This window comes from Nuphar pumila, chromosome 12, assembly GCF_984573655.1.
Source record: "Nuphar pumila chromosome 12, dmNupPumi1.hap1.1, whole genome shotgun sequence".
NCBI classification, from domain to species: Eukaryota; Viridiplantae; Streptophyta; class Magnoliopsida; order Nymphaeales; family Nymphaeaceae; genus Nuphar; species Nuphar pumila.
In genome coordinates, this window is record NC_143260.1 from 63,658,804 (window position 1) to 64,235,519 (window position 576,716).

Below are 576,716 nucleotides of genomic sequence, written 5' to 3' on the forward strand. Positions count from 1 at the left end.
ACATATTTACATGATTGAATCACTATAAAAAATTTTGGACAGCCTTAGAACACATATTTGATTGAACAAATAATTATGAAAGTTTTTGACAGCCTTAGAAGACATATATTCGTGATTGAATCACTATAATATTTTTTGACAGCCTTAGAACACATATATGCATGATTCAATCACTATAAATTTTTTTTGACAGCCGTAGAACATATATATGCAAGATTTAATTACTATATAATTTTTTTTACAGCCTTACAACACATATATGCATGATTGAATCACTATAAATTTTTATGACTGCCATAGAACACATATATGCATGATGGAATAACTATAAATTTTTTTTGACAGCCTTAGAACACATATATGCAAGATTGAATCACTAACAATTTTTTTGACAGCATTAGAATGCATATCTACATGATTGAATCACTAAGAATTTTTTTGACAGCATTAGAAAGCATATATGCATGATTGAATCACTCTAAAACGTTTTTGACAGCCTTAGGACATATATATCCATGATTGAATTATAAAGCAATTTTTTTGACAACCTTAGAACACATATATGCATGATTGAATCACTATGAAAGTTTTTTGACAGCCTTAGAACACAAATATGCATGATTGGATCACTCTGAAAATTTTTTGACAACCTTGAACACATATATGCATGATTGAATAACTCTGAAATTTTTTTGATGGCCTTAGAACACATGCATGATTGAATGACTGTGAAATTTTTTTAACAACCGTGGAACACATATATGCATGATTGAATCATGATAAAATTTGTGACAGCCTTAGAGCATATATATGCATGATTGAATCATGATAAATTTTTTTTAACAGTCTTAGAACACATATATGCAAGATTGAATCACTACGAAATTTTTTTGACAGCCTTAAAACACATGTATGCAAGATTGAATCACTATGAAATTTTTTTGACAGCAATAGAACACATATATGCAAGATTGAATAACTATAATTTTTGTTTGACAACATTAGTACAGATTTATGCATGATTGAATCACTATGAAGTTTTTCTGACAGCCTTAGAGAACATATATACATGACTGAATCACTAAAAATTTTGTGACAGCCTTAGAAAACATATATGCTTTATTGATTCACTATAAAAAAATTTGACATCCTTAGGACATATCTGCATGATTGAATTACTATGCAATTTTTTTGACAGCCTTAGAACACATATATGAATGATTGAATCACTATAAAAAAATTTTGACTGCCTTACAGCAGATATATGCATGATCGAATCACTATGAAGTTTTTATGACTGTCTTAGAGCACATATATGCATGATTGAATCACTATAAAAAAAATTGACATAATTTGAACACATAATTGCATGATTGAATAACAATGACATTTTTTTGACAGCCTTAGAAAAAATATATGCTTAATTCAATCACTATAAATTTTTTTTGACAACCATGGAACACATATATGTTGTATTGATTCACTTTGAATTTTTTTTGACATCCTTAGGACACATATATTCTTGATTGAATTACTACGCAATTTTCTTGACAGACTTAGAACACATATACGAATGATTGAAGCACTATGAAATTTTTTTGACAGCCTTAGAACACATATATACATGATTGAATCACTATGAATTTTTTTTGACAGCCTTAGAACACATATATGCATCATTGAATCACTATGAACTTTTTTTATAGCCTTAGAACACATATATGCATGATTGAATCACTATAAAAAAATTTGACAGCCTTAGAACACATATATGAAAGAATGAATCACTATGAAATTTTTTGAGAGCCTTAGCACACATATATGCGTGATTTAATGTCTATAAATTTTTTTGACGACCATAGAACACATATAGGAATTATTGAATCATTATAAAAAAAAATTTGACAACTTTACAACATATATATGCATGATTGAAATACAAAGAAGTTTTTTTGACATCCGTAGAACACATATATAAATAATTGAATCACTATGATTTTTTTTTGACAACTTTACAACACATATATGCATGATCGAATCACTACAAAATTTTTTTGACTGCATTAGAACGCATATATGCATGATTGAATCACTATGATTTTTTTTTTGACAGTCTTATAACACACATATGCATGATTGAATTACTATAAAAAACTTTTGACTGTATTAGAACACATATGTGCTTGATTAAATCACTAAGAATTTTTTTTTACAGCATTAGAACACATAGATGCAAGATTGAAACACTATGAAATTTTTTTGACAGCCTTAGAACACATATACGCAAGATTGAATCACTATGAATTTTTTTTTACAACCATAGAACACATTTATAAATTATTGAATCACTATGACATTTTTTTGACAACCTTAAGACATATATATACATTATTGAATTTCTAAGCAAATTTTTTTAGAGCTTTAGAACACATTATGAATGATTGAATCACTATGATTTTTTTTTTACAGCCGTAGAACACATCTATGCATGATTGAATCACTATGAAATTTTTTTGATAGTCTTAGAACACAAATATGCATGATTGAGTCACTTTGAACTTTTTGTTACAGCCTTAGAACACATATTTGCATGATTGAATCACTATGAAATTTTTTTAACAACCTTAGAACCCATATATGCATGATTGAATCACTATGAAATTTTTGTGACAGCCTTAGAATACATATATGCGTGATTGAATCACGCTAAGTTTTTTTTGAAATTCTTAGAACACATATATACAAGATTGAATCGCTATAAAAAATTTTTGACGGCTTTAGAACACATATATGCAAGATTGAATCACTATGAAATTCTTTTGACAACATTAATACACATAATTTCATGATTGAGTCACTATGATTTTTTTTTTATAGCCTTAGAACACAAATATGAATGATTGAATCACTATGAATTTTTTTTGATAGCCTTAGAACACATATATGCATGATTGAATCCCTATTAAATTTTGTTAACAACCTTAGAACACATATATGCATAATTGAATAACTATGAAATTTTTTTGAGAGCCTTAAAACACATATAAGATTGATTGAATCAATATGAAATTTTATAAACAGCCTTAAAACTCATATATGCATAATTGAATCACAATGAAATTTTTGTGACAGCCTTATAGCTACAAATTTTTTTGACACATTAATACACATATATGCAATATTGAATCACTATAAATTTTTTTTGACAGCCTTAGAAGACAAATATGCATGAACAAATCACTATGAAATTTTTTTGACAGCCTTAGAACACATATATGCATGATTGAATCACTATGAAATTTTGTTAACAACCTAAGAACACATATATGAATAATTGAACCACTATGAAATTTTGTTGACAGCCTTAAAACACATATATGCATGATTGAATCAATATGAAATTTTGTAAACAACCTTAGAACACATATATGCATAATTGAATCACTATGAAATTTTTGTGACAGCCCTAGAACCCATAAATGTTGATTGAATCAAAACAAATTTTTTTTGATAGATTTAGAATATGCAAGGTTGAATAACTATGAATTTTTTTTACAGCATTAGTACACATATATGCATGATTGAATCACTATGAATTTTTTTCGACAGCATTAGAACACATATATGCATGATTGAATCATTGATTTTTTTTTGACAATTTTAGAACACATATATTCCTGATTGAGTCACAATGAAATATTTTTGACAACCTTAGAACACATATATGCATTATTGAATCACTATGAAATTTTTTTGACAGCATTAGAACATATATATGCATGATTAAATCACTATAAATTTTTTTTGACAGCCATAGCAGACATATATACATGATTAAATCTCTAGGGATTTTTTTTATAGTAGTGGAACACATATATGCATGATTGAATCACTATGAATTTTTTTTGACATCCTTAGAACCCATATATGCATGATTGAATTCGAAACTTTTGTGGCAGCTCAGAACACATATATGCATTAGTGAATCACTATGAAATTTTTTGATAGACTTAGAACACATATATGCAAGATTGAATCTCTATGAATTTTTTTGACAGCATTAGCACACATATATGAATGATTGAATTACTATGAAATTTTTTTGAGAGCCTAAGAACACATATATGAATGATTGAATCACTATAAAAAAATTTTGATAGACTAGAACACATATATCCATGATTGAATAACTATGAATTTTTTTTGATAGCCTTAGAACACAAATATGCATGATTAAATCACTATATTTTTTTTTTACAGCCTTAGAACACATATATGCATGATTGAATCACTATAACATTTTTTTGACAGCCTTGGAACACATATGAATGATTGAATCGCTATGAAATATTTATGACTGTCTTAGAGCATATATATTCATGATTGAATCACAATAAAAAAAATTTGACATCATTTGAACACATGTATGCATGATTGAAACACTATGAAATTTTTTTGACTGCCTAAGAATACTTATATGCATGATTGAATCACTTTGAAATTTTTTTGACAACCATAGAACACATATATGCATTATAGATTCACTATGATTTTTTTTACATCCTTAAGACATATATATCCATGATTGAATTACTCTAAATTTTTTTGATAGCCTTAGAACACATATACGTATGATTGAGTGACGATGAATTTTTTTTTACAGTTTTAGAACACATATATGCATGATTGAATCACTATTAAAATGTTTTGACTGCCTAGAACACATATATGCATGATTGAATCACTATGAAAAATTTTTGACACCCTTAGAACACAGATATACGTAATTGAATCACTATAAATTTTTTTTGATAGACTTAGAACACATATTTACATGATTGAATCACTATAAAAATTTTTGGACAGCCTTAGAACACATATTCGATTGAATAAATAATTATAAAATTTTTTGACAGCCTTAGAAGACATATATTCATGATTGAATCAATATAATATTTTTTGACAGCCTTAGAACACATATATGCATGATTCAATCACTATAAAAATTTTTTGACAGCCGTAGAACATATATATGCAAGATTTAATTACTATATAATTTTTTTTACAGCCTTACAACACATATATGCATGATTGAATCACTATAAATTTTTATGACTGCCATAGAACACATATATGCATGATGGAATAACTATAAAATTTTTTTGACAGCCTTAGAACACATATATGCAAGATTGAATCACTAACAATTTTTTTGACAGCATTAGAATGCATATCTACATGATTGAATCACTAAGAATTTTTTTGACAGCATTATGAAGCATATATGCATGATTGAATCACTCTAAAACGTTTTTGACAGCCTTAGAACACATATATGCATGATTGAATCACTATGAAATTTTTTTGACAGCCTTAGAACACAAATATGCATGATTGGATCACTCTAAAATTTTTTTGACAACCTTGAACACATATATGCATGATTGAATAACTATGAAATTTTTTTGATGGCCTTAGAACACATGCATGATTGAATGACTGTGAAATTTTTTTAACAACCGTGGAACACATATATGCATGATTGAATCATGATAAAATTTGTGACAGCCTTAGAGCATATATATGCATGATTGAATCATGATAAATTTTTTTTAACAGTCTTAGAACACATATATGCAAGATTGAATCACTACGAAATTTTTTTGACAGCCTTAAAACACATGTATGCAAGATTGAATCACTATGAAATTTTTTTGACAGCAGTATAACACATATATGCAAGATTGAATCACTATAATTTTTGTTTGACAACATTAGTGCAAATTTATGCATGATTGAATCACTATGAAGTTTTTCTGACAGCCTTAGAGAACATATATACATGACTGAATCACTAAAAATTTTGTGACAGCCTTAGAAAACATATATGCTTTATTGAATCACTATAAAAAAAATTTGACATCCTTAGGACATATCTGCATGATTGAATTACTATGCAATTTTTTTGACAGCCTTAGAACACATATATGAATGATTGAATCACTATAAAAAAATTTTGACAGCCTTACAGCAGATATATGCATGATCGAATCACTATGAAATTTTTATGACTATCTTAGAGCACATATATGCATGATTGAATCACTATAAAAAAAATTGACATAATTTGAACACATAATTGCATGATTGAATAACAATGACATTTTTTTGACAGCCTTAGAAAAAATATATGCTTAATTCAATCACTATAAATTTTTTTTGACAACCATGGAACACATATATGTTGTATTGATTCACTTTGAATTTTTTTTGACATCCTTAGGACACATATATTCTTGATTGAATTACTATGCAATTTTCTTGATAGACTTAGAACACATATACGAATGATTGGAGCACTATGAAATTTTTTTGACAGCCTTAGAACACATATATACATGATTGAATCACTATGAATTTTTTTTGACAGCCTTAGAACACATATATGCATCATTGAATCACTATGAACTTTTTTTTATAGCCTTAGAACACATATATGCATGATTGAATCACTATAAAAAATTTTGACAGCCTTAGAACACATATATGAAAGAATGAATCACTATGAAATTTTTTGAGAGCCTTAGCACACATATATGCTTGATTTAATGTCTATAAATTTTTTTGACGACCATAGAACACATATAGGAATTATTGAATCATTATAAAAAAAAATTTGACAACTTTACAACATATATATGCATGATTGAAATACAAAGAAGTTTTTTTGATATCCGTAGAACACATATATAAATAATTGAATCACTATGATTTTTTTTTGACAACCTAGAACACATATATGCATGATTGAATCACTATAAAATTTTGCTTGATAGCCTTAGAACACAAATATGCATGATTGAATCGCTATAAAATTTTTATGACAGCCTTAGAACACATATGCATGTTTGAATAACAACAAAATTTTTTTAACATCCTTAGAACACGTATATGCATGATTGAATCGCTATGATTTTTTTGACAACCTTGGAACACATTTATGCATGATTGAATCACTATGAAATTTTTTTGACAGCCTTAGAACAAATATATGAAAGAATGAAACACTATGAAATTTTTTGAGAGCCTTAGAACACATATATGCTTGATTGAATCACTATATGTTTTTTTTAAGAGCCTTAGAACACATATATGCATGATTGAATCACTATACAATTTTTTTGACAGCCATAGAACACATATATGCAAGATTGAATCACTATATAATTTTTTTACCGCCTTAGAACACATATATGCATGATTGAATCACTATGAAATTTTTATAACAGCCTTACAGCATATATGTGCATATGATTAAATCACTATGAAATTTTTGTGACAGCCTTAGAACATATATATGCATGATTGAATCAGTATAATTTTTTTTTACAGCTTTAGAATGCATATATGCGTTATTGAATAGCTATAAAGTTTTTTTGACAGCATTGGAAAGCATATATGCATGATTGAATCACTCTGAAATTTTTTTGACAGCCTTGGAACACATATATGCATGGTTGTATCACTATGAAATTTTTTTGACAACCATAGAACACATATATGCATTATTCAATAATTATATTTTTTTTTTTACAACCTTAGGACATATATATGATTCATTGAAATACAAAACAGTTTTTTGACAGGCGTAGAACACATATATGCATGATTGAATCTCTATGAATTTTTTTTGATAGCTTTAGAACACATATATACAAGATTGAATCACTATTAATGCTTTTTGACACCCTTAGATCACATATATGCATGATTGAATCACTATATATTTTTTTTGACAACTTTGGGACACAAATATGCATGATTGAATCACTATAAAATTTTTATGACAGCCTTAGAACACATATGCATGTTTGAATAACAACAAAATTTATTTAACATCCTTAGAACACGTATATGCATGATTGAATCACTATGATTTTTTTGACAACCTTAGAACACATTTATGCATGATTGAATCACTATGAATTTTTTTTGACAGCCTTAGAACAAATATATGAAAGAATGAAACACTATGAAATTTTTTGAGAGCCTTAGAACACATATATGCTTGATTGAATCACTATATGTTTTTTTTGAGAGCCTTAAAACACATATATGCATGATTGAATCACTATGGATTTTTTTGACAGCCTTAGAACACATATATGCAAGATTGAATCACTATATAATTTTTTTACCGCCTTAGAACACATACATGCATGATTGAATCACTATGAAATTTTTATAACAGCCTTAGAGCATATATGTGCATATGATTAAATCACTATGAAATTTTTGTGACAGCCTTAAAACATATATATGCATGATTGAATCAGTATAATTTTTTTTTACAGCTTTAGAATGCATATATGCGTGATTGAATAGCTATAAAGTTTTTTTGACAGCATTAGAAAGCATATATGCATGATTGTATCACTATGAAATTTTTTTGACATCCATAGAACACATATATGCATTATTGAATAATTATAATTTTTTTTTGACAACCTTAGGACATATATATGATTCATTGAAATTCAAAACAGTTTTTTGACAGGCGTAGAACACATATATGCATGATTGAATCTCTATGATTTTTTTTTTATAGCTTTAGAACACATATATGCATGATTGAATCACTATTAAATTTTTTTGACACCCTTAGAACACATATATGCATGATTGAATCACTATATATTTTTTTTGACAACTTTAGGACACATATATGCATGATTGAATCACAATGATTTTTTTTTTACAGCATTAGAATGCATATATGCATTATTGAATCACTAAGAAAGTTTTTTGAATCACTTAGAAAGCATATATGCCAGATTTAATTACTTTGAATTTTTTTTGACAGCCTTGGAACACATATATGTATGATTAAATCACTATGATTTTTTTTTGACAACCATAGACACATATATACATTATTGAATCACTATAAAAAAAAATTCACAACCCTAGGACATATATAAGCATGATAGAAATACAAAGGATTTTTTTTGACAACCGTGGAACACATGTATTCATCATTGAATCACTATAATTTTTTTTTGACTGCCTAAAAATAGATATATGCAAGATTGAATCACTATGAAAATTTTTGGACAGCCTTAGAACACATATAGGCAAGATTGAATCACTATATAATTTTTTTTACAGCATTAGAATACATATATGCAAGATTGAACCACTATATAATTTTTTTTTACAGCCATAGAACACATATATGCATGATTGAATCAGTACAAATTTTTTTTGTCAACAATAGAACGCATATATACATGATTGAATCACTAAAAACTTCTTTTGATAGCATTGGTAAGCATATATGCATGATTGAATCACTCTAAATTTTTTTTGACAGCCTTAGAACACATATAAGCATGTTTGAATCAATATAAAAATTTTTGACAACCAAAGAATGCATATATGCATTATTGAATCACTATACATTTTTTTTGACAACCTTAGCACATATATATGCATGATTGAAATACAAAGCAATTTTTTTGACAGCCTTAGAACACCTATATGAATGATTGAATCACTATGATTTTTTTTTGAGAGCCTTAGAACACATATATAAATGATTGAATCACTATGTAAGTTTTTTGACAACCTTGAACAAATATATGCATGATTGAATCACTATGAATTTTTTTTGACAGCCTTAGTAGAGAAATATGCATGAATGAATCACTATGATTTTTTTTTACAGCCTTAGAGCACATATGCATGATTAAATAACTGTGAATTTTTTTTAACAACCTTAGAACACAGATATGCATGACTGAATCACTACAAAATTTTTATGAAAGCCTTAGAACACATATATGCATGATTGAATCATGATTAATTTTTTTTCACAACCTTAAAGCACATATATGTAAGATTGAATCACTATGAAATTTTTTTGGCAGCCTTAGAGGACATATATGCATGATTGAATCACTATAATTTTTTTTTGATAACCTTAAAACAAATATGTGCTAGATTGAATCACTATGAAATTTTTTGACAGCATTTGAACACATATATGCAAGATTGAGTCACTTTAAAAAATTTTTGACAACATTAGTAAACATATATGCATGATTTAATCACTATGAAGTTTTCATGATAGCCTTGGAGCAAATATATACATGATTGAATCACTATGAATTTTTTGTGACAGCCTTAGAGCACATATATGCATTATTGGTTCACTATGAATTTTTTTTGACATCCTTAGGACACATATATGCATGATTGAATTACTATGCAATTTTTTTGAGAGCCTTAGAACACATATATGAATGTTTGAATCACTATGAAATTTTTTTGACAGCCTAAGAACACATATATGAATGATTGAATCACTATAATTTTTTTTTTGACATCCTAGAACACATATATGCTTGATTGAATAACTATGAAACTTTTTTGACAGCATTAGAACCCAAATATGCAGGATTGAATCACCAAGAATTTCTTTTGACAGCCTTAGAACACATATATGCATGATTGAATCACTATATAGTTTTTTTGATAGCCTTAGAGCATAAATATGAATGATTGAATCACTTTGAAATTTTTATGATTATCTTAGAGCATATATATGCTTGATTGAATCACTATGAATTTTTTTTAACAACCTTAGAACCCATATATGCATGATTGAATCACTATGAAATTTTTGTGACAGCCTTAGAATACATATATGCGTGATTGAATCACACTAAATTTTTTTTGACATTCTTAGAACACGTATATACAAGATTGAATCGCTATAAAAAAATTTTGACGGCTTTAGAACACATATATGCAAGATTGAATCACTATGAAATTCTTTTGACAACATTAATACACATAATTTCATGATTGAGTCACTATGATTTTTTTTTTATAGCCTTAGAACACAAATATGAATGATTGAATCACTATAAATTTTTTTTGATAGCCTTAGAACACATATATGCATGATTGAATCCCTATTAAATTTTGTTAACAACCTTAGAACACATATATGCATAATTGAATAACTATGAAATTTTTTTGAGAGCCTTAAAACACATATAAGATTGATTGAATCAATATGAAATTTTATAAACAGCCTTAGAACTCATATATGCATAATTGAATCACAATGAAATTTTTGTGACAGCCTTATAGCTACAAATTTTTTTGACACATTAATACACATATATGCAATATTGAATCACTATGAATTTTTTTTGACAGCCTTAGAAGACAAATATGCATGAACAAATCACTATGAAATTTTTTTGACAGCCTTAGAACACATATATGCATGATTGAATCACTATGAAATTTTGTTAACAACCTAAGAACACATATATGAATAATTGAACCACTATGAAATTTTGTTGACAGCCTTAAAACACATATATGCATGATTGAATCAATATGAAATTTTGTAAACAACCTTAGAACACATATATGCATAATTGAATCACTATGAAATTTTTGTGACAGCCCTAGAACCCATAAATGTTGATTGAATCAAAACAAATTTTTTTTGATAGATTTAGAATATGCAAGGTTGAATAACTATGAATTTTTTTTACAGCATTAGTACACATATATGCATGATTGAATCACTATGAATTTTTTTCGACAACATTAGAACACATATATGCATGATTGAATCATTGATTTTTTTTTGACAATTTTAGAACACATATATTCCTGATTGAGTCACAATGAAATATTTTTGACAACCTTAGAACACATATATGCATTATTGAATCACTATGAAATTTTTTTGACAGCATTAGAACATATATATGCATGATTAAATCACTATAAATTTTTTTTGACAGCCATAGCAGACATATATACATGATTAAATCTATAGGGATTTTTTTTATAGCAGTGGAACACATATATGCATGATTGAATCACTATGAATTTTTTTTGACATCCTTAGAACCCATATATGCATGATTGAATTCGAAACTTTTGTGGCAGCTCAGAACACATATATGCCTTAGTGAATCACTATGAAATTTTTTGATAGACTTAGAACACATATATGCAAGATTGAATCTCTATGAATTTTTTGACAGCATTAGCACACATATATGAATGATTGAATTACTATGAAATTTTTTTGAGAGCCTAAGAACACATATATGAATGATTGAATCACTATAAAAAAATTTTGATAGACTAGAACACATATATCCATGATTGAATAACTATGAATTTTTTTTGATAGCCTTAGAACACAAATATGCATGATTAAATCACTATATTTTTTTTTTTACAGCCTTAGAACACATATATGCATGATTGAATCACTATAACATTTTTTTGACAGCCTTGGAACACATATGATTGATTGAATCGCTATGAAATATTTATGACTGTCTTAGAGCATATATATTCATGATTGAATCACAGTAAAAAAAATTTGACATCATTTGAACACATGTATGCATGATTGAAACACTATGAAATTTTTTTGACTGCCTAAGAATACTTATATGCATGATTGAATCACTTTGAAATTTTTTTGACAACCATAGAACACATATATGCATTATAGATTCACTATGATTTTTTTTACATCCTTAAGACATATATATCCATGATTGAATTACTCTAAATTTTTTTGATAGCCTTAGAACACATATACGTATGATTGAGTGACGATGAATTTTTTTTTACAGTTTTAGAACACATATATGCATGATTGAATCACTATTAAAATGTTTTGACTGCCTAGAACACATATATGCATGATTGAATCACTATGAAAAATTTTCGACACCCTTAGAACACAGATATACGTCATTGAAACACTATAAATTTTTTTTGATAGCCTTAGAACACATATTTACATGATTGAATCACTATAAAAAATTTTGGACAGCCTTAGAACACATATTTGATTGAACAAATAATTATGAAAGTTTTTGACAGCCTTAGAAGACATATATTCGTGATTGAATCACTATAATATTTTTTGACAGCCTTAGAACACATATATGCATGATTCAATCACTATAAATTTTTTTTGACAGCCGTAGAACATATATATGCAAGATTTAATTACTATATAATTTTTTTTACAGCCTTACAACACATATATGCATGATTGAATCACTATAAATTTTTATGACTGCCATAGAACACATATATTCATAATTGAATGATTATGAATTTTTTTTTAGAGCCTTATATCACATATATGCATGATTGAATCACTATGAATTTTTTTTCTGCATTAGAACACATATATGCATGATTGAATCACTATGAATATTTTTTGACAGCCTTAGAACACATATATGCATGAATGAATCACTATGATTTTTTTTTTATATCCTCAGTAAATATATAAGCCAGATTGAATCACTGTATAATTTTTATGATTGTTTTAGAGCACATATATGCATGATTGAATCAGTATAAATTTTTTTGACAGCCTTAGAACACATATATGCAAGATTGAATCACTAACAATTTTTTTGACAGCATTAGAATGCATATCTACATGATTGAATCACTAAGAATTTTTTTGACAGCATTAGAAAGCATATATGCATGATTGAATCACTCTAAAACGTTTTTGACAGCCTTAGGACATATATATCCATGATTGAATTATAAAGCAATTTTTTTGACAACCTTAGAACACATATATGCATGATTGAATCACTATGGATTTTTTTGACAGCCTTAGAAAACATATATGCAAGATTGAATCACTATATAATTTTTTTACCGCCTTAGAACACATACATGCATGATTTAATCACTATGAAATTTTTATAACAGCCTTAGAGCATATATGTGCATATGATTAAATCACTATGAAATTTTTGTGACAGCCTTAGAACATATATATGCATGATTGAATCAGTATAAATTTTTTTTACAGCTTTAGAATGCATATATGCGTGATTGAAAAGCTATAAAGTTTTTTTGACAGCATTAGAAAGCATATATGCATGATTGTATCACTATGAAATTTTTTTGACAACCATAGAACACATATATGCATTATTGAATAATTATAATTTTTTTTTGACAACCTTAGGACATATATATGATTCATTGAAATACAAAACAGTTTTTTGACAAGCGTAGAACACATATATGCATGATTGAATCTCTATGAAATTTTTTTGATAGCTTTAGAACACATATATGCATGATTGAATCACTATTAATTTTTTTTGACACCCTTAGATCACATATATGCATGATTGAATGACTATATATTTTTTTTGACAACTTTGGGACACAAATATGCATGATTGAATCACTATAAAATTTTTATGACAGCCTTAGAACACATATGCATGTTTGAATAACAACAAAATTTATTTAACATCCTTAGAACACGTATATGCATGATTGAATCACTATGATTTTTTTGACAACCTTAGAACACATTTATGCATGATTGAATCACTATGAAATTTTTTTGACAGCCTTAGAACAAATATATGAAAGAATGAAATTTTTTGAGAGCCTTAGAACACATATATGCTTGATTGAATCACTATATGTTTTTTTTAGAGCGTTAGAACACATATATGCATGATTAAATCACTATGGATTTTTTTGACAGCATTAGAACACATATATGCAAGATTGAATCACTATATAATTTTTTTACCGCCTTAGAACACATACATGCATGATTGAATCACTATGAAATTTTTATAACAGCCTTAGAGCATATATGTGCATATGATTAAATCACTATGAAATTTTTGTGACAGCCTTAAAACATATATATGCATGATTGAATCAGTATAATTTTTTTTACAGCTTTAGAATGCATATATGCATGATTGAATAGCTATAAAGTTTTTTTGACAGCATTAGAAAGCATATATGCATGATTGTATCACTATGAAAATTTTTTGACATCCATAGAACACATATATGCATTATTGAATCATTATAATTTTTTTTTGACAACCTTAGGACATATATATGATTCATTGAAATTCAAAACAGTTTTTTGACAAGCGTAGAACACATATATGCATGATTGAATCTCTATGAATTTTTTTTGATAGCTTTAGAACACATATATGCATGATTGAATCACTATTAATTTTTTTTGACACCCTTAGATCACATATATGCATGATTGAATGACTATATATTTTTTTTGACAACTTTGGGACACAAATATGCATGATTGAATCACTATAAAATTTTTATGACAGCCTTAGAACACATATGCATGTTTGAATAACAACAAAATTTATTTAACATCCTTAGAACACGTATATGCATGATTGAATCACTATGATTTTTTTGACAACCTTAGAACACATTTATGCATGATTGAATCACTATGAAATTTTTTTGACAGCCTTAGAACAAATATATGAAAGAATGAAATTTTTTGAGAGCCTTAGAACACATATATGCTTGATTGAATCACTATATGTTTTTTTTAGAGCGTTAGAACACATATATGCATGATTAAATCACTATGGATTTTTTTGACAGCATTAGAACACATATATGAAAGATTGAATCACTATATAATTTTTTTACCGCCTTAGAACACATACATGCATGATTGAATCACTATGAAATTTTTATAACAGCCTTAGAGCATATATGTGCATATGATTAAATCACTATGAAATTTTTGTGACAGCCTTAAAACATATATATGCATGATTGAATCAGTATAATTTTTTTTACAGCTTTAGAATGCATATATGCATGATTGAATAGCTATAAAGTTTTTTTGACAGCATTAGAAAGCATATATGCATGATTGTATCACTATGAAATTTTTTTGACATCCATAGAACACATATATGCATTATTGAATAATTATAAATTTTTTTTGACAACCTTAGGACATATATATGATTCATTGAAATTCAAAACAGTTTTTTGACAAGCGTAGAACACATATATGCATGATTGAATCTCTATGATTTTTTTTTATAGCTTTAGAACACATATATGCATGATTGAATCACTATTAAATTTTTTGGCACCCTTAGAACACATATATGCATGATTGAATCACTATATATTTTTTTTGACAACTTTAGGACACATATATGCATGATTGAATCACAATGATTTTTTTTTTACAGCATTAGAATGCATATATGCATGATTGAATCACTAAGAAAGTTTTTTGAATCACTTAGAAAGCATATATGCCAGATTTAATTACTTTGAAATTTTTTTGACAGCCTTAGAACACATATATGCATCATTAAATCACTATGAATTTTTTTTGACAACCATAGACACATATATACATTATTGAATCATTATAAAAAAAAATTCACAACCCTAGGACATATATAAGCATGATAGAAATACAAAGGATTTTTTTTGACAACCGTGGAACACATGTATTCATCATTGAATCACTATAATTTTTTTTTGATTGCCTAAAAATAGATATATGCAAGATTGAATCACTATGAAAATTTTTGGACAGCCTTAGAACACATATAGGCAAGATTGAATCACTATATAATTTTTTTTACAGCATTAGAATACATATATGCAAGATTGAACCACTATATAAATTTTTTTTATAGCCATAGAACACATATATGCATGATTGAATCAGTACAAAATTTTTTTGTCAACAATAGAATGCATATATACATGATTGAATCACTAAGAACTTCTATTGATAGCATTGGTAAGCATATATGCATGATTGAATCACTCTAAATTTTTTTTGACAGCCTTAGAACACATATAAGCATGTTTGAATCAATATAAAATTTTTTGACAACCAAAGAATGCATATGTGCATTATTGAATCACTATACATTTTTTTGAACAACCTTAGCACATATATATGCATGATTGAAATACAAAGCAATTTTTTTGACAGCCTTAGAACACCTATATGAATGATTGAATCACTATGAATTTTTTTTGAGAGCCTTAGAACACATATATAAATGATTGAATCACTATGAAAGTTTTTTGACAACCTTGAACAAATATATGCATGATTGAATCACTATGAATTTTTTTTGACAGCCTTAGTAGAGAAATATGCATGAATGAATCACTATGATTTTTTTTTTACAGCCTTAGAGCACATATGCATGATTAAATAACTGTGAATTTTTTTTAACAACCTTAGAACACAGATATGCATGACTGAATCACTACAAAATTTTTATGAAAGCCTTAGAACACATATATGCATGATTGAATCATGATTAATTTTTTTTCACAACCTTAAAGCATGTATATGTAAGATTGAATCACTATGAAATTTTTTTGGCAGCCTTAGAGGACATATATGCATGATTGAATCACTATAATTTTTTTTTGATAACCTTAAAACAAATATGTGCAAGATTGAATCACTATGAAATTTTTTGACAGCATTTGAACACATATATGCAAGATTGAGTCACTTTAAAAAAAATTTGACAACATTAGTACACATATATGCATGATTTAATCACTATGAAGTTTTCATGACAGCCTTGGAGCACATATATACATGATTGAATCACTTTGAATTTTTTGTGACAGCCTTAGAGCACATATATGCATTATTGGTTCACTATGAATTTTTTTTGACATCCTTAGGACACATATATGCATGATTGAATTACTATGCAATTTTTTTGAGAGCCTTAGAACACATATATGAATGTTTAAATCACTATGAAATTTTTTTGACAGCCTAAGAACACATATATGAATGATTGAATCACTATAAATTTTTTTTGACATCCTAGAACACATATATGCATGATTGAATAACTATGAAACTTTTTTGACATTCTTAGAACCCAAATATGCATGATTGAATCACCAAGAATTTCTTTTGACAGCCTTAGAACACATATATGCATGATTGAATCACTATATAGTTTTTTTGATAGCCTTAGAGCATAAATATGAATGATTGAATCACTATGAAATTTTTATGATTATCTTAGAGCATATATATGCTTGATTGAATCACTATGAAATTTTGTTGACAGCTATAGAACACATATACGCATGATTGAATCACTATAAAAAAAATTTGACAGCATATGAAAACATATATGCATGATTAAACCACAATGAATTTTTTTTGACAGCCTTAGTATATATATATGCATGATTGAATCACTCTAATTTTTTTTTTACTACAATGGAACACATATATGGATTATTGATTCACTATGAATTTTTTTTGACATTTTTAAGATACATATATGCTTGATTGAATCACTATGAAATTTGTTTGACAGCCTAGAACACATATATCCATGATTGAAGTACTATGGTTTTTTTTTGACAGCCTTAGAACACATATATGCGTCACTAAATCACTATGGAATTTTTTTGATGGCCTTAGAACACATATATGCATTTTTCAATCACTATGAAACTTTTTCGACAACCTTAGAACACATATATGAAAGAATGAATCACTATGAAATTTTTTGAGAACCTTAGAACACATATATGCATGATTGAATCACTATAATTTTTTTTGACAACCATAGAACACATATATGCACTATTGAATCATTATAAAAAAATTTTGACAACCTTAAGACATATATATGCATGATTAAAATACAAATCCATTTTTTTGATAGCCTTAGAACACATATGAATGATTGAATCACTATGAATTTTTTTTTATAGCCTTAGAGCACATATCTGCATGATTGAATCACTATGAATTTTTTTTGACAACCTAGAATACATATATGCATGATTGAATCACTATGAAATTTTTTTTACAACATTAGAACACAAATATCCATGATTGAATCACAATGAAATTTTTAGGACAAGCTTAGAACACATGCATGATTGAATGACTGCAAAATTTATTTAGCAGCCATAGAACACACATATGCTTGATTAAATCAATATGAAATTTTTGTGATAGCCTTAGAACACATATATTCATGATTGAATCATTATAAATTTTTTTTGACAGCTTTAGAACACATATATGCTTGATTGAATCACTATGGAATTTGTTTTACAGCCTTAGAACACATATATGCAAGATTGAATGACTATATAATTTTTTTACAGCCTTAGAACACATATATGAATGTTTGAAAAACTATGAAATTTTGTTGACAACCTAAGAACACATATATGAATGATTTATTCACTATAAATTTTTTTAGACAGCCTAGAACACATATATGCATGATTGAATAAATCTAAAAAAAAATTGACTGCCTTAGAACCCGCACGATTGAATTACTAAGAATTTTTTTTGACAGCCTTAGAACACATATATGCATGATGGAATCACTATATATTTTTTTTGATAGCCTTAGAGCACATATATGAATGATTGAATCACTATGAAATTTTTATGATTGTCGTAGAGCATATATATGCATGATTGAATCACTATGAAATTTTTTTGACAGCCGTAGAACACATATACGCATGATTGAATCACTATAAAAAAAACTTGACATCATATGAAAACATATATGCATGATTAAATCAAAATGACATTTTTTTGACTGCCTTAGACTTCATATATGCATGATTGAATCACTCTAAAATTTTTTTGACAACCATGGAACACATATATGGATTATTGATTCACTATGAATTTTTTTTGACATCCTTAGGATACATATATACTTGATTGAATCACTATGAAATTTGTTTGACAGCCTAGAACACATATATCCATGATTGAAGTACTATCAAATTTTTTTGACAGCTTAGAACACATATATGCGTCACTGAATCACTATGAATTTTTTTTTATAGCGTTAGAACACATATATGCATGTTTGAATCACTATGAAATTTTTTTGACAGATATAGAACACAAATATGAAAGAATGAATCACTATGAATTTTTTTTGATAGCCTATGAATTTTTTTTAAGAACATATATATGCATTATTGAATCACTATAATTTGTTTTGACAACCATAGAACACATATATGCAGTATTGAATCATTATAAAATTTTTTTGACAACCTTGGGACATATATATGCATGATTGAAATACAAAACCATTTTTTTGTGAGCCTAAGAATACGTATATGAATGATGGAATCACTATGAAATTTTTTTTATAGCCTTAGAGCACATATCTGCATGATTGAATCGCTATGAATTTTTTTTGACAACCTAGAATACATATGTACATGATTGAATCACTATGAATTTTTTTTGACAACATTAGAACACAAAAATATGCATGATTGAATCACTATGAAATTTTTATGATAAGCTTAGAACATATGCATGATTGAATGACTACAAAATTTATTTAACATCCTTAGAACACACATATGCTTGATTAAATCAATATGAAAATTTTGTGATAGCCTTAGAACACATATATGCATGATTGAATCATGATACAAATTTTTTTACAACCTTAGAACACATATATAAATGATTGAATCACTATGAAATTTTGTTGACAGCCTTCAAACACACATATGAAAGAATGAAACACTTTGAAATTTGTTGAGAGCCTTAGAACACATATGTGCATGATTAAATCATTATAATTTTTTTTTACTGCTTTAGAACACATATATGCATGATTGAATCACTATGAAATTTTTTTGACAGCCTTAGAAAACATATATGCAAGATTGAATCACTATATAATTTTTTTACTGCCTTAGAACACATATATGCATGATTGAATCACTATGATTTTTTAATGAGTGCCTTAGAGCATATATATGCATGATTGAATCACTACGAAATTTTTGTGACAACCTTAGAACATATATATCCATGATTGAATCACTACAAAATTTTTTTTACAACAGTAGAATGCATATATGCATGATTGAATAACTATACATTTTTTTTTACAGCATTAGAAAGTATATTTGCATTATTCAATCTCTCTGAAATTTTTTTGATAGCCTTAAAATATACATATATGCATGATTGTATCACTATGAAATTTTTTTGACAACCATAGAACACATATAAGCATTATTGAATAATTATAATTTTTTTTTTACAACCTTAGGACATATATGCATGATTGAATTACAAAACAAATTTTTTGACAGTCGTATAACACATATGTGAATGATTGAATCACAATAAAAAAATTTCGATAACCTTAGAACACATATATCTATGATTGAATCACTATGAATTTTTTTTGACAAGCTTAGAGCACAAATTTGCAAGATTGAATAACTGCAAAATTTATTTAACAGCCTTAGAACACATATATGCATGATTGAATCACTATCACATTTTATGACAGCCTTAGAACACATATATTCATGATTGAATCATGATAAAAAAATTTTGACTGCCTTAGAACACATATATGCATGATTGAATCCCTATAAATTTTTTTTAATAGCCCTAGAACACATATATACATGATTGAATCACTATAGAATTTTTTTGACAGCCTTAGAACACATATATGCAAGATTGAATCACTATATAATTTTTTTACAGCCTTAGAACACATATATGCATGATTGAATCACTATGACATTTTTATGATTGTCTTAGAGCATATATATGCATGATTGAATTACTATAATTTTTTTTTCACAACCTTAGGACCTATATATGCAAGATTGAAATACAAAGCAATTTTTTTGACAGCCTTAGAACACATGTACTCATGATTGAATCACTATAATTTTTTTTTGACAGCCTTAGAACAGATATATGCATGATTGAATCACAATGAAATTTTTTTGACAACCTTAGAACACATATATGCAAGATTGAATCACTATATAATTTTTTTTACAGCCTTAGAACACGTATATGCAAGATTGAATCACTATGAAATTTTTATTACTGCCTTAGAGCACATATATGCATGATTGAATAACTATGAAATTTTTGTGACAGCCTTAGAACACATATATGAATGATTGAATCACCAAAAAATTTTTTTTGACAGCCTTAGAATGCATATATACATGATTGAATCACTAAGAATTTTTTTTGACAGCATTAGAAAGCAAATATGCATGATTGAATCACACTAAATTTTTTTGACAGCCTTAGAACACATATATGCATGTTTGAATCAATATAAGATCTTTTTGACAACCACAGAACACATTTATGCATTATTGGATCAGTATAATTTTTTTTTGACAACTTAGGACATATATATGCATGATTGAAATACAAAGCAATTTTTTTGACAGCCTTATAACACATATATGAATTATTGAATCACTATGAAATTTTTTTGAGAGTCTTAGAACACATATATAAATGATTCAATTACTATGAAAGTTTTTTGACAACCTTGAACAAATATATGCATGATTGAATCACTATAAAATTTTTTTGATAGCTTTAGAACACAAATATGCATGATTGAATCAGTGTAATTTTTTTTTGATAGCCTTAGAACACATATGCATGATTGAATAACTGTGAAATTTTATTAAAAACCTTAGAACACAGATATGCATGTTTAAATCACTATGAAATTTTTGTGACAGCCTTATAAGACATATATGCATGATTGAATCATGATTAATTTGCTTTTACAGCTATAGAACACTTATATGCATGATTGATGCACTATAAAAAATTTTTTACAGCCTTAAAACACATATGTGCAAGATTGAATCACTATGAATTTTTTTTGACAGCATTAGAACACATATATGCAAGATTGAATCACTATAACTTTTTTTTTACAACATTAGTACACATATATGCATGATTGAATCACTATGAAGCTTTTATGACAGCCTTAGAGGACATATATACATGATTGAATCACTATAAAATTTTTGTGACAGACTTAGAGCATATATATCCATTATTGATTCACTATGAATTTTTTTTGACATCTTTAGGACACATATATGCATGATTGAATTACTATGCAATTTTTTTGACAGCCTTAGAACACATATATTAATGATTGAATCACTATAAAAAATTTTTGACAGCCTAAGGACACATATATGAATGATTGAATCACTATGAGTTTTTTTTCACAGCCAAGAACACATATATGCATGATTGAATAACTATGAATTTTTTTTGACAGCCTTAAAACCCAAATATGCATGATTGAATCACTGTGATTTTTTTTACATCCTTAGAACACATATATGCATGATTGAATCACTATATAATTTTTTTGACAGCCTTAGAGCACATATATGCATGATTTAATCACTATGAAAATTTTATGACTGTCTTAGAGCACATATATGCATTATTGAATCACTATGAAATTTTATTGACAGCCTTAGAACACATATGTGCATGATTTAATAACTATAAAAAATTTTTGACATCATTTAAACACATATATGCATTAAAGATTCACAATGAAATTTTTTTTACTGTCATTTAAATACATATATGCTTGAATGAATCACTATGACATTTGTTTGACAGCCTAGAACACATATATGCATGATTGAAGCACTATGAAATTTTTTTGACAGCCATAGAACACACATGCGTCATTGAATCACTATAATTTTTTTTATTGCCTTAGAACACATATATGCATGATTGACACACTATGAAATTTTTTGGACAGCCTTAGAACACATATATGCATGATTGAATCACTATAATTTTTTTTGTCAACCATCGAACACATATATGCATTATTAAATCATTATAAAATTATTTTGACGACCTTAGGACACATATATGCATGATTGAAATACAAAGTCATTTTTTTGACAGCCTTAGAACACATATATGAATGATTGAATCACTATGAATTTTTTTTGATAGCCTTAGAACGCATATGTGCATGATTGAATCACTTTGAAATTTTTATGATAGCCTTAGAACATATGCATGATTTAATAATTGCAAAATTTATTTAACAACCTTAGAACACATATATGGATGATTGGATCACTATGAATTTTTTGTGATAGCCTTAGAACACATATATGCATGATTGAATAACAATGAATTTTTTTTTACAGCCTTAGAACATATATATGAAAGAATAAAACACTATGAAAAATTTTGAGAGCCTTAGAACACATATATGCATGATTGAATCACTATAAATTTTTTTCGACAGCCTTAGAACACATATATGCTTGATTAAATCTCTATGGAATTTTTTTACAACTTTAGAACACATATATGCATGGTTGAATCACTATGAAATTTTTATGAGTGCCTTAGAGCATATATATGCATGATTCAATCACCATGAAATTTTTGTCATAGCCTTATAACATATATATGCATGATTAAATCACTACAATTTTTTTTTACAGCATTAGAATGCATATATGTGTAACTGAATAACTATAAAATTATTTTGGTAGCATTAGAAAGCATATATACATGATTGAATCACATTAAAACTTTTTTGATAACCTTAAAATACATATATGCATGATTGTATCACAATGAATTTTTTTTTACAGTCACAGAACACATATGTGCATTATTGAATAATTATAATTTTTTTTGACAACCTTAGGACATATATATGCATGATTGAAATACAAAGCAATTTTTTTGACAGTCGTAGAACACATATATAAATGTTTGAATCACTTTGAAATTTTTTTGATAGCCTTATAACACATATATGCATGATTGTATCACTATGGATTTTTTTTGACAACCAAGAACACATATATGCATGATTGAATCACAATGAAATTTTTTTGACAGCCTTAGAACACAAATATGCATGATTAGACAACTATAAAATATTTATGACAGCCTTAAAACACATAGGCATGATAGAATAACTACAAAACTTATTAAACAACTTTAGAACACATATATGCATGATTGAATCACAATGACATTTTTGTGACAGCCTTAGAACACATATATTCATGATTGAATCACTATGAATTTTTTTGACAGCCTTATAACATGTATGTTAAAGAATGAATCACTATGAAATTTTTTGAGAGCCTTAGAACACATATATGCATGATTGAATCACTATAAATTTTTTTTTGACAGCCTTAGAACACATATATGCATGATTGAATCACTATGGATTTTTTTTGACAGCCTTAGAACACATATATGCAATATTCAATAACTATATAATTTTTTTATAGCCTGAGAACACATATATGCATGATTGAATCACTATGAAATTTTTATGACCGCCTTAGAGCACATATGTGCAAGATTGAATCACTATGAAATTTTGTTGACTGCCTTAGAACACATATATGCATGATTGAATCACTATGAAATTTTTATGACTGCCTTAGAGCACATATATGCAAGATTGAATCACTATGAAACTTTGTAGACTGCCTTAGAACACATATATGCATGATTAAATCACTATAAAAAATTTTTGACATCATTTGAACACATATATGCATGATTGAATCACAATGAAATTTTTTTGATAGCCTTAGAACACATATGTGCATGATTGAATCACTATAAATTTTTTTTGACAACCATGGACCACATATATGCATTATTGATTCACTATGATTTTTTTTTCCAGCCTTTGAACACAAATATGCATGATTGTATCACTATGAATTTTTTTTTAAAGCCTTAGAGCACATATATGCTTGATTGAATCACTATAAAATTTTTTTGAGAGAATTTGATCACGTATCTTTGTGGTTGAATGGTAGAACACATATATGCATGATTGAATCACTACGAATTTTTTTTTGACAGCCTTAAAACACATATATGAAAGACTGATTCACTATGAAATTTTTTGAGAGCCTTAGAACACATATATGCTTGATTGAATCACTATAAATTTTTTTGACAACCATAGAACACATATATTCTTTATTCAATCATTATAAAATTTTTTTGACAACCTTAGGATATATATATGCATGATTAAAATACAAAGCAATTTTTTTGACAGCCTTAGAACACATATATGCATGGTTGAATCACTATGATTTTTTTTTTGTCACCTAGAATACATGTATGCATGATTGAATCACTATGTAATTTTTTTGACAGCCTTAGAACACAAATATGCATGATTGAATCAGTATAAAATTTTCATGACAGCCTTAGAACACATATGCATGATTGAATAATTGCAAAATTTATTTAATACCCTTATAACACATATATGCATGATTGGATCACTATGAAATTTTTGTGATAGCCTTAGAACACGTATATGCAAGATTGAATGACTATATAATTTTTTTACAGCCTTAGAACACATATATGAATGTTTGAAAAACTATGAATTTTTTTTGAGAGCCTTAGAACAAATATATGAAAGAATGAAACACTATGAAATTTTTTGAGAGCCTTAGAACACATATATGCTTCATTGAATCACTATATATTTTTTTTGAGTGCCTTAGAACACATATATGCATGATTGAATCACTATGGAATTTTTTTGACAGCCTTAGAACACATATATGCAAGATTGAATCACTATATTATTTTTTAACAGCCTTAGAACACATATATGCATGATTGAATCACTATAAATTTTTTATGATTGCCTTAGAGCATATATATGCTTAATTGAATCACTACAAATTTTTTTTTACAGCCTTAAAATGCATGATTGAGTACTATAAAACTTTTTTTGACAAAATTAGAAAGCATATATCCACGATTGAATCACTCTGAGATTTTTTTGATAGCCTTAGAACACATATATGTATGATTGTATCACTATGAATTTTTTTTGACAACCATAGGACACATATATGTATTATTAAATAATTATAATTTTTTTTTGACAACCTTAGGACATAAATATGCATGATTGAAATACAAAGCAATTTTTTTGACAGCCGTTAAACACATATATGAATGATCGAATCACTATAAAAATTTTTTGATAGCCTTAAAACGCATATATGCATGATTGAATAACTATGAATTTTTTTTAACAACCTAGAACACATATATGCATGATTGAATCACAATGAAATTTTTTTGATAGCCTTAGAACACATATGCATGATTGAATAACTGCAAAATTTATTTAACAACCTTAGAACACATATATGCATGATTGAATCACCATGAAATTTTTGTGACAGCCTTAGAACACATATATACATGATTGAATCATGATAAATTTTTTTTGACAGCCTTAGAACACATATACGCATGATTGAATCACTATGATTTTTTTTGACAGCCTTAGAACACATATATCATAGAATGAATCACTATGAAACTTTTGGAGAGCTTTAGAACACAAATATGCATGATTGAATCACTATAAATTTTCTTTGACAGCCTTAGAAAACTTATATGCATGATTGAATCACTATGGATTTTTTTTGACAGCCTTAGAACACATATATGCAAGATTGTATCACTATATAATTCTTTTACAGCCATAGAACACATATATGCATGATTGAATCACTATGAAATTTTTATGACTGCCTTAGAGCACATATATGCATGATTGAATCACTATAAAATTTTTGTGACAACCTTAGAACATATATATGCATGATTGAATCACTTCAAATTTTTTTTTACAGCATTAGAATGCATATATGTTGATTGAATAACTATAATTTTTTTTTGACAGCATTAGAAAGCATATATGCATGATTGAATATCTCTGAACTTTTTTTGACAGCCTTAAAACACATATATGCATGATTTTATCACTATGAAATTTTTTTGATTGCCTTAGAATACATATATGCATGATTGAATCACGATGAAAATTTTTTGACAGTCTTAGAACACATATATGAATGAACGAATCACTATGAAATTTTTTGACACCCTTAGAACATATATATTCATGATTGAAACACTATAATTTTTTTTGACAGCCTTATAACACATATATACATGATTGAATCACTATGAATTTTTTGTTACAGCCTTAGAACACATATATGCATGATTGAATCACTATATAATTTTTTTTACAGCCTTAGAACACATATATGCATGATTGAATCACTATGAAATTTTTATGACGGCCTTAGAGCACATATACGCATGATTGCATCACTATGGAATTTCTGTGACAACCTTAGAACACATATATGCATGATTAAATCACTACAATTTTTTTTGACAGCATTAGAGCGCATATATGCATGATTGATCACTATGAAATTTTTTTGACAGCTTTAGAAAACTTATATGCATGATTAAATCACTATGAAATTTTTTTGACAACCATAGAAGACATATGCATTATTGAATCACTATAAAAAAAATTTCTCAACCTTAGGATATACATATGCATGATTGAGATACAAAGCAATTTTTTTGACAGCCTTAGAACACATATATTCATGATTGAATCACTATAATTTTTTTTCACGGCCTTAGAACACATATATGCATGATTGAATCACTATGAATTTTTTTTGACAGCCTTAGAACTCATATATGCAAGATATAAACACTGTATAATTTTTTTTTACAACCATAGAACATATATATGCTTGATTTAATCACTATGAAATTTTTATAGCTACCATAGACAACATTTATGCATGATTGAATAACTATAAAATTTTTGTGACAGCCTCAAAACACATTTATGCATGATTGCATCACTATAAAGTTTTTTTGACAGCATTAGAATGCATATATACATGATTGAATTATTAAGAAATTTTTTTCACGGAATTCGAAAGCATATATGCATGATTGAATCGCTCTGAAAATTTTTTGACAGCCTTAGAACACATATATGCTTGATTGAATCACTATGATTTTTTTTTGACAACCACAGAACACATATATGCATTATTGAATCACTATAAATTTTTTTTTACAACCTTAGGGCATATATATTCATGATTGAAACACAAAGCAATTTTTTTGACAGCCTTAGAACACATATATGAATGATTGAATCACTATTAAATTTTTTTGATAGCCTTTGAACACATGTATAAATGATTGAATCACTATGAAAGTTTTTTGACAACCTTGAACACAGATATGCATAATTGAATCACTATGAAATTTTTTTGACAGACATAGAAAACAAATATGCATGATTGAATCACTATGAAATTTTTTTTACAGCCTTAGAACACATGCATGATTGAATAACTGTGATTTTTTTTTAACAAACTTAGAACACATATTTGCATGATTGAATCACTATGAAATTTTTGTGACAGCCTTAGAACACATATATGCATGATTGAATCTTGATAAATCTTTTTTGACAGTCTTAGAACACATATATGGAAGATTGAATCACTATGATTTTTTTTTGACAGCCTTACAACTCATATATGCATGATTGAATCACCATAATTTTTTTTTAAAAGCCTTAGAACACATATATGCATGATTAAATCACTATGAAATTTTTTTGACAACATTAGTACACATGTATGCATGATTGAATCACTATGAATTCTTTTTTCCAGGCTTAGAACACAAATATGCATGACTGAATCACTATTAAATTTTTTTGAAAGCCTTATAACACATATATGCATGAATGAATCACAATGAAATTTTGTTCACAGCCATAGAACACATATATGCATAATTGAATCACTATGAAATTTTTGTGACTTCCTCATAACACATATATACATGATTGAATCACTAAATTTTTTTTTGATAGCATTAGAACACATATATGCAAGGTTGAATAACTATGAAATTTTTTTGACACGATTAGTACACATATATGCATGATTTCATCACTATGATACTTTTTTTACAACATTAAAACGCATATTTTCATGATTGAATCACTGAATTTTTTGTACTGTTTTACAACACATATATGCATGATTGATTTACTATTAAACTTTTTTGATAGCCTTAGAACACATATATGAATGATTTGATCACTATAAAAAAATTTTTAGAGCCTTAGAACACATATCTGCATGATTGAATCACTATGAAATTTTTATGAGTCTTAGAGCACACATATGCATGATTAGATCACTATGAAATTTTTGTGATAGCCTTAGAACATATATATGCATGATTGAATCACTACAATTATTTTTTTACAGCATTAGAAAGCATATATGCATGATTGAATAACTATTAAAATTTTTTGACAACATTAGAATGCATTTATTTATGATTGTATCACTATAAAATTTTTTGCAGCCTTAGAACACATATATTTATGATTGTATCACTATGAAATTTTTTTGACAACCATAAAACACATATATGCATTATTGACTCATTAAAAAAAAAATTGACAACCATAGGACATATATATGCATGATTGAAATACAAAGCAATTTTTTTGACAGCCTTAGAACACTTATATTAATGATTGAATCACTATGAATTTTTTTTGATATCCTTAAAACGCATATATGAATGATTGAATCACTGTGGATTTTTTTTGACAACCTAGAACACATATATGCATGATTGAATCACTATGAATTTTTTTTGACAGCCTTAAACACAAATATGCATGATTGAATCACTATAAAATTTTTATGAGAGCCATAGAACACATATGCATGATTGAATAACAACAAAATTTATTTAACATCCTTAGAACACATATATGCATGATTGAATCACTATGAAATTTTTGTGACATCCTTAGAACACATATATGCATGATTGAATCACTATGAAATTTTTGTGACAGCCTTAGAACACATATATGCATGATTGAATCATGATAAAAAAAATTTGACAGCCTTAGAACACATATGCATGATTGAATCTCTATGAATATTTTTTGACAGCCTTGGAACACATATATGAAAGAATGAATCACTGTGAATTTTTTTTAGAGCCTTAGAACACATATATGCATGATTGAATCACTATAATTTTTTTTTGACAGCCTTAGAACACATATATGCAAGATTGAATCACTATCGAATTTTTTTGGCAGTCATAGAACACATATATGCAAGATTGAATCACTATATAAATTTTTTACAGCCTTAGAACACATATATGCACGATTGAATCATAATGAAATTTTTTTGACATCGTAGAATACATAAATGCATGTTTGAATCATAATAAAATATTTTTGACAGGCTTAGTACATATATATGCATGATTGGATCTCTATCAAATTTTTTGGACTGCATTAGAACACATATATGCATCATTGAATCACTATGAAATTTTTATGACTGTTTTATAGCACATATATGCATGATTGGATCACTATGAAATTTTTTTTGATAGCTTTAGAACACATATGCATAATTGAATCTCTATGAAATTTTTTTGACAACCATAGAACACATATATGCATTATTGATTCACTATGAAATTTTTTTGACATCCTTAGGACACATATATGCATGATTGAACTACTATGCAATTTTTTTGACAGACTTAGAACACATATACGAATGATTGAAGCACTATGAATTTTTTTTGACAGCGTTAGAACACATATATGTATGATTGAATAACTATGAAGTTTTTTTGACAGCCTTAGAACACAAATATGCATGACTGAATCACTATGATTTTTTTTTACATCCTTAGAACACATATATGTATGATTCAATCACTATATAATTTGTTTCACAACATTAGAACACATATATGCATGATTGAATAACTATGAAATTTTTAAGACTGTCTTAGAGCACATATATGCATGATTGAATCACTATGAAATTTTGTAGACAGACTTAGAACACATATATGCATCATTGAATCACTATAAAAAAATTTTGACATCATTTGAACACATATATGCATGATTGAATCACAATGATTTTTTTTTGACAGCCTTTGAACACATATATGCATGATTGAATCTCTATAAAAAAAAAGTGACAACCATAGAACACAAACATGCATTATTGATTCACTATGAATTTTTTTTGACATCCTTAGGACACATATATGCATGATTGAATTACTATGCAATTTTTTTTACAGACGTAGAACACATATACGAATGATTGAAGCACTATGAAATTTTTTTGACAGCCTTAGAACACATATATTCATGATTGAATTACTTTGAAATTTTTTTGACAGCCTTAGAACACATATATGCAAGATTGAATCACTATGAAATTTTTTGACCGCATTAGAAAGCATTTATGCATGATTGAATCACTCTGAATTTTTTTTTACAGCCTTAGAACACTTATAAGCATGATCGAATCACTATGATTTTTTTTTGACAACGATAAAACACATATATGCATTATGGAATCATTATAAAAAAAAATTGACAACCTTAGGACATATATATGCATAATTGAAATACAAAGCAATTTTTTTGACAGCCTTAGTGGTTGAATTTTTATGAATGCTCTTTTTAAAAGATAATTTTTTCAATAAAATCTTTGGAGAATCGTCAACCAAAAGTAAATAACCGACTTTCCACAAAAGTGGTAAGCACGGGTCGAATCCACCGGAAACGAGAATTACTCAATTATTTCTAAGAAATTCAATTTATTAATCAACAATTACCAGTCAACAAATATACTGCTAATAACAATTACAAATTAGCACTAAATATAACTAGAAAAGCACTTTAATCTTCTGTTGCACGCCAAGGGTATTTCTATCTTTTCGCCACTTATCAATTTTTCACACTTGGACAAGAATCTCCTGGAATTTGTTAATATGCTTTTCAACCTAATAACATAGGAAAATGCAAAGTTAGTAAATAATTCAATGAAAGTAACTAAGATTTAAACTAAACCAAATTCTGAAAAACTTAACACAAGCAAAACCTAATTAACACTACAATAACAAATAAAATATCAAAATAATTAGAAAATTAAGCAATCTAGGTCTAACTATGATGAATGATGCAGATGCAGCAACTAAAATGCAGAAAATAATGAAAATTGACCGAAAATGACTAAACTAGTGAAATGACTATCTTACCCCTAAATAGTGTAAAAATGACTTCTGACAGCTTTTCGTAAATAGACTGTTTGACATGGCAAACAAAGTCCAAATTTCCCAAAATTTGTTCTATTCTGTAACTAACAGATTCAAAAATCTGACAGTTTTACAAAATGAAAAAATGATATCTGGAACTCCAAATATAAGCGTTTCAAAACCAGGGAAAATCTGGATATCACAGGTCCCAAAATTTAAAAACCCGAAAAAACTATTTTCACAAAATGCTTAAAAACCAGACCAAATCAACTCGGAATGAGCTGAAATTTGGTCTGCAGACAGTGAACACACCAATAAAGCTTATAGAAAAAATTTTTTTAGAAAACTCAAAAATTTTGCACATAAAATGATGAGTGTGCGACAGGGCAAAAATTGGGTTTCAAGTTCAATTCACTATTCACTTTAGAAATCTATTTTTAGCACTAAGAATGCAACCTAAATGCAATTACAGTCCTAAATGCTGCTGAATGACAGTAACTATGCAACCAATGAATGCACTTATGCGAAATGCATGAAAAAGTAACTAATATATGCAATGCATGGCTACATATACTCTAAACAACACAATAAATGTACTAACTTACCTAAAAATGTAATCCTAACTATGTTATCGAAAGAATGAACTTAATTAATACTAATCACAACAACTAAATGAAATGCACAAGGAAAACACGCAATAAACAATTACAATTTAAGTAAACAATTACTTCTAAAGAGTAATCAAATTAATCAACTAATTCACTAAACTAACTTGCAATGTATCTAATGTTAATTAAAACTAAGGTCAACTAAACCACTAAGAACTAAGGGGGTGTGGTTGAAGGATAGACTTGGACTCGGTTCACGCCCCTTCTAAATGGGTCAACGAGGTTGACTCACTTGGACACTTACTAATTAAAGAAAATAAATCGTTAAAATCTAATTAATAAAAACCGAAAATAAAAATGACAACTTCCTATGATGACTCTATCTAATTTATATGCCCCTATGAAATGTAATTAATATGATTATAACCTACCTAACTAAGATGCACTATTACTAAAATTGATAGCTAAGTAAATGATACCTAATTAATGAACCTAATCTAAATTAATAAAAAAGGTTAGAAGGAGGTAATAAATGGTAAATCATAAATTTTGGAAAACTTGATTTAGCCAAAACGTCCAGCCCAAAGGAAGATCTTTTCTTTAATTGCTTTGCAAGTCAAATTGGAAAGTAAGAAAACCGTCCACCCCAAAAAAAAAAGGTCCACACGTTTTGGATTTTCTAAAAATGTTTAGAACACAAATAAATTTCTTTCTCAAAACCGTGGACACCCCTTTTGGCAATTCAATTGAATTTCAAAATACTTTCCAAAGCTAAACAAGTAACTCCCTCCTACCTTGGCTATGCAATCACAATTTGAATCTTTCTTTAAATGCTCCACATGATTTTAGAAGACCTCAATATTTCCAAAATGAATTACACACCACAATTACTCCATTATCCTCTTTCTAAAAAAAATGAATTACTCTAGATAATAACATTAACCTATATCTAAACTAATTAAGCTAAGAATTAGCTAATATCAAGAAAGGTTAGAAGGGGAAAACACAACTTTCTAAAATTTAGGAAATAACATCTAATTCACAACTTACCAAATAATAAAAAAAAACGTCTAACACCACCAATTCCTAATGCAATGAACCTAGACACCCTAATGGACTTTCTACATTCAAATGAATTCTACCAAATGAAGCCTAGAGCTCTAATGGAGCTCCAATGGCCGACACCTCTACTTGAGGAAGATGACTCTACACGCATAGATGAAAATTTTTCTAACTAATATCACCACTATGATTACAAATCTAAGGCTAACGCAAAATTATAACTAATTAGTTAAACTAAGTGACATATCAACTAACTAACATGCTGGACATTCAAACAATACATAAAATGTAAAACAATAATCTACCCACACGACTAACCTAAAACAAATAATATCCAAAATCAACAATGCTAAATATATTGCAAAATTAACATCTATCTTAGCCTAAACTTAATCAACACAATGAAATTAATTTAGCAACTAACAATCTATGAGAAACCCTACAGCCGGCTGGACGACACACCTAAAAACTAGAAAAATAAAGCTCACTCTTTTTTTTATTTTCACAACTCTAAAAACGCCACAACAATGACACGAAATCTACACGGTTCCTAAGAAAATAAATTCGACCAACACCTGAGTTATTAGACTGGGAAACAAGAAAACTTTTTCAGACACACAACTTGCAAATTGAAATCACACGCACTTACCTGAAATCAAACTCTAACCCAACGAATTTTCCAAAACAGATCACACAACACGTTTGGGATCAAACCAACCTATACCTTCAACTAAAGCACACTGGACACAGCTTGAACGAGGTCTGAGTGACATGTTCTAACTGCAAAAACATCCAGAAGATACACACACAGAAAGGACCAAGATCGGCTAGAAGGGGATCTAGCCGATTTTTGGTTTTCAACTAAAAACACACTTTGATCTAAACCCAACACCAAATCCGAATCAAAATTAAAATTTGCAACACGTTTTTCTGCAGAAATAGCACAGCAAATCACATTGGACAGAAAGAGAAAATCGGCTAGAATAAAATCTAGCCGATTTGCATGTTTTGGGTTAAAACGACTGGAAATCGAGAATCTAACACATAAAAATGAAACACAACCTAAATCTAACATGCTGGTCTATGCACAAAGTCTACACTAGGAATGGAAAGATAAAACACAGCACACAAACAGAAAAAAAAATAGAAAAAAATTATCACACACGATTTGGGTTTTAACTAGAATAAGAGAATGAAGAAGACCTACCTCCAGGGCGATCCGACGATTGAGGGGAAGAAGAGAGCGGAAGATGACTTTGGATTGGTGTCCCGGATTGTTCAATGATGCTGGAACGTCACCATGAGAGTGGGTTTTGCAGCTGCACCACGTTGGAAATTCACCGAGGATGGGAAAGGAGCCGATTCGCGATCAGAGGGCTTAGAAAACTGGATGGAGATAGAGTCAGTTCTTCTTTTTGGAGTGTCTCGCACTTCCATGAAAGATAAGTGTTTTCCACCTCTGCTGCACCTAAAATAACACAGCAAATCAAAGTGAGTACAAGCAAGGAAGATGAAGAAACGAAAGAGATGAACAAGGAAGATAAGGTAATGCTTGGTTTTCAAGCATAGACTTGATCTTCAATGGAAAATGTGTGAGATGGGAGGTTGGAAGACGGTTGGAACAAGATTCACAAAGAGGGGCGCAAACTCCAAAGCCAAAAACGTCTAGGGCTGGAGCAAAAAGTATATTTATACTTTTGGCAATTTTCAGAAACAGTGTTATAAAAAATTATTTCACTCTGCGCCACTTTCTGAGGGGTTTTCTGAAAATATTTTCTAAGTGGGTATGGATATGCATGTGGGTTAGATTTTGGCTTTCTAAAGGTTGATCCAAGGTCCAAACAGCCTAATTGGGTCGGATATGGATCCGATCCTCCTCAAAATTCGTACCCGAACACTAAAATAGCCATAACTCTCTCATTTTAACTCTGATTTTTCTGAAATTCGATCCACAACCCCTTGATATCAAAATACATATAAACATGGGTTTTAAACCTTAAAATCACCACAAAATGCATGAATAATTAGCTAACATGATGTGCATTTCATGCATCATCAAATACCCCCATGCTTGAATGTTTGTTAGTCCCTTAACAAACCACTAACTATGTTATGCAACAGAAACAAGAAATGCTAAACATGTATGCATAAAAACTAACTCACTTTGCTAGGAATCATGGTTGCATTTAGCTTATACAACAAGCCCTTTAAACCCCTGGGTTACCTCAGTGGACGAGTAAGGTCTCATGAGGGTTTGCAGAGATGCTACCCATAAACATCCATGATATGCAGGAATGAATTTTCAAAAATATCAGGCAATTAAGAAATCAGTTAAAGCAAATATTTCATGTAATGGACACTCTCAAAACAAATTCAGAAATCTCATGCCACCACAGTAAAAATCTTTTTCCTTCACTTTTCTAAAATTGTAGCTATCTATGATTTTTTTCAGAAAGTCAAGTATTCTCATGTATTACTCATTTATCCTCATTTGTATATTTTCTGCATAGTAATTCACAAATATTCCTAAGCAATGAAATTTTTCTCATTCAGCTCATTCTTTTTCTTCTGATTTTCAAATTTTCATTCTTTTTCAATTCTCTCTCTTGAGCATTCTTCTCCCTTGAGCACTATTTTGAATATCCAGTTTCGTGACCCATGAAGCGAGCTTTGGGTCAGTGACTCCCAGGCCAGACGACCTTAGGGCACTAGATACAAAGTATCCCTCGAACTTAATTGCTCGAGTCACTAGACTTTCTATTCTAATAGTTCACGTATAGTCTTCCTCTCATCCTATGCAATGTCTCTATCTCTTAGGCTTTCTATGCAGTTGATATAACAAGCTTTCGAACCGATGGCTCCCAAACCAGAAGGTTTTAGGGCACCAGGTGTTAAACACCCTTCAGATTCTACTTGTTCGAACTACAAAGGCCACAGATATCGACTAGACAAGAGGATGATCTCCTTCGTTATCCTTTTCGTCAAGAGACTCAAACACTTTATCTTGTGCCTGAGTTCCACTACTAGGATTCACGAAGTCATCAACAACTAAACGTAGCTCTATTCTTTTAAGCTCATTTTTCAAAAACATCTTTCCATTGCTTATTTCTTCCCACAAAACATACTGTGCATACTTATACTAAAGTGATTCAAAACTTTCTAACAATCAAATACTATCTTTTCTTTGAATTTTCTCATAAATAACTACTCTATTTGAATCAGTTCAGGTAAAAAAAATTTACATGGGGCTTAAAAATTTCCAAACTGTTAGATTATGCCAAAAACAATCATATATGCTACAAACTTATTCTCAAAAGCCTACTTTAGCTACCAGCTAAAAAAAAAATTTAGTGTGCATCTAAACCCCCCCCCCCCCCCCCATGCTTGAATGACATTGTCTCTAGTGGCATACAAAATATGTAAAAATGCAATGCAAATGGACACTAAAAGACAAGAAAATAAATATGGGAGAAAGGATAGATACAACCTGATCTGTGTCGGACTTCTGAAATTTAATTGACTTGACTTTGCAGCATCCTATGCATATTTGATTGCATAATTTTTTGTTGATCTGATCAATGAATGCTCTGAAAGCTCTGCCCTGTACCATGTAACTAATTCTCATACACTAAATGTTAGATTCATCTGCATAAACCCAAAACAAATGTCAGCACATATGAAATGAAATACTGAATAAAGGAAAATACTGAAACAAAACTACTCTACTATATACATATATATGATGCATCCCTCTGGTCGAATCCTCATGTCTTCGTGAGATGCACTATCTCACACTCACCATTCTGCAAGGAATCTGAAATGTAGGGTGTCAGTCTTTGCCCATTGATTTTGAATGTACCTTGGGTCTGAGGATCAAATAATATCACTGCTCCATGTGGAAACACTTGTTTCACAATATACGGTCCTTCCCATCTCGATTTCAATTTGCCTGGGAATAAATGCAAACGAGAATTGTATAACCAAACTTTCTGCTCTAGCTCAAACACTTTTTTGACAATGTGTTTATCATGAAATGCTTTAGTGCGAGCTTTGTATAACTTGGCATTCTCATATGCATCATTCCTGAGTTCTTCTAATTCTGAGAGCTGCAATGCTCTCGCTTTGCCAGCCTGGGTGAGGTCAAAGTTCAATTTCTTGATAGCCCAATACGCTCTGTGCTCCAGCTCGACAGGAAGATGGCATGCTTTCCCGAATACAAGGTGATACGAGGACATGCCAATGGGAGTCTTAAATGCAATCCTATATACCCAAAGTGCATCATCTAAGCGCTGGGACCAATCCTTGCGGTCCAGGTGAACTGTCTTTTCTAGAATCCGCTTTATCTCCCTATTCGAAACCTCTACCTGTCCACTGGTCTGCGGATGATAAGACGTGGTGAATCTATGATTGACAGAATACCTTCTCAACAGAGAAGCTATCTGTACATTCTTGAAATGCTTGCCACCATCACTGATCATCGCACGTGGCACCCCAAAACGACTGAAAATGTTGTGCTTAATGAACTTAAACACTACTCTATGATCATTAGTCTTGGTTGCCACAGCCTCGACCCACTTGGACACATAATCTACCGCCACTAAAATGTATAAATTTCTGAATGATGGCGGAAATGGTCCCATAAAGTCTATGCCCCAAACGTCAAAAATCTCGACTATCAAAATCGGAAGCAAGGGAATCATGTCCCTCTTGGACATGTTCCCAATCTGCTGACATCTAATGCATCTCTTACAAAACTCATGTGCATCTCTGTGGAGTATGGGCTAATAAAATCCAGACTGCAAAACCTTTGCAGATGTCTTTCTACTGCTAAAATGCCCTCCACAGGCTAAAGAATGGGAAAAACTCAAAATGGACTCGTACTTCTCCTCCGAAACACATCTCCTGATGATCTGGTCTGCGCAATATTTGAACAATTCTGGTTCATCGCAATAATAGTGCCTCACCTGAGATAGGAATCTCTTGCGCTCATTCTTATTCCAATGCTCAAGGATCTGTCTCAAAACCAGGTAGTTCACAATATCAGCAAACCAGGGTAACTGCGATGTCCTGACTGACATGATCAGATTATCGGGGAAAGAATCACTGATCGGCCTCTGATCCTGCGCGGTTTCCACGATCAGTCTAGACAGATGGTCTGCTACTACATTCTCGCTTTCCTTCTTATCTTGAATCTCGAGATCAAACTCTTGTAGCAACAGAACCCAACGAATGAGTCTAAGTTTGGTGTCTTTCTTGTTCAACAGATACTTCAATTCAGCATGATCAGAATAGACAATCACCTTCGAACCGAAAAGATAGGACCTAAACTTGTCCAATGCGAATACTACAGCAAGTAGCTCCTTCTCTGTCGTAGTATAATTCATCTGGGCACCAGACAGAGTTCTACTTCCGTAGTAAATCACATAGGGCTTCCTGTTAATCTGTTGTCCTAAAATGGCCCCCATAGCATAGTCAGATGCATCACACATAATCTCAAATGGGAGTGTCTAATCCAGAGGTCTCAAAATGGGCACAGTAATCAAGGTCTCTTTGAGAATCTCAAAGGCCTTCATGCAATCCTCACTAAAATCAAAGGGCTGATCCTTCTCTAATAAAGTATAAAGTGGTCGAGAGGTTTTGCTGAAATCCTTTATGAACCGCCTATAAAATCCCGCATGCCTTAGAAATGACCTAATCTGCCTCACAGTGGTAGGTGGAGTCAAACGAGAAATGGATTCCACCTTCGCTCTGTCAATCTCAATCCCTCTCTTGGACACAATGTGTCCAAGCACAATCCCCTCCTGCACCATAAAGTGGCACTTTTTCCAACTCAGAACAAGATTTGTCTCCGCACACCTACTCAGTACTCGAGTAAGTTTTTGGAGGCAATCTTCAAATAAAGATCCATATACAGAAAAATAGTCCATGAACACCTCCATGACATCATCTATCATATCAGAGAAGATAGCTAACATGCACCTCTGAAAAGTTGTCGGGGCATTGCAGAGCCCAAACGGCACATGTCTGAATGTGAAGGTGCCATAAGGACATGTAAATGTCGTCTTCTCCTGGTCATCAGGATGGACAACTACTTGATTATACCCTGAGTATCCATCTAAAAAGCAATAGTAGCTCTGTCCTGCGAGTCTCTCAAAATCTGATCAATGAACGGCAACGGGAAATGATCTTTCCTAGTTGTCACATTCAGCTTCCTATAGTCAATGCAGACTTTCCATCCTGTGGTGGTCCTCATCGAAATTCTTTCCCCCTTCTCGTTCTCCACAACAGTGAGTCCTGACTTCTTTGGCACAACCTGAATCAGACTGACCCACTGGCTATCAGAAATGGGGTAGATAATCCCGGCATCTAACCACTTCACCACCTCATTCTTCGCCACTTCCTTTATGTTGGGATTTAACCTTCTCTGCATATCCCGTGCTGGCTTGACTTCTTCATCGCAATGAATTCTATGCATACAGAATGAAGAATCAATCCCTTTCAAATCAGCCACTCCCCAGCCAACCGTTGCCTTGTGCTCTCGTAATATAGTCAGCAATCTCTGTTCCTGCTCCTCAGTGAGTAGTGACGAGATGATCACAGGCAGAGTCTCATCGCCTCCGAGATATGCATACTTGAGTGAATCCGGTAAGGGTTTCAACTCAAGTTTCGGAGGAGACTCGATCGAGGATTTGGCGGGGGACTCCGCAAGTGGTGGGAGAGGCTCAATGCCAGCTCTCCAAGGAGGTAACTCTGACGACACTCTAGACACATCTACACTAACTATACAACTATTCTTCTCTGTATGGTACAAATCTAATGAATCCTCAGTAATATACAAATCGAGTTGCTCCTCCACTAAATCCTATGCAATATCTACATGGAAACAGTCCATATCTCCCGCTGGACCCATTGCGGCATTGAAAATGTTCAGCTTGACTTTCCTGTTGCCGAATGATAGATCCATAGCTCCGGTCTTGCAGTTGATACATGCATTGGCAGTCGCCAAGAATGGTCTGCCCAAAATAATCAGAGTCTGGTGCTAGCTATCCACTCCTTCCATATCAAGAATGATGAAATCGACGAGGAAATAGAAATCATCCACCTTAACTAGCACGTCTTCCAAGACACCTCTTGGTACCTTGACAGAACAATCTGCTAGCTGAAGTGTAATAGGGGTCAATCTCATCTCTCCTAGCTTGAAAGAATCATAAAAATATCTAAGCAGAATGTTCACGCTTGCTCCAAGATCGATCAAAGCGCGTTCTATCCGAATGTTCCCTATGGTACAAGCAATGATAGGGGCTCCAGGGTCCTTGAGCTTTGGTGGTGTCTGATGCTGAATCACTGAACTCACCTGCTCAGTCAGATTAACCCTGTTAGGAACTTTCACTCTAGATTTCTTCTTTTGCGTACATAGTTCCTTCACATTTGGCATAAGCCGACACCTGCTGAATAGCATCGAGCAAAGGCAGGTTGATCTGCACATGCTTGAAGATGTTAAGCATGTCCTGGATCTTCGTGCCCTGCTTCCCTCTAAATTCGAGAGACTCTAATGCTTTGGGATAAGGTGGTGGTGGGATATACATCGGGGGGTCCTCCTCTTTGTGAGAAGACTCACTCCTATCCTTCTGATGAACTGAGGTGGATGATGCTGATGATGGTGAAGGTGATGAGGATGGTGATGATGATGGTAATGGCTGAGCCGAAGAAGATGGAATACTGACCTATGGCTCATCAATCCTCTCTCTACTCTCTCTGCTTTTGACATGGTACTCACGTCCGCTCCTCAGGGCCATAACAGATTTGGCCTGCTGCTGTGACTCGGTATAATACAGGCCTCCGGATATCTGGTCCTTGCCCTTCGGGTTCATGACAGCTTGGCTCGACAAAGTACCCTCAGGTCTCCTGCTAATCGCCTCTGTTAACTGTCCCATTTGCGACTCTAGCTTCGCAATGGACTGCGTATGCGAGCTCAAAATCTGGCTACACTTCTCGAAAGTATTATGGTTAGAGGTTTTCACCTCTTGGAATGCTTAGAGAAGTCTCTCCTCAAAAGATGTCTGTGGGGCAAACTCTTGCGGAATCGGAGGAGGGAATGAGGATGAAGTCTGAGGATAGCTCGACCTCTGGAATGTCTGAGTAAATGTTGGCGGCCGAGTTGGCTGAGAGGATGTAGGCATCTGGATGGAAGACTGTGGATTCTTCCATGAAAAATTGGGATGGTTACGCCAACCTGGATTATATGTATATGAAAATGGGTTGTTCTGCAGTCTGGCGTAACCCTGAGCTGCCTGAACTTGTTCTTGAACAAATTCAGGGTACTGAGCTGTCGAAAGGCACTCAGTAATCTCATGTGTCAGGCTAGCACAAAGAGTGCACATCTGCTGAGTTGGAGATGGTCTCGAGAGAAGCTGGTCCAACTTCTTAGCAATCATGTCTACCTTGCACTGTAGTGCAGTAGATGGACCAATCTCGAGGACACTCCCTTTCTTCTAAATACTGGGTGTGGCTCTATCAGAATGAGAGCTAGAAGCATGGTGGAGGGAATTCTTTGTCAATGTGTCAAATAGCCTCCATGCTTCATCCTCGCTCTTCAACATGAATGTCCCACCACATGAAGAGTCGATCATCTGATGATTCCTGTCAGACAATCAATCATAAAAGTTTTGCACTAGCTGCCATCTCGGCACCTGATGATGGGGACACTTCCTAAGGAGATCCTTCATTCTCTCCCAGGTCTTATGAAACTGCTCACCATCTAGCTCTGAAAAGCTAGTGATGGCTCGCTGGTACTGGTTCGTCCTACCAATGGGAAAGTACTTCCTAAGGATCTCCTGTTGTAGCTGATCCCATGACCCTATCTCTTCTGAATCTAAGGACTTTAGCCAATACTTGGCCTTGTCCTTCAACGAAAACGGGAATAAGGTCAACCTCAATGCATCATCGTCAAAATTCTGTATCTTGACAGTAGAACAAATTTCGAGGAATTCGTCTAAGTGCCTGTAGGGATCCTCGTGACTAAGGCCATAAAAAGATGGAAGCATCTGAATAATGCTGGCCTTAATCTCATAGTGGGGCGCTCCTACATCGGGTCTCCGAATGCAGGATGCCTGAACATAATCTGTGGGAATGAAGTATTCCCTCAGAGTGCGTGGAGGAACTGGAGGTGGAGTTGGAGGATCCATATCACCCACTGTTATCGAACTTTGAGGAGAATGTAAAATTCTCTCTGGGTTGTCAACAAATGGATGTAATGGGGTTCCTAGAGCTCTTCGCCCCTGCATACACGTACTAAGACCAGATGTAAGCACACGACCTAAATCTAAATCTAAACTAAAATAGAAACAAAAATGCAAATAACACAAATAAAAGCAACTAATAAAAATATTCTAAATTATCTATGTCAGAACTAGCTAACTAAATAACTGAAATAACAAAGTAAACTATTCTAATTTACTGAAAAGAAAAAAAATACAGGAAATCACAAACTATGTTTTCTAAAACCCACTTGTCTAATCGCTCCTTGCAGAATGAATATTCAGTGAATCCTAGAAAAAACAATACATGAAACCTATATGTACTAACTATGTTAAACCTATATTCACTTACTAATCCTACTAACTAGAAAATAAAAACAACTAATTAACTAACTAGCTAACACAGATTAATAAATTGAAATCTAAGAAATAAAAGAATAGATTCGCCGTTCCCCGGCAACGGCTCCAAAATTTGGTTGAGATTTTATGAATGCTCTTTTTAAAAGATAATTTTTTCAATAAAATCTTTGGAGAATCGTCAACCAAAAGTAAATAACCGACTTTCCACAAAAGTGGTAAGCACGGGTCGAATCCACCGGAAACGAGAATTACTCAATTATTTCTAAGAAATTCAATTTATTAATCAACAATTACCAGTCAACAAATATACTGCTAATAACAATTACAAATTAGCACTAAATATAACTAGAAAAGCACTTTAATCTTCTGTTGCACGCCAAGGGTATTTCTATCTTTTCGCCACTTATCAATTTTTCACACTTGGACAAGAATCTCCTGGAATTTGTTAATATGCTTTTCAACCTAATAACATAGGAAAATGCAAAGTTAGTAAATAATTCAATGAAAGTAACTAAGATTTAAACTAAACCAAATTCTGAAAAACTTAACACAAGCAAAACCTAATTAACACTACAATAACAAATAAAATATCAAAATAATTAGAAAATTAAGCAATCTAGGTCTAACTATGATGAATGATGCAGATGCAGCAACTAAAATGCAGAAAATAATGAAAATTGACCGAAAATGACTAAACTAGTGAAATGACTATCTTACCCCTAAATAGTGTAAAAATGACTTCTGACAGCTTTTCGTAAATAGACTGTTTGACATGGCAAACAAAGTCCAAATTTCCCAAAATTTGTTCTATTCTGTAACTAACAGATTCAAAAATCTGACAGTTTTACAAAATGAAAAAATGATATCTGGAACTCCAAATATAAGCGTTTCAAAACCAGGGAAAATCTGGATATCACAGGTCCCAAAATTTAAAAACCCGAAAAAACTATTTTCACAAAATGCTTAAAAACCAGACCAAATCAACTCGGAATGAGCTGAAATTTGGTCTGCAGACAGTGAACACACCAATAAAGCTTATAGAAAAATTTTTTTTAGAAAACTCAAAAATTTTGCACATAAAATGATGAGTGTGCGACAGGGCAAAAATTGGGTTTCAAGTTCAATTCACTATTCACTTTAGAAATCTATTTTTAGCACTAAGAATGCAACCTAAATGCAATTACAGTCCTAAATGCTGCTGAATGACAGTAACTATGCAACCAATGAATGCACTTATGCGAAATGCATGAAAAAGTAACTAATATATGCAATGCATGGCTACATATACTCTAAACAACACAATAAATGTACTAACTTACCTAAAAATGTAATCCTAACTATGTTATCGAAAGAATGAACTTAATTAATACTAATCACAACAACTAAATGAAATGCACAAGGAAAACACGCAATAAACAATTACAATTTAAGTAAACAATTACTTCTAAAGAGTAATCAAATTAATCAACTAATTCACTAAACTAACTTGCAATGTATCTAATGTTAATTAAAACTAAGGTCAACTAAACCACTAAGAACTAAGGGGCTGTGGTTAAAGGATAGACTTGGACTCGGTTCACGCCCCTTCTAAATGACTCACTTGGACACTTACTAATTAAAGAAAATAAATAGTTAAAATCTAATTAATAAAAACCGAAAATAAAAATGACAACTTCCTATGATGACTATCTAATTTATATGCCCCTATGAAATGTAATTAATATGATTATAACCTACCTAACTAAGATGCACTATTACTAAAATCGATAGCTAAGTAAATGATACCTAATCTAAATTAATAAAGAAGGTTAGAAGGAGGTAATAAATGGTAAATCATAAATTTTGGAAAACTTGATTTAGCCAAAACGTCCAGCCCAAAGGAAGATATTTTCTTTAATTGCTTTGCAAGTCAAATTAGAAAGTAAGAAAACCGTCCACCCAAAAAAAAAATGTTCACACGTTTTGGATTTTCTAAAAATGTTTAGAACACAAATAAATTTCTTTCTCAAAACCGTGGACACCCCTTTTGGCAATTCAATTGAATTTCAAAATACTTTCCAAAGCTAAACAAGTAACTCCCTCCTACCTTGGCTATGCAATCACAATTTAAATCTTTCTTTAAATGCTCCACACGATTTTAGAAGACCTCAATATTTCTAAAATGAATTACACACCACAATTACTCCATTATTGTAAGACCCACAATTTTTCAGAAAATATCTGAATAAAATTCATGAGGCATTTACCGATAAAAATAGCATTTCTTCTCAGAATGCGAAACGAATCAATTCCTGCGAGCCAGTTATACTTAGGATATTCGTCGAATCGCGAATATATGCTCAAACACTCTGGAAGCCATAACTTCCTACCTGAATGAAATCAAAGGATTCCTGCGAGCCAACTTTCTTAGTTACGTCAATACGAAGGGAATGGCGTACTCAGAATTTTTCGGAAAAAAAATCGCCGGAAACCCGAAATTCTTGCGGGACCCATGGAAATATTGGTGGGACCCACAGAAATACTCCTCAGAAAATATCTGGTGGGACCCACAAAAATATCCCATGGAATATCCAAGTGGGCCCCACACCAAGGAACCTCTTGGCATTAAAAAGAAGCCAAGGGCAAATGGGTAAAGGGGAAACTTGGGGCCCAAGTTTCATTTCCTATAAATAAAGGCCCTCCCCTTTAGAAAAAATCGTCCCCCCCCTTTCTAGCCTCTTCTTTCTCTCTCCTACTTCCTAAAACCTCCCCTACCTAGCCCAGTAGGTCTGAGCCTACCTGACTTGGCCTGAGCCTGCCTGATCTGGTCTTAGCCTGCCTGACCTGGTCCTAACCCACTTGACTTAGGTCTGAACCTACTTGACTAAGTCCAAACCCAGTTGACTTGGCTTGAACCTAGTTAGGGTTGAAGTCAAAGTCAAAGTCCTTTTTGGTCCAGATCCCGGTTTGGATTTCTGAACCCAGACTTAGCCTACTTGAGCTGAGTTCGAACATGCTGAACCCAGTTGACTTGGATCGAACCCTGTTTGGTTCAAACCACTTAGGTTGAGTAGCTTGACCTACTCTACCTCTTTCTCAACTAAGTCAGCTTCATCTGACTTAGTCTGACCTCTCGAAGGAAGGCTCAAAGCCAAAGAAGCAACCCGGAGCCGTTTCTTCCGCGATTTGAAGTAAGTTCGCTTCATTAAACCATCTCTCTCAAGTATTTGATTGTTTGTATATAGCATATACTTTCTGAAGTAGTATCTTACTTTAGTTCTTGGTTGAGCCCTCTAGGACACTTCGGTGTTCATGCGCTCGCCTCGTAACTATCGTCGGATATATATGTTCGAATACGCAGTATATGCGTTCTTCAAAATAGTATCTCACCCTAGTTCTTGGTTGAGCCCTCTAGGACACTTCGGTGTTCACTCGCTCGCCTCGTAACTATCGTTGGATACAGATCTAGGTGTATATCTGCTGATACTGCCGACGCGTCTTATATCGCACAGGCCATGTAATTTACCTTTGCCGTCGCGTCGTATGATGCCAAGGCTCCCTGCTTTCTGTACTTTCGATTACTGCACTTCCGATTATGCATTTACTTACGCCGTCGCGTCGAACGATGCCAAGGCTCCTGCTTTCTGCAATGTATTTACTTACGCCGTCGCGTCGAACGATGCCAAGGCTCCTGTTTTGATATATATGTAGAATATTTCGTTCAGTTACACACCCTGAACAATAGTATATGCATTTCCTTTACGCCGCCGCTGTATAAAGCACAGGCTTCTGCTTATATTACATATATGGCGCGTAAGTGAGCGTTCAAACGGAGATCAACTCCAAAATCGCCCATGCGATTCCCTTACCGCTCCTCGTACAAGATTCTGCTTGACGAATGAAGCCCCTATTGGAAAGGCTTCGCCTTTTGGCAAAATGCTCTTTATGTAAAGACTAAATCAATTACGTATGGCCTGGCTATGGCCCAAGGTTCCGGTAACCTTGATGGATGCAAAGTACGCACAACGGTGTGCATCCATTTCCCGAGTTAAGCGTAGCGATTTCCCACCAAAGAGGGGAGATGCCGCTGAAATGGATAAAAGAAAATGCACGCTTTCTCCGTTAAAGAGAGGAAGTGCTGCTAAAATTCCTGAAGGGCTAAGAATAGCTCAGAAAGAACGTAGCAGAAGTGCTACCCAGTTATGAAACGCCTTCTACGATGTAGAAAGGTTCGTCGCACCACTTCCGGTAGAGCAGAGAAGGTGTTGACAGAATGGTTGGCAGAAGAGCTGCCAAAATGTAACGCCCCGGATTTCCAAAACAAAGCTAAGTTAAAATTTTCATGAATTTCTTTTTTTTTTTTTCTTTTGCAGCGGAACTTAGAAAAGCTTTTAGCAGCGGAATCAGACGATAATGAGTCGTCAGTTTTAGAAAACTCCAAGCACGTTGCAGGTATGTGGCCAAGCAACTCATTGACCACCAAAGTGTTCCATTTTATCGAAAACATATGTTTATTACAACACTACTACTTAGAAAAGCAGTATAGGTTCAATAAAAGGAAGCAGTACAACTCTGTCTAGAGAAACCCTGGAACTTGATGCCGCCTTGCTCCGTATATCGCCACGCAGGTCCAACACCTGAAATCCCCATAAAACGGGGTCAGAACCACTGATGGTCTGGTAAGTATGCAGTCATACATCCATTCAACTCAAATACAATAATGACCACTCAGGGTCGCAATGCGCAATAACGACGCTCAAGCCTCCAAGACTTAGCGTATATCGCAAGAGCCTCCTCAGGGCTATGAGTTGAACATCCGCTCGAGTCTTCATGACTTAGAGCAAGCCTTTTCCGGGCTGTGATTTGAATAGTCGCATAAGTCTCCACGACTTAGCCATGACCTCTTTCGGGTCTCAAAGTGATGTCTAGCTCAAGTCTTCATACTTGGCACATCTGTATCCCACGCATGTAAGGACAACTCCTCGAGCTTCGCTTAGTCGTGCGGATACAACACGGGTCTTTGCCCAGTCGGTCCAGTAGTATACCGAACATGACACCTTCACAAAGGTTATGCAGGACTGACTCAACACGTCATCCACTCATACATTCAAAACATCGCTGTACCTAGAACTAATGCATTGTTTGATAATTAACCGCTCCCGCCTTTGGTACGCAGGTAGAGCTATTGTCCGGGCATCAACGCGACGTTCTGGGGGTTGATTATTCTATGTATTTTAGATACCCCAGAGGCCTGTTGACCCTATCCATAGTAGGGCAGTGTGTTTCAACTGGGAGAATCCTACTAGGCCCATATTCGGATGCATCCTCTACTTGCAGTAGTTGGGTTCAATCCTTAGATCTTAAGGATAACCACGACCCCAAAACCCATGAGTGACTGAGGCCATCGTGGACTCTATCAGGTCCAAAGTAAAATACATGTCACTCAAGGCTGTACCATCACTGTCATTCCACAGTGAGCATAATTCCTGAAGGGGTCTGCCAGTCTTACAATTACTTGGACAGAATCTGCATGCCATTTAGGCAGCCCGTGCTTTCAGCACTACGGGAGTATGTACCCGACCCCATTCAGTCTTCCCCAACACAGTCATTACTGAGGGGGTACCCCTAACACGATTTTCAACCGCGGGGTATGTGCGACCTTAAGTCTTATTCATATGCATGCAGAACACCGCTCTTTGGCACTTCGGCCACCACGAGCATCACACCTCTTTGGGTGGAAACAACACACTCTGGCTCTTCGGCCCTTACGAGTCTGGTTGTGTAACCGTTCTCAATGAGCATGCATATGACTCGATCTAAATAGATCGGCTACTCGGCGTATTTTTACGCAACGAGTCCAAACCTAGCCAAGGCGCAACCTCTACTCCGGCTCAGCGGCCCTTACGAGCAAGGTGCCCTTGCAGGCACAAGGATACGAGCCGATCTGGCATCGTTCCATCAACGGACATCATTATGCCGTTCCATTGGTTCCGGCAGCTCTTCTGCCAACCATTTCGTCAGCACCTCCCCTGCTCTACCGGCAGTGGTGCGACAAACCCTTCTACGTTGTAGAGGGCAAACCATGAACTGGGTAGCACTCTGCTATATGTCAGAGTATTCTGCTACGTTCTTTCTGAGCTATTCATAGCTTCTTCAGAAATTTCAGCAGCACTTCCTCTTTTTTACGGAGAAAGCGTGCGTTTCTTTTATCCATTTCAGCGGCATCTCCCCTCTTTGGTAGGAAATCGCCACGCTTAATTCGGGAAATGGATGCGCACCGTTGTGCGTACTTTGCATCCATCAAGGTTGCAGGAACCCTTGGCCATAGCCAGGCCATACGAAATTGGCTTAGTCATTACGTAAAGAGCATTTTGCCAAAAAACCAAAGCCTTTCCAATAGGGGCTTCATTCGTCAAGTAGAATCTTGAACGAGGAGCGGTCAAGGAATCGCATGGGCGATTTGGAGTTTGATCTCCATTTGAACGCTCATTTATGCGCTATATATGTAGTATAAGCAGAAGCCTGTGCTTTATACAGCGGCGGCGTAAAGAAATGCATATACTATTGTTCAGGGTGTGTAACTGAACAAAATATTCTACATATATAACAAAGCAGAAGCCTTGGCATCGTTCGACGCGACGGCGTAAGTAAAGACATTGCAGAAAGCAGGAGCCTTGGCATCGTTCGACGCGACGGCGTAAGTAAATGCATAATCGGAAGTGCAGAAAACAGGGAGCCTTGGCATCATACGACGCGACGGCAAAGGTAAATTACATAGCCTGTGCGATATAAGACGCGTCGGCAGAATCAGCAGATATACACCTAGATCTGTATCCAACGATAGTTACAAGGCGAGCGAGTGAACACCGAAGTGTCCTAGAGGGCTCAACCAAGAACTAGGGTGAGATACTATTTTTGAAGAACGCATATACTGCGCATTCGAACATATATATCCGACGATAGTTACGAGGCGAGCGCGTGAACACCGAAGCGTCCTAGAGGGCTCAACCAAGAACTAAAGCAAGATACTACTTCAGAAAGTATATTCTATATACAAACAATCAAATACTTGAGAGAGATGGATCAACGAAGCGAACTTACTTCAAATCGTGGAAGAAACGGCTCCGGGTTGCTTCTTTGGCTTCGAGCCTTCCTTCGAGAGGTCAGACTAAGTCAGATGAAGCTGACTTAGTTGAGAAAGAAGTAGAGCAGGTCAAGCTACTCAACCTAAGTGGTTTGAACCTAACAGGGTTCAATCCAAGTCAACTGGGTTCAGCAGGTTCGAACTCAGCTCAAGTAGGCTAAGTCTGGGTTCAGAAACCCAAACCGGAATTAGGACTAAAAAGGACTTTGACTTTGACTTTAAACCTAACTAGGTTCAAGTCAAGTCAACTGGGTTTGGACCAGGTCAAGTGGGTTCAGACCCAGGTCAGGTGGGTTAGGACCAGGTCAGGCAGGCTCAGGCTAAGTCAGGCAGGCTCAGACCAGGTCAGGTGGGCTCAGGTGGGCTAGGCTAGGTAGGGGAGGTTTAGGAGAGAGAGAGAAGGCAAGAGAGAGAGGGGGGGTCGATTTTTTATGAGAAGAGAGAGAGTGGGGAGGGCTATTTATAGCCCAAGCCCACCTCCTCTTGGGTTTTTCCATGCCCAAACTACCCCCTTGGCTTCTTTTTAATTCCAAGAGGTTCCTTGGTGTGGGGCCCACTTGGATATTCCATGGGATATTTTTGTGGGTCCCACCAGATATTTTCTGAGGAATATTTCTGTGGGTCCCACCAATATTTCCGTGGGTCCCGCAAGAATTTCGGGTTTCCGGCGATTTTTTTCGAAAAATTCTGAGTACGCCATTTTCTTCGTATTGACGTAACTAAGAAAGTTGGCTCGTACGAATCTATTGATTTCGTTTAGTTAGGAAGTTATGGCTTCCCGAGTGTTTGAGCATATATTCGCGATTCGACGAATATCCTAAGTATAGCTGGCTCGCAGGAATTGATTCGTTTTGCATTCTGAGAAGAAATGCTATTTTTACCGGTAAATGCCTCATGAATTTTATTCAGATATTTTCTGAAAAAATGTGGGTCTTACATCATTACCCCCTTAAAGGAATTTCGTCCGCGAAATTCAGCTAAGAGTACAAGGTGAAGAGTTCAGGATATTTATCCCGCATATCCGATTCGGGCTCCCAAGTGCAATCATCGATTCCATGATGCTGCCACCTCACTTTAACAAGTGGAATGACCTTCGTTCTTAGCACTTGCTCCCGTCGGTCCATGATCTCCACTGGCCTTTCTTCTACCGTCATATCTTCTCGGATGTCAATGTCTTCATGTTGAATAACGTGAGAAGGATCATGAACGTACTTTCTAAGCATTGATACGTGAAATACATCATGTATTTGCGCGTATTGGGGTGGCAATGCTACTCGGTAGGCAGTCTCTCCGATCCGGCTCAAAACTTCGAAGGGACCAACGAATCTAGGGCTGAGCTTCCCCTTCTTTCCAAAACGAAACACACTCTTGGTTGGAGAGACCTTGATAAAAACCTTATCTCCAACCGCAAAAGTGAGTTCCCTACGCCGCTGATCGGCGTAGCTCTTCTGTCGACTCTGAGCAGTCAGTAGCTTCTTTCTGATCATGTGGACTTGCTCAGTATAATGCTGCAACACAATGGGCGAGTCCAAGGTTCGCTCACCCACCTCACCCCAATGGATCGGTGATCTACAGGGTCGTCCATACAAGGCTTCATACGGCGCCATCCCAATGCTAGCGTGGTGGCTATTATTATAAGCAAATTCAGCCAACGCTAGGTGGGAATCCCAATCACCTTTCCATTCCAGCATACAGGCTCTGAGCATATCTTCAAGAGTCTGTATGGTTCGTTCTGATTGCCCATCTGTTTGGGGATGGAATGCTGTACTGAACTTGAGTTTCGTCCCCAGGGCTCTCTGAAGCTGCTCCCAAAAGTGAGAGGTGAACTTCGGGTCACGATCAGATATGATCGAAATCGGCACTCCATGGAGTCTAACGATTTCCCGAATGTAGATCTCCGCCAATCGTTCTGTTGAGTATCGAGTGTTGATTGGCAGAAAGTGAGCAGACTTGGTGAGTCTGTCCATAATCACCCAGATTGAGTCATGCTGTCTCTTGGATCGAGGCAATCCAACGATGAAATCCATCGTAATGCCTTCCCATTTCCATTCTGGAATCTCGATCCGTTGCATCTTTCCACCAGGGCGCTGATGTTCGATCTTAACTTGCTGGCAGATCAAACATTTCGAGACAAACGTAGCCACATCACGCTTCATACCCTTCCACCAGTACTTTCTCTGCAAATCTTGGAACATCTTCGTACCCCCAGGGTGGATAGTATATTTGCTACTATGGGCCTCCTGGAGTACTTCCTGTCTTAGCTCAGGGTTATTTGGAACCCAAATCCTTTCTTCCATCCATATTCCTCCATCTTCTTTCAAATGGAAGAAAGTGTCATCTTTTTCAGCACGAGCTTTTAATTCCAAGTACTGGGGATCCTTGAACTGTTTGGCTACGATGCGATCGAGGAACTCAATGTGGATCGTCAAACATGACATTTGGATTCTACCTGAATCAGCCAAAAATGGCTTCCACTTGACGAAATCCTCCATCAACTTCCATTGTCCGGTTAGGCTGGCCAGAGTGCCAACAGTCTTGCGACTAAGGGCATCTGCTACAACATTCGCCTTTCCAGGGTGATAGGAAAGCGTGAATTCATAGTCTTTGAGGAATTCCAGCCATCGCCGTTGCCGCATATTGAGTTCTTTTTGAGAAAAGAGGTATTTTAGGCTTTTATGGTCCGACATGACCTCAAATTTCTCTCCATACAGGTAGTGTCGCCAGATTTTAAGCGCGAACACTACCGCGGCAAGCTCCAAGTCGTGGGTTGGATAGTTTTTCTCATGGACCCTCAACTGTCGTGATGCATAGGCGATTACTTTGCCATGCTGCATCAACACACAACCCAGACCTGTTCCTGAGGCATCGGTATATGCCACGAAGCCTCCCTGACCAGAAGGTAAGGTAAGGACAGGGGCAGTGGTAAGCCTCTGTTTGAGAACCTCAAAGCACTCCTTACACTGGTCAGTCCATTCAAACTTGACTCCCTTTTTCAGCAATTTCGTCATCGGTACGGCGATTCGGGAGAAGTCTTGTATGAACTTCCGATAATATCCGGCAAGTCCAAGGAAGCTACGGACCTCAGTGATATTTTCTGGCTGCTTCCAGTCCATCACAGCTTCCACCTTCGCAGGATCTACTGCGATTCCATCTTTCGAGATCACATGACCAAGGAACATCACTTTATCTAGCCAGAATTCACATTTTGAAAACTTAGCATAGAGTTGGTTATCTTGAAGGGTTTTCAAGACGATTTTCAAGTGCTCCACGTGTTGTTCCTTGTTCTCAGAATATACGAGAATGTCATCAATAAAGACGATGACAAAGCTATCCAAATATGGTCTGAATATCCGGTTCATTAGATCCATAAAGGCAGCAGGCGCATTAGTGAGTCCGAAGGGCATTACTACGAACTCATAATGGCCGTATCTCGTTCTGAAGGCAGTCTTGGGTATATCCTCTTCCTTTACTCTGAGCTGATGGTACCCAGACCTGAGGTCGATCTTGGAGAACACCCTCGCTGTTCTGAGTTGATCGAATAAGTCCTCAATCCGAGGCAACGGGTACTTATTTTTAACAGTTGCCTGGTTAAGCATCCGATAATCGATGCATAACCGAAGGGATCCATCCTTCTTCTTTACAAACAGTACCGGGGCTCCCCACGGTGACACACTAGGACGGATGAACCCTTGTTCCATCAGTTCTTCCAACTGACACTTCAACTCACTGAGTTCAGCTGGCGCCATTCGATACGGGGCTTTGGATATCGGCGCTGTTCCAGGTAAGGATTGAATTCCAAATTCAACCTCACGAAGTGGCGGAAGTCCTGACAATTCCTCAGGAAACACATCGGGAAACTCCCGCACCACTTCCAAACTCTCAAGGGTTTGGTCATTGGATTTTTCCACCGAGAGACTCAACAGGAAGGCCACACAACCCTTCCTAAGGTATTTTTGTACCTTAAGTGCTAATATGAGCCTTTTCTGTGGAACTGGTTTGGATAATCGGTACTCCATCTTAGGAAATCCGGGTCGAGATAGAATCACTCTGCCCTCGCGGCACAGAATCTTGGCATTATTCTGAGCCAACCAATTCATTCCCAGAATGACATCGTACTGTATCATATCGATCAGGATGGCGTCAGTAGGCAAGTGTTGCCCTGCTATCTCAATATCCAAATTTTTCACACACCGGATACATTTGGTGCGTGAACCCAACGGGTTATATACTTCGATCATTTTATCAATCGGTTGCACCGAAGCGTGGAGTTGTTCGGTGAAATCGTCAGAGATAAACGTATGAGTAGCACCACAATCAAACAAGACGTAAGCTGCATGTCCATTAACAGGTACGGTGCCTTCAATCAGGTCACCATTTTCGACTTGTTCAGTCGTTACAGCATATACACGACCTGCAGCAGGCCTTTGTTCTACTCTAGGTGGAGGTCGTTGAAACTGAGAACGTTGTGGCGCTGGTCGAGAGGGTCCGGCAGATCCGGCATTACCCCTCTGTTCATCTGCAGCCTTCTTGGCGCAATCCTTTATAAAGTGGCCCATCTTGCCACAATATAAGCACCCACCAATGTCACGAGGACATGGCTTTCCAGGGTGGTTCATACGACACCTTGGGCAGCTGAAGTTGGACTGCTGACCATTCGGAGTTGGGTTCTGTCTTGGCCTCATGACTTGTTGAGTGTTGTTCCCTCCTTGAAACTTCTTCTTTTGAAAGGGTTGTCGTGAACCCTGGCCACTTGGGAATGTCCTTTTACGATTCCCACCATTCACTATGGGCTTCTTTGCTACGATCACTTTAGATCGTGCCCAGTCCTCTTGGATTTTTGAAGCTGCTGCTACCGCAGCCTGAAAGGTCGAAGGCATGCTTGTTATCACTCGAGATCGCAGCCCTTCGCGCAGACCATTCACATATTTGTCGGCCCTTTCTTGGTCTGTTTCGAACAATCGAGAGCAGTAGCGCTCTAGATTCTGAAATTTGGTGGTATAGTCCATTAGACTCATACCGCCTTGTTCCAACTCCAGAAACTCCATCTTTTTCTTGTTTCTGGAATGCAACGGGAAGTAGTTATCCATAAAAGTCCTCCGAAAGTCAGTCTAAGGAATGACTTCGACTTGTGAGAACTGGATAAGTTTAGTGGTATCCCACCACTTCCGTGCATTGTCTTTTAATCGATACGTGCCAAAGTTGGTCTTCTTTTCCTCTGGTACTCCCAGTACTAAGAAGGCACGTTCTGTCTCTTCGATCCAATTCTCCGCGAGCTCAGGATCGGCTCTGCCAATGAAAACTGGCGGGTCAAGCTTGAGGAACTTCTCATAAGTCACTCCTCCCAGGTGCTCGTTTCGTGGTGCGACTGGTTCTGGCCTTGTTTCACGGATAGCGGTAACCAGGTTGTTGAGTGTCTCCAACAGGAATCCTTGCGTATGAGACTCCTCGCTTGGTATGGTTCTCCTCGTCGTAGGAGCCATTTATCTATGCACACACAAGCACTTGTTTTTAGTTTCTCGATGTATATGAGGAAGTAAAAGCTTTATTTACTTAATATACATCACATTTACACAAGCATCGCCTTAAACAAAACGTCATGCCGCACTGGCAGACTTTAGGCGTTGAGAAACTATATACATGAGTCTATTGACTCCAAAACATCACCAGTCTCTTTAAGACTTGGATTTCTTTGATGAAGACGAACTCCAAAAGGTCCATCTATTGCCACATGGCCTTGGTGCAGGCACTACTAGCTTTGGCTTGGGCGGCACTTCCGCACTAGCAAGCGAATACTGGGGATATATGAGAGACTCCAGTCCACTTTCCCAGTCAGCAAGATCAAGACTCTGGGAGTCTGGAATAATGATTGGCGAACAGAAAGAATCCCCTCTTTTGTTCCTGCCATTTAAGCTCGGCATATGTGGTGCCGGATGGTAGCTTGGCGAGTGATAGACCTCCGCAGGGAAGTTCAAATCAAAATCCCTCAGCCTTGGTAATTCATCAAAAGATGTTGGGGTATGGTTGCTCCCAACACTAGAGTGATGCGGTCCACTGACACGCGAAGTCTCATCCCTGAGACCCTTTGAAGCCCGCCGACCCATATCGGCGGTATATTTCCTTTGGCATTCGTTGGCGGAATGCCCATCTTCGCCACAATATTGGCAGTCTTGGACTTCATACGGGCATATCCACTCATCGTGCATGACCTTGCAGCGATAGCAATATCCACGCGAGTCATGAGTTGCCATCTATACAAAGATGCACCCAGATCAGAACAAAAGAAAAAAAACATATACTTACAGTGCGATATCGGTACCATGACGGATCTTGAACCAGGTTTCTCAGACTCATGCTTTGATACCAATTCTGTAACGCCCCGGATTTCCAAAACAAAGCTAAGTTAAAATTTTCATGAATTTCTTTTTTTTTTTTTTCTTTTGCAGCGGAACTTAGAAAAGCTTTTAGCAGCGGAATCAGACGATAATGAGTCGTCAGTTTTAGAAAACTCCAAGCACGTTGCAGGTATGTGGCCAAGCAACTCATTGACCACCAAAGTGTTCCATTTTATCGAAAACATATGTTTATTACAACACTACTGCTTAGAAAAGCAGTATAGGTTCAATAAAAGGAAGCAGTACAACTCTGTCTAGAGAAACCCTGGAACTTGATGCCGCCTTGCTCCGTATATCGCCACGCAGGTCCAACACCTGAAATCCCCATAAAACGGGGTCAGAACCACTGATGGTCTGGTAAGTATGCAGTCATACATCCATTCAACTCAAATACAATAATGACCACTCAGGGTCGCAATGCGCAATAACGACGCTCAAGCCTCCAAGACTTAGCGTATATCGCAAGAGCCTCCTCAGGGCTATGAGTTGAACATCCGCTCGAGTCTTCATGACTTAGAGCAAGCCTTTTCCGGGCTGTGATTTGAATAGTCGCATAAGTCTCCACGACTTAGCCATGACCTCTTTCGGGTCTCAAAGTGATGTCTAGCTCAAGTCTTCATACTTGGCACATCCGTATCCCACGCATCTAAGGACAACTCCTCGAGCTTCGCTTAGTCGTGCGGATACAACACGGGTCTTTGCCCAGTCGGTCCAGTAGTATACCGAACATGACACCTTCACAAAGGTTATGCAGGACTGACTCAACACGTCATCCACTCATACATTCAAAACATCGCTGTACCTAGAACTAATGCATTGTTTGATAATTAACCGCTCCCGCCTTTGGTACGCAGGTAGAGCTATTGTCCGGGCATCAACGCGACGTTCTGGGGGTTGATTATTCTATGTATTTTAGATACCCCAGAGGCCTGTTGACCCTATCCATAGTAGGGCAGTGTGTTTCAACTGGGAGAATCCTACTAGGCCCATATTCGGATGCATCCTCTACTTGCAGTAGTTGGGTTCAATCCTTAGATCTTAAGGATAACCACGACCCCAAAACCCATGAGTGACTGAGGCCATCGTGGACTCTATCAGGTCCAAAGTAAAATACATGTCACTCAAGGCTGTACCATCACTGTCATTCCACAGTGAGCATAATTCCTGAAGGGGTCTGCCAGTCTTACAATTACTTGGACAGAATCTGCATGCCATTTAGGCAGCCCGTGCTTTCAGCACTACGGGAGTATGTACCCGACCCCATTCAGTCTTCCCCAACACAGTCATTACTGAGGGGGTACCCCTAACACGATTTTCAACCGCGGGGTATGTGCGACCTTAAGTCTTATTCATATGCATGCAGAACACCGCTCTTTGGCACTTCGGCCACCACGAGCATCACACCTCTTTGGGTGGAAACAACACACTCTGGCTCTTCGGCCCTTACGAGTCTGGTTGTGTAACCGTTCTCAATGAGCATGCATATGACTCGATCTAAATAGATCGGCTACTCGGCGTATTTTTACGCAACGAGTCCAAACCTAGCCAAGGCGCAACCTCTACTCCGGCTCAGCGGCCCTTACGAGCAAGGTGCCCTTGCAGGCACAAGGATACGAGCCGATCTGGCATCGTTCCATCAACGGACATCATTATGCCGTTCCATTGGTTCCGGCAGCTCTTCTGCCAACCATTTCGTCAGCACCTCCCCTGCTCTACTGGCAGTGGTGCGACAAACCCTTCTACGTTGTAGAGGGCAAACCATGAACTAGGTAGCACTCTGCTATATGTCAGAGTATCCTGCTACGTTCTTTCTGAGCTATTCATAGCTTCTTCAGAAATTTCAGCAGCACTTCCTCTTTTTTACGGAGAAAGCGTGCGTTTCTTTTATCCATTTCAGCGGCATCTCCCCTCTTTGGTAGGAAATCGCCACGCTTAATTCGGGAAATGGATGCGCACCGTTGTGCGTACTTTGCATCCATCAAGGTTGCAGGAACCCTTGGCCATAGCCAGGCCATACGAAATTGGCTTAGTCATTACGTAAAGAGCATTTTGCCAAAAAACCAAAGCCTTTCCAATAGGGGCTTCATTCATCAAGCAGAATCTTGAACGAGGAGCGGTCAAGGAATCGCATGGGCGATTTGGAGTTTGATCTCCATTTGAACGCTCATTTATGCGCTATATATGTAGTATAAGCAGAAGCCTGTGCTTTATACAGCGGCGGCGTAAAGAAATGCATATACTATTGTTCAGGGTGTGTAACTGAACGAAATATTCTACATATATAACAAAGCAGAAGCCTTGGCATCGTTCGACGCGACGGCGTAAGTAAAGACATTGCAGAAAGCAGGAGCCTTGGCATCGTTCGACGCGACGGCGTAAGTAAATGCATAATCGGAAGTGCAGAAAACAGGGAGCCTTGGCATCATACGACGCGACGGCAAAGGTAAATTACATAGCCTGTGCGATATAAGACGCGTCGGCAGAATCAGCAGATATACACCTAGATCTGTATCCAATGATAGTTACGAGGCGAGCGAGTGAACACCGAAGTGTCCTAGAGGGCTCAACCAAGAACTAGGGTGAGATACTATTTTTGAAGAACGCATATACTGCGCATTCGAACATATATATCCGACGATAGTTACGAGGCGAGCGCGTGAACACCGAAGCGTCCTAGAGGGCTCAACCAAGAACTAAAGCAAGATACTACTTCAGAAAGTATATTCTATATACAAACAATCAAATACTTGAGAGAGATGGATCAACGAAGCGAACTTACTTCAAATCGTGGAAGAAACGGCTCCGGGTTGCTTCTTTGGCTTCGAGCCTTCCTTCGAGAGGTCAGACTAAGTCAGATGAAGCTGACTTAGTTGAGAAAGAGGTAGAGCAGGTCAAGCTACTCAACCTAAGTGGTTTGAACCTAACAGGGTTCAATCCAAGTCAACTGGGTTCAGCAGGTTCGAACTCAGCTCAAGTAGGCTAAGTCTGGGTTCAGAAACCCAAACCGGAATTAGGACTAAAAAGGACTTTGACTTTGACTTTAAACCTAATTAGGTTCAAGTCAAGTCAACTGGGTTTGGACCAGGTCAAGTGGGTTCAGACCCAGGTCAGGTGGGTTAGGACCAGGTCAGGCAGGCTCAGGCTAAGTCAGGCAGGCTCAGACCAGGTCAGGTGGGCTCAGGTGGGCTAGGCTAGGTAGGGGAGGTTTAGGAGAGAGAGAGAAGGCAAGAGAGAGAGGGGGGGTCGATTTTTTATGAGAAGAGAGAGAGTGGGGAGGGCTATTTATAGCCCAAGCCCACCTCCTCTTGGGTTTTTCCATGCCGAAACTACCCCCTTGGCTTCTTTTTAATTCCAAGAGGTTCCTTGGTGTGGGGCCCACTTGGATATTCCATGGGATATTTTTGTGGGTCCCACCAGATATTTTCTGAGGAATATTTCTGTGGGTCCCACCAATATTTCCGTGGGTCCCGCAAGAATTTCGGGTTTCCGGCGATTTTTTTCGAAAAATTCTGAGTACGCCATTTTCTTCGTATTGACGTAACTAAGAAAGTTGGCTCGTACGAATCTATTGATTTCGTTTAGTTAGGAAGTTATGGTTTCCCGAGTGTTTGAGCATATATTCGCGATTCGACGAATATCCTAAGTATAGCTGGCTCGCAGGAATTGATTCGTTTTGCATTCTGAGAAGAAATGCTATTTTTACCGGTAAATGCCTCATGAATTTTATTCAGATATTTTCTGAAAAAATGTGGGTCTTACACAAAACCAGTTAAGTGACACAATGATGTCCTTTGTTGGAACGATGTCAGAATGACTCGTCTCCCTGACACCTGCAAAGGCATCATACTTGTAAGAGCCGTTGCGCCAAAGTAGTGGTAGCGCCTTGACAAGGTCTTGAGCTCGTTGCGTAAAAATACGCCGAGTAGCCGATCCGTAGAGATCGAGTCATGTGAATGCTCATTGAGAATTATCAGACAACCAGACTCGTAAGGGCCGCTGAGCCGGAGTGAGTTGTTTCCACCGAAAGAGGTGAAGTGCTCGTCAAGGCCGAAGTGCCGAGAGCAGAGTTAAGCATGCATATGAATAAAACCTTTGTTCCACGGTGAAAACCGTGTGGTTGATTGGGGTCGGGTACATACTTCTCAAAGGCTGCCCTATAGGCATGCAATGTTCGTCAAGTAATTGTAAGACCGGCAGGCCCCTTTCAGAATTTCTCACCGAGGAAGACGGTGATGGCGCAGCCTTGAGTGACATATATTTCACCCGAACCTGATAGAGTTCATTGATGGCCTTCGTCACTCAGAGGTATGGAGGTCGTGGTTATCCTTAAATATCTAAGGATTGAACCCAACTACTGTAGTAGCAGAATGCATTCGGATACCTAGTAAGGATCTCTTCCGGTATGCTGTACCGTCCTACTAGGGGGATGGGGTCAACAGGCCTCTAGGGTATCTAAAATACATAGAATAATCAACCCCCAGATCGTCGCGTTGTCGCCCAGATATGAGTCCCCTAAGCCCAGGGGGAGGTGCAATTATCGAAACAAAGCATTAGCTTAGGTACATCGCTACTTTGAATGTATGAGTGGATGACGTTGTTGAGTCAGTCCTGCATAACCTTTGTGAAGGTGTCATGGTCGGTATACTACTGGACCGATTGGGAAAGAACCCCATTGATATCCGTACGACTAAGTGAAGCTCGGAGAGCTGTCCTTAGATTCGTAGGATACGGATGTGCCAAGCATAAAGGCTTGAGCTAGACATCCATTCGTGACTCTGAGGAAGTCAAGGCTAAGTCGTAGAGACTTAAGAGGTTATTCTAACTCACAGCCCTGAAGAGGCTTATGCGAAGTCATGACGACTTGCATGGATGTTCAACTCATAGCCTTGATGAGGCTTTTGCGATATACGCTAAGTCATGGAGGCTTGAGCGTCGTATTACGAACTGCGACCCTGAGTGGTCTATGCATTTACTTGAGTTGAATAGATAGGTGTTTGCCTACTTACCAGACCATCAGTGGTTCTGACCCCATTTAATGGGGATTTCAGGTGTTGAACCTGCGTGGCGATATGCGGAGCAAGGCGGCATCGAGTTCCAGGGTTTCTCTAGACAGAGTTGTACTGCTTCCTTTTTATTGAACCTACACTGCTTTTTCTAAGCAGTAGTGTTGTAATAAACATGTGGTTTTAGATAAAATGGAACACTTTGGTGGTCAATGAGTTGCTTGGCCACATACCTGCAACGTGCTCGGAGTTTTCTAAAACTGACGACTCATTATCGTCTGATTCCGCTGCTAAAAGCTTTTGTAAGTTCCGCTGCAAAAAAAAAAAGAAATTCATGAAAAATTTTAACTTAGCTTTGTTTTGGAAATCCGGGGCGTTACAGAATTGGTATCAGAGCAAGAGTCTGAGAAACCTGGTTCGAGATCCGTCTTGTCCACCATATCGCACTGTAAGTATATTTTGTACTTCTTATTCTGATCTGGGTGCATCTTTGTATAGATGGCAACTCACGACTCCCGAGGATACTGCTATCGTTGCGGGATCATGCACGATGAGTGGGTATGCCCATATGAAGTCCAAGACTGCCAGTATTGTGGCGAAGAAGGGCATTCCGTCAACGAATGCCAAATGAAGCATACCGCCGATATGGGTCGGCGGGGATCGCTTGGTCTTAGGGATGAGACCTCGCATGTTAGTGGGCCACATTACTCCAGTAGAAGGAGTAGCCGTACTCCAGCAACTTCTGATGAACTACCGTCTCTGGTAGGATTTGACTTGAACTTCCTTGAGGGATTTGGTCAATCGCAAGGCTATCAACAGGCATCATGTATGCCTAGCTTGCACAGTTGGGAGGAGGGATGCAACAACTCCTTCTATAATCCCATTATGATTTCAGATTCCTCGAATCAAAGTACTATTATATGGGGGAACAGAGCGGCTACACCAACGCCGAGTCTGAATGGCCAGGAAGAGGGATACAACCTATATCATCCCGTTATGGTCTCGGATTCTCCGAGCCATGATGCCACTGAATGGGCAAGTGGACCGGCATCACTGATCTATCCACAAGAGTCGCTTGAGAGTGCGGAAGTGCCGCCCAAGCCAAAGCTAGTTGTGCCTGCACCAAGGCAATGTGGAAGTAAACGATACTTCGGGTTGTTTGGGTCAAGAAAGAAATCCAGTTCCTAGAAGAGACTGGTAGTGTTTTGGAGTCAATAGACTCATGTACCTAGTTTCTCAACGCCTAAAAGTCTGCCAGTGCGGCATGATGTTTTGTTTAAGGCGATGCTTGTGTAAACGTGATGTATATTAAGTAAATAAAACTTTGCTTCGATATATACATTGTGAAACTAAAACACGTTGTTTGTATGTGGTAGATAAATGGCTCCTACGACGAGGAGAACCATACCAAGCGAGGAGTCCCATACTCAAGGATTTCTGCTGGAAATACTCAACAATTTGGTTACTGCCATTCGAGAAACAAGGCCAGAACCAGTCGCACCTCGAAGCGAAAACCTTGGTGGAATAACCTATGAAAAATTCCTCAAGCTCGATCCACCAGTCTTCGCCGGTAGAGCCGATCCTGAACTGGCAGAAAGTTGGGTCGAAGAGACCGAACGTGCCTTCCTGGTGCTGGGAGTACCAGAAGAAAAGAAGACCAACTTTGGCACGTATAGGCTGAAAGACAACGCACGGAAGTGGTGGGATACCACTAAGATTATCCAGTTCTCGGAAGTTGAAGTCATTCCTTGGACTGACTTCCAGAGAGCTTTCATGGATAATTACTTTCCATTACACTCCAGAAACAAGAAGAAGATGGAGTTTCTGGAATTGGAGCAGGGTGGCATGAATCTGATTGACTATACCACCAAATTTCAAAATCTTGAACGGTACTGCTTCCGGTTATTTGAGACCGACCAAGAAAGGGCCGACAAGTACATCAATGGACTGCGAGAAGGGCTAAGGTCACGGGTTATCTCCAGCATGCCCCAAACATTTCAAACGGCTGTGGCAGCAGCTTCAAAAATACAAGTGGATTGGGAGCGATCAAAAGTGATCATAGCAAAAAGGCTCATAGTTGATGGTGGGAGCAAGAAGAGAATGTTTCCAAGTGGCCAGGGTTCACGACAACCCTTTCAGAAGAAAAGGTTCCAAGGTGGGAACAACACTCAACAAGTTGTAAGGCCAAGGCAGAACATGGCTCCAAACAACCTGCAGTCCAACCCAAACTGCCCAAAATGCCATGTTAATCACGCAAGAGGACCATGTCCACGTGACACAGGTGGATGCTTCTACTGTGGCAAAATGGGCCACATTGCAAGACAGTGCAGGAAGAAGCTTGCTGATGAGCAAAGGAGGAATGTCGGATCTGCCGGACCCTCTCAACAAGTACCACAACGAACACTAGTCCAACGACCCCCACCTAGAGTAGAACAAAGGCCTGCTGCAGGTCATGTATACGCTGTAACGACTGAACAAGTCGAAACCGGTGACCTCATTGAAGGCACCGTACCTGTTAATGGACATGCAGCTTACGTCTTGTTTGATTGTGGTGCTACTCATACGTTTATCTCTGACGATTTCACCGAACAACTCCACGCCTCGGTGCAACCGATTGATAAAATGATCGAAGTATATAACCCGTTGGGTTCACGCACCAAATGTATCCGGTGTGTGAAAAATTTGGATATTGAGATAGCAGGGCAACACTTGCCTACTGACGCCATCCTGATCGATATGATACAGTATGATGTCATTCTGGGAATGAATTGGTTGGCTCAGAATAATGCCAAGATTCTGTGCCGCGAGGGCGGAGTGATTCTATCTCGACCCGGATTACCTAAGATGGAATACCGGTTATCCAAACCAGTTCCACAAAAAAGGCTCATATCAGCACTTAAGGTACAAAAATACCTTAGGAAGGGTTGTGTGGCCTTCCTGTTGAGTCTCTCAGTGGAAAAATCCAACGACCAACCCCTTGAGAGTTTGGAAGTAGTGCGGGAGTTTCCCGATCTGTTTCATGAGGAATTGCCAGAACTTCCGCCACTTCGTAAGGTTGAATTTGGAATTCAATCCTTACCTGGAACAGCGCCGATATCCAAAGCCCTTTATCGTATGGCACCAGCTGAACTCAGTGAGTTGAAATGTCAGTTGGAAGAACTGATGGAACAAGGGTTCATCCGACCAAGTATGTCACCATGGGGAGCCCCAGTACTATTTGTAAAGAAGAAGGATGGATCCCTTCGGTTATGCATCGATTATCGGATGCTTAACCAGGCAACCATTAAAAATAAGTACCCGTTGCCTCGGATTGAGGACTTATTCGATCAACTCAGAACAGCGAGAGTGTTCTCCAAGATCGACCTCAGGTCTGGATACCATCAGCTCAGAGTTAAGGAGGAGGATATACCTAAGACTGCCTTCAGAACGAGATATGGCCATTATGAGTTCGTAGTAATGCCCTTCGGACTTACTAATGCGCCTGCTGTCTTTATGGACCTCATGAACCGAGTGTTCAAGCCATACTTAGACACTTTTGTCATCGTTTTCATTGATGACATTCTCGTGTATTCAGAGAATGAGGAACAACACAAGGAGCACTTGAGAATCGTCTTGAAAACCCTTCAAGATAATCAGTTATATGCCAAGTTTTCAAAATGTGAATTCTGGCTAGACAAAGTAATGTTCCTTGGCCATGTGATCTCAAAAGATGGAATCGCAGTAGATCCTGCGAAGGTCGAAGCTGTGATAGACTGGAAGCAGCCAGAAAATATCACTGAGGTCCGCAGCTTCCTTGGACTTGCCAGATATTATCGGAAGTTCATACAGGACTTCTTCCGAATCGCCGTACCAATGACGAAATTACTGAAAAAGGGAGTCAAGTTTGAATGGACTGACCAGTGTAAGAAATGCTTTGAGGTTCTCAAACAGAGGCTTACCACTGCCCCTGTCCTTACCTTACCTTCTGGTCAGGGAGGCTTCGTTGCTTATACCGATGCCTCGGGAACAGGTCTGGGTTGTGTATTGATGCAGCATGGCAAAGTAATCGCCTATGCATCCCGTCAGTTAAGAATTCATGAGAAAAACTATCCAACCCACGATCTTGAGCTTGCCGGTAGTGTTCGCGCTTAAAATCTGGCGACACTACCTATATGGAGAGAAATTCGAGGTCATGTCGGACCATAAAAGCCTAAAATACCTCTTTTCTCAAAAAGAACTCAATATGCGGCAACGGCGATGGCTGAAATTCCTCAAAGACTATGAATTCACGCTTTCCTATCACCCTGGAAAAGCGAATGTTGTAGCAGATGCCCTTAGTCGCAAGACTGTTGGCACTCTGGCCAGCCTCACCGGACAATGGAAGCTGATGGAGGATTTTGTTAGTTGGAAGCCATTCCTGGCTGACCCAGGAAAGATTCGATTGTCATGCCTGACAATCCATATCGAGATCCTCGATCGCATTATAGCCGAATAGTTCAAGGACCCCCAGTACTTGGAATTAAAAGCTCGTGCTGCAAAAGATGACACTTTCTTCCATTTAAAAGAGGATGGAGGAATATGGATGGAAGAAAGAATTTGGGTTCCAAATAACCCTGAGCTAAGACAGGAAGTACTCCAGGAGGCTCATAACAGCAAGTACACCATTCACCCTAGAGGTACAAAAATGTTTCGGGACTTACAGAGAAAGTACTAGTGGAGGGGTATGAAACGTGATGTGGCTACATTTGTCTCAAGGTGTTTAATCTGCCAGCAAGTAAAAATCGAGCATCAACGACCTGGTGGAAAAATGCAACGGATCGAGATTCCAGAATGGAAATGGGAGGGCATTACGATGGATTTCATCGTTGGACTGCCTCGGTCCAAGAGACAACATGACTCAATATGGGTGATCGTAGACAGACTCACCAAGTCTGCTCACTTCCTGCCAATCAACACTCGATACTCAACTGAACGATTGGCGGAGATCTACATTCGGGAAATCGTTAGACTTCATGGAGTGCCGATTTCGATCATATCCGATCGTGACCCGAAGTTCACCTCTCACTTTTGGGAGCAGCTTCAGAGAGCCCTGGGGACGAAACTCAAGTTCAGTACAGCATTCCATCCCCAAACAGATGGGCAATCAGAACGAACCATACAGACTCTCGAAGATATGCTAAGAGCCTGTATGCTAGAATGGAAAGGTGATTGGGATTCCCACCTAGTGTTGGCTGAATTTGCTTATAATAATAGCCACCACGCTAGCTGTAAGACCCGCAATTTTTCAGAAAATATCTGAATACAATTCATGAGGCATTTACCGGTAAAAATAGCATTTCTTCTCAGAATGCGAAACGAATCAATTCCTGCGAGCCAGTTATACTTAGGATATTCGTCGAATCGCGAATATATGCTCAAACACTCGGGAAGCCATAACTTCCTAACTAAACGAAATCAATAGATTCGTACGAGCCAACTTTCTTAGTTACGTCAATACGAAGAAAATGGCGTACTCAGAATTTTTCGGAAAAAATCGCCGGAAACCCGAAATTCTTGCGGGACCCACGGAAATATTGGTGGGACCCACAGAAATATTCCTCAGAAAATATCTGGTGGGACCCACAAAAATATCCCATGGAATATCCAAGTGGGCCCCACACCAAGGAACCTCTTGGAATTAAAAAGAAGCCAAGGGGGTAGTTTGGGCATGGAAAAACCCAAGAGGAGGTGGGTTTGGGCTATAAATAGCCCTCCCCACTCTCTCTCTTCTCATAAAAATCGACCCCCCCTCTCTCTCTTGCCTCTCTCTCTCTCTCCTAAACCTCCCCTACCTAGCCTAGCCCACCTGAGCCCACCTGACCTGGTCTGAGCCTGCCTGACTTAGCCTGAGCCTGCCTGACCTGGTCCTAACCCACCTGACCTGGGTCTGAACCCACTTGACCTGGTCCAAACCCAGTTGACTTGACTTGAACCTAGTTGGGTTTAAAGTCAAAGTCAAAGTCCTTTTTAGTCCTAATTCCGGTTTGGGTTTCTGAACCCAGACTTAGCCTACTTGAGCTGAGTTCGAACCTGCTGAACCCAGTTGACTTGGATTGAACCCTGTTAGGTTCAAACCACTTAGGTTGAGTAGCTTGACCTGCTCTACCTCTTTCTCAACTAAGTCAGCTTCATCTGACTTAGTCTGACCTCTCGAAGGAAGGCTCGAAGCCCAAGAAGCAACCCGGAGCCGTTTCTTCCACGATTTGAAGTAAGTTCGCTTCGTTGATCCATATCTCTCAAGTATTTGACTGTTTGTATATAGAATATACTTTCTGAAGTAGTATCTTGCTTTAGTTCTTGATTGAGCCCTTTTTGGACACTTCGGTGTTCACCCGCTCGTCTCGTAACTATCGTCGGATATATCTATGTTCAAACACGCAGTATATGCGTTCTTCAAAATGGTATCTCGCTTTAGTTCTTGGTTGAGCCCTTTAGGACACTTCGGTGTTCACCCGCTCGCCTCGTAACTATCGTTGGATGCGGATCTAGGTGTATATCTGCTGATTCTGCCGACGCGTCTTATATCGCACAGGCTATGTAATTTACCTTTGCCGTCGCGTCGTATGATGCGAAGGCTCCCTGTTTTCTGCACTTCCGATTATGCATTTACTTACGCCGTCGCGTCGAACGATGCCAAGGCTCCTGCTTTCTGCAATGTCTTTACTTACGCCGTCGCGTCGAACGATGCCAAGGCTTCTGCTTTGTTATATATGTAGAATATTTCGTTCAGTTACACACCCTGAACAATAGTATATGCATTTCTTTACGCCGCCGCTGTATAAAGCACAGGCTTCTGCTTATACTACATATATAGCGCATAAATGAGCGTTCAAATGGAGATCAAACTCCAAATCGCCCATGCGATTCCTTGACCGCTCCTCGTTCAAGATTCTGCTTGACGAATGAAGCCCCTATTGGAAAGGCTTCGGTTTTTAGCAAAATGCTCTTTACGTAATGACTAAGTCAATTTCGTATGGCCTGGCTATGGCCAAGGGTTCCTGCAACCTTGATGGATGCAAAGTACGCACAACGGTGCGCATCCATTTCCCGAATTAAGCGTGGCAATTTCCTACCAAAGAGGGGAGATGCCGCTGAAATGGATAAAAAGAAACGCACGCTTTCTCCGTAAAAGAGAGGAAGTGCTGCTGAAATTTCTGAAGAAGCTATGAATAGCTCAGAAAGAACGTAGCAGGATACTCTGACATATAGCAGAGTGCTACCCAGTTCATGGTTTGCCCTCTACAACGTAGAAGGGTCAGTCGCACCACTGCCGGTAGAGCAGGGGAGGTGCTGACGAAATGGTTGGCAGAAGAGCTGCCGGAACCAATGGAACGGCATAATGATGTCCGTCGATGGAACGATGCCAGATCGGCTCGTATCCTTGTGCCTGCAAGGGCACCTTGCTCGTAAGGGCCGCTGAGCCGGAGTAGAGGTTGCGCCTTGGCTAGGTTTGGACTCGTTGCGTAAAAATACGCCGAGTAGCCGATCTATTTAGATCGAGTCATATGCATGCTCATTGAGAACGGTTACACAACCAGACTCGTAAGGGCCGAAGAGCCAGAGTGTGTTGTTTCCACCCAAAGAGGTGTGATGCTCGTGGTGGCCGAAGTGCCAAAGAGCGGTGTTCTGCATGCATATGAATAAGACTTAAGGTCGCACATACCCCGCGGTTGAAGATCGTGTTAGGGGTACCCCCTCAGTAATGACTGTGTTGGGGAAGACTGAATGGGGTCGGGTACATACTCCCGTAGTGCTGAAAGCACGGGCTGCCTAAATGGCATGCAGATTCTGTCCAAGTAATTGTAAGACTGGCAGACCCCTTCAGGAATTATGCTCACTGTGGAATGACAGTGATGGTACAGCCTTGAGTGACATGTATTTTACTTTGGACCTGATAGAGTCCACGATGGCCTCAGTCACTCATGGGTTTTGGGGTCGTGGTTATCCTTAAGATCTAAGGATTGAACCCAACTACTGCAAGTAGAGGATGCATCCGAATATGGGCCTAGTAGGATTCTCCCAGTTGAAACACACTGCCCTACTATGGATAGGGTCAACAGGCCTCTGAGGTATCTAAAATACATAGAATAATCAACCCCCAGAACGTCGCGTTGATGCCCGGACAATAGCTCTACCTGCGTACCAAAGGCGGGAGCGGTTAATTATCGAAACAATGCATTAGTTCTAGGTTCAGCGATGCTTTGAATGTATGAGTGGATGACGTGTTGAGTCAGTCCTGCATAACCTTTGTGAAGGTGTCATGTTCGGTATACTACTGGACCGACTGGGCAAAGACCCGTGTTGTATCCGCACGACTAAGCGAAGCTCGAGGAGTTGTCCTTAGATGCGTGGGATACAGATGTGCCAAGTATGAAGACTTGAGCTAGACATCACTTTGAGACCCGGAAGAGGTCATGGCTAAGTCGTGGAGACTTAAGCGGCTATTCAAATCACAGCCCTGAAAAGGCTTGCTCTAAGTCATGAGGACTCGAGCGGATGTTCAACTCATAGCCCTGAGGAGGCTCTTGCGATATACGCTAAGTCTTGGAGGCTTGAGCGTCGTTATTGCGCATTGCGACCCTGAGTGGTCATTATTGTATTTGAGTTGAATGGATGTATGACTGCATACTTACCAGACCATCAGTGGTTCTGACCCCGTTTTATGGGGATTTCAGGTGTTGAACCTGCGTAGCGATATGCGGAGCAAGGCGGCATCGAGTTCCAGGGTTTCTCTAGGCAGATTTTGTACTGCTTCCTTTTATTGAACCTATACTGCTTTTCTAAGCAGTAGTGTTGTAATAAACATGAGTTTTCGATAAAATGAAACACTTTGGTGGTCAATAAGTTGCTTGGCCACATACCTGCAACGTGCTCGGAGTTTTCTAAAACTGACGACTCATTATCGTCTGATTCCGCTGCTAAAAGCTTTTTTAAGTTCCGCTGCAAAGAAAAAAAAAAGAAATTCATGAAAATTTTAACTTAGCTTTGTTTTGGAAATCCGGGGCGTTACAGAATTGGTATCAGAGCATGAGTCTGAGAAACCTGGTTCAAGATCCGTCATGGTACCGATATCGCACTGTAAGTATATGTTTTTATACTTTTGTTCTGATCTGGGTGCATCTTTGTATAGATGGCAACTCATGACTCGCGTGGATATTGCTATCGCTGCAAGGTCATGCACGATGAGTGGATATGCCCGTATGAAGTCCAAGACTGCCAATATTGTGGCGAAGATGGGCATTCCGCCAACGAATGCCAAAGGAAATATACCGCCGATATGGGTCGGCGGGCTTCAAAGGGTCTCAGGGATGAGACTTCGCGTGTCAGTGGACCGCATCACTCTAGTGTTGGGAGCAACCATACCCCAACATCTTTTGATGACTTACCAAGGCTGAGGGATTTTGATTTGAACTTCCCTGCGGAGGTCTATCACTCGCCAAGCTACCATCCGGCATCACATACGCCGAGCTTAAATGGCAGGAACAAAAGAGGGGATTCTTTCTGTTCGCCAATCATTATTCCAGACTCCCAGAGTCTTGATCTTGCTGACTGGGAAAGTGGACTGGAGTCTCTCATATATCCCCAGTATTCGCTTGCTAGTGCGGAAGTGCCGCCCAAGCCAAGGCTAGTAGTGCCTGCACCAAGGCCATGTGGCAATAGATGGACCTTTTGGAGTTCGTCTTCATCAAAGAAATCCAAGTCTTAAAGAGACTGGTGATGTTTTGGAGTCAATAGACTCATGTATATAGTTTCTCAACGCCTAAAGTCTGCCAGTGCGGCATGACGTTTTGTTTAAGGCGATGCCTGTGTAAATGTGATGTATATTAAGTAAATAAAGCTTTTACTTCCTCATATACATCGAGAAACTAAAAACAAGTGCTTGTGTGTGCATAGATAAATGGCTCCTACGACGAGGAGAACCATACCAAGCGAGGAGTCTCATACGCAAGGATTCCTGTTGGAGACACTCAACAACCTGGTTACCGCCATCCGTGAAACGAGGCCTGAACCAGTCGCACCACGAAACGAGCACCTGGGAGGAGTGACTTATGAGAAGTTCCTCAAGCTTGACCCGCCAGTTTTCATTGGCAGAGCCGATCCTGAGCTCGCGGAGAGTTGGATCGAAGAGACAGAACGTGCCTTCTCAGTACTGGGAGTACCAGAAGAGAAGAAGACCAACTTTGGCACGTATCGATTAAAAGATAATGCACGGAAGTGGTGGGATACCACTAAACTTATCCAGTTCTCACAAGTCGAAGTCATTCCTTGGACTGACTTTCGGAGGACTTTTATGGATAACTACTTCCCGTTGCATTCCAGAAACAAGAAAAAGATGGAGTTTCTGGAGTTGGAACAGGGCGGTATAAGTCTAATGGACTATACCACCAAATTTCAGAATCTAGAGCGCTACTGCTCTCGATTGTTCGAAACAGACCAAGAAAGGGCCGACAAATATGTGAATGGTCTGCGCGAAGGGCTGCGATCTCGAGTGATAACAAGCATGCCTTCGACTTTTCAGGCTGCGGTAGCAGCAGCTTCAAAAATCTAAGAGGACTGGGCACGATCTAAAGTGATCGTAGCAAAGAAGCCCATAGTGAATGGTGGGAATCGTAAAAGGACGTTCCCAAGTGGCCAGGGTTCACGACAACCCTTTCAAAGGAAGAAGTTTCAAGGAGGGAACAACACTTAACAAGTCGTGAGGCCAAGACAGAACCCAACTCCGAATGGTCAGCAGTCCAACTTCAGCTGCCCAAGGTGTCGTATGAACCACCCTGGAAAGCCATGTCCTCGTGACATTGGTGGGTGCTTATATTGTGGCAAGATGGGCCACTTTATAAAGGATTGCGCCAAGAAGGCTGCAGATGAACAGAGGGGTAATGCCGGATCTGCCGGACCCTCTCGACCAGCACCACAACGTTCTCAGTTTCAACGACCTCCACCTAGAGTAGAACAAAGGCCTGCTGCAGGTCGTGTATATGCTGTAACGACTGAACAAGTCGAAAATGGTGACCTGATTGAAGGCACCGTACCTGTTAATGGACATGCAGCTTACGTCTTGTTTGATTGTGGTGCTACTCATACGTTTATCTCTGACGATGTCACCGAACAACTCCACGCTTCGGTGCAACCGATTGATAAAATGATCGAAGTATATAACCCGTTGGGTTCACGCACCAAATGTATCAGGTGTGTGAAAAATTTGGATATTGAGATAGCAGGGCAACACTTGCCTACCGACGCCATCCTGATCGATATGATACAGTACGATGTCATTCTGGGAATGAATTGGTTGGCTCAGAATAATGCCAAAATTCTGTGCCGCGAGGGCAGAGTGATTCTATCTCGACCCGGATTGCCTAAGATGGAGTACCGATTATCCAAACCAGTTCCACAGAAAAGGCTCATATCAGCACTTAAGGTACAAAAATACCTTAGGAAGGGTTGTGTGGCCTTCCTGTTGAGTCTCTCGGTGGAAAAATCCAATGACCAAACCCTTGAGAGTTTGGAAGTGGTGCGGGAGTTTCCCGATGTGTTTTCTGAGGAATTGCCAGGACTTCCGCCACTTCGTGAGGTTGAATTTGGAATTCAATCCTTACCTGGAACAGCGCCGATATCCAAAGCCCCGTATCGAATGGCGCCAGCTGAACTCAGTGAGTTGAAGTGTCAGTTGGAAGAACTGATGGAACAAGGGTTCATCCGTCCTAGTGTGTCACCGTGGGGAGCCCCGGTATTGTTTGTAAAGAAGAAGGATGGATCCCTTCGGTTATGCATCGATTATCGAATGCTTAACCAGGCAACTGTTAAAAATAAGTACCCGTTGCCTCGGATTGAGGACTTATTCGATCAACTCAGAACAGCGAGGGTGTTCTCCAAGATCGACCTCAGGTCTGGGTACCATCAACTCAGAGTAAAGGAAGAGGATATACCCAAGACAGCCTTCAGAACGAGATACGGCCATTATGAGTTCGTAGTAATGCCCTTCGGACTCACTAATGCGCCTGCTGCCTTTATGGATCTAATGAACCGGATATTCAGACCATATTTGGATAGCTTTGTCATCGTCTTTATTGATGACATTCTCGTATATTCTGAGAACAAGGAACAACACGTGGAGCACTTGAAAATCGTCTTGAAAACCCTTCAAGATAACCAACTCTATGCTAAGTTTTCAAAATGTGAATTCTGGCTAGACAAAGTGATGTTCCTTGGTCATGTGATCTCAAAAGATGGAATCGCAGTAGATCCTGCGAAGGTGGAAGCTGTGATGGACTGGAAGCAGCCAGAAAATATCACTGAGGTTCGTAGCTTCCTTGGACTTGCCGGATATTATCGGAAGTTCATACAAGACTTCTCCCGAATCGCCGTATCGATGACGAAATTACTTAAAAAGGGAGTCAAGTTTGAATGGACTTACCAGTGTAAGGAGTGCTTTGAGGTTCTCAAACAGAGGCTTACCACTGCCCCTGTCCTTACCTTACCTTCTGGTCAGGGAGGCTTCGTTGCTTATACCGATGCCTCGGGAACAGGTCTGGGTTGTGTGTTGATGCAGCATGGCAAAGTAATCGCCTATGCATCACGACAGTTGAGGGTCCATGAGAAAAACTATCCAACCCACGACTTGGAGCTTGCCGCGGTAGTGTTCGCGCTTAAAATCTGGCGATACTACCTGTATGGAGAGAAATTTGAGGTCATGTCGGACCATAAAAGCCTAAAATACCTCTTTTCTCAAAAAGAACTCAATATGCGGCAACGGCGATGGCTGGAATTCCTCAAAGACTATGAATTCACGCTTTCCTATCACCCTGGAAAGGCGAATGTTGTAGCAGATGCCCTTAGTCGCAAGACTGTTGGCACTCTGGCCAGCCTAACCGGACAATGGAAGTTGATGGAGGATTTCGTCAAGTGGAAGCCATTTTTGGCTGATTCAGGTAGAATCCAAATGTCATGTTTGACGATCCACATTGAGTTCCTCGATCGCATCGTAGCCGAACAGTTTAAGGATCCCCAGTACTTGGAATTAAAAGCTCGTGCTGAAAAAGATGATACTTTCTTCCATTTGAAAGAAGATGGAGGAATATGGATGGAAGAAAGGATTTGGGTTCCAAATAACCCTGAGCTAAGACAGGAAGTACTCCAGGAGGCCCATAGTAGCAAATATACTATCCACCCTGGGGGTACGAAGATGTTCCGAGATTTGCAGAGAAAGTACTGGTGGAAGGGTATGAAGCGTGATGTGGCTACGTTTGTCTCGAAGTGTTTGATCTGCCAGCAAGTTAAGATCGAACATCAGCGCCCTGGTGGAAAGATGCAACGGATCGAGATTCCAGAATGGAAATGGGAAGGCATTACGATGGATTTCATCGTTGGATTGCCTCGATCCAAGAGACAACATGACTCAATATGGGTGATCGTGGACAGACTCACCAAGTCTGCTCATTTTCTGCGAATCAACACTCGATACTCAACTGAACGATTGGCGGAGATCTACATTCGGGAAATCGTTAGACTCCATGGAGTGCCGATTTCGATCATATCTGATCGTGACCCGAAGTTCACCTCTCACTTTTGGGAGCAGCTTCAGAGAGCCCTGGGGACGAAACTCAAGTTCAGTACAGCATTCCATCCCCAAACAGATGGGCAATCAGAACGAACCATACAGACTCTTGAAGATATGCTCAGAACCTGTATGCTGGAATGGAAAGGTGATTGGGATTCCCACCTAGCGTTGGCTGAATTTGCTTATAATAATAGCCACCACGCTAGCATTGGGATGGCGCCGTATGAAGCCTTGTATGGACGACCCTGTAGATCACCGATCCATTGGGGTGAAGTGGGTGAGCGAACTTTGGACTCGCCCATTGTGTTGCAGCATTATACTGAGCAAGTCCACATGATCAGAAAGAAGCTACTGACTGCTCAGAGTCGACAGAAGAGCTACGCCGATCAGCGGCGTAGGGAACTCACTTTTGCGGTTGGAGATAAGGTTTTTATCAAGGTCTCTCCAACCAAGAGTGTGTTTCGTTTTGGAAAGAAGGGGAAGCTCAGCCCCAGATTCGTTGGTCCCTTCGAAGTTTTGAGCCGGATCGGAGAGACTGCCTACCGAGTAGCATTGCCACCACAATACGCGCAAATACAAGATGTATTTCACGTATCAATGCTTAGAAAGTACGTTCATGATCCTTCTCACGTTATTCAACATGAAGACATTGACATCCGAGAAGATATGACGGTAGAAGAAAGGCCAGTGGAGATCATGGACCGACGGGAGCAAGTGCTAAGAACGAAGGTCATTCCACTTGTTAAAGTGAGGTGGCAGCATCATGGAATCGATGATTGCACTTGGGAGCCCGAATCGGATATGCGGGATAAATATCCTGAACCCTTCACCTTGTACTCTTAGCTGAATTTCGCGGACGAAATTCCTTTAAGGGGGTAATGATGTAAGACCCGCAATTTTTCAGAAAATATCTGAATACAATTCATGAGGCATTTACCGGTAAAAATAGCATTTCTTCTCAGAATGCGAAACGAATCAATTCCTGCGAGCCAGTTATACTTAGGATATTCGTCGAATCGCGAATATATGCTCAAACACTCGGGAAGCCATAACTTCCTAACTAAACGAAATCAATAGATTCGTACGAGCCAACTTTCTTAGTTACGTCAATACGAAGAAAATGGCGTACTCAGAATTTTTCGGAAAAAATCGCCGGAAACCCGAAATTCTTGCGGGACCCACGGAAATATTGGTGGGACCCACAGAAATATTCCTCAGAAAATATCTGGTGGGACCCACAAAAATATCCCATGGAATATCCAAGTGGGCCCCACACCAAGGAACCTCTTGGAATTAAAAAGAAGCCAAGGGGGTAGTTTGGGCATGGAAAAACCCAAGAGGAGGTGGGTTTGGGCTATAAATAGCCCTCCCCACTCTCTCTCTTCTCATAAAAATCGACCCCCCCTCTCTCTCTTGCCTCTCTCTCTCTCTCCTAAACCTCCCCTACCTAGCCTAGCCCACTTGAGCCCACCTGACCTGGTCTGAGCCTGCCTGACTTAGCCTGAGCCTGCCTGACCTGGTCCTAACCCACCTGACCTGGGTCTGAACCCACTTGACCTGGTCCAAACCCAGTTGACTTGACTTGAACCTAGTTGGGTTTAAAGTCAAAGTCAAAGTCCTTTTTAGTCCTAATTCCGGTTTGGGTTTCTGAACCCAGACTTAGCCTACTTGAGCTGAGTTCGAACCTGCTGAACCCAGTTGACTAGCTTGACCTGCTCTACCTCTTTCTCAACTAAGTCAGCTTCATCTGACTTAGTCTGACCTCTCGAAGGAAGGCTCGAAGCCCAAGAAGCAACCCGGAGCCGTTTCTTCCACGATTTGAAGTAAGTTCGCTTCGTTGATCCATCTCTCTCAAGTATTTGACTGTTTGTATATAGAATATACTTTCTGAAGTAGTATCTTGCTTTAGTTCTTGATTGAGCCCTTTTTGGACACTTCGGTGTTCACCCGCTCGTCTCGTAACTATCGTCGGATATATCTATGTTCAAACACGCAGTATATGCGTTCTTCAAAATGGTATCTCGCTTTAGTTCTTGGTTGAGCCCTTTAGGACACTTCGGTGTTCACCCGCTCGCCTCGTAACTATCGTTGGATGCGGATCTAGGTGTATATCTGCTGATTCTGCCGACGCGTCTTATATCGCACAGGCTATGTAATTTACCTTTGCCGTCGCGTCGTATGATGCGAAGACTCCCTGTTTTCTGCACTTCCGATTATGCATTTACTTATGCCGTCGCGTCGAACGATGCCAAGGCTCCTGCTTTCTGCAATGTCTTTACTTACGCCGTCGCGTCGAACGATGCCAAGGCTTCTGCTTTGTTATATATGTAGAATATTTCGTTCAGTTACACACCCTGAACAATAGTATATGCATTTCTTTACGCCGCCGCTGTATAAAGCACAGGCTTCTGCTTATACTACATATATAGCGCATAAATGAGCGTTCAAATGGAGATCAAACTCCAAATCGCCCATGCGATTCCTTGACCGCTCCTCGTTCAAGATTCTGCTTGACGAATGAAGCCCCTATTGGAAAGGCTTCGGTTTTTAGCAAAATGCTCTTTACGTAATGACTAAGTCAATTTCGTATGGCCTGGCTATGGCCAAGGGTTCCTGCAACCTTGATGGATGCAAAGTACGCACAACGGTGCGCATCCATTTCCCGAATTAAGCGTGGCGATTTCCTACCAAAGAGGGGAGATGCCGCTGAAATGGATAAAAAGAAACGCACGCTTTCTCCGTAAAAGAGAGGAAGTGCTGCTGAAATTTCTGAAGAAGCTATGAATAGCTCAGAAAGAACGTAGCAGGATACTCTGACATATAGCAGAGTGCTACCCAGTTCATGGTTTGCCCTCTACAACGTAGAAGGGTCAGTCGCACCACTGCCGGTAGAGCAGGGGAGGTGCTGACGAAATGGTTGGCAGAAGAGCTGCCGGAACCAATGGAACGGCATAATGATGTCCGTCGATGGAACGATGCCAGATCGGCTCGTATCCTTGTGCCTGCAAGGGCACCTTGCTCGTAAGGGCCGCTGAGCCGGAGTAGAGGTTGCGCCTTGGCTAGGTTTGGACTCGTTGCGTAAAAATACGCCGAGTAGCCGATCTATTTAGATCGAGTCATATGCATGCTCATTGAGAACGGTTACACAACCAGACTCGTAAGGGCCGAAGAGCCAGAGTGTGTTGTTTCCACCCAAAGAGGTGTGATGCTCGTGGTGGCCGAAGTGCCAAAGAGCGGTGTTCTGCATGCATATGAATAAGACTTAAGGTCGCACATACCCCGCGGTTGAAGATCGTGTTAGGGGTACCCCCTCAGTAATGACTGTGTTGGGGAAGACTGAATGGGGTCGGGTACATACTCCCGTAGTGCTGAAAGCACGGGCTGTCTAAATGGCATGCAGATTCTGTCCAAGTAATTGTAAGACTGGCAGACCCCTTCAGGAATTATGCTCACTGTGGAATGACAGTGATGGTACAGCCTTGAGTGACATGTATTTTACTTTGGACCTGATAGAGTCCACGATGGCCTCAGTCACTCATGGGTTTTGGGGTCGTGGTTATCCTTAAGATCTAAGGATTGAACCCAACTACTGCAAGTAGAGGATGCATCCGAATATGGGCCTAGTAGGATTCTCCCAGTTGAAACACACTGCCCTACTATGGATAGGGTCAACAGGCCTCTGGGGTATCTAAAATACATAGAATAATCAACCCCCAGAACGTCGCGTTGATGCCCGGACAATAGCTCTACCTGCGTACCAAAGGCGGGAGCGGTTAATTATCGAAACAATGCATTAGTTCTAGGTTCAGCGATGCTTTGAATGTATGAGTGGATGACGTGTTGAGTCAGTCCTGCATAACCTTTGTGAAGGTGTCATGTTCGGTATACTACTGGACCGACTGGGCAAAGACCCGTGTTGTATCCGCACGACTAAGCGAAGCTCGAGGAGTTGTCCTTAGATGCGTGGGATACGGATGTGCCAAGTATGAAGACTTGAGCTAGACATCACTTTGAGACCCGGAAGAGGTCATGGCTAAGTCGTGGAGACTTAAGCGGCTATTCAAATCACAGCCCTGAAAAGGCTTGCTCTAAGTCATGAGGACTCGAGCGGATGTTCAACTCATAGCCCTGAGGAGGCTCTTGCGATATACGCTAAGTCTTGGAGGCTTGAGCGTCGTTATTGCGCATTGCGACCCTGAGTGGTCATTATTGTATTTGAGTTGAATGGATGTATGACTGCATACTTACCAGACCATCAGTGGTTCTGACCCCGTTTTATGGGGATTTCAGGTGTTGAACCTGCGTAGCGATATGCGGAGCAAGGCGGCATCGAGTTCCAGGGTTTCTCTAGGCAGATTTTGTACTGCTTCCTTTTATTGAACCTATACTGCTTTTCTAAGCAGTAGTGTTGTAATAAACATGAGTTTTCGATAAAATGGAACACTTTGGTGGTCAATGAGTTGCTTGGCCACATACCTGCAACGTGCTCGGAGTTTTCTAAAACTGACGACTCATTATCGTCTGATTCCGCTGCTAAAAGCTTTTTTAAGTTCCGCTGCAAAGAAAAAAAAAAAAAAAAAGAAATTCATGAAAATTTTAACTTAGCTTTGTTTTGGAAATTCGGGGCGTTACACTAGCATTGGGATGGCACCGTATGAAGCCTTGTACGGGCGACCCTGTCGATCACCAATCCATTGGGGTGAAGTGGGTGAGCGAACCTTGGACTCGCCCATAGTGTTGCAGCATTATACTGAGCAGGTCCACATGATCAGGAAGAAGCTACTGACTGCTCAGAGTCGATAGAAGAGCTACGCTGATCAGCGGCGTAGGGAACTCACTTTTGTGGTTGGAGATAAGGTTTTTATCAAGGTCTCCCCAACCAAGAGTGTGTTTCGTTTCGGAAAGAAGGGGAAGCTCAGCCCCAGATTCGTTGGTCCCTTCGAGGTTTTGAGCCGGATAGGAGAGACCGCCTATAGAGTAGCATTGCCACCGCAGTATACACAGATACACAATGTATTTCACGTGTCAATGCTTAGAAAATACGTTCACGACCCTTCCCACGTCATCCAACATGAAGATATTGACATCCAGGAGGATATGACGGTGGAAGAAAGGCCAGTAGAGATCATGGACCGACGGGAGCAAGTGCTAAGGACAAAGGTCATTCCACTTGTCAAAGTGAGATGGCAACATCACGGAGTCGATGATTGCACTTGGGAGCCCGAATCGGATATGCGGGATAAATATCCTGAACTGTTCACCTTGTACTCTTAGCTGAATTTCGTGGACGAAATTCCTTTAAGGGGGTAATGATGTAAGACCCGCAAATTTTCAGAAAATATCTGAATAAAATTCATGAGGCATTTACCGGTAAAAATAGCATTTCTTCTCAGAATGCGAAACGAATCAATTCCTGCGAGCCAGTTATACTTAGGATATTCGTCGAATCGCGAATATATGCTCAAACACTCTGGAAGCCATAACTTCCTACCTGAATGAAATCAAAGGATTCCTGCGAGCCAACTTTCTTAGTTACGTCAATACGAAGGGAATGGCGTACTTAGAATTTTTCAGAAAAAAATCGCCGAAAACCCGAAATTCTTGCGGGACCCACGGAAATATTGGTGGGACCCACAGAAATACTCCTCAGAAAATATCTGGTGGGACCCACAAAAATATCCCATGGAATATCCAAGTGGGCCCCACACCAAGGAACCTCTTGGCATTAAAAAGAAGCCAAGGGCAAATGGGTAAAGGGGAAACTTGGGGCCCAAGTTTCATTTCCTATAAATAAAGGCCCTCCCCTTTAGAAAAAATCGTCCCCCCCCCCTTTCTAGCCTCTTCTTTCTCTCTCCTACTTCCTAAAACCTCCCCTACCTAGCCCAGTAGGTCTGAGCCTACCTGACTTGGCCTGAGCCTGCCTGATCTGGTCTTAGCCTGCCTGACCTGGTCCTAACCCACTTGACTTAGGTCTGAACCTACTTGACTAAGTCCAAACCCAGTTGACTTGGCTTGAACCTAGTTAGGGTTGAAGTCAAAGTCAAAGTCCTTTTTGGTCCAGATCCCGGTTTGGATTTCTGAACCCAGACTTAGCCTACTTGAGCTGAGTTCGAACCTGCTGAACCCAGTTGACTTGGATCGAACCCTGTTTGGTTCAAACCACTTAGGTTGAGTAGCTTGACCTACTCTACCTCTTTCTCAACTAAGTCAGCTTCATCTGACTTAGTCTGACCTCTCGAAGGAAGGCTCAAAGCCAAAGAAGCAACCCGGAGCCGTTTCTTCCGCGATTTGAAGTAAGTTCGCTTCATTAAACCATCTCTCTCAAGTATTTGATTGTTTGTATATAGCATATACTTTCTGAAGTAGTATCTTACTTTAGTTCTTGGTTGAGCCCTCTAGGACACTTCGGTGTTCACGCGCTCGCCTCGTAACTATCGTCGGATATATATGTTCGAATACACAGTATATGCGTTCTTCAAAATAGTATCTCACCCTCGTTCTTGGTTGAGCCCTCTAGGACACTTCGGTGTTCACTCGCTCGCCTCGTAACTATCGTTGGATACAGATCTAGGTGTATATCTGCTGATACTGCCGACGCATCTTATATCGCACAGGCCATGTAATTTACCTTTGCCGTCGCGTCGTATGATGCCAAGGCTCCCTGCTTTCTGTACTTTCGATTACTGCACTTCCGATTATGCATTTACTTACGCCGTCGCGTCGAACGATGCCAAGGCTCCTGCTTTCTGCAATGTATTTACTTACGCCGTCGCGTCGAACGATGCCAAGGCTCCTGTTTTGTTATATATGTAGAATATTTCGTTCAGTTACACACCCTGAACAATAGTATATGCATTTCCTTTACGCCGCCGCTGTATAAAGCACAGGCTTCTGCTTATATTACATATATGGCGCGTAAGTGAGCGTTCAAACGGAGATCAACTCCAAAATCGCCCATGTGATTCCCTTACCGCTCCTCGTACAAGATTCTGCTTGACGAATGAAGCCCCTATTGGAAAGGCTTCGCCTTTTGGCAAAATGCTCTTTACGTAAAGACTAAATCAATTACGTATGGCCTGGCTATGGCCCAAGGTTCCAGTAACCTTGATGGATGCAAAGTACGCACAACGGTGCGCATCCATTTCCCGAGTTAAGCGTAGCGATTTCCCACCAAAGAGGGGAGATGCCGCTAAAATGGATAAAAGAAAACGCACGCTTTCTCCGTTAAAGAGAGGAAGTGCTGCTAAAATTCCTGAAGGGCTAAGAATAGCTCAGAAAGAACGTAGCAGAAGTGCTACCCAGTTATGGAACGCCTTCTACGATGTAGAAAGGTTCGTCGCACCACTGCTGGTAGAGCAGAGAAGGTGTTGACAGAATGGTTGGCAGAAGAGCTGCCAAAACCAGTTAAGTGGCACAATGATGTCCTTTGTTGAAACGATGTCAGAATGACTCGTCTCCCTGACACCTGCAAGGGCATCATACTTGTAAGAGCCGTTGCGCCAAAGTAGTGGTAGCGCCTTGACAAGGTCCTGAGCTCGTTGCGTAAAAATACGCCGAGTAGCCGATCCGTAGAGATCGAGTCATGTGCATGCTCATTGAGAATTATCAGACAACCAGACTCGTAAGGGCCGCTGAGCTAGAGTGAGTTGTTTCCACCGAAAGAGGTGAAGTGCTCGTCAAGGCCGAAGTGTCGAGAGCAGAGTTAAGCATGCATATGAATAAAACCTTTGTTCCACGGTGAAAACCGTGTGGTTGATTGGGGTCGGGTACATACTTCTCAAAGGCTGCCCTATAGGCATGCAATGTTCGTCAAGTAATTGTAAGATCGGCAGGCCCCTTTCAGAATTTCTCACCGAGGAAGACGGTGATGGCGCAGCCTTGAGTGACATATATTTCACCCGAACCTGATAGAGTTCATTGATGGCCTTCGTCACTCAGAGGTATGGAGGTCGTGGTTATCCTTAAATATCTAAGGATTGAACCCAACTACTGCAGTAGCAGAATGCATTCGGATACCTAGTAAGGATCTCTTCCGGTATGCTGTACCGTCCTACTAGGGGGATGGGGTCAACAGGCCTCTGGGGTATCTAAAATACATAGAATAATCAACCCCCAGATCGTCGCGTTGTCGCCCAGATATGAGTCCTCTAAGCTCAGGGGGAGGTGCAATTATCGAAACAAAGCATTAGCTTAGGTACAGCGCTACTTTGAATGTATGAGTGGATGACGTTGTTGAGTCAGTCTTGCATAACCTTTGTGAAGGTGTCATGGTCGGTATACTACTGGACCGATTGGGAAAGAACCCCATTGATATCCGTACGACTAAGTGAAGCTCGGAGAGCTGTCCTTAGATTCGTAGGATACGGATGTGCCAAGCATAAAGGCTTGAGCTAGACATCCATTCGTGACTCTGAGGAAGTCAAGGCTAAGTCGTAGAGACTTAAGAGGTTATTCTAACTCACAGCCCTGAAGAGGCTTATGCGAAGTCATGATGACTTGCGTGGATGTTCAACTCATAGCCCTGATGAGGCTTTTGCGATATACGCTAAGTCATGGAGGCTTGAGCGTCGTATTACGAACTGCGACCCTGAGTGGTCTATGCATTTACTTGAGTTAAATAGATAGGTGTTTGCCTACTTACCAGACCATCAGTGGTTCTGACCCCGTTTAATGGGGATTTCAGGTGTTGAACCTGCGTGGCGATATGCGGAGCAAGGCGGCATCGAGTTCCAGGGTTTCTCTAGACAGAGTTGTACTGCTTCCTTTTTATTGAACCTACACTGCTTTTTCTAAGCAGTAGTGTTGTAATAAACATGTGGTTTTAGATAAAATGGAACACTTTGGTGGTCAATGAGTTGCTTGGCCACATACCTGCAACGTGCTCGGAGTTTTCTAAAACTGACGACTCATTATCGTCTGATTCCGCTGCTAAAAGCTTTTGTAAGTTCCGCTGCAAAGAAAAAAAAAAGAAATTCATGAAAAAATTTAACTTAGCTTTGTTTTGGAAATCCGGGGCGTTACAATTATCCTCTTTCTAAAAAAAATCGAATTACTCTAGATAATAACATTAACCTATATCTAAACTAATTAAGCTAAGAATTAACTAATATGAAGAAAGGTTAGAAGAGGAAAACACATCTTTCTAAAATTTAGGAAATAACATCTAATTCACAACTTACCAAATAATAAAAAAAAACGTCTAACACCACCAATTCCTAATGCATTGAACCTAGACACCCTAATGGACTTTCTACATTCAAATGAATTCTGCCAAATGAAGCCTAGAGCTCTAATGGAGCTCCAATGGCCGACACCTCTACTTGAGGAAGATGACTCTACACGCATAGATGAAATTTTTCCTAACTAATATCACCACCATGATTACAAATCTAAGGCTAACGCAAAATTATAACTAATTAGTTAAACTAAGTGACATATCAACTAACTAACATGCTGGACATTCAAACAATACATAAAATGTTAAACAATAATCTACCCACACGACTAACCTAAAACAAATCATATCCAAAATCAACAATGCTAAATATATTGCAAAATTAACATCTATCTTAACCTAAACTTAATCAACACAATGAAATTAATTTAGCAACTAACAATCTATGAGAAACCCTACAGCCGGCTGGACGACACACCTAAAAACTAGAAAAATAAAGCTCACTCTTTTTTTTATTTTCACAACTCTAAAAACGCCACAACAATGACATGAAATCTACACGGTTCCTAAGAAAATAAATTTGACCAACACCAGAGCTATTAGACTGGGAAACAAGAAAACTTTTTCGGACACACAACTTGCAAATTGAAATCACACACACTTACCTGAAATCAAACTCTAACCCAACGACTTTTCCAAAACAGATCACACGACATGTTTGGGATCAAACCAACCTATACCTTCAACTAAAGCACACTAAACACAACTTGAATGAGGTCTGAGTGACATATTCTAACTGCAGAAACATCCGGAAGATACACACACAGAAAGGACCAAGATCGGCTAGAAGGGGATCTAGTCGATTTTTGGTTTTCAACTAAAAACACACTTTGATCTAAACCCAACACCAAATCCGGATCAAAATTAAAATTTGCAACACATTTTTCTGCAGAAATAGCACAGCAAATCACACTGGACAGAAAGAGAAAATCAGCTAGAATAAAATCTAGCCGATTTGCACGTTTTGGGTTAAAACGACTGGAAATCGAGAATCTAACACATAAAAATGAAACACAACCTAAATCTAACGTGCTGGTCTATGCACGAAGTCTACACTAGGGCTGGAAAGATAAAACACAGCACAGAAACAGAAAAAAAAAATAGGAAAAAATTATCACACACGATTTGGGTTTTAACTAGAAGAAGAGAACAAAGAAGACTTACCTCCAGGGCGATCTGACGATTGAAGGGAAGAAGAGAGCGGAAGATGACTTTGGATTGGTGTTCCGGATGGTTCAATGATGCTAGAATGTCACCATGAGAGTGGGTTTTGCAGCTGCACCACGTTGGAAATCCACCGAGGATGGGAAAGGAGCCGATTCACGATTGGAGGGCTTAGAAAACCGGATGGAGATAGAGCCGGTTCTTCTTGTTGGAGTGTCTCGCACTTCCACACAAGATAAGTTTTTTCCACCTCTGCTACATCTGAAATAATACAGCAAATCAAAGTGAGTACCAACAAGGAAGATGAAGAAACGAAAGAGATGAACAAGGGAGATATAAGGTAATGCTTGGTTTTCAAGCATAGACTTGATCTTTAATGGAAAATGTGTGAGATGGGAGGTTGGAAGAGGGCTGGAACAAGATTCATAAAGGGGGGCGCAAACGTCTAGGGCTGGAGCAAAAAGTATATTTATACTTTTGGCAATTTTCAGAAATAGTGTTATAAAAAATTATTTCACTCTGCGCCACTTTTTGAGGGGTTTTCTGAAAATATTTTCTAAGTGGGTATGGATATGCGTGTGGGTTGGATTTTGGCTTTCTAAAGGTTGATCCAAGGTCCAAAACAGCCTAATTGGGTCGGATATGGATCCGATCCACCTCAAAATACATGCCCGAACACGAAAATAGCCATAACTCTCTCATTTTAACTCTGATTTTTCTGAAATTCGAACCACATCTCCTTGATATCAAAATACATCTAAACATGGGTTTTAAACCTTAAACTCACCACAAAATGCATGAATAAATAGCTAACATGATGTGCATTTCATGCATCATCACTTAGAACACCTATATTAATGATTGAATCACTATGAAATTTTTTTAGAGCCTTAGAACACATATATGCATGATTGAATCACTATGCATTTTTTTTGACAACATAGAACACATATATGCATGATTGAATCACTATGAAATTTTTTTGACAGCCTTAGAACACAAATATGCATGATTGAATCACTATAAAATTTTTATCACAGCCTTAGAACACATATGCATGATTGAATAACTGCAAAATTTATTTAACAGCCTTAGAACACATATATGCATGATTGAATCAAGATGAAATTTTTGTGGAAGCCTTATAACACATATATGCTTGATTGAATCATGATAAAAAAAATTTGACAGTCTTAGAGCACATATATGCATGATTGAATCTCTATGAAATGTTTTTGACAGCCTTAGAAGACATATATGAAAGAATGAATCTCTATGAATTTTTTTGAGAGCCTTAGAACACATATATGCATGATTGAATCACTATTAATTTTTTTTTACAGCCTTAGAACACATATATGCATGATTAAATCACTATGGCTTTTTTTTGACAGCCTTAGAACACATATATGCAAGATTGAATCACTATATAGCTTTTTTACAGCATTAGAACACATATATGCATGATTGAATCAATATGAAATTTTTATGACTGCCTTAGAGCACATATATGCATGATTGAATCACTATGAAATTTTTGTGACGGCCTTACAACATATATATGCATGATTGAATCACTACCAATTTTTTTTTACAGCATTAGAATGCATATATGCGTGATTAAGTAACTATAATTTTTTTTGGACAGCATTAGAAGGCATCTATGCATGATTGAATCACTTTGAAATTTTTTTGACAGCCTTAGAACACATATATGCATGATTGTATCACTATGAAATTTTTTTGACAACCATAAAACACATATATTCATGATTGAATCATTATAAAAATATTTGACAAACTTAGAACATATATATGCATGTATGAAATACAAAGCAATTTTTTTGATAGCCATAGAACACTTATATGAATGATTTAATTACTATGAATTTTTTTTGATAGCCTTAGAACACATATAAGCATGATTGAATCACTATGATTTTTTTTTACAACCTAGAACACATATATGCATGAATGAATCAGTATGAAACTTTTTTGACAGCCTTAGAACACAAATATGCAAGATTGAACCACTATGAATTTTTTATGACAGCCTTAGAATACATATGCTTGATTGAATAACTGCAAAATTTATTTAACAGCCTTAGCACACATAAATGCATGATTGAATCACTATGAAATTTTTGTGACTGTCTTAGAACACATATATGCATGATTGAATCATGATAAAAAAAATTTGACAGCCTTAAAACACATATATGCACGATCGAATCTCTATACATTTTTTTTACTGCCTTAGAACACATATATGAAAGAATAAATCACTTTGAAATTTTTGAGAGCCTTAGAACACATATGTGCAAGATTGCATCACTATAATTTTTTTTTGACAGCCTTATAACACGTATATGCATGATTAAATCACTATGGAATTTTTTTAACAGCCTTAGAACACATATATGCATGAACGAATCACTCTAATTTTTTTTTACAGCCTTAGAACACATAAGCGCGCCACCTGAACCAAATTCGGTTCAAGTGCGTAGCCAACTGACTCAGGCCTGGTACAGGCCTGGGTCCAATGTGGGGTTCTGAATTCTGGTCTGGACAGGGGTGTTCAGACTAGCATAGGTGCGGTTAGCACCAACGAAAGGGTGCAGGGCGCAGTAGCCTGTGCCTGCCAAGAAGGGCCAGTGCCAAGGGCGCCAGTGCAAACACTACCACCCGAGTGCTCTTCCAGCACTCGGCGTGTTCTGGGCTCAAACGGAGGCCACCCCAGCTGGTCTGAGCTTGTGCTCAGACCTGGGGTGCCAACGCTCAGTTTGAACCCACTCAGTTCAGACTGAGAAAACTGAGAGAGAGAAAAACAATGGGCTTGGGCTATGTGCGAGCCCAACCATCACTTGCACCCACTAAATGGAAAGGGGGCAGGGTCACGACCGGCCCTTTCACCAAGCGTGGTGGTTGCAACACAGCAGACTACACCCAGCCCCAAATCGTCAATTAAAGAAATCAAGAATCTTAACTCCCAAAACAAAAATAAAAGGAAAACGAGGAGCATTCCACAATCGTAACACAATCATGCAACACAAGTTGATATTTATCTAATTCACCAAAAAGAAAACCTATATGCATAACCATGCATACTAGGAATTCGGTTTCATGATATCAAAAAGGAAAGAACCAGCATACACACCCTTTTTTTAACGAAAGCAAGAAGATAAGCAAACGGAGAAACGGTTGAAACCTCACCTCTGAGGCTTTCAAAAACAATGGAGAGGGTGCTAGGGCTGAGGAGCTTCAACTTGGCACCCACACTCACTCTCTTACATGACTTGAAGAAGAAGAGAAGGTGAGAGAGAGAGAGAGAGAATGGAGAGCAAGAGGAGAGAGATGGAAAATTGCCCCTTTTTTGGGCTTTCTCTCTCTTCCTTCATGCCTTAAATACCTAGGGTTTTAAAAATGTAGGGCTAGGATTTGTTTAAAGAGGATGGAGGGCTGGGGTGAAACACGCCCCTCCATGGCCAATAGAAATCTTCTTTTTGAACTCTTTGAAACTCTTTTAAAAAATGCCCTTCTTTTAAGTTTTCAAAGTGCCATTAATGTTTTGAGAATTTACAAAAGGATGCCCTAGGCTGCCGCCCTATCCAGCCAACCGATTTTCATTATTTGAAAAGATTCAAAATAATAACCAAAAGGCCATGGGGTGCAGCCCCATGCCTTCCTTCTTGGAAAATCGCCCCTCATGATGAGCTCTAAGCCTCATCATGAGGTCTTGAATCAAGGGCTTGGCCAATAGTGGCCCTTTCTTTTCAAGCCATGCATTCTTTTACAAGGATGCCACCGCCCAGCTGGTCAAACCTTGACCAGCTGGTCCTCATGGCCACAGTTGTCCACATGGGAGGTCACCCAATGGGTCTGGGTAGTCCCATGGGTCTGGGCCATCCAAATCCAAAAATGCCAATTACTTATTATAATTACAAATGCTCATTTAATGATTTTAAACTGAAATTTGACTTCAATAATCAAATACTCATTTTCACAATCTTAATTGGCATTAAATGTGCAAAGCTTCTTAAAGAAATTTCCCTTCGTTTGCGAGAAATACACTCGTTATGACTCATGTACTATCATTAAGCAATTCTCGTAATTCACATGCACTGACGGGGTTTTTTCGTTGTATAGGTCACAAATTCGGGGACAAACTATACAAATATATTATAAACTTACCCTTAAATTTTCAAAGGTTAATTCATCCGAAATTGGTCTCTTCTTACTGATACACTGTACTTACGCAATTTCGGGTCACGCGCATAAAGAACCGAAATACAAAGCATAATCAAATTTATACTTACTTACGTGGTACAATCGTAAACACACGAAAGTATATATATCAACTCAATGCAAACAATGAATTCTTCAGAAAATTTCACCGGTCTTACATCCTACCCTCCTTAAAAAGGATTTCGTCCACGAAATTACAAAACATCAAACAATGACAAAATGGTCAGATCTCCTCTAACGGTGCCTAATCGGCAACAACTAAGTCTCTTGTAGACTTCCTTGGACAAAAATTGGCAATATGCCCCGGTTGTCCACACTTGAAACACTTGTCATCGTAGAGAGGACAAGCTCCAAAAGCGTGATCTTCGTTGCATCGTCGACACTTTCGCTGGACATTCGATCGCTGGGATTGCCTTTGCTGGCGGTTCTACTACACTTTCTGACGCTTCCACTCTCTAGTAGGTGGCGAGGACTCTATCCTACTAGAATTCTTCTTACTCGTAATCGCAAAAACATGAGTCTGTTGCTCAGCTTGGTCTTCATCCAATAGAGTAGCTACCTCAATAGCCTCTTCGAGCTACTTTGGTCTGCTAGTGAACACTTTGGTTCTTAGAGTAGGCCTCAAACCACGAGCGAACTTCATTGCTCTATCATTCTCCGGGACGTAAACATTTGGACAATATCGTTTAAAACAACGAAACTTCGTAATATAGTCAGATAGGGTGATCGTTCCTTATTACAGGTCCATAAATTCTTGCATCTTCTTACTGCGTTCATGCTTAGAAAAATATGCAAAGTTAAAAACTTCGACAAATTCATCCCACACAACATTCGTGTCTTTGAATTTAACCGAAGAAATCATGTCCCACCACTTCTCAGCGTGGTCTTTCAAACGATAGGTACCAAAATTCACTTTTTGCTCTTTTGGGACATCCAAAATGCGAAAAATACGTTCTATCTCACATATCCATGACTGAGCTTCAGGGTCTGTCTTACCCTCAAAAGCCGGAGGATCCAACTCCATGAATCGCTTATAGGTAACTGTACTTATGTTCTGCCCACCTTGGGCTACGTGCTGAAGATTCACACCCATCTGTTGCATCACAACCACTTGTTGTTGCACAACCTCAGCAAGGTTGTTCACTGTGCCCATAATATCGTTGCATCTGGTCTTCCAAGTCATCTATTATGACAAAGACATAACAATCAATCGATAGGTCTGACAATCATGCTCGTTAAACAATAATCGCAGCAATCATACAAAAATCATCGGGCGCACTACACATATGTCAAGCAAAATGCATCACAACTAAATCATGCATCAACATGACATATAAACACGTTCCTTGAACAACCTCAAGCAACACCATACAAGGCCGCTATCGCTAGAAAGTCACCATTCTAGACAACCAACGTTAGAGAATCACCACTCTATCACAACAAAGTGAAAAGAATCATTCATAAGACATTGTTAATCATAACATCGTTAATCATATCATTGTTAGGGAATCACCACCCTAGCGGCATCGTTAGAGAATCACCACTCTAGCGGCATCATCAGAGAATCACCACCCTAATGGCATTACTGAAGAATCACCACTCCAGTAGCATCATTAGAGAATCACCACCCTAATGGCATCGTTAGAGAATCACCACTCTAATGGCATCACCAGAGAATCACCACCCTGATGCCATCGTCAGAGAATCACCACCCTGACGGCATTGTTGAAGAGTCACCACTTCAACAACATCATTAGGGAATCACCACTCTAATGGCATTGTCAGAGAATCACCACCCTGACGGCATTACTGAAGAATCACCACCCCAGCAGCATCATTAGAAAATCACCATCCTAATGGCATCGTTAGAGAATCACCACTCTAACGGCATCACCAAAGAATCACCACCCTGATGGCATCGTCAGAGAATCACCACTCCAACGGTGTCACTGGAGAATCACCACTTCAATGACCTTCATTAGAGAATCACCACTCTAATGGCATCACTAGAGAATCACCACCCTAGCGGCATTACTGAAGAATCACCACTCTAGTAGCGTCATTAGGGAATCACCACTCCAATGGCATCATCAGAGAATCACCACTCTGATGGCATCGTTAGAGAATCACCACTCTAACGACATTGCTGAAGAATCACCACTTCAGCAGCATCATTAGGAAATCACCATCCTAATGGCACCATCAGAGAATCACCACCCTGACGACATTACTGGAGAATCACCACCCCAGTAGCATCATTAGAGCATCACCACCCTAATGACATCATTAGGGAATCACCACCCTGACGGCATCGTTAGAGAATCACTACTCTAACAGCATCGCTGAAGAGTTACCCCTCCAATGACATCATTGGCACTATCAAGAATCACCACCTGAGCCAACTCACCATAATCCGTCCGACAGTGGTTGGGAAAACAAAATCCCCACAATGCTTTCTCAAGAGCAACAACACCCAAAAATCCGGTGTTATGCTATCCCCAACAACGACCCTCTCAGGAGTCAAATGCCATCACCGGCAACAGAAGCGGAAGAGGAAGTCTCACCTAGTAACATTTAAAAGTGGGGTTAATACGAGTAAGATATATTTTTTACTACTTAGAAAGAGAGATAGGGGTTGTTGCATCGATTGTAAGGTTATACCGGGATAAAGTGTAGATACACAACATAGAGTCTTAATTTTAGATCTTAGAATTAGACAATGCCGTAAAAGGGATAGACATAGGATATATCCTAGAATTAAGTGGTGGGCACTGAAATGAGCTAAACAAGGAATGTTTGTAGAGCAGGTAGTTAAGGGAGCTGATTGGTGTCTCGAGGAGGATTCAGAATCAATGTGGAATAAGATAGCGGGTGGCATGAGAAAGGTGGCTAAGGAGGTATTGGGTGAGTCTAAAGGCGGTGCACCGCTAGGGAAGGATACATCATGGTGGAACAAGGATGTCAAATTAGCTATTAAGGTTAAAAGAGAGTGTTATAGAAATCTAAGTAAGAGTCGTGATAATGAGAATTTGGAGAAGTATATGATAGCAAAGAAGGAAGCTAAAAAAGTAGTTTGAAACGCGAGGGATAAGGTATAGAGGTTTATGACAAGTTGGATACCAAAGAGGGCGAGAAGGATATTGTAAACACCCCAAATTTTCACTCACTTCCCCGACATTTCCACCAAACATCACAACTCCTCCCCGGAGATCACAAGAGGGCAAAATGGTCATTTTCTGAGCCTGGGACCTTGCAAAAGTCCAAATTTCATCTAAACTCTCAAAATTTCTCTATTTTTAGCTCAGATGTTCAAAATTTTATTCCTGACAGGAGATAGGCATCTCCAAGTCTTGGTTCAAGATTATATTGCATAAGACATGGCATTGCATATCATTGCATGAGCATTTCATATCATTGCACTGCACAACATGCCATTTCGAGGTCCAGAACTCTTGATTTCAAAATTTTCAATCCAAATTAGAATTTCAACTCTTTTCAAAATTGATTTTAAAACCCTGGGTCTTCAAAATTATCAATGCTTCCCATTTTACCCCTAGGACTCTGAATTTCAAAATATTTCCTCAAGAAAACGATCTGGATAGTTTTCAATATGGATTTTAGCCGCTTCATCTCAGATTTTACCCTTTTGTCAGCTATTTCAACTATCATTCTTTTAAAAAATCGCCCTATAGGGGCCAACTCTTTTTAAAAATTTTGTTTTGCCAATTAGTCTAGATTTTATGAAAATTCCAAAAAGAGGTTTACTGTCTTGTCCTTATTTCAATAAAGAAGCAATGTGGGACCCACATTGAGGTGGTGTCACATAGGCTTTTCTTTTGAAAAACCTGAATTTTGAAAAACCCAAAAATATAGGAGCCTTGTACCCTGGATTGGCGCCACTTGTCTTTTCTCTCTCCTCCCATTTATCTGCCAAGTGTTAGTGTGGGGCTACCTTAAGAAGCCGCCACATGTCATTCCATGCCATGTGTCAGTATCCACCCTGCGCCATGTGTCATTCCAAAGATCACCCTGAGATGCCAAGTGTCATGTGTTGTCCTGTTCAGAAAAAGTAAAGCTTGTCTCCTCTGAGGTGGCGCCATTTGAAGTGTGTCTTCTGTAGAGGACACGTGTCAACCTCTCCCTCCTTCAGAAAAGTAGACTGACACATGTCTCTCCCTACTTTTGTCAGAAAAGTAGGAGACACGTGTCACTCCTAGCTTCCTCCAGAAAAAGTAGAGTTGTCTCCTTCTAAGGTCGCCATCTGGGGTATTCTCTTCTGTAGCAGGTGACACATGTCATTCTCTACTCTTCTCAGAAAAAGCAAATGACACATGTCATTTCCTGCTCTCTTCAGAAAAAGCTAGAATTCAAACATTCAAATCCTTCTAGAGGTGGCGCAAATCCTGAACTTCACCTTTTCCATTTTGTCTGAGATGGCGCCACATGGCTTGGACCTCCTTCTCTTCCCTCTGCCACGTGTCAATCTCTGCTTCTTTCAGGAAAAGCAGGATGACACATGTCTTCTCCTACTTTTTCTCAGAAAAGTAGATGACACATGTCATTTCTAGCTTCCTTCAGAAAAAGTAGAAGACACATGTCACTCTTGGCCTTCTTCAGAAAAAGCAAACCATTCAAAAATTTTCAGACAAGGCCTAGGGGCGCAAATCCTAAGATCTGCCTTTTCCAGATGGTCTATGAGGGCGCCACATGTTCTTTGCTCCTCCCAACTGCCACATGGCACTGTAGGAGCCACCCTGAGGTAGCGCCACATGTCCACTCTCCATTCCTTCAGGTCCAACCCCCATTTGAATTTCAAATCTCCCTCTAAGGTGGCGCATTCTGCTTCTTCCATTCCTATTCTCCTGCCACATGGCAGTGTGGAGCCACCCTGAGGTGGCGCCACATGTCAGCCTCTCCTTTCCAGCAGAAAAGTAGAAATTTGAACTCCTCTGAGGTGGCGCATTCACTACAAGAAAATTGCTAATTAGCGACGGATAGTAGCGACGACATTTTTCCGTCGCCAATTAGCAACGGCTTAGCGACCGTCACTAATCCGACGCTACGTTTCGTGATATTCACAGATGTAGCGATGGAAAATGGTCCGTCGCTAAGCCGTCGCTAGGTAGCGACGGCTTAGCGACGGACCAGTTTTGTCGCAACAACATGCTGCGGTTAGCGACGGATGGGGCGACGGTATTTTTCAGTCGCTACTTAGCGACGCCGTGAGCGACAAACATATTCCGTCACTAAGGAGTTGTATATATTTACGTCGGCTTAGCGACAGAATAATTCCGTCGCCAATCCATTGCTAATTTTCGCGTAAATCTGATCAGAACCCTTTTCCCTCTTTTCCTGTTTCCTCTCTCCCGCCCTCCCTACGCAGCCCGACGCTTTCTGCCGTCGCCCGCCGCCCCGTCGCCTGCCGCCCCACGTTCTGCCCGAGCCGTCGCCCCGTCGACCGACCGTTGCCTCGCCGGAGACAGGTTTGCCCGCCCTACGCGTTTCAAGAAGGGGATAAACCCCCTGCCTTTACGGCATGGGGGGTCGACCCCCTGCCAGAAAGGCAGGGGGTTTAACCCCCTGCCGTGCTTTCTGGCATGGGGGGTTGACCCCCTGCCGGAAAGGCAGGGGGTTAAAACACTGCCGTGCCGGAAAGGCAGGGGGGTCGACCCCCTGCCGGGATGACGACACGACAGGGGGTTTAAACCCCCCTGCCTTTCCGGCAGGGGGTTTAAACCCCCCTGCCTTTCCGGCAGGGGGTCGACCCCCCATGCCTTTACGGCAGGGGGTCGACCCCCCATGCCTTTCCGGCAGGGGGGGTCGACCCCCTAGGCATGGGGGGTCGACCCCCTGCCGGAAACGCAGGTGGGTTAACCCCTGCGTTTCTAGCAGGTCGACCCCGGCAGGGGGGTCGACCCCCTGCCATGCCGTAAAGGGATGACGGCACCCCTGCCTTTCCGGCAGGGGGTCGACCCCCCATGCCTTTACGGCAGGGGGTTTAACCCCCTGCTTTTACGGCACGACAGGGGGTTTAACCCCCCCCTGCCTTTCGGCAGGGGGGGTCGACCCCATGCATTTCCGGCAGGGGGGGTCGACCCCCTGCATTTCCGGCAGGGGGGGTCGACCCCCTGCTTGACACGCAGGTGGTTTAACCCCTGTGTTTCCAGTAGGGGTTAAACCCCCTGCCGTAAAGGCTGGGGGTTTAACCCTCTTCCGTGCCGGAAATGCAGGGGTTTAACCCTTGCGTTTCCGGCATGGGAAGTCGACCCCCTGCCTTTCCGGCAGGGGGTTAACCCCATGCCGGAACAGGCAGGGGGTTAACCCCATGACAGAACAGGCAGGGGGTTAACCCCTTGCATTTTCGGTAGGGGGTCGACCCCCCTGCCTTTCCAGCAGGTCGACCCTGGGAGGGGGTCGACTCACTGGCGGAAAGGCTGGGGATTAGTTAACCCCCTATGTTCCGTAAGGGGGTCGACCCTCTACCGAAACAGCAGGGGAGTCGACCCCTTGTCGGAACAACTTCCTTTTTTTTGTGGCGAGTTTTTTTTTAAAACTGCATTTTTTTGTGCAGATTTTTCAAGGGAACCAACTCGTGCTCAGCCACTTGTGGTAAGTAAATGACAAAAACAATGCAAATCGGGTAAATACCCGTGGTGAGTAAGTGATGCAAGCGTATCACATGTTATTTAATTTATTAGATGTAACACTTTATTGTTCACACACTCACTTAGTTGTTGATATTTAGGGTTGCTTTGTTGGAGTTCGGAGATCATGCTGAGCATGATTTTAATGTAGGAATAGGGAAGTGTTCTTATTTTTGGAGTACGGAGTCCATGCTAAGCATGGTAGTAGTTAGTGAGATATTGAAGTGTGTTTGCTGCAGGTACATGTTTGCCATTTGTTTGATATGAATGATTATGATGTATTGCAATGTTTGATGTAATTGTATTCATGCTTGCATGTAGTTACTTTCAATTTGATTTTGACTTCCATGTAAAATTTTATAATAAAAGCATGCTTCAAATGATTGTATCGTGTCATTAATAGTTTGCACATGAAAATATTAAGTTATCAATGCATGCATCAAAATTCTTGTTATTGTTTGACATAGTATATTGCATGATAAATTTGATATTTTCTTCATCGTAGCATTCTGATTGTTTTTTTTTAATTCGTTAGGATACTATTCGTAACATCATACGACAGAATGACTGCAAACCGTGAATGGATGTACCGTAGGACAGTGGACAATGAGTTATCGCATGAATATATGGATGGTGTTGACAGTTTTATTGAATTTGCAACGGCAAGTGTCAGTACAGTGGATCCTACAGGTCAGATTAGGTGTCCCTGCAAGATTTGTAAGAATAATCGATTTATAGAACCTCATAGCGTTAGACATCACCTATACAGGAAGGATTTTGTGAGTGATTATCAGAACTGGATGTTTCATGGAGAAGAATTTAGAAACGATTTTGATGCACAGGTGAATGTGGTGCACGATAATCCATATACGGATTTGATATTTGATGCCGCAGGAATCGAACTGGGTTCTGCTATGAGTTCTAGTGATGTAAGAACTGCCGTAGATGAAGAATTACCAAACGATGCAGCTAGTAGATTTTATGATTTACTTAGAGATGCTGATTAGCCACTTTGGAACGGTTGTGAGAGTCACACTATTTTGTCTGCAGTTCTTCAACTAATGAATTTGAAGTCCGAGTATAATTTGAGTCAATCATGTTTTGACCGTTTGTGCATGATTGTGAAGAGTATGTTGCCCAAAGATGAGAAATTGCCACAAAATTTCTATCGTGCGAACGTTATGGTCAACGCTCTAGGTATGGGTTACAAAAAGATTGATGCTTGTCCAAATCACTGCATATTGTATTTCAAGGATCAGGAAAATGACATATCATGCCCGTCATGTGGGCATCCTCGGTTCAAGCCAAAGACAAGAGGCAATGGTAGCACGAGATCAAAAGAAGTTTCATACAAGTCGCTCCGCTACTTTCCTATCACTCCTAGATTGCAGCGATTGTATATGTCTTCAAGGACAGCTAAACACATGAGATGGCATGCAAATAAAGTTCGACACGATGAAAACAAGATCACGCATCCTGTTGATGCTGAAGCTTGGAAGCACTTTGATCGTACTCATCAGAACTTCGCAATGGAAGTGCGAAATGTTAGACTCGATCTATGTACAGATGGATTTAATCCATTTGGGGGTAGATCAACTCCATACTCATGCTGGCCAGTATTTGTAACTCCATACAACCATCCACCAAGCTTGTGTATGAAACATCCAAATCTTTTCTTGTCTCTGTTGATCCCTGGTCCGACCTCACCTGGCCAAAATCTTGATGTATATCTAAGGCCATTGATTGATGAACTAAAAGTACTGTGGGATGACGGTGTTACCACATATGATGCCCACAAAAAACAAAATTTCAACATGAAGGCTGTTGTTCTATGGACAATCAGTGACTTCCCTGCATATGGTATGTTATCTAGTTGGAGCACACATGGGAGGTTGGCTTGTCCGTACTGCATGGAGGATTCCAAAGCTTTTAGATTGAGGCATGGAAGAAAGCCTTGCTGGTTTGAGTGTCATCGTCGATTTCTACCCAGCGATCATCCGTTCCGGCGTCAAAAGAATGCATTTAAAGCAGGCACAACTGAAACGGAAGGTCCATCCTCAAGATTGTCCGGCATAGAGATTCTAAGAAGATTGCGATACTTTCCAGATGTATTAACAGATGCCCGCAGTCCTACACCCTTCCGTGGATTTGGGAAGGATCACAATTGGACGAAAAAATCTATTTTTTGGAAACTACCGTATTGGCCGACCCTATTGATACGACATAATTTGGATGTGATGCATGTAGAGAAAAATGTGTTTGATAATGTGTTCAATACAGTAATGAATATTAAAGGAAAAACGAAGGATAATCCTGTAACGCCCCGGATTTCCAAAACAAAGCTAAGTTAAAATTTTCATGGATTTCTTTTTTTTTTCTTTGCAGCGGAACTTAGAAAAGCTTTTAGCAGCGGAATAAGACGATAATGAGTCGTCGGTTTTAGAAAACTCCGAGCACGTTGCAGGTATGTGGCCAAGCAGCTCATTGACCACCAAAGTGTTCCATTTTATCGAAAACATATGTTTATTACAACACTACTGCTTAGGAAAGCAGTGTAGGTTCAATAAAAAGGAAGCAGTACAACACTGTCTAGAGAAACCCTGGAACTTGATGCCGCCTTGCTCCGCATATCGCCACGCAGGTTCAACACCTGAAATCCCCATTAAACGGGGTCAGAACCACTGATGGTCTGGTAAGTAGGCAAACACCTATCTATTCAACTCAAGTAAATGCATAGACCACTCAGGGTCGCAGTTCGTAATACGACGCTCAAGCCTCCATGACTTAGCGTATATCGCACAAGCCTCATCAGGGCTATGAGTTGAACATCCACGCAAGTCATCATGACTTCGCATAAGCCTCTTCAGGGCTGTGAGTTAGAATAACCTCTCAAGTCTCTACGACTTAGCCTTGACTTCCTCAGAGTCACGAATGGATGTCTAGCTCAAGCCTTTATGCTTGGCACATCCGTATCCTACGAATCTAAGGACAGCTCTCCGAGCTTCACTTAGTCGTACGGATATCAATGGGGTTATTTCCCAATCGGTCCAGTAGTATACCGACCATGACACCTTCACAAAGGTTATGCAGGACTGACTCAACAACGTCATCCACTCATACATTCAAAGTAGCGCTGTACCTAAGCTAATGCTTTGTTTCGATAATTGCACCTCCCCCTGGGCTTAGGGGACTCATATCTGGGCGACAACGCGACGATCTGGGGGTTGATTATTCTATGTATTTTAGATACCCCAGAGGCCTGTTGACCCCATCCCCCTAGTAGGACGGTACAGCATACCGGAAGAGATCCTTACTAGGTATCCGAATGCATTCTGCTACTGCAGTAGTTGGGTTCAATCCTTAGATATTTAAGGATAACCACGACCTCCATACCTCTGAGTGACGAAGGCCATCAATGAACTCTATCAGGTTCGGGTGAAATATATGTCACTCAAGGCTGCGCCATCACTGTCTTCCTCGGTGAGAAATTCTGAAAGGGGCTTGCCGGTCTTACAATTACTTGACGAACATTGCATGCCTATAGGGCAGCCTTTGAGAAGTATGTACCCGACCCCAATCAACCACACGGTTTTCACCGTGGAACAAAGGTTTTATTCATATGCATGCTTAACTCTGCTCTCGGCACTTCGGCCTTGACGAGCACTTCACCTCTTTCGGTGGAAACAACACACTCCGGCTCAGCGGCCCTTACGAGTCTGGTTGTCTGATAATTCTCAATGAGCATGCACATGACTCGATCTCTACGGATCGGCTACTCGGCGTATTTTTACGCAACGAGCTCAGGACCTCGTCAAGGCGCTACCACTACTTTGGCGCAACGGCTCTTACAAGTATGATGCCCTTGCAGGTGTCAGGGAGACGAGTCATTCTGACATCGTTCCAACAAAGGACATCATTGTGCCACTTAACTGGTTTTGGCAGCTCTTCTGCCAACCATTCTGTCAACACCTTCTCTGCTCTACCGGCAGTGGTGCGACGAACCTTTCTACATTGTAGAAGGCGTTTCATAACTGGGTAGCACTTCTGCTACGTTCTTTCTGAGCCATTCTTAGCTCCTTCAGGAATTTCAGCAGCACTTCCTCTCTTTTACGGAGAAAGCGTGCGTTTCTTTTATCCATTTCAGCGGCATCTCCCCTCTTTGGTGGGAAATCGCTACGCTTAACTCGGGAAATGGATGCGCACCGTTGTGCGTACTTTGCATCCATCAAGGTTGCAGGAACCTTGGGCCATAGCTAGGCCATACGTAATTGATTTAGTCTTTACGTAAAGAGCATTTTGCCAAAAGGCGAAGCCTTTCCAATAGGGGCTTCATTCGTCAAGCAGAATCTTGTACGAGGAGCGGTAAGGGAATCGCATGGGCGATTTTGGAGTTGATCTCCGTTTGAACGCTCACTTACGCGCCATATATGTAATATAAGCAGAAGCCTGTGCTTTATACAGCGGCGGCGTAAAGAAATGCATATACTATTGTTCAGGGTGTGTAACTGAACGAAATATTCTACATATATAACAAAGCAGAAGCCTTGGCATCGTTCGACGCGACGGCGTAAGTAAAGACATTGCAGAAAGCAGGAGCCTTGGCATCGTTCGACGCGACGGCGTAAGTAAATGCATAATCGGAAGTGCAGTAATCGGAAGTACAGAAAGCAGGGAGCCTTGGCATCATACGACGCGACGGCAAAGGTAAATTACATGGCCTGTGCGATATAAGACGCGTCGGCAGTATCAGCAGATATACACCTAGATCTGTATCCAACGATAGTTACGAGGCGAGCGAGTGAACACCGAAGTGTCCTAGAGGGCTCAACCAAGAACTAGGGTGAGATACTATTTTGAAGAACGCATATACTGCGTATTCGAACATATATATCCGACGATAGTTACGAGGCGAGCGCGTGAACACCGAAGTGTCCTAGAGGGCTCAACCAAGAACTAAAGCAAGATACTACTTCAGAAAGTATATTCTATATACAAACAGTCAAATACTTGAGAGAGATGGATCAACGAAGCGAACTTACTTCAAATCGTGGAAGAAACGGCTCCGGGTTGCTTCTTTGGCTTCGAGCCTTCCTTCGAGAGGTCAGACTAAGTCAGATGAAGCTGACTTAGTTGAGAAAGAGGTAGAGCAGGTCAAGCTACTCAACCTAAGTGGTTTGAACCTAACAGGGTTCAATCCAAGTCAACTGGGTTCAGCAGGTTCGAACTCAGCTCAAGTAGGCTAAGTCTGGGTTCAGAAATCCAAACCGGAATCTGGACCAAAAAGGACTTTGACTTTGACTTTAAACCCAACTAGGTTCAAGTCAAGTCAACTGGGTTTGGACCAGGTCAAGTGGGTTCAGACCCAGGTCAGGTGGGTTAGGACCAGGTCAGGCAGGCTCAGGCTAAGTCAGGCAGGCTCAGACCAGGTCAGGTGGGCTACGCTAGGTAGGGGAGGTTTAGGAGAGAGAGAGAAGGCAAGAGAGAGAGGGGGTCGATTTTTTATGAGAAGAGAGAGAGTGGGGAGGGCTATTTATAGCCCAAGCCCACCTCCTCTTGGGTTTTTCCATGCCCAAACTACCCCCTTGGCTTCTTTTTAATTCCAAGAGGTTCCTTGGTATGGGGCCCACTTGGATATTCCATGGGATATTTTTGTGGGTCCCACCAGATATTTTCTGAGGAATATTTTTGTGGGTCCCACCAATATTTCCGTGGGTCTCGCAAGAATTTCGGGTTTCCGGCGATTTTTTTCCGAAAAATTCTGAGTATGCCATTTTCTTCGTATTGACGTAACTAAGAAAGTTGGCTCGTACGAATCTATTGATTTCGTTTAGTTAGGAAGTTATGGCTTCCCGAGTATTTGAGCATATATTCGCAATTCGACGAATACCCTAAGTATAACTGGCTCGCAGGAATTGATTCGTTTCGCATTCTGAGAAGAAATGCTATTTTTACCGGTAAATGCCTCATGAATTTTATTCAGATATTTTCTGAAAAATTGCGGGTCTTACAAATCCGAAGGCCCGTATGAATTTAAAATTAATATGTAAAAGACCAGAATTGGAACTCAAAGAGTATAATGGCAAAGTACTGAAACCAAAGACGAAGTACGTGCTCGGACCTGATCAAATAAAACATGTATGTTAATGGTTGAGACAACTGAGATTTCCAGATGGATATGTCTCTAACATTGCTCGGGCTGTGAAGATTGACGATGGACAATTATATGGGTTGAAGAGCCATGATTGTCATATCTTTATGCAACGATTGATACCCCTAGCATTCCATGATATGTTAGACAAACCTATATGGGGGGTATTGTCTGAGTTGAGCGGATTTTTCAGAACATTGGGCGCATCGGAGGTCGTTGTATCAGATGTAAAGAATCTTGAGGACTCTGTCATCACCACTGTTTGTCTGCTAGAAAAGATATTTCCGCCAGCATTTTTCGATGTTATGGAACATTTGATCATACATCTGCCATATGAACTAAGGGTTGGTGGCCCTGTGCAATATCGATGGATGTACCCATTTGAAAGGTATATGTTTTTTTAAATTTGTCTCTTTAATGACAGATATTTAAAATTTGAAATGTATATTATTGTCAGATGCATGTTTGACCTAAAAAAAAAGGTTCGTAATAAAGCCAGAGTAGAAGGCTCTATTTGTGAGGCGTACACTTTAGAAAAGATTTCAAATTTCTCATCTATGTACTTCGAACCTCATATTCCAACACGTTACACATGCTCGCCCCGTAACGATGATGGAGAACAAGTAACTGTAGCTGACAAGCTGTCGATATTTCAACCACTTGGGCATGCATTTGGTAGTTGCCGATCAAGGCTATTGACAGATCGAGAGCAAGATGCAGCACACATCTATATTCTTTTTAATTGCTCAGCGATCGACCCATACATCGAGTAAGTATATGTATATGCAACTCAATTATAAATCCTTTTATGTTCTATATGTGGATACATGGCTCGGTAATATAAGTATTTGTGGTTTGCAGACGATTTGATCTGGAGTTGCAAAGCAAAGTTTCACATCTCACTGATGCAGAAGTACAAAAAGAACGTGAAACTAAGTTTGTGGAGTGGTTGAAACAGTTGGTAAAGAAGCTAACATAAATTTTGTACTTATAAACAACACTAAGTTACTTAATTGATCGTGATCACAATCATTGTTTATGTCTGTGCGTAGGTTCGCCATGGTGATGTTAAAGATCAAGGAATATGTGATTTAGAAAATGGTTCGACCAAAGTTGTGCAATGCTACAACGGGTATATCGTAAATGGTTATCGATTCCATACAAAAGACTACGGTATAAACAAATCAACGATAAATAGTGGCGTGTGTGTCAAGGGTAGCAGCTACGGTGAAAATGAACATGATTACTACGGTGTTATAGAGGAAATAATGGAGTTGACTTACTTAGGCATGAATAACAGGGTTACGATATTCAAGTGTCATTGGTTTGATCCAACTGCAATAAGACTCGACGAAGCTTCAGGCATTGTGGAGATGAATCATAAATCCAGGTTTGGAACATATGAACCATTCATATTAGCCTCGCAAGCTCAACAAGTTTATTATACTTCATATCCGAGTATAAAAAAGTCAGATAGAAATGAATGGTGGGCAGTTTGCAAGGTGAAATCCAAACTATACCCTGAGTATGATCAGTTACAAGAAGATGAGTTAGCTTAAGACAGTGATTACTATCAATCAGATGATGTCTATGACTTCGCTTATGGTCACGATGTTGTGCATGATATGCATGTCATATCTCCATTGGCCGATGAAACATTCATAGAGGAATGTGATCCAAATGATGTACCAAGTGATGGGCAAACAATGAAGAAGAAGAAGAAGAAGAAAGTCAAACTAGTGACGAGGAAGAATTCTCAAGCTAGTGAGCAAAATCTTATACTACAAACCTCTATTTAATAGCATTGTAATACTTGATGTGAGTTGTATTGCAATACTTGGTGTGAATGATTAAAAATTTTATTTGAATGTATTGTAATACTTGATACGAATGATTCGAATGCATTGTAATACTTGATGTAAATGATTTCAATTATCTGAATGTATTATAATTTATGCAACGAATGATTTGAATTAGTGCAATACTTGATGTGAATGATTTGAATGCATTGCAATGCTTGATGTGAATGACTTGAATGCATTGTAATACTTGATGTGAATTATTTGAATGTATTGTATGACATATGTTATTTGTTAGAATATGTTTCGTGGAGGTTATAGTGGTCGCTCATCCAGTAGTAGCCAGGCTCAGCCTTCATCTTCACGGGCTCCTGTGATAGGTATATCATATAACTAATTGGATGCTTGATTAGTTCAAATGCGCATTTTGAGAATTTCTAATGTATTTTTTTACAGATGATGTTGCGCCTGTACACGACCCACCTACACCAGTTGATCACACAAGTTAACAGCCAACACAGGAAACAGGGTCTTCTCAGGCTGGCACAAGAAGACTCATTCGAATAGTGTATATCGATAATCGACCGTAAGTATTTTGTTTTCAATTATTGCATATCTTTTAAATATTTTATATTGATATTTACTGTGTAACAATTCATGTGCAGCACGAGGTTTGAGCCACAAGAAGTAGTACGGGAGATTAGGAATTCACTTCTTCAATATCTACCAGGACCAGTTGCTCAATGGAAAGAGTACCCAAAGGAGGTGTTAGACAGATTGTGGTCTTCATTCATGGTATACAGTTGTTCCTCATAGTTAATGTGTTTCATATTTAATTTATTTAAGCAATGTCTACTAACTTTCTGAAAATATTTGTAGGCTTCGAATCGCTTCGCAACTACGGTGGAAAAAAATGATGCAAGGAAGGTGTGGCAGAAGGTGGCTGCCAATCGATTTGCAGACATGCTGCACACTATGAAGACTGCAGCAAAAAAAGCATCTGGCGTAGTAGATGATCCATTACTGTGGAAGGGCCATGGTCCTATTACTATCAGGAGAGATTACTGGGATGAAATGTGCGATAAGTGGGCGGGAGATGCATTTAGAAATCGCTCTGCGAAGGCTGCACAAAATCGATCGAAGATGCCCGAAGCCCATCTACACACAGGTGGATCTAAGACATTTGGGAGCCACCTGAAGAAAATGGTAACTCATCAATATATAATATTAATTTTATAAGTATTGTTGCAAACATGTGTACTAAATCTTTTGTCATTTAACTTTGCAGGAAGCAGAAAAAGGAGGCAGTGTACCATATAAGGATGTGTTTGTAGAAACACATAAACGGAAGACCACGAGAGTCTTCGTATCAGAGAAGGCGAGAACGACAATGGTATGTATTAATTCTATTAATAATCATTGCAATATATATGCAAGTTATCATAATGTTATCATTAATTATTAATGAATACTTTAAACATTATTTTGTAGGAGGCATATGAGCAACAGATGGTAGAGCGATATGGCGATGACGCTACTCAGCATCCATCATTTGATCCTACAGCATGGGTGACTGCAGCAGGTGAACCCAAAAAAGGTCGCGTGTTCAGGTTTGGGAGTAATATGAACACTTCACCAGTTATTGGTTCTTCCAGTTACGGCTCACCGACTTCTTGCGCCGACATAAGCTCCAAGCAGCCGACTATTCATTCCGGTGATGATGTACCCCAGATCATTAATGAATCACTGAATAACTACTTCCAATACACCGTCGCCCCCTTTCTCCGAAATGAGATCAAGGCCGCTGTTCAGGATAGGGGATCTTCGATTCCAGGTCCCTCTCAGGTATAATCACATATTCAGTTTTTTGTCTGCCTTAGACCACATATGAGCATAATCGAATCACATATATAACTTTTTGCCTGCCTAAGAACACATATGAGCATGTTATAATCACATATTCAGTTTTTTGACTGCCTTAGAGCACATATGAGCATGCTATAATAACATATAGAGTTTTTTTATTGCATTAGAGCACATATGAGCATGCTATAATCACATATAAAGTTTTTTTGCCTGCCTAAGAACACATATGAGCATGATAGAATCACATATAAAGTTTTTTTGACTGCATTAGAACACATATGAGCATGCTATAATCACATATTCAATTTTTTGACTGCCTAAGAACACATATGAGCATGTTATAATCACATATTCAGTTTTTTGACTGCCTTAGAGCACATATGAGCATGCTATAATAACATAAAGAGTTTTTTTATTGCATTAGAGCACATATGAGCATGCTATAATCACATATAAAGTTTTTTTGCCTGCCTAAGAACACATATGAGCATGATAGAATCACATATAAAGTTTTTTTGACTGCATTAGAACACATATGAGCATGCTATAATCACATATTCAGTTTTTTGACTGCCTAAGAACACATATGAGCATATTATAATCACATATTCAGTTTTTTGACTGCCTTAGCACACATATGAGCATGCTATAATAACATATAGAGTTTTTTTACTGCTTTAGAACACATATGAACATGCTATATATCATTTATGATAGAATCACATATAATTTTTTTTGCTTTGCCTGCCTTAGAGCACATATGAGCATGCTATAATCACATATTCAATTTTTTGACTGCCTTAGCACACATACAAGCATGATCGAATCACATATATAGTTTTTTGCCTGCCTTAAAGCACATCTGAGCATGGTAGAATCACATATAGAGTTTTTCTAGATGCCTTAGAACACATATGAACATGCTATAATCACATATTCAATTTTTTGACTGCCTTAGCACACATATGAGCATGATAGAATCATATATATATATATAACTTTTTGTCTGCCTTAGAGCACATATGAGCATGATAGAATCACATATAGAGTTTTTTTATTGCCTTAGATCACACGTGAGCACATGATAGAATCACATATAGTGTGTAATTTATTTCATTATATTTTGTTTATCAATACTGACTGTTCTTTTCTTGTGTAGGCTGATCATGCATATAATTCAGGGTTTATTAACATTTAAATATGCATGATTTTATGAAATAATGTTTCAAAAACCCAATTTTATGTTAGTTTTTGAGTAAATGTGCTAAAATGATTTAAAAAAATAGAAAATGCATGAAAATAGTTTTATTTTACAATTTTATACATATTTTAGTTTTTGTTATAATCATAGTAGTTAGTTTTAGTTTTTTTTATTTATGAAAACAGTAAAAACGATATCAAAGACTGCAAAAGAGGGAAATCAATGAATGCAAAAGAAACGTTTAACTAACAGATCGTGAATTAATTTTTGAAATGAAAACAAACAAGATATTTGCTGAAAATAATAATAAAAAAACAGAAAATTAACTAATCAAATGTTATAGACAGAAACAGATAATGAAAGAACAAAACAGTAAAAAAAACAAGAAACTTCAACCGAATTTATAAACAACTAAAAACAGGAAACTACACTAGAGAAAAAAAATCTAATCGGGAATGAAAACATTGAATCATAACCTGATGCTAACATTTTTTTCTTTTCTTTTCATTTTTCTGTTTTTTTTTTTCGTTTTACTGAAATAGCAATAACATGAATTAGAAGTTGAAGAAGAAGAAGAAGCTGAAGAAGAAGAAGAAAAAGAAAATCTGAGGATGCAGATTGAAAGAAGAAGAAGAAGAAGTAGTAGAAGATGAAGATCGGAGGAAAAAGAAGAAGCAGATGAATCGGAGATGATAAAGAAAGAAGAAATCGGATGAAGAAATAAAGAAGAAGAAGAAGTAGGAGAAGAAGAAGATCGAAGAAGAACTCAGCACTCACCGTAAATGAACCTGAGGGAAAAAGCTGGCGACCTCCACCACCGCTGCCGTCGCCGGAAGGAAGCTCCACCAGCGCCGGTTGGATTTGAACAGAGCAAGAGGGAGAAGGGGAAGAAAGAGGTCAGAAATGGCCCAGTGTTGGTGGAGGAGAGTGAGAACAGAGGGAAAGAGAGGGAAAGAGGGGAAAGAGGAGAGGTTTCAGGCGTAAATGGGGGAGGCGCCCGATTGTTTTCCGTTTTTGGGGTTTTAAAAACAACATACCGGTTTGAACCGGTTTGTAACAGATGCAAACCGGTTCAAGCCGGTTTGTTTTTTTTATTATATTTTTTTTTTCAATTTTAAGTCAAAAACCGTGTAAACCGGTTTAGAAAAATTTTCAAAAACTTTATTTCATTTATAAGGAAAATAAAAACTATTCTACTAAATTTTTTCTTTTCTAAAAACAAATACTTAAAATGAATATAAAACTATTTACTCTATATATATTTTTTATTTTTATTAAAAAAAACTAAAACTAACTACTATGATTATAACAAAAACTAAAATATGTATAAAATTGTAAAATAAAACTATTTTTCATACATTTTCTATTTTTTTAAATCATTTTAGCACATTTACTCAAAAACTAACATAAAATTGGGTTTTTGAAACATTATTTCATAAAATCATGCATATTTAAATGTTAATAAACCCTGAATTATATGCATGATCATAGGCTGCTAGCGATAATCAGCGTAGTGGAGCTGAAGGGACAGATAAAGACAATGAACAAGAAGACGTACAAAATCTTGGCGATGATTAGAGGACTGTGTTGAAGAAGTTCTATTTTTTTATGTTTCCTAATTGTAATTGTTGAATTGTAAATAATTAAACTTCTTAATTTTAAGGTGGAACGATTAATTGTTGTAGATTCTTGTTATATGAAATTTTTTGTGTGGTTTGTTTTTTATTTACAGGAAATAGAAATTGTACAGTTCTTGGTATTTAATTTTCAAATAATTTTTTTTTTATTTTTTTTCGTGTTTGCGACAGATTAGCGACGTAACCATCCATCGCTATTCATATTAATCTAGCGACGGCATAGCGACGGAAGTAAATCCGTCGCCAAGCCGTGGTCGCCGTTTAGTACCGGCGGATTGGCGACGGAATATAGCACTCGTTATTCCGTCTCTATTAGCGACGGACCTGGCGACGGAATAATTCCGTCGCGAGTTAGCGTCGAAATATTCGCGACGTAAGCATACTGTCGCCTCGTTGTCGCTAATCCGTCGCTAACCATGTTAGCGACGGATTAGCGACAGAATGTGGTCGTCGCTAATCTACTGCTTTGTTGTAGTGATTCTGCTTCTTTCATTTTTGTTCTTCTGACACGTGTCGAGAGCTCCTCAGAGGTGGCGCCACATGGCATGCTCCTACTATTTTCAACTTTACACCTCAGAATCTCTTTTGAGGTGGCGCCATTCCAGAACCCCACTTGGCTCCATTTTTTATATTTATTTTATTTTTTTATAAAATTAGCCCCCTGAGGTGGCGCCATAGGAGGACCTTCAGAAAAGCCAAGTTTGAATTTCAAACTCCAAGAGAGCACCCCCTGAGGTGGCGCAATTTGGGAGCCTCCTGCAGAGAAAATCAAGCAAATCCCAATTTTGAAAATTTTCAAATTCTGCTGAGGTGTCTTACCCACAAATTTCCCATTTTATTTTCTCAAAAAAATCAAAATAGCAGGCTCTGAGATGGTGCCACATGGAGGGCTCAGATTGAGCCTGTTTGAAATTCAAAATTTTCAAAGAATGCTACAAATACAAGGGCTCACGCCCAGCCTAGGGGACTCCAATTTTAGACTCCATTTTTAGATTTTGAACTTCAGCTTAGATCCCTTTTAGAACTCAAGTGTGTCTCTTTGAATTCATGCCACCCTTGGGCTCAGTGGAGAAGGTGCAGTGAAGCATCTACATTGATCGTGCCGTGGCCAATTTGATTCAAGCGTGGGTCGATCTTTGTGAATCATTTGAAGCTCGGATCGAAGGACGAACAAAGCCATTGTTAGCCATCCATCTCAAGAGTTTCAAAGCTGCATAACAACGCAGGGTGCACCTCCTTTCCTCTTGATTTCATAATATCATGATTTGATTCACGTGTCGCTTGAAGGAAGAGCTCATCCGAGGGATGGATTGAGCTATTTTCATCAAACGACATATATAAAAAAATACAATTATACTTTCTTGATGATTTTTAACATTCATGCATTTAGCTAAATTTAATTTGTATTTTATTTTGTTAATTTAGCATGTTTTATAGGTTAATTAGGTTTAATTCGGTATTTATTTCAATTCTGCTCAATTTCAGTAGTTCTCTGTTTTTGTCAGTCAGTCCACACATCATTTCATGCATTTATTTTTCATTACAATTTCTAAAAAAATCACGGATTGCGTCCTTAGATGTCCCTAGAAATGTGCCAAAAATTTAAAAGGATTTGAATTTGTTTACTATGGTAAACATTCAAAATGGTAAGTTGGGTTTTGTTACCCGGGATGCATTTTAAAAACTCATTTTCGACTTGTAAAATCGAGATCTCTCTCATGTAAGGTCTGATTTTCGATCCAAAAAATGTTATGAACTCGGGAGGATGTCTAGTTTTTAACATGATTTTATCAAATTTTTAAAAGTTTGTTTTATGTCTTAAAAGAATCCGAGAGTTAGGGACACATGTCAGAGCTTGATTTGAGCCTCTGAGATTTTGGATCGACTTGAGGCGATGGGTTCTCTTTGGGTATTGCTCTAAATCCAAATCTGTAAAAAATGAATGTTATGTTCGAGATGTCTTATGTCTGCATCTGAAAGCTTCTGATTTGTAGAACAGTTTTAAGATCTGTTTCAGATTTTCCTTGTGAGTCCTCTGGTTTTTCACATTTGTCTGTTCTGTTGCTTTTGGCATGAAAAGTTATATTTGTATATGTGGTTCTGTTGATCAAATGCCAAAGTCATGAACATGAAAGTTGTCTCTGTAGGTGTCGTGAGTATCTCTGTTAAATATCAGAAATTTCCATTGCTGTTTTAAATTTTTTTAGCATTTTATATTAGATTAGGTTGATTTTACCTCTGGCAGAACCAAATCCCCATTACCGAACTCACCATAGTTCAAATCCCGAGGCTGTAAAAACCAAAAGTGTTCCATTTTCGGTCCTTTATCAGTCTGAAAAATATCATAAGTTTTTATGGTGTAAATTTTGCATTATCATATTAAGCATTGCATTTGGTTCGGGTCTGTAGGCGAAATCCATCCTTTTTAGGCCTTTCTTTAAATTTTAGCATTCAAATCATATCATTTCGTGATTTTTAGCATTCTAGACTGTTTATCAGAGTAGGTATATGCTTCATGCCAAATTTGGTGTAATTTGGAATTCATTTGAGGCTTGGTTTAGCCATATCATCAAAACAGGGCCCCGCAGGACCCGGATCCAAGCGAAAAACAAGTGAAATTCATTATTTTGGATAAATTGCAAAATGTCAAATTCTGGTTTTACAGTCTTAATGTATTTAGCAGCATGTCATCATGCCTCATATTGCATTTCACCATCATTTGTTTCGATTCGAATTTCAAAATCTCAATTTTTACCAAAATTTCCTTCAAAAACCCTGATTTTAAAGGTATAACTTTAATATTAGGGGTATTTTAGTCATTTTGACCCCAATTTCAAACTATTCTCTACTGCATTTCTTGCATTTTCATCATTTCAAATATCAAGGAAGCATGATAATAGGGTTTATATCCAATTAAGTCCAATAATTTCAGAATATTATTGGAAAATCTTGGAAAAAACCGCATATTTGAGCTAACCCCATTTCAAGCTTGGCAGGGACATTCAAAAGAAGGAGATGAAGTCTGCAATTCCTTTTCTTTCATTTATTTAGTGATGTAATAATATAAATTTTGGAATAAGAGATTTAATTTTCTGCTTAGACTAGGATGCATATCATATCGTTTAAATTCCTGCAATATCCTGTTTATGCGATTCATGCATTCTATTCCAAAAGACACTATGGATGTACACAAATGGCACGTGCACCAACTCTTAGGGAGTTGATGAACTCGGTGGAATCCATATTTACGGCCCTAGTCGGAATATGGACGAGACCCAGATCCATCATCTTTCTACCAGTCACATTGAGCCTACACTCTTAGGCTATCTTAAAAATGCACATCATATTTCCAATATTTTCAAAGCATTGTGCATTAAATCAACTAAACTCTGAACATATTCATGGCCACGGTCAGAATATGTGAAGGATTTATTTTGACTTAATACACATTTTTCCAACAAATTTCTTAGAAAATCTTTCAAAGTGTATTCATTCATTCATATCATTTGCATTCTGAAATCATTGGTTTTTTTCATGATTTTCTTAAGAAAAATTCATTCTCAAAGAAATCGATTTCTCAAGAAACTCTGAGAAATTTTCAAAATTGGTTTTTCCCAAGTCAAGTTTTTCACAGTTTTCCATGGAAACCAGTTTCTCAAGAAACTTCTAAAATTTCCGAAGTTGGATTTCCAAAATCAAAGTTTTTCCTCGATTTTCCCTGGAAAATGTTATTTTCTTAAGATTTTCAAAAGGAGTTTTCCAATCTTTCTCAAGAATCAAAAATTAATTTTCAAGGGTTTTAAGGCTAAGATTCCTAAGATTTCAATTTCCTAAGTGTGAATTTCCTTCTCCAACGAGTTTTCCTATAAATTTTCCATCATTTTCTTAAGAAAATTCTCAAAGTCCGAATTTTCCCGAGAAGTGTTTCCTTTTTCAAATGTTCACCTTTTTCTCAAAAATCACTTCTATTTTCCCAGGATTTTCAACCATTCATGATTTTCCCACAACTTTATGAACTTTCTCGTGATTTCAAAACCCCTTTCTTCTGAGTTTCCTGAGAAATTGACTTTCCCTGAGAAATAGCTTTCAACTCCAAATGTTTTCTAAGCATACATCATATTTTCCAACTGGAATTTTACAAAATTTCATAGCACATGCCTGAATTCTCTGTGCATTTAGGATAGAACACGATTTTGATGATTTAACTAAGTCAAGCATAGTTTTGGTCCTTGGTTCGATTACCCCTGTTAAAGGCGGCAGGAACGATCGAACCTCGTACCGACAGGTCGAGCCCCATCCCATGGATTTTCCCACAATTTTCAAAACGGAGGCGAGTATTTCAAAACAATTTCCAAAATCCGGTCAAGTTTGAATCGCGAAAGCATTTCCCTCTCTCTTCCGCAAGGAAGGGAAGACGGGAAAAATTTTCGCGACGATAACAGGAATGGCGACCGTGATGGGACCTGTCCTTGTCTGATTAAAATTGTGCTTGACTTAGTTCAATTATTGAAACTGTGTTCACAAAATGTCAGCTCTTTACTTTTTATATCATGTGAGCCTAGGAGCCTAGATTCTGACCTAGCTGACATTGACTGCATATAGCCTAGGCATGGTTTGGTAGGAGCAGATTGAGGAGAAATTTTCATGCTCACATAGACTTAGGTCTAAATATAACTCTCCTCAATTTAGGATCTGAATGCAAACAATGTATGCTTCTTCAAAGATTTTCAAAATCTATCTCTCCAAGACTTAGAGCCCTCTATTTCTTGCATGTGATCATTTTTTCAAACCTCGCTTACCTATCATTACCCGGTCTTCACGTTGCTGGGCTCTCTTCCAGAACCATAGTTCGGGACAGAGCCTCACAACTGGGCCAACTATTTGGGTTAACACCCCCCTACCACGTACCGCAGGCCACAGTCCGAAGTATATCGGTAGGCGCTCAAGGATGTTGGAAAACCTTACCTTAGAACCAGAGTTGAAATTCTATGTCACGTACCTCGGATTTCGGTTCGAGTATATCGGCATAATTGGATTGGACAAAGATGATCTGAACCTAGAGTTAGGGTTAGGGTCCTACAGCTGTTTTCAAAGTGATGCATCTAGAGTCAGCCTTTTATGGAGTGCTGAATGTGCATAAATGTTTGTGCAGGATGTGATTGTATGTGTATTATTTCCTCAATTCTTTATATTTCCCAATGTTTTTCAACTTATTAGGCCTTTTTCAAAATATCCTTATTTTCCATGATATCTTTTTCTCAAACCCTGGATGATTTTCTCAAATATCCCATTTCTTTCAAAACTCCAGGCGATTTTTCATCCTACCTTTCTACTGGATCTCGAATTTCCAACGACATTTTATATCCTGCCTGCAATATTTTTCAAAATTTCTCAAAAGTCTCATTCTTTGTCTTTCTCTGTTTTCAGTTCGATGGCATCCAGTCAAGTTGATCCTATCTTTCCTGAAGGTCACATCTCCTACGAGGTGCGACAAGGTCGTTTTGAACATCGAGCCCTCAGCACCAGAACTTTCATTCTCCGGTGGTACTATTCCTGGCTAAAAAGCTTTTGCCGAATGTTCCCGGACCATTTGAGCGAGTGCGGGTTAGAACTGGCATCAGCAGTCGGAAAGCAGACCATCAACGACAACCTGATCCATGCAATGGCGGAGCGATGGAATCCACGGACGTGCACCTTCTGTTTCCCATGGGGAGAAATGACCGTTTTAATGGATGAATTTTCAGAAATCATGGGGTTACCAGAACCAGCCGGTCAACCAGGAGATCCATTAGAACATCAATTCCTTATCAATGTCAAGGGTTTGGACCCCCGAGATTCATTAGCTCGTATGACAGGCCGCCGATCCTGGCCCCTGATCTAGTTGGAGGGAAATGAATATGTTGACCTGCTCGAGTTGTACCGTCAATATGAAACCTTCATTAAAGTCAGCTCATTTTTCAGGACAGCTAAAGAAAGGATTCAGAATGCAATGGTTTTGTGCACTGTAGGATTATCCCTCTTTCCAGATGGACAAAACTACATGGACATCAGAATAATCCAGCTTATGAGAAGATGGGGAAGCCGGCAGACCAATCGCCTCTCCATAGCCATGGCAACGCTCACTTTCCTGTATCGGGGTCTGACTCGATTCTCACTTGGAGAATCCATTTTAGTTGAAGGTTGCATCTACGCACTTCAATCCTAGTTCTTCCAACATGTTTCAGCTCGAGCAAGCTCTTTCAGATACAATGGTCAAGAACTCCTTCCAGTGGCACAATATCGATCCATGATCAACAGCATTCAAGAAGGTGACATTGTCTGGGACTATTTTGATCGGCAATTATCCCCTCCCAGATATACATACGCTTATGGCAAGCGGTTCAAGTTGCTGGGACCTTTCTTCTGCACTTATTACCAACCAAAGAGATGTGTTCGGCAGTTCTCCCAGAGGCAGCAGTGCATCGAAGCCCGACTGTTATCAAGAGCCATAGCAGAGTTCGATCTCACTTCCGCACAATGGTTCGGGGCATATCATTCTGCCCGCTACGACTGGGATTCCTTTGTTTCTCTTAAAATCTTTCCGGGTCCTAGAGTGTCTGCCGACTATCATGAATGGTGGCAAATTGTTTGTCCTCCACCTCTTTATCAAGATCAATAAAATCATAATTTCCTCATTTCTATAAAAAAATTTCTCTTTCTATTGTGGTTTGACGACCTCACCTAGGTAACGAGGCATATTTTCGTTGTTTATTTCTTTTGTAAAAAGAATGACAACACAATTGTCGTGATTCTCGCGACGACTCAATCCCTAGCAATGAGATATCTTTTTTCAAATTGTCTGCCATATTTCTAGCAAATATTTCTTCCAAAAACCAATTCTTACAAAATCTAATAAGGTCTTTGCCCTGTAGAGAGCGTCTACAACATTTGATGGTGCAAACAAGATCAGGCAAAAGGACAGCAGCATCTCAGTACTCGTCGGCCTCAGAAGAAGAGATGGGTTCCCCCCGGTCTGAGAGGAGTCAAGAGCAGCAACAAGAAGATGATGGCATAGACCCTCAAATGTATGCCATGTTCCAAAAAATGATGAACAAAATGATGAATGAGCAACCTGGGACCAGCTCAGAAAGGAATTCATTAAGAGAAAAGTTCCATGGTCAAAGGGATAAGAGGGCTTCCAGAAAGCAAATCCAGCTGGAAGAAATCTCAGATGGAACAGACTCCATTGAAGATACAGACGAAGAATATGAAGTGCCTCCGGTATTTCAGAAGCGAGGCCGAGAACAGAGAAAAAGCCATAGATCTAAGAGTCAAGATGCAAAAAAGCTCCTGCAAGCACAGTTCAAGGAAATGGCCCGAGTTGTCAAGGATCTGCAAGCCCACGACAAGGGCAAGAAAGTCTTCACTAGTGAGGACTTCTATGACGGCCTAGAAGGGGATGATGATCTGGAGAATCTTCCCTGAAAATTCATCAAGTTCGACGGTTCTGGCTACCCAAAAGCTCATCTCGCCACTTTCTTTGCTGAATGCTCGAGGTTCAAGAGGGACAACCAGGCACTATTTCTATGTTTTCCCCGCAGCTTGGAAGGAGCTGCAGCTAAGTGGTATGCTGAGCATATCAACCCCATCGAGCTCAAAGAGTTCGATAAAGTCGTAAACCTGTTTATTGAACGCTTCTTGTTCAAAACAGAAGCGCTTCCTACATTGAGTCATCTTTGCAATCTCAGGCAGGATAAGAATGAAAAAGCACGGGACTTTATTCATAGATGGAGATCGGCCTGCAACAAAATGAGAGATCCTATCTCGGAAAGGCACGCCTTATCCTTAATCCTCAACAATTTCTCGCAACCATTAAAATGATTGATCTCTACTGCACCATCCCGGACCTTCATTGAGTTGACTGAACGAGTCGAATGGCTCGAACTGAGTGTGGAAAATGGAGTCTACGAAGGCTTCACCTTTTCCAAAAACAATCCCCAAGGTGAGCAGAAGAAGAAAGCTCACTTCACCTATTCTGCCAACAACAACAACAAAGGTCGAAATCAGTACAAAGGGCAAAAGAGGGATTACTGCTACGGCGCAGGAAGTTCGAACCACAAAGGAGATCAGAAAGCTAAGCCTGCTCCTCATTACAGCAAGCCTCCTCAACAGGATCAATGGCCGAAACTGCGCGAGAAGACTAAGCATGAAGGATGGAGTTACGATAAAAAGTTTACTCCTCTAGACCAATCACTCGAAGATGTACTCGAGTACATGTTGTCAAAAGAGATGGTCAAGTTGCTCAGATTGGCTGATCCCCCTGTGCCTATGGGGAAATAGAAAGATCAATTTTGCAAGTTCCACAGGACAGTGGGACACAACACCGAGAACTGCTTTGTTCTCAAAAACATTATACAAGATCTTATTGAAAAAAATCTTCTAGTGGAAGAAAAAGAAGAAGAGAAAATGGATATTCTCAATCACCCCTTTCCTCCACACACCACGGCATTAGTGTCTGCACAACCATTCCTGCCTCACGAACACATCAAGCCGTGTTTCGCACAAGATCTACAAGTTCAACACCAGATTTCGGTGCTACGACAAGCAGCACCAGCCACCAAGAAGGTGGATCTAATTGCAGCTTTTGGCAAGCTAAAAGTAGCAGTGGAGCCAGCCAAAGTATTTCCTGCAGCAGCCAGTAAAATTCCGAGGCTCCCAGAGCATTTTCTCAAATCCCACCCAAAAAAGGGAGAAACTTCGACTCAGAAGCCTCTGACCGCTCTATCTAATGTTTCCATCTTTGACTTGGCCAAGAATTCTGGCAAGCACCAACGAGTACTGAATGATTTGCTCAAAAAGATCAAAGTTAAGCCCAGTACCACTCCTGAAGACATGGCACAAATAGTAAACTCTGCCATGACCAATGCATCAATCACCTTCTCAGATGAGGACCTTCCAAAGCCTCATTCCTTTCATAATAATGCCTTGTACATTGTCGTTCGAGTCAGGGGAATGACAGTACCGCATGTGCTGGTCGATGGAGGCAGTAGCCTCAATATTTGTCCCGAGATGACCGCGAAGGCATTAGGGATCAAGGATGAAGAATATATTTCAGATCCCATCACTATCTACGGATTTGACAACCATGGTCAAACGGCCAAAGGCAAAATATTTCTGGAAGTGTTCATCAATTATTTGGTACATTCAGTATTTTTTCATGTGGTTAATGTACCACCGACCTACAATCTGTTGCTCGGAAGAACATGGATTCATAATGCTAATGCAGTGCCTTCCACCCTGCATCAATGCGTGAAATGGTAAAAAGGTGGAATGATTACCACACTGCTCGGAGAAGACCCAGAAGAAAGGCTCCCGCAGCCCATGATTCCCCGACCGTCATTCACGGCGGATATTCCCAGCATCAGGGAAAATGAAGAGATTAGTCACGGAGAAAATCGAGAAATACTCCGGGCATCCTCAAAACTATCTTTGCACACCGTAGCCATGACCCGATGGAGAGGTCCTCAATTCTTCAAGGTTGGAGGCCGAATCAACTACAGTACCATTAAGGATCACCCGTTGTTCCCACAATTCATGAAGGCGAGAAAGGGATTTGATCTACTTCTGAAGCACGGTTATCAACCCTTCAAGGGACTGGGTAAAAATGAAGATGGCCGCATCGAGCCAGTGATCCAGAAGCATCGTCCCCACAAAGCAGGACTAGGGTTCTCCGGCGAAAGCTCGTCAAAGAAGACAGTTTTTGTCAAAGGGGCACATTGAAGAACATTTGTTATTTTCTTTCTATTCTTTCCAAAATAAATATCTCATTTTCTCAATGTCCTTGATCAATTCAAAATCAATAAAATTCCAAGTTTCTTTGTCTATCTGGATGCCATCTATCTCCTTTCTGTCTATCTCTTCATTTTATAATTTTAATGCCATTTTTATGCATAAGTTCTCTTCAAATGATTGCTTGTCTTATGGTGGGCAATTTTATCTGAATCAAATTTCTTATCCAGAATTTCAGAATGACTTCTCGGACAATCAAGAAGCTCGTTCTCAATCCCAAGGCTTTTCAGAAGTCGGCAGCAATTCACCGAGTCAAAGCAAGCACCGAAGATGGCAAGAATGCAAAGCATTCCGATGATTATGCAGAATATGATCAGTCTCTTTAGGAATTACCAGAGTTCACCGCAGTTCAGGAGCAGGACGAACCATCTCCTCTAGTACAAGATTGTTATCATCGCAAAATTATACTTTTGCAAATCAAACTGACCTTTGAAAAAGATTTTGAAAATAACTCGCCTCCGTTTTTAAAATGCGGGATAATTCCGAAGAATGGGACTCGCCTGTCGGTACGAGGTTCAACCGTTCCTGCCACCTTTAACAGGGGTAATTGAACCAAGGATCAATCTTATGCTCTACTCTATTCAACTTGTCTAAATCATATTCTAATTTCTAAATGCACATAGAATCAGGCATGTGCTATGGATTTTCTGAAAATGCACATTTGAAAACATGATGTTTGCTTTGAATGATTGAAATATTTAGAAAATGTAAATCTTGGAAATGATATCACATGAGAAATCGTGAAATGGGATTTGAAATGTACTTCTGAGAGAAGTAAAAATCGATTTTGAGGAATCCTTGACATTTGGTGAAAATCGATTCTGAGAGAATTGGTTTCTCTGAATTCAAACTTTGAAATTGAAATTCTAACTTAGAAAATTTGAATTTGGAACTTGGGAAATACTTGAAATATTCTTTGAAATTCAATGCTTTTGGGAAAATCGATTTTGCTATAAGACTTGGGAGATTTGAGGAATTCAATTTCCTTGACTTAGAATTGGAATTGGCAAATGCATGAAATGAATGAATATGGATTTGAGGAATTGAGAAATACTTTTTTGTATTTTGAGAAATGCAGTGCATTTTGAAGTTAGCCTAAGAGTGTAGGCTGAATGTGGCTAATGTGAAGATCATAAATCTGGGTATCATTCATATTCTGACTATGGCCATAAATACGAATTCCACCAAGTTTATAAACTTCATAAAAGCTAGTGCATGTGCCATTTGTGTAGACCATGGTGAATTTGTAAAAATATGCATGAATCATCATCCATCACACATTAACATTATTTTAAAAAAATAAACTATATGCAATGCTGCCTAAGCTAAGCAGGAAATGTAAATTCTTATTCCAAAGTTTAATTTAGTTTACATCACTATTGAAATTTAAATACATGAAAAATAAAGTCTTCAATGTACCTGCAAAACTAGAAAACTTGGTTAATGAAAATATGTTGGCTTTTCTAGATTTATCCAGCAATATCAGGAAATTGTTGGATTTTGCTAGATATAAGCCTTTTGCCATGATTCCATTAAATCAAAATTGATAAAATATGAAATAAAATTGAATAAATATGAAAGAGAAGATATGAAATATCGAAATTGGGGTCAAAATGACCAAAATACCCCTAATAACAAGACTATGGCCTTGAAATTAGGGTTTTTAGAAATATATTTGGTAAAATGCAAGTTTTGAAATTTGAATGGAATAAACTAAGCTAAATATGATGTGACATGCTTAAATATGTGAAAATTAGGGTTAGGGATTTCGAAATTGAGGTCAAATGACCAAATTGCCCCCGATAGCAAGACTATGGCCTTGAAATCAGGGTTTTCTGAAAATATTTTGGTAAAAACTTAGGTTTTATGCACTAAATGAAATCAAATGAGCATCAAATTAAACCTAAAGCATCCTAATATAATTATGAACATGATTAAACCCTAAAATATATGCTTATGCACGAAAATCCAACAATATCACAAAAACTGTGATTTTAGCAGTGTTTTTGGATCTTTCAGGAACCTGGTTTTGCAATTTGCTTAATTCAGCCACCAATGGATTCCAAAATCCATAAAAATTGGTACCTGCACTTTTTATAACCCTAATGTTGAATTGGAATTATAAAAATATTTTTTTGACATTAAATTAATCCGAAAATTGCATTAAACCGTAAAAATATGCTATTTTTGACCTAATTCACCAACCAGTCTCAATCCAAGACCTGAACCAGGAGTCAAATCTCCATGGCAATTTATGAAATTTTACAGAGACTAACTAAGAAGAAAAACAGAGATTTCCCAATTTACAGATCGGAAAAATCATCTCCGGTTAGGGAGAAACTCTTCCGCAATCTGAGCTAAAATATATCACTCTTAACAGGGATTAAAACAGCTATTCCAGATTGAAAATACAGACATAAATAGCAATCTTAAACAAAAATCTCTGAAATTTTAGTGATCAATAGTAGACAGAAAAATAATAATACTCACTTTTTACAGATCTAGAATCCGATCTGTGGTTTGGGATTTATGACTAACACAAGTCTGATTAGGGTTTTGGTAAACCCTAACGAGTTTTAAATTTAAAAACAGATTCTCTAAATGGGGAAAAATACTAAACAGTGATCAAAAAATCCGAAAATTTCACAGCAGACATATCTACTCAATTTGAATCCATAGCACTTTACAGATCTAAAATCGGATATAAGATGAGAGAAATATCATCACAGCAAGTTACCTTCTTGATTTTAACCACGATTTTAAAGCTTTAAAAACCCGATTTGATGTCTGATTTTTTTGACAGAGTTTCCGAGATCCAAAACTTCTGATTTTTCTACAGTAACTCAATAACGCATGCATGCATCACATATAAAAAAATCATAAATAAAAAATGAGAACTTCAACCCGAAATAACATTATCTTTACTGTTCTAAACCTAGAACACACAGAAATTTAAGAAACTTGACAAACCATGCATTAACTAATGTAAATAAATAAAATAAACCATAAAACAGTAAATAAAACTTATTTCTATGCTATAGAACGTAAAACAAACATGAATAAACCATGAAAATAAAATAAAAATAGGGAATCAATGGCTGGAATTTGATATCACCTTTAAAACATAGATTTAACCCATTAAAAAGGGTAAATCATATATTTTATTGGTTAATAATGTAAAGAATCATATTAAAATTAATTCTAATGGATTAAAATCTCTGTAAATAATCCAAAACAGGGTTAGATCACCTTCTTGGATCGTTCTTGCTGATTCTTGATGGTTCTTGAGGTTGAATCCATGGTTTAATCCATGAAGGTGATGGTGCCAATGGTTAAATCATGCTTAAAACAATGAAAAATATTAAATAAAAACTAAAAATTAAAGAAAATAATTACCTTGAGGTTGCTGCAATGGAGGAAGGGCTGGAGAGGAGAGAGAATCTCCAAGAATTGAAGGTAAGTGAATAGTGAAAATCGTCCCCCCTATAGCCTCTTTTTATAATAAATTTTTAGGTTAAAAATCAACAATTTTGAAAACTTTGGACTCTCTAAGGGGGGGAGATTTTTGGGTGGAGTTACCTATATGCCCTTGACCTAAATTATCCTAATTAATCCCTAATTAACCCCTAACTAAACCTAAGAATCCCCCAAATGTGGCGCCACTTGGCGTTTTCTCACATTGGGTTTTTAAAGTTTTAACTAAAACTTTTAAAAACAACAATTTAAAAACCAAACTTTAAAAATGAGTTTTCAAAATAGATTTTGACTCTTCTAAACTTCTAAAACTAACCAAGACACTGACTAAGCCTAAGCTAACCCTGACTTTCTCAAATGTGGCGCCACCCCGAGTGGGCCCTAGATTTTTTTCAAAAAGTGATTTTAAAACTTGAAATTGAAGGAGTTTTCAAAAGGATTTTCAAAAGCAATTTTAAAATTAGAATTTTTTGAAATGGCATAGGGTTCTAACTGAATTAGAATTCCTCTGGATATGGTGCCAACTGAGTGGGCCCACATCGAGTTTTGGAAATTTTGAAATAAACACTGAAAATGGCTTTGAAAAAGGGTTAAAATTGACATTTGAAATTCAAGATCTTTGAAAATTGGGTCTCAAGCGAACTAGAACTTCGAGTTAGAGACCTGAACTCTTAGGACTCTGAGATTTTAGATTTTAAAAGCCAAATAAAAGAATTTTCCAAAAGATTTTATCAAGAAATGATGAAATAAGTCAGAAAACACAGTCAGGGTTAGACTCCTAACTCAACCGAACTCTAAAATAGAATCCTGAACTAACTGGACTCTGTAAAATGACCTAAATTTCGAAAACAAACGGAAAAGATTGAAAATGGAAGTAAAACAGACTTCAAAACAGACTCCTGACCGGATCAGGACTCTGAGACAGAGTCCTGATCGGACTGAAACTTTCAAAATTTTGAGAAATTTGATGAATAGAGGAATTCAGAAGCGACACCACCTCAATAGGTCTCATTTGTGAATTGAAATCGATTAAAATTTGAATTTGAAATGAATCCAGATTGTTTCCTTGAGAAAATATTTCGAAATATAAAGTCCTGGGGTTGGAAAATGACTGAGTGTTAAATAAAAACCCAGGTTTTGAAATGGATTTTTGAAATAAAAGCTTTAAAATTCAAATCTGGATTGAATGTTTTGAAATAGGAGTGCTGAATCTCGAAAATGAGATGCAATGCTATGCAATGCAATGAGATGATATGCCGAATGCATGCAATGATATGCAATGACACATGAAATGGATGAACACTGGATGAGGGTGAAAATTTGGGGTGTTTACAGATGCCCCTCTTTGCTGCTAAGCCGGTTGAAAGCCGAGCTTAGTGGCAAAGAAAACATACCAAATTTGAACCATAAAAAAAAATGCCCCAGTTAGATGAATCTGACTGGGTATGAAAGAATTAGTTCAAGTGATGATGGTAGATATGAAATCGAGAATAAGGAGAAAATTTTACTTTGAAAAGGAGTGAGATTCAGGTTTTGCCCTTAACCTGGATGGGACAGAAAATACCTCGTGTAGAAACGAAGCTCAGGTTTGACCCTTAACCTGACTGGGAAAGGAAATACTTCATCAAAGTGAAGCTCAGGTTTGTACCCTTGACCTGATTGGGCTGAAAATGGAATACCTCATCAAAGGAGGCTCAGGTTTATACCCTTATCCTGATTGGGCGGAAAATGAAATACCTCATCAAAGGAGGCCCAGGTTTATACCCTTAACCTGATCGGGCGGAAAATGAAATACCTCATCAAAGGAGGCCCAGGTTTATACCCTTATCCTGATTGGGCAATGAAATACCTCATCAAAGGAGGCTCAGGTTTATACCCTTAACCTGATCGGGCGGAAAATGAAATACCTCATCAAAGGAGGCCCAGGTTTATACCCTTAACCTGATCGGGCGGAAAATGAAATACCTCATCAAAGGAGGCCCAGGTTTATACCCTTAACCTGATCGGGCGGAAAATGAAATACCTCATCAAAGGAGGCTCAGGTTTATACCCTTATCCTGATTGGGCAATGAAATACCTCATCAAAGGAGGCTCAGGTTTATACCCTTATCCTGATCGGGTAGAAAATGGACGGAATCCTCGAAAGAAGAGACCGTGATGAAACCTTCAGATTTCCGCACAATGAATCCGATAGGGGTTTTGCAAAAGGAAGGAAATTGGGGTCCCTAAAGTTTGAAAAGGGATTGATTTTGGGCGCCTCATTGCTGAGACTAATTAACTTTTAAAATTGCCTTTTGCTGAAATTGGTGGCTTAACCTCAAGCCGAAATTGGACTGTCTATGGTGGGACAGTGGGGACACAGGGAAGTGTGCGAATCTGAGAGCCCGTGCGCTCAGATTATACCAAAGAAGGGAAGGAACCTTGAAAACTCCCGTAATCAAGTCCTTAAAAGGGATAACAACTGATGTCAGGATGCACCAAAGATGAACCTCAAGCTCTCGTTTCACGCCAGGATAGCTGGAAAATATTATCAAAATGTTGAAAATTGTTGTTGATTCAAAATAATTGAAAATGATGCACTTTGTTTTGAAAGTATTCCCTCTTTTCTACCTGAAGTATTAGCTCCGACTGGGTTTAATTCCGTAGAATCAAGATTCGAATTCAAATTGCTTGCGATTGGCTTTCTTTCAAGGAAGCTATCAATTTCCTTGATATGGACGGAAAAGAAGGTATTCTTGATATTGCGAGAGCTATTGGTGAAAGAATATTGATAAAAGAATTTCACAAAATTAAAGAAGATTCTTGATGGATTTGGAAGTCTGATATTCTGGGATTCTTTTCTCATGATGATCTTTCTGCACTCTTTTTTTAGCAGATTGGAGCTCTCTTGGATTTTTCGGGAATTACATCATCCTTCATTTTGGAGATGTCCTGACTTTTCTCTCTTTTTTTCTTGGGAAGGGTACGTCACAAACTCCTTCATCTCAGAGATGTTCCGATCCTTCTTTTCTCTCAGGGGTTATCATGATGATTATTGGCTCTTTGGTAGGAAATCTCTTGATGATAGCTGAAATTAAATATCTTTTAGGGTTTGTCGGTAGGCTCATCACACTCGCCTTCATCTCGACGGTGATCTGAACTTTCCCTGGAAGGATCCGTCACAAACTCCGTCATCTTGGAGATGATCCAAATCTTCTTTGTCCCCGGGGGTCGACTCGCTTAATTTGCCTTCATCTTGACGACAATTGAGAGATCCCTTTTGCAGATATTTAATTGCAGCTTAAGTGATTGAGGAGATATGAAAATTGAGTGGATTTTTTTTTATCACCCAGGATATTTTGACTGCTTTATTTTTCAAGAAAGGTCTTTAAAAATGTGCCATTAACTGCGATCAATATCAATCACTCATGGCTTTGCAACAACATTGAATTCTCTTTGTTGGCCATATCGCGGATTTATTCTTCATCCTTTTGGTTGGCCAATAAAAAGATTTTGAACTTTGAATCCTTTTTCACGAAAGCATTGTCCTTTCGGAAGTAATACTGAGGGTATTCTGAGGTAATAATTTTGTGCAATAAAGATTTTTGAAATCAACAAATATTTAAGGACAAATTGGCAAAACTTTCTTGAAATCCTTTTGTGAAAGCGAGCATTTAAAGTACAACGCAACACATCCATGACAAAAATTCTTTTCTCCTTTCCCCAAAGGAGAAGATTCAGAAATTAGAATTGGGAATTACTCCTCTCTTCCCTGAAGAGGAGGCGTTTGCAAAACGAACTTTCGAAGAGAAATTAAGCTTTCGTCAAAACTTCCTAACATTAGGCTTCTCTTATGGAAAGGGGGCCGGAATTGGTGAGGTTGGTAAATTGGTCATGAAGGAACGAGTTCATCACACTCTCCCTGAAAAGAGGGTCCTTCATGATGAAATGGCCTAGTCTGAAATTATGGGGCCACAAGGAAGGCAAGTCTCCGTCGAGTCTCTCCCTATAAAAAGGGTTCCTTGTGTGAAATTTGGAATTTTGTTTTGCAAATGGTTCACAAAGGCACGAGTCCCTTCAAACTCTCCCTAAAAAGGGGCTAAGTGAACGAATTGGATAGCATGCGAAAAGAGCGAGCTCCCTCGAACTCTCCCTATACAAAGGGTCTCTCGCAAGAGAAATTTTTTTGGAATTGGGTATTAGGTGACCAAAAGGTCGACATTTGGAAATTGGAATTTTGAAATTTGATATTTGAAATTGGAAATTGGAAATTTGGAATTGATAATTGGAAATTGGAAATTGATTGACCCGAAGGTCGAAAATGGGTTCTATAGGGATTCAGCCTAAGAACGACATTGGTTCTATTGAGAACGACATTGGTCTCGTAGGGGTTCGACCTACGAACTATCAATTCCATAGGAATTCAACCTAAGGTTCATAGCTTAAGAAGGAATGATTCCAACTTGTGGGCTTTGAATGAACCAGGTGCTAAACTGGGTTTTTTGAGGGAAGATTCAAATCAGAATTCAATTCTTCAAGGAAAACTAGATGAATTGGATTTTGAAAGAAAATTCAAGTCGGAACTTGGATTTTCTAGACCAACTCTGAAGGAAAAGAAAACTAGAGTCGGAACCTGAATCTTCGAAGGAAAACTAGGTCCATTATGGAAGGAAAAGAAATCTGAGTCGGAACTCGAATCCTAAAGGAAAGGTAGATCAATTTGGAAGGAGAAGAAATTTGAGTCGGAACCCGAATCCCGAAGGAAACTAGATTAACTAGAAGGAAAGAAGATTCGAGTTGGAACTCGGATCCTGAAGGAAAACTAGACCGGTTGGAAGGAAAAGAAATTTGAGTCGGAACTCGAATCCCGAAGGAAAATTAGATCGATTAGAAGGAAAGGAAATTCGAGTCGGAACTCGAATCCCAAAGGAAAACTAAACCGGTTAGAAGAAAAAGAAATTCGAGTCGGAACTTGAATTCCTGAAGGAAAACTAGATCAATTAGAAGGAAAGGAAATTCGAGTCGGAACTCGAATCCCAAAGGAAAACTAAACCGGTTGGAAGGAAAAGAAATTCGAGTCGGAACTCGAATTCCTGAAGGAAAACTAGGTTAATTAGAAGGAAAGGAAATTCGAGTCGGAACTCGCATCTCAAAGGAAAACTAAACCGGTTAGAAAGAAAAGAAATTCGAGTCGGAACTCGAATTCCTGAAGGAAAATTAGATCAAATAGAAGGAAAGGAAATTCGAGTCGGAACTCGCATCTCAAAGGAAAACTAAACCGGTTAGAAGGAAAAGAAATTTGAGTCGGAACTCGAATTCCTGAAGGAAAATTAGATCGATAGAAGGAAAGGAAATTTGAGTCGAAACTCGAATCCCAAAGGAAAACTAAACTGGTTGGAAGGAAAAAAAATTCGAGTCGGAACTCGAATTCCTAAAGGAAAACTGGGTTAACCAAAAGGAAAAGAAATTCGAGTCCGAACTCGAATCCCAAAGGAAAACTAAACCGGTTGGAAGGAAAAGAAATTCGAGTCGGAACTCGAACTCCTAAAGGAAAACTGGGTTAACCAAAAGGAAAAGAAATTCGAGTCGGAACTCGAATCTCAAAGGAAAACTAAACCGGTTAGAAGGAAAAGAAATTTGAGTCGGAACTCGAATTCCTAAAGGAAAATTGGGTTAACCAAAAGGAAAAGAAATTCGAGTTGGAACTCGAATCTCAAAGGAAAACTAAACCGGTTGGAAGGAAAAGAAATTCGAGTCGGAACTCGAATTCCTAAAGGAAAACTAGGTTAACCAAAAGGAAAAGAAATTCGAGTCAGAACTCGAATCTCAAAGGAAAACTAAACCGGTTGGAAGGAAAAGAAATTCGAGTCGGAACTCGAATTCCTAAAGGAAAACTGGGTTAACCAAAAGGAAAAGAAATTCGAGTCGGAACTCGAATCTCAAAGGAAAACTAAACCGGTTAGAAGGAAAAGAAATTCGAGTCGGAACTCGAATTCCGAAGGAAAACTAAATCAGTGGACACTGAATTTTAAAGTGTACCAGTGTAAACACCGGATTTTGAAAATATGCCAATACAAGCATTATGTTTTGAAAAATTACCAGTATGAATATCGGGTTTTGAAAGATTACCAGTACGAGCGCTGGATTTTGGAAAATTACCAGTACAAGCACTGGATTTTAAATGGTTACTAGTACGAGCACTGGGTTTTGAAAGTTTACCAGCACGAACACTGGATTTTTTTTAAAAAAATTACCAGCACGAACACTGGATTTTGAAGAATTACTAATTAATTTTGATGGAAGATTTTCAGTCTTCATCCTTACGACAACTTGGACAACTGTCGGGGCCTCAGGATTTATCCCTTATCCTGAATGGGGAGTTCGATGCAAATGAAAATCGATGCAGATGAATGCAGATGAATGCAAATGAATGCATGCAAATGCAAATGAATGTAAATGGGTGCACATGTGTGCAAAATGAGAGATTTGTTTGATCCTGCCTGCATACAGGATGTTTTGAAGACAATTTTCAAAATAATGCCCCAGTGTAATGGGGGAGTAAGATATTGGATGAAAGGATAAATAATTGATATTTGATGAGAATTCTCTGAGGATAACGAGGTAAAAACTGACAATGAGCTTCTTGGTTGATTAGAGAGGCACTTTGAAAAAGGTTACCCCTTATAAGAAGACATTTAAACATTTGCAAATGAGGAATATAAAAGATGACGCCAGGCCATAAGAAAGATTGACAAATTTATTAATGCATTGAAGAAGGAAATAACAAATTGATAGAAGAACTGGGACTACATTGTCCCTTCAAAATGACAAAATGATGAAAGTGACATAGTCTCGACATTGTCAATTTTTAGAAAACTTGCTCAGGATGGTCGACTGGTATCTTCCTCATCTTCAATAAGGATATTCTTGTCGATGCAATCTTGAATGATATTTTTCAGGATGAAACAATTCTCAGTGTCATGCCCTACTGTCCGATGAAATTTGCAAAATCTTTCTTTGAATTTGCCCATGATTGTTGCGGGATCAGCTGCTTTAGGTAAACGGATCATATCTTTTGCAAGCATGTATTCCAGAACACTCTCTAGTGTTTGGTCCAGAGGGATGAATTTTCGATCCGTACTCCAATCCTTGCGCTTTGGCTTTTCTTGATCTTTCTCTTTATGCTGAGGACTAGATTGGAGAGGCTTATCATTGTTGGAGAACTTTCCTTCTTGGCCCTTGGATCCCTCTGAAGGATGATCATAATCTTTCTTGTTGCTTTTGCTATCATTGGCAGAGAGAGTGAAATGAGACTTCAGAGATCCGACTGTATCTTTTGTGTGCATGTATTCCAGAAAAGTATCAAATATTTGATCCAATGGGGCTATCTTGCGATCCTGGTTCGGATCATCACACTGCACCTCTTGTCGAGTGTTTGATTTCTGCTGAGACTTGGATAAGACAGTCGATTGGTATTCTTTCTTATTCTCAATGAAGAAATTCTTGTCGATATGATCTTGGACAATGTTCTTGAAGATGAAACAATGGTCGGTATCATGTCCTACTGCCCTATGAAATTTACAGAATTGATCCCTGAATTTTCCCATGACTGTGGGAGGATTTGCGACTCTTGGGAGTTTTACCAATTCCTTGGCCAACATATATTCAAGGATTTTGTCGAGAGGCTGCTCGAGAGGAGTAAACTGGCGATTGCAATCCCAACCGTCCCGCTTTGTCTTTTCTTTCTGCTGACTCAATTTTCCACTCTGCTTTAAAGATTTCTCTTTCTGACTTGTGTGATTGCCTTTGTTATCCTTGCACCCCTCGCGGTGAGCCTTGACAGAATTTGTCTTTTTTGAATCTTGATTATTCCTGACGGGAGTGATGCTCTTGTAGAAATCTTTGCCCGTGAAGACCTTCTTGCCCTTGTCGCGTGCTTCCAAATCTTTAATCTTCTTTGCCATTTCCTTCAGTTGTATTTGGATCGGATCATCCATTGCTTGATTTTTCCATTTATAGGTTGTCCCTTGCCTATGAGGGGATCTTTGAAGTGCTTGCCAGACTTCATACTCTTCATCAGTGCCACCTACTGATTTTGATTCATCAGATGTATCCTCGTGTTGGATATGTTTCTTGGGTAGTTTCAAGACTTTCTTGGCTGACCGACATTTTGCCCTCTGCTTGACCTGGATCTTTTCTGTACTAGCTTCAGCTTGTTCTGTCCACATTTTGGTCATCATCTCTTTGAACATAGCATATATCTGAGGATCAACATCATCCTCTGCTTGCTGATCCTGACTTCTGACTGATCGGGGTGAGCTCATTTCTTCTTCTGACGCTGCCGAGTATGCAATACCTTCGACTGCTGCAGTTTTATTTTCGGACCTCGTCTGAACCATTGAGGATGTAGGTGCTCTCTTGAATGTCGCTAATGCTCTCTGCAGAGCAGAATTGATGGTTAGGCTTTTGAAAGAGATTTGGTTGGAGGAGAATATTTGTTGAGAATTTTGGTAGACAATTGAAATAATATCCCATTACTAAGGATTGAGTCGTCGCTGGGATTACGACAATTGTGTTGCTATTCTTTGCAAGATAAACAACTGAAAATATGCCTTGTTACCTAGGCGAGGTCGTCAAACCAAAGTGAAATGTAAAATAAAGGAATTTTATTGAGGGAAAAACACGATTTTATCAATAATACACTTGACAGAGGGGAGGGGGACAGACAATTTTCCACCACTCCGGATAATCAGAAGATACACGAGGACCAGGAAAAATAGTAAGATTGACAAAGGAATCCCAGCCATGTCTGGCAGAATGGTATGCTCCGGACCACTGATCTGATGCGAGATCGAATTCTGGCAGAACCCCGGCTAGTAGACGAATCTCTACGCGCTTCTGCCTCTGAAAGAACTGCCTGACGCACCGCTCTGGATGACAGTATGCGCAAAAAAAGAGACCAAGTAGCCTGAATCGCTTGTCATATGCATAAGTATATCTGGGAGGTGATTCCTGACGATCAAAGTAGTCCCATACGACCTCTTCCTCCTGAAGGTTGTCGATCAAGAACCGGTATCGCGCAACTGGAAGAAGCTTTTCACCATTGTATCTGAAGGAACTGGCTCGGACTGGCACATGTCGGAGGAACCAAGACTGCAAGGCATAGGTGCACCCTTCGACTAGGATCGACTCTCCGAGTGCGAAATGAGTCAACCCTTGGTATAGAAAAGCGAGTGCGGCCATGGCTATTGAGAGGTGGCTGGTCTGTCGACTTCCCCATCTCCTCATAAGCTGAACTATTCTGATATCCATGTAATTCCGTCCATCAGGAAAGAAAGCTAATCCCACCGTGCACAGAACCATCGCGTGCTGAATTCTCTCTCGAGCTGTTCTGGATAGCGAGCTGACTTCCACAAATGTCCCATACTGTCTGTAGATTTCGAGCAGATCCACATATTCGTTTTCATCCTCTTCTATCAATGGCCAAGACTTGCGTCCTGTCATGCGGGCTAAGGCATCCTTAGGGTCCAGACCCTTAACATTAATCAGAAACTGTTTCTCCAATGGATCTCCAGGCTGACCGGCTGGCTCGGGCAATCCCATAATCTCTGAAAATTCATCCATCAGTACTGTCATCTCGCCCCACGGGAACAAGAAGGTAGAAGTGCTCGGATTCCACCGCTCTGCTAGTGCATGAATCATGTTGCTGTTGACTGTCTGCTTTTTCACTGCGGACGCCAGTTCCAATCCACAATCGTCCAAGTGGTCCGGAAACATACGAGAGAAATTCTTGAACCATGAATAATACCACCGGGGAAAGAAGGATCCGGTGCTGAGGACTCGATGTTCGGGAAGACTTTGTCGCACCTCGTAGGAGATGTGACCCTCAAGGAAGACTGAATCAAGCTGACTGGATGCCATCGGACTGGAAGACATGGAAAATTGGAATAAGACTTGGGAAAATACAGGAATTTTGAAGGAGAATTGCAGGCAGGATAAAATGAAGCAGAAAATTCGAGATCCAGAAGAAAGGAAAGATGGGAAATCACCTAAAGTTTTGAAGAAAATAGAGGAATTTCATGAAAATCGTCCAGGGTTTTAATATTTCATAAAATGGAGTATTTAAAAATCGTCCAAGGTTTAAAACATGGACAGTAGTACATGGACATAGATTGGGGAATTTTGAGAAAATCGTCCAGTATTTTAGAAAATTGGGAAAATATGGAAAATAAAAGGAAATGACTATAACATATTCAATCACATTCTGCACAAACAAGTATGCACATACAGCATTCCCTAAAAGCTGACTCTAGATGCACAAATTTTGAAATGGCTGTAGGACCTTAATCCTAACTCTAAGGCTCAGATCATCTGTATCCAATCCAGTTATGCATATATACTCAAGCCAAGGCTCGATGTACGTGGCATAAAATCAATTCCTCCGGTTCTAGGTTCAAGTTTTCCAACATCCTTGAGCACCTGCCAATATACGTTGGACTATGGCCCTTGGTACGTGGCAGGGGGGTTTTCACCCAAATAGGTGGCCCAGTTGTGAGCCTTTGTCCCGAACTATGGTTTTGGAAGAGAGCCCAGCAACGTGAAGACCAGGACAATATAGGTAGGGTGATTTTTGAAAAACATGAGCACATGCAATCAAACAGAAGGCTCTAAGTCCTAAAGAGATAGAATTTTGAAATATTTGAAGAAGCAAACATTGTTTTCATACCATTCCTAAATTGAGGAGTGTTGTATTAGACCTAAGTCTATGTGAGCATGAATAATTCTCCTCAATATGGTCCTACCAAACCATACTTAGTCTATATGCATTCCAAGTCAGCTGGGTTTAAGTCTAGGCTCCTAGGTTCACATGATATCATAAAGCAAAGCTGACATTCCATGGAAATCGATTTTGACAATTTGAACTAAGTAGAGCATTAGATTGATCAGGCAAAGACAGGTCCCATCACGGTCGCCAAACCTGTTATCATCGCAAAATTCTACTTTTGCAAATCAAACTGACCTTTGAAAAAGATTTTGAAAATAACTCGCCTCCGTTTTTAAAATGCGGGATAATTCCGAAGAATGGGACTCGCCTGTCGGTACGAGGTTCAACCGTTCCTGCCACCTTTAACAGGGGTAATTGAACCAAGAATCAATCTTATGCTCTACTCTATTCAACTTGTCTAAATCATATTCTAATTTCTAAATGCACATAGAATCAGGCATGTGTTATGGATTTTTTGAAAATGCACATTTGAAAACATGATGTTTGCTTTGAATGATTGAAATATTTAGAAAATGTAAATCTTGGAAATGATATCACATGAGAAATCGTGAAATGGGATTTGAAATGTACTTCTGAGAGAAGTAAAAATCGATTTTGAGGAATCCTTGACATTTGGTGAAAATCGATTCTGAGAGAATTGGTTTCTCTGAATTCAAACTTTGAAATTGAAATTCTAACTTAGAAAATTTGAATTTGGAACTTGGGAAATACTTGAAATATTCTTTGAAATTCAATGCTTTTGGGAAAATCGATTTTGCTATAAGACTTGGGAGATTTGAGGAATTCAATTTCCTTGACTTAGAATTGGAATTGGCAAATGCATGAAATGAATGAATATGGATTTGAGGAATTGAGAAATACTTTTTTGTATTTTGAGAAATGCAGTGCATTTTGAAGTTAGCCTAAGAGTGTAGGCTGAATGTGGCTAATGTGAAGATCATAAATCTGGGTATCATTCATATTCTGACTATGGCCATAAATACGAATTCCACCAAGTTTATAAACTTCATAAAAGCTAGTGCATGTGCCATTTGTGTAGACCATGGTGAATTTGTAAAAATATGCATGAATCATCATCCATCACACATTAACATTATTTTAAAAAAATAAACTATATGCAATGCTGCCTAAGCTAAGCAGGAAATGTAAATTCTTATTCCAAAGTTTAATTTAGTTTACATCACTATTGAAATTTAAATACATGAAAAATAAAGTCTTCAATGTACCTGCAAAACTAGAAAACTTGGTTAATGAAAATATGTTGGCTTTTCTAGATTTATCCAGCAATATCAGGAAATTGTTGGATTTTGCTAGATATAAGCCTTTTGCCATGATTCCATTAAATCAAAATTGATAAAATATGAAATAAAATTGAATAAATATGAAAGAGAAGATATGAAATATCGAAATTGGGGTCAAAATGACCAAAATACCCCTAATAACAAGACTATGGCCTTGAAATTAGGGTTTTTAGAAATATATTTGGTAAAATGCAAGTTTTGAAATTTGAATGGAATAAACTAAGCTAAATATGATGTGACATGCTTAAATATGTGAAAATTAGGGTTAGGGATTTCGAAATTGAGGTCAAATGACCAAATTGCCCCCGATAGCAAGACTATGGCCTTGAAATCAGGGTTTTCTGAAAATATTTTGGTAAAAACTTAGGTTTTATGCACTAAATGAAATCAAATGAGCATCAAATTAAACCTAAAGCATCCTAATATAATTATGAACATGATTAAACCCTAAAATATATGCTTATGCACGAAAATCCAACAATATCACAAAAACTGTGATTTTAGCAGTGTTTTTGGATCTTTCAGGAACCTGGTTTTGCAATTTGCTTAATTCAGCCATCAAATGGATTCCAAAATCCATAAAAATTGGTACCTGCACTTGTTATAACCCTAATGTTGAATTGGAATTATAAAAATATTTTTTTGACATTAAATTAATCCGAAAATTGCATTAAACCGTAAAAATATGCTATTTTTGACCTAATTCACCAACCAGTCTCAATCCAAGACCTGAACCAGGAGTCAAATCTCCATGGAAATTTATGAAATTTTACAGAGACTAACTAAGAAGAAAAACAGAGATTTCCCAATTTACAGATCAGAAAAATCATCTCCGGTTAGGGAGAAACTCTTCCGGCAATCTGAGCTAAAATATATCACTCTTAACAGGGATTAAAACAGCTATTCCAGATTGAAAATACAGACATAAATAGCAATCTTAAACAAAAATCTCTGAAATTTTAGTGGTCAATAGTAGACAGAAAAATAATAATACTCACTTTTTACAGATCTAGAATCCGATCTGTGGTTTGGGATTTATGACTAACACAAGTCTGATTAGGGTTTTGGTAAACCCTAACGAGTTTTAAATTTAAAAACAGATTCTCTAAATGGGGAAAAATACTAAACAGTGATCAAAAAATCCGAAAATTTCACAGCAGACATATCTACTCAATTTGAATCCATAGCACTTTACAGATCTACAATCGGATATAAGATGAGAGAAATATCATCACAGCAAGTTACCTTCTTGATTTTAACCACGATTTTAAAGCTTTAAAAACCCGATTTGATGTCTGATTTTTTTGACAGAGTTCCCGAGATCCAAAACTTCTGATTTTTCTACAGTAACTCAATAACGCATGCATGCATCACATATAAAAAAATCAGAAATAAAAAATGAGAACTTCAACCCGAAATAACATTATCTTTACTGTTCTAAACCTAGAACACACAGAAATTTAAGAAACTTGACAAACCATGCATTAACTAATGTAAATAAATAAAATAAACCATAAAACAGTAAATAAAACTTATTTCTATGCTATAGAACGTAAAACAAACATGAATAAACCATGAAAATAAAATAAAAACAGGGAATCAATGGCTGGAATTTGATATCACCTTTAAAACATAGATTTAACCCATTAAAAAGGGTAAATCATATATTTTATTGGTTAATAATGTAAAGAATCATATTAAAATTAATTCTAATGGATTAAAATCTCTGTAAATAATCCAAAACAGGGTTAGATCACCTTCTTGGATCGTTCTTGCTGATTCTTGATGGTTCTTGAGGTTGAATCCATGGTTTAATCCATGAAGGTGATGGTGCCAATGGTTAAATCATGCTTAAAACAATGAAAAATATTAAATAAAAACTAAAAATTAAAGAAAATAATTACCTTCAGGTTGCTGCAATGGAGGAAGGGCTGGAGAGGAGAGAGAATCTCCAAGAATTGAAGGTAAGTGAATAGTGAAAATCGTCCCCCCTATAGCCTCTTTTTATAATAAATTTTTAGGTTAAAAATCAACAATTTTGAAAACTTTGGACTCTCTAAGGGGGGGCGATTTTTGGGTGGAGTTACCTATATGCCCTTGACCTAAATTATCCTAATTAATCCCTAATTAACCCCTAACTAAACCTAAGAATCCCCCAAATGTGGCGCCACTTGGCGTTTTCTCACATTGGGTTTTTAAAGTTTTAACTAAAACTTTTAAAAACAACAATTTAAAAACCAAACTTTAAAAATGAGTTTTCAAAATAGATTTTGACTCTTCTAAACTTCTAAAACTAACCAAGACACTGACTAAGCCTAAGCTAACCCTGACTTTCTCAAATGTGGCACCACCCCGAGTGGGCCCTAGATTTTTTTCAAAAAGTGATTTTAAAACTTGAAATTGAAGGAGTTTTCAAAAGGATTTTCAAAAGCAATTTTAAAATTAGAATTTTTTGAAATGGCATAGGGTTCTAACTGAATTAGAATTCCTCTGGATATGGTGCCAACTGAGTGGGCCCACATCGAGTTTTGGAAATTTTGAAATAAACACTGAAAATGGCTTTGAAAAAGGGTTAAAATTGATATTTGAAATTCAAGATCTTTGAAAATAGGGTCTCAAGCGAACTAGAACTCCGAGTTAGAGTCCTGAACTCTTAGGACTCTGAGATTTTATATTTTAAAAGCCAAATAAAAGAATTTTCCAAAAGATTTTATCAAGAAATGATGAAATAAGTCAGAAAACACAGTCAGGGTTAGACTCCTAACTCAACCGAACTCTAAAATAGAATCCTGAACTAACTGGACTCTGTAAAATGACCTAAATTTCAAAAACAAACGGAAAAGATTGAAAATGGAAGTAAAACAAACTTCAAAACAGACTCCTGACCGGATCAGGACTCTGAGACAGAGTCCTGATCGGACTGAAACTTTCAAAATTTTGAGAAATTTGATGAATAGAGGAATTCAGAAGCGACACCACCTCAATAGGTCTCATCTGTGAATTGAAATCGATTAAAATTTGAATTTGAAATGAATCCAGATTGTTTCCTTGAGAAAATATTTCGAAATATAAAGTCCTGGGGTTGGAAAATGACAGAGTGTTGAATAAAAACCCAGGTTTTGAAATGGATTTTTGAAATAAAAGCTTTAAAATTCAAATCTGGATTGAATGTTTTGAAATAGGAGTGCTGAATCTCGAAAATGAGATGCAATGACATGCAATGCTATGCAATGCAATGAGATGATATGCCGAATGCATGCAATGATATGCAATGACACATGAAATGGACGAACACTGGATGAGGGTGAAAATTTGGGGTGTTTACAAAGATCCGACTGAAGATGTCAATATCGGTTCAGAGGAAGATCCCAAAATTCTCCAGATCGGAACCAGTTTGAGTCCAGAAGAGAAGGAAAGACTTACCAATTTTCTCAAGCAACATCAGGAAGTATTCGCATGGACATATGAAGATATGCCGGGCTTAGACCCAAAATTGGTCGAACACCGTCTTGTCTTGAAGCCAGATGCTAAGTCAGTCAAGCAGAAGCTGAGGAAAATGGATCCTAGAATAGAACAACAAGTCAAAGAAGGACTTGAAGATCTGCTCAAAGCAGGATTTATTCGAGCTATTGATTACCCAGGTTGGTTAGCCAATATCGTCGTTGTCCCAAAGAAAAGTGGCAAAGTAAGGATCTGCATAGACTTCAGAGACCTCAATAAGGCAACTCCGAAGGATGACTATCCACTTCCAAGCATCGATCTTCTAGTCGATAGTACAGCAGGACATGCTATGTTCTCTTTCATGAACGGATATTTCGGCTACAATCAGATTAAGTTAGCCGCCCGCGACCAATCCAAAACTTTCTTCACTACGCCTTGGGGCACTTTCTGCTATACAGTTATGCCTTTTGGGCTCAAGAATGCCGGAGCAACGTATCAAAGGGCAATGACAGTTATCTTTCATGATCAGATGCGCAAAGTCATGGATGCGTATGTTGACGATATCCTAGTAAAATCTAAAGAGGAAGAAGATCACCTTGAAGCTTTTGACCAAGTGTTTAAGCGACTCATTCTTTACAAGTTAAGACTTAACCCGCAAAAGTGTGTTTTTGGAGTCGAATCAGAAAAACTGTTGGGTTTTCTGGTCAGCAAAAAGGGAATTGAAATCGACCCAGCCAAAGCAAAGGCTATCATTGATATGCCACCCCCGAAGAATCTCAAAGAATTGTGTAGCCTTCAAGGACGTATGCAATCAATCCGACGATTTATTTCCAACTTGGCAATGAGATGCGAACCTTTCAACCACTTGCTCAGAAAAGGAGTTAAGTTTGAATGGGGACCAGAATGTCAGCAATCATTCAATCGGATCAAGAAGGATCTTCTCAATCCTCCCATCTTGAAGCCGCCAGAATTGGGAAAACCTCTTTTATTATACATCTCAGTCAATCAAGTCGCATGCGGCGAATTCTTGGCGCAGTACGAAGAAGGCAGCTTGATAGAGCATGTCATTTATTATGTGAGTAAGACTTTCATAGACTATGAAAAGAGATGCTCTCAAATAGAGAAGACCTGCCTAGCTCTGGTATGGATGTGTCAGAAGCTAAGACACTACCTACTGGCATCTGAGGTCAAAATTCAATCCTCTCAAATACATTTTGGAACAACCTTTCCTTAGTGGACGGGTCGCAAAATGGCAAGTCTTATTGATGCAGTATGACTTAGAATATGTCTCGCAGTAGTCAATCAAAGGCCAAGCAATTGCAGATCAATTGGCAGATTTTCCTTTGGCGGAAGAGGTGAAAGCCGAAGATGATTTCCCAGATGAGCAAATATGCAACATCCAACGATACCAGTCTGGAATTTGTTTTTCGATGGTTCTAAAAATATGGTTGGAATAGGCATTGGAATCCTATTAATCACTCCAGAAAAAGAGATGATTCCATTTTCTCTCAAGTTAGACTTTCAATGTACCCACAATATGGCTGAGTATGAAGCCCTGATTCAAGGTCTAAAGATTCTACTAGATTTCAATGTTAAGAAAGTGCATGCCTATGGCGACTCATTACTCGTTGTCAATCAAGTCTGAGCCGAATGGCAGGTCAAAGATCAGAAGCTATTTTCTTATCAGAAAATTGTTTCAGCTCTTGTCAGCAATTTTGAAGAATTTCAGCTCGTCCATATCAAGAGAGATTTTAATCAAGTGGCCGATAGCCTAGCTAGTTTAGGTTCCATTATGGTATTCAAGAATGAAGAATATTGTCGTTCTTTCGAAATTGGCAGACTCGACCAACCTGCTTTCCTTCCAACAGAACAAGTAAACCAGGTTGAGCAAAGGAAGAAGCCTTGGTATTACAATATCAAAACTTTCATAGAAACTGGTGAATTTCCTTCAGAACTCTCAAAGAAAGAGCAGCGAGCGATCCAGCATATGTCCACTCGATATTTCATTCTGGCCAATGTCCTTTATCATCGTGGATTCAGTTCAGAGTATTCCAGATGTCTAGATGAAGACGAAGCCAAAGAAGTCGTGCAAGAAGCACACGAAGGCATTTATGGTGGCCATGTCGGCTACCAAACCCTTGTCAAGCAAATCATGAGAGCAGGTTATTATTTGAAGACTATGCAATAAGACTATCATCATTATGTGAAGAAGTGTGTGCAATGCCAGATACACGCACCTTCTATTCATGCTTCGGCAACATATCTGCAATCTATTGTCTCTCCATGGCCATTCTTTATGTGGGCCTTCGATGTCGTAGGTCCCATCACTCCCTTAGCTTCAAATGGCCATAAATACTTCCTTGCTGCAACAGAATATTTTACCAAGTGGGTGGAAGCTATCACTCTTCGCACAGTAGAAGGCCGACACGTAGTCTCTTTTATTCACAAGAACATCCTTTGTCGTTTCGGCATCCCACATGACATCGTGTCAGATAATGACAGTCATTTCAAGAATGAAAAGATGAAGACATTCTGCTTAAAGTTCAAAATCTATCATCATTTTTCTGCTCCTTACTATCCTCAAGGGAATGGTCAGGCAGAGGCCACCAACAAAATTTTAATTCGTATCTTGGAGCGAACTGTGGAAACAGACTGTGACTGGCATGAGAAGATCCACGAGGCACTATGGGCCTATCGGACCACTATTTGCACTCCAACGAATGCTACTCCATCAGAACTGGTCTATGGAACAGAAGTAGTGTTGCTGCTACATGTTCAGAAGCCCGCTTTGAAATTTGCATCACTGCTAGAATTACCTCTTGATCGATACCAGCAGCAGCGACTGGTACAATTAGACCTACTCAACGAGAGAAGGCTAAGAGCAGCAGAGCACGCTCAATCCTATCGACAGAGAGTAGCCATGCAGTATGCAAAGTCCGTCTTCGAAAGAAGATTCAAAGTCAATGATTTAGTGCTTCGATCCACAGCTTATCTCAAGCATCATCCTGGCGGTAAATGGTCGCCAAATTGGGAAGGTCCCTATGTCGTCAAAGAAGCATTACTCCGCAACTCATATCGGCTCATCAATGTCGATGGGGTAGAATTGTCAGATCCATTTAATGCTCGACACTTGAAAAAGTTTTATACTTGAAACATTTATTCTCCTCTTGTAATCCTTCCTATTTTCTTCAAATAATGATCAAACTTTCTTTCCCAGTTACACTGGGGCATTTTTAAAATTTTATTCTGTATGCAGGCAGGATAAACAAATTCCTCATTTCACGCACTTGTGCATTCATATGCATCAATTCATATTCATTTGCATTCAACTGCATTAACAACAATCCGGTCAGTATTGGGATTTCAACAAATAGTCCTGATGATGCATGAAATGCACATCATGTTAACAAGTTTTTCATGCATTTTGTAACAAGTTTAAGGTTTTAAACCCATGTTTAGATGTATTTTGATAGTAAGGGGTTATGGTTCGAATTTCAAAAAAATCGGAGTTAAAATGAGAGAGTTATGGCTATTTCAGTGTTCGAACATGGATTTTGAGGTGGATCGGATCCATATCAGACCCAATTAGGTTATTTGGACTTTGGATCAACCTTTAAAAAGCCCAAAACCCAACCCACATGCCTATCCATATCCATTTCAAAAAGTTTTGCAGAAAACCCCCCAGAAAGTGGCGCCTAGCAAAATATTTTTTTTAACCTTCTTTCTGAAAAATATCAAAAGTATAAATTATAGTTTCTAAAAACCCTAGGTGTCTTTGGCTTGGATTGGACGCCCCCTGCAGTGCCTCTACCTCCAACACCTTCTTCCCTTCCATTCTCCCACGTTTTGGCCATTGAAGATCGGTTTATGCTTGATTTCCAAGCATCTTTTGATCTCCCTTGTGATTTCTTTACGTTTCTTCCTTCTCCTTGCTGTTTGTTTCACCATTTTTCTGTGTTTTTGCAGGTGTAGCAGAGGTGGAGACTACTAACCTTGATCCATAGTGCGAACCACACGTCAAGGTGAACCGCCCCTACCTCCATCCGGTTTTCTACGCCCTCCGATCGAGAATCGGTGCATATTCCATCTTCGGTGGATCTCCAACGTGTTGCAGCTGCAAAAGTGTTGTTTTTGGTAAAGTTCCAGCATTCTTGAACCGTTTGGAACGTCAAGATCAAGCCACGGTCCGCTCTTCTTCATCCCCACGATCGTCGGATCGACCGAAAGGTAGGTCTTCTTCTTCCTCTTCTAGCTAAAACCGAATTGTGTGTTGATTTTATTTTATTAATTTTCTGTGTGTTTCTTGTTTTTCTCTTTGTTTCAACCTTAGAGTAGACCCCGTGCACAGACCAGCACGTTAGATTAGGTTTATTTCATTGTTTGATTCGTTTGAGTCTTGATTTTCAACATTTTTTACCCAAATAGTGAAAATCGGCTAGATCCTCATCTAGCCGATCCTTCAAGTTTGTTCAGTGTATTTGTGGTTCTGTTCTACAAAAAATCCAATACAAAATTTGTTTTAAACAATTCATTTTGATTTATTTTGGGCGAGGGTCTGGAACAAAGGCGTTTTTCATTGAAAACCCATAAATCGGCTAGATCCATTCTAGCCGATTTTGGTTTATTTTTAATTTTAACCTTAGTTCGGTTTTTGGCAGCAAAGCTGGGTTAGTAGACCTTACATAGATCAGATTCCAGTGAGTTTACTGCAGATCTATTTTGGTTTGAGTCTATATTGTCGTGTGAATCATTTTTCAAACCCTCTTCGATTTAGAAGTGCCTTTTTGTTAAGTGTGTGTGCTTAGATCAAGCAATTCGTGTAATGTGTTGTGTGTAATGCGGTTTAATAGTTTCATAAAATTGTGTTGGTCAATTGCATTAGCTTAGTATTAGTTTAAATATCGTTTGAGTCATTTTATGTTGTGGGTGTTGATTGTTATTGAAAATACCAAAATCGAGTTTCTCTTCTTTGTGCATGTTTGATTGATATGTCCAGCCGGCTGTAGGTGTCCTACTTAGTTTATTTTAGTTTGTTTTGTCTTAGTGTAATTGTTGATGCAAGCTCAAGTTAGATTTTCATCACGTAATAGAGTTAGTTGTTAGTTTAAAATTCTTAGTTTATGCGTGTATTTGGGTGGCTGCTTATTGTTCATGTAATGTCCAGCATCATAGTTAGATAATGTGTTTTTGTTTAGTGTAATTAGATTCATTAGTGTCTTGTGTAAGTTAGATGTGTCATAGGCATCATTTCCTTTGATTAGTTTGCATTTTATTTTATTTAAGTTAAAATTTTAAATTTTTTTAGGTCTTCTTCTTCCCGAAGGAGAGGCGGCAGCCATTAGAGCTCCAATTGAGCTCTAGGTCGATTTTTTTAGAAGGTATTAATTGTAATTAGGTAGGTTAGGAAGGTGTCTAGGTTCAATGTCTTAAGTTTTATTGCCTTAGCCGTTTTTAGGAGTCATTTAAGTAAGTTTTGGAATTAGGGTAGCATTTAATTCTGGAAAATCGTGTTTTTATTTGAGTCCTTTTATTCCCTAGGTAGTTTTAATTATATTAGTCTAGAAAGTAACTTAATTAGGGTTGGCAATTTTTGAGAAGGAAGGTAATTAAGGTAATTGAATTTGAAAAGTTTTTGAAAATAGTAGATTCTTAAAAAATCGTGTGGAGCATTTAAAAGAGCATTAAACTTTTGAGGGTTCAATAAAAAAGGAGTTACTCTTTGGCTTTGGAAAGTGTTTTTGAAATTTAATTAAATTTCCAATTTAGGTTCCACGATTTTCAGAAAGAAAAAAATACCATTTACTTCAATCTTGAAAAGCAAAAATCATGGGGTTTTCTAAGTTGGACTTTTCATTTTCCAAAGTGAGCTTTAAACATATTTAAGGAGTGTAACTCCCTAATTAATTGGGGCGATTTTTGATAATCCAATCATTCCAAAATTCGAGCATTGGCAATTATTACCTTATTTTTCCAAACTTCTACATTAAATTCGTTTAGTTTTGAATTAATGTTAGGTTAATTAGTAGGTTACTAATTTAGTTGACCTAATTAGTTGAGTCAAACCTAACCTAACCTAACCTAGTCAAAACCAAACCTAGTTGAGTCAACTGAAGCCAGTTAGCTAAGTCAAACCTAGACCGAGTCCAACCTAGTCTAAGTCAAACCTATTCCAAGCTTAGGTCAACCGAGTCTATCTAATTTAAACTAACATAGTCTCAATTTTTTTAGAGTTAATCCATAGTGATTTTAGAATAGCTAGTGTAGTTACTTATTTAATTGTTTTAGTTAAAGTTTATGCTTGTTGATTTAATGTGTGCTTGTTGATTTGTTGTATTTTTATAATTTAGTTAGCATAGTTGCATTCAATTTAGATTCATTGCATGTCATATGCATATAGTTAATTGTATGTTTTAGTACATTAGTTATTTTTGCAATATTAGTTCATTTAGCTTGTAGTCATAAAATGCATATCATACTTCATTTAGACTTCATTTAGCTTCATCGTAGTTAGTATCAACATATAATCTGTCATATAGGATCATTTAAGTCTGCATTATAGTTAGATTACGCTCATAGTGCTTAAAATAGATTCATATAGTGAATAGTGCATTGAAAGAAAAACCAGATTTTGCCCCATCGCACTGTCGTAATTTCATGTGCAAAAATTCTGAGTTTTTAGAAAAAAAAAATTCTATTCACTTTATCAACGTGTTAGCTAACTGCAGACCAATTTTCAGCTCTATCCGAGTTGGTTTGGTCTGATTTTTAAGCGTTTTGTGAAAACCGCTTTTTCTGGTTTTTAAATTTCGGGACTTTCGATATCCTGATTTTTCCCAGTTTTGAAACACTTATATCTGGAGTTATAGATATTTGTTTTTCACTCTGTAAAACTGTCAGATTATTTAATCTGTCAATTACAGAACAGAACAAGTTTCGGGAAAATCGGACCTCATTTTCCCTGCCAAACCTGTCAGAAATCTATTTTACACTAGTTAGGGGCATTTTCATAATTTCCTTAGTTTCGGCATTTTAGGACTGTTTTCAGTATTTTCTGCATTGTAAAAGCTGCATAAGCATTATACAGTATTATTAGAATTAGTTTAGTTAATTTTAGAATTAGTTTATTATTTTATTTAATTATTGTTTGATAATTAGAACTTGTTTTATTAATTTCGTAAAATTAGACTTTGCATTTATAGTTTCATTCTTAGAATAAAATACTGTGATCATCGCAAAATTTTTCCTCTTTGGTGGTTTCTCTCTCTTCCTTCTCTTTTTCCTTTTCAAACCTCTATTCCCCTCCTTTTTGAAGGGAGAAGAATAAAAGAAAGAAAAGAGAAAGAGAAGAGAAAAGAAAGAAAGTGAGAGAAGAGGAAATATTTTGCGGGTTTTCACTTGACCTTTATTTGAAAAATATTTAGAAAATAACTCGCCTCCATTTTGAAAATGTTGCGGGAAAATGGAGAGACGGGATTCGCTCGTCGGTACGAGGTTCGATCGTTCCTAGCGCCTTTACTAGGGGTAATCAAACCAAGGATCGAATCTATGCTTTTTTGCTTTGCCTAAATATAATCTAAGAATTTATTCTAACTCTAAATGCACAGAGAATCATGCTTGTGCAATGCAAAAAATGTATGCTCCTTTTGAAAGATGTTTTGAAAATTTTCAAATGTTCTGAGATGGACTTGATAAGGGAGTGAAGAAATGATTTGAATCTAACTTAGAACTTTTGAGATGGATCAGAGTAGTTCTAAGTCTTTGAAATGATCAGAGTTGGAGAAAGAATGATTTAAAGCTTTGAAAAGAAAGGGAATGAAGCTTCAAAGTCAGAGAAGGACTTTGAACTTTGAACTTGAATTTAGAAAAAGAAAGGAATACTTGGGATGAAATTGAACTTAGACTTTAAAGTTTGAAATTTAGAATGGATCTAAGAAGGTCAAATGGTATTTGAAAAATAGAAATGGATTTAGGGGATCTTGAAGGAGATATGAAAATGGAATTGGATTTGAAATCTAGGATTGGGAATGGAATTGGATCTAAAGATGGATTTAAGATCTGAGATCTGAGATCCGAGATAAAATTGGGTTCTGGATCCTAAGATGGATTTAGATCTGAAGTCTGAGATCCAAATGTAGAATTGGGTTCTGGATCCTAACATGGATTTGGATCTGAAGTCTGAGATCCAAAAGTGGAATTGGACTCTGGATCCTAAAGAGGAATTAGATCTGAAGTCCGAGATCCAATATGAGAGATGAATCCTGGATCCTAAAAAGGAATTGAATCTGAAGTCTGAGATCCAATATGAGTGTTGAATCTTGGATCCTAAAATGGATTTGGAGTTAAATTCAAAAAAAGATGAATCAAGAATTTCCAAGTTTGAATTGAACTTGGAAAATGAAATTTAGAACTTGAATTTTTTAATATACAAATGAATTTCAAAGTCAATTTAGACTTTGAATTTGGAACCAAAAGATGAATCAGAAATTTCAAAGTTTAATCTGACCTTTGAATTTAAATTGGGATTTTAAAGTTTAAATACAAAAATGATCTTGGAATTTCAAAGTCAAATTGGACTTTGAATTTGAGATAGAATTTGGAATTTGAAATACAAGATGATTCTGAAGTTCCAAAGTCAAATGGGACCTTGAAATTGAATTCTTGAATCCTTTTGAGAAAATAGAGTTGAATTTGAATTTATGAATAGGATTTGATCTGAGAAATGAGGAAAAGAATCACTTGGATTTATGAAGAAGAATTTTGAAGATATGATGCAATTCTATCCTAAATGATGAATGAATTAATAGAAATTTTAAAATTGGATTTTGAAAAGTTATTTCATTCTTTAAATGAATTTAAGATAAGATTGAAAAATATAATACATCCTTGACTATGGTCATTGAATGTATTATATAATAATCTATATTTGAATTCAGGTGAAGAATAAAACATATTTTTGTGCTTTTATAGAGTTTAAAATGGAATTAACTCTCAATATATCCTGACTATGGCCATTGGTATATATCTTGAGCCAATTCTAAGTTAAACTCTAATAAAAGAGGGAAATTTTTGAATATATGATGATTTTTGAAGAGGATCCAGTGTAGATCCAGTGGTATTCCATAAAAGATGAAAATTCTAAGTTTTGTTTACATCCTGACTATGGCCATTTATGTAAATCATCAACTTAGGATTAATCACCCCTTTTTAGAATGGTGCACGTGCCATTCGTGCTTTACCATTCGTGAAATTTTTGAAAGAAAAGAGATGGTATGAAACAATCAATTCTAGAAGATGTATATGCTCATACATTCTAATCTAGTGCAAGAAATGTAAAATTTGCATTATAGTCTAGCTATTACAACTCAAATTTAAAATTACAAGGGTCTTTAATTCTAGGAAAGGAAAATGATAATTCTTCATGCATTTCCTGCAAAGTAGAGTTAGCACAAGGTGGGGAAGATGGGAAATATTATGCTTAAAATGTAAATGCATATGTGATATTTAAATATCATGCCTGAAATGATAGAAAAATGTAGGTATATCACCTATATGTCAGATATGAACTCATAGGGAGATGCATATACGACATCCGTGAGCTAATAGGAAGGTATCTCTATATACTTGCAATGGGATTTTGTAGGTAAATGAGGCAGCTACATGCTGTTGATGGCAGTTATGAAGATGTGGGCACAAAACAAGGAGGGACTGAAGGTAAATAGGTGTTTGTGGGTACTGTACCCCAAGCACATGGAAAATAATGGTAGTTTGTGCTAGGCAACAAGGGCGGTATTGTTGTGTAATATCGTGCCCAGTCAAGTGGTGAAAGATGCAGCGGCAAGTGAAAAGGATGTTAGCAGAAATTGCACAGCAGCAGAGGCTGCAGGGATGCTGGAGGTTCATGAATATGATACTGGTGATGATATATAATGAAACTAAAACATAGCAGTAAGATGGTGTCGCATATGTATGACCTTGGAGGGTTGTAGATGTGAAGTTCATGCAGCTGTAAGGTGCAGCTGAAAACATGGGGGGTGTTGCAGCAAGCTAAATAAGGCTGGGACAGGGGAATGTGCTGGTAGTGATATGAGTGAATAGGGGAATGATAAATGGGTTGAAGATGATCATCATACTACTATGTGGTAAAGGTAATAATGGTTCCTTACGATTGATGAACTCATCAATGAATGTGTGATATGGGTCAAGAGAATCATGATTTTTGCAATCAGAGAGGACCGGACCCTTCAAATGGACTGCCTTAAGCGCAGCTCCAGGAAGCTACCATCCTTCATATTAGTAAACCTGAGTGATTCCGTTTCATAACACTCCTCGAAATCCATGGCCTCTTCCAAAATTGACTGGGCAAAGTCAGTAATAGACGACAACTGTAATATACTACTGGAAATTTTAAATGTTATAGGATGGAGTGGGCAGGTTGCTATGCTATGAAAGGTGGCATCCGGCGAGGTGGTGACAAAGTGGCAAACGGATGATGGAGTGTTGGTATTGCTGCAATTGCAGCAAGTGGCTTATTGGCACAGGATGCAGGTAGTCAACATGTGTTAAATATTACAGCAAACTAATCTCTGCAAGCAAAACAAAACCATTCCTTGATATGCAATTTTAGGAATTTTAATGACACCATCACAACAAGTAATACATACTTAATAATGACAAGCTGTTGTTTGATGAGTTGTAATGCTCCAGTCGACCTGTGTATGGCTAGTGTACAGGGGTGGATATGGTGACGTATGCTGCTCAGCAGATGATACCAAGGTAAATAATAATAATAAAAAAATGTGAATATGATATGGGCATAATGTATAGCATCCAAAGTTCCTATCAATCAAGATTCTAGGAAAACAGGTCAATCAAAATATGAAATCTCAAATGATAAGTTCTGGCATAATGGAAAACTGATTTCAACAAACAAAATTTAACAAGAGTCATTTGATGTTAGAAGAAAGATAAAAATAAAAAATAAAAGGATAGCATAAGATGGATTAAGACACAATAATCATATTATAAACAAGAAATAATATAACCAAAAGATTGGGCAGGAAAATGAAAGCCATGAGGCAAAGGAAACAACTGTAATTGAACAAGAAGTTGAAATAGAGAAATAGTTACAGGAAAAACAGAATTTTTAAAATTAGGACTAAAATATCTAATTCAGATTCTCATAGATGATCAAATAATTATTGATTGGTCATTCACAGTTGAGATAAGTTCATTGCAGCAAACCAATTGTCTTTTGATGCAAGCCATTTGCAGCAGTAACCTTTTCAGCAGTTTGAGTTTCGAATCAGCGATGCACCTTCGCTGGTCAGATTAGAAGCCCTGTAAGATTTGTAGTGGCAGTGGTTCTGAAAGAGGGAGCTGAGTCTTCTCTTCCTTCTGCTACGGGGATCTCTTAATGCTAAAGAAAGAGGAGGGGAGGCGGAGGGGAAGGAAAAGGGAAACAGGGACCAAGGACTCGAGGTCGATAATGGATTATCGATGATGGATGGGCAAGGGATGAAGAAACCAGATTTCCTTTGCTTGATCAGAGAAGATCTGAGAAAAGGCAAATCAGAGGTAGAAGGGGAAGAAGACCGGTGGTGGGGTGAAGACGGATCTGAAAGAAGCTGAAGAAGGGAACATGCGGGGGTGAAGAGCGATGGATTTAGGGTTCCCTTTTGCGTCCTTTTAAAGAGGGAGGCGATGGCTCTGGAAGAAGTAATGTCGTTGGGGATCGGATGGCTGAAGAGGAAATCGATCTTGAGATGGAGAAGCCGTTGGTGATGGAGGGATCGGGTGAAGCAGGAGGAGGATGGACGAAAGAGAAGGGGGGAAGGCGAGATGGATGGTGGAGGGAGGTCGGCCATGGAGGAGCTCGCACATGGGGATGGTCGTGGAAGCTGGAAGCTTCCTGAAGGTCTGAGAAAAAGAGAAAAAAAAAAAAAAGCTTTGGCCTCCGACTCCTTGCGATAAAACCCTAAGAGATAGAAAAATTTAACGGGGCCCTTCAGGTTTTCCACGAAATTCAAAAAGCAGGCTCCTTCACCAGATTTTTCTAAAAGAGGTTTTCTAAAAAGGGATATTTTCAAAAAGAGGTTTTAAAAAACTGATATATATATATATATATATATATATATATTTTTTCTTTGCATTTTCCATTTTTTTGGTGTTTTTGGAATAAAATCTTAACGTTTTACAGGAAAACAAAGGTTAAACACTAATTTTTTGTATTTTTCTGAGAAATATTTACAAAAAATGTTTTTTTAAGAATTTCAAGCCGTTTTGGGGAAATTCCTTCAGAAGAATGGGTTTAGACCCCAATTTTTAGAAAATATTCGAGTTTTAAACCACAAATCGAGGAATATAACGCTATGGATTCAAACGGATGTTGGATGAACCTGTCAAAGCTTTTTAGAAGGTTATTTTGGTAATTTTGAGAATTTGATTTAAAAATTGAACAACAAAGCTCAGATTTGGATCTTTTATCTGGATCCAGGTCCGGATCCGAAATTGAGTCAGATATGTAAAATGAATTTAATTTTAGTAAAATCTGAGAAATAAGTTGGATTTTAGATTTAAGGGTGACTCAATTGCTCAGAAAATGGGATCAAGGGTAAAAAGGGAATATTTATAAGATTTTGAAAATTTTGGGGTGTTCACAGATGCCCCTCTTTGCTACTAAGCCGGTTGAAAAGCCGAGCTTAGTGGCAAAGATAACACTCCAAATTTTGAAAATTGCCCCAGTCAGCAGATCTGAACTGGGTGTGGAAGAATTTATTTGAAAGACATGGTTTTAAAACTTTATGCTTGAATGGCTTGGGGAAGACGAAATCCTCGAAAGTGATATGACTGAATAAATAGAAATGAGGACATCATGATGAGACTTTGGATGAAGATCCAAAAATGGTGAAAGATAAGAATTTTGATAAGGTTTCATGGGCGAGACAAGATCAACTTTTTGGAACGACTCAGGTTTAGCCCTTAACCTGGATGGGACGAGGATATCTCAAAATGACCTGAATGGGGGAAGGAAAATATGAGGGTCTTGATGGGACATTTTTGAGAAAATGCCTCATGAGATGAAGCTAAAGTAGGATTTTATTCTAGATGGATATACAAAGCATGGATTCCTCGATGGGAAGAACCATGATGGGACAGAAGGAAAACACCTCGTCGAAACGAGACTTAGGTTTAACCCAAACCTGAAAAGGAAAAATACCTCGAGGGACGAGGTTCAGGCTTAACCCTTAACTTGAAGGGGACGACCAAAATGGAATCCTCGAATGAAGAAACCATGATGGGACCTTCGGAGTTTGGACGAACAAATCCGAAAGGGGTTTGCAAAAGGAGGAAGAAAATGGGGCTCCCTAAAGCTTTGAAAAAGGGATGAACTTGGACGTCACATTGCTGAGACTAAATCAGCTTTTGAATTTAATGACCTCTCGCAGGGAGTACAGGTTTTGACCCTTAACCTGAGTGGAAACAACCATACGGATTTCTTGAAAACCGTGATGGGACAGGAGAGATGAGACAACTTTTATGGAAAATATAAGAGATAAAAATAAAGATATGTGAGACAAATCGATGAATAAGGTGACAGGAGATGAACCTTTCGATGGAATGAAAGATGAATAAGGCGAACCCTTTATCAAGGAGACAAATCTCTTGACAAGGAAAAAGATGGAAGAGGGCAAATCCTTTGGACAGGAGAAGGTAAAAGTGAAATATGAAGGTGGCGACGAAGATGGCAATAGTAAGAAGAAGGCGAAATGTGAAATATGAAGAAGGCAATCCTTTTAACAAGGAGAAGGAAAGATATGAAGATATGAAGATAGCAATAGTAAGGAGAAGGCAAAATATGAAAATGTGAAGATGGCAATCCTTTTGGCAAGGAGAAGGCAAGATGTAAAATATGAAGAAGGCAATCCTTTTAACAAGGAGAAGGCAAGATGTAAAATATGAAGAAGGCAATCCTTTTAACAAGGAGAAGGCAAGTCTCTCTACAAAGCGAAAGACGAGGAAGGTGATCATTTAATCAAGGAGAAGGCAAGTCTCTCGACAAAGCGAAAGACGGAGAAGGCAATCCTTTTATCAAGGAGAAGGCGAGTCTTTCGACAAAGCGAAAGACGGAAAAGTCAATCCTTTCATCAAGGAGAAGGCGAGTCTTTCGACAGATCGAAAGACGGAGAAGGCAATCCTTTTATCAAGGAGAAGGCGAGTCTTTCGACAAAGCGAAAGACGGAGAAGGCGAGTCTCTTGACAAAGCGAAAGACGGGGAAGGTGATCCTTTCATCAAGAAGAAGGCAAGTCTCTCGACAAAGCGAAAGACGGGGAAGGCAATCCTTTTATCAAGGAGAAAGCAAGTCTCTCGACAAAGTGAAAGACGGGGAAGGCAATCCTTTTATCAAGGAAAAGGTGAGTCTCTCGACAAAGCGAAAGACGGAGAAGGTGATCCTTTCATCAAGGAGAAGGCAAGTCTCTCGACAAAGCGAAAGACGGGGAAGGCAACACCAGGATGTATCAAAACAGATGTCAAGTTCTTATTTCTTTATCAGGAAAGCTGGAAAATTTTGCCAAAATGATAAAATTTATAGTCGTTTCAAGGTCATTTTAAGTTTAGCACTTTTTGGAAGATGTTCCCTTTTCCACCTAGAGTATTACCCCCAACTAGGTTAACTCTATAGAATCCAGGATCAAAGTGAAATTTAGTTGTTGGTCTTCTTCAAGGATGCTATCAATTTCCTTGATATGAAAGGAGAGGAAATATTCTTAGCTTCATAAAAGTAATTGAATGAAAAGATATTGATAGAAGAATTTCACATAGATAAAGAAGATTCTTTGCAGTTTGGGCAGTTTGATATCCTGGGCACTTTCCCATGATGATCTTTTTGCACTCTTTTGAGTCATGGGTCTTTCTTGGGCTTTTACATCATCCTTCATTTTGGAGATGTCCTGACTTTTCTCTCTTTTTCAGGGAAGGGTACGTCACAAACTCCTTCATCTTGGAGATGTTCCGATCCTTCATTTATCTCAGGGATTATATATGATGGTATTGGCTCAAAGGTACTTAGATGATAGCTGGAATCAGATATCTTTTAGGGTTTGTTGGTAGGTCCATCACATCCGCCTTCATCTCGACGGTGATCCGAACTTTCCCTGGAAGGATCCGTCACAAACTCCGTCATCTTGGAGATGTTTCAAATCTTCTTTAGCCCCGGGGGTCTACTCGCTTAATTCGCCTTCATCTTGACGACAATTGAGAGATCCCCTTTGCGGATATTTGATTTGCAGCTTAGCTGACTTGAGGAGACATGAATTGGATAGGTTCTTTTCTGACTGCCCAGGATATTTCCACTGTCTTAATGCCAAAGAATAATCTTTAAGAGTGTGCCATAGCTATGATCAATATCAGCTCATTTATGGCTCTTCAGCATCATTGAATATTTCCTTTACCGGTCATGTCGAAGATCTTTCTTCATCCTCTTGGTTGACCAACAGAAAATTTGAAGTTTGAGCCTTTCTTCGCAGAAGCTTCACCCTTTTGGAAGGAATACTTAAGGAGATTTGAGGAAATTCTTTATGTAATAAAAGTTTGAGATCAATAACTATTTTATGGCAATTTGGCAAGATATTCCTGAAATCCTTTGATGACGAAACCTTTGCTTAACATCAAATTTTGACACATCAGTGGGATTCTGGGGAAGAATCCAATATGAGATTGAATTCTGAAGGTAAATGTGAATTTAAAGTTCTGAAGGTAAGCTTGATATAAAACTGGATTTTGAGGGTAATCCTTTGAAAAGAGTATCAGGACTCGGATTCTACAAGGAAAACAGGGAAATTCGAGTAAAACTCGAATTTTCAAAGGAAAACTGGGAGGTTCGAGTCGGGGCTCGAATCTCAAAGGAAAACTTGAAAGTTCATTTATCGAAGGCAAGAAAACTCGAGATAAAACTCAAATTTTCGAAGGACAGCAGGAAGGTTCGAGTCAGGGCTCGAATCAAAATTTTGAAGGTTTATTTACTGAAGGCAAGAAAATTTAAAACTCAAATTTTTGAAGGAAAGTTGGAAAGTTCGGGCCAAAGCCCGAATTTCAAGGGAAAACTGGAAAGGTTCAGATTTGTGAAGGAACAGAAGACTTGAGTAAAAACCCAAACCTTCGAAGGAGAACTGAAAAATTCGAGTCAAGGCTCGAATCTCAAAGGAAAGAGTTGGAAGTTCGAGTCGAAAACTCGAATCTTCAAAGGAGAGTTGATGAGAATGGATAGAAGAAAACTGGCAGAATTTAATGAAAATCGAGGAAAGATTGTAACATGAAGGCTTGAATTTGAGACTTGAATGACCCGAAGATCGACATTGGATTTAGAGCTCTGATTTTTGATGAAGGGTCAGTGCAAAAGACTGATCCTGAGAGGCTAACTGATCGGTCAGCCAGGCACTAGCATGAGTGCTAGGCTTACCTGTATGAGTACTGAATTCTTCAAAAATGCCCCAGTGTAAGTACTGGGTTTTCTGATGGAGATTTGAAGAAAAAGGGGACACCGACATTCTTTAAGATACTTGTGATTTGAGCAAGAATGATTGTCGGCGTTTTCAGGATTTTCCCTTATCCTGAAAGGGAAATGGAATAGACATTTGATGAGAATTTAGAAAGGAATGATTCAGGTTTACTCCTTAACCTGAAAGGGGAAAAAGAAAAAAAAAAAATTATAAAAATGGAGAAGAAGAAAGGAAAGAAATTTTGAAAATTTATTTTGGAAAGGAATTCTCACAGGTAGCATTGTTGCTCCTATGAGGGGTTTCAGGATTATCCTTTTATCCTGATTTTAAGAAAAGTAAAATGAAGGAAAATTGATATAAATCTAGAGAATCAATAAAGATTGGCAAAACTTGTATTTACGAAAGAATCCTCATAGGTAGCATTGTGGCTGCTACGAGGGGTTTCAGGATTGTCCCTTATCCTGAATAGGAACTCCTCGGACAACGAGGGTCAGGTTTATCCCTTAACCTGAGCGGGAAAAATAAGAATAAAGGAAATACCTCATGGGGAAGAGGCATAAGGTTTATCCCTTAACCTGAAAGGGTAAAAAGATTGATAAAATTTAAAAAACTTGATAAAATTGATATAAACTTGAATAAAATGAATGAAACCGATAAAAATATCAAATTTAACTGAAAATTTATAAGATTCAAGAAAAAAGGAGTTTTTCTGATCCTGCCTGCATATGGGATCTTGAAAGAAAAATGTTCATTTAAGGGATAAATGAGAAATCATTTTAGGGGAGGAAAATCCACCACAAGAAGAATGATCAGCGCAAGATCTGATCCTTTAAATCAAACATGAGAGATCATCATGAGGGTTAATTTTCGAATGCAACGGTTTTGAAATCTAATTTTGAAGCAGAAAATCAACAATAGATCTGATTTCTAAAAAATAACAGTTCGAAATTGATAATAATAAGATCAATACAAGGGTTGATCTTTTGAAGATAATGTTAAAAATCAACCTTGGAAGATAAGATCAATCACAGGGGTTGATCTTTAAATATAATGATTTAAAACCCAATTCTGGAAGATAAGACCAACACAGGGGTTGATCTTTGAATAAAAAGACTTGAAATCTATTTTGGAATAGAAGATCAATACAAGGATTGATCTCTGAATATAAAGGTTTTGAAATCTACTTTGAAAGATAAGGGTTGATCTATAAAGATTTGAAATCCATTTTGAAAGATAAGACCAACACAAGGGTTGATCCTTGAATATAAAGGTTTTAAAATTCATTTTGGAAGATAAGACCAACACAAGGGTTGATCTTTCAATATAATGGTTTGAAAGACTTATTTTTGAAGATATGATCAACACGAGGGTTGATTTTTTTGTCAAAGATTAGACCAAGGAATATTCGAACCCCTTGATCATAACAAAGATTTTTAAAATTTCATGATTTTTGAAAAAGCCCTCATAGGTAATATCATTTCTCTCATGAATGATGTCAGGATTGGTCCCGCATTCTGAAAAGAACAGGAATTTAGATGTGATTTTAACAGAAGCTGATGAAGAGATTTTTGAAATATAGATTTTCAAAAGCAAATGCCCCTATGTGGCAGAGGAAGAAAGTATTGGGATATTTAGAGATATAAAGGAAAATTGACATTTCATTGACGAGCAAAACTGATAACAAAGAACTGAAATATTGACAAACACTTTGACCAAAAGGTCACAAAAGGACTGGGCTGACTGGCCCCCTACAAGATGACTTGGCAAAAAGGGAAAAGGTAGGAGAATTCTGACATCTTCAGTCTTCTGAGTAGCCGGGGAGAGACTTGGTCATGACGGCTAGGTCATCTTCCTCTTCATCTTCAGCAAAGAGATTCTTGTCGACGCAATCCTGAACAATATTTTTGAAGACGAAGCAGTGATCGGTGTCATGCCCCACTGCTCGATGGAACTTGCAGAACTGATTTGTGAATCTTCCCATGACCGTGGGAGGATCTGTGACTTTCGGGAGTTTAACCAATCCTTTGGCCAGCATGAATTCAAGGGCTTCTTCGAGCGTTTGCTTCAGAGGAGTGAACTCACGGTCATTACTCCAACCTTCGCGCTTTATATTCTCCTTTTGCGGAAAGTTAGACTGAGATGGCTTGTTATTCTGCTTGGAAGACTTCTCCCTTTGAGCTGTGCCGTGGTTCTGACCATTTTTGCTGTCATTTCGGTTTCTTCTATTGCTATCAAGATCATTGCCAGAGGTATCAGCTGCATGAGTGAACTGTGCTTTCTTTTTCTGATCTTGGATATTTTTGGCAAGAGGCATGCCCTCGTAAAGCCCGCTTTCTATTCCTGCCTCGAGCCATTCGGCTCGTTCAATCAACTTGATAAAGGATTTTGCCGGAGAAGTGGCAATGAGACTTCTCAGGGGCTGAGAGAAATTGCTGAGGATTATTTATAATGCATGCTCCTCTGGAATGGGAACTTTCATCTTGTTGCAGGTACTTCTCCACCTGTGGATGAACTCTCCTGCTCTTTCAGTCTCATTCTGCTTTAGGTTGTAAAGGTGATTGAGCGTAGGGGAAACCTCAGTGTTGTATAGAAAACGCTCAATGAACATATTTACTACCTTATCGAACTCTCGTAGTTCGATAGGATTCACATGATCAGCATACCATCTGGCTGCTACACCCTCCAGACTGCGGAGAAAACAGATGAACAGAGCCCTGTTGTCTTTCCTGAAACGACTGCACTCTGCATAAAATGTGGCTAAATGGGCTTTAGGGTTGCCAGTCCCGTCAAATTTGAGAAACTTGCGAGGAAGATTCTCCAGGTTATCATCCCCATCTAGACCATCATAAAAATCTTCGCCGGTGTAGGTCTGCTTGCCCTTACCCTTGGCTTGAATGTCCTTGATTGCTCGACTCATTTCCTTCATCTGCTTGCTCATCAGGTCTTCTGCTGGAGCCCCAGACTTGGGCTTGTTGACGGATTCGGGCTCTTCCGCAACTATCTTTACAGACTGTCTCGGAGGATTCTGCTTGTAGACAATCTGCTCTTCCTCTTCTGACTCTTCCTCGACTGACTCTGATTCCTCAGAAGCAGTGTCTGGCTGCACCTTCTTTCTGATGATTCTGACTTGCTTCTTTACAGGCTTCTTCTTCAGCTTGCTTTTAGGCACTGTCTCTTTCAGCTTGGCCTCGGCTTGTTCTGACATCATCCTCGCCATCATCTTTTGGAACATGTCATACATAGCGGGGTCGATGTCATCCTTCTTGCTCTGACTCTGTCCCCTGACGGATTTAGGAGAGCTTATCTCTTCCGCCTCACTGTCGCTGAGTTGAAGAACTGTTTCTTTTCCCCCTCTTGTAGTGACCATTTTTGAAATATCAGAACTCTCTGTGGAGGAAAAATGGAGGTTTTTAGACCAAAGAAACTTTTTGGAGATATTTTGACAAAGAGGAAGGATTTAGGTTAAAAATTTAATTGTATCCCATTACTAGGGATTGAGTCGCCACCAAATTTGTGACAATTGCGTTGTTTACTCTACGAGGGAGAGTAACCAACTGAAAATATGAAAAGAAAATATTATTTTTGAAAAGGATATCTCTTGATGGAAAGAGATTTTTATGAAAATATAAACAAGAATATAAAAACAAAAAATAAAAGGAAAAATGGAATTTTGAGAATAAATGGTAAGGATTTAAACTTTTGAAGAACTTGCAGGCAGGATCCGAAGAATTTAGAAGAATTTTTAGAAGGAGAAGAAGAAGAGAAAGAATAATACACCTGGGTTTTAAAAACAAAGAGGAAATTTTGAAATATATACCCAGGGTTTTGGAAAATATAAGGAAGATATATATATAAAATATCATACAATCACAGATATACAAGCAAGGATACATAAACAACACTCCCTAAAGCTGACTCTATATGCAATATTCGAAATGGCTGATAGGACCTTAATCCTAACTCTAAGATTTATATCATCTGATTCCAATCAAGATACGCTGATATACTCAAGCCGAAGCTCGAAGTACGTGGCATATAAAGTATTTACTCCGGTTCTAAGGTAAAGGCTTCCCAACATCCTTGAGCACCTACCAATATACCTCGGACTATGGCCCTTAGGTACGTGGTAGGGGGGCGCGAACCCAAATAAGTGGTCCAGTTGTGAGGCTCTCTCCCGAACTATGGTTCAGTGAGACAGCCCAGCAACGTGAAGACCGGGACAATATAGGTAGGGATGTTTTCAAAATATGATCAACATGCAATAAAATCAGAAGGCTCTAATGCAAGTCCTAAAGAGATAGAATTTAAATGAATAGAAGCATACACTTGCATACATTGTTTGCATTCAATCCCTAAAATTGAGGAGAGTCGTATTTAAGACCTAAATCTAATGTGAACATGGAATAATCTCCTCAATATGGTCCTACCAAACCATACTTAGATCCTATATGCAATGATGTCAGCTTAGGACAGAGTCTAGGCTCCTAAGGTTTGCATGAAAATGTAGCTGACATATGTTAGAATAAAGACTTAGATTATATAAAAGCAAAGCAAAAGGCATAGATCCAACCGGACGAAGACGAGTCCCATCACGGTCGCCAAAACTGTGATCATCGCAAAATTTTTCCTCTTTGGTGGTTTCTCTCTCTTCCTTCTCTTTTTCCTTTTCTAACCTCTATTCTCCTCCTTTTTGAAGGGAGAAGAATAAAAGAAAGAAAAGATAAAGAGAAGAGAAAAGAAAGAAAGAGAGAGAAGAGGAAATATTTTGCGGGTTTTCACTTGAACTTTATTTGAAAAATATTTAGAAAATAACTCGCCTCTGTTTTGAAAATGTTGCGGGAAAATGGAGAGACGGGATTCGCTCGTCGGTACGAGGTTCGATCGTTCCTAGCGCCTTTACTAGGGGTAATCGAACCAAGAATCGAATCTATGCCTTTTTGCTTTGCCTAAATATAATCTAAGAATTTATTCTTACTCTAAATGCACAGAGAATCATGCTTGTGCAATGCAAAAAATGTATGCTCCTTTTGAAAGATGTTTTGAAAATTTTCAAATGTTTTGAGATGGACTTGATAAGGGAGTGAAGAAATGATTTGAATCTAACTTAGAACTTTTGAGATGGATCAGAGTAGTTCTAAGTCTTTGAAATGATCAGAGTTGGAGAAAGAATGATTTAAAGCTTTGAAAAGAAAGGGAATGAAGCTTCAAAGTCAGAGAAGGACTTTGAACTTTGAACTTGAATTTAGAAAAAGAAAGGAATACTTGGGATGAAATTGAACTTAGACTTTAAAGTTTGAAATTTAGAATGGATCTAAGAAGGTCAAATGGTATTTGAAAAATAGAAATGGATTTAGGGGATCTTGAAGGAGATATGAAAATGGAATTGGATTTGAAATCTAGGATTGGGAATGGAATTGGATCTAAAGATGGATTTAAGATCTGAGATCTGAGATCCGAGATAAAATTGGGTTCTGGATCCTAAGATGGATTTAGATCTAAAGTCTGAGATCCAAATGTAGAATTGGGTTCTGGATCCTAACATGGATTTGGATCTGAAGTCTGAGATCCAAAAGTGGAATTGGACTCTGGATCCTAAAGAGGAATTGGATCTGAAGTCCGAGATCCAATATGAGAGTTGAATCCTAGATCCTAAAAAGGAATTGGATCTGAAGTCTGAGATCCAATATGAGTGTTGAATCCTGGATCCTAAAATGGATTTGGAGTTAAATTCAAAAAAAGATAAATCAAGAATTTCCAAGTTTGAATTGAACTTGGAAAATGAAATTTAGAACTTAAATTTTTGAATATATAAATGAATTTCAAAGTCAATTTAGACTTTGAATTTGGAACCAAAAGATGAATCAGAAATTTCAAAGTTTAATCTGACCTTTGAATTGAATTTTGAATTTAAATTGGGATTTTAAAGTTTAAATACAAAAATGATCTTGGAATTTCAAAGTCAAATTGGACTTTGAATTTGAGATAGAATTTGGAATTTGAAATACAAGATGATTCTGAAGTTCCAAAGTCAAATGGGACCTTGAAATTGAATTCTTGAATCCTTTTGAGAAAATAGAGTTGAATTTGAATTTATGAATAGGATTTGATCTGAGAAATGAGGAAAAGAATCACTTGGATTTATGAAGAAGAATTTTGAAGATATGATGCAATTCTATCCTAAATGATGAATGAATTTAAAGAATTTTTAAAATTGAATTTTGAAAAGTTATTTCATTCTTTAAATGAATTTAAGATAAGATTGAAAAATATAATACATCCTTGACTATGGTCATTGAATGTATTATATAATAATCTATATTTGAATTCAGGTGAAGAATAAAACATATTTTTGTGCTTTTATAGAGTTTAAAATGGAATTAACTCTCAATATACCCTGACTATGGCCACTGGTATATATCTTGAGCCAATTCTAAGTTAAACTCTAATAAAAGAGGGAAATCTTTGAATATATGATGATTTTTGAAGAGGATCCAGTGTAGATCCAGTGGTATTCCATAAAAGATGAAAATTCTAAGTTTTGTTTACATCCTGACTATGGCCATTGATGTAAATCATCAACTTAGGATTAATCACCCCTTTTTAGAATGGTGCACGTGCCATTCGTGTTTTACCATTCGTGAAATTTTTGAAAGAAAGGAGATGGTATGAAACAATCAATTCTAGAAGATGTATATGCTCATACATTCTAATCTAGTGCAAGAAATGTAAAATTTGCATTATAGTCTAGCTATTACAACTCAAATTTAAAATTACAAGGGTCTTTAATTCTAGGAAAGGAAAATGATAATTCTTCATGCATTTCCTACAAAGTAGAGTTAGCACAAGGTGGGGAAGATGGGAAATATTATGCTTAAAATGTAAATGCATATGTGATATTTAAATATCATGCCTGAAATGATAGAAAAATGCAGGTATATCACCTATATGTCAGATATGAACTCATAGGGAGATGCATATACGACACCCGTGAGCTAATAGGAAGGTATCTCTATATACTTGCAATGGGATTTTGTAGGTAAATGAGGCAGCTACATGTTGTTGATGGCAGTTATGAAGATGTGGGCACAAAACAAGGAGGGACTGAAGGTAAATAGGTGTTTGTGGGTACTGTACCCCAAGCACATGGAAAATAATGGTAGTTTGTGCTAGACAACAAGGGCGGTATTGTTGTGTAATATCGTGCCCAGTCAAGTGGTGAAAGATGCAGCGGCAAGTGAAAAGGATGTTAGTAGAAATTGCACAGCAGCAGAGGTTGCAGGGATGCTGGAGGTTCATGAATATGATACTGGTGATGATATATAATGAAACTAAAACATAGCAGTAAGATGGTGTTGCATATGTATGACCTTGGAGGGTTGTAGATGTGAAGTTCATGCAGCTGTAAGGTGCAGCTGAAAACATGGGGGGTGTTGCAGCAAGCTAAATAAGGCTGGGACAGGGGAATGTGCTGGTAGTGATATGAGTGAATAGGGGAATGATAAATGGGTTGAAGATGATCATCATACTACTATGTGGTAAAGGTAATAATGGTTCCTTACGATTGATGAACTCATCAATGAATGTGTGATATGGGTCAAGAGAATCATGATTTTTGCAATCAGAGAGGACCGGACCCTTCAAATGGACTGCCTTAAGCGCAGCTCCAGGAAGCTACCATCCTTCATATTAGTAAACCTGAGTGATTCCGTTTCATAACACTCCTCGAAATCCATGGCCTCTTCCAAAAATTGACTGGGCAAAGTCAGTAATATACGACAACTGTAATATACTACTGGAAATTTTAAATGTTATAGGATGGAGTGGGCAGGTTGCTATGCTATGATAGGTGGCATCCGGCGAGGTGGTGACAAAGTGGCAAACGGATGATGGAGTGTTGGTATTGCTGCAATTGCAGCAAGTGGCTTATTGGCACAGGATGCAGGTAGTCAACATGTGTTAAATATTACAGCAAACTAATCTCTGCAAGCAAAACAAAACCATTCCTTGATATGCAATTTTAGGAATTTTAATGACACCATCACAACAAGTAATACATACTTAATAATGACAAGCTGTTGTTTGATGAGTTGTAATGCTCCAGTCGACCTGTGTATGGCTAGTGTACAGGGGTGGATATGGTGACGTATGCTGCTCAGCAGATGATACCAAGGTAAATAATAATAATAAAAAAATGTGAATATGATATGGGCATAATGTATAGCATCCAAAGTTCCTATCAATCAAGATTCTAGGAAAACAGGTCAATCAAAATATGAAATCTCAAATGATAAGTTCTGGCATAATGGAAAACTGATTTCAACAAACAAAATTTAACAAGAGTCATTTGATGTTAGAAGAAAGATAAAAATAAAAAATAAAAGGATAGCATAAGATGGATTAAGACACAATAATCATATTATAAACAAGAAATAATATAACCAAAAGATTGGGCAGGAAAATGAAAGCCATGAGGCAAAGGAAACAACTGTAATTGAACAAGAAGTTGAAATAGAGAAATATTTACAGGAAAAACAGAATTTTTAAAATTAGGAATAAAATATCTAATTCAGATTCTCATAGATGATCAAATAATTATTGATTGGTCATTCATAGTTGAGATAAGTTCATTGCAGCAAACCAATTGCTGCAACCAATGCAATCTATGGCTCTGTGTTGTCTTTTGATGCAAGCCATTTGCAGCAGTAACCTTTTCAGCAGTTTGAGTTTCGAATCAGCGATGCACCTTCGCTGGTCAGATTAGAAGCCCTGTAAGATTTGTAGTGGAAGTGGTTCTGAAAGAGGGAGCTGAGTCTTCTCTTCCTTCTGCTACGGGGATCTCTTAATGCTAAAGAAAAAGGAGGGGAGGCGGAGGGGAAGGAAAAGGGAAAGAGGGACCAAGGACTCGGGGTCGATAATGGATTATCGATGATGGATGGGCAAGGGATGAAGAAACCGGATTTCCTTTGCTTGATCAGAGAAGATCTGAGAAAAGGCAAATCAGAGGTAGAAGGGGAAGAAGACCGGTGGTGGGGTGAAGACGGATCTGAAAGAAGTTGAAGAAGGGAACATGCGGGGGTGAAGAGCGATGGATTTAGGGTTCCCCTTTGCGTCCTTTTAAAGAGGGAGGCGATGGCTCTGGAAGAAGTAGTGTCGTTGGGGATCGGATGGCTGAAGAGGAGATCGATCTTGAGATGGAGAAGCCATTGGTGATGGAGGGATCGGGTGAAGCAGGAGGAGGATGGACGAAAGAGAAGGGGGGAAGGCGAGATGGATGGTGGAGGGAGGTCGGCCATAGAGGAGCTCGCACATGGGGATGGTCGTGGAAGCTGGAAGCTTCCTGAAGGTCTGAGAAAAAGAGAAAAAAAAAAAAGCTTTGGCCTCCGACTCCTTGCGAGAAAACCCTAAGAGATAGAAAAATTTAACGGGGCCCTTCAGGTTTTCCACGAAATTCAAAAAGCAGGCTCCTTCACCAGATTTTTCTAAAAGAGGTTTTCTAAAAAGGGATATTTTCAAAAAGAGGTTTTCAAAAACTGATATATATATATATATATATATATATATATATATATATATATATATTCTTTGCATTTTCCATTTTTTGGGTGTTTTTGGAATAAAATCTTAACGTTTTACAGGAAAACAAAGGTTAAACACTAATTTTTTGTATTTTTCTGAGAAATATTTACAAAAAATGTTTTTCTGAGAATTTCAAGCCGTTTTGGGAAAATTCCTTCAGAAGAATGGGTTTAGACCCCAATTTTTAGAAAATATTCGAGTTTTAAACCACAAATCGAGGAATATAATGCTATGGATTCAAACGGATGTTGGATGAACCTGTCAAAGCTTTTTAGAAGGTTATTTTGGTAATTTTGAGAATTTGATTTAAAAATTGAACAACAAAGCTCAGATTTGGATCTTTTATCTGGATCCAGGTCCGGATCCGAAATTGAGTCAGATATGTAAAATGAATTTAATTTTAGTAAAATCTGAGAAATAAGCTGGATTTTAGATTTAAGGGTGACTCAATTGCTCAGAAAATGGGATCAAGGGTAAAAAGGGAATATTTATAAGATTTTGAAAAATTTGGGGTGTTCACAAATACTAACTTTGCATTTTCCTTCATTTTAGGTTGGAAAGCATCTTCATTTTTCCAGGGTTTTTTGTCCAAGTGCAAATATCGTCTAAGTGGTGAAAGACCAAAATACCCCTGGCGTGCAACTGAAAACTGGATTGCTATTTCAAGTTTTTTTTATTGTAATTTAATTAGTTGTGTAATTGTAGATTGATATTTGTAATTAATAAATTAAATTTTACAGAAATATCTTGATTAATTCCTGTTCCCTGAGGATTCGACCCGTACTTACCACTTTGTGGAAAGTCGGTTTTTATACTTTTGGTTGACGATTTTCCAAAGTTTTATTGAAAATAATTGTTTTAAAAATATCATTTCAAAATATCAACCAAATTTTGGCGCCGTTGCCGGAGAACGGCGAATTAATTACTTTATTTCTTAGAGTTTGATTTATTAATTTATTTTAGTTAGTTAATTAGTTGTTTTATTTTTAGTTAGTAGGATTAGTAAGTGAATATAGGATTAACATAGTTAGTAAATATAGGATTCACGTACTGTTCTTTCTAGGATTCACTTAATTTTTCATTCTGCCAGGAGCGATTAGACAGGTGGGTTTTAGAAAAACTTAGTTTGTGATTTCCTGTATTTATTTTTTTTAGTATTTTAGAATAGTTTACTTTGTTATTTACTTAAGTAGTTATAGAATTCTGACATAGATAGATAGCATATCTGTTTCTTAGTTATTATTATTTGTTTTATTTACATTTTAGTACCTGTGTTAGTTTAGATTTAGATTTAGGTCGTTTGCTTACATCTGGTCTTAGTACCAGTGTATGCAGGGGCGACGAGGTCTAGGAACACCATTACATCCATTTGTTGACAACCCAGAGAGAATTTTACATTCTCATCGAAGTTCGACAACAATGGCTGATATGGATCCTCCACCTCCACCCCCAGTTCATCCACGTCCTCTGCGGGAATACTTCATTCCCACAGATTATGTTCAGGCATCCTGCATTCGGAGACCCGATGTAGGAGCGCCTCATTATGAGATTAAGGCCAACATTATTCAGATGCTCCCATCTTTTTATGGCCTTAGTCACGAGGATCCCTACCGACATTTAGATGAATTCCTCGAAATCTGTTCTACGGTAAAGATACTGAATTTCGACGATGACGCTTTGAGGTTGACTCTATTCCCCTTTTCATTGAAGGACAAAGCCAAGTATTGGCTAAAGTCCTTAGATTATGTAGAAATAGAGTCCTGGGATCAGTTACAATAGGAGTTTCTTCGGAAATACTTTCCTATTGGTCGTACGAACCAGTATCGTCGAGCCATCACTAGTTTCGCGGAGCTAGATGGTGAGCACTTTCATGAGACCTGGAAGAGAATGAAGGATCTCCTCAGGAAATGTCCCCATCATCAGGTGCCGAAATGGCAACTGGTGCAGAGCTTCTACGATGGATTGTCTGACAAGAATCGTCAGATGATCGACTCTTCATGCGGAGGGACATTCATGCTAAAGCGCGAGGACAAAGCATAGAGGTTATTTGATACATTGGCTGAGAATTTCCTACACCATGCTTCGAGCTCTCATTCGGATAGAGCCACACCCAGCATTCAGAAGAAAGCTGGTGTTCTTGAGATTGGTCCATCTACTGCACTACAGTGCAAGGTAAACATGATTGCTCAGAAGCTGGACCAACTTCTCTCAGGACCACCCACTACACAGCAGGTGTGTACTCTCTGTGCCAGTCCGGCACACGATATTACTGAGTGCCCTTCGGCAGCTCAGTACCCTGAATTTGTTCAAGAACAAGTTCAGGCAGCTCAAGGTTACGTCGGACCGCCGAATAACCCATTCTCATCTACATATAATCCGGGTTGGCGTAACCATCCCAATTTTTCATGGAAGAATTCACAGTCTTCCATGCAGATGCCTACTTCCTCCCCGTCAGCTCGGCCGCCATCTTTTACTCAGTCATTCCAGAGGCTGAGCTATTCTCAGTCTTCATCTTCAGTCCCTCCCCCGATTCAGCAGGAGTATACCCCGCAGACATCTTTTGAGGAGAGACTTCTCCAGGCATTCCAAGAGGTGAAAACCTCTAATCAGAATGCCTTCGAGAAGTGTAGCCAGATATTGAGCTCACATACGCAGTCCATTGCGAAGTTAGAGTCACAAATGGGACAGTTAGCTGAGGCTATTAGTAGGAGACCCGATGGTACATTGCCGAGTCAGGCTGTCATGAACCCGAAGGGCAAGGACCAGATGACTCGAGGCCTGTTTCATACTGAGACACAGCAGCAGGCTAAGTCTGTTATGGCCCTGAGGAGTGGACGTGAGTATCACGTCGAGAGCAGAGAGAGACATAGTAGAGAGAAGATAGAGGAGCCAGCGACCATTGTTCCACCTTCGTCGGCTCAGCCATCATTACCATCCCCACCATCATCTTCAGTACCTTCATCATCTTCACCTTTGTCCTCAGTACAGAAGAAAGATAGGAGTGAGCCTTCTCACAAAGAGGAGGAGCCAACCGAGTATATTCCCCCACCACCCTATCCCAAAGCATTAGAGTCTCCCGGGTTTAGAGGGAAGCAGGGTGCGAAGATCCAGGACATGCTTGACATCTTCAAGCATGTGCAGATCAACTTACCGTTGCTTGATGCGATTCAGCAGGTGCCAGCATATGCTAAATTCCTGAAGGAGATATGTACGCAGAAGCGGAAATCTAGAGAGAGAGTTCCTAACAGGGTCCATCTCACTGAGCAGGTGAGTTCAGTACTTCAGCATCAGACACCACCAAAGCTTAAGGACCCTGGAGCCCCTATCATTGCTTGTACTATAGGGAATATCTGGATAGAACGCGCATTGCTTAATCTTGGAGCAAGCGTTAACATTCTGCCAGGGTATTTCTTTGATTCTTTCGGGCTAGAAGAGATGAGATCGACTCCTATTACACTTCAGCTGGCAGATCGTTCTGTCAAGGTACCGAGAGGTGTCTTGGAGGATGTGCTAGTTAAAGTGGATGACTTTTATTTCCCCGTCGATTTCATTATTCTGAATATGGAAGGAGTGGATAGCCAGCACCAAACTCCGATCATTTTGGGCAGACCATTCTTGGCGACTGCCAATGCGTGCATCAACTGTAGGACCGAAGCCATGGATCTATCATTTGGCAATAGGAAAGTCAAGCTGAATATTTTTAATGCCGTGATGGGACCAGCGGGAGACATGGACTATTTTCATGTAGATATTGCGCAGGAGTTATTAGAGGAGCAGCCCGATTTGTATATTACTAAGGATTTTGTAGATTTGTACCATATAGAGAAGAATAGTGGTGTAGATAGTGTAGATGTGTCTAGAGTGTCGTCAGAGAGACCACCTTGGGGAGCCATCATTGAGACTCTCCCACCACTTGCGGAGACCCCCGCCAAATCTTCGATCGAGTCACCTCCGAAACTTGAGTTGAAACCCTTACCGGATTCACTCAAGTATGCATACCTCAGAGATGATGAGACTCTGCATGTGATCATCTCGTCCCTGCTCACTGAGGAGCAGGAGCAGAGATTGCTGACTATTCTTCGAGAGCACAAGGCAGCGATTGGCTGGGGTGTTGCTGATCTGAAGGGGATTGATCCTTCATTCTGCATGCATAGAATTCTTTGTGATGAGGAAGTTAAGCTAGTGAGAGATATGAAGAGAAGGCTAAATTCCAATATGAAGGAAGTGGTGAAGTGGTTAGATGTCGGAATCATTTACCCTATTTCTGATAGCCAGTGGGTCAGTCCGATTCAGGTTGTGCCGAAGAAGTCAGGACTCACTGTGGTTGAGAACGAGAAGGGTGAGAGAATTCCGATGAGAACCACTACAGGATGGCGAGTCTGTATCGATTATCGGAAGCTGAATGTGGCAACTAGGAAAGATCATTTCCCATTGCCATTCATTGATCAGATCTTAGAGAGACTCGCAGGGCAGAGCTACTATTGTTTTCTAGATGGATATTCTGGATACAATCAGGTAGTTGTCCATCCTGACGACCAGGAAAAGACTACATTTACATGTCCTTATGGCACCTTCGCATTCAGACATATGCCGTTCGGGCTCTGCAATGCCCCCAACAACTTTTCAGAGGTGTATGCTTGCTATCTTCTCGGACATGATAGATGATGTGATGGAAGTTTTCATGGACGACTTTTCAGTGTATGGCTCTTCATTTGAAGATTGCCTCCAAAAACTTACTCGAGTACTGAGTAGGTGTGCGGAGACAAATCTTGTCCTGAGTTGGGAAAAGAGCCATTTTATGGTCCAGGAGGGGATTGTGCTTGGACACATTGTGTCCAAGCGTGGCATTGAGGTTGACAGAGCGAAGGTGGAATCCATTTCCCGTTTGACTCCACCCACCTCTGTGAGGCAGATTCGGTCATTTTTAGGGCATGCGGGCTTTTATAGGCGGTTCATAAAAGATTTCAGTAAATTCTCGCGACCCCTGTGTACGTTATTAGAGAAAGACCATCCCTTTATTTTTAGCGAGGATTGTATGAAGGCCTTTGAGATTCTCAAAGAGGCCTTGATTACTGCACCCATTTTGAGACCTCCGGATTGGACTCTCCCATTTGAGATTATGTGCGATAAATCTGATTATGCTATGGGGGCTATTTTAGGACAACGCATTGATAGAAAGCCTTATGTGATCTACTATGCGAGTAGAACTCTGTCTGATGCTCAGATGAATTATACTACGACAGAGAAGGAGCTACTTGTGGTAGTTTTTGCATTGGACAAGTTTAGGTCCTATTTACTCGGTTCAAAGGTGGTTGTCTATTCTGACCATGCTGCATTGAAATATCTGTTGAATAAGAAAGTGTAAACACCCCAAATTTTCACCCTCATCCAGTGTTTGTCCATTTCATATGTAATTGCATATCACTGCATACATTTTTGCATATCATTTCATCGCATTGCATGTGATTACATGTCATTACATCTCATTTTCGAGATCCAGCACTCCTGTTTTCAAAATATTTTATCCAGATTTGAGTTTTAAAACTTTTTCTTTCAAAAATCAATTTCAAAACCTGGGTTTTTACTCAACATTCTGTCATTTTCCAACCCCAGGACTTTATATTTCGAAATATTTTCTCAGAAAACAATCTGGATTCATTTCAAACTCAATTTCAATTGATTTCAATTCTCAGATGAGACCCATTTAGGTGGTGTCCCTTCTGAATTCCTTTACTTATCAAAAAATCTCAAAAATTTTAGAGTCCTAGTTGGATCAGGAATCTTTTTCCATAGTCCAGTCGGATCAAAACTCTACTTTTTACTACCTTTATACCTATTTTCGGAGAAAATCTTTTAAAATCTTCTGTTTTGGCTAAAATTTCAGAGTCCTAGTTGGATAAGGACTCTTCTTCAAGAGTCCAGTCGGATCAGGACTCTTCTTCAGAGTTTCAATTGGATTGGGACTCTAATCTTTTACAGCTATTTTATCTATTTTCAATCAAATCTTTCAAAATGAGTCAGAAACTCAGAGTTTTAGTCAAAACAGGACTCTGTTCAGAGAGTCCTAGTTGGATCAGGACTCTGATCCTGATTTCAATTTTGAGAAAATCTTTCAAAAATCTTTCCATTTATCAAATTTGTTACACTTTTATCAAAGAATTTCAAAATTCTGAGGTTTTATCTCAGAGTCCTGATCAAATCAGGACTCTACCCCAGAGTCCTGATCAAAGTAGGACTCTATCCAAAATTGATTTTCTCACTTCATTTTCACTGGTTTTCAAAACCTTTGCTTAAAATTCATCATTTGCCTACCAGAAAAACCAAAATTCTTAGAGTTCTGATTGAATCAGGACTCTTTCTCAGAGTCCTAAGCAGATCAGGACTCTGAACCAAAACTCCAATTTCATCCTGTTTTAACTGTTTTTCAAAATCCTCCCATTTGTTTTCTCAAAAAAATCCAAAAATCTGAGAGTCCTAGTTCAATCAGGACTCTGTCCTCAGAGTCTCAGTTGAATCAGAACTCTATTTTATTCCAGTATTCGTTATTGTTTTCACTGTTTTGACAAGTTCTTTCATTTGTTTTTCAGAAAAATACCAAAAATCTAGAGTTTCAGTCCGATCAGGACTCTCTCCCAGAATCCTAGTCCAGTCAGGAGTCTTTTTTGAAGTCTGTTTATATTCAATTTTCATTTATTTCCATTTGTTTTCAAAAATTAGGTCATTTCGTAGAGTCCAGTTAATTTAGGACTCTATTTTAGAGTCCTGATCGAGTTAGAAGTCTAACCCTGACTGTGTTTTTGACTTATTTCGTCAATTTTTGATAAAATCTTTCGAAAAATCTTCCATTTGAATTCTAAAATCTAAAATCTCAGAATCCTAAGAGTTCAGGACTCTAATTCGGAGTTCCAGTTCGCTTGAAACCCTATTTGCAAAGATCTTGAATTTTAAATACTGATTTTAACCCCTTTTCAAAGCCATTTTCAGTGTTTATTTCAAAATTCTTCAAAACTCCATGTGGGCCCACTCAGTTGGCACCATATTCAGAGGAGTTCTGACTCGGTTAGAACCCTATGCCATTTCAAAAATTCTAATTTTAAGTTTACTTTTGAAAATCCTTTTGAAAACTCTTTCAATTTCAAGTTTTAAAATCGCTTTTTGAAAAACTCAAGTAGGGCCCACTCGGGGTGGCGCCATATTCGAGTAAGTCAGGGCTATTCTAGGGTTAGTCAGTGTCTTGGTTAGTGTTAGGGGTTTAGAAGAGTTAATATCATTTTGAAAACCCATTTTGAAGTTTAGTTTTTAAAACTAGTGTTTTTGAAGGTTTTTAAAGGTTTTTAAAAAACCAAATGTGGAAGATGCCAAGTGGCATCACATTTGGGGGTTTTCTAGGTTTAGTTAGGGGCTAATTAGGGATTAATTAGAGTCCCACCTAGGCTATAATTCTCCAAAAAAATCGTTGCCCCCTTTATTGGATTTATTAGAAAGAGTTCTAAAAAAATAAAACTCCTTAATTAACCCTAATTAAGGAGGTTTTGAAAACCTATAAATAGGGGACTTCAAGAGGTCAAAAGGGGCTCTTTTTCTCTCAATTTTTCGTGGCCTGTCTCTCCTCTTCAGCACCTCCACCTTCCTCCATTGCAGCTGCAGCCCCAAGGTGAGTTTATTTAATATTATTTTATTATTATTTTATTAGTTTTTATGATTTTTCAATAGATTTCACCATGAAAACTCTTGTGTTCATGGATTTAACCATGGATTTCATCAAAGAACCCCAAAATCGACCCAAAAAGATGATCTAACTCAGTTTGAGGGTGATTTCAAGGATTCTAATCCATTAGAATCGATGAGAAGTACGTTTTTCATGTTCTTAACCGACGAAACATGAGATTTACCCTTTAAATGGGTTAAATCCATGATTTCAAAGGTGAAAGCAAATTCCAGCCATGGATTTCCTGTATTTTATTTATTTCTTTGCTTATTCATGTTTATTACACGTTTTCCAGCATAGAAATCAAATGTATTTTACTGTTTTAGTGTTTATTTTATTGTTTTTCATTAGTTAATGCATGGTTTCCTAAGTTTCTTAGATTTCTGTGTGTTTTTAGTTTAGAACAGAAAAGAGCATGCTATTTCGGATTGAAATATGTGTTGTTAATTTCTGATTTTTTTATATGTGATGCATGCATATGTGATTGAACTACTGTAAAAAAATCAGAGATTTTGGACTTCAGGAATTCTGTCAGAAAAACCAGACATCAAGTCGGGTTTTTAAATCTTTAAAATCGTTGTTAAAATCAAGAGGGTAACTTGCTGTTATGATATTTTTCTCATCCTATATCCGATTTTAGATCTGTAAAGTGTGATGGATTCAAATTAATTAGATATGTCTACTGTGAAATTTTCAGAATTTTTTATTACTGTTTAGTATTTTTCCTCTGTCAGAGACTCCGATTTTCAATTTAAAACTCGTTAGGGTTTATCAAAACCCTAATCAGACGTGTGTTGTTTATAAATCCCAAACTACAAATCCGATTCATAATATTTAAAAAGTGAGTATTGTTATTTTTCTGTCAACTGTTCACTGTTAAAATCTCAAATATTTTGAATGAGTACTGCTATTTATCCCGGAATTTTTGATTGAAAGTATTAGTTAGGACCAAAGTTAAAATCAATATATTCAAGTACGGATTGTCGGATGGGGATCACCCTGGTTTTAAAGGATTTTTCAGATCTGTAAAAACAAAAAGTTTTGTTTTCTTGTCTATTTGTTCTCTGTAAAATTTCATAGATTTCCATGGAGGTTTGACCCCTGGTTCGGGTCTTGGACTGAGACTGGTTGGTGAACTAGGTCAAAAATAGCATATTTTTAGAGTTTGATGCTATTTTCGGATTAATTTAATGCCAAAAAAATATTTTTATAATTCTAATTTGATAATAGGGTTATAAAAAGTGCAGTTACCAATTTTGAGGATTTTTAGAATCATTTTGATGCTTGAATGGCTTGAATTGCAAAACAGGGCACCCGAAGAATTTCAAAACAATGCAAAAATCACAAAATTTGTGATATTCTTGGATTTTCGTGTATAGGCATATATTTTTAGAGTCTAATCATATTCATATTCATAATCATATTAGGATGCTTTAGGTTTAATTTGATGCTCATTTGATTTCATTTAGTGCATAAAACCTAAGTTTTTACCAAAATTTATTTCAGAAAACCCTTATTCCAAGGCCATAGTCTTGCTATCAGGGGCAATTTGGTCATTTGACCTCAATTTCGAAATCCCTAACCTTAGTTTTCATGTGTTTAAGTATGTCATATCATATTTTAGCCTAGTTTATTTGCATTTGAATTTCAAAACTTGCATTTTACAAAATATCTTTTTGAAAACCCTAATTTCAAGGCCATTGTCTTGTTATTAGGGGTATTTTGGTCATTTTGACCCCAATTTCGAAATTTCATATCTTATCTTCCTTATTTATTCAATTTTATTTCATACTTTATCATTTTGATTTAAGGAAATCATGGCAAAAAGGCTTATATCTAGCAAAATCCAACAATTTCCTGATATTGTTGGATAAATCTAGAAAAGCCAACATATCATCACTAACAAAGTTATCTAGTTTTGCAGGTACATTGAAGACTTTATTTTTCATGTATTTAAATTTCAATAGTGATGTAAACTAAATTAAACTTTGGAATAAGAATTTATATTTCCTGCTTAGCTTAGGCAGCATTGCATATAGTTTATTTTTTTAAATAATGTTAATGTGTGATGGATGATGATTCATGCATATTCAAACTCACTATGGTCTACACGAATGGCACATACACTAGCTTTTATGAAGTTTATAAACTTGGTGGAATTCGTATTTATAGCTATAGTCAGAATATGAAGGATATCTAGATTTATAATCTTCACATTAGCCACATTCAGCCTACACTCTTAGGCTAATTTCAAAATGCACTACATTTCTCAAAAATACAAAGAGTTTTTCCCAATTCTTCAAAATCATATTCATTCATTTCGTGAATTTTCCAATTCCAATTCCAATTCAAATTCCAAGTTAAAGGAATCAAATTCTTCAAAATTTCCTAAGTCTTATTCAAAATCGATTTTCTCAAAATATGGATTTGCCAATGATATTTCAAGTATTTCCCAAGTTCCAAATTCGATTTTCTAAGTTAGATTTTCAATTTCAAAGTTTGAATTCAAAGAAATCGAGTTTTTCAAAGTTATTTCACATTTCTCAAAATCGATTTTCATAAAATCCTTATATTTCTTCAGAAATCGATTTTCACTTTCTCAAATACAGCATCTCAAAAATAATTCACAATTTTCAAAGAGTTTATTTTCCAAGAATCTTCCAAATATTTTCCAAACTTTGAAGCAAAAATCATGTTTTCAAATGTGCATTTTTAGAAATTCATAGCACATGCCTGATTCTTTGTGCATTTAGGAATTAGAATATGGTTTAGGCAAGTTGAACAAAGAAAAGCATTTGATTGATCCTTGATTCAATTACCCCTGGTAAAGGCTCCAGGAATGGTTGAATCTCGTACTGACAGGCGAGTCCCATTCTTTGGAATAATCCCGCATTTTAAAAACGGAGGCGAGTTATTTTCAAAATCTTTTTCAAAGGTCAGTTTGATTTGCAAAAGAAAAATTTTGCGATGATAACAGGTTTGGCGACCGTGATGGGACCTGTCTTCGCCTGATCAATTTATTGCTCTACTTAGTTCAAGTTGTCAAAATTGATTTCCATGGAATGTCAGCTTTGCTTTATAATATCATGTGAACCTAGGACCCTAGACTTGAACCCAGCTGACATGGATTGCATGTAGACTAGGTATGGTTTGGTAGGACCATATTGAGGAGGAAATTTTCATGCTCACATAGACTTAGGTCTAATACAACCCTCCTCAATTTAGGAATTGTATGAAAACAATGTATGCTTCTTCAAATTTTTTAAAAATCTATCTCTTTAGGACTTAGAGCCTTCTGTTTGATTGCATGTGCTCATGTTTTTCAAAAAACACCCTACCTATATTGTCCCAGTCTTCACGTTGCTGGGGTCTCTTCCAGAACCATAGTTCGGGACAGAGCCTCACAACTGGGCCACCTATTTGGGTGAAAACCCCCCTGCCACGTACCAAGGGCCATAGTCCAACGTATATCGGTAGGTGCTCAAGGATGTTGGAAAACTTGAACCTAGAACCGAAGAAATTGATTTTATGCCACATACATCGAGCCTTGGCTTGAGTATATAGGCATAACTGGATTGGATACAGTTGATCTGAACCTTAGAGTTAGGATTAAGGTCCTACAGCTATTTCAAAATTTGTGCATCTAGAGTCAGTTTTTAGGGAATGCTGTATGTGTATACTTGTTTGTGCAGATGTGTTATAGTCATTTCTTTTTATTTTCCATATTTTCCCAATTTTCTAAAAATACTGGACGATTTTTTTAAAAATCCCCAATCCATGTCCATGTATTGTCCATGGTTTAAATCCTGGACGATTTTCAAAACACTTCATTTTATGAAGTACTTCCTTATATTTCATTAAACCCTGGACGATTTTCATAAAATTCCTCCAGTTTCCTCAAAACTCCAGGTGATTTCCCATCTTTCCTATCTTCTGGATCTCGAATTTCCTACTTTATTTTATCCTGCCTGCATTTTTTCAAAATCTCTATATTTTCCCAAGTCTTATTCCAAATTTTTCATGTTTTCCAGTCTATTCTGATGGCATCCAGTCAACTCGATTCAGTCTTTCTCGAGGGTCACATATCCTACGAGGTGCGACAAAGTCTTCCTGAACATCGAGTCCTCAACACCGGATCCTTCTTTCCCCGGTGGTACTACTCATGGTTCAAGAACTTCTCTCGTATGTTTCCGGACCACTTGGATGATTGTGGGCTAGAACTGGCGTCCGCGGTGGGAAAGCAGACAATCAACAACAATTTGATCCATGCACTAGCAGAGCGGTGGAATCCGAGCACTTCTACCTTCTGGTTCCCGTGGGGCGAGATGACGGTGCTGATAGATGAATTTTCAGAGATTATGGGATTACCCGAGCCAGCCGGTCATCCTGGAGACCCATTGGAGAAACAGTTTCTGATTAATGTTAAGGGTCTGGACCCTAAGGATGCCTTAGCTCGCATGACAGGACGTAAGTCGTGGCCCTTGATCGAGGAGGATGGAAATGAATATGTGGACCTGCTCAAAATCTACAAACAGTATGGAACATTTGCAGAGGTCAGCTCATTGTCCAGGACAGCTCGAGAGAGAATCCAGCACGCGATGGTTCTGTGCACGGTGGGATTAGCCTTCTTTCCTGATGGGCGGAATTATATAGATATCAGAATAGTTCAGCTTCTAAGGAGATGGAGAAGTCGACAGACCAGCCACCTCTCCATAGCCATGGCCGCACTCACTTTTCTATACCGAGGGTTGACCCATTTCACACTCGGAGAATCAATTCTAGTCGAAGGGTGCACCTACGCATTACAATCTTGGTTCCTCTGGCATGTGCCTGCCTGAGCCAGTTCATTCAGATATAATGGTGAAAAGCTTCTTCCGATTACTCGATACCGGTTCTTGATCGATAATCTTCAGGAGGAAGAGGTCGTATGGGACTACTTTGATTGTCAGGAATCACCTCCTAGATACACTTATGCATACGGCAAGCGGTTCAGGCTACTTGGTCCATTCTTCTGCGCATACTACCATCCAGAGCGGTGTGTCAGGCAGTTCTCTCAGAGACAAAAACGTGTAGAGATTCGTCCACTATCGGGGGTCTTGCCAGAGTTCGACCTCACATCAGATTAGTGGTCCAGAGCATACCATTCTGCCAGACATGGCTGGGATTCCTTTGTTAATCTTACTATTTTTCCTGGCCCTCGTGTGTCTTCTGATTATCAGGAGTGGTGGAAAATTGTCCGTCCCCCTCCCCTTTGTCGAGTCTATTATTAATAAAATCATGTCCTTTTTTTTCTTCAATAAAATTCCTTTAAATTTCATCCTATCTTGGTTTGACGACCTCGCCTAGGTAACAAGGCATATTTTTCAGTTGCTCATTTTTGCAAAGGAATAGCTGCGCAATTGTCGTAATCTCAGCGACGACTCAATCCCTAGTAATGGGATACTCTTTCAATTGTCTACCAAAATTCTCAATAAATATTTTCCTCCAAACCAAATTTCCTTCAAAAGCCTAACCATCAATTCTGCCCTGCAGAGAGCATTAGCAACCTCCAGAGAGTTGTCGTGACACTCGATGGTTCATACAAGGTCCGGAAAGAAAACCACATCAGTTGAAGGCATCGGGTACTCAGATGCGTCAGAAGAGGAAATGGACTCACCCTGATCAGCCAAAAGTCAAGGACAGCAGGTGGAGGATGACGTGGATCCCCAGATGTACATCACGTTCAAGAAAATGATGACCAAGATGCTGGCAGAGCAAGCTGAAGCCAGTACTGAGCAGACTCAGACCAAGCAGAAGGATAGGGATCCAACGGCCCGAAATGTGAAGATCAGTAAAAAGCAGAATCGTCATGAGGAAATGTCTGATGAGTCAGAATCAGCAGATGATACTGACAAAGAATATGAAAACAAGCAAGAATTTAGAAGGTCGACTCAGGGGCAGGGGTCGGCTTACAAGTCCAGGAGTCAATCTGTCGATGACCCTACTCAGTCACAACTCAAAGACGTGATGAAAATGGTCAAAGATCTTCAAGCTCGTGACAAGGGCAAAAGGGTCTTTACAAGCGAAGACTTTTATGATGGACTGGATGGGGATGATGATCTCGATAATCTCCCCAAGAAATTTATCAAGTTTGATGGTTCGGGTGACCCAAAGGCACATCTCGCCCTATTCTTCGCAGAGTGTTCCAGGTTCAAAAGGAATAATCGTGCCTTATTTCTCTGCTTCCCTCGCAGTTTGGAGGGTATCGCAGCAAAGTGGTATTCAGAACATATTAACCCCATAGAGCTGAAAGAGTTTGATAAAGTGGTCAATTTATTTATTGAGCGCTTTCTATTCAATGTTGAAGCACTCCCGACTCTCAGTCATCAATGCAGTCTGAGGCAGAAAGAAGATGAGAGGGCCCGAGATTTTATTCATCGATGGAGGTCAGCTTGCAATAAGATGAGAGACCCGATATCAGAAGGGCATGCATTGTCACTAATCTTGAATAATTTTTTACAACCCTTGAGAGGTCTCATTTCCACGGCACCGTCAAAAACCTTCATCGAACTGACAGAACGAGCCGAGTGGCTCGAGCTAAGCATGAAAAATGGAGTTTATGAAGGCTTCATCTTTACACAGGGTAACAATCAGAATGAGCAGAAGAAGAAGGCTCACTTCACTCTTTCTGCCAATGATAGCAAAAGCAATAAGAAGAATCATGATCACTATTCAGAGGGATCCAAGGGCCAAAAAGGAAAGTTCTCCAACAATGATAAGCCTCTTCAATCTAGTCCTCAGCATAAAGAAAAAGATCAAGAAAAGCCAAATCACAAGGATTGGAGTACGGATCGAAAGTTCACCCCTCTGGACCAGACACTAGAGAGTGTTCTAGAATACATGCTCGCGAAAGATATGATCCGTTTACCTAAAGCAGTTGATCCCGCAACAATCATGAGCAGATTCAAAGAAAAATTTTGCAAATTTCATCGGGCAGTGGGACATGACACTGAGAATTGTTTCATCCTGAAGAATATCATTCAAGATTGCATCGACAAGAATATCCTTATTGAAGATGAGAAAAATACCAGTCGACCATCTTGAGCAAGTTTTCTAAAAATTGACAATGTCAAGACTATGTCACTTTCATCATTTTATCATTTTAAAAGGGACAATGCAGTCCCAGTTCTTCTCTCAATTTGTCATTTTCCTTCAATGCATCAATAAAGTGGATTATTTTTTCCGCAAGCACCGATGCCACCTTTTATTCTCCTTCTCTATAAAATATTCTTTTATGAGGAATGACCTCTTCAGAGTCTCTTCTGAATCAATAAAAAGCCAGTTGTCGTGCCACCTTCAGAGAGCGTTCTTCGAACATCAATCATTTATCCTTTTGTTCAAAATATTCTTTCCCCATTATACTGGGGCATTACTTTGAAAATTGTCTTCAAAACTTTCTGTATGCAGGCAGAATCAAACAAATCTCTCATTTTGCACGCATGTGTACCCATTTATATCATTTTGCATACATTTGCATTCATCTGCATTCGTTTGCATTTGCATCAAGCTTCTCCGCTCAGGAGAAGGGGTTAATCCTGAAAACAAGTCTTGAAAAGCTAACTATGATGGTCCATTCAAATCATGAACTAAAATTTTTTATTTCCCAAATTCAAAACCCATAAGTTGAACTTTTCCCTCTTAAAATGTGATCCTTAGGTTAAATCCCTGTGGAATTGATAGTTTGTAGGTCGAACCCTTGCGGAACCGATGTGATCCTAGGTTAAATCCCTATGGAATTGATAGTTCGTAGGTCGAACCCCTACGGAACCGATGTGATCCTAGGTTAAATCCCTATGGAATTGATAGTTCGTAGGTCGAACCCCTGCGGAACCGATGTGATCTTAGGTTAAATCCCTATGGAATTGATAATTCATAGGTCGAACCCTTGCGAAACCTATGTGATCCTTAGGTTAAATCCCTATGGAATTGATAGTTCATAGGTCGAACCCCTGCAGAGTCAATGTGATTTGTAGGTTGAACGCCTGTCAAACCAATACGGCTCATAGGTTGAACCCCTTTCGAACCAATCTTCTTCTCAAAATTTTGATTTGTAGGTTGAAGTCTTACTAATCCCCGGTTCTTAGGTTGAACTCCTTCGGAACTAATCCCATTTGCCAAAAATTTCGATCTGTAGGTTGAAGTCCTCCTGATCCGATATTCTTTACAGTCCTTAGGTCGAACTCCTTTTGGACTGGTATTTTTTAGATATATGATTTGTAGGTTGAAGTCCTCCTGATCCACGTTCTTAGGCTGAATCCCTATTGAACCCATGTCGTTCCCAGTGAACCAATGCCGTTCTCAATTGAACCAATGTCGTTCTTAGGCTGAATCCCTATTGAACCCATGTCGTTCCCAGTGAACCAATGCCGTTCTCAATTGAACCAATGTCGTTCTTAGGCTGAATCCCTATTGAACCCATGTCGTTCCCAGTGAACCAATGTCGTTCTCAATTGAACCAATGTCGTTCTTAGGCTGAATCCCTATTGAACCCATGTCGTTCCCAGTGAACCAATGTCATTCTCAATTGAACCAATGTCGTTCTTAGGTTGAATCCCTATTGAACCCATGTCGTTCCCAGTGAACCAATGCCGTTCTCAATTGAACCAATGTCATTCTTAGGCTGAATCCCTATTGAACCCATGTCATTCCCAGTGAACCAATGCCGTTCTCAATTGAACCAATGTCATTCTTAGGCTGAATCTCTATTGAACCCATGTCATTCTCAGTGAACCAATGCCGTTCTCAATTGAACCAATGTCGTTCTTAGGTTGAATCCCTATTGAACTAATGTCGTTCTCAATCGAACCAATGTCGTTATCGAACCAATGTTGTTCTTAGGATGAATCCCTACGGAACCCATGTCGCTCCCAGTAAACCAATTCTCAATTTCGATCTCCAGGTCATCCAATATCCTATTTCCAATTTCTGAGTCTCTCCTTCAGGGAAGAGAGGAGTAATTCCTAATTCCAAATTCTAAATCGTCTCCTTTGGGGAAAGGAGAAGAGAATTCCTGTCATAGATGTGTTGCGTTGTGCTTCAAATGCTCGCTTTCACAAAGGATTTCAAGAAAATTTTGCCAATTTATCATTAAATATTTGTTGATTTCAAAAATCTTTATTGCACAAAATTATTACTTTAGAATACCTCCAGTATTACTTCCGAAAGGACAATGCTTTCGCGAAAAACGATTCAAAATTCAAAATCTTTCTATTGGCCAACCAAAAGGATGCAAAATAAATCCTCGATATGGCCAGCAAAGAATACTCAATGTTGTTGCAAAGCCATAAGTGATTGATATTGATCGTAGTCAATGGTACGGTTTTAAAGATCATTCTTGAAAAATAAAGCAGTCGAAATATCCTCGGTGATACAGAAAAATCCACTCAATTTTCATGTCTCCTCAATCACCTAAGCTGCAATTAACTATCTGCAAAAGGGATCTCTCAATTGTCGTCAAGATGAAGATGAATTATGTGAGTCGACCCCTAGGGCCAAAGAAGATTTGGATTATCTCCAAGATGACGGATCCTTCCAGGGAAAGTTCAGATCACCGTCGAGATGAAGGAGAGTGTGATGAGCCTACCGACAAACCCTAAAAGATATTTAATTTCTGCTATCATCAAGAGATTCCCAACCAATGAGCCAATAATCGTCAAGATAATCCCTGAGAGAAAAGAAGGATCGGAACATCTCTGAGATGAAGGAGTTTGTGACGTACCCTTCCAAAAAAAAAAGAGAGAGACAAGTCAGGACATCTCCAAAATGAAGGATGATGTAATTCCCGAAAAATCCAAGAGAGCTCCAATCTGCTAAAAAGAGAGTGCAGAAAGATCATCATGACAAAAGAATCCCAGGATATCAGACTGCCGAATCTATCAAGAATCTTCTTTAACTTTGTGAAATTCTTTTATCAATATTGTTTCACCAATAGCTCTCGCAATATCAAGAATACTTTCTTTTCCGTCCATATCAAGAAAATTGATAGCTTCCTTGAAAGAAAGCAAATCACAAGCAATTTGAATTCGAATCTTGATTCTACGGAGTTAAGCCCAGTTGGAGGTAATACTTCAGGTAGAAAAGAAGGAATACTTTCAAAACAAAGTGCATCATTTTCAATTATTTTGAATCAACAACAATTTTCAACATTTTGACAATATTTTCTAGCTATCCTGGCATGAAACGAGAGCTTGAGGTTCATCTTTGGTGCATCCTGACATCAGTTGTTATCCCTTTTAAGGACTTGATAATTGGAGTTTTCAAGATTCCTTCCCTTCTATTGGTATAATCTGAGCGCCTGGGCTCTCAGATTCGCACACTTCCCTGTGCTCCCCACTGTCCCACCATAGACAGTCCCCGTTCAGGTTAAGGGTTAAACCTGAATTTTCTGCAAAAAGGTCATCTGTCTTAAAAGTCATTTAGTCTCAGCGATGAGACGTCCAAGATCAATCCCTTTTCAAGCTTTAGGGAACCCCCTTTCTTCCTTTTGCAAACCCCTCTTGGATTTATTGTGCAAAATTTGAAGGTCCCATCATGGTTTCTTTATTCGAGGACTCCGTATATTGTCCCCCTTTAGGTTAAGGGTTAATCCTGAGTCTCGTTTTTCCACGAGGTATCGTCCCCTTTCAGGTTAAGGGTTAAGCCTGAGCCTCGTTTTTCCATGAGGTATTGTCCCCTTTCAGGCTAAGGGTTAAGCCTGAGCCTCGTTTTTCCATGAGGTATCGTCCCCTTTCAGGTTAAGGGTTAAGCCTGAGCCTCGTTTTTCCACGAGGTATCGTCCCCTTTCAGGTTAAGGGTTAAGCCTGAGCCTCATTTTTCCATGAGGTATCGTCCCCTTTCAGGTTAAGGGTTAAGCCTGAGCCTCGTTTTTCCACGAGGTATCGTCCCCTTTCAGGTTAAGGGTTAAGCCTGAGCCTCGTTTTTCCATGAGGTATCGTCCCCTTTCAGGTTAAGGGTTAAGCCTGAGCCTCATTTTTCCATGAGGTATTGTCCCCTTTCAGGTTAAGGGTTAAGCCTGAGCCTCATTTTTCCACGAGGTATCATCCCCTTTCAGGTCAAGGGGTTAAACCTGAGCCTCATTCTGATGTGGTATTTCATTTGTCGTCCCATCCAGGTTAAGGGCTAAGCCTGAGCCTCATTTCGATGAGGTAAATCTTCTTCTTTGTTCTTTATGCTATATCTACCACCATCATTTGAACTAATTCTTTCATACCCAGTCAAATTCATCTAACTGGGGCATGTTTATAGTCTGAATTTGGTGTGTTTTTCTTTGCCACTAAGCTCGGCTTACAACCGGCTTAGTAGCAAAAAACGGCATCTGTAAACACCCCAAATTTTTACCCTCATCCAGTGTTTGTCCATTTCAAATGTAATTGTATATCACTGCATACATTTTGGCATATCGTTTCATTGCATTGCATGTCATTACATGTTATTACATGTCATTACATCTCATTTTCGAGATCCAGCACTCCTGTTTTCAAAATATTTTATCCAGATTTGAGTTTTAAACTTTTTCTTTCAAAAATCAATTTCAAAACCTGGGTTTTTACTCAGCATTCTGTCATTTTCCAACCCCAGGACTTTATATTTCGAAATATTTTCTCAAAAAACAATCTGGATTCATTTCAAACTCAATTTCAATTTATTTCAATTCTCAGATGAGACCCATTTAGGTGGTGTCGCTTCTGGATTCCTTTACTTATCAAAAAATCTCAAAAATTTTAGAGTCCTAGTTGGATCAGGACTCTTTTTCCAGAGTCCAGTCGGATCAAAACTCTACTTTTTACTACCTTTATACCTGTTTCCGGAGAAAATCTTTTAAAATCTTCTATTTTGGCCAAAATTTCAGAGTCCTAGTTGGATAAGGACTCTTCTTCAAGAGTCCAGTTGGATCAGGACTCTTCTTCAGAGTTTCAATTGGATTGGGACTCTAATCTTTTACAGCTATTTGATCTATTTTCAATCAAATCTTTCAAAATGAGTCAGAAACTCAGAGTTTTAGTCAAAACAGGACTCTGTTCAGAGAGTCCTAGTTGGATCAGGACTCTGATCCTGATTTCAATTTTGAGAAAATCTTTCAAAAATCTTTCCATTTATCAAATTTGTTACACTTTTATCAAAGAATTTCAAAATTCTGAGGTTTTATCTCAGAGTCCTGATCAAAGCAGGACTCTACCCCAGAGTCCTGATCGAAGTAGGACTCTATCCAAAATTGATTTTCTCACTTCATTTTCACTGGTTTTCAAAACCTTTGCTTAAAATTCATCATTTGCCTACCAGAAAAACCAAAATTCTTAGAGTTCTGATTGAATCAGGACTCTTTCTCAGAGTCCTAATCAGATCAGGACACTGAACCAAAACTTCAATTTCATCCTATTTTAACTGTTTTTCAAAATCCTCCCATTTGTTTTCTCAAGAAAATCCAAAAATCTGAGAGTCCTAGTTCAATCAGGACTCTATCCTCAGAGTCTCAGTTGAATCAGAACTCTATTTTATTCCAGTATTCGTTATTGTTTTCACTGTTTTGACAAGTTCTTTCATTTGTTTTTCAGAAAAATACCCAAAATCTAGAGTTTCAGTCCGATCAGGACTCTGTCCCAGAGTCCTAGTCCAGTCAGGAGTCTTTTTTGAAGTATGTTTATATTCCATTTTCATTTATTTTCATTTGTTTTAAAAAATTAGGTCATTTCGTAGAGTCCACTTAATTCAGGACTCTATTTCAGAGTCCTGATCGAGTTAGAAGTCTAACCCTGACTGTGTTTTTGACTTATTTAGTCAATTTTTGATAAAATCTTTCGAAAAATCTTCCCTTTGAATTCTAAAATCTAAAATCTCAGAATCCTAAGAGTTCAGGACTCTCATTCGGAGTTCCAGTTCGCTTGAGACCCTATTTGCAAAGATCTTGAATTTCAAATACTGATTTTAACCCCTTTTCAAAGCCATTTTCAGTGTTTATTTCAAAATTCTTCAAAACTCCATGTGGGCCCACTCAGTTGGCACCATATCCAGAGGAGTTCTGACTCGGTTAGAACCCTATGCCATTTCAAAAATTCTAATTTTAAGTTTACTTTTGAAAATCTCTTTGAAAACTCCCTCAATTTCAAGTTTTAAAATCGCTTTTTGAAAAACTCAAGTAGGGCCCACTCGGGGTGGCGCCATATTTGAGTAAGTCAGGGCTAGACTAGGGTTAGTCAGTGTCTTGGTTAGTGTTACGGGTTTAGAAGAGTTAATATCATTTTGAAAACCCATTTTGAAGTTTAGTTTTTAAAACTAGTGTTTTTGAAGGTTTCTAAAGGTTTTTAAAAAACCAAATGTGGAAGATGCCAAGTGGCATCACATTTGGGGGTTTTCTAGGTTTAGTTAGGGGCTAATTAGGGATTAATTAGAGTCCCACCTAGGCTATAATTCTCCAAAAAAATCGTTGCCCTCTTTATTGGATTTATTAGAAAGAGTTCTAAAAAAATAAAACTCCTTAATTAACCCTAATTAAGGAGGTTTTGAAAACCTATAAATAGGGGACTTCAAGACGTCAAAAGGGGCTCTTTTTCTCTCAAATTTTTGTGGCCTCTCTCTCCTCTCCAGCACCTCCACCTTCCTCCATTGCAGCTGCAGCCCCAAGGTGAGTTTATTTAATATTATTTTATTATTATTTTATTATTTTTTATGATTTTTCAATAGATTTCACCATGAAAACTCTTGTGTTCATGGATTTAACCATGGATTTCATCCAAGAACCCCAAAATCGACCCAAGAAGATGATCTAACTCAGTTTTAGGGTGATTTCAAGGATTCTAATCCATTAGAATCGATATGAGGTACGTTTTTCATGTTCTTAACCGACGAAACATGAGATTTACCCTTTAAATGGGTTAAATCCATGATTTCAAAGGTGAAAGCAAATTCCAGCCATGGATTCCCTGTATTTTATTTATTTCTTTGCTTATTCATGTTTATTACACGTTTTCCAGCATAGAAATCAAATGTATTTTACTGTTTTAGTGTTTATTTTATTATTTTTCATTAGTTAATGCATGGTTTCCTAAGTTTCTTAGATTTCTGTGTGTTTTTAGTTTAGAACAAAAAAGAGCATGCTGTTTCGGATTGAAATATGTGTTGTTAATTTCTGATTTTTTTATATGTGATGCATGCATATGTGATTGAACTACTGTAAAAAAATCAAAGATTTTGGACTTCGAGAATATTGTCAGAAAAATCAGACATCTAGTCGGGTTTTTAAATCTTTAAAATCGTTGTTAAAATCAAGAGGGTAACTTGCTGTTATGATATTTTTCTCATTCTATATCCGATTTTAGATCTGTAAAATGACATGGATTCACATTAATTAGATATGTCTACTGTGAAATGTTCAGAATTTTTTATTACTGTTTAGTATTTTTCCTCTGTCAGAGACTCTGATTTTCAATTTAAAACTCGTTAGGGTTTATCAAAACCCTAATCAGACGTGTGTTGTTTATAAGTCCCAAACTACAAATCCGATTCATGATCTTTAAAAAGTGAGTATTGTTATTTTTCTGTCAACTGTTCACTGTTAAAATCTCAAATATTTTGAATGAGTACTGCTATTTATCCCAAAATTTTCAATTGAAAGTATTAGTTAGGACCAAAGTTAAAATCAATATATTCAAGTACAGATTGTCGGATGGGGAACACCCTGGTTTTAAAGGATTTTTCAGATCTGTAAAAAGGAAAAGTTTTGTTTTCTTGTCTATTTATTCTCTGTAAAATTTCATAGATTTCCATGGAGGTTTGACCCCTGGTTCGGGTCTTGGACTGAGACTGGTTGGTGAACTAGGTCAAAAATAGCATATTTTTAGAGTTTGATGCTATTTTCGGATTAATTTAATGCCAAAAAAATATTTTTATAATTCTAATTTGATAATAGGGTTATAAAAAGTGCAGTTACCAATTTTGAGGATTTTTAGAATCCATTTGATGCTTGAATGGCTTGAATTGCAAAACAGGGCACCCGAAGAATTCCAAAACAATGCAAAAATCACAAAATTTGTGATATTCTTGGATTTTCGTGTATAAGCATATATTTTTAGAGTCTAATCATATTCATAATCATATTAGGATGCTTTAGGTTTAATTTGATGCTCATTTGATTTCATTTAGTGCATAAAACCTAAGTTTTTACCAAAATTTATTTCAGAAAACCCTTATTCCAAGGCCATAGTCTTGCTATCAGGGGCAATTTGGTCATTTGACCTCAATTTTGAAATCCCTAACCTTAGTTTTCATGTGTTTAAGTATGTCATATCATATTTTAGCCTAGTTTATTTGCATTTGAATTTCAAAACTTGCATTTTACCAAATATCTTTCTGAAAACCCTAATTTCAAGGCCATAGTCTTGTTATTAGGGGTATTTTGGTCATTTTGACCCCAATTTCGAAATTTCATATCTTATCTTCCTTATTTATTCAATTTTATTTCATACTTTATCATTTTGATTTAAGGGAATCATGGCAAAAAGGCTTTGTAAGACCCACAATTTTTCAGAAAATATCTGAATAAAATTCATGAGGCATTTACCGGTAAAAATAGCATTTCTTCTCAGAATGCAAAACGAATCAATTCCTGCGAGCCAGTTATACTTAGGATATTCGTCGAATCGCGAATAGATGCTCAAACACTCTGGAAGCCATAACTTCATACCTGAATGAAATCAAAGGATTACTGCGAGCCAACTTTCTTAGTTACGTCAATACGAAGGGAATGGCGTACTCAAAATTTTTCGGAAAAATATCGCCGGAAACCCGAAATTCTTGCGGGACCCACAGAAATATTCCTCAGAAAATATCTGGTGGGACCCACAAAATATCCCATGGAAATATCTTGGTGGGCCCTACACCAAGGAACCTCTTGGAATTAAAAAGAAGCCAAGGGGGTAGAATGGGCATGGAAAAACCCAAGAGGAGGTGGGCTTGGGCTATAAATAGCCCTCCCCACTCTCTCTCTTCTTATAAAAATCGACCCCCTCTCTCTCTCTTGCCTTCTCTCTCTCTCCTAAACCTCCCCTACCTAGCCTAGCCCACCTGAGCTGGTTTGAGCCTGCCTGACTTAGCCTGAGCCTGCCTGACCTGGTCCTAACCCACCTGACCTGGGTCTGAACCCACTTGACCTGGTCCAAACCCAGTTGACTTGACTTGAACCTAGTTGGGTTTAAAGTCAAAGTCAAAGTCCTTTTTAGTCCTGATTCCGGTTTGGGTTTCTGAACCCAGACTTAGCCTACTTGAGCTGAGTTCGAACCTGCTGAACCCAGTTGACTTGGATCGAACCCTGTTTGGTTCAAACCACTTAGGTTGAGTAGCTTGACATGCTCTACCTCTTTCTCAACTAAGTCAGCTTCATCTGACTTAGTCTGACCTCTCGAAGGAAGGCTCGAAGCCAAAGAAGCAACCTGGAGCCGTTTCTTCCACGATTTAAACTAAGTTCGCTTCGTTGATCCATCTCTCTCAAGTATTTGACTGTTTGTATATAGAATATACTTTCTGAAGTAGTATCTTGCTTTAGTTCTTGATTGAGCCCTTTTTGGACACTTCGGTGTTCACCCGCTCGTCTCGTAACTATCGTCGGATATATCTATGTTCAAACACGCAGTATATGCGTTTTTAAAATGGTATCTCGCCCTAGTTCTTGGTTGAGCCCTTCAGAACACTTCGGTGTTCACCCGCTTGCCTCGTAACTATCGTTGGATACGGATCTAGGTGTATATCTGCTGATTCTGCCGACGCGTCTTATATCGCACATGCTATGTAATTTACCTTTGCCGTCGCGTCGTATGATGCCAAGGCTCCCTGTTTTCTGCACTTTCGATTACTGCACTTCCGATTATGCATTTACTTATGCCGTCGCGTCGAACGATGCCAAGGCTCCTGCTTTCTGTAATGTATTTACTTACGCCGTCGCGTCGAACGATGCCAAGGCTTCTGCTTTGTTATATATGTAGAATATTTCGTTCAGTTACACACCCTGAACAATAGTATATGCATTCCTTTACGCCGCCGCTGTATAAAGCACAGGCTTCTGCTTATACTACATATATAGCGCATAAATGAGCGTTCAAATGGAGATCAACTCTAAATCACCAATGTGATTCCCTGACCGCTCCTCGTGCAAGATTCTGCTTGACGAATGAAGCCCCTATTGGAAAGGCTTCGCTTTTTGGCAAAATGCTATTTACGTAAAGACTAAGTCAATTACGTATGGCCTGGCTATGGCCCAGGGTTCCTGCAACCTTGATGGATGCAAAGTACGCACAACGGTGCGCATCCATTTCCTGAATTAAGCGTGGCGATTTCCTACCAAAGAGGGGAGATGCCGCTGAAATGGATAAAAGAAACACACGCTTTCTCCGTAAAAGAGAGGAAGTGCTGCTGAAATTTCTGAAGAAGCTAAGAATAGCTCAGAAAGAACGTAGCAGGATACTCTGACATATAGCAGAGTGCTACCCAGTTCATGGTTTGCCCTCTACAACGTAGAAGGGTTCGTCGCACCACTGCCGATAGAGCAGGGGAGGTGCTGACGAAATGGTCGGCAGAAGAGCTGCCGGAACCAATGGAACGGCATAATGATGTCCGTTGATGGAACGATGCCAGATCGGCTCGTATCCTTGTGCCTGCAAGGGCACCTTGCTCGTAAGGGCCGCTGAGCCGGAGTAGAGGTTGCGCCTTGGCTAGGTTTGTACTCGTCGCGTAAAAATACGCCGAGTAGCCGATCTATTTAGATTGAGTCATATGCATGCTCATTGAGAACGGTTGCGCAACCAGACTCGTAAGGGCCGAAGAGCCAGAGTGTGTTGTTTTCACCCAAAGAGGTGTGATACTCGTGGTGGCCGAAGTGCCAAGAGCGGTGTTCTGCATGCATATGAATAAGACTTAAGGTCTCACATACCCCGCGGTTGACAATCGTGTTAGGGGTACCCCCTCAGTAATGACTGTGTTGGGGCGGACTGAATGGGGTCGGGTACACACTCCCGTAGTGCTGAAAGCACGGGCTGCCTAAATGGCATGCAGATTCTGTCTAAGTAATTGTAAGACTGGCAGACCCCTTCAGGAATTATGCTCATTGTGGAATGACAGTGATGGTACAGCCTTGAGTGACATGTATTTTACTTTGGACCTGATAGAGTCCACGATGGCCTCAGTCACTCATGGGTTTTGGGGTCGTGGTTATCCTTAAAATCTAAGGATTGAACCCAACTACTGCAAGTAGAGGATGCATCCGAATATGGGCCTAGTAGGGTTCTCCTAGTTGAAACACACTGCCCTACTATAGATAGGGTCAACAGGCCTCTGGGGTATCTAAAATACATAGAATAATCAACCCCCAGAACGTCGCATTGATGCCCGGACAATAGCTCTACCTGCGTACCAAAGGCGGGAGCGGTTAATTATCAAACAATGCATTAGTTCTAGGTACAACGATGCTTTGAATGTATGAGTGGATGACGTGTTGAGTCAGTCCTGCATAACCTTTGTGAAGGTGTCATTTTCGGTATACTACTGGATCGACTGGGCAAAGACCCGTGTTGTATCCGCACGACTAAGCGAAGCTCGAGGAGTTGTCTCTAGATGCGTGGGATACGGATGTGCCAAGTATGAAGACTTGAGCTAGACATCACTTTGAGACCCGAAAGAGGTCATGGCTAAGTCGTGGAGACTTAAGCGGTTATTCAAATCACAGCCCTGAAAAGGCTTGCTCTAAGTCATGAAGACTCGAGCGGATGTTCAACTCATAGCCCTGAGGAGGCTCTTGGATATACGCTAAGTCTTGGAGGCTTGAGCGTCGTTATTACGCATTGCGACCCTGAGTGGTCATCACCGTACTTAAGTTGAATGGATGTATGACTGCATGCTTACCAGACCATCAGTGGTTCTGACCCCGTTTTATGGGGATTTCAGGTGTTGGACCTGCGTGACGATATGCGGAGCAAGGCGGCATCGAGTTCCAGGGTTTCTCTAGACAGAGTTGTACTGCTTCCTTTTTATTGAACCTTCACTGCTTTTCTAAGCAGTAGGTTGTAATAAACATGTGCTTTCGATAAAATGGAACACTTTGGTGGTCAATGAGTTGCTTGGCCACATACCTGCAACGTGCTCGGAGTTTTCTAAAACTGACGACTCATTATCGTCTTATTCCGCTGCTAAAAGCTTTTCTAAGTTCCGCTGCAAAGAAAAAAAAAGAAATTCATGAAAATTTTAACTTAGCTTTGTTTTGGAAATCTGGGGCGTTACAGGCTTATATTTAGCAAAATCCAGCAATTTCCTGATATTGCTGGATAAATCTAGAAAAGCCAACATATCATCACTAACAAAGTTTTCTAGTTTTGCAGGTACATTGAAGACTTTATTTTTCATGTATTTAAATTTCAATAGTGATGTAAACTAAATTAAACTTTGGAATAAGAATTTACATTTCCTGCTTAGCTTAGGCATCATTGCATATAGTTTATTTTTTTAAATAATGTTAATGTGTGATGGATGATGATTCATGCATATTCAAACTCACTATGGTCTACACGAATGGCACATACACTAGCTTTTATGAAGTTTATAAACTTGGTGGAATTCGTATTTATGGCCATAGTCAGAATATGAAGGATATCTAGATTTATGATCTTCACATTAGCCACATTCAGCCTACACTCTTAGGATAATTTCAAAATGCACTGCATTTCTCAAAAATACAAAGAGTTTTTCCCAATTCCTCAAAATCATATTCATTCATTTCGTGAATTTTCCAATTCCAATTCCAAGTCAAAGGAATCAAATTCTTTAAAATTTCCTAAGTCTTATTCAAAATCGATTTTCTCAAAATATGGATTTGCCAATGATATTTCAAGTATTTCCCAAGTTCCAAATTCGACTTTCTAAGTTAGATTTTCAATTTCAAAGTTTGAATTCAAAGAAATCGAGTTTTTCAAAGTTATTTCACATTTCTCAAAATCGATTTTCACAAAATCCTTATATTTCTTCAGAAATCGATTTTCACTTTCTCAAATACAGCATCTCAAAAATAATTCACAATTTTCAAAGAGTTTATTTTCCAAGAATCTTCCAAATATTTTTCAATCTTTGAAGCAAACATAATGTTTTCAAATGTGCATTTTTAGAAATTCATAGCACATGCCTGATTCTTTGTGCATTTAGGAATTAGAATATGGTTTAGACAAGTTGAACAAAGCAAAGCATTTGATTGATCCTTGGTTCAATTACCCCTGGTAAAGGTGCCAGGAACGGTTGAATCTCGTACCGACAGGCGAGTCCCATTCTTCGAAATAATCCCGCATTTTAAAAACGAAGGCGAGTTATTTTCAAAATCTTTTTCAAAGGTCAGTTTGATTTGCAAAAGAAAAATTTTGCGATGATAACAGAAAGACACCAAACCGAGATTGATTCGTTGGGTTCTACTACTACAAGAGTTTGATCTCGAGATTCGAGATAAGAAGGGAAGCGAAAATGTAGTAGCAGACCATCTTTCCAGACTGATCGTGGAGACCACGCAGGATCAGAGGATGATCAATGATTCTTTCCCCGATGAGCAGATCATGTCAGTCAGTACATCGCATTTACCCTGGTTTGCAGATATTGTGAACTATCTGGTTTCGAGGCAGATACCTGAGCATTGGAACAAGAATGAGCGTGAAAGATTCCTATCTCAGGTTAGGCACTATTATTGGGATGAACCAGAGTTGTTCAAATACTGTGCAGATCAGATCATTAGGAGATGTGTTTCGGAGGAGGAGTACCAGTCCATTCTTAGTTTTTCCCATTCGTTAGCCTGTGGAGGGCATTTTAGCAGTAGGAAGACGGCTGCAAAGATTTTGCAGTCTGGATTTTATTGGCCCACACTCCACATGGATGCTCATGAGTTCTGTAGGCGATGTCTTCGATGTCAGCAGATTGGGAACATGTCCAAGAGGGACATGATGCCCTTGCTTCCGATTTTGATAGTCGAGATTTTTTATGTTTGGGGCATTGATTTCATGGGACCATTTCCGCCTTCATTCGAAAATTTATACATTCTTGTGGCGGTTGATTATGTGTCCAAGTGGGTCGAGGCTGTGGCAACCAAGACCAATGATCATAGAGTAGTGCTTAAGTTCATTAAGCACAACATTTTCAGTCGTTTTGGTGTGCCACGTGCGATGATTAGCGATGGTGGCAAGCATTTTAGGAATGTACAGATAGCTTCTCTGCTGAGAAGATATTCTGTCAATCATAGATTCACCACTCTGTATCATCCGCAGACTAGTGGACAGGTTGAGGTTTCGAATAGGGAGATTAAGCGGATTTTAGAAAAACAGTTTGCTCGGACCGCAAGGATTGGTCCCAACACTTAGATGATGCACTTTGGGCATATAGAACTGAATTTAAGACTCCCATTGGCATGTCCCTGTATCGCCTTGTATTCGGGAAAGCATGTCATCTTCCTGTCGAGCTAGAGCATAGAGCGTATTGGGCTATCAAGAAGTTGAATTTTGACCTCACTCAGGCTGGCAAAGAGAGAGCACTGCAGCTCTCAGAATTAGAGGAACTCAGGAATGATGCGTATGAGAATGCCAAATTATACAAAGCTCACACGAAAGTGTTTCATGATAAGCATATTGCCAGGAAAGTGTTTGAGCCAGAGCAGAAAGTGTGGCTATACAATTCTCGTTTGCATTTATTCCCAGGGAAGTTGAGATCGAGATGGACAGGTCCTTACATTGTGAAAGAAGTATTTCCCCATGGAGCAGTGACATTATTCGATCCTATGACCCAAGGTACATTCAAGGTGAATGGGCAAAGATTGAAGCCCTTTATTTCAGACTCCTTGCAGGATGGTGAGTGTGAGATAGTGCATCTCTCGAAGGCATGAGGATTCAACCAGAGGGATGTATCATATGTACACTAGTTTGTTTTTCATTTCAGTATTTTTCTTTATTCAGTATTTTATTTCATATTTGCTAACTTTCGATTTGATGTATGCAGGATGAATTTAACACTTAGTGTATCAGTTACCAGGTACAGAGCAGAGCTTTCAAAGAATTAAAATATCAGATGAAATTCATCTTCAGAAGCTCAAAGCAAATCAGGTTGTATCTATCCTTTCTCCCATACTCTTTTTAGTATATTTTAGTGTGCATTTGCATTGCATTTTTACTTATTTTGTATGCCACTAGAGACAGTGTCATTCAAGCATGGGGGGGTGGCTTAGATGCACACTAATTTTTTTTTTATGACTGGTAGCTAAAAAGGCATTTGAGAACAAGTTGTAGCATATATGATTGTTTTTGGCATAATCTAACAGTTTAGAAATTTTTAAGCCCTATGTAAATTTTTTTTTTCTGAACTGATTCGAATAGAGTAGTTATTTATGAGAAAATTCAAAAAAAAGATAGTATTTGATTGTTAGAAAATTTTGAATCACTTTAGTATAAGTATGCACAATATGTTTTGTGAAAGAAATAAGCAATGGAAAGATGTTTTTGAAAAATGAGTTTAAAAGAATAGAGCTACGTTTAGTTGTTGATGTCTTCGTGAATCCTAGTAGTGGAAATCAGACACGAGATGAAGTGTTTGAGTCTCTTAACGAAAAGGATAACGAAGGAAATCATCCTCTTATGTAGTTGATATCTGTGGCCTTTGTAGTTTGAGTAAGTAGAATCTGAAGGGTGTTTTACACCTGGTGCCCCAAAGCCAGCTAGTTTGGGAGCCACCGGTTCAAAAGCTTGTTACATGGACTGCATAGAAAGCCTAAGAGATAGAGACATTGCACATGACGAGAGGAAGACTATACGTAAACTATTAGAATAGAAGGTCTAGTGACTCAAGCAATTAAGTCTGAGGGATACTTTGTATCTAGTGCCCTAAGGCCGGCCGACTTGGGAGTCACTGACCCAAAGCTCGCTACACGGGTCACGAAAATTGACTATTCGAAATAGTGCTTATGTGAGAAGAATGCTCAAGAGAACAAAGTTGAAAAAAAGGGTGAAAATGAAAGAAAAAGAATGTACTGAATGAGAAAATTTTCATTGCTTAGGCATATAGGTGTATTACTGTGCAGAAAATATACAAGTGAGAATAAATGAGTAAAATATGAGAATACTTGACTTTCTGAGAAAAATCATAAAATAGCTACAATATTAGAAAAGTGAAGGAAAAAGAATTTTTACTGTGGTGGCATGAGATTTTTAAACTTGTTTTGAGAATGTCAATTACATGAAATATTTGTTCCAACTGCATTCTTAAGAGCCTAATATTTTTGAAAATCATTCCTGCATTTCATTGATGTTTGTGGGTAGCATCTCTGCAAACCCTCACGAGACCTTACTCGTCCACTGGTGTAAGCCAGGGGTTTAAAGGGCTTGTTGCATACGCTAAATGCAACCGTGATTCCAACGAAAGTGAGTTAGTTTTTATGCATTCATATTTAGCATTTCTGTTTCTGTTGCACAGCATAATTAGGGTTTGTTAAGGGACTAACAAACATTCAAGCATGGGGGTATTTGATGATGCATGAAATGCACATCATGTTAACAAGTTTTTCATGCATTTTGTAACAAGTTTAAGGTTTTAAACCCATGTTTAGATGTATTTTGATAGTAAGGGGTTATGGTTCGAATTTCAGAAAAATCGGAGTTAAAATGAGAGAGTTATGGCTATTTCAGTGTTCGGGCACGGATTTCGAGGTGGATAGGATCCATATCCGACCCAATTAGGTTATTTGGACTTTGGATCAACCTTTAGAAAGCCCAAAACCCAACCCACACGCCTATCCATATCCATTTCAAAAAGTTTTGCATAAAACCCCCCAGAAAGTGGCGCCTAGCAAAATATTTTTTTTTAACCTTCTTTCTGAAAAATATCAAAAGTATAAATTATAGTTTCTAAAAACCCTAGGCGTCTTTGGCTTGGATTGGACGCCCCCTGCAGTGCCTCTAGCTCCAGCACCTTCTTCCCCTCCATTCTCCCACGTTTTGGCCATTGAAGATCGGTTTATACTTGATTTCCAAGCATCTTTCGATCTCCCTTGTGATTTCTTTACGTTTCTTCCTTCTCCTTGCTGTTTGTTTCACCATTTTTCTGTGTTTTTGCAGGTGTAGCAGAGGTGGAGACTACTAATCTTGATCCGTAGTGCGAACCACACGTCAAGGTGAACCGGCCCTACCTCCATTCGGTTTTCTACGCCCTCCGATCGAGAATCGGCGCATATTCCATCTTCGGTGGATCTCCAACGTGTTGCAGCTGCAAAAGTGCTGGTTTTGGTGAAGTTCCAGCATTCTCGAACCGTTTGGGACGTCAAGATCAAGCCACGGTCCGCTCTTCTTCATCCCCACGATCGTCGGATCGACCGAAAGGTAGGTCTTCTTCTTCCTTCTCTTCTAGCTAAAACCGAATTGTGTGCTGATTTTATTTTATTAATTTTCTGTGTGTTTCTTGTTTTTCTCTTTGTTTCAACCTTAGAGTAGACCTCGTGCACAGACTAGCACGTTAGATTAGGTTTATTTCATTGTTTGATTCATTTGAGTCTTGATTTTCAACATTTTTTACCCAAATAGTGAAAATCGGCTAGATCCTCATCTAGCCGATCCTTCAAGTTTGTTCAGTGTATTTGTGGTTCTATTCTACAGAAAATCCAATACAAAATTTGTTTTGAACAATTCATTTTGATTTATTTTGGGCGGGGGTCTGGAACAAAGGCGTTTTTCATTGAAAACCCATAAATCGGCTAGATCCATTCTAGCCGATTTTGGTTTATTTTTAATTTTAGCCTTAGTTCGGTTTTTGGCAGCAAAGCTGGGTTAGTAGACCTTACATAGATCAGATTCCAGTGAGTTTACTGCAGATCTATTTTGGTTTGAGTCTATATTGTCGTGTGAATCGCTTTTCAAACCCTCTTCGATTTAGAAGTGCCTTTTTGTTAAGTGCGTGTGCTTAGATCAAGCAATTCGTGTAATGTGTTGCGTGTAATGCGGTTTAATAGTTTCATAAAATTGTGTTGGTCAATAGCATTAGCTTAGTATTAGTTTAAATATCGTTTGAGTCATTTTATGTTGTGGGTGTTGATTGTTATTGAAAATACCAAAATCGAGTTTCTCTTCTTTGTGCATGTTTGATTGATATGTCCAGCCGGCTGTAGGTGTCCTACTTAGTTTATTTTAGTTTGTTTTGTCTTAGTGTAATTGTTGATGCAAGCTCAAGTTAGATTTTCATCACGTAATAGAGTTAGTTGTTAGTTTAAAATTCTTAGTTTATGCGTGTATTTGGGTGGCTGCTTATTGTTCATGTAATGTCCAGCATCATAGTTAGATAATGTGTTTTTGTTTAGTGTAATTAGATTCATTAGTGTCTTGTGTAAGTTAGATGTGTCATAGGCATCATTTCCTTTGATTAGTTTGCATTTTATTTTATTTAAGTTAAAATTTTAAATTTTTTTTAGGTCTTCTTCTTCCCGAAGGAGGGGCGGCAGCCATTAGAGCTCCAATTGAGCTCTAGGTCGATTTTTTTAGAAGATATTAATTGTAATTAGGTAAGTTAGGAAGGTGTCTAGGTTCAATGTCTTAGGTTTTATTGACTTAGCCGTTTTTAGGAGTCATTTAAGTAAGTTTTGGAATTAGGGTAGCATTTAATTCTAGAAAATCGTGTTTCTATTTGAGTCCTTTTATTCCCTAGGTAGTTTTAATTGCATTAGCCTAGAAAGTATCTTAATTAGGGTTGGCGATTTTTGAGAAGGAAGGTAATTAAGGTAATTGAATTTGAAAAGTTTTTGGAAATAGTAGATTCTTCAAAAATCGTGTGGAGCATTTAAAAGAGCATTAAACTTTTGAGGGTTCAATAAAAAAGGAGTTACTCTTTGGCTTTGGAAAGTGTTTTTGAAATTTAATTAAATTTCCAATTTAGGTTCCACGATTTTCAAAAAGAAATAAATACCATTTACTTCAATCTTGAAAAGCAAAAATCGTGGGGTTTTCTAAGTTGGACTTTTCATTTTCCAAAGTGAGCTTTAAACATATTTAAGGAGTGTAACTCCCTAATTAATTGGGGCGATTTTTTATAATCCAATCATTCCAAAATTCAAGCATTGGCAATTATTACCTTATTTTTCCAATCTTCTACATTAAATTCGTTTAGTTTTGAATTAATGTTAGGTTAATTAGTAGGTTACTAATTTAGTTGACCTAATTAGTTGAGTCAAACCTAACCTAACCTAACCTAGTCAAAACCGAACCTAGTTGAGTCAACCGAACCCAGTTAGCTAAGTCAAACCTAGACCGAGTCCAACCTAGTCTAAGTCAAACCTAATCCAAGCTTAGGTCAACCGAGTCTATCTAATTTAAACTAACATAGTCAATCTTCTTGACTTAGTAGAGGAGTCGTGTACCTAACCCAACCCGAGCCTAGTCAAACCAAACCGACCTTAGCTAAAATCAAGACCGAGTTTACCTAAGTCAACCGAGCCTAGTCGAGTCAACCCTTGTCCTAGTTCAAAATCCGCATTTTATTGTTCCTTATTAGTCTCAATTTTTTAGAGTTAATGTAACGCCCCAGATTTCCAAAACGAAGCTAAGTTAAAATTTTCATGAATTTCTTTTTTTTTTTCTTTGCAGCGGAATTTAGAAAAGCTTTTAGCAGCGGAATCAGACGATAATGAGTCGTCAGTTTTAGAAAACTCCGAGCACGTTGCAGGTATGTGGCCAAGCAACTCATTGACCACCAAATTGTTCCATTTTATCGAAAGCACATGTTTATTACAAAACTACTGCTTAGAAAAGTAGTGAAGGTTCAATAAAAGAAAGCAGTACAACTCTGTCTAGAGAAACCCTGGAACTCGATGCCGCCTTGCTCCGCATATCGCCACGCAGGTACAACACCTGAAATCCCCATGAAACGGGGTCAGAACCACTGATGGTCTGGTAAGCATGCAGTCATACATCCATTCAACTCTAGTACGATAATGACCACTCAGGGTCGCAGTACGCAATAACGACGCTCAAGCCTCCAAGACTTAGCGTATATCGCAAGAGCCTCCTCAGGGCTATGAGTTGAACATCCGCTCAAGTCTTCATGACTTAGAGCAAGCCTTTTCAGGGCTGTGATTTGAATAACCGCTTAAGTCTCCACGACTTAGCCATGACCTCTTTCGGGTCTCAAGTGATGTCTAGCTCAAGTCTTCATACTTGGCACATCCGTATCCCACGCATCTAAGGACAACTCCTCGAGCCTCGCTTAGTCGTGCGGATACAACACGGGTCTTTGCCCAGTCGGTCCAGTAGTATACCGAACATGACACCTTCACAAAGGTTATGCAGGACTGACTCAACACGTCATCCACTCATATATTCAAAGCATCGCTGTACCTAGAACTAATGCATTGTTTGATAATTAACCGCTCCCGCCTTTGGTACGCAGGTAGAGCTATTGTCCGGGCATCAACGCGACGTTCTGGGGGTTGATTATTCTATGTATTTTAGATACCCGAGAGGCCTGTTGACCATATCCATAGTAGGGTAGTGTGTTTCAACTGGGAGAACCCTACTAGGCCCATATTCGGATGCATCTTCTACTTGCAGTAGTTGGGTTCAATCCTTAGATCTTAAGGATAACCACGACCCCAAAACCCATGAGTGACTGAGGCCATCGTGGACTCTATCAGGTCCAAAGTAAAATACATGTCACTCAAGGCTGTACCATCACTGTCATTCCACAGTGAGCATAATTCCTGAAGGGGTCTGCCAGTCTTACAATTACTTAGACAGAATCTGCATGCCATTTAGGCAGCCCGTGCTTTCAGCACTACGGGAGTGTGTACCCGACCCCATTCAGTCCGCCCCAACACAGTCATTACTGAGGGGGTACCCCTAACACGATTTTCAACCGCGGGGTATGTGCGACCTTAAGTCTTATTCATATGCATGCAGAACACCGCTCTTGGCACTTCGGCCACCACGAGCATCACACCTCTTTGGGTGGAAACAACACACTCTGGCTCTTCAGCCCTTACGAGTCTGTTTGTGTAACCGTTCTCAATGAGCATGCATATGACTCGATCTAAATAGATCGGCTACTCGGCGTATTTTTATGCAACGAGTCCAAACCTATCCAAGGCGCAACCTTTACTCCGGCTCAGCGGCCCTTACGAGCAAGGTGCCCTTGCAGGCACAAGGATACGAGCCGATCTGACATCGTTCCATCAACGGACATCATTATGCCGTTCCATTGGTTCCGGCAGCTCTTCTGCCGACCATTTCGTCAGTACCTCCCCTGCTCTACCGGCAGTGGTGCGACGAACCCTTCTACGTTGTAGAGGGCAAACCATGAACTGGGTAGCACTCTGCTATATGTCAGAGTATCCTGCTACGTTCTTTCTGAGCTATTCTTAGCTTCTTCAGAAATTTCAGCAGCACTTCCTCTCTTTTACGGAGAAAGCGTGTGTTTCTTTTATCCATTTCAGCGGCATCTCCCCTCTTTGGTAGGAAATCACCACGCTTAATTCAGAAAATGGATGCGCACTATTGTGCGTACTTTGCATCCATCAAGGTTGGAGGAACCCTTGGCCATAGCCAGGCCATACGTAATTGACTTAGTTTTTATGTAAAGAGCATTTTGCCAAAAAGTGAAGCCTTTCCAATAGGGGCTTCATTCGTCAAGCAGAATCTTGAACGAGGAGCGGTAAGGGAATCGCATTTGCGATTTGGAGTTTGATCTCCATTTGAACGCTCATTTATGCGCTATATATGTAGTATAAGCAGAAGCCTGTGCTTTATACAGCGGCGGCGTAAGGAAATGCATATACTATTGTTCAGGGTGTGTAACTGAACGAAATATTCTACATATATAACAAAACAGAAGCCTTGGCATCGTTCGACGCGACGGCGTAAGTAAATACATTGCAGAAAGCAGGAGCCTTGGCATCGTTCGACGCGACGGCGTAAGTAAATGCATAATCGGAAGTGCAGAAAACAGGGAGCCTTGGCATCATACGACGCGACGGCAAAGGTAAATTACATAGCCTGTGCGATATAAGACGCGTCGGCAGAATCAGCAGATATACACCTAGATCCATATCCAACGATAGTTACGAGGCGAGCGGGTGAACACCGAAGTGTTCTGAAGGGCTCAACCAAGAACTAGGGCGAGATACCATTTTAAAAACACATATACTGCGTGTTTGAACATAGATATATCCGACGATAGTTACGAGACGAGCGGATGAACACCGAAGTGTCCAAAAAGGGCTCAATCAAGAACTAAAGCAAGATACTACTTTAGAAAGTATATTCTATATACAAACAGTCAAATACTTGAGAGAGATGGATCAACGAAGCGAACTTACTTCAAATCGTGGAAGAAACGTCTCCGGGTTGCTTCTTTGGCTTCGAGCCTTCCTTCGAGAGGTCAGACTAAGTCAGATGAAGCTGACTTAGTTGAGAAAGAGGTAGAGCAGGTCAAGCTACTCAACCTAAGTGGTTTGAACCAAACAGGGTTCGATCCAAGTCAACTGGGTTCAGCAGGTTCGAACTCAGCTCAAGTAGGCTAAGTCTGGGTTCAGAAACCCAAACCGGAATCAGGACCAAAAAGGACTTTGACTTTGACTTTAAACCCAACTAGGTTCAAGTCAAGTCAACTGGGTTTGGACCAGGTCAAGTGGGTTCAGAACCAGGTCAGGTGGGTTAGGACCAGGTCAGGCAGGCTCAGACCAGGTCAGGTGGGTTCAGGTGGGCTAGGCTAGGTAGGGGAGGTTTAGGAGAGAGAGAGAAGGCAAGAGAGAGAGGGGGGGTCAATTTTTATGAGAAGAGAGAGAGTGGGGAGGGCTATTTATAGCCCAAGCCCACCTCCTCTTGGGTTTTTCCATGCCCCTTCTACCCCCTTGGCTTCTTTTTAATTCCAAGAGGTTCCTTGGTGTGGGGCCCACTTGGATATTCCATGGGATATTTTTGTGGGTCCCACCAGATATTTTCGGAGGAATATTTCTGTGGGTCCCACCAATATTTCCGTGGGTCCCGCAAGAATTTCGGGTTTCCAGCGATTTTTTCCTAAAAATTCTAAGTACGCCATTCCCTTTGTATTGACGTAACTAAGAAAGTTGGCTCGCAGGAATCCTTTGATTTCATTCATGTAGGAAGTTATGGCTTCCAGAGTGTTCGAGCATATTTTCGCGATTCGACGAATATCCTAAGTATAACTGGCTCGCAGAAATTGATTTGTTTCGCATTCTGAGAAAAAATGCTATTCTTACCGGTAAATGCCTCATGAATTTTATTCAGATATTTTCTAAAAAATTGCGGGTCTTACATCATTACCCCCTTAAAGGAATTTCGTCTGCGAAATTCAGCTAAGAGTACAAGGTGAAGAGTTCAGGATATTTATCCCGCATATCCGATTCGGGCTCCCAAGTGCAATCATCGATTCCATGATACTGCCACCTCACTTTAACAAGTGGAATGACCTTTGTTCTTAGCACTTGCTCCCGTCGGTCCATGATCTCCACTGGCCTTTCTTCTACCGTCATATCTTCTCGAATGTCAATGTCTTCATGTTGAATGACGTGAGAAGGATCATGAACGTATTTACGAAGCATTGATACGTGAAATACATCATGTATTTGCGCGTATTGTGGTGGCAATGCTACTCGGTAGGCAGTCTCTCCGATTCGGCTCAAAACTTCGAAGGGACCAACGAATCTGGGGCTGAGCTTCCCCTTCTTTCCAAAACGAAACACACTCTTGGTTGGAGAGACCTTGATAAAAACCTTATCTCCAACCGCAAAAGTGAGTTCCCTACGCCGCTGATCGGCGTAGCTCTTCTGTCGACTCTGAGCGGTCAGTAGCTTCTTTCTGATCATGTGGACTTGCTCAGTATAATGCTGCAACACCATGGGCGAGTCCAAGGTTCGCTTACCCACTTCACCCCAATGGATTGGTGATCTACAGGGTCGCCCATATAAGGCTTCATACGGCGCCATCCCAATGCTAGCGTGGTGGCTATTATTATAAGCAAATTCAGCCAACGCTAGGTGGGAATCCCAATCACCTTTCCATTTCAGCATACAGGCTCTTAGCATATCTTCAAGAGTCTGTATGGTTCGTTCTGATTGCCCATCTGTTTGAGGATGGAATGCTGTACTGAACTTGAGTTTCGTCCCCAGGGCTTTCTGAAGCTGCTCCCAAAAGTAAGAGGTGAACTTCGGGTCACGATCGGATATGATCGAAATCGGCACTCCATGGAGTCTAACGATTTCCCGAATGTAGATCTCTGCCAATCGTTCAGTTGAGTATCGAGTGTTGATTGGCAGGAAGTGAGCAGACTTGGTGAGTCTGTCCACGATCACCCATATCGAATCGTGTTGTCTCTTGGATCGAGGCAATCCAACGATGAAATCCATCGTAATGCCTTCCCATTTCCATAACGGAATCTCGATCCGTTGCATCTTTCCACCAGGTCGCTGATGTTCGATCTTAACTTGCTGACAGATCAAACACTTCGAGACAAACGTAGCCACATCACGCTTCATACCCTTCCACCAGTACTTCCTCTGCAAATCTCGGAACATCTTCGTACCTCAAGGGTGAATGGTGTACTTGCTATTATGAGCCTCCTGGAGTACTTCCTGTCTTAGCTCAGGGTTATTTGGAACCCAAATCCTTTCTTCCATCCATATTCCTCCATCTTCTTTCAAATGGAAGAAAGTGTCATCTTTTTCAGCACGAGCTTTCAATTCCAAGTACTGGGGATCCTTGAACTGTTCGGCTACGATGCGATCGAGGAACTCAATGTGGATCGTCAAACATGACATTTGGATTCGGCCAGAATCAGCCAAAAATGGCTTCCAGTTGACGAAATCCTCCATCAACTTCCATCGTCCGGTTAGGCTGGCCAGAGTGCCAACAATCTTGCGACTAAGGGCATCTGCTACAACATTCGCTTTTCCAGGGTGATAGGAAAGCGTGAATTCATAGTCTTTGAGGAATTCCAGCCATCGCCGTTGCCGCATATTGAGTTCTTTTTGAGAAAAGAGGTATTTTAGGCTTTTATGGTCCGACATGACCTCAAATTTCTCTTCATACAGGTAGTGTCGCCAGATTTTAAGCGCGAACACTACCGCGGCAAGCTCCAAGTCGTGGGTTGGATAGTTTTTCTCATGGACTCTCAACTGTCGTGACGCATAGGCGATTACTTTGCCATGCTGCATCAACACACAACCCAGACCTGTTCCCGAGGCATCGGTATAAGCCACGAAGCCTCCTTGACCAGAAGGTAAGGTAAGGACAGGGGCAGTGGTAAGCCTCTGTTTGAGAACCTCAAAGCACTCCTTACACTGGTCAGTCCATTCAAACTTGACTCCCTTTTTAAGTAATTTCGTCATGGGTACGGCGATTCAGGAGAAGTCTTGTATGAACTTCCGATAATATCCGGCAAGTCCAAGGAAGCTACGGACCTCAGTGATATTTTCTGGCTGCTTCCAGTTCATCACAGCTTCCACCTTCGCAGGATCCACTGCGATTCCATCTTTTGAGATCACATGACCAAGGAACATCACTTTGTCTAGCCAGAATTCACATTTTGAAAACTTAGCATAGAGTTGGTTATCTTGAAGGGTTTTCAAGACGATTTTCAAGTGCTCTACGTGTTGTTCCTTGTTCTCAGAATATACGAGAATGTCATCAATAAAGACGATGACAAAGCTATCCAAATATGGTCTGAATATCCGGTTCATTAGATCCATAAAGGCAGCAGGTGAATTAGTGAGTCCGAAGGGCATTACTACGAACTCATAATGGCCATATCTCGTTCTGAAGGCAGTCTTAGGTATATCCTCTTCCTTTACTCTGAGTTGATGGTACCCAGACCTGAGGTCGATCTTGGAGAACACCCTCGCTGTTCTGAGTTGATCGAATAAGTCCTCAATCCGAGGCAACGGGTACTTATTTTTAACAGTTGCCTGGTTAAGCATCCGATAATCGATGCATAACCGAAGGGATCCATCCTTCTTCTTTACAAACAGCACTGGGGCTCCCCACGGTGACACACTACGACGGATGAACCCTTGTTCCATCAGTTCTTCCAACTGACACTTCAACTCACTGAGTTCAGCTGGCGCCATTCGATACGGGGCTTTGGATATCGGCGCTGTTCCAGGTAAGGATTGAATTCCAAATTCAACCTCACGAAGTGGCGGAAGTCCTGGCAATTCCTCAGGAAACACATCGGGAAACTCCCGCACCACTTCCAAACTCTCAAGGGGTTGGTCATTGGATTTTTCCACCGAGAGACTCAACAGGAAGGCCACACAACCCTTCCTAAGGTATTTTTGTACCTTAAGTGCTGATATGAGCTTTTTCTGTGGAACCGGTTTGGATAACCGGTATTCTATCTTAGGCAATCCGGGTCGAGATAGAATTACTCTGCCCTCGCGGCACAGAATCTTGGCATTATTCTGAGCCAACCAATTCATTTCCAGAATGACATCGTACTGTATCATATCGATCAGGATGGCGTCAGTAGGCAAGTGTTGCCCTGCTATCTCAATATCCAAATTTTTCACACACCGAATACATTTGGTGCGTGAACCCAATGGGTTATACACTTCGATCATTTTATCAATCGGTTGCACTGAAGCGTGGAGTTGTTCGGTGAAATCGCTCCGTGCATTGTCTTTCAACCGATACGTGCCAAAGTTGGTCTTCTTTTCCTCTGGTACTCCCAGTACTGAGAAGGCACGTTCTGTCTCTTCGATCCAACTCTCCGCGAGCTCAAGATCGGCTCTGCCAATAAAAACTGGCGGGTCAAGCTTGAGGAACTTCTCATAAGTCACTCCTCCTAGGTGCTCGTTTCGTGGTGCGACTGGTTCTGGCCTCGTTTCACGGATGGCTGTAACCAGGTTGTTGAGTGTCTCCAACAGGAATCCTTGCGTATGGGACTCCTCGCTTGGTATGGTTCTCCTCGTCGTAGGAGCCATTTATCTATGCACACACAAGCACTTGTTTTTAGTTTCTCAATGTATATATAGAAGTAAAAAGCTTTATTTACTTAATATACATCATATTTACACAAGCATCGCCTTAAACAAAACGTCACGCCGCACTGGCAGACTTTAGGCATTGAGAAACTATATACATTAGTCTACTGACTCCAAAACATCACCAGTCTCTTTAAGACCTGGATTTCTTTGATGAAGACGAACTCAAAAAGGTCCATCTATTGCCACATGGCCTTGGAGCAGGCACTACTAGCTTTGGCTTGGGCGGCACTTCCGCACTAGCAAGCGAATATTGGGGATATATGAGGGACTCCAGTCCACTTTCCCAGTCAGCAAGATCAAGACTCTGGGAGTCTGGAATAATGATCGGCGAACAGAAAGAATCCCCTCTTTTGTTCCTGCCGTTTAAGCTCGGCGTATGTGATGCCGGATGGTAGCTTGGCGAGTGATAGACCTCCGCAGGGAAGTTCAAATCAAAATCCCTCAACCTTTGTAATTCATCAGAAGATGTTGGGGTATGGTTGCTCCCAACACTAGAGTGATGCGGTTCACTGACACGCGAAGTCTCATCCCTGAGACCCTTTGAAGCGCGCCGACCCATATCGGCGGTATATTTCCTTTGGCACTCATTGGCGGAATGCCCATCTTTGCCACAGTATTGGCAGTCTTGGACTTCATACGGGCATATCCACTCATCGTGCATGACCTTGCAGCGATAGCAGTATCCACGCAAGTCATGAGTTGCCATCTATACAAAGATGCACCCAGATCAGAACAAAAGTATAAAAACATATACTTACAGTGCGATATCGGGACCATGACGGATCTTGAACCAGGTTTCTCAGACTCATGCTCTGATACCAATTATGTAACGCCCCGGATTTCCAAAACGAAGCTAAGTTAAAATTTTCATGAATTTCTTTTTTTTTTTCTTTGCAGCGGAATTTAGAAAAGCTTTTAGCAGCGGAATCAGACGATAATGAGTCGTCAGTTTTAGAAAACTCCGAGCACGTTGCAGGTATGTGGCCAAGCAACTCATTGACCACCAAATTGTTCCATTTTATCGAAAGCACATGTTTATTACAAAACTACTGCTTAGAAAAGTAGTGAAGGTTCAATAAAAGAAAGCAGTACAACTCTGTCTAGAGAAACCCTGGAACTCGATGCCGCCTTGCTCCGCATATCGCCACGCAGGTACAATACCTGAAATCCCCATGAAACGGGGTCAGAACCACTGATGGTCTGGTAAGCTTGCAGTCATACATCCATTCAACTCAAGTACGATAATGACCACTCAGGGTCGCAGTACGCAATAACGACGCTCAAGCCTCCAAGACTTAGCGTATATCGCAAGAGCCTCCTCAGGGCTATGAGTTGAACATCCGCTCAAGTCTTCATGACTTAGAGCAAGCCTTTTCAGGGCTGTGATTTGAATAACCGCTTAAGTCTGCACGACTTAGCCATGACCTCTTTCGGGTCTCAAGTGATGTCTAGCTCAAGTCTTCATACTTGGCACATCCGTATCCCACGCATCTAAGGACAACTCCTCGAGCTTCGCTTAGTCGTGCGGATACAACACGGGTCTTTGCCCAGTCGGTCCAGTAGTATACCGAACATGACACCTTCACAAAGGTTATGCAGGACTGACTCAACATGTCATCCACTCATATATTCAAAGCATCGCTGTACCTAGAACTAATGCATTGTTTGATAATTAACCGCTCCCGCCTTTGGTACGCAGGTAGAGCTATTATCCGGGCATCAACGCGACGTTCTGGGGGTTGATTATTCTATGTATTTTAGATACCCTAGAGGCCTGTTGACCCTATCCACAGTAGGGCAGTGTGTTTCAACTGGGAGAACCCTACTAGGCCCATATTCGGATGCATCCTCTACTTGCAGTAGTTGGGTTCAATTCTTAGATCTTAAGGATAACCACGACCCCAAAACCCATGAGTGACTGAGGCCATCGTGGACTCTATCAGGTCCAAAGTAAAATACAACTCAAGGCTGTACCATCACTGTCATTCCACAGTGAGCATAATTCCTGAAGGGGTCTGCCAGTCTTACAATCACTGTCATTCTACAGTCTTACAATTCCTGAAGGACTCTATCCAAGGCGCAACCTTTACTCCGGCTCAGCGGCCCTTACGAGCAAGGTGCCCTTGCAGGCACAAGGATACGAGCCGATCTGACATCGTTCCATCAACGGACATCATTATGCCGTTCCATTGGTTCCGGCAGCTCTTCTGCCGACCATTTCGTCAGTACCTCCCCTGCTCTACCGGCAGTGGTGCGACGAACCCTTCTACGTTGTAGAGGGCAAACCATGAACTGGGTAGCACTCTGCTATATGTCAGAGTATCCTGCTACGTTCTTTCTGAGCTATTCTTAGCTTCTTCAGAAATTTCAGCAGCACTTCCTCTCTTTTACGGAGAAAGCGTGCGTTTCTTTTATCCATTTCAGCGACATCTCCCCTCTTTGGTAGGAAATCGCCACGCTTAATTCAGGAAATGGATGCGCACCGTTGTGCGTACTTTGCATCCATCAAGGTTGCAGGAACCCTTGGCCATAGCTAGGCCATACGTAATTGACTTAGTTTTTACGTAAAGAGCATTTTGCCAAAAAGTGAAGCCTTTCCAATAGGGGCTTCATTCGTCAAGCAGAATCTTGAACGAGGAGCGGTCAGGGAATCACATTGGCGATTTAGAGTTTGATCTCCATTTGAACGCTCATTTATGCGCTATATATGTAGTATAAGCAGAAGCCTGTGCTTTATACAGCGGCGGCGTAAGGAAATGCATATATTATTGTTCAGGGTGTGTAACTGAACGAAATATTCTACATATATAACAAAACAGAAGCCTTGGCATCGTTCGACGCGACGGCGTAAGTAAATACATTGCAGAAAGCAGGAGCCTTGGCATCATTCGACGCGACGGCGTAAGTAAATGCATAATCGAAAGTGCAATAGTCGGAAGTGCAGAAAACAGGGAGCCTTGGCATCATACGACGCAACGGCAAAGGTAAATTACATAGCCTGTGCGATATAGGACGCGTCGGCAGAATCAACAGATATACATCTAGATCCGTATCCAACGATAGTTACGAGGCGAGCGGGTGAACACCGAAGTGTTCTGAAGGGCTCAACCAAGAACTAGGGCGAGATACCATTTTAAAAACGCATATACTGCGTGTTTGAACTTAGATATATCCGACGATAGTTACGAGACGAGTGGGTGAACACTGAAGTGTCCAAAAAGGGCTCAATCAAGAATTAAAGCAAGATACTACTTCAGAAAGTATATTCTATATACAAACAGTCAAATACTTGAGAGAGATGGATCAACAAAGCGAACTTACTTCAAATCGTGGAAGAAACGTCTCCGGGTTGCTTCTTTGGCTTCGAGCCTTCCTTCGAGAGGTCAGACTAAGTCAGATGAAGCTGACTTAGTTGAGAAAGAGGTAGAGCAGGTCAAGCTACTCAACCTAAGTGGTTTGAACCAAACAGGGTTCGATCCAAGTCAACTGGGTTCAGCAGGTTCGAACTCAGCTCAAGTAGGCTAAGTCTGGGTTCAGAAACCCAAACCGGAATCAGGACCAAAAAGGACTTTGACTTTGAATTTGAACCCAACTAGGTTCAAGTCAAGTCAACTGGGTTTGGACCAGGTCAAGTGGGTTCAGAGCCAGGTCAGGTGGGTTAGGACCAGGTCAGGCAGGCTCAGACCAGGTCAGGTGGGTTCAGGTGGGCTAGGCTAGGTAGGGGAGGTTTAGGAGAGAGAGAGAAGGCAAGAGAGAGAGGGGGATCGATTTTTATGAGAAGAGAGAGAGTGGGGAGGGCTATTTATAGCCCAAGCCCACCTCCTCTTGGGTTTTTCCATGCCCCTTCTACCCCCTTGGCTTCTTTTTAATTCCAAGAGGTTCCTTGGTGTGGGGCCCACTTGGATATTCCATGGGATATTTTTGTGGGTCCCACCAGATATTTTCTGAGGAATATTTTTGTGGGTCCCACCAATATTTCCGTGGGTCCCGCAAGAATTTCGGGTTTCCGGCGATTTTTTTTCGAAAAATTCTGAGTACGCCATTCCCTTTGTATTGACGTAACTAAGAAAGTTGGCTCGCAGGAATCCTTTGATTTCATTCATGTAGGAAGTTATGGCTTTCAGAGTGTTCGAGCATATATTCGCGATTCGACGAATATCCTAAGTATAACTGGCTCGCAGGAATTGATTCGTTTTGCATTCTGAGAAAAAATGCTATTCTTACCGGTAAATGCCTCATGAATTTTATTCAGATATTTTCTGAAAAATTGCGGGTCTTACAGTTAATTCATAGTGATTTTAGAATAGCTAGTGTAGTTATTTATTTAATTGTTTTAGTTAAAGTTTATGCTTGTTGATTTAATGTGTGCTTGTTGATTTGTTGTATGTTAATAATTTAGTTAGCATAGTTGCATTCAGTTTAGATTCATTGCATGTCATATGCATATAGTTAATTGTATGTTTTCGTATATTAGTTATTTTTGCATTATTAGTTCATTTAGCTTGTAGTCATAAAATGCATATTATACTTCATTTAGACTTCACCGTAGTTAATATCAGCATATAATCTGTCATATAGGATCATTTAAGTCTGCATTATAGTTAGATTACGCTCATAGTGCTTAAAATAGATTCATATAGTGAATAGTGCATTGAAAGAAAAACCAGATTTTTGCCCCATCACACTGTCGTAATTTCATGTGCAAAAATTCCGAGTTTTTAGAAAATTCTTTTTCTATTCACTTTATCAACGTGTTAGCTAACTGCAGACCAAATTTCAGCTCTATCCGAGTTGGTTTGGTCTGATTTTTATGCATTTTGTGAAAACCGCTTTTTCTGGTTTTTAAATTTCGGGACTTTCGATATCCTGATTTTTTCCAGTTTTGAAACGCTTATATCTGGAGTTCCAGATATTGTTTTTTCACTCTGTAAAAACTGTCAGATTTTTTAATCTGTCAGTTACAGAACAGAACAAGTGTCGGGAAAATCGGACCTCATTTTCCTTGTCAAACAGTGGTTTTCCGATAACCTGTCAGAAATCTATTTTACACTAGTTAGGGGCATTTTCGTAATTTCCATAGTTTCGGCATTTTAGGACTGTTTTCAGTATTTTCTGCATTGTAAAAGCTGCATAAGCATTATACAGTATTATTAGAATTAGTTTAGTTAATTTTAGAATTAGTTTATTATTTTATTTAATTATTGTCTGATAATTAGAACTTGTTTTATTAATTTCGTAAAATTAGACTTAGTTTTATTTATAGTTTCATTCTTAGAATAAAATACTAACTTTGCATTTTCCTTCATTTTAGGTTGGAAAGCATCTTCATTTTTCCAGGGTTTTTTGTCCAAGTGCAAATATCGTCTAAGTGGTGAAAAGACCAAAATACCCCTGGCATGCAACTGAAGACTGGATTGCTATTTCAAGTTTTTTTTTATTGTAATTTAATTAGTTGTGTAATTGTAGATTGAAATTTGTAATTAATAAATTAAATTTTACAGAAATATCTTGATTAATTCCTGTTCCCTGAGGATTCGACCCGTACTTACCACTTTGTGGAAAGTCGGTTTTTATACTTTTGGTTGACGATTTTCCAAAGTTTTATTGAAAATAATTGTTTTAAAAATATCATTTTAAAATATCAACCAAGTCCCATCACAATTCCTAATGATTCAAAATGGAAAGATAATCACCAGTGCTGAACCAAAACCCAGCGCTCGAACTGGTAATATTTCAAAATCCAGTGTTCAAACTGGTACATTTTCAAGATCCAACTTTTTTTGGAAAACCGAGTTCCGACTCAGGTTTTATTCAAGTTATCCTCTTTTGTTGATCCGGGTTCCGACTCGTGATCTCATTACCTCATTCGAGCTCAGATTCGAGCTCTTCATTTTCATTTGTCGATCCGTGTTCCGACTCGAGATCTCTTTATCCATTCGAGCTCTTCATTTTTTCTTTTATCGATCCCGGTTCTGACTCGTGATCTCTTTACCTTATTCGAGCTCTAACTCGAGCTCTTTTCTTTTGTTGATCCGAGTTCCGACTCGTGATCTCTCTACTTTATTCGAGCTCAGACTCGAGCTCTTCATTTTCTTTTGTTGATCCGAGTTCTGACTCGAGATCTCTTTATTTATTCGAGCTCAGATTCGAGCTCTTTATTTTCTTTTGTTGATCCGGGTTCCGACTGGAGATCTCTTTATTTATTCGAGCTCTTCATTTTCTTTTGTTGATCCGAGTTCCGACTCGAGATCTCTTTATTCATTCGAGCTCAGATTCAAGCTCTTCATTTTCTTTTGTTGATCCGGGTTCCGACTAGTGATCTCTTTACTCTAATCAAGCTCTGATCCGAGCTCTTCATTTTCTCTGATGATCCGAGTTCCGACTCGTGATCTCTCTACTTTATTCGAGCTCTAACTCGAGCTCTTCATTTTTCTTTTGTTGATCCGGGTTTCGACTCGAGATCTCTTTATTTACTCGAGCCCTGACTCGAGCTCTTTATTTTCTTTTGTTGATCCGGGTTTCGACTCGAGATCTCTTTATTTGTTCAAGCTCTGACCCGAGCTCTTTATTTTTCTTTGTTGATCCGGGTTCCGACTCGTGATCTCTTTACTTTATTCGAGCTCTGACTTGAGCCATTCATTCTTCTGCATTGATCCAAGGGTCAGTCGATTTCTCAAATTTGATATTTTGCCCACCAATTCCAATAAAAATCCTCGGGTCATTCAATTCTTCAATTTCGACCTCTAGGTCACCCAATTTCCAATTCTCAATTTCAATTACCAATTTCCAATTTTTGACCTTCGGGTCACTCAATTTCCAATTTCGACCTTTGGGTCACTCAATTTCCAATTTTCGACCTTCGGGTCACTCAATTTCCAAATTTCGACCTTCGGGTCACTCAATTCTCAATTTCAACCTTTGAGTCACACAATTTTGACCTTTCGGTCAACCAATTCTCAACTTCGACCGTCAGGTCATCCAATTTCAACCCTCGGGTCATTCGATTTTCCAATTTTCTACCTTCGGGTCATTCAATTTTCAACAACCAATTTTCCAATTTCCAATTTCGACCTTTGGGTCAATCAATCTCAATATCCAATTTCAATCATTTTCTCTTGCGAGAGACCCTTTTTAAGGAGAGTTTGAGAGAGCTCGTTCTTTTCGCAGGCTATCCAATTCATTCACTTAGCCCATTTTTAGGGAGAGTTTGAAGGGACTCGCGTCTTTGTGAACCGTTTGCAAAACAATTTCCAATTTCACACAAGGAACCCTTTTAAAGGGAGAGGCTCGACGGAGACTTGCTTTTCTTGTGACCCCCCAATTTCATACTAGGCCATTTTTGTCATGAAGGACCCTTCTTTGCAGGGAGAGTGTGATGGACTCGTTCCTTTCATGACCCAATTTTCAGACCTCACTATTATCGCCCCCCTTTCCATAAGAGAAGCCTAATATTAGGGAGCTTTGACGAAAGTTCAATTTCTCTTCGAAAGTTCGTTTTGCAAACACCTCCTCTTCAAGGAAGAGATGAGTATTTCCCATTTCCCATTCAGGTAAGGGCTAAGCCTGAGTCTCTCTTTTTGGGGAAAAAGAGAGGAGAATTTTCGTCACGGATGTGTTGAGCCAGATTTCAAATACTCTCTTTCACCAAGGATTTCAAGAAAATTTTATCAATTAATTGTTGATTTCAGGATCTTTATGGCACAAGTCTTTATTTCAGTTTACCTTCAGCATTACTTCCAAAAGAGCGAAGCTTTTGCGAAAAGAGATTCAGAATTCAAATTCTTTTTTTTATTGGCGAACCAAAAGGATGAAGGATAAATCCTCGATATGGCCAGAAAAGAAAATTCGATGTTATTGCAAAGCCATAAATGATCGATATTGATCGCAGTCAATGATGAAAGTGCACTAGGATCGAGGCAACGAGCACTAGAGGGGGGGTGAATAGTGCTTTTAAAAAAAATTCTATGAAATATAGAAAGATTTTGCAAATCGAAAAGCAAACACACAAAGAACACAAGATTTTATCCTGGTTCGGTCTAACCCGACCTACATCCAGTCCCCAAGCAAAACCCGCTTGAGATTTTCCACTATCAACCTTGTAAACTACAAGATCACACAGACCATAACCGGTCCCACTTTCAGTAACAATCCTATTGAAAGCAAACAACTCCTTTAAACCAAGGAGTCCTTTTTACAGAAAAGAAATAACAACTTACAATACAACCTATGAGCCTTCATTTTGAATGCAAATGAGATGCAATTGGCTTTTGAGGTTGTTGAAACACTCTACTCACGAATTCATTATCTCTCAAAGTGATTTGAGTGAAAAACTGAAGTGAAAATATCACGTGAGTGAGAAAACAAATACTTGAATGAATAGGAGTGAAAAGCAATAAGTAAATGATTCAAATCAATTGAATTCTTGTTGTTTCTCTGTGTTTTTGAGTGTAAAATGCACTCATATTTATAGTTAAAAGATTCCATACGTTGAGAGTATGAAAGGGTGTCAAAACAGTCCATTTCGAACGATCAAAATGTTTGAAAAATGAAAAGACACGCTTTTTTGAAGTTTCAGGAAAACGGCAAAATTAGTCGACTGAAACATCAGTTAGTCGACTAATAGTTAGTTATTAGTAGACTGACAGTTATCGTTGGTAGACTGATCTGTTAATCGAGCCGTTTGAAAATCTGAACTTTTGAAACTTAGTCGACTTGAGAAAAGTTAGTCGACTGATAATATCATAGTAGACTAAAAAACCTTTTAGTCGACTGCTGCTAAAATCTTCTGAAAAACAAACATTCTGTTCGGTCGACTGATAAAAAGCATTAGTCGACTGCTGCTAAATTTTCAGAAAACACATGTTTTGTTCAGTCGACTGATAAAATCATTAGTCGACTCTGCTAATTTTCCAGAAAACAGACATTCTGTCCAGTCGACTGATAAAATCTTCGGTCGACTAATTTGACAAGAATGACTTTTTAGAAAATATGGCGCGAAAGGATTAGTTGACTGATAAGTCTATTGGTCGACTAATAAACATGAAAATTTAAGAAAAGAGTTTTCTAAAAAGATTTTCAAAAGTGTTTCTTTTAGAAAAGTTTTTCTAAAGACTTTTAAGGTGAAATGCAACCTAAATATGCACTCTAAGTAAGGCTCTTACAAGAATCTAAGACTTTTATTGAATTAAACATTTGCACACAAGTCTTCAAAGATTCTTCATCGAATTCTTCAATTTCTTCATAGCCTTGGCTGAAATGCAGTTGATTCCACTTGCTCATCATCAAAACCTTGTACTTGAAGTATCATGTTTGGCTTCATTGTCGTAACAATCTCCCCCTTTTTGATGATGACAAACTTAATCAAAGATGAAGCATTTAGATGCATAGATGGAGATTTTACTCCCCCTATCAATATGCTGCAAAACATTAAAAGTTAGCACATTTAAAGCACATATATCACATATTGATTGGTTTGCATTTCCATTCATCATTTCTTCATGCATTTAGAAATACATTCATTCAAAGCTTTCTTTTTCTCTTAATTTTGCATTTCTCATGCAAGATCTCCTGCAATGTAATTGCTATCATCTTTTTCTCAAGATCTCCTACAATTTCAATGTAATGCTATCTTTATCTTTTTCTCCCCCTTTGTCAGAATAAAAAAGAGTAAGGGCAAAAATAGCATAAGCAAAATAGAGATACAAGTTTAAAAATATTACAACCCATAAAGTATGTATTTCAAAGATCAAAGATCAGAAAAGAGAGTTTAGCAAATCCTTAATGGCAGTTACATCCTTCTAAATTGAAGCAAGTTGTTGAGTCACATCTTCACGAAAAGTGTGTTGATGCAGCTCCAAAGCTTTCAGTCTCTGCATAACTTCATCATGGTCTTGATTTGTTGAAAATTTCTTTCTTTTTGCATGAGATGAATGTGTCGCAGAAGGTGAAGGTTCAGAAATAGATGGTTCATTAGGATCAGATGGTTCAGTTTGATCATCATTTAAAGGAGGCAGATATTTAATTTTCATTCTTTTAAAAATTGTTTGATCAAAGAACTCTTTTTGCTCAATGTATTTTTCATTTGTTAAAGGAACTTTGAAATGTCTAAAAATACGGGTTAAAAGACAACCATAAGGAAGAAATGGTTTTTGTTTCCACAAGTTTGTAAAATACACATTGGCCCAGTTGACAGAAATATTTCCAAATAAAATATAAAGAGCCGTAGATAGATCTGTGGAATAATAATCAAAAGAACCAGTTTTGGGTAGAACATTGTGGGCAAGGATTCGTCCAACAATGCGTGCACGAGTTTGAAGATTAGTATTTTTTAAAGGAGGGCAGTGAGGTGCTTCTGGAAGAAGAATTTGTTCAAAAACTCTTTCATCATTCAATTCAATAGTGTTGAAAAGAGTGTCTGAAGGTGAAATTTCAAGAATTTCTCCAAGTAATTTCGAATCAAACTCGATTTCAACATCACGAACAAGAGAGGACAAAAACTCCAGTTTCATGATTCATTTGTAAATTCGTGTAAAACAAGTGAATAAGAAAAGGATAGTGAAGGGTATCTGCACAAGCATCAAAAAGATGTGAAATACCAGGAAATAATTCTCTTATTTTGTAACGAGAAAACAAGTGAAATAGAACATTTCAGCCTGGTAGAATAGGTAGTGCAGAAATTGATCCAACAGTGTCATAGAGAAGAGGATTGCGAAGTAATCTTAGTGAAAAACCATGTCTTGAAGTAGGTGTAGGAGGAGGAGAACCTAAACCTTTTGCAGATGCAGACTTCGTACGAGGCATGGTAAAAAAGTTACAAAAAAAATGTCGACTTCCAAATGACGTCCGGCAAAGGGAAAAAGCTTTCCGGCGATCAAAAACGAAGAACGATGCGGTGGCTGACGGCGAGGAGAGGTCGGCCACACGGGGATTCCGGCAATACACTGTCACGGCAAGAGAGTTCCGGCGTGTTTTGAAGATGCGCCAGTCACTGCAAGAGGATTCCGGCGTTTCAAGATCACGGCCAGAAGATTCCGGCGTCTCCCTGTTATGGTAAGAAAATCCCGGCGAAGATGGAGTCGAATGGCACTCCGAGGGTTTTTCAGAAGAGAGAGAGGCAAGAGAGAAAGAGGGGTTTTCGTTTTTAAGAAAAATGAAAAGGTACGAAGTGAAACGTTGCCTCAAAAAAAAAAAAAAAAAAACGGGTTTTAAAAACAAATCCAAGGAGTGTCGGGTCCCTTCATTTAAATTTTTTTTTTAAAAAAAATTAGTCGACTAAAACTTTATCGGTCGACTAAAAAGTGTGACTTATTCTAAAAATATCATCAGTCGACTAGAAATATATCGATCGACTAACATGGTGCGATACATTCCAAAATATAAAACACCAGTCGACTAAAATTTTATCGGTCGACTAATATAGTGCGATTTTGAGATTTTGTTCAAAAATCAGCATTTTTATAAATCCAAAAATGAGCAAATACCTAGTTCTCTCCTAATTCTCATAAAATCTTCATTTTTAAGAGGTTTAGTGAAGATATCGGCATGTTGTTTTTTAGTGGAAATAAAATTTAACGAAATATCTCCTTTTAACACATGATCTCTTAAAAAATGATGTCTAACTTCAATATGCTTAGTTCTTGAGTGCTGAATAGGATTTTTCGAAAGATTTATAGCACTAGTGTTATCACAATAAATAGTTGTTGTGGAGTAATTCAAACCAAAATCTTTTAAGGTTTGTTTCATCCAAAGTACTTGTGAACATGCTAAACTAGCCGCTATATATTCTGCTTCAGTTGTTGAGAGTGATACTGAATTTTGCTTTTTACTAAACCAAGAGACTAAGGAATTTCCTAAGAAATGACAAGTTCCACTAGTACTCTTGCGATCAGATTTACTTCCTGCAAAATCTGCATCACTATATGAAACTAAATCAAAGAAAGATGATTTTGGGTAAAATAAACCGAAATCTGAAGTATCTTTCAAATAACGAAGAATTTGTTTTACTGCATTTAAATGAGATTCCTTTGGATTAGCTTGAAATCTTGCACACATACAAACGCTAAACATAATATCAGGTCGACTAGCAGTTAAGTATAATAGAGATCCGATCATACCTCTGTAGAGCTTAGTATCTACACTTTTACCATTTTCATCTTTATCAAGAGAAGTAGTTGTACTCATAGGATTCCTTCTTGATTTCGATGAGTCCATCCCAAATCTTTTGAGAAGTTCTTTTGTATACTTAGCCTGATTGATGAAGATTCCTTCTTCAGTTTGCTTTATTTGTAGTCCAAAGAAGTAGTTTAATTCGCCCATCAAGCTCATTTCAAACTCTTCCTGCATAGCTTTAGCAAATTCTTTACAAAGAGAATCATTAGTAGAACCAAATATTATGTCATCAACATAAATTTGCACAATAAGAATATCTGAATTAAGATTTTTAATAAATAAAGTGGAGTCTACCCGACCAATGGAAAAACCAGATTGTTCTAGAAAGTTTCGTAGTCTTTCATACCACGCTCTTGGTGCTTGTTTGAGTCCATACAAAGCTCTTTTCAATTTGTAGACTTTTTCTGGATATTTCTCATTTTCAAAGCCTGGAGGTTGCTCTACATAAACTTCTTCATTGATGTGTCCATTTAAGAATGCACTCTTAACATCAATTTGATATAACTTGAAGTTCATGTAACTAGCAAAAGCAAACATCATTCGAATTGACTCTAATCGAGCCACTGGTGCATAGGTTTCATCAAAATCTATGCCTTCTTCTTGATTATAGCCTTATGCTACTAGCCTTGCTTTGTTACGAATGACTTCACCATTTTCATAGAGCTTATTTCGGAAGACCCATCTTGTTCAAATTACCGGATGATCCTTTGGTCTATCAACTAGATCCCAAACATCATTCCTAGTGAATTGGTTAAGTTCTTCAGACATAGCTAAAAGCCAAAATTCATCATTACATGCCTCATTGATATTCTTTGGTTCTAATTTAGATATGAAAGCAACATTTGCAATATATTTTTCCAATTGCCTTCTAGTTTGGACACCACTCTTTATTTCACCAATAACTTGTTCATGTGGATGATTAGGAACTTCTTTCCAAACTGGTTGAAGAGGAATATTTTCTTGAGAAGTACTCTCTATCAAGGGTTCTTCTAGAAGTATTACTTCTTCTCCTTCGCTTAGAGGTATAACCTGTTCACAATTCTCATCAAATGCAACATGTAAAGATTCTTCAATACAAGATGTTCTTTTATTGAAAATACGATATGCTTTACTTCTAGAAGAATATCCAAGAAATATTGATTCATCTGATTTTGAATCAAACTTATCAAGATTATCTTTGGTATTTAACAAGAAACATTTACTACCAAAAATTTTGAAATATGAGATCTTTGGTATATGATCATAATATAATTCAAAACATGTTTTATGTAAAATTGGTCGAATAAGAACACGATTTAAGACATAACATGTTGTATTAATTGCTTTAGCCCAAAAGTATTTTGGTAAATTTTTATCTTGAAGCATGGTTCTAGCACATTCTTGCAAAGTTCTATTCTTTCTTTCAAACAACTCCATTTTGTGGAGCCGCTCTAGGAAAAGCAAAGTTGTGAGATATACCATGTAAATCACAAAACTTTAGAAAAGATTCATTTTCAAATTCACCACCATGATCACTACAAATTTTAATAATAGATGTAGTTTTTTCATTTGTAATTCTTCTACAAAGTTTAGAAAATTCTGAAAAAGCATCATTTTTGCTTTTTGGAAAAATCACCCATGTAAACCGAGAATAATCATCTACTATAACAAAAGCATACTTGCTACCATTCAAACTTTGAATTCTAGATGGTCCAAATAGATCTAAATGTAAAAGTTCAAGAGGACGTTTTGTTGAAACTATATCTTTTGCTTTAAAAGAACTCTTGATTTGTTTATCCCTTTGACAAGCATCACATAAGTGATCCTTTTTATATGGTATTCTAGGTAGGCCTCTTACAAGATCATTCTTGAATAATTTTGAAATAATTTTAAAGTTAACATGTCCAAGTCTCTTGTGCCATAACCATTGAATTTCATTTGAAACAATAAGACATTTTTCATTAAAAGAGGGTAATTCATCTAGATATAGTTCATACACATTGTTTCTTCTTTTACCTTTAAAAATGATCTTTTTAGATTGAAAATCAGAAATTAAGCATAAATCATTTTCAAAAGAAACATGAAAACCTTTATCACATAATTGACTGATAGATATTAAATTATGCATTAAACCATCTACTAAAAGAACATTTTCTATCAAGGGAAATTTTGGATTACCAATACCTATCACTTTTCCCTTTTTATTGTTACCAAAGGTGACGGTTCCTCCATCCTTATTTTGGAGGGTGGAAAATAACTCCGGCCTTCCAGTCATATGTTTGGAACAGCCGCTGTCCAATATCCATTTGCTCCTTATGTTGTGTACCTACAACAAAATCAGAAAACAGAGCATTTGACCCCTTTCTATTTTCGGGTCCATGAGAGTTAGTCTTAGGAACCCATATCCATTTGGATTTTGGTTTCCTTTGATAATAGAAATTCTTTCTATAAAAAGATTTAGAATAAACATTTCTAGAATAATCATTTCTAGATGCATTTCTATTAGAACTAGAAAGTTTAGTTTTATGAACAAAAGGTTGAGAATAATGTCTTTGATTTTTCACCACATAGTTTGGTCTATTTTGAGTATCAAAGAAGCTATATCCCAATCCGGTTTTATTAACCGAGCATCTTTGAGAACCAAGAAGTTTTTCTAGATTCTCTTGACATATAGAAAGATTTTGCAAATCGAAAAACAAACACACAAAGAACACAAGATTTTATCCTGGTTCCGTCTAACCCGACCTACATCTAGTCCCCAAGCAAAACCCGCTTGAGATTTTCTACTATCAACCTTGTAAACTACAAGATCACACAGACCATAATCGGTCCCACTTTCAGTAACAATCTTACTGAAAGCAAACAACTCCTTTACACCAAGGAGTCCTTCTTTTTACAGAAAAGAAATAACAACTTACAATACAACCTATGCGCCTTCCTTTTGAATGCAAATGAGATGCAATTGGCTCTTGAGGTTGTTGAAACACTCTACTCACGAATTCACTATCTCTCAAAGTGATTTGAGTGAAAAACTGAAGTCTAAATATCATGTGAGTGAGAAAACAAATACTTGAATGAATAGGAGTGAAAAGCAATAAGTAAATGATTCAAATCAATTGAATTCTTGTTGTTTCTCTGTGTTTTTTAGTGTAAAATGCACTCATATTTATTGTTAAAAGATTTCATACGTTGAGAGTATGAAAGGGTGTCAAAACAGTCCATTTCGAACGATCAAAACGTTTGAAAAATGAAAAGACACGCCTTTTTGAAGTTTCAGGAAAACGGCAAAATTAGTCGACTGAAACATCAGTTAGTCGACTAATAGTTAGTTATTAGTAGACTGACAGTTATCGTCGGTCGACTGATCTGTTAATCGAGCCGTTTGAAAATCTGAACTTTTGAAACTTAGTCGACTTGAGAAAAGTTAGTCGACTAATAATATCATCAGTAGACTGAAAAACCTTTTAGTCGACTGTTGCTAAAATCTTCTGAAAAACAAACATTCTGTTCGGTCGACTGATAAAAAGCATTAGTCAACTGCTGCTAAATTTTCAGAAAACACATGTTCTGTTCAGTCGACTGATAAAACCATTAGTCGACTGCTGCTAATTTTCCAGAAAACAAACATTCTGTCCAGTCGACTGATAAAATCTTTGGTCGACTAATTTGACAAGAATGACTTTTTAGAAAATATGGCGCGAAAGGATTAGTCGACTGATAAGTCTATTGGTCGACTAATAAACATGAAAATTTAAGAAAAGAGTTTTCTAAAAAGATTTTCAAAAGTGTTTCTTTTAGAAAAGTTTTTCTAAAGACTTTTAAGGTGAAATGCAACCTAAATATGCACTCTAAGTAAGGCTCTTACAAGAATCTAAGACTTTTAATGAATTAAACATTTGCACACAAGTCTTCAAAGATTCTTCATCGAATTCTTCAATTTCTTCATAGCCTTGGCTGAAATGCAGTTGATTCCACTTGCTCATCATCAAAACCTTGTACTTGAAGTATCATGTTTGGCTTCATTGTCGTAACAAATGACACATCTTTAAAGACTTATCTTGTAACGATGAGGCAGTGAAAATATCCTGAGCGCTAGAAAAAGAGAGCATTTACCCAAGCCCTGTCTCCTCAGAATCACCTAAGCTACAATTAAATATCTGCAAAAGGGATCTTTCACTTGTCGTCAAGATGAAGGCGAATTAAGCGAGTAGACCCCCGGGGCCAAAGAAGATTTGAAACATCTCCAAGATGACGGAGTTTGTGACGAATCCTTCCAGGGAAAGTCTAAAGCATTGTCGAGATGAAGGCAGATGCGATGAACCTCCCGACAATCCCTAAAAGATATTTAATTTCAGCTATCATCCGAAGTCTCTAAACCCATGAGCCGAGACATTGTCTAAGAAGGATCGAAACATCTCCAAGTTGAAAGAATTTGTGACGTACCCTTCCAAAAGAGAGAAAGAGAAAGAAAAAAAAGAGAGAAAAGGTCAGAACATCTCCGAAATGAAGGAGAATTAGCCAAAACCCAAGAGAGTCAAAAGAGCGCAGAAAGATTATCATGAGGGAAGCTTTAAGATATCAAACTGCCAGATCTATCAAGAATCCTCTTTAAATTCGTGAAATTCTATTATCAATACTCTTTCATCAATAGCTTTCATAATATCAAATTCTCTTTCCTGCTCATATCAAGGAAACTGATAGCTTCTTTGAAGAAGGTCAATCGCAAGTAATTTGGTTTCCAATCTCGATTCTACGAAGTGAACCTTGTTTGGAGGTAATGCTTTGGGTAGAAAAGAAAGAATATCTTTGCAACAATGTGCAACATTTTCAAAAACTTTGAATCAACAACAAAATTCTCAATATTTGGACAATATTTTCTAGCTATCTTGACGTGAAGTGAGAGCTTGATATCCGTCTTTGATACATCCTGAAACTAATTTTAAATCCCTCCTAAGGACTTGATTCCTTCCCTTCTTTGAGAGCATGAACTCTCAAATTTGCACACTTCCTTGTGTCCCCACTGTCCCACCATAGACAGTCTCATTTCAGTTCGAGGTCGAACCACCAATCATTTCCTGCAAAAGGCAATTTCAAAAGCTATTTAGTCTCAGCAATGAGACACCCAAAATCAACCCCTTTTCAAGCTTTAGGGACCTCATTTTCCTTCCTTTTGCAAAACCCCTGTCGGATTTATTGTGCAAAATCCGAAGGTTCCATCATACAATTCCATTTTCTGCCCAATCTGGTTAAGGGTACAAATCTGAGCCTCATTCAAAGAGGTATTCCATTTTCTGCCCAATCAGGTTAAGGGTACAAACCTGAGCCTCATTCAAAGAGGTATTCCATTTTCTGCCCAATCAGGTTAAGGGTACAAACTTGAGCCTAATTCAAGGAGGTATTCCATTTTCCACCCAATCAGGATAAGGGTATAAACCTGAGCCTCATCCAATGAGGTATTTCATTTTTCGCCCAATCAGGATAAGGGTACAAACCTGAGCCTCCTTTGATGGGGTATTTCATTTTTCACCCAATCAGGATAAGGGTACAAACCTGAGCCTTATTCAAAGAGGTATTCCATTTTTCGCCCGATCAGGTTAAGGGTACAAACCTGAGTCTCATTTTTTGAGATATTTGATTCCCCAATCAGGTCAAGGGTTAAAACCTGAGCTTCGCTCCATGCGAGGTATTTTTGTCCCATCTAGGTTAAGGGCATAAAACCTGAATTTCACTCTCACAGAGTGAGTCTTTTCTCTTCATTCTCCATTTCATATCTACCATGATCACCGGGCTAATTTCCTCATACCCAGTCAGATCCTTCTAGCTTGGGCATTTTTTTTTATATAGCCCAAATTTGGTGTGTTTTTCTTTGCCACTAAGCTCGGCCACAAGCCGGCTTAGTAGCAAAGAGGGGCATTTGTAAACACCCCAATTTTTCACTCACCTCCCCGACATTTCCACCAAACATCACAACTCCTCCCCGGAGATCGCAAGAGGGCAAAATGGTCATTTTCTGAGCCTGGGACTTTGCAAAAGTCCAAATTTTATCTGAACTCTCAAAATTTCTCTATTTTTAGCTCAGATGTTCAAAATTTTATTCCTGACAGGAGACAGGCATCTCCAAGTCTTGGTTCAAGATTATATTGCATAAGACATGGCATTGCATATCATTGCATGAGCATTTTATATCACTGCACTGTACAACATGCCATTTCGAGGTCCAAAACTCATGATTTCAAAATTTACAATCCAGATTAGAATTTCAACTCTTTTCAAAATTAATTTCAAAACCCTGGGTCTTCAAAATTATCAATTCTTCCCATTTTACCCCCAAGACTCTGAATTTCAAAACATTTCCTCAGAAAAACGATCTGGATAGTTTTCAATATGGATTTCAGCCGCTTCATCTCAGATTTTACCCTTTTGTCAGCTATTTCAACTATAATTCTTTTACAAAATCGCCCTACAGGGGCCAACTCTTTTTAAAATTTCTGTTTTGCCAATTAGTCCAGATTTTATGAAAATTCCAAAAAAGAGGTTTACTGTCTTGTCCTTATTTCAAAAAAGAAGCAATGTGGGACCCACATTGAGGTGGTGTCACATAGGCTTTTCTTTTGAAAAACCTGAATTTTGAAAAACCCAAAAATATAGGAGCCTTGTCCCCTGGATTGGCGCCACTTGTCTTTTCTCTCTCCTCCCATTGATCTGCCAAGTGTCAGTGTGGGGCTACCTTAAGAAGCCGCCACATGTCATTCCATGCTATGTGTCAGTATTCACCCTGCGCCATGTGTCATTCCAAAGATCACCCTGAGATGCCAAGTGTCATGTGTTATCCTGTCCAGAAATAGTAAAGCTTGTCTCCTCTAAGGTGGCGCCATTTGAAGTGTGTCTCCTGCAGAGGACACATGTCAACCTCTCCCTCCTTCAGAAAAGTAGACTGACACATGTCTCTCCCTACTTTTCTCAGAAAAGTAGGAGACACGTGTCACTCCTAGCTTCCTTCAGAAAAAGTAGAGTTGTCTCCTTCTGAGGTGGCGCCATCTGGGCTATTCTCTCCTGTAGCAGGTGACACATGTCATTCTCTACTCTTCTCAGAAAAAGCAAATGACACATGTCATTTCCTGCTCTCTTCAGAAAAAGCTAGAATTCAAACATTCAAATCCTTCCAGAGGTGGCGCAAATCCTGAACTTTACCTTTTCCATTTTGTCTGAGATGGCGCCACATGGCTTGGACCTCCTTCTCTTCCCTCTGCCACATGTCAATCTCTGCTTCTTTCAGGAAAAGCAGGATGACACATGTCTGTGATCATCGCAAAATTTTTCCTCTCTCGTGGTTTCTCTCTCTTCCTTCTCTTTTCCTTTCCAACCTCTTATTTTCCTCCTTTTTGAAGGGAGAAAGATAAAAGACAGAAAGAAAGAGAGAAGGGAAAAGAAAGAAGAGAAGAGAAGAGGAATTCTTTTGCGGGTTTCACTTGACCTTAATTTTGAAAATATTTGAAATAACTCACCTCCGTTTTTGAAATATTTGCGGGAAAACTGGGAGACGGGATCCGCTCGTCGGTACGAGGTTCGACCGTTCCTGGCGCCTTTACCAGGGGTAATCGAACCAAGGGTCGAATTCATGCCTTTTGCTTTGCCAAGAAATTATCTAAGAATCTATTCTAAGTCTAAATGCACAAAGAATCATGCTTGTGCGAATGCAAACATGTATGCTCCTTTTGAAGATATTTTGAAGAATTCACAAGTGTTTCTGAGATGAATCTGATAAGGTGAAGAAATGATTTCTAACTTAGAATTTAGGATTAAAGTTCTAAGTTTTAGAATAATCAAGAGCTTGGGAATATGAATCTGGATTTTGAAAAAAAAAGAGAAAAAAGGAAATTTCAAAGTCATAAATGGACTTTGAATTAGAAATTTGAACTTGGATGAATATTTGGAATGGAGTTGAATTCTAACTTTTAAAATTTGAAATCAGAATGAAATGTGGGAAGTTTAAATAGAATTTTGAGAAATAGAATTGATTTGAAAGTTGGAATTCAAGATGGAATTTGAATCTAAAGTCTGAAAAATAGAGTTCAAAGTTGAATTTTGAATTTAGGATCTGAAATAGGAACTTGATTTGACATCTGGAATGAAAATGGAATTGATTTTAAGAATTGGATTTAAAGTGGAATTTGGTTTTGGAATTTTGAATGGAATTGGATTCAAGATTTGGAATCCAAGAAGGTATTTAGATCTGACATCTGAGATCCAAGATAGAGTTTGGACTCTGAATCCTAAGATAGAATTGGATCTGAAGTCTGAGATCCAAAGTAAAGTTAGATTATGGATCCTAAATGGATTTCGGATCTTCAATTTGAGATCCAAAATTAGATTGGATTTTTGGATCCTAAAATGGAATTGGATCTGAAGTATGAGATCCAAAGTAGAATGGGGATCTAGATCCTAAGTGGAATTTGGATTTGTAATCTGAGATCCAATGTAGAATTGGGTTCTGGATCCTAGAATAGATTTGGATCTGAAATTTGAGATCCAAGGTGAATTGGGTTCTGGATCCTAGAATGGATTTTGGATCTGAAATTCGAGATCCAAAGTGGAATGAGGATCTGGATCCTAAATGAAATTTGGATCTGTAATTGGAGATCCAAAGTAGAATGAGGATCTGGATCCTAAATGAAATTTGGATCTGTAATCGAAGATCCAAAGTGGAATGAGGATCTGGATCCTAAATGGAATTTGGATCTGTAATCTGAGTTCCTAAAAGGGGAATTGAGTGGATACTTGGAAATCTGGATCTAAGTTGAGACTAGGATTTAACTTTGAATTTTGGGTTATGAAAAGTCCAAATAGGACCTTTAAAGATGGATCTGGGTTTTTAGAAACCCAAAATTTAAGTTTTGAGATTCAAATCCAAACTTTGATTGAAGATAAAGGAGGTGAACTTGATTTTTAAATCAGAAGATAACTGCAAAGTTAAATTGAACTTTGAAATTGAATTTTGAATTGAGTCGGAAATTTGAAGTTTGAATATAAAATGATTTTGGAATTTCAAAGTCAAATTGGACTTTGAAATTGAATTTTGAATCTTTGAAATGAGATAGAATTGGATTTGGATAAGATTTGATTTAAGAAGAAGAATCACTTGGAATTTTGAAAAGGAGGTTTTGAAAATATGATGCAATTCTATCCTATATGATGAATGAATTTGAATAAGTTTGAAATTGGAATTTGAAAAGCTATTTCATTCTTCAAATGAATTTAAATAAGATTAGTGATATAATACACTCCTGACTATGGTCATTGAATGTATTATATAATAGTCATATCTAAATTCAAATGGAGAATGAAATACTTTTTTGGTGCTTTTATAGAATTTAAAATGAAATTAACCCTCAATATACCCTGACTATGGCCATTGGTATATGTTTTGAGTTAATTTTAAGTTAAATTCTGATAAAAGAAGAAAATATTTTAGGAAAATATGATGGATTTTGAAAATGGATCCAATGTGGATCCAGTGTTATTTTGTAAAAGATAAAAATGCTAAGTTTTGTCCACACCCTGACTATGGCCATTGATGTGGATCATCAACTTAGTATCAACTACCTCTTACGAAATGGTGGATGTGTCATTCGTGTTCCCATTTTGTGAGAATTTGAGAAATAAAGGCCAAAATGCATGAAAAACAAGTCATTCATGATATTTACAATGCTCATTCATTCTACTTAAAGCAGGAAATGTAAATTCTTATTCCAACCTAACTATTACAATGGATAAAATCAAATGTACAACCCCAAATAATGATATCTTCTACATGTTTCCTGCAAAACAACCGGATTAGTATGAAAATAGAGAAGAGAGATCGCCTATGTCATAAAAAAAATATGTATGATGAAAATGATGGAAATGATATATGCATACCTATATACATATATACTTATATAGGGGTATTCACATGTATATGAGTAGGTATAGGTATAAAAACATATATATATATATATATATATATATATATATATATATATATATATATATATATATATATATATATGAGGGTATATATAATAAGGAGAGGTGCTGACATGATAAAGGGACAATAAGGAGGGAATGAGGGTTGTACAGTGCTATGGCAATTGGAGGTGGTTCGGTAGTAGGTGGGTAATGCTGTGTATATGGGATGTATGATGCCGGAGCTAATGTAGGACCAGTACAACATAGAATAATGGTAAGGTGCAGATGGTGAGAATTACAGCAAACAAGGCAGGTGCTGTGTAACTAATGTGAAAGGGTGTAGCTGTGAACAATGGACAATATGTGCTATGGAGTGCAATAGGGGATGATATAGATATACTTGTAATGGTAAATGGAGTGAAAGTTTGATACAGGTGCTAATAGTGTAACTATTACCAGCTGATAGTGTAATTATTACCAGCAGAGCTGTGACAGGGAAATAATAGACTGAAAGTAGGTGGGATTGTTGTGAAGTAGATAACAGTATCTTCTGCAGGTAGAAGGGGTATGCTGGAATGACAAGGAATGATGTTTCACTGCTGTATTGACGTGGATTTGATCAAGTGTTGGCCCGACTTTTGACAGCTCAAAATCCGTCACCGTTGTAGTGAGGTTTTCACCAGGCAGCATATTTGGTCATGATGGATGATAACTTCTGTTACTCCACTGCAACGATGATGTAGATCCCTCAGCATTTTCCGATTTCTGAACTATCATAAATCCGCCTTCATTTTTAACAGCAGTGACACTTGTTTTTAACCGAATCCTATACATAACTTGGTAGGAACCTTAGAAACAAATGGAAGAGAAGGAAAGTGGCCCTTATTAGATTGAAACAGAAATCAATGCAATAACATGGTTCATCATGTAATGTTGAATCCAGACTCTTAAACATTAAGAAAGCCTCCTACATATTTCTGCAATATTTAAATAACACAACCACTTCCTTGGACAAACATACAGAAGAACACCACTTGTTCTTATTCAACTTTGAATAGCGACATGTTAATCCTATCATTCCCCTTTTAGAGGGATGTTTATACTCATGATCAACTATCAAATCTGATGCCTGGAGATTCTCTTTTTTTTTATCAGGACCAAAGGGGATTGGGTCCAGAATAGCTCTGAACTATAGTGACATTAACCATTCCAAGGAGTTTTACTCAAAGGAACAGACCCTGACTTGATTCCATTCATATACTGAATCAGGGAGAATTGCCCTTCCCCTCTGGTTGGGGATTAAACTGAAGGGGACGTGGGATCTAAAATTTTATCAGCTGTCTAGGAGTCTGGGTACCTTTAATTTCAATCCTGGATTCACAACCTATGTAACACCATAATTTGGATTGTCCCTCAGATGATAAACAATTTTGGGGCCTTAGATCATGAAAGACGTGGGATAATCATAGACAGCATGGTCCTGACAAGATCGACAACCATAAGCACAAGCTGTCGAGGAGCGAGTGGAGGGACTCGCAATGACAATGTTGCTTATCTGTGTGTGGCTTTTACTGTTCTTCACAGCCTGAGAAGTTTGGTTTAATTTCAACTTGGTCTGGTACGAATTTCTCACAAACCTTTGTTCCTTGTATGAACTAATTTTACCAATCTGATCATCTTATTCAGACGTTACCTCTAGAAATCCTCATTAACTCAAAGAAATCAGATATTTTAATGAGAAATGAGTGTAAATGCTGATTACAGAAAATGACCCCTGGTTTTATCGAGCACAGATAGAAGGAACAAAAAGGGTGTTATGCAGTACTACAGCTAACACACATAAGAACGAGGAACGTGAATGTGATAAACATGACATTCCTTAAATGCAGCAAAAATGCAGGGATGAAGAGCTTATATACAGAGAATACCATTACATTCACAAAATGATATGGGATAGTTTATAATTGAATTCTATTTATTATGCAAAAATGAACAAGTAGAAATTCTCAAATCTACACCACCAACACCTGATCAATAATGGATTCACGGAACTTACCTGCTACCGAATCTGATATACAGAGGCCAGGACATAAAAAAAAAAAACTACTGTCTCAATTGCTTTCGTCAGTTTATCATGAACTGATTTTCACAGAACTCGACTCACCTACTAAGTCCTCGCTTAGCGGTTGAGACTCCTCAAATCACAAAAAAATGTTATGCATATGTGAAACAGCGTTGCAAATGGGTGATGATCAGATCGATTTGAAACAAGGAAATGCCATTGAACATTTAAAAAAAAAAAATGAAGGCGAAACAGATAATCAAAAAACAGGAGAATCAAAATTTGAAATGGAAGTAATAGCTTAAAGGGGAAATAATAAAAAAAATGTGGGAATCAGTGGATTCCAATGATATTGCAATGGATGGGTCGATGTTTGCACAGGCAGTATCGATACCACCAATGATGCAGTAATGGCAGCCTTAAAACAGGAAAATAAAGAGAAAAATTAAAAGGAAAAGAGAAAAGAAACTCACCTGATTTGCAGAAATTCCGAAGGAGGAAAGAAGAGGGCGGATGTTCGATCGATCGTCCTAGATCAGAGAGGTGCTGGATGGAAGATGGATTGAACTCCTTCCTTCAAAGATGTTGATAATAGGTGGACTAGATGGATCACCAATGGAGGAAATTCCTGGATGAGAGAGATGCTGGATGAAGTCGATGATGGATCTTGCGGGACAACTCGATGAAGATGGATGGTAATGGACTTTGGCAGAGAAGAACTCTATCGATAATGGGTGAATGGGTGCTCTTGCAGAAAGACCGATGATGGATTGTAAGTAACGGATCTGAAGGGAGGGAGAGTCGACCTCCAGGAAGATAATGGATTGTGAGAGATGAGTTTTTGATCGATTGTAATGGCCACTTGAAGTAAAAATCGATCTCCAGGAAAAACAGGTGATCCCCAATAGAAGACGGAGTCCTCTTTTTAAGGAGGGCGTGGAAGGCTCCCGAAGGTGGTTCGTTGGAGATGGAGGATGGAGGAACAAGCCGACTGTTGTAAATTGGATGGTGGAGAGGAGAAGGAAGAAGGCGCGGGAAGAGTTTGTTGGATCTTTTGTGATATTTCCTAAAAGAGGCTCCCTTAAAAAGAATTTTTTGTAAAATAGTTGAAATTTGATGTTTTCAGCAAGAAGCTTTTTTAAAACCTTGAGAATCTTTTGCTTTTCTTGTAATTTTTCCAATTTTTTTGATTTTTTATGTTATTTTTCTATTTTTTTTGTATTTTTAGAATAGAATCCTAAAGCTTTACGAGAAATCAAAGATTTAAAACTAATTTTTTTGGTGTTTTTGTAAAATATTTACAAAAGAGAATTTTTCTGAGAATTTTAAAGCCATTTTGAGAAAATTTCTTCAGAAATGGGTTTGGATCCGGTTTTTGGGGAAATATAGATTTAAAGTCCTAGATTCGGATCCGAAGTTAACTTTGAATATACCAATATGGAATTTAATTCAGAAAATCTGAAGAATTTTGCTTTGATTTCTCAGAAGATGGAGTCAGGGGCAAAAGGGTCATTTTGTAAATCTTTGAAAAATTTGGGGTGTTCACAGATGCCCCTCTTTGCTACTAAGCCGGTTGAAAGCCGAGCTTAGTGGCAAAGACAACACTCCAAAGTTTGAAAATGCCCCAGTCAGCATGTCTGAACTGGGTGTGGAGGATTTATTTTGAAAATATGATTTTTCAGGCTTTGAAACCTTATCCTGAATGGTTTTGGGGGGACCAAATCCTCGAAAATGATATGATTGAGTAGAGAGTGAGGAAATCGTGATGGGACTTTGGGTGAAAATCCCGAAATGATGGGAAATGAGAATTTTGATCAGGTCTCATGGACGAGACAAGTACTCTCTTTTGAATGATTCAGGTTTAGCCCTTAACCTGGGTGGGACGAAAATACATCAAGATGAATTTGAAATGAGGAAAGGAATATGCGAGGACCTTGATGGGACATTTTGGAAAAGGCCTTGTGAAATGAAGCTCGAGTATGATCCTTTCTTGGAGGAATATATGAAGCATGGGTTCCTTGATGGGAAGAACCGTGGTGGGACTGAAAGAAAATATCTCATCAAAATGAGGAATCTCATTGAGACGTGACTCAGGTTTAACCCAAACCTGCGAGGAAGATACCTCGCGAAGCGAGGTTCCGGGTTAACTTTTAACCTGGATAGGAAATCTACCATACGGATTTCTCAAATGGAGAAATCATAATGGGATCTTTGGAACTTGGACGAACGAATCCAAAAGGGGTTTGCGAAATGAGGAAAATATAGGTTTCCCTAAAGCTTGGAAAAAGGAATGATTTTGGGCGTCTCATTTGCTGAGACTGAAATAGCTTTTTGAAATTAATGACCTCTCCCAGGAAATTCAGGTTTTGACCCTTAACCTGAGTGGGAACACCATACGGAATTCTTGACTGAAGAAACCGCGATGGGACAGGAAGAGATACTTCAACTGAATGAGGCAACTCTTTTGGAAGATATAGACAACGCTAGGTTGCATCAAAAAATGTGTATTGAATGTTTATTTCATTTTTGGAATAGCTAGAAAATTCTGCCAATAAGATAAAAATTATAGCTGATTTAAACGCTTAGAAATGTGCACGTATGTGCAAAAGATATTTCCTCTTTTACCTAGAGTATTTCCTCCAATGAGGTTAACTCCTCGGTTTTAAGAGTCAAATTCAAAAATTTAGTGCTGATGATTTTCTTCAAGGAAGCTATCCATTTCCCTGATATGAGAATAAAAGAAATATTCTTAATTTCATAAAAGCAGGAAATGAAGAGATATTGATAAAAGAATTTTGCACAAGAAAAGATGAGTTTTGGCAACTTTGGCAGTTTGATATCTGGGTGTTTTCCCCACGATGATCTTTGTGCACTCTTTTTGAGTCATTGAGCTTTCTCGGTTTTTCACATCATCCTTCATTTGGATGTCCTGACTTTTCTCTCTTTTTTTTCATGGAAGGGTACGTTACAAATTCCTTCATCTTGGAGATGCTCCGATTCTTCTTTTATCTCAGGGATTCTATTGATCTCACTGGCTCAAAAGGTCTTTAGATGATAGCAAAAATCAAATATCTTTTGGGGTTTGTCGGTAGGTTCATCACACTCGCCTTCATCTCGACGGTGATCTGAACTTTCCCTGGAAGGATGCGTCATAAACTCCGTCATCTTGGAGATGTTTCAAATCTTCTTTGGCCCCGGGGGTCTACTCGCTTAATTCGCCTTCATCTTGACAACAATTGAGAGATCCCTTTTGCGGATATTTGATTGCAACTTTTAAACGAAAATGAGAAGATATGGGTTGAGTGGATTCTTTTTATGGCTCAAGATATTTCCACTGCCTGATTGCCAGAAAGTCATTTTAAAACACGCGCCATAGCCAAAATCAATATCAATTCGCTTCTGGCTTTTCAATATCATTGAAGATTTCTTTCATTGATCATATCAAGGACATTTCTTTCATCCTTTTGGTTGATCAACAAGAAAAGATTTGAATTTTACCTCTTTTTCGCAAAGAGTTTTGCCTTTTTGGAAGGAAAATACTGGAGGTAATCTGAGAAAAATTCTTTTTGTGCAGTAAGAATATTTATAATCAACAAATGCTTTTAGCAAATTGGCAAAGTTTTCATGAATTCTTTGTGAAATAATCACTCAATATAGATTTTGATGAGATCTTGAGTTGCAATCTTTTGATTTTGGAAATACATGACCAGTAAAAGCTGGAACCTTTGAAATACCCTACCAGCGAAAGCTGGAACGTTTGAAATACATGACCAGCAAAAAGCTGGAACGTTTGAAATACATGACCAGCGAAAGCTGGGACCTTTTGGAATACATGACAAATAGACGTTGAGATTTTTTGGAATACCTGTCCAGTGAAAGCTGGAAACTTTGAAATACGTGACCAGCGAGAAGCTGGAACCTTTTGAAATACTTGACCAGTAAAATTGGAATGTTTAGAATACACGACCAACAATAATGCTGGAACATTTTAGAAATACATGAACAACGAGTGTTGGGTCTTTTGGGAAATACGCGAATGGTCATGAAAAACTAGGTTTTAATAAAAAGATTGAGAATGATCGAAATTGGGAGACTATAACCCGAGGTTCGAGAAAATGGTGAATTTTTTTTGAAAACATTGTACCCAGAGGTTGGAGAATTGATAAATTTGAGAAATTTGGAGATATGAAGGTTTTGGAAATGATAGATTTTGGGAGATTGAAAACCCGAAGGTTTGGTAATGAGAGAATGGAGAAATCGCAACCTGAAGGTTTGATTTATGGAATAGGTTGATTTTGGGAGCTCGATAATTGTGAGCTGGGACCTTTTGATATACATGACCAAAAGCTGAGTCTCTTTTTTTGGAAATGCATGACCAGCAAAGCTGGAACGTTTGAAATGCGTGACCAGCAAAAAGCTGGAACATTTGAAATACCTGACCAGCGACAAAGCTGAAACATTTGAAATACATGACCAACGAGTTGTTGGATCTTTTTTTGGAAATACCTGACCAGCGAAAGCTGGAACATTCGAAATACATGACCAGCGAAATGCTGGAACGTTTGAAATACATGTCCAATGAGTGTTGGATCTTTTGAAATACCTGACCAGCAGAAGCTGTGACGTTTGAAATACCTGACCAACGAGGAACGTTTGAAATATATAACCAATGAGTGTTGGATCTGACCAGCAAAAAGCTGGAACGTTTGAAATACCTAACCAACAAGAAGCTGGAACGTTTGAAATACATGCCCAACGAGTGTTGGATCTTTTGAAATACCTGACCAGCAGAAGCTGGGACATTTGAAATACCTGACCAGCGAGAAGCTGGAACGTTTGGAATATATGACCAACAAGTGTTGGATCTGACCAGCAAAAAGCTGGAACGTTTGAAATACCTGACCAGCAAGAAGCTGAAACGTTTGAAATACATGCCCAACGAGTGTTGGATCTTTTTGAAATACCTGACCAGCAAAAGCTGGGACGTTTGAAATACCTGACCAGCAAGAAGCTGGAACGTTTGAAATATATGACCAACAAGTGTTGGATCTGACCAGCAAAAAGCTGGAACGTTTGAAATACCTGACCAGCAAGAAGCTGGAACATTTGAAATACATGCCCAACGAGTGTTGGATCTTTTTGAAATACCTGACCAGCAAAAGCTGGGACGTTTGAAATATCTGACCAGCAAGAAGCTGGAACGTTTGAAATATATGACCAACGAGTGTTGAATCTTTTCGGAAATACCTGACCAGTAAAAAGCTGGAACGTTTTAAATACCTGACCAGCAAGAAGCTGGAACGTTTGAAATACCTGACCAGTAAAACTGGGACGTTTGAAATACATCAGCTTTTGGGAGATTTTAAATCAGAACTTGAATTTTGTAGAAGAAAGGATTTTGATCAGAAGATTGAATGTAGAAAGTTATTGGTGCGAGGGTCGGATCCTCTAAATGAGCTCAATGTGTATTTGAAGATTTTGGAAAATACCCTAGTTTGAGGACTGGGTTGTAAAAGATGAGCTAAACAAAGTGAAATTTTCAGAGAATAAAGATTCTTCGGTAAAATTTAATGGACCATCATAGTTTAATTGCATGTGGTCAACTTTCAGGATTTTATCCCCTTGTCTTGAACGGGGGGAAATAAAATAAAAAAGAGAATACCTCATTTTCAGGAGGCATCAGGTTTATCCCTTAACCTGAAGGGGTACATTTTAAAGATAAAGGTAGGTGAAAATTTTAATAAGATTGAAAATTTTGTTAAAACTTGACAAAGATGAGCGATAGCTTAAAGAAAATTTGCTCAAACCAACAGGTAAATCAAATGAAATGAGATTTAACAAAATTTGAGAAAAGAGCTTTTGTCTAATCCTGCCTGCATATGATGAAAGGAGATGATTATAGATCAAAGTAAAATGCCCCAGTATCATGGAGGAGAATGTAAAAATTGATAGAAGATCTTTGTTTTATTGAAATGACTCTTTGAATAGTACAAAAAGACTTTAGAATGAAAATTCTAAGTATAAAATTTTTTCAGATGCAGAGCGTTGATGGGGTCCGACATTGATTAGACGATACGAATTGCGAGGCAAAGCTTCCTTAACCACATAAGGGCCTTCCCAATTGGGTGACCACTTGCCCTGTGGTCGATGCTTGAGATGAGTTGTCGATCTGAGCACCAAATCGTTAACTCGAAATTTTCTCTCAATGACAGACTTGGCATAATGTCGAGCTATCCTCTGCCGATAAGCTTGAGCGTGCTCTACTGCTTTGAGCCTCTTCTCATCCAGTAAATCCAGCTACACCAATCTCTGCTGCTGATACTGATCGAGTGGCAATTCTATAAGGGAAGCAAATTTGAGAGCGGGCTTCTGGATATGGAGAGGTAATACCACTTCAGTTCCATAAACAAGCTCTGAAGGAGTGGCATTAGTCGGAGTCCGAATGGTGGTCCGGTATGCCCAAAGTGCGTCATGAATTTTCTCATGCCAATCTTGACCTGTCTTCACAGTCCTTTCCAAAATACGAATCAAGATCTTATTGGTAGCCTCTGCTTGGCCGTTCCCTTGAGGATAATAGGGAGCTGAGAAATTATGCGAAATTCTGAATTTAGAACAAAATGTTTTCATCCTCTCATTTTTTAAATGAGTTCCATTGTCTGAAACAATGTCATGTGGTATGCCAAAGCGACAAAGAATGTTCTTGTGAATAAAAGAAGCCACATGGCGGCCTTCTACTGTGCGTAGAGTAACAACTTCAACCCATTTTGTGAAATACTCTGTCGCAGCCAGAAAATATTTGTGGCCGTTGGAAGCAGAAGGAGTAATCGGGCCGACGACGTCAAAAGCCCACATAGAAAATGGCCAAGGAGAAACAACTGATTGCAGATATGTGGCCGGAGCATGAATGTAAGGCGTGTGGAATTGGCACTTGACGCATTTTCGCACAAATCGATGGCAGTCCTGCTGCATGGTGTTCCAGTAGTATCCTGCTCGGACGATCTGTTTGACGAGAGTCTGATAGCCGACATGGCCACCACAAATCCCTTCATGTACCTCTTGGATGATTTCCATAGCTTCTTCTTTGTCTAAGCACCTTGAATACTCAGAACTGAACCCACGGCGGTAGAGGACATTGACAAGAATGAAATATCGGGTAGACATACGTTGAATTGCACGTTGCTCCCTTTTTGGCATCTCTGGTGGAAATTCACCAGACTCAATGAAATTTTTGATATTTCGATACCAAGGTTTCTCCTTCTGATCGACCTGGTTTACTTGCATAATTGAAATGAAAGCAGGTTGCTCAAGTCTGCCAACTTCGAAAGAATGACATAATTCACTGCCTTTGAAGGATAGAATGGATCCCAGACTGGCCAAACCATCATCTATCTGATTATGCTCTCTTCTGATGTCACTGAGCTGAAATTCTTCGAAGTTGTCCACAAGAGCTAAGACGATCTTCTGATACAGAATCAATTTGGAATCTTTCACTTGCCATTCAGTGTTAACTTGACTGACAACAAGTAGTGAATCGCCAAAAGCATGCACTCTCTTGACATTAAAACTTTGCAAGATTTTGAGGCCTTGTATTAAAGCTTCATACTCGGCCATATTATGAGTGCATTGGAAACCAAGCTTGAGAGAATAAGGGATCATTTCTTTTTCTGGAGTGATTAACAAGACTCCAATCCCGATGCCAGACATATTTTTAGAGCCATCGAAGAACATGTTCCAAATTGGGGGCTGTTGGATATTACAGATGTGCTCATCAGGAAAATCATCTTCTGCTTTAATCTCTTCTGTCAAAGGGAAATCTGCCAACTGATCTGCGATCGCTTGGCCTTTAATCGACTTCTGAGAGACATATTCTAAGTCATATTGCATTAGAAGGACTTGCCACTTCGCAATCCGTCCAGTGAGAAAGGGTTGTTCCAAAATGTATCTAAGAGGATTAAGCTTCGATAAGAACTTGATTTCAGAAGCCAATAGGTAATGTCTTAATTTCTGGCACATCCAAACCAGAGCCAGACAAGTTTTTTCCATCTGAGAGTACTTCTTTTCATAATCAATGAATGTTTTGCTCACGTAGTAGATGGCGTGCTCTATCAGGCTACCCTCTTTATATTGTGCGAGGAATCCACCACAGGCATTCTGATTGACAGAAATATATAGTAGAAGAGGTTTTCCCAGTTTAGGAGGCTTCAAAACTGGTGGATTAAGGAGATACTGCTTGATGCGCTCAAACGAGAGCTGACATTCTGATCCCCATTCAAATTTAACTCCTTTTTTAAGCAAATGGTTGAAAGGCTCACATCTCATAGCCAAATTGGAGATGAACCTGCGAATAGACTGAATACGTCCTTGAAGGCTCCGCAGTTCCCTGAGGTTAGTTGGAGGCGGCATGTCAATAATGGCTTTTGCCTTGGCCGGATCCACCTCGATCCATTTCTTGCTGATAATATAGCCGAGTAATTTGCCGCATTCAACTCCAAAAACACATTTCTGAGGATTAAGTCTTAACTTGTAAAGAATGAGTCTTTCAAAAACTTGACTAAGAGCATCAAGGTGATCCTCTTCTTCTTTAGACTTAACCAAAATGTTATCCACATATGCATCCATATTCTTGTGCATTTGATCGTGGAAAATGACGGCCATCGCCCTTTGATAGGTTGCTCCGGCATTTTTGAGCCCAAATGGCATCACAGTGTAGCAAAAAGTTCCCCATGGGGTAGTAAATGAAGTTTTCGACTGATCGCGAACGGCCAATTTAATCTGATTATAACCTGAATATCCGTCCATGAAGGAAAACATGGCATGATCTGCTGTGCTATCGATCAACAGGTCAATATTGGGAAGCGGATAATCATCTTTCGGGGTGGCCTTATTGAGATCCCTGAAATCAATGCAAATCCGAACTTTTCCGTTCTTTTTAGGAACTGCCACGATATTTGCTAACCAGTCTGGGTAATCAATGGCCCGGATGAAGCCTGCTTTCAATAAATCTTCAAGTCCTTCCTTGACTTGTTGCTCAATTCGAGGGTCTAATTTCATCAGTTTCTGCTTGATTGGTCTGGTTTCAACTTGAGTCGATGCAAAACCAGCTTGATATCCAATCCTAGCATATCTTCATAAGTCCAGGCGAATACTTCCTGATGCTTTTCGAGGAATTGGATGAGTCTAGCTTTCTCAATTTCGCTTAGACTTGACCCGATTTTGAGAATTTTTAGATCATCTTCCGACCCAATGTTGATATCCTCAGTTGGATCTTGAACCAAAGATGAGGGTTCATCCTGCTTCTGAATGTGAGCAAATTCTGGCAATTCCTGAATGGTGGAATCAAATTCGGTTGTCTCTTCAGTCTGTTCTGCTGCTTGACTGACTTCTGCTCTGTCTTTCATCTCAGGAAAACTTGCCAATTTTAGATACTTGGGATTGATAACAAATCTTGTCATTGATTCAGGAGTTAATAGTCCTGAAAACGCCAAAAGAGGTTGTTTTTAAGAGAAAGTACGAGCCAAAATCAAAATTTTTGTATAAAGCAAGAGCAATGACATAGACAAAGTATAAGAAGGAAATGATGGATACTCGAAGAGAAAATTTTGATCTTTCATTGATTGAAGTAAAGTATTTACAAGACTTTAACAAAAGATGGGACTGTATTGTCCCTACAAGGTAAAAAGAGAAGAAAAGAAAGCAGGAAAACTAAGGCATCATCTTTACTTGTTTCCCCTGACAAAAACTGTCCTTTTGCTGGAATCCTGTCCGGTGAACCCCAACCCTGAACTGTCCGCATGCCGAACTGGAATGATGGGCGTCTTCATCTTTTCCCATGCCTCGGAATGGCTGGTATCCATGCTTGATCAACAGATCAAATCCCTTTCTTGCTTTAGAAAACTGAGGAAATATGGGATGATCTTTGAAGGAGGTGTAATTGATCCGTCCTCCTAACTTGAAGAAACAAGGTCCCTGCCATTGGACCGTGGCTGCAACATTCTCTTCATCCATGACATCTTTCAGTTTCAGCATCTCTAGACTGTCACTGAGATTGATCTCATCCGCTTCTCGGATGCTTGGAATATCAACTGTGAATGTTGGACGAGGAATCATAGGCTGTGGCAGCCTTTCTTCAGGACCTTCGCCCAAAATGGTAGTGATCATTCCACCCTTGGACCACTTGATGCACTGGTGGAGAGTTGATGGAACGGCATTGGCATTGTGGATCCATGTTCGTCCCAACAACAGATTATAAGTTGGCGGCACGTTAACGACATAGAATAGCACCGTGTGTACTGAATAGTTAATAAAAAATTTCAGGAAGATCTTGCCCTTGGTAGTCTGCCCGTGATTGTCGAAGCCGTAAATGGTGATGGGATCAGGCACGTACTCTTCCTCTTTCAATCCCAATGCTTTCGCTGTCATTTCTGGGCAAATATTCAAACTGTTGCCCCCATCAACAAGTACATGTGTGACAGTCATGCCCTTGGTCCTGACTACGATGTACAACGCGTTGTTGTGGAATGAATGAGGCTTCGGCAGGTCCTCATCAGAGAAAGTAATAGGCGCATTTGTCATCGCCTGGTTTACAATCTGCGCCATGTCTTCGGGCGTGGTGCCTGGCTTCACCTTGATCTTTCTTAATAGATCATCCAACTTTTCCTGATGCTTGGGAGAATCATGAGTTAATTCGAAGATGGAAATGTTAGAGAGCGTCGTAATTGGCTTCTGGAAATCATCAGCCTGTTCCTCTGCTGCTTTAGAGGTTTCTGCCTTCTCTGCGCAGGCTTCTTTCTTAAGAAAGCTCTTTGGGAAGATTGAAATTCTTTCATCCTTGACTGGTACACTTACTTGGTCTAGGAGTGAGAAGATATCCATTTTCTGAGACATTGGCTGATCCTGATGTAGAACCATTACCTGATGCTGGAGTTTTAGCTCTTCACTAGAGCATGAATGTATATGACTCTGTGAAAGGAAAGAGTCTTCGGAGATGGTTGATGCTGAATGCTTCGGGAATGGAGCAGATAAAATCTCCATTTTGCCCTCCTCTTCATCTTCTACGAGGATGCTTTTGTCGATATAGTCCTGGACCAAATGCTTCAAGACGAAGCAGTGCTCTGTATCATGTCCCATGGCTCTATGGAACTTGTAGTATTGCTCTCTGTATTTTCCCATGAATACTGGAGGGTCTGCAATTTTGGGCAACTTCACCATCCCATGGGACAGCAGGTATTCCAGCACTTTCTCCAGAGGCTGGTCCAAAGGAGTGAACTTCCTATCCTTGCTCCAATTGATGTGTTTTGGTTTTTCTTGAAAGTCCCCTTTTTGTTGAGGACTGGTCGGGAGAGACTTATCATTGTTTTTGAAGAACTTGCCCTTTCTTCCCCTGTTCTGCTCAAGCCTCATGCTACTGCCGCTGTCATTCTTACTGCTACTGCCCTGATGGTCTTCGGGGATATCAGCTGAGTAGGTAAAATGGGCCTTTTTCTTTGGGTCCAGGATGTTCTTGGCCGAAGAAACACCTTCATACATCCCATTTTCTACCCCCATTTCAAGCCATTTTGCTCACTCCGTTAGTTCGATGAAGGATTTGGAGGGATAAGGAAAAAGAAGACTTTTTAGGGGTTGACAAAAATTATTGAGGATGACCTGGAGAGCATGCTCCTCAGAAATGGGATTCCTCATCTTATTGCAAATGCTCCTCCACTTATGGATAAAATCCTTGGCCTTTTCATTGGGCTCTTGCTTCAAGTTGCATAGGTGGTTCAGGGTAGGCAGAGCCTCTGTGTTGAACAGGAAGCGTTCAACAAACATATTAACAACTTTATCAAAATCTCTCAATTCGATGGGATTGACATGTTCAGCGTACCACTTTGCTGCTATCCCGTCTAGGCTGCGGGGAAAACAAAGAAAAAGGGTGCGGTTATCTTCATTAAACCGGGCACATTCTGCGAAGAACATTGCCAAATGGGCTTTTGGATCGCCGGTTCCGTCAAACTTGATGAACTTCCGGGGGAGGTTCTCTAGATCCTTGTCTCCTTCTAAACCGAGATAGAAGTCCTGCCTGGTGTATGACCTCTTTCCTTTGTCACGGATTTGTAGGTCCTTGACTATCTTGGTCAAAGATTGAATTGAATCCTCTGCGGGGGTCCCATACTTGGGCTTGTTTACTGACACTGGCTCTTCCACTGGCCTCTTGGACTGCCGCAGGTGCTTCGGGATGTAGATCAGTTGCTCTTCTTCTTCAGAGACTTCTCCTGCTGACTCGGAATCCTCAGAAGTACTGTCACGCTGCTTCTTCTGCTTGCTGATCTTGACTGGTTTCTTTATGGGCTTCTTCTTAGCCTTGGTCTTAGAAGCTGCCTTCTTGGGAGCAACTTTGGCCTGCTCAGCCATCATCTTGGTCATCATTTTTTGAAAGATCCGATACATGGCCGGATCAACGTCACTTTCATCCCTGGAGTTATTCTTCTTGAACAATCTAGGAGAATTCATCTCCTCTGACTCGCTGTCACTGTGCTGTTGAGTAGCCCTTTTATCAGCCCTTGTCTGAACCATTTTCAGATGCCAAAGCTTTCTTGTAGAATATGGGAATGGTTAGAGTAGGGAGAAGCTTTTGAAAATCACAATTTCTTTGAGAAAAAGCAAAAAATGAAGGGATTTGGTAGACAATTTCAAGAGATTATCCCATTACCCGGTCATCACACGATTTGTGATAATTGTGTTACCATTTGATGATAATAGAGAAATGTGCCTTGTTACCTAGGCGAGGTCGTCAACCATGAGAAAATATATTTGAAGAAAATGTGGAAGGAAAGTCCCTTTTACCCGGGATGAGGTCGTCACCCAAAAATTTGTGACTATTTGTGCTATAAACAAAATACGAGAAATAAAATTTTGGCCAAAAAGTAATTTTTATTGATATTAACATTCAAATACAAAGAGAGGGTGGGCAGACAGTTTGCCACCATTCTCGATATTCAGATGATACATTTGGCCCAGGAAATATAGACAGAGAAATAAAGGAATCCCAGGTATATTTGGCGACATGATATGCCCCAGACCACTGATCCGACTGCAGGTTGAATTCTGGCACGTTGCCTGTCGGGAAACGGGTGTTGGCACGAACCTGCCGCTGTGAAAACTGTCTCAGACATCGTTTCGGCTGATAATCAACACAAAAGAAAGGGCCCATCAACTTGTAGTGTTTGTCACGTGCATAGGTCTATCGAGGGACAGTCTCCCTTCTGTCGAAGAAGTCCCAGGTAATCTCCTCCTGATGCAGCTTCTCGATCAGAGCTCGGCATTGGATGACTGTCTTTGGCTGCTTACTGTTGAATCTGAAAGAACTGGCCTTCGAGGGAACGTGGCGTAGGAACCACGACTGCAGGGCGTAAGTGCATCCTTCTACCAGAATGGTCTCTCCAAGAGCAAATCGAGCCAAGCCTCTGTAAAGAAAGGCTAATGCGGCCATGGAAACTGAAAGCTGACGGGTCTGCTTGCTTCCCCATCTTCGAAAGAGCTGGGCAACTCTGATATCTATGAAATTCTGACCATCATGGAAGAAAGCTAACCCCACTGTGCACAGGATCATGGCATGCTGAATTCTGTCCTTCGCTGCTCGAGACAAAGTGTCGACCTCTTTGTAGGCTCCGTACTTTTGATATAGTTCGAACAGGTCGATGAACTGATTCCCACTAATCTCAATAAGGGGCCAGGATCTGCTCCATGTTGCTCTGGCCAAGGCTTCTCGAACATCCACCCCTTTGATGTTGATCAAAAACTGCTGCTCGACAGGATCATCTGGCTGATCAGCTGGTTTGGGCAATCCCATAATATCATTGAACTCATCCATTAGTAGAGTCATCTCTCCCCAAGGAAACCAGAATGTGCAGGTACGTGGATTCTATCGTTCTGCCATGGCTTGAATCAAAGCTCCATTGATGGTTCACTTGCCTACCGCTGATGCCATCTCCAACCTACAGTCATCCAAGTGGTCTGGGAACATACGTGAGAAGGTGGCGAACCAAGAATAATATCACCGAGGGAAGAAAGGTCGAGACTGGATGCCCCATAGATCCGGGGATCCATCCTGAATCTGATAGAAGACATGATTTCGGGGAAAGACAGCATCGAGGGAATTTGACGCCATTAAAATGATACTGGGGGAAAAAAAGAAGAGTGAGGAATTTTAGATAGAATGCAGGACTTACGGATAGACCTTTTAAATAATCAAACCTGGAAATTTTGAAAAGGTTGATGAAATTTTAAAGAAATTTTTCAGGGTTTTGAAGAAAATTTGATCTAAAAGAAGAAAAAAAGAAATGTAGGTAGAGAGAAATATACACCTGGGGTTTTTGAAAATAAGGGTAAGTTTTGAATAATACACCCAGGGTTTTTGAAAAAAGGGTTTGATACATATATATGAAAGAATAAGAGAATTATCATACAACTAAAGCTGCACAAACAAGGATGCGTATTCAACACTCCCTAAAGGCTGACTCTAAATGCAATATTTGAAATGGCTTGTAGGACCTTAATCCTAACTCTAGGGTTCGGATCATCTGATTTCAATCAAGATATGCCGATATACCCAAGCCGAAGCTCGAAGTACGTGGCATAGAAATATTTCTTTGGTTCTAAGGTAATGGCTTCCCAACATCCTTGAGTACCTACCGATATACCTCGGACTATGGCCCTTAGGTACGTGGTAGGGGGGCGCGAACCCAAATAAGTGGTCCAGTTGTGAGGCTCTCTCCCAAACTATGGTTCAGTGAGACAGCCTAGCAACGTGAAGACCGGGACAATATAGGTAAGGAGGTTTTCAAAAATATGTGCAACATGCAAGAAAATCAGAAGGCTTTAATGCAAGTCCTAAAGAGATAGATAAAAATGAAGAGAAGCATACACTTGCATACATTGTTTTGCATTCAATCCCTAGAATTGAGGAGAGTTGTATTTAAGACATAAGTCTAATGTGAGCATGGAATAATCTCCTCAATATGGTCCTACCAAACCATACTTATATCCTATATGAAATGATGTCAGCTTAGGACAAAATCTAGGCTCCTAAGGGTTGCATGGAAATGAAGCTGACATATGTAGAATAAAGACTTAGATAATATCAAAGCAAAGAAAAAAAGGCATTAAATTCGACCGGACGAAGACAAGTCCCATCACTGTCGCCAAAACTGTGATCATCGCAAAATTTTTCCTCTCGTGGTTTCTCTCTCTTCCTTCTCTTTTCCTTTCCAACCTCTTATTTTCCTCCTTTTTAAAGGGAGAAAGATAAAAGACAGAAAGAAAGAGAGAAGAGAAAAGAAAGAATAGAAGAGAAGAGAAGAGGAATTCTTTTGCGGGTTTCACTTGACCTTAATTTTGAAAATATTTGAAATAACTCGCCTCCGTTTTTGAAATATTTGCGGGAAAACTGGGAGACGGGATCCGCTCGTCGGTACGAGGTTCGACCGTTCCTGGCGCCTTTACCAGGGGTAATCGAACCAAGAGTCGAATTCATGCCTTTTTCTTTGCCAAGAAATTATCTAAGAATCTATTCTAAGTCTAAATGCACAAAGAATCATGCTTGTGCGAATGCAAACATGTATGCTCCTTTTGAAGATATTTTGAAGAATTCACAAGTATTTCTGAGATGAATCTGATAAGGTGAAGAAATGATTTCTAACTTAGAATTTAGGATTAAAGTTCTAAGTTTTAGAATAATCAAGAGCTTGGGAATATGAATCTGGATTTTGAAAAAAAAAGAGAAAAAAGGAAATTTCAAAGTCATAAATGGACTTTGAATTAGAAATTTAAACTTGGATGAATATTTGGAATGGAGTTGAATTCTAACTTTTGAAATTTGAAATCAGAATGAAATGTGGGAAGTTTAAATAGAATTTTGAGAAATAGAATTGATTTGAAAGTTGGAATTCAAGATGGAATTTGAATCCAAAGTCTGAAAAATAGAGTTCAAAGTTGAATTTTGAATTTAGGATCTGAAATAGGAACTTGATTTGACATCTGGAATGAAAATGGAATTGATTTTAAGAATTGGATTTAAAGTGGAATTCAGTTTTGGAATTTTGAATGGAATTGGATTCAAGATTTGGAATCCAAGAAGGTATTTAGATCTGAAATCTGAGATCCAAGATAGAGTTTGGACTCTGAATCCTAAGATAGAATTGGATCTGAAGTCTGAGATCCAAAGTAAAGTTAGATTCTGGATCCTAAATGGATTTCGGATCTTCAATTTGAGATCCAAAATTAGATTGGATTTTTGGATCCTAAAATGGAATTTGATCTGTAGTCTGAGATCCAAAGTAGAATGGGGATCTAGATCCTAAGTAGAATTTGGATCTGTAATCTGAGATCCAATGTAGAATTGGGTTCTGGATCCTAGAATAGATTTGGATCTGAAATCTGAGATCCAAGGTGAATTGGGTTCTGGATCCTAGAATGGATTTTGGATCTGAAATTGGAGATCCACAGTGGAATGAGGATCTGGATCCTAAATGGAATTTGGATCTGTAATTGGAGATCCAAAGTAGAATGAGGATCTGGATCCTAAATGGAATTTGGATCTGTAATCGGAGTTCCAAAGTGGAATGAGGATCTGGATCCTAAATGGAATTTGGATCTGTAATCTGAGATCCTAAAAGGAGAATTGAGTGGATACTTGGAAATATGGATCCAAGTTGAGACTAGGATTTAACTTTGGATTTTGGGTTATGAAAAGTCCAAATAGGACCTTTAAAGATGGATCTGGGTTTTTAGAAACCCAAAATTTAAGTTTTGAGATTCAAATCCAAACTTTGATTGAAGATAAAGGAGGTGAACTTGATTTTTAAATCAGAAGATAACTGCAAAGTTAAATTGAACTTTGAAATTGAATTTTGAATTGAGTCAGAAATTTGAAGTTTGAATATAAAATGATTTTGGAATTTCAAAGTCAAATTGGACTTTGAAATTGAATTTTGAATCTTTGAAATGAGATAGAATTGGATTTGGATAAGATTTGATTTAAGAAGAAGAATCACTTGGAATTTTGAAAAGGAAGTTTTGAAAATATGATGCAATTCTATCCTATATGATGAATGAATTTGAATAAGTTTGAAATTGGAATTTGAAAAGCTATTTCATTCTTCAAATGAATTTAAATAAGATTAGTGATATAATACACTCCTGACTATGGTCATTGAATGTATTATATAATAGTCATATCTAAATACAAATGGAGAATGAAATACTTTTTTGGTGCTTTTATAGAATTTAAAATGAAATTAACCCTCAATATACCCTGACTATGGCCATTGGTATATGTTTTGAGTTAATTTTAAGTTAAATTCTGATAAAAGAAGAAAATATTTTAGGAAAATATGATGGATTTTGAAAATGGATCCAATGTGGATCCAGTGTTATTTTGAAAAAGATAAAAATGCTAAGTTTTGTCCACACCCTGACTATGGCCATTGATGTGGATCATCAACTTAGTATCAACTACCTCTTACGAAATAGTGGACGTGCCATTCGTGTTCCCATTTTGTGAGAATTTGAGAAATAAAGGCCAAAATGCATGAAAAACAAGTCATTCATGATATTTGCAATGCTCATTCATTCTACCTAAAGCAGGAAATGTAAATTCTTATTCCAACCTAACTATTACAATGGATAAAATCAAATGTACAACCCCAAATAATGATATCTTCTACATGTTTCCTGCAAAACAACCGGATTAGTATGAAAATAGAGAAGAGAGATCACCTATGTCATAAAAAAAATATGTATGATGAAAATGATATAAGCATACCTATATACATATATACTTATATAGGGGTATTCACATGTATATGAGTAGGTATAGGTATAAATACATACATATATATATATGAGGGTATATATAATAAGGAGAGGTGCTGAAATGATAAATTCAGATTGTGGTAGATGAGGGACAATAAGGAGGGAATGAGGGATGTACAGTGCTATGGCAATTGGAGGTGGTTAGGTAGTAGATGGGTAATGCTGTGTATATGGGATGTATGATGCCGGAGCTAATGTAGGACCAGTACAACATACAATAATGGTAAGGTGCAGATGGTGAGAATTACAGCAAACAAGGCAGGTGCTGTGTAACTAATGTGAAAGGGTGTAGCTGTGAACAATGGACAATATGTGCTATGGAGTGCAATAGGAGATGATATAGATATACTTGTAATGGTAAATGGAGTGAAAGTTTGATACAGGTGCTAATAGTGTAACTATTGCCAGCTGATAGTGTAATTATTACCAGCAGAGCTGTGACAGGGAAATAATAGACTGGAAGTAGGTGGGATTGTTGTGAAGTAGATAACAGTATCTTCTGCAGGTAGAAGGAATATGCTGGAATGACAGAGAATGATGTTTCACTGCTGTATTGACGTGGATTTGATCAAGTGTTGGCCCGACTTTTGACAACTCAAAATCCATCACCTTTGTAGTGAGGTTTTCACCAGGCAGCATATTTGGTCATGATGGATGATAACTTATGTTACTCCGCTGCAACGATGATGTAGATCCCTCAGCATTTTCCGATTTCTGAACTATCATAAATCCGCCTTCATTTTTAACAGCAGTGACACTTGTTTTTAACTGAATCCTATACATAACTTGGTAGGAACCTTAGAAACAAATGGAAGAGAAGGAAAGTGACCCTTATTAGATTGAAACAGAAATCAATGCAATAACATGGTTCATCATGTAATGCTGAATCCAGACTCTTAAACATTAAGAAAGCCTCCTACATATTTCTGCAATATTTAAATAACACAACCACTTCCTTGGACAAACGTACAGAAGAACACCACTTGTTCTTATTCAACTTTGAATAGCGACATGTTAATCCTATCATTCCCCTTTTAGAGGGATGTTTATACTCGTGATCAACTGTCAAATCTGATGCCTAGAGATTCTCTTTTTTTTTATCAGGACCAAAGGGGATTGGGTCCAGAATAGCTCTGAACTATAGTGACATTAACCATTCCAAGGATTTTTACTCAAAGGAACAGACCCTGACTTGATTCCATTCATATACTGAATCAGGGAGAATTGCCCTTCCCCTCTGATTTGGGATTAAACTGAAGGGGACGTGGGATCTAAAATTTTATCAGCTGTCTGGGAGTCTGGGTACCTTTAATTTCAATCCTGGATTCACAACCTATGTAACACCATAATTTGGATTGTCCCTCAGATGATAAACAATTTTGGGGCCTTAGATCATGGAAGACGTGGGATAATCATAGACAGCATGGTCCTGACAAGATCGACAGCCATAAGCACAAGCTGTCGAGGAGCGAGTGGAGGGACTCACAATGACAATGTTGCTTATCTGTGTGTGGCTTTTACTGTTCTTCACAGCCTGAGAAGTTTGGTTTAATTTCAACTTGGTCTGGTACGAATTTCTCACAAACCTTTGTTCCTTGTATGAACTAATTTTACCAATCTGATCAGCTTATTCAGACGTTACCTCTAGAAATCCTCATTAACTCAAAGAAATCAGATATTTTAATGAGAAATGAGTGTAAATGCAGATTACAGAAAATGACCCCTGGTTTTATTGAGCACAGATAGAAGGAACGAAAAGGGTGTTTTGCAGTACTACAGCTAACACACATAAGAACGAGGAACGTGAATGTGATAAACATGACATTCCTTAAATGCAGCAAAAATGCAGGGATGAAGAGCTTATATACAGAGAATACCATTACATTCACAAAATGATATGGGCTAGTTTATAATTGAATTCTATTTATTATGCAGAAATGAACATGTAGAAATTCTCAAATCTACACCACCAACACCTGATCAATAATGGATTCACGGAACTTACCTGCTACCGAATCTGATATACAGAGGCCAGGACATAAAAAAAAAAACTACTGTCTCAATTGCTTTCGTCAGTTTATCATGAACTGATTTTCACAGAACTCGACTCACCTACTAAGTCCTCGCATAGCGGTTGAGACTCCTCAAATCACAAAAAAATGTTATGCATATGTGAAACAACGTTGCAAATGGGTGATGATCAGATCGATTTGAAACAAGGAAATGCCATTGAACATTTAAAAAAAAAAATGAAGGCGAAACAGATAATCAGAAAACAGGAGAATCCAAATTTGAAATGGAAGTAATAGCTTAAAGGGGAAATAATAAAAAAAATGTGGGAATCAGTGGATTCCAATGATATTGCAATGGATGGGTCGATGTTTGCACAGGCAGTATCGATACCACCAATGATGCAGTAATGGCAGCCTTAAAACAGGAAAATAAAGAGAAAAATTAAAAGGAAAAGAGAAAAGAAACTCACCTGATTTGCAGAAATTCCGAAGGAGGAAAGAAGAGGGCGGATGTTCGATCGATCGTCCTAGATCAGAGAGGTGCTGGATGGAAGATGGATTGAACTCCTTCCTTCAAAGATGTTGATAATAGGTGGACTAGATGGATCACCAATGGAGGAAATTCCTGGATGAGAGAGATGCTGGATGAAGTCGATGATGGATCTTGCGGGACAACTCGATGAAGATGGATGGTAATGGACTTTGGCAGAGAAGAACTCTATCGATAATGGGTGAATGGGTGCTCTTGCAGAAAGACCGATGATGGATTGTAAGTAACGGATCTGAAGGGAGGGAGAGTCGACCTCCAGGAAGATAATGGATTGTGAGAGATGAGTTTTTGATCGATTGTAATGGCCACTTGAAGTAAAAATCGATCTCCAGGAAAAACAGGTGATCCCCAATAGAAGACGGAGTCCTCTTTTTAAGGAGGGCGTGGAAGGCTCCCGAAGGTGGTTCGTTGGAGATGGAGGATGGAGGAACAAGCCGACTGTTGTAAATTGGACGGTGGAGAGGAGAAGGAAGAAGGCGTGGGAAGAGTTTGTTGGATCTTTTGTGATATTTCCTAAAAGAGGCTCCCTTAAAAAGAATTTTTTGTAAAATAGTTGAAATTTGAGGTTTTCAGCAAGAAGCTTTTTTAAAACCTTGAGAATCTTTTGCTTTTCTTGTAATTTTTCCAATTTTTTTGATTTTTTATGTTATTTTTCTATTTTTTTTGTATTTTTAGAATAGAATCCTAAAGCTTTACGAGAAATCAAAGATTTAAAACTAATTTTTTTGGTGTTTTTGTAAAATATTTACAAAAGAGAATTTTTCTGAGAATTTTAAAGCCATTTTGAGAAAATTTCTTCAGAAATGGGTTTGGATCCGGTTTTTGGGGAAATATAGATTTAAAGTCCTGGATTCGGATCCGAAGTTAACTTTGAATATACCAATATGGAATTTAATTCAGAAAATCTGAAGAATTTTGCTTTGATTTCTTAGAAGATGGAGTCAGGGGCAAAAGGGTCATTTTGTAAATCTTTGAAAAATTTGGGGTGTTCACACACATGTCTTCCCCTACTTTTTCTCAGAAAAGTAGATGACACATGTCATTTCTAGCTTCGTTCAGAAAAAGTAGAAGACACATGTCACTCTTGGCCTTCTTCAGAAAAAGCAAACCATTCAAAATTTTTCAGACAAGGCCTAGGTGGCGCAAATTCTGAGATCTGCCTTTTCCAGATGGTCTATGAGGGCGCCACATGTTCTTTGCTCCTCCCAACTGCCACATGGCACTGTAGGAGCCACCCTGAGGTGGAGCCACATGTCCACTCTCCATTCCTTCAGGTCCAACCCCCATTTGAATTTCAAATCTCCCTCTGAGGTGGCGCATTCTGCTTCTTCCATTCCTATTCTCCTGCCACATGGCAGTGTGGACCCACCCTGAGGTGGCGCCACATGTCAGCCTCTCCTTTCCTGCAGAAAAGTAGAAATTTGAACTCCTTTGAGGTGGCGCATTCTGCTTCTTTCATTCCTGTCCTTCTGACACGTGTCGAGAGCTCCTCAGAGGTGGCTCCACATGGCATGCTCCTACTGTTTCCAACTTTACACCTCAGAATCTCTTTTGAGGTGGCGCCATTCCAGAACCCCACTTGGCTCCATTTTTGATATTTATTTTATTTTTTTATAAAATTATCCCCCTGAGGTGACGCCATAGGAGGACCTTCAGAAAAGCCAAGTTTGAATTTCAAACTCCAAGAGAGCACCCCCTGTGGTGGCGCAATTTGGGAGCCTCCTGCAAAGAAAATCAAGCAAACCCCAATTTTGAAAATTTTCAAATTCTGCTGAGGTGTTTCACCCACAAATTTCCCATTTTATTTTCTCAAAAAACTCAAAATAGCAGGCCTTGAGATGGTGCCACATGGAGGGCTCAGATTGAGCCTGTTTGAAATTCAAAATTTTCAAAAAATGCTACAAATACAAGGGCTCACGCCTAGCCTAGGGGACTCCAACTTTAGACTCCATTTTTAGATTTTGAACTTCAGCTTAGATCCCTTTTAGAACTCAAGTGTGTCTCTTTGAATTCACGCCCCCCTTGGGCTCAGTGGAGAAGGTGCAGTGAAGCATCTACATTGCTCGTGTCGTGGCCAATTTGATTCAAGCATGGGTCGATCTTTGTGAATCATTTGAAGCCCGGATCGAAGGACGAACGAAGCCATCGGTAGCCGTTCATCTCGAGAGTTTCAAAGCTGCATAACGACGCAAGGTGCACCTCCTTTCCTCTTGATTTCATAATATCATGATTTGATTCACGTGTCGCTTGAAGGAAGAGCTCATCCGAGGGATGGATTGAGCTATTCTCATCAAACGACATATATAAAAAAATACAATTATACTTCCTTGATAATTTTTAGCATTCATGTATTTAGTTAAATTTAATTTGTATTTTATTTTGTTAATTTAGCATGTTTTATAGTTTAATTAGGTTTAATTTGGTATTTATTTCAATTCTGCTCAATTTCAGTAGTTCTCTGTTTTTGTCAGTCAGTCCACACGTCATTTCATGCATTTATTTTTCATTATAATTTTTAGAAAAATCATGGAATGCGCCCTTTGGTGTCCCTAAAAATGTGCCAAAAATTCGAAAGGATTTGAATTTGTTTACTATGGTAAACATTCAAAATAGTAAGTCGGGTTTTGTTACCTGGGATGCGTTTTAAAAACTCATTTTCAACTTGTAAAATCGAGATCTCTCTCATGTGAGGTCCAATTTTCGATCCAAAAAATGTTCTGAACTTGGGAAGATGTCTAGTTTTAAACATGAGTTTCTCAGAGTTTTAGGATTTTTTGTTATTTCTGACAAAAATCCGAGAGTTCGGGACACGTGTCAGAGCTCGATTTGAGCGTCTGAGATTTTGGATCGACTTGAGGTGATGCGTTCTCTTTGGGTATTGCTCCAAATCTGAATCTGTAAAAAGTGAATGTTATGTTCGGGATGTCCTTTGTTTGCATATGAAAGCTTTTGATTTTTAGAACAGTTTTAAGATCTGTTTTGGATTTTCCTTGTCAGTCCTCTATTTTGTCATATTTGTCTGTTCTGTTGCTTTTGGCATGAAAAGTTATATTTTTATATGTGGTTATGTTGATCAAATGCCAAAGTCATGAACATGAAAGTTGTCCCTGTAGGTGTCGTGAGTAGCTCTGTTAAATATCAAAAATTTCCATGGCTGTTTTCTATTGTTTTAGCATTTTATATTAGATTAGGTCGATTTTATCTCCGGCAGAACCAAATCCCTGTTACCGAACTCACCATAGTTCAAATCCCGAGGCTGTATAAACCAAAAGTGTTCCATTTCAGGTCCTTTAGCAGTCTGCAAAATATCAAAAGTTTTTATGTTGTAAATTTTGCATTATCATATTAAGCATTGCATTTGGTTCGGGTCCGTAGGCGAAATCCATCCTTTTTAGGCATTTCTTTAAATTTTAGCATTCAAATCATATCATTTCGTGATTTTTAGCATTCTAGGTTGTTTATCAGAGTAGTTAGATGCTTCATACCGAATTTGGTGTAATTTGGAATTCATTTGAGGCTTGGTTTAGCCATATCATCAAAACAGGGCCCCGCAGGACCCGGATCCAAGCGAAAAACAAGCGAAATTCGTTATTTTGGATAAATTGCAAAATGTCAAATTCTGGTTTTACTGTCTTAATGTGTTTAGCAGCATGTCATCATGCCTCATACTGCATTTCACCATCATTTGTTTCGATTCGAATTTCAAAATCTCAATTTTTACCAAAATTTCCTTCAAAAACCCTGATTTTAAAGGTATAACTTTAATATTAGGGGTATTTTAGTCATTTTGACCCCAATTTCGAATTTCAAACTATTTTCTACTGAATTTCTTGCATTTTTATCATTTCAATTATCAAGGAAGCATGATAATAGGGTTTATATCCAATTAAGTCCAATAATTTCAGAATATTATTGGAAAATCTTGGAAAAACCCACATATTTGAGCTAACCCCATTTCAAGCTTGGCAGGAACATTCAAAAGAAGGAGATGAAGTCTGCAATTCCTTTTCTTTCATTTATTTAGTGATGTAATAATGTAAATTTTGGAATAAGATCTTTAATTTTCTGCTTAGACTAGGATGCATATCATATAGTTTAAATTCCTGCAATATCCTATTTATGCGATTCATGTATTCTATTCCAAAAGGCACTATGGATGTACATGAATGACACATGCACCAACTCTTAGGGAGTTGATGAACTCGGTGGAATCCATATTTACGGCCCTAGTTGTAATATGGACGGGACCCAGATCCATCATCTTTCTACCAGTCACATTGAGCCTAGACTCTTAGGCTATCTTAAAAATGCACATCATATTTCCAATATTTTCAAAGCATTGTGCATTAAATTAACTAAACTCTGAACATATTCATGGCCACAGTCAGAATATGTGAAGGATTTATTTTGACTTAATACACATTTTTCCAACAAATTTCTTAGAAAAACTTTCAAAGTGTATTCATTCATTCATATCATTTGCATCCTGAAATCATTGGTTTTTTCGTGATTTTCTTAAGAAAATTTCATTCTCAAAGAAATTGATTTCTCAAGAAACTCTGAGAAATTTTCAAAATCGGTTTTTCCCAAGTCAAGTTTTTCACAGTTTTCCATGGAAACCAGTTTCTCAAGAAACTTCTAAAATTTCCGAAGTTGGATTTCCAAAATCAAAGTTTTCCCTCGATTTTCCCTGGAAAATGTTATTTTCTTAAGATTTTCAAAAGGAGTTTTCCAATCTTTCTCAAGAATCAAAAATCAATTTTCAAGGGTTTTAAGGCTAAGATTCCCAGGATTTCAATTTCCTAAGTGTGAATTTCCTTCTCCAACGAGTTTTCCTATAATTTTTCCATCATTTTCTTAAGAAAATTCTCAAAGTCCGAATTTTTCCGAGAAGTGTTTCATTTTTCAAATGTTCACCTTTTTCTCAAGAATCACTTCTATTTTCCAAGGATTTTCAACCATTCATGATTTTCCCACAACTTTATGAACTTTCTCATGATTTCAAAACCCCTTTCTTTCGAGTTTCCTGAGAAATTGACTTTCCCTGAGAAATAGCTTTCAACTCCAAATGTTTTCTAAGCATACATCATATTTTCCAACTGACATTTTACAAAATTTCATAGCACATGCCTGAATTCTCTGTGCATTTAGGATAGAACACAATTTTGATGATTTAACTAAGTCAAGCATAGTTTTGGTCCTTGGTTCGATTACCCCTATTAAAGGCGGCAGGAACGGTCGAACCTCGTACCGACAGGTCAAGCCCCATCCCATGGATTTTCCCGCAATTTTCAAAACGGAGGTGAGTATTTCAAAACAATTTCCAAAATCCGGTCAAGTTTGAATCGCGAAAGCATTTCCCTCTCTCTTCCGCAAGGAAGGGAAGATGAGAAAAATTTTCGCGATGATAACAGATATTTATAGGCTTGCAAAGATGAGAGATAGGAAATCGAGGGATCTGGGTATGGTTAGATGTATCAAAGATGAAATGCAAAGGGTTTTAGTCAAAGATGAGGAGATTAAGGAGAGATGGAAAGATTATTTTGATAAGCTATTTAATGGAAGTCATGCTCAGGATCTTGGAGACTTCTCCATTTCTTTTCATGAGATGAATCGTGACTTCATGCGCAAGATTCAAAAGAAAGAAATTGCAGAGGCTTTGAAGAAAATGAAATCAATAAGGGCAGTTGGCCCAGATGGTATACCTATCGAGGCTTGGAAATGCTTGGGAGAGAAAGGTTTAGAATGGTTGACAAATCTTTTTAACAAGATTTAGCGGACAAATAAAATGCCTAATGAGTGGAGGAAGAGTACTTTGGTGCCTCTATATAAGAATAAGGGTGATATACAAGCACAAACTATCGTGGTATAAAACTCATGAGTCATACTATGAAACATTGAGAGAGGGTGATTGAGTCTAGGTTGAGGAAGGTTGTCATGATATCGGAGAATCAATTTGGTTTTATGCTTGAAAGATCAACTATGGAAGCTATACATCTTCTTAGACAACTTATTGAGAGAAATAGAGAGAGGAACAAAGATTTACATATGATTTTTATTTATTTGGAGAAGACATACGATAGAGTACCTAGAAACGTTCTTTGGTGGACAATGATGAAGAAAGGTGTTTCTCTCAAGTACATTAGTATAATTAAAGATATGTATGAAGGAGTAGTAACCAATGCCCGCACTTGTCGAGGGGTGACAACCAATTTTCCTATAACGGTTGGGTTACATCAAGGATATGCTTTAATCCCTTTCCTATTTGCTATAGTGATGGATGAGCTTACGGGATCAATTCAAGAAAATGTGCCGTGGTGTATGTTGTTTGCTGATGATATTATTTTGATTAATGAGTCTAGAGTTGGGGTTAATGCTAAGTTAGAATTATGGAGACAAACATTGGAAGCAAGAGGTTTTAAGTTGAGTAAGACAGAATATATGGAATGTTGTTTTAGTAAGCAACGAAGTAGTGATGGGAGTGTAGTGAAGCTTGGTGAGGAAGAAATACCGGCGGATGATTGTGTCAAATATTTGGGATCTATCATTCAAAAGTATGGAGAAATTGATGGAGATGTAAATTATAGGATAAAGGTTGGGTGGATGAAATGGAAAAGTGCAACTAGAGTGTTGTGCGATCGTAGAATGCCATTGCGGTTGAAGGGAAAGTTTTATAGGATGACTATTAGGCCCACTTTACTATATGGTACAGAATGTTGGGCTGCCAAGAGACATCATATTCAAAAAATGAGTGTAGCTGAGATGCGTATGCTTAAATGGATGTGTGGAAATAGAATAAAAGATAAGATTCAGAATGAGGAGATACGTAAGAAGGTAGGCGTTGCACCCATTGAAAATAAGATGAGAGAGAATCGTTTACGGTGGTTTGGACATATTCGGCGAAGGCCTAATGATGCTTCAGTTAGAAGGATGGAGAAATGGGAAAATATATTAGTTAAAAGAGGTCGGGGTAGGCCTAGGAAGACATGGATGGAGCTGATAGGAAAGGATATGAATGCTTTGAACCTCACCCAAGATATGGCATTGGGGAGGAGAAGGATTCATGTGGAAGACCCAGAATGATTTTCTTTTTTGGTTCATATCGCCGACCCCAATTGTTTTGGGATGAAAGCGTAGTTGTTGTTGTTGTTGTTGTTGTAAACCTTAGAACACATATATGCATGATTGAATCACTATGATTTTTTTTTAACAACCTTATAACACATATATGCCAAATTGAATCACTACAAAATGTTTTTGACAGCCTTAGAACACATATATGCATGATTGAATCACTATGAACTTTTTTTGACAGCCTTAAAACACATATATGCATGATTGAATCACTATGAAATTTTTTTGATAGCCTTAGACGTCATATTTGCATGATTGAATCTCTATAAAAAAAATTGACATCATTGAAACATGCATATGCATGATTGAATTACTATAATTTTTTTTTTAAAACCATAGAACACATATCAGCATGATTCAATCACTATGAAATTTTGTTGACAGCCATAGAACACATATATGCATGATTGACTCACTATATAATTTATTTGACAGCCTTAGAACATATATATGCATGATTGAATCACTATAAAAATTTTTTGACAGCCTTAGAACACATATATTCATGATTGAATCACTATGAAATTTTTTTGACAGCCATAGAACACATAAATGCATGATTGAACCTCTATGAAATTTTTTTGAGAACCGCAGAACAGATATATGCATTATTGAATCACTATGAAATTGTTTTAACAACCTTAGGACACATATATGCTTGATTGAATCACTGTGAAATTTTTTTGACAGCCTTAGAACATATATATGCAAGATTGAATCACTATGAAATTTTTTTGACAGCCATAGAACATATATATGTGGTTGAACTTTTTGCAATGATATTTTTAAAAGATATTTTTCAGTAAATGATTTGGAAAATTGTCAACCAAAAATAATAAAAACCGACTTTCCACGAATGTGACAAGTACGGGTCAAATCCTTAGGGAACGGGAAATATTCAATTTACTTCTAAAAAATTTAATTTCTTAATATCAAACTCTTAATCTAAGTTAAACAATACAATTCTAATGAAATTACAAACTAGGAACTACAGTTAACTAGAAACAGATTTCTAAAGTCTTCTCCAGATCGCCAGGGGTAATTTCATCCTTTCACCACATATGCATTTGCACTCTCTGTAAAACCCGTAAAATTTCGATAATTATCAAACTAAATAAAGGATAAAATCCTTTGAAATAAATACGATAAAATGATATAAAGTCGATCCAAATGGATCTTAAAATTTAAACTGGATCAACTGGATCCAGTATTTGGATTCGGGTACGATGAATGAATTCGGATCCTGGATGGATCCAAAACCCAATTAGAATCCAATTGGATCTAAAGGGAGCCAAATAGGGTCGAACCATAATTAAGATCCAGAAATGTAGTTAGAAAGTTAATAAGATTTAAAATATAATTATTATCCAACTCATATTTGAGATTCATCGAGAATCAATACGTATATAAGAGAATTTTAGTTGCAAGAATGAGCAACTAAAGAGGAGTTGGTGTATTGGTCAAGATGATGTACTCACAGGGAAGAGAACCCTGGTTCAAATCCCTCTGTGCGCCGAGCCATTTTGACAAAAATATTTTTATTACTTTTGCTGAAATTCGAAAAGACCTTAGAACTTCTAATTTAAGAGGGCTTAAATGAGGAATGACATTTTCAAGAGGTGGTGGCTGACCGATTTTCCAAGTTGGAAACCTAATAAAGGACATTGAAGAGGGTGAGAAAAACATTTTGGGAAGACCATGCCCACGATTTTAGAATAGGGAGAAGGAGTCTTAAATGAGAATGGCGGTTCCAAGAAAAGAAATAAATACCATCAGATGTCTATAAGTGGTTAAATAAAATTTTGTTGCAAAGATATGCAACGAAATTGAGTGTGGCGCACTGGTGGGGCTTGTTACCCTTTACAGAGGAGGCCCTCAGTTCGAATCCCTTGTGCGCCAGGGAGCCTTTTTGCTAAAAACGACTTTGAAAAAAAAAATTATGCCTTTTGAAATTCATAAGGGCAATAAATGGAGACTTAAATAGAGGGGGGCGACTTTCCAAAACAAGAGGGACTGAATGATTGGGCCACCTTGGAATCCCAACCGTCCAGCATGGTAAAGAGTCTCCCTTCCATATTCTGGAAATGGAAGGGAGTTTTAAAACAATGAAAATGAGCAGCCGTTTTGAGTGCTGCAATAAAAGCAAGAAAAAAATAATGAAACTAGTATTGAAGGGCATTTTTTTTAGAGACTTTACAAAAAAATTGAGGAGCCTTGAGAACTCCTCTTATTTCCTCTCCCACGCCTATTGTAAGACCCGCAATTTTTCAGAAAATATCTGAATAAAATTCATGAGGCATTTACCGGTAAAAATAGCATTTCTTCTCAGAATGCGAAACGAATCAATTCCTGCGAGCCAGTTATACTTAGGATATTCGTCGAATCGCGAATATATGCTCAAACACTCTGGAAGCCATAACTTCCTACCTGAATGAAATCAAAGGATTCCTGCGAGCCAACTTTCTTAGTTACGTCAATACGAAGGGAATGGCGTACTCAGAATTTTTCGGAAAAAAATCGCCGGAAACCCGAAATTCTTGCGGGACCCACGGAAATATTGGTGGGACCCACAGAAATATTCCTCAGAAAATATCTGGTGGGACCCACAAAAATATCCCATGGAATATCCAAGTGGGCCCCACACCAAGGAACCTCTTGGCATTAAAAAGAAGCCAAGGGCAAATGGGTAAAGGGGAAACTTGGGGCCCAAGTTTCATTTCCTATAAATAAAGGCCCTCCCCTTTAGAAAAAATCGCCCCCCCCCTTTCTAGCCTCTTCTTTCTCTCTCCTACTTCCTAAAACCTCCCCTACCTAGCCCAGTAGGTCTGAGCCTACCTGACTTGGCCTGAGCCTGCCTGATCTGGTCTTAGCCTGCCTGACCTGGTCCTAACCCACTTGACTTAGGTCTGAACCTACTTGACTAAGTCCAAACCCAGTTGACTTGGCTTGAACCTAGTTAGGGTTGAAGTCAAAGTCAAAGTCCTTTTTGGTCCAGATCCCGGTTTGGATTTCTGAACCCAGACTTAGCCTACTTGAGCTGAGTTCGAACCTGCTGAACCCAGTTGACTTGGATCGAACCCGGTTTGATTCAAACCACTTAGGTTGAGTAGCTTGACCTACTCTACCTCTTTCTCAACTAAGTCAGCTTCATCTGACTTAGTCTGACCTCTCGAAGGAAGGCTCAAAGCCAAAGAAGCAACCCGGAGCCGTTTCTTCCGCGATTTAAAGTAAGTTCGCTTCATTAAACCATCTCTCTCAAGTATTTGATTGTTTGTATATAGCATATACTTTCTGAAGTAGTATCTTACTTTAGTTCTTGGTTGAGCCCTCTAGGACACTTCGGTGTTCACGCGCTCGCCTCGTAACTATCGTCGGATATATATGTTCGAATACGCAGTATATGCGTTCTTCAAAATAGTATCTCACCCTAGTTCTTGGTTGAGCCCTCTAGGACACTTCGGTGTTCACTCGCTCGCCTCGTAACTATCGTTGGATACAGATCTAGGTGTATATCTGCTGATACTGCCGACGCGTCTTATATCGCACAGGCCATGTAATTTACCTTTGCCGTCGCGTCGTATGATGCCAAGGCTCCCTGCTTTCTGTACTTTCGATTACTGCACTTTCGATTATGCATTTACTTACGCCGTCGCGTCGAACGATGCCAAGGCTCCTGCTTTCTGCAATGTATTTACTTACGCCGTCGCGTCGAACGATGCCAAGGCTCCTGTTTTGTTATATATGTAGAATATTTCGTTCAGTTACACACCCTGAACAATAGTATATGCATTTCCTTTACGCCGCCGCTGTATAAAGCACAGGCTTCTGCTTATATTACATATATGGCGCGTAAGTGAGCGTTCAAACGGAGATCAACTCCAAAATCGCCCATGCGATTCCCTTACCGCTCCTCGTACAAGATTCTGCTTGACGAATGAAGCCCCTATTGGAAAGGCTTCGCCTTTTGGCAAAATGCGCTTTACGTAAAGACTAAATCAATTACGTATGGCCTGACTATGGCCCAAGGTTTCGGTAACCGATGCAAAGTACGCACAACGGTGCGCATCCATTTCCCGAGTTAAGCGTAGCGATTTCCCACCAAAGAGGGGAGATGCCGCTGAAATGGATAAAAGAAAACGCACGCTTTCTCCGTTAAAGAGAGGAAGTGCTGCTAAAATTCCTGAAGGGCTAAGAATAGCTCAGAAAGAATGTAGCAGAAGTGCTACCCAGTTATGGAACGCCTTCTACGATGTAGAAAGGTTCGTCGCACCACTGCCGGTAGAGCAGAGAAGGTGTTGACAGAATGGTTGGCAGAAGAGCTGCCAAAACCAGTTAAGTGGCACAATGATGTCCTTTGTTGGAACGATGTCAGAATGACTCGTCTCCCTGACACCTGCAAGGGCATCATACTTGTAAGAGCCGTTGCGCCAAAGTAGTGGTAGCGCCTTGACAAGGTCCTGAGCTCGTTGCGTAAAAATACGCCGAGTAGCCGATCCGTAGAGATCGAGTCATGTGCATGCTCATTGAGAATTATCAGACAACCAGACTCGTAAGGGCCGCTGAGCCGGAGTGAGTTGTTTCCACCGAAAGAGGTGAAGTGCTCGTCAAGGCCGAAGTGCCGAGAGCAGAGTTAAGCATGCATATGAATAAAACCTTTGTTCCACGGTGAAAACCGTGTGGTTGATTGGGGTCGGGTACATACTTCTCAAAGGCTGCCCTATAGGCATGCAATGTTTGTCAAGTAATTGTAAGACCGGCAGGCCCCTTTCAGAATTTCTCACCGAGGAAGACGGTGATGGCGCAGCCTTGAGTGACATATATTTCACCCGAACCTGATAGAGTTCATTGATGGCCTTCGTCACTCAGAGGTATGGAGGTCGTGGTTATCCTTAAATATCTAAGGATTGAACCCAACTACTGCAGTAGCAGAATGCATTCGGATACCTAGTAAGGATCTCTTCCGGTATGCTGTACCGTCCTACTAGGGGGATGGGGTCAACAGGCCTCTGGGGTATCTAAAATACATAGAATAATCAACCCCCAGATCGTCGCGTTGTCGCCCAGATATGAGTCCCCTAAGCCCAGGGGGAGGTGCAATTATCGAAACAAAGCATTAGCTTAGGTACAGCGCTACTTTGAATGTATGAGTGGATGACGTTGTTGAGTCAGTCCTGCATAACCTTTGTGAAGGTGTCATGGTCGGTATACTACTGGACCGATTGGGAAAGAACCCCATTGATATCCGTACGACTAAGTGAAGCTCGGAGAGCTGTCCTTAGATTCGTAGGATACGGATGTGCCAAGCATAAAGGCTTGAGCTAGACATCCATTCGTGACTCTGAGGAAGTCAAGGCTAAGTCGTAGAGACTTAAGAGGTTATTCTAACTCACAGCCCTGAAGAGGCTTATGCGAAGTCATGACGACTTGCGTGGATGTTCAACTCATAGCCCTGATGAGGCTTTTGCGATATACGCTAAGTCATGGAGGCTTGAGCGTCGTATTACGAACTGCGACCCTGAGTGGTCTATGCATTTACTTGAGTTGAATAGATAGGTGTTTGCCTACTTACCAGACCATCAGTGGTTCTGACCCCGTTTAATGGGGATTTCAGGTGTTGAACCTGCGTGGCGATATGCGGAGCAAGGCGGCATCGAGTTCCAGGGTTTCTCTAGACAGAGTTGTACTGCTTCCTTTTTATTGAACCTACACTGCTTTTTCTAAGCAGTAGTGTTGTAATAAACATGTGGTTTTAGATAAAATGGAACACTTTGGTGGTCAATGAGTTGCTTGGCCACATACCTGCAACGTGCTCGGAGTTTTCTAAAACTGACGACTCATTATCGTCTGATTCCGCTGCTAAAAGCTTTTGTAAGTTCCGCTGCAAAGAAAAAAAAAAGAAATTCATGAAAATTTTTAACTTAGCTTTGTTTTGGAAATCCGGGGCGTTACAGAATTGGTATAAGAGCAAGAGTCTGAGAAACCTGGTTCGAGATCCGTCTTGTCCACCATATCACACTGTAAGTATATTTTGTACTTCTTGTTCTGATCTGGGTGCATCTTTGTATAGATGGCAACTCACGACTCCCGAGGATACTGCTATCGTTGCGGGATCATGCACGATGAGTGGGTATGCCCATATGAAGTCCAAGACTGCCAGTATTGTGGCGAAGAAGGGCATTCCGTCAACGAATGCCAAATGAAGCATACCGCCGATATGGGTCGGCGGGGATCGCTTGGTCTTAGGGATGAGACCTCGCATGTTAGTGGGCCACATTACTCCAGTAGAAGGAGTAGCCGTACTCCAGCAACTTCTGATGAACTACCGTCTCTGGTAGGATTTGACTTGAACTTCCTTGAGGGATTTGGTCAATCGCAAGGCTATCAACAGGCATCATGTACGCCTAGCTTGCACAGTTGGGAGGAGGGATGCAACAACTCCTTCTATAATCCCATTATGATTTCAGATTCCTCGAATCAAAGTACTATTATATGGGGGAACAAAGCGGCTACACCAACGCCGAGTCTGAATGGCCAGGAAGAGGGATACAACCTATATCATCCCGTTATGGTCTCGGATTCTCCGAGCCATGATGCCACTGAATGGGCAAGTGGACCGGCATCACTGATCTATCCACAAGAGTCGCTTGAGAGTGCGGAAGTGCCGCCCAAGCCAAAGCTAGTTGTGCCTGCACCAAGGCAATGTGGAAGTAAACGATACTTCGGGTTGTTTGGGTCAAGAAAGAAATCCAGTTCCTAGAAGAGACTGGTAGTGTTTTGGAGTCAATAGACTCATGTACCTAGTTTCTCAACGCCTAAAAGTCTGCCAGTGCGGCATGACGTTTTGTTTAAGGCGATGCTTGTGTAAACGTGATGTATATTAAGTAAATAAAACTTTGCTTCGATATATACATTGTGAAACTAAAACACGTTGTTTGTATGTGGTAGATAAATGGCTCCTACGACGAGGAGAACCATACCAAGCGAGGAGTCCCATACTCAAGGATTTCTGCTGGAAACACTCAACAATTTGGTTACTGCCATTCGAGAAACAAGGCCAGAACCAGTCGCACCTCGAAGCGAAAACCTTGGTGGAATAACCTATGAAAAATTCCTCAAGCTCGATCCACCAGTCTTCGCCGGTAGAGCCGATCCTGAACTGGCAGAAAGTTGGGTCGAAGAGACCAAACGTGCCTTCCTGGTGCTGGGAGTACCAGAAGAAAAGAAGACCAACTTTGGCACGTACAGGCTGAAAGACAACGCACGGAAGTGGTGGGATACCACTAAGATTATCCAGTTCTCGGAAGTTGAAGTCATTCCTTGGACTGACTTCCAGAGAGCTTTCATGGATAATTACTTTCCATTACACTCCAGAAACAAGAAGAAGATGGAGTTTCTGGAATTGGAGCAGGGTGGCATGAATCTGATTGACTATACCACCAAATTTCAAAATCTTGAACGGTACTGCTCCCGGTTATTTGAGACCGACCAAGAAAGGGCCGACAAGTACATCAATGGACTGCGAGAAGGGCTAAGGTCACGGGTTATCACCAGCATGCCCCAAACATTTCAAACGGCTGTGGCAGCAGCTTCAAAAATACAAGTGGATTGGGAGCGATCAAAAGTGATCATAGCAAAAAGGCCCATAGTTGATGGTGGGAGCAAGAAGAGAATGTTTCCAAGTGGCCAGGGTTCACGACAACCCTTTCAGAAGAAAAGGTTCCAAGGTGGGAACAACACTCAACAAGTTGTAAGGCCAAGGCAGAACATGGCTCCAAACAACCTGCAGTCCAACCCAAACTGCCCAAAATGCCATGTTAATCACGCAAGAGGACCATGTCCACGTGACACAGGTGGATGCTTCTACTGTGGCAAAATGGGCCACATTGCAAGACAGTGCAGGAAGAAGCTTGCTGATGAGCAAAGGAGGAATGCCGGATCTGCCGGACCCTCTCAACAAGTACCACAACGAACACTAGTCCAACGACCCCCACCTAGAGTAGAACAAAGGCCTGCTGCAGGTCGTGTATACGCTGTAACGACTGAACAAGTCGAAACCGGTGACCTCATTGAAGGCACCGTACCTGTTAATGGACATGCAGCTTACGTCTTGTTTGATTGTGGTGCTACTCATACGTTTATCTCCGACGATTTCACCAACAACTCCACGCCTCGGTGCAACCGATTGATAAAATGATCGAAGTATATAACCCGTTGGGTTCACGCACCAAATGTATCCGGTGTGTGAAAAATTTGGATATTGAGATAGCAGGGCAACACTTGCCTACTGACGCCATCCTGATCGATATGATACAGTACGATGTCATTCTGGGAATGAATTGGTTGGCTCAGAATAATGCCAAGATTCTGTGCCGCGAGGGCAAAGTGATTCTATCTCGACCCGGATTACCTAAGATGGAATACCGGTTATCCAAACCAGTTCCACAAAAAAGGCTCATATCAGCACTTAAGGTACAAAAATACCTTAGGAAGGGTTGTGTGGCCTTTCTGTTGAGTCTCTCGGTGGAAAAATCCAACGACCAACCCCTTGAGAGTTTGGAAGTAGTGCGGGAGTTTCCCGATCTGTTTCCTGAGGAATTGCCAGGACTTCCGCCACTTTGTGAGGTTGAATTTGGAATTCAATCCTTACCTGGAACAGCGCCGATATCCAAAGCCCCTTATCGTATGGCACCAGCTGAACTCAGTGAGTTGAAATGTCAGTTGAAAGAACTGATGGAACAAGGGTTCATCCGACCAAGTATGTCACCATGGGGAGCCCCAGTACTATTTGTAAAGAAGAAGGATGGATCCCTTCGGTTATGCATCGATTATCGGATGCTTAACCAGGCAACCATTAAAAATAAGTACCCGTTGCCTCGGATTGAGGACTTATTCGATCAGCTCAGAACAGCGAGAGTGTTCTCCAAGATCGACCTCAGGTCTGGATACCATCAGCTCAAAGTTAAGGAGGAGGATATACCTAAGACTGCCTTCAGAACGAGATATGGCCATTATGAGTTCGTAGTAATGCCCTTCGGACTTACTAATGCGCCTGTTGTCTTTATGGACCTGATGAACCGAGTGTTCAAGCCATACTTAGACACTTTTGTCATCGTTTTCATTGATGACATTCTCGTGTATTCAGAGAATGAGGAACAACACAAGGAGCACTTGAGAATCGTCTTGAAAACCCTTCAAGATAATCAGTTATATGCCAAGTTTTCAAAATGTGAATTCTGGCTAGACAAAGTAATGTTCCTTGGCCATGTGATCTCAAAAGATGGAATCGCAGTAGATCCTGCGAAGGTTGAAGCTGTGATAGACTGGAAGCAGCCAGAAAATATCACTGAGGTCCGCAGCTTCCTTGGACTTGCCGGATATTATCGGAAGTTCATACAGGACTTCTCCCGAATCGCCGTACCAATGACGAAATTACTGAAAAAGGGAGTCAAGTTTGAATGGACTGACCAGTGTAAGGAATGCTTTGAGGTTCTCAAACAGAGGCTTACCACTGCCCCTGTCCTTACCTTACCTTCTGGTCAGGGAGGCTTCGTTGCTTATACCGATGCCTCAGGAACAGGTCTGGGTTGTGTATTGATGCAGCATGGCAAAGTAATCGCCTATGCATCTCGTCAGTTAAGAATTCATGAGAAAAACTATCCAACCCACGGTCTTGAGCTTGCCGCGGTAGTGTTCGCGCTTAAAATCTGGCGACACTACCTATATGGAGTGAAATTCGAGGTCATGTCGGACCATAAAAGCCTAAAATACCTCTTTTCTCAAAAAGAACTCAATATGCGGCAACGGCGATGGCTGGAATTCCTCAAAGACTATGAATTCACGCTTTCCTATCACCCTGGAAAAGTGAATGTTGTAGCAGATGCCCTTAGTCGCAAGACTGTTGGCACTCTGGCCAACCTCACCGGACAATGGAAGCTGATGGAGGATTTTGTCAGTTGGAAGCCATTCCTGGCTGACCCAGGAAAGATTCGATTGTCATGCCTGACAATCTATATCGAGATCCTCGATCGCATTGTAGCCGAACAGTTCAAGGACCCCCAGTACTTGGAATTAAAAGCTCGTGCTGCAAAAGATGACACTTTCTTCCATTTAAAAGAGGATGGAGGAATATGGATGGAAGAAAGAATTTGGGTTCCAAATAACCCTGAGCTAAGACAGGAAGTACTCCAGGAGGCTCATAACAGCAAGTACACCATTCACCCTGGAGGTACAAAAATGTTTCGGGACTTACAGAGAAAGTACTGGTGGAGGGGTATGAAACGTGATGTGGCTACATTTGTCTCAAGGTGTTTAATCTGCCAGCAAGTAAAAATCGAGCATCAACGACCTGGTGGAAAAATGCAACGGATCGAGATTCCAGAATGGAAATGGGAGGGCATTACGATGGATTTCATCGTTGGACTGCCTCGGTCCAAGAGACAACATGACTCAATATGGGTGATCGTAGACAGACTCACCAAGTCTGCTCACTTCCTGCCAATCAACACTCGATACTCAACTGAACGATTGGCGGAGATCTACATTCGGGAAATCGTTAGACTTCATGGAGTGCCGATTTCGATCATATCCGATCGTGACCCGAAGTTCACCTCTCACTTTTGGGAGCAGCTTCAGAGAGCCCTGGGGACGAAACTCAAGTTCAGTACAACATTCCATCCCCAAACAGATGGGCAATCAGAACGAACCATACAAACTCTCGAAGATATGCTAAGAGCCTGTATGCTAGAATGAAAAGGTGATTGGGATTCCCACCTAGCGTTGGCTGAATTTGCTTATAATAATAGCCACCACGCTAGCATTGGGATGGCACCGTATGAAGCCTTGTACGGGCGACCCTGTCGATCACCAATCCATTGGGGTGAAGTGGGTGAGCGAACCTTGGACTCGCCCATAGTGTTGCAGCATTATACTGAGCAGGTCCACATGATCAGGAAGAAGCTACTGACTGCTCAGAGTCGACAGAAGAGCTACGCTGATCAGCGGCGTAGGGAACTCACTTTTGTGGTTGGAGATAAGGTTTTTATCAAGGTCTCCCCAACCAAGAGTGTGTTTCGTTTCGGAAAGAAGGGGAAGCTCAGCCCCAGATTCGTTGGTCCCTTCGAGGTTTTGAGCCGGATAGGAGAGACCGCCTATAGAGTAGCATTGCCACCGCAGTATACACAGATACACAATGTATTTTACGTGTCAATGCTTAGAAAATACGTTCACGACCCTTCCCACGTCATCCAACATGAAGATATTGACATCCAGGAGGATATGACGGTGGAAGAAAGGCCAGTAGAGATCATGGACCGATGGGAGCAAGTGCTAAGGACAAAGGTCATTCCACTTGTCAAAGTGAGATGGCAACATCACGGAGTCGATGATTGCACTTGGGAGCCCGAATCGGATATGCGGGATAAATATCCTGAACTGTTCACCTTGTACTCTTAGCTGAATTTCGTGGACGAAATTCCTTTAAGGGAGTAATGATATAAGACCCGCAATTTTTCAGAAAATATCTGAATAAAATTCATGAGGCATTTACCGGTAAAAATAGCATTTCTTCTCAGAATGCGAAACGAATCAATTCATGCGAGCCAGTTATACTTAGGATATTCGTCGAATCGCGAATATATGCTCAAACACTCTGGAAGCCATAACTTCCTACCTGAATGAAATCAAAGGATTCCTGCGAGCCAACTTTCTTAGTTACGTCAATACGAAGGGAATGGCGTACTCAGAATTTTTCGGAAAAAAATCGCCGGAAACCCAAAATTCTTGCGGGACCCACGGAAATATTGGTGGGACCCACAGAAATATTCCTCAGAAAATATCTGGTGGGACCCACAAAAATATCCCATGGAATATCCAAGTGGGCCCCACACCAAGGAACCTCTTGGCATTAAAAAGAAGCCAAGGGCAAATGGGTAAAGGGGAAACTTGGGGCCCAAGTTTCATTTCCTATAAATAAAGGCCCTCCCCTTTAGAAAAAATCGCCCCCCCCCTTTCTAGCCTCTTCTTTCTCTCTCCTACTTCCTAAAACCTCCCCTACCTAGCCCAGTAGGTCTGAGCCTACCTGACTTGGCCTGAGCCTGCCTGATCTGGTCTTAGCCTGCCTGACCTGGTCCTAACCCACTTGACTTAGGTCTGAACCTACTTGACTAAGTCCAAACCCAGTTGACTTGGCTTGAACCTAGTTAGGGTTGAAGTCAAAGTCAAAGTCCTTTTTGGTCCAGATCCCGGTTTGGATTTCTGAACCCAGACTTAGCCTACTTGAGCTGAGTTCGAACCTGCTGAACCCAGTTGACTTGGATCGAACCCTGTTTGGTTCAAACCACTTAGGTTGAGTAGCTTGACCTACTCTACCTCTTTCTCAACTAAGTCAGCTTCATCTGACTTAGTCTGACCTCTCGAAGGAAGGCTCAAAGCCAAAGAAGCAACCCGGAGCCGTTTCTTCCGCGATTTAAAGTAAGTTCGCTTCATTAAACCATCTCTCTCAAGTATTTGATTGTTTGTATATAGCATATACTTTCTGAAGTAGTATCTTACTTTAGTTCTTGGTTGAGCCCTCTAGGACACTTCGGTGTTCACGCGCTCACCTCGTAACTATCGTCGGATATATATGTTCGAATACGCAGTATATGCGTTCTTCAAAATAGTATCTCACCCTAGTTCTTGGTTGAGCCCTCTAGGACACTTCGGTGTTCACTCGCTCGCCTCGTAACTATCGTTGGATACAGATCTAGGTGTATATCTGCTGATACTGCCGATGCGTCTTATATCGCACAGGCCATGTAATTTACCTTTGCCGTCGCGTCGTATGATGCCAAGGCTCCCTGCTTTCTGTACTTTCGATTACTGCACTTCCGATTATGCATTTACTTACGCCGTCGCGTCGAACGATGCCAAGGCTCCTGCTTTCTGCAATGTATTTACTTACGCCGTCGCGTCGAACGATGCCAAGGCTCCTGTTTTGTTATATATGTAGAATATTTCGTTCAGTTACACACCCTGAACAATAGTATATGCATTTCCTTTACGCCGCCGCTGTATAAAGCACAAGCTTCTGCTTATATTACATATATGGCGCGTAAGTGAGCGTTCAAACGGAGATCAACTCCAAAATCACCCATGCGATTCCCTTACCGCTCCTCGTACAAGATTCTGCTTGACGAATGAAGCCCCTATTGGAAAGGCTTCGCCTTTTGGCAAAATGCTCTTTACGTAAAGACTAAATCAATTACGTATGGCCTGGCTATGGCCCAAGGTTCCGGTAACCTTGATGGATGTAAAGTACGCACAACGGTGCGCATCCATTTTCCGAGTTAAGCGTAGCGATTTCCCACCAAAGAGGGGAGATGCCGCTGAAATGGATAAAAGAAAACGCACGCTTTCTCCGTTAAAGAGAGGAAGTGCTGCTAAAATTCCTGAAGGGCTAAGAATAGCTCAGAAAGAACGTAGCAGAAGTGCTACCCAGTTATGGAACGCCTTCTACGATGTAGAAAGGTTCGTCGCACCACTGCCGGTAGAGCAGAGAAGGTGTTGACAGAATGGTTGGCAGAAGAGCTGCCAAAACCAGTTAAGTGGCACAATGATGTCCTTTGTTGGAACGATGTCAGAATGACTCGTCTCCCTGACACCTGCAAGGGCATCATACTTGTAAGAGCCGTTGCGCCAAAGTAGTGGTAGCGCCTTGACAAGGTCCTGAGCTCGTTGCGTAAAAATACGCCGAGTAGCCGATCCGTAGAGATCGAGTCATGTGCATGCTCATTGAGAATTATCAGACAACCAGACTCGTAAGGGCCGCTGAGCCGGAGTGAGTTGTTTCCACCGAAAGAGGTGAAGTGCTCGTCAAGGCCGAAGTGCCGAGAGCAGAGTTAAGCATGCATATGAATAAAACCTTTGTTCCACGGTGAAAACCGTGTGGTTGATTGGGTCGGGTACATACTTCTCAAAGGCTGCCCTATAGGCATGCAATGTTCGTCAAGTAATTGTAAGACCGGCAGGCCCCTTTCAGAATTTCTCACCGAGGAAAACGGTGATGGCGCAGCCTTGAGTGACATATATTTCACCCGAACCTGATAGAGTTCATTGATGGCCTTCGTCACTCAGAGGTATGGAGGTCGTGGTTATCCTTAAATATCTAAGGATTGAACCCAACTACTGCAGTAGCAGAATGCATTCGGATACCTAGTAAGGATCTCTTCCGGTATGCTGTACCGTCCTACTAGGGGGATGGGGTCAACAGGCCTCTGGGGTATCTAAAATACATAGAATAATCAACCCCCAGATCGTCGCGTTGTCGCCCAGATATGAGTCCCCTAAGCCCAAGGGGAGGTGCAATTATCGAAACAAAGCATTAGCTTAGGTACAGCGCTACTTTGAATGTATGAGTGGATGACGTTGTTGAGTCAGTCCTGCATAACCTTTGTGAAGGTGTCATGGTCGGTATACTACTGGACCGATTGGGAAAGAACCCCATTGATATCCGTACAACTAAGTGAAGCTCGGAGAGCTGTCCTTAGATTTGTAGGATACGGATGTGCCAAGCATAAAGGCTTGAGCTAGACATCCATTCGTGACTCTGAGGAAGTCAAGGCTAAGTCGTAGAGACTTAAGAGGTTATTCTAACTCACAGCCCTGAAGAGGCTTATGCGAAGTCATGACGACTTGCGTGGATGTTCAACTCATAGCCCTGATGAGGCTTTTGCGATATACGCTAAGTCATGGAGGCTTGAGCGTCGTATTACGAACTGCGACCCTGAGTGGTCTATGCATTTACTTGAGTTGAATAGATAGGTGTTTGCCTACTTACCAGACCATCAGTGGTTCTGACCCCGTTTAATGGGGATTTCAGGTGTTGAACCTGCGTGGCGATATGCGGAGCAAGGCGGCATCGAGTTTCAGGGTTTCTCTAGACAGAGTTGTACTGCTTCCTTTTTATTGAACCTACACTGCTTTTTCTAAGCAGTAGTGTTGTAATAAACATGTGGTTTTAGATAAAATGGAACACTTTGGTGGTCAATGAGTTGCTTGGCCACATACCTGCAACGTGCTCGGAGTTTTCTAAAACTGACGACTCATTATCGTCTGATTCCGCTGCTAAAAGCTTTTGTAAGTTCCGCTGCAAAGAAAAAAAAAAGAAATTCATGAAAAATTTTAACTTAGCTTTGTTTTGGAAATCCGGGGCGTTACACCTATGCTCTCACAGCCCATCCGTGTGACCATTTTCATTCTCCCTCTTTCATATTTTTTTTCCTATTCCAGCCATTGACACCATTATCTCTTTCTTAACGTTTTTGGCTCACCCATCATTCTCTTCCACCGAGGTGGTCGACCATCATTGCTGGACGTGTCGACTTCCATTGCTGATCGTGTGGACTCCATTATCGAGGTGGTGTGCCGCTCCAACGAAGGAAGGAAGGGGTGCAGCCATGCCGTCGCAAGACTTCAAAGAAGTAAGGTCATTCTATCCTTATGCGTATGCCTAGTGACATGTAGCACTCGTATTAAATCCTACAGCCCGAATATATGTAAGAAAATTCATATACTTAGTCATGGGTGTTAACCATGTCGGATCCAAGATCAAACTGATCTTAGGTAGGTGAATGGGGTGTAACGTATGGGGTTAAGCTGTAACACGTATTGGTATGTGCATCGATCCCCTCTACACAGTGGGATCAATAACATCAGCCTTGTATCGAATGCTTGCAAAAATACGGTTATCACTGGAGGGGTAGCTCGGATTGTCATTTATGAATTATCATTTGGTTTTGTTCGATCTTTTGTTTAATAAACCATTCAGGCCATGTATATCGAATTGCCCTAATATGATCAAAAATTTTGTACGTGGTTATGATTTCACGCCATTGCAAGATATATCATTCTTGTTGTGTAACTCAATTTGCCACAAAACTCATCTGAATGACGTATATAAATATGACTCATTTCATGTTATTGTGCGACATTTAGCATATTGTTTCATTGTTTATGTGAACCGTGAATCTGGTATGTCAACAGACATCTATGCGTAAGGATTTGTGACTGGGTTCATTAATATATATATGGAAAATTGGGAGCACGGTTGGGGAGGGCTGCATGTCCGACAACATTGGAATTCTATTTTTTTTTCTGATCAAGTCAAGACCGACGAGGGTCTATCCACCTTAAACGGGTTGTGTGTTTCAGCACCACTGATGCATAATCAGTGCAGGGTACTTTTGACTGGACACAACATACCCGAACCAGATTTCTTATTGTCCCAGTTCAGGTCGGCTGCAACCCAGCTTGTTGTGCAAAAACAAAAAAAAAATGGGTTTCTAATGTTTTCCTTTACTGAAAATTTCCATGCTGAAATTGTGACTTCCTGTGTATCAACGTGATAAGAAAATTTTTTATGTAAGCAAGGATCATTTTATTTTTTTGGATCATTAGTGTATGCTGACATTAACTCATGCACCTCAGATTATTAGATCTGTATGAGCATGTCCTAGGTCTTCAAGGAAAGAGAATATATATATATATATATATATATAAAATCGTGAGATGTGAATATGATTTTTCTTAACGCATCTTTTGTAATGAATCTTAACGTTTTATTCTGCCTGCATATGCATTTGAAATCAATTTCAAATGCATAGACTAAGGTTAGCATATAACAAGTTTTTATTTGTATTTTTGTTTTCACATGCTAGTATAGTAATGTGATCATCTTGTACAAAAAAAAAAAGGCACGGTTGACTCTAAGTCCAAATGTTATACCTAAAGTTTTGATATTTGTTTTTCAATGCCTATACCTTGCATGGTTAGTGGTTGTGTTAGTTATTAAAAATATGCAAGGACTAATTCCTCTCACTCAACGCTCTAATGGGGGGAGGAGAAAAAAAAAACGTTGATGTAAATGGTGTATGCGATAGAAGTGGAGAATGGGTAGGGGTCAATTTGAACCCAACCCCATTTGTTTTTTTTCTAGTACACTCACAATCGTGGATACCCCATACCATATCGTTCAATCTGATCCAACTGGAGGTGGGTTGGCCCGGTGTGATCCGAAATAGGCTGGCTAGACCCAGGACACACTTTTCACGGCAGGGCGTGTCGATTCCTGTGGGTGCTGTTGGCACAACATGTTCTAATGGATCTGCTGGCACCGCTGGCATTGTAAGTGTTGTTGGAGCTGCTGGCACTGCCGGTGTTGCAGGCGCTGCGGGCACTACAGGTGTCGCAGAGGCTATTGTTGTCTATCATCACCTAAGGTACAACATGGTTCTACTGCCCCGTTGAACACTATAGTGTCAAACTGTGGTTGTTAATGGTGGCAGCAGTTGGCATAACCATGGAGGTGTTGTAAACTGGGTCTACGAACTCTAGCAACGGGCAAAAGTTTTGGCATGTCATTCTGCCCATGTACCACCCACTTACATTTGAAAATTCATAAATTTCATTCATGAATGGCATACCCTAACATACACCAACTTATTGAGATTATATATTAGTCATTGTATTAATAAGTGTCTTACAGTGGCGCGAACCTAATAGGATAGTAAACATGTCATTGCACTTATGATTGTTCTACACCAGTATATGCACTTCTGCCAAGGTAGTTATGTCTAAGAAATTCAAATCGTAAATACAAATGTATAGCATCATCAATGAACTATAGTACACATTTCGAATTGGTCGAAAACCCACCAATATGGATATATATTGGTTATAGGATAAAACACTGCAATGCACATAGTCACTACCATCATGAAATTTCGATTATCTTCTGTTAAAAGGAATGTATGTGATTATGGTAAATGAATAAGATGTCACTGGCGCAATCATATTGCACATGGTTTTGTGTGTGGTTGACGTAGATATATTGCGACCAAAGTTTAATGCATAAATCACATGCAGAACCCTTGTGGGGCCATAAGGGGCACTTATGATGCAAATTAATTTATATATAAAGTGGATTGTGATTGCATACAAATGTTATGACATGTTTCTATGCTAGTTGATATATATGTTTGTTCTGCAAAAATTTGCCTAATACAGGACATTTGTCATGTCATGATCATGTGAAACCTCAAAACTGAGCTTACGGTCTTGAGGGACCATTGTAGTGTCATACGCGCCCTTATGAGTTTTTAAAGTTGTGTTATGCCAGGTTGTAGCATAACTAGTGGGGTACGATATGTATACCCTAGCACTAAAAACAATGGCTAAATTAATACATGGTGACATGAAGGAAAATTCTAGACTCTGGTATACCTGAAAGATGGTATTTGTTACCAGTTTTTATTTGGGATTCTAGGTATACCTGAAAGAGGGTATATGTTACTAGATTTTCTCCAAAGTTCTGGGTACACCTGACAGACGGTGTATGTTACTGGATCCAAACAAAGAAAGAATGAAAATCATGCACATATAAAATAATATATGGGATTCTGGGTATACCTGAAATGGTATATGTTACTGGTTTCTCGGGATACTAGGTATACCTGACAATGGTATATGTTACTGGTTTCCCAGGGCTCTAGGTACACCTGAAAGACGGTGTATGTTACTGGACCCATGGTCTACCTTGGAGAGGGTAGATGGTACAACCTCCGTGGGACAATTTTTGTTTTGGTGAGAGCGAGGCGTCTCACCCGGTCCCCAGTCCTCGGAGTTAGGGGGCCAGGACTACCAATTCGTCCTAGGTGGTAGATCCAAGTCTTTTGCAGAAGTACAGGGTGCATCCTAATTCTATTTCTAGCCACTGGGGAGTACTCTCTCGGTCGTGAACCATCCCCTTTGGATATCCGTACGGCTAGTCACACGGGTTATAAAATAATAGACCCTCGTGTGGTCTCGGTCCGCTACGATGTCGAATGTCTGTGCGTACCCACAGGGTAACTAACAAGATGAAACATAAAGTTAGTGCATTAAGAAAAATCTTCAAGTAATTGCATACTGCTTGAGGTTGAAAATGTCGGAGTAAACTGTGACTCCTGCAGGGCATGATTCAAATTGGTTTTCCTTTACATGGAAACTGTGATAACTTATGAATGATGTGTTGAACATTGATATTTGTGCTTTATGCACACTTTACATGAAACACTTTAGTTAAGTCAGGTGTACATCCACATGAGTTTTAAAGTTGTTATTACTTATGTGAATATGGTTTATGCATATGATGGATCGTGCTTGGATGTGATGGAATATATCATGAAATGCTTGACTTTAGTAACCTGTACATTTATCAATTGTTAAATGGTTATTAATTCTATCTAAACATGTTGCACATGTACTTGTACACATGATACTGTGCACATTCATATGGATATTATGCTTCTTACTCAGACGTGGTAGTCTGACCCTTTCTGAATTAATGTTTTTCAGGAAACTGAATGACGAGCAATTGCGGTCGTCGCTGCGACAGTGCCATGTGACCATATCTTTTTCGGATGTCCTGAGGAATATGACTTGTAATAAATCATTAATTGTAAATGATAACTTGTAGTATTTCAATGCCAGAATTTATTTTACTTAAATGCCTTGAGTCTGTGCTATTACTTGTAACCCGCCCAAATAATTTGACGAAGGATTTAATAAAGCTTTTCCGCTGTTGTTTAGAAAAAAAAAATTTTATTCCAAAATTTTCAAGTTAAATATTTGGGGCGTTCCAACTATGGTATCAGAGCAGGACAAGAATATATGGTTCATGGCATTCCAGCGACCCTGCAAAAGCTCTGTAAGTGTTTAATTTTGTTTTCTAGTTGGTAAAAAAACTGAAGTATTACATAAATTTTTTGTTTTGAACCTAGATATATGGTTAGAATCACTATTAGACTTAACGATGTTACTATGTAGGTTCTTTGGGAACCAAGAAGAATATTTTGATGAAAGGATTCAATAAAACGACTTTAAGTTTAATACTTGAATTGGTTTAATCTAGAATGTTATACCCGATCTTAATTGAATTCGATCCAAGACATAGGGTCTAACAACTCAAGTTTCAATACACATTGAATACTGAATCATAGTTGACCTAATTGATATATGGAGGTTATATGTATATATACATCACTTTCTAGTAATGAAGGTTACGCCATTAGGGGCTTCAAATAGGGAATTTCACTACATTAAATAGGACCCTAACACGAGATGCAAGGTTTATACTTCAATTGGTTTTGAAGTATCATCTAATACAACACACATAGTTAGATACTCCAATCCATTTGATTGGTCTTTTCAACGAATTTCGCGGACGAAATTCTTTTTAGCGGGGAAGGATGTAAAACCCATAAAATTTCGATAATTATCAAACTAAATAAAGGATAAAATCCTTTGAAAAAAATACGATAAAATGATATAAAGTCGATCCAAATGGATCTTAAAATTTAAACTGGATCAACTGGATCCAGTATTTGGATTCGGGTACGATGAATGAATTTGGATCCTAGATGGATCCGAAACCCAATTAGAATCCAATTGGATCTAAAGGGAGCCAAATAGGGTCGAACCATATTTAAGATCCAGAAATGTAGTTAGAAAGTTAATAAGATTTAAAATATAATTATTATCCAACTCATATTTGAGATTCATCGAGAATCAATACGTATATAAGAGAATTTTAGTTGCAAGAATGAGCAACTAAAGAGGAGTTGGTGTATTGGTCAAGATGATGTACTCACAGGGAAGAGAACCCTGGTTCAAATCCCTCTGTGCGCTGAGCCATTTTGACAAAAATATTTTTATTACTTTTGCTGAAATTCGAAAAGACCTTAGAACTTCTAATTTAAGAGGGCTTAAATGAGGAATGACATTTTCAACAAGGTGGTGGCTGACCGATTTTCCAAGTTGGAAACCTAATAAAGGACATTGAAGAGGGTGAGAAAAACATTTTGGGAAGACCATGCCCACGATTTTAGAATAGGGAGAAGGAGTCTTAAATGAGAATGGCGGTTCCAAGAAAAGAAATAAATACCATCAGACGTCTATAAGTGGTTAAATAAAATTTTGTTGCAAAGATATGCAACGAAATTGAGTGTGGCGCACTGGTGGGGCTTGTTACCCCTTACAGAGGAGGTCCTCAGTTCGAATCCCTTGTGCGCCAGGGAGCCTTTTTACTAAAAACGACTTTGAAAAAAAAAATTGTGCCTTTTGAAATTCAAAAGGGCAATAAATGGAGACTTAAATAAGGGGGGTGACTTTCCAAAACAAGAGGGACTAAACGATTGGGCCACCTTGGAAGCCCAACCGTCCAGCATGGCAAAGAGTCTCCCTTCCATATTCTGGAAATGGAAGGGAGTTTCAAAAAAATGAAAATGAGCAGCCGTTTTGAGTGCTGCAATAAAAGCAAGAAAAAAAATGAAACTAGTATTGAAGGGCGTTTTTTTTAGAGACTTTACAAAAAAATTGAGGAGCCTTGAGAACTCCTGTTCTTTCCTCTCCCACGCCTATGCTCTCACAGCCCAGCCGTGTGACCATTTTCATTCTCCCTCTTTCATATTTTTTTTCCTATTCCAGCCATTGACACCATTATCTCTTTCTTAACGTTTTTGGCTCACCCATCATTCTCTTCCACCGAGGTGGTCGACCATCGTTGCTGGACGTGTCGACCTCCCTTGCTGATCGTGTGGACTCCATTATCGAGGTGGTGTGCCGCTCCAACGAAGGAAGGAAGGGGTGCAGCCATGCCGTCGCAAGACTTCAAAGAAGTATGGGCATTCTATCCTTATGCATATGCCTAGTGACATGTTACACTCGTATTAAATCCTACAGCCCGAATATATGTAAGAAAATTCATATATTTAGTCATGGGTGTTAACCATGTCGGATCCAAGATCAAACCGATCTTAGGTCGGTGAATGGGGTGTAACGTATGGGGTTAAGCTGTAACACATATTGGTATGTGCATCGATCCCCTCTACACAGTGGGATCAATAACATCATCCTTGTATCGAATGCTTGCAAAAATATGGTTATCACTGGAGGGGTAGCTCGGATTGTCATTTATGAATTATCATTTGGTTTTGTTCGATCTTTTGTTTAATAAACCATTCAGGCCATGTATATCGAATTGCCCTAATATGATCAGAAATTTTGTACATGGTTATGATTTCACGCCATTGCAAGATATATCATTCTTGTTGTGTAACTCGATTTGCCACAAAACTCATCTGAATGACGTATATAAATATGACTCATTTCATGTTATTGTGCGACATTTAGCATATTGTTTCATTGTTTATGTGAATTGTGAATCTGGTATGTCAACAGACATCTATGCGTAAGGATTTGTGACTGGGTTCATTAATATATATATGGCAAATTGGGAGCACGGTTGGAGAGGGCTGCAGGTCCGACAACATTGGAATTCTATTTTTTTTTTCTGATCAAGTCAAGACCGACGAGGGTCTATCCACCTTAAACGGGTTGTGTGTTTCAGCACCACTGATGCATAATCAGTGCACGGTACTTTTGACTGGACACAACATACCCGAACCAGATTTCATATTGTCCCAGTTCAGGTCGGCTACAACCCAGCTTGTTGTGCAAAAAAAAAAAAATGGGTTTCTAATGTATTCCTTTACTGAAAATTTTCATGCTGAAATTGTGACTTCCTGTGTATCAACGTGATAAGAAAAAATTTTATGTAAGCAAGGATTATTTTATTTTTTTGGATCATTAGTGTATGCTGACATTAACTCATGCACCTCAGATTATTAGATCTGTATGAGCATGTCCTAGGTCTTCAAGGAAAGAGAATATATATATATATAATCGTGAGATGTGAATATGATTTTTCTTAACGCATCTTTTTAAATGAATCTTAACGTTTTATTCTGCTTGCATATGCATTTGAAATCAATTTCAAATGCATAGACTAAGGTTAGCATATAGCAAGTTTTTATTTGTATTTTTGTTTTCACATGCTAGTATAGTAATGTGATCTCCTTGTACAAAAAAAAAAGGCACGGTTGACTCTAAGTCCAAATGCTATACCTAAAGTTTTGATCTTTTTTTTTTCAATGCCTATACCTTGCATGGTTAGTGGTTGTGTTAGTTATTAAAAATAGGCAAGGACTAATTCCTCTCACTCAATGCCCTAATGGGGGGATGTGAACACCCCAAAATTTTCAAAATCTTTTAAATATTCCCTTCTTGCCCCTAAATTCATTTTTTGAGCAAATAAGTCATTTTTAAATCTAAATTCCAGTTCATTTCTCTAGTTTTATTGAAATTAAATTCATTTCATATGTTTAAATTGATTTCGGATCTGGATCCATTGTTCAGATCCAAATATGAGTCTCCTTGCTCAAATTTTAAATTAAAATTATAGAAAATACCAAAAATAGCCTTTAAATAGCCCGGACAGTCCATTCGACATCCGTTCGCATCCCTCAAATTGTATTTTTGGATTTGAGTGTCAAAACTCGAACATTTTCTCAAAAACTTGGATCCAAACCCACTTTCTGCAGAAATTTCTCCAAAATGGTCTGAAATTCTCGGAGAAACACTCTTTGTAAATATTTCTCAGAAAAAAATACAAAATTTAGTCTTATAAACTTTGTTTTTATAAAATCTTAGTTTTCTACTACAAAAATACAAAAAAATGGAAAAGGAATACAAAAATCAAAAACATTGAGGAAGGCAAATGGTTTTAAAACTTGAAAATTTGAATTTTTGCCAAAAACCTCATTTTGAGCCATTTTACAAAAAACTTAAAAAAAGGGGAATCCTTTTGGAAAATTAAGAAAGACGAAACGGCCATCTCTCGCACGCTCCTCCCTCTCATTCCTAGCCTTCCATCTTCAACAATTTCTCCTTCGGGCAGCCTTCCATCTTCAACAAACAACCCAGTGACTCTCTTTAAAGGAGAGGCATCCCAGCCTCTGAAGGGGGGGAAGGAGCATCGATCGAGCATTGATCCATTTCATCGCCATTTTTCATCCAAGATCCGTCTTCACCAATACATCGACTTCTTCTTGCTCGAAAACCATTGTTTTTATCGTCTCCTAGAGTTTTTCACCATCCAGTTTCATCCGTTTCTCACCCTTCCCCTTCTCTCTTTCCTTCAGAAACATCCATTCTTTCTATCGCATCCATCTATTATCTTTTGCATCCACCATCGAGCATCCGATCTCCTCCCTCTTCTTCCTTTTCCCTTCAGTTTGACAGCATAATCAGGATCAAAGGAAGCTCAGCCTCGGCAGCGATAATCAAAAGCTAATCCCTGCTTCGATTCGGTCAGCCATAGCAGATCAATTCATCTTGATCTGGTTGTGTTACCAGACCTGAACGTCATTGTCATTTGTACCATGATCCCCATATGAGACAGCAATAGTGGTGTTCCCTTACGCTAATATCCATCTGGAGAGGGGGGAACGAGGCATTGCAGAATCCCATAAGGAACCTATCAAGGTATTTTCTTCTGTGTATTTTAATTCTTTTTTTTTTTTTGTTACTGAAGATTAATCTTAAGGTTTTGATCCTGTTTTTTCGTCAAAAAGCACCGCAGGTGAGATTGATCTGCATATAGCAAGATCAATCCACCTGCTGCTACAGTAAAAAAGGGATGGCTATATTCCAATATAACATCGATGAAATCATCATTTTATTCCTCTGTTTTGCTGTGAATTCTTCATTTGAATCTCCTCGATTTAGGGAAGTTTTTATATCTGTTTGCGTTGTCTCGATTAGATATTTTCTTTGTAAGCTTATCATGAGCTAATCGCCATATTTTCTGTTTTGTCTCATGTTAAACATTTACTGTTTTCTCTCAAATTCATTGGCTTGTTTAGTGTTATCAATTTGTATTATGTCAGAGATCGTGCGTGTGATTTTATTTCACGTGTATCTGTATTTCAGCATTCCAGAGTTATTTTGTTATTTCACTAGTTGTGGCATTCATTATCACGCACCTCCATTTTCAGTATTTACAAAAAAAAAAAAAAGAGAGAAAGGGAAATGTTGTATACCTTGTTAAGCATTAGATTATGTCAATCCCAGCATAACGACTACAGTAGCTCTTGATATTCAGTTCAATCCATGTATATGGTAAAATTTCATTCCACTATATGTCTTGCATTTTCCATTTTCACCCAACATCCATGTGTGTCGTTTTTTTTTTATCTCATTGCATGTGCATCGCACATCAGTTTTGTGGTTGTGTGCCTAAATTGTTTTCCTTGTGCAGCAACGTAGCGTTATTTTGTGCTCTTCTTTCTTTTCTTTTCTTTTTTTTTTACCTTCATTCTGTTCTAATTCAACTATCCCAATGGCATCATGAAGATGATGATGACAATGACATGTTCAATGTTAGATATTATCAGACTATCTATGTTGGCTGGAATATATATCATCTCAATAATATTGCATTATGCTCTAATCTCATACATAGATGCTTATGTTATCTCTGTAAGATAACCCTGGTAAGTGAGTGATTCAATCGAAGGTTTGTGCTCCCGTATGTATATACCTGTCATGCATATATATATCCAACAAAGCCTTGCTTTATGTTTGCCAACACTCATGCTCGAAAGCAGCTCCCATCACCTGAATTATCACACTCATTTTCTAACAATTCCTACCACCACTTTGTTCTTATCACTGATAACCTTCCTGCGGCTTCTGTTGTCATTTACTCAACTGTCAGAGTATCCCTAAAGCCTGAAAGGATTGTCTTCTATCAAAAAAAAAACAGAGAACAACTCTCAAAGTTTTTAGCATTTATTAGTCCCTTCCCTCAAATGTTGCCCAAATCTACTTTTCCAATTCCAATTAATCCCCTCAATCCCAAGGTTTGTTGTTTTCTAAAATCATAGCTCCCTTAAGAGATTTTCAAAAGTCACAGCATAAGATGTTATATTTACTCTTGCTTAAATCTGATCTTTATATATCCAGTCAGGCCACAAATGAATGCGTATGATTTTCTTTGAAAATCAGTTCAGGTAAGGGGATCTGAAGCCCTTTTCGTGATGAAAATAATAAATTGATGCATCAGTTTGTGCTCCAGACTATTTTATTTTCTTGAAATGGAATGTGACTCCTATAGAATATATCTAAATGAATCCATTAGATTTTGGATGTGTTGTAAATGGCTTAAATTTGTGGAAGTTTGATGAAGTATATAGGAAAATCCTGATTTATTCAGCCCTGGATGTGATATACAAGGCTTTGTTTTGAGGAATTACTCCTTCCTCTACGCAATACTTGACAGGGATATCTGAAAAATTGAAGATGGCCCAGACAGATCAATTTCATTGAGCAAATTCGATGAGACTCCTGATCAAAGCAAGAGAGTGAAATTTTGCAGATTCTGAATGCAAAAGATTCCATAGAAGATTAGCTGGGTAAAGTGAATCATTTTTTTAGTTTCATTACCCTCCATGCAAGCTACTGTGGCACAAACATTTGCAACTCCCTCCCATCTGTCTGTCGCCCGTGATGGTCGCTGCTGCAATCTCATTAATTCCTCCAATGGTTGTAACCTCCCATATGCTCACAGCAGTGTTTAGCATTGTTGTAGCCATTTACAGATCTACAGCAATGCTCAGCACTGCTGTAGCTGTTTGCATACCTATAGCAGTGCCCCTGCACTACTAGGATTAGCTGGTCGTCCCCACTCACATAGTCTTTACAGTAGCCTTGGTTGTATATATATATATGAATATATATATATATATATATATATATATATATATATATATATATATATATATATATATATATATATATTCATATATATATACACATATGTATAGATCTACATATATATACATGCATAGATATATATATATATTATTTTCAGGCTTTTAGATTTTAAACATCTTGGCATATGAGCATTTTTTGTCCTTTCATTAGCATCTTTGAAATCCATGTAATGTATGTAATTTTTCTTCCCCTTTTCATACTAACCGAGTGTTTTGCAGGAAATATGTGGAAAATATCATTACTTGGGATTTGTATCTTCGATTTCAAGTGTATTGTAATAGTTAGATCTTAATGAAAATTTACATTTCCAGCTCTAGATAGAATGAATGAGCATTGTAAATATCATAAATTTTTAATTTTCATGGTTTTTGCCTTTATTTCTCAAAAATCTCACAAATGGGACCACGAATGGCACGTGCACCATTTCGTAAGAGGTAATTAATCCTAAGTTGATGATTTACATCAATGGCCATAGTCAGGATGTAAACAAAACTTAGGATTTTTTATCTTTTATAAAATAACACTGGGTCCACACTGGATCCTTTTTAGAAATCATCATATTTTCAAATATTTCATCTTTTATCAGAGTTTAACTTAAAATTAATTCAATATATATACCAATGGCCATAGTCAGGGTATATTGAGAATTAATTTTATTTTAAAACTCTATAAAAGCACAAAATGTGTTTCATTCTTCACCTGAATTTAAATATAGATTATTATATAATACATTCAATGACCATAGTCAAGGATGTATTATATCTTCAATCTTATTTTAATTCATCTAAAGAATGGAATAGCTTTTCAAAAATCCAATTTCAAAATCTTCAAATTCATTCATCATTTAGGATAGAATTGCATCATATTTTCAAAATTCCTTTTTCAAAACTCCAAGTAATGTAAATATCTACTTCAATCAATCCTCAATTCTTATAAAATTCAATTCACCCTTTCATTTTTCAAATTCTATTTCATTTTCAATCTCAAAAATTCAATTTAACTTTGAGATTTCAAAATACATTTTATATTCGAATTCAAATCAGATTTCAAAGTTCAATCGGACTTTGAAATTCCAAAATTCATCTTATATTCAAAACTCCAATCAAACTCAAAGTTTAATTTAACTTTGAGATTCTTGATTTATTTTCTAAAGTTCCAAATTCAAACTTCAAGGTCTAAATTGACTTTGAAATTCATTTGTATATTCAAGATTCAATTTCTAAATTCAATTGGAAATTCTGATTCATCTCCTGATCCCAAATTCTAACTTCAAGATTTAAAAATCCAATTTGACTTTGAAATCCATTTGTATATCCAAAATTCAAATTCTAAACTTCAAATTCAAAATTCAAATTGACTTTGAAATTCATTTTGTATATCCAAAACTCCAAAACTAAATGAAATTTCAAAGTTCAAATTAACTTTGAAACTTCTAATTCATCCTCAAATTCAAAGCCAAGTTCATCTTCCAAATCCAAAATCAAAGTTTGAGATCGTTCCTGAATCTCAAAAAGCTTGGCCTTTTCTAAGTTTTAAATTCAATCTGGGTTTTCAAAACCCAGATCCATACTCAAGAGTCCCATTTTTGGACTTTCAAAAACTCAAATCCAAAATTAGATCAACATTGAATCCAGTTTTCTAAATACAAATCTACTTTGGATCTCAGACCTCAGATCCAAAATCCATCTTAGGGTCCAGAATCCAACTTTACCTTGAATCTCAGATTACAGATCCAAAATCCATTCTAGGATCCAGAACCCAACTCAACATTTGGATCTCAGACTTCAGACCCAAATCCATCTTAGGATCCAGAACCCAATTCTACATTTGGATTTCAGACTTCAGATCCAAATCCATCTTAGGATCCAGAACCCAATTTTATATCGGATCTCAGATCTTAAATCCATTTTTTAGATCCAATTTCATTCCCAATTCTAAATTTCAAATTCAAACCCATTTTCAGATCTCATCTGAACTCCCTAAACCCATTTCTATTCTTAAATACCATTTGATCATCTCAGATCCATTCCAAACTTAAAAATCCAAATTCAATTCCATCTCAAGCATTCATTTCCTTTCCTAAATTCAAAATCAAATTCAAAGCCCATTTTTGACTGTGAGACTTCATTTCCTTTCATTTTCAAAGCTTTAAGTCATTCTTTCTCATTTATTCTTCCAATCCTGATTTACTTCAAAAACTTAGAACTTCTCTGATCTATCTCAAGTTCTAAGTTAGATTCAATCATTTCTTCACTCCTTTACCAAGTTCATCTTAGAATACTTGGAAATTTCTAAATCAAATTTTCAAAAGAGCATACATCCTTACATTGCACAAGCATGATTCTTTGTGCATTTAGAGTTAGGATAAATTCTTAGATGATATTTAGGCAAAGCAAAAGGCATAGATTCGATCCTTGGTTCGATTACCCCTGGTAAAGGCGCCAGGAACGGTCGAACCTCGTACCGAAGAGCGAATCCCGTCTCTCCATTTTCCCGCGAAATTTTCAAAACGGAGGCGAGTTAAATTTCTAAATGTTTTCAAATTAAGGTCAAGTGAGACCGCGCAAAATAGTTCTTCTCTCTTTCTTTCTTTCTCTTCTCTTCTCTTTTTCTTTTCTTTCTTTTATTCTTCTCCCTTCAAAAAGGAGGAAAATAGAGGTTAGAAAAGGAAAAGAGAAGGAAGAGAGAGAAACCACAAGAGAGAGGAAAAATTTTGCGATGATCACAGGGGAGGAGAAAAAAAAAAACGTTGATGTATATGGTGTATGCGATAGAAGTGGAGAATGGGTAGGGGTCAATTTGAACCCAACTCCATTTGTTTTTTTTTCTAGTACACTCACAATCGTGGATACCCCTTACCATATCGTTCAATCTGATCCAACTGGAGGTGGGTTGGCCTGGTGTGATCCCAAATAGGCTGGCTAGACCCAGGACACACTTTTCACGACAGGGCGTGTCGATTCCTGTGGGTGCTGTTGGCGCAACATGTTCTAATGGATCTGCTGGCACCGCTGGCATTGTAAGTGTTGTTGGAGCTGCTGGCACTGCCGGTGTTGCAGGCGCTGCGGGCACTACAGGTGTCGCAGAGGCTATTATTGTCTATCATCACCTAAGGTACAACATGGTTCTGCTGCCCTGTTGAACACTATAGTGTCAAACTGTGGTTCTTAATGGTGGTAGCAGTTGGCATAACCATGGAGGTGTTGTAAACTGGGTCTACGAACTCTAGCAACGGGCAAAAATTTTGGCATGTCATTCTGCCCATGTACCACCCACTTACATTTGAAAATTCATAAATTTCATTCATGAATGGCATACCCTAACATACACCAACTTATTGAGATTATATATTAGTCATTGTATTAATAAGCGTCTTACAGTGGCGCAAACCTGATAGGATAGTAAACATGTCATTGCACTTATGATTGTTCTACACCAGTATATGCACTTCTGCCAAGGTAGTTATGTTTGAGAAATTCAAATCGTAAATACAAATGTATAGCATCATCAATGAACTATAGTACACATATTTCGAATCGGTCAAAAACCCACCAATATGGATATATATTGGTTATATGATAAAACACTGCAATGCAAATAGTCACTACCATCATGAAATTTCGATTATCCTCTGTTGAAAGGAATGTATGTGATTATGGTAAATGAATGAGATGTCACTGGCGCAATCATATTGCACATGGTTTTGTGTGTGGTTGACGTAGATATGTTGCGACCAAGGTTTAATGCATAAATCACATGCAGAACCCTTGTGGGGCCAGAAAGGGCACTTATGATGCAAATTAATTTATATATAAAGTGGATTGTGATTGCATACAAACGTTATGACATGTTTCTGTGCTAGTTGATATATATGCTTGTTCTGCAAAAATTTGCCTAATACAGGACATTTGTCATGTCATGATCATGTGAAAGCTCAAAACTGAGCTTACGGTCTTGAGGGACCATTGTAGTGCCATACGCGGCCTTATGAGTTTTTAAAGTTGTGTTATGCCAGGTTGTAGCATAACCAGTGGGGTACGATATGTATACCCTAGCACTAAAAACAAAGGCTAAATTAATACATGGTGACATGAAGGAAAATTCTAGACTCTGGTATACCTGAAAGACGGTATTTGTTACCAGTTTCTTTTTGGGATTCTAGGAATACCTGAAAGAGGGTATATGTAATATCCGAAAATTTCTAAGTTCTTTTCTATAGCATTGTGAAATGTCTTGAATTTCGTGTCAATATAAAACCCTAATTTCTTTAAAAAAATTAATGTTTGAGTATATTCGTAAGGATTAAGGGGTTTAATTATATTGAATTGTAGTAAATATAAACCCTACATGGTTTGGATATCTGAGAAAATTCTAAGTGATGTCTAATTGAAAACGTTTTACTTAAAAAGAAAATGTTGATTTTTCTTTTAAGTAAAATTATTTAAATAAAGTAAATTAACAAAAGTAGATTTTAAAAATATACATATTAATATGCTTAATAAGATGGAATTAACTTATATTCAATTCCTTTACATTTTCACATGAGTTGTGGTTATATAAAACAAAAACGGTTTTTAATTGGAATTTTATGATTTATCAATAATAGTTTAATATAATAGTTTTCTTTTGTATACATTAAAATCCATTTTTTATTAGTTTAGTAGGAGCCCATAGGTGGGCCATCCCATCCTATGTGGCATCTTACTTCAAATTCAAATTGAAAATAAAGGTATAGTGATTTTCAAGGTTATTTAAAGTTTGAAAAGTCAAAGTGGAGATCAAGGGCTCCAAATGAATTTCATTAATGAGATCAAGGGCTGTAATTAATTCCAGCACATAACCTAATTTAAGAAGGGTTATAAAACCCTCCCATAGCCCTTGCCCTCCTCATTTGTGCTGGAAAAAAAAAGGAGAACTTCTCTCTCCCCCAAAAACCCTCTTCTCTCTCTCCTCTCTTTCCCTTCCCTATTCTCTTATTTTAGGGTTTCTTTTGGTTCTTGAGTGCAAGATCCAGACCTCAAGGGGTGTGGTGAGGAGATCTAAGGTCCTCATCTTGCTGGAAGAAAGGGCTGATTGGTGGATCGATCAAAAAGGGCTGTTCATCCATCAAGAAATACATTTTTTTCAACAAAAGGTAGGGTTTCTATGCTTTTCTTGCAAGAACGGAGTTCTTGGCATGGATTTTGATGCTTTTTCATGAGTTTAGATCATAATCAAACCCTCCTAACCGTGGGTTTGACTCAGATCTAATGACCCATGGCAAAAACACATTTTTCCCTAAAGAAAACCATTTTTGAAATCGGGTTTATTATAAAAATCGGTTTCTTAGAAATAGATTCGTAAAATATATTTGTATTTGATTTATTCCATGATTTTTATGCAAATATTAGTTTGGATTGATAGATTATGAAGTGTTTCATCTACTGTGAATATTTTAGAATTTTCGGAATTTTATTTCATGCGTATTCCCTATTTCTTTTAATTTTTCTTGGGATTCGGGTGACTCGGTTTGATTCACCCAAATGCAAATCTCGGAATTCCAGGTTTTCCACTTGACCTCCGTTCAGTAAAATGGTCGTTTCTCTCTCGTCCGGAGGAGTTTTGATGAACGGATTGTTGCGTTGGAAAGTTAACTCCATTGTGCATCTACTGTAGAAATTTGGGCTCTGTTTATAGACCGAGCACGTCTCTGTGACAGTCGAAACAAAAACTAATAGGTCTGTAGTAAAACATGCATAACTCCCTCATACGGAAGAGTTTTTACAAACGGTTTGCGGCTACGGATAGCTGACAACAATTCCTATATACTGTAAAAATTTCAGCTCTGTTCATGGAGCCAAAAATTTTCTGTGAGCTCTGTACCAGTCGGACAGAGTTATGAAATTGGAAAAATTAGGGCAAATTCATAAATCAAGGCTCAAAGGGTGCATAGTATATATGTTTTTATTTAATTTCTTTATAGAATTAGTATGCATTATGTGAATGATTATGCAGGTCTGATTTTATGCAATCTTATATGATTATGGCATGAATTGTAAATGGAAGGTTACACATGAAAGATTTAGGATCAAAAGGTCCAATGAATACAAGTTTATGTTTTAAATTCTAAAAATGTGTTGACTACATGTATGTCCATGATATCGTGATGATATGATTGTTTCATTGATATGGATGTTCATATATATTCTCCTCGTTGCATTGGCCATGTACATGCATATGCATTATGATGTGTGAAAATGAATAAGATGTTTATGCTACGCATGTGCTCAAATGTCTGTTACAAGTTTAATTATATGTCCTTGTCCAATGCTTTATAAGAATGCATTCATGATCATAAAGTGGTTTAAGTTTGAAGTTGCATCAAAAGTATGACTGAAATCAAGTAATCATGTGACATTAAACTCAAGATACTTGCTTGGAGAGTAGCAGGTGATACAAAACTTCGTGGGACAAGTTCTGTTACGGGCACGGAAGGTTGCTCCTCCCCTCCACGATTTTAGGGGGAAAACCTATGCATTAGACTGCAGCGTAGAGGTTATTGTACTCATGAGGAAAAACTGATGCATCGGGTTGAAAGGTGTTGGGAATCTCTCTCGTATTAACGTCCCTCACCCCGTCTTAGTGAATGGACCTGGCTAGGCTAAAGCCACCCCTGTATGTAAAACACGTCCTGTGTCATGGTCTTGATCTGAGAATGTCTGCCTGTGTCATATCAGCAGGGCTGAGAAGTGATAACTTAAATGGTGTGTGCATTAATTTGGCATCACATGCATCATCTAATTAAGAAAATATAACTAAAGATAAGAAAATATGCATGCATTGAAAGAGCTTCTGCATATGGTAAGTCATGCATTTTAATGGTTCATGCATTTTGTATCTTGAATGTATGAATTTATGTCTTTCTGTTAAATATGAAAATTCTAAACATGCATGATTTGTTGTATGATTGTTTAAGTTAAATTAAATGTTAAACCATGAAATTTCTATTGAAATCCTTGTCTTGTTATTCTGTCTTATAAGTTTAGCATAATTACTCTACTTAGACATGTTGTCTGACCCTATATGGTTTAAAAATTTTCAGGTAATGAGTAGGTACTTACGTGCGAAGGCGGAAGGTTGCGACGGGGACTGAGCCTACCTTTCCTCTGCTTCATGAATTCTGAACTCTGATTTTAATTTAATTCAATTCAAGGACAAATGTGATTAATTTTGGATATTGTGAAACTTGAATTTTATTTCATTCATAGTTAATTAGTTGTTAAAGTTTAAATTCCATAAGTATATGTTTGCAAGCATTCATCTGAAGTAGCACGCCAAGTTTTATGCGCAATGTGTTTTTCCGCTGTTAACTGCTAAAAGATTTAAATGTATTTCAAAAAAAAAAAAATTCCACCAATTTCGGGTTATAAAAATTGGGGTGTTACAAACATGGTATCAGAGCATAAGGAAAGTATGGCTCAAAGCTCGTCCAACCGACCACCATCGCTGTAAGTATGCTTCCATTTTATTTGTTTTGATGACTTATGAAAATTGTATGTCTGTAATTATTTCTGTTGATATATGCGGCAAGAATCAGAACGTAGATCTACTAGGGTCACATGAATGAGAATTTTGTATTTATACCCAACTTATAAGTAATCTGAATCAATGTGTGTGTCTTTAGATGGCCGGAAGACAGCCCCCAGGTTGGACTGCTCAGAGGGACTTTATTTTTGAAGCCCTCGCGAATCTGACGGCCTATTGTCAGAACCATGCCGGCAACGGAGGTAATGGCAATGGTGCAGGCCATCAGCATGAGGGTCATATTGCGGCACCAGCTGTCGCAACCAATGGGGCGTCGTACAAGTGCTTCATGGAATTGAGCCCTCCTGCTTTCACTGGTAAGGAAGATCCGGATGCAGCGGAGGAATGGGTTCGCGCCATAAGCGAGATTTTCGAGATTCTCGAGGTTCCTGCTGAGAGGCAGGTTTCTTTTGCCACTTATCGGCTCCAAGGAGATGCCAAGAGCTGGTGGGAGACGACACGCGAAGTACGCTATACGCCTGATGAACGACGCGCCCTCACATGGGAGGAGTTTACAGCGGTATTCATGGACACCTACTTTCCCCAGTACGCGCGCGATCATAAGAAACAAGAGTTTTTAGATCTTCGACAGGGGTCCATGAAGGTGGCAGAGTACACTACACGTTTCCGACATTTAGAGAAGTACTGCCCGCATACTTATACCACTGACGAGGCGCGAGCTAAGAAGTATGTGCAGGGTTTACGTGATGGCCTGAGGACGAGAGTGCTGACCAGCCGTCCTCAAAACCTCAACCAGGCCATCGAGATGGCCACAGTACTTCAGGATGACTGGGAGTCTTCTAAGAAGACTCAGCCTAGCCGTTTCGACAAGTCGAAGGGAAATGCGAATAAGGCCCCTCGACCAACAGCGGAGAGTAGTAAGGCGCCACCCGCAAAGAAGGCCAAGGGACAATAGGACGGCACACCAGCACCGCAGTCTTATGCAGTATGTAAGCACTGCAATAAGAGGCACCCTGGAGTCTGCTATAGAGTCTCAGGTGCATGTCTGAGATGTGGAAAACAGGGTCACTTCATCAAAGACTGCCCTATGAGGCCAGTTCAGGAGGGAGTTGCCCCTGTTCTTAGAGGACCACAGCTGCAGCGACCCCAGCAGTCCCAGCCGCAAGGTCAGAAGAAAGCTACTGGACGCGTGTATGCGACTTCTGCAGAGGAGTTGCAAGAAGATGCCAACGTCATTGAAGGTACAATCTCTATTGCAAAGTTCGATGCTAAAGTTCTTTTTGACACTGGTGCTACGCATTCCTTCGTATCTGTACGTTTTGCGAATTTGATTGGTGTCACGCCGACTTCTTTGGGATATACTCTGGAAGTTATCACACCTTCGAGTGGTAGCTCTATCGCTCGTACCTATCTATCTAGAGTAGAGGTTATGATTGCAGGGCAGAACCTCCCTGCCAATCTTATCCTGTTGAATATGGTCGGTTATGATGTAATTCTTGGCATAGATTGGATGTATGAGCATTACGCTTGTATGCTTTGTCGTGAGCGACGCATTCAATTTGCTCGCCCTGATCAGCCTGTACTCGAGTACAAGGCCCGTAAAAAGGAGAGCAAAGGATGACTTATCTCGGCATTAAAGGCACATCGTTGTGTAGAAAAGGGGTGTGAGGCCTTTTTGGCCAGTGTTTCTTTGATAGACCCCAATACTACACCACTGGAAGACTTGGACGTAGTTCGAGATTTTTCAGACATTTTTCCAGATGACCTGCCAGGCATACCGCCTACCAGAGAGGTGGACTTTGCGATAGAGTTGGTGCCTGGAACGGCCCCGATATCTAAAGCACCCTATCGTATGGCCCCAGCAGAGTTAGAGGAACTAAAGAAGCAGCTGCAAGAATTGATGGATAAAGGCTTTATTCGGCCTAGTGTTTCACCTTGGGGAGCTCCAGTATTGTTCGTTAAAAAGAAGGATGGGTCAATGCGTATGTGCATTGACTATAGAATGTTGAATCTGGTAACAATAAAAAACAAATATCCTCTTCCCAGGATAGATGATTTGTTTGATCAACTTCGGGAGGCCAAGGTCTTCTCCAAGATTGACCTTCGATCAGGGTACCATCAACTGAAGATCAAAGAATCCGACGTGCATAAGACAGCATTCAGGACACGATACGATCATTACGAGTTTTTGGTAATGCCCTTTGGGTTAACAAATGCCCCTGCGGCATTTATGGACCATAAAATCGGATCTTTCGGCTTTACCTAGACCTTTTCGTGATCGTATTTATAGACGATATCCTAATTTACTCCGAGAGCGAGGAAGATCATAGGGAGCATCTAAGGATTGTCCTCGAAGCACTTCGACAACATCAACTATATGCTAAGTTCTCGAAGTGTGAATTTTGGCTGAATCAAGTTATGTTCTTGGGTCACGTAATCTCTAAAGATGGGGTGTCAGTCGACCCTGCCAAGGTGGAAGCAGTCATAGATTGGAGACAACCTAAGAGCGTCTCAGATATACGCAGTTTTCTCGGGCTTGCAGGCTATTATCGTCGTTTCATTCAGGATTTTTCGAAGATCGCTTCACCTATGACGAAACTACTTCATAAAGGAATTAAGTTTGTCTGGACCCAGCAATGCGAAGAAAGCTTTCAAGAGCTGAAGAAGAGGCTTACTACAGCCCCTATACTCACATTGCCTTCTGGGCAAGGAGGCTTTGTGATTTATAGTGATGCATCAGGTACTGGTTTGGGATGCGTTTTGATGCAGCACGGCAAGGTGATCGCCTACGCATCACGTCAGTTGAAGGTGCATGAGCGAAACTACCCCACTCACGACTTGGAGCTTGCTGCAGTAGTCTTTGCACTAAAGGTATGGCGACATTATTTGTACGGCGAGCAATTTGAGGTCTTCTCAGATCATAAGAACCTCAAGTATATCTTCTCACAAAAGGATTTGAACATGAGGCAGAGACGGTGGTTAGAATTTCTAAAAAATTACGACTTCTCCATTTCTTATCATCCAGGCAAAGCCAATGTAGTGGCTGATGCTTTGAGTAGAAAGGCTAGGAGCCTTGGGAGTTTTATCAGCGGTAAGTGGAAATTACTCGAAGACCTGATAGATTGGAAGCCCTTTGAAGCAGAATCGGGTCAGATTCAGATCGCTAGCACGACAGTGCGGACAGAACTCATGGATCGGATCATCACCCAACAGAAGGATAATCCCGAATTCAATAAGATGATTGCAGCATGCAAGCAAGACCAGTCAGCATTGCACTTAGAGGAGGATGGAAGCATCTGGTATGGCCAGAGGCTCTGGGTGCCCGCAGAGCTCCAGTTGAGGAAAGAGTTATTGGATGAGGCGCATCGTACCGGATTCACTATACATCCCGGAAGCACCAAGATGTATAAGGATCTTCAGAGGAATTACTGGTGGCCCGGCATGAAGAGAGACATCGCTGAATACGTGTCGAGATGCTTAATCTGTCAGCAGGTCAAGATAGAGCACCAGAGACCAGGCGGTATGATGCAGTCGATTGAGATTCCGCAGTGGAAGTGGGAAGACATTACCATGGACTTTGTGGTAGGTCTACCCAAGACACGCCAGCAGTATGACACCATTTGGGTGATTGTGGATCGCCTTACAAAGTCGGCACACTTCTTACCGACCAGAGCGAATCAAACCTTGGAGAGTTTGGCGGATTTATATGTCGACGAGATTGTCAGATTATATGGGATACCTGTTTCGATTATCTCAGACAGGGATCCTAGATTCACGTCAAAGTTTTGGGGACAACTTCAGAAAGCTTTGAGGACAACGCTTAAGTTTAGCACAACTTTTCACCCCCAGACGGATGGTCAGTCAGAGAGGACTATTCAAACACTCGAGGATATGTTGCGAGCGTGTGCATTGGAGTGGAAAGGTGACTGGAGTAAGCACCTAAAGTTAGCTGAGTTTGCCTACAATAATAGTTATCATTCGAGTATCGGCATGACTCCATATGAGGCATTGTACGGGCGACCCTGTAGGTCCCCTGTTTGTTGGAGCGAGGTAGGTGATCGAACTGTCGAATCACCTATAGTTTTGCAGCATTATACGGATCAAGTACAGTTGATTCGTAAGAGGCTTTTGACAGCACACAGCCGCCAGAAGAGTTATGCAGATCCAAAGAGGCGAGAGGTTTCTTTTGAGATTGGTAATCATGTGTTTGTCAGGGTATCGCCAACGAAGAGCGTATTTCGGTTCGGCAAGAAAGGGAAATTGAGTCCGAGGTATGTAGGACTGTTCCTCATCCTTGAGAGGATAGGAGGCACCGCGTATAGATTGGCACTTCCCCTTCAGTTTTCCAACATCCACGATGTTTTTCATGTGTCAATGTTGAGGAAATATGTACCAGATCCTACTCAAGTTATTCAGTATGACGAGGTCGAGGTTTAGAGAGATCTCACGTTTGAGGAACGGCCGGTAGAGATAGTAGATCGACGAGAACAAGTGTTGCGACATAAATCAATTCCACTTGTTAAAGTACAATGGCAGCACCACGGGCTTGAGGAGTGTTCTTGGGAGCCCGAGGCTGATATGAGAGCTAAATATCCATACTTGTTTGGTACGTAATGTTAACCAAATTTCGAGGACGATTTTTTTTTTTTAGGGGGATTGGATGTAATATCCGAAAATTTCTAAGTTCTTTTCTATAGCATTGTGAAATGTCTTGAATTTTGTGTCAATATAAAACCCTAATTTCTTTAAAAAAATTAATGTTTGAGTATATTCGTAAGGATTAAGGGGTTTAATTATATTGAATTGTAGTAAATATAAACCCTACATGGTTTGGATATCTGAGAAAATTCTAAGTGATGTCTAATTGAAAACGTTTTACTTAAAAAGAAAATGTTGATTTTTCTTTTAAGTAAAATTATTTAAACAAAGTAAATTAACAAAAGTAGATTTTAAAAATATACATATTAATATGCTTAATAAGATGGAATTAACTTATATTCAATTCCTTTACATTTTCACATGAGTTGTGGTTATATAAAACAAAAACGGTTTTTAATTGGAATTTTATGATTTATCAATAATAGTTTAATATAATAGTTTTCTTTTGTATACATTAAAATCCATTTTTTATTAGTTTAGTAGGAGCCCATAGGTGGGTCATCCCATCCTATGTGGCATCTTACTTCAAATTCAAATTGAAAATAAACGTATAGTGATTTTCAAGGTTATTTAAAGTTTGAAAAGTCAAAGTGGAGATCAAGGGCTCCAAATGAATTTCATTAATGAGATCAAGGGCTGGAATTAATTCCAGCACATAACCTAATTTAAGAAGGGTTATAAAACCCTCCCATAGCCCTTGCCCTCCTCATTTGTGCTGAAAAAAAAAAGGAGAGCTTCTCTCTCCCCCAAAAACCCTCTTCTCTCTCTCCTCTCTTTACCTTCCCTATTCTCTTATTTTAGGGTTTCTTTTGGTTCTTGAGTGCAAGATCCAGACCTCAAGGGGTGTGGTGAGGAGATCTAAGGTCCTCATCTTGCTGGAAGAAAGGGCTGATTGGTGGATCGATCAAAAAGGGCTGTTCATCCATCAAGAAATACATTTTTTTCAACAAAAGGTAGGGTTTCTATGCTTTTCTTGCAAGAACGGAGTTCTTGGCATGGATTTTGATGCTTTTTCATGAGTTTAGATCATAATCAAACCCTCCTAACCGTGGGTTTGACTCAGATCTAATGATCCATGGCAAAAACACATTTTTCCCTAAAGAAAACCATTTTTGAAATCGGGTTTATTATAAAAATCGGTTTCTTAGAAATAGATTCGTAAAATATATTTGTATTTGATTTATTCCATGATTTTTATGCAAATATTAGTTTGGATTGATAGATTATGAAGTGTTTCATCTACTGTGAATATTTTAGAATTTTCGGAATTTTATTTCATGCGTACTCCCTATTTCTTTTAATTTTTCTTGGGATTCGGGTGACTCGGTTTGATTCACCCAAATGCAAATCTCGGAATTCCAGGTTTTCCACTTGACCTCCGTTCAGTAAAATGGTCGTTTCTCTCTCGTCCGGAAGAGTTTTGATGAACGGATTATTGCGTTGGAAAGTTAACTCCATTGTGCATCTACTGTAGAAATTTGGGCTCTGTTTATAGACCGAGCACGTCTCTGTGACAGTCGAAACAAAAACTAATAGGTCTGTAGTAAAACATGCATAACTCCCTCATACGGAAGAGTTTTTACAAACGGTTTGCGGCTACGGATAGCTGACAACAATTCCTATATACTGTAAAAATTTCAGCTCTGTTCATGGAGCCAAAAATTTTCTGTGAGCTCTGTACCAGTCGGACAGAGTTATGAAATTGGAAAAATTAGGGCAAATTCATAAATCAGGGCTCAAAGGGTGCATAGTATATATGTTTTTATTTAATTTCTTTATAGAATTAGTATGCATTATGTGAATGATTATGCAGGTCTGATTTTATGCAATCTTATATGATTATGGCATGAATTGTAAATGGAAGGTTACACATGAAAGATTTAGGATCAAAAGGTCCAATGAATACAAGTTTATGTTTTAAATTCTAAAAATGTGTTGACTACATGTATGTCCATGATATCGTGATGATATGATTGTTTCATTGATATGGATGTTCATATATATTCTCCTCGTTGCATTGGCCATGTACATGCATATGCATTATGATGTGTGAAAATGAATAAGATGTTTATGCTACGCATGTGCTCAAATGTCTGTTACAAGTTTAATTATATGCCCTTGTCCAATGCTTTATAAGAATGCATTCATGACCATAAAGTGGTTTAAGTTTGATGTTGCATCAAAAGTATGACTGAAATCAAGTAATCATGTGAGATTAAACTCAAGATACTTGCTTGGAGAGTAGCAGGTGATACAAAACTTCGTGGGACAAGTTCTGTTACCGGCACGGAAGGTTGCTCCTCCCCTCCCACGATTTTAGGGGGAAAACCTATGCATTAGACTGCAGCGTAGAGGTTATTGTACTCATGAGGAAAAACTGATGCATCGGGTTGAAAGGTGTTGGGAATCTCTCTCGTATTAACGTCCCTCACCCCGTCTTAGTGAATGGACCTGGCTAGGCTAAAGCCACCCCTGTATGTAAAACACGTCCTGTGTCATGGTCTTGATCTGAGAATGTCTGCCTGTGTCGTATCAGCAGGGCTAAGAAGTGATAACTTAAATGGTGTGTGCATTAATTTGGCATCACATGCATCATCTAATTAAGAAAATATAACTAAAGATAAGAAAATATGCATGCATTGAAAGAGCTTCTGCATATGGTAAGTCATGCATTTTAATGGTTCATGCATTTTGTATCTTGAATGTATGAATTTATGTCTTTCTGCTAAATATGAAAATTCTAAACATGCATGATTTGTTGTATGATTGTTTAAGTTAAATTAAATGTTAAACCATGAAATTTCTATTGAAATCTTTGTCTTGTTATTCTGTCTTACAAGTTTAGCATAATTACTCTACTTAGACATGTTGTCTGACCCTATATGGTTTAAAAATTTTCAGGTAATGAGTAGGTACTTACGTGCAAAGGCGGAAGGTTGCGATGGGGACTGAGCCTACCTTTCCTCTGCTTCATGAATTCTGAACTCTGATTTTAATTTAATTCAATTCAAGGACAAATGTGATTAATTTTGGATATTGTGAAACTTGAATTTTATTTTATGCATAGTTAATTAGTTGTTAAAGTTTAAATTCCATAAGTATATGTTTGCAAGCATTCATCTGAAGTAGCACGCCAAGTTTTATGCCCAATGTGTTTTTCCGCTGTTAACTGCTAAAAGATTTAAATGTATTTCAAAAAAAAAAAATTCCACCAATTTCGGGTTATAAAAATTGGGGTGTTACAGTATATGTTACTAGATTTTCTCCAAAGTTCTGGGTACACCTGACAGACGGTGTATGTTACTGGATCCAAACAAAGAAAGAATGAAAATCATGCACATATAAAATAATATATGGGATTCTGGGTATACCTGAAATGGTATATGTTACTGGTTTCTCGGGATACTGGGTATACCTGACAACAGTATATGTTACTGGTTTCCCAGGGCTCTGGGTACACCTGAAAGACGGTGTATGTTACTAGACCCATGGTCTACCTTGGAGAGGGTAGATGGTACAAGCTCCGTGGGACAATTTTTGTTTTGGTGAGAGCGAGGCATCTCACCCGGTCCCCAGTCCTCGGAGTTAGGGGGCTAGGACTACCAATTCGTCCTAGGTGGTAGATCCAAGTCTTCTGCAGAAGTACAGGGTGCATCCTAATTCTATTTTTAGCCACTGGGGAGTACTCTCTCGGTCGTGAACCGTCCCCATTGGATATCCGTACGGCTAGTCACACGGGTTATAAAATATTAGACCCTCATGTGGTCTCGGTCTGCTACGATGTCGAATGCCTGTGCGTACCCACAGGGTAATTAACAAGATGAAACATAAAGTTAGTGCATTAAGAAAAATCTTCAAGTAATTGCATACTGCTTGAGGTTGAAAATGTCAGAGTAAACTGTGACTCCTGCAGGGCATGATTCAAATTGGTTTTTCTTTACATGGAAACTGTGATAACTTATGAATGATGTGTTGAACATTGATATTTGTGCTTTTTGCATACTTTATATGAACCGCTTTAGTTAAGTCAGGTGTACATCCACATGAGTTTTAAAGTTGTTATTACTTATGTGAATATGGTTTATGCATATGATGGATTGTAACGCCCCAGATTTCCAAAACAAAGCTAAGTTAAAATTTTCATGAATTTCTTTTTTTTTTCTTTGCAGCGGAACTTAGAAAAACTTTTAGCAGCGGAATCAGACGATAATGAGTCGTCATTTTTAGAAAACTCCGAGCACGTTGCAGGTATGTGGCCAAGCAACTCATTGACCACCAAAGTGTTCCATTTTATCGAAAACATATGTTTATTACAACACTACTGCTTAGGAAAGCAGTGTAGGTTCAATAAAAAGGAAGCAGTACAACTCTGTCTAGAGAAACCCTGGAACTCGATGCCGCCTTGCTCCGCATATCGCCACGCAGGTCCAACACCTGAAATCCCCATAAAATGGGGTCAGAACCACTGATGGTCTGGTAAGCATGTAATCATGTAACCATTCAACTCAAGTACGATAATGACCACTCAGGGTCGCAATGCGCAATAACGACGCTCAAGTCTCCAAGACTTAGCGTATATCGCAGGAGCCTCCTCAGGGCTATGAGTTGAACATCCGCTCGAGTCTTCATGACTTAGAGCAAACCTTTTCAGGGCTGTGATTTGAATAGCCGCTTAAGTCTCCATGACTTAGCCATGACCTCTTCCGGGTCTCAAAGTGATGTCTAGCTCAAGTCTTCATACTTGGCACATCCGTATCCCACGCATCTAAGGACAACTCCTCGAGCTTCGTTTAGTCGTGCGGATACAACACGGGTCTTTGCCCAGTCGGTCCAGTAGTATACCGAACATGACACCTTCACAAAGGTTATGCAGGACTGACTCAACACGTCATCCACTCATACATTCAAAACATCGTTGTACCTAAGCTAATGCATTGTTTCGATAATTAACCGCTCCCGCCTTTGGTACGCAGGTAGAGCTATTGTCCGGGCATCAACGCGACGTTCTGGGGGTTGATTATTCTATGTATTTTAGATACCCCAGAGGCCTGTTGACCCTATCCATAGTAGGGCAGTGTGTTTCAACTGGGAGAATCCTACTAGGCCCATATTCGGATGCATCCTCTACTTGCAGTAGTTGGGTTCAATCCTTAGATCTTAAGGATAACCACGACCCCAAAACCCATGAGTGACTGAGGCCATCGTGGACTCTATCAGGTCCAAAGTAAAATACGTGTCACTCAAGGCTGTACCATCACTGTCATTCCACAGTGAGCATAATTCCTGAAGGGGTCTGCCAGTCTTACAATTACTTGGACAGAATCTGCATGCCATTTAGGCAGCCCCTGCTTTCAGCACTACGGGAGTATGTACCCGACCCCATTCAGTCTTCCCCAACACAGTCATTACTGAGGGGGTACCCCTAACACGATCTTCAACAGCGGGGTATGTGCGACCTTAAGTCTTATTCATATGCATGCAGAACACCGCTCTTTGGCACTTCGGCCACCACGAGCATCACACCTCTTTGGGTGGAAACAACACACTCTGGCTCTTCGGCCCTTACGAGTCTGGTTGTGTAACCGTTCTCAATGAGCATGCATATGACTCGATCTAAATAGATCGGCTACTCGGCGTATTTTTACGCAACGAGTCCAAACCTAGCCAAGGCGCAACCTCTACTCCGGCTCAGCGGCCCTTACGAGCAAGGTGCCCTTGCAGGCACAAAGATACGAGCCGATCTGGCATCGTTCCATCAACGGACATCATTATGTCGTTCCATTGGTTCAGACAACTCTTCTGCCAACCATTTCGTCAGCACCTCCCCTGCTCTACCGGCAGTGGTGCGACGAACCCTTCTACGTTGTAGAGGGCAAACCATGAACTGGGTAGCACTCTGCTATATGTCAGAGTATCCTGCTACGTTCTTTCTGAGCTATTCTTAGCTTCTTTAGAAATTTCAGCAGCACTTCCTCTCTTTTACGGAGAAAGCGTGCGTTTCTTTTATCCATTTCAGCGGCATCTCCCCTCTTTGGTAGGAAATCGCCACACTTAATTCGGGGAAATGGATGCGCACCGTTGTGCGTACTTTGTATCCATCAAGGTTGCAGGAACCCTTGGCCATAGCCAGGCCATACGTAATTAACTTAGTCTTTACGTAAAGAGCATTTTGCCAAAAAGCGAAGCCTTTCCAATAGGGGCTTCATTCGTCAAGCAGAATCTTGAACGAGGAGCGGTCAAGGAATCGCATGGGCGATTTGGAGTTGATCTCCATTTGAACGCTCATTTATGCGCTATATATGTAGTATAAGCAGAAGCCTGTGCTTTATACAGCGGCGGCGTAAAGAAATGCATATACTATTGTTCAGGGTGTGTAACTGAACGAAATATTCTACATATATAACAAAGCAGAAGCCTTGGCATCGTTCGACGCGACGGCGTAAGTAAATACATTGCAGAAAGCAGAAGCCTTGGCATCGTTCGACGCGACGGCGTAAGTAAATGCATAATCGGAAGTGCAGTAATCGGAAGTGCAGAAAACAGGAAGCCTTGGCATCATACGACGCGACGGCAAAGGTAAATTACATAGCCTGTGCGATATAAGACACGTCGGCAGAATCAGCAGATATACACCTAGATCTGTATCCAACGATAGTTACGAGGCGAGCGAGTGAACACCGAAGTGTCCTAGAGGGCTCAACCAAGAACTAGGGTGAGATACTATTTTTGAAGAACGCATATACTGCGCATTCGAACATATATATCTGACGATAGTTACGAGGCGAGCGCGTGAACACCGAAGCGTCCTAGAGGGCTCAACCAAGAACTAAAGCAAGATACTACTTCAGAAAGTATATTCTATATACAAACAATCAAATACTTGAGAGAGATGGATCAACGAAGCGAACTTACTTCAAATCGTGGAAGAAACGGCTCCGGGTTGCTTCTTCGGCTTTGAGCCTTCCTTCGAGAGGTCAGACTAAGTCAGCTGAAGCTGACTTAGTTGAGAAAGAGGTAGAGTAGGTCAAGCTACTCAACCTAAGTGCTTTGAACCAAACTGGGTTCGATCCAAGTCAACTGGGTTCAGCAGGTTCGAACTCAGCTCAAGTAGGCTAAGTCTGGGTTCAGAAATCCAAACCGGAATCTGGACCAAAAAGGACTTTGACTTTGACTTTAAACCCAACTAGGTTGAAGTCAAGTCAACTAGGTTTGGACCAGGTCAAGTGGGTTCAGACCCAGGTCAGGTGGGTTAGGACCAGGTCAGGCAGGCTCAGGCTAAGTCAGGCAGGCTCAGACCAGGTCAGGTGGGCTCAGGTGGGCTAGGCTAGGTAGGGGAGGTTTAGGAGAGAGAGAGAAGGCAAGAGAGAGAGGGGGGGTCGATTTTTATGAGAAGAGAGAGAGTGGGGAGGGCTATTTATAGCCCAAGCCCACCTCCTCTTGGGTTTTTCCATGCCCCTTTTACCCCTTGGCTTCTTTTAAATTCCTGGAGGTTCCTTTTGAGGTGGGGCCCACAAGATATTTCCATAGGATATTTTGTGGGTCCCACAAGATATTTTCTGAGGAATATTTCTATGGGTCCCACCAATATTTCTGTGGGTCCCGCAAGAATTTCGGGTTTCTGGCGATTTTTTCTGAAAAATTCTGAGTACGCCATTTTCTTCGTATTGACGTAACTAAGAAAGCTGGCTCGTACGAATCTATTGATTTCGTTTAGTTAGGAAGTTATGGCTTCCAGAGTGTTTGAGCATATATTCGCAATTCGACGAATATACTAAGTATAACTGGCTCGCAGGAATTGATTCGTTTCGCATTATGAGAAAAATGCTACTTTTACCGATGAATGCCTCATGAATTTTATTCAGATATTTCCTGAAAAATTGCGGGTCTTACATGATTACCCCCTTAAAGGAATTTCGTCCGCAAAATTCAGTTAAGATTACAAGTGAAGAGTTCAGGATATTTATCCCGCATATCTGATTCGGGCTCCCAAGTGCAATCATCGATTCCATGATGCTGCCACCTCACTTTAACAAGTGGAATGACCTTCGTTCTTAGCACTTGCTCCCGTCGGTCCATGATCTCCACTGGCCTTTCTTCTACCGTCATATCTTCTCGGATGTCAATGTCTTCATGTTGAATGACGTGAGAAGGATCATGAACGTACTTACGAAGCATTGATACGTGAAATACATCATGTATTTGCGCGTATTGTGGTGGCAATGCTACTCGGTAGGCAGTCTCTCCGATTCGGCTCAAAACTTCGAAGGGACCAATGAATCTGGGGCTGAGCTTCCCCTTCTTTCCAAAACGAAACACACTATTGGTTGGAGAGACCTTGATAAAAACCTTATCTCCAACCGCAAAAGTGAGTTCCCTACGCCGCTGATCGGCGTAGGTCTTCTGTCGACTCTGAGCAGTCAGTAGCTTCTTTCTGATCATGTGGACTTGCTCAGTATAATGCTGCAACACAATGGGCGAGTCCAAGGTTCGCTCACCCACTTCACCCCAACGGATTGGTGATCTACAGGGTCGTCCATACAAGGCTTCATACGGCGCCATCCCAATGCTAGCGTGGTGGCTATTATTATAAGCAAATTCGGCCAACGCTAGGTGGGAATCCCAATCACCTTTCCATTCCAGCATACAGGCTCTTAGCATATCTTCAAGAGTCTGTATGGTTCGTTCTGATTGCCCATCTGTTTGGGGATGGAATGCTGTACTGAACTTGAGTTTCGTCCCCAGGGCTCTCTGAAGCTGCTCCCAAAAGTGAGAGGTGAACTTCGGGTCACGATCGGATATGATCGAAATCGGCACTCCATGGAGTCTAACGATTTCCCGAATGTAGATCTTTGCCAATCGTTCAGTTGAGTATCGAGTGTTGATTGGCAGGAAGTGAGCAGACTTGGTGAGTCTGTCCACGATCACCCAAATCGAATCGTGTTGTCTCTTGGATCGAGGCAATCCAACGATGAAATCCATCGTAATGCCTTCCCATTTCCATTCTGGAATCTCGATCCGCTGCATCTTTCCACCAGGTCGCTGATGTTCGATCTTAACTTGCTGGCAGATCAAACACTTCGAGACAAACGTAGCCACATCACGCTTCATACCCTTCCACCAGTACTTCCTCTGCAAATCTCGGAACATCTTCGTACCTCCAGGGTGAATGGTGTACTTGCTATTATGAGCCTCCTGGAGTACTTCCTGTCTTAGCTCAGGGTTATTTGGAACCCAAATCCTTTCTTCCATCCATATTCCTCCATCTTCTTTCAAATGGAAGAAAGTGTCATCTTTTTCAACACGAGCTTTCAATTCCAAGTACTGGGGATCCTTGAACTGTTCGGCTACGATGCGATCGAGGAACTCAATGTGGATCGTCAAACATGACATTTGGATTCGGCCAGAATCAGCCAAAAATGGCCTCCAGTTGACGAAATCATCCATCAACTTCCATTGTCCGGTTAGGCTGGCCAGAGTGCCAACAGTCTTGCGACTAAGGGCATCTGCTACAACATTCGCCTTTCCAGGGTGATAGGAAAGCATAAATTCATAGTCTTTGAGGAATTCCAGCCATCGCCATTGCCGCATATTGAGTTCTTTTTGAGAAAAGAGGTATTTTAGGCTTTTATGGTCCGACATGACCTCAAATTTCTCTCCATAAAGGTAGTGTCGCCAAATTTTAAGCGCGAACACTACCGCGGCAAGCTCCAAGTCGTGGGTTGGATAGTTTTTCTCATGGACTCTCAACTGTCGTGACGCATAGGCGATTACTTTGCCATGCTGCATCAACACACAACCCAGACCTGTTCCCGAGGCATCGGTATAAGCAACGAAGCCTCCCTGACCAGAAGGTAAGGTAAGGACAGGGGCAGTGGTAAGCCTCTGTTTGAGAACCTTAAAGCACTCCTTACACTGGTCAGTCCATTCAAACTTGACTCCCTTTTTAAGCAATTTCGTCATCGGTACGGCGATTCGGGAGAAGTCTTGTATGAACTTCCGATAATATCCGGCAAGTCCAAGGAAGCTACGGACCTCAGTGATATTTTCTGGCTGCTTCCAGTCCATCACAGCTTCCACCTTCGCAGGATCTACTGTGATTCCATCTTTCGAGATCACATGACCAAGGAACATCACTTTATCTAGCCAGAATTCACATTTTGAAAACTTAGCATAGAGTTGGTTATCTTGAAGGGTTTTCAAGACGATTTTCAAGTGCTCCACGTGTTGTTCCTTGTTCTCAGAATATACGAGAATGTCATCAATAAAGACGATGACAAAGCTATCCAAATATGGTCTGAATATCCGGTTCATTAGATCCATAAAAGCAGCAGGCGCATTAGTGAGTCCGAAGGGCATTACTACGAACTCATAATGGCCGTATCTCGTTCTGAAGGCAGTCTTGGGTATATCCTCTTCCTTTACTCTGAGTTGATGGTACCCAGACCTGAGGTCGATCTTGGAGAACACCCTCGCTGTTCTGAGCTGATCGAATAAGTCCTCAATCCGAGGCAACGGGTACTTATTTTTAACAGTTGCCTGGTTAAGCATCCGATAATCGATGCATAACCGAAGGGATCCATCCTTCTTCTTTACAAACAGCACTGGGGCTCCCAACGGTGACACACTCGGTCGGATGAACCCTTGTTCCATCAGTTCTTCCAACTGACACTTCAACTCACTGAGTTCAGCTGGCGCCATTCGATACGGGGCTTTGGATATCGGCGCTGTTCCAGGTAAGGATTGAATTCCAAATTCAACCTCACGAAGTGGCGGAAGTCCTGACAATTCCTCAGGAAATACATTGAGAAACTCCCGTACCACTTCCAAACTCTCAAGGGGTTGGTCGTTGGATTTTTCCACCGAGAGACTCAACAGGAAGGCCACACAACCCTTCCTAAGGTATTTTTGTACCTTAAGTGCTGATATGAGCCTTTTCTGTGGAACAGGTTTGGATAACCGGTATTCCATCTTAGGCAATCCGGGTCGAGATAGAATTACTCTGCCCTCGCGGCAAAGAATCTTGGCATTATTCTGAGCCAACCAATTCATTCCCAGAATGACATCGTACTGTATCATATCGATCAGGACGGCGTCAATAGGCAAGTGTTGCCCTGCTATCTCAATATCCAAATTTTTCACACACCGGATACATTTGGTGCGTGAACCCAATGGGTTATATACTTCAATCATTTTATCAATCGGTTGCACCGAAGCGTGGAGTTGTTCGGTGAAATCGTCAGAGATAAACGTATGAGTAGCACCACAATCAAACAAGACGTAAGCTGCATGTCCATTAACAGGTACGGTGCCTTCAATCAAGTCACCATTTTCGACTTGTTCAGTCGTTACAGCATATACACGACCTGCAACAGGCCTTTGTTCTACTCTAGGTGGAGGTCGTTGAAACTGAGAACGTTGTGGTGCTGGTCGAGAGGGTCCGGCAGATCCGGCACTACTCCTCTGTTCATCTGCAGCCTTCTTAGCGCAATCCCTTATAAAGTGGCCCATCTTGCCACAATACAAGCACCCACCAATGTCACGAGGACATGGCTTTCCGGGGTGGTTCATACGACACCTTGGGCAGCTGAAGTTGGACGGCTGACCATTCAGAGTTGTGTTCTGTCTTGGCCTCACGACTTGTTGAGTGTTGTTTCCTCCTTGGAACTTCTTCTTTTGAAAGGGTTGTCGTGAACCCTGGCCACTTGGGAACGTCCTTTTACGATTCCCACCATTCACTATGGGCTTCTTTGCTATGATCACTTTAGATCGCGCCCAATCCTCTTGGATTTTTGAAGCTGCTGCTACCGCAGCCTGAAAAGTCGAAGGCATGCTTGTTATCACTCGAGATCGCAGCCCTTCGCGCAGACCATTCACATATTTGTCGGCCCTTTCTTGGTCTGTTTTGAACAATCGAGAGCAGTAGCGCTCTAGATTCTGAAATTTGGTGGTATAGTCCATTAGACTCATACCGCCCTGTTCCAACTCCAGAAACTCTATCTTTTTCTTGTTTCTGGAATGCAATGGGAAGTAGTTATCCATAAAAGTCCTCCGAAAGTCAGTCCAAGGAATGACTTCGACTTGTGAGAACTGGATAAGTTTAGTGGTATCCCACCACTTCCGTGCATTGTCTTTCAACCGATACGTGCCAAAATTGGTCTTCTTTTCCTCTAGTACTCCCAGTACTAAGAAGGCACGTTCCGTCTCTTCGATCCAACTCTCCGCGAGCTCAGGATCGGCTCTGCCAATGAAAACTGGCGGGTCAAGCTTGAGGAACTTCTCATAAGTCACTCCTCCCAGGTGCTCGTTTCGTGGTGCGACTGGTTCTGGCCTCGTTTCACGGATGGCTGTAACCAGGTTGTTGAGTGTCTCCAACAGGAATCCCTGCGTATGAGACTCCTCGCTTGGTATGGTTCTCCTCGTCGTAGGAGCCATTTATCTATGCACACACAAGCACTTGTTTTTAGTTTCTCAATGTATATATGGAAGTAAAAGCTTTATTTACTTAATATACATCACATTTACACAAGCATCGCCTTAAACAAAACGTCATGCCGCACTGGCAGACTTTAGGCGTTGAGAAACTATATACATGAGTCTACTGACTCCAAAGCATCACCAGTCTCTTTAAGACTTGGATTTCTTTGATGATGACGAACTCCAAAAGGTCCATCTATTGCCACATGACCTTGGAGCAGGCACTACTAGCTTTGGCTTGGGCGGCACTTCCGCACTAGCAAGCGAATATTGGGGATATATGAGGGACTCCAGTCCACTTTCCCAGTCAGCAAGATCAAGACTCTGGGAGTCTGGAATAATGATCGGCGAACAGAAAGAATCCCCTCTTTTGTTCCTACCATTTAAGCTCGGCATATGTGATGCCGGATGGTAGCTTGGCGAGTGATAGACCTCCGCAGGGAAGTTCAAATCAAAATCCCTCAGCCTTGGTAATTCATCAAAAGATGTTGGGGCATGGTTGCTCCCAACACTAGAGTGATGTGGTCCACTGACACGCGAAGTCTCATCCCTGAGACCCTTTGAAGCCCGCCGACCCATATCGGCGGTATATTTCCTTTGGCATTCGTTGGCGGAATGCCCATCTTCGCCACAGTATTGGCAGTCTTGGACTTCATACGGGCATATCCACTCATCGTGCATGACCTTGCAGCGATAGCAGTATCCACGCGAGTCATGAGTTGCCATCTATACAAAGATGCACCCAGATCAGAACAAAAGTATAAAAACATATACTTACAGTGCGATATCGGGACTATGACGGATCTTGAACCAGGTTTCTCAGACTCATGCTCTGATACCAATTCTGTAACGCCCCAGATTTCCAAAACAAAGCTAAGTTAAAATTTTCATGATTTTTTTTTTTTTCTTTGCAGCGGAACTTAGAAAAGCTTTTAGCAGCGGAATCAGACGATAATGAGTCATCAGTTTTAGAAAACTCCGAGCACGTTGCAGGTATGTGGCCAAGCAACTCATTGAGCACCAAAGTGTTCCATTTTATCGAAAACATATGTTTATTACAACACTACTGCTTAGGAAAGCAGTGTAGGTTCAATAAAAAGGAAGCAGTACAACTCTGTCTAGAGAAACCCTGGAACTCGATGCCGCCTTGATCCGCATATCGCCACGCAGGTCCAACACCTGAAATCCCCATAAAATGGGGTCAGAACCACTGATGGTCTGGTAAGCATGCAATCATGTAACCATTCAACTCAAGTACGATAATGACCACTCAGGGTCGCAATGCGCAATAACGTCGCTCAAGCCTCCAAGACTTAGCGTATATCGCAGGAGCCTCCTCAGGGCTATGAGTTGAACATCCGCTCGAGTCTTCATGACTTAGAGCAAGCCTTTTCAGGGCTGTGATTTGAATAGCCGCTTAAGTCTCCATGACTTAGCCATGACCTCTTCCGGGTCTCAAAGTGATGTCTAGCTCAAGTCTTCATACTTGGCACATCCGTATCCCACGCATCTAAGGACAACTCCTCGAGCTTCGTTTAGTCGTGCGGATACAACACGGGTCTTTGCCCAGTCGGTCCAGTAGTATACTGAACATGACACCTTCACAAAGGTTATGCAGGACTGACTCAACACGTCATCCACTCATACATTCAAAACATCGCTGTACCTAAGCTAATGCATTGTTTCGATAATTAACCGCTCCCGCCTTTGGTACGCAGGTAGAGCTATTGTCCGGGCATCAACGCGACGTTCTGGGGGTTGATTATTCTATGTATTTTAGATACCCCAGAGGCCTGTTGACCCTATCCATAGTAGGGCAGTGTGTTTCAACTGGGAGAATCCTACTAGGCCCATATTCGGATGCATCCTCTACTTGCAGTAGTTGGGTTCAATCCTTAGATCTTAAGGATAACCACGACCCCAAAACCCATGAGTGACTGAGGCCATCGTGGACTCTATCAGGTCCAAAGTAAAATACGTGTCACTCAAGGCTGTACCATCACTGTCATTCCACAGTGAGCATAATTCCTGAAGGGGTCTGCCAGTCTTACAATTACTTGGACAGAATCTGCATGCCATTTAGGCAGCCCGTGCTTTCAGTACTACGGGAGTATGTACCCGACCCCATTCAGTCTTCCCCAACATAGTCATTACTGAGGGGGTACCCCTAACACGATCTTCAACCGCGGGGTATGTGCGACCTTAAGTCTTATTCATATGCATGCAGAACACCGCTCTTTGGCACTTCGGCCACCACGAGCATCACACCTCTTTGGGTGGAAACAACACACTCTGGCTCTTCGGCCCTTACGAGTCCGGTTGTGTAACCGTTCTCAATGAGCATGCATATGACTCGATCTAAATAGATCGGCTACTCGGCGTATTTTTACACAACGAGTCCAAACCTAGCCAAGGCGCAACCTCTACTCCGGCTCAGCGGCCCTTACGAGCAAGGTGCCCTTGCAGGCAAAAGGATACGAGCCGATCTGGCATCGTTCCATCAACGAACATCATTATGTCATTCCATTGGTTCAGGCAGCTCTTCTGCCAACCATTTCGTCAGCACCTCCCCTGCTCTACCGGCAGTGGTGCGACGAACCCTTCTACGTTGTAGAGGGCAAACCATGAACTGGGTAGCACTCTGCTATATGTCAGAGTATCCTGCTACGTTCTTTCTGAGTGATTCTTAGCTTCTTTAGAAATTTCAGCAGCACTTCCTCTCTTTTACGGAGAAAGCGTGCGTTTCTTTTATCCATTTCAGCGGCATCTCCCCTCTTTGGTAGGAAATCGCTACGCTTAATTCGGGGAAATGGATGCGCATCGTTGTGCGTACTTTGCATCCATCAAGGTTGCAGGAACCCTTGGCCATAGCCAGGCCATACGTAATTAACTTAGTCTTTACGTAAAGAGCATTTTGCCAAAAAGCGAAGCCTTTCCAATAGGGGCTTCATTCGTCAAGCAGAATCTTGAACGAGGAGCGGTCAAGGAATCACATGGGCGATTTGGAGTTGATCTCCATTTGAACGCTCATTTATGCGCTATATATGTAGTATAAGCAGAAGCCTATGCTTTATACAGCGGCGGCGTAAAGAAATGCATATACTATTGTTCAGGGTGTGTAACTGAACGAAATATTCTACATATATAACAAAGCAGAAGCCTTGGCATCGTTCGACGCGACGGCGTAAGTAAATACATTGCAGAAAGCAGGAGCCTTGGCATCGTTCGACGCGACGGCGTAAGTAAATGCATAATCGGAAGTGCAGTAATCGGAAGTGCAGAAAACAGGGAGCCTTGGCATCATACGACGCGACGGCAAAGGTAAATTACATAGCCTGTGCGATATAAGACGCGTCGGCAGAATCAACAGATATACACCTAGATCTGTATCCAACGATAGTTACGAGGCGAGCGAGTGAACACCGAAGTGTCCTAGAGGGCTCAACCAAGAACTAGGGTGAGATACTATTTTTGAAGAACGCATATACTGCGCATTCGAACATATATATCCGACGATAGTTACGAGGCGAGCGCGTGAACACCGAAGCGTCCTAGAGGGCTCAACCAAGAACTAAAGCAAGATACTACTTCAGAAAGTATATTCTATATACAAATGGTTGATATTTTGGACTGCTCTTTTTAAAACAGTTATTTTCAATAAAACTTTGGAAAATCGTCAACCAAAAATATAAAAACCGACTTTCCACAAAGTGGTAAGTACGGGTCGATCCTCAGGGAACAGGAATTAATCACTATAATTCTAGAAAATTTAATTTATTAATATTAAATGACAATCTACAATTATAAAGTGAATACAACTACAATTAAGCACTAAAAGAACAATAAACAAGCATTTAGTCTTCTGCTCCACGCCAAGGGTAATTCTGTCTTTTCGCCACTTAGAGAATCTTTTCACTTGTATACTAACCCTGGAAACTAAATATGCTTTTCAACCTAAAAAATGCAGAAAAATACAAAGTTAGTTTTCTATTTTAATGATGCAAACAACAATTAAAACTATGTCTAATTCTACGAAAATAATAAACAAATGCTATTTATCAAACAAAAATTAAATAACATACTAAATTAATTTTAAAATTAACCAAATTACTTCTACTAATTCTGTATGATGATTATGCAACTTCTGAAATACAGAAACTACTGAAAACAAGTCTAAAATGCCGAAACTAAGAAAATTACGAAACTGCCCCTAACTAGTGTAAACTAGCAATCTGACAGGTTATCGGAAAACCACTGTTTGATAGGGCAAACGAGGTCTGATTTTTCCGAAATTTGTTCTGTTCTGCAACTAACAGATTAAACAAAATGACAGTTTTTACAGAATTAAAAAACAGTCTCTGGAACTCCAGATATAAGCGTTTCAAATCTGGGAAAAATCAGGATATCGCCAGTCCTGTAATTTAAAATCCAGAAAAAACGGTTTTCACAAAACGCTTAAAAAATAGACCAAATCAACTCCGAATGAGCTGAAATTTGGTCTGCAGTTAAATAACACGTCAATACAGTGAATAGAAAAAATAAATTTGGAAAACACAGAGTTTTTGATCAGAAAATAATTATGTTTCGACAGGGCAAAAATCTGGTTTTTATTTGAGTGCACTATTCACTTTATGAACCTATGGAAACACTATCAAATGCAATCTACACCTAATGCAATCTAAATGACACTGTATAACAGTGTATATGCAGATGATAATTAGGAAAATACTAAATACACGACGCACAAAACCTACAAGCAATTTATGACTAGAACTAAGTTAACTCACAATGGAAATGCAACTATGCTAAATAATAAAATGCAATCTAACCACTAAGTTAACTAATATCTAACTATCATTCAAAACACAACAAAACACATTTCATACATACTGAATAAATACGCTATACGTATACACACTTCTATACTAAAACTAAATTAGATAAATAAACTAATTAATATAGAAATCAAAGGAAATAATAAAAAATGACTTACTTAACTAAAGAACGAAGGCTAAGGTTAGGATTCACTTGGTTGACTCGATCTAGGATCGGTTTCGACTTGAGTAGGTTCAGTTTGGGTTTGGATGCACTCGGATGGGATTAGGTAGGCTCGGTTTGACTAGGTTGAAAGAGATAGGTTCGAGCTAAGGTGGACTCACTAATTGGATTCGGTTTTGAGTTACCTTAGTCAACTAGGTTCGAATTGACTTAGGCTCAACTAAGTTGGACCCAGCTTAGGGTTTGACTAGGCTCGAATGGGCTAAGGTAAGCTCGATTGACTCACTAGGTTTAGACTAAGTTTTGACCCGAGTTAGGCCTTTGACTAGGTTTGACCAAGATTGGGTTTTGGATGTAGGTCTAGCAAGACTAGGGTGAACTCGGTTTAAGTAGGCTTGAACTAAGTTTGACTCAACTAGGGTTGACTTAGATAAGTTAGGTAGACTAGGTTGACCTAACTTAGGTTAAGGTTGACTCCACTAAACTTGACTAAGGTTGGGCTTTGGTCTTAGACTTGACCTAAGTGCGGTTTAGGCTTGGACTTGGGCTAGGCTAGGTTTTGACTAGACTCAAAGGGGGTGTAGACTAGGGGTTGACTCGACCTAGGCTCGGTTTGACTAGGTTAGGTCTAGACTAAAGTAGTAACCTCCTAATTAAGCTACAATTAATCCAAAGTTCACGATTTTAATGGAGGAGGTTGGAAAAAGGAATGTAATAATTACCAATATTCAAACTTTGAAATGCTTTGGATTCTCAAAAATCGCCCCATTTAAAGAGGGAGTTACACTCCTTAATTGCCTTTAATACCTTTTTGGAAATCTGAAAAGACCAATCTAGAAATCCACGATTTTTGCTTTTCAAGATGGAATTAAAATGCTTTTAATGCTCTATGGAAATCGTGTAACCCAGATTGGAATTTTGGTTTAATTGCAAAACACTTTCCAAAGTTAAGGAGTAACTCCTTCTTTAATACACATTCAAAATTCAAATTTTCCTTAAATGCCTCACACGATTTTTGAAGAATATCCTTTTTCCAAAAGCTTTCCAATTTTTAATTACTTTAATTACCTCCCTTCTCCAAAAATCGCCAACTTCAATGGATGCTACTTTCTAAACTAATAGACTTAATTATACCTAGGGAACAAAAGAACTTAAATGGAAAATCGATTTCCTAGGAGTTAATGCTAACCTAATTCCAAAACTTACCTAAATGCAACCCTAAAAACGGCTAAAAAAAAGAAAGACCTAATACATTGAACCTAGACACCTTCCTAACTCAACTAATGACCATTAAGACTTGCTAAAAAAATCGACCAAGAGCTCCAGGGGAGCTCTAATGGCTGCCGCCCCACCTTGGGGAAGAAGAAGAACCACACGAAAATAAAAAAAAACTAAAATTATAAATTAACAAAAAGCAATAAAACTAAATAACCACTAATTTGATAAAACTAAATTAGAGAATAATACAAAGGACTCCTAATTACACCAAGGCTAACAAGAACAGCACTATGCTAGAATTAAAAACATGAAAAAAAAAGAAAACTTGATTTTTATAATTTTCAACAATAGACTCAAAACACAAAAACGAAAAATTGATTAAAACAACTAATTAAATCAATCCTAAAACAATGAAATGACTAACACAACTATATACTGCTGTTAACACATAAAACACACAGCAACTACACGATTCACCAACATCAACACAAACATTTAACAAAAATACAAAGATCGGCTAGAATATCTCTAGCCGAAAATTTTTTTTTTTCTTTTTCAAAAATACAATCAAAACAAGACAAGCAGCACCCACAATCAAAATGAATTAAAATAAACTTTTTGGAATAGGATTTTCAGCAAAACCACACAATACACATGCTGGACAAAACAAAAATATCAAAACAGAAAAATATTTTTGTAAAAATCAAGAATCGGCTAGAATAAGTCTAGCCGATTTTGGATTTTTTTTTTCTTTTTAATTAAAACCAAATACAACCCACACAAAAACCGAATAAAGTAAATCAAAAGAAACACTTTTTTATTGGATTTTCTGTAAAACAATATCAAGAACACTTATGACAAACTTGAAGAATCGGCTAGATGAAGATCTAGCCGATTTTTATAAAAAAGATGAAAAATCAATAAAAACTCGATTCCAATGAATCAATCAAATAAATAAACCTAAGCTAACGTGCTGGCCTATGCACGAATGCTATTCTAAGGTTGAAATAAAAAAGAAAAACAAGAAACATACAGAAAATAACAAAACAAAAACCACACACACAAATCGGTTTTATCTAGAAGAGAAGGAAGAAGAAGACCTACCTTTTGGAAGATCCGACGACCGGGGGGATGAAAAAGAGCGGACCGTGGCTGGAGGTAGACGTCTTCTACAGTTCAAGGATGCTGTACTTCACCAAAAACGGCACCTATTGCAGCTGCTACACGTTGGAGATCCACCGGTGATGGAATGTGAGCCGATTCGCGATCGGAGGGTGTAGAAAGCCGGATGGAGGTAGGGCCGGCTCACCTTGGTGGTGTGTTGCGCACTCCCGCCCAAGGTTAATGGTCTCCACCTCTGCTACACCTGCAAAAGTACAGAAAAATGGTGAAAAGTCAGCAAGGAATAAGAAAGAAATGAAAAGAAACCAAAGAAAGCTTGAAAATATGCTTGAAAATCAAGCATAGGTCGATCTTCAATGGCCAACACTTGGGGAAGATGGAGAGGAAGGAGCTGCTGCTGTAGAGTCACTGTAGGGGGCGTCCAAACACAGCCAAAGACGCCTAGGGTTCTTGAAAAAAAACTATTTATAGTTTTGACATTTTTCAGAAAGAGTGTTAAAAAATAAAATATTGCTAGGCGCCACTTTCTGGGGGGGTTTTAGAAAAACTTTTTGAAATGAGTATGGATAGGTGTGTGGGTTGGGTTTTGGGCTTTCTAAGAGTTGATCCAAGGTCCAATTGACCTAATTGGGTCGGATATGGATCCGATCCACCTCGAAATCCGTGCCCAAACACTGAAATAGCCATAACTCTCTCATTTTAACTCCGATTTTTCTGAAATTCGAACCATAGCCCCTTACTATCAAAACACATCTAAACATGGGTTTAAAACTTAAACTTGATACAAAACGCATGAAAAACTTGTTTACATGATGTGCATTTCATGCATCATCAAATACCCCCATGCTTGAATGTTTGTTAGTCCCTTAACAAACCCTAATCATGATATGCACTGAAGACAAGAAATGCTAAGCATGAATGCATAATACTACCTCACTTTCGTAGGAATCACGGTTGCATTTAGCGTATGCAACAAGCCCTTTAAACCCCTAGCTTACACTAGTGGACGAGTAAGGTCTCGTGAGGGTTTGCAGCGATGCTACCCACAAACATCAATAAAATGCAAGGATGATCTTTCAAAAATATTAGGCTCTTAAGAATGCAGTTGTAACAAATATTTCATGTAATTGACATTCTCAAAACAAGTTTAAAAATCTCATGCCTCCCCAGTAAAAATTCTTTTCCTTCACTTTTCTAATATTGTAGCTAGTTCATGATTTTTCTCCGAAAATCAAGTATTCTCATGTTTTACTCATTTATTCTCACTTGTATATTTTCTGCACAGTAATGCACATATACTTAAGCAATGAAAATTTTCTCATTCAGCACATTCTTTTTCTTTCATTTTCAACTTTTGATCTCTTGCGCATTCTTCTCATATGAGCACTATTTCGAATAGTCAGTTTTCGTGACCCGTGTAGCGAGCTTTGGGTCAGTGACTCCCAAGTCGGCCGACCTTAGGGCACTAGATACAGAGTATCCCTCGGACTTAATTGCTCGAGTCACTAGACCTTCTATTCTAATAGTTTACGTATAGTCTTCCTCTTGTCATGTGCAATGTCTCTATCTCTTAGGCTTTCTATGCAGTTCATGTAACAAGCTTTCGAACCGGTGGCTCCCAAGTCAGTTGGCTTTGGGGCACCAGGTGTAAAACACCCTTCAGATTCTACTTACTCGAACTGCAAAGGCCACAAATATAGACTTAGACAAGAAGATGATCTCCTTCGTTATCCTTTTCGTTAAGACACTCAAACACTTCATCTCGTGTCTGAGTTCCACTACTAGGATTCACGAATACATCAACAACTAAACGTAGCTCTATTCTTTTAAACTCATTTTTCAAACACATCTTTCCATTGCTTATTTCTTCCTCAAAACATACTGTGCATACTTATACAAAAGTGATTCAACATTTTCTAACAATCAAATACTATCTTTTCTTTGAATTATCTCATAAACAACTACTATATTTGATTCAGTTCAGAAAAAAAAATTTATGGGGCTTAAAAATTTTTAAACTGTTAGATTATGCCAAAAACAATCATATATGCTACACTTTGTTCTTAAATGCCTACTTTGATTACCAGTCATACAAATTTTTTTTTTTTTTGTGTATTTTTGTGTGCATGCATCTAAACCACCCCCCCATGCTTGAATGACACTGTCTCTAGTGGCATACAAAATGAATAAAAATGTAATGCAAATGCACACTAAAAGACACTAACAAAAATATGGGAGAAAGGATAGATACAACCTGATTTGCTCTGAGCTTTTGAAGTTGATTTTCCTCTGATTCTTGAATTCTTTGAAAACTCTTCTCTGTACCTGGTAATTGATACACTAATTGTTAAGTTCATCCTGCATACATCAAAACACAAATTAGCACATGTGAAATGAAATACTAAATAAAAAAAAAACTCTGAAATGAAAAATAAATAATGTACATATCATACATCCCTCTGGTCGAATCTTCATGCCTTCGTGAGATGCACTATCTCACACTCACCATCCTGTAAGGCATCTGAAATGAATGGCTTCAGTCTTTGCCCATTTACTTTGAATGTACCTTGGGTCATAGGATCGAATAATGTCACTGCTCCATGGGGAAATACTTCTTTTACAATGTATGGACCTGTCCATCTCGATCTTAACTTCCCTGGGAATAAATGTAAATGAGAATTGTATAGCCACACTTTTTGATCTGGCTCAAACACTTTTCTGACAATATGCTTATCATGAAATGCTTTTGTGCGAGCCTTGTATAATTTGGCATTCTCATATGCATCATTCCTGAGTTCCTCTAATTCTGAGAGCTGCAGTGCTCTCTCTTTGCCAGCCTGGGTGAGGTCAAAATTCAATCTCTTTATAGCCCAGTACGCTCTATGCTCTAGCTCGACAGGAAGATGGCATGCTTTCCCGAATACAAGGCGATACGGAGACATGCCAATGGGAGTCTTGAATGCAGTTCTATATGCCCAAAGTGCATCATCTAAGCGCTGGGACCAATCCTTGCGGTCCGAACGAACTGTCTTTTCTAAAATTCGCTTAATCTCCCTATTGGACACTTCAACCTGTCCACTAGTCTGCGGATGATATGGAGTGGTGAATCTATGATTGACAGAATATCTTCTCAGCAGAGAAGCTATCTGAACATTCCTAAAATGCTTGCCACCATCGCTAATCATCGCACGTGGCACTCCAAAACGACTGAAAATGTTGTGCTTAATGAACTTAAGCACTACTCTGTGATCATTGGTCTTGGTGGCCACAGCCTCGACCCACTTGGACACATAATCAACCGCCACCAGAATATATAAATTTCCGAATGAGGGCGGAAATGGTCCCATGAAATCAATGCCCCAAACATCAAAAATTTCGACTATCAAAATCGGTAGCAAGGGCATCATGTCCCTCTTGGACATGTTTCCAATCTGCTGACATCGCAGGCATCGCCTACAGAACTCATGAGCGTCCCTGTGGAGTGTGGGCCAATAAAATTCTGACTGCAAAACCTTTGCAGCCGTCTTCCTACTACTAAAATGCCCTCCACAGGCTAACGAATGGGAAAAATTCAAAATGGATTGGTATTCCTCCTCCGGAACGCATCTCCTAATGATCTGATCTGCACAGTATTTGAACAACTCCGGTTCATCCCAATAATAGTGCCTCACCTGGGATAGGAACCTCTCACGCTCATTCTTGTTCCAATGCTCAGGTATCTGCCTCGAAACCAGATAGTTCACAATATCTGCAAACCAGGGTAACTGCGATGTACTGACTGACATGATCTGCTCGTCGGGGAAAGAATCACTGATCGGTCTCTGATCCTGCGTGGTCTCCACGATCAGTCTGGAAAGATGGTCTGCTACTACATTCTCGCTTCCTTTCTTATCTCGAATCTCGAGATCAAACTCCTGTAGTAGTAGGACCCAACGAATCAATCTCGGTTTGGTGTCTTTCTTATTCAACAAATATTTCAATGCAGAATGATCAGAATAGACAACCACCTTCGAACCGAGTAAATAGGACCTAAATTTATCCAATGCGAAAACTACCGCAAGTAGTTCCTTCTCTGTCGTAGTATAATTCATCTGTGCATCAGACAGAGTTCTACTCGCATAGTAGATCACATAGGGCTTCCTATCAATGCGTTGTCCTAGAATGGCCCCCATAGCATAATCAGAAGCATCGCACATAATCTCAAATGGGAGAGTTCAATCTGGAGGTCTCAAAATAGGTGCAGTAATCAAGGCCTCTTTGAGAATCTCAAAGGCCTTCATACAATCCTCACCGAAAACAAAGGGCTGGTCTTTCTCCAATAACGTGCAAAGCGGTCGAGAGATTTTGCTGAAATCTTTTATGAACCGCCTGTAAAATCCCGCATGCCCTAAAAATGATCGAATCTGCCTCACAGAGGTGGGTGGAGTCAAACGAGAAATGGATTCCACCTTTGCTCTGTCAACCTCAATACCATGCTTGGACACAATGTGTCCTAACACAATCTCCTCCTGGACCATAAAATGGCTCTTTTCCCAACTCAGGACGAGATTGGTCTCCACACACCTACTCAGTACTCGAGCAAGTTTATGGAGGCAATCTTCAAAAGAAGAGCCATACACTGAAAAGTCGTCCATAAAAACTTCCATCACATCATCAATCATGTCCGAGAAGATAGCAAGCATGCACCTCTGAAAAGTAGCTGGGGCATTACAGAGCCCAAAAGGCATACGTCTAAATGCGAAGGTGCCATAAGGACATGTAAACGTGGTCTTCTCTTGGTCGTCAGGATGGACAGCTACCTGATTGTATCCTGAATATCCGTCTAGAAAGCAGTAGTAGCTCTGTCCTGCGAGTCGCTCTAAGATCTGATCAATAAATGGCAATGGGAAATGATCTTTCCTAGTTGCCACATTCAACTTCCTATAATCGATGCAGACTCGCCATCCTGTAGTGGTCCTCATTGGAATTCTCTCACCCTTCTCATTCTCAACCACAGTGAGTCCTGACTTCTTCGGCACAACTTGAATCGGACTGACCCACTGACTATCAGAAATAGGATAAATGATTCCGGCATCCAACCACTTCACCACTTCTTTCTTCACCACTTCCTTCATGTTGGGATTTAGCCTTCTCTGCATATCTCTAAATGGCTTGATTTCCTCATTACAATGGATCCTATGCATGCAGAATGAAGGATCAATCCCCTTTAGATCAGCAACTCCCCATCCAATCGCTGCCTTGTGCTCCCGAAGAATAGTCAGCAATCTCTGTTCCTGCTCTTCAGTGAGCAAGGACGAGATGATCACAGGCAGAGTCTCATCATCTCCGAGATATGCATACTTGAGTGAATCCGGTAAGGGTTTCAACTCAAGTTTCGGAGGCGACTCGATCGACGATTTGGCGGGGGTCTCCGCAAGTGGTGGAAGGGGTTCCCTAACTGCTCCCCAAGGTGGTCTCTCCGACGACACTCTAGACACATCTACACTATCTAAACCGCTATTCTTCTCTATATGGTACAAATCTAAAGAATCCTCAGTAATGTACAACTCGGGCTGCTCCTCCACTAACTCCTGTGCAATGTCTACATGAAAGCAGTCCATGTCTCCTGCTGGTCCCATCGCGGCATTGAAAATATTCAGTTTTACCTTCCTATTGCCAAATGAGAGATCCATGGCTCCAGTTCTACAATTGATGCACGCATTTTTAGTCGCCAAGAATGGTCTGCATAAAATAATCAGAGTCTGGTGCTGGCTGTCTACTCCTTCCATATCAAGGATAATGAAATCGACTGGAAAATAAAAGTCATCCACTTTAACTAGCACGTCCTCCAAGACACCTCTCGGTACCTTGACGGAACGATCTGCCAGTTGAAGTGTAATCGGAGTCGATCTCATCTCCCCTAACCCGAAAGAATCAAAGAAATATCCGAGCAGAATGTTCACGCTTGCTCCAAGATCGAGCAATGCGCGTTCTATCCGGATGTTCCCTATAGTACAAGCAATGATAGGTGCTCCAGGGTCCTTGAGCTTGGGTGGTGTCTGATGCTGAAGTACTGAACTCACCTGCTCAGTCAGATGGACCCTGTTAGGAACTCGCTCTCTGGATTTCCTCTTTTGCGTACATAGCTCCTTCAGAAATTTGGCATAAGCCGGCACCTGCTGAATAGCATCGAGCAAAGGTAGGTTGATCTGTACATGCTTGAAGATATCAAGCATGTCCTGGATCTTCGCACCTTGCTTCCCTCTATAACCAGGAGACTCTAATGCTTTGGGATAGAGTGGTGGGGGGATATACTCTGCTGGCTCCTCCTCTTTGCGAGAAGGCTCACTCCTATCCTTCTTCTTCTCTGAGGATAAAGATGATGAAGGTGATGATGGGGATGGGGATGATGATTGAGCCGACGTAGGTGAAACCATGGTCTCTGGCTCCTCTATCTTCTCTCTACTCTCAACGTGATACTCACGTCCACTCCTCAAGGCCATAACTGATTTAGCCTGCTGCTGTGTCTCAGTATGAAATAGGCCTCCAGTCATCTGGTCCTTACCCTTCGGGTTCATGACAGCCTGACTCGGCAATGTACCCTCGGGTCTCCTACTAATAGCCTCAGCTAACTGTCCCATTTGCGACTCTAACTTCGCAATGGACTGCGTATGTGAGCTCAAAATCTGGCTACACTTCTCGAAGGCGTTCTGATTAGAGGTTTTCACCTCTTGGAATGCCTGGAGAAGTCTCTCCTCAAAAGATGTCTGCAGGGCAGACTCCTGCTGAATCGGGGAAGGAACTGAAGAAGAAGAAGACTGAGCATAGTTCGGTCTTTGAAATGGCTGAGTAAAAGATGGCTGCCGAACTGGCTGAGAGGAAGAAGGCATCTGTATAGAAGACTGTGGATTCTTCCATGAAAAATTGGGATGGTTACGCCAACCCGGATTATATGTCGATGAAAATGGGTTATTTGGCGGTCTGACGTAACCCTGAGCTGCCTGAACTTGTTCTTGAACAAATTCAGGGTACTGAGCTACTGAAGGGCACTCAGTGATCTCGTGTGCCGGACTGGCACAAAGAGTACACACCTGCTGTGTAGTGGATGGTCCTGAGAGAAGCTGGTCCAGCTTCTGAGCAATCATGTCTACTTTACACTGTAGTGCAGTAGATGGACCAATCTCAAGAACGCCAGCTTTCTTCTGAATGCTGGGTGTGGCTCTATCAGAATGAGAGCTCGAAGCATGGTGGAGTGAATTCTCGGCCAATGTATCAAATAGCCTCCATGCTTCGTCCTCGCTCTTCAGCATGAATGTCCCACCGCATGAAGAGTCGATCATCTGACGATTCTTGTCAGACAATCCATCATAGAAACTCTGCACCAGTTGCCATTTCGGCACCTGATGATGGGGGCATTTCCTGAGGAGATCCTTCATTCTCTCCCAGGTCTCATGAAAGCGCTCACCATCTAGCTCTGAAAAGCTAGTGATGGCTCTACGATATTGGTTCGTGCGACCAATGGGAAAGTATTTCCGAAGAAACTCCTGTTGCAACTGATCCCAGGACTCTATTTCTACAGAATCTAAGGACTTTAGCCAATACTTGGCTTTGTCCTTCAATGAAAAAGGGAATAGAGTCAACCTCAACGCATCATCATCGAAATTCTGTATCTTAACAGTAGAACAGATTTCGAGGAATTCATCTAAGTGTCGGTAGGGATCCTCATGACTAAGGCCATAAAAGGATGGAAGCATTTGAATAATGCTGGCCTTAATCTCATAATGTGGCGCTCCTACATCGGGTCTCCGAATGCAGGATGCCTGAACATAGTCTGTGGGAATGAAGTATTCCCGCAGAGGGCGTGAAAGAACTGGGGGTGGAGGTGGAGGATCCATGTCAGCCATTGTTGCCGAACTTCGATGAGAATGTAAAATTCTCTCTGGGTTGTCAACAAATGGGTGTAATGGGGTTCCTAGACCTCGTCGACCCTGCATACACTGGTACTAAGACCAGATGTAAGCAAACGACCTAACTAAAAAAAAATTAAACTAGCACAGATACTAAAATGTAAATAAGCAAATAACAGTAACTAAAAACAAACAAATATGCTATATAGCTATGTCAGAATTCTATACTAAATAATTAAATAACAAAGTAAACTATTCTAAAATGCTAAAACAAATAAATACAGGAAATCACAAACTATGTTTTTCTAAAACCCACCTGTCTAATCGCTCCTTGCAGAATGATAATTAAGTGAATCCTAAAAAGAACAATATGTGAATCCTATATTTACTAACTATGTTAATCCTATATTCACTTACTAATCCTACTAACTAAAAAGAAAACAACTAATTAACTAACTAAAACAAAATAATAATAAATTAAACTCTAAGAAATAAAGTAATTAATTCGCCGTTCCCCGGCAACGGCGCCAAAATTTGGTTGATATTTTGGAATGCTCTTTTTAAAACAGTTATTTTCAATAAAACTTTGGAAAATCGTCAACCAAAAATATAAAAACCGACTTTCCACAAAGTGGTAAGTACGGGTCGATCCTCAGGGAACAGGAATTAATCACTATAATTCTAGAAAATTTAATTTATTAATATTAAATGACAATCTACAATTATAAAGTGAATACAACTACAATTAAGCACTAAAAGAACAATAAACAAGCATTTAGTCTTCTGCTCCACGCCAAGGGTAATTCTGTCTTTTCGCCACTTAGAGAATCTTTTCACTTGTATACTAACCCTGGAAACTAAATATGCTTTTCAACCTAAAAAATGCAGAAAAATACAAAGTTAGTTTTCTATTTTAATGATGCAAACAACAATTAAAACTATGTCTAATTCTACGAAAATAATAAACAAATGCTATTTATCAAACAAAAATTAAATAACATACTAAATTAATTCTAAAATTAACCAAATTACTTCTACTAATGCTGTATGATGATTATGCAACTTCTAAAATACAGAAACTACTGAAAACAAGTCTAAAATGCCGAAACTAAGAAAATTACGAAACTGCCCCTAACTAGTGTAAACTAGCAATCTGACAGGTTATCGGAAAACCACTGTTTGATAGGGCAAACGAGGTCCGATTTTCCCGAAATTTGTTCTGTTCTGCAACTGACAGATTAAACAAAATGACAGTTTTTACAGAATTAAAAAACAGTCTCTGGAACTCCAGATATAAGCGTTTCAAATCTTGGAAAAATCAGGATATCGCCAGTCCTGTAATTTAAAATCCAGAAAAAGCGGTTTTCACAAAACGCTTAAAAATCAGACCAAATCAACTCCGAATGAGCTGAAATTTGGTCTGCAGTTAAATAACACGTCAATACAGTGAATAGAAAAAATAAATTTGGAAAACACAGAGTTTTTGATCAGAAAATAATTATGTTTCGACAGGGCAAAAATCTGGTTTTTATTTGAGTGCACTATTCACTTTATGAACCTATGGAAACACTATCAAATGCAATCTACACCTAATGCAATCTAAATGACACTGTATAACAGTGTATATGCAGATGATAATTAGGAAAATACTAAATACACGACGCACAAAGCCTACAAGCAATTTATGACTAGAACTAAGTTAACTCACAATGGAAATGCAACTATGCTAAATAATAAAATGCAATCTAACCACTAAGTTAACTAATATCTAACTATCATTCAAAACACAACAAAACACATTTCATACATACTGAATAAATACGCTATACGTATACACACTTCTATACTAAAACTAAATTAGATAAATAAACTAATTAATATAGAAATCAAAGGAAATAATAAAAAATGACTTACTTAACTAAAGAACGAAGGCTAAGGTTAGGATTCACTTGGTTGACTCGATCTAGGATCGGTTTCGACTTGAGTAGGTTCAGTTTGGGTTTGGATGCACTCGGATGGGATTAGGTAGGCTCGGTTTGACTAGGTTGAAAGAGATAGGTTCGAGCTAAGGTGGACTCACTAATTGGATTCGGTTTTGAGTTACCTTAGTCAACTAGGTTCGAATTGACTTAGGCTCAACTAAGTTGGACCCAGCTTAGGGTTTGACTAGGCTCGAATGGGCTAAGGTAAGCTCGATTGACTCACTAGGTTTAGACTAAGTTTTGACCCGAGTTAGGCCTTTGACTAGGTTTGACCAAGATTGGGTTTTGGATGTAGGTTTAGCAAGACTAGGGTGAACTCGGTTTAAGTAGGCTTGAACTAAGTTTGACTCAACTAGGGTTGACTTAGATAAGTTAGGTAGACTAGGTTGACCTAACTTAGGTTAAGGTTGACTCCACTAAACTTGACTAAGGTTGGGCTTTGGTCTTAGACTTGACCTAAGTGCGGTTTAGGCTTGGACTTGGGCTAGGCTAGGTTTTGACTAGACTCAAAGGGGGTGTAGACTAGGGGTTGACTCGACCTAGGCTCGGTTTGACTAGGTTAGGTCTAGACTAAAGTAGTAACCTCCTAATTAAGCTACAATTAATCCAAAGTTCACGATTTTAATGGAGGAGGTTGGAAAAAGGAATGTAATAATTACCAATATTCAAACTTTGAAATGCTTTGGATTCTCAAAAATCGCCCAATTTAAAGAGGGAGTTACACTCCTTAATTGCCTTTAATACCTTTTTGGAAATCTGAAAAGACCAATCTAGAAATCCACGATTTTTGCTTTTCAAGATGGAATTAAAATGCTTTTAATGCTCTATGGAAATCGTGTAACCTAGATTGGAATTTTGGTTTAATTGCAAAACACTTTCCAAAGTTAAGGAGTAACTCCTTCTTTAATACACATTCAAAATTCAAATTTTCCTTAAATGCTTCACACGATTTTTGAAGAATATCCTTTTTCCAAAAGCTTTCCAATTTTCAATTACTTTAATTACCTCCCTTCTCCAAAAATCGCCAACTTCAATGGATGCTACTTTCTAAACTAATAGACTTAATTATACCTAGGGAACAAAAGAACTTAAATGGAAAATCGATTTCCTAGGAGTTAATGCTAACCTAATTCCAAAACTTACCTAAATGCAACCCTAAAAACGGCTAAAAAAAAGAAAGACCTAATACATTGAACCTAGACACCTTCCTAACTCAACTAATGACCATTAAGACTTGCTAAAAAAATCGACCAAGAGCTCCAGAGGAGCTCTAATGGCTGCCGCCCCACCTTGGGGAAGAAGAAGAACCACACGAAAATAAAAAAAAACTAAAATTATAAATTAACAAAAAGCAATAAAACTAAATAACCACTAATTTGATAAAACTAAATTAGAGAATAATACAAAGGACTCCTAATTACACCAAGGCTAACAAGAACAGCACTATGCTGGAATTAAAAACATGAAAAAAAAAGAAAACTTGATTTTTATAATTTTCAACAATAGACTCAAAACACAAAAACGAAAAATTGATTAAAACAACTAATTAAATCAATCCTAAAACAATGAAATGACTAACACAACTATATACTGCTGTTAACACATAAAACACACAGCAACTACACGATTCACCAACATCAACACAAACATTTAACAAAAATACAAAGATCGGCTAGAATATCTCTAGCCGAAATTTTTTTTTTTTCTTTTTCAAAAATACAATCAAAACAAGACAAGCAGCACCCACAATCAAAATGAATTAAAATAAACTTTTTGGAATAGGATTTTCAGCAAAACCACACAATACACATGCTGGACAAAACAAAAATATCAAAACAGAAAAATATTTTTGTAAAAATCAAGAATCGGCTAGAATAAGTCTAGCCGATTTTGGATTTTTTTTTTTTCTTTTTAATTAAAACCAAATACAACCCACACAAAAACCGAATAAAGTAAATCAAAAGGAACACTTTTTTATTGGATTTTCTGTAAAACAATATCAAGAACACTTATGACAAACTTGAAGAATCGGCTAGATGAAGATCTAGCCGATTTTTATAAAAAAGATGAAAAATCAATAAAAACTCGATTCCAATGAATCAATCAAATAAATAAACCTAAGCTAACGTGCTGGCCTATGCACGAATGCTATTCTAAGGTTGAAATAAAAAAGAAAAACAAGAAACATACAGAAAATAACAAAACAAAAACCACACACACAAATCGGTTTTATCTAGAAGAGAAGGAAGAAGAAGACCTACCTTTTGGAAGATCCGACGACCGGGGGGATGAAGAAGAGCGGACCGTGGCTGGAGGTAGACGTCTTCTACAGTTCAAGGATGCTGTACTTCACCAAAAACGGCACCTATTGCAGCTGCTACACGTTGGAGATCCACCGGTGATGGAATGTGAGCCGATTCGCGATCGGAGGGTGTAGAAAGCCGGATGGAGGTAGGGCCGGCTCACCTTGGTGGTGTGTTGCGCACTCCCGCCCAAGGTTAATGGTCTCCACCTCTGCTACACCTGCAAAAGTACAGAAAAATGGTGAAAAGTCAGCAAGGAATAAGAAAGAAATGAAAAGAAACCAAAGAAAGCTTGAAAATATGCTTGAAAATCAAGCATAGGTCGATCTTCAATGGCCAACACTTGGGGAAGATGGAGAGGAAGGAGCTGCTGCTGTAGAGTCACTGTAGGGGGCGTCCAAACACAGCCAAAGACGCCTAGGGTTCTTGAAAAAAAACTATTTATAGTTTTGACATTTTTCAGAAAGAGTGTTAAAAAATAAAATATTGCTAGGCGCCACTTTCTGGGGGGTTTTTAGAAAAACTTTTTGAAATGAGTATGGATAGGTGTGTGGGTTGGGTTTTGGGCTTTCTAAGAGTTGATCCAAGGTCCAATTGACCTAATTGGGTCGGATATGGATCCGATCCACCTCGAAATCTGTGCCCAAACACTGAAATAGCCATAACTCTCTCATTTTAACTCCGATTTTTCTGAAATTCGAACCATAGCCCCTTACTATCAAAACACATCTAAACATGGGTTTAAAACCTTAAACTTGATACAAAACGCATGAAAAACTTGTTTACATGATGTGCATTTCATGCATCATCAACAAACAATCAAATACTTGAGAGAGATGGATCAACGAAGCGAACTTACTTCAAATCGTGGAAGAAACGGCTCCGGGTTGCTTCTTCGGCTTTGAGCCTTCCTTCGAGAGGTCAGACTAAGTCAGATGAAGCTGACTTAGTTGAGAAAGAGGTAGAGTAGGTCAAGCTACTCAACCTAAGTGGTTTGAACCAAACTGGGTTCGATCCAAGTCAACTGGGTTCAGCAGGTTCGAACTCAGCTCAAGTAGGCTAAGTCTGGGTTCAGAAATCCAAACCGGAATCTGGACCAAAAAGGACTTTGACTTTGACTTTAAACCCAACTAGGTTGAAGTCAAGTCAACTGGGTTTGGACCAGGTCAAGTGGGTTCAGACCCAGGTCAGGTGGGTTAGGACCAGGTCAGGCAGGCTCAGGCTAAGTCAGGCAGGCTCAGACCAGGTCAGGTGGGCTAGGCTAGGTAGGGGAGGTTTAGGAGAGAGAGAGAAGGCAAGAGAGAGAGAGGGGGGGTCGATTTTTATGAGAAGAGAGAGAGTGGGGAGGGCTATTTATAGCCCAAGCCCACCTCCTCTTGGGTTTTTCCATGCCCCTTTTACCCCTTGGCTTCTTTTAAATTCCTGGAGGTTCCTTTTGAGGTGGGGCCCACAAGATATTTTCATAGGATATTTTGTGGGTCCCACAAGATATTTTTTGAGGAATATTTCTGTGGGTCCCACCAATATTTCTGTGGGTCCCGCAAGAATTTCGGGTTTTCGGTGATTTTTTCCGAAAAATTCTGAGTACGCCATTTTCTTCGTATTGACGTAACTAAGAAAGCTGGCTCGTACGAATCTATTGATTTCGTTTAGTTAGGAAGTTATGGCTTCCAGAGTGTTTGAGCATATATTCGCAATTCGACGAATATCCTAAGTATAACTGGCTCGCAGGAATTGATTCGTTTCGCATTATGAGAAAAATGCTACTTTTACCGGTGAATGCCTCATGAATTTTATTCAGATATTTCCTGAAAAATTGCGGGTCTTACATGGATCGTGCTTGGATGTGATGGAATATATCATGAAATGCTTGACTTTAGTAACCTGTACATTTATCAATTGTTAAATGGTTATTAATTCTATCTAAACATGTTGCATGTATACTTGTACACATGACACTGTGCACATAAATATGGATATTATGCTTCTTACTCAGATGTGGTAGTCTGACCCTTTCTGAATTAATGTTTTTCAGGAAACTGAATGACGAGAAATTGCAGTCGTTGCTGCGACAGTGCCATGTGACCATATCTTCTTCGGATGTCCTGAGGAATATGACTTGTAATAAATCATTAATTGTAAAAGATAACTTGTAGTATTTCAATGCCAGAATTTATTTTACTTAAATGCCTTGAGTATGTGCTATTACTTGTAACCCACCCAAATAATTTGACGAAGGATTTAATAAAGCTTTTCCGCTGCTGTTTAGAAAAAAAAATTTATTCCAAAATTTTCAAGTTAAATATTTGGGGCGTTACACTCTCATTATGAATTCACCTTTTGACCTATTGTAAACTTTATCAACCTAAACCACAATAAGACATAAAATTAGTGCACAATTATAATAAATGATTAAAAATTATGCTAAACCTAATTCTACAAGGAATTACTGAATTAAATTATAATTAGAAATCAAAATTAACTAAAATGTCATTTCTCAGTACATCAACTAACTATTCTGAATCTAACTAAGCTAATTGCTGAAAATATACTCACTAAGATGCAGAAAAACAATAAAAACTACCGAAAATCACACGACTAGTAAAATGACTGTTTTGCCCTCAAATAGTGCAAAAGTGGATTCTGACAGGTTTTCGTAAACAGTGAATTTGAAGAAGCAAACAAAGTTCGATTTTCGTGATTTTTCTTTTGTTCTGTTTCTAACAGATTGAAGAATCTGTCAGATTTTACGGATTTGAAAAACTTCTCCGGAAGCTCTAGATATAAGCGTTTCAAATTCGTATAAAATTTGAAAATCGTATGTCCCGAAATTTGAAAACGCAAAAAAGCGGATTTTGAAAAATGCTTAAAAGTCAGACCAAATCAACTCAAAATGAGCTGTTTTTTGGAAAAACTCAGAAAATTTGCACATAAAATGAAGATAATAGAATAAAAATTTTGGAAAAACTCGGAAAATTTGCACATAAAATGATGAATGCAAGTGGATGCTAAAACCCGGTTTTTAGTTCAATGCACTATTCATTTGAACAAATCCACTATATACACTATGATATTGGATTACATATAAAAACAGTCCTAACACTTCTAATATATTGTTAAGCTACAGAGAATGGACTCAAAGTAATGAACTAAACAAACATGCAAATAATTTAAGCAAATTAATTCTAAAGTTAATCTAAAAGACACCCTATTACCAAAATAAGTTAAACTAAAATGCAATGATCAATTAGAATGACTAAGTTAATGAAGTTAACTAATCCTAATGGACTCACCTTAATGCAAGCTAACTATTTAACTAAAAACACGAAGATTAAATCCAAAGCTAATTTGAAATTAGTGTTAACAAGAACTTCAACCTAATGTTTGTTAGTCAACTTAGCTAGGGTTAATTACCTAACTAGGGTTAGTAAGGGGGACAGTTCAGAGTTTAGCTTTGACATAGGCTCACGCCACCCTAGATGGACCCACTAGAGTTAGTAAAACTTGGACTTACTAAACAAGGTCACCTACACAATTTTGGTTAATTTTTAATAACTAACCTAATTACTTAGGGATTAATCAATTAGAATTGGTAACTAGATATCTAATCCTAAAACAAAATTTTAGCATAGAAATAAAATCGATAATTAAATCAAAACCACTACCAAGACAACTTATTTTCCTAAATTACTAAACACGTTTTTAAAAACCTAAATCAAAGTCAAAACCTACCAAAATTGTTAATGCTATATCTATGCTATGTCAAGCTATGGAATTAAAAGAGGGCATATAAATACTAAGTAACGAATTTGGAAATGAATGAACCCATACATTCTTACCTTAGGGACCCATTTGGAAAGATTGCAATTTCAAAATTGTCAAGCTCAATGGGCCCACACGGTTTCAATTTTGCATTAAAATAAGATAGTCAATTTTGAAAATCTTTCCCAAAAGCTAGCACACAAATTTTAGAAAGGGAATTGAAAATCAAAATTGTTTCCGAAATTGAAAAGAGAGAATGATTTTATCTTGGTTGGACTAGAAGAAGGGGTCAAAACTTGCCTCAATTGAATTCCACGAATTTGAATGGGCTACCACACCTACCAAAATCGTTCCTTAAACAAAAATACCAAAGTTCTCTTCATCTAAAATTCGAAATTAAATAATTAGTTAACCTAGGCTCTAACTACCCTAACTAAACTAACATCTACACAAATAAATGTAAGGGTATGAATGGGATGTAACACACAAAATCGGAAAATGCTATTTTGGCTAACACACACAAATCTAAATTACTTAATTCAATCTTAAAACTGACTAAAATTAAATACAATGAATCTGGACCCTAAACAAAGCTTTCCTAAACTCAAAGCTACAGCCATGGCTGCCTTCTCTTATGAAGAAGACGACAGCCAGCAACCCACATAAAACGACTTTTCTAATTCACGCAGAAAAATTATGTTATCAACTAACACAACAACGATAAAACAAAATTTTAATGTAAACTAAACTAAGATATGAATGGATATGATTCTAATAAATCTAACACACTAAACTAAACTAAACTACTGTAATAACAAAATATTTTATCCAAATAATTAAAACTGGACACACATCAAAGTCGGCTAAAATGGACTTAGCCGATTTTCCCTAATGGACTAACCACCAAAGAACTTGACTCTCTAAAACACCTTAGAACTCGATCTAAGCATGCGAATGACAGTGGTATTTGCTGTCAACAAACAAAAAAATAAGAAGGGAGGTTTAAGGTTATGATTTTTTTTTCACAATCGTAGAACAAATATATGCATTATTGAATCACTATGAATTTTTTTTAACAACCTTAGGACACATATATGGATGATTGAATATCTATAAAAAAAATTTGAGAGCCTTAGAACATATATATGCATGATTGAATCACTTTGAAAATTTTTTAACAGCATTATAACAAATATATGCATGATTAAGTTACTATGAATTTTTTTTGACAGCCTTGGAACACATATATGCATGATTGAATCACTATGAAATTTTCTAACAGCCTTAGAACACATATATACATGATTGAATCACTATGATTTTTTTTTTGCAAGCATTAGAACACACATATGCATGATTGAATCACTATGATTTTTTTTTAAAGCCTTTGAACACATATATGCATGATTAAATCTCTTTTTAAAAAAATTGACATCATTAGAACACATATATGCTTGATTGAATCACTATGATTTCTTTTGATGGCCTTAGAACACATATATGCATGAATGAATCACTATGAATTTTTTTTTCACAGCTTTTGTACACATATATGCAAGATTGAATCTCTATGAAATTTTATTGACAGCCATAGAACATATATATGCATGATTAAATCACTATCAATTTTTTTCATAGCTTAGAACACATATATATCCATGATTGAATCACAATGAAATTTTTTTGTTAGCCATAGAACACATATATGCATGATTGAATCGTTATGATATTTTTTTGACTGCCTAAGAACACATATACGCATGATTGAATCACTATGAAATTTTTTTTACTGCCTTAGAACACATATATGCACGGTTAAATCACTGTGAATTTTTTTTGACAACCTTGGAGCCTATATGCATGATTGAGTCACTATGAAATTTTTTTGGCAACCTTGGAACATGTATATGCAAGATTGAGTCACTATGAAAATTGTTTGAGAGCCTTAAAACATATATATGCATGATTGAATCACTATGAAAATTTTTTGACAACACTAGAACACATATGCAAGATTAAATCACGATGAAATTGTTTTTGACAGCCTTAGAACACATATATACATGATTGAATATCTATAAAAAAATGTTGACAGCATTTGAACACATATATTCAATATTGAATCACTTTGAAAAAATTTTAACAGCCTTAGAACACATATATGCATGATTGAATCGTTATGAAATTTTTAACAACCTTAGAATACATATCTCCATGATTAAATCACTTTAAAAAAAATTTAACAGCCCTAGAACACATATATGCATGATTGAATCTTTATGAAATTTTTTTGATAGCCTTAGAATGCATATATGCATGATTGAATCACTATAAAAAAATGTTGACAGCCTTAGAACACTTATATGCATGATTGAATCACTATAAATTTTTGTTGACAGCATTAGAACGTATAATGCATGATTGAACCGCTTCAAAATTTTTTTACAGCCTTAGAACACATATATGCCAGATTAAATCACTATGATTTTTTTTTTAGAACCGTAGAAGAGATATTTGCATTATTGAATCACTATAAATTTTTTGTAAAAAACTTAGGACACATATATGCATGATTGAATCACTATGGATTTTTTTTTACAGCCTTAGAACACATATACGCATGAAAGAGTCTCTATGAAATTTATTTGACAGCCTTACAACATAAATAAGCCTTATTGAATCACTATCAAATTTTTTTAGCAGCCTTAGAAAACATATATGCATGATTGAGTCACTATGAAATTTTTTTAATAGCCTTAGAACACTTATATGCAAGATTCAATCACTATGACTTTTTTTTGACAGCCTTAGAACACATATTAGCATGATTGCATCACTATGAAATTTTTTTGACAACCTTAGAACACATATATGCATGATTTAATCACTATGATTTTTTTTTCATAGCCTTAGAACACTTATATGCATGACTGAATCTCTATAAAAAAAAATTGACATCATTAAAACATATATATGCATGATTGAGTCACTATAATTTTTTTTTGAAAACCGTAGAACACATATATTTATGATTGAATCACTATAATTTTTTTTTGAAAATCTTAGTACACATATTTGCAAGTTTCGACCACTATGAAATTTTTTTGAGAGCCTTAGAACACATATATGCATGACTGAATCACTATATAATTTTTTTGACAGCCTTAGAACATATATATGCATGATTGAATCACTGTGAAATTTTTTTGACAGCCTTAGAACACATATATGCACGATTGAATCACTTTGAATTTTCTTTTAGAGCCTTAGTACACACAAATGCATGATTGAATCACTATGAAATTTTTTCACAATCGTAGAACAAATATATGCATTATTGAATCACTATGAATTTTTTTTAACAACCTTAGCACACATATATGGATGATTGAATATCTATAGAAAATTTTTGACAGCCTTAGAACATATATATGCATGATTGAATCACTTTAAAAAAATTTTAACAGCCTTATAACAAATATGTGCATGATTAAATCACTATGAAGTTTTTTTGACAGCCTTAGAACACATATATGCATGATTGGATCACTATGAAAGTTTTTGACTGCCCTAGAACACATATATGCATGATTGAATCACTATGATTTTTTTTTGGCGAGCATTAGAACACATATATGCATGATTGAATCATTATGAAATATTTTTGCGAGCAGTAGAAAACACATATATGCATGATTAAATCTCCATAAAATAAAATTGACATCATTAGAACAGATATATGCTTGATCGAATCACTATGGTTTTTTTTTTGACAGACTTAGAACACATATATGCATGAATGAATCACTATGGATTTTTTTTAACAGCCTTAGAACACATATACGCAAGATTGAATCACTACAAATTTCTTTTGATAGCCTTAGAACATATATATGGTTCACTGAATCACTATGAATTTTTTTTGACAGCCTTAGAACACTTATATGCATAATTGAATTACTATGAAATTTTTTTGACAGCGTTAGAACATATATATTCATGATTGAATCACTATGAAATTTTTTTGACAGCCACAGAACACATATATGCTTGATTGAATCACTATGGCATTTTTTGGATAGCCTGAGAAAACATATATGCATGATTGAATCACTATGATTTTTTTTTTACTGCTTTAGAACATATATACTCATGATTGAATCACAATGAAAGTTTTTTTATAACCATGGAAAATATATGCTTGATTTAGTCATAATGAAGTTTTTTTTACAACCTTGGAACATATATAAGCATGATTGAGTCACTATGAAATTTTTTTGACAGCCTTAGAACATATATATGCATGATAGAATCACTATGAAATTTTGTTGACAGCCATAGAACACATATAAGCATGATTGAATCACTATATAATTTTTTTGACATCCTTAGAACACACATATGCATGATTGAATCACTATAAAAGTTTTTGACAACCATACAACATAGTATATGCATAATTGGATCACTATGAATTTCTTTTCACAACTTTAGAACACATAATGGATGATTGAATCACTTTGATTTTTTTTTGCAGCCTTAGAACACATATATGCAAGATTGAATCATTATGAAAGTTTTTTTTACAGCCTTAGAACTCAAATATGCATGATTAAATCTCCATGAATTTTTTTTGACAGTCTTAGAACACATATATGCATGACTGAATCACTATAAATTTTTTTTGACAGCCTTAGAACACATATATGCATGACTGAATGACTATAAAATTTTTTTGAAAGCCTTAGAACAGATATATGTGTGTTTGAATCACTATAAATTTTTTTTGACAGCCTTAGAACACATATATACATGATTGAATCACTATGATTTTTTTTTGACAGCTTTAGAACACATATATGCATGATTGAATCACAATGAATTTTTTTTTATACCTTTTAAACATGTATATGCATGATTGAATATCTATAAAAAAAATTTGACATCATTAGCACACATATATGCATGATCAAATCACTATGAATTTTTTTTTGACAGCCTTAGAACACATATATTTATGAATGAATCACTATGATTTTTTTTTTGATAGCTTTTGAACACATATATGGAAGAATGAATCTCTATGAATTTTTTTTGACAGCCTTAGAACATATATATGCATGACTAAATCACTATGAAATTTTTTTGATAGCTTAGAACACATATATGCAAGATTGAATCACTTTGAAATTTGTTTGACAGCCATAGAATACATATTTGCATGATTGAATTGCTATGACATTTCTTTGACAGCTTGAGAACACATATATGCATTATTGAATCACTATGAATTTCTTTTGCACCATGAGAACACATATATGCATTATTGAGTCACTATGAAATTTTTTTGACAGCCTGAGAACACAAATATGCATTATTGAGTCACTATGAAATTTTTTTGACAACCTTGGAACATATATATGCGTGATTGAGTCACTATGAATTTTTTTTGACAGCCTTAAAACTTATATATGCATGATTAAATGTCTATGAATTTTTTTTTGACAGCCTTAGAACATATATATACATGATTGAATATCTATAGAAAAACATTGACAACATTAGAACACATATATGCAAGATTGAATCACTTTGAAATTTTTTTAACAGCCTTAGAACACATATATGCATGATTGAATCGCTATGAAATTTTATTGAGAGCCTTAGAACACATATATTTTTTATTGAATCAGTATGATTTTTTTTAGACACTTAGAACACATAAATGCATAATTGAATCACTATGAAATTTTTTTCACAATCGTAGAGCAAATATATGCATTATTGAATCACTATGAATTTTTTTGTTAACCTTAGGACATATATTATCTATAAAAAAAAATTTGACAGCCTTAGAACAAATATATGCATGATTGAATCACTTTGATTTTTTTTTAACAGCCTTAGAATAAATATATGCTTGATTAAATCACTATGATTTTTTTTTTACAGCCTTAGAACACATATATGCATGATTGAATCACTATGAAATTTTTTTGACACCCATAGAACACATATATGCATGATTGAATCACTATGAAATTTTTTTGATAGCATTAGAACACATATATGCACGATTGAATCACTATGATTTTTTTTTCAGCCTTTAAACACATATATGCATGATTAAATCTCTATACAAAAAATTGACATCATTAGAACATATATATGCTTGATTGAATCACTATGAATTATTTATTTGATAGCCTTAGAACACATATACGCATGATTGAATCACTACGAAATTTTTTTGACCACCTTAGAACAAATATATGCATGATTGAATCACTATGATTTTTTTTTTATGGCCATAGAACACATATATGCAAGATTGAATCACAATGATTTTTTTTTGACAGACTTAGAACACATATATGCATGATTGAATATCTACAAAAAAATTTTGACAGCCATAGAGCACACTTATGCAAGATTTGATCGCTATGAAATTTTTTTGAATCACTATGATTTTTTTAGAATCGTAGAATAGATATACGCATTATTGAATCACTATGAATTTAAAAAAAGAATTATGACACATATATGTATGTTTGAATCCCTATGAATTTTTTTTGACAGCCTTACAACACATATATGCATGATTTGATCGCTATGAAATATTTTTGAAAGCCTTAGAATATATATGCCTGATTGAATCACTATGAATTTGTTTTGACAACCTTAGAATACATTTTTGCATGATTGAATCACAATGAATTTTTTTAACAGCCTTAGAACACATAAATGCATGATAGAATCACTATGAGTTTTTTTTTACGGCGTTAGAACAATTATATGCATCATTGAATCACTATGAAATTTTTTTGACAACCTTAGAACATATATATGCATGATTGATTCACTATGAAAATTTGCTAATAGCCTTAGAAGACATATTTGCATGATTGTAAAAAAAAATTGACATAATTAAAACATATATATGCATGATTGAATTACTATAAATTTTTTTTGAAAACCTTAGAACACATATCGGCATGATTCAATCACTATGAAATTTTGTTGACAGCCTTAGAACACATATATGCATAATTGAATCACTATACAATTTTTTTGACAGCCTTACAACACATATATGCATGATTGATTCACTATAAAAAAATTTGACAGCCTTAGAGCACATATTTGCACGATTGAATCACTTTGAAATTTTTTTGACAGCCTTAGAACACATAAATGCATGATTGAATCACTATGAGTTTTTTTTTAGAGCCTTAGAACACATATATGCAAGATTGAATAGCTATGAAATTTTTTTGACAGCCTTAGAACACATAAATGCATGATTGAATCACTAAGAAATTTTTTTAACAACCTTAGGACACATATATGCATGATTGAATCACTACGGTTTTTTTTTGACAGCCTTAGAACTTATATAAGCAAGATTGAATCACAATGAATTTTTTTTATAGCATTAGAATACATATATGCATTATTGAATCACTATGATTTTTTTTGACAGCCTTAGAACACATATATGCATGATTGAACCACTATAAATAAATTTTGAGAGCCGTAGAACACATATATGCATGATTGAATCACTATGACATTTTTTTGACAGCCTGAGAACACATATATGCATGATTGGATAACTATGAATTTTTTTTTACTGCCTTATAACATATATATGCATGATTGAATAACTATGAAATTTTTTTGACAACCTTGGAAGATATATGCATGATTTAGTCACTATGAAATTTTTTTGAGAACATTGGAACATATATATGCATGATTGAGTCACTCTGAATTTTTTTTTACAGCCTTAGAACATATGTATGCATGATTGACACTCTACAAATTTTTTTTGACAGCCTTAGAACACATATATACAAGATTGAATAACAATGATTTTTTTTAATAGCCTTAGAACACATATATGCATGATTGAATATCTGTAAAAAAAATTTGACCGCATTATAACACATATATGCAAGATTGAATCACTATAATTTTTTTTTGACAAACTTAGAACACATATCTGCTTGATTGAATTACTTTAAAAAAAATTTAACATCCTTCGAACACATATATTCATGATTGAATCACCACAAAATTATATGCCTGATTGAATCACAATGATTTTTTTTGACAACCTTAGAACACATATATGCATGACTGAATCACTATGAATTTTTTTTAACAACTTTAGAATAGTTAAATCCATGATTGAATCATTATGAATTTTTTTTGACAGCCTTAGAACACATATATTCAACAGTTTAGCACTACAAAATTGTTTTGACATCATTAGAACACATATACGCATGATTGAATCACTTTGAAATTTGTTTATTGCCTTGGAACACATATTTGCCATATTGAATCCCTATGATTTTTTTTTTAGAACCGTGGAAGAGATGTATGCAATATGAATGACTTTGAAAAAAACTAGGACACATATATGTATGTTTGAATCACTATGATTTTTTATTGACAGCCTTAGAACATATACATCCAAGATTTGATCGCTATAATTTTTTTTTGATAGCCTTAGAATATATATATGCCTGATTCAAACACCATGATTTTTGTTTTTTGACAACCTTAGAACACATATATGCATGATTGAATTACTGTAAATTCTTTTTTACGGCCTTAGAAGACATATATGCGTCATTGAATCACTATGAAATTTTTTTGACAGCCTTAGAACACATATATGCATGACTGAATCACTATGAAATTTTTTTGATAGCCTTAGAAGACATATTTGGATGATTGAATCTCTGTAAAAAATGTAACATCATTAAAACATATATATGCATGAATGAATTACTATAATTTTTTTTTGAAAACCTTAGAACACATACTGGCATGATTCAATCACTATGAAATTTTGTTGACAGCCTTAGAAGACATATATACCTGATTGAATCGCGATATAAATTTTTTTATAGCCTTAGAACACATATATGCATGATTGAATCACTATAAAATTTTTATGACAGCCTTAGAACACATATATGCATGATTGAATTACTTTGATTTTTTTTTTACAGCCTTAGAACACATATATGCCAGATTGAATGACTGTGAATTCTTTTTTACGGCCTTAGAACACATATATGCGTCATTGAATCATTATGAAATTTTTTTGACAGCCTTAAAACACATATATGCATGACTAAATCACTATGAAAATTTTTTGATAGCCTTAGAAGACATGTTTACATGATTGAATCTTTGTAAAAAAATGTAACATCATTAAAACATATATATGCATGATTGAATTACTATAATTTTTTTTTGAAAACCTTAGAACACATACTGGCATGATTAAATCACTATGAAATTTTTTTGACAGCCATAGAATACATATATGCATGATTGAATCGAGATATAATTTTTTTGATAGCCTTAGAACACATATATGCATGATTGGATCACTATAAAAATTTTATGACAGCCTTAGAACACATATACGCATGATTGAATCACTATGAAATTTGTTTGACAGCCTTAGAATACATAAATGCAGGATTGGATCACTATGAAATTTTTTTGACAGCCTTAGAACACACATATGCATGATTAAATCACTATAATTTTTTTTGACAGCCTCAGAACACATAAATGCATGATTGAATGACTATGAATATTTTTTAAAAACCTCAGAACACATATATGCATGATTGAATCACTATGAAAGTTTTTTGACAGCTTTAGAACAAATATAAGCTTGATTGAATGACTATGATTTTTTTTTACTACCATAGGACACATATATGCATGATTGAATCACTATGAATTTTTTTGATAGCATTAGAACACATATATGCATGATTCAAAATTTTCAACAGCATTAGAACACATATACGCATGATTTATTCACTATAAAAAATATTTTGACAAACTTAGAACACATATCTTCATGATTTAATCACTATGAAATTTTTTTCACAGAGTTACAACACATATATGCATCATTGAATCACTATCAATTTTTTTTTAGAGCCTTAGAACACATATATGCTTGATTGAATCACTATGAATTTTTTTTATAGTTTTTGAACACATATATGCAGGATTGAATCTCTATAAATTTTTTTTGACATCATTAGAACACATATATGCATGTTCGAATCACTATGAATTTTTTTTAACACCCTTAGAACACATATATGCAAGATTGAATCACTACAAATTTTTCTGACAGCCTTAGAACATATATATGCATGATTATATCACTATCAATTTTTTTTCATAGCTTAGAACACATATATGCATGATTGAATCATAATGAATTTTTTTTTATAGCCATAGAACACATATATGCATGATTGAATCGTTATGATATTTTTTTGACAGCCTGAGAACACATATACGCATGATTGAATCGCTATGAAATTTTTTTGACTGCCTTAGAACACATATATGCACGGTTGAATCACTGTGAAATTTTTTTGACAACCTTGGAGCATATATGCATGATTGAGTCACTATAAATTTTTTTTGGCAATCTTGGAACATGTATATGCAAGATTGAATCACTATTAAATTTTTTTGAGAGCCTTAAAACATATATATGCATGATTGAATCACTATGAAATTTTTTTGACAGCACTAGAACACATATGCAAGATTGAATCACGATGAAATTTTTTTTGACAGCCTTAGAAGACATATATACATGATTGAATATCTATAAAAAAATGTTGACAACATTTGAACACATATATGCAATATTGAATCACTTTAAAAAATTTCTAACAGCCTTAGAACACATATATGCATGATTGAATCGTTATGAAATTTTTGACAACCTTAGAATACATATCTGCATGATTGAATCACTTTAAAAAAAAATTAACAGCCCTAGCACACATATGCGCATGATTGAATCTTTATGATTTTTTTTTTACAACCTTAGAACGCATATATGCAAGATCAAATCACTATAAAAAATTTTTGACAGCCTTAGAACACTTATATGCATGATTGAATCACTACAAATTTTGGTTGACAGCATTAGAACGTATAATGCATGATTGAACCACTTTAAAAAAAAATTAAAGCCTTAGAACACATATATGCTAGATTGAATCACTATAATTTTATTTTTAGAACCGTAGAAGAGATATATGCATTATTGAATCACTATGAATTTTTTGTAAAAAACTTAGGACACATATATCCATGATTGAATCACTATGATTTTTTTCTTACAGCCTTAGAACATATATACGCATGATTGAGTCTCTATGAAATTTATTTGACAGGCTTACAACATAAATAAGCCTTATTGAATCACTATCAAATTTTTTTGGCAGCCTTAGAAAACATATATGCATGATTGAATCACTATGAAAATTTTTTAATAGCCTTAGAACACTTATATACAAGATTCAATCACTATGACTTTTTTTTGACAGCCTTAGAACACATATTAGCATGATTGAATCACAATGAATTTTTTTTGACAACCTTAGAACACATATATGCATGATTTAATCACTATGAATTTTTTTTCATAGCCTTAGAAGACTTATATGCATGATTGAATCCCTATAAAAAAAATTTGACATCATTTGAACATATATATGCATAATTGAGTCACTATAATTTTTTTTTGAAAACCATAGAACACATATATTTATGATTGAATCACTATAATTTTTTTTGAAAATCCAAGTACACATATTTGCAAGTTTCGACCACTATGAAATTTTTTTGAGAGCCTTAAAACACATATATGCATGACTGAATCACTAGATAATTTTTTTGACAGCCTTAGAACATATATATGCATGCTTGAATCACTGTGAATTTTTTTTGACAGCCTTAGAACACATATTTGCAAGATTGAATCACTTTGAATTTTCTTTTAGAGCATTGGAACACATAAATGCATGATTGAATCACTATGAATTTTTTTTTCACAATCGTAGAACAAATATATGCATTATTGAATCACTATGATTTTTTTTAACAACCTTAGGACACATATATGGATGATTAAATATCTATAGAAAAAATTTGACAGCCTTAGAACATATATATGCATGATTGAATCACTTAATTTTTTTTTAACAGCCTTTGAACAAATATATGCATGATTAAATAACTATGAAGTTTTTTTGATAGCCTTAGAACACATATATGCATGATTGGATCACTATGAAATATTTGGACAGCCTTAGAACACATATATGCTTGATTGAATCACTATGAAATTTTCTTTGCGAGCATTAGAACACATATATGCATGATTGAATCACTATGAATTGTTTTTTGCAAGCATTAGAACACATATATGCATGATTAAATCTCCATAAAATAAAATTGACATCATTAGAACACATATATGCTTGATCGAATCACTATGGTTTTTTTTTTACAGGCTTAGAACACATATATGCATGAATGAATCACTATGGAATTTTTTTAACAGCCTTAGAACACATATATGCAAGATTGAACCACTACAAATTTCTTTTGATAGCCTTAGAACATATATATGCTTGACTGAATCACTATGAAATTTTTTTGACAACCTAAGAACACTTATATGCATAATTGAATTACTATGAATTTTTTTTGACAGCGTTAGAACATATATATTCAAGATTGAATCACTATGAATTTTTTTTTTACAGACACAGAACACATATATGCTTGATTGATTCACTATGACATTTTTTTGACAGCCTGAGAACACATATATGCATGATTGAATCACTATGAATTTTTTTTGACTGCCTTAGAACATATATACTCATTATTGAATCACAATGAAAGTTTTTTGATAACCTTGGAACATATATGCATGATTTAGTGTGAACACCTCAAATTTTTCAAAATCTTATAAATATTCCCCTTTTGCCCCTGACCCCATTTTCTGAGCAATTGAGTCACTTTTAAATCTAAATTCCAGTTCATTTCTCAAGTTTTACTCAAATTAAATTCATTTTATATGTCTGACTTGATTTCGAATCTGGATCCATTGTCCAGATCCAAATCTGAGTCTCGTTGTCCAACTTTTAAATTAAAATTACAGAAAATACCAAAAATAGTCTTTAAATAGCTCGAACAATCCATCCGGCATCAGTTTGTATCCATCGTATTGTATTTCTCGATTCGAGTGTCAAAACTCAAACATTTTCCCAAAACCTGGATCCAAACCCATTTTTTTGAAGAAATTTTCCCAAAATAGCCTTGAAAACCCTCTTTTGTAAATATTTCTCAAAAATACAAAAAAATTAGTTTTAAATCTTTAATTTTAGGGTTTTATTCTAAAAATGCTAAAAAATGTAGAAAATGTCAAGAAAAAAACAAAAAAATACGGAAAAAAAAAACAACACACAAAAAACCTTTTGAAAACGCCTTTTTAAAAATCGATTTTTATGAAAACACCTTTTTAGCAAAAATATGTTAACCCCCCCCCCCCTCTTTGTAAAAAATCTTAAAAAATAAGGACCCATATGGATTTTTTTTTAACAAACCTTCATTAAAAGAAGTCGCAAAAGAGGGTTTAGGGCATCGGTTTTCACCCCTCTCATTCTCCTTCTCCACCTTTCTCGAAGCTTCCATCGTTCTCCTCCTTCAGCCGCCCATCACCAACCAAACCCCCATCAACCCTTGATCCCCAACGGCTCGACCCCTCTGGATTCTGCTTCTTCTTCTTTAAGAAAGGATCGCATGGGCCTCTTCAATCCACCGCGTTTCACCCCTCCATTTGCGTTCTTCTCCTTTCTTCCTTTCTGACTTTAGATTGATTGAATAGAAGCCTGCACGGAGCCAAGCGAGCCTGGTTTTTCCTCTGATCGGCTGAAGGAATCAACTCCAGCCCACCATCAGCCCGTCGCTTCTCACCATCACATCTCCTTCTCGATTTTTTTTATCTTGTTAGTGAAGAAGGCCATATCTGGCAGTAACAAATAGAGAAATCGCCTCTTCTTGATCTCAATGCTTTAAGAATCCAAGGTGCTCCCTTCTTTTTACTTATTTATAGCTTTTCTTCTTTTTTTTTTATGATTTTATGAATTGTTTTCAAGCAAAAGCCTCTTTGTAAGCATCGATCTACGGATAACAAGATCAGTCTACATCCGGCAACAACAACGAAATATTCATTCCGACATTTCTTTTTACGGAGTTTTCTTGGGTTTTCTGATCAAATATTTGTTTATATTCGATCTTCTTATGCTCCTTTCCCTTATCTAATTCTCCATTCACGCTTGTTGATTTCTCATTCATAATGAATCCTTGTTTTATTCTGACTATCTATTAAATTTTAGATTTCTGTTTTTCTCATTCTGACGATCTGTTAATTTACATTCTCAATTTACATCGGATTCTTTGCTTTATAATCAGTGGTGTCATGTAAATGCGCTTTCAAATTCAGCCAGGGCATTCTCTTCCACTTCATATCTTAAATTTCATTTTAATCATTCCCCTGTATAGCTTATGCATCATATGTATTAGTATCATATCCGCCGGACCTCATGTGCATCCGCTGAAGCTGAAGCCCATGAGAAAGAAGTCCGATCTACCCTGAAATAGCTACCACAAGAAGGTAGTTCTATCAAGGTGCTTCTGTCCGAACTACCATGGAGATCAGGGATATTTTGATCTGCCGTGAAGGCAAATCCGATCTTCCATAAGGGCAATTTTTTTGTTGTTGTAAATCCTCTACTCAATTGGCACTAAAAAGTTGTTTGATCTGAATTGCTTTGACGTAATAAACATTTAAATGATCATGAAACTCAGCATTTTCATGTGACTTAATTGTTTCTACTATATTCGATCATCAGCTAAGAATTTTTGTCGGGATGATTCTGTGTGATTGATCCTTCCGATCATTATATGTTGTATCTTGATATTCTCAGATTGCATTATCGTGACATTTAGTGTCCTCTTCTCCTTGATCCAGTATATTTCCCTTCATTACAGCCTATTAGATTTCATGATGCAAATGATGTTTTTTGTACATCTTGCACCAATTTTCGTTTTCAGTTTATTGTTAGTATAGGAATCCTTTGTAGCTGTTGACCTCATTTTATGTGTAGCAGCGATGCGTGGCTTCATGCTTGATCTCCCCTTTTAGATTCGACCATATCATGGCAATTGTTCAAAATGGAAAAAAAACTATTGCAATGGAACATACTTTTGTATATAATGCAACATTTCTTGTGGTAATTATATTCATATCAGCTCTTCACTTGGTCAACAAATGTGATAGTTTGAATTTGAGCCGGGAGGAAATTATGAAATCCTTTCTAATAAAAATTTAACAAGGTTTTGTGGAATCTTTTAATTTTTTTATGAATTGTTTACGAGAAAGAGTTTAGCTCAACAAATGCTTAATGGTGGATTCTTAATTACTTGACTGTTGGGAATTCCTCTGTTTCCAATCAATGGAGGGCTTAGCAAAACTTGAAGCACTATGCGAAAGGATGTATAATTCGCAGAATTCAGCTGAAAAGGGCTCATGCCGAGAGCACATTAGAGTGCCTGTCAGAGAATACTGGTTATATCTCACAATGCCAATACATTCTGGACAATGCAGTTTCTTCTTATGCGCTTGATTTGGTAAGTTCAAGCTTGTTGCAGCAAGTGACAGAGCACAGTCTTTCTTTGCAGCTGCAACTTGACCTCAGTAATGTTTTATTCACGTATATCTTTTAGTTGTGCTTAAAGCTATTATACCTTTTAGGTGATTTATAATACATGTTGTGTGTTGTTTATGATCAGTTGTAGATTCTCATCTTAATTTTGTCTTTCTTGCTTGTCAGTACAATGTGGATGCCTTGATTACAGCAGATGCCATGATGGTTCCTAACATTGATAAATAGCGTGTTGGCACTCAAAGTTGGACTATCCTGTGCAAGACAAGTTTTTCCTTGTGTTGATCCTGTAACATTGTCTTGGGGTTCAGCTCTAACGGGAACCCATCATGACTTTTTAGCCTATCCTGTTAACCTCAATGGCAATATTTGTGTATTTTCTTTGGTGTATATAATATGTTAGGGTTTTGTCTGTTCTATTTTTTTTTAATTACGCTGTTTTGATTTTACTTCAAGGAAACTACATGACCAACTACCTGGCTATACAGAGGATCTGAATTGCAGCTTACTGTTTCAGCATCTCTGATTGAGCATGAATTTATTATGACTTTTGGCTTGTCATATTAACTTCAATGGCAATCATTTATTCATTTCTTTGGGTATATATAATATCATGTTATGTTTTGTCAATTTCATCTCCTCTCATAATTGTTCTGCATTGATTTATTTCAAGGAAACTACTTGATCAGCTACCTGGTCACCAGAGGACCTGAGTTGCAGCCTTTTGTCACTGCCTCTCTGACTCAACTGTTTTGCCGTGTTACAAAACTTGGATGGCATGATGATGATAGATTTAGGGAGGTGGTTAAAGAATCAATGAGTTTCTTGAGTCAGCCAAGGCTTCAAGAATGAATGAATACTCAGTTTCTGAACAGACGTGAAGGATGACCGGTTCAAGGGTCTTCTAAGGATGCACCGAATAACTGATGTCACTATTGGGGCAACCAACAGTTTCCATTGGTTGAAACACCTATGATGAATATGATTGCGGGTGGAGCTGCTGCTAAACCATTCATTACTCATTACAATGAGTTGGACATGAAATTATTTATGTGCATAGCCCCAAAGCTTTGTCTTAAACAGTTAATTGTTGGAAGGGCTTGAGCGTGTGTATGAAATTGGAAAGCAATTCAAAAAAAAATAAAGGAATAGATTTAACACACAATCCAGAATTTATTACTTATGAGTTCTACATGGCTTATGCAGACTACCAAGATCTGATGGATTTAACTGAGCAAATGCTATCTGGAATAGTCAAGAAGCTGACAGAATGATTAGAAGCTTCAGCCAAATACAAGGATCTTCAGAAGTAACTTCAAAGTAATGAGAGATGTTCACCCTGCTCTTCAACTTCAGCCACTGAGGTTGAACTCAAACAGGAAAGACAAACTACAACATCGACACTGGTTGAGTATCAAGAGTCCACCTTTTTCTTAGAAAACAGCTCAAAGTTGCGATCTTCTGCAGAGAGTAGAGATACTCTAATCAATGACAAATGTCACAAAAAAATGGAGCCGGTTTAGAGAATGAAATTAAAATCCTTGAGCCTCATGATATACATGATTCTTTTTGAATCCCAGTCTCAAGAGACAGGGCTGGTAACTTCCATCATACCCAAGACAGATTATGAATCCAATGTGGGTGTATATAAGGCCCCATTGATTGCATCAGAGGCAAAAGGCCACATCATGTGGTAGATAGATTCGACTTTGGACCTTCAGCTGGCTCCAGGATCATGCCTACCAACAACAGTCATTCAAAGAGGTAAGTATTTTCCTCAATTGATTCATTTTTGGTAGAACCATAGGAGAAGCTCCAGCTCTGTTAGTTTTTTATATTTTCATAAATCCTATCACATGTATATATATATATGTATATATATATATGGCTGCAACCACATGTAAATGGCATGCTCCTGCCAACAAGCTCATGCAGGGCCCTGTTACCCGCATTTTCCCTGCAAAAACCACTTCACACTCCATCATACAACAACACCCTACCACCACACTTACTTCCTGCAGTGCACATTTCATCTGAACATCCATCTTGAAATTCGATTGGCTGAAGGTTTATAGCCACTACAGGTTGCAAAGCCTGTCATACATGTATCTACCCATCCATATATATTGTGTGGACTATAGATGCTAACAATGCATCCACCACATTTTTCTGTGATAAGATTGAATATCAATGCTGATGAATATGCTAGGAAACATTGTTTGCATCCTTGAAAATCTTTGTTACAATCTTTGTTATAATCTTTAGGAGGATTTTTTGAACATTCCCAGGAAAAGCTGATGACCATAGTCAGTATTATGGTGTCTTCTACATACAATTGGAGTATGGTACACCTGAGGCAGCCCCTAAATGATGATTGTTGCATAACAATGTGCCCATTTGTCATTCTTGGAACACAAACTATCCTTTGTTGAAATTCTGCATAAGCTTAAGGATATATGTGGGCAGTAAAGGTAGATTATACATGCATAGAACTGTATAGGCAATTTTGGATGGACATACACGGCCAATTTACCACTTTCTTCAGATCTATGACATCAAAATTACCATTTCTTCTGGCTTATAATGTTTACATTTAGTAGCAATGCTATCATTTGCCTACAACTTTAAGATTAATAGGGGCATTGGACATTTACATTAGATTTCATCTTGCTGTCATTACTTGTCTGTTATAGCCCATTCAGCATAAGGTCATTCAGTACCTAAGTTCACTGCTAGAGATTTGTCATTTAGTTCTTCACAGCCTTTCACTGCCATTCACAGCATGTTGTCTCTTCATCAAGTAGTGCCTCCCACCACTGCCCATGGTTAGTTTTTAGGGTTTCTTAATATTTGACATCTGTTAGATATCATCACCACATATATAGATCAATTTTACATAGACTTCCTCACCAGCTGCATGGTAGTTAGAAGTTTCCTGTGTATTTTCCCACTAAGTCATGCAAATATATTTCCAATTTAGCGTAAGAATAGTGATTTGCGTGTGCATTTTCTAAAGTAAAGTAAGTATAGACTCATACACTTGTACTTTGATATGATATCTTCCATTCACCTTGATCTAACTTTGTTTTGCAGGATTATAGATTTCCCCTTGTCAAGATAGATGTTTTCCATCTCTTCAGAATTCATTCCCATAATGTAATAGTTAGATATAATGAAAATATTTATATTCCCAGTTCTAGATTAGAATGAATGAACATTGTAAATATCATGAATTACTTGTTCCCATATTATTTTCTCCTTTATTTCTGAAAGTTCACGAATGAGGACACGAATGACACGTGCACCATTCTAATAAAAGGTGATTAAATCCTAAGTTGATGATTCACATCAATGGCCATAGTCAGGATGTGAACAAAACTTAGGATTTTCATCTTTTATGGAATAACACTGGATCCACACTGGATCTCTTTCTAAAAATCATCATATTTTCAAATATTTCCTTCTTTCATTAGAGTTTAACCTAAAATTAACTTAAAATATATATCAATGGCCATAGTCAGGATATACTGAGAGCTAATTTCATTCTAAACTCTATAAAAGCAACAAAATGTATTTTATTCTTCTTTTGAATTTAAATATAGATTAGTATATAATACATTCAATGACCATAGTCAAGGATGTATTATATCTTCAATCTTATTTTAATTCATTTAAAGAATGGAATAGCCTTTTCAAAATTCTTTAAATTCATTCATCATTTAGGATAGAACTGCATCATATTTTCAAAATTCTTCTAAATCCAAGTGATTTCCTTCAGATATTTTCTTCACTTCTCAAATCAATTTTCAACTCTTGTAAATTCAAATATCATTTTCAGATTCTAACTTTAAATTCAAAGTCCAATTTGACTTTGAAATTCATTTGTATACTCAAAATTCAATTTTCAAATCAAAATCTGAATTCATTGTCAAGATTCAAATTCAAATTCAAATTCAATTCAATATCTCAAAATTCCATTTTCAACATTCATTTTTTTTATTTTAAAAGGGGAAGGCTATTGATTCATGAGGAGAGGAGGAAAACTGGCCGATTGAGAGTTTTTTTTTTTTTGCTTATTGCAGGGGATTCACCAAAGGAGGAAGGAAAAGGAGGCCAATTGAATTTGCCTTCTTGATTTTGCAGGGGCCTTCCACCTCTCAAGAGGCTGCCGCACCTCCACCTTCAGCATATCCAGCAGCTTGCTGAAGATCATCTTCCACCTCCAGCCGGCTGCTGCCCATCATCCACCTTCCTTCAGCCCAGCTACATCACCAACGTCTTCATCCTCTTCAACTCCAGCCAGCGTGTTCACCAACTGCAACTTTCCACACCTCTGTCGGCTGGAAGCCCTTTGAAAGATCTGCAATTTATGTTCCCTTTTGCCTTCAAGCCAGTCGCAAGTCCCACAGCGCAGGGGATCCATCAAGGCTGCTGCCCAATTTTCTTCCACCTCCAGCCAACTGCTGCTCCCCATCTGCATTCAATTCAGCAGGGGATCCAGCGGATCTCTCTTTTTTTTTCGCTCACCAGCGTGAAGACCATCTAGCGTGAAGCAGTTGTTCCTGCCATCCTTCCTTCAGCCCACCAACAAGAGAACCAACGTGTTCTTGCTCCCATTTTCTTTAACCCAGCCAGCTTATTCATTTTGCCTTCAGCTCAGCAACACGCTCCAGAAAAAGACAAGTCTCCAGCAATTGGTATTCTGGAATCTTCTCATTAACCCTTGTGGGTCCAGCTCACCCTATAGGAAGAGTTTCTTCAGCCCCTGCTGAATCAAGGTAAAGAAATCCCCTGTACATCTGCAGATTTCTGCAAACATTCTTCTTTTTGCTGAATGTCCTGTAACCTGTGTCATTCTCACGTTTTTTTTTTTGTATATATTTTTTTTTTGTCTCTATGTTACAGTTTGCTCATTTTATAGATCGTTAATTGTTCTTGCAGTAACCCATTTTCCCCATTACATTCTCACAGTTGGCATTTATATGCTAACTGTATAGTGCTTTTCCCCTGTAGATTTACATTTTGCTATTGCCTTCAGTCATACCTAGATACTTTATGATAGGCACAACACTATTGCTTATATCCATATCATGTGTATAACATCACTACATTGAATTGATGCATAGTACCTGCCATATATGCTGTTACAACATCACTCCATGGCATTAGCCATTCCAGCATTACACCACCCTCACCTATGTTGTACACTTCCAACAATTCAGCCATTGTTTGCATTTTTCTTTTTTTTACATTTCCATCATATTAAGCTATAGCTTTTGTACCTAAGTATATGATCTGCTTTAACATTCCCCAGCACCCTTCCTATTCACACTGCCATCTCACACTAACCCCAGTTATAGCTTTACTCTCACCTGTGCAATTTTCTTTTGTAACATATCCATGGGTATATACATGTATGCTATATATTTCACTGTGTTACCATTTTATTTAAATAGCTCTTTTCCCTGATATGTCTATTGTTTACTGTATCAATACTACATATTGAGTTATATAAGATTCTGTATTGACGTCGGTTTATGGATTCCGTATATTCTTGTTTTATGTGACAGAATTTAGCTTAGGTAAAGTTGATCCTGTAAGCTTAATAAGTTCAGGAGATGTAATTTGTTGGTCATTTAACATTTGCAGGTTATCCTAGTAGTTCCTGTACTTATTATAGTTCATAATTTTTTTTTTTTTTATACATACATCTGTGTTTGTGATTTCATCTCTCCATTAAGCTTTTCCCAGCCTTGTCATAATTTTCTTAAAAACAGCCCATTGTTCCCACAGTGCATTTCCTGCACATCACGTATGTGTTATATTTACCATCTTCTGCAGGTATGCAGTCTTGATAATCGGCCATGTTCATGAAAAGAAATATCCATATCCGTTCATGATTTCTATGCCATCTTTTGCACGCTTGGTTATTGATATATAGGGAAGCTCCATACCCATTTTTACCGAAAATTATATTATAACTTGAGAAATACGGCTGTGTAAAATCACCTACAGAAACTGTATATACCTGTATTTTCTGATTTTACCCATTATATGGAATTTCCATTAATATGTATATTTTCTCATTATAGGTATATATATATCTATATATATATATATGTATATATATGTATATATATGTATATCTACCTATATGTATACGTATATATGTATATATGTACATAAATATATATACATATATATATACTTATATATATATATATATATATATATATAGTGATATCTTCATGTGCATTTGTCGTCACATACAAATACTCATGTAGATATTTTTCTTTTTTTTGTTTATCTTTGTAAATACATTTTCATTATCACAGGTCATTTCATAAATTCAAGCATTTAGATATAGTCATATATATCTTCATTGTATATATTATATATATATCCATTTTCTTGGTTATCTTGTACTGATTCTCATTTTGCAGGAAAATCTAGAAGATGTTGATTCCTTGGCTCCACTTCATTTCATTTTTTTTACTTTATGTTAGCAATGTAACAATCAAATGAAAACCTTGGAATAATATTTACTTTTACTGCTTAGATTAGGCTGCATCTCATATAGTTTGATTTCAGCAATATCCTGATTCTATGATGCATATATCTCAATTTTCAAAATTCACCGTGAATGAACACGAATGGCATGTGCACCAACTCTTAGAGAGTTGATGAACTCGGTGGAATCCATATTTACGGCCCTAGTTGGAATATGGACGAGACCCAGATCCATCATCTTTCTACCAGTCACACTGAGCCTACACTCTTAGGCTATCTTAAAAATGCACATCATATTTCTAAATTTTCAAAATATTGTGAATTAACTCAAGTAAACTCTGAACATATTCATGGCCACAGTCAGAATATGTGAAGGCTTTACTTTGGCTTAATCCACATCTTTCCAACAAATTTTTCAGAAATCTTTTCAAAGTGCATTCATCTGCATCATCTGCTTTTCTCATGATTTTCTCAAGAGATTTCCACTTCATGAAATCGATTTCTCAAGGAACTATGAAGATTTTCGAAGTTGGATTTTCTAAATCAAAGTTTTCCCATGATTTTCCCTGAAAATATTATTTTCTTAAGACATTTTCAAAAGGAATTTCTCATCTTTCTCAAGAATCCAAGTTGATTTTCAGACATTTCAAAAGACAAGATTCTCAGGAATTCAATTTCCTAAGTTTTGAATTTCCTTCTCCAAAGAATTTTTCTATAAATTTTCTATCATTTTCTTAAGAAAATTCTCAAAGTTTGAGTTTTCCCAACAAGTGCTTTCCTTTTTAAATGTTCATCTTTTCTCAAGAATTCCTTCCATCTTTCCTGAGATTCTCATTTCTTCAAGATTTTCCAAATCTTTATAAACTTTCTCAAAATTTTCCTGAGATTTTCATTTCTTCATGGTTTTCCAAGTCTTTATAAACTTTCTCAAAATTTTCCTGAGATTCTTGTTTCTTCATGGTTTACCAAGTCTTTATAAACTTTCTCAAGATTTTCCAAATCTTTATAAACTTTCTCGAGATTTCAAATCTTCTTCGTCTGAGTTTCCTGAGAGATTGATTTCTTGAGAAATGCTTTTCAACTCCAAATGTTTTTCTAAGCATACATCATAGTTTTTCAACTCATATTTTACCAAATCTCATAGCACATGCTTGAATTCTCTGTGCATTTAGGATAGAACACAATTTCGATAATTACATTAAGTTGAGCACAATTTTGGTCCTTGGTTCGATTACCCCTGCTAAAGGCGGTAGGAACGGTCGAACCTCGTACCGACAGGTCGAGCCCCATCCCATGGATTTTCCCGCAATTTTCAAAATGGAGGCGAGTATTTCAAAACCATTTTCCAAAATCCGGTCAAGTTTGAATCGCGAAAGCATATCCCTCTCTCTTCCGCAAGGAAAGCAAGACGGGAAAATATTTGCGACGATAACAGGTTTGGCGACCGTGATGGGACCTGTCCTTGTCTGATTAAAATTATGCTTGACTTAGTTCAATTATTGAAATTATGTTCACAAAATGTCAACTCTTTTACTTTTGATATCATGCGAACCTAGGAGCCTTGATTCTGACCTAGCTGACATTGACTGCATGTAGCCTAGGCATGGTTTGGTAGGACCAGATTGAGGAGAAATTTTCATGCTCACATAGACTTAGGTCTAAATACAACCCTCCTCAATTTAGGATGTGAATGCAAATAATGTATGCTTCTTTAAAGATTTTCAAAAGTCTATCTTTTTAGGTTTTAGAGCCCTCTATTTCTTGCATGTGATCATTTTTCAAAACCCCCCTTACCTATCATTACCCGGTCTTCACGTTGCTGGGCTCTCTTCCAGAACCCTAGTTCGGGACAGAGCCTCACAACTGGGCCAATTATTTGGGTTAACACCCCCCTACCACGTACCGTGGGCCACAGTCCGAAGTATATCGGTAGGCGCTCAAGGATGTTGGAAAACCTTTCCTTAGAACCGGAGTTGAGATTATATGCCACGTACCTCGAATTTTGATTCGGGTATATCGGCATAACTGGATTGGACAAAGATGATCTGAACCTAGAGTTAGGATTAGGGCCCTATAGTTGTTTTCAAAGTGATGCATCTAGAGTCAGCCTTTTAGGGAGTGCCGAATGTGCATAAATATTTGTGCAGGATGTGATTGTTTGTATGCTACCTTTATTTCTCACATTTTTCCCAAAAATATTTTCAAATATCCATATTTCTCATCTTTTCCTTTTATTTTCTCAAACCTTGGATGATTTTTAAAATATCCTATTTCTTTCAAAACTCTAGGTGATTTTTTTCATTCTACCTTTCTACTGGATCTCGAATTTCCAACTGCATTTTCATCCTGCCTGCAATTTTTCAAAATCATATGTTTTCTCTCATTGAATTTTCAATTCTTTTGTCTATTTGCAAAATTCTTCATCTTATTTTCCTCGTGAATACCTTGATTATTACGGTGGAAATTGTTTACCCCCTTGCCCTCTCCTTATTCTAAATCCGTTTGCGGATTGTTTTCTAAGAGATATCTCTTTCCTTCAAAAATGGTGTTTTTCCTCGTGGTTGACGACCTCGCCTAGGTAACAAGGCACATTTTTCGTTGTTATTTCTCTTACAAAGAATGACAACACAATTGTTGTGATTTCAGCGGTGACTCCATCCCTAGTAATGGGATATTCTTCCAATTGTTTACCATATCGTCAATAATCATTTTCCTCCCAATCCAAAATTCCCTCAGAGTCTAATCAAGACTTTATCCTGCAGAGAGCATCCACAACATTTGATGGTTAAAACAAGGTTAGGAAGAAGAACCACATCACCACAGTACTCCTCAGCCTCAGAAGAAGAGATGGGCTCCCCGCGACCCGTCAGAAGTCAAGAACAACAACAAGAGGACGATGGCATAGATCCTTTGATGTACCGATGTTTCAGAAAATGATAAAGAGGATGATGAGTGAGCAGGCTGGCACCAGCTCAGACAAAAATCCATTCAGTTAAAAAATTAGAGATTGTGTGGCCAAGAAATCAACCAAGGAGCATGTTCAAGATACTTCGGACGAAGAACAATCAGGAGATGATACCAAGGAAGAATGCGAGATCATTCATGGAGCAACTCGCAAACCAAAGGTCCAAGCAATAGAAAAACCGCTTCAAGCACAGTTAAAAGAAATGGCCAAGATAGTCAAAGATCTACAGGTTCGGGATAAAGGCAAGAAAGTTTTCACTAGCGAGGACTTTTATGATGGCTTAGAAGGAGACGAAGATCTGGAAAATCTGCCTCATAAATTCATCAAGTTTGATGGTTCTGGCGACCCGAAAGCCCATCTCGCCACATTCTTTGCTGAGTGCTCAAGGTTCAAGAGAGATAACAGAGCACTATTTCTATGTTTTCCCCGCAACCTGGAAGGAGTCGCGGCCAAATGGTACTCGGAGCATATCAATCCTATAGAGCTGAAAGAGTTCGACAAAGTTGTGAATTTGTTCGTTGAATGATTCTTGTTCAATACTGAAGCGCTACCAACGCTAAATCACCTCTGTAATCTGAAGCAGGGAGTTAGCGAAAAAGCCAAGGACTTCATTCGCAGATGGAGAGAGACCTGCAACAAAATGAGGGATCCTATATCAGAAAGGCATGCTTTATCATTGATCCTCAATAATTTTTCGCAACCTCTGAAAGGATTAATTTCTACCTCACCCTCCAAGTCTTTCATTGAACTCATTGAACGAGCCAAATGGCTCGAGATGGGAATAGAGAACGGGGTCTATGAAGGTATTACCATTGCAAGAAACAGTTAAGATGCCAAAAAGAAGGCTCACTTCACTTTTGCGGCTAAATCTTTCAATAATAGCAAAGGCAACAAGAATGATCATGGCAACAATTTGGAGAGAATCAAAAAGCAAAAAGGGAAGGACATCAACAGTGATAAACCTCTCCAATCCAGCCCTCAACATCAAAAGAAAGATCAGGAAAAATCAAAGTGCAAGGACTGGAGAACTGATCGAGAATTCACCCCTCTGGATCAGACACTCGAGAGTATCCTCGAGTATATGCTTGAGAAAGACATTGTCCGGTTGCCTAAAGCTGCTGATCCTCCAGCAATTATGGGCAGATTCAAAGAACAGTTTTGCAAGTTTCATCGAGCAGTAGAGCACGATACAGAAAACTGCTTCGTCCTTAAAAACATTGTTCAAGACTGCATTGACAAGAAGCTCCTCGTTGAAGATGAAAAGGAGGACTAGTCATCCTGACAAAGATTTTTTTTCACAATCATTCTAGAAGATGACAATGCCAACAATTTCCCATTTCTCATCTTGCTTTTTCAAAAGAATAATGTAATCTCATTATCTTTCCTTGATTTTAAAGCATCAATAAAGTCATCAAATTTTTCAATAGCTTGGCGCCATCTTATTTACGTCTCTTTCCTTTTCACAATATGTCTCTTGTGAGGAACGATCTTGAAGACGTCTCTCAATCAAGAAGCATGTCACCTTATTCCTCGATTATCATCCTTTGTATTCAAAACTTTCCTCCCTAGTTACACTGGGGCATTTTTTTTGAAAATTTATCTTTACCTCAAAACATCCTGTATGCAGGCATGATAAACCAATCTCTCATTTTGCATATACATGCACTCATTTGCATTAATTTTGCATTCATTTGCATCAATTTGCATTCAATCATATTCATTTGCATTTCATGTGCATGTACATTACATTTGCATTAACTATGCACCCAATTCCATTTCTCATTCAGGATAAGGGATAAATCCTGAGACTATGAATGATTTCCCATCTTAATCATCAATCTTTGACTCTAGTCTACAATCTCTGTTGATTTTTTCTCAAAATTCTTCAGATAAGATCCTCTTTTTAAAAATCTAGTTCCCGCATTGATAATTTGCAAAATTTTGATCCCCTAACCGGGTTCTCCTCTGAAGATCTGAATTTCGATCCAAGCTCCTTTTCTTTCAAACTCCAACTTTCAAGTTGGTTCATATTTTTCTTTTAGTGATCCGGGTTCCGACTCGAGATCTCTTTATTTACTCGAGCTCTTCATTTTCTTTTGTTGATCCGGGTTCCGACTCGTGATCTCTTTACCTTATTCGAGCTCTAACTCGAGCTCTTCATTTTTCTCTGTTGATCCGAGTTCCGACTCGTGATCTCTCTACTTTATTCAAGCTCTAACTCGAGCTCTTTATTTTTTTCTATTGATCCAAGTTCCAACTCGTGATCTCATTACTTCATTCGAGCTCTTCATTTTCTTTTATTGATCCGGGTTCTGACTCGAGATCTCTTTATTCATTCGAGCTCAGATTCGAGCTCTTCATTTTTCTTTTGTTGATCCGGGTTTCGACTCGAGATCTTTTTATTCATTCGAGCTCAGATTCGAGCTCTTCATTTTCTTTTGTTGATCCAGGTTCCGACTCGAGATCTTTTTATTCATTCGGGCTCAGATTTGAGCTCTTCATTTTCTTTTGTTGATCCGGGTTTCGACTCGTGATCTCTCTACATCATTTGAGCTCTGATTCAAACTCTTTTTTTTCTTTTATTGATTCGGGTTCCGACTCATGATCTCTGTATTTTATTCGAGCTCTGACTCGAACTCATTATTCTCCTTTGTTAATCCAAGTCATTTCAATCCTCAGGGTCTGTCAATTGCTCAAATTTGATATTTTGCCTACCAAATTCCAATTTTGACCCTCGGGTCATCCAATTCTTCGATTTTGACCTTCGGGTCATCCAATTTCTAATTTTCAAATTACCAAAATTCTCAATTTCGACCACCAGGTCATCCGATTTCCATTCCCCGTTCAGGATAAGGGGATAATCCTGAAACCGTTCATAGAAGCAATCTAACTCTCTATAATGGTCCTCGTTCTTCATCGAACTGATAATGTTCCAAGTGAACTGATAGTCGTTCTTCATCAAACTGATAGTGTTCCAAGCGAACTGATAGTCATTCTTCTTTGAACTGATAGTGTTCCAAGTGAACTGATAGTCGTTCTTCATCGAACTGATAGTGTTCCAAGCGAACTGATAGTCGTTCTTCATTGAACTGATAGTATTCCAAGTGAACTGATAATCGTTCTTCATTGAACTGATAACGTTCCAAGTGAACTGATAGTCGTTGTTCATCGAACTGATAGTGTTCCAAGTGAACTGATAGTGTTCCAAGTGAACTGATAATCGTTCTTCATTGAACTGATAGTGTTCCAAGTGAACTGGTATTGTTCCAAGCGAACTGATAGTCGTTCTTCATCGAACTGATAGTGTTCCAAGCGAACTAATAGTCGTTCTTCATCGAACTGATAGTGTTCCAAGTGAACTAATAGTCGTTCTTCATCGAACTGATAGTGTTCCAAGTGAACTGATAGTCGTTCTTCATTGAACTGATAGTGTTCCAAGTGAACTGATAGTCGTTGAACTGATAGTGTTCCAAATAAACCGATGGTCGTTCTTCATTGAACTGATATTATTCCCAGCGATGGTTGTTCTTAATTGAACTGATATAGTTCTTAGCGAACCGATAATTGTTCTTAATTGAGCTGATTTTATTCCTAAAGATGGTTGTTCTTAATTGAACTGATATTGTTCCTAATGAACTGATAGTCACGGATGCGTTAAGCAGGACTTCAAATACTCTCTTTCACCAAGGATTTCAAGAACATGTCAATTTGTCAATCAAATTATTTGTTGATTTCAGAATTTTTATTGCATAAATATTTACCTCATTTCACATTCAGCATTACTTCCAAGAGAGTGAAGCTTTTGCGAAAAGAGATTCAAACTTCAAATTCTTTATATTGGCCAACCAAAAGAATGAAGGATAAATCCTCGATATGGCCAGAAAAGAAGATTCAATGTTATTGCAAAGCCATAAATGATTGATATTGATCGTAGTCAAGGGTACATCTTTAAAGACCATTCTTGTGAAAATAAGGCAGTGGAAATACCATGAGCGCTAGAAAAAGAGAGAATTCATCCAAGCCCTGTCTCCTCAAAATCACTTAAGTTGCAATTAAATATCCGCAAAAGGGATCTCTCACTTGTTGTCAAGATGAAGGCGAATTAAGCGAGTAGACCCCCGGGGCCAAAGAAGATTTGAAACATATCCAAGATGACGAAGTTTGTGACGGATCCTTCCAGGGAAATTTCAAAGCACTGTCGAGATGAAGGCAGATGCGATGAACCTCCCGACAATCCCCAAAAGATATTTAATTTCCGCTATCATTCAAATATCTCTAACCCAAGAGCCAATATCGTCAAAGAAGGATCGAAACATCTCCAAGTTGAAGGAGTTTGTGACGTACCCTTCCCAAAAGAGAGCAAGAGAGGAAAAAGAAAGAGAGAAAAAGTCAGAACATCTCCAAAATGAAGGAGAATATAGCAAAAAAACTCAAGAGAGCCAAAAGAGTGCAGAAAGATTATCATGAGAGAAGCTCCTAGGATATCAAACTGCCAAATTTATCAAGAATCCTCTTTAAATTTGTGAAATTCTATTATCAATATTCTTTCATCAATTGCTTTTATAATATCAAATTCTCTTTCATGTTCATATCAAGGAAATTGATAGCTTCCTTGAAGAAGGTCAATTGCAAGTAATTTGGGTCCCAATCTCGATTCTACGAAGTGAACCTTGTTTTGGAGGTAATGCTTTGAGTAGAAAAGAAAGAATATCTTTGCAACAATATGCAATATTTTCAAAAACTTTGAATCAACAACAGAATTTTCAATATTTTGACAATATTTTCTAGCTATCCTGACGTGAAGTGAGAGCTTGATATCCGTCTTTGATACATCCTAACACCAATTTTGCATCCCTCTTAAGGACTTGATTCCTTCCCTTCTTTGAGAGCGTGAACTCTCATATTTGCACACTTCCCTGTGTCCCCACTATCCCACCATAGACAGTCCCATTTCGGTTCGAGGTCGAACCACCAATCATTTTCTCGCAAAAAGCAATTTCGAAAGCTATTTAGTCTCACCAATGTGGCGCCCAAGATCACCCCCTTTTCAAGCTTTAGGGACCCCATTTTACTTCCTTTTGCAAAACCCTTGTCAGATTTATTGTGTAAAATCTGAAGGTTCCATCATGGTCTCTTCTTTCGAGGATTCCACTTCATTTTCTGCCCGATCAGGATAAGGGTACAAACCTGAGCCTTCTTTGATGAGGTATTTCATTTTCCGCCTGATCAGGATAAGGGTACAAACCTGAGCCTCATTCAAAGAGGTATTTCATCTTCCATCCGATCAGGATAAGTGTATAAACCTGAGCCTTTATCGAAGAGGTATTCCATTTTCCACCCGATCAGGTTAAGGGTATAAACCTGAGTCTCATTTCTATGAGATATTTCAATCCCCAGTCAAGTTAAGGGTACAAACCTGAGTCTCATTTCTATGAGATATTTCAATCCCCAATCAAGTTAAGGGTCAAAACCTGAGCTTCATTTCATACGAAGCATTTTCTGTCCCATCCAGGTCAAGAGCATAAACCTGAATTTCATTCTCACAGAGTGAGTCTTTCCTTTTCATTCTCCATTTCATATCTATCATCTTCACCGGGCTAATTTCTTCATACCCAGTCAGATCCTTCTAACTGGGGCATTTTTTTTATAGCCCAAATTTGGAGTGTTTTTCTTTGCCACTAAGCTCGGCCACGAGCCGACTTAGTAGCAAAGAGGGGCATCTGTAAACACCCCAAATTTTCACTCACCTCCCTGACATCGCCCTCAATCATCACATGTCAGTTCTCCAGAATCAATGAAGGGCAAAATGGTCATTTTCCAAGATTGAACCTTGCAGAAAGTCCTAAATTTCATTCTTGAGTCTCAAAATTTCTATATTTAGGTTCAGAGACATCTTCAAATTGCAAAATTTCAAAATCCTTTTTTTTTTGACAAAAAGCTAGAATTTCCAAGTCCGAGCTCAGAGTGACATTTCATAGAACATGTCTTTGCATAGCATTGCTTCATTTCACTGCATAGCATGTCAGTTTGAGATCCAGAACTCCTGATTTTCAAAATTGTCAATCCAGATTTGATTTTTAAACTTTTTCAAATTGATTTTTAAAACCTTGGGTATTCAAAATTACCAATTTTTCCCATTTTACCCCCAGGACTTTGAATTACAAAAGTTTTTCTCAAGGAAAATAATCTGGATATTTGGATATTGATTTTATCTCAAAACTTTTTACAAAAAGATTTTAAATCTCTTTACAAAATTTTTTACATTTACTTTATCCATATTTTTGCCCTGAAAAACCAATTTTTCCAAATTCTTGAAAACAAATAATGTTTTATCTTGTATTTTCAAATAAATGGAGCGGGACCCGCCTTTGAACTAGCATCATACTCAGACTCCCAAGTAAGTTTCTTATTATCAAGCGGGACCCACCCGGAGATCGTACCAATTTGCAAAATTTTCTTTTTAATTTCTTAGTATTATTTATTTATTTATTTATTTTTAGTTAGTGGGCCCACACACATGTGGCACCCCAATTGAAAATAAAAGACTTGCAAAAACAAAACAAAACTTTATTTTCAAAAGGATTTTAAAAGTGGATTGAGGTGGCATTTCCATAAAAGCCTCTCATTTATTTCAACATTCATTTTTTTTATTTTATTCATTTTTATTGATTTGTTTAAATAAATTTTCTTTTTAAGAAGGATGCAGCCTTAAATGGCACAGCCAAATTTTCCTAAAGAAATAAATTTAATTTTGCCTAAAACTTAGGTAAATGAAACCAAATTTTGAAAAAAAAAAACAGGGAATGCGCCCCTCTTGAAAACGGCTATTTCAAAAAAAAAAGAGGTAACAGAACCTCATGTACGTTTTTCTTCAAGGGGCTGAAATATTTTTTTTAAAAGGGGAAGGCTATTGATTCATGAGGAGAGGAGGAAAACTGGCCGATTGAGAGTTTTTTTTTTTTTTTTGCTTATTGCAGGGGATTCACCAAAGGAGGAAGGAAAAGGCGGCCAATTGAATTTGCCTTCTTGATTTTGCAGGGGCCTTCCACCTCTCAAGAGGCTGCCGCACATCCACCTTCAGCAGATCCAGCAGCTTGCTGAAGATCATCTTCCACCTCCAGCCGGCTGCTGCCCATCATCCACCTTCCTTCAGCCCAGCTACATCACCAACGTCTTCATCCTCTTCAACTCCAGCCAGCGTGTTCACCAACTGCAACTTTCCACACCTCTGTCGGTTGGAAGCCCTTTGAAAGATCTGCAATTTATGTTCCCTTTTGCCTTCAAGCCAGCCGCAAGTCCCACAGCGCATGGGATCCATCAAGGTTGCTGCCCAATTTTCTTCCACCTCCAGCCAACTGTTGCTCCCCATCTTCATTCAACTCAGCAGGGGATCCAGTGGATCTCTCTTTTTTTTTAGCTCACCAGCGTGAAGACCATCTAGCGTGAAGCAGTTGTTCCTGCCATCCTTCCTTCAGTCCACCAACAGGAGAACCAACGTGTTCCTGCTCCCATCTTCTTCAACCCAGCCAGCTTATTCATTTTGCCTTCAGCTCAGCAGCACGCTCCAGAAAAAGACAAGTCTCCAGCAAATGGTATTCTGGAATCTTCTTGTTAACCCTTGTGGGTCCAGCTCACCCTGTAGGAAGAGTTTCTTCAGCCTCTGCAAGGTAAAGAAATCCCCTGTATATCTGCAGATTTCTGCAAACATTCTTCTTTTTGCTGAATGTCCTGTAACCTGTGTCATTCTCACATTTTTTTTTTTTTGTATATATATATTTTTTTGTCTCTATGTTACAGTTTGCTTATTTTATAGATCGTTAATTGTTCTTGCAGTAACCCATTTTCCCCATTACATTCTCACAGTTGGCATTTATATGCTAATTGTATAGTTCTTTTCCCCTATAGATTTACATTTTGCTATTGCCTTCAGTCATACCTAGATATAGGGGTGGCAATCGGGTCGGGTTGGTGGGTCGGGTTGGCGGGTCAGCATACCTCAACCCGAACCCGACCCGTTTATTAAACGGGTCGGCTGTGGCAAACACGAACCCGACCCGTTTAATAAACGGGTAACCCGACACGACCCGCCAACCCATTTAATAAATGGGTTGGGTCGGGTAAACGGGTTTTCAGGTTCACGGGTCCGGTTGGCGGGTTGACGGATCGGGTTGGCAGGTAGGCAGGTTGGCGGGTCGGGTTGACGGGTCGGGTTGGCGGGTTGGGTTGGCGGGTCGGGTTGACGGGTCAGGTTGGCGGGTTGACCCACCCGCCTAACCCGTTTATTAAACGGGTCAGCCGGGTTGGCGGGTTGGCATACCCCCAACCCGAACCCGACCTGTTTAATAAATGGGTTACGCGGGTCGACCCGTTTATTAAACGGGTTGGCTTAAGCCCAACCCGAACCCGCCTAAGAGGCGGGTTGGCGGGTCGGGTTGGCAGGTCGTGTCAGAAATTGCCACCCCTACCTATATACTTTATGATAGGCACAACACTATTGCTTATATCCATATCATGTGTATAACATCACTACAATGAATTGATGCACAGTACCTGCCATATATGCTGTTACAACATCACTCCATGGCATTAGCCATTCCAGCATTACACCACCCTCACCTATGTTGTACACTTCCAACAATTCAGCCATTGTTTGCATTTTTCTTTTTTTTACATTTCCATCATATTAAGCTATAGCTTCTGTACCTAGGTATATGATTTGCTTTAACATTCCCCAGCACCCTTCCTATTCACACTGCCATCTCACACTAACACCAGTTATAGCTTTACTCTCACCTGTGCAATTTTCTTTTGTAACATATCCATGGGTATATACATGTATGCTATATATTTTACTGTGTTACCATTTTATTTAAATAGCTCTTTTCCCTGATATGTCTATTGTTTACTGTATCAATACTACATATTGAGTTATATAAGATTCTGTATTGACGTCGGTTTATGGATTCAGTATATTCTTGTTTTATGTGACAGAAATTAGCTTAGGTAAAGTTGATCCTATAAGCTTAATAAGTTCAGGAGATTTAATTTGTTGGTCATTTAACATTTGCAGGTTATCCTAGTAGTTCCAGTACTTATTATAGTTCATAAATTTTATTTTTTTTATACATACATCTGTGTTTGTGATTTCATCTCTCCATTAAGCTTTTCCCATCCTTGTCATAATTTTCTTAAAAACAGCCCATTGTTCTCACAGTGCATTTCCTGCACATCACGTATGTGTTATATTTACCATCTTCTGCAGGTATGCAGTCTTGATAATCGGCCATGTTCATGAACAGAAATATCCATATGCGTTCATGATTTCTATGTCATCTTTTGCACGCTTGGTTATTGATATATAGCAAAGCTCTATACCCATTTTTACCGAAAATTATATTATAACTTGAGAAATACGGCTGTGTAAAATCACCTACAGAAACTATATATACCTGTATTTTCTTATTTTACCCATTATATGGAATTTCCATTAATATGTATATTTTATCATTATAGGTATATATATATCTATATATATATGTATATCTATGTATATCTACCTATATGTATACGTATATATGTATATATATGTACATAAATATATATACTTATATATATATAGTGATATCTTCATGTGCATTTGTCCTCACATACAAATACTCATGTAGATATTTTCCTTTTTTTTTGTTTCTCTTTGTAAATACATTTTCATTATCACAGGTCATTTCATAAATTCAAGCATTTAGATATAGTCATATATATCTTCGTTGTATATATTATATATATATCCATTTTCTTGGTTATCTTGTACTAATTCTCATTTTGCAGGAAAATCTAGAAGATGCTGATTCCTTGGCTCCACTTCATTTCATTTTTTTTTACTTTATGTTAGCAATGTAACAATCAAATGAAAACCTTGGAATAATATTTACTTTTACTGCTTAGATTAGGCTGCATCTCATATAGTTTGATTTCAGCAATATCCTGATTCTATGATGCATATATCTCAATTTTCAAAATTCACAGTGGATGAACATGAATGGCATGTGCACCAACTCTTAGAGAGTTGATGAACTCGGTGGAGTCCATATTTACGGCCCTAGTCGGAATATGGACGAGACCCAGATCCATCATCTTTCTACCAGTCACAGTGAGCCTACACTCTTAGGCTATCTTAAAAATGCACATCATATTTCTAAATTTTCAAAATATTGTGAATTAACTCAAGTAAACTCTGAACATATTCATGGCCACGGTCAGAATATGTGAAGGCTTTACTTTGGCTTAATCCACATCTTTCCAACAAATTTTTCAGAAATCTTTTCAAAGTGCATTTATATGCATCATCTGCTTTTCTCATGATTTTCTCAAGAGATTTCCACTTCATGAAATCGATTTCTCAAGGAACTATGAAGATTTTCGAAGTTGGATTTTCCAAATCAAAGTTTTCCCGTGATTTTCCCTGAAAATATTATTTTCTTAAGACATTTTCAAAAGGAATTTCTCATCTTTCTCAAGAATCCAAGTTGATTTTCAGACATTTCAAAAGACAAGATTCTCAGGAATTCAATTTCCTAAGTTTTGAATTTTCTTCTCCAAAGAACTTTTCTATAAATTTTCTATCATTTTCTTATGAAAATTCTCAAAGTCAGAGTTTTGCCAACAAGTGCTTTCCTTTTTAAATGTTTATCTTTTCTCAAGAATTCCTTCCATCTTTCCCGAGATTCTCATTTCTTCAAGATTTTCCAAATCTTTATAAACTTTCTCAAAATTTTCCTGAGATTCTCATTTCTTCATGGTTTTCCAAGTCTTTATAAGTTTTCTCAAAATTTTCCTGAGATTTTCATTTCTTCATGGTTTTCCAAGTCTTTATGAACTTTCTCAAGATTTTCTTGAGATTCTCACTTCTTCAAGATTTTCCAAATCGTTATAAACTTTCCCGAGATTTCAAATCTTCTTCGTTTGAGTTTTCTGAGAGATTGATTTCTTGAGAAATGCTTTTCAACTCCAAATGTTTTTCTAAGCATACATCATAGTTTTCCAACCCATATTTTACCAAATCTCGTAGCACATGCCTGAATTCTCTGTGCATTTAGGATAAAACATAATTTCGATAATTTCATTAAGTCGAGCACAATTTTGGTCCTTGGTTCGATTACCCCTGCTAAAGGCGGCAGGAATGGTCAAACCTCGTACCGACAGGTCGAGCCCCATCCCATGGATTTTTCCGCAATTTTCAAAACGGATGCGAGTATTTCAAAACCATTTTCCAAAATCCGGTCAAGTTTGAATCGTGAAAGCATATCCCTCTCTCTTCCGCAAGGAAGGGAAGACGGGAAAAATTTTGCGACGATAACACCAGCACAAGACTGGGTTTGATGAGAGGACTAGCACGACGACTGGATTTTGTAAAAGGACCAATGCAAAGCTGGATTTGGCAGGACCAGGGTAAACTAAATTCAGATGGACTAGTGCTAAAAAAAATAGATTTGGCAGGACCAGTGCTAAAAACTGGATTCGGAAGAAGCAACTCGAAATTTGGATTTGGAAGGACCAGGATAAACTGGATTTATAAGGACCAATTCGGAAATTAGATTTGTAAGGACTAGGGTAAACTAGATTTGGCAGGACCAGGGTAAACTGGATTTGGCAAGACGAGTGCTAAACTGGGTTTGGAAGGACCAACTCAAAATTGGATTTTGAAGGACCAGTGCTAAACTGGGTTTGGAAGCACCAACTAAAAAATTGGATTTTGAAGGACCAATGCTAAATTGGGTTTGGAAGGACCAACTCAAAAATTGGATTTGGAAGGACTAGTGCTAAACTCGGTTTGGAAGGACCAACTCAAAATTGGATTTTGAAGGACCAGTGCTAAACTGGGTTTGGAAGGACCAACTCAAAAATTGGACTTGAAAGGACCAGTGCTAAACTGGGTTTGGAAGGATGTGAACACCCCAAATTTTTCAAAATTTTATAAATATTCCATATTTGCCCTGGCCCCCATTTTTTGAGTAATTGAGTCAATTTCAAATTAAATTCCAGTTATTTCTCGGATTTTACTGGAATCCAAATTCATTTTATATATCTAACTCAATTTCGGATCCGGATCTAGTTCAAAATCCAAATCTGAGCCTCGTTATTTAATTTTTTAAATTAAATTTACAAAAATACCAAAAATAATTTCTGAAAGGCTCAGACAGTCCATCCAATATTCATTTGGATCCACTGCTCTGTATTTCTCGATTCGAGATTCAAAATTCAGATCTAAACCCATTTTCTGAAAGAATTTTTCAAAATTCAAACCTGAATTCTCAGAAAACCCCCTTTTTGTAAATATTTCTAATTTTTACAAAAAAATAGTTTAAAAATCCCTTAGTTTTATAGTTTTTATTTCAAAAACACCCAAAAAATAGAAATTATAAATAAAAAAACAAAAAAATAGTCCAGAAACCCCCTCTTTTGAAACTTGTTTTTACTAAAACCCCTTTTAGAAAAAAACTTTTTGAAAACAACCATAGTTTTAAAAAATTCTAGAGAAATAGAAGGACCCCTGTTGTAAAATATGCAACGACTTCTTCCTGAGAAACCATCGTAGGGGATCAAAGGGCGGAGGACCCTTCGATCAGCTGCTCTCGCCTCCCCCGTCGATTCCTAACCACCTTCCCTAACTTTTCCCTTCTCGATCCTTCTCCTGCCTATATAAACAGGCATCGAGAACCATTAAAGGATGCATCTCCGACCCCTCCATTCATGAAGCTTCCCTCTTCTGCATCATCGATTAGATCCATCGCCACTGCCCATTATCTTTCTCTCATCTCTCTCACTACTTTCCTCCTTGTAATCGACTGAAGGAGCTCCAGCCACAACCCCGATAGCCAATGATTCATAGTAGTTTGGCAGACTTCCATTGATCGCCATTCTCCTTCCCCTAAAATCATCGAAGAAGTTGGGCTACGGGAGTCCTTTTTGTTTCAGATGAACTGCAGAAGAAGGATCTCTCGCTCTCTGCAAAACACCTCCTCTGCAATCACTCAAAAGAGATCTGGTCCCCTGCAGTAACAAGGTAAGAACCTCTTCTCTCTTCTCTCTTCTGTTTTCTGATTTTCTCTCGATTTTCCTTTTCCTGTCTTGTTTTATTTTATCCTGATACACCCATGGTGGGATCGATCTGCATATAGCAGGATCAACCCCCTTATTGCAACATTAATAGGAATCCTCATATTCTGATATCTTCTTTCTTTTATAACAAATTTGTTTTCTCTAATTCGCTTAATCTTCAGCATTTACCATTTATTTAGAGTGTTTTCCATGTAACTGCATTTCTTTTTTTTTTTTACAGCATCTCACCTTTCTCCTTAATCCCTGTTTCCATCTTATAGCATTTCAGTTTAATCATGTCTTTCCCTTTTGGCTTTCTTGTTGATTATAGATTACCTATATATACCTTAATTCCAATTTACTTCTGCATCCCTTTTGGTTTTCGTAGGCTTTTGCATAATTTACCATTTGTTTTTTGCCTGTACATAGCCTATTCTCTGTTTTGATTTAATTGCATTATCGGCATCGGTTGGTTCAGTTGGTTTGTACAGTATATCAATCCATTTGTGTATTTTGATCTGAGCATGTCATCAGATTTGAGCACCATCACTGATTGCATCACAGTGTTGACACAAATTGACACTAGATGCATTTGCTTTAACTTGGTTTTCCTTGCATGATGCCTGCTCCTTTTGGAGCATTGCAAAATCTCATAAGAAATTCATCAAAGCATTGATATAAACATCTCTGGTGATAATCTGATGAAGGCAACAACCGATGCATGATTTGCTGCGAGGTCACTGTAAGCGTTCCATTGTGAGATCCCTCATCAAGGATCAATCCCCCCCTGATCATTCATCGAATGTCTGCATATGTTCATTTATTACATCCCAGCATTGCATCTCTGCGTCTAGTGTTATGATCCCCAGGTACATTTCATTTGATGCATAAGCCCATCGATTTTTTGTAATTATATTTCATTGCATTCCCTGTATATGTTTTTCTTCTCTTTTCTTATTGAATTTGTGTTTTATTGGTACCTCATACATCCTATTTCATATCTACCGGTTCACAACATGCTTGTTTATCATTCGTATGGGTCACACAGACCCCATATCATCGTCTGATTCAGTGTCATCCCTGTCATTTTACCTCCAGTTAAATTCATTGCTTACCCTGTCATTTTACCACGCGTTAAATTCATTGCTTACCACTAGCAATACAAAACCTCTCATAACTTTATATCCCATTGTCATTTTATTTGTGCAAGCAAGGTTATGAGATCTCTTTTGTAACGCCCCGGATTTCCAAAACGAAGCTAAGTTAAAATTTTCATGAATTTCTTTTTTTTTTTTCTTTGCAGCGGAATTTAGAAAAGCTTTTAGCAGCGGAATCAGACGATAATGAGTCGTCAGTTTTAGAAAACTCCGAGCACGTTGCAGGTATGTGGCCAAGCAACTCATTGACCACCAAAGTGTTCCATTTTATCGAAAGCACATGTTTATTACAACACTACTGCTTAGAAAAGCAGTGAAGGTTCAATAAAAGGAAGCAGTACAACTCTGTCTAGAGAAACCCTGGAACTTGATGCCGCCTTGCTCCGCATATCGCCACGCAGGTCCAAACCACTGATGGTCTGGTAAGCATGCAGTCATACATCCATTCAACTCAAATACAATAATGACCACTCAGGGTCGCAATGCGCAATAACGACGCTCAAGCCTCCAAGACTTAGCATATATTGCAAGAGCCTCCTTAGGGCTATGAGTTGAGCATCCGCTCAAGTCCTCATGACTTAGAGCAAGCCTTTTCAGGGCTGTGATTTGAATAACCGCTTAAGTCTCCACGACTTAGCCATGACCTCTTTCGGGTATCAAGTGATGTCTAGCTCAAGTCTTCATACTTGGCACATCCGTATCCCACGCATCTAAGGACAACTCCTCGAGCTTTGCTTAGTCGTGCGGATACAACACGGGTCTTTGCCCAGTCGGTCCAGTAGTATACCGAACATGACACCTTCACAAAGGTTATGCAGGACTGACTCAACACGTCATCCACTCATACATTCAAAGCATCGCTGTACCTAGAACTAATGCATTGTTTGATAATTAACCGCTCCCGCCTTTGGTACGCATGTAGAGCTATTGTCTGGGCATCAATGCGACGTTCTAGGGGTTGATTATTCTATGTATTTTAGATACCCCAGAGGCCTGTTGACCCTATCCATAGTAGGGTAGTGTGTTTCAACTGGGAGAACCCTACTAGGCCCATATTCAAATGCATCCTCTACTTGCAGTAGTTGGGTTCAATCCTTAGATCTTAAGGATAACCACGACCCCAAAACCCATGAGTGACTGAGGCCATCGTGGACTCTATCAGGTCCAAAGTAAAATACATGTCACTCAAGGCTGTACCATCACTGTCATTCCACAGTGAGCATAATTCCTGAAGGGGTCTGCCAGTCTTACAATTACTTAGACAGAATATGCATGCCATTTAGGCAGCCCGTGCTTTCAGCACTACGGGAGTGTGTACCCGACCCCATTCAGTCCGCCCCAACACAGTCATTACTGAGGGGATACCCCTAACATGATTTTCAACCGCAGGGTATGTGCGACCTTAAGTCTTATTCATATGCATGCAGAACACCGCTCTTGGCACTTCGGCCACCACGAGCATCACACCTCTTTGGGTGGAAACAACACACTCTGGCTCTTCGGCCCTTACGAGTCTGGTTGTGTAATCGTTCTCAATGAGCATGCATATGACTCGATCTAAATAGATCGGCTACTCGGTATATTTTTACGCGACGAGTACAAACCTAGCCAAGGCGCAACCTCTACTCCGACTCAGCGGCCCTTACGAGCAAGGTGCCCTTGTAGGCACAAGGATACGAGCCGATCTGGCATCGTTCCATCAACGGACATCATTATGTCGTTCCATTGGTTTCGGCAGCTCTTCTGCCGACCATTTCGTCAGCACCTCCCCTGCTCTATCGGTAGCGGTGCGACGAACCCTTCTACATTTGTAGAAGGCAATACATGAACCGGGTAGCACTCTGCTATATGTCAGAGTATCCTGCTACGTTCTTTCTGAGCTATTCTTAGCTTCTTCAGAAATTTCAGCAGCACTTCCTCTCTTTTACGGAGAAAGCGTGCGTTTTTTTTATCCATTTCAGCGGCATCTCCCCTCTTTGGTAAGAAATCGCCACACTTAATTCAGGGAAATGGATGTGCACCGTTGTGCGTACTTTGCATCCATCAAGGTTGCAGGAACCCTGGGCCATAGCCAGGCCATACGTAATTGACTTAGTTTTTACGTAAAGAGCATTTTGCCAAAAAGTGAAGCCTTTCCAATAGGAGCTTCATTCGTCAAGCAGAATCTTGAACGAGGAGCGGTCAGGGAATCACATTGGCGATTTGGAGTTTGATCTCCATTTGAACGCTCATTTATGCGCTATATATATAGTATAAGCAGAAGCCTGTGCTTTATACCGTGGCGGCGTAAAGAAATGCATATACTATTGTTCAGGGTGTGTAACTGAACAAAATATTCTACATATATAACAAAACAGAAGCCTTGGCATCGTTCGACGCGACGGCGTAAGTAAATACATTGCAGAAAGCAGGAGCCTTGGCATCGTTCGACGCGACGGCGTAAATAAATGGATAATCGGAAGTGCAGTAATCGGAAGTGCAGAAAACAGGGAGCCTTGGCATCATACGACGCGACGGCAAAGGTAAATTACATAGCCTGTGCGATATAAGACGCGTCGGCAGAATCAACAGATATACACCTAGATCCGTATCCAACGATAGTTACGAGGCGAGCGGGTGAACACCGAAGTGTTTTGAAGGGCTCAACCAAGAACTAGGGCGAGATACCATTTTAAAAACGCATATACTGCGTATTTGAACATAGATATATCCGACGATAGTTCCGAGACGAGCGGGTGAACACCGTAGTGTCCAAAAAGGGCTCAATCAAGAACTAAAGCAAGATACTACTTCAGAAAGTATATTCTATATACAAACAATCAAATACTTGAGAGAGATGGATCAACGAAGCGAACTTACTTCAAATTGTTGAAGAAACGGCTCCGGGTTGCTTCTTTGGCTTCGAGCCTTCCTTCGAGAGGTCAGACTAAGTCAGATGAAGCTGACTTAGTTGAGAAAGAGGTAGAGCAGGTCAAGCTACTCAACCTAAGTGGTTTGAACCAAACAGGGTTCGATCCAAGTCAACTGGGTTCAGCAGGTTCGAACTCAGCTCAAGTAGTCTAAGTCTGGGTTCAGAAACCCAAACCGGAATCAAGACCAAAAAGGTCTTTGACTTTGACTTTAAACCCAACTAGGTTCAAGTCAAGTCAACTGGGTTTGGACCAGGTCAAGTGGGTTCAGACCCAGGTCAGGTGGGTTAGGACCAGGTCAGGCAGGATCAGACCAGGTCAGGTGGGCTAGGCTAGGTAGGGAAGGTTTAGGAGAGAGAGAGAAGGCAAGAGAGAGAGGGGGTCGATTTTTATGAGAAGAGAGAGAGTGGGGAGGGCTATTTATAGCCCAAGCCCACCTCCTCTTGGGTTTTTTCCATGCCCCTTCTACCCCCTTGGCTTCTTTTTAATTCCAAGAGGTTCCTTGGTGTGGGTCCCACTTGGATATTCCATGGGATATTTTTGTGGGTCCCACCAGATATTTTCTGAGGAATATTTCTGTGGGTCCCACCAATATTTCTGTGGGTCCCGCAAGAATTTCGGGTTTTCGGCGATTTTTTTCCGAAAAATTCTGAGTACGCCATTCCCTTCGTATTGACGTAACTAAGAAAGTTGGCTCGCAGGAATCCTTTGATTTCATTCAGGTAGGAAATTATGGCTTCCAGAGTGTTTGAGCATATATTCGCGATTCGACGAATATCCTAAGTATAACTGGCTCGCAGGAATTGATTCGTTTCGCATTCTGAGAAAAATGCTATTTTTACCGGTAAATGCCTCATGAATTTTATTCAGATATTTTCTGAAAAATTGCGGGTCTTACATCATTACCCCCTTAAAGGAATTTCGTCCAAGAAATTCAGCTAAGAGTACAAGGTGAAGAGTTCAGGATATTTATCCCGCATATCCGATTCAGGCTCCCAAGTGCAATCATCGATTCCATGATGCTGCCACCTCACTTTAACAAGTGGAATGACCTTCGTTCTTAGCACTTGCTCCCGGCGGTCTATGATCTCCACTGGCCTTTCTTCTACCGTCATATCTTCTCGAATGTCAATATCTTCATGTTGAATGACGTGAGAAGGATCATGAACGTATTTACGAAGCATTGATACGTGAAATACATCATGTATTTGCGCGTATTGTGGTGGCAATGCTACTCGGTAGGCAGTCTCTCCGATTCGGCTCAAAACTTCGAAGGGACCAACGAATCTGGGGCTGAGCTTCCCCTTCTTTCCAAAATGAAACACAATCTTGGTTGGAGAGACTTTGATAAAAACCTTATCTCAAACCTCAAAAGTGAGTTCTCTACGCCGCTGATCGGCGTAGCTCTTCTGTCGACTCTGAGCAGTCAGTAGCTTCTTTCTGATCATGTGGACCTGCTCAGTATAATGCTGCAACACAATGGGCGAGTCCAAGGTTCGCTCACCCACTTCACCCCAATGGATTGGTGATCGACAGGGTCGCCCGTACAAGGCTTCATACGGTGCCATCCCAATGCTAGCGTGGTGGCTATTATTATAAGCAAATTCAGCCAACGCTAGGTGGGAATCCCAATCACCTTTCCATTCCAGCATACAGGCTCTTAGCATATCTTCAAGAGTCTGTATGGTTCGTTCTGATTGCCCATCTGTTTGGGGATGGAATGCTGTACTGAACTTGAGTTTCGTCCCCAGGGCTATCTGAAGCTGCTCCCAAAAGTGAGAGGTGAACTTCGGGTCACGATCAGATATAATCAAAATCGGCACTCCATGGAGTCTAACGATTTCCCGAATGAAGATCTCTGCCAATCGTTCAGTTGAGTATCGAGTGTTGATTGGCAGGAAGTGAGCAGACTTGGTGAGTCTGTCCACGATCACCCATATCGAATCGTGTTGTCTCTTAGATCGAGGCAATCCAACGATGAAATCCATCGTAATGCCTTCCCATTTCCATTCTGGAATCTCGATCCGTTGCATCTTTCCACCAGGTCGCTGATGTTCGATCTTAACTTGCTGGCAGATCAAACACTTCGAGACAAACGTAGCCACATCACGCTTCATACCCTTCCACCAGTACTTTCTCTGTAAATCTCGGAACATCTTCGTACCCCCAGGGTGGATAGTATATTTGCTACTATGGGCCTCCTGGAGTACTTCCTGTCTTAGCTCAGGGTTATTTGGAACCCAAATTCTTTCTTCCATCCATATTCCTCCATCTTCTTTCAAATGGAAGAAAGTGTCATCTTTTTCAGCACGAGCTTTCAATTCCAAGTACTGGGGATCCTTGAACTATTCGGCTACGATGCGATCGAAGAACTCAATGTGGATCGTCAAACATGATATTTGGATTCTACCTGAATCAGCCAAAAATGGCTTCCACTTGACGAAATCCTCCATCAACTTCCATTGTCCAGTTAGGCTGGCCAGAGTGCCAACAGTCTTGCGACTAAGGGCATCTGCTACAACATTCGCCTTTCCAGGGTGATAGGAAAGCGTGAATTCATAGTCTTTGAGGAATTCCAGCCATCGCCGTTGCTGCATATTGAGTTCTTTTTGAGAAAAGAGGTATTTTAGGCTTTTATGGTCTGACATGACCTCAAATTTCTCTCCATAAAGGTAGTGTCGCCAAATTTTAAGTGCGAACACTACCGCGGCAAGCTCAAGATCGTGGGTTGGATAATTTTTCTCATGTACTCTCAACTGTCGTGACGCATAGGCGATTACTTTGCCATGCTGCATCAACACACAACCCAGACTTGTTCCTGAGGCATCGGTATATGCCACGAAGCCTCCCTGACCAGAAGGTAAGGTAAGGACAGGGGCAGTGGTAAGCCTCTGTTTGAGAACCTCAAAGCACTCCTTACACTGGTCAGTCCATTCAAACTTGACTCCCTTTTTAAGTAATTTCGTCATCGGTACGACGATTCGGGAGAAGTCTTGTATGAACTTCCGATAATATCCGGCAAGTCCAAGGAAGCTACGGACCTCAGTGATATTTTTTGGCTGCTTCCAGTCCATCACAGCTTCCACCTTCGCAGGATCCACTGCGATTCCATCTTTTGAGATCACATGACCAAGGAACATCACTTTATCTAGCCAGAATTCACATTTTGAAAACTTAGCATAGAGTTGGTTATCTTGAAGGGTTTTCAAGACGATTTTCAAGTGCTCCACGTGTTGTTCCTTGTTCTCAGAATATACGAGAATGTCATCAATAAAGACGATGACAAAGCTATCCAAATATGGTCTGAATATCCAGTTCATTAGATCCATAAAGGCAGCAGGCGCATTAGTGAGTCCGAAGGGCATTACTACGAACTCATAATGGCCATATCTCGTTCTGAAGGCAGTCTTAGGTATATCCTCTTCCTTTACTCTGAGTTGATGGTACCCTGACCTGAGGTCGATCTTGGAGAACACCCTCGCTGTTCTGAGTTGATCGAATAAGTCCTCAATCCGAGGCAACGGGTACTTATTTTTAACAGTTGCCTGGTTAAGCATCCGATAATCGATGCATAACCGAAGGGATCCATCCTTCTTCTTTACAAACAGCACTAGGGCTCCCCACGGTGACACACTAGAACGGATGAACCCTTGTTCCATCAGTTCTTCCAACTGACACTTCAACTCACTGAGTTCAGCTGGCGCCATTCGATACGGGGCTTTGGATATCGGCGCTGTTCCAGGTAAGGATTGAATTCCAAATTCAACCTCACGAAGTGGCGGAAGTCCTGGCAATTCCTCAGGAAATACATTGGGAAACTCCCGTACCACTTCCAAACTCTCAAGGGGTTGGTCGTTGGATCTTTCCACCGAGAGACTCAACAGGAAGGCCACACAACCCTTCCTAAGGTATTTTTGTACCTTAAGTGCTGATATGAGCCTTTTCTGTGGAACTGGTTTGGATAACTGGTACTCCATCTTAGGCAATCCGGGTCGAGATAGAATCACTCTGCCCTCGCGGCACAGAATCTTGGCATTATTCTGAGCCAACCAATTCATTCCCAGAATGACATCGTACTGTATCATATCGATCAGGATGGCGTCAGTAGGCAAGTGTTGCCCTGCTATCTCAATATCCCAATTTTTCACACACCGGATACATTTGGTGCGTGAACCCAACGGGTTATATACTTCGATCATTTTATCAATCGGTTGCACCGAGGCGTGAAGTTGTTCAGTGAAATCGTTAGAGATGAACGTATGAGTAGCATCACAATCAAACAAGACGTAAGCTGCATGTCCATTAACAGGTACGGTGCCTTCAATCAGGTCACCATTTTCGACTTGTTCAGTCGTTACAGCGTATACACGACCTGCAGCAGGCCTTTGTTCTATTCTAGATAGAGGTCGTTGAAACTGAGAACGTTGTGGCGCTGGTCGAGAGGGTCCGGCAGATCCGACATTACTCCTCTGTTCATCTGCAGCCTTCTTGGCGCAATCCCTTATAAAGTGGCCCATCTTGCCACAATACAAGCACCCACCAATGTCACGAGGACATGGCTTTCCAGGGTGGTTCATACGACACCTTGGGCAGCTAAAGTTGGACTGCTAACCATTCAGAGTTGGGTTCTGTCTTGGCCTCACGACTTGCTGAGTGTTGTTCCCTCCTTGAAACTTCTTCTTTTGAAAGGTCTGTCGTGAACCCTGGCCACTTGGGAACGTCCTTTTACGATTCCCACCATTCACTATGGGCTTCTTTGCTATGATCACTTTAGATCGCGCCCAATCCTCTTGGATTTTTGAAGCCGCTGCTACCGCAGCCTGAAAAGTCGAAGGCATGCTTGTTATCACTCGAGATCGCAGCCCTAAGCACCGACCATTCACATATTTGTCGGCCCTTTCTTGGTCTGTTTCGAACAATCGAGAACAGTAGCGCTCTAGATTCTGAAATTTGGTGGTATAGTCCATTAGACTCATACCGCCCTGTTCCAACTCCAGAAACTCCATCTTTTTCTTGTTTCTGGAATGCAACGGGAAGTAGTTATCCATAAAAGTCCTCCGAAAGTCAGTCCAAGGAATGACTTTGACTTGTGAGAACTGGATAAGTTTAGTGGTATCCCACCACTTTCGTGCATTGTCTTTCAACCGATACGTGCCAAAGTTGGTCTTCTTTTCTTCTGGTACTCCCAGTACTGAGAAGGCACGTTCTGTCTCTTCGATCCAACTCTCCGCGAGCTCAGGATCGGCTCTGCCAATCAAAACTGGCGGGTCAAGCTTGAGGAACTTCTCATAAGTCACTCCTTCCAGGTGCTTGTTTCGTGGTGCGACTAGTTCTGGCCTCGTTTCACCGATGGCTGTAACCAGGTTGTTGAGTGTCTCCAACAGGAATCCTTGCGTGTGGGACTCCTCGCTTGGTATGGTTCTCCTCGTCGTAGGAGCCATTTATCTATGCACACACAAGCACTTGTTTTTAGTTTCTCAATGTATATATGGAAGTAAAAAGCTTTATTTACTTAATATACATCATATTTACACAAGCATCGCCTTAAACAAAACGTCACGCCGCACTGGCAGACTTTAGGCGTTGAGAAACTGTATACATGAGTCTACTGACTCCAAAACATCACCAGTCTCTTTAAGACCTGGATTTCTTTGATGAAGACGAACTCAAAAAGGTCCATCTATTGCCACATGGCCTTGGAGCAGGCACTACTAGCTTTGGCTTGGGCGACACTTCCGCACTAGCAAGCGAATATTGGGGATATATGAGGGACTCCAGTCCACTTTCCCAGTCAGCAAGATCAAGACTCTGGGAGTCTGGAATAATGATCGGCGAACAGAAAGAATCCCCTCTTTTGTTCCTGTCGTTTAAGCTCGGCGTATGTGATGCCGGATGGTAGCTTGGCGAGTGATAGACCTCCGCAGGGAAGTTCAAATCAAAATCCCTCAACCTTGGTAATTCATCAGAAGATGTTGGGGTATGGTTGCTCCCAACACTAGAGTGATGCGCGAAGTCTCATCCCTGAGACCCTTTGAAGCCCGCCGACCCATATCGGCGGTATATTTCCTTTGGCACTCGTTGGCAGAATGCCCATCTTCGCCACAGTATTGGCAGTCTTCGACTTCATACGGGCATATCCACTCATCGTGCATGACCTTGCAGCGATAGCAGTATCCACGCGAGTCATGAGTTGCCATCTATACAAAGATGCACCCAGATCAGAACAAAAATATAAAAATATATACTTACAGAGCGATATCGAGACCATGACGGATCTTGAACCAGGTTTCTCAGACTCATGCTTTGATACCATTTCTGTAACGCCCCGGATTTCCAAAACGAAGCTAAGTTAAAATTTTCATGAATTTCTTTTTTTTTTCTTTGCAGCGGAATTTAGAAAAGCTTTTAGCAGCGGAATCAGACGATAATGATTCGTCAGTTTTAGAAAACTCTGAGCACGTTGCAGGTATGTGGCCAAGCAACTCATTGACCACCAAAGTGTTCCATTTTATCGAAAGCACATGTTTATTACAATACTACTGCTTAGAAAAGCAGTGAAGTTTCAATAAAAGGAAGCAGTACAACTCTGTCTAGAGAAACCCTGGAACTTGATGCCGCCTTGCTCCGCATATCGCCACGCAGGTCCAACACCTGAAATCCCCATTAAATGGGGTCAGAGCCACTGATGGATTGGTAAGCATGCAGTCATACATCCATTCAACTCAAATACAATAATGACCACTCAGGGTCGCAATGCGCAATAACGACGCTCAAGCCTCCAAGACTTAGCGTATATCGCAAGAGCCTCCTCAGGGCTATGAGTTGAGCATCCGCTCAAGTCCTCATGACTTAGAGCACGCCTTTTCAGGGCTGTGATTTAAATAACCGCTTAAGTCTCCACGACTTAGCCATGACCTCTTTCGGGTCTCAAGTGATGTCTAGCTCAAGTCTTCATACTTGGCACATCCGTATCTCACGCATCTAAGGACAACTCCTCGAGCTTCGCTTAGTCGTGCGGATACAACACGTGGTCTGCCAGTCTTACAATTACTTAGACAGAATCTGTATGCCATTTAGGCAGCCCGTGCTTTCAGCACTACGGGAGTGTGTACCCGACCCCATTCAGTCCGCCCCAACACAGTCATTACTGAGGGGATACCCCGAACATGATTTTCAACTGCGGGGTATGTGCGACCTTAAGTCTTATTCATATGCATGCAAAACACCGCTCTTGGCACTTCGGCCACCACGAGCATCACACCTCTTTGGGTGAAAACAACACACTCTGGCTCTTCGGCCCTTACGAGTCTGGTTGTGTAACCGTTCTCAATGAGCATGCATATGACTCGATCTAAATAGATCGGCTACTCGGTGTATTTTTACGCGACGAGTACAAACCTAGCCAAGGCGCAACCTCTACTCCGGCTCAGCGGCCCTTACGAGCATAGTGCCCTTGTAGGCACAAGGATACGAGCCGATCTGGCATCGTTCCATCAACGGACATCATTATGCCGTTCCATTGGTTCCGGCAGCTCTTCTGCCGACCATTTCGTCAGCACCTCCCCTGCTCTATCGGTAGCGGTGCGACGAACCCTTCTGTAAGACCCGCAATTTTTCAGAAAATATCTGAATAAAATTCATGAGGCATTTACCGGTAAAAATAGCATTTCTTCTTAGAATACGAAACGAATCAATTCCTGTGAGCCAGTTATACTTAGGATATTCGTCGAATCGCGAATATATGCCCAAACACTCTGGAAGCCATAACTTCCTACCTGAACGAAATCAAAGGATTCCTGCGAGCCAATTTTTTTAGTTACGTCAATACAAAGGGAATGGCGTACTCAGATTTTTTCGGAAAAAAATCACCGAAAACCCGAAATTCTTGCGGGACCCATGAAAATATTGGTGGGACCCACAGGAATATTCCTCAGAAAATATCTGGTGGGACCCACAAAAATATCCCATGGAAATATCCAAGTGGGTCCCACTCCAAGGAACCTCTTGGAATTTCCGGAATAGCCAAGGGTAAAAAGGAGATTCTGAAACTTGGGGCCCAAGTTTCAGAATCTATAAATAAAGGAGCCCCCCTCTCTTTAAAAATCGCCAACCCCTCTCTCTCTCCTCCTTTCCCAAACCTCCCCTACCTAGCCTAGCCCACCTGAGCCAACCTGACCTGGTCTGAGCCTGCCTGACTGAGCCTGAGCCTGCTTGACCTGGTCCTAACCCACCTGACCTAGGTCTGAACCTACTTGACCTAAGTCTGAACCCAGTTGACTTGACTTGAACCTGGTTTGGTTCAAAGTCAAAGTCCAAGTCCTTTTTCGTCCAAAGTTCGAAGTTGATCCTTTTTCGAAGTCGAGCCTCGTTCGAAGCATTTGAAGCAATCAGAGTCGTTTCTTCCACGATTTGAAGTAAGTTCGCTTCATTAAACCATCTCTCTCAAGTATTTGATTGTTTGTATATAGCATATACTTTCTGAAGTAGTATCTTGCTTTAGTTCTTGGTTGAGCCCTCTAGGACGCTTCGGTGTTCACGCGCTCGCCTCGTAACTATCGTCGGATATATATGTTCGAATACGCAGTATATGCGTTCTTCAAAATAGTATCTCACCCTAGTTCTTGGTTGAGCCCTCTAGGACACTTCGGTGTTCACTCGCTCGCCTCGTAACTATCGTTGGATACAAATCTAGGTGTATATCTGCTGATACTGCCGACGCGTCTTATATCGCACAGGCCATGTAATTTACCTTTGCCGTCGCGTCGTATGATGGCAAGGCTCCCTGCTTTCTGTACTTCCGATTACTGCACTTCCGATTATGCATTTACTTACGCCGTCGCGTCGAACGATGCCAAGGCTCCTGCTTTTTGCAATGTATTTACTTACGCCGTCGCGTCAAACGATGCCAAGGCTTCTGCTTTGTTATATATGTAGAATATTTCGTTCAGTTACACACCCTGAACAATAGTATATGCATTTCCTTTACGCCGCCGCTGTATAAAGCACAGGCTTCTGCTTATATTACATATATGGCGCGTAAGTGAGCGTTCAAATGGAGATCAACTCCAAAATCGCCCATGCGATTCCCTTACCGCTCCTCGTACAAGATTCTGCTTGACGAATGAACCCCCTATTGGAAAGGCTTCGCCTTTTGGCAAAATGCTCTTTACGTAAAGACTAAATCAATTACGTATGGCCTGGCTATGGCCCAAGGTTCCTACAACCTTGATGGATGCAAAGTACGCACAACGGTGCGCATCCATTTCCCGAGTTAAGCGTAGCGATTTCCCACCAAAGAGGGGAGATGCCGCTGAAATGGATAAAAGAAAACGCACGCTTTCTCCGTTAAAGAGAGGAAGTGCTGCTGAAATTCCTGAAGGAGCTAAGAATGGCTCAGAAAGAACGTAGCAGAAGTGCTACTTGTTATCATCGCAAAATTTTAACTTTTGCAAATCAAACTGACCTTTGAAAAAGTTTTTGAAAATAACTCGCCTTCGTTTTTTAAAATGCAGGAAAATTCCGAAGAATGGGACTCGCCTGTCGGTACGAGGTTCAACTGTTCCTGCCACCTTTAACAGTGGTAATTGAACCAAGGATCAATCTTATGCTCTACTCTATTCAACTTGTCTAAATCATATTCTAATTTCTAAATGCACATAGAATCAGGCATGTGCTATGAATTTTCAGAAAATGCACATTTGAAAACATGATGTTTGCTTTGAATGATTGAAATATTCAGAAAATGTAAATTTTGGAAATGATATCACATGAGAAATCGTGAAATGGGATTTGAAATATTCTTCTGAGAGAAATAAAAATCGATTTTGAGAAATCCTAGACATTTGGTGAAAATCGATTCTGAGTCTTGGTTTCTCTGAATTCAAACTTTGAAATTGAAATTCTAACTTAGAAAATTTGAATTTGGAACTTGGGAAATACTTGAAATATCCTTTGAAATTCAATGTCTTTGGGAAAATCGATTTTGCTATAAGACTTAGGAGATTTTGAGAAAATGAACTTATTTGAATTGAAATTTGAATTGGAATTGGCAAATGCTTGAAATGAATGAATATGATTTTGAGGAATTGAGAAATACTTCTTGTATTTTTGAGAAATGCAGTGCATTTTTGAAGTTAGCCTAAGAGTGTAGGCTGAATGTGGCTAATGTAAAGATTATAAATCTGAGTATCATTCGTATTCTGACTATGGCCATAAATACAAATTCCACCAAGTTTATAAACTTCATAGAAGCTGGTGCATGTGCCATTCGTGTAGACCATGGTGAATTTGTAAAAATATGCATGAATCATCATCCATCACACATTAACATGATAAAAATAAACTATATGCAATGCAACCTAATCTATGCAGGAAATGTAAATTCTTATTCCAAAGTTTAATTACAAATTACATCACTATTGAAAATTAAATACATGAAAAATAAAGTCTTCAATGCACCTGCAAAACTAGAAAACTTGGTTAATGAATATATGTTGGCTTTTCTAGATTTATCCAACAATATCAGGAAATTGTTGGATTTTGCTAGATATAAGCCTCTTCCTTGATTCTCTTAAATAAAAATGATAAAGTATGAAATAAAATTGAATAAATATGAAAGAGAAGATATGGAATTTCGAAATTGGGGTCAAAATGACCAAAATACCCCTAATAACAAGACTATGGCCTTGAAATTAGGGTTTTTAGAAAGATATTTTGATAAAATGCAAATTTTGAAATTTGAATGGAATAAACTCAAACCAAATATGCTATGACATGATTAAAAATATGAAATTAGGGTTAGGGATTTCGAAATTTAGGTCAAATGACCAAATTGCCCCCGATAGCAAGACTATGGCCTTGAAATCAGGGTTTTCAAAAAGAGATTTTGGTAAAAACTTAGGTTTTATGCACTAAATGAAATCAAATGAGCACAAAATTAAACCTAAAGTATCCTAAGATGCTTATGAATATAATAAAACCCTAAAAATATATGCTTATGCACGAAAATCCAATAATATCACAAAAACTGTGATTTTAGCAGTGTTTTTGGATCTTTCAGGAACCCGGTTTTGCAATTTGCTTGATTCAGCCATCAAATGGATTCCAAAATCCATAAAAATTGGTACTTGCACTTGTTATAACCCTAATGTCGAATTGGAATTATAAAAATAATTTTTTGACATTAAATTAATCCGAAAATTGCATTAAACCCTAAAAATATGCTATTTTTTACCTAATTCACCAACCAGTTTCAATACAAGACTTGAATCAGTGGTCAAATCTCCATAGAAATTTATGAAATTTTACAGAGACTAACTAGGAATAAAAACAGAGATTTCCCAATTTACAGATCGGAAAAATAATCTCCGGTTAGGGAGAAACCCTTCCGGCAATCTGAGCTAAAATATATCACTTTTAACGGGGATTAAAACAGCTATTACAGATTGAAAATACAGGAATAAATAGAAATCATAAACAAAATTTTTTGAAATTTTAGTGGTGAACAGTAGATAGAAAAATAACAATACTCACTTTTTACAGATATAAAATCAGATCTGTGGTTTGGGATTTATGACTAACACAAGTCTGATTAGGGTTTTGGTAAACCCTAACGAGTTTTAAAATTAAAAACAGATTCTCTAAAAAGGGAAAAATACTAAACAGTGATCAAAAAATCCGAAAATTTCCCAGAAGACAGATCTATTCAATGTTAATCCATAGCACTTTACAGATCTAAAATCGGATATAAGATGAGAGAAATATCATCACAGCAAGTTACCTTCTTGATTTTAACCACGATTTTAAAGCTTTAAAAACCCGATTTGATGTCTGATTTTTTAGCAGGGTTCCCGAGATCCAAAACCTCTGATTTTTCTACAGTAACTCAATAACTCATTCATGCACCACATATAAAAAAATCAGAAATAAATAATGAGAACTTCCATCCTAAATAACATTATCTTTACTGTTCTAAACCTAAAACACACAGAAATTTAAGAAACTTGAAAAACCATGCATTAACTAATGTAAATAAATAAAATAAACCATAAAACAATAAATAAAAATTATTTCTATGCTATAGAACGTAAAACAAACATGAATAAACCATGAAAATAAATTAAAAATAGGGAATCAATGGCTGGAATTTGATATCACCTTTAAAACATAGATTTAACCCATTAAAAAGGGTAAATCATATATTTTATTGGTTAATAATGCAAAGAATCATGTTAAAATCAATTCTAATGGATTAAAATCTCTGTAAATCATCAAAAACAGGGTTAGATCACCTTCTTGGAGTGTTCTTGCTGATTCTTGATGGTTCTTGAGGTTGAATCCATGGTTAATCCATGAAGGGGATGACACCAATGGCTAAAATTGATTTAAAACATGAAAAAGTATTAAATAAAACTAAAAATCATTAAAAATATTACCTTGGTGCTTGCAGCTGCAATGGAGGAAGGTGGAGGTTCTGGAGAGGAGAGAGAGGCCACGAAAATTTGAGAGAAAAGAGCCCTCCTTTTGGCCCTCCTTAGGTCCCTTTTTATAGTTTTTCAAAAAGTCACTTAATTAGGGTTAATTAAGAGGTTTTTCATTTTTTAGGACTCTTTCTAATAAATCCACTAAAGGCAACGATTTTTTGTGGTTTTCTAACCTAGGTGGGACTCTAATTAATCCCTAATTAGCCCCTAACTAAACCTAGAAAACCCCCAAATGTGATGCCACTTGGCATCTTTCACATTTGGGTTTTTAAAACACCTTTAAAAACATTTAAAAACACTAGTTTTAAAAACTAATTTTCAAAATGAGTTTTCAAAATGGTTTTGACTCTTCTAAACCTCTAACACTAACCAAGACATCAACTAACCTTAGTCTAGCCCTGACTTACTCGAATATGGCGCCACCCCGAGTGGGCCCTACTTGAGTTTTTCAAAAAGTGATTTTAAAACTTGAAATTGAAGGAGTTTTCAAAAGATTTTCAAAAGTAAACTTAAAATTAGGATTTTTGAAATGGCATAAGGTCCTAACTGAGTTAGAATTCCTCTGGATATGGTGCCAACTGAGTGGGCCCACATCGAATTTTGAACATTTTTGAAATAAACACTGAAAATGGCTTTAAAAAAGGGTTAAAATTGACATTTGAAATTCAAGATCTTTGAAAATAGGGTCTCAAGCGAACTGGAACTCCGGGTTAGAGTCCTGAACCCTTAGGACTCTGAGATTTTAGATTTTAAAAGCCAAATGAAAGAATTTTCAAAAGATTTTATCAAGAAATGATGAAATAAGTCAGAAAACACAGTCAGGGTTAGACTCTCAACTCGACCGAACTCTAAAATAGAATCCTGAACTAACTGGACTCTGTAAAATAACCTAAATTTCAAAAACAAACGAAAAAAATTAAAAATGGAAGTAAAACAGACTTCAAAACAGACTCCTGACCGGATCAGGTCTCTGAGACAGAGTCCTGATCGGACTTAAACTTTCAAAATTTTGAGAAATTTGATGAATAGAGGAATTCAGAAGCGACACCACCTCAATGGGTCTCATCTGTGAATTGAAATCGATTAAAATTTGAATTTGAAATGAATCCAGATTGTTTCCTTGAGAAAATATTTCGAAATATAAAGTCCTGGGGTTGGAAAATGACAGAGTATTGAATAAAAACCCAGGTTTTGAAATTGATAAAAGCTTTAAAATTCAAATCTGGATTGAATGTTTTGAAATAGAAGTGCTGGATCTCGAAAATGAGATGCAATGTCATGCAATGCTATGCAATGACATGCAATGATATGCTGAATTCATGCAATGATAAGCAATGACACATGAAATCGATGAATACTGAATGAGGAGGAAAATTTGGGGTGTTTACACTACCCAGTTATGGAACGCCTTCTACGATGTAGAAAGGTTCGTCGCACCACTGCCGGTAGAGCAAAGAAGGTGTTGACAGAATGGTTGGCAGAAGAGCTGCCAGAACCAGTTAAGTGGCACAATAATGTCCTTTGTTGGAACGATGTCAGAATGACTCGTCTCCCTGACACCTGCAAGGGCATCATACTTGTAAGAGCCGTTGCGCCAAAGTAGTGGTAGCGCCTTGACAAGGTCCTGAGCTCGTTGCGTAAAAATACGCCGAGTAACCGATCCGTAGAGATCGAGTCATGTGCATGCTCATTGAGAATTATCAGACAACCAGACTCGTAAGGGCCGCTGAGCCGGAGTGTGTTGTTTCCACCGAAAGAGGTGAAGTGCTCGTCAAGGCCGAAGTGTCTAGAGCAGAGTTAAGCATGCATATGAATAAAACCTTTGTTCCACGGTGAAAACCGTGTGGTTGATTGGGGTCGGGTACATACTTCTCAAAGGCTGCCCTATAGGCATGCAATGTTCGTCAAGTAATTGTAAGACCGGCAGGCCCCTTTCAGAATTTCTCACCGAGGAAGACGGTGATGGCGCAGCCTTGAGTGACATATATTTCACCCGAACCTGATAGAGTTCATTGATGGCCTTCGTCACTCAGAGGTATGGAGGTCGTGGTTATCCTTAAATATCTAAGGATTGAACCCAACTACTGCAGTAGCAGAATGCATTCGGATACCTACTAAGGATCTCTTCCGGTATGCTGTACCGTCCTACTAGGGGGATGGGGTCAACAGGCCTCTGGGGTATCTAAAATACATAGAATAATCAACCCCCAGATCGTCGCGTTGTCGCCCAGATATGAGTCCCCTAAGCCCAGGGGGAGGTGCAATTATCGAAACAAAGCATTAGCTTAGGTACAACGCTACTTTGAATGTATGAGTGGATGACGTTGTTGAGTCAGTCCTGCATAACCTTTGTGAAGGTGTCATGGTCGGTATACTATTGGACCGATTGAGAAAGAAGCCCATTGATATCCGTACGACTAAAAGAAGCTCGGAGAGCTGTCCTTAGATTCGTAGGATACGGATGTGCCAAGCATAAAGGCTTGAGCTAGACATCCATTCGTGACTCTGAGGAAGTCAAGGCTAAGTCGTAGAGACTTAAGAGGTTATTCTAACTCACAGCCCTGAAGAGGCTTATGCGAAGTCATGAAGACTTGCGTGGATGTTCAACTCATAGCCCTGATGAGGCTTTTACGATATACGCTAAGTCATGGAGGCTTGAGCGTCGTATTACGAACTGCGACCCTGAGTGGTCTATGCATTTACTTGAGTTGAATAGATAGGTGTTTGCCTACTTACCAGACCATCAGTGGTTCTGACCCCGTTTAATGGGGATTTCAGGTGTTGAACCTGTGTGGCGATATGCGGAGCAAGGCGGCATCAAGTTCCAGGGTTTCTCTAGACAGAGTTGTACTGCTTCCTTTTTATTGAACCTACACTGCTTTTTCTAAGCAGTAGTGTTGTAATAAACATGTGGTTTTAGATAAAATGGAACACTTTGGTGGTCAATGAGTTGCTTGGCCACATACCTCCAACGTGCTCGGAGTTTTCTAAAACTGACGACTCATTATCGTCTGATTCCGCTGCTAAAAGCTTTTGTAAGTTCCGCTGCAAAGAAAAAAAAAAAAAAAAATTCATGAAAATTTTTAACTTAGCTTTGTTTTGGAAATCCGGGGCGTTACACCTTCTACGTTTGTAGAAGGCAATACATGAACCGGGTAGCACTCTGCTATATGTTAGAGTATCCTGCTACGTTCTTTCTGAGCTATTCTTAGCTTCTTCAGAAATTTTAGCAGCACTTCCTCTCTTTTACGGAGAAAGCGTGCGTTTTTTTTATCCATTTCAGCGGCATCTCCCCTCTTTGGTAGGAAATCGCCACGCTTAATTCGGGGAAATGGATGTGCACCGTTGTGCGTACTTTGCATCCATCAAGGTTGCAGGAACCCTGGGCCATAGTCAGGCCATACGTAATTGACTTAGTTTTTACGTAAAGAGCATTTTGCCAAAAAGTGAAGCCTTTCCAATAGGGGCTTCATTCGTCAAGCAGAATCTTTAAGGAGGAGCGGTCAGGGAATCGCATTGGCGATTTGGAGTTTGATCTCCATTTAAACGCTCATTTATGCGCTATATATATAGTATAAGCAGAAGCCTGTGCTTTATACAGCGGCGGCGTAAAGAAATGCATATACTATTGTTCAGGGTGTGTAACTGAACGAAATATTCTACATATATAACAAAACAGAAGCCTTGGCATCGTTCGACGCGATGGCGTAAGTAAATACATTGCAGAAAGCAGGAGCCTTGGCATCGTTCGACGCGACGGCGTAAATAAATGCATAATCGGAAGTACAGAAAACATGGAGCCTTGGCATCATACGACGCGACGGCAAAGGTAAATTACATAGCCTGTGCGATATAACACGCGTCGGCAGAATCAACAGATATACACCTAGATCCGTATCCAACGATAGTTACGAGGCGAGCGGGTGAACACCGAAGTGTTCTGAGGGGCTCAACCAAGAACTAGGGCGAGATACCATTTTAAAAACGCATATACTGCGTATTTGAACATAGATATATCCGACGATAGTTCCGAGATGAGCGGGTGAACACCGAAGTGTCCAAAAAGGCTCAATCAAGAACTAAAGCAAGATACTACTTCAGAAAGTATATTCTATATACAAACAATCAAATACTTGAGAGAGATGGATCAACGAAGCGAACTTACTTCAAATCGTTGAAGAAACGGCTCCGGGTTGCTTCTTTGGCTTCGAGCCTTCCTTCGAGAGGTCAGACTAAGTCAGATGAAGCTGACTTAGTTGAGAAAGAGGTAGAGCAGGTCAAGCTACTCAACCTAAGTGGTTTGAACTAAACAAGGTTCGATCCAAGTCAACTGGGTTCAGCAGGTTCGAACTCAGCTCAAGTAGGCTAAGTCTGGGTTCAGAAACCCAAACCGGAATCAGGACCAAAAAGGACTTTCACTTTGACTTTAAACCAACTAGGTTCAAGTCAAGTCAACTGGGTTTGGACCAGGTCAAGTGGGTTCAGACCCAGGTCAGGTGGGTGAGGACCAGGTCAGGCAGGCTCAGACCAGGTCAGGTGGGCTCAGGTGGGCTAGGCTAGGTAGGGAAGGTTTAGGAGAGAGAGAGAAGGCAAGAGAGAGAGGGGGTCGATTTTTATGAGAAGAGAGAGAGTGGGGAGGGCTATTTATAGCCCAAGCCCACCTCCTCTTGGGTTTTTCCATGCCCCTTTTACCCCTTGGCTTCTTTTAAATTCCTGGAGGTTCCTTTTGAGGTGGGGCCCACAAGATATTTCCATAGGATATTTTGTGGGTCCCACAAGATATTTTCTGAGGAATATTTCTGTGGGTCCCACCAATATTTCTGTGGGTCCCGCAAGAATTTCCAAGGTTCGCTCACCCACTTCACCCCAATGGATTGGTGATCGACAGGGTCGCCCGTACAAGGCTTCATACGGTGCCATCCCAATGCTAGCGTGGTGGCTATTATTATAAGCAAATTCAGCCAACGCTAGGTGGGAATCCCAATCACCTTTCCATTCCAGCATACAGGCTCTTAGCATATCTTCAAGAGTCTGTATGGTTCGTTCTGATTGCCCATCTGTTTGGGGATGGAATGCTGTACTGAACTTGAGTTTCGTCCCCAGGGTTCTCTGAAGCTGCTCCCAAAAGTGAGAGGTGAACTTCGGGTCACGATCAGATATAATCGAAATCGGCACTCCATGGAGTCTAACGATTTCCCGAATGTAGATCTCTGCCAATCGTTCAGTTGAGTATCGAGTGTTGATTGGCAGAAAGTGAGCAGACTTGGTGAGTCTGTCCACGATCACCCATATCGAATCGTGTTGTCTCTTAGATCGAGGCAATCCAATGATGAAATCCATCGTAATGCCTTCCCATTTCCATTCTGGAATCTCGATCCGTTGCATCTTTCTACCAGGTCGCTGATGTTCGATCTTAACTTGCTGGCAGATCAAACACTTCGAGACAAACGTAGCCACATCACGCTTCATACCCTTCCACAAGTACTTTCTCTGTAAATATCGGAACATCTTTGTACCCCCAGGGTGGATAGTATATTTGCTACTATGGGCCTCCTGGAGTACTTCCTGTCTTAGCTCAGGGTTATTTGGAACCCAAATTCTTTCTTCCATCCATATTCCTCCATCTTCTTTCAAATGGAAGAAAGTGTCATCTTTTTCAGCACGAGCTTTCAATTCCAAGTACTGGGGATCCTTGAACTGTTCGGCTACGATGCGATCGAGGAACTCAATGTGGATCGTCAAACATGACATTTGGATTCTACCTGAATCAGCCAAAAATGGCTTCCACTTGACGAAATCCTCCATCAACTTCCATTGTCCAGTTAGGCTGGCCAGAGTGCCAACAGTCTTGCGACTAAGGGCATCTGCTACAACATTCTCCTTTCCAGGGTGATAGGAAAGCGTGAATTCATAGTCTTTGAGGAATTCCAGCCATCGCCGTTGCCGCATATTGAGTTCTTTTTGAGAAAAGAGGTATTTTAGGCTTTTATGGTCCGACATGACCTCAAATTTCTCTCCATAAAGGTAGTGTCGCCAAATTTTAAGTGCGAACACTACCGCGGCAAGCTCAAGATCGTGGGTTGGATAATTTTTCTCATGGACTCTCAACTGTCGTGATGCATAGGCGATTACTTTGCCATGCTGCATCAACACACAACCCAGACCTGTTCCTGAGGCATCGGTATATGCCACGAAGCCTCCCTGACCAGAAGGTAAGGTAAGGACAGGGGCAGTGGTAAGCCTCTGTTTGAGAACCTCAAAGCACTCCTTACACTGGTCAGTCCATTCAAACTTGACTCCCTTTTTAAGTAATTTCGTCATCGGTACGACGATTCGGGAGAAGTCTTGTATGAACTTCCGATAATATCCGGCAAGTCCCACGAAGCTACGGACCTCAGTGATATTTTCTGGCTGCTTCCAGTCCATCACAGCTTCCACCTTCGCAGGATCCACTGCGATTCCATCTTTTGAGATCACATGACCAAGGAACATCACTTTATCTAGCCAGAATTCACATTTTGAAAACTTAGCATAGAGTTGGTTATCTTGAAGGGTTTTCAAGACGATTTTCAAGTGCTCCACGTGTTGTTCCTTGTTCTCAGAATATACGAGAATGTCATCAATAAAGACGATGACAAAGCTATCCAAATATGGTCTGAATATCCGGTTCATTAGATCCATAAAGGCAGCAGGCGCATTAGTGAGTCCGAAGGGCATTACTACGAACTCATAATGGCCATATCTCGTTCTGAAGGCAGTCTTAGGTATATCATCTTCCTTTACTCTGAGTTGATGGTACCCTGACCTGAGGTCGATCTTGGAGAACACCCTCGTTGTTCTGAGTTGATCGAATAAGTCCTCAATCCGAGGCAACGGGTACTTATTTTTAACAGTTGCCTGGTTAAGCATCCGATAATCGATGCATAACCGAAGGGATCCATCCTTCTTCTTTACAAACAGCACTGGGGCTCCCCACGGTGACACACTAGGACAGATGAACCCTTGTTCCATCAGTTCTTCCAACTGACACTTCAACTCACTAAGTTCAGCTGGCGCCATTCGATACGGGGCTTTGGATATCGGCGCTGTTCCAGGTAAGGATTGAATTCCAAATTCAATCTCACGAAGTGGAGGAAGTCCTGGCAATTCCTTAGGAAATACATTGGAAAACTCCCGTACCACTTCCAAACTCTCAAGGGGTTGGTCGTTGGATCTTTCCACCGAGAGACTCAACAGGAAGGCCACACAACCCTTCCTAAGGTATTTTTGTACCTTAAGTGCTGATATGAGCCTTTTCTGTGGAACTGGTTTGGATAACCGGTACTCCATCTTAGGCAATCCGGGTCGAGATAGAATCACTCTGCCCTCGCGGCACAGAATCTTGGCATTATTCTGAGCCAACCAATTCATTCCTATAATGACATCGTACTGTATCATATCGATCAGGATGGCGTCAGTAGGCAAGTGTTGCCCTGCTATCTCAATATCCAAATTTTTCACACACCGGATACATTTGGTGCGTGAACCCAACGGGTTATATACTTCGATCATTTTATCAATCGGTTGCACCGAGGCGTGGAGTTGTTCAGTGAAATCGTCAGAGATGAACGTATTAGTAGCACCACAATCAAACAAGACGTAAGCTGCATGTCCATTAACAGGTACGGTGCCTTCAATCAGGTCACCATTTTCGACTTGTTCAGTCGTTACAGCGTATACACGACCTGCAGCAGGCCTTTGTTCTATTCTAGATGGAGGTCGTTGAAACTGAGAATGTTGTGGCGCTGGTTGAGAGAGTCCGGCAGATCCGGCATTACTCCTCTGTTCATTTGCAGCCTTCTTGGCGCAATCCCTTATAAAGTGGCCCATCTTGCCACAATACAAGCACCCACCAATGTCACGAGGACATGGCTTTTCAGGGTGGTTCATACGACACCTTGGGCATCTGAAGTTGGACTGCTGACCATTCAGAGTTGGGTTCTGTCTTGGCCTCACGACTTGCTGAGTGTTGTTCCCTCCTTGGAACTTCTTCTTTTGAAAGGGTTGTCGTGAACCCTGGCCACTTGGGAACGTCCTTTTACGATTCCCACCATTCACTATGGGCTTCTTTGCTATGATCACTTTAGATCGCGCCCAATCCTCTTGGATTTTTGAAGCCGCTGCTACCGCAGCCTGAAAAGTCGAAGGCATGCTTGTTATCACTCGAGATCGCAGCCCTTCGCGCAGACCATTCACATATTTGTCGGCCCTTTCTTGGTCTGTTTCGAACAATCGAGAGCAGTAGCGCTCTAGATTCTGAAATTTGGTGGTATAGTCCATTAGACTCATACCGCCCTGTTCCAACTCCAGAAACTCCATCTTTTTCTTGTTTCTGGAATGCAACGGGAAGTAGTTATCCATAAAAGTCCTCTGAAAGTCAGTCCAAGGAATGACTTCGACTTGTGAGAACTGGATAAGTTTAGTGGTATCCCACCACTTCCGTGCATTGTCTTTCAACCGATACGTGCCAAAGTTGGTCTTCTTTTGCTCTGGTACTCCCAGTACTGAGAAGGCACGTTCTATCTCTTCAATCCAACTCTCCGCGAGCTCAGGATCGGCTCTGCCAATGAAAACTGGCGGGTCAAGCTTGAGGAACTTCTCATAAGTCACTCCTCCCAGGTGCTTGTTTCGTGGTGCGACTAGTTCTGGCCTCGTTTCACGGATGGCTGTAACCAGGTTGTTGAGTGTATCCAACAGGAATCCTTGCGTATGGGACTCCTCGCTTGGTATGGTTCTCCTCGTCGTAGGAGCCATTTATCTATGCACACACAAGCACTTGTTTTTAGTTTCTCAATGTATATATGGAAGTAAAAAGCTTTATTTACTTAATATACATCATATTTACACAAGCATCGCCTTAAACAAAACGTCACGCCGCACTGGCAGACTTTAGGTGTTGAGAAACTATATACATGAGTCTATTGACTCCAAAACATCACCAGTCTCTTTAAGACCTGGATTTCTTTGATGAAGACGAACTCAAAAAGGTCCATCTATTGCCACATGGCCTTGTAGCAGGCACTACTAGCTTTGGCTTGGGCGGCACTTCCGCACTAGCAAGCGAATATTGGGGATATATGAGGGACTCCAGTCCACTTTCCCAGTCAGCAAGATCAAGACTCTGGGAGTCTGGAATAATGATCGGCGAACAGAAAGAATCCCCTCTTTTGTTCCTGCCGTTTAAGCTCGGCGTATGTGATGCCGGATGGTAGCTTGGCGAGTGATAGACCTCCGCAGGGAAGTTCAAATCAAAATCCCTCAACCTTGGTAATTCATCAGAAGATGTTGGGGTATGGTTGCTCCCAACACTAGAGTGATGCGGTCCACTGACACGCGAAGTCTCATCCCTGAGACCCTTTAAAGCCTGCCGACCCATATCGGCGGTATATTTCCTTTGGCACTCGTTGGCAGAATGCCCATCTTCGCCACAGTATTGGCAGTCTTGGACTTCATACGGGCATATCCACTCATCGTGCATGACCTTGCAGCGATAGCAGTATCCACGCGAGTCATGAGTTGCCATCTATGCAAAGATGCACCCAGATCAGAACAAAAATATAAAAACATATATTTACAGTGCGATATCGAGACCATGACGGATCTTGAACCAGGTTTCTCAGACTCATGCTTTGATACCATTTCTGTAACGCCCTGGATTTCCAAAACGAAGCTAAGTTAAAATTTTCATGAATTTCTTTTTTTTTTCTTTGCAGCGGAATTTAGAAAAGCTTTTAGCAGCGGAATCAGACGATAATGAGTCGTCAGTTTTAGAAAACTCTGAGCACGTTGCAGGTATGTGGCCAAGCAACTCATTGACCACCAAAGTGTTCCATTTTATCGAAAGCACATGTTTATTACAATACTACTGCTTAGAAAAGTAGTGAAGGTTCAATAAAAGGAAGCAGTACAACTCTGTCTAGAGAAACCCTGGAACTTGATGCCGCCTTGCTCCGCATATCGCCACGCAGGTCCAACACCTGAAATCCCCATTAAACGGGGTCAGAACCACTAATGGTCTGGTAAGCATGCAGTCATACATCCATTCAACTCAAATACAATAATGACCACTCAGGGTCGCAATGCGCAATAACGACGCTCAAGCCTCCAAGACTTAGCGTATATCACAAGAGCCTCCTCAGGGCTATGAGTTGAGCATCCGCTCAAGTCCTCATGACTTAGAGCAAGCCTTTTCAGGGCTGTGATTTAAATAACCGCTTAAGTCTCCACGACTTAGCCATGACCTCTTTCGGGTCTCAAGTGATGTCTAGCTCAAGTCTTCATACTTGGCACATCCGTATCTCACGCATCTAAGGACAACTCCTCGAGCTTCGCTTAGTCGTGCGGATACAACACGGGTCTTTGCCCAGTCGGTCCAGTAGTATACCGAACATGACACCTTCACAAAGGTTATGCAGGACTGACTCAACACGTCATCCACTCATACATTCAAAGCATCGTTGTACCTAGAACTAATGCATTGTTTGATAATTAACCGCTCCCGCCTTTGGTACGCAGGTAGAGCTATTGTCCGGGCATCAACGCGACGTTCTGGGGGTTGATTATTCTATGTATTTTAGATACCCCAGAGGCCTGTTGACCCTATCCATAGTAGGGCAGTGTGTTTCAACTGGGAGAACCCTACTAGGCCCATATTCGGATGCATCCTCTACTTGCAGTAGTTGGGTTCAATCCTTAGATCTTAAGGATAACCACGACCCCAAAACCCATGAGTGACTGAGGCCATCGTGGACTCTATCAGGTCCAAAGTAAAATACATGTCACTCAAGGCTGTATCATCACTGTCATTCCACAGTGAGCATAATTCCTGAAGGGGTCTGCCAGTCTTACAATTACTTAGACAGAATCTGCATGCCATTTAGGCAGCCCGTGCTTTCAGCACTACGGGAGTGTGTACCCAACCCCATTCAGTCCGCCCCAACACAGTCATTACTGAGGGGGTACCCCTAACACGATTTTCAACCGCAGGGTATGTGCGACCTTAAGTCTTATTCATATGCATGCAGAACATCGCTCTTGGCACTTCGGCCACCACGAGCATCACACCTCTTTGGGTGGAAACAACACACTCTGGCTCTTCGGCCCTTACGAGTCTGGTTGTGTAACCGTTCTCAATGAGCATGCATATGACTCGATCTAAATAGATCGGCTACTCGGTGTATTTTTACGCGACGAGTACAAACCTAGCCAAGGCGCAACCTCTACTCCTGCTCAGCGGCCCTTACGAGCAAGGTGCCCTTGTAGGCACAAGGATACGAGCCGATCTGGCATCGTTCCATCAACGGACATCATTATGTCGTTCCATTGGTTTCGACAGCTCTTCTGCCGACCATTTCGTCAGCACCTCCCCTGCTCTATCGGTAGCGGTGTGACGAACCCTTCTACGTTTGTAGAAGGCAATACATGAACCGGGTAGCACTCTGCTATATGTCAGAGTATCCTGCTACGTTCTTTCTGAGCTATTCTTAGCTTCTTCAGAAATTTCAGCAGCACTTCCTCTCTTTTACGGAGAAAGCGTGCATTTTTTTTATCCATTTCAGCGGCATCTCCCCTCTTTGGTAAGAAATCGCCACACTTAATTCAGGGAAATGGATGTGCACCGTTGTGCGTACTTTGCATCCATCAAGGTTGCAGGAACCCTGGGCCATAGCCAGGCCATACATAATTGACTTAGTTTTTACGTAAAGAGCATTTTGCCAAAAAGTGAAGCCTTTCCAATAGGGGCTTCATTCGTCAAGCAGAATCTTGAACAAGGAGCGGTCAGGGAATCGCATTGGCGATTTGGAGTTTGATCTCCATTTGAACGTTCATTTATACGCTATATATGTAGTACAAGCAGAAGCCTGTGCTTTATACAACGGCGGCGTAAAGAAATGCATATACTATTGTTCAGGGTGTGTAACTGAACGAAATATTCTACATATATAACAAAACAGAAGCCTTGGCATCGTTCGACGCGACGGCGTAAGTAAGTACATTGCAGAAAGCAGGAGCCTTGGCATCGTTCGACGCGACGGCGTAAATAAATGCATAATCGGAAGTGCAGTAATCGGAAGTGCAGAAAACAGGGAGCATTGGCATCATACAACGCGACGGCAAAGGTAAATTACATAGCCTGTGCGATATAAGACGCGTCGACAGAATCAACAGATATACACCTAGATCCGTATTCAACGATAGTTACGAGGCGAGCGGGTGAACACCGAAGTGTTCTGAAGGGCTCAACCAAGAACTAGGGCGAGATACCATTTTAAAAACGCATATACTGCGTATTTGAACATAGATATATCCGACGATAGTTCCGAGACGAGCGGGTGAACACCGAAGTGTCCAAAAAGGGCTCAATCAAGAACTAAAGCAAGATACTACTTCGGAAAGTATATTCTATATACAAACAATCAAATACTTGAGAGAGATGGATCAACGAAGCGAACTTACTTCAAATCGTGGAAGAAACGGCTCCGGGTTGCTTCTTTGGCTTCGAGCCTTCCTTCGAGAGGTCAGACTAAGTCAGATGAAGCTGACTTAGTTGAGAAAGAGGTAGAGCAGGTCAAGCTACTCAACCTAAGTGGTTTGAACCAAACAAGGTTCGATCCAAGTCAACTGGGTTCAGCAGGTTCGAACTCAGCTCAAGTAGGCTAAGTCTGGGTTCAGAAACCCAAACCGGAATCAGGACCAAAAAGGACTTTGACTTTGACTTTAAACCCAACTAGGTTCAAGTCAAGTCAACTGGGTTTGGACCAGGTCAAGTGGGTTCAGACCCAGGTCAGGTCGGTTAGGACCAGGTCAGGCAGGCTCAGGCTAAGTCAGGCCGGCTCAGACCAGGTCAGGTGGGCTCAGGTGGGCTAGGCTAGGTAGGGGAGGTTTAGGAGAGAGAGAGAAGGCAAGAGAGAGAGGGGGTCGATTTTTATGAGAAGAGAGAGAGTGGGGAGGGCTATTTATAGCCCAAGCCCACCTCCTCTTGGGTTTTTCCATGCCCCTTCTACCCCCTTGGCTTCTTTTTAATTCCAAGAGGTTCCTTGGTGTGGGGCCCACTTGGATATTCCATGGGATATTTTTGTGTGTCCCACCAGATATTTTCTGAGGAATATTTCTGTGGGTCCCACCAATATTTCCGTGGGTCCCGCAAGAATTTCGGGTTTCCGGCGATTTTTTTCCGAAAAATTCTGAGTACGCCATTCCCTTCGTATTGACGTAACTAAGAAAGTTGGCTCGCAGGAATCCTTTGATTTCATTCAGGTAGGAAGTTATGGCTTCCAGAGTGTTTGAGCATATATTCGCGATTCGACGAATATCCTAAGTATAACTGGCTCGCAGGAATTGATTCGTTTCGCATTCTGAGAAAAATGCTATTTTTACCGGTAAATGCTTCATGAATTTTATTCAGATATTTTCTGAAAAATTGCGGGTCTTACATCTTTCCAACCAAAGAGTGGTGGAGGGTTGAATTTGACCAATTTGGGAATGTGGGGATTGAATGTTTGAAATGCATGTTTATCAAATTGTGGCTTTCATGTATTAGGGTTTCTGAGGTTCCTGACTTGAAATTTCTAATGCTTAATTTGGAAAACATCTACTACTGGGAGGAGTAAATTTTAGACATAGTTTAGGTTCTTCTATGTTCTAGCAGTCCCAGAGATGCAGAGATCCAATCTTGTTCGAACTTATTTAGCCATCACTTATTTCGGTTATATTGGACTAAGTAATGCCCTTTAGTTGGTGTTTATCATAAGGATCTACAAGAATTGAGTTTTTTTTTTTTATACTTGCCTGTTTTAGTATTTTGAGATTCCATTTATGAAATCTATCAAGAGTTTTCTTGGCAACTGTTGGAACATGTGCTGTCTTTTTTTTTTTTTTAATGATTAACCTTCTAAATACTGGGAGTGAGGTTTATATCATTGTACATCCATGTGAAGCTTCTTTATGGATACTTATGTTCTCATGTCAGCCAAGGTCATTTTGAGAATTCCTTCTCAGAAACAAGGAGCTATGTAGAAATGGAGGTGTTCTATCACTAGCTCTAGCAATTCTTAAATTAAATTTCTATGAAACAGGAAGCATTTTTTTTTTCAGATGAGGTTGCCAATTCTTCAAGGAGTGTGCATTTAGCGAAAATATGTCGCCTCAGGGGTGTTTGCATTATCAAAGGCTGAATTTGACAGAGTAACACAACTCAATGGTTCCATCATGAACCAGAAACCAAAAGGTCTTGTACCTCTCAAATCCAATACCACTTATGCTGATCCAAGTGATAGTTTGCTGCCAACAGGGTTTTTATCCGTTACATCAAGTTCACTTCCATACCTGAACCTAAAAATATATTGGCTCATTAATCAAGCCAGGTGATTCACCCCTTATGGGAGAATTAAGGGTTTTGGATTCCCATGATGAGTTCCTGTAGTTAATTAGAATTTGCTCACCCTTTTTTTTCTTGTTTTTTGTCTTCATCATTTTTTTTATCTTTGTTTTATTGTAGTCTGTTTGCATTACAGCATCATTGCATCATCATATTATTTGCATCCCTTTTCTACCTATACTGTCCAGCGTGCCACTTGACCTATTACAACACCCTACTACTTCTTTCACCACCCGTATAATTACCATGTGCATATCCCCACCTTATACTCATTTGTTACATCCTCATACTCCACCACACTGTTATAACACCTGCACACATTCCACTTTCATTATCTTCACTCACCATCATCCCCACCTGCCTCACAACCACCTATTGTTGGAGCGCCACCACAAGGATATAGCAGTCAACCACCATCTGTTGCAGCAAGATATCCTTTTCAAGCACCTAACCAGCCTTGTTATGGGATGCCACCTTCTCAGCCTAACTATGCAACCTAGCCTGTTGCTTGGCCAGGTTATGGATAGTCACCACTAGCTCAACCTAGCTGTGGTTAGCAGCCAGTTGCACAGAAACCTCCTGGTCAGATGGTATATGGGCAAAACCCAAACCTTTCAAGAAAGATATCTTGGACCTGTGCAACCAGGTTATGTACCTTCACAACCTACTCCAACACCTACATCCTATGGACATCTTCCCTTTGTGTCATGCCAGCACATGTGTATTTTGCATTAGGCCTAAGCATGGCCCTTAGGCATATACGTCGTATTTCTCCAAGAATACATGCATCTCTTTATCAATATGGGTAAAGTCACATATTTTTCATTTGCTTTCATATTTGGCATTTTGTTGTGTGCTAACCTTGTTTTGCAGAGATATATGGAAGTGATTGATTCCCTCTCTTGGACTAGAAGTTTATTATTTCAATTTGAAATTGTAATAAATAGATATTAATGAGAAATTTTCCCTTTCCAGCATTAGATTAGAATGTATGAGCATGCATATTTTCTAGAAATACTTGTTTCATATCGTTTTTCTCTTTTATTTCAAAATGTCATGAATGGGAACACGAATGGCACATGCACCATTCTAATAAAAGGTGATTAAATCCTAAGTTGACAATTTGCATTTATGGCCATAGTCAAAATGTGAACAAAACTTAGGATTTTCATCTTTTATGGAATAACATTGGATCCACACTGAACCTCTTTTCAAAAATCATCATATTTTTTTTTTAATATTTTCTTCCTTTATTAGAGTTTAACTTAAAATTAACTCAAAATATATATCAATGGTTATAGTCAGGATATATTGAGAGTTAATTTCATTTTAAACTCTATGAAGGCACCAAAATGTATTTTATTCTTCACCTGAATTTAAATATGATTATTATATAATACGTTTTATGACCATAGTCAGAAATGTATTATATCTTTAATCTTATTTCAATTAATTTAAAGAATGAAATATACTTTTCAATATCTAATTTTCAAAATTTCTTTAATTCATTCATCATTTAGGATAGAATTACATCATATTTTTTAAATTTTCTTTGAAGTCCAAGTGATTCTGAGATAATTCTTCAAATATCTTCTTCATTTCTCAAATCAATCTTCAATTCTTATTTATAAATTCAAATTCATCTTTCTATCAAAATTCAAACTCTAGTTTCAGAGTCCAATTTGACTTTGAAATTTCAAATTAATTTTTATATTCAAAATTCAATTTCCAATTCAAATCAAATTCCAAAGTTGTGAACACCCCAAATTTTTCAAAATCTTGTAAATATTTCCCTTTTTGCCCCTGATCCTCATTTTCTGACGAAATTGAGTCATTTTAAAACAAAAATCCAGTTTATTCCTTGAATTTACTGGAGTCAAATCAATTTTTATGCCTGACTCAATTTTAGATCAGAATCCATTGCCAAAATCTAAGACGAAGCCTTATTATCCAATTTTCAAAATTAAATTTGCAAAATATACCAAAAAGAATTTTTGAAAGTCTCTTTCAGTCGATCCGGTGTCCGTTTGGATTCAATGATCTGTATCTCTTGGTTCGAGGTTAAAAACTTGAATATTTTCTCAAAACTTGGATCTGAACCTGTTTTATGAAGAAATTTTTCCAAAAAATAACCCAGAATTCTCAGAAAACCCTTCTTTTCTAAATATTTGTAAATTTAGTTTAAAAATCCCTTAGTTTTAGAAATTGTTATTTCAAAAACACCCCAAAAAAATAGAAAATGCCAAGAAAATGAACAAAAAATTTGGAAAAACATGAAGAAAATACCAAAAATGGCTTTTTGAGAAAGTTTTCAATATAAGAGCCCTGTTATTGCAATTTTAAAAAGCTTGCAACGGTTTCCTCTCGAGCTCCGTCTTGATTGTGTTTTGTCTCGCTCTCACACTTTCGCTCTCTATCTCGCTTTCTCCCGTCTATTTCCATCTCGTTTTCTCTCCATCTCGGATTCTCTCTCTCTTCGGCTCACCCTCTGGAATCTTCCCCATCGCCAACGGCCTCACACACCTCCATCAGCCTCCCGATCTTCCCCTCCTTCCTCAAACCATCGATCCCTAACCACTTCCCATCCAGAAACCTCCTCTCCCTCTATAAAAAGGGCACGCAGAAGGAAAGAGGGGCATCCAGAATCACGATCTCCATCACTCCCCTACATCCAGTTTTTATCTCCCGATTGCCTCTCCTTCTGAAGGATCAACACCCGGCTCCCTCAGCATCCATTGTTATTCACAATCCGACAAGGACCTCTCACCCCACCACGGCTCCCGACCCTTCTTTGGTTCTTCTTATTTTTTTTCGCAAATTGACTGAGCTTCCACCCATCCTCCTCTGCTCACACTCACTGGACCGAACCATCAGAGCAAAGGCAACTTGGTAAGAGCCTTTGTCTCCCATTTCTCTTTGTTACTTCGGATTTTATCATTTTTTTCTTCTTCTTTTCTTAGTTTTCTTGTTTAATTGTCTCATTAGAGCACTACTGTGATGTTGGATTTGCATATAGCATATACCGATACACACCTTTCGTGCAAAATCAAGGGAATCTTCAGGTTTCGACATTTCCTTTCCTTAGTTATAAATTTTCATCAACATTTTTTCCACCACGCATTTATCTGTCATTTTCGTTTATGTTCATATCTGCTATTCATGTTTTCTGAAGCTATTGTTTGCATTATCGATGAATTGAAGTGACCAACCATTCTCTTTGTTTTGCGATTTGTATCTTTTGGGAATGTATTTTTGCACTGTGTTGTAATTGATGGTTAAGGAGATTCGGGTGTGAGTTTTGAAATCACATCCAATTAGCATCATTCACCACTCAGTGGTTACATTTCATCTGTAATTTTTCCTGTACATCTTGTTTACTCCATCGCATGTGCATTCTCCCCCCCCCCCCCCCCCCCAAAAGGTATACATCCAAATAATGCAACCATGCCTGAGGAACCAACACCTCTCTGCTTATATCTTGGAATCACACTGGTGTCGCCACCTGCTGGGAGTTTGAATCTTGCTGGTTCAAGCTCTAAATATGGCACTGGAACATTAGGACGGTTGAACACCCATACCTGCGTACAAGGTTAATGAAGGGGTCTAAATACTGATACTTAACAATGGACAATGGATTTTGAGGTCTTATCAATGAATATGTCCTAACTTAGTAGACCTAAAAGGGGCCATCAAACAGAAGATTCATCACTATGGATAAAATCAAAACAATACAATAGCAAAGGTTTTGTGTGGATAAATTTTTTTTTTTTTATGGATAAGGCTGATGAAGGCTACATGAAGAGATCATATCTCTTTATCCAATGAATGTCGTGCTTGAATGTTAACCTTTTATTAAAGAGAGCTTGGTGGGTATTTTGATGTTAACTGACAAATCAGGTCAGGTAAAATTGGCTTTCATACACCTGTACCTATATTTTAGTAGCATCATTTTTTTTCTTTTTTGCATAGTTGCTACATTCAAATATGCTCCAAAGAAACTTCCTCTGTACACTGTAGTAACGACCCCTATAATCCCCATTGTATCCATATGCTGTATTTACTTTCTCATTTTATTAAATATCTTCACCATGACTGCATCTTTTCAGCCCCTGGATGTACTTTTGGAAGTGATATATTTTTAAACAATATTTTTCAATGAAATACATGGGAAAATCGTCAACCAAAGATATAAAACCGACTTTTCACCGAAGTGGCGAGTACGGGTCGAATCCACAGGGAACGGGAACATTCTGAATTAATTCCAAAATAACATTTTATTAATAAAAACAGTTTACAATCTATGTCAATATTTACAAGTTACATTAAATAACATTCTAGCTATGAAAATAAACTACAATAGGCGGCTAAGTCTTCAGCAGGTCTCCAGGGGCATTTCTATCTTTTCACATCAAGTGCAGTCGCACATCACAATTGAATTGCATCTGTTAACCTGTTCTAACTTAACAACTACATAATAAAAACAAAAAGTCAGTAACTAAATCAAGAAATCATCTAAATTACATCTAATACTAATTCTAAACTATTTCTACATTAAACTACAGTTAATTTAAATATCTAAAACTAAAATTATACTAACTAAGTAAACTAACTAAGCTAAAATAACTCTAATTACTCTAAATATTGTTAATATACTAACTACAATGTTAGAAAACAGTAAAACTACACGAAATCAGACAAATAAATAAAAGACTGTTTTGTCCCTAAAGAAGGCAAAAATGGATTCTGACAGCTTTTCGCAAAACGACTGTTTGAGGGGTCAAACGAATTCAAAAATTAGTCAAATCACTTCTATTCCGTAAAAGACAGATCCAAGAAGCTGACACATTTTAAAGAAGTGAAAAATACATTATGGATCTCCAGAACGAAGCATTTCAAAATCAGGATAATTTGGGAAATCGCTGGACCCGAAATTTCAAAATCAGAAAAAGCTGTTTTCATAATACGCTTAAAAACCAGACCAAATCAACTCGGATCGAGCTGAAATTTGGTCTGCAGACAATTAACACACCAAAGTGGAGAATAGAACAATAATTTTCAGAAAACTCACTAAAAATCCACATGAAATAACTAGTGCACAATCGGGTAAAAATTAGGGTTTTGGTTCAGTGCACTATTCATCCATTTGAATCCACAATTGACATTTGGACATTGAACCACGTACAAAAATAGTCCTAACTGAACCTAACCTACTGTTAAACCACAGAAAACAATAACAATTAAACTAAGTTGTAAAATCTAAGAAATAACTTAACCTAAACTCACTAATACTCTAAATAAGATACCTAAATAAATATAGACTCTAATCAAACCTAATTTATAACATCTAATATCACTAACTAAATTAACTATCTATTCTAATATTAATTATACCCAACTAAAATAACTACTAACTTACTAACTAACTTAATTAACTATCTAACCTAAATGACAAATCTAACTAAATCTAACATACTCTAGCTAACATGATTACCTAATGAACTAATTAATCTAATGTTAATTCTAACCTAATAAAGCAATTACTAATCTACGGTTAAACTAACTAGGGTTAGATTCTAACTAGTAACTAGGCTTATCTATCTAAGGTTAACTAGGGTTTAACTCAACTAGAGTTAGTAGGGGTTGGTTAGTGCCTAACTAAGGTTGATTAAGGTTTAACTAGGGTCGACTATAGGTTAATAACTAACTATAGTTAAACTAACTATGTCTAAACACTAATTAGGGTTAATAAGAGATCAACTAGGGTTAATGACTTAAATATGATTAACTATGGTTCGCTTAAGGTTAAGAGGGTGATTAGGGTAACTAACTAGGTTTAGGTAAGGGTTGACTAAGGTCAAATGAGGTTAACTAGGGTAGACTAAGGCTCGGCTCAACTAACTAACTAGGTTAGTTACATGGGTTAAACTAGGGCTAATTAGTTAACTAAACTAAGGTTAGGGTTAAATATCTAACTATGGTTAGGATATATTAACTAAGGTCGACTAGGGTTTACAAGGGTTGATTAGGGTTTAGCTAACTACGGTTATTAACTAACTAGGGTTAGATAAGGTCGGTTAGACTAGGGTCGGTTAGGTTTACTTAACTAGGGTTAGTCTAGGTGGCGGTTTTGAATAAGGCATTGAATACACGCCATTCTAAATTAGGCTAATAACTAATTGGCATTTCCTAATACACTAAAGTAAACCTAAATTAATTCCTAAATTAAATATACACTAAAATTAGCACCTACATAAATAGACCTACACAATTTTAGAAAATCTAAGTTATTACAAACATGCCTAAATTAAAGGCTATCTAATCAATGATAATTCCAAATAAGCAACTAATAAAGAGGGCTTTCAATGAGAGACCACGAATTTGGTAGGGAGCCAACTCCTCCTCTTCTTGCATTAAAAGCACATTGGGAAAGCTTTTGATTTTAAAAACCGTCCAGCTATTAAAATCCACACGTTTTTCCATATTTGCATTAAAAGCATTAATACCTTTTGAATTCTTTCCCAAAAACACAATATACGGTTTTGGCTAGATATTGAAAGAAGAGATAGCATTTAAGTTTTTGCCAAAATCGAGTAAACCATTTTGGAAACTCTTTTAGAACTTTCAAGCATTAAATCTTCTTGAAAACCTTTCCCAAAGAATCCCACACGACTTTTGGGGTTGGATTTAAATGAGTATTTATAAGTGCAAAACTTCCCAAAATTCATGTAAATGCCTTTGGAGGGACCTTTGGAATTCCAAAGGGTTTCCAAAAGTCGTGTAACCCTCATTAAAAGACCCTTTGGAATTCCAAAGGGTTTCCAACTTTGAAAATGAGAAGGAATTTATGACTGGATTGGGAAATGAAGCTTTCCTCTTAATGCAATTCACGATTTTAGAGGGATTGGTCTTCTACCAAATTCGAATGCTCAACCATAAAGACTCTAATGCCCCTTGATTAAAATCTACATTATTAAACAATTACTTACTCTAAACTCATGTTAACCTAACTAAAGTAACTATACAAATATAATTCAAAGGACATGAATGGGAAATACAAATTGAAAAGATCTATCCTACACCAAAATGAACATACTAAATTAATGCTAAATTAGTTACCACAAAAATCATGAATTATGCAACCTTGCTGGACCTCTAATGGCCGCCCTACCTATGGGGAAGAAGAAGACACTTACATGAAACACGAACTATCTAATTTTACTAATAACACAACACAACACCAATGACAAAACAAAATTAATCTAAGCTAACACACTATTGTGAATAACCACTTAAACTAAACTCTCACAAATTAAACAATTAACATGCTGAAACTTAAATCCAAACAGAAAACACTATAACATGAATCTATTAAAATTGACTATTGCTAAAACACCAAACAGAAATTAATCTAAAACTAAACTTCCGACCAGAATAAAACTATTGACATCTAAACAAAAATTAATGAATCTAAACTAACCTAACAATATGCTGAACATGAAATAAAAAAACACCGAAAACGCTAGAACAAGAACCTAATGCAATCGACTACCTAAGTCTAAAACATAAAATTCAGAAATAAAATCTACCACATGATTGAAACTAAATCGAAACAATAACTAAAAACACCTTAAACGAATTTATCAAAAGACAATTACACTAAACACTACAACTGGTTGGACGTTCTATCTAAAAATCAGAAAAACAAAAATCGGTACTTACTTTTATCAAAATCTAAAAACGCTTAAGACATCAAATGACATTTACACGATTCTTAAAATACTAAACTCGATTAACACAAGGTATATGGGACTGGGAAACATTGGAAAATGCAGACATACAGAAATCTCATTTCAAACACACACACACACCCACAACATGCCAACGTTGGAATGAAAAACAATATTTTAAAAACACCAAAACCTAAACACCCTACATGCTGGTTTATGCATGAACAAAAGCTATACTAAGGCTGACGAAAATACAGAAAAATGCAGCACATTACACACGCACATGATAGGTTTTAGCTAGAAGAGAAGGTAAAAGAAGACCTACCTCAAGGGCGATCCGAAGACTGAGGGGATGAAGGGAAGAACGGACTTTGCTTGGCTTCGCACCGTTCGGGACCTCGTTGATGCTGGAAATACACCATGGTACCATGTCCTACAGCTGCAACACGTTGGAAATCCACCAAAGATTAAATGTGAACCGATTCTCGATCGGGGGGCGTAGAAGACCGGATGGAGGTAGAGCCGACCCTTCTCGTTGGAGTGTTTCGCACTTCCACACGAGAATAGATGCTTCCCACCTCTGCTGCACCTGCAAAACACAGCAACAATGGAGATTAAACAACATGGAAGATAAAGAAATGGAGAGGTTGTGAAAGAAGGCACGAAAAAGCTTGGATCTCAAGCTTGTTTTCATGCTCCAATGGAGATGGCGTGAAGATGGAGGATGAGAAAGGGGATGGAGTTAGAATTGTGCCCCTAGGGCACGAAAACCAAGGCAAAGACAGGGCTGAAATGGGCGCCCCCCTCCTTTTGACGTTTTGGCTACTTTTGGTCATTTTACAAAAACAATGTTAAAATAAAAATAATTCCTGGGCGCCTCATTTTACTGGGGGTTTTTAGAAAATGTTTTTACAAAACTTAAGTGGGCTGGAGCTGGGTTAAATCCATGTAATTTGGTCCAGATCCAAAGTCCAAATGGGCGTCTGGATCCAAATCTCTCAAATCAAATATGATATTTGACCCGTTACACTGTAAATGTCATAATTCCTTCAAATTAACTCTGATTTTGATGAAATTTGAACCAGAGCTCCCTAACATCATTATGTGTAAAACCCACAAATTTTCGATAATTATCAAACTAAATAAAGGATAAAATTCTTTAAAATAAATACGATAAAATGATATAGAGTCGATCCAAATGGATCTTGAATCCAAACTGGATCAAATGGATCCAGTATCTGGATTCGGGTACGATGAACGGATTTGGATCCTAGATGGATTTGAAACCCAATTAGAATCCAATTGGATCTTAATGGATCCAAATAAGGTTGAATTGCGAACAAGATCCAAAAATCTAGTTAGAATGTTCAAAAGATCTAAAATATAGTTTTTATCCAACTCGTATTTGAGATTCGTCATGAACCAAATTCGTATACATATGAATTAATAAAGACCTATCATGCAACAAGAGGTGAAGTAGTGTTATGGCAAAAGGTCTTGCCTAGTCGGGAGGGAACCTGAGTTCAAATCTCAATAGCCTTATACCTGAATTTTAACAAGAGGATGTGTCTTTTTGCCAAAAATGTCATTTATGGAATTTTCGCCAAAACTGTAATAAAGGTTAAATATAATAACGTTGCAAGAAATTGCAATGAAACATGCAATAGCGCATTGGTGGAGCTCGTTTCCCTTTAGGGAAGAGAACCCCGATTCAAATCTTCATGTGCGCCAGACCATTTTGACAAAAAAATAAATAATTTTTTTTCCTTTTGGCTGGAATTCGAGAAGACTTCATAACTCCTCATTAAAGTGGCATTAATGACAACCACGTTTTCAAGGAAGGAGTGGGCTGGGCGATTTCCCCAAAAGAGAAACCCAACAAAAAAAAAATGAATGAAAAATGGTTTGCCTTGGCAAGGTCCCCATTCCCATGGTTTTTGAAATAGAAAAAAAAAGGGGGGTTACATAAGGTATTGAATAGGGAAGGGTTCTGGAAGAAAAATGGCTGGTGGGGGAGGGGAAAGACTTTACAAAAACCGAGTTTTTGTAGAGTCGTCTTCCTCCCTCTTCTCATTTCTTTCCCTATTTCAGCCATTGACAACCATTGTTCCCGACCTCGGTGATTTTCAGGTAAGAACCAGCAAGAGGAGAGACGTGCGGAGCAAGAGGAAGCACTCTCTTAGATTTTTTTTCGGTCTTCAACAAGGTAAGGGCATATTTTCTCTACGGATGTGCACAGAGCCATGGAGTACCTATAGGTGTTTGATTACTCCAATATCTATCAAAACCTAAAACCCTTCTTGCTTCTATTTCCATTGCATATAATGGTGTTTTCATTATTTGGTTGAACTAAAGTATGAAATGGATTATTTTGTTACATCTGAATACAGTCAATGTAACAAAATTGCATATCTAATAAATCAGTCCTATATTGTTATTTTATATGTAAGTGGCATTTTATTCGTGTGTGGTTAATCAGGGTTTTTGTGACCCCAAATATGGTTCACGCCCCCATCATTTCCCTTTGATGGCACCAACAGCATAGGTAGTGTGTTCACCATCACCACCAGCATGGTCTGGAATGGGGATTCAATGCACATAATGGGTTCATCTCTAACTCATAGAAAAACTTTTACATGCTAAATATCATAGAATGTAAATGGGCACATAATTTGTAATGACAAAATGGTTACATACCCATGGTTCCATGCATAAAATAAACTGTATATCCTGCATACATGTCAAACCTGTAAATCACTTGTAACTAAAGAAAAGACGTTAGTTGTGTAGATGTTGAGTGTTAACTTGATCATGAAAATGAAGTATGCATCGGATGCATGACTGTATTGTGCATGGACTGAATATTAAAACATCACACATGGCACTTAGTTTACATCATTGTATTTAGAATTTGGTAAGGTCCTAGTTGAACCTACGAAATATCATGTTGACATCTATTCTAAAGTAGTACATTGAGAACTTAGAAGGTTCAGTTTTTTTTTTTCTGTGTAGTCTTCAATACAGAATATTTTCACAAAAGGTTGGGTGAATATTACACTTAAGTGTATCAGTTGACCACCGGTTCGTTCACCTGATATGTAATAATGACAATAGTATAAATATTAAATGTTTGGAGTGACCAAAATAAAGATGAACTCATGTGATACGCATGACCATAACATGGCTGGAGTTCATTATCTCTCTTGTGGATATATATACAGATTTAATTGGATCCATCCATATGTAATGTGTTACTCATTTGAGAAAACAAAAAACTAAATGCATGAAAAATTTATGTGTTATACTCTTGACGTTTTGCATGGTTATTTAAAATAAAGATTATGGTATTAGCAGATGGTGTGGTTCAAGAACTATGCATTGAGTGGGTGGTTTAAAAGTAAACCCACACACACACGTGTACCAAGAAGGAGGTAAATTATTTAACGATCTGCTGTGCTGCTAGATGTGTTGGACCTTAGACGGTTACTATTGTAACTCTAGTACAGTGAGGAAGCATACCGGGGTTAGTACATTTCGTCTGCTGCCGTGGGTTCCCACCAAACCAAACATGGATTTCCCTGCCACTTGCGATGACAACCTATTGTTGGGCTGACCGGGGGTACCAGCGCCAACGTGTGGGTTAAGCACGCTGGCCTATACCCAGTGTGGGTCGAGGAAGCTGGTGCTGCCAGCGTTTTATTGATGCAGTAGGCAGACTGTTGTTGCTACCGGTGGAACATCGGTATTTTGAGGCTGCAGACCCGTATGGGTCTGTCATAGCTGCATAACCCCATGCATTGTAAGACCCGCGAATTTCTGAGTGCTTTATTGTGTGATTTGAGTTGGAATGTATGTTTGTGTGTACTTGTGAAGTAGCACGTGATTTGATGAAATTTGACTATGCTTTGTATTTTTACCTTGTATTCGCGACCTGAAAATCGCGTAAATATAATGTGCAAGTAAGAAGTGTCTAATTCTGGATGAATTAGCCTCTAAGAATTTAAGGGCTGAATTATATTATATTTTTATGGTTTGTCCTCGAATTTGGGACTTATACGGTGTAAAAACCTCGTCAGTGCATGCGAATTACGAGTTTGGGCCCAAGTTTGAACCCGAATCATAATACGCTTAATTCTTGCAATCGGATGAGAATTTCTTATAAGACTTCATGCATTTCGTAGTAATTGAGGTTATAAACAGAACTGAAAGATTTAATTGGATTTATTCAGTGTTTTAAGGCATTAATTAAGTGATGTTTTGAAACTTATCAATTGGCGATTTTGGATTTTGGATCCGGGTCACCTAGAGGACCCAAAACCTTTGGGCGCCCCTCTAGGGGGGGGGGGGACGATTTTGTCTATGTTTTACCAACTGGTCAAGGTTTGACCAGCTGAGTGGTACTTTTGTAAAGAATTTCATGGATTTTAAAACATAGCCCACGATTGGCCATTTCTTCTTTTTGAAACTCATGATGAGCCTTGAAGCTCATCATGAAAGGTGTTTTTCAATAAAGGGGACCATGGGGTTGGCGCCCGATGGCGTTTTTGTAATTGTTTCAAAAGAATCCAAATGCTAAAATCCGATTGAGTGAGCTTGGGTGGCTCTTTTGTAAAACTTTCGAACACTAAAGGCACTTTGCAATGGCGTTTTTGAAAGATTTCTGAAATGTTTTAAAAGCTCAACATGCATTGAGCGTGGATACCTAGGGGTGAGGCGTGGAGCACTCCAGCCCTCCATCTTATGAGTTTTAATCCTAGCCATTTTTTTTTGTAAACCCTATGTACTTAAGGTTTCAAGAGAGAGAAAGAGAGGACCTCTTGGGCGATTTTCTTGGAGGAACCTCTCTCTCTTCCCCTTCTTCTCCAAAACCGAGTGAGAGTGAGTTTGTGGGTGTGGTGTGGAGCAACTCCAGCCGTGGACACCATTGCCTCCACCTTCCTCAGTTCTTCCATTTTAAAGCTGCGAAGGTGAGACACCTCCTTCCCTATGCCTATTGTGGATTCCGTTTGAGCGAGGTCATACTTTGGCTTGCAATTTGAGCATTTCCATTCCTTCTTCCTCATTTCTCGTTTATGTATTTTACGAATTGAGGGGCATACATTATGAATGTTCGGTTAAGTACATTTTTAAGCTTTCTCCTCGTGCAAAATGGGCACTATAGCTTAAGGCCATACAGTTCTTCGTATTTGCACGCTATTTGGTACTTTTTAAACCTCGTTTTAGCATTGGTAAAACGTGTTTACAAGAAAATGTTTTAGCCTTTCATTTTCCTCAAAAGTTTCAAGTTTGTGTCTTGCATGGTTTAGTGGTTGCATTAATGTTCTTTCCCATGCTTCATTTCATTGGCGAGGAGGCCGTGGATGGCACCTGCCCAGCCAAACCATCCATTCGGGTTAGCCCCATTTTGGGTGCTGCCGGCTTGGGCTGAACGGGCCGAGCTGTGGGGGAATCGCACCATTTCGTTTAACACTCCATTTTTGTCATTTGACCATAACACCTGCACCATTGATTATTTTCCTGTTGCTGGACGTTCCAGCAAGGTTAGCCCAGACCGTCCCCAGCGTGGGCGTCCCTTTCCTTCTTCCTATCTTTTTGATTCAGTTCGAGCATTAACCGAACCCACCAACATGGGTCGGTGTGGGTTCGGTTTCCCCATCTCTGGCCTGACATGGTCTGGACCAAAATGGTCCAGACCTGTCAAAGGCCGTCCCATGATTGTCGGATTGGGCGTCAGCCCTTTTTCGTCTGCCAGCTAAGATTTTTGGGCATGTTGTGGTAGTTCCAGCAGCTGGGCTGTGTCCAGACGCAGGCTGGAAGGCCTGCACACCTCCTGGACCTTTGGTTGAAGCCAACCTGGATCTGGACCAGTCGGTCCAGTCCTGGACTGTGTTGGGCCAGCCTGCTGCAACCAAGTTGCAGCAGGTGGGTCGTCTTCGGGTGCAAATCATGCACCCCTTGCGTTTTGGTATTGGCCGAGCCCCAAGTGAGGTCTGGACCAGTCGGTCCAGACCTGGGTTTTCTTTCTTAGCTGCACCCGGTGCGCGTGCGGAAGTTGCCACATGACAACGAATGACCGGCAGTCCTAATAGATGATTTTCTCTCCCGTGGTTGCGCATTGAGTGCTGGTTTATGGCAATCCGAGCTGCAGCCTATGCGGATGCATGTGCATACGTACCGCGGGGTCCAATACCCCAGCAACGTGATGGATTTGACTCATCGTATCACAAATGGATTGTGCTCGTCAAACCGAAGCAAACTTTATATGTAAATTTCCATTCTTATTGTCGTGCCTATAGCCTTGTTAGTAGACATCCGAGCTATAGCCAAAGGGGATGTAATTGTGATTGGAGCGGGATCCAGTATCCCTACGAGTGCGTTAAGTGTTTTGACTTATGCGATGGATCCATGTGGACAGAGATAATGTATAATGATTCGACTTAGCGTAGTTGGTACACAATTTTTAAGTACATAGATGACACGCGTGATGAATGTGATCACTAACTCATGTTAACAATCTCGTATGTTTGTCAACTAAGGAACGTGGGCATTATTGTGCTTGCTATGCCTTGGGATGCACTATGGATATTGCAGTAGTGCGAGACATGCAATTTAGCCTATGGATATTGCAGTAGTGCGAGACATATGCAATTTAGCCTATGGATATTGCAGTGGTGCAAGACTTACGCAACCTTGGAACTCCTTGGCGAGTGGCTAGCGAGATAAGTTCGCTTATGGTTGCAATGTGCGGGTTATGAACCTTGGCATAGCTTGTGAGGTAGGTCTTGCATGGCAAATGCTTCTAACTGTCCCATCATGGCATCATAGCATACAATGTTCGAATTATCATAGGATAGTTCATTCGCTTATGACACGATGCACAAAATTATTCATTTGTACTTTATGTTCTGTGATGCATAATAGTCACTCATGCTTTGACTACTTACTTGCATTGATGTATGCTAGTTACAGTCTTTCATGTTGATACACTTGTACTTTATGTTCTGTGATGCATACCTTGTTACAAATGTTGATCCATTGCTAAATCATGCTATAGGAATTGTTGATAATGCTCCATGTGTAGATATCACTGTTCTATACTTGTCCATGCTGCAACTGCTCAAATATTGTATAATGGCATGCTAAGTTTACCTTGTATAGCTTGCTTTCGTATTCCACACTTGGGTAATGTGTCTTGGTTTGTCTCACCAGCTCGAAAGAGTACTGACCCCGTTTTATGGGGATACAGGTTTACTTCGACGTGCGGTGGAGCTCGATGTGCTGCAGCGGACTTCGAACCCACACTTCTGAACCTCGCTTGTTGGATCCTGGCAGTGTTTTGTATAAGGGATTGGATGTACAATTTTGTAAAGATGTATTTAATAAAGGTTGTTTCATTTAAATGTTGTTTCACACCTGTAGTGACCGCCCAGGGTTTTTCCGCTTGTTCTTTTCCCTTTTGGTTTCTTTCGCACTTGTGCATCTAACTCGTAAAAAAAAAAAAAAAAGGGTTTCCTCAAAGGTCGGGAAATCTGGGTTTGGGTCGCTACATGCATGGGTTCGGGCAAGAGTCGGATTGACGCCAGCCTCATTTCGGTTACACCCATGACCGCGAACCTGGTCGACCCTATTGGTCGACTTCCTCCAGGCCTGCTGTTGGTTATCTCACAACTCCCGGTTGATCATCATCAATCGGGCAGCTTGTCGCATGCTTTGATAGGCGGCAACAGTGGCGCAGGCCACTGTGGTGTTGATCAGTCGACACATAGAGGTCTACCGCGATCTGCTGAACCGAAGGTGGCGCTACACCATTGACGTGGGTGCAACAAGGTTGAAAAAAAAAAAAACCTCTTTAGGTGCTCGTTGGGTCTGCACACATAGGTGGCAGATGGGTTCCTCAACGAAAGCTAGCATCGGTTAGCATGTCTCATTGATGGCGTCACTTGGTGGTGGCAGTCACATGGCCATCGACTATCGACTTGTCTATGACTTCGGGCAACCCAAATACAGTCTAAAGAGTATATATATATGATAAATTATTTTGAGAAACAAAAAGGTTCCTTACGGTCTTATAAACGATAAAAGCTTGAATTTGTGAAACCTCAAGTGTATACGTATTCTTATCTATTTGTCAATCTAAAAGAAATATAAGAAGTTGGATGGTTTTGGGTCCACATAGTGTACGCAAACACTCTTTTGCGAAAGTTGCATATTTCACTATTTGTTCTGAAATGTATGTTTATCTCATTCTTGAGTTTGAGAGGTATAGAGAATGATAATTGAATATGTTACATCCGTTGTAACTAAAATATACATTACATCAGAGATTCACTATTATGCACATACTCCAAGTGGGTTTGAGATTTCTAATTTTGTACATACATTAGATATGGTAAAAGCACATTGTAGTGCACAAGTTAAATAGCACAATGATTTTATTATATGCTTATGAAACAAATGTTATGTATCGATGAATGTGGCAAATGATTTAGATATCCATGATGTATTCATGTTGCACATGGTTTTATATGAAGTTGATATATGAGTATTGCGACCAATGTTTCAATGCATGAACTGACTGTTGTTAAATGCATATTTTGGTTATAATTGCATAAAGAAGAAATATTACAAAGGCACGATAGTACAAATTGAAACTGAGCATGTCAAATCCTTGTGGTGCCATATGGGCACATATGATACTAAGTGAATTGCATATAATTGAATCATGATTGCATGTAAATGTTATGACATGTCTTGTGCCGATTGATATATGCTTGTTCTGTAGATATTTGCCTAATAAAGGGCATTTGTCTTCTCATGACCATGTGAAAGCTCAAAACGGAGCTTGCAATCTTGCGAGACCAATGTAGTGCCATACAAGCACTTATGAATTGTTAAAGTGGGTTATGCCATGTTACAACACCATCAGTGGGGTACGATATGTATACCCTAGCATAAAAACAAAAGCTAAGATAATGCATACACAAGTACTTGGTTCAGGTTCGTACCAAACTACGAAAAGTTGTATTAGTGCCTATTGCACACTAAGTTAAGAAATGTGCATACCTCGAGATCACCCAAAGTATGGGTTGGGATTTTGGAAATCCCCCGTGGTGCAATGACTCACACCGAGAAATAAACAAAATATAAAATATGCATATAAAACAAGTGTGGGGTTTTGGGTACACCTGAAAGACGGTGTATGTTACTAGACCCAAACAAATAAGAATGAAAAGATATGCACACATAAAATAAAATTGTGGGATTCTGGGTATACCTGAAATGGTATATGTTACTGGTTTCCCGGGATACTGGGTATACCTGACAACGGTATATGTTACTGGTTTCCCAGGGCTCTGGGTACACATGAAAGACGGTGTATGTTACTGGACCCATGGTCTACCTTGGAGAGGGTAGATGGTACAAGCTCCGTGGGACAATTTTTGTTTTGGTGAGAGCGAGGCGTCTCACCCGGTCCCCAGTCCTCGAAGTTAGGGGCCAGGACTACCAATTCGTCCTAGGTGGTAGATCTAAGTCTTCTGCAGAAGTACATGGTGCATCCTAATTCTAGTTCTAGCCATTGGGGAGTACTCTCTCGGTCGTGAACCGTCCCCTTTGGATATCCGTACGGCTAGTCATACGGGTTATAAAATAATAAACCCCCGTGTGGTCTCGGTCCGCTACGATGTCGAATGCCTGTGCGTACCCACAGAGTAATTAACAAGATGAAACATAAAGCCAGTGCATTAAGAAAAATCTTTAAGCAGTTGCATATTGCTCGATGTTGAAATGGTTGGAGTAAGTTGTGACTCCTGTAGAGCATGATTCCAATTAGTTTTCGGTTACATGGAAATTGTGATAACTTATGAATGATGTGTTGAACGTTGATGTTTGTGTTTTTATACACACTTTACATTAATTTCTTTAGTTAAGTCAGGCGTACATCCTCATTAGTTCCAAAGTTGTTATTGCTTATATAAATATGGTTCAGGCATATGATGTATCATGCTTTGACGTTGATGGAATATATCATGAAATACTTGACTTTAGTGACCTGTACATTTATCACTTGTTAAATGGTTATTAGTTCTATCTACACATGTTGCACATATACTTGTACACGTGACACTGTGCACATTCATATGGATATTATGCTTCTTACTCAGACGTGGTAGTCTGACCCTTTCTGAATTAATGTTTTTCAGGAAACTGAATGACGAGCAATTGCGGTCGTCGCTACGATAGTGCCATGTGACCATATCTTCTTCGGATGTCCTGAGGAATATGACTTGTAATAAATGATTAAGTTGTAAATAATAACTTGTAGTATTTCAATGCAAGAATTTATTTTACTTAAATGCCTTGAGTCTGTGCTACTACTTGTAACCCGCCCAAATAATTTGACGAAGGATTTAATAAAGCTTTTCCGCTGTTGTTTAGAAAAAAAAAATTATTCCAAAATTTTCAAGTTAAATATTTGGGGCGTTACATTATGCACCTAAGTGTATGCTTTAAACCTATAGATGATGCATTTATGCAGTGAAAATGTATTAATAAAACGTGATATTTATGCATCATCAAATACCCCCATGCTAGAATAATTGCTAGTCCCTAGCAATACACTCTACCATGTAATGAAAATATGGACTACCCATTTAACATGAAAGCTCTTATTAAAAATAAAAATAAAAAATACTAAAGAAATAAAAACTAACTCACTTTCGTAGGAATCACAGTTGCATTTAGCTTATGCAACAAGCCCTTTAAACCCCTGGGTTACCCCAGTGGACGAGTAAGGTCTCGTGAGGGTTTGCAAAGATGCTACCCACAAACATCAAAATCATGCATGAATAATTTTTCAGAAATAATAGGCAATTAAGAACTTATTGCAAACAAATATTTCATGTATTCTACATTTTCAATACAAATTCAGAAATTTCTATGCCACCATAGTAAAAATCATTTTTCTTTCACTTCTCTAAACTTGTAATTATTTATGAATCTTTTTCAGAAAATCAAGTATTATCATGTTTTACTCATTTATCCTCACTTGTATATTTTCTGCACAGTAATTCAATAATTATTCTTAAGCATTGAATTTCTCTCTTTAAGCTCATTCTTTTTCTTTTTATATTCAATTTTCACTCTTTTTCAATCTTCTAAATTGAGCACTATTTCAAATATCAAGTCTCATGACCCGTGTAGCGAGCTTTAAGTCAGTGACTCCCAAGCCGGCCGGCCTTAGGGCACTAGATACGAAGTATCCCTCAGACTTAATTGCTCGAGTCACTAAACCTTCAATTCTAATAGTTACGTATAGTTTTCCTCTCATCACGTGCAATGTCTCTATCTCTTAGGCTTTCTATGCAGTCCATGTAACAAGCTTTCGAACCGGTGGCTCCTAAACCAACTGGCTTTAGGGCACCAGGTGTAAAACACCCTTCAGATTCTACTTACTCGAACTACAAAGGCCACAGATATCGACTGGATAAGAGAATGATCTCCTTCGTTATCCATTTCGTAAGAGACTCAAACATTTCAACTCGTGTCTGAGTTCTACTACTTTGATTCACGAAGAAATCAACAACTAAACGTAGCTCTATTCTATTAAGCTCATTTTTCAAAAACATTATTCAATTGCTCATTTTTCTCATAAAACACACTGTGCATACTTATACTTAAGTGATTCAAAACTATATAACATGTAAATACTATCTTTTTTTTAAACTATTTCATAAACAACTACTCTATTTAAATCAGATAAGAAAAAAAATTCACATGGGGCTTACAATTTTCTAACTTGTCAGATCATGCAGAAATACAATCATAAATGCTATAAATTATTCTTAAAAGACCTACTTTTATGAGTTTTCAAGCTATTAGACATAAAGAAAAAATTTAAAAATTTGTGCATCTAAACCATCCCCCCATGCTTGAATGACACTGTCCCTAGTGACATACAGAATAATGTAAACATGTAATGCAGATGCACACTACAGAACAATAAAATGAATAAGGAAGAAGGATTGATACAACCTGGTATGCTCGATCCTCTGGAGCTGTCGATTGACTGGACTCTGCACTACCACTATGCATGTACAAATGCATAGCTTTTTGCTCATCTGATCAATGTTCTACTCTTAAAGGCTTCTTCATATCCAATTTACTTGAACTCACACATTGATGTTCATACATGTCAACCATGAAATTCAAATGAAAGCAAAACAACATTCAAAATAAAAAAAACATAAACAACTACTACTTTATTTTAATTTACATATGATACATCATACACTATAGTTAATAACATAAGAACACTAATACATAAAACGACTAACTATGTTAGAATAATCTACATCTAAATCAGTAAAACACTAAACAAAATAGCATCTAACCTATGTTAGAATTAAACTATGAAGATTAAGCTAATCTAAATCAGCAAGTTAACAACTATTCTATGTTATACTATGTTAAAGTAATCTAATTAATCTATGAAATAAAAACATCTACTCTAAATCAGAGAGTTAAACAACTAAACTATTTTAAACTATGTTAAAGCTATCTAATTAAACTATGCAACTATGTTAACAATGTTAAACTAAGTTAATTACTCTATGAAATAAAAGATAAGCTATTCTAAATCAGAAAATCAATAAATACATGAATCAACACTACATTCTCTAAGACTCGTCTGTTTAATATATCATTGAAGCAAGGAATTCAGTGAATCTTATCAAAAACAGCAAATGAACCCTATATTTTTCTAACTATGTTAATTCTATACTAACTAAAACAATTAAAACAACTAAAACAACTAAAACAACCAAAATTTGGTTTTACTTTTGGAAGTGATATATTTTTAAACAATATTTTTCAATGAAATACATGGAAAAATCGTCAACCAAAGATATAAAACCGACTTTCCACCGAAGTGGCGAGTACGGGTCGAATCCACAGGGAACGGGAACATTCTGAATTAATTCCAAAATAACATTTTATTAATAAAAACAGTTTACAATCTATGTCAATATTTACAAGTTACATTAAATAACATTCTAGCTATGAAAATAAACTACAATAGGTGGCTAAGTCTTTAGCAGGTCTCCAGGGGCATTTCTGTCTTTTCACATCAAGTGCAGTCGTACATCACAATTGAATTGCATCTGTTAACCTGTTCTAACTTAACAACCTACATAATAAAAACAAAAAGCAGTAACTAAATCAAGAAATCATCTAAATTACATCTAATACTAATTCTAAACTATTTCTACATTAAACTACAGTTAATTTAAATATCTAAAACTAAAATTATACTAAGTAAACTAACTAAGCTAAAATAACTCTAATTACTCTAAATACTGTTAATATACTAACTACAATGTTAGAAAACAGTAAAACTACACGAAATCAGACAAATAAGTAAAAGACTATTTTGTCCCTAAAGAAGGCAAAAATGGATTCTGACAGCTTTTCGCAAAACGACTGTTTGAGGGGTCAAACGAATTCCAAAATTAGTCAAATTACTTCTATTCCGTAATAGACATATCCAAGAAGCTGACACATTTTACAGAAGTGAAAAATACATTCTGGATCCTCAGAACGAAGCGTTTCAAAATCAGGATAATTTGGGAAATCGCTGGACCCGAAATTTCAAAATCAGAAAAAGCTGTTTTCATAATACGCTTAAAAACTAGACCAAATCAACTCGGATCGAGCTGAAATTTTGTCTGCATACAATTAACACACCAAAGTGGAGAATATAATAATAATTTTCAGAAAACTCACTAAAAATTCACATGAACTAACTAGTGCACAATCGGGTCAAAATTAGGGTTTTGGTTCAGTGCACTATTCATCCATTTGAATCCACAATTGACATTTGGACATTGAACCACGTACAAAAACAGTCCTAACTGAACCTAACCTACTGTTAAACTACAACAAACAATAACAATTAAACTAAGTTATAAAATCTAAGAAATAACTTAACCTAAACTCACTAATACTCTAAATAAGATACCTAAATAAATATGGACTCTAATCAAACCTAATTTATAACATCTAATATCACTAACTAAATTAACTATCTATTCTAATATTAATTATACCCAACTAAAATAACTACTAACTTACTAACTAACTTAATTAACTATCTAACCTAAATGACAAATCTAACTAAATCTAACATACTCTAGCTAACATGATTACCTAATGAACTAATTAATCTAATGTTAATTCTAACCTAATAAAGCAATTACTAATCTACGGTTAAACTAACTAGGGTTAGATTCTAACTAGTAACTAGGGTTATCTATCTAAGGTTAACTAGGGTTTAACTAAACTAGAGTTAGTAGGGGTTGGTTAGTGCCTAACTAAGGTTGATTAAGGTTTAACTAGGGTCGACTATAGGTTAATAACTAACTATAGTTAAACTAACTATGTCTAAACACTAATTAGGGTTAATAAGAGATCAACTAGGGTTAATGACTTAAATATGATTAACTATGGTTCGGTTAAGGTTAAGAGGGTGATTAGGGTAACTAACTAGGTTTAGGTAAGGGTTGACTAAGGTCAAATGAGGTTAACTAGGGTAGACTAAGGCTCGGCTCAACTAACTAACTAGGTTAGTTACATGGGTTAAACTAGGGCTAATTAGTTAACTAAACTAAGGTTAGGGTTAAATATCTAACTATGGTTAGGATATATTAACTAAGGTCGACTAGGGTTTACAAGGGTTGATTAGGGTTTAGCTAACTATGGTTATTAACTAACTAGGGTTAGATAAGGTCGGTTAGACTAGGGTCGGTTAGGTTTACTTAACTAGAGTTAGTCTAGGTGGCGGTTTTGAATAAGGCATTGAATACACGCCATTCTAAATTAGGCTAATAACTAATTGACATTTCCTAATACACTAAAGTAAACCTAAATTAATTCCTAAATTAAATATACACTAAAATTAGCACCTACATAAATAGACCTACACGATTTTAGAAAATCTAAGTTATTACAAACATGCCTAAATTAAGGGCTATCTAATCAATGCTAATTCCAAATAAGCAACTAATAAAGAGGGCTTTCAATGAGAGACCACGAATTTGGTAGGGAGCCAACTCCTCCTCTTCTTGCCTTAAAAGCACATTGGGAGAGCTTTTGATTTTAAAAACCGTCCAGCTATTAAAATCCACACGTTTTTCCATATTTGCATTAAAAGCATTAACACCTTTTGAATTCTTTCCCAAAAACACAATATACGATTTTGGCTAGATATTGAAAGAAGAGATAGCATTTAAGTTTTTGCCAAAATCGAGTAAACCATTTTGGAAACTCTTTTAGAACTTTCAAGCATTAAATCTTCTTGAAAACCTTTCCCAAAGCATCCCACACGATTTTTGGGGTTGGATTTAAATGAGTATTTATAAGTTCAAAACTTCCCAAAATTCGTGTAAATGCTTTTGGAAGGACCTTTGGAATTCCAAAGGGTTTCCAAAAGTCGTGTAACCCTCATTAAAAGACCCTTTGGAATTCCAAAGGGTTTCCAACTTTGAAAATGAGAAGGAATTTATGACTGGATTGGGAAATGAAGCTTTCCTCTTAATGCAATTCACGATTTTAGAGGGATTGGTCTTCTACCAAATTTGAATGCTCAACCATAAAGACTCTAATGCCCCTTGATTAAAATCTACATTATTAAACAATTACTTACTCTAAACTCATGTTAACCTAACTAAAGTAACTATACAAATATAATTCAAAGGACATGAATGGGAAATACGAATTGAAAAGATCTATCCTACACCAAAATGAACATACTAAATTAATGCTAAATTAATTACCACAAAAATCACGAATTATGCAACCTTGCTGGACCTCTAATGGCCGCCCTACCTATGGGGAAGAAGAAGACACTTACATGAAACACGAACTATCTAATTTTACTAATAACACAACACAACGCCAATGACAAAACAAAATTAATCTAAGCTAACACACTATTGTGAATAACCACTTAAACTAAACTCTCACAAATTAAACAATTAACATGCTGAAACTTAAATCCAAACAGAAAACACTATAACATGAATCTATTAAAATCGACTATTGCTAAAACACCAAACAGAAATTAATCTAAAACTAAACTTCCGACCAGAATAAAACTATTGACATCTAAACAAAAATTAATGAATCTAAACTAACCTAGCAATATGCTGAACATGAAATAGAAAACACCGAAAATGCTAGAACAAGAACCTAATGCAATCGACTACCTATATCTAAAACATAAAATTCAGAAATAAAATCTACCACATGATTGAAACTAAATCGAAACAATAACTAAAAACACCTTAAACGAATTTATCAAAAGACAATTACACTAAACACTACAACTGGCTGGACGTTCTATCTAAAAATCAGAAAAACAAAAATCGGTACTTACTTTTATCAAAATCTAAAAACGCTTAAGACATCAAATGACATTTACACGATTCTTAAAATACTAAACTCGATTAACACAAGGTATATGGGATTGGGAAACATTGGAAAACGCAGACATACAGAAATCTCATTTCAAACACACACACACACCCACAACATGCCAACGTTGGAATGAAAAACAATATTTTAAAAACACCAAAATCTAAACACCCTACATGCTGGTTTATGCATGAACAAAAGCTATACTAAGGCTGACGAAAATACAGAAAAATGCAGCACATTACACACGCACATGATAGGTTTTAGCTAGAAGAGAAGGTAGAAGAAGACCTTCCTCAAGGGCGATCCGAAGACTGAGGGGATGAAGGGAAGAGCGGACTTTGCTTGGCTTCGCACCGTTCGGGACCTCGTTGATGCTGGAAATACACCATGGTACCATGTCCTACAGCTGCAACACGTTGGAAATCCACCGAAGATGAAATGTGAACCGATTCTCGATCGGGGGGCGTAGAAGACCGGATGGCGGTAGAGCCGACCCTTCTCGTTGGAGTGTTTCGCACTTCCACACGAGAATAGATGCTTCCCACCTCTGCTACACCTGCAAAACACAGCAACAATGGAGATTAAACAGCATGGAAGATAAAGAAATGGAGAGGTTGTGAAAGAAGGCACAAAAAAGCTTGGATCTCAAGCTTGTTTTCATGCTCCAATGGAGATGGCGTGAAGATGGAGGATGAGAAGAGGGCTGGAGTGGGCGCCCCCCTCCTTTTGACGTTTTGGCTACTTTTGGTCATTTTACAAAAACAATGTTAAAATAAAAATAATTCCTGGGCGCCTCATTTTACAAGGGGTTTTTAGAAAATGTTTTTACAAAACTTAAGTGGGCTGGAGCTGGGTTAAATCCATGTAATTTGGTCCAGATCCAAAGTCCAAATGGGCGTCTGGATCCAAATCTCTCAAATCGGATTCGATATTTGACCCATTACACTGTAAATGTCATAATTCCTTCAAATTAACTCCGATTTTGATGAAATTCGAACCAGAGCTCCCAAACATCATTATGCACCTAAGTGTATGCTTTAAACCTATAGATGATGCATTTATGCAGTGAAAATGTATTAATAAAATGTGATATTTATGCATCATCAGCCCCAACTCTCATTTTTTTTTCTTTTCTTGAGGTGCATATGTATATTCCTATGTATTAGATCATTTGTATCTTCTTTGGTTTCCTGTAGGAGTAAAATATTGGACTCTCGTAGGTTTACAAATGCCAGTACAGGGGTAGTAGCAAAGGTTTTTAATTTCTGATTCACTGATGGAAACAGATTAATTTACTTTCCAAATGATTAAGAGGCTTTATTTAGAAGGATTTACATGAAAACATGGTGATATTTCTGGTATATATGAAGTCTCTTAAATTTTTTTTTTCTTTAAGTCTAATCATGTTATCTTTGTATGAATAGCCTACGTTTTTTGCATATCCCCTTTTAAAGTTCAAAGCCCATAATGGAATGTGGAAAATAACAAATGGCTGTATTTACACTCATACATGAGCTGCTTGAGTAAATGGAAAAACATACATGAGGTTCTGGTCCAAGTTGGCAGCTGATCAGCTTGCTGAGAAGGTAAGTGCCACTGATCTTGAGGGATGATGATATGAACATTTTATTTTTCAAACCTTTATGCAAGGAGGTTCTGGTAAGCATTGCCGTGAAGTTGCAAATTTACCTATAAAGGATTCTAAAAATGACCTGGCCATTAAATAGGTATCTGATAGATATGATCATCGCAAAATTTTTAACTTTTTGCGAGTCAAACTGACCTTTGAAAAGTTTTTGAAAATAACTCGCCTCCGTTTTAAAATGCGGGAAAATTCTGTAGAATGGGACTCGCCTGTCGGTACGAGGTTCGACCGTTCCTGCCCCCTTTAACAGGGGTAATCAAACCAAGGATCAATCTACTGCTCTGCTCTATTCAACTTGTCTAAATCATATTCTAATTTCTAAATGCACATAGAATCAGGCATGTGCTATGTATATTTGAAAACATGATGTTTGCTTTGAATAACTGAAACCTTTAGAATAGATATCACATGGAAAATCGTGAATTGGGATTTAAAATGTACTTCTGAGAAAAGTAAAAATCGGTTTTTGAAGAAATCTTGAAATTTTGTGAAAATTGATTTTGAAAAATGTGAAATAACTTTGAAAAACTTGATTTCTTTGAATTCAAACTTTGAAATTGAAAATATAACTTAGAAAATCGAATTTGGAACTTGGGAAATACTTGAAATATCATTGGCAAATCCATATTTTGAGAAAATCGATTTTTGACTAAGACTTAGGAGATTTTGAGAAAATGAACTTCTTTGAATTGAGATTTGAACTGGAATTGGCAAATGCATGAAATGAATGAATATGGATTTGAGGAATTAAGAAATACTTTTTGTATTTTTGAGAAATGCAGTGCATTTTGAAGTTAGCCTAAGAGTGTAGGCTGAATGTGGCTAATGTGAAGATCATAAATCTAGGTATCATTCGTATTCTGACTATGGCCATAAATACAAATTCCACCAAGTTTATAAACTTCATAAAAGCTAGTGTATGTTCCATTCGTGTAGACCATAGTGAGTTTGAATATGCATGAATCATCATCCATCACACATTAACATTATTTAAAAAAAAAAACTATATGCAATGTTGCCTAAGCTAAGCAGGAAATGTAAATTCTTATTCCAAAGTTTAATTTAGTTTACATCACTATTGAAAATTAAATACATGAAAAATAAAGTCTTCAATGTACCTGCAAAACTAGAAAACTTTGTTAGTGATGATATGTTGGTTTTTCTAGGTTTATCCAGTAATATCTAGAAATTACTGGATTTTGCTAGATATAAGCCTTTTTGCCATGATTCCCTTAAATCAAAATTGATAAAATATGAAATAAGATTGAATAAAAAAGGAATATAAGATATGAAATTTCGAAATTGGGGTCAAAATGACCAAAATACCCCTAATAACAAGACTATGGCCTTGAAATTAGGGTTTTTAGAAAGATATTTGATAAAATGCAAGTTTTGAAATTCAAATGCAAATAAATTAAACTAAATATGCTATTGTTTTCGTCGCGAAATTTTTCTCCGTCTTCCCTTCATTGCGGAAGAGAGAAAGAGGAAACGCTTTTGCGCTTCAAACTTTGACCGAATTTTGGAAATTGTTTTGAAATACTCGCCTCCGTTTTTGAAAATTGCGGGAAAATCCATGGGATGGGGCTCGACCTGTCGGTACGAGGTTCGACCGTTCCTGCCGCCTTTAACAGGGGTAATCGAACCAAGGACCAAAACTATGCTTCACTTAGCGAAATTATCAAAGTTATGTTCTATCCTAAATGCACAGAGAATTCAGGCATGTGCTATGAGATTTTGGAAAATGCCAGTTGGAAAACATGATGTATGCTTAGAAAAACATTTGGAGTTGGAAAGAATCTCTCAGGAAAAAGGTCAATTTCTCAGGAAACTCAGATAAAAAAGGGGTTTTTGAAAACATGAGAAAGCTTATAAAGATGTGGAAAAATCAGAAATAGTTGAAAATCTTGGGAAAATGGAAGTGATTCTTGAGAAAAGATGAACCTTTTGAAAAGGGAAACACTTCTTAGGAAAACTTGGACTTTGAGAGTTTTCTTAGGAAAATGATGGAAAATTTATAGGAAAACTCATTGGAGAAGGAAATTCAAAACTTGGGGAAAAGAAATCCTGGGAATTTTACCTTTTGAAATACTTGGAAATCGATTTTGGATCTTGGAGAAAGATTGGAAAACTCTTTTGAATCTCTTAAGGAAATGTCATTTTCTAGGGAAAACTGTGGAAAACTTGTCTTTGGAAAACCGATTTTAAGAAATCCTTAGAGTTTCTTGAGAAATCGATTTCTTGAGAATGAAGTTTTCTTGAGAAAGTCTTGAGAAAATCAATGATTTTATGATGCAAATGACATAAGTGAATGAATGCACTTTGAAAGATTCTCTAAGAAATTTGTTGGAAAATGTGCATTAAGTCCAAATAAATCCTTTACATATTCTGACTGTGGCCATGAATATGTTCAGAATTTAGTTGATTTGATGCACATGATTTTGAAAACTTTAGAAATATGATGTGCATTTTAAGATAGCCTAAGAGTGTAGGCTCAATGTGACTAGTAGAAAGATGATGGATCTGGGTCTCGTCCATATTCCGACTAGGGCCGTAAATATGGATCCCACCGAGTCCATCAACTCCCTAAGAGTTGGTGCACGTGCCATTCGTGAACATCCATAGTGCTTTTGAAATAAAATGCATGAATCATAGAAACAAGATATTGCATAAATTCAAACTATATGATATGCATCCTAGTCTAAGCAGGAAATTAAATCTCTTATTCCAAAATTTACATTATTACATCACTAAATAAAGGAAGTAAAAGAAATTTGCAGACTTCAGCTCCTTCTTTTGAATGTCCCTGCCAAACTTGAAATAAGGTTAGCTCAAATATGTGGTTTTTTCCAAAATTTTCCAATAATATTATGAAATTATTGGATTTAATTGGATATAAACCCTATGACCATGCTTCCTTGATATTTGAAATGATGAAAATGCAAGAAATTCGGTAGAAAATAGTTTGAAATTCGAAATGGTGGTCAAAATGACCAAAATACCCCTAAAATCAAAGTGATACCTTTAAAATCAGGGTTTTTGAAGGAAATTTTGATAAAATTGAGATTTTGAAATTCAAATTGAATCAAATGATGATAAAATGCAGTAAGAGATATGATGACATGCTGCTAGACACATTAAGACTGTAAAATCAGAATTTGGTATTTTGCAATTTATCAAAAATAACGATTTTCGCTTGTTTTTCGCTTGGATCCGGGTCCTGCGGGACCCTGTTTTGGTATTATGGATGATCCGAACCTCAAATGGATTCCAAATTGCACCAAATTCGGTATGAAGCATCTAAACACTCTGATAAACAACCTAGAATGCTAAAAATCACGAAATGATATGATTTAAATGCTAAAATTCAAGGAAAGTCCTAAAAATGATGGATTTTGCCTATGGATCTGAACCAAATGCAATGCTTAACATGATAATGCAAGATTTACACCATGAAAACTTCTGATATTTTTCAGAATGCTAAAAGACTCAAAATGGAACATTTTTGGTTTTTATAGACTCGGGATTTGAGCCATGGTGAGTTCAATAACAGAGATTTAGTTCTGACAGAGGTAAAAATCACACTAATCTGATGAAAAATGCTAAAGAAATACAAAACGGCCATGGAAATTTATGAAATTAATCAGAGTTATGCACGACACTTACATGAATAACTTTCATGTTTACGACTTTGGCATTTGATCAACGGAAACACAGATAAAAATATAACTATTTCTGCCTAAACTAATAGAACAGACAAATATAGCAAAACAGGGGGCTGTCAAGAAAAATCCGAAACAGGGGTCAACACTGTTCTAAAAATTACAGGCTTTCAGATTCAAACAGAGGACATCTCGGACACCACTTTCACTTTTTACAGTTTCGGATTTGGAGCAACACACAAAGAGAAACCATAGCCCTAAGTCGATCCAAGATCTCAGAGGCCCAAATTAGGCTCTGACACATGTCCCGAACTCTCAGATTTTTGTCAGATATAAAAAAAATCAGAAAAATCTGAAAACATTATATTAAAAACTATACATTCTACTGAGTTCATAACATTTTTCGGATCGAAAATAGGATCTCCCATGAGGGATATCTCGATTTTACAAGTCGGCAAATGATTTTCAAAACGTATCCCGGGTAACAAAACCCGACTTGCTATTTTGAATGTTTACCATAGTAAACAAATTCAAATAGCTCCGAATTTTTGTCAAAATTTTAGGGACACCTAAGGGCGCATTCCGTGATTTTTTTGGGATTTTTAATAAAAACCAAATGCATGAAATGACGTGTGGACTGACTGACAAAAACAGAGACCTACTGAAAATAAGCAGAATTGAAATAAAGGCTAAATTAATCCTAATTAATTCATGAAATATGCTAAATGAATGAAATAAAATGCAAATTAAACCTAGCTAACTATATGAATGTTAAAAATCATCAAGAAAGCATAACAAAACATTTTTATATATGTCGTTTTATGAGAATAGCTCAATCCATCCCTCGGATGAGCTCTTTCTTCAAACGACAACACGAATCAAACCAAAAGAATTATCATAGTGAAATCAATAGGAATGGAGGCTTACCTTGTGTTCTCCAGCGGTTTTGGAACTCCCAAAATGAGTGGCTACCTTGATAATGGGCTCCAGAGGGGCGTGAATCCAGAGGAAACCAAGAAAGAATGAAAATGGAATTCTGAAGTTCAATTCTCAAACAGGGCTCTCAGAGTGAAAATGCTAAATCCAAAAGAAGCTCCCCTAGGCTGGGCATGGGGCCTTGTATTTATAGAGATTTTTGGAAAATTTTGAAATTCAAAGAAGCTTAATCTGAGCCCTCCATGTGGCGGCATCTCAGAGGGTGTTGTCTTGGAGTTTGAAATTCAAATTCTGCTTTATTCTGGAAGGAGGAGAGACTTCCATGTGGCACCATCTCAGAGCATCCACATTGTCATGTGTCAGAAGGTAGGAGCAGAGGAAGCAGAAGACGCCACCTCAGAGGGGTTTCAATTCTACTTTTTCTGATGAAAGGAGAGACTGACATGTGGCGCCATCTCAGAGCATCTTCATTGACATGTGTCAGAAGGAAAGGCAGAGGATTCAGATGGTGCCACCTCAGAGAGAGTTTGAAATTTAAATTTCTGCTTTTTCTAGAGGAAAGGAGAGACTGCCATGTGGCACCACCTCAGGGTGGCTCCTACAATGACATGTGGCAAGAGGGAGGAAAAGGGACACGTGGCACCATCTCACACAAAATAGAAAAGGTGAAGTTCAGGATTTGCGCCACCTCAGACTGGAGTTTGAACATTTGAATTCTAGCTTTCTCTGAAGGAGGCAGAAAGTGACATGTGTCACTTGCTTTTTCTGAAGAAAGCAGAGAGAGACACGTGTCCCTTGCTTTTTCTAAGAAGAGCAGAGGGTGACATGTGTCACTTGCTTTTTCTGAGAAAAGCAGGGAGTGACATGTGTCTTCTACTTTTTCTAAAGGAAGCTGGAGATGACATGTGTCATCTACTTTTCTGAGAAAAATAGGAGGGAGACATGTGTCCTCTGCTTTTTCTGAAAGGAGCAGAGATTGACACGTGTCGCTTGCTTTTCCTGAGGAAAGGAGAGAGTGACATGTGTCACTTGCAGGAGACATAATTCAAATGGTGCCACCTCAGAGGAGACAAGTTCTACTTTTTCTGAACAGGACAACACATGACACGTGGCATCTCATGGTGACCTTGGAATGACACATGGCACAGGGTGAAGATGGTAGAGATTGACACGTGGCATAAAATGAAGAGGATGACTAATGACATGTGGCGGCATCTTAAGGTGGCCCCACGCTGACACGTGTCAAAGGATGGCAGAAGAGAGAAGGTGACATGTGGCACTTCTAGGTGAACCCTATGCTGACACATGGCAGGTAAATGGGAGGAGAGAGAAAGGACAAGTGGCACCAATCTAGGGGACAAGGTTCCTATTTTTTTGGGTTTTTCAAAGTTCAGGTTTTTCAAAAGAAAAGTCTATGTGACACTACCTCAGTGTGGGTCCCACATTGCTTCTTTATTGAAATAAGAACAAGACAACAACCTCTTTTTGGAATTTTCATAAAAATTTGGACTAATTGGTAAAACAGAAATTTTTGGAAAGAGTTGGCCCCTGTAGGGCAATTTTGTAAAAGGAAGATATTTGAAATTGTTAAAAGGGCAAAATCTGAGATAAGGTGGCTGAAATCCATATTAAAACTATCCAGATCATTTTCCTGAGGAAATATTTTAAAATTCAGAGCCCTGGGGGTAAAATGGGAAGAACTGATAATTTTGAAGACCCAGGGTTTTGAAATCAATTTTGAAAAGAGTTGAAATTCTAATCTGGATTGAAAATTTTGAAATCGAGAGTTCTGGACCTCGAAATGACATGCTGTGCAGTGCAGTGATATGAAATGCTCATTCAATGCTATACAATGACATGTCTTATGCAATATAATCTTGAACCAAGACTTGGAGATGCCTGTCTCCTGTCAGGAATAAAATTTTGAACATCTGAGCTAAAATAGGGAGACTTTGAGAGTTCCAGATAAAATTTGGACTTTTACAAGGTTCGAACTCAGAAAATGACCATTTTGCCCTCCGGCGATTTCAAAGGCTGAATGATGATGTTTGGTGAAAATGTCGGGGAGGTGAGTGAAAATTTGGGGTGTTTACAGATGCCCCTCTTTGCTACTAAGCCGGCTCATGGCCGAGCTTAGTGGCAAAGAAAAACACACCAAATTTGGGCTATACATAAAAAAATGCCCCAGTTAGAAGGATCTGACTGGGTGTGAAGAAATTAGCCCGAGGAAGATGGTAGATATGAAGCGAAGAATAAAGAGGAAAGATTTGCTCTATGAGAGCGAAGTTCAGGTTTATGCCCTTAACCTGGATGGGATAAAATACCTCGTAGGGAACGAAGCTCAGGTTTGAACCCTTGACCTGATTGGGGAATGAAATATCTCATTGGAATGAGATTCAGGTTTGTACCCTTATCCTGATCGGGCGGAAAATGAAGTACCTCTTTGAATGAGGCTCAGGTTTATACCCTTATCCTGATCGGGCGGACAATGGAATACCTCTTTGATTGAGGCTCAGGTTTGTACCCTTATCCTGATCGGGCGGACAATGGAATACCTCTTTGAATGAGGCTCAGGTTTATACCCTTATCCTGATCAGGCGGACAATGGAATACCTCTTTGAATGAGGCTCAGGTTTATACCCTTATCCTGATCGGGCGGACAATGGAATACCTCTTTGATTGAGGCTCAGGTTTGTACCCTTATCCTGATCGGGCGGACAATGGAATACCTCTTTGAGTGAGGCTCAGGTTTGTACCCTTATCCTGATCGGGCGGAAAATGGAATACCTCTTTGAGTGAGGCTCAGGTTTGTACCCTTATCCTGATCGGGCGGAAAATGGAATACCTCTTTGAGTGAGGCTCAGGTTTATACCCTTATCCTGATCGGGCGGAAAATGGAATACCTCTTTGAGTGAGGCTCAGGTTTGTACCCTTATCCTGATCGAGCGGAAAATGAAATACCTCTTTGATTGAGGCTCAGGTTTATACCCTTATCCTGATCGGGCGGAAAATGAATGGAATCCTCGAAGGAAGAGACCATGATGGAACCTTCGGATTTTGCATAGTAAATCCGACAGGGGTTTTGCAAAAGGAAGGAAAATGGGGTCCCTAAAGCTTGAAAAGGGATTGATCTTGGGCGTCTCATTGCTGAGACTAAAATCAGCTTTTGAAATTGCCTTTTGCGAGAAAATGATTGGTGGTTCGACCTCGAACCGAAATGGGACTGTCTATGGTGGGACAGTGGGGACACAGGGAAGTGTGCAATCTGAGAGTTCATGCTCTCAAAGAAGGGAAGGAATCAAGTCCTTAGGAGGGATTTAAAATTGGTGTCAGGATGCATCGAAAACGAACATCAAGCTTTCGCTTCACGTCAGGATAGTTGGAAAATATTGTCAAAATGTTGAGAATTTTGTTGTTGATTCAAAATATTTGAAAATGTTGCACATTTTTGCAAAGATATTCTTTTTTTTTTATACCCAAAGCATTACCTCTAAACAAGGTTCACTTTGTAGAATCGAGACTTGGAAACCCAAATTGTTTGCAATTGACCTTCTTCAAGGAAGCTATCAATTTCCTTGATATGTACAAGAAAGAGAATTTGATATTATGAAAGCAATTGATGAAAGAATATTGATAATAAAATTTCACAAAGTTAAAGAGGATTCTTGATAAATCTGGCAGCTTGATATCCTGAGAGCTTCTCTCTTGATAATCTTTCTGCACTCTTTTGGCTCTCTGGGTTTTTGCTACACTCTCCTTCATTTTGGAGATATTTTGACTCTTTTTTTTTTTTTTCTCTCTTTCTTTTTCCTCTCTTGCTCTCTTTTGGAAGGGTACGTCACAAACTCCTTCATCTTGGAGATGTTTCGATCCTTTTTGGACGATGGGTTTGGAGATCTTTGGATGATAGCTGAAATTAAATATCTTTTAGGGATTGTCGAGGGGTTCATCGCATCTGCCTTCATCTTGACAGTGCTTTGGACCTTCCCTGGAAGGATCCGTCACAAACTCCGTCATCTTGGAGATGTTTTGAATCTTCTTTGGCCCCGGGGGTCTACTCGCCTAATTCGCCTTCATCTTGACGACAGGTGAGAGATCCCTTTTGCGGATATTTAATTGCAGCTTAGGTGATTTTGAGGAAACGGGGCTTGGGTAAATGCTCTCTTTTCTAGCGCTCAGGATATTTCCACTGCCTTGTCTTTACAAGAATAATCCTTAAAGTTGTGCCATAACTGCGATCAATATCAATCACCTACGATTTTCAATAACATTGAATCTTCTTTTCTGGCCATATTGAGGACTTATCCTTCATCCTTTTGGTTGGCCAATAGAAAGAATTTGAATTTTGAATCCCTTTTCGCAAAAGCTTCGCTCTTTTGGAAGTAATGCTGAAGGTAGACTGATTAGTGCAATAAAGATTCTGAAATCACCAAATAATTTGTCAAATTGACAAAATTGTCTTGAAATCCTTGGTGAAAGTGAGTATCTGAAGTCTGGCTCAATGCATCTGTGACGAAAATTCTCCTCTCTTTTTCCCCAAAAAGAGAGACTCAGGCTTAGCCCTTACCTGAATGGGAAATGGGAAATACTCCTCTCTTCCCTAAAGAGGAGGTGTTTGCAAAACGAACTTTCGAAGAGAAATTAAGCTTTCGTCAAAGCTCCCTAATATTAGGCTTCTCTTATGGAAAGGGGGCCGATAATAGTGAGGTCTGAAAATTGGGTCATGAAAGGAGCGAGTCCATCACACTCTCCCTGCAAAGAGGGTCTTTCATGACGAAAAATGGCCTAGTATGAAATTGGGGGGTCACAAGAAAAACGAGTCTCCGTCGAGCCTCTCCCCTAAAAAGGGGTTCCTCGTGTGAAATTGGAAATTGTTTTGCAAACGGTTCACAAAGACGCGAGTCCCTTCAAACTCTCCCTAAAAAGGGGCTAAGTGAACGAATTGGATAGCATGCGAAAAGAACGAGCTCCCTCGAACTCTTCCTAAAAAGGGTCTTTCGCAAGAGAAAATGATTGGAATTGGATATTGAGATTGATTGACCCAAAGGTCGAAATTGGAAATTGGAAGATTGGTTGCTGAAAATTGAATGACCCGAAGGTCGAAATTGGATGACCTGATGGTCGAAATTGTGAATTGATTTGACCAAAAAGGTCGAAATTGAGAATTGGTTGACCGAAAGGTCAAAATTGAGAATTGGTTGACCGAAAGGTCGAAATTGTGTGACCCGAAGGTCGAAATTGAGAATTGATTTGACCAGAGGTCGAAATTTGGAAATTGATTGACCCGAAGGTCGAGAATTGGAAATTGATTGACCCGAAGGTCGAGAATTGGAAATTGGTAATTGAAATTGAGAATTGGAAATCGGGTGACCCAGAGGTCGAAATTGGAGAATTGCCTGATTTGAAGATTTAAATTGAAATTTGGAAGGCAAAATATCAAATTTGAGCAATCGACAGACCCTGATTATCGAAATGACTTGGATCAATAAAGGAGAATGATGAGTTCGAGTCAGAGCTCGAATAAAATACAGAGATCACGAGTCGGAACTCGGATCAACAAAGAAAAATGAAAGGCTCGAATCATAACTCAAATAAGATAATGAGATCACGAGTCGGAACCCGGATCAACAAAGGAAAATGAAGGACTCGAGTTAGAGCTTGGATAAGATAAGGAGATCTCGAGTCGGAACCCGGATCAACAAAAGAAAATGAAGAACTCGATTCAGGGTTCGAGTAAGGTAATGAGATCACGAGTCGGAACCCGGATCAACAAAAGAGAATGACAAGCTCGAAGAGATCTCGAGTCGGAACCCGGATCAACAAAGAAAAATAAAGAGCTTGAATCAAAGCTTGAACAAATAAAGAGATCTCGAGTCGGAACCCGGATCAACAAAGAAAAATGAAGAGCTCGAATCAAAGCTTGAACAAATAAAGAGATCTCGAGTCGGAACCCGGATCAACAAAGAAAAATGAAGAGCTCGAATCAAAGCTTGAACAAATAAAGAGATCTCGAGTCGGAACCCGGATCAACAAAGAAAAATGAAGAGCTCGAATCTGAGCTCGAACAAGGTATAGAGATCACGAGTCGGAACTCGGATCAACAAAAGAAAATGAAGAGCTCTAATCTGAGCTCGAACAAGGTATAAAGATCACGAGTCGGAACTCGGATCAACAAAAGAAAATGAAGAGCTCTAATCTGAGCTCGATTAAGGTATAGAGATCACAAGTCGGAACTTGGATCAACAAAAGAAAATGAAGAGTTCGAGTCAAGGCTCGAATAAGGTAGAGAGATCACGAGTCAGAACCCAGATCAACAAAGGAAAATGATTTGAATAAAAACCCGAGTCGGAACTCGGTTTTCTGAAAATTTGGAATTTTGAAAATGTGCCAGTTTGAGTACTGGATTTTGGAATAATACCAGTACGAGCGCTGGGTTTTGGTTCAGTATTGGTGATGACCTTTTGATGATCTTTTGATTTTGAATCATTAGGAATTGTGATGGGACTGTTTGTTGAAATCCCAATACTGACCAGATTGTTGTTCATGCAGTTGAATGCAAATGAATATGAGTTGATGCATATGAATGCACAAGTGCATGAAATGAGGAATTTGTTTATCCTGCCTGCATATAGAACAAAATTTTAAAATGCCCCAGTGTAACTGGGAAAGAAAGTTGGATCATTATTTGAAGGAAACAGGAAGGATTACAAGAGAAGGATAAATGTTTCAAGTATAAAACTTTTTCAAGTGTCGAGCATTAATAGGATCTGGCAATTCTATTCCATCGGCATTGATGAGCCGATATGAGTTGCGGGGTAATGCTTCTTTGACAACATAGGGACCTTCCCAATTTGGCGACCATTTGCCGCCAGGACGATGCTTGAGATAAGCTGTGGATCGAAGTACTAAATCATTGACTTTGAATCTTCTTTCGATGATAGAATTCGCATATTGCCTGGCTACTCTCTGGCGATAGGATTGAGCATGCTCTGCTGCTTTTAGCCTTCTCTCATCGAGTAAGTCTAGCTGCACTAGTCGCTGCTGCTGGTATTGATCAAGAGGTAATTGCAGAAGTGAAGCAAATTTCAAAGCGGGCTTCTGAACATGTAGCGGCAATACTACTTCTGTTCCATAGACCAGTTCTGATGGAGTAGCATTCGTTGGAGTTCGAATAGTGGTCCGGTAGGCCCATAGTGCATCGTGGATCTTCTCATGCCAGTCACGGCCTGTTTCCACAGTTCGCTCCAAGATACAAATTAGAATCTTGTTGGTGGCCTCCCATTCCCTTGAGGATAATATGGAGCGGAAAAATGGTGATAGATCTTGAATTTTGAGCAGAATGTCTTCATCTTTTCATTCTTGAAATGACTGCCGTTGTCTGACACAATGTCATGTGGGATGCCGAAACGGCAAAGGATGTTCTTGTGAATAAAAGAGACCACGTGTCGGCCTTCTACTGTAACGCCCCGGATTTCCAAAACAAAGCTAAGTTAAAATTTTCATGAATTTCTTTTTTTTTTTTTTTTCTTTGCAGCGGAACTTAGAAAAGCTTTTAGCAGCGGAATCAGACGATAATGAGTCGTCAGTTTTAGAAAACTCCGAGCACGTTGCAGGTATGTGGCCAAGCAACTCATTGACCACCAAAGTGTTCCATTTTATCGAAAACATATGTTTATTACAACACTACTGCTTAGGAGAGCAGTGTAGGTTCAATAAAAAGGAAGCAGTACAACTCTGTCTAGAGAAACCCTGGAACTTGATGCCGCCTTGCTCCGCATATCGCCACGCAGGTTCAACACCTGAAATCCCCATTAAACGGGGTCAGAACCACTGATGGTCTGGTAAGTAGGCAAACACCTATCTATTCAACTCAAGTAAATGCATAGACCACTCAGGGTCGCAGTTCGTAATACGACGCTCAAGCCTCCATGACTTAGCGTATATCGCACAAGCCTCATCAGGGCTATGAGTTGAACATCCACGCAAGTCGTCATGACTTCGCATAAGCCTCTTCAAGGCCGTGAGTTAGAATAACCTCTCAAGTCTCTACGACTTAGCCTTGACTTCCTCAGAGTCACGAATGGATGTCTAGCTCAAGCCTTTATGCTTGGCACATCCGTATCCTACGAATCTAAGGACAGCTCTCCGAGCTTCACTTAGTCGTACGGATATCAATGGGGTTCTTTCCCAATCGGTCCAGTAGTATACCGACCATGACACCTTCACAAAGGTTATGCAGGACTGACTCAACAACGTCATCCACTCATACATTCAAAGTAGCGCTGTACCTAAGCTAATGCTTTGTTTCGATAATTGCACCTCCCCCTGGGCTTAGGGGACTCATATCTGGGCGACAACGCGACGATCTGGGGGTTGATTATTCTATGTATTTTAGATACCCCAGAGGCCTGTTGACCCCATCCCCCTAGTAGGACGGTACAGCATACCGGAAGAGATCCTTACTAGGTATCCGAATGCATTCTGCTACTGCAGTAGTTGGGTTCAATCCTTAGATATTTAAGGATAACCACGACCTCCATACCTCTGAGTGACGAAGGCCATCAATGAACTCTATCAGGTTTGGGTGAAATATATGTCACTCAAGGCTGTACCATCACTGTCATTCCACAGTGAGCATAATTCCTGAAGGGGTCTGCCAGTCTTACAATTACTTGGACAGAATCTGCATGCCATTTAGGCAGCCCGTGCTTTCAGCACTACGGGAGTATGTACCCGACCCCATTCAGTCTTCCCCAACACAGTCATTACTGAGGGGGTACCCCTAACACGATTTTCAACCGCGGGGTATGTGCGACCTTAAGTCTTATTCATATGCATGCAGAACACCGCTCTTTGGCACTTCGGCCACCACGAGCATCACACCTCTTTGGGTGGAAACAACACACTCTGGCTCTTCGGCCCTTACGAGTCTGGTTGTGTAACCGTTCTCAATGAGCATGCATATGACTCGATCTAAATAGATCGGCTACTCGGCGTATTTTTACGCAACGAGTCCAAACCTAGCCAAGGCGCAACCTCTACTCCGGCTCAGCGGCCCTTACGAGCAAGGTGCCCTTGCAGGCACAAGGATACGAGCCGATCTGGCATCGTTCCATCAACGGACATCATTATGCCGTTCCATTGGTTCCGGCAGCTCTTCTGCCAACCATTTCGTCAGCACCTCCCCTGCTCTACCGGCAGTGGTGCGACAAACCCTTCTACGTTGTAGAGGGCAAACCATGAACTGGGTAGCACTCTGCTATATGTCAGAGTATCCTGCTACGTTCTTTCTGAGCTATTCATAGCTTCTTCAGAAATTTCAGCAGCACTTCCTCTCTTTTACGGAGAAAGCGTGCGTTTCTTTTATCCATTTCAGCGGCATCTCCCCTCTTTGGTAGGAAATCGCCACGCTTAATTCGGGAAATGGATGCGCACCGTTGTGCGTACTTTGCATCCATCAAGGTTGCAGGAACCCTTGGCCATAGCCAGGCCATACGAAATTGGCTTAGTCATTACGTAAAGAGCATTTTGCCAAAAAACCAAAGCCTTTCCAATAGGGGCGTCATTCGTCAAGCAGAATCTTGAACGAGGAGCGGTCAAGGAATCGCATGGGCGATTTGGAGTTTGATCTCCATTTGAACGCTCATTTATGCGCTATATATGTAGTATAAGCAGAAGCCTGTGCTTTATACAGCGGCGGCGTAAAGAAATGCATATACTATTGTTCAGGGTGTGTAACTGAACGAAATATTCTACATATATAACAAAGCAGAAGCCTTGGCATCGTTCGACGCGACGGCGTAAGTAAAGACATTGCAGAAAGCAGGAGCCTTGGCATCGTTCGACGCGACGGCGTAAGTAAATGCATAATCGGAAGTGCAGAAAACAGGGAGCCTTGGCATCATACGACGCGACGGCAAAGGTAAATTACATAGCCTGTGCGATATAAGACGCGTCGGCAGAATCAGCAGATATACACCTAGATCTGTATCCAACGATAGTTACGAGGCGAGCGAGTGAACACCGAAGTGTCCTAGAGGGCTCAACCAAGAACTAGGGTGAGATACTATTTTTGAAGAACGCATATACTGCGCATTCGAACATATATATCCGACGATAGTTACGAGGCGAGCGCGTGAACACCGAAGCGTCCTAGAGGGCTCAACCAAGAACTAAAGCAAGATACTACTTCAGAAAGTATATTCTATATACAAACAATCAAATACTTGAGAGAGATGGATCAACGAAGCGAACTTACTTCAAATCGTGGAAGAAACGGCTCCGGGTTGCTTCTTTGGCTTCGAGCCTTCCTTCGAGAGGTCAGACTAAGTCAGATGAAGCTGACTTAGTTGAGAAAGAGGGAGAGTAGGTCAAGCTACTCAACCTAAGTGGTTTGAACCAAACAGGGTTCGATCCAAGTCAACTGGGTTCAGCAGGTTCGAACTCAGCTCAAGTAGGCTAAGTCTGGGTTCAGAAATCCAAACCAGAATCTGGACCAAAACGGACTTTGACTTTGACTTTAAACCCAACTAGGTTCAAGTCAAGTCAACTAGGTTTGGACTAGGTCAAGTGGGTTCAGACCCAGGTCAGGTGAGCTAGGACCAGGTCAGGCAGGCTCAGACCAGGTCAGGTGGGTTCAGGCCAGGTCAGGTGGGCTCAGACTCACTTGGGCTCACTAGGGGAGGTTTAGGAGAGAGAGAGGAGGCAAGAGAGAGAGGGGGGGTCGAAATTATGAGAAGAGAGAGAGTGGGGAGGGCTATTTATAGCCCAAGCCCACCTCCTCTTGGGAATTTTTATCCCCCTTTTGCCCCTGAGCTTTATTTTAATTCCAGGAGGTTCCTTTTGAGGTGGGGCCCACTAGATATTTTCATAGGATATTTTGTGGGTCCCACAAGATATTTTCTGAGGAATATTTCTGTGGGTCCCACCAATATTTCCGTGGGTCCCGCAAGAATTTCGGGTTTTCGGCGATTTTTTTCCGAAAAATTCTGAGTACGCCATTCTCTTCGTATTGACGTAACTAAGAAAGTTGGCTCGAGGAAATCCTTTGTTTTTGTTTAGTTAAGAGGTTATGGCTTCCAGAGTGTTTGAGCATATATTCGCAAAGCGACGAATATCTCAAGTATAACTGGTTCGTACAAATCGATCTGATTTGTATTTCGGGTTCAGATGTTATTTTTACTTGAAAATGCCTCGTGAATTTCTTCAGAAAGATACTGAAAAATTGCGGGTCTTACATCATTACCCCCTTAAAGGAATTTCGTCCGCGAAATTCAGTTAAGTGTACTAAGTGCGTAACTCGGGATATTTCTCCCATATGTTAGATTCATAATGTTATTCACTTGGATCAACATCGTATTTATCCCAATCATAACCTCATATCATGATTCTCGATCAATGAGGTATGCTCCTCATATCTGAGTTCAAATTATGCTACAACCACGATAGTTTGTTGAATCAATGTTCTTCCAACCGGCTATTATCATAGCCATCCTGTGTAATTATTCCATACACATAGATCATTCTTCTAGAGATTAACCATATTGGAATAAGTCCCCTGTCAGACTACCTGGTATTGGAAACGTACCTCCTCACAGGTTCGCCTTCGTCAGACTTACCTGATATTGGATCAGTACACCCTCACAGAATCATACTAGCCAAGCTACTGGTTTTGGAACATATACACTCGCACGGAGCTGTATACCCTCACAGGCTCACTATGGCTAAACGATCTGATCTTGAATATGTAAAACCTCACAGGACTCTCTTCTTGGGAACAATTCCTCGATGGTTTATTTTATTAAGTAACTTTTAACGTTCTAATTACGCAAACTTAATTTCAATCATGTGGTCTATAGCCATAAATTTTGGGCATAAGCACTTAAGATTTAATTTTAACAAATCCAATATTACTTTAGAGAGCAAGGATACATATCGATCCAGATGACCGTACACAAGTTCATAAGCCACTTGTCTCAAACATTCATTGGATCTTGTCTTTTAATCGCTTTTTACCCATTACAACTCTATCTATCAAGGTATCCAGATTCCTTGATATGGTCATCATTCGTGAGTTGTTCGGCTGTCACCGCATAGACACGACCTGTCATGGGTTTCTGCTCTGCCCCAGGTAATGGCAGACGTTGTTGTTGAGAGGGTCCTCCATATCCCATATTTCTTCGTTGAAGATCTGAGGCCTTCTTGCGGCATTCTGTTACACGATGCCCTAGTTTGCCGCAATACAGGCAACCTCCTGTATCGCGAGGACAAACCCCTCCGGGATGATCTGAGCTACACCTCGGGCATCGAAAATTAGACTGTTGGTAGAGCTGATTGGCTTCTACCATCTGTAATGGCCGCTCGGCCGGTGGAGTAAAGTTGTTCTCCTGAAAATCCCTCTTATAAAAAGCTGGTCGTGATTCTTGGCCACCGGGGAACGTCCTCTTGTTGTTCCCATTACTTGCTACCGGTCGCTTTACTACGACCCCTTTGCATCGCTCCCAGTCTGCACTAATCTTTGAAGCTGCTGCCACAGCGGCTTGAAATGTTTGGGGCATGCTAGTTATAACTCGAGATCGTAGCCCTTCCTGAAATCCATTGATATATTTATCGGCCCTCTCTTGGTCAGTATCGAATAACCTAGAGCAGTACCGCTCAAGGTTCTGAAACTTGGTAGTATAGTCGATAAGACTCATACCACCCTGCTCTAGTTCCAGAAACTCCATCTTTTTCTTATTTCTGGAGTGCAACGGGAAGTAGTTATCCAAGAAAGTTCTCCGAAAGTCAGTCCAAGGAATGACTTCGACTTGTGAGAACTGGATAAGCTTAGTGGTATCCCACCACTTCCGTGCATTATCCTTCAGCCTATAAGTGCCGAAGTTAGTCTTTCTATTCTCTGGTACTCCCAATACCAGGAATGCACGCTCTCTTTCCTCGATCCAGCTTTCTGCAAGCTCTGGATCGGCACTGCCAACGAAAACAGGTGGGTCGAGTTTGAGGAACTTTTCATATGTTATTCCTCCAAGGTTCTCATTGCGAGGTAGGGTTGGTGCTTGCCTTGATTCATGAATGGCAGATACAAGCCTGTTGAGTGTCTCCAGCAGGAAGCCCTGCGTATGGGACTCCTCGCTCGACATGGTTCTCCTCGTCCTAGGAGCCATTTTATCTATTCACACAAATACACCCAAATCAGAGAAAGTATAAAATTTATACTTACAATGCGATACTGCAAACACGACGGATCTTGAACCAGGTTTCTCAGACTCATGCTTTGATACCAATTCTGTAACGCCCCGGATTTCCAAAACAAAGCTAAGTTAAAATTTTCATGAATTTCTTTTTTTTTTTTTTTCTTTGCAGCGGAACTTAGAAAAGCTTTTAGCAGCGGAATCAGACGATAATGAGTCGTCAGTTTTAGAAAACTCCGAGCATGTTGCAGGTATGTGGCCAAGCAACTCATTGACCACCAAAGTGTTCCATTTTATCGAAAACATATGTTTATTACAACACTACTGCTTAGGAGAGCAGTGTAGGTTCAATAAAAAGGAAGCAGTACAACTCTGTCTAGAGAAACCCTGGAACTTGATGCCGCCTTGCTCCGCATATCGCCACGCAGGTTCAACACCTGAAATCCCCATTAAACGGGGTCAGAACCACTGATGGTCTGGTAAGTAGGCAAACACCTATCTATTCAACTCAAGTAAATGCATAGACCACTCAGGGTCGCAGTTCGTAATACGACGCTCAAGCCTCCATGACTTAGCGTATATCGCACAAGCCTCATCAGGGCTATGAGTTGAACATCCACGCAAGTCGTCATGACTTCGCATAAGCCTCTTCAGGGCCGTGAGTTAGAATAACCTCTCAAGTCTCTACGACTTAGCCTTGACTTCCTCAGAGTCACGAATGGATGTCTAGCTCAAGCCTTTATGCTTGGCACATCCGTATCCTACGAATCTAAGGACAGCTCTCCGAGCTTCACTTAGTCGTACGGATATCAATGGGGTTCTTTCCCAATCGGTCCAGTAGTATACCGACCATGACACCTTCACAAAGGTTATGCAGGACTGACTCAACAACGTCATCCACTCATACATTCAAAGTAGCGCTGTACCTAAGCTAATGCTTTGTTTCGATAATTGCACCTCCCCCTGGGCTTAGGGGACTCATATCTGGGCGACAACGCGACGATCTGGGGGTTGATTATTCTATGTATTTTAGATACCCCAGAGGCCTGTTGACCCCATCCCCCTAGTAGGACGGTACAGCATACCGGAAGAGATCCTTACTAGGTATCCGAATGCATTCTGCTACTGCAGTAGTTGGGTTCAATCCTTAGATATTTAAGGATAACCACGACCTCCATACCTCTGAGTGACGAAGGCCATCAATGAACTCTATCAGGTTTGGGTGAAATATATGTCACTCAAGGCTGTACCATCACTGTCATTCCACAGTGAGCATAATTCCTGAAGGGGTCTGTCAGTCTTACAATTACTTGGACAGAATCTGCATGCCATTTAGGCAGCCCGTGCTTTCAGCACTACGGGAGTATGTACCCGACCCCATTCAGTCTTCCCCAACACAGTCATTACTGAGGGGGTACCCCTAACACGATTTTCAACCGCGGGGTATGTGCGACCTTAAGTCTTATTCATATGCATGCAGAACACCGCTCTTTGGCACTTCGGCCACCACGAGCATCACACCTCTTTGGGTGGAAACAACACACTCTGGCTCTTCGGCCCTTACGAGTCTGGTTGTGTAACCGTTCTCAATGAGCATGCATATGACTCGATCTAAATAGATCGGCTACTCGGCGTATTTTTACGCAACGAGTCCAAACCTAGCCAAGGCGCAACCTCTACTCCGGCTCAGCGGCCCTTACGAGCAAGGTGCCCTTGCAGGCACAAGGATACGAGCCGATCTGGCATCGTTCCATCAACGGACATCATTATGCCGTTCCATTGGTTCCGGCAGCTCTTCTGCCAACCATTTCGTCAGCACCTCCCCTGCTCTACCGGCAGTGGTGCGACAAACCCTTCTACGTTGTAGAGGGCAAACCATGAACTGGGTAGCACTCTGCTATATGTCAGAGTATCCTGCTACGTTCTTTCTGAGCTATTCATAGCTTCTTCAGAAATTTCAGCAGCACTTCCTCTCTTTTACGGAGAAAGCGTGCGTTTCTTTTATCCATTTCAGCGGCATCTCCCCTCTTTGGTAGGAAATCGCCACGCTTAATTCGGGAAATGGATGCGCACCGTTGTGCGTACTTTGCATCCATCAAGGTTGCAGGAACCCTTGGCCATAGCCAGGCCATACGAAATTGGCTTAGTCATTACGTAAAGAGCATTTTGCCAAAAAACCAAAGCCTTTCCAATAGGGGCGTCATTCGTCAAGCAGAATCTTGAACGAGGAGCGGTCAAGGAATCGCATGGGCGATTTGGAGTTTGATCTCCATTTGAACGCTCATTTATGCGCTATATATGTAGTATAAGCAGAAGCCTGTGCTTTATACAGCGGCGGCGTAAAGAAATGCATATACTATTGTTCAGGGTGTGTAACTGAACGAAATATTCTACATATATAACAAAGCAGAAGCCTTGGCATCGTTCGACGCGACGGCGTAAGTAAAGACATTGCAGAAAGCAGGAGCCTTGGCATCGTTCGACGCGACGGCGTAAGTAAATGCATAATCGGAAGTGCAGAAAACAGGGAGCCTTGGCATCATACGACGCGACGGCAAAGGTAAATTACATAGCCTGTGCGATATAAGACGCGTCGGCAGAATCAGCAGATATACACCTAGATCTGTATCCAACGATAGTTACGAGGCGAGCGAGTGAACACCGAAGTGTCCTAGAGGGCTCAACCAAGAACTAGGGTGAGATACTATTTTTGAAGAACGCATATACTGCGCATTCGAACATATATATCCGACGATAGTTACGAGGCGAGCGCGTGAACACCGAAGCGTCCTAGAGGGCTCAACCAAGAACTAAAGCAAGATACTACTTCAGAAAGTATATTATATATACAAACAATCAAATACTTGAGAGAGATGGATCAACGAAGCGAACTTACTTCAAATCGTGGAAGAAACGGCTCCGGGTTGCTTCTTTGGCTTCGAGCCTTCCTTCGAGAGGTCAGACTAAGTCAGATGAAGCTGACTTAGTTGAGAAAGAGGGAGAGTAGGTCAAGCTACTCAACCTAAGTGGTTTGAACCAAACAGGGTTCGATCCAAGTCAACTGGGTTCAGCAGGTTCGAACTCAGCTCAAGTAGGCTAAGTCTGGGTTCAGAAATCCAAACCAGAATCTGGACCAAAACGGACTTTGACTTTGACTTTAAACCCAACTAGGTTCAAGTCAAGTCAACTAGGTTTGGACTAGGTCAAGTGGGTTCAGACCCAGGTCAGGTGAGCTAGGACCAGGTCAGGCAGGCTCAGACCAGGTCAGGTGGGTTCAGGCCAGGTCAGGTGGGCTCAGACTCACTTGGGCTCACTAGGGGAGGTTTAGGAGAGAGAGAGGAGGCAAGAGAGAGAGGGGGGGTCGAAATTATGAGAAGAGAGAGAGTGGGGAGGGCTATTTATAGCCCAAGCCCACCTCCTCTTGGGAATTTTTATCCCCCTTTTGCCCCTGAGCTTTATTTTAATTCCAGGAGGTTCCTTTTGAGGTGGGGCCCACTAGATATTTTCATAGGATATTTTGTGGGTCCCACAAGATATTTTCTGAGGAATATTTCTGTGGGTCCCACCAATATTTCCGTGGGTCCCGCAAGAATTTCGGGTTTTCGGCGATTTTTTTCCGAAAAATTCTGAGTACGCCATTCTCTTCGTATTGACGTAACTAAGAAAGTTGGCTCGAGGAAATCCTTTGTTTTTGTTTAGTTAAGAGGTTATGGCTTCCAGAGTGTTTGAGCATATATTCGCAAAGCGACGAATATCTCAAGTATAACTGGTTCGTACAAATCGATCTGATTTGTATTTCGGGTTCAGATGTTATTTTTACTTGAAAATGCCTCGTGAATTTCTTCAGAAAGATACTGAAAAATTGCGGGTCTTACATCATTACCCCCTTAAAGGAATTTCGTCCGCGAAATTCAGTTAAGTGTACTAAGTGCGTAACTCGGGATATTTCTCCCATATGTTAGATTCATAATGTTATTCACTTGGATCAACATCGTATTTATCCCAATCATAACCTCATATCATGATTCTCGATCAATGAGGTATGCTCCTCATATCTGAGTTCAAATTATGCTACAACCACGATAGTTTGTTGAATCAATGTTCTTCCAACCGGCTATTATCATAGCCATCCTGTGTAATTATTCCATACACATAGATCATTCTTCTAGAGATTAACCATATTGGAATAAGTCCCCTGTCAGACTACCTGGTATTGGAAACGTACCTCCTCACAGGTTCGCCTTCGTCAGACTTACCTGATATTGGATCAGTACACCCTCACAGAATCATACTAGCCAAGCTACTGGTTTTGGAACATATACACTCGCACGGAGCTGTATACCCTCACAGGCTCACTATGGCTAAACGATCTGATCTTGAATATGTAAAACCTCACAGGACTCTCTTCTTGGGAACAATTCCTCGATGGTTTATTTTATTAAGTAACTTTTAACGTTCTAATTACGCAAACTTAATTTCAATCATGTGGTCTATAGCCATAAATTTTGGGCATAAGCACTTAAGATTTAATTTTAACAAATCCAATATTACTTTAGAGAGCAAGGATACATATCGATCCAGATGACCGTACACAAGTTCATAAGCCACTTGTCTCAAACATTCATTGGATCTTGTCTTTTAATCGCTTTTTACCCATTACAACTCTATCTATCAAGGTATCCAGATTCCTTGATATGGTCATCATTCGTGAGTTGTTCGGCTGTCACCGCATAGACACGACCTGTCATGGGTTTCTGCTCTGCCCCAGGTAATGGCAGACGTTGTTGTTGAGAGGGTCCTCCATATCCCATATTTCTTCGTTGAAGATCTGAGGCCTTCTTGCGGCATTCTGTTACACGATGCCCTAGTTTGCCGCAATACAGGCAACCTCCTGTATCGCGAGGACAAACCCCTCCGGGATGATCTGAGCTACACCTCGGGCATCGAAAATTAGACTGTTGGTAGAGCTGATTGGCTTCTACCATCTGTAATGGCCGCTCGGCCGGTGGAGTAAAGTTGTTCTCCTGAAAATCCCTCTTATAAAAAGCTGGTCGTGATTCTTGGCCACCGGGGAACGTCCTCTTGTTGTTCCCATTACTTGCTACCGGTCGCTTTACTACGACCCCTTTGCATCGCTCCCAGTCTGCACTAATCTTTGAAGCTGCTGCCACAGCGGCTTGAAATGTTTGGGGCATGCTAGTTATAACTCGAGATCGTAGCCCTTCCTGAAATCCATTGATATATTTATCGGCCCTCTCTTGGTCAGTATCGAATAACCTAGAGCAGTACCGCTCAAGGTTCTGAAACTTGGTAGTATAGTCGATAAGACTCATACCACCCTGCTCTAGTTCCAGAAACTCCATCTTTTTCTTATTTCTGGAGTGCAACGGGAAGTAGTTATCCAAGAAAGTTCTCCGAAAGTCAGTCCAAGGAATGACTTCGACTTGTGAGAACTGGATAAGCAAAGTGGTATCCCACCACTTCCGTGCATTATCCTTCAGCCTATAAGTGCCGAAGTTAGTCTTTCTATCCTCTGGTACTCCCAATACCAGGAATGCACGCTCTCTTTCCTCGATCCAGCTTTCTGCAAGCTCTGGATCGGCACTGCCAACGAAAACAGGTGGGTCGAGTTTGAGGAACTTTTCATATGTTATTCCTCCAAGGTTCTCATTGCGAGGTAGGGTTGGTGCTTGCCTTGATTCATGAATGGCAGATACAAGCCTGTTGAGTGTCTCCAGCAGGAAGCCCTGCGTATGGGACTCCTCGCTCGACATGGTTCTCCTCGTCCTAGGAGCCATTTTATCTATTCACACAAATACACCCAAATCAGAGAAAGTATAAAATTTATACTTACAATGCGATACTGCAAACACGACGGATCTTGAACCAGGTTTCTCAGACTCATGCTTTGATACCAATTCTGTAACGCCCCGGATTTCCAAAACAAAGCTAAGTTAAAATTTTCATGAATTTCTTTTTTTTTTTTTTCTTTGCAGCGGAACTTAGAAAAGCTTTTAGCAGCGGAATCAGACGATAATGAGTCGTCAGTTTTAGAAAACTCCGAGCACGTTGCAGGTATGTGGCCAAGCAACTCATTGACCACCAAAGTGTTCCATTTTATCGAAAACATATGTTTATTACAACACTACTGCTTAGGAGAGCAGTGTAGGTTCAATAAAAAGGAAGCAGTACAACTCTGTCTAGAGAAACCCTGGAACTTGATGCCGCCTTGCTCCGCATATCGCCACGCAGGTTCAACACCTGAAATCCCCATTAAACGGGGTCAGAACCACTGATGATCTGGTAAGTAGGCAAACACCTATCTATTCAACTCAAGTAAATGCATAGACCACTCAGGGTCGCAGTTCGTAATACGACGCTCAAGCCTCCATGACTTAGCGTATATCGCACAAGCCTCATCAGGGCTATGAGTTGAACATCCACGCAAGTCGTCATGACTTCGCATAAGCCTCTTCAAGGCCGTGAGTTAGAATAACCTCTCAAGTCTCTACGACTTAGCCTTGACTTCCTCAGAGTCACGAATGGATGTCTAGCTCAAGCCTTTATGCTTGGCACATCCGTATCCTACGAATCTAAGGACAGCTCTCCGAGCTTCACTTAGTCGTACGGATATCAATGGGGTTCTTTCCCAATCGGTCCAGTAGTATACCGACCATGACACCTTCACAAAGGTTATGCAGGACTGACTCAACAACGTCATCCACTCATACATTCAAAGTAGCGCTGTACCTAAGCTAATGCTTTGTTTCGATAATTGCACCTCCCCCTGGGCTTAGGGGACTCATATCTGGGCGACAACGCGACGATCTGGGGGTTGATTATTCTATGTATTTTAGATACCCCAGAGGCCTGTTGACCCCATCCCCCTAGTAGGACGGTACAGCATACCGGAAGAGATCCTTACTAGGTATCCGAATGCATTCTGCTACTGCAGTAGTTGGGTTCAATCCTTAGATATTTAAGGATAACCACGACCTCCATACCTCTGAGTGACGAAGGCCATCAATGAACTCTATCAGGTTTGGGTGAAATATATGTCACTCAAGGCTGTACCATCACTGTCATTCCACAGTGAGCATAATTCCTGAAGGGGTCTGCCAGTCTTACAATTACTTGGACAGAATCTGCATGCCATTTAGGCAGCCCGTGCTTTCAGCACTACGGGAGTATGTACCCGACCCCATTCAGTCTTCCCCAACACAGTCATTACTGAGGGGGTACCCCTAACACGATTTTCAACCGCGGGGTATGTGCGACCTTAAGTCTTATTCATATGCATGCAGAACACCGCTCTTTGGCACTTCGGCCACCACGAGCATCACACCTCTTTGGGTGGAAACAACACACTCTGGCTCTTCGGCCCTTACGAGTCTGGTTGTGTAACCGTTCTCATTGAGCATGCATATGACTCGATCTAAATAGATCGGCTACTCGGCGTATTTTTACGCAACGAGTCCAAACCTAGCCAAGGCGCAACCTCTACTCCGGCTCAGCGGCCCTTACGAGCAAGGTGCCCTTGCAGGCACAAGGATACGAGCCGATCTGGCATCGTTCCATCAACGGACATCATTATGCCGTTCCATTGGTTTCGGCAGCTCTTCTGCCAACCATTTCGTCAGCACCTCCCCTGCTCTACCGGCAGTGGTGCGACAAACCCTTCTACGTTGTAGAGGGCAAACCATGAACTGGGTAGCACTCTGCTATATGTCAGAGTATCCTGCTACGTTCTTTCTGAGCTATTCATAGCTTCTTCAGAAATTTCAGCAGCACTTCCTCTCTTTTACGGAGAAAGCGTGCGTTTCTTTTATCCATTTCAGCGGCATCTCCCCTCTTTGGTAGGAAATCGCCACGCTTAATTCGGGAAATGGATGCGCACCGTTGTGCGTACTTTGCATCCATCAAGGTTGCAGGAACCCTTGGCCATAGCCAGGCCATACGAAATTGGCTTAGTCATTACGTAAAGAGCATTTTGCCAAAAAACCAAAGCCTTTCCAATAGGGGCTTCATTCGTCAAGCAGAATCTTGAACGAGGAGCGGTCAAGGAATCGCATGGGCGATTTGGAGTTTGATCTCCATTTGAACGCTCATTTATGCGCTATATATGTAGTATAAGCAGAAGCCTGTGCTTTATACAGCGGCGGCGTAAAGAAATGCATATACTATTGTTCAGGGTGTGTAACTGAACGAAATATTCTACATATATAACAAAGCAGAAGCCTTGGCATCGTTCGACGCGACGGCGTAAGTAAAGACATTGCAGAAAGCAGGAGCCTTGGCATCGTTCGACGCGACGGCGTAAGTAAATGCATAATCGGAAGTGCAGAAAACAGGGAGCCTTGGCATCATACGACGCGACGGCAAAGGTAAATTACATAGCCTGTGCGATATAAGACGCGTCGGCAGAATCAGCAGATATACACCTAGATCTGTATCCAACGATAGTTACGAGGCGAGCGAGTGAACACCGAAGTGTCCTAGAGGGCTCAACCAAGAACTAGGGTGAGATACTATTTTTGAAGAACGCATATACTGCGCATTCGAACATATATATCCGACGATAGTTACGAGGCGAGCGCGTGAACACCGAAGCGTCCTAGAGGGCTCAACCAAGAACTAAAGCAAGATACTACTTCAGAAAGTATATTCTATATACAAACAATCAAATACTTGAGAGAGATGGATCAACGAAGCGAACTTACTTCAAATCGTGGAAGAAACGGCTCCGGGTTGCTTCTTTGGCTTCGAGCCTTCCTTCGAGAGGTCAGACTAAGTCAGATGAAGCTGACTTAGTTGAGAAAGAGGGAGAGTAGGTCAAGCTACTCAACCTAAGTGGTTTGAACCAAACAGGGTTCGATCCAAGTCAACTGGGTTCAGCAGGTTCGAACTCAGCTCAAGTAGGCTAAGTCTGGGTTCAGAAATCCAAACCAGAATCTGGACCAAAACGGACTTTGACTTTGACTTTAAACCCAACTAGGTTCAAGTCAAGTCAACTAGGTTTGGACTAGGTCAAGTGGGTTCAGACCCAGGTCAGGTGAGCTAGGACCAGGTCAGGCAGGCTCAGACCAGGTCAGGTGGGTTCAGGCCAGGTCAGGTGGGCTCAGACTCACTTGGGCTCACTAGGGGAGGTTTAGGAGAGAGAGAGGAGGCAAGAGAGAGAGGGGGGGTCGAAATTATGAGAAGAGAGAGAGTGGGGAGGGCTATTTATAGCCCAAGCCCACCTCCTCTTGGGAATTTTTATCCCCCTTTTGCCCCTGAGCTTTATTTTAATTCCAGGAGGTTCCTTTTGAGGTGGGGCCCACTAGATATTTTCATAGGATATTTTGTGGGTCCCACAAGATATTTTCTGAGGAATATTTCTGTGGGTCCCACCAATATTTCCGTGGGTCCCGCAAGAATTTCGGGTTTTCGGCGATTTTTTTCCGAAAAATTCTGAGTACGCCATTCTCTTCGTATTGACGTAACTAAGAAAGTTGGCTCGAGGAAATCCTTTGTTTTTGTTTAGTTAAGAGGTTATGGCTTCCAGAGTGTTTGAGCATATATTCGCAAAGCGACGAATATCTCAAGTATAACTGGTTCGTACAAATCGATCTGATTTGTATTTCGGGTTCAGATGTTATTTTTACTTGAAAATGCCTCGTGAATTTCTTCAGAAAGATACTGAAAAATTGCGGGTCTTACATCTACTGTGCGGAGACTGATGGCTTCTACCCACTTGGTGAAATATTCTGTTGCGACAAGGAAGTATTTGTGGCCATTTGAAGCTGAAGGAGTGATGGGACCTACGACATCGAAGGCCCACATAGAAAATAGCCATGGAGAGACAACAGACTGTAAATAAGTTGTTGGAGCATGAATAGAAGGTGCGTGTATCTGACATTGCACACACTTCTTCACATAATGATAACAGTCTTGTTGCATAGTCTTCCAATAGTACCCTGCTCTTATGATTTGCTTGACAAGGGTTTGGTAGCCAACGTGACCACCACAGATGCCTTCGTGTGCTTCTCGCACGACTTCTTTGGCTTCGTCTTCATCTAAACATCTGGAATACTCTGAACTGAATCCACGACGATAGAGGACATTGGCCAAAATGAAGTATCGAGTAGACATACGCTGGATTGCTCGTTGCTCTTTCTTTGAGAGTTCTGGAGGAAATTCACCAGTTTCTATGAAAGTTTTGATGTTGTAATACCAAGGCTTCTTCTTTTGCTCAGCCTGGTTTACCTGTTCCGCTGGAATGAAGGCAGGTTGGTCAAGTCTGCCAATTTCAAAAGAGTGACAAGATTCTCCATTCTTGAATGCCATAATGGAGCTTAAACTGGCTAGGCTATCGGCCACTTGATTAAAATCTCTCTTGATGTGAAATAACTGAAATTCTTCGAACTTGCTGACGAGAGCTGAAACAATTTTCTGATAGGGAAATAACTTCTGATCTTTGACTTGCCATTCGGCTCGAACTTGATTGACAACAAGTAATGAGTCACCGTAGGCATGCACTCTCTTCACATTGAAGTCTAGTTGAATCCTTAGACCTTGAATCAGGGCTTCGTATTCAGCCATATTGTGAGTGCATTGAAAGTCTAACTTGAGGGAAAATGGAATCATCTCCTTCTCAGGAGTGATTAATAAAATTCCGATGCCTAAGGGCTTCGTATTCAGCCATATTGTGAGTGCATTGAAAGTCTAACTTGAGGGAAAATGGAATCATCTCCTTCTCAGGAGTGATTAATAAAATTCCGATGCCTATTCCGGCCATGTTCTTAGAACCGTCGAAAAATAAATTTCAGACTGGAAATTGCTGGATATTGCAAATCTGCTCATCAGGGAAGTCATCTTCGGCTTTCACTTCTTCGGCCAGAGGAAAATCCGCCAATTGATCTGCGATTGCTTGGCCTTTGATTAATTGCTGCGAGACATATTCTAAGTCATACTGCATCAGTAAGACTTGCCATTTGGCGACTCGTCCGCTGAGGAAAGGTTGTTCTAAGATATACTTGAGGGGATTGAGTTTAGACAAAATTTTGACCTCTGATGCCAACAGGTAGTGTCTTAGCTTCTGACACATCCATACCAGAGCTAGGCAGGTCTTCTCTATTTGAGAGTATCTCTTTTCATAATCTATGAAAGTCTTACTCACATAATAAATGGCGTGTTCTATCAGGCTGCCTTCTTTGTATTGCGCCAAGAATCCACCTCATGCGACTTGATTAACTGAGATGTATAGCAAAAGAGGTTTTCCCAATTCTGGTGGCTTCAGGATGGGAGGATTAAGAAGATACTTCTTGATTCGATCGAACGATTGTTGGCACTCTGGTCCCCATTCGAACTTCACTCCTTTTCTGAGCAAGTGGTTGAAAGGTTCACATCTCATTGCCAAATTGAAAATAAATCGCCGGATTGATTGCATACGTCCTTGGAGGCTACGCAGTTCTTTGAGATTCTTTGGGGGTGGCATATCAATAATAGCCTTTGCTTTGGCTGGGTCAACTTCAATTCCCTTTTTGCTTACCAGAAAACCCAACAGTTTGCCTGATTCGACTCCAAAGACACACTTTTGCGGGTTAAGCCTTAACTTGTAAAGAATAATTCTTTTAAAGACTTGATCAAGTGCTTCGAGATGATCTTCTCCCTCCTTAGATTTCACGAGGATATCATCAACATATGCATCCATGATTTTGCGCATTTGATCGTGAAAGATGACAGCCATTGCCCGTTGATACGTTGCTCCAGCATTCTTGAGCCCAAAAGGCATAACTGTATAGCAGAAAGTGCCCCAAGGCGTAGTGAAGGAAGTTTTTGATTGGTCGCGGGCGGCCAACTTAATCTGATTGTAGCCGGAATATCCATCCATGAAAGAGAACATGGCATGTCCTGCCGTGCTATCGACTAGAAGATCGATGCTTGGAAGTGGATAGTCATCCTTCGGAGTTGCCTTGTTGAGGTCTCTAAAGTCTATGCAGATCCTTACTTTGCCACTTTTCTTTGGGACGACGACGATATTGGCTAACCAATCTGGGTAGTCAATAGCTCGAATAAATCCTGCTTTGAGCAGATCTTCAAGTCCTTCTTTGACTTGTTGTTCTATTCTGGGATCCATTTTTCTCAGCTTCTGCTTGACTGGCTTAGCATCCGACTTTAAGACAAGACGGTGTTCGACTAATTTGGGGTCTAAGCCCGGCATGTCTTCATATGTCCATGCGAACACTTCTTCATGTCGCTTGAGAAAATCTGTAAGCCTTTTCTTTTCTTACGGATTCAGACTGGTTCCGATCTGGAGAATTTTGGGATCTTCCTCTGAACCGATATTGACACGTTCAGTTGGATCTTGTACTAAAGGAGATGGCTCATCTTGCTTCTGAATAGCGGCGAACTCTAGTAATTCCTGAAGAGACTGACCGTATTCTGCAGAATCATCTGACTGCTTTGCAATCTTATCATTTCCGGTGCTTGCTTTGATTCTGTGAATTGTTGTCGGCTTCTGAAAGGCCTTGGGATTGAGAACGAGCTTCTTGATTGTCCGAGAAGTCATTCTGAAATTTTGGAGAAGAAATTTGGTTCAGACAAATCGGCCTATAGTAAGACAAGCAATCATTTGAAGAGAACCATACATAAAATGGCATTGAATTATAAAATGATGAGACAGACAAAAAGGGAGTAGATGGCATCCGGATAGACAAAGAAACTTGGAATTTTATTGATTGAATTGATCAATGACATTGGTAAAATGACACACTTATTTGGAAAAGAATAGAAAGAAAATAACAAATGGTCTTCATTGTGCTCCTTTGACAAAAACAGTCTTCCTTGATGAGCTTCCTCCGGAGAACCCTAGTCCTGCTCTGTGGGGACGATGTTTCTGGATCATTGGCTCGATGCGGCCATCTTCGTTCTTGCCGAGTCCCTTGAAGGGTTGATAGCCATGCTTCAGGAGTAACTCAAATCCCTTTTTTGACTTCATGAATTATGGAAACAATGGGTGATCCTTAATGGTGCTGTAGTCGATTCGGCCTCCAACCTTGAAGAATTGAGGACCTTTCCATCGGGTCGTGGCTACTGTGTGCAGAGATGGCTCTGATGATGCCTGAAGTATTTCTCGATTCTCCCCGAGATTGATCTCTTCACTTTCCCTGATGCTGGGAATATCTGCATTGAATGATGGCCAGAGAATCATGGGCTGCGGGAGCCTTTCTTCTGGGTCTTCTCCCAGTATTGTGGTAATCATTCCACCTTTTGACCACTTCACGCATTGATGTAGGGTGGAAGGCACTGCATTAGCATTGTGAATCCATGTCCTTCCGAGCAGCAAGTTGTAGGTTGGTGGTACATTAACCACGTGGAAAAGGACGGAGTGCACCGAATAGTTGATGAACACCTCCAGGAATATCTTGCCCTTGGCTGTTTGACCATGATTGTCAAACCCATAGATAGTGATGGGATCTGGAATGTATTCTTCATCCTTGATCCCTAATGCCTTTGCGGTCATTTCAGGGCAAATATTGAGGCTACTGCCTCCATCGACCAGCACATGGGGAACTGTCATTCCCCTGACTCGAACGACAATGTATAAGGCATTATTATGAAAGGAATGAGGCTTTGGAAGGTCCTCATCTGAGAAGGTGATTGGTGCATTGGTCATGGCAGAGTTCACAATCTGTGCCATGTCTTCTGGAGTGGTACTGGGCTTAACTTTGATTTTCCTGAGCAGATCATCCAGTACTTGTCGGTGCTTGCTAGAATTCTTGGCCAAGTCAAGGATGGAGACATTGGATAAAGCGGTCAGAGGCTTATGACTTGACCTTTCTGGCCTAGGTTTAACGATTTGCTTGAAGAAGTCAGGAGTTCCTTTTGATTTGGGGGCTGACTTCATAGATGCTTCCGAAACTTTCATTTTGTCGAATGCTGAGATTAAGTCCATCTTCTTGGAATCTGGAGCTGCTTGTCGTAGCACCGTCACCTGATGCTGAACTTGGAGATCTTGCGCAGAACATGGCTTGATATGTTCATGCGGTAGAAAGGGTAGTGCAGACACTACTGCTGTGGTGTGCGGAGGAAAGGGGTGATTGAGAATGTCCATTTTCTCTTCTTCTTCTCCTTCTACCAATAGATTCTTTTCAATGAGATCTTGCACGATGTTTTTGAGAACAAAGCAGTTCTCAGTGTTGTGTCCTATTGTCCTGTGGAACTTGTAGAACTGATCTTTCCATTTCCCCATGGGCACAGGGGGATCAGCCAATCTGGGCAATTTGACCATCTCTTTCGATAGCATGTACTCGAGCACATCCTCGAGTGATTGGTCAAGAGGAGTAAACTTTCTGTCGTAACTCCATCCTTCATGTTTGGTCTTCTCACGCAGTTTTGGCCCTTGATCCTGCTGAGGAGGCTTGCTGAACTGAGGAGCAGGCTTTGCTATTTGGTCCTTGTTGTTCGAACTGCTTGTGCCGTAGCAGTAATCTTTCTTCTGCCCTTTGTGTTGATTTCGGCCTTTGTTGTTGTTGTTAGCAGAATAAGTGAAGTGAGCTTTCTTCTTCTGCTCACCATGGTAGTTGTTCTTGGAAAAGGTGAAGCCTTCATAGACTCCATTTTCCACACTTAGCTCGAGCCATTCAGCTCGTTCAGTTAACTCAATGAAGGTCCTGGATGGCGCTGTGGAGATCAATCCTCTTAACGGCTGCGAAAAATTGTTGAGGATCAGGGACAATGCGTGCCTTTCCGAGATAGGATCTCTCATCTTGTTACAGGCTGATCTCCATCTGTGAATGAAGTCTCGTGCTCTTTCATTCTCATTCTGCCTTAAATTGCAGAGATGACTTAGTGTAGGCAGCGCTTCTGTGTTGAACAAGAAGCGTTCAATAAAGAGATTCACAACTTTGTCGAACTCCTTGAGCTCGATGGGGTTGATATGCTCAGCATACCACTTAGCTGCAACTCCTTCCAAGCTGCGGGGGAAGCATAGAAACAATGCTCGGTTATCCCTTCTGAACCTCGAGCATTCAGCAAAGAAGGTGGCGAGATGAGCTTTTGGGTCGCCAGAACCATCGAATTTGATGAATTTTCGGGGGAGATTCTCCAGATCATCATCCCCTTCTAAGCCGTCATAAAAGTCCTCACTGGTTAAGACTTTCTTGCCCTTGTCGCGGGCTTGCAGATCCTTGACAACTCGGGCCATTTCCTTGAACTGCGCTTGCAAAGGCTCTTCTTTATCTCTGCTCTTTGATCTGCGGTTTTTACTTTGGCCACGCTTCTGAAATGCCGGAGGCACCTCATATTCTTCATCTGTGTTTTCAGTTGAATCTGATTCATCTGAAATCTCTTCTGGCTGGATCTGCTTCTTGGGAGCCTTCTTACCCCTGCGACCATGGAACTTTTCTCTGAATGGATTCCTTTCTGAGTTGGTCCCGAGCTGCTCGTTCATCATCTTATTCATCATTTTTCTGAACATGGCATACATTTGAGGGTCTATGCCGTCATCTTCTTGCTGCTGCTCTTGACTCTTCTCGGATCGAGGGGAACCCATTTCTTCTTCCGAGGCTGACGAGTACTGGGATGCCGTGGTTCTTTTGCCTGATCTTGTCTCAACCATCAAATGGTATGGATGCTCTCTGCAGGGCAAAGACCTGATTAGACTTTGTAGGAATTGATTTTTTTGGAAGAAATATTTGCTGAAAATATGGTAGACAATTTGGAAAAGATGTCCCATTACTAGGGACTGAGTTGTCGTGGGAATCACGACAATTGTGTTGCCATTCCTTCTGCAAAAGAAATAAACAACGAAAATATGCCTTGTTACCTAGGTGAGGTCGTCAAACCACAATGGAAGGAAAGAGAATTTTATTAAAATGAGAAGAATAAGATTTTATTGATCTTGACAAAGAGGTGGGGGACAAACAATTTGCCACCACTCACGATAGTCGGCAGACACTCTAGGACCTGGAAAGATTTTAAGAGAGACAAAGGAATCCCAGCCGTAGCGGGCAGAGTGATATGCCCCGGACCATTATACGGAAGTGAGATCAAACTCTACCATAACTCCTGATAACAGTCGGGCTTCAACATACTTTTGTCTCTGGGAGAACTGCCGAACACATCTCTCTGGTTGGTAGTAAGTGCAGAAGAATGGTCCTAGCAACTTGAACCGCTTGCCATATGCGTAGGTATATCTGGGAGGAGATATTTGCCGATCAAAATAGTCCCAGACTACGTCATCCTCTTGAATGTTGTTGATCATAGACCGATATTGTGCCACTGGAAGGAGTTCTTGACCATTGTATCTGAAAGAGCTTGCTCGGGCTGGAACATGCTGGAAAAACCAGAACTGAAGTGCGTAGATGCATCCTTCAACTAAAATGGATTCTCCAAGTGAGAATCGAGTCAGACCTCGATATAGGAAGGCGAGCGCTGCCATGGCTATAGAGAGGCGATTGGTTTGCCGACTTCCCCATCTTCTCATAAGCTGGATTATCCTGATGTCCATGTAGTTCTGTCCATCTGGGAAAAGGGACAGTCCTACAGTGCATAGAACCATTGCATTCTGAATCTTTTCTTTGGTTGTTCTTGAAAGCGAGCTGACTTCGACGAATGTCCCGTACTGGCGGTATAACTCAAGTTGGTCAACATACTCATTTCCTTTCAACTGGATTAGGGGCCAAGATCGGCGGCCTGTCATACGAGCTAAGGAGTCTCGGGGGTCCAAACCCTTTGACATTGATAAGGAATTGATGCTCTAATGGGTCTCCTGGTTGACCGGCTGGTTCTGGTAACCCCATGATTTCTGAAAATTCATCCATTAAAACGGTCATCTCTCCCCATGGGAACCAGAAGGTACACGTTCGAGGATTCCATCACTCCGCCATTGCATGGATCAGGTTGCCATTGATGGTCTGCTTTCCGACTGCTGATGCCAGCTCTAATCCGCACTCGTTCAAATGGTCCGGGAACATTCGGGAAAAGCTCTTTAGCCAGGAATAGTACCACCGGGGAATGAAAGTTCCGGTGCTAAGGGCTCAATGTTCAGGACGACCTTGTCGCACCTCGAAGAAGATGTGATCTTCAGGAAAGATAGGATCGATTTGACTGGATGCCATCGAACTGAAAACAGAGAAAGACTCAGAATGAGACTTAGGAAAATGTGGGAAATTTTTTGAAAAATTTTGCAGGCAGGATAAAAATGCAGCTGAAAATTCGAGATCCAGTAGAATGGTAGAATGAAAAATCGCCTGGAGTTTTGAAAGAAATTGGATATTTGAGAAAATCATCCAGGGTTTGAGAAAACATCTTGTGGAAAATAAAGATGTTTTGAAAAAAAACCTAGTAAGTTGGAAAACATTGGGAAATATAAAAAATTAAGGAAATCATACACATACAATCACATCATGCACAAACATTTATGCACATACAGCACTCCCTAAAAGGCTGACTCTAGATGCATCAATTGAAAACAGCTGTAGGACCTTAATCTTAACTCTAGGTTCAGATCATCTTTGTCCAATCCAGTTACGCCGATATACCCGAATCGAAATTCGAGGTACGTGACATAGAATTTCAACTCCGGTTCTAAGGTAAGGTTTTCCAACATCCTTGAGCGCCTACCGATATACTTCGGACTGTGGCCCGCGGTACGTGGTAGGGGGGTGTTAACCCAAATAGTTGGCCCAGTTGTGGGGCTCTGTCCCGAACTATGGTTCTGGAAGAGAGCCCAGCAACGTGAAGACCGGGTAATGATAGGTAATTGAGGTTTTGAAAAAATGATCACATGCAAGAAATAGAGGGCTCTAAATCCTAGAGAGATAGACTTTTGAAAATCTTTGAAGAAGCATACATTGTTTGCATTCAGATCCTAAATTGAGGAGGGTTGTGTGTAAACCTAAGTCTATGTGAGCATGAAAATTTCTCCTCAATATGGTCCTACCAAACCATGCCTAAGCTATATGCAATCAATGTCAGCTAGGTCAGAATCTAGGCTCCTAGGCTCACATGATATCAGAAAGTAAAGAGCTGACATTTTGAGAACACAGTTTCAATAACTGAACTAAGTCAAGCACACTTTTGATCAGACAAGGACAGGTCCCATCACGGTCGCCAAACCTGTTTTCGTCGCGAAATTTTTCTCCGTCTTCCCTTCCTTGCGAAAGAGAGAAAGAGGAAACGCTTTCGCGCTTCAAACTTTGACCGGATTTTGGAAATTGTTTTGAAATACTCGCCTCTGTTTTTGAAAATTGCGGGAAAATCCATGGGATGGGGCTCGACCTGTCGGTACGAGGTTCGACCGTTCCTGCCGCCTTTAACAGGGGTAATCGAACCAAGGACCAAAACTATGCTTGACTTAGCGAAATTATCAAAGTTATGTTCTATCCTAAATGCACAGAGAATTCAGGCATGTGCTATGAGATTTTGGAAAATGCCAGTTAGAAAACATGATGTATGCTTAGAAAAACATTTGGAGTTGGAAAGAATCTCTCAGGAAAAAGGTCAATTTCTCAGGAAACTCAGATAAAAAAGGGGTTTTTGAAAACATGAGAAAGCTTATAAAGATGTGGAAAAATCAGAAATAGTTGAAAATCTTGGGAAAATGGAAGTGATTCTTGAGAAAAGATGAACCTTTTGAAAAGGGAAACACTTCTTAGGAAAACTTGGACTTTGAGAGTTTTCTTAGGAAAATGATGGAAAATTTATAGGAAAACTCATTGGAGAAGGAAATTCAAAACTTGGGGAAAAGAAATCCTGGGAATTTTACCTTTTGAAATACTTGGAAATCGATTTTGGATCTTGGAGAAAGATTGGAAAACTCTTTTGAATCTCTTAAGGAAATGTCATTTTCCAGGGAAAACTGTGGAAAACTTGTCTTTGGAAAACCGATTTTAAGAAATCCTTAGAGTTTCTTGAGAAATCGATTTCTTGAGAATGAAGTTTTCTTGAGAAAGTCTTGAGAAAATCAATGATTTTATGATGCAAATGACATAAGTGAATGAATGCACTTTGAAAGATTCTCTAAGAAATTTGTTGGAAAATGTGCATTAAGTCCAAATAAATCCTTTACATATTCTGACTGTGGCCATGAATATGTTCAGAATTTAGTTGATTTGATGCACATGATTTTGAAAACTTTAGAAATATGATGTGCATTTTAAGATAGCCTAAGAGTGTAGGCTCAATGTGACTAGTAGAAAGATGATGGATCTGGGTCTCGTCCATATTCCGACTAGGGCCGTAAATATGGATCCCACCGAGTCCATCAACTCCCTAAGAGTTGGTGCACGTGCCATTCGTGAACATCCATAGTGCTTTTGAAATAAAATGCATTAATCATAGAAACAGGATATTGCATAAATTCAAACTATATGATATGCATCCTAGTCTAAGCAGGAAATTAAATCTCTTATTCCAAAATTTACATTATTACATCACTAAATAAAGGAAGTAAAAGAAATTTGCAGACTTCAGCTCCTTCTTTTGAATGTCCCTGCCAAACTTGAAATAAGGTTAGCTCAAATATGTGGGTTTTTCCAAAATTTTCCAATAATATTATGAAATTATTGGATTTAATTGGATATCAACCCTATGACCATGCTTCCTTGATATTTGAAATGATGAAAATGCAAGAAATTCGGTAGAAAATAGTTTGAAATTCGAAATGGTGGTCAAAATGACCAAAATACCCCTAAAATCAAAGTGATACCTTTAAAATCAGGGTTTTTGAAGGAAATTTTGATAAAATTGAGATTTTGAAATTCAAATTGAATCAAATGATGATAAAATGCAGTAAGAGATATGATGACATGCTGCTAGACACATTAAGACTGTAAAATCAGAATTTGGTATTTTGCAATTTATCAAAAATAACGATTTTCGCTTGTTTTTCGCTTGGATCCGGGTCCTGCGGGACCCTGTTTTGGTATTATGGATGATCCGAACCTCAAATGGATTCCAAATTGCACCAAATTCGGTATGAAGCATCTAAACACTCTGATAAACAACCTAGAATGCTAAAAATCACGAAATGATATGATTTAAATGCTAAAATTCAAGGAAAGTCCTAAAAATGATGGATTTTGCCTATGGATCCGAACCAAATGAGGGATATCTCGATTTTACAATCGGAAAATGATTTTCAAAACGTATCCCGGGTAACAAAACCCGACTTGCTATTTTGAATGTTTACCGCAGTAAACAAATTCAAATGGCTCTGAATTTTTGTCAAAATTTTAGGGACACTTAAGGGCGCATTCCGTGATTTTTTTGGGATTTGTAATAAAAAACAAATGCATGAAATGATGTGTGGACTGACTGACAAAAACAGAGACCTACTGAAAATAAGCAGAATTGAAATAAAGGCTAAATTAATCCTAATTAATTCATGAAATATGCTAAATGAATGAAATAAAATGCAAATTAAACCTAGCTAACTATATGAATGTTAAAAATCATCAAGGAAGCATAACAAAACATTTTTATATATGTCATTTTATGAGAATAGCTCAATCCATCCCTCGGATGACCTCTTTCTTCAAACGACAACACGAATCAAACCAAAAGAATTATCATAGTGAAATCAATAGGAATGGAGGCTTACCTTGTGTTCTCCAGCGGTTTTGGAACTCCCAAAATGAGTGGCTACCTTGATAATGGGCTCCAGAGGGGCGTGAATCCAGAGGAAACCAAGAAAGAATGAAAATGGAATTCTGAAGTTCAATTCTCAAACAGGGCTCTCAGAGTGAAAATGCTAAATCCAAAAGAAGCTCCCCTAGGCTGGGCATGGGGCCTTGTATTTATAGAGATTTTTGGAAAATTTTGAAATTCAAAGAAGCTTAATCTGAGCCCTCCATGTGGCGCCATCTCAGAGGGTGTTGTCTTGGAGTTTGAAATTCAAATTCTGCTTTATTCTGGAAGGAGGAGAGACTTCCATGTGGCGCCATCTCAGAGCATCCACATTGCCATGTGTCAGAAGGTAGGAGTAGAGGAAGCAGAAGACACCACCTCAGAGGGGTTTGAATTCTACTTTTTCTGATGAAAGGAGAGACTGACATGTGGCGCCATCTCAGAGCATCTTCATTGACATGTGTCAGAAGGAAAGGCAGAGGATTCAGATGGTGCCACCTCAGAGAGAGTTTGAAATTTAAATTTCTGCTTTTTCTAGAGGAAAGGAGAGACTGCCATGTGGCACCACCTCAGGGTGGCTCCTACAATGACATGTGGCAAGAGGGAGGAAAAGGGACACGTGGCACCATCTCACACAAAATAGAAAAGGAGAAGTTCAGGATTTGCGCCACCTCAGACTGGAGTTTGAACATTTGAATTCTAGCTTTCTCTGAAGGAGGCAGAAAGTGACATGTGTCACTTGTTTTTTCTGAAGAAAGCAGAGAGAGACACGTGTCCCTTGCTTTTTCTAAGAAGAGCAGAGGGTGACATGTGTCACTTGCTTTTTCTGAGAAAAGCAGGGAGTGACATGTGTCTTCTACTTTTTCTAAAGGAAGCTGGAGATGACATGTGTCATCTACTTTTCTGAGAAAAATAGGAGGGAGACATGTGTCCTCTGCTTTTTCTGAAAGGAGCAGAGATTGACACTTGTCGCTTGCTTTTCCTGAGGAAAGGAGAGAGTGACATGTGTCACTTGCAGGAGACATAATTCAAATGGTGCCACCTCAGAGGAGACAAGTTCTACTTTTCTGAACAGGACAACACATGACACGTGGCATCTCATGGTGACCTTGGAATGACACATGGCACAGGGTGAAGATGGTAGACATTGACACGTGGCATAAAATGAAGAGGATGACTAATGACATGTGGCGGCATCTTAAGGTGGCCCCACGCTGACACGTGTCAAAGGATGGCAGAAGAGAGAAGGTGACATGTGGCACTTCTAGGTGAACCCTATGCTGACACATGGCAGGTAAATGGGAGGAGAGAGAAAGGACAAGTGGCACCAATCTAGGGGACAAGGTTCCTATTTTTTTGGGTTTTTCAAAGTTCAGGTTTTTCAAAAGAAAAGTCTATGTGACACCACCTCAGTGTGGGTCCCACATTGCTTCTTTATTGAAATAAGAACAAGACAACAACCTCTTTTTGGAATTTTCATAAAAATTTGGACTAATTGGTAAAACAAAATTTTTTTGAAAGAGTTGGCCCCTGTAGGGCAATTTTGTAAAAGGAAGATATTTGAAATTGTTAAAAGGGCAAAATCTGAGATAAGGTGGTTGAAATCCATATTAAAACTATCCAGATCATTTTCCTGAGGAAATATTTTAAAATTCAGAGCCCTGGGGGTAAAATGGGAAGAACTGATAATTTTGAAGACCCAGGGTTTTGAAATCAATTTTGAAAAGAGTTGAAATTCTAATCTGGATTGAAAATTTTGAAATCGAGAGTTCTGGACCTCTAAATGACATGCTGTGCAGTGCAGTGATATGAAATGCTCATTCAATGCTATACAATGACATGTCTTATGCAATATAATCTTGAACCAAGACTTGGAGATGCCTGTCTCCTGTCAGGAATAAAATTTTGAACATCTGAGCTAAAATAGGGAGACTTTGAGAGTTCCAGATGAAATTTGGACTTTTACAAGGTTCGAACTCAGAAAATGACCATATTGCCCTCCGGCGATTTCAAAGGCTGAATGATGATGTTTAGTGAAAATGTCGGGGAGGTGAGTGAAAATTTGGGGTGTTTACAGCTATGACATGATTAAAATATGAAAATTAGGGTTAGAGATTTCGAAATTGAGGTCAAATGACCAAATTGCCCCTGATAGCAAGACTATGGCCTTGAAATCAGGGTTTTTAGAAAATATTTTGGTAAAAACTTAGGTTTTATGCACTAAATGAAATCAAATGAGCATCAAATTTAACCTAAAGCATCCTAATATGATTATGAATATGATTAAACCATAAAAATATATGCTTATATACGAAAAGCCAAGAATATCACAAATTTTGTGATTTTTGCAGTGTTTTGGAATTCTTCGGGTGCCCTGTTTTGCAATTTATATAATTCAGCCATCAAACGGATTCTAAAAATCCTCAAAATTGGTACCTGCACTTTTTATAACCCTAATATCAAATTAGAATTATAAAAATATTTTTTTGGCATTAAATTAATCCGAAAATTGCATTAAACCCTAAAAATATTCTATTTTTGACCTAGCTCACCAACCAGTCTCAGTCCAAGACCCGAATCAGGGGTCAAACCTCCATGAAAATTTCTGATTTTTGACAGAGACCAAATATACATAAAAACAAAACTTTTCTTTTTGACAGATCTGAAAAATCACTTAGGATCAAGGAGATCCCCTACCGGCAATCCGGGCCTGAATATTGCAAACCAAACATGAGTTAAAACAGACACTGCAGATTACAAATTCCGGGATAAATATCAATACAATTACAAAATATTTGAGATTTTAACAGTGAATAGTTGACAGCAAAATAACAATACTCACTTTTTACAGATCATGAATCGGATCTGTATTTTGGGATTTACGAATAACACAAGTCTGATTACAGTTTTGGTAAACCCTAACGAGTTTTAAATTAAAAATCAGAGTTTCTGACAGAGGAAAAATACTAAACAGTGGTAAGAAATTCTGAACATTTCACAGTATATAGATCTAAACAACATAAATCCATAGCAATTTACAGATCTAAAATCGAATATAGGATGAGAAAAATATCATCACAACAAGTTACCTTCTTGATTTTAACTTCGATTTTAAAGATTTAAAAACCCGATTTGATGTCTGATTTTTCTGACAAGGTTCCCGAGTTCCAACATCTCTGATTTTTTTACAGTAGATCAATCACATATGCATGCATCACATATAAAAAAATCAGAAATAAACAACACATATTTCAATTCGAAACAGTATGCTCTTTTCTGTTCTAAACTAAAAACACACGGAAATCTAAGAAACTTGAGAAAATATGCATTAACTAATGAAAAACAATAAAATAAACCATAAAACAGTAAAATAAAAATTATTTCTATGCTGGAAAACGTGTAATAAACATGAATAAACAGATAAATAAATAAAATACAGGGAGTCAATGGCTGGAATTTGCTTTCACCTTTGAAATCATGGATTTGACCCATTTAACGGGTAAATCTCACGTTTCGTCGGTTAAGAATATGAAAAACGTACCTCTCATCGATTCTAATGGATTAGAATCCTTGAAATCACCCTCAAACTGAGTTAGATCATCTTCTTGGGTCGATTTTGGGGTTCTTGGATGAAATCCATGGTTAAATCCATGAACACAAGAGTTTCCATGGTGAAATCTATTGAACAATCATAAAAAACTAATAAAATAATAATAAAATAATATTAAATAAACTCACCTTGGGGCTGCAGCTGCAATGGAGGAAGGTAGAGGTGATGGAGAGGAGAGAGAGGCCATAAAAATTTGAGAGAAAAAGAGCTCCCCTTTTGACCCCCTTTAGGTCCCCTATTTATAGATTTTCAAAAAGTCACTTAATTAGGGTTAATTAAGAGGTTTTTCTTTTTTTTCAGGACTCTTTCGAAATAATCCACTAAGGGCAACGACTTTTTGTGGTTTCCTAACCCTAAATGAACTCTAATTAAACTCTACTTAATACCTAATTAAACCCTAAAAAGTCCAAATGTGACACCACCTAGTATGGACCCACATTTGGTTTTTAAAACCTGAATTTAAAACCTTTAAAAACCAATGGTTTAAAAGTTAAATAAAATGGATTTTTAAAATTGATTTTGACTCCTCTAAACCCCTAACCTAACTAGGACAATGACTAACCCTAGTCTAGCCCTGACTTACTCGAATATGGCGCCACCCCGAGTGGGCCCTACTTGAGTTTTTTTTCAAAAAGTGATTTTAAAACTTGAAATTGAAGGAGTTTTCAAAAGAGATTCAAAAGTAGACTTGAAATTAAAAGTTTTGAAATGGCACAGAGTTCCAACTGGGTCAAAACTCCTCTGGATATGGCGCCAACTGAGTGGACCCCACATCAGAGTTTTGAAAAATTGAAATAAATACTGAAAATGGCTTTGAAAAGGGGTTAAAATCAATAGTTGAAATTCAAAGATTTTTGAAAATAGAGTCTCAAGAGAACTGGACTCTGGGCTAGAGTCCTGGATTTTTAGGACTCTGAGATTTTGGGTTTTAAAAGCCAAATGAAGGAATTTTCAAAAGATTTTATCAAGAAATGATGAAATAAGTCAGAAAAACACAGCCAGGGGTAGACTCCTAACTCGACCGACCTCTAAAATAGAGTCCTGAACTAACTGGACTCTGTAAAATGACCTTAATTTTGAAAACAAATGGAAATAAGTGAAAAGGAAATAAAAACAGACTCCTGACTGGACTAGGACTCTGGGACAGAGTTCTGATCGGACTGAAACTCTAGATTTTTTTTGGTATTTTTTGAAAAACAAATGAAAAAACTTGTGAAAGCAGTGAAAACAATAATAAATATTAGAATAAAACAGAGTTCTGATTCAACTGAGACTCTGGGGACAGAGTCTTTATTGAACTAGGACTCTCAAGTTTTTGGATTTTCTGAGAAAACAAATGAGAGAATTTTGAAAAACAGTTAAAAATAGGATGAAATTGAAGTTTTGATTCAGAGTCCTGATCTGTATAGGACTCTAAGAAAGAGTCCTGATTCGATCAGAACTCTAAGAATTTTGGTTTTCTGATGAGCAAATGATGAAATTTGGGCAAAGCTTTTGAAAACCAGTGAAAATGAAGCGAGAGCATCAATTTTGGATAGAGTCCTTCTTCGATCAGGACTCTGAGGTAGAGTCCTGATTTGATTAGGACTCTGAGATAAAATCTCAGAATTTTGAAATTCTTTGATAAAAGTGTAATAGTTTTGGTAGATTGAAAGATTTTTGAAAGATTCTTTCAAAATTGAAATCAGGATCAGAGTCCTGATCCAACTAGGACTCTCTGAACAGGGTCCTGTTCTGACTAAAACTCTGAGTTTCTGACTCATTTTGAAAGATTTTGAAAGATTTGATTGAAAATGGATAAAATAACTGTAAAAGATTAGAGTTCTAATCCGATTTAAAAACTCTGAAGAAGAGTCCTGATCCGACTGGACTCTTGAAGAAGAGTTCTGATCCAACTAGGACTCTGAAATTTTGGCCAAAACAGAAGATTTTGAAAGGTTCTCTCCGAAACAGGTAGAAAAGGTAGTAAAAAGTAGAGTTTTGATCCGACTAAGACTCTGGAAAAAGAGTCCTGATCCAACTAGGACTCTAAAATTTTTGAGATTTTTTGATAAGTAAAGAAATCCAGAAGCAACACCACCTAAATGGGTCTCATCTGAGAATTGAAATCAATTGAAATTGAGTTTGAAATGAATCCAGATTGTTTTCTGAGAAAATATTTCGAAATATAAAGTCCTGGGGTTGGAAAATGACAGAATGTTGATTAAAAACCCAGGGTTTAAAATCGATTTTGAAAGAAAAAGTTTTAAAAACCTGAACCTGGATTGAATATTTTAAAAACAGGAGTGCTGGATCTCGAAAATGAGATGGGATGACATGCGATGCTATGCAATGCAATGAAATGGTATGCTGAATGCATGCAATGATATGCAATGACACATGAAATGTAAGTACTGGATGAAGGTGAAAATTTGGGGTGTTTACAAATGCCACTCTTTGCTACTAAGCCGGTTGTAAGCCGAGCTTAGTGGCAAAGAAAACACACCAAATTTGAACCATAAAAATGCCCCAGTTAAATAAATCTGACTGGGTATGAAAGAATTAATTCAAATGATGATGGTAGTTATAAAATGGAGAATTTTATTTCAAATGAAGTGAGATTCAGGTTTTGCCCTTAACCTGGATGGGACGGGAAATACCTCGTATGGAACGAAGCTCAGGCTTAACCCTTAACCTGATCGGGTTGAAAATGGAATACCTCATCAAAGGAGGCTCAGGTTTGTACCCTTGACCTGATTGGGTGGAAAATGGAATACCTCATCAAAGGAGGCCCAGGTTTATACCCTTAACCTGATTGGGCAGAAAATGAAATACCTCATCAAAGGAGGCCCAAGTTTATACCCTTAACCTGATTGGGCAGAAAATGAAATACCTCATCAAAGGAGGCCCAGTTTTATACCCTTAACCTGATTGGGCAGAAAATAAAATACCACATCAAAGGAGGCCCAGGTTTATACCCTTAACCTGATTGGGCAGAAAATGGAATACCTCATCAAAGGAGGCCCAGGTTTATACCCTTAACCTGATTGGGCAGAAAATGGAATACCTCATCAAAGGAGGCCCAGGTTTATACCCTTAGCCTGATTGGGCAGAAAATGGAATACCTCATCAAAGGAGGCCCAGGTTTATACCCTTAACCTGATTGGGCAGAAAATAGAATACCTCATCAAAGGAGGCTCAGGTTTATACCCTTATCCTGATCGGGCAATGAAAATGAAATACCTCATCAAAGGAGGCCCAGGTTTGTACCCTTAACCTGATTGGGAAGAAAATGGAATACCTCATCAAAGGAGGCTCAGGTTTATACCCTTAACCTGATTGGGCAAAAAATGAACGGAATCCTCGAAAGAAGAGACCGTGATGGAACCTTCGGATTTCCGCACAATGAATCCGATAAGGGTTTTGCAAAAGAAAGGAAATTGGGGTCCCTAAAGTTTGAAAAGGGATTGATTTTGGGCACCTCATTGCTGAGACTAATTAACTTTTGAAATTGCCTTTTGCTGAAATTGGTGGCTTAACTTCAAGCTGAAATTGGACTGTCTATGGTGGGACAGTGGGGACACAGGGAAGTGTTCGAATCTGAGAGCCCGTGCGCTCAGATTATACCAAAGAAGGGAAGGAATCTTGAAAACTCCCGTAATCAAGTCCTAAAAGGGATGGTGTCAGGATGCGCCAAAGATGAACCTCAAGCTCTCGCTTCATGTCAGGATAGCTAGAAAATATTGTCAAAATGTTGAAAATTGTTGTTGATTGAAAATGATGCACATTGTTTTGAAAGTATTCTTTCTTTTCTACCTGAAGTATTACCTCCGACTGAGCTTAACTCCGTAGAATCAAGATTCGAATTCAAATTGCTTGCGATTGACTTTCTTTCAAGGAAGCTATCAATTTCCTTGATATGGACGGAAAAGAAAGTATTCTTGATATTGCGAGAGCTATTGGTGAAAGAATATTGATAAAAGAATTTCACAAAATTAAAGAAGATTCTTGATAGATTTGGAAGTCTGATATCCTGGGATTCTTTTCTCATGATGATCTTTCTGCACTCTCTTTTTAGCAGATTGAAGCTCTCTTGGATTTTTCGGGAATTACATCATCCTTCATTTTGGAGATGTCCTAACTTTTCTCTCTTTTTTTTTTGGGAAGGGTATGTCACAAACTCCTTCATCTCAGAGATGTTCTGATCCTTCTTTTCTCTCAGGGATTATCTTGATAGTTATTGGCTCATTGGTTGGGAATCTCTTGATGATAGCTGGAATCAAATATCTTTTAGGGTTTGTCGGTAGGCTCATCACACTCGCCTTCATCTCGACGGTGATCTGAACTTTCCCTGCAAGGATCCGTCACAAACTCCGTCATCTTAGAGATGATCCAAATCTTCTTTGGCCCTGGGGGTCGACTCGCTTAATTCGCCTTCATCTTGACGACAATTGAGAGATCCCTTTTGCAGATATTTAATTGCAGCTTAGGTGATTGAGGAGATATGAAAATTAAGTGGATTTTTCTGTATCACCCAGGATATTTCGACTGCTTTATTTTTCAAGAATGGTCTTTAAAAATGTGCCATTGACTGCGATCAATATCGATCACTCATGGCTTTGCAACAACATTGAATTCTCTTTGCTGGCCATATCGCGGATTTATTCTTCATCCTCTTGGTTGGCCAATAGAAAGATTTTGAACTTTGAATCCTTTTTCGCGAAAGCATTGTCCTTTCGGAAGTAATACTGGAGGTATTCTGAAGTAATAATTTTGTGCAATAAAGATTTTTGAAATCAACAAATATTTAATGACAAATTGGCAAAAATTTTCTTGAAATCCTTTGTGAAAGCGAGCATTCGAAGCACAACGCAACACATCCATGACAAAAATTCTCTTCTCCTTTCCCCAAAAGAGAAGATTCAGAAATTAGAATTGGGAATTACTCCTCTCTTCCCTGAAGAGGAGGTGTTTGCAAAACAAACTTTCTAAGAGAAATTAAGCTTTCGTCAAAACTTTCTAACATTAGGCTTCTCTTATGGAAAGGGGGCCGGAATTGGTGAGGTTGGTAAATTGGTCATGAAGGAACGAGTTCATCACACTCTCCCTGAAAAGAGGGTCCTTCATGATGAAATGGCCTAGTCTGAAATTATGGGGCCACAAGGAAAGCAAGTCTCCGTCGAGTCTCTCCCTATAAAAAGGGTTCCTTGTGTGAAATTTGAAATTTTGTTTTGCAAACGGTTCACAAAGACACGAGTCCCTTCAAATTCTCCCTAAAAAGGGGCTAAGTGAACGAATTGGATAGCATACGAAAAGAGCGAGCTCCCTCGAACTCTCCCTATAAAAAGGGTCTCTCGCAAGAGAAAATAATTGAAATTGGGTATTGGGTGACTCAAAAGGGTCAAATTTTGGAAATTGGAATTTTGAAATTTGATATTTGAAATTGGAAATTGGAAATTGGAAATTGGAAATTGGAAATTGGAAATTGGAAATTGGAAATTGGAAATTGATAATTGGAAATTGGAAATTGGAAATTTGGAAATTGATAATTGAAAATTGGAAATTGATTGACCCGAAGGTCGAAATTGTGAATTGGTTTACTGAGAATGACATGGGTTCTATAGGGATTCAGCCTAAGAACGACATTGGTTCAATTGAGAACGGCATTGGTCCCGTAGGGGTTCGACCTACGAACTATCAATTCCATAGGAATTCAACCTAAGGATCATAGCCCAAGAAGGAATGATTCCAACTTGTGAGCTTTGAATGGACCAGGTGCTAAACTAGGTTTTTGAGGGAAGATTCGAATCGGAATTCAATTCTTCAAGGAAAACTAGATGAATTGGATTTTGAAAGACAATTCGAGTCGGAACTCGGATCTTCTAGACCAACTCGCAGGATAGTTTGATTAGAAGTTCAAACTTGTAAAGGAAAGCTAAGCGAATTGGATTTGAAAGAAAATTCAAGTCGGAACTTGGATTTTCTAGACCAATTCTGAATTGGATTTGGAAGAAGATTCGAATCGGAACTCGACTCTTCTAGACCAATTCTAGAATCTAGAGGAAAGAAAATTATACGAATTGGATTTGTAAGAAAATTCAAGTCGGAACTTGGATTTTCTAGACCAATTCTGAATTGGATTTGGAAGAAGATTCGAATCGGAACTCGACTCTTCTAGACCAATTCTAGAATCTAGAGGAAAGAAAATTATACGAATTGGATTTGTAAGAAAATTCAAGTCGGAACTTGGATTTTCTAGACCAATTCTGAATTGGATTTGGAAGAAGATTCGAATCGGAACTCGACTCTTCTAGACCAATTCTAGAATCTAGAGGAAAGAAAATTATACGAATTGGATTTGTAAGAAAATTCAAGTCGGAACTTGGATTTTCTAGACCAATTCTGAATTGGATTTGGAAGAAGATTCGAATCGGAACTCGACTCCTCTAGACCAATTCAAGACATTTAAAGGAAAGAAAAGTTGATAAGTATAAAGATGACATTTGGGACTAGTTCAACTAGCACAAGCATTAGATTTTGGAAGAGTACCAGTACGAGCACTGGATTTTGAAAGATTACCAGTACGAGCACTGGATTTTTGAAAAATTACCAGCACGAACACTGGATTCTGAAGAATTACTAATTGATTTTGATGGAAAATTTCCAGTCTTCACCCTTACGACAACTTGGGCGACTGTCGGGGCCTCAGGATTTATCCCTTATCCTGAATGGGGAGTTCAATGCAAATTGATGTAGATGAATGCGAATGAATGCATGCAAATGCAAATGAATGTAGATGGGTGCACATGCGTGCAAAATTAGAGATTTGTTTGATCCTGCCTGCATACGAGATGTTTTGAAGATAATTTTTTTAAAATAATGCCCCAGTGTAATGGGGAAGTAAGATATGGGATGAAAGGATAAATAATTGATATTTGATGAGAATTCTTTGAGGATAACGAGGTAAAAACTGACAATGAGCTTCTGGGTTGATCAGAGAGGCACTTTGAAAAAGGTTACCCCTTATAAGAAGACATTTAAACATTTGCAAATGAGGAATATAAACGATGACGCCAGGCCATAAGAAAGATTGACAAATTTATTAATGCATTGAAGAAGGAAATAACAAATTGATAGAAGAACTGGGACTACATTGTCCCTTCAAAATGACAAACTGATGAAAGTGACATAGTCTCGACATTGTCAATTTTTAGAAAACTTGCTCAGGATGGTCGACTGGTATCTTCCTCATCTTCAATAAGGATATTCTTGTCGATGCAATCTTGAATGATATTCTTCAGGATGAAACAATTCTCAGTGTCATGTCCCACTGCCCGATGAAATTTGCAAAATTTTCCTTTGAATCTGCCCATGATTGTTGCGGGATCAGCTGCTTTAGGTAAACGGATCATATCTTTCGCGAGCATGTATTCCAAAACACTCTCTAGTGTCTGGTCCAAAGGGGTGAACTTTTGATCCGTACTCCAATCCTTGCGCTTTGGCTTTTCTTGATCTTTCTCTTTATGCTGAGGACTAGATTGAAGAGGCCTATCATTGTTGGAGAACTTTCCTTTTTGGCCCTTGGATCCCTCTGAATAGTCATCATGATTCTTCTTATTGCTTTTGCTATCATTGGCAGAAAGAGTGAAGTGAGCCTTCGGAGATCTTACTGTGTCTTTCGCGAGCATGTATTCCAAAAAACTTTCAAATATTTGATCCAAAGGGGCCATCTTGCGGTCCTGATTTCGATCATCATGTTGTACCTCTTGCCGAGTGCTTGATTTCTGCTGAGACTTGGCAAAGACAGTCGACTGGTATTCTTTCTCACCCTTAACAAAGAAATTCTTGTCGATATAAACTTGGACGATATTCTTAAAGACGAAACAATGTTCAATATCGTGCCCCGTTGTTTGGTGGAATTTGCAGAAGCGGTCTTTCCATTTCCCTAGGGCGACCAGAGGATTAGCAATTCTTGGAAGCTTAACCATTCCTTTGCTCAGCATGTATTCAAGGACCTCTTCGAGGGGCTGATCTAGAGGAGTGAATTCGCGATCGTAACCCCAACCGTCATGCTTTTTCTTCTCTTTCTGTTGACTCAATTTTTCACTCTGCTTTAAAGATTTCTCTTTCTGACTTGTATGATTGCCTTTGTTATTTTTGCCATCACTGCGATTGGCATCAACGATGAAGATGTGTTTTGTCTTCTTTTTTGAATCTTGATTATTCCTGACGGAGGTGATGCCATCATGGAAATCTTTGTTCCTGAAGACCTTCTTTCCCTTGTCATGAGCTTGTAAATCTTTAATCATCTTGGCCATTTCCTTCAGCTGTATTTGGACTGGATCATCCATTGCTTGATCTTTCAATTTATAGGTTGTCCCTTGTCTATGAGAGGATCTTTGAAGTGCTTGCCAGACTTCATACTCTTCATCAGTGCCACCTACTGATTCTGATTCATCAGATGTATCCTCGTGTTGGATATGTTTCTTGGATAGTTTCAAGACTTTCTTGGTTGACCGGCCTTTTGCCCTCTGCTTGACCTGGATCTTTTCTGTACTAGCTTCAGCTTGTTCTGTCGACATTTTGGTCATCATCTCTTTGAACATAGCATATATCTGGGGATCAACATCATCCTTTGCTTGCTGACCCTGACTTCTAGCTGATCGAGGTGAGTCCATTTCCTCTTCTAAAGCGATCGAGTATGCCACACCTTCGATTGATGAGGTTTTCTTTCCGGATCTTGTATGAACCATCGAGTATCACAAATGTTTTCCTGAATGTTGCTGATGCTCTCTGCAAGGTAGAACTGATGATTAGGCTTTTGAAGGAAGTTTGGTTGGAGAAGAATATTTGTTGTGAATTTTGGTATATAATTGAAATAATATCCCATTACTAGGGATTGAGTTGTTGCCGGAATTACGACAATTGCGTTGTTTATTCTTTGCAAAATAGACAATTGGAAATATGCCTTGTTACCTAGGCGAGGTCGTCAAACCAAGATGAAATGAAGATTAAAGGAATATGATTTTAATAATACACTTGACAAAAGGGAGGGGGACAGACAGTTTTCCACCACTCTGGAAAATCAGAAGACACACGAGGACCAGGAAAAATAGTAAGATTGACAAAGGAATCCCAGCCATGTCTGGCAGAATGGTATGCTCCGGACCACTGATCCGATGTGAGATCGAACTCTAGCAAGACCCCTGATAGTGGACGAATCTCTACGCGTTTCTATCTCTGAGAGAACTGCCTGACACAACGCTCTGGATGGTAGTACGCGCAGAAGAAGGGGCCGAGTAGCCTGAACCGCTTCCCATAAGCGTAAGTATATCTGGGAGGTGATTTCTGACGATCAAAGTAGTCCCATACGACTTCTTCCTCCTGAAGGTTGTCGATCAAGAATCGGTATCGCACAACTGGCAGAAGCTTTTCACCATTGTATCTGAAGGAACTGGCTCAGACTAGCACATGCCGGAGGAACCAAGACTGTAAGGCATAGGCGCACCCTTCGACTAGAATAGATTCTCCAAGTGTAAAGCGGGTCAACCCTCGGTATAGAAAAAAAAAAAAAAAGCAATTGCGGCCATGGCTATCGAGAGGCGGCTGGTCTGTCGACTTCCCCACCTCCTTAGAAGCTAAACTATTCTGATATCCATATAATTCCGTCCATCGGGAAAGAAAGCTAATCCCACCGTGCACAGAACCATCGCATGATGAATTCTTTCTCAAGTTGTTCGAGACAACGAGCTGACTTCCACAAATGCCCCATACTGTCTGTAGATTTCGAGCAGGTCCACATATTCATTTCCATCTTCTTCAATCAAAAGCCAAGACTTGCGTCCCATCATGCGAGCTAAGGCATCTTTAGGGTCCAGACCCTTGACATTAATAAAAAACTGTCTCTCCAATGGATCTTCAGGCTGACCGGCTGGCTCGGGCAATCCCATGATTTCTGAAAATTCATCCATCAGTATTGTCATCTCGCCCCACGGGAACCAAAAGGTAGAAGTGCTCGGATTCCACCGTTCTGCTAGTGCATGGATCAAATTGTCGTTGACTGTATGCTTTCCCACCGCGGACGCCAGTTCTAACCCACAATCGTCCAAGTGGTCCGGAAACATACGAGAGAAATTCTTGAACCATAAATAGTACCACCGGGGAAAGAAGGATCCGGTGCTGAGGACTCGATGCTCGGGAAGACTTTGTCGCACCTCGTAAGAGATGTGACCCTCAGGGAAGACTGAATCAAGCTGACTGGATGCCATCAGACTGGAAAACATGGAAAATTGGAATAAGACTTGGGAAAATACAGGAAATTTGAGGGAAATGCAGGCAGGATAAAAATAAAGTAGGAAATTCGAGATCCAGAAGACAGGAAAGATGAGAAATCACCTGGAGTTTTGAAGGAAATTTGGAAAATCGTCCAGGGTTTGATGAAATATGAAGAAATAAATGGAAAATGAAGTATTTGGAAAATCGTCCAAGGTTTAAAACATGGACAGTACATGGACATAGATTGGGGGAATTTTGAGAAAATCGTCCAGTATTTTAGAAAATTGGGAAAATATGGAAAATAAAAAGGAAATAACACATTCAATCACATTCTGCATAAACAAGTATGCACATACAACATTCCCTAAAAGCTGACTCTAGATACACAAATTTTGAAATAGCTGTAGGACCATAATCCTAACTCTAAGGTTCAGATCAACTGTATCCAATCCAGTTATGCCTATATACTCAAGCCAAGGCTCGATGTACGTGGCATAAAATCAATTTCTCCGATTCTAGGTTCAAGTTTTCCAACATCCTTGAGCACCTGCCGATATACGTTGGACTATGGCCCTTGGTACGTGGCAGGGGGGGTTTCACCCAAATAGGTGGTCCAGTTGTGAGGCTCTGTCCCAAACTATGGTTCTGGAAGAGAGCTCAGCAACGTGAAGACCGGGACAATATAGGTAGGGTGATTTTTGAAATATGAGCACATGCAAGAAAACAGAGGGCTCTAAGTCCTAAAGAGATAGAATTTTGAAATATTTGAAGAAGCAAACATTGTTTTCATACAATTCCTAAATTGAGGAGTGTTGTATTAGACCTAAGTCTATGTGAGCATGAATAATTCTCCTCAATATGGTCCTACCAAACCATACCTAGTCTATATGCATTCCATGTCAGCTGGGTTCAAGTCTAGGCTCCTAAGTTCACATGATATCATAAAGCAAAGCTGACATTTCATGGAAATCGATTTTGACAATTTGAACTAAGTAGAGCATTAGATTGATCAGGCAAAGACAGGTCCCATCACGGTCGCCAAACCTGTTATCATCGCAAAATTTTTAACTTTTTGCGAGTCAAACTGACCTTTGAAAAGTTTTTGAAAATAACTCGCCTCTGTTTTAAAATGCGGGAAAATTCCGTAGAATGGGACTCGCCTGTCGGTACGAGGTTCGACCGTTCCTGCCACCTTTAACAGGGGTAATCAAACCAAGGATCAATCTATTGCTCTGCTCTATTCAACTTGTCTAAATCATATTCTAATTTCTAAATGCACATAGAATCAGGCATGTGCTATGTATATTTGAAAACATGATGTTTGCTTTGAATAACTGAAACACTTAGAATAGATATCACATAGAAAATAATGAATTGGGATTTGAAATGTACTTCTGAGAAAAGTAAAAATCGGTTTTTGAAGAAATCTTGAGATTTTGTGAAAATTGATTTTGAAAAATATGAAATAACTTTGAAAAACTTGATTTCTTTGAATTCAAACTTTGAAATTGAAAATATAACTTAGAAAATCGAATTTGGAACTTGGGAAATACTTGAAATATCATTGGCAAATTCATATTTTGAGAAAATCGATTTTTGACTAAGACTTAGGAGATTTTGAGAAAATGAACTTCTTTGAATTGAGATTTGAATTGGAATTGGCAAATGCATGAAATGAATGAATATGGATTTGAGGAATTGAGAAATATTGTTTGTATTTTTGAGAAATGCAGTGCATTTTGAAGTTAGCCTAAGAGTGTAGGCTGGATGTGGCTAATGTGAAGATCATAAATCTAGGTATCATTCGTATTCTGACTATGGCCATAAATACAAATTCCACCAAGTTTATAAACTTCATAAAAGCTAGTGTATGTGCCATTCGTGTAGACCATAGTGAGTTTGAATATGCATGAATCATCATCCATCACACATTAACATTATTTAAAAAAAAAAACTATATGCAATGTTGCCTAAGCTAAGCAGGAAATGTAAATTCTTATCCCAAAGTTTAATTTAGTTTACATCACTATTGAAAATTAAATACATGAAAAATAAAGTCTTCAATGTACCTGCAAAACTAGAAAACTTTGTTAGTGATGATATGTTGGCTTTTCTAGGTTTATCCAGTAATATCTAGAAATTACTGGATTTTGCTAGATATAAGCCTTTTTGCCATGATTCCCTTAAATCAAAATTGATAAAATATGAAATAAGATTGAATAAAAAAGGAAGATAAGATATGAAATTTCGAAATTGGGGTCAAAATGACCAAAATACCCCTAATAACAAGACTATGGCCTTGAAATTAGGGTTTTTAGAAAGATATTTGATAAAATGCAAGTTTGGAAATTCAAATGCAAATAAAATAAACTAAATATACTATGACATGATTAAAATATGAAAATTAGGGTTAGAGATTTCGAAATTGAGGTCAAATGACCAAATTGCCCCTGATAGCAAGACTATGGCCTTGAAATCAGGGTTTTTAGAAAATATTTTGGTAAAAACTTAGGTTTTATGCACTAAATGAAATCAAATGAGCATCAAATTAAACCTAAAGCATCCTAATATGATTATGAATATGATTAAACCCTAAAAATATATGCTTATATACGAAAAGCCAAGAATATCACAAATTTTGTGATTTTTGCTGTGTTTTGGAATTCTTCGGGTGCCCTGTTCTGTAATTTGTATAATTCAGCCATCAAACGGATTCTAAAAATCCTCAAAATTGGTACCTGCACTTGTTATAACCCTAATATCAAATTAGAATTATAAAAATATTTTTTTGGCATTAAATTAATCCGAAAATTGCATTAAACCCTACAAATATGCTATTTTTGACCTAGCTCACCAACCAGTCTCAGTCCAAGACTCAAATCAGGGGTCAAACCTCCATGAAAATTTCTGATTTTTGACAGAGACCAAATATACATAAAAACAGAACTTTTCTTTTTTACAGATCTGAAAAAGCACTTAGGATCAAAGAGATCCCCTACCGGCAATCCGGGCCTGAATATTGCAAACCAAACATGAGTTAAAACAGACACTGCAGATTACAAATTCCAGGATAAATATCAATACTATTACAAAATATTTGAGATTTTAACAGTGAATAGTTGACAAAAAAATAACAATACTCACTTTTTCTAGATCATGAATCGGATCTGTATTTTGGGATTTACGAATAACACAAGTCTGATTAAGGTTTTGGTAAACCCTAACGAGTTTTAAATTAAAAATCAGAGTTTCTGACAGAGTAAAAATACTAAACAGTGGTAAAAAATTCTGAAAATTTCACAGTAGATAGATCTAATCAACATAAATCCATAGCAATTTACAAATCTAAAATCGGATATAGGATGAGAAAAATATCATCACAGCAAGTTACCTTCTTGATTTTAACTTCGATTTTAAAATTTTAAAAACCCGATTTGATGTCTGATTTTTCTGACAGGGTTTCCGAGGTCCAAAATCTCTGATTTTTTACAGTAGATCAATAACATATGCATGCATCACATATAAAAAAATAAGAAATAAACAACACATATTTCAATTCGAAACAGTATGCTCTTTTCTGTTCTAAACTAAAAACACACAGAAATCTAAGAAACTTAAGAAAATATGCATTAACTAATGAAAAACAATAAAATAAACCATAAAACAGTAAAATAAAAATAATTTCTATGCTGGAAAACGTGTAATAAACATAAATAAACAGATAAATAAATAAAATACAGGGAGTCAATGGCTGGAATTTGCTTTCACCTTTGAAATCATGGATTTGACCCATTTAACGGGTAAATCTCACGTTTCGTCGGTTAAGAATATGAAAAACGTACCTCTCATCGATTCTAATGGATTAGAATCCTTGAAATCACCCTCAAACTGAGTTAGATCATCTTCTTGGGTCGATTTTGGGGTTCTTGGATGAAATCCATGGTTAAATCCATGAACACAAGAGTTTCCATGGTGAAATCTATTGAAAAATCATAAAAAACTAATAAAATAATAATAATATAATATTAAATAAACTCACCTTGGGGCTGCAGCTGCAATGGAGGAAGGTAGAGGTGCTGGAGAGGAGAGAGAGGCCACGAAAATTTGAGAGAAAAAGAGCTCCCCTTTTGACCCCCTTTAGGTCCCCTATTTATAGATTTTCAAAAAGTCACTTAATTAGGGTTAATTAAGAGGTTTTTCTTTTTTTTCAGGACTCTTTCTTAATAATCCACTAAGGGCAACGATTTTTTGTGGTTTCCTAACCCTAAATGAACTCTAATTAAACTCTAATTAATACCTAATTAAACCCTAAAAAGTCCAAATGTGACACCACCTAATATGGACCCACATTTGGTTTTTCAAACCTGAATTTAAAACCTTTAAAAACCAATGGTTTAAAAGTTAAATAAAATGGATTTTTAAAATTGATTTTGACTCCTCTAAACCCCTAACCTAACTAGGACAATGACTAACCCTAGTCTAGCCCTGACTTACTCGAATATGGCACCACCCCGAGTGGGCCCTACTTGAGTTTTTTTTCAAAAAGCGATTTTAAAACTTGAAATTGAAGGAGTTTTCAAAAGAGATTCAAAAGTAGACTTGAAATTAAAAGTTTTGAAATGGCACAGAGTTCCAACTAGGTCAGAACTTGTCTGGATATGGCGTCAACTGAGTGGACCCCACATCAGAGTTTTGAAAATTTGAAATAAATACTGAAAATGGCTTTGAAAAGGGGTTAAAATCAATAGTTGAAATTCAAAGATTTTTTAAAATAGAGTCTCAAGAGAACTGGACTCTGGGCTAGAGTCTTGGATTTTTAGGACTCTGAGATTTTGGGTTTTAAAAGCCAAATGAAAGAATTTTCAAAAGATTTTATCAAGAAATGATGAAATAAGTCAGAAAAACACAGCCAGGGGTAGACTCCTAACTCGACCAACCTCTAAAATAGAGTCTTGAACTAACTGGACTCTGTAAAATGACCTAAATTTTGAAAACAAATGGAAATAAGTGAAAAGGAAATAAAAACAGACTTCAAACAGACTCCTGACTGGACTAGGACTCTGGGACAGAGTTCTGATCGGACTGAAACTCTAGATTTTTTTTTATATTTTTTGAAAAACAAATGAAAGAACTTGTGAAAGCAGTGAAAACAATAATAAATATTGGAATAAAACAGAGTTCTGATTCAACTGAGACTCTGGGGACAGAGTCCTAATTGAACTAGGACTCTCATATTTTTCGATTTTCTGAGAAAACAAATGAGAGAATTTTGAAAAACAGTTAAAAACAGGATGAAATTGAAGTTTTGATTCAGAGTCCTGATCTGTATAGGACTCTAAGAAATAGTCCTGATTTGATCAGAACTCTAAGAATTTGGATTTTCTGATGAGCAAATGATGAAATTTGGGCAAAGCTTTTGAAAATCAGTGAAAATGAAGCGAGAGCATCAATTTTGGATAGAGTCCTTCTTCAATCAGGACTCTGGGGTAGAGTCCTGATTTGATCAGGACTCTGAGATAAAATCTCAGAATTTTGAAATTCTTTGATAAAAGTGTAATATTTTTGGTAGATTGAAAGATTTTTGAAAGATTCTTTCAAAATTGAAATCAGGATCAGAGTCCTGATCCAACTAGGACTCTCTGAACAGAGTCCTGTTCTGACTAAAACTCTGAGTTTCTGACTCATTTTGAAAGATTTTGAAAGATTTGATTGAAAATGGATAAAATAGCTGTAAAAGATTAGAGTTCTAATCCGATTTAAAAACTCTGAAGAAGAGTCCTGATCCGACTGGACTCTTGAAGAAGAGTCCTGATCCAACTAGGACTCTGAAATTTTGGCCAAAACAGAAGATTTTGAAAGGTTCTTTCCGAAACAGGTAGAAAAGGTAGTAAAAAGTAGAGTTTTGATCCGACTAAGACTCTGGAAAAAGAGTCTTGATCCAACTAGGACTCTAAAATTTTTGAGATTTTTTGATAAGTAAAGAAATCCAGAAGCTACACCACCTAAATGGGTCTCATCTGAGATTTGAAATCAATTGAAATTGAGTTTGAAATGAATCCAGATTGTTTTCTGGGAAAATATTTCGAAATATAAAGTCCTGGGGTTAGAAAATGACAGAATGCTGATTAAAAACCCAGGGTTTAAAATCGATTTTGAAAGAAAAAGTTTTAAAAACCCAAACCTGGATTGAATATTTTAAAAACAGGAGTGCTGGATCTCGAAAATGAGATGGGATGACATGCGATGCTATGCAATGCAATGAAATGGTATGGCGAATGCATGCAATGATATGCAATGACACATGAAATGTAAGTACTGGATGAGGGTGAAACTTTGGGGTGTTTACAACCCTACTGCCATCTGTTTCCTGCAATACCTACCATCCTTCATTATAGCATATCTCGTTCACCAGCAATATATTTAAAACACGCAGCACCATATTACATTGATTCTAGTATACCGATTGTGTAGGTTCTGTATGATTCCAATTCCCGCACTGTATAGTGTGTTCAATTTATATACTTTTTGTAATTTTGTAAATGTTGTTATGTATTCCACATTTGATTGATGTTTGCCTTCAGTTTTAGTAGTAAGTTCAGCATTGTCTGCATTTTCATTACATTCATTTAACAATTACATATTCATTTTTTTCTCTTTTGTCTGTTTCATCACATTTTGGATTTACATTCCGTAGTAAGTATCACTCTTTTGTATGTCACTAAGCATCCACAGTCCAGCCTACCCTCACAGCTGCCCCTGCGGCTTATCATACCCACTTACACAGCAGCCTACAATGCTGCTCCTCACCTCATAACCACACCTTGTGCACAATACAACACATTCTACTGGCAGCCCCCTCCCCCTTTTAGCCCTCATACCTACACTATCCACAACACAAAATCACTTGTACACCTCATAAAACCTTCATAGGCTTTCATAGCATTCCTTCATTGAAAATGGTTGTGGTGCATCTTGGCTAAACAATTCACTTATAGCATCATTTCATAGCATATACCATCTACCCTTCCACTGTGTCTTCGCATAAACATTAAAGTTTTCGATTACCATGTGCATTTAAGTAAAAGTATTCTCATGTGCATCTAGGTAAATACACCCTCATTTCCATTTAGATAAGATGCATTTCTATTTGGATAAAACACATTCATATGTGTATTTTCCATCTAGTATGAGTATGACATTTAGACTTTGCTTAATCTTTTCCATCACCCTCTATATTTAGCAATCTTGCCTTGTGCTAACTCGATATTTTGCAGGAAATATAGGGAAAATGTTGCTTTCTTTCTTAGATTAGGGATTCTAATCTCAATTTCAATTTAAGATTGTAATAGCTAGATATAATGAGAATATTTACATTTCTAGCATTAGAATAGAATGTATGAGCATGAATTGTATAATTCATATCATATTCTCTTTCCTTTCATAAATTCACGAATGGGAACACGAATGACACGTGCACCATTCTAATAAAAAGTGATTAAATCCTAAGTTGATGATTTGCATCAATGGCCATAGTCAGGATGTGAACAAAACTTAGGATTTTCATCTTTTATGGAATAACATTGGATCCGCACTGGATCCCTTTTCAAAACTCATCATATTTTCAAATATTTTTCTCCTTTATTAAAGTTTAACTCAAAATTAATTCAAAATATATATCAATGGCCATAGTCAGGATATATTGAGAGTTAATTTCATTTTAAACTCTATAAAGGCACCAAAATATATTTTATTCTTCACTTGAATTTAAATATGATTATTATATAATACATTCAATGACCATAGTCAAGGATGTATTATATCTTCAATCTTATTTTTCAATTCATTTAAAGAATGAAAGATTCTTTTCAAAACTTAATTTCAAATTCCTTTTTCATTCATTATTTAGGATGAAATTACATCATATTTTCAAATTTCTTTTAATTTTATTTCAAAATCCAAGTGATTTTTGGGATAATTCTTCAAATACCTTCTTCATTTCTCAAATCAATTCTTATTTATAAATTCAAATTTAATTCTATCTCATTTCAAAATTCAAAATTCAATTTCAAAGTCCAATTTGACTTTGAAATTTCAAATTCATTTTATATATTTAAAATTCCATTTCCAAATTCAAATCAAATTTCAAAGTCCAATTTAACTTTGAAATTCATGATTTATTTTTCTAAATTTAAAACTTCAAAATCAAACTTATCCTTCATCTTCAGAGTTATACCTAAGGATTGAGCCTTGATTCCCAATTCAAAGTCAAAGTTTTGAGATTGATTTTAAAATCTCAAAATTCGATGTTAAATTCAAATCTGGGTTTTCAAAATCCAGATCCCTCTTCATAAGTCCCAATTCGGATCTTCAAAAGATCCAGAACTCCACCTTGGTTCTAAATTTAGAACCAAGTTCCATATTGGATTCTAATCTTCAAAAACCAACTCAATTTTGGATCTCAAACTTCGGATCCAAATTCCATTAGGATTCCAGATTTCAGATCCAACTCCATCCTGGATCTCAAACTTCAGATACAATTCCATTTAGGTTCCTAGAATTCAACTTCATTTCGGATCTCAGACTTTGGACCCAATTCCATTTAGGATTCAGAATTCAACTTTATCTTGGATCTTAGACTTCGGATCCGATTCCATTTAGGATCCAGAATTCAACTTTATCTTGGATCTTAGACTTCGGATTCAATTCCATCTAGGATCCAGAATTCAACTTTATCTTGGATCTTAAACTTCGGATCCAATTCCATTTAGGACTCCAGAATTCAGCTTCATCTTGGATCCTAGACTTCAGATGCAATTCCATTTAGAAGTTCAGAATCCGGATCCAACGCCATCTCGGATCTCAGATCTAGTTCCATCTTGGATATTAGACTTCAGATCAAAATTTCATTCTAGATTTTCAAATCTAATTTCATTTCCAATTTTCAATGCCAATTTCAAATTTATTTCTTAAGTCTAAATTTCAATTCAAATTCCTGTTTAGATATTGAATTCAAAGTCGATTCTTGAAAATCGATCCCAATTCAAAGTCCATTATGACTTTGAAAAATCATTCTTATTTCAAAATGCCAATTCTAAATTCCTTTTCTCTTCATCCACAGACTTATCTCTCCAAATCCTGGTCATTCCAAGACTTGGAAATTCAAGTCTCTTCTTCCGAATCCATTTCAAATCTTGAGTTTGATTCAAAATCTAAAATCAAATTCAATTCTTTGAATCATTTCTTCACTCCATTATCAAGTTCATCTCAAAAAACTTGAAAATTTTCAAATCATTTTCTCAAAAGAGCATACATCTTTGCATTCACACAAGCATGATTCTTTGTGCATTTAGACTTAGGATAAATTCTTAGATGATATTTTAGCAAGGCAAAAGGCATAAATTCGATCCTTGGTTTGATTACCCCTGGTAAAGGCGCCAGGAATGATCGAACCTCGTCTCTTCATTTTTCTCGCAGATTTTCAAAACGGAGGCGAGTAATTTTAAAACAATTTTGAAATTTTTTGTTAGATGAGACCTTGCAAAAGAGTTTCTTTCTCTTCTCTCTTTTCCTCATTCTCTCTTTTTTCTATCTTTTTATTCCTCTTTAAAAAGGGAATAGAGGCTAGAAAGGCGAAGAGAAGGAAAAGAGGAACGAGAGGAAAATTTTTTGCATGATCACAGAACTTGGCGACCATGATGGGATTTGTCTCTGTCTGGTCGAATTTGTGCCTTTTGCTTTGCTTTGATATCATCTAAGTCTTTATTCTTCAAATGTCAACTTCATTTCCATGCAAACCTTAGGAGCCTAGACTCTGTCCTAAGCTGACATCATTGCATATAGGGTCTAAGTATGGTTTGATAGGACCATATTGAGGAGATTATTCCATGTTCACTTAGACTTAGGTCTAAAATACAACTCTCCTCAATTCTATGGATTGAATGGAAACAATGTATGCAAGTGTATGCTTCTATTCATTTAAATTCTCTCTTTAGGACTTGCATTAGAGCTTTCTGGTTTTATCTGCATGTTGAACATGTTTTCAAAAACATCCCTACCTATATTGTCCCGGTTTTCACGTTTCTTGGTTGTCTCACTGACCATAGTTCAGGAGAGAGCCTCACAACTGGACCACTTATTTGGGTTTGCACCCCCTACCACGTACCTAAGGGTCATAGTCTGAGGTATATCGGTAGGCGCTCATGGATGTTGGAAAGCCTTTTACCTTAGAACCGGAGAAATATTTTTGCCACGTACTTCGAGCTTCGGCTTGAGTATATCGACATACCTTGATTGGAATCAGATGATCTGAACCATAGAGTCAGGATTAAGGTCCTACAAGCCATTTCAAATATCGTATTTAGAGTCACCCTTTAGGGAGTGCTGTTTTGCGCATCCTTGTTTGTGCAACTGTAATTATGTGATATTTCCTTATGTTCTTCTATATATCAAACCTTTTTAAAACCCTGGAAATATTATTCAAAATTTTCCCTTTATTTTCAGAAAACCAGGTATATACTTTTCCTCTACCTACATCCTTTTTTCTTTTGTGTGTAAAATTTTCTTTAAAACCCTGAAAATCAGTTTTTCTAAATTCCCTTGATCTTTCAAGATTTATGTCTATCCTCTTCTTTCATCAAGAGTCTATTCGTAAGTCCTGCATTCTATCTAATTCTCCTCGTTCTTTCTTGTCCCAGTGTCATTTCTGATGGCGTCCAATTCCCTTGATGCTGTATTTCCCCGAGATCATGTCTTTTATCAGATAAAGGACGGATCCCCGGATCATCGGGTTATCCAGTCTCATTCCTTCTTCCCTCAGTGGTATTATTCCTGGTTTGCCACCTTCTCGTGTATGTTTCCAGACCACTTGGATGATTGTGGATTGGAGATGGCATCGTCAGTAGGCAAGCAAACCATCAACAAAGGTCTTATTCAGGCTATGGCAGAACGGTGGAATCCATGTACCTGCACATTTTGGTTTCCCTGGGGAGAGATGACTCTACTGATGGACGAATTCAATGACATCATGGGATTACCAGAGTCAGCTGGTTAGCCAGATGGTCCAGTCGAGCAACAGTTCCTGGTCAACGTCAAGGGGATAGATGTTCGAGAAGCATTAGCCAGGGCAACAGGGAGCAGATCTTGGCCTCTCACTGAGATCGGCGGAAGTCAATTCATCGATCTGTTCGGACTCTATCGCAAATATGGAGCCTACGAGGAAGTTGATACCTTGTCTCGAGCAACGAAAGAAAGAATCCAGCATGTCATGGTCCTATGCACAGTGGGATTAGCATTCTTCCAAGATGGTCGAAATTTCATTGATGTCAGAGTTGCCCAACTCTTTCGAAGATGGGGAAGCAAGCAGACCCGTCAACTTTTAGTTTTCATGGCAGCTCTAGCCTTTCTCTACCGATGCTTAGCTCATTTCGCCCTTGGACAGACCATTTTGGTAGAAGGATGCACTTATGCCTTGCAGTCTTGGTTCTTGCGGTATGTGCCATCAAAAGCCAGTTCTTTCAGATTCAACAGCAAGAAGCCAAAGTCTACCATTCAGTGTCGAGCTGCAATCAAGAGTCTACATCAGGAAGAGATCTTTTGGGATTACTTTGACAGGCGAGAGTCAGTAGCTTGCTACACTTATGCTCGTAGTAAGCATTACAGATTGCTTGGTCCTTTCTTCTGTGTCGACTATCAGCCAGAGAGGTGTCTCAGACAGTTCTCACAGCGGCAGATTCATGTCAACACTCGCTTCTCGCCGGGCCACATGCCAGAATTCGATCTGCAGTCGGATCAGTGGCCTGGGGCATACCATGTAACCAAATATACTTGGGACTCCTTTATTCCTTTGTCTGTATTTTCTAGACCCAATGTATCTTCTGAATATCGAGAATAGTGGCAAACTGTTTGTCTGCCTTCTCTTTGTATTTGAATTTGTTCTCAATAAAGTTCAAACTTTTGTTCTGTTAAAAAGCTTTTTTAGGCCGAAATTGTATTCTTTTATTTTGTTTTATGGCATAAATGGTCATGATTCTCGTGACGACCTCATCCCTAGTGAGGAGACATTCCTTCTAGTCTTCTTCAAAGGTCTCTTATCATGATAGACGACCTCGCCTAGGTAACAAAGTGCATTTTCTGTTATCACAAAAATGGTGACGCAATTATCACAAGTTTTGTGGTGACCCGATCTATGGTGATGGGATAACTTGTTTAATTGACTATCAATTCCTCCGTTCTTGTCTTTTCTCAAAAGGTTGTATTTTCAAAAGTTCTTCCACGCTCTAACTATTCCCTTATTTTGCAGAAATCATTGGCATTGTCAGAATGGTTCAGACAAGAGCTGGAAAGGAGACAACCCCTCAACACAGCGACAGCGAGATTGGAGCAATGGACTCTCCCAAGTGAGTCAAAGGGCAGGGTCAGAGCAAAGGCGATGATATCGACCCCCCCATGTACAGTCTGTTTTAAAAAATGATGGCCAAAATGATGTCAGAGCAAGCTGAGGCCAGTCTGAAGAAGGCTATTCCGAAAGGCAAATTGAAAAAGAAGGTTGTAAAGAAGCAAGTCAGGATTTTCAGAAAGAAGATCCAACCTGACACCACTTCTGAGGAATCAGAATCAACCGAGGAAGAATCAGAAGAGGAAGAGCAGCTTGTCTATAGTCGGAATCCTCCGCGGCAGTTCGTAAAAATCACTGCAGAGCCCGAATCGGTAAACAAACCCATTCCAGTTGAGGATCCAATGCACGAGCAAATGAGAGAAATGACTCGGGCAATTAAGGACATCCAGGCCAAGAGCAAAGGCAAGCAGACCTATTCTGGTGAAGATTTCTACAACCGCCTAGACGGGGATGACAATCTGGAGAATCTCTCTCACAAATTCCTCAAGTTTGATAGAACAGGCAATCTCAAGGCTCATTTGGCCACATTCTACGCGGAATGCGGTCGTTTCAGGAAAAACAACAGGGCATTGTTCATTTGCTTTCCTCGCAGCCTAGAGGGAACAACGACCAGATGGTATGCAGACCACATCAACCCTATCGAACTACGAGAGTTTGATAAAGTTGTGAATCTTTTTATTGAGCGCTTCATGTTCAACATTGAGGCCTCACCAACTCTCAACCATCTATACAATCTGAAGCAGAATGAGAACGAGAGAGCTGGCGAATTCATCCACAGGTGGAGGAGCACCTGTAACAAAATGAAAGTCCCCATCCCAGAGGAGCACTGTAATATCCGAAAATTTCTAAGTTCTTTTCTATAGCATTGTGAAATGTCTTGAATTTCGTGCCAATATAGAACCCTAATTTCTTTAAAAATTAATGTTTGAGTATATTCGTAAGGATTAAGGGGTTTAATTATATTGAATTGTAGTAAATATAAACCCTACATGGTTTGGATATCTGAGAAAATTCTAAGTGATGTCTAATTGAAAACGTCTTACTTAAAAAGAAAATGTTGATTTTTCTTTTAAGTAAAATTATTTAAATAAAGTAAATTAACAAAAGTAGATTTAAAAAATATACATATTAATATGCTTAATAGGATGGAATTAACTTATATTCAATTCCTTTACATTTTCACATGAGTTGTGGTTATATAAAACAAAAACAATTTTTAATTGGATTTTTATGATTATTCAATAATAGTTTAATATAATAGTTTTCTTTTTTTTAAATTAAAATCCATTTTTATTAGTTTAGTAGGAGCCCATAGGTGGGCCGTCCCATCCTATGTGGCATCTTACTTCAAATTCAAATTGAAAATAAAGGTATAGTGATTTTCAAGGTTATTTAAAGTTTAAAAAGTCAAAGTGGAGATCAAGGGCTCCAAATGAATTTCATTAATGAGATCAAGGGCTGGAATTAATTCCAGCACATAACCTAGTTTAAGAAGGGTTATAAAACACTCCCATAGCCCTTGCCCTTCTCATTTGTGCTGAAAAAAAAAAGGAGAGCTTCTCTCTCCCCCAAAAACCCTCTTCTCTCTCTCCTCTCTTTCCCTTCCCTATTCTCTTCTTTTAGGGTTTCTTTTGGTTCTTGCGTGCAAGATCCAGGCCTCAAGGGGTGTGGAGAAGAGATCTAAGGTCCTCACCTTGCTGGAAAAAAGGGCTGATCGGTGGATCGAGCAAAAAGGGCCGTTCATCCATCAAGAAATACATTTTTTCAACAAAAGGTAGGGTTTCTATGTTTTCTTGCAAGAACGGAGTTCTTGGCATGGATTTTGATGCTTTTTCATGAGTTTAGATCATGATCAAACCCTCCTAACCGTGGGTTTGACTCAGATCTAATGATCCATGGTAAAAACACGTTTTTCCCTAAAGAAAACCATTTTTGAAATCGGTTTATCATAAAAATCGGTTTCTTAGAAATAGATTCGTAAAATATATTTGTATTTGATTTATTCCATGATTTTTATGCAAATATTAGTTTGGATTGATAGATTATGAAATGTTCCATCTACTGTGAATATTTTAGAATTTTCGGAATTTTATTTCATGCGTATTCCCTATTTCTTTTATTTTTTCTTGGGATTCGGGTGACTCGGTTTGATTCACCAAAATACAAATCTCGGAATTCCAGGTTTTTCACTTGACCTCCGTTCAGTAAAATGGTCGTTTCTCCCTTGTCCGGAGGAGTTTTGATGAACAGATTGTTGCGTTGGAAAGCTAACTCCATTGTACATCTACTGTAGAAATTTGGACTCTGTTTATGGACCAAGCACGTCTCTGTGACAGTCGAAACAAAAACAAACAGGTCTGTAGTAAAACATGCATAACTCTCTCATACAAAGGAGTTTTTATGAACGGTTTGCGGCTATGGATAGCTGAAAACAATTCCTATATACTGTAAAAATTTCAGCTCTGTTCATGAAGCCAAAAATTTTCTGTGATCTCTGTACCAGTCGGACATAGTTATGAAATTGGAAAAAAATTAGGGCAAATTCATAAATCAAGGCTCAAAGGGTGCATAGTATATATGTTTTTATTCAATTTCTTTATAGAATTAGTATGCATTATGTGAATGATTATGCAGGTCTGATTTTATGCAATCTTATATGATTATGGCATGAATTGTAAATGGAAGGTTACACATTTAAGATTTAGGATCAAAAGGTCCAATGAATACAAGTTTATGTTTTAAATTCTAAAAATGTGTTGACTACATGTATGTCCATGATATCGTGATGATATGATTGTTTCATTGATATGGATGTTCATATATATTCTCCTTGTTGCATTGGCCATGTACATGCATATGCATTATGATGTGTGAAAATGAATAAGATGTTTATGCTACGCATGTGCTCAAATGTCTGTTACAAGTTTAATTATATGACTTTGTCCAATGCTTTATAAGAATGCATCCATGACCATAAAGTGGTTTAAGTTTGATGTTGCATAAAAAGTATGACTGTAATCAAGTAATCATGTGACATTAAACTCAAGATACTTGCTTGGAGAGTAGCAGGTGATACAAAACTTCGTGGGGCAAGTTCTGTTACGGGCACGGAAGGTTGCTCCTCCCCTCCCACAATTTTAGGGGAAAAACCTCTGCATTAGACTGCAGCATAGAGGTTATAGTACTCATGAGGAAAAACTGATGCATCGGGTTGAAAGGTGTTGGGAATCTCTCTCGTATTAACGTCCCTCACCCCGTCTTAGTGAATGGACCTGGCCAGGCTAAAGCCACCCCTGTATGTAAAACACGTCCTGTGTTATGGTCCTGATCTGAGAATGTTTGCATGTGTCATATCAGCAGGGCTAAGAAGTGATAACTTAAATGGTGTGTGCATTAATTTGGCATCGCATGCATCATCTAATTAAGAAAATGTAACTAAAGATAAGAAAATATGCATGCATTGAAAGAGCTTATGCATATGGTAAGTCATGCATTTTAATGGTTCATGCATTTTGTATTTTGAATGTATGGATTTATGTTTTTCTGTTATATATGAAAATTCTAAACATGCATGAGTTGTTGTATGATTGTTTAAGTTAAATTAAATGTTAAACTATGAAATTTCTATTGAAATCTTTGTCTTGTTATTCTGTCTTACAAGTTTAGCATAATTACTCTACTGAGACATGTTGTCTGACCCTATATGGTTTGAAATTTTTCAAGTAATGAGTAGGTACTTACGTGCGAAGGTGGAAGGTTGCGACGAGGACTGAGCCTACCTTTCCTCTGCTTCATGAATTCTGAACTCTGATTTTAATTTAATTCAATTCAAGGACAAATATGATTAATTTTGGATATTGTGAAACTTGAATTTTATTTCATGCATAGTTAATTAGTTGTTAAAGTTTAAATTTCATAAGTATATGTTGCAAGCATTCATCTGAAGTAGCACGCCAAGTTTTATGCCCAATGTGTATTTCCGCTGTTAACTGCTAAAAGATTTAAATGTATTTCAAAAAAAAAAAAATCCACCAATTTCGGGTTATAAAAATTGGGGTGTTACAAGCACGCCCTGCAAATTATTTTGAACAACTTTGCTCAGCCTCTGAGGAATCTCATTTCCACATTTCCAGCAAAGTCATTCATTAAGCTGATCAAGAGAGTCGAATGGCTCAAGACAGAACTGGACAACGACCTGTATGAAGGTTACCCTTTCGTTCGAGGTAACCCTGAGCAGAAGAAGAAAGCACACGTTGCTTATTCTATAGATTTCTCAGGCCACAGTAGCAGTTCTGGCAACAAAAAGAACAAGAAAAATTGCAACAAGAGTTCAGGACGCTCCAGGGCCGAAAAAACGAATTCTGCAGCCCAGAAAGGGAAATTTGTTAAGCCGCAGTCGTCCAGCCAGTGCAGCAGCCTGAAACGAAGCATCAATCAAAACCAAAGCATGATGGATGGAGTTATGATCAGGAATTCACTGCTTTGGAACAATCCTGAGAAGACATCCTGGAATACATGCTATCAAAAGGGATGATCAAACTCCCCAAAGTGGCGGACCCTCCAGTTACTATGGGTAAGTGGACAGATAAATTTTGCAAGTTTCACCGGACTGTTAGACATGACACAGAACATTGTTTTGTCCTCAAAAACATCATCCAGAATTGTATCGATAAAAAATTATTAATCGAGGATGAGGATGAGCAACAACCCGAGATTTTATCCAAACCTTTCCCAAAACATTCAGCTTCAGTGATTTCAGAGTAGGAAGTTCTGTTCCAGAACAGCATTCAGCCATGTTCTAACCAGGACATTTAGGATCAACATCAGGTCCTAGTCCTACGCCAAGCACAGTCTTCCGCCAAGAGGGTGGATATTACTTCGTTTGTCAGCAACAAGAAGTCAGTAAAAGAGCCAGCGAAGGTGACGACAGAAATTGCCAAGCCAATCCCCAGGATTCTGAAGTGCTTTATCAAGACAGCTTCGAAGAAGGATGAGACTTCGGAATCAAAACAGAAGCCAATCACTGCTCTATCAAACATCTCCATTTTGGACTTAACCCATGCTTCCCCGGAACATCAGCAGGTTCTGGAAAATCTATTGCGGAAAATCAAGGTCAAACCTAGCACAACTTCACAGGATATGACTCAGATTGTCAACCAGGCTATGACGAATACACCAATAACATTTTCGGATAAGGATTTGCCAAAACCTCATTCATTTCACAACAATGCTTTATATATAGTGGTGCGGACCAGGGCATGACTGTCCCTCATGTGCTCGTTGACGGAGACAGCAGCCTCAACATCTGTCCAGAAATAACAGCCACGACCTTGAGCCTAAAAGAAGAAGAGTATACCTCGGATCCGATAACGATCTACGGTTTTGATAACCATGGGCAGACGGCCAAGGAAAAGATTTTTCTTGAGATTTTCATCAACTATTCGGTGCATACAGTCCTATTTCATGTGGTGAATGTACCACCCACATACAACCTTCTGCTGGGGCGCACCTGGATTCATATTGCCAACGTCGTTCCTTCAACCTTGCATCAAATGGTCGAAAGGAGGCATGATTACCACAGTCCTGGGAGAAGATCCAGAGGAAAGACTCCCGTAACCGATGATTCATTGCCCCACTTTCATTGCCGACATCCCAAGCATTCGGGAGGTCGACGAGATTAATTTGAGTGAAAGTTTGGATATGCTGAAGCTGAAAGAAGTCCAGCCAACAGAGAATGTCACCGCAGTGGTACAGTGGCAGGGACCTCGTTTCTTCAAACTAGGTGGGCGCCTCAGTTGCACTTCTGTTATCAACACAAAATTTTTTTCCCTCTCTGGCGAGAGAGAAACAAATTTCGCGAGTCAAACTCAACTAAAGTTTTGAAAATTGGTTTTGAAAATTACTCGCCTCCGTTTTGAAAATTTGCGGGAAAAATCCATGGAATGGGATCCGCCTGTCGGTACGAGGTTCAACCGTTCCTGGTGCCTTTACCAGGGGTAATTGAACCAAGGATCAATTATGTGCTTTGACAAAGTTAAATTATCTAAATTATGCTCTATTTTCCTAGAATGCACAAAGAATCAGGCTTGTGCTATGAAATTTTGAAAATAATGCAAGTTTTGAAAAACGTGATGTTTGCTTTGGAAAATTGAAATGCAATTGGAAAATGACTGGAAAATGCCTATAAATGGAATTCCTGGGAAAATTATTGAATTTCATTGGAAATCAGAAATTTGCATTGAAAAGTGATTTCTCAAGAAAACTTGAACTTTGGAAAATCGATTTTGAGTTTTGAATTACTTTTCTGAGGAAATGGATTTGAGAATTCTGAGAAAATCAGGAAATTCATTGGAAAATGAATTTTTTAGATGGAAAATAGATTCTCAGGTAACTGGATTCTAAGGAAAATAGGAAATCTGAGAAAATCGATTTTTGAAAACTTGGGATTTTGAAATTTGAGAATTTTAAAACATTGAAAATCTGGGTTTGAACTTAGGAAATGCTTTGAAATGTCATTTGAAAACTTAAAATTTTGAGAAAATCAGATCCTGAGAAAGACTTAGAAATTCTTCAAAAAACTGATTTTTTTTTAAATTGAAATTGGAAAATGAGTTTGAAAATAATGCAATATGAATGAATGAATATGAATTTGAAAGAGAATTTCAATTGTGGAATTGAGAAATCCTTTTGAAGTTTTGAGAAATGCAGTGCATTTTTAAAGTTAGCCTAAGAGTGTATGCTGAATGTGGCTAATATGAAGATCATAAATCTTGGTTTTCTTCGTATTCTGACTATGGCCATAAATACGAATCCCACCGAGTTTATAAACTCCATAAAAGCTTGTGCACGTTCCATTCGTGTCAACCATAGTGAATTTGGAATAAATGCATGAATGATACATCAAATACTGGAATTTGCAGAAATTAAACTATATGCAATGCATCCCTATTATAAGCAGAAATGTAACTCTTATTCCAAATATTACATTGATTTTTACATTAAATTGAATAAAATAAAGAAAGAAAATAACTAGGCCTTCTTCTTGAATGTTCCTTCAAAACTAGAAAACAGTGTTAGCACAGAAATATAGTTTTTTTTGAATTTATCCGAAAATATGGAAAATTATCGAATATTATTCAAATATAAACCCAAATTCATACCCTTTTTTATATAAACATGATAAATAATGAATAAATTTCAAAAATAAACTTGGAAATTCGAAATTGGGGTCAAAATGACCAAAATGCCCCTGATGACCGTGAAATCAGGGTTTTCTAAAAGAAATTTTAGAAATTTGAAAATAAAATGAAATAAATCAAACATAATATGATAAAATATGATGATACACATGAAATTTTGGAGAATTAGAAATTGAAATTTCGAAATTGAGATCAAAATGACCAAAATACCCCTGATAACAAGACTATGGCCTTGAAACCTGGGTTTTCTGAAATAAATTTTGTAAAAATGGAAAATGTGAAATGCAAATGATATTGAAATTAACTCTAATATGATTCTACATGCCTATTTATATGAATAAAACCCTAAAATGGCAAAAATATCATAAAATATTAAATTTAACCTGATTTTCGCTTCTGAATTTAAAGATAAACTAACACATTACGCAAATGAACTTGAAATTAAGCCAAATTTGGTATGAACACCTAAACTAACCCTAAAAACAGAATGGAGCTCGAGAATCTAATTTTTTTTTTATTTTCTTAATATGGAAAATAGTTAAAATCCTATGAAAATCAAAATTTTGCCTAAAATGCTGATTCTAAAGGGGATTTTGGATATCAAACTTCCATAAAAATTTCCTAAATTTTATGATATGACAGAGGAAAGCATAGCAAAGATTGTTTCCTTTTATACTTTCTGGTTTTGACCTGTGGTCGGAGTTGTACCACTCCGGCAAGTCGGATCGAAATCCGATGACTCTAGGATTTGAGGGAAACAGACAGGTTTCGGTATAAAATGTGAGAAAAATAGCAGACAGATGGAAAAAAGGCTGAAACTATGGAAAAATGTTTCTGACAGACAGAGAAAATTTTTATCTTTTTACAGAACTGGGATTCGGGTTACGGTTTGGAAATACGCACACTGTTATCAGAGACCCAAATCTCTGGTTTTTCTGGATATTGAAATCTGTCAGACAGAAAATAAATTTTCGGAAAAATAATAAAACAGTTTCAAAAATCCCCAAATTTTGGGAAATGATAGGAAAACATGTTAGGAATAACTTTTGTGTTGAAAGTTTTTGCAGACGAGCTACGGATTGGGTGGACTTGGTGCATTAGGGTCTGTCTATATCCTGACAGAGGAAAATTGAGATTTTCTCAAGGGTGTGGGAAATCTGATTTTTGACAGAGGCAAAACTAACTGGAAAAACCTCAAAATTTCCAGATCATCTGTAACACCCGCAATTTTTCAGAAAATATCTGAATAAAATTCATGAGGCATTTACCGCTAAAAATGGCATTTTTCTCAGAATGCGAAACGAATCAATTCCTGCGAGCCAGTTACACTTAGGATATTCGTCGAATCGCGAATATATGCTCAAACACTCTGGAAGCCATAACTTCCTATCTGAACAAAATCAAAGGATTCCTGCGAGCCAACTTTCTTAGTGGCATCAATACGAAGATAATGGCGTACTCAGAATTTTTCGGAAAAAAATCGCCGAAAACCCGAAATTCTTGCGGGACCCACAGAAATATGGGTGGGACCCACAGAAATATTTCTCAAAAAATATTCTAGAAGATTCTAGAATATTCTAGCACCTTCCAGCACCTTCCAGAGCCTTCCAGCTACTTCCAGCACCTTCCATGGAAGGGATTCTCAGAAAAGCCCAAGGGTAAAGAGGGGAATCTGAAACTTGGGGCCCAAGTTTCAGAACCTATAAATATAGGACCCCCCCTCCTTTAGAAAATCGCCAACCCCTCTCTCTCTCCTCCTTTTCCAAACCTCCCCTGCCTAGCCTAGCCCACCTGACCTGGTCTGAGCCTGCCTGACTTAGCCTGAGCCTGCTTGACCTGGTCTGAGCCTGCTTGACCTGGTCTGAGCCTGCCTGACCTGGTCCTAACCCACCTGACCTAGGTCTGAACCTACTTGACCTAAGTCTGAACCCAGTTGACTTGACTTGAACCTGGTTTGGTTCAAAGTCAAAGTCCAAGTCCTTTTTCGTCCGAAGTTCGAAGTTGATCCTTTTTCGAAGTCGAGCCTCGTTCGAAGTGTTTGAAGCAATCGGAGTCGTTTCTTCCTCAAATTGAAGTAAGTTCGCTTCATTAAACCATCTCTCTCAAGTATTTGATTGTTTGTATATAGCATATACTTTCTGAAGTAGTATCTTGCTTTAGTTCTTGGTTGAGCCCTCTAGGACGCTTCGGTGTTCACGCGCTTGCCTCGTAACTATCGTCGGATATATATGTTCGAATACGCAATATATGCGTTCTTCAAAATAGTATCTCACCCTAGTTCTTGGTTGAGCCCTCTAGGACACTTCGGTGTTCACTCGCTCGCCTCGTAACTATCGTTGGATACAGATCTAGGTGTATATCTGCTGATACTGCCGACGCGTCTTATATCGCACAACCATGTAATTTACCTTTGCCGTCGCGTCGTATGATGTCAAGGCTCCTGCTTTCTGCAATTTACGATTACTGCACTTCCGATTATGTATTTACTTACGCCGTCGCGTCGAACGATGCCAAGGCTTCTGCTTTCTGCAATGTATTTACTTACGCTGTCGCGTCGAACGATGCCAAGGCTCCTGTTTTGTTATATATGTAGAATATTTCGTTCAGTTACACACCCTGAACAATAGTATATGCATGCCGCCGCTGTATAAAGCACAGGCTTCTGCTTATATTACATATATGGCGCGTAAGTGAGCGTTCAAATGGAGATCAACTCTAAAATCACCCATGCAATTCCCTTACCGCTCCTCGTACAAGATTCTGCTTGACGAATGAAGCCCCTATTGGAAAGGCTTCGCCTTTTGGCAAAATGCTCTTTACGTAAAGACTAAATCAATTACGTATGGCCTGGCTATGGCCCAAGGTTCCTGCAACCTTGATGGATGCAAAGTACGCACAACGGTGCGCATCCATTTCCCGAGTTAAGCATAGCGATTTCCCACCAAAGAGGGGAGATGCCGCTGAAATGGATAAAAGAAACGCACGCTTTCTCCGTAAAAGAGAGGAAGTGCTGCTGAAATTCCTGAAGGAGCTAAGAATGGCTCAGAAAGAACGTAGCAGAAGTGCTACCCAGTTTATGGAACGCCTTCTACGATGTAGAAAGGTTCGTCGCACCACTGCCGGTAGAGCAGAAAAGGTGTTGACAGAATGGTTGGCAGAAGAGCTGCCAGAACCAGTTAAGTGGCACAATAATGTCCTTTGTTGGAACGATGTCAGAATGACTCGTCTCCCTGACACCTGCAAGGGCATCATACTTGTAAGAGCTGTTGCGCCAAAGTAGTGGTAGCGCCTTGACAAGGTCCTGAGCTCGTTGCGTAAAAATACGCCGAGTAGCCGATCCGTAGAGATCGAGTCATGTGCATGCTCATTAAGAATTATCAGACAACCAGACTCGTAAGGGCCGCTGAGCCGGAGTGTATTGTTTCCACCAAAAGAGGTGAAGTGCTCGTCAAGGCCGAAATGCCGAGAGCAGAGTTAAGCATGCATATGAATAAAACCTTTGTTCCACGGTGAAAACCGTGTGGTTGATTGGGGTCGGGTACATACTTCTCAAAGGCTGCCCTATAGGCATGCAATGTTCGTCAAGTAATTGTAAGACCGGCAGGCCCCTTTCAGAATTTCTCACCGAGGAAGACGGTGATGACGCAGCCTTGAGTGACATATATTTCACCCGAACCTGATAGAGTTCATTGATGGCCTTCGTCACTCAGAGGTATGGAGGTCGTGGTTATCCTTAAATATCTAAGGATTGAACCCAACTACTGCAGTAGCAGAATGCATTCGGATACCTAGTAAGGATCTCTTCTGGTATGTTGTACCGTCCTACTAGGGGGATGGGGTCAACAGGCCTCTGAGGTATCTAAAATACATAGAATAATCAACCCCCAGATCGTCGCGTTCTCGCCCAGATATGAGTCCCCTAAGCCCAGGGGGAGGTGCAATTATCGAAACAAAGCATTAGCTTAGGTACAACGCTACTTTGAATGTATGAGTGGATGACGTTGTTGAGTCAGTCCTGCATAACCTTTGTGAAGGTGTCATGGTCGGTATACTACTGGACCGATTGGAAAAGAACCCCATTGATATCCGTACGACTAAGAGAAGCTCGGAGAGTTGTCCTTAGATTCGTAGGATATGGATGTGCCAAGCATAAAGGCTTGAGCTAGACATCCATTCGTGACTCTGAGGAAGTCAAGGCTAAGTCGTAGAGACTTAAGAGGTTATTCTAACTCACAGCCCTGAAGAGGCTTATGCGAAGTCATGACGACTTGCGTGGATGTTCAACTCATAGCCCTGATGAGGCTTTTGCGATATACGCTAAGTCATGGAGGCTTGAGCGTCGTATTATGAACTGCGACCCTGAGTGGTCTATGCATTTACTTAAGTTGAATAGATAGGTGTTTGCCTACTTACCAGACCATCAGTGGTTCTAACCCCGTTTTATGGGGATTTCAGGTGTTGAACCTGCGTGGCGATATGCGGAGCAAGGCGGCATCGAGTTCCAGGGTTTCTCTAGACAGAGTTGTACTGCTTCCTTTTATTGAACCTACACTGCTTTCCTAAGCAGTAGTGTTGTAATAAACATATGTTTTCGATAAAATGGAACACTTTGGTGGTCAATGAGTTGCTTGGCCACATACCTGCAACGTGCTCGGAGTTTTCTAAAACCGACGACTCATTATCGTCTTATTCCGCTGCTAAAAGCTTTCTAAATTCCGCTGCAAAGAAAAAAAAAAAGAAATTCATGAAAATTTTAACTTAACTTTGTTTTGGAAATCTGGGGCGTTACATCATCAGTAGATTCCATTGTGAATCTATTGTGATTTTATAAGACGATTTGAATGCCCCACGAGGGTGAATCCAAAGGTTCTTGTCTGCTAAAATGAAGTTTGGATTTTCTAGGGGGTTCAAAACCCGGTTTAAGATTTTATTTATTTGCTGGGGTTATATACCCTAAACGGGTCTGGGTTTTTGGTAGGGAAACAAAGACGAAAGAATACGTCTATCATAAATATTTCAAGATTTATAAAAGAAAATTAATGCATGAAATAATGATTGGACTGGAACATCTAAGTTAAAACATGATAAACTTCTAATGTAACTAAACTAAGTGATGCAAAATAAAATCAACTACAATGCTCATAACATGGAACTTATTCAAAAATGATAAAAATTTACCATAGAGGGGTAGAAAACCTGTTTAATGTATGCCATTAATAAGAGGGGATCCGATCTATCCATCGGATGGATCCCTCTCTCTCAATAGCAAAACATGAACTAAGAAGAGAAAACAAGGAAAAGCAAAAAAAAAAAGTTATCACAATATGCATGTCTTTACCTTAGGGAGAGATCTGCAACACTGACTGGAGGAGGCTACCTTGGAGAGACAGCAGTGGCTGGAATGATAGGGGAGGCGTCTCCTTTAAGTGTGCTGGGCTGCTTCAAAATGGAATGTAGGACATGGAGATGAAAATGGACTTGAAGGGGCTGCAAGGGAGGTGCTGGAGGTGCTATGGAGGTGGTCAACTGCAACTTTGGAACCTGCTGGAGGTCCGAGGTGTGGCTGGTGGAGTGGCTGGAACCAACAGAAGGTGGTCTGGTGGCTGCTACTTTGTTGAAGGAGATGGCTGCACTTGTTGGACCCTCTTTGCTTGGGAAGCAACTGCAACGTTTTTTTTTTTTTTTGGTCTTGGACTTAGGGAAAAATCAGATTTTTCCTAAGTCTTTTTAGGTTTAATGAGAGGGGAATACGTGAATGGATGGACCAAGAAGGGAAGAAGGAAAAGGAGGGAAGAAGGAAAGAAAAGGAAGAAGAAGAAAGGAAAGAAAGAAGAAGAAGAAAAGGAAGAAAAAGAAAAGGAAAGAAAGGAAGAAGAAGAAGGAAAGAAAAAGGGAAAAAGAAAAAGGAAAGAAATGAAGGGAGAGGGGGCTGGAGGTTTGGGTGACCACCTTGTAAGTCCCACCTCTTTCAAAGAAAATAAAATAATAAAAAATCAAACAAATTAAAAAAAATAAAACAAAAGAAAAGGAAAAGATAAAAGTTTTTTTTTTAAATAGAAATGAAGGAGCCATCTCAGCGCGGGCTCTCTTTCCAAATTTGAAATCCATTTTGATAATCATAGGGGTAGAATGGTCTTTTTTTAGAAAACTTCTGGACGAAACGAGCTATTTTTGGTAGTTTTTGAAACGAGCTCAGATTTTGAAGTTCAATACCCCCGTTGCGAAGCAAATCCAGTGTAGAATTTGAAAATTTGAGTTTGAAATAAATCCAGATTATTTTTCTTGAGAAAATATTTCCAAATTTAGACAGTTGTAGGTAAAAATGTCAATTTGGAAAACCCGGGGTTTGAAATTGATTTCTGAAAGCTTTTAAAACTCGATCTGGATTGAAATTTATAAAACTGGAGTTCTGGACTTCGAAAATGAAATGAAATGTGATGAAATGCTGAGAAATGATATGAAATGATGAGAAATGACATTCGAAATGCAGACCCTGAATGAAGAATTTTGGATGTTAGACCCCGATTGACAGTTGCACCAGTTTAAAAAGTGTTAAAATTGATAAAATTTGCAAAATGGTTCAAGAAATGGTTTTTGGGCTCTACTGGGACGAAGTGACACTGAAAATTGGGGTTCAAGCTGGATTGAACTGAGATAAGCTGAATTGAGTTGGGTTCTAGATTTTCAGAACTCAAATGAACTGACCAGGTACTGACTCAACTAACCTTTCCGACTGAATTTTCAAGAAAAGCTGCCATTTTTAGAGAAATGGTACGAAATGATCACTGGAATGAAGTGAATTACGAACCTGAACTAGGTTTGAGCTGAAACAAAGGTCAGTAATACTGAGATGAACTAAAATTGAGGCTGAAACACTTGCTCAACTGACTGAACTCAGCTCAATTTCAGCTGAAAGAGCTGAAATGGACTAAAATGGGCTCTTGGACACTTAGAAATGGTTTTGAACTGAAACTGGAGCACTCGAACTCCTGGTGAGCTCAAGTTAGACTTTGGGGAGTATGACTGACTATGAATGACTGACTTGGAGACAATTGACTTGGATTTGAGCAAGAAATAAGTTCATTTCTGAAGAAATGATCCCATTTTGGCAGGAATTGTCAGAAATAAAAATGGTCTTCTCACTGTGAGCTCAGATGAGCTTGGAATGACTGATATTCTAAATGTTCTGAACTGATCAACGAGCTTGGTTGACTCCGACTGTCTGGAGTTTGGGATGACCTAGGGGTAAAATGGTAATTTTCCTAATGAAAGTTGGTAAAATGGTAATTTTCTGAAACTGACTCGAGGTTTGAGTCCTACACTGACCTAACAGGGTTGGCACTGCATGAGAAGGGTTGTTTGAGAATGGATGAGGAAAATTTAGGGTGTTTATAGATGCCCCTCTTTGCTACTAAGCCGGCTTGAAGACGAGCTTAGTGGCAAAGAAAAACACACCAAATTTGGGCTATAAAAATGCCCCAGTTAGAAGGATCTGACTGAGTATGAAGAAATTAGCCCTGACGAGAATGGTAGATATGAAATAAAGAATGAAGAAGAAAAATTTACTTCAAAAAAGAAAGTGAGATTCAGGTTTTAGCCTTAACCTGGATGGGACGAGAAATACCTCATGTAGAAATGAAGCTCAGGTTTAACCCTTAATCTGACCGGAAAATGAAATACCTCATCAAAATGAGGCTCACATTTAACCCTTAACCTGATCGGGAATGAAATACCTCCTCAGAGGAGGCTTAGGTTTGTACCCTTATCCTGATTGGGCGGAAAATGAAATACCTCATCAAAGGAGGCTCAGGTTTGTATCCTTATCCTGATTGGGCGGAAAATGAAATACATCGTCAAAGGAGGCTCAGGTTTGTACCCTTATCCTGATTGGGCAGAAAATGAAATACCTCATCAAAGAAGGCTCAGGTTTGTACTCTTATCCTGATTGGGCGGAAAATGATGGGATTCTCGAAAGAAGAACCCATGATGGAACCTTCGGACTTTCGCACAATGAATCCGATAGGGGTTTTGTAAAAGGATGAAATTGGGGTCCCTAAAGCTTGAAAAGGGGTTTGATTTTGGACGCCTCATTGCTAAGACTAAATAACTTTTGAAATTGATGACCTTTTGCGAGAAAATGATTGGTGGCTTAACCTCAAGCCGAAATTAGACTGTCTATGGTGGGACAGTGGGGACACAGGGAAGTGTGTGAATCTAAGAGCTCAGGCACTCAGATTATACCAAAGAAGGGGAGGAATCTTGAAAACTCCCGTTATCAAGTCCTAATAGGGATAACAACTGATGTCAGGATGCGCCAAAGATGAACTTCAAACTCTTTCTTCACGCCAGGAAAACTAGAAAATATTGTCAAAATGTTTAAAATTGTTGTTGAATCAAAATAATTGAAAATGATGGACATTGTTTTGAAAATATTCCCTTTTTTCTACCTGAAATATTACCTCCGATTGGGCTTAACTCCGTAGAATCAAGATTCGAATTCAAATTACTTGCAATTGACTTTCTTTCAAGGAAGCTATCAATTTCCCTGATATGAACAGAAAAGAGAGTATTCTTGATATTGTGAAAGCAATTGGTGAAAGAATATTGATAGTGGAATTTCACAAATTTAAAGAAGATTCTTTGGCAAATTTGGCAGTCTGATATCCTAGGATTCTTTTCTCATGGTGATCTTTCTGCCCACTCTTTTTTTTTTATTGGCAGAATTAGAGCACTTTTGGTTTTGAGGGATTACATCATCCTTCATTTTGGAGATGTCTTGACTTTTCTCTCTCTTTTCTTTTTGGAAGGGTACGTCACAAACTCCTTCATCTTGGAGATGCTTCGATCCTTCTTTTCTCTCAGGGATTATATTGACGGTTATTGGCTCTTTGGTTGGAAATCGCTTGATGATAGCAGAAATTAAATATCCTTTAGGGTTTGTCGGAAGGCTCATCGCAGTCGCCTTCATCTTGATGGTGCTCTAAACTTTCCCTGGAAGGATCCATCACAAACTCCTTCATCTTGGAGATGATCCAAATCTTCTTTGGCTCCGGGGGTCTAACTCGCATAATTCGTCTTCATCTTGACGACAATTGAGAGATCCCTTTTGTAGATATTTAATTGCAGCTTAGGTGATTGAGGAGATATGGAAAATTAATGGATTTTTCTGTATCACCCAGGATATTTCGACTGCTTTATTTTCCAAGAATGATCTTTAAAAATGTGCCATTGACTGCGATCAATATCGATCACTTATGGCTTTGCAACAACATTGAATTTTCTTTGCTCGCCATATCGAAGATTTATTCTTCATCCTTTTGGTTGGCCAATAGAAAGATTTTGAATTTTGAATCCTTTTTCGAGAAAGCTTTGTCCTTTCTGAAGTAATACTGAAGGTATTCTGAGGTAGTAATTTTGTGCAAAAAAGATTTTGAAATCAACAAATATTTAATTTCAAATTGGCAAAATGTTCTTGAAATCCTTGGTGAAAGAAATTGCTTGAGGTTTAATTGACACATCCATGACCAAATTGAGTCTTGAAAAGACTCGATAAGAGATCAACTCGAAAGTTGGGTTTTATTTTGACTTACTAGCTCGAAAGCAGGATTTGGGTTGACCGACCAGCTCGAAAGCAGTATTTGTTGAATTACCAGCTCGAAAGCAAGATTTGTTGACCGACTGGATCGAAAGCAGGATTTGTTGACTGACCAGCTCGAAAGCAGGATTTGTTGACCGACCAGCTAGAAAGCAGGATTTGTTGAATTACCAGCTCGAAAGCATGATTTGTTGACCGACCAACTCGAAAGCAGGATTTGTTGACCGACCAGCTCGAAAGCAGGATTTGTTGACCGACCAGCTAGAAAGCAGAATTTGTTGACCGACCAACTAGAAAGCAGGATTTTGATTGAGAGGTTGAATTTGATGATTTGAAATTGATTGACATTGATGAAGTTGTAAACCGAAGGCTTAGAAAGTGATAGATGTTGATAAAGTTGTAACCCGAAGGCAGGAAAATGACTGATGTTGGTAAGATTGTAACCCAAATGCTTGAATTTGGAAATTGATTGACCCGAAGGTCGAAACTAGAAATCAGTTTACTGAGAACGACATGGGTTCAATTGAGAATGACATGGGTTCACAGGGAGTGGGTTCAATAGGGATTCAATATAAGAACTATCAATTCCATAGGAATTTAACCTAAGGACCATAGTTTAAGAAGGAAGGATTCAACTTGTGAGGTTTGAATGAACCAGGTGATAAACTAGGTTTTGAGGGAAGATTCGAATCAGAATTCAAATCTTCAAGAAAAAACTAAATGAATTGGGTTTTGAAAGAAAATTCAAGTCGAAACTTGGATCTTCTAGACCAATTACTAAATTGTAGAAAAGTTTGAGTAGGAGTTTAAACCTTTAAAGGAAAGCCAAGCGAATTGGATTTGGAAGAAAATTTGAGTCAGAACTCTAATTTTCTAGACCGATTCTAGGACATTTGAATTGGATTTGGAAGAAAATTTGAGTTGGAACTCTAATCTTCTAGACCAATTCTAGGACATTTGAATTGGATTTGGAAGAAAATTTGAGTCGGAACTCTAATCTTCTAGACCAATTGTAGGACATTGAATTGGATTTGGAAGAAAATTTGAGTCGGAACTCTAATCTTCTAGACCAATTCTAGGACATTTGAATTGGATTTGGAAGAAAATTTGAGTCGAAACTCTAATCTTCTAGACCAATTCTAAGACTTTTTAATTGGATTTGGAAGAAAATTTGAGTCAAAACTCTAATTTTCTAGACCAATTCAGAAGGAAAAGAAATTCGAGTTGAAACTCGAATCCCGGAGGAAAGAAAATTCAAGTCGGAACTCGAATCCCGTAAGAAGACTAGACCAGCATGGATTTGGTTTGAAAACACTAACCAGTAAAATCAGATTTTAGAAAGTTTGACCAATAAAAATTGGATTTTGAAAGATGTACCAGTGTGAATATCGGATTTTGGAAATGAACCAGTATAAGTACTGGATTTTGAAAATGGATCAGTATGAATACTGTTTTGGAAGAATTACCAACACGAACACTGGATTTTGAAAATTTTCTCAGCACGAACACTGGATTTTGAAAATCTTACAAGCACGAACACTGGATTTTTTTTTTGAAAATTCACCAGCACGAACATTGGATTTAGAAAATTTTCCCAGCACGAACACTGGATTTTGAAAATCTTACCAGCACGAACACTGGATTTTTTTTTTGAAAATTCACCAGCACGAACACTGGATTTAGAAAATTTTCCCAGCACGAACACTGGATTTTGAAAATCTTACCAGCACGAACACTGGATTTTTTTTTTTTTTTTTTGAAAATTCACCAGCACAAACACTGAATTTAGAAAATTTACCAGCACAAACACTGGATTTAGAAAATTTTACCAGCACGAACACTGGTTTTTGAAAAACTTACCAGCACGAACACTGGATTTTTTGAAAATTCACCCAACTGGTTCTGATGAGAGATTTTCAGTCTTCACCCTCACGATGACTTAGACAACTGTCGAGGTCTCAGGATTTATCCCTTACCCTGAATGGGTAGTTCAGGTTTATCCCTTAACCTGAAGGGGAAGTGAATTCGATACATATGGATGCAAATGAATGTGAATGAATGCATGCAAATGCAAATGAATGCAAATGTATGTAAATGAATGCAAAATGATGTAAATGGATGCACATGCATGCAAAATGAGAGATTTAATTGATTCTGTATGCATACAAGATGTTTTGAAGACAATTTTCAAAATAATGCCCCAATATAATTGGGGAGTGAGAAGCTGGATGAAAGGATAAGTAATTGATATTTGAAGAATACTTTCTGACTTTTGATTGATTCTGGAGGGACTTTGAAGAGGTCATTTCTTGTGAGAGATATCTTACAAGAGAAATAAGGCAAATTGATGTTTTATTGATGTACTGAAAAAAATAAACCGATAGAAGAATTGAGGCTACATCTTCTTTTCAAAATAACAAGAGTAAGATGGAAAGAATGAGAGCATTAGTATTGTCATTCTTCTTTATGTTCAGGTAAGATAGCTGATTGATCTTCTGACTCATCCCTTATAAGCAATCCTTTGTCGATGCAATCTTGCACGATGTTCTTGAAGTCAAAGCAATGTTATATGTCATGCCCCAATGCTCGATGATATTTGCAGAATTTATTCTTCCATTTCCCCAGAGTGACAGCAGGATCGACAGCCTTTGGAAGTCTGACCATATTTTTGGCTAACATATACTCGAGCATGCTCTCGAGTGTCTAATCTAATGGGGTGAATTGGCGATCACAACTCCAACCTTCATGTTTTAGCTTCTTTTGACTGCTTGCTTTCTGCGGGGAGCGGGATTGAAGGGGTTTGGCTAGGACGGTCGGCTGATCTGCCATTTTGCTTTCCCCCAGAATATTCTTATCAACATGATCTTAAACGATATTCTTGAGGACAAAACAATTTTCTGTATCGTGTCATATTGCACGGTAAAACTTGCAAAATTGTTCTTTGAATCTGCCCATGATTGTCGGAGGATCAACGACTTTTGGTAAATGAACCATGCCTCTTGTGAGCAGATTTTCTAAAACAGTCTCGAGCTTCTGATCCAGAGGGGTGAACTTTCGATCAGTGCTCCAGTCTTTATGTTTTGGTTTCTCCTGATCTTTCTCTTTATGCTGAGGACTAGATTGAAAAGGCTTATCATTGTTGAAGATCTTTTCTTTTTGATCCTCAGATCCTTCTGAATGGTCATCATGATTTTTCTGGTTACCCTTGCTATTGTTGGCAGAAAGAGTGAAGCATGCCTTCGGAGGTCTGACCATATCTTTTGTGAGCATGTATTCCAAAAAACTCTCAAGCATTTGATCCAATGGGGCCACCTTGCGGTCCTGGTTTCGATTGTCATGCTGTACCTCTTGTCGAGCGCTTGAGTTCTGCTGAGACTTGGTCGAGACAGCTGGTTGGCATTCTTTCTCATCCATAATGAAGAAGTTCTTATCGATATAGTCTTGGATGATGTTCTTAAAGACGAAACAATGTTCGATATCATGCTCCGTTGTTCGGTGGAATTTGCAGAATCGATCTTTCCATTTGCCTTTTGAGACAGGAGGATTAGCAATCTTTAGGAGTTTAACCATTTTTTTGACTAACATGTTTTCAAGGATCTTTTCGAGGGGCTGATCTAGAGGGGTAAATTCGTGATCGTAACCCCAACCGTCATGTTTTATCTTCTCTTTCTGTTGACTTAAATTTTCACTCTGCTTTGAAGATTTTTCTTTCTAATTTGTAGGATTGCCTTTGTTATCTTTGCAATCATCGAGGTTGGCATTGACAAAGAAGGTGGCAATCATCTTCTTTTTTGAATCTTGATTATTCCTGACAGGGGTGATGCCTTCATAGAGGTCTTTGCTCGCGAAGACCTTCTTGCCCTTGTCACGGTCTTGCAAATTTTTAATCACCTCAGCCATTTTCTTCAACTGCACTTGAACTGGATCATCCATTGCTTGACTCTTCAATTTATATGCTATCCCTTGTCTATGAGGGGATCTTTGAAACGCTTGTTGAGCTTCATATTCTTCATCAGTGTCCTCTACTGATTCCTCTTTATTTGTTGTATCAGCATTTTGAATAGGCTTCTTAGACAACTTCATAACCTTTTTGACTACTCGGCTCTTTGCCTTCTGGTTGACCTGGGTATTCTTTGCACTTGCTTCAGCTTGCTCTACCAGCATCTTGCTCATCATCTTTTTGAACATGGCATATATTTGAGGATCAATGTCATCCTCAACTTGCTGCTCTTGATTTCTACCTGAACGCAGGGAATCCATTTCATCTTCTGAATGCGCCATGCCTTCGACTGGTGCAGTTTTCTTTCCTGACCTTGTCTGAACCATTGAATGTCATGAATGCTCTCTGCAGAGCAAAATTGATGGTTAGGCTTTTGAAAGAGATTTTGATTGGAAGAGAATATTTGCTGAGAATTTTGGTAGACAATTGAAAGAATATCCCATTACTAGGGATTGAGTTGTCGCTGGGATTACGACAATTGCATTGTCACTCCTTTGCAAAGAAAATAAACAACTAAAAATTATGCCTTGTTACCTAGGCGAGGTCGTCAAACCAAGAATTGAAGAATTTGCAAGATTTTTATTTATTGAAGGAAAAACATGATTGCATCAATAATAAACTTGGGAAAGAGAGGGCAGACAGACAATTTGCCACCACTCTTTATAACTAGCAGAGACACAAGGACTGGGAAAAAGTGGAAGAGTAACAAAAGAGTCTCAGCCACATCTGGCAGAATGGTATGTTTCGGACCATTGCGCTGATGTAAGGTCGAACTCTGGCATGACTTCTGATAGCAGCCGCATCTCTGTGTGCTTCTGTCTCTGAGAAAACTGTTGAACATACCGCTCTGGATGATAGTAAGCGCAAAAGAATGGATCGAGTGTAAACACCCCAAATTTTCCTCATCCATTTTCAAACAACATCCTTCGTGTAGTGCCAACTCTGTTAGGTCAGTGTAGGAGTCAAACCCCCAGTCAGTTTCAGAAAATCACCACTTTACCCATTTTTACTAAGAAATTTACCATTTTACCCCTAGGTCATCCCGGACCCCAGTCAGTCAGAGTCAACCAAGCTCATTGGTCAGTTTAGAACAATTGGAATATCAGTCATTTCAAGCTCATTTGAGCTCACAATGAGAAAGCCATTTTCATTTCTGACCATTCCTGCCAAAATGTTATCATTTCTTTAGAAATGAGCTCATTTCTCACTAAAATCCAAGCCAATTGTCTCTGAGTCAGTCATTCACAGTCAGTCATATTCTCTAGAGTCTAACTTGAGCTCACCAGGAGTTTGAGTGCTCCAGTTTTAGTTCAAAACTATTTCTGAGAGTCCAAGAGCCCATCTTAGTCCATTTCGGCTCTTTCAGTTGAAACCGAGCTGAGTTCAGTCAATTGAGCTAGTGTTCGAGCTTCGATTTTGGTTCATGTCAGTATTACTGACCTTTGTTTCAGCTTAAACCCAGTTCAGGTTCGTAATTCACTTCATTCCAGTGATCATTCCGTACCATTTCTCTAAAAATGACAGCTTTTCTTGAAAACTCAGTCGGAAAGGTCAGTTGAGTCAGTGCCTGGTCAGTTCATTTGAGTTCTGAAACTCTAAAACCCAGCTTAATCTAGCTCATCTCAGTTCAAACCAGCTCCAACCCCAATTTCCAGTGTCACTCTGACCCAGTAGAGTCTCGAAAACAATTTCTTGAGCTATTTTGCAAATTTTATCAATTTTAATGCTTTTTAAACTGGTACAGCTGCCAACCAGGGTTTAAAATCCAAAATTCTTCATTCAGAGTTAGCATTTCGCATGTCATTTCTCATCATTTCATATCATTTCTCAGCATTTCATCACATTTCATTTCATTTTCGAAGTCCAGAACTCCAGTTTTATAAATTTTAATCCAGATTGAGTTTTAAAAGTTTTCAGAAATCAATTTCAAACCTCGGGTTTCCAAAATTGACATTTTTAACCCCGAGATTCTAAATTTGGAAATATTTTCTCAAAAAAAAAAAGAAAAATAATCTGGATTTATTTCAAACTCAAATTTTTAAATTCTACACTGGATTTGCTTCGCAACGGGGTATTGAACTTCAAAATCCGAGATCGTTTCAAAAACTGCCAAAAATAGCTCATTTCGTTTAGAAATATTTTCTTGAGAAAAACAATCTGGATTTCTTTCAAAATCAAATTTTCAAATTCTACACTGGATTTGCTTCGCAATGGGGTATTGAAATTCAAAATCCGAGCTCGTTTAAAAAACTGCCAAAAATAGCTCGTTTCGTTTGGAAATTTTCTGAAAAGACAATTTTACCCCTCTAATCGTCAAAATGAATTTCAAAACTGAAATTTGGACCCGCTCTGAGATGGCCCATTCATTTACAATTCTCTTTTATTAAAAAAAATTGTGTTTCTTTTTAATTTTCTTTTTATTTGTTTGTGTTTATTTTTTTTATTATTTTATTTTTTTATTTTATTTTGGGAGGTGGGACCCGTGAGGGGGTCGCCCAAACCTCCAGCTCACTTCCTTTCTTCTTTTTCCTCCATTTTCTTTTTTTTATTTTTTATTTTTTATTTATTTCTTTTCTTTCCTTTTTTCTTTCTTTTCTTTCTTTCTTCTTCCTTTTTCTTTTCTTTCTTTCTTTTTTTTCTTTCCACCTTCTTTCCTCTTTCTCCACTCACGTATACCCCTTTTCCAGCTCTCCTCTTCCTCTTTCCCTCTCCTTTTCCTCCCTTTCTTTCCTTTTCTTTCTCCCCTCTTCTTTCCTTTTCGTTTCCTTCTTTCTTTCTTCCCTTCCTTCTTCCCTTCCTTACTCCCTTCTTCCTCCAAAGCCATACGGCTGTAGCCTTGGGCATTACACAGCCTTCTTCATTAATCAATGGTAACTTAGGGAAATATATCATCTTTCCTAAGTTACCAAGCAAAAACAAAAGAACAAAAAGGAGACGGCTGCCCAAAAGGGGACCCCATCTCTCTCTCTCTCTCTCTCTCTCTCTCTCTCTCTCTCTCTCTCTTCACCTCTTCTACACAGCAGCCATCCTGCTACAGCCACTACAACCTTTAACCCCTTGTAGCAACTGCAGCCACCACACAAGAGATCAAATACAGCCCTCCTTGAAGGCGCTGCCATCTCCTCCATCGGTTCCAAGATCCTTGCTCCAGCCAACAGCCACCAACAGCTTCCTCCATCGGTTCCAACCACCTCCAACACAACACCAGCCACAACTTCAACATCCAGCAAGTTCCCCTTCATTGACACCCCTCCTTCACGCCCAGTCATCACCCTCCTTGGCAGCTTCATCTGCCATCTTTTCCATCCCATCAACAAAGGGGCAAACCCCCTTGGTTTCAGCCATGAACCACAACATAGCAGTCACCACAGTAACCCTTCAATTGCAACTCTTCTCCAGTCGTTTCAAGCATAAACCCAAAGTAAGTCAATATGCTCTTTCCCTTTACCGATTTTTTTTTTTTATTTATTTAGTTAAATTTCAGTGCTATTCTCTTTGAGAGGGAGGAATCTAATGTAAAACCAGTTTAAAATTGGATCCATCTTGCTAAATCTTTTTTTTTAATCTATTGATTTAAGTAACATGAAACAAAGGTTTTCATGTTATGGTTACGTAGAGAAGTGATCCATCCGATGCATGGATCGGATCCCTCCTTGCAAAAGCCAATATCAAAATACATCAGACCCCTTGTTGATTTTTATTTCATTTTCGTGTTTCACGTAGATTCTATGTTGCATTAAGTTAGTTGTATTATTTCATAGTCATTTTACTTATGCAATATAGTTTTATTTGATAATTTTCTAGTGTCTTAGTCGATGTGCATAGTCCACTTGTCATTTCATGCTTAGTTTCCTGTCAATAAATCTTGAATCTTTTGTGGTAGATGCATCTATGTGTTTGTGATTCCTTGTAAAAAACCCATATTGATTTGAGCTCTGCAAATTTGTTTTAAAAATCAAACCCTAAATCAGGTTTTCTCTCTCTCTGAGTTTTCAATTTCTGCTTTAGCAGAAAAGAACCTCCGGTACCACTCTTGTGGGAGATCCAGATTGCTCTCCAAAAATCACAGTGGATTCATAATTGAGTCTACTGATGATCTGGAAATTTTGAGGTTTTTTTAGTTAGTTTTGATCTCTGTAAAAAATCAGATTTCCCAGCTCCTTAGGAAAATCTCAATTTTCCATCATCAGGGTATAGACAGACCCTAATGCACCGAGTTCACCCAATCCATAGCCCTTCCACAAAAACTTTCAACACGAAAGTTCTTTTTAACATTTTTTCCTGTCATTTTCCAAAATTTTGGAATTTTCGGATCTGTTTCAGTATTTTTTATGAATTTTTCACTTCTGTCTGACAGATTTCAATATCCAGAAATCTCAGAGATTTAGGTCTATGATAACAGTATGGCCCTTTCCAAACCTTAACCTTAATCCCAATGGTGTCAAAAGATCAAATCTTCCTATGTTTGTCAGGGATATTGTCCCACAATTTCAGCCTTTTTCCCATCTGTCTGTCATTTTTCCCATGTTTTCTACCGAAACCTGTCTGTTTCACCTAACTCCTAGAGTTGCCGGATTCCGATCCGACTTGCCGGAGTGGCACAGCTCCGACCATAGGTCAAAACCAGAAAGTGTAAAAGGCACAAACTCTTGCCTTACTGTCCTCTATCACCCCATAAAATTTGGGAAATTTTTATGGAAGTTTGATATCCTAAATCCCCTTTAGAATCAACATTTTAGGCAAAAATCATAAAATTTAAGGTTTTTATTTGAATTTCTATATTTTAAAATACAAAAAAATTAGATTTTCAAGCTCCATTCTGTTTATAGGGTTAATTTAGGTGTTCATGCCAAATTTGGCTTAATTCCAAGTTCATTTGAGTCATATGTTATTTTATCTTTAAATTCAGAAGCGAAAATCAGGCGAAAATCAGGTTAAATTTGATATTTTATGATATTTTCATCATTTTAAGGTTTTTATCATGTACATGAGCATATAGAATTATATTAGGGTTAATTTCAATGTCATTTGCATTTCACATTTTTCATTTTTGCAAAATTTATTTCAGAAAACCCTGGTTTCAAGGCCATAGTCTTGTTATCGGGGGTATTTTGGTCATTTTGACCTAAATTTTGAAATTTCAATTTCTAATTCACTAAAATTTCATGCATATCATCTAATTTATCATATTATGTTTGATTTATTTCATTTGATTTTCAAAATTCCAAAATTTACAAAAATTCTTTCAGAAAACCCTGATTTCAAGGTCATCAGGGGTATTTTGGTCATTTTGACATAAATTTTGAATTTTTAAGTTTATTTTTGAAATTTATTCATTATTTATCATGTTTATATCAAAGGGGGTATGATTTTGGGTCTATATCTGAATAATATCTGATAATTTCCCATATTTTCGGATAAATTCAGAAAAACCTACATTTTTGTGCTAACCTTGTTTTCTAGTTTTGCAGGAACATTCAAGAAGAAGACTTAGTTATTTCATTTCTTTATTTTATTTAATTCAATGTAAAAATCAATGTAATATTTGGAATAAGATTTACTTTTCTGCTTAGAATAGGACTGCATTGCATATAGTTTAATTTCTGTAAATTAAATATCTGAATGTATCATTCATAGACATTTTTTCAAATCCACTATGGTTTACACGAATGGAATGTGCACAAGCTTTTATGGAGTTTATAAACTCGGTGGGATTCGTATTTATGGCCATAGTCAGAATACGAAGAAAACCAAGATTTATGATCTTCATATCAGCCACATTCAGCCTACACTCTTAGGCTAACTTCAAAATGCACTGCATTTCTCAAAGTTTTAAAAGGATTTCCCAATTCCTCAATGAAATTCCCTTTTCAAATTCATATTCATTCATTCATATCATTCAAATTGCATTATTTTCAAATTCATTTTCCAATTTCAATTTCAGAAAAATCAATTTTCTCAAGGATTTACCAAGTCTTTCTCAGGATTGGATTTTCCCAGAATTTTAAATTTTCAAATGAGATTTCAAAGTATTTTTCAAGTTCAAATCAAGATTTTCCTATGTTTTAACATTCTCAAATTTCAAAATCCCAAGTTTTCAGAAATCCATTTTCTCAGAATTCTCGTTTTCCTGAGAATTCATTTTCCCTTTCAGAAATCCCTTTTCCAATGAACTTCCTGATTTTCTCAGAATTTTCAAATCCATTTCCTCAGAAAAGCAATTCCAAATTTCAAAATCAATTTTCTAAATTTCAAATTTTCCTGAGAAATCACTTTCCAATGCAAATTTCTGATTTCCAATGAAATTCAATGATTTTCTCAAGAATTCAATTTTCAAGTACTTTTCCAATCAATTTTCAAGCATATTTCAATTTTCCAAAGCAAACATCATATTTTCTCAAACTTGCATTATTTTCAAAATTTCATAGCACAAGCCTGATTCTTTGTGCATTCTAGGAAAAATAGAGCATAATTTAGCTATTTAAGTCAAGTTAAAGCACATAATTGGTCCTTGGTTCAATTACCCCTGGTAAAGGCGCCAGGAACGGTTGAACCTCGTACCGATAGGCGGATCCCATTCCACGGAATTTTCCCGCAAATTTTCAAAACGAAGGCGAGTAATTTTTCAAAACCATTTTCAAAACCATTTTCAAAACTTTGGTCGAGTTTGACTCGCGAAATTCGTTTCTCTCTCGCAAGGGAGGGGAAAAATTTTGCGATGATAACAGGTTTGGCGACCGAGATGGGACCTGTCTTCGCCTGATCAATTATGTGCTTTAACTTAGCTCAAATATCAAAATTATGTTCTATGGAATGTCAACTTTAATTTCTGATATCATATGAACCTAGGAGCCTAGACTTGAACCCAGCTGACATGGATTGCATATAGACTAGGCATGGTTTGGTAGAACCAATTGAGGAGAATTATTCATGCTCACATAGACTTTGGTTTGAAATACAACACTCCTCAATCTAGGACTTGTATGAAAACAATGTTTGCTTCTTCAAATATTTCAAAATTCTATCTCTTTAGGACTTAGAGCCCTCTGTTTGCCTGCATGTGATCATATTTCAAAAACCACCCCACCTATGTCTACCCGGTCTTCACATTGCTGGGCTCTCTTCCAGAACCATATTCCGGGACAGAGCCTCACAACTGGGCCACTTATTTGGGCTAACGCCCCCTGCCACGTACCAAGGGCCATAGTCCAACGTTTATCGGCAGACGCTCAAGGATGTTGGGAAAACACAAGCCTAGACCCGAAGATGAGTTTTATGCCACGTACATCGAACCTCGGATTGAGTATATCGGCATAGCATGATTGGACACAGTTGATCTGAGCCTAGAGTCAAGATTAGGGTCCTAAAGCTCTTTCAAAATCAATGCATTTAGAGTCGGCTTCTTAGGGATTGTTGTATGTGCATAATTGTTTGTAATTGAATGTATGATATTAATTTTCGCCCTATTTTCTCATATTTTTACCAATTTTTCCAAAATACCGAACAATTTTCCAAAGTATCTCATTTTCCATCTTTTGTGAAATATCTCCTTTTTTTCAAAAACCCTGGACGATTTTTCCAAATTATCCACCTTTTCTACAAAACTCCAGGTGATTTTCCATTCTTTCGTTTCTTTCGACTTCGAATTTTCAGCATTTTATCCTGCCTGCAATTTTCAAAATTGTTGTATTTTTCCAAGGTTTAATTCCAATCTTTCTATCTTTCAGTCCAATGGCATCCAGTCAGCTCGACTTTGTCTTTCCTGAGGATCACATCTCCTATGAGGTGCGACAAAGTCTTCCTGAGCATCGAGCTCTCAGCACCAGACCCTTCTTCTCCCGGTGGTACTATGTCTGGTTCAAAAACTTCTCTCGTATGTTTCCGGACCACTTGAGCGATTGCGGGTTGGAACTGGCATCTGCAGTGGGAAAGTTGACAGTCAACGGCAATCTGATCCATGCGCTGGCAGAGCGATGGAATCCGCGTACCTGCACGTTCTGGTTTCCGTGGGGCAAGATGACACTACTAATGGATGAATTTTCAGAGATCATGGGACTGCCTGAGCTAGCCGGTCAGTCTGGAGATCCGTTGGAGCAACAATTTTTTGATCAATGTCAAGGGTCTGGACCCTAAAGATGTCGTGGCTCGCATGACAGGGCGCAAGTCTTTGCCACTGATTGAAAAAAATGGGAATGAGTACGTGAGCCTAATCGAGATCTACCGACAGTATGGAGAATTTGTAGAAGTCAGCTCGTTGTCCAGGACAGCTCAAGAGAGAATTCAGCATGCGATGGTTCTATGTACTGTGAGACTTGCTTTCTTTTCAGATGGACAAAATTATGTAGATGTCAGAATAGTTCAGCTTCTAAGAAGATGGGGGAGTCGACAGACCAGTCGTCTCTCGATAGCTATGGCCGCACTTGCTTTTCTATACAGAGGACTGACCCGCTTCATACTTGGAGAGTCCATCTTAGTCAAGTGATGTACCTATGCTCTTCAGTCTTGGTTCCTTCAGCATGTGCCGACCAGAGCTAGTTCGTTCAGATACAACGGCAAGGAACTCCTTCCAGTTGCGCTAGAGTTCGACCTTGCATCAACACAGTGGTCCAGAACATACCATTCTGCCAGATATGGCTGGGATTCTTTCATCATTCTCACTCTTTTCCTCAGTCCTCGTGTTTCTGCTGATCATTAAGAGTGGTGGCAGACTGTATATATGCCCCCTCTTTCTCAAGTGCACTATTGATGCAATCATATTTTTTCTTTAATAAAAAATCCTTCAATTTTCATTCAATCATGGTTTGACAACCTCGCCTAGGTGACAAGGCATATTTGCAGTTGTTCATTCTCTTTACAAGGAATGACAATGCAATTGTCGTAATCCCAGCGATGACTCAATCCCTAGTAATGGGATATTCTTTCAATTATCTACCAAATTCTCATCAAATATTTTTCCTATATTCATTTCTATCCTGAATCTTCATCATCAAAATGTAATCATCCATCTCATTCTGCAGAGAATATCGGTATTGCCAAGTGGTTCAGATCAGATCAAGCAAGAAGACACCACTGTGTCAGTGCATCAGTGATTTTAGAAGCAGGCAAGAAGAAATGGATTCTCCAAGATATGCCAGAAGACAGAGTCTGAATGATAGGGATGACATTGATCCTGCTACATATCAGATGTTCAAGAAAATGATGATTAGGATTATGTCTTAGAAAGCTGAAGACAGTCTCAGAAAGGCTCCCATCAAGGAGAAGACATATGTCTCCTCTCAGAATATCATTGGCAAGAGCAACAAGTGATTCGGCGCGTGTCTGCTCGATATTTTATTCTCTCTGATGTCCTCTATCATCGTGGATTCAGTTCTGAATATTCCAGATGCCTAGACGAAGATGAAGCCAAAGAAGTCGTGTGGAAAGTACACTAAGGCATTTGCGGTGGTCACGTCGGCTATCAAAATCTTATCAAGCAAATCATCCGAGCAGGATATTATTGGAGAACTATGCAACAAGATTGTTATCGTTTTGTGAAGAAGTGCGCTCAATGCCAGATGCATGCACCTTCTATTCATGCGCCAACGACATATTTGCAATCTATTGTTTCGCCATGGCCATTTTTTATGTGGGATTTTGATGTTGTAGGCCCCATTACCCCTTCTGCTTCAAATAGCCACAAATATTTTCTTGCCGCAACAGAATATTTTACTAAATGGGTAGAAGCAGTCACTCTACGCACAGTAGAAGGTCGACACGTGGTCTCGTTCATCCACAAGAATATCCTATGTCGTTTCGGCATACCGCATGATATTGTGTCAGATAATGGCAATCATTTTAAGAATGAGAGAATGATGACTTTTTGTTCGAAGTTCAAAAATCCATCATCATTTCTCTGCTCCTTATTATCCTCAAGGGAATGGTCAAGCAGAGGCCACCAATAAGATTTTGATTTGAATCTTGGAGCAAACTTTGGAAATAGGTTGTGACTGGCATTAGAAGATTCATGATGCGTTGTGGGCATACAGAACCACCATTCGAACTCCAACTAATGCTACTCCGTCAGAACTTGTCTACGGAACTGAAGTAGTACTGCCTCTACATGTTCAAAAACTTGTCTTGAAGCTTGCATCACTGCTGGAGTTATCGCTTGATCAATATCAGCAGCAGCGACTGATACAACTTGATTTGCTCAATGAAAGAAGGCTCCGAGCAGCAGAGCATGCTTAATCATATCGACAGAGGGTATTCAGACAAATATGCAAAATTTATCCTTGAAAGGAAATCCTGAGTCAATGATCTAGTGCTCAGATCAACGGCCTATCTCAAGCACCGCCTGGGCGGCAAATGGTTGCCGAATTGGGAAGGTCCCTATGTTGTCAAAGAGGCATTACCTCGTAACTCATATCAGCTTATCAATGCCGACAGAGTGGAATTACCAGATCCTATCAATGCTCAACATTTGAAAATTTTCTATACTTAAATTCTCTATTCCATCCTTTATAATTCCTCAATATATTTTCTTCAATAATGGTCAAATTCTTCTTTCTCCGTTACACTGGGGCATTATTTTGAAAATTGTCTACAAAACGTCCTGTATGCAGGCAGGATCAAACAAATCTCTCATTTTGCATGCATGTGCATTCATTTACATCATTTTGCATGCATGTGCATTCATTTACATCATTTTGCATACATTTGCATTCATTTGCATTTACATGCATTCATTTGCATTCATTTGCATCAAATTCAATTCCCCTTCAGGTTAAGGGATAAACCTGAACTACCCATTCAGGATAAGGGATAAATCCTGAGACCCCGACAGTTGTCTAAGTCATCGTGAGGATGAAGATTGAAAATCTCTCATCAGAATCAGTTGGGTAAATTTTCAAAAAAATCCAGTGTTCGTGCTGGTAAGATTTTCAAAAACCAGTGTTTGTGCTAGTAAAATTTAAAAAATCCAGTGTTTGTGCTGGTAATTCTTCCAAAAACAGTATTCGTACTGATCCATTTTCAAAATCCAGTACTTATACGAGTTCATTTCCAAAATCCGGTATTCACACTGGTACATCTTTCAAAATCCAATTTTTATTGGTTAAACTTTCTAAATCTGGTTTACTGATTAATGTTTTCAAACCTAATCTATGCTAGTCTAGTTTTACTTCAGGATTCGAGTTCCGACTCGAATTTTCTTTCCTTCTAATCGGTCTATTTTTCCTTCGGGATTCGAGTTCCGACTTGAATTTCCTTTTCTTCTAACCGGTCTAGTTTTCCTTCGAGATTCGAGTTCGGACTCGAATTTTCTTTCCTTCTAATTAGTCTAGTTTTCCTTTGGGATTCGAGTTCTGACTCAAATTTTCTTTCCTTCTAACCAGTCTAGTTTTTCTTCGAGATTTGAGTTCTGACTCGAATTTTCTTTCCTTCTAATTGATCTATTTTTCCTTCAGGATTCGAGTTCCAACTCGAATTTCTTTTCCTTCCACAATGGATCTAGTTTTCCTTCGAAGATTCGAGTTCTGACCTGAGTTTTCTTTTCCTTCTGAATTGGTCTAGAAAATTAGAGTTCCGATTCAAATTTTCTTTCAAATCCTATTCAAATGTCTAGAATTGGTCTTGAAAATTAGAGTTCCGACTCAAATTTTCTTCTAAATCCAATTCAGATGCCTAGAATCTGTCTAGAGAGTTAGAGTTCCGACTCGAATTTTCTTCCAAATTCAATTCGCTTGGCTTTCCTTTAAAGGTTTGAACTCCTACTCAAACTTTTCTACAATTTAGTAATTGGTCTAGAAGATCCAAGTTCCGACTTGAACTTTCTTTCAAAACCCAATTCATTTAGTTTTTCCTTGAAGATTTGAATTCTGATTTGAATCTTCCCTCAAAACCCAGTTTAGCACCTGGTCCATTCAAAGCTCACAAGTTGAATCCTTTCTTCTTAAACTATGGTCCTTAGGTTAAATCCCTATGGAATTGATAGTTCGTAGGTTGAACTTCTGCTAAACCGATGTGATCCCTAGGTTAAATTCCTATGGAATTGATAGTTCTTAGGTTGAATCCCTATTGAACCCATGTCGTTCCCAGTGAATCAATGTCGTTCTCAATAGAACCAATGTCATTCTTAGGCTGAATTCCTAGTGAACCCATATTGTTCCCAGTAAACCAATTTCCAATTCCGACCTCCAGGTCAACCAATTTCCAAATTTCCAATTTCGACCTCCAGGTCAACCAATTTCCAAATTTTCAATTTCGACATTCGGGTCAATCAATTTCCAAATTTCCAATTGCAACCTTTGGGTCAATCAATTTCGAATTTTCAATTTCCAATTTTCAATTTCAAATTTCCAATTTCCAATTTCAAATTTCCAATTTCCAATTTTCAAAATTCCAATTTCCAATTTCGACCTTCGGGTCCATCAATTTCCAATTTCCAATTTCCAAATATCAATTTCCAAATTCCAAATTTCCAATTTCAAAATTTCAAATTTCCAATTTCGACCTTTTGGTCATCCAATACCAATTTCAATTATTTCCTCTTGCGAGAGACCCTTTTTACAGGGAGAGTTCAAGGGAGCTCATTCCTTTCGCATGCTATCCTTTGTTCACCTAACCCCTTTTCAGGGAGAGTTTGAAGGGACTCGTGTCTTTGTGAACCGTTTGCAAAACAAAATTCCAATTTCATACAAGGAACCCTTAGTTCAGGGAGATCTTCTACGGAAGTTCGCTTTCCTTGTGACCACAATTTCATGCTAGGCCATTTCATCATGAAGGACCCTCTTTTTACGAAGAGTGTGACGGACTCGTTCCTTTATGACCAATTCACCGACCTCACCATTACCGGCCCCCTTTCCATAAGAGAAGCCTAATGTTAGGAAGTTTTGACGAAAGCTTAATTTCTCTTCGAAAGTACGTTTTGCAAACACCTCCTCTTCAAGGAAGAAAGGAGTAATTCCTATTTCCAATTTCTGAATCTTCTCCTTTGGGGAAAGGAGAAGAAAATTTTTGTCATAGATGCGTTGCGTTGTGCTTCAAATGCTCGCTTCCACAAAGGATTTCAAGAACATCTTGCCAATTTATCATTAAATATTTGTTGATTTCAAAATTTTTATTGCACAAAAACATTACCTCAGAATACCTTCAGTATTATTTCCGAAAGGTCAAAGCTTTTGTGAAAAAGGATTCAAAATTCAAATTCTTTCTATCGACCAACCAAAAGGATGAAGAATAAATCCTCGATATGGCCAGCAAAAGGAAATTCAATGTTGTTGCAAAGCCATAAGTGATCGGTATTGATCACAGTCAATGGCACATTTTTAAAGATCATTCTTGGAAAATATAGCAGTCAAAATATCCTGGGTGATACAGAAAAATCCATTAAATCCCTATATCTCCTCAATCACCTAAGTTGCAATTAAATATCTGCAAAAGGGATCTCTCAATTGTCGTCAAGATGAAGGCGAATTAGGCGAGTAGACACCCGGGGCCAAAGAAGATTTGAATCATCTCCAAGATGACGGAGTTTGTGACGGATCCTTCCAGTGAAAGTTCAGAGCACCGTCAAGATGAAGGCGACTGCGATGAGCCTCCCGACAAACCCTAAAGGATATTTAATTTCCGCTATCATCAAGAGATTTCCAACCAATGAGTCAATAACTGTCGATATAATCCCTGAGAGAAAAAGAAGGATCAGAACATCTCCAAGATGAAGGAGTTTGTGACATACCCTTCCAAAAAAAAGAGAGAAAAGGCAGGACATCTCCAAAATGAAGGATGATGTAATAAAATCTCCAAAAACCCGAGAGAGCCCTAATTCTGCCAAAAAAAAAAAGAATGGGCAGAAAGATCATCATGAGAAAAGAATCCCAGGATATCAGACTGCGGAATCTGTCAAGAATCTTCTTTAAAATTTGTGAAATTCTATTATCAATATTCTTTCACCAATTGCTTTCACAATATCAAGAATACTCTCTTTTCTATTCATATCAAGGGAATTGATAGCCTCCTTGAAAGAAAGTCAATTGCAAGAAATTTGAATTCGAATCTTGATTCTACGAAGTTAAGCCCAGTCGAAGGTAATACTTTAGGTAGAAAAGAGGGAATATTTTCAAAACAATGTGCATCATTTTCAATTATTTTGAATCAACAACAATTTTCAACATTTTGCCAATATTTTCTAGCTATCATGGCGTGAAGCGAGAGCTGGAGGTTCATCTTTGGCGTATCCTGACATCAGTTGTTATCCCTTTTAAGGACTTGATAACAGGATTTTTCAAGATTCCTTCCCTTCTGTTGGTATAATCTGAGCGCATGGGCTCTCAGATTCGCACACTTCCCTGTGTCCCCACTGTCCCACCATAAACAGTCCAATTTCGGCTTGAGGTTAAGCCACCAATCATTTTCTCGCAAAAGGTCACCAATTTCAAAAGTTATTTAGTCTCAATAATGAGGTGCCCAAAATCAAACCCCTTTTCAAGCTTTAGGGACCCCAATTTCATCCTTTTGCAAAACCCCTATCAGATTCATTGTGCGGAAATCCGAAGGTTCCATCATGGTTTCTTCCTTCGAGGATTCCATTCATTTTCCGCCCAATCAGGATAAGGGTACAAACCTCAGCCTCCTTTGATGAGGTATTTCATTTTCCTCCCAATCAGGATAAGGGTACAAACCTGAGTCTCCTTTGATGAGGTATTTCATTCCCCGGTCAGGTTAAAGGTCAAACCTGAGCTTCGTTTCTACACAAGGTATTTTCCGTCCCATCCAGGTTAAGGGCAAAACCTGAATCTCACTTCCTTTTGAAGTAAAATTTTCTTCTTTATTCTTCACTTCATATCTATCATTTTCATCAGGGCTGATTTCTTCATACCCAATCAGATCCTTCAAACTGGGGCATTTTTATGGCCAAAATTTGGTGTGTTTTTCTTTGCCACTAAGCTCATCTTCAAGCCGACTTAGTAGCAAAGAGGGACATCTGTAAACACCCCAAATTTTCCTCATCCATTCTCAAACAACACCTTTTGTGCAGTGCCAACCCTATTAGGTCAGTGTAGGAGTCAAACCCCCAGTCAGTTTCAAAAAATCACCACTTTACCCATTTTTACTAAGAAATTTATCATTTTACCCCTAGGTCATCCCGGACCCCAGTCAGTCGAAGTCAACCAAGCTCATTGGTCAGTTCAGAACAGTTGGAATATCAGTCATTTCAAGCTCATTTGAGCTCACAGTGAAAAAACCATTTTCATTTCTGACCATTCCTACCAAAATGTTATCATTTCTTTAGAAATGAGCTCATTTCTCACTCAAATCCAAGCCAATTGTCTCTGAGTCAGTCATTCACAGTCAGTCATATTCTCCAGAGTCTAACTTGAGCTCACCAGGAGTTCGAGTGCTCCACTTTTAGTTCAAAACCATTTCTGAGTGTCCAAGAGCCCATTTTAGTCCATTTCGGCTCTTTCAGCTGAAACCGAGCTGAGTTCAGTCAATTGAGCTAGTGTTCGAGCTTCGATTTTGGTTCATGTCAGTATTACTGACCTTTGTTTCAGCTTAAACCCAGTTCAGGTTCGTAATTCACTTCATTCTAGTGATCATTCCGTACCATTTCTCTAAAAATGACAGCTTTTCTTGAAAATTCAGTCGAAAAGGTCAGTTGAGTCAGTGCCTGGTCAGTTCATTTGAGTTCTGAAACTCTAAAACCCAGCTCAATCTAGCTCATCTCAGTTCAAACCAGCTCGAACCCCAATTTCCAGTGTCACTTTGACCCAGTAGAGTCCCGAAAACCATTTCTTGAGCTATTTTGCAAATTTTATCAATTTTAATGCTTTTTAAACTGGTACAGCTGCCAACCGGGGTTTAAAATCCAAAATTCTTCATTCAGGGTTAGCATTTCGCATGTCATTTCTCATCATTTCATATCATTTCTCAGCATTTCATCACATTTCATTTCATTTTCGAAGTCCAAAACTCCAGTTTTATAAATGTCAATCCAGATTGAGTTTTAAAAGTTTTCATAAATCAATTTCAAACCTCAGGTTTCCAAAATTGACATTTTTACCCCCGAGATTCTAAATTTGGAAATATTTTCTCAAAAAAAAGAAAATTAATCTGGATTTATTTCAAACTCAAATTTTTAAATTCTACACTGGATTTGCTTCGCAACGGGGTATTGAACTTCAAAATCCGAGATCGTTTCAAAAACTGCCAAAAATAGCCCATTTCGTTTGGAAATATTTTCTTTAGAAAAAATATCTGGATTTCTTTCAAAATCAAATTTTCAAATTCTACACTTGATTTGCTTCGCAACGGGGTATTGAACTTCAAAATCCGAGCTCGTTTAAAAAACTGCCAAAAATAGTTCGTTTCGTCTGGAAATTTTCTAAAAAGACTATTTTACCCCTCTAATCGTCAAAATGAATTTTAAAACTGGAATTTGGACCCGCTCTGAGATGGCCCATTCATTTACAATTCTCTTTTATTAAAAAAATATTTGTGTTTCTTTTTAATTTTCTTTTTATTTGTTTGTGTTTATTTTTTTATTTTTTATTTTTTTTTATTTTGGGAAGTGGGACCCGTGAGGGGGTCGCCCAAACCTCCAGCCCACTTCCTTTCTGCTTTTTCCTCCATTTTCTTTTTTTTTTACTTTTTATTTTTTATTTTTATTTTTTTCTTTTCTTTCCTTCTTTCTTTCTTTTCTTTCTTTTCTTTCTTTCTTCTTCCTTTTTCTTTTCTTTCTTTCTTTTTTTTCTTTCCTCCTTCTTTCCTCTTTCTCCACTCAGGTATACCCCTTTTCCAGCTCTTCTCTTCCTCTTTCCCTCTCCTTTTCCTCCCTTTCTTTCCTTTTCTTTCTCCCCTCTTCTTTCCTTTTCCTTCCGTTCTTTCTTTCTTCCCTTCCTTCTTCCCTTCCTTACTCCCTTCTTCCTCCAAAGCCATACGGCTGTAGCCTTGGGCATTACATAGCCTTCTTCATTAATCAATGGTAACTTAGGGAAATATATCATCTTTCCTAAGTTACCAAGGAAAAACAAAAGAAAAAAAAAGGAGACGGCTGCCCAAAAGGGGACCCCATCTCTCTCTCTCTCTCTCTCTCTCTCTCTCTCTCTCTCTCTCTCTCTCTTCACCTCTTCTACACAGCAGCCATCCTGCTACAGCCACAACAACCTTTAACCCTTGTAGCAGCTGCAGCCACCACACAAGAGATCAACTACAGCCCTCCTTGAAGGCGCTGCCATCTCCTCCATTGGTTCCAAGATCCTTGCTCCAGCCAACAACCACCAACAGCTTCCTCCATCGGTTCCAACCACCTCCAACACAACACCAGCCACAACTTCAACTTCCAGCAAGTTCCCCTTCATTGACACCCTTCACGCCCTGTCATCACCCTCCTTGGCAGCTTCATCTGCCATCTTTTCCAGCCCATCAACAAAGGGGCAAACCCCCTTGGTTTCAGCCATGAACCACAACATAGCAATCACCACAGTAACCCTTCAATTGCAACTCCTCTCCAGCCGTTTCAAGCATAAACCCAAGGTAAGTCAATATGCTCTTTCCCTTTACCGATTTTTTTTGTTTATTTAGTTAAATTTCAGTGCTATCCTCTTTGAGAGGGAGGAATCTAATGTAAAACCAGTTTAAAACTGGATCCATCTTGCTAAATATTTTTTTTTTTATCTATGGATTTAAGTAACATGTAAAACCAAAGGTTTTCATGTTATGGTTACGTAAAGAGGTGATCCATCTGATGCATGGATCGGATCCCTCCTTGCAAAAGCCAATATCAAAATACATCAGGCCCCCTGTTGATTTTTGTTTCATTTTGGTGTTTCACGTAGCTTCTATGTTGCATTAAGTTAGTTGTATTATTTCATAGTCATTTTACTTATGCAATATAGTTTTATTTGATAATTTTCTAGTGTCTTAGTCGATGTGCATAGTCCACTTGTCATTTCATGCTTAGTTTCCTGTCAATAAATCTTGAATCTTTTGTGGTAGATGCATCTATGTGTTTGTGATTACTTGTAAAAAACCCATATTGATTTGGGCTCTGCAACTTTGTTTTAAAAATCAAACCCTAAATCAGGTTTTCTGTCTCTCTGAGTTTTCAATTTCTGCTTTAGCAGAAAAGAACCTCCGGTACCACTCTTGTGGGAGATCCAGATTGGTCTCCAAAAATCACAGTGGATTTATAATCGAGTCTACTGATGATCTGGAAATTTTGAGGTTTTTCCAGTTAGTTTTGACCTCTGTAAAAAATCAGATTTCCCAGCTCCCTAGGAAATGTCGATTGTCCTTCATCAGGGTATAGACAAACCCTAATGCACCAAGTCCACCCAATCCATAGCTCTTTCACAAAAACTTTCAACACAAAAGTTTTTTATAACATGTTTTCCTGTCATTTACCAAAATTTGGGAATTTTTGGATCTGTTTCAGTATTTTTTACGGATTTTTAATTTCTGTCTGACAGATTTCAATATCCAGAAATCTCAGAGATTTAGGTCTCTGATAACAGTATGGCCCTTTCCAAACCTTAACTCTAATCCCAATGGTGTCAAAAAATAAAATCTTCCTATATTTGTCAGAAACATTGTCCCATAATTTCAGCCTTTTTTCCATCTGTCTGCTATTTTTTCCATGTTTTCTACTGAAATCTGTCTGTTTCACTTAACTCCTAGAGTCGCAAGATTCCGATCCGACTTGCCAGAGTGGCACAGCTCCGACCATAGGTCAAAACCAGAAAGTGTAAAAGGCACAAACTCTTGCCTTACTGTCCTCTGTCACCCCATAAAATTTGGGAAATTTTTATGGAAGTTTGATATCCTAAATCTCCTTTAGAATCAACATTTTAGGCAAAAATCATAAAATTTAAGGTTTTTATTTGAATTTCCATATATTAAAATACAAAAAAAATAGATTTTCAAGCTCCATTCTATTTATAGGGTTAATTTAGGTGCTCTTGCCAAATTTGGCTTAATTCCAAGTTCATTTGAGTCATATGTTATTTTATCTTTAAATTCAGAAGCGAAAATCAGGCGAAAATCAGGTTAAATTTGAAATTTTATGATATTTTCGTCATTTTAAGGTTTTTATCATGTACATGAGCATATAGAATTATATTAGGGTTAATTTCAATGTCATTTGCATTTCACATTTTTCATTTTTGCAAAATTTATTTCAGAAAACCCTGGTTTCAAGGCCATAGTCTTGTTATCGGGGTTATTTTGGTCATTTTGACCTAAATTTCAAAATTTCAATTACTAATTCTACAAAATTTTATGCATATCATCTAATTTATCATATTATGTTTGATTTATTTCATTTGATTTTCAAAATTCCAAAATTTACAAAAATTCTTTCAGAAAACCCTGATTTCAAGGTCATCAGGGGGGTATTTTGGTCATTTTGACATAAATTTCGAATTTTCAAGTTTATTTTTGAAATTTATTCATTATTTATCATGTTTATATCAAAAGGGGTATGATTTTGGGTCTATATCTGAATAATATCCGATAATTTCCCATATTTTCAGATAAATTCAGAAAAACCTACATTTTTGTGCTAACCTTGTTTTCTAATTTTGCAGGAACATTCAAGAAGAAGACTTAGTTATTTTATTTCTTTATTTTATTCAATTCAATGTAAAAATTAATGTAATATTTAGAATAAGATTTACTTTTCTGCTTAGAATAGGACTGCATTGCATATAGTTTAATTTCTGTAAATTCAATATCTGAATGTATCATTCATGCACATTATTTCAAATCCACTATGGTTTACACGAATGGCACGTGCACAAGCTTTTATGGAGTTTATAAACTCGGTGGGATTCGTATTTATGGCCATAGTCAGAATACGAAGAAAACCAAGATTTATGATCTTTATATCAGCCACATTCAGCCTACACTCTTAGGCTATCTTCAAAATGCACTGCATTTCTCAAAGTTTTAAAAGGATTTCTCAATTCCTCAATGAAATTTCCTTTTCAAATTCATATTCATTCATTCATATCATTCAAATTGCATTATTTTCAAATTCATTTTCCAATTTCAATTTCAGAAAAATCAATTTTCTCAAGGATTTACCAAATCTTTCTCAGGATTGGATTTTCCCAGAATTCTAAATTTTCAAATGAGATTTCAAAGTATTTCCCAAGTTCAAATCAAGTTTTTCCTATGTTTTAACATTCTCAAATTTTAAAATCCCAAGTTTTCAGAAATCCATTTTCTCAGAATTCTCGTTTTCCTGAGAATTCATTTTCCCTTTCAGAAATCCCTTTTCCAATGAACTTCCTGATTTTCTCAGAATTTTCAAATCCATTTCCTCAGAAAAGCAATTCCAAATTTCAAAATCAATTTTCTAAATTTCAAATTTTCCTGAGAAATCACTTTCCAATGCAAATTTCTGATTTTCAATGAAATTCAATGATTTTCTCAAGAATTCAATTTTCAAGTACTTTTCCAATCAATTTTCAAGCATATTTCAATTTTCCAAAGCAAACATTATATTTTCTCAAACTTGCATTATTTTCAAAATTTCATAGCACAAGCCTAATTCTTTGTGCATTCTAGGAAAAATAGAGCATAATTTAGCTATTTGAGTCGAGTTAAAGCACATAATTGGTCCTTGGTTCAATTACCCCTGGTAAAGGCGCCAGGAACGGTTGAACCTCGTACTGACAGGCGGATCCCATTCCACGGAATTTTCCCACAAATTTTCAAAACGGAGGCGAGTAATTTTTCAAAACCATTTTCAAAACTTTGGTCGAGTTTGACTCGCGAAATTCGTTTCTCTCTCGCAAGGGAGGGGAAAATTTTTGCGATGATAACACCGAACAACTTGAATCTCTTGCCATATGCATAGGTGTATCTGGGAGGTGATAATTCTCGATCAAAATAGTCCCATACCACTTCTTCCTGCAGATAATCGAGCATGAATCGATATCGCGAAACTAGAAGGAGCTCCTTGCCGTTGTATCTGAACGAACTAGGCCTGGTCGGTACATGCTGAAGGAACCAAGACTGAAGTGCATAAGTACATCCCTCGACTAAGATGAACTCTCCAAGTGTGAAGCGGGTCAATCCTCTGTATAGAAAAGCAAGCGCGGCTATGGCTATCGAGAGATGGCTGGTCTGTCGACTTCCCCATCTTCTCAAAAGTTGTACTATTCTGACATCCACATAATTTTGCCCGTATGGAAAGAAGGCGAGTCCCACAATACATAGAACCATCGCATGTTGAATTCTCTCTCAAGCTGTCCTGGACAACGAGCTGACTTCTACTAATTCTCCATAGTGTCGGTAGATCTCGATCAAATTCACATATTTATTTCTATTTTCCTCAATCAGTGGCCAAGACTTACGCTCTGTCATGCGAGCTAAAGCATCTCGGGGGTCCAAACCCTTGACATTGATCAAGAACTGCTGCTCTAACGGATCTCCAGGCTGATCGGCTGGCTCAGGCAGTCCCATGATCTCTGAAAACTCATCCATCAGTAGTGTCATCTCGTCCCATGGGAACCAAAATGTGCAAGTACGCGAATTCCATCGCTCTGCCAGTGCATGGACCAGATTGTCATTGACTGTCAACTTTCCCACTGCAGATGCCAGTTCCAACCCGCAATAGTTCAAGTGGTCCGAAAACATACGAGAGAAGTTTTTGAACCAAGTATAGTACCACCAGGGAAAGAAGGGTCCGGTGCTGAGAGATCGATGCTCAGGAAGACTTTGTCGCACCTCGTAGGAGATGTGACCTTTAGGAAAGACATAATCGAGCTGACTGGATGTCATTGAACTGAAAGATAGGAAAATTGGAATTAGAATTTTTGAAAAATACAAGAATTTTGAAAATTGCAGGCAGGATAAAAAGTTGGAAATTCGAAGTCCAGAGGAACGAAAGAATGGAAAATCACCTGGAGTTTTAAGGAAAAGGTGGATAATTTGGAAAAATCGTCCAGGGTTTTTGAGAAAAAGGAGATATTTTACAAAAGATGGAAAATGAGGTATTTTGAAAAATTATTCAGTATTTTAGAAAAATTATTCAGTATTTTAGAAAAATTATTCAGTATTTTAGAAAAATTGGGAAAAATATGAGAAAATAAGGCGAAAAATGAATATCATACATTCAATCACAAACAATTATGCACATACAACAATCCCTAAGAAGCTGACTCTAAATGCATTGATTTTAAAAGAGCTTTAGGACCTTAATCCTGACTCTAGGCTCAGATCAACTGTGTTCAATCATGCTATGCTGATATACTCGAGCCGAGGCTTGATGTACGTGGCATAAAAATTTATCTCCGGGTCTAGGCTTGTGTTTTCCCAACATCCTTGAGCGCTTGCTGATATACATTGGACTATGGCCCTTGGTACGTGGCAGGGGGTTGTTAGCCCAAATAAGTGGCCCAGTTGTGAGGCTCTGTCCTGAACTATGGTTCTGGAAGAGAGCCCAGCAATGTGAAGACCGGGTAGACATAGGTGGGGTGGTTTTTGAAAAATGATCACATGCAGGCAAACAGAGGGCTTTAAATCCTAAAGAGATAGAATTTTGAAAACTTTTGAAGATGCAAACATTGTTTTCATACAAGTCCTAGATTGAGGAGTGTTGTATTTCAGACCTAAGTCCATGTGAGCATGCATAATTCTCCTCAATATGGTCCTACCAAACCATGCCTAGTCTACATAAAATCCATGTCAGCTGGGTTCAAGTCTAGGCTCCTAGGTTCACATGATATCAGAAATTAAAAGCTGACAGTTTATAGAGCACGATTTTGATAATTGAGCTAAGTCAAAGCATATAATCGATCAGACGAAGATAGGTCCCATCACGGTCACCAAACCTGTTATCATCGCAAAATTTTTCCCCCTCTCTGGCGAGAGAGAAACAAATTTCGTGAGTCAAACTCGACCAAAGTTTTGAAAATTGGTTTTGAAATGTACTCGCCTTCGTTTTGAAAGTTTGCGGGAAAATTCCATGGAATGAGATCTGCCTATCGGTACGAGGTTCAACCGTTCCTAGCGCCTTTACCAGGGGTATTTGAACCAAGGATCAATTATGTGTTTTGACTAAGTTAAATTATCTAAATTATGCTCTATTTTCCTAGAATGCACAAAGAATCAGGCTTGTGCTATGGAATTTTGAAAATAATGCAAGTTTTGAAAAACATGATGTTTGCTTTGGAAAATTGAAATGCAATTGGAAAATGACTGGAAAATGCTTGAAAATGGAATTCCTGGGAAAATTATTGAATTTCATTGGAAATCAGAAATTTGCATTGGAAAGTGATTTCTCAGGAAAACTTGAACTTTGGAAAATCGATTTTGAGTTTTGAATTACTTTTCTGAGGAAATGGATTTGAGAATTCTGAGAAAATCAGGAAATTCATTGGAAAATGTTTTTTTTAGATGGAAAATAGATTCTCAGGTAACTGGATTCTCAGGAAAATTGGAAATCTGAGAAAATTGATTTTTGAAAACTTGGGATTTTGAAATTTGAGAATTTTAAAACATTGAAAAATCTGGGTTTGAACTTAGGAAATGCTTTGAAATGTCATTTGAAAACTTAAAATTTTGAGAAAATCAGATCCTGAGAAAGACTTAGAAATTCTTCAAAAAACTGATTTTTTTTTAAATTGAAATTGGAAAATGAGTTTGAAAATAATGCAATATGAATGAATGAATATGAATTTGAAAGAGAATTTCAATTGTGGAATTGAGAAATCCTTTTGAAGTTTTGAGAAATGCAGTGCATTTTTAAAGTTAGCCTAAGAGTGTATGCTGAATGTGGCTAATATGAAGATCATAAATCTTGGTTTTCTTCGTATTCTGACTATGGCCATAAATACGAATCCCACCGAGTTTATAAACTCCATAAAAGCTTGTGCATGTTCCATTCGTGTCAACCATAGTGAATTTGGAATAAATGCATGAATGATACATCAAATACTGGAATTTGCAGAAATTAAACTATATGCAATGCATCCCTATTATAAGCAGAAATGTAACTCTTATTCCAAATATTACATTGATTTTTACATTAAATTTAATAAAATAAAGAAAGAACATAACTAAGCCTTCTTCTTGAATGTTCCTTCAAAACTAGAAAACAGTGTTAGCACAGAAATGTAGGTTTTTCTGAATTTATCCGAAAATATGGAAAATTATCGAATATTATTCAAATATAAACCCAAATTCATACCCTTTTTGATATAAACATGATAAATAATGAATAAATTTCAAAAATAAACTTGGAAATTCGAAATTGGGGTCAAAATGACCAAAATGCCCCTGATGACCGTGAAATCAGGGTTTTCTGAAAGAAATTTTGGAAATTTGAAAATAAAATGAAATAAATCAAACATAATATGATAAAATATGATGCTACACATGAAATTTTGGAGAATTAGAAATTGAAATTTCGAAATTGAGATCAAAATGACCAAAATACCCCTGATAACAAGACTATGGCCTTGAAACCTGGGTTTTCTGAAATAAATTTTGTAAAAATGGAAAATGTGAAATGCAAATGATATTAAAATTAACTCTAATATGATTCTACATGCCTATTTATATGAATAAAACCCTAAAATGGCGAAAATATCATAAAATATTAAATTTAACCTGATTTTCGCTTCTGAATTTAAAGATAAACTAACACATTAAGCAAATGAACTTGAAATTAAGCCAAATTTGGTATGAACACCTAAACTAACCCTAAAAATAGAATGGAGCTCGAGAATCTAATTTTTTCGTATTTTCTTAATATGGAAAATAGTTAAAATCCTAAGAAAATCAAAATTTTGCCTAAAATGCTGATTCTAAAGGGGATTTTTGATATCAAACTTCCATAAAAATTTCCTAAATTTTATGGGATGACATAGGACAAGGAAAATATTGTTTCCTTTTACACTTTCTGGTTTTGACCTATGGTCGGAGCTGTATCACTCCGGCAAGTCGGATCAGAATCCGTCGACTCTAGGATTTGGGGAAACAGACAGGTTTCAGTACAAAATGTGGGAAAAATAGCAGACACATGGGAAAAAGGCTGAAACTATGAAAAAATGTCCCTAACAGACTGGGGAAAATTTTATCTTTTTACAGAACTGGGATTTGGGTTACGGTTTGGAAATACGCACACTGTTATCAGAGACCCGAATCTCTGTTTTTTCTGGATATTGAAATCTGTCAGACAGAAAATACATTTTCAGGAAAAATATTGAGACAGTTCTAAAAATCCCCAAATTTTAGGAAATGACAGTAAAACATGTTAGGAATAACTTTTGTGTTGAAAGTTTTTGCCGACAGGCTATGGATTGGGTGGACTCGGTGCATTAGGGTCTGTCTATACCCTGATGGAGGAAAATCGAGATTTTCCCAAGGGGGTTTGAAATCTGATTTTTGCCAGAGGTCAAAACTAACTGAAAAAACCTCAAAATTTCCAGATCATCAGTAGATTCCATTGTGAATCTATTGTGATTTTTAGAGGACGATTCGAATGCTCCACGGGGGTGAATTTGAAGGTTCTTGTCTGCTAAAATGAAATTTGGATTTTCTAGGGGGTTCAAAACCCGGTTTAATATTTTATTTATTTGCTGGGGTTATATACCCCAAACGGGTCTGGGTTTTTGGTAGGGAAACACAGACAAAAGAATACATCTATCATAAATATTTCAGGGTTTATAGAAGAAAATTGATGCATGAAATAATGATTGGACTGGAACATCTAAGTTAAAACATGATAAACTTCTAATGTAACTAAACTAAGTGATGCAAAATAAAATCAACTACAATGCTCATAACATGGAACTTATTCAAAAATGATAAAAATTTACCATAGAGGGGTAGAAAACCTGTTTAATGTATGCCATTAATAAGAGGGGATCCGATCTATCCATCAGATGGATCCCTCTCTCTCAATAGCAAAACATGAACTAAGAAGAGAAAACAAGGAAAAGAAAAAAAAAAAGTTATCACAATATGCATGTCTTATCTTAGGGAGAGATCTGCTACACTGGCTGGAGGAGGCTACCTTGGAGAGACAACAGTGGCTGGAATTATAGGGGAGGTGTCTCCTTTGCGTGTGATGATGCATGAAATGCGCATCATTTTAATATAATATTCATGCATTTTATGTGCTCTTAAGGCTTAGAACCCATAAATGGATGTATTTAGATATAAAGAGGTGTCAGTCCGAATTTCATTCGAATCGAAGTTAAAATAAGCAAGTTATGACATTTTTAGTGTATGGGTTCGGGTTTCAAGGCAAACCGGGTTAAGATCCGATCCAAACAGACATTTTGGGCCATGGATCAATGCAAAATACACCAAATCCAACCCCAATCCAGATCCAAACCTATTTTTAATTTTATTTGCTAAAACCCCCTCAGAAAAGGCGCCTAGCAATAAAGTTTTTTTTAATCCTTTTTAGGAAATTGTGTAAAATGAGGGTGTAGCTTTAAAAAGGGCACAAAACCCTAGAAAAATTCTGTTCTTGCCTGGGATATGCGCAGCCCAACAGCCTGTCTTCTCCCCTTCATGCCTCCCTCTTCAGCCCTTTCATCTCCTTCTCCTTTTTGCCTTGAGTTTTCATTACATCTCCCTTCCTTGCTGCCACCTTATTCCTCACCATTCCTTCTTCTCCTTTTTCTTCATCTTCCGTCATTTGTTTCATGTTAACCACCATTTTTTGTGGCTGTGTTGTGTAGGTATAGACGCCACTCCAGACACGTGCAGCCCATCAACATGGATGTAGCAACCCCACCAGCAGTCTAGGAGACGCATATTGCTTGGCTTGAACCGCTCAACACTTACCTCTTCACTCGTCGGACGACCTTTCATATGGTATGTCTTTCTCCCTCAAAATAAGATGGAGAATTTGGCAAATAGACAAAATGATTGAAATCCAAGAAAACATATGATTTTGAAAAATTGCAGGCAGGATACAAATGCAGCTGGAAATTTGAGATCCAGTGGAACAGAAGAATGAAAAATCACCTGGAGTTTTGAAAGAAATGGGATATTTGAGGAAATCATCCAGGGTTTTAGGAAATAAATGAAAATGTAAGAAATATGGATATTTGAAAATATTTTGGGAAAATGTAAGGAAATAGAGGTAACATACAAACAATCACATCCTGCACAAACATTTATGCACATACAACACTCCCTATAAGGCTGACTCTAGATGCATCATTTTGAAAACAGCTGTAGGACCTTAATCCTAACTCTAGGTTCAGATCATCTTTGTCCAATCCAGTTACGCCGACATACCCGAATCGAAATCCGAGGTACGTGGCATATAATTTCAACTTCGGTTCTAAGGTAAGGTTTTCCAACATCCTTGAGCGCCTACCGATATACTTCGGACTGTGGCCCGCGGTACGTGGTAGGGGGGTGTTAACCCAAATAATTGGCCCAGTTGTGAGGCTCTGTCCCGAACTATGGTTCTGGAAAAGAGCCCAGCAACGTGAAGACCGGGTAATGATAGGTAATGGGGATTTTGAAAAATGATCATATGCAAGAAATAGAGGGCTCTAAATCCTAGAGAGATAGATTTTGAAAATCTTTGAAGAAGCATACATTGTTTGCATTCAGATCCTAAATTGAAGAGAGTTGTATTCAGACCTAAGTCTAGGTGAACATCAAAATTTCTCCTCAATCTGGTCCTACCAAACCATGCCTAAGCTATATGCAGTCAATGTCAGCTAGGTCATAATCTAGGCTCCTAGGTTCGCATGATATCAAAAGTAAAGAGCTGACATGTTGTGAACATAATTTCGATAATTGAACTAAGCCAAGCATAATTTAGGTCAGACAAGGACAGGTCCCATCACGGTCGCCAAACCTGTTATCGTCGCAAAATTTTTCCCGTCTTCCCTTCCTTGCGGAAGAGAGGGAAAAATGCTTTCGCGATTCAAACTTGACCAGATTTTGGAAATTGTTTTGAAATACTCGCCTCCGTTTTGAAAATTGCGGGAAAATACATGGGATGGGGCTCGACCTGTCGGTACGAGGTTCGACCGTTCCTGCCACCTTTAACAGGGGTAATCGAACCAAGGGCCAAAATTGTGCTTGACTTAGCGAAATTATCGAAATTGTATTCTATCCTAAATGCACAGAGAATTCAGACATGTGCATGAGATTTTTGGAAAATGTAAAATTGGAAAATATGATGTATGCTTAGAAAACATTTGAAGTTGAAAAGTAGTTCTCAGGAAAAGATGGAAATCAATCTCTTAGAAAAACTCAAACGAAGAAGGTTTGAAATCTCGAGAAAGTTTATAAAGAGTTGGAAAATATTGAAGAAGTGAGAATCTCGAGAAAATCTTGAGAAAGTTTATAAGGACTTGGAAAACCATGAAGAAATGAGAATCTCAGTAAAATTTTGAGAAAGTTTATAAAGATTTGGAAAATCATGAAGAAATGAGAATCTCAGGAAAATTTTGAGAAAGTTTATAAAGATTTGGAAAATCATGAAGAAATGAGAATCTCAGGAAAATTTTGAGGAAGTTTATAAAGATTTGGAAAATCATGAAGAAATGAGAATCTCAGGAAAATCTTGAGAAAGCTTAGAAAGACTTGGAAAACCATGAGGAAATGAGAATCTCGGGAAAATGGAAGGAATTCTTGAGAAAAGATGAACATTTGAGAAGGAAAGCACTTGTTGTGAAAACTCAGACTTTGAGAATTTTCTTAAGAAAAGGATAGAAAATTTATAGGAAAATTCATTGGAGAAGGAAATTCAAAACTTAGGAAATTGAAATCCTGGAAATATTGAAATATCTAAAATCGATTTTGGTTCTTGGGAAAGATGAAAATTCCTTTTTGAAAATGGATCTTAAGAAAATAACTTTTTAAGGAAAATCACAGGAAAACTTTGATTTGGAAAATCCAACTCCGAATATCATCATAGTTTCTTGAGAAATCGATTCCATAAAGTGAAAGTTTCTTGAGAAAATCATGAGAAAAACAAATGATGCAGATGATTTGAATGAATGGATGCACTTTTGAAAAGATTTCTGAAAAATTTGTTGGAAAAATGTGGATTAAGCCAAAGTAAATCCTTCACACATTCTGACTATGGCCATGAATATATTCAAGGTTTATTTGAGTTAATTCACAATATTTTGAAAACATTAGAAATATGAGGTGCATTTTCAAGATAGCCTAAGAGTGTAGGCTCAATGTGACTGATAGAAAGATGATGGATCTGGGTCTCGTCCATATTCCAACTAGGGCCGTAAATATGGACTCCACCGAGTTCATCAACTCTCTAAGAGTTGGTGTACGTGCCCATTCGTAACATACACGGTGAATTTTGAAAAATTGAGATATATGCATCATAGAATCAGGATATTACTGAAATCAAACTATATGAGATGCGGCCTAATCTAAGCAGTAAAAAAAAATCTTATTCCAAGGTTTACATTGGATTGTTACATTGCTAACATAAAAAAAAAAATGAAATGGAGCCAAGGAATCAGCATCTTCTAGATTTTCCTGCAAAATGAGAGTTAGTACAAGATAACCAAGGAAATGGTTATATATATACTATATACAACAAAAATATACATGTAGATATAAAAATACTTGAATTTATGATGAATGATATATGATAATGAAGATATATTTACAAAAGTAAGAGGAAAGAAAAATATATGTAATAACAAATACACATGAAGGGATATATATATATATATATAAGTATATATATACATATATATATACATATATACGTATACATATAGGTAGATATATAATAATTATCGATATATATATACCTATAATAAGAAAATATACATATAAAGGAAAATTCCATATAATAGGTAAAATAAAAAAATACAGGTATATACAGTTTCTGTAGGTGATTTCGCACAGCCGTATTTCCCAAATTACAAGGTAATTTTCAATAAAAATGGGTATGGAGCTTCCCTATATATCTATAACAAAGACTGTAAAAGATGGTCAAGAGATCATGAACGGATATGGATATATCTGTTCATGAAGGTGGCTGTTTATCATGACTGCACTCCTGCAGCAGAAAAGATGAATATAACATATGCAATGCAATTGAAGGAACATGGGTAGCAACGAAACCAAATGCAAAGGTATAACCTGTGGCTGGGCTACTTATGACATGATTGTTAGCTACCGTAGAGTGTGTAAACACCAACCATCGACACAATCTACGGGTAATGTAAAGGTTTGATAGAGTTCAACTGACTATTAACCTAGCAGCTATATGCTAGTTTTTAATAACTTGGGAATCAGGGTGTTAACAAGGGCACACCCCCTTATTGCTACAGGTTTTGGCTACAGCTGTACATAGGAGCTACATGTTACAAGTGATATAGAGATGAGATGAAGATAAGAGTAATACAACAAAACTGGAATGTATACATCGAGGTATACCATTCTGGTAATGGCAATAAGCCTGTGACATGAAAAGGGTCATGCAGCTTATGAATGTTATCCTTCATCAAGGGAGACACAGGTGGCACATAAGTAATAAGGATTTCAGGTATATAGGCAATGAAATGGAAATTATGGTAACACTTGCAGTTAAAATAACAGCACTCATCAAACACGTCAGACATCCTAACTAAGGACTGCTCTTCCAGTATGCAGCCTTAACAGTTGACTTTGCACAAGATCTTCCATGTACCACACAACCAGATAGCAACTAACACTTTATAGGTGCATGTGTTAATTGGTTAACTTGGGCTGGTTATTGGAGGCTAACAGTTTCATGAAAATATAATCACACCAACATAAAAAAAAGGAATGTGAATTATAAGATCAATACTATGAAATCAAATAGTTCATGTGTTACATAATTCCATGATCTAGCTTTTTTTGCTGGACATGATTCTATGAACCTGAAGTTGATTGTGGCCCATGTATGAGAATATGGAGCAACAGAAAAAATGAATTTCAAGGCATAATCTCTCTTGGTCCCTAACCCAAAATTTCAACGTAAACCGTGTTGTAGAGGCCTGCCACATAGTCTTCATATCATTCTTGATCTAACACATGCTCCCAATCTGATTTGGACATGCTATACTCATTAGGATTCTTTACACAGCAAGAAAAATATTGCAGCAAAACGCAAGACCTTCAACATCCACAATTTGATGTTAAAGATCAATCTTAGAAAATCTAATGTCCAGCATCGCACAGTATTGATGTACCTATAGCAGGACATAGACTAAGACTGATTCCAACATTGACATTCAGCACTTATAACTTAATGAAAGGGTTAAGTCCAAACTGCACAACGAGTGACTGTAAAAGAAAACAAGAAAAAGAAAAACTGTGCAAAATGGATTTTGAATGATAACCCCTAAGCCTTCAACAAATCAAATATGGACAAAAATCAAAATATGGCAGCAGTGTATGCCATCTCAATGTTGCAAATTATTGCTCTACCAGAAATGTGATCCAAACCATAAGAAATCTGATCCATTAGAAACGAGATAACATGTACAATAAAGCAGGAGTTTGATGGATAGAACATAGTAGATTCAGAAATTCTTTCAGGCGTTGATGGTGCTATGGGTAATTCAAGATTGCACAAAGCTGTGTTTTGAGTGAACAGGGCATGGGAAAAGGGGAAATAACACAGATCAAACAAGGTATGGCTTACCTTGAACCAGAAAAACCGATTTCTCTTTTGGTTTTGCAACTGGGAGGCTTTTCAGAGATCACTTTTTAAAAGATTCAAGATTTGGATGGCACCGTTAGACTTCCTTCTGCTATAGACAGCAAGGCTGGTGGTCTTCTGCTGAGGGATTGAAGAAGAGGCAGCAACCGTGTGGTGGCTTCTACTGAGGGCTGAAGGAAAAGAGGGATCCGTTGGATCCCTAGCTGCTGTGCGAGATGGGCTGAAAGAAATGATGGGAGATGATGGCTGGGCTGAAGGAAAGGAGTCATTTTCTGTTGGACTGTTGCAGTTGGGTTGAAAAAGATGAAGTGTTACAGCCCCTTTAGAGTTTTAGCTGATGTGCTGAAACTGATGAGAGGCAACGGCTGGAGGTACCCCTGTGCATGGGTTGAAAGAGGTGAAATACTCCTTCACGCTGGTGAGAAGAACCTCCTGCAAAAATCCAAAAGACCAAAAATCAAAATCTTTTCTCCTCCTCCTTATGGGCTAGGCTCTCCCCTCTTTTTAAAGATTTTCAGCTTCTTTTTTTTTCAAAAGATCGCAGCTTCCTTTTTTGAAATTCCGTTACCTTCGTTGAAGATTTTGAAACTGAAATATTAAAGTAGCCATTTTTTTTTTTTCAAAAGGGCGCCTCCTGTATCTTTTTCAAAAAAATGTGTTTCATTTACCTAAGTTTTAGGTAAGTTGAAAAAAAAAATTGAAAGTATGGTTGTGGCGCCGTTTGGGCCGTTTCCTTTTAAGATTTTAGGTAAGCAAATTAATGAAAAGAAGTAAAAGAAATAAAAATAAAAAAATGAATAATAACATAAATGAGAGGCTTTTATGAAAATGCCATCTCATTCCACTTTTAAAATCCTTTTGAAAATAAAGTTTTGTTTTGTTTTTGCAAGTTTTTTTTTTTTTTTCAATTGGTGTGCCACATGTGTGTGGGCCCACTAGCTAAAAATAAATAAATAAATATTGAGAAATTAAGAAAAATTTGCAAATTGGTATGAACTTCGGGTGGGTCCCGTTTGAGAATAAACAACTTACCTGAGAGTCTGAGTATGATGCTAGTTCAAAGGCGGCTCCATTTATTTGAAGATACGAGATAAAACATTATTTGTTTTTCAAGAATTTGGAAAAATTGGGTTTTCAGGGCAAAAATATGGATAAATGTAAAAAAAAAAATTGTAAAAAGATTTAAAATCTTTTGCAAAAAGTTTTGAGATAAAATCTTTAAAATCAATATCCAGATATCCAGATTGTTTTTCTTGAGAAAATTTTTTGTAATTCAAAGTCCTGGGGGTAAAATGGGAAAGATTGGCAATTTTGAAATCCCAGGGTTTTAAAAATCAATTTTGAAAAGTTTAAAAATCAAATCTGGATTGACAATTTTGAAAATCAGGAGTTCTGGATCTCAATATGACATGCTGTGCAGTGAAATGATGCAAAGTGTTCATGCAATGCGATGCAAAGACATGTTTCAGTGAAATGTCACTCTGAGCTTAGACTTGGAAATTCTAACTTTTTGTCCAGAAAGAGGATTTTGAAATTTTGCAATTTGAAGATGTCTCTGAACTTAAATATAGAAATTTTGATGCTCATGAGTGAAATTTAGGACTTTCTGCAAGGTCTAAACTCAGAAAATAACCATTTTGCCCTTCATTGATTCCGGAGAACTGAAATGTGCCGATTGAGGGCGATGTCAAGAAGGTGAGTGAAAATTTGGGGTGTTTACAGATGGACCTTACATTGTCAGAGAAGTATTCCCACACGGGGCAGTGACATTATTTGACCCACGTACCAGAGGCACATTCAAGGTGAATGGGCAAAGACTGAAGCCCTACATATCAGATACCTTACAGACTGGTGAGTGTGAGGTCTGGGATCTCACAAAGGAATAGGATTTGAGCAGAGGAATGTATCATATGTAGATAGTAGAATTAGTTTTGTTTTTCAGTTTTAGCATTTGTTTTGCTCAGTCATTTTATTTCATATGAACTTACACTTGTTCTGATTCATGCAGGTGTATCTAATATTCAATATGTGAGGATTAGTTACCATGTGCAGGGCACAACCTTCAAAGCAGACCATTGACCAGATTAGCAGAAAACTATGCTTTCGTATAGGCATAGTGGTGGTGTAAAGTCAAGTCAATCATCAACTTCAGAAGCCTGACACATATCAGGTTGTATCTATCCTTTCTCCCGTAGTTATTTTATTATTCTTTAGTGTGCATTTGCATTGCATGTTACATATTTTGTATGCCACTAGGGACAGTGTCATTCAAGCATGGGGTGGTGGTTTAGATGCACGCTAAATTTTTTTATGCATGGTAGCTAAAAACTCATAAAATTAGGTCATTGAGAAAAAGTTTGTAGCATATATGAATGTTTTTGCATAATCTGACAATTTAGAAGTTTTTAAGCCTCATGTAAAAAAAAAAAATCTGATCTGATTCAAATAAAGTAGTTATTTATGAGAAAGTTCAAAGAAAAGATAGTATTTGAATGTTAGAAAGTTTTGAATCACTTTAGTATAAGTATGCACAGTATGTTTTGTGGAAAAACTAAGCAATAGAAAGATGTTTTGAAATATGAGCTTAACAGGAAAAAGAGCTACGTTTAATTATTGATGTCTTCGTGATTCCTAGTAGTGGAACTTAGACACAAATTGAAGTGTTTGAGTCTCTTGACGAAATGGATAACAAATGAGATCATCTTCTTATCTAGTCAATATATGTGGCCTATGTGGTTCGAGTAAGTAGAGTCTGAAGGGTGTTTTACACTTGGTGCCCTAAAGCCATCTGGTTTGGGAGCCACCGATTCGAAAGCTTGTTACATGAACTTCATAGAAAGCCTAAGAGATAGAGACATTGCACATGATGAGAAGAAGACTATATACGTAACTCATTCAAATAGAAGGTCTAGTGACTCAAGCAATTAAGTCCGAGGGATACTCTACATCTGGTGCCCTAAGGTCGTCTGGCCTGGGAGTCACTGACCCAAAGCTCGCTACACGGGTCACGAAACTGGATATTTGAAATAGTGCTCAAGTGAGAAGAATGCTCAAGAGAGAAAAATGGTGAAAATGGTGAAAAATTGAAAATCAAAAGAAAGGAAAAGAATGAGTTTAATGAGAAAAACTCATTGCTTAGGAATAATTGTGAAATACTGTGCATAAAATATACAAGTGAGGATAAATGAATAATAACATGATAATACTTGACTTTCTGAGGAAAATCATGAATAATTACAAGTTTAGAAAAGTGAAAGAAAAATGTTTTTTACTGTAGTGGCATAGGAATTCTAAATTTGTTATGAGAGTGTACATTACATGAAATGTTTGTTTAAACTGATTTCTTAATTGCCTAATATTTCTAATTTTAATTCCTGCATGACATTGATGTTTGTGGGTAGCATCTCTGCAAACCCTCACGAGACCTTACTCGTTTACTGGGGTAACCCAGGGGTTTAAATGCAACCGTGATTCCTACGAAAGTCAGTTAAGTATTTTAATTGTTTATTGCATATTTGTCTATTTTCCAATTTCATAACTTAGTCTAGTTCTGTTTGTTAAGGGACTAACAAACATTCAAGCATGGGGGTATTTGATGATGCATGAAATGCACATCATAATATTCATGAATTTTTATGTGCTCTTAAGGCTTAGAACCCATGAATGGATGTATTTAGATATAAAGAGGTGTCGGTCCGAATTTCGTTCGAATCGGAGTTAAAATGAGCAATTTATGACAATTTTAGTGTATGGGTTCGGGTTTCAAGGCAAACTGGGTCAAGATCCGATCCAAACAGACATTTTGGGCCATGGATCAATGCAAAATACACCAAATCCAACCCCAATCCAGATCCAAACCTATTTTTAATTTTATTTGCTAAAACCCCCTTAGAAAAGGCCCCTAGCAATAAAGTTTTTTTTAATCCTTTTTTGGAAAATTGTGTAAAATGAGGGTGTAGCTTTAAAAAGGGCACAAAACCCTAGAAAAACTTTGTTCTTGCCTGAGACATGCGCAGCTCAGAAGCCTGTCTTCTCCCCTTCACGCCTCTCTCTTCATCCCTTTCATCTCCTTCTCCTTTTTGCCTTGAGTTTTCATTACATCTCCCTTCCTTGCCGCCACCTTATTCCTCACCATTCCTTCTTCTCCTTTTTCTTCATCTTCCGTCATTTGTTTCATGCTAACCACCATTTTTTGTGGCTGTGTTGTGCAGGTATAGACGCCACTCCAGACACGTGCAGCCCATCAACATGGATGTAGCAACCCCACCAGCAGTCTAGGAGACGCATATGGCTTGGCTTGAACCGCTCAACACTTACCTCTTCACTCGTCGGACGACCTTTCATATGGTATGTATTTCTCCCTCATTTCTTCTAGCTAAAACCTATTGTATGCTTGTTTTCTTTTTCATTGCGTATTATTTTTCCTGTTGAAGCCGTAGTGTAGTGTTGGTGCTCAGACCAGCACCTTAGTTTAGTTTATTTAATAAAGATATTTGGCACAGTTGTGTTTGAGTCTTCATTGGAGCCGGTGTTGGGTCTTGTTGCAAGCAGGCTCTCCTCCAGTTATTTCTGCTTTTTATCATTATTCTTGGCATAGTTTTTAGCATATTTCAAGCTCTATAGTTTTCTTGTTGTGATGCTAATTCGAGTTGTTAAGGTTTTTGTGAGGCCAATGTCAAAAAACTGCTAGAGTTCTTCTAGCCGATTTGGGTGTCCTCTTGCACAAGGGTATAGCATCTTCAAATTTGTAGTTCTAGCAGTAGATTGTCATAGTTTATCTGTTAATTCACAAGTTAAGATAGTATTAGTATATTCTTCTTTGTTTCCTTGTGCTTAGGAGTTAGTTTAGTTTCAATGCTCAATGACGTAGATGTACCTCTATTCTAGAGATTCATTTTGTTGCATTTTAGAGTAGATATATGTAAACAATGTTATTTCTCTGTTTTACAGCATGGTTTTAGACGTTATTTAGATAGTATACATTCTGATTTACGTTGTAGTTTGATTATACTAATTTGATTGATTGAATCATTAGCCTAAGTTGTGAATTTTCTGTGGTATTAGTATGTAGTTAGTGTGGTAATTAATGAGTGTATGCTTTAGTTAGTGTAACTAGTCTTTTTTGGTGTAGGAAATTGTAGTTTTACACCTTTGCGCAGTATTTTTTAGGACAGAGCTGTTACAAAATTTTAGCTGAGCTTGTTTTGCTCATAACTGAGTCATCCAGAGTAATTTTTACAATCTGTAAAATCGGGTGGATTCTCTGACGTGTCAGGAATTCAACACCATAAAAAATTAGTCTGTTTAGACCCATGTGAGCCTTCAGCCACTCTGTTTTCGACGAACTGTCAGAAATTGCATTTTGATGCTGTGCAGGGGTAAAAGTGTCATTTCTTGTTATATTTAGCTGTTGTTGTGGTTTTGCGTTAGTTTTAGCAGTAAATTAGCACAGTAGCATAATTGTATTGCTTAGTTTATTATGCCCACTTCATTTGTCTAAGGTTGAGTCATTGTATGCTAGTTTTAGAGTAGTTGTAGTCTTAGCATACTTAATAACTTTTAGCATTAGTCTAATCTTCTCTTTTGCATTCATTGTTATGATTGTTACTAACGTTGTTTTGCTGTTTTGTAGGTGATACAAGCTACATCTTATTAACACCATTTCGTTCAAGTGATTAGCGTAATAGCTCAAGTGAATTGATGATAATACCCCTTCAACTTGGGGCTTGCGTTATTTTGTAGCTTTGTTCATACGTGTTCAAATTAAGTGCATTGTGTTATTATTTGTAATTGAACAAGTTAAATGTGTGATGTTAATAAAGTGCAACGTTTAGAGTTTAATTGATTATATCCCGTTCTCTGTGGATCGACCCGTTCTCACCACGAAGGTGGAGAATCGGTTTTTAAATACTTGATTGGTGATTTTCCAAAAAGCTTTCAATGATAAAATAATGTTTTAAAAATATCTTTGCAAAAATCCGATCAGCGTGTGCCTGCTTCAAAATGGAATGTAGAATATGGAGATGAAACTGGACTTGAAGGGGCTGCAAGGGAGGTGCTGGAGATGCTTTGGAGGTGGTCGGCTGCAACTTGGGAACCGGCTGGAGGTCCGAGGTGTGGCTGGTGGAGTGGCTGGAACCAACGGAAGGTGGTCCGGTGGCTGCTACTTTGTTGAAGGGGATGGCTGCACTTGTTGGACCCTCTTTGCTTGGGAAGCAACTGCAACGTTTTTTTTTTTTTGGTCTTGAACTTAGGGAAAAATTGAAATTCCACTAGAGGGAGGGTGAATAGTGAAATACTAAATAGATCTATAAATTAAAAATAGAATGCAATAAGGCACAACACATAAAACACAGAATTTATACTGGTTCGGTCAAAACCCTGACCTACATCCAGTCCCCAAGCAAACCACTTGAGCTTTCCACTATAACATCCGATTTACCGGATAAATAGTACAACACCCTCTTCCTCAGAGGTCTTCTTCTCTCAACAGAGAAGGGGCACACCCTCTTTCACAGAGGTCTTCTTCTCTCAACAGAAAAGGGGCACACCCTCTTTCATAGAGGTCTTCTTCTCTCAACAGAGAAGGACAACACCCTCTTTCTCAGAGGTCTACTTCTTTCAACAAAGAAGGAATACAGTGAATAACAGAAAGTTACAATACTTCTTATAGAACCTTCAGAATGATATGAATGCACGAATGAAGGATTCTTAGAATGTTCTGTTTTTTTCACTCAGAAGATACTCTTTGTCAAAGAGCTATTCTTGACTTTTTCTCTTTCTTTTCTTTTTCTTTTTCAAGGCTCTCTTTCAAATATCGAATAGGAATTTTTCTCGTTGTAAGCTCACATGTCCATGTGAAATAATTAATTTGATTGTGTTTATATAGCCTTAGAAAAATAGTTGTTGCCTTTTTGAAATGATAGTATTTTTGGGATGTGAGATGTCAAGTCATTTAAAAAAATATCTTTATGGATTTTCGAAAAAGTCTTCTTTCCATAAAAGTAGTATTTGGGGTACACTAGTCGTTGTAATATTTTAGGTATGATATATTTTATGTAAAAAGTTTTTTTCTTATAATAGTACATTGAACGTTGGATGTGTAAGCCATCATGTAGTTTTGTCTTTATTCTAATTAATGATTTTGTAGTACTTAAGTATTTTATTTAGAAATTGTCACTTCTTTACTTAAATGAGTTTAAGTACAATAAATGCTTTGAGATCTTTATTTGTAAATAGTCATATCAAGAATTGCTTTATGATGTGCTATTTAATGTCTACAGAGAGAATGAAGACTTTAAGCAAGTCGACATTCTTGAGTGGGATTAAAATAGTTACTTATAAAAAGATTTTTAGAGGAGGTATTAAATGTTTTACAAAGAGAATGATGACTTTAAGTAAGTCGACATTCTTGAGATGTAAAAAGGTAATTAAAGTCTTTTCTAAACATATTATATTTGTTTTTCTTTGTCTAGCCGATTTCTATGTTTTGTCTTTTTCTTACATACTTGAAATAATTTCTTTTTATTTCTTTTCAAGTTGTCTTATACATGATAGAAGGTACAATTATTGCTTTTTGAAATCATGAGCTAATATATCATGTCAAAATACCTTTTCCATAAAGGTTTGTAAGAAGGTACAATTATTGGTTTTCAAAAAAGGTGCTTTTTAAAACTATTGTATACTTTTATGAAATATAGCGTTTGGGAATGAGTGACTTTTATGATAAAGTATGTAATATGAAATATGCATGCTTCTGAAGGTTCTGTTACATATGACTCTAAAGAAGAAAAAAGTCTTCATCTTGAAGAAGTCGATCTCTTTAGATGATCTTTAAGAATGCATGGCTCATCAAGTTTTTTCTTCAAGAAGTATGATTGCACCACGATTGTACTTGAACAAGAGGTCTTCATCCTTTTGGGTGAGATATCCTTGCATCAAATACTCGTTAGATACATGGCAAAACATATTCAGTCATAATATAACATTTTTCAAGAAGACATATTATCATATCATATTAAATCAAATATGACAGTGTATCATATTGTGTGTCATCAAAATATAGTTTCTCAACATTCTCCCCCTTTTTGATGATGACAAAATATGCTCCCCTGTCAAAAAAGATATTATGCACAGTAATAATAATATCATAAGAATATTGAAAAATTGCAAAGAGTATTTTTCTCCACTATTGGAGACAGGTTTTTCTCCCCCTTTGTCATGGACAAAAAGAAGGGGATCAGAGTAAGTAGAGTTATTACAGACCAAATGAAAAAAAAGTATTAAAGTTATTACAGACGACATGAATGAAGAGGTCATTTTGAGCCGGATGAGGGGTGAAACTTCCTAAGTAATGCATCTTGGCCAATTTGCAGTGAAGCTTGACTCTTGAGAAAGAGATCCTGGGTGTTCTGGACATTGACAAGTGCTGAGAAGATGTCAAGGTCAGAAGTTGCTGCTTGATCTGCTTCTTGAGGGCCATCGTCGTCAGAGTTTAGGTGAGAGGACTCTTCCTCATGGAGAGAGGAGTCATCAAACGTGCGGTTGGAGTGATAGACGACATCGATTGCAAGAGGTATTTGGAAGAATTCAAGAATGAGGGTGATGAAGTACTCGAAGGGAAGAGAGTGAAAGGAACAAAAGTTAATCATGTTATGGAAGATGACACTGGACCAGTTGATGGGAAAGGCACAGAAGATTGCATAAAAAAGAAGAGAGATTTCATTTTCAATAAATCCCCTAGAGGGCGACTTAGGGACTACATTGAAGGAAAGAATTTTGGACAACAACAGAGCATGAGGCTTTAAGTTGCTTTCATGCCACGGAAAGTGAGTGGAGCGAGTGGAGAGGAGGACTTTCTTAAACACGGATTGGTCGAGAGGAACTATGTTGGGGATCTCAATCCCGTAGGAAGATATATTCAGAATGTGGCCTAACTTAGATATGTCGAAGGAGAATACTTTTTCATGAACCATGGAAGTGATAGTAGAGTGATCATGGTCGACAGAAAGGTTTTTGTAGAACACTTTGATAAGATGAGGATAGATGGGCATTAATTTTGGAAAGGATAGGACATGAATAAATTCAGAAAGAGAAGTTTGTAAATCAAAAGATGGAAAGGCTTCAAGATGAACTAACTTGCCTGGTTGGATGGTCATGGAGTTTATGGAGTGATATGTGTGAATGAGATCTAGAAATCTCAACTCCGAAGCTTCAAGCATGTTAATGTCGGATGTGGAAGAGGATGCCATTTGCAAGTACTTTTGATCAAAGAGAGACTTAGAAAGAAGAGCTTGGAAAGAGCGATAGCTTGTATGAAGATAGAGAAAATCGAGTGGAATTGTGAGGGATGAACCAATCTATTAAATAGAAGGAAGAAAAATAATTGTGATAAGAAATGAATGACATTTGAAGTGTATGATTTTTAGATTTTAGTTGAATAAGGAAATTCGTGAGTTGTAGCTTGTGAATGATAAATCAAATCAATTTTTGAAAGATAGTGTATTATATTAGTATGTGTGTCAAGAAGGACATAGTTTTAAATAATTTTTCTATATAGAGAAAAATTTACTATGGGAGAGTTTATCGAATTGTGAGGTGTGTCATGTATTGAGTATGGAGTGTCCTATTAGACTTGATGTGTGATGAATGAATAAAGTCAAGAAGGTGAATAATCTATGGATTTCAAAGATTTTCGTGTGAGGAAGTGAAGAGATGTAAGGATTGTTATAGAGTGAAAGAAATAATGGCCAAATAAAACAAACAACTTTTTATATGATGTTTTTACTTTATGTGAAAGCATTCTAAATCCGTGAAGGAGTTTGGAATAAGACAAAAAGGATATATGAGTGAGATGCAATAATTTCTTATTTAAGAAATGCTTTTATGGATATGCGTGGAAGGAGTGAGAATAGTCATAAAGGACAACAATCACTTGAGGTTAGATATGAGATGTATGACATAAAGTAAGGTTATGATTGACATGAATTGATGTTTTGCTTAAAGGACATGGTTTTAATGAATCTCGTTTGGAGGGAGTTCATGGTTTTTGAAAAAGATGAAATTTAAAAAAATGTAAAGGGGTCAATGGTTACGGATGGAGGCTTACTTCGTATGAGAAAGAGAAAAAGAAAGGGTGGTACTAATAATACTCATGAGAATAATAATAAAAAAATGAAGGACAAGTTGTCGAGAATAAATTTTTATAAAAGTTTTTCATAAAAGGTGTGAAGGATGAAAGGACAAAAATAGATTGTACTTAAGATATGATATAAAAGATGATATAGTAAAGCTTATATGTGAAATATTAACGAGCTTAACTTTGAAAAAGGTGGTGAATGAAAAATAAGGATTATGACTCAAGTTTGAAAATCAATATTTCTCATAAAGTGGTTTTATCATTTTTACATGCTATTCTTTACTTAAGTTTGTTAAGAGATTGATTTAACATAAAGTTTAGTGAAGTGTCTTGATAGGAGGAAAGGAAGTCATGAAAAGGGATATATCATTTGAATGTAAGAACCGAAAAAAAATGATCAGTAAAGGTCTAATAAAATAAGTGAGGAATACAATATCATATTGAAGATGGGCTAGCGTATCGTAAGAGAGGTTTTCACAAAAAGACAAAATTGATAAAAGGTGTTATGAGATGAGTGATGTGAACAATGTCATGATAGCTTTACTTAATGTAAATGGTTCTTATGGATATGTGTGAAAGGAAATAGGACAAGGAGTTATTATTGATGTGTACTTGAAAGATGACAAGTTGAAAGACATAAAAAATGTGTCATGATGAATGTGTTTAGAGTATACGTGAATATGGAGACACAATTTGACTATAAAGAAAATGTATATGATAGATAAAAGAAAAGATTGATAAGAAGGAATTGGTTTTTAGAATAAAACTTTATCAGAACTTATAAGATGTTTTAATCCAAATAAGTGTGATTAATTATAAGTCACTTAATTTGCATATTCCTAATTCTCTTTTAATTCGTGTAAAGTCTTCGTGTTTTAAAGGTTTAGTGAAGATGTCTGCTAACTGTTGATTAGTGGATATAAATTCGAGTTTAATTATGTTGTTTAAGACTTGTTTTCTTAAGAAGTGGTGTCTTATTTTAATATGCTTAGTTCGTGAGTGTAAAATAGGATTTTTAGATAAATTTATAACACTAGTGTTATCGCAGAAAATAGTTGTATTCTCAAATTTTAGACCAAAATCTTTTAAAGTTTGTTTCATCCAGATGACTTGAGTGCATGCTAGGCTAGTAGCTATGTATTCAGCTTCAGTAGTTGATAAAGATACACAGTTTTGTTTCTTACTGAACCATGAAACTAGTGAGTGCCCTAGCATATGACATGTTCCACTTGTGCTTTTTCTGTCAGATTTACTTTCAGCAAAGTCAGCATCGCTGTATGAGATTAAATCAAATATAGAAGATTTTGAATAAAATAATCCAAAATCAACTGTCTTTTAAATATCTCATTATTCTTTTTACAGCTTTAAGATGTGATTTTTTTGGATTTGACTGAAATCTAGCACACAAGCAAACACTGAACATGATATCTGGATGGCTAGCAGTTAAATAGAGTAGTAATCCTATCATACCTCGGTATACCTTTGTGTCCACAGACTTACCATCTTCATCTTTGTCCAAAACAGTAGTTGTGCTCATAGGAGTATTCTTTGAAGCAGTTGAGTTCATGTTGAACCTCTTCAGAAGTTCATGAGCATACTTAGATTGATTAATGAAGACTCCATCCTTGGTTTGCTTAATATGCAGTCTAAGAAAGTAGGTGAGTTCTCCCATCATACTCATTTCAAATTTTTTCTGCATGGACTTAGAAAAATCTTCACAGAGAGTGTTGTTAGTAGATCCAAAGATGATATCGTCCACATAAATTTGAACAATTAGGGTATGATTATTCACTATTTTCACAAATAGAGTAGAGTCTGCTTTGCCTATAGAAAAACCAGTTTTTAATAAAAAGGTTTTGAGTCTGTCATACCAAGCACGAGGTGCTTGTTTTAATCCATATAAGGCATGTTTTAGTTTGAAAACATGATCTGAATATTGTTCATTTTCAAAGCCTAGAGGTTGTTTTACATAAACTTCTTCATTTATAAAACCATTTAGAAAAGCACTTTTAACATCCATTTGATATAGTTTGAAATCCATATAGCTTGCATATGCTAAAAACATTCTAATAGATTCAAGTCTAGTAACAGGAGCAAATGTTTCATCAAAGTCAATACCTTCCTCCTGGTTGTATCCTTGAGCTACTAGTCTTGCCTTGTTTCTTATAACATTACCTGTTTCATCTAGCTTGTTTCTGAAGATCCATCTTGTCACAATGATCTGATGATCCTTTGGTCTTGGTACAAGATCCCAAACATCATTTCTTTGGAATTGATTCAGTTCTTCAGTCATGGCTAGCATCCAGAACTCATCGATGATGGCTTCATCAATCTTCTTTGGTTCAAGTTGAGAAATGAATGCCATGTTTGCAATCCGTTCCAGCTGAGCTCTAGTTTGAACCCCCTTGGTTAGGTCTCCCAAAATCTGCTTTTGAGGATGATCTCTGATTTCAACAAATGTTCTTTGATGATCATCTTCATTAGATTTAGCTGTGTTATCTAGGAATAAATTTGTACTTTCAACATCATCATCGTTAGTCTGCTTAAGAACAGATTGATCAATAGATTCACAAAAACTGACATGTATAGATTCTTCAATAGTATATGAACTCTTATTAAAAACTATGCATGCTTTACTATGACTTGAATATCCTAAGAATATGCCTTCAACAGATTTAGCATCAAATTTATCCAGGCTATCTTTTGTATTAAGGATAAAACATTTACATCCAAAGACTTTAAAATAGTCTATTCTTGGAGTTCTGTCATAGAATAATTCATAAGGAGTTTTATTTAATAAAGGCCTAATAAGAACTCTATTTGTTACATAGCATGCAGTATTAACAGCTTCTGCCCAAAAATATTTAGCAAGATTATTATGTTGGAGCATAGTTCTAGCAGATTCCTGAAGGGTTCTATTCTTTCTTTCTACTACACCGTTTTGAGGTGCAGCTCTAGAAAAGGCAAAGTTATGAGAAATACCATGCAAGTTACAAAAATTTATAAAAAGTTCATTATCAAATTCTCCTCTATGATCACTACGGATTTTTATAATAGAACAAGATTTTTCATTTTGTAACTTTTTACATAAAATTTCAAATTCACAAAATGTATCACTTTTGTTTTTCAAAAATATAACCCAAGTAAATCTTGAGTAATCATCTACAATGACAAAAGCATATTTATTATGATTAAGACTAGCTACTCTAGAAGGACCAAAAAGATCCAGGTGGAGAAGCTTTAAAGGTCTTTTACTTGAAACAATATTTTTTGATTTGAAAGATGATTTTGACAGTTTTCCTAGTTGACATGCATCACAAAAGTAGTCCTTTTTAAAAGATATTTTAGGTAACCCACGTACTAACTTGTTTTTAGCTAATTTAGACATGTATTTGGAGTTGACATGACCCATTCTCATGTGCCATAAATGTTGAGTGTCATTATTAGCTATAAGGCAATGTTCAGTAATTTTTTCTAGGTATAATTCATATATATTATTTCTTCTTATACCTTTTAAAATGATGTTTTCGTTGGTGTCTGCTATAAGACATGCATCATGTTTAAAGCTAACATTATAACCTGTGTCACACATTTGACTTATGCTTAGAAGGTTATGTTTTAAGCCTTTAACAAGGAGAACATCTTTGATAAGAGGTTTATCAATATTGCCAATATTACCAATACCAATTATCAAACCTTTGTTGTTATCTCCAAAGGTGACAGTTCCTCCTTCTTTATGATGAAGAACAACAAAAAGATCTGGATGTCCTGTCATATGTTTTGAACATCCACTGTCTAGTATCCATCTGTTCTTCTTTTAAGCCTACAAAATATCAAGTAAAAATCCTTTGTGGTACCCAATCGGGTCCCTTTTTGTTAGACTTAGGAACCCATATCCATTTTGATTTGGGTTTGTCTATAACTTTAGATGAGTACAAGGAATTAAAATAATACTCCTTTTTAGGTTCAGAAGAACCTTTGACAAAAATGGTCTTTTGATTCATACAAGAAGGTTTGTTAAAATGAGAGTAGCCAATACCATTCTTGTAGAAAGAGACTTTTTGAGAGGATAGGAGTTTATCCAGGTTCTCTTTTCCTTTAGTAAACTTGAAAACCGTTTTCATAAGGTTTTCAGTTTTACTTTTTAATTCTGAAATTTCTACTTGAAGATTTTTAGTCTTGGAGCTAGTAGAAGAGATTTCAGAAGTAATCGGAATTTTTTTTTTGTAACTCAGAATTTTCAATACTGAGTTTTTCATTTTTCAACATAAGCTCTAGATTTTCAGATTTCAAATGTTTATTTTTTAGAATCGTTTTTCTTGATTCTTCAAAAAGTTCCTGAAAAGCATTTTGAAGATCTTCAAAGGAGAAGTCAAGGGATTCACATACAAAGCTTTTTGTCATGAAGCACATGTTGGCGGTTAGAGCTTCATCATCACTAGACTCTTCACTTGTGGATGGTTCTGAATCATCCCATTGAGCATGCAGAGCCTTTTTCTTGAAGAACCTCTTTTTTGGTTCCTCAGTTTTGGATTTTCTTTCGAAAAGAGGACAGTCACGTCTCAAGTGACCTGGCTTATTACACTGATAGCACATGGGATCTTTCTTAGAGTCTTTTCTTTCTTTGTGCTTATTTGGAATCCGGTTCTTTCTCATGAAGCGCTGGAATTTTCTGGTGAGTAGCGCAATTTCAGATTCTTTTTCTGAGTCCTCATTCTCAGAAAGAGTTGGGAAGGCTAGAGTTTTCTTTGTAGGTTGTTCCTCTTCCCTTCTTTCCTTCATATGGACTTCATAGGCCATAAGATTGCCTATTAAGTCATCCAGGGTAAGCTTGGATAAATCTTGAGCTTCTTCAATAGCTGTAGTTTTTTTCTCCCAATCAGTTGTGAGAGATCTCAAGATTTTCTTCACCTTATCTGTCTGGAAATAGGTTTCTCTCAGAGATTTCAGGTCGTTGGTGATGTTGGTGAATCTAGTAAACATCTCTGTGATGGGTTCATCTTTGTTCATCTTAAACAACTCATATTTTCGAACCAGAGATGAGATTTTGGCTTCTTTTACTTTGTTGGTTCCTTCATGAATAACCTCTAAAGAATGCCAAATATCATAAGCAGATTCACAAATGGATATTCTGTTGAAATCATTTTGATCAATGGCACAATATAAGGCATTCATAGCCTTTGCATTTAGATTTGCCATTTTATTTTCTTCATCAGACCATAAGCTATAGTTTGCAGATGGAGATGTGTATGGATGCTCAACAATTTTCCATACAGCAAAATCTATGGACTTTAGAAATATAGTCATTCTGCATTTCCAGTATCCATAGTTGGAGCCGTTGAAGAAAGGAGGACGAGATGCGTGTTGACCTTCAATATCACGAGCATAAGAGGTAGATGTCATTTGTGTTGGAAGACTTGTTATGTCGAAACCAGCAAACCTGCTCTGATACCAAATGAAATTCCACTAGAGGGGGGGTGAATAGTGAAATACTAAATAGATCGATAAATTAAAAATAGAATGCAATAAGGCACAACACATAAAACACAAAATTTATACTGGTTCGGTCAAAACCCTGACCTACATCCAGTCCCCAAGCAAACCACTTGAGCTTTCCACTATAACATCCGAGTTACCGGATAAATAGTACAACACCCTCTTCCTCAGAGGTCTTCTTCTCTCAATAGAGAAGGGGCACACCCTCTTTCACAGAGGTATTCTTCTCTTAACAGAGAAGGACAACACCCTCTTTCTCAAAGGTCTACTTCATTCAACAAAGAAGAAATGCAGTGAATAACAGAAAGTTACAATACTTCCTATAGAACCTTCAGAATGATATGAATGCACGAATGAAGGATTCACATAATGTTCTGTTTTTTTCACTCAGAAGATACTCTTTGTCAAAGAGCTATTCTTGACTTTTTCTCTTTCTTTTCTTTTTCTTTTTCAAGGCTCTCTTTCAAATATTGAATAGGAATTTTTCTCATTGTAAGCTCACATGTCCATGTGAAATAATTAATTTGATTGTGTTTATATAGCCTTAGAAAAATAGTCGTTGCCTTTTTGAAATGATAGTATTTTTGGATGTGAGATGTCAAGTCATTTCAAAAAACATCTTTATGGATTTTCGAAAAAGTCTTATTTCCATAAAAGTAGTATTTGGGGTACACTAGTCGTTGTAATATTTTAGGTATGATATATTTTATGTAAAAAGTCTTTTTCTTATAATAGTACATTAAACGTTGGATGTGTAAGTCATCATGTAGTTTTGTCTTTATTCTACTTAATGATTTTGTAGTACTTAAGTATTTTATTTAAAAATTGTCACTTCTTTACTTAAATGAGTGTAAGTACAATAAATGCTTTGAGATCTTTATTTGTAAATAGTCATATCAAGAATTGCTTTATGATGTGCTATTTAATGTCTACAGAGAGAATGAAGACTTTAAGCAAGTCGACATTCTTGAGTGGGATTAAAATAGTTATTTCTCAAAAGATTTTTAGAGGAGGTATTAAATGTTTTACAAAGAGAATGATGACTTTAAGTAAGTCGACATTCTTGAGATGTAAAAAGGTAACTAAAGTCTTTTCTAAACATATTATATTTGTTTTTCTTTGTGTAGCCGATTTCTATGTTTTGTCTTTTTCTTACATACTTGAAATCATTTCTTTTAATTTCTTTTCAAGTTGTCTTATACATGATAGAAGGTACAATTATTGCTTTTTGAAATCATGAGCTAATATATCATGTCAAAATACCTTTTCCATAAAGGTTTGTAAGAAGGTACAATTATTGGTTTTCAAAAAAGGTGTTTTTTGAAACTATCATATACTTTTATGAAATATAGCTTTTGGGAATGAGTGACTTTTATGATAAATTATGTAATATGCAATATGCATGCTTCTAAAGGTTCTGTTACATATGACTCTAAAGAAGAAAAAAGTCTTCATCTTGAGGAAGCCGATCTCTTTAGATGATCTTTAAGAATGCATGGCTCATCAAGCTTTTTCTTCAAGAAGTATGATTGCACCACGGTTGTACTTGAACATGAGATCTCCATCCTTTTGGGTGAGATATCCTTGCATCAAATACTCGTTAGATACATGGCAAAGCATATTCAGTCATAATATAACATTTTTCAAGAAGACATATTATCATATCATATTAAATCAAATATGACAGTGTATCATATTGTGTGTCATCAAAATATAGTTTCTTAAAAAAAAACAGATTTTCCCTATGTCTTTTTAGGTTTAATGAGAGGGGAATGAAGGAGGGCTGTGGAATACGTGAATGGCTGGACCAAGAAGGGAAGAAGGAAAGAAAAGAAAGAAGAAGAAAGGAAAGAAAGAAGATGAAGAAAAGGAAGAAAAAGAAAAAGAAAAGGAAAGAAAGGAAGAAGAAGGAAAGAAAAAGGGAAAAGGAAAAAGGAAAGAATTGGAGGGAGAGGGAGCTGGAGGTTTGGGCGACCACCTTGTGGGTCCCACCTCTCTCAAAGAAAATAAAATAATAAAAAATCAAACAAATTAAAAAAAATAAAATGAAAGAAAATGAAAAGATAAAAGTTTTTTTATATATAAAAATGGAGCCATCTCAGAGCGGGCTCTCTTTCCAAATTTGAATTCCATTTTGATAATCATAGGGGTAGAATGGTCTTTTTTTAGAAAACTTTTGGACGAAACGAGCTATTTTTGGCAGTTTTTGAAAGGAGCTCAGATTTTGAAGTTCAATACCCCCGTTGCGAAGCAAATCCAATGTAGAATTTGAAAATTTGAGTTTGAAATAAATCCAGATTATTTTTCTTGAGAAAATATTTCCAAATTTAGACAGCCGTGGGAAAAAATGTCAATTTGGAAAACCCGGGGTTTGAAATTGATTTTTGAAAGCTTTTAAAACTCGATCTGGATTGAAATTTATAAAATTGGAGTTCTGGACTTTGAAAATGAAATGAAATGTGATGAAATGCTGAGAAATGATATGAATTGATGAGAAATAACATGCGAAATGCAGACCCTGAATGAAGAATTTTGGATGTTAGACCCCGATTGACAGTTGCACTAGTTTAAAAAGTTTTAAAATTGATAAAATTTGCAAAATGGTTCAAAAAATGGTTTTCGGGCTCTACTGGGACGAAGTGACACTGAAAATTGGGGTTCGAGCTGGATTGAACTGAGATAAGCTAGATTGAGCTGGGTTCTACTTTTTCAAAACTCAAATGAACTGACTTGGCACTGACTCAACTGACCTTTCCGACTGAATTTTCAAGAAAAACTGTCATTTTTAGAGAAATGGTACATAATGATCACTGTAATGAAGTGAATTACTAACCTGAACTGGGTTTGAGCTGAAACAAAGGTCAGTAATACTGAGATTAACTAAAATCGAGGATCAAACACTAGCTTAACTGACTGAATTCAGCTCAATTTTAGCTGAAAGAGCTGAAATAGACTAAAATGGGCTTCTGGACACATAGAAATGGTTTTGAACTGAAACAGGAGCACTCGAACTCCTGGTGAGCTCAAGTTAGACTCTGGGGAGTATGACTGACTGACTCGAAGACAATTGACATGGATTTGAGCAAGAAATGAGCTCATTTCTAAAAAAATGATCCCATTTTGGCAGGAATTGTCAGAAATGAAAATGGTCTTCTCACTGTGAGCTCAGATGAGCTTGGAATGACTGATATTCTAAATGTTCTGAACTGACCAACGAGCTTGGTTGACTCCGACTGTCTGGAGTCCGGGATGACCTAGGGGTAAAATGGTAATTTTTCTAATGAAAGTTGGTAAAATGGTGATTTTCTGAAACTAACTTGAGGTTTGAGTCCTACACTGACCTAACAGGGTTGGCACTGCACGAGAAGGGTTGTTTGAGAATAGATGAGGAAAATTTGGGGTGTTTATAACTTCTTTCAAGGATCACCCTCTTTTTCCTCAGTTGTCAAAAACCAAGAAGGGATTTGATTTACTGATGAAGCACGGCTATCAGCCCTTCAGAGGCCTTGGTAAAAACGAGAACGACATGATAGAGCCAATCGTCCCCGCTCGGCATGTTGATGGTACAGGCTTGGGTTTTTCTGGTCAATCATCCAGCAGAAAGACCACCTTCATCAAAGGAGCAGAATGAAGACAATGCCTTTGCTTTCTGTTTTTCTTTTCCTATTCTCTTTATGTTGTCTTGTAGGGGCAAGTTCCCCCCAGTTTTTCTCTTTCTTCATCAACAATCATTTGTAAATATTAAAGTTGGTCAATCAATGAAATTTTGGTTTTCTCTTCTCATCTTGGCGTATATGATTCTTTGCTTACATCTTTGTCTATGGCATCATTCTCTGTTTCTGTACAAAAGGCTATTTTTGAATCTCTTACCTTTTCTCAAAAACCTTTCTCTACGCTTTTCAGGATTGCCAAGACTATGGCTCCTAAATTGCTCAAAAGGCTCATTATCAATTCCAATTTTTCTCAAAGTAATTCCAAACTGGCCAGAATCTGCAAGGCTAAGGCAGAGGCAGAGGTCAGCAAAGTGACAGGGCATATCGAAGAATTAGCAGAGTTCGACTCAACGATTCAAGAATTGCCAGAATTCGCCAGTATTCAGAAGCAGGATGAACCGTCGCCGTTGGTTCAAGATCCGACAGAGGATGTCAATATTGGTTCAGAAGATGATCCGAAGATCCTCAAAATTGGTTTCAGCCTAAGTTCAGATGAGAAGGAAAGGCTCATTCATTTTTTCAAACAACATCAGGAAGTTTTTGCGTGGACTTATGAGGATATGCCGAGCTTGGATCCCAAGTTGGCTGAGCCTCATCTTGTGCTGAAACCAGACGTTAAGCCAATCAAGCAAAAATTGAGAAAGATGGATCCTCGAGTAGCACCACAAGTTAAAGAAGGACTTGAGGAGTTGCTAAAGATAGAATTCATTTGAACTATTGACTACCCGGACTGGTTGGCAAACATCGTAGACGTTCCCAAAAAGAATGACAAAGTCCAAATCTGCATCGATTTCAGGGATCTAAACAAGGCCACCCCAAAGGATGATTATCCACTCCCCAACATCGATCTTTTGATCGATAATACGGTGGGCCATGCCATGTTTTTCCTTATGGATGGATACTCAGGCTACAATCAGATCAAACTGGCCGCTCGTGACCAGTCCAAAACTTCTTTTACCATGCCTTGGGGTACATTTTGCTACACCGTCATGCCGTTTGGGCTCAAGAATGTTGGGGCAACCTATCAGAGAGCAATGTCAATTATTTTTCATGACCAGATGCAAAAGAACATGGATGCCTATATAGATGACATCTTGGTCAAATCCAAAGAAGGAGAGGATCATCTTGATGCTCTCGGCCAAGTCTTTGAAAGACTTATCCTTTACAAGTTGAGACTCAATCCGCAGAAATGTGTCTTTGGAGTAGAGTCAGGCAAACTGCCTGGATTTATGATCAACAAGAAAGGCATAGAAGTGGATCCTGTCAAGGCAAAGGCGACCATTGATATGCCGCCTCCTACCAATCTAAAAGAACTGTGAAGCCTTCAGGGGCGCATTCAGTCTATTCGGCGCTTCATCTCCAATCTGGTCATGAGATGCGAGCCCTTCAATCACTTGTTGAGAAAAAAAGTGAAATTCGAGTGGGGACCAGAATGTCAGCTCTCATTTGAGTGCATCAAGCAGTATCTTCTCAATCCACCGGTTTTGAAGCCACCAAAACTGGGAAAACCACTTCTCTTATACATTTCTGTCAATCAGAATGTTTGTGGCGGATTTCTTGCACAGTATGAAGAAGGTAGCCGGATAGAGCATGCCATCTACTACATAAGCAAGACCTTCATCGATTATGAGAAGAGATATTCTTAGATGAAAAAGACATGTCTAGCCTTGGTGTGGATGTGTCAGAAGCTGAGACATTATCTCTTGGCGTCAGAAATCAAAATTTTGTCAAGGCTCAATCCTCTCAAGTACATCCTTGAGAAGCCTTTTCTTACTAGACGGATTGCAAAATGACAAGTCCTCCTGATGCAATACGACTTGGAGTATGTATCTCAGAAGTCAGTCAAGGGTCAGTCTATCGCAAATCAGTTGACATATTTCCCGTTGACAGAAGAGATCAAGGCGAAAGATGATTTTTCTGACGATCGAATTTGTAATGTTCAAGAATCTCCAGTTTGGACCCTATTCTTTGATGGAGCTAGGAATATGTCCGGCATTGGGATCGGGATCTTGTTGATCACTCCCGAAAAGGAGATGATCCCTTATTCTCTCAAGCTCAACTTTCAATATACTCACAACATGGCCGAGTATGAAGCTCTAATACAAGGCCTCAAGATTTTGCAAGACTTCAATATCAAGAGAGTACATGTCTTCGGTGACTCATTGCTTGTTGTCAGTCAAGTTAATGTTGAGTGGCAAGTCAAGGATTCGAAATTGATTCCCTATCAGAAGATTGCCTTAGCTCTCATAGACAACTTTGAAGAATTTCAGCTCAGTCATGTCAAGAGGGAATACAACCATATAGTCGATGGTTTGGCATGTCAGGGTTCCATCTTGTCTTTCAAAGACAGTGAATCCTGTCGTTCCTTCGAGATCGGCAGACTTGATCAACCTACCTTCATTCCAGCTGAGCAAGTGAACCAAGTCACTCAAAAAGAGAAGCCTTGGTATCAAGACATCAAAGACTTTATTGAAACTGGTAAATTCCCGCCAGAGATGCAAAGAAAGGAGCAACGTGTGATTCAGCGCATGTCAGCTCGTTATTTCATCCTCGCCGATACTCTCTACCGTCGTGGGTTCAGTTCTGAGTACGCCAGCTGTTTAGATAAGGATGAAGCCATGGAAGTTGTCCGAGAGGCACATGAAGGAATTTGTGGTGGCCACATCGGCTTCCAAACACTCGCCAAACAAATCATCCGGGCGGGATATTATTGGATAACCATGCAGCAAGATTGCCATCGATTTGTGAGGAAGTGTGTCAAATGCCAAATGCATGCACTTTCCATTCATGCACCAGCCGCATATTTGCAGTCTGTGGTTTCTCCTTGGCCCTTTTCAATGTGGGCCTTCGACGTGGTGGGTCCAATTACCCCTTCAGCATCTAATGGCCAGTGATACTTCCTCGCAGCTACAGAATACTTCACCAAATGGATCGAGGTTGTAACTCTGCGAACAGTAGAAGGGCGACACATGGTTTCCTTCATTCATAAAAACCTTCTCTGTCGTTTTGGTGTGCCACATGATATTGTGTCAGATAACGACAGTCACTTCAAGAATGAGAAGATGAAGACCTTCTGCTCGAAGTTTAGAATTCATCACCACTTCTCAGCTCCTTATTATCCTCAAGGGAACGGTCAGGCAGAGGCCACCAACAAAATTTTGATATGCATTCTGGAAAGAACGGTGAAGACAGGACACGATTGACACGAGAAAATGCATGATGTGCTCTGGGCGTATCGAACCACCATTCGGACCCCAACCAACGCTACTCCCTCAGAGCTTGTTTATGGAACTGAAGTAGTATTACCTCTTCACGTTCAAAGGCCCGCATTCAAGTTCGTGTCCCTCATAAAACTCTCGCTTGATCAGTATCAGCAGCAGAGATTGGTACAACTCGACCTGTTAGAAAAGAAAAGGCTAAAGGCAGCAGAGCATGCTCAAGCTTATCGTCAGAGGATAGCCCGACACTATGCCAAGTCAGTTATTGAGAGAAGATTCTGAGTTAATTATATTGTGCTCAGATCGACAGCTCATCTCAAACATCGGCCGCACCCAATTGGGAAGGCCCTTATGTGGTTAAGGAAGCGCTACCTTGCAATTCATACTGTTTGATCAACGCAAATGGGGTGGAACTATCAGATCCTATCAATGCTCTATATTTGAAGAAGTTTTATGCTTAAATGAACATTCTATCCTTTGTACTCTTCAAAGAACCTTTTACAATAAAGCAATGATCTTCTATCAAATTCTCACATTCTTCTCTATGATACTGGGGCATTTTATTTTGATCTATATTTGTCTTCATCATGTGCAGGCAGGATCAGACAAACTCTTTTCTAAAAGTCTTATCAAATTTTCAGCTAACCTTGTTATTCTTATTTACATTCATTTTATTTTCCAATTCAATCAAATTTTCATCAATTTATTATCCATTTTATCAATTTTTGTCAAGTTTTATCAAGCTTTTATCAATTTTATTAAATTTTATCAATCTTTATACCCTTTCAGGTTAAGGGATAAACCTGATGCCTCTTTTCAATGAGGTATTCCTTTATTCGTTTTTATTCCCTCTCAGGTTAAGGGATAAACTTGAACCTTGTCCCGCGAGGTCCTTCTTCTATCAGAATAAGGGATAGTCCTGAAGTCGTTATCATCAAATTTTCCTCAAATTTCTTACAATCCTTTTCAAAATTTCATTGTCAATTTCATCAATTTTATTGATTCTTTCCTTTTTTTTCTTTTTATCCTTTATCAATCTCTATCAATCTTTTTTTATTATGTCAAATTCTCTTTAGGATAAAGGATAATCCTGTAAACCATCATAAATAAAATTCACATCTTAGGCCACCTTGGGTCGAGGATCTTGAATAAGTTTCTCATCTTTATCGTCGAAATCTATTCATGCTTTTTGTCAATCCTTCCAGAATCCGACTCTTGGGTAGGAATTATTTCCTTCCCATCTGAGTTCCGACTCAGGTTTTTGTTCTCATTTTTTCTTATTTTGAAGATCCAGATTCCGACTCGGGTTTTTCCCTTTTATGTCGTTTGAAGCTTCGAGTTCCAACTCAAACTTCCTATCGGATTCAACGCTCGTGTTGGAACCAATCGTTCCTTTGAAAATTTGAGTTTTCAAAACTCGGGTTTTCCATTTTTATTATTATTTTGAAGATCCGGTTTCCGACTCGGGTTTTCCCTTTTTATGTCATTTGAAGCTCCGAGTTCTGACTCGAACTTCCTATCGGATCCAATGCTCGTATTGAAACCGATCGTTCCTTTGAAGATTCGAGTTTCTCAAAACTCAGGTTTTCCATTTTTATTATTCTTTTGAATATTCGGGTTCTGACTCGAGTTTTCCCCTTTTATGTTGTTTGAAGCTTCGATTTCCGACTCGAACTTCCTATCAGATTCAATGCTCGTGTTGGAACCGATCATTTCTTTGAAGATTCACGTTTCTCAAAACCCAGGTTTTCCATTTTTATTATTATTTTGAAAATTCGGGTTCCGACTCGGGTTTTTCCTTTTTATGTCCTTTGAAGTTTCGAGTTCCGACTCAAACTTCCTATCGGATTCAATGCTCGTGTTGGAACAGATTGTTCCTTTGAAGATTCGAGTTTTTCAAAACTCGGGTTTTCTATTTTTATTATTCTTTTGAAGATTTGAGTTCTGACTCGGGTTTTCCCTTTTTATATCGTTTGAAGTTCCAAGTTCTGACTCAGACTTCCTATCAGATTCAACGCTCGTGTTGGAACCGATTGTTCTTTTGAAAATTCAAGTTTTTCAAAACTCAGGTTTTCCATTTTTTTTATTATTTTGAAGATCCGGGTTCTGACTCGGGTTTTCCCTTTTTATGTCGTTTGAAGTTTCGAGTTTCGACTCAAACTTCCTATCGGATTCAACGCTCGTGTTGGAACCGATCGTTCCTTTGAAGATTCAAGTTTTCAAACTCGGATTTTCCATTTTATCTTTATTTTCAAAATCTGAGTTCCGACTCGGGCTTTCCCTTTTATCTTTTCGTTTGAAGTTTCGAATTCCGACTCGGACTTCCTATCGGATTCAACGCTCGTGTTAAAACCGATCGTTTCTTTGAAGATTCGAGTTCGCAAACTCGAGTTTTCCATTTTTTGAAGATCCAGGTTCCGACTAGGATTTTCGTCCCTTTTCAGGTTAAGGGACAAACCTGAACTTCCCCTTCAGGATAAGGGATAATCCTGAAACACCGACAATCATTCTCGCTCAATTCTTAAGTATCTTAGAACACCGATCTCTCTTTCAACTCTCTGTTGGAAAACCCAGTGCTCGTACTGGTGTATTTTTAAAATCTACTACTCGTACTGGTGCATTTCCAAAAACCAGTGTTCGTACTGGTGTGCACTTTCGAAAACCTAGTGCTTGTACTGGTGTGCATTTTCGAAACCCAACGCTCGTACTGGAACATTTTTGAAATCCAGTGCTCGTACTGGTGTGTTTTTCAAAACTCAGTACTCATGCTGGTACATCTTCAAATCCAGTGCTGGTACATCTAGCGCTCGTGCTAGTGACTGGCTGACTGATTAAGTTAGCCCTCCAGGTTCAGTATTTGTACTAATCGTTTATCACAAATCAAGTTTTAAATCTCAATTTCAACCTTCGAGTTACCATTTTGTCAACAATCAATCTTTTCTCTTGAGAAGGACCGTCTTCAGGGAGAGTTCGAGGGAGCTCGTTCCTTTCGCATGCAACCATCTTTCGTTCGTAAGAACCCTTTTCCAGGGAAAGTTTGAAGGGACTCATTTTCTTCGAGAACAGTTTGCAAAACAACAACCAACTTTACACAAAGAAACCCTTTTTCCAGGGAGAGCTTCGACGGAAGCTTGTTTCTTTTATGGCCCCCATTTTTCTCATCTTTGGCCAACCCCTTCATAGAAGACCCTCTTCTAGGGAGAATGTGATGGACTCGTTCATCTGTGATACTTTCTCAACTTTGTTTTTTTCGGCCGCCTTTCCATAAGAGAAGCCTAGAGATAGGGAGTTTTGACGAAAACTTAATTTTTCTTCGAAAGTTTTGTTTTGCAAACACCTCCTCTTTGGGGAAGAGAGGAGTATTTTCAATTTCTCATTCAGGTAAGGGCTAAGCCTGAGTCTCTTTTTGAGGGGAAAAAAAGAGGAGAATTTTGTCACGAATATGTCGATCGGATGTCAAGCAATTACGTTCATCAAGGATTTCTAGAATACTTTGCCAATTTGCTATCAAAAGTCATTGTTAATCTCAAAGCTTTCATCACATAAAAAATTTCCTCAAACTATCTTTAGTATTATTTCCAAAAGAGCAAGACTTTTGCGAAATAAGAACAAAATTCAAGCTTTTTCTGTTGGTCAGCCAAGAGGATGAAAAAAAATCTTCGATATGACCAGCAAAAGAAAAATTCAATGATGTTGAAAAGCCATAAGTAAATTGATATTGATCATAGCTATGGCACATTCTTAAAGATCGTTCTTCTAGCTGTAAGACAGTGGAAATATCATGGGCAGTAAAAAGAACCTACCCAATCCATATCTCCTCAGTCATCTAAGCTGTAATTAAATATCCACAAAAGAGATCTCTCAATTGTTGTCAAGATGAAGACGAATATGCGAGCTAGATCTTCGGGGCTAAAGAAGATTTGGATCATCTCCGAGATGAAGGAGTTTGAGATGGATCCTTCCAGGGAACGTTCAGATCACCGTCAAGATGAAGGCGACTGCAATGAACCTCCCGACAAACCCTAAAAGATATTTGATTTCTGCTATCATCCAGAGAGTTTTGACCAATGAACCAATGCCATCAAGCATAATTTCTGAGAAAGAAAAAGAAGGATCAAAGCATTTCCAAGATGAAGGAGTTTGTGACGTACCCTTCCCTGAAAAAGAGAGAAAAGTCAGGACATCTCCAAAATGAAGGATGATGTAAAAGCCCAAGAAAGCTCCATGACCCAAAAGAGTGCAAACAGATCATCATGGGAAAAGCTCCAGGATATCAAATTGCCCGAAACTGGCAGGAATCATCTTTTTCTATGTGAAATTCTTTTATCAATATTTTTTCACTCAATTGCTTTTATGAAGCTAAGAATATTTCTTCTCTTTTCATATCAAGGAAATCGATATCTTCCTTGAAGAAACTCAACAACAACAAAATTGAGTTTGATTCTTGATTCTATAGAGTTAGCCCAATTGTAGTTAATACTCTAGGTAGAAAGATATGATATTTTCACACATATGCACAATTCAATCATTCTGAATCAACTACAATTTTTGGTATCTTATTGGCAATATTTTCTCGTTATCCCAGCATGAAGCAAGAACTTGATGTTCGTTTTGACGTATCCTAACATCATCCCTCCTTAGGACTGAAAAGTCTTTTCCTTCTGTTTGATCTGAGCGCTCTTAGATTCGCACGCTTCCCTATGTTCCCCACTGTCACGCCATAGACGGTCCCTGCTCAGGATAAGGGTTAAATTTGAACTTTCTGCAAAAGGTCTGTTATTGTCAAAAGCTATTTCAGTCTCAGCAATAAGGCACCCCTTTATCAACCCCCTTTTAAAGCTTTAGGGAACCCCCATTTTTCATCCTTTTGCAAACCCCTCTTGGACTTGTTGTGCGAAGTCTAGAGGTCCCATCACAGTTTCCTCGCTCCTCAAGGATTTTGTATTCATTCAGGCTAAGGATAAAACTTGTTACCTCGCTCCTCGAGGTATCATCCAAACCTTCTGCGAGAGGTCGCCTGTTTTTATAAAGCTGATTTAGTCTCAGCAATGAGGCGCCCAAGATCATCCCTTTTCCAAGCTGTAGGGAACCCCTTGTTTTTTTTTCTTTTTTTCTCTCTTCTCGCAAACCCCTTTCGGATTTGTTCATCTAAATTCCGAAGGTCCCATCATGGACTCTTCATTCAAGGATTTTGTATGGTTGCCCCTTTCAGGTTAAGGGTTAAGCCTGAACCTCGCTCCACAAGGTATTTTTCTATTCAGGTTAGGGTTAAACCTGAATCTCGTTCCTACTAGATATCCTTTCTAGTCCCACCACGATTTTTTCATTTGAGGATTCTGTACGGTCCCCCACTCAGGTCAAGGGTTAAACCTGAATCTCGTTCTGATGATGTGTTTTCTTTCTGTCCCATCACGGTTTCTTCATTCAAGGATTCTGTATGGTCGCCCCTTTCAGGTTTAGGGTTAAGCCTGAACCTCGCTCCTCGAGCTATCGTCCCTTTCAGGTTAAGGGTTAAGTTTGAACCTCGTTCCATGAGGTATCTTCCGTTCAGGTTTGGGTTAAACCTGAGCCTCATTTCAACGAGGCAATCCTCCTCAGTCTCATCATGGTTTTTCCCATGAAGGAATCCATGCTTGGTATGTCCACCCAGGAAAGGATCATACTCGAGCTTCATCTCACGAGGCATTTTTCTCAAAAATGTCCCATCAAGGTCGTCATATATTCCTTTCCTATTTAGGTACGGGTAGAACCTGAAGTTCGTCTTGATCTATCTTCGTCCCATCCAGGTTAAGGGCTAAACCAGAGTCATTCAAAAAGTTGATTTTGTCTCACCCATGAGACTTGATCAAAATTCTTATTTTCTACCATTTGGAGACTTTCACCCAAAGTCCCATCACGATTTTCTCATTTCTGTTATTCAGGCATATCATTTTCGAGGATTTCGTCTCCCCAATACCATTCAGGATAAGGTATTAAGCCTGAGAAACCAAGCTTTTCAAAATAATTCTTCCACACCCAGTTCAGAGCTACTGATTGGGGCATTTTTTCAAAATTTGGAGTGTTTTCTTTGCCACTAAGCTCGGCTTTCAACCAGCTTAGTAGCAAAGAGGGGCATCTGTGAACACCCCAAATTTTTCAAAATCTTGTAAATATTTCCCTTTTTGCCCTTGATCCTCATTTTTTGACAAAATTGAGTCATTTTAAAACAAAAATTCAGTTTATTCCTCGGATTTACTGGAGTCAAATCAATTTTTATGCCTAACTCAATTTTAGATCAGGATCCATTGCCAAAATCCAAGATGAAGCCTTATTATCCAATTTTCAAAATTAAATTCGTAAAATATACCAAAAAAAAATTCTGAAAGGCTCAGACAGTCGATCCAGTGTCTGTTTGGATTCGATGATCTGTATCTCTTGTTTCGAGGTTAAAAACTCAAATATTTTCTCAAAACCTGGATCCTAACCTGTTTTCTGAAGAAATTTTTTCAAAAAATAACCCAGAGTTCTTAGAAAACCATTTTTTTGTAAATTTTTTTAAATTTAGTTTAAAAATCCCTTAGTTTTAGAAATTGTTATTTCAAAAACACCAAAAAAAAATAGAAAATGCCAAGAAAATGAACGTAAAAATTGGAAAAACACGAAGAAAATACCAAAAATGGCTTTTTGAGAAAGTTTTCAAGATAAGAGCCTTGTTTTTGTCAATTTGAAAAGCTTGCAACGGTTTCCTCTCGAGCTCCGTCTCGATTGTGTTCTGTCTCGCTCTCATACTTTCGCTCTCTATCTCGCTTTCTCCCTCTATTTCCATCTTATTTTCTCTCCATCTCGGATTCTCTCTCTTCGGCTCACCCTCTGGAATCTTTCCCATCGCCAACAGCCTCACACACCTCCATCAGCCGCTCGATCTTCCCCTCCTTCCTCAAACCATCGATCACTAACCACTTCTCATCCAGAAACCTCCTCTCCCTCTATAAAAAGGGCACGCAGAAGGAAAGAGGGGCATCCAGAATCACGATCTCCATCACTCCCCTACATCTAGTTTTATCTCCCGATTGCCTCTCCTTCTAAAGGATCAACACCCGGCTCCCTCAGCATCCATTGTTATTCACAATCCGCCAAGGACCTCTCACCCCACCACGACTCCTGACCCTTCTTCGGTTCTTCTTTTTTTTTTCGCAAATTGACTGAGCTTCTACCCTTCCTCCTCTGCTCACACTTATTGGACCGAACCAATAGAGCAAAGGCAACTTGGTAAGAGCCTCTGTCTCCCATTTCCCTTTGTTACTTCAGATTTTATCATTTTTTTTCTTCCTTTTTTAGTTTTTCTGTTTAATTGTCTCATTAGAGCACTACTGTGATGTCGGATTTGCATATAGCATATACTGATACACACCTTTCATGCAAAATCATGGGAATTTTCAGGTTCCGACATTTCCTTTCCTTAGTTATAAATTTTCATCAGCATTTTTTCCACCACGCATTTATCTGTCATTTTCGTTTCTGTTCATATCTGCTATTCATGTTTTCTGAAGCTATTGTTTGCATTATCCGTGAATTGAAGTGACCAACCATTCTCTTTGTTTTGCGGTTTGTATCTTTTGGGAATGTATTTTTGCAAATTATGATTCAAGTACACTGTTTATCTAGATGATCTGCGTTTTTCTGGGGTGATATCCCTGCATTTTTTATCATAGGTATGTGTTGATGCTCTATTATAGCATAAATACACGCTTTCACCCTTTGATTGTGTTCACTTTGTACACCTCTCTTTACTAGCACTGTGTCGTAATTGATGGTTGAGGAGATTCAGGTGTGAGTTTTGAAATCACATCCAAATAGCATTATTCACCACTCAGTGGTTAAATTTCATCTGTAATTTTTCCTGTATATCTTGTTTACTCCATCGCATGTGTATTCTCCCCCCCCCCCCCAAGGTATACATCCAAATAATGCAACCATGCCTGAAGAACCAGCACCTCTCTGCTTATATCTTGGAATCACACTGGTGTCGCCACCTGCTGGGAGTTTGAATCTTGCTGATTCAAGCTCTAAATATGGCACTAGAACATTAGGACGATTGAACACTCGTATCTGCGTACAAGGTTAATGAAGGGGTCTAAATACTGATACTTAACAATGGACAATGGATTTTGAGGTCTTATCAATGAATATGTCCTAACTTAGTAGACCTAAAAGGGGCAATCAAACAAAAGATTCATCACTATGGATAAAATCAAAACAATACAATAGCAAAGGTTCTGTGTGGATAATTTTTTTTTTTTTATTAATAAGGTTGATGAAGGCTACAGGAAGAGATCATATCTCTTTATCCAATGAATGTCGTGCTTGAATGTTAACCTTTTATTGAAGAGAGCTTGGTGGGTATTTTGATGTTAGCTGAAAAATCAGGTCAGGTAAAATTGGCTTTCATACACCTGTACCTATATTTTACTAGCATCATTTTTTTTCTTTTCTGCATAGTTGCTACATTCAAATATGCTCCAAAGAAACTTCCCCTGTACACTGTAGTAACGACCCCTATAATCCCCATCGTATCCATATGTTGTATTTACTTTCTCATTTTATTAAATATCTTCACCATGACTGCATCTTTTCGGCCCCAACTCTCATTTTTTTTCTTTTCTTGAGGTGCATATGTATATTCCTGTGTATTAGATCATTTGTATCTTCTTTGGTTTCCTGTAGGAGTAAAATATTGGACTCTCGTAGGTTTACAAATGCAAGTACAGGGGTAGTAGCAAAGGTTTTTAATTTCTGATTCACTGATGGAAACAGATTAATTTACTTTCCAAATGATTAAGAGGCTTTATTTAGAAGGATTTACATGAAAACAGGGTGATATTTCTGGTATATATGAAGTCTCTTAACTTTTTTTTCTTTCAGTCTAATCATGTTATCTTTGTATATAGCCTACGTTTTCTGCATATCCCCTTTTAAAGTTCAAAGCCCACAATGGAATGTGGAAAATAACAAATGGTTGTATTTACACTCATACATGAGCTGCTTGAGTAAATGGAAAAACATACAT

At 38.5% G+C, this 576,716-nt stretch overlaps 1 long non-coding RNA gene and 1 other non-coding gene across 2 annotated transcripts; both read left to right on the plus strand.

The window, feature by feature from the left end:
- The first annotated feature begins 324,491 nt into the window (after positions 1-324,491).
- On the plus strand, positions 324,492-324,594 carry LOC149820991 (small nucleolar RNA R71). Its single transcript, XR_016426928.1, has one exon. It is a non-coding gene; the product is annotated as a small nucleolar RNA R71 (small nucleolar RNA).
- A 215,552-nt stretch (positions 324,595-540,146) lies between these two features.
- LOC149820992 (uncharacterized) lies at positions 540,147-547,689 on the plus strand. Its single transcript, XR_016426556.1, has 2 exons — positions 540,147-540,283; positions 547,114-547,689. It is a non-coding gene; the product is annotated as an uncharacterized LOC149820992 (long non-coding RNA).
- Positions 547,690-576,716: the final 29,027 nt, after the last annotated feature.